Source organism: Achroia grisella, unplaced genomic scaffold (assembly GCF_030625045.1).
Source record: "Achroia grisella isolate CSIRO2021 unplaced genomic scaffold, CSIRO_AGI_Agris_v1 utg2727, whole genome shotgun sequence".
NCBI classification, from domain to species: domain Eukaryota; kingdom Metazoa; phylum Arthropoda; class Insecta; order Lepidoptera; family Pyralidae; genus Achroia; species Achroia grisella.
The window spans coordinates 1-430,330 of record NW_026712762.1 but is presented as its reverse complement, the minus strand read 5'-3'; the positions used below and the strand labels follow the sequence as shown (position 1 = coordinate 430,330).

At 36.4% G+C, this 430,330-nt stretch overlaps 12 protein-coding genes and 1 long non-coding RNA gene across 17 annotated transcripts; 8 read left to right on the top strand and 5 right to left on the bottom strand.

Annotated features, from left to right (window-relative positions):
* Positions 1–4,842: 4,842 nt before the first annotated feature.
* On the bottom strand, positions 4,843–53,706 carry LOC131843059 (protein real-time-like). The gene is made up of 4 exons (XM_059191653.1): positions 53,472–53,706; positions 14,781–14,930; positions 13,958–14,089; positions 4,843–5,010 (listed from the first exon to the last, which is right to left on the bottom strand). The coding sequence occupies exons 1-4, from the start codon at positions 53,532–53,534 to the stop codon at positions 4,843–4,845; spliced, it is 513 nt and encodes a 170-aa protein (XP_059047636.1). The 5' UTR covers positions 53,535–53,706.
* A 1,798-nt stretch (positions 53,707–55,504) lies between these two features.
* On the top strand, positions 55,505–68,001 carry LOC131843053 (ubiquitin-like modifier-activating enzyme 1). Its single transcript, XM_059191647.1, has 8 exons — positions 55,505–56,409; positions 58,886–59,296; positions 60,540–60,798; positions 63,895–64,070; positions 64,298–64,519; positions 64,882–65,133; positions 65,809–66,114; positions 66,755–68,001. The coding sequence occupies exons 1-8, from the start codon at positions 55,675–55,677 to the stop codon at positions 67,526–67,528; spliced, it is 3,135 nt and encodes a 1,044-aa protein (XP_059047630.1). The 5' UTR covers positions 55,505–55,674; the 3' UTR covers positions 67,529–68,001.
* Positions 68,002–70,977: 2,976 nt separating this feature from the next.
* On the bottom strand, positions 70,978–82,978 carry LOC131843048 (uncharacterized). Of its 3 annotated transcripts, XM_059191643.1 has the most exons (6): positions 82,476–82,978; positions 78,289–80,328; positions 77,663–77,851; positions 75,345–75,490; positions 73,336–73,424; positions 70,978–71,765 (listed from the first exon to the last, which is right to left on the bottom strand). In XM_059191643.1, exons 1-6 carry the CDS (start codon positions 82,566–82,568, stop codon positions 71,686–71,688), a joined length of 2,637 nt encoding a protein of 878 aa, XP_059047626.1. In that variant the 5' UTR covers positions 82,569–82,978; the 3' UTR covers positions 70,978–71,685. The 3 variants fall into 3 exon arrangements, with proteins under 3 accessions (XP_059047626.1, XP_059047624.1, XP_059047625.1); XM_059191641.1 differs by lacking the exon at positions 77,663–77,851; XM_059191642.1 differs by lacking the exons at positions 73,336–73,424; positions 77,663–77,851.
* Positions 82,979–83,415: 437 nt separating this feature from the next.
* LOC131843050 (protein-S-isoprenylcysteine O-methyltransferase) lies at positions 83,416–86,869 on the top strand. Its single transcript, XM_059191645.1, has 5 exons — positions 83,416–83,784; positions 83,938–84,196; positions 84,893–85,002; positions 85,331–85,438; positions 86,547–86,869. The coding sequence occupies exons 1-5, from the start codon at positions 83,593–83,595 to the stop codon at positions 86,763–86,765; spliced, it is 888 nt and encodes a 295-aa protein (XP_059047628.1). The 5' UTR covers positions 83,416–83,592; the 3' UTR covers positions 86,766–86,869.
* A 7,424-nt stretch (positions 86,870–94,293) lies between these two features.
* On the top strand, positions 94,294–137,131 carry LOC131843049 (uncharacterized). Its single transcript, XM_059191644.1, has 4 exons — positions 94,294–94,733; positions 129,697–129,802; positions 135,277–135,451; positions 136,330–137,131. Exons 1-4 carry the CDS (start codon positions 94,351–94,353, stop codon positions 136,650–136,652), a joined length of 987 nt encoding a protein of 328 aa, XP_059047627.1. The 5' UTR covers positions 94,294–94,350; the 3' UTR covers positions 136,653–137,131.
* A 1,106-nt stretch (positions 137,132–138,237) lies between these two features.
* Positions 138,238–161,909, top strand: LOC131843056 (rab GTPase-binding effector protein 1). The gene is made up of 15 exons (XM_059191651.1): positions 138,238–138,404; positions 138,491–138,604; positions 140,639–140,776; positions 144,351–144,469; positions 148,595–148,681; positions 150,352–150,462; positions 151,426–151,501; positions 152,146–152,261; positions 156,959–157,191; positions 157,742–157,835; positions 158,534–158,709; positions 159,534–159,636; positions 159,789–159,905; positions 160,908–161,018; positions 161,539–161,909. The coding sequence occupies exons 1-15, from the start codon at positions 138,374–138,376 to the stop codon at positions 161,704–161,706; spliced, it is 1,794 nt and encodes a 597-aa protein (XP_059047634.1). The 5' UTR covers positions 138,238–138,373; the 3' UTR covers positions 161,707–161,909.
* A 2,826-nt stretch (positions 161,910–164,735) lies between these two features.
* Positions 164,736–192,841, bottom strand: LOC131843055 (structural maintenance of chromosomes protein 1A). The gene is given in 25 exon segments (XM_059191650.1): positions 164,736–165,093; positions 165,868–166,045; positions 167,778–167,956; positions 168,353–168,427; positions 169,529–169,633; positions 170,031–170,276; positions 170,674–170,796; positions 171,283–171,464; positions 173,497–173,618; positions 175,065–175,198; positions 176,693–176,758; positions 179,940–180,071; positions 181,018–181,140; positions 181,931–182,105; positions 182,892–183,103; positions 184,703–184,864; positions 185,233–185,340; positions 188,843–189,001; positions 189,453–189,704; positions 190,417–190,629; positions 191,044–191,212; positions 191,431–191,579; positions 191,983–192,082; positions 192,490–192,610; positions 192,715–192,841. Coding segments are annotated over 25 exon segments (3,672 nt in total). The 3' UTR covers positions 164,736–165,033.
* A 402-nt stretch (positions 192,842–193,243) lies between these two features.
* On the top strand, positions 193,244–195,685 carry LOC131843054 (transmembrane protein 222). Its single transcript, XM_059191648.1, has 4 exons — positions 193,244–193,469; positions 193,773–193,983; positions 194,612–194,742; positions 195,560–195,685. Exons 1-4 carry the CDS (start codon positions 193,336–193,338, stop codon positions 195,636–195,638), a joined length of 555 nt encoding a protein of 184 aa, XP_059047631.1. The 5' UTR covers positions 193,244–193,335; the 3' UTR covers positions 195,639–195,685.
* A 3,770-nt stretch (positions 195,686–199,455) lies between these two features.
* LOC131843057 (uncharacterized) lies at positions 199,456–201,109 on the bottom strand. The gene is made up of 2 exons (XR_009357515.1): positions 200,978–201,109; positions 199,456–199,525 (listed from the first exon to the last, which is right to left on the bottom strand). It is a non-coding gene; the product is annotated as an uncharacterized LOC131843057 (long non-coding RNA).
* A 1,151-nt stretch (positions 201,110–202,260) lies between these two features.
* Positions 202,261–355,009, top strand: LOC131843046 (histone deacetylase 4). Its single transcript, XM_059191637.1, has 19 exons — positions 202,261–202,533; positions 203,810–203,853; positions 325,171–325,286; positions 329,456–329,527; positions 331,149–331,256; positions 339,747–339,914; positions 342,616–342,686; positions 344,735–344,886; positions 346,911–347,015; positions 347,819–348,090; positions 348,276–348,476; positions 348,869–349,410; positions 349,930–350,068; positions 351,062–351,304; positions 351,751–351,891; positions 352,618–352,758; positions 353,047–353,094; positions 353,992–354,176; positions 354,872–355,009. The coding sequence occupies exons 2-19, from the start codon at positions 203,820–203,822 to the stop codon at positions 354,930–354,932; spliced, it is 2,799 nt and encodes a 932-aa protein (XP_059047620.1). The 5' UTR covers positions 202,261–202,533; positions 203,810–203,819; the 3' UTR covers positions 354,933–355,009.
* A 3,214-nt stretch (positions 355,010–358,223) lies between these two features.
* On the bottom strand, positions 358,224–373,252 carry LOC131843052 (GATOR complex protein MIOS-B). Its single transcript, XM_059191646.1, has 14 exons — positions 373,005–373,252; positions 372,041–372,235; positions 371,042–371,188; positions 370,371–370,529; positions 368,985–369,180; positions 366,583–366,688; positions 365,413–365,641; positions 364,817–365,013; positions 364,650–364,743; positions 364,062–364,582; positions 363,479–363,617; positions 362,622–362,760; positions 360,203–360,580; positions 358,224–359,266 (listed from the first exon to the last, which is right to left on the bottom strand). Exons 1-14 carry the CDS (start codon positions 373,129–373,131, stop codon positions 359,194–359,196), a joined length of 2,700 nt encoding a protein of 899 aa, XP_059047629.1. The 5' UTR covers positions 373,132–373,252; the 3' UTR covers positions 358,224–359,193.
* A 401-nt stretch (positions 373,253–373,653) lies between these two features.
* On the top strand, positions 373,654–412,023 carry LOC131843047 (ras-related protein Ral-a). Of its 3 annotated transcripts, none has more exons than XM_059191640.1 (5): positions 373,654–373,848; positions 397,184–397,363; positions 399,676–399,836; positions 400,916–401,090; positions 411,591–412,022. In XM_059191640.1, exons 2-5 carry the CDS (start codon positions 397,211–397,213, stop codon positions 411,705–411,707), a joined length of 606 nt encoding a protein of 201 aa, XP_059047623.1. In that variant the 5' UTR covers positions 373,654–373,848; positions 397,184–397,210; the 3' UTR covers positions 411,708–412,022. The 3 variants fall into 3 exon arrangements, with proteins under 3 accessions (XP_059047623.1, XP_059047621.1, XP_059047622.1); XM_059191638.1 differs by lacking the exon at positions 373,654–373,848 and adding an exon at positions 373,966–374,350 and having other exon boundaries at positions 411,591–412,023; XM_059191639.1 differs by lacking the exons at positions 373,654–373,848; positions 411,591–412,022 and adding exons at positions 373,968–374,350; positions 401,930–402,174.
* A 3,950-nt stretch (positions 412,024–415,973) lies between these two features.
* Positions 415,974–421,268, top strand: LOC131843058 (uncharacterized). The gene is made up of 3 exons (XM_059191652.1): positions 415,974–416,026; positions 416,663–420,356; positions 420,956–421,268. The coding sequence occupies exons 2-3, from the start codon at positions 416,686–416,688 to the stop codon at positions 421,266–421,268; spliced, it is 3,984 nt and encodes a 1,327-aa protein (XP_059047635.1). The 5' UTR covers positions 415,974–416,026; positions 416,663–416,685.
* The last annotated feature ends 9,062 nt before the right edge of the window (positions 421,269–430,330 follow it).

Below are 430,330 nucleotides of genomic sequence, written 5' to 3'. Positions count from 1 at the left end.
CGCCGCCTCCTTCCGCGAGATAACTTCCTCGCAGAAGGAGCTCACCGCAATATAGAAACAAACCTTTTTTTTTTTTTTAACGTGTGGAAAAATCTTCAAAAGACCGTCACCCCGCCGGAGGGATGGCGAGGTGGTGTGTGGGACTTGTACCCACTAAAAAACCACACGGTGTACCTACGAGCGCCTATGCCGGAGCCAGGGGGTTCGCAAGTGCATTCTACCCCAGCTCCGACGGCGACGGCCCGCCCTGTAGATGTTGTAGGGCAGGCCCCATCTCGTTTTGTGGTTAGGGCGACCTATTTCGCCCTACTCCATTGTGGAGGCGTGTGGGTACACGCGCACACCTCGGGGGCCTTTGGTTGGGGGGGACTGCCTCCCTCACGGCAGTCACCCCGGCCCCAGTGGGGGATAGAGGGGGGCGGAGTTGGGTACGCCCCCACCTCTAGGCCTGGCTCTTCTGCGGCGGAGGGAAGCGGGACGATCTGACTCCCGCTCCCTTCCCGCCGCCTCCTTCCGCGAGATAACTTCCTCGCAGAAGGAGCTCACCGCCAGCCACGATCTCTCGCTACTGATCATCCTCCGAACTAAATTCGGCAGCGAGAGATCGTCCCCCACTATTCGTGTGAGGACACGGCGCTCACTCTCGAACGCTGGACATTCGTCCAGCGTGTGTTGCGCCGTGTCCTCCACACCTCCGCACTCGTGGCAGCCGGTCGTCGGCTCCTTCCTCGCCACATGACACAGATACCGCCCGAAGCACCCGTGCCCGGACAGTATCTGCGTCATGCGGTACGTCAGTGGCCATCTCCTATTCATCCACCTTTTGAGGATGGGACGGACAGCCTCGACGGTCCTCAGGCCGGCCGACGGGTTCATCAGCCTAGCCCGCCATTCGATCCTGAGGATCCGCCGAAAATCGGACCTCCGCGCTTCAATCTCATGCCCAGCGGGTGCCTCCCCCATGGAACGTCGCTCCGCGCGCCAGTGGTACACTGACGCGTGGAGCTCCGCTACCAAGTCCCACGGAGGAGACCCCGCCAGCAGACCCGCCGCTTCCCCGGTTATGGTGCGGTAGCCTCTAATGGCCCTGATGGCCATGGCCCTGTGTGGCCTGTTAAGGCAGGCCACATTTTCCCTCCCTAGGGCCCCCACCCAGATGGGGGCCCCGTACAGGGCCATGGACCGCACCACGCCGAGGTATAGGCGGCGGGAACCTTCTCCCGGGCCCCTCACGTTTGGCAGCAGCCAGCTAAGAGCGCCGGCGGCTGCCATAAGGCGAGGGACCAGGTTCCGGAAATGAGCGCGGAAGCTCCAACGACTGTCCAGGTCAAGCCCCAAATACCTAATACAGGGCTTGACCCCCACCCTCTGGCCACTGACGACCAGCTGGGCATCCGGAGGTGGCGCGCGCCGAGGCCCATGAAAACATAGGATCTCGGTCTTCTCCAGCGCCACCTGGAGCCCAAGCCTTCTAATTCGACCGACGACCAGCGCCACGCTTGCCGTGGCAAAGCGGGTAGCCTCCCGTAGGTCCCGCCCCCGGGCAGTGACCAAGGTGTCATCCGCGTAACACACGAGGTCAGTGCCCGTTAAAAGGGCGCCCCGCAGGTTCCAATCATACCCGATGTTCCACAGGATCGGGCCCAGAACCGACCCCTGTGGAACACCGCGTTGCATGTCCCTCGGCACTACAACGCCGTTCCGCCCCGTGCATAGCACAGACCTGTCCTCGAGGTAGGCCCCGATCACGTCCCGAATGTAGGGAGGCGCGCGATGGTATTTCAGCGCCTCCCTAATAGTCGCAAAGGGCAGGGTGTTGAAGGCGTTCTTTATGTCCAACGAGACCGCCAACAACACCCCACCCTGGGACGTCGCCTCTTCCGAGAGGGAGCGCACACGCGAGATCGCGTCGATCGTCGAGCGCCCCTCTCGGAACCCGAACTGCTTCGGGCTGAGATCGGGACCTACCTGAGACAGGTGTTGGACGAGTCGGCCCGCCAAGATTCTCTCGAAGAGCTTGCCGATCTCGTCCAACAGCACTATGGGGCGGAACGCCGAGGGAACCACCGAACCTGCGGGGTGCTCCGCTTTGCGGAGCAGGACCACTCTACCCGCTTTCCACTGATTGGGAAACCGTCCCGACTCCAGACACGCGTTGAACAAGCACCGGAGTCGGTCCCCTAGGGTGTTTAGGGCCAAGGCCAGGACGCGGCCGTGGATGCCATCCGGACCCGGGGCGACATTCTTGCCCCGGAGTTTATCCACGGCCGCGGCGAACTCCTCCTCGGTGATGATAGGAACCGCAGCAGCGCTGACGCCGCTGGCCTCTCCATCACTGCCACGCGGCATCATCGGAGGAGGTGTGAAGGGAGGCTGTCTCGGGAACAGCTCCTCCAACACCCCCTCCAGCTGCTGCGGCTGGAGACCCTCTGCCACTGGGGGCGCCCAGGGGCGTAATTTGCCCCTGACGAACCTATAAGGGCGCCCCCATGGATCCCTGTCCAGGGTCTCCAGGAGTTCTTCCCTGGCTGTCTCCTTGGCCCTGCTGATGGACAGCTGCAGAGCTTTCTTCCTCTCTTTGTACTGCTCGTACAGCTGTGCTTCCTCGTCGGCGTCGCGGCCCCGCCTGAGTCGGCGGTGCCTCATCGCCGCGTCGCAAATATGCGACAGAGCCTCGCCGAACCAGCCCACCTCTGCGTCGACCTCCACAGGCCCCTCCGGTATGGGAACCCAGGCCTGGACGATGGAAGCCTCCATCAGCACGTCTTTATTCAGACGTTTCAACACCCAAATATAGAAACAAACCTAACCTAACCTACTCTAAAACAAGACTTGGTGTCGCGTACCAAGCAGTAACAAAACGCAATACAAAGGGAGCGTTCTGATTGGACCGCACACCCATCCAATTTTAAATACGCAAAGTAACGAACAGACTTAAAATATCAACCGACCGATCTAACGTACTTTTGTTCACTCCACCAAAATTGTAACTTATCACAGTATTTACCCATTAAATTGAAGACTATAAGCAAATCTATCATTTCTACAACTCGTAATCTGCTGAAGCCAACATCACCTACCATCTGATCATTCGAGCCGCATCATCACGTACCACTTGGCAAAACTTTTAAACAAGGCATTAGTATAAAAATCAAAATGTATAATAAACTACCTATGCACATAAGAGAATTACCCCCAAAACAATTCAAAACTGAAATAAAATCTTTTTTTGAAAAACAGCCTTTGTATAATATTACCGCGTATTTAGACCTAAATATAATTATGTCGTAATTATGACTACGAAACATATTATGTTATTAGTTATTATTAATGTAATTTTATTAATTAATATAATTTTATTTATTAATGTAATTGTAATTGGATTGAATTTATATAAATATTAATTACTGTATGTTATGACTTGCCATATATGTAAAGAAGTTTTTTACATTGGTTAATAAACGAAATATGAAATAATAGGTTGCACAATTTTTTTTTTATTTATTTAAATTTAATGCACAAAAACAATGTGTACATATGGCGGACTTAACACCATGCGGCGTTATCTACCAGGCGACCATGAGTGGTGCAGAGAAAGATTGTTGGCATATCAATACAATATCAGTAAAAAATATAATAAAGTGACGAACTTCACACTGTAGATAACATTCCGAGGTTTCAGGAATGACCTAGGCCGCGTAATATGGGAGTTCATAATTCGCAGCACACGTCAGACTGGTCAGGACCGAAAGTAATTATTATGTATCTGTATATTACATACATTACTATATATGAGTAGCTGTCCCGGCAATATTTTAAGGCAAAACAACGTGTTTTGCCTTAAAATAAAATAAAATTTAGGGGTGGACTACCCCTAACATTTAGGGGGATGAAAAATAGATGTTGGCCGATTCTCAGACCTACTCAATACGCTCACAACATTTCATGAGAATCGGTCAAGCCGTTTCGGAGGAGTATGGGAACGAAAACTGTGACACGAGAATTTTATATATAAGATTATAATTTTACATGTTACATTTAAACGTTACTTACTTTATACAAACTTAAACAATATATTTCAATATCCAACAAAATAACACAAAAACAATTGCACTACATTATTTAAATTATTAACCGGGTCTTATTAACACGAGCTGTCTGGACTTCTACATTGACATCGCTGTTACTCCAGTCAGCTCGTGACCACGGCTAGTGCAACCTAGTCGAAACGTCGAGAGAGGTAAATACCTTTATTTGCCATAAAATTATTCGTGTTAAGACCCGGTTAATAATTTAAATAATGTATATTAAACACGAAAGTTTAAAATTAACAATTGCATTACAGTCAGAATATATATTTATCATACTATAAATCCAATTACTATGATGTCTATTCGTCAGTCATTTATGTTATCTATTTATGATATAGTAGGTAATTATATTATATATTATTGTTTTTATTTGGGCATGTTTATTTATTTATACTACAATAGTGGTAAACAAGCCGTATGCCAAACTAATCGGCCACCAAATTGCATTTGACAGAATTAAACGATGATAAATCAATTAGGAAATTGACTTACTAACATTTGACATTTAACAGCCTCGGTGGTCTAGTGGTTTAGCGTACCGCTTTACTATCCGATAGCCGTGGGTTCGATTCCACGCACGGTACAAACATTTGTATTGATGAGTATGATTGTTTGTATCGGTCTGGATGTTTTCTATATATAATATGCATTTATTTACAAAAACAAATGCATAACATAAGCTTTAGCTAGCTTAACTTGGGTCTAGATGGCGTTGTGTGAATTGTCCTGATATTATTATGAACATAAAATATCACCTAACTTTGTGAAATATAAATAATAAATTGTTACCTTTCGCTATATTCGCCGCGTATTGCTTCATCGCAATCTTCTCCACTGTATTCTCCAGTCCGAAGAAATTCTTCACGTCGAGTGTTGCGCTCTGTTCGAAGCACGTCCACTCAGAGTTCTCTGGATGTACCTGCGACAATCATAAATACACTATTAAATTTAATACGACGTAAAATAGACGCTTTCAGGGATGAATAATCAATATAAGGCCTTTTTATCGTATGTCACCTCAAACTACATTTCATCAAAATCAGTCTAGCCGTTTTCAAGGAGTTTCATGACAAACATGTACAGAAGAATTATATATATTCAAATTCAAATTCAAATTCAAAAATCATTTATTCATGTAGGACATTTTAGCCGCTTATGAACGTCAAATTTTTACATTATAATTTTATTTTTTTCCCTACCGTCCATTTCGGTATATAGATCCAATTGAGAAGAACTGGCAAGAAACTCAATTGAATTACTTTTTTTTTTTATACATACTACCTGCTAGATTGTGTGTTGCCAGTGATGACTTACGGAACAGAGACGTGGTCGCTAACTATGGGCTACATCAACAAGCTCAGAGTCACTCAGAGGGCAATGGAGAGGGCTATGCTCGGAGTTACTCTGCGTGATCGAATCAGAAATGAGGAGATCCGCAGAAGAACCAGCGTGACCGACATAGCCCGAAGAATTGCGACTCTGAAGTGGCAATGGGCAGGGCATATAGCTTGTAGGACAGATGGGCCGTTGGGGCAGTAAAGTGTTTGAGTGGCGACCACGGACCGGTAGACGCAGCGTGGGAAGGCCTCCAGCAAGGTGGACCGACGATCTGGTCAAGATTGCTGGAAGGCATTGGATGCGAGCAGCGCAGGACCGATCGTCGTGGAGATCTTTGGGGGAGGCCTATGTCCAGCAGTGGGCATCTTTCGAGCTGCGATGATGATGATGATGATGATGACATGCTAAATGGATGGACTGTGTAAGATGATATGGTAAGAAAGGGAGTAAATAACGCGATGACTGCGAACAGAGATGAATGGAAGAGACAAACTTATTACGACGACCACAAATAAATGAGATAACGAAGAAGCAGGTGATGATGACTAGGTGAACCGGCAAACATTATTTTGCCATATAAATTAAAATTGCTATTAAAAATAGGGGTTGATGATAGAAGAAAATTTAGGGTTGGCCAAAAATAAAATAAAATGTTAGGGATGGACATCCCTTATTCATACTCCTAGTATGAAAATAGTAGCCGATTCTCAGACCCACTAAATATGCATATAAAATTTCATAAAAATCGGTCAAGCCGTTTCGGAGGAATATAGTAAATGACATTGTGACACGAAAATTTTATATATAAAACTAGGTACTAGCCCCGGCTTCGCACGGGTATATGTTTTATATATATATATAAACCATCCTCTTGAATCACTCTATCTATTAAAAAAACCGCTTTAAAATCCGTTGCGTAGTTTTAAAGATTTAAGCATACATAGAGACGGACAGGCAGCGATAGCGACTTTGTTTTATACTATGTAATGATAATGATGATATAGTATATATGGCAGTTGGTTAAAATAAAAATACAAAAAGAATGCAAAAAGCATCATCAGTTTTATTAACGGCGTGGGAGCTAATTCCCTTAATGGAGATCAGTGACAGGCGTTTGGAATGGCTCTTGTTGTATCGAATTACGATGCGGAAAAGTGGCTTATTTCCACTGTGTTACTGGAAACATGGCCACTTGGGAAGTACTAACGTATAATTCATTTAATTTATGTCACTGGTCCGGCTAATAAATGTAATAAACCGACATGTAGTGGTATTTTTTTTTATGGATGACTAGCTATTCCCGCGACTTTGTCCGTATGGAATTTAAGTTTATTTTTCTAAAATAAATGTAGCCTAAGTTTCTCCGTAGTAGATCAACTACCTGCCAAAAAAAATCCCGTCAAAATCGGCCCAGCCATTTCAGAGATCACAGATTCAGAGATCAGTTATTTCAATATTACAAACAGACACTCCAATTTTATTTGGAGTGTCTGTTTGTAATATTGAAATAGACGTTTCTTACTACATGCATATGAATATAAATAGGGTACATACATCAAAATAAATTTTTTTACAATTTTTGTCTGTCTATCTGTTTGTTCGGGCTAATCTTTGCTAACATATATATAAAAGAAAGTCGTGTTAGTTACTCCACTTATAACTCAAGAACGGCTGAACCGATTTAGCTGAAAATTGGTAGGGAGGTAGTTTAGAGCCAGGAGAAGGACATAGGATTTTTGTCCCGTTCGACAGCATTCCCGTGTGACTTGACATGAAACGTCAGTCACTATAAAACGTGGTATATATGATATATAATTTACATTTTGAATATGTCATTAATAAATTTATTATGAATGTTTCTTAGAATATTATCAACATTGAGTTTTATCGGTACGTTTTTGTAATATATTAAAAAGAAACACATTTAATGCAGATGAAAATCTCTACTCATCAAAAACTGTCACGTCCCGTACCTGAGCCAAAGATATCCGCGACACAATACATAAATAACTAAAAAATACTAAAGGTAGAGTAATAACGAAATATTGCCTATCTTATTAACATTATAAACGCGAAAGTTTGTGATTTCGGATGGATAGAGAATGGATCTTTGTTACTCTTTCCCGCAAAAACTACTGAACGGATTTTTATGAAACTTAACTTTAACAATAATATAGCTTACTAGCTGTCCCGGCAAACGTTGTTTTGCCTTAAAATAAAAACAAAAATTTAGGGGTGGACTACCCCTAACATTTAGGGAGATGTAAAATAGATGTTGGCCGATTCTCAGACCTACTCAATACGCTCACAAAATTTCATGAGAATCGGTCAAGCCGTTTCGGAGGAGTATGGGAACGAAAACTGTGACACGAGAATTTTATATATAAGATAAAAGATATATAAGATATAGAACACTGTGTTTTTATATTTGAGCCTAAATGAATTAGTGCTGGTTGGTAGTTTGCATTCACACGTTTCGACTTGTAAAATGTGAACTTACAAGGATTTTTTAATAGAGCAACACACAAGTTTCGTACTTATGCTTTCAGCTTTCCGAAGAAGCGGTAGATTTAAAAAAAATTGTTGACTATTCAAAAGTGCTTAAATTAAGTTTATTTGAATAAATGATTTTCTATTCTATTCTATAGGATCGATATACCGAACTGGGCGGTAGGGAAAAAAAATTATAATGTAAAACGTTCATAAGCAGCTAAAATGTCCTACATGAATAAATGATTTTTGAATTTTGTTCTCGTGATACAGTCTATTTTCACATCTGTCATAAAGATCCATTAAAGCCGTATAGTCGTGAAAATGTATCATACATACACATGTTAACATTTATAATATTTCTATGGATGTATGTATGTGTATGTTATATTGATTTTGTGGTGTTATTGTGGTTAAAATACGTCATTCGGATTAGCGTCAATGAGTTGTAATGTAATATTTGACACAAATTTATTATAGCAGTGTTTTACAAGTTTTCGGGGCCATATATACATACATATATACCGCATGGTGTTAACTAATGTACTGTTACTTTTTGTACTATGTGCTTTATAGTTCAATAAATAAATATATATATTCTATACTACCTGTACCCGCGACTTCGTCCTCGAAATTAACTTTATTTTTCTAAAATAAAAGGAGCCTAAGTTGCTCCTTATTGCATCAGCTACCCGCCAATAAAAGTGCCGTCAAAATCGGTCCAACTATTTCAGAAATTAGCCGGAACAAACAGACAAAAATTGTAAAAAATGTTATTTTGGTGTATGTACCGTATTTATATTCATCTGCATGTAGTAGAAAACGGTTTAAATTAAATTGAGACCTTCCTATTGGAGTTAATTCCTTCCCTTAATTCCTCCTATTGAATTTCTTTCTAAATAGAGACCTTCCTATTGCAGTTAATTCCTTCCCTTAATTCCTCCCTATTGAATTTCTTTCTAAATTGAGACCTTCCTATTGGAGATAATTCCTTCCCTTAATTCCTCCTATTGAATTTCTTTCTAAATAGAGACCTTCCTATTGCAGTTAATTCCTTCCCTTAATTCCTCCCTATTGAATTTCTTTCTAAATTGAGACCTTCCTATTGGAGATAATTCCTTCCCTTAATTCCTCCTATTGAATTTGTTTCTGAATTGAGACCTTCCTATTGGAGTTAATTCCTTCCCTTAATTCCTCCTATTGAATTTCTTTCTAAATTGAGACCTTCCTATTGGAGTTAATTCCTTCCCTTAATTCCTCCTATTGAATTTCTTTCTAAATTGAGACCTTCCTATTGGAGTTAATTCCTTCCCTTAATTCCTCCTATTGAATTTCTTTCTAAATTGAGACCTTCCTATTGGAGTTAATTACACTTAAAATAAAGCGACAATCAAACATATACTATACTAGCAGTGCCCGCGGTTTTACACGCGTTAAATTTCAATATAAAATATAGCCTGTGTTATTGTCTGATATATAAACTATATTACTGTAAAGTTTCATTAAAATTAGTTCAGTAGTTTTTGCGTGAAAGAGTAACAAACATACATACTCACAAACTTTCGCATCATTACATAGTATAAAACAAAGTCGCTGTCGCTGCCTGTCCGTCCCTATGTATGCTTAAATCTTTAAAACTACGCAACGGATTTAGAAGCAGTTTTTCTTAATAGATAGAGTGATTCAAGAGAAAGGTTTATATGTATAAAATACATGTACACCCGTGTATATCCTATGTGTTATTGTCTGATGTATAAACTATATTACTGTAAAGTTTCATCAAAATCCGTTCAGTAGTTTTTCCGTGAAAGAGTAACAAACATCTATCCATACTCACAAATTTTCGCATTTATAATATTAATATGTTTATCTGTCACTGAATAAGCAATGTGACCTAGCGTTGGACACGTGTAACATTGTCACACGCGTGTCACGATAAGGAAAAACATTGTAAGTTATAACTAAGTAGCGGTTAAGTATAATGCTGTACAATCAGAACGACCATGACAAATAGTCACTTGTATGTAATGATACACAATGTATAATGTATAACTTGACAGCCTCGGTGGTCTAGCGGATTAGCACACCGCTTTGCTTCCGATGGTCGCGTGTTCGATTCTTCGCACGGTGCAAACATTTTTATTTATGACTAGCTGCACTTCGTCGGCGTGGAATTTAACTTTATTTTTCTTAAATAAAAGTAGCCTAAGTTACTCCTTATTCCATTAGCTACCTGCCAATAAAGGTCCCGTCCAAATCGGCCCAGCCATCTCAGAGATTAGCCGGAACAAACAGACAGACAGACCAAATTTGTAAAAAATGTTATTTTGGTACCGTATTTATATCCATATGCATGTAGTAAAAAACAGTTATTTCAATATCACAAACCGACACTCCAATTTTATTTATATGTATAGATATCAGTTGTCTGGTACACCCAAGCACTACTTACCGTGGGACTAGATGGCGCTGTATTAATTGTCTAGGGTTATTTATTATCTACTAGCTAGTATAAACTTTCCTCTAGAATCACTATCTATTAAAAAAAACCGCTTCAGAATCCGTTGCGTAGTTTTAAAGATTTAATCATACATAGGGACGGACAGACAGCCACAGCGACTTTTATATATCATACATGTACACTCGGGCGCAGCCGGGGGCGAGTAACTAGTATTATAATAAACTAGACAGTAAATACTCAAATGTCGTATCTATCACTTACCTAACAAGCACCACCCTTATATAAAGGCCCTGCCACCCTTATAGGGATACTATTAAAAATTTCTAAAATTACTAATTAAAGTCAATGAAATTTTGTCGATACAATAAGACAGATTCATGATACCCTCAAACCCGGAGATGTGCTTGAAATCATTTTTATTTTGAAATTAAACAATAAATAGGACAACAATATATTCAACAATTTATAATTTATTATAAAAACTATATAAATTCTATTACATAGGTGTAGTTTCAATATTACAATACCGGCAACGATATAAATCAGTTCTAAGATATAAGCAATAATGGTCAACTAATTAGAAACAACAACAAAAAAGTATAAAAAACTATATTTTTTTAATTATTAGTGTTACTGAAGCGGGAACACAACTACTATTTTAATAAAATCCAAATATTAGTAAAAATGTGTATTCTTCCCAAAAGGGCTCACAGCGAGAAGTAACAAAACAATATAGATAGTCAAAAGCGACGGATAAAAAATTAGATATAAAAATATAAAGTTTATAAAAAGAATGATAGACAAGCTGCCAGCAACAATTAGTAATTTTTATTGTTATTTACGAAATAGCTACTAACCACAGCCTACCAATAGCTATAAATAACATTTAGTGGCATATCCCTTATTTTTAATAACAGCACTGCAACGACGTGGCATAGATTCAATCTATTTCATACATTTTTCTACAGGTATAGAATTCCATGCTTCAACAAATGCTTCATATAGTTCGTTTTGACTGGTGTTACGTTTGTTTAAGACTGTTTTTTTAACAATATACCAGAGATTTTCTATCGGGTTTAAATTCTGACTATTTTCTCGGAGATGTGCTTGATTTCAAACCGAATTTTATAACTATAATCGAGTTTTAATGCGTTTACAAATTATTCAATCATATTCTAGAAATTGAGCACACGAGGACATATTGGGTTTTTTTTTAATAATGATATGTGGATGGATGTAAAGGGAGGGGACGCCCTAAGAAAAGATGGATGGATTGTGTGAAAGATGATATGAATAAAAGAAGAGTATGTTTAGATATGACGACCGATAGAGAGCAGTGGAAGATGACATACTGCGCCGACCCCAAATAATGGGATAAAGGCAAGGCAATGATGAAAGGAATGGTGCACTAGTCTGCGCTAAAGGTTTACCCTGGTGGGGCACCAGTGGAGGCCGACAGGAATACCCTGGCGGGGCACCAGTGAAAGGATGAGCATGAAGGCAGGTCAGTTAGATCAACGAGACCAATTCACCAGAATCTGAGTTGGTTGCCTATTCACCTTTGCGGTACATCTCAACTTTTGTTAAATTTATTTTAATACATATTTCTCTGCAGCAAAAATCTAGAATGTCCCCCCCCCCCCCCCCAGCACTTTGTCTTAAAATGTCGCAATTTACTTTCAAATGTAAATTTAAAGAGTTTTACTGGAAAAATAAATTTTAATTTATTGAGAAACTGAATCTTAACATAATATACGGATATCATAGTCTAATACTGACGACCTCGGTGGTCTAGCGGTCAAGCACACCGCTTTACGACCGATGGTCGCGGGTTCGATTCCTCGCACGGCACAAACATTTTTGTTCATGAGTATGATTGTTTGTATCGGTCTGGGTGTTTTCTATGTATAATATGCACGTATTTACAAAAAAAAAATATCTATGTATATGTATCAGTTATCTAGTACCCATAACACAAGCTCTAGCTAGCTTAACTTGGGTCTAGATGGCTCTGTGTGAATTGTCCTGAGATTATTATTATTATTTTTTTTTTTTTTCCAAAAATTCTCATCTCCCCTCTTAAGGAGAGGAGATGGCAACACACCCCCGGCAAAAGCTCAGTCGGCCGGGGTTCAGGGCCCCAGGGAGAGAAACCGGCGTACAATGCGGGCAGAATCTAACAGCACCGCTTTCTGCATCTTTCCCGGGAGTGAGCCGCCCCGGAATCCCAACCGTCTGAGATTTATTATTATTATTATTTTTTTTTTTTTCCCAAAAATTCTCATCTCCCCTCTTATTATTATTATTATTATTATTATTTTTTCTCGACTTTCGCCGGTAATCTTGGTATGTACGGGCCTAAGCCAAGTACATAACAATGTTCTATATCAGGTGGATATACAAATGTAGGCCTAATCTATCTGTAGAAACTTTCTAACAATCCGGCATGTATTTAGAACTACAGCCTTCTGTAGTTGGCAGTATATATTATTATACTACCAATAATAAGTACATGTGTGCGTATGGGCTTGTACTCGTATATATTATCACATACTGTGATTATGAGCGGTGACACTGATTGGTTTTTCTTTTTATATTTGTAATTTTTTTTTCCTTTTGATACTGTTATTGTAATTGAGTATTTATGAGCATTGAATATTGTAATTCATTTTAAATATATTTATATTTGTGTATCCTAGATCTTATTTAATATATTTTTTTTGTTTTTTTAAATGTAATAAATTTACATGTATGTGTATATAGTAAACAACCCGCATCTTAGTTTTTTTTAATGAGATGGGGGCTGCCTGAAAACCACGCTGCATAGGATTTTTTTTTTTCACTTAATTTTTTTTTTTTGGGATTTTTGTGCACATAATGTGACATAGGTTTTTTTATTTGGGGTCCAATTTTTTTTCCATTGATTTTTTTTTCCTTTGTTATTTCTTGTTCCTCTGCCCTTATAACCACATTTGTAACAATTATCCTCGTTCCTACGCATTACATGTCCATACCATGACGATTACTCTTCCTCTTCATCCCACACCGGCGCCACTCCATACTTCCTCTAATGTATTCATTCTTTATCTTATCCATACTAAATTCTCATTTCAGTTGCAAATCCGTCGCCGGCCCATTGTCCGGCCCATAAATACTAAATAACAAAAATAAACTAAAAAACTTAATCTAATATGATACCATCCAGAACAATAACTTGGCTGCATCGAACACGCTGCATAGGTGCATCTCAATTTGTTATAACCATTGAATTAAGCACTTCCGACGTAAAATATCAATAAATATTACAAACACCGTGTTTCTATATATATTCGCGTTAATCTCATAAACTACTAGACATGTTGTCATGCTGTTTTCATCCATTAATAGATTGATTTCTAAGGAAGGTTTAGTTGTATAAATCTTTAAGATTGTGTGTAGTATAATTACATACTCGTATAAAACCGGGGCGGGTCGCTATTTGCGTATTTTGAAAACTGCCGTGGTTTGAAAAAAACAGTCAGAAATATGTGAGAAAACTGTTTTTCTTTCGATTCATAACAAAATAACAAATACTCACATAGTACCGACACTTCTCAACGACCCCCACTCTAGTGGAGAATGTCTCATTGGTAGCCTCGATCTCCAGAACCCTGTTCTTCAAGTCCAGGTGGTTCTTCTGTATGAAGTAGACGTAGTCTACTCCAATCATCTGCAACAAAATGTATATAACACAGTTAAAGGATTTCCATACCGTACCGTACAAATGTATTTTACTAAATATATTTGTACTTTATAAAAAAATTTGCTTTTGGCCGCGGCTTCGCTCGCGTTAATTTATCCCCTTAAGGGTGGAATTTATCAAAATCCTTTCTTAGCGGATGCCTACGTCATAACATCTACCTGCATGCCAAATTTCAGCCCGATCCACAGTGGTTTGGGCTGTGCGTTGATAGATCACTATGTCAGTCAGTCACGTTTGAGTTATATATATTTAGATAATAATTTAAAAATAATAGTCTGTCTGTCCGTTTGTTCTTGCTAATCTGTGAAACGGCTGGATTTTTACGGGAACTTCTCTCACAGATAGGCAATAAAAAATATCTTAAGCTACTTTTATTATATAAATGTTATTAATTTTAATAAAAAAAAGTAACTTTTAACCACTTATGAATGTTTTTGTATTTATAATATTTCCCTACCGTCCAATTCAGTATACAAATTCAGAAGAAGAATTCAAATGAGAACTAATGAAAGATAGAAATGAGAAGAAATGAGAACCTCAGCAGATTTTCTTTTTAATAGCCAGTTTTTTTTTACTTAATGTTCTTTATAGATGTCTAAGTCTAACATTAAGTGGAAATCCCGTGCATGAACTATTATTACCAATATATGTATCCTACCTTTTTCAATAAATATGGCGCTTCGACGTTCAATTGACAGCGCCTGGTGGTGTGCCGCTGCGAGCTGTCAGAAGACCAGCTGTCGTCCGTGATGACGCACTCCATCACCACCGGGATCTGGGGGCAGCTCGGGAACCGCCTCTCGTACGCCTGCAATGAAACCATTTTTTATGGATTATAATCGAATCGTGCACAAGCCAACGGTTTACACTGGACACTAGTGAACGATGATAAAATGAGGTCAGATCAGATAGCCCATTATGGTAAATTCACCATGAATTTCTCACGATAGTTTCCAGGAGGAACCACGTGGAGGTCAACCTGACATGTTACAGTCAGATCAGATAGCCCGTTATGGTAAATTCACCATGAATTCCTCATGATAGTTTCCAGGAGGAACCACGTGGAGGTCAACCTGACATGTTACAGTCAGATCAGATAGCCCATTATGGTAAATTCACCATGAATTTCTCATGATAGTTTCCAGGAGGAACCACGTGGAGGTCAACCTGACATGTTACAGTCAAATCAGATAGCCCATTATGGTAAATTCACCATGAATTTCTCACGATAGTTTCCAGGAGGAACCACGTGGAGGTCAACCTGACATGTTACAGTCAGATCAGATAGCCCGTTATGGTAAATTCACCATGAATTCCTCATGATAGTTTCCAGGAGGAACCACGTGGAGGTCAACCTGACATGTTACATTCTTAGCAATAGGGTTATTAGTCCACAATACTAACAATCCGTCTAAAGAAACCATTATTTGTAATCAGTTAATTTAGTCCTGGAGCCAGATGCTACAATCCGTCTAAAGAAACGATTATTTGTTATCAGTTAATTTAGTCCTGGAGCCAGATGCTACAATCCGACTAAAGAAACCATTATTTGTAATCAGTTAATTTAGTCCTGGAGCCAGATGCTACAATCCGTCTAAAGAAACCATTATTTGTAATCAGTTAATTTAGTCCTGGAGCCAGATGCTACAATCCGTCTAAAGAAACCATTACTTGTAATCACTTAATTTAGTCCTGGAGCCAGATGCTACAATCCGACTAAAGAAACCATTATTTGTAATCAGTTAATTTAGTCCTGGAGCCAGATGCTACAATCCGTCTAAAGAAACCATTATTTGTAATCAGTTAATTTAGTCCTGGAGCCAGATGCTACAATCCGTCTAAATAAACCATTACTTGTAATCAGTTAATTTAGTCCTGGAGCCAGATGCTACAATCCGACTAAAGAAACCATTATTTGTAATCAGTTAATTTAGTCCTGGAGCCAGATGCTACAATCCGTCTAAATAAACCATTACTTGTAATCAGTTAATTTAGTCCTGGAGCCAGATGCTACAATCCGTCTAAAGAAACCATTATTTGTAATCAGTTAATTTAGTCCTGGAGCCAGATGCTACAATCCGTCTAAAGAAACCATTATTTGTAATCAGTTAATTTAGTCCTGGAGCCAGATGCTACAATCCGTCTAAAGAAACCTTTATTTGTAATCAGTTAATTTAGTCCTGGAGCCAGATGCTGTTGTCTTCAATTATTTCCTATCGGTCGAAGACTTGTAAGATGGTTAAGAAAGTTGTATTATGAAGCCTAGTGGAAGTCAGCTGCGGTTTCGAGAGTGGGTTGAGGAGCAGCACCCTCGCAACCATGTTGGTTTTTGAATAAAACAATCTTTCAAGTTGGATCAAATTGCACACAATGTGCAAATCAAATTTACAATTGTTTAGGAATCCATCGCGGACAAACAATGTTACACGTAATTTTTATATATAAAGATGGTATGGTATATACACTGATGGTACGGTATTACACTGATGGTATGATTCTGATTGATGATGATATACTGATTCTATAAATATAAATACAATATATTTCCAATATCCTAGTTAATATCATAACACACAGAATGTCAACCGTAAACAGCTAGTTAATGTGTCAACTAGAAATAGATGCGAGAGGTCGGTAAGATCACATTATTGCTCATAAACGATACACAGCGAGAGGTAAATGTTTACGTTAAATCGTTGCAAACACTTTGTAGTTACATTTTGTAACACTATAATAATATGTACATATTTATTATTAAACTTATATGTTTAATCTTATATATAAAATTCTCGTGTCACAGTTTTCGTTCCCATACTCCTCCGAAACGGCTTGACCGATTCTCATGAAATTTTGTGAGCGTATTGAGTAGGTCTGAGAATCGGCCAACATCTATTTTTCTTCCCCCTAAATGTTAGGGGTAGTCCACCCCTATTTTTTTTTTTTATTTTAAGGCAAAACAACGTTTGCCGGGACAGCTAGTATTCATATATATTTGCTGTTAACTTACGATTTATATATTGATAAATAAAAATAATAAGAGTTTAGAATACCAATATAGCTGTATAGGATGTTCCTTAGTGTGCATAAATCCATATAAAAAGTAAATAAAAGTATTTTGACACCAAAATGTAAAAAACTAAATTTTAAAAAACATAATATTGTAGAGATTGAAGGGAACTTCAGAGCAAATATATATATTGTCATATTTATTATTTAAATATATTATAACAGTTTTGATTAACGTTTCCCGGGACAGCTATACACATTATATATTTATAACCGAATCTTAAAACTAATAATTTTATGCTGCCAGTCAGCTCGTGACCAAGTGGCTTTTTCTTCTTGGGGAAAATCTTCATGGATACCCACGGCAACCCCGGGCGAAGTAAACACACACAGACGGACTTTTACCGGCTAAAAACTACTAGTGTTCTTTACCTTCACCTTTTGTTGGGGTTACGGAATGCGCAAAGTCTTCCGCGGGCTCCGGTCCGTCTATACAGCTAGTAGCTACCGCCTCTGACCCTAGCAGAGGGAGGGATGAATCGCACCCCTTCTGGGTCTTACTAGTCTTACTAGTCTACTCCGCCAGATCCGATCAGCAGAGGACATTTCGCATTCTCTTACCACGTCCTCTTTTTTTTTATTAAGGCCTCGAACGAAAGCACTGCAGAACCAGACCTCATCGTTCACCATCTCACATAATTTTTGGCAACAAGAGGTCGTTACTTCGGTAATTCACTTGAATTGTCGAGATAGGTATTTAACATGAAATTATTTGTATTAAAACTCGGTTAACAATTTAATGATGTACCTATTTCCTTTATTACTAACTGTGCTGCATGATTTCGTAAGCGCCACATTTTCCCCGTCATTGCAAAAATGTTCATTGCTGCGCCGCTCCTATTGGTCGTAGCGTGATATTATATAGCCTATATACCTCCTTGATAAATAGGCTATCCAACACTATACACAACGACTCAACAATAGCCCCTGTACAGATGCAATACAAAGCTGCTACTTGACGTACATTTCCAGGATGCTTTTGTATACACACTTGTCGAGTTGAATAGATAACGCAAGTTCTATCACCTTATCTATTCTATTAGAAATAGAAATAGAAATAGTCTTTATTCAAATAAACTCATTACAAGCACTTTTGAATAGTCATATTTTGATTCTACCACTCATTCGGAATGCAGATTCATCACAAGAAGAATGAGCAAGAAACTTGTGTGTTGCTCTTTTGAATAGATGTTTTTTTTTATATAATACTTACAGTATAACAAGTAAGAGCCATGCGATAATCAACATAGAAATCGCTACGCACTCATTATTAGTGTAGATAACATTGTCAGTGCTATGCATTTTAAGTTTTTCTATAAAAACAAAAGTAACTAAGATCACAGCTTGAGCGAATGTAGAACGCAGTTGCAAATTCCATTTTAAACAGGCAAATTTTTTAACAAGAACTGCAAACTGCAATGATCAATACCACGTTCTTGTCACGTCCAAGTCAACGCGTGAATGACGTGACGTACACTCATACGCTGGCATTGTGGAGAACTAAAATCTGTCACACCCTGTAATTTCACTGCTGTACCTCACCGATCAACGAAAAACACGTCTTGCAAAGCTAGTTATTTGGTAAGCAGCTAGCTAAAATAGGTGATATATAGGTGACCCACACAAAAATCTGCACAAAATCTACAACGAGAATTTATAGTTTCATTACGTCATTATGTACCGCCCATAGAATAATGATTAATGACTAAGGTGTTTTTTTTTATGCACGATAATGGATAAATGGCCTGCGCTAACGGTTTATGCTGGCGGGGCACCAGTGAAAGATAATAAGATGCACATGAGGTCAGGTCAGTTAGCCCATCGTGACAAATTCACCAAGTATTTATAACGATGGTTTCCAGGGGGAACCGCGTGGAGGTCAACCTGATATGGTGCTTTGCTAGTAATGTGGTCGTTAGCCCACATTACTAACAATCCCCTTACCCCCCCCCCCCCCCCCCCGGGTGGCTGAGGTGTTAGACCACCGTACAGCCAATTTCACCCTTCAACCAAATCCCAGCTCGTACCAAGCAGCTTAACAGGAAACTCTATCTCGGGAAAACTATAATTTTATTTATATGTAATAGATGTATAGATTGTTTTCTAATGCCATATTTCTTGACGACCTGGGTGGTTTAGTGGTTTAGCATACCGCTGGTCGATGGTCGCGGGTTCGATTCCTCGCACGGCACAAACATTTGTATTCATGAGTATGATTGTTTGTATCGGTCTGCGTGTTTTCTATGTATAATATGTATGTATTTACAAAAAAAAATCTATGTATTTGCATCAGTTACCTAGTACCCATAACACAAACTCTAAATGGCGTTGTGTGAATTGTTCTGAGATTATTATTATTACATTTCTGGTCTTTTCGTTTTTGCTCTTCTAGCTGAATATACCAATTTTAGCTCACCTAGGAGCGTATCTCATTTTTAACCCAGTTTAACACAGTCCTTCCATCACAACGAGATTACAAATCTTGAGCAGGCAATAGAACACTTAAATATTACCAGAATAGAAACGGCAGGGGCGAATAATGAACCCATGTTGGATGGAAACAAGAGTTCATGGTGAACGTTCAGGGTCACCAATCACGTTCAGTTCACAGAAGTATTGGAGTTCGTGTTTATATACTATTAGCGTACTATTATAGTATCTTTACCATGCGTTTGGCTTTACTTCAAGAAATTTACATCAAACATTGCGTGTACACTAAACATATACTCTGCTAAACTAATTTGAAAGAGCTCGGTGGTGTAGTTCTTTAGCACATCCCTTTATTTCCGACGGTCGGCGAGTTCGATTCTTCGCTAGACGCAAACACTTGTTTTCAGGAGGATAGATGATATTTTGATCTGGGTGCATTCTTTACTAAAATAACAATTTCAGTTCTGCTCACACAAGCTCTGCTTACCATGGGACTAGATGGCGCGCTGTGGGGATAAAAATGTGGGGATAACAAATTGTTGTAAAGGACGTAATATCAAATAAATCCGGCAAATTGTAACTTGTACTAGCATACCTGAACATCAAAACTAATATAAAACCTAATCTTACTAAATTAATTACTCAACCCTCTCATGGTTATTTTCTTCTGATATTTTCTTCTTTAGCTTTTGTATTCATATTTATTACGCATTCTATAAAAACTGCATCCCAAATTCTCCAACCTTTCCCAAAAAAATCTAAAACTTATGAACGGATTTTCTTAAAACTTTACATCAAAATAACACAGGCTACAAATGTTATACGGGTGAAACCTACTGTGTAGCTACGCCCAGCGTAGCTAGTTTGGATGAATATTTTATAAATATAAATTGATGTAGAAACCTTTTGATATTTTAGCTTACTTTCACTTCTAAGGAGAAATTTATTTATTTATTTATTTATTTATTAAACTTTAATTACATTTAAAGGTGCACATCTTAACACCTAGGAGATTCATGTGGGCGGTACATTATGAAATAATCCGAAATATATATATATATATATAAATACATATCATATACCAATATATATACAAATCAAAAATGAAAGTAGATTCGAAGGATTTTTAAATAGTATTGAAATTTGGGATAAAAGATTACACTTCAAGGAAAGGTGTTTACGTTATATATCCGAAAAAGATCTATCTTGAAAGAAAAAAATAAATATGAAACGCTTTTAGATTCACTCATGAATATATTTATGTGGCCTCTCATGTCATCATGGGAACAAAAAGGACAGCTGACATATTGCGTACTCCTTCACACAGAGTGTGGAAATAATTAATACAACATTACCTGTAGCATAAATTTATCAACCTTTATAAAGTTGTTTTTTTTTATACCACGTAGGTGGCAAACAAGCATACGTCCCATCTGATGGTAAACGGTTACCGTAGCCTATGGACGCCTGAAACACCAGGGGTGTCACATACGCGTTACCGACCCTTAAGAAACCTTAACATACCCTTCTTAAAAAACCCCCATGTTGTAGTGTCTCGAGAAACTTGATTTTACTAGAGAAAGGTTGTATACAAAAACTTGTCTGCGTGAGAATATCTGTCTTACCATTTTTAGCTGACATCTCACTATAAGAAATCGGCGTCTTTCGCCACAAGCAGTTTATAAAACTTTTTTTCAGTTTTAAAGCTGTGATATAATAATAACCCTTAACAATTCCCAAAGAGGTAACAACGGATAACCATATCGCTAAAAAGCGGTCACATCTCTCCATCCTAAGATAAACTTTAACTTAAAGTTATGAGAGTTACGTCTGGTAGAGGTGTAACAATATTGAAACTAATTATATTATTAATAATATTCAGACATGAGATGAATAAAAATGATGGAACTTCAATAAATAGGACAGTAAAAGTTACGAGCGCGAATAATTCGACGGCCTTCGGCGCGCCGCGAGCGGATATGAAATCGACTGGATTTCGACACGAATCGTTAACGATCATCGATTAATACTATCGATCAAATCACGCTATATACAGGATTAATAAAGGGCCAGGCCAAAACACAGGTAGCCAATACTTATGAAATAGGATTAATAAAGGGCCAGGGCAAAAGACAGGTAGCCAATACTTATGAAATAGGATTAATAAAGGGCCAGGCCAAAAGATAGGTAGCCAATACTTATGAAACAGGATCAATAAAGGACCAGGTCAAAAGACAGGTAACCAATATCAGGCCAAATGGTAGCCAATACTCCTAAAACCGAATCACTGTTTTTTGTTTAAAATGAAATAGCATACAATTTGATTGTAAGGATATTATTACATTATCATGTGACGCACATAATATCTCGTTGTCATTCAAGAGGACTAAATATCATGCCTCTTACACTACCTGTAATTACACTGCCTATTCTGCACTCTACAACCTAAAAACAGCTTACAAACAAAGGAAGCTGCTTGGCAGCTGAAATAGGTGAGATCACTAATTTAAATTTAAACCTTTTCATCTGTTTGTTTATTCCTGTTAATCTCTGAAATGGCTGAACCAATTTTTACGGGATTTTCACTAGCACATAGCTAATATTGGCAGAAGTAACATAGGCTACTTTTATTTTAGAAATATGATTTGTTTCAACAAAAATAAAGTTTAATTAAACTACTAGTGATAAATATATAGATATAATCGTACAATTCAAGAGAATAAACGATTATTAAACACCACGATCCAATGTCGTTTCAAGGGCAGTGTTGGAATACGAATCCTTATAAAGTAATATATATACTGTATTTATTGAAAAGAAAACAATTAATATAAAAGGAAGCAGTGATTTCGATATGGAAGAACGTCTTCCACACTCCGAACACCCCAAATAAGGAATGTAACTCCAGACTTGAGTAAGTTTGCTGTTACTTTGCTCAGGAATGTCCCGATGTGTAGTACTGTATAGTTGAACAATTATTATAAGAATTAAATCAATAATTTTCTTGTATTAGATGTTGGTGCCATACAAACTGTTTTAACCGATCCTTCGGGCGGTGCGGCTATGGCAATTTGTTTACGGTGAGGTAATGGAGTGATTGGTTTTAGGGTGCAATGGGACTGACATGTACTTAGATGGTACAAAAGTCCCTAAATTTAAAAGGAAAAAAAAAAATCTTGTTTTATATAGTTTCACCGCCTTACTTCCGATGGTCGCGGGTTCGATTCCACGCACGGTACAAACGTTTGTATTCATGAGTATGATTGTTGTATCGGTCTGGGTATTTTCTATGTATAATATTTCTGTATTTACGAAAAAAATATATCTATGTATTCGTATCAGTTACTAGTACCAATAACACAAGCTTTAGCTAGCTTAACTTGTATCTAGATGGCCCTGTGTGAATTGTCCTAAGATTATTATTATTGTTAAACATACCGAGCGTCCTTGTTATTCCAGTTCTTATTTTCAATTGTTATTTTATTCTAAATTCGAAATTTAAGTGGCCAAATGTATTTGTTTGTGGCCAGTTTTACCATTTGTGGCCAGTATTTGCCCTTTGCTTCAGTAAGCAAGCCTGTGATACAACCTGCTTAGACTAAGGAGGTTCAGAATACAGAACAGATAGACCGGCAGGAAATTATTAGGGTTAAATTCGCCATTCAGTACATTACTTGCTAGTTCTTGCTTTTGATTGCGACACTTTCAAATCCCCCAGCGACTCACTTCACCAAGTGTATCGATTTCCAATAAGGGCCAGCGAGGGTCTCCGCTACATATAATAAGACAATTAATTTAATAATATACTGGATATCCTATAGAAGGTCATTAGAAGCTTGGCAATGTATTCAATTCATTTTAATACTAGCTGCCCTCGCGGTTTCACCTGCGTGAAGTTTACCGCCTATAAGTTATATTACTGTAAAGATTATCAAAGTACGTTTAGTAGTTTTTGTAGAGTCACACACTAATATTATTGCGTTTATAATATTAGTAAGATTATAAGTTTATAAAGTATTTCCGTCTGTATATTCGAAAGAAAGACCGAAAGAAAAATATTCAGTGCCTTTTAGTTATAATAGAAACAAATGTTAATAAACAAAAAGATTTATAAGTATATAAAAAAATTAAAATGTAAAAATGTGTTAACATATATAAACTTAACATGTTACACTAACTTTAGAAAATAAATAAATAATCAATTTTTACATACATAGACCATAGACCTAAGCACGCGATGTTAGAGATGGCTATAGGCGTGTTCTCTTTCCTTGATAGACTAACCTCTTTTGCTGTGGCTCCCACATCAAAAGCGGTTGAGTTACCAGTCAATATTTAGAAAAAAATATTCAGCACTACTATCAACATTCATGTTCATGTTCATGTTCATACATCATATGAATGAACGATGAATGAATGAATGATGAATGAACGATGAATGAATGATGAATGAATGATGAATGAATGATGAATGAATGATGAATGAATGATGAATGAATGATGAATGAATTATGAATGAATGATGAATGAATGATGAATGAATGATGAATGAATTATGAATGAATGATGAATGAATGATGAATGAATGATGAATGAATGATGAATGAATGATGATGAATGATGAATGAATGATGAATGAATGATGAATGAATGATGAATGAATGATGAATGAATGATGAATGAATGATGAATGAATGATGAATGAATGATGAATGAATGATGAATGAATGATGAATGAATGATGAATGAATGATGAATGAATGATGAATGAATGATGAATGAATGATGAATGAATGATGAATGAATGATGAATGAATGGTGAATGAATGATGAATGAATGATGAATGCATGATGAATGAATGATGAATGAAGGATGATGAATGGTGAATGAATGATGAATGAATGGATAATGAATGGTGAATGATTGAGAATCAAATATGACTGAAAATGAAGAATGAATATTGATATTGAATAATGAATATTCATTGATGAATATTCATTCTTCATTCTTTAGTCTTCATTATCATTATAATTCCTCATTCTCAATGTTGTTATTCATTCTTCGTTCATTTATCATTCATTCTTCGTTCCCATTCATTCTTCATTCCCATTCGTTCTTCGTTCCCATTCATTCTAAATTCCCATTCATTCTTCATTCTCATTCATTCTAATTCAAATATCATTCATTCTTAATTTTCATATATATCATTTATATATTATTATATATTATATATATTATACTATATTATACCATTTTTGAATTTTATATATTGTACCATACTCCTCCGGAGCGGCTTGACCGATTTTTATGAATTTTTATATATTTTTTTTTTTTTTTATAACACAGGGGACAAACGAGCATGCGGCTCACCTGATGGTAAGTGATTACCGCCGCCCATGAGCACCCGCAACACCAGGGGAATTGCAAGTACGTTGTCGGCCTTTTAAAAAGGAATAAGCTCTTTTCTTGAAGGTTTCAATATCGTATCGGTTCGGAAATACCATTGCTATAAGGTGATTCCATAATGTGGTTGCGCGAATCCGAACAATTCCTCAGAACACTCCCCGTGATATATGCGGTAGAAAATGCATAGAGATGCAATATAACAGATAGGGCCTCCCCCTTACTCTCAATAGCCTCTGCCCATCGATGTGTCAAATACACTAGAAGATCACCAGCTGAGCGACCCTGGCGAAAGCCATACTGACGATCAGAAATCAACTGGTTCACTTCTAGGTATCGTAGGAGTTGACGGTTGACAATCGACTCCATTGTCTTTGATTCAAAAGAATAATAAATAGAATAAGAAGAATAAATGATGGCTATGGGCCTATAGTTAGCTGGATCTGAGCGATCTCCCTTCTTAGGGATCGCATGAACCAAAGCCGTCTTCCAAAGTTTCGGGACTACACCTGTAGAGTAGCAGTACCGGAAAAGAGGCGTTAGTACCGGAGCCAACTCAGGTGCATACGTCCTGAGCACAATAGCAGGAATACCGTCAGGCCCACTCGACTTGTGGATGTCAAGGGAGAAAAGAGACTTACGTACCAGCTTTTGGGTAAATTTTAAGAGGTAAAATTTATGTCATTCATTCATCATACTTGAATTATGAATGAATGATGAATGAAGAATGAAGAATAATTGATGATGAATGAATGATGAATACTGAATGATGAATGAATGATGAATGAATGATGAATGAATGATGAATGATGAATGATGAATGAATGATGAATGATGAATGATGAATGATGAATGATGAATGATGAGTGATGAATGATGAATGAATGATGAATGAATGATGAATGAATGATGAATGAATGATGAATGAATGAATGATGAATGAATGATGAATGAATGAATGATGAATGAATGATGAATGATGAATGAATGATGAATGATGAATGAATGATGAATGATGAATGAATGATGAATGAATGATGAATGAATGATGATGAATGATGAATGAATGATGAATGATGAATGAATGAATGATGAATGAATGATGAATGATTGATGAATGAATGATGAATGAATGATGAATGAATGATGAATGAATGATGAATGAATGATGAATGAATGATGAATGAATGATGAATGAATGATGAATGAATGATTAATGAAGAATGAATGAATAATGAATGGTGAATGATTGAGAATCAAATATGACTGAAAATGAAGAATGAATATTGATATTGAATAATAAATATTCATCAATACAATTTCATATATATAATTCATATATTCATTGATGAATATTCATTCTTCATTCTTTAGTCTTCATTATCATTATAATTCCTCATTCTCAATGTTGTTATTCATTCTTCGTTCCCATTCATTCTTCATTCCCATTCGTTCTTCGGTCCCATTCATTCTAAATTACCATTCATTCTTCATTCTCATTCATTCTTCTTTTAATATTTTATATATTTTATATATTATATATATTATACTATATTATACCATTTTTGAATTTTATATATTGTACCATACTCCTCCGGAGCGGCTTGACCGATTTTTATGAATTTTTATATTTTTTTTTATAACACAGGGGACAAACGAGCATGCGGCTCACCTGATGGTAAGTGATTACCGCCGCCCATGAGCACCCGCAACACCAGGGGAATTGCAAGTACGTTGTCGGCCTTTTAAAAAGGAATAAGCTCTTTTCTTGAAGGTTTCAATATCGTATCGGTTCGGAAATACCATTGCTATAAGGTGATTCCATAATGTGGTTGTGCGAATCCGAACAATTCCTCAGAACACTCCCCGTGATATATGCGGTAGAAAATGCATAGAGATGCAATATAACAGATAGGGCCTCCCCCTTACTCTCAATAGCCTCTGCCCATCGATGTGTCAAATACACTAGAAGATCACCAGCTGAGCGACCCTGGCGAAAGCCATACTGACGATCAGAAATCAACTGGTTCACTTCTAGGTATCGTAGGAGTTGACGGTTGACAATCGACTCCATTGTCTTTGATTCAAAAGAATAATAAATAGAATAAGAAGAATAAATGATGGCTATGGGCCTATAGTTAGCTGGATCTGAGCGATCTCCCTTCTTAGGGATCGCATGAACCAAAGCCGTCTTCCAAAGTTTCGGGACTACACCTGTAGAGTAGCAGTACCGGAAAAGAGGCGTTAGTACCGGAGCCAACTCAGGTGCATACGTCCTGAGCACAATAGCAGGAATACCGTCAGGCCCACTCGACTTGTGGATGTCAAGGGAGAAAAGAGACTTACGTACCAGCTTTTGGGTAAATTTTACCTCCAGAGGTAAAATTTATGTCATTCATTCATCATACATGAATTATGAATGAATGATGAATGAAGAATGAAGAATAATTGATGATGAATGAATGATGAATGATGAATGATGAATGATGAATGATGAATACTGAATGATGAATGAATGATGAATGATGAATTAATGATGAATTATGAATGAATGATGAATGATGAATGATGAATGATGAATGATGAACGGTGAACGGTGAACGGTGAACGGTGAACGGTGAACGGTGAACGGTGAACGGTGAACGGTGAACGGTGAACGGTGAACGGTGAACGATGAACGATGAACGATGAACGATGAACGATGAACGATGAACGATGAACGATGAACGATGAACGATGAACGATGAACGATGAATTATGAATGATGAATGATGAATGAATAATGAATGATGAATAATGAATGATGAATGAATGATGAATGATGAATGATAAATGATGAATGATGAATAAATGATGAATGATGAAAGATGAATGAATGATGAATGATAAATTATGATGAATGATGAATGACTGAATGATGAAAGAATGAATGATGAATGATGAATGAATGATGAATGATGAATGAATGATGAATGATGAATGAATGATGAATGATGAATGAATGATGAATGATGAAAGAATGATGAATGATGAATGATGAATGATGAATGAATATTTGACGAATAAATGATGAATGAATGATGAATGAATGATGAATGATGAATGAATGATGAATGAATGATGATTGAATGATGATTGATAAAAGACGAATGATGAATGAATGATGAATGAATAATGAATGATGAATGAATGATGAATGAATGATGAATGAATGATGAATGATGAATGATAAATGATGAATGATGAATAAATGATGAATGATGAATGATGAAAGATGAATGATGAATGATGAATGACTGAATGATGAAAGAATGATTGATGAATGATGAATGAATGATGAATGAATGATTGATGAATGAATGATGAAGGAAGGTAGAATGATGAATGAGAATAAAAATGAAGAATGAATATTGATATTGATGATGATGATGATTAAAGGTTATTATACTGGTTTGCATTACAAATACTTAAAAAATAGATGGTACGATATATAAAATTCAAAAATGGTATAATATAGTATAATATATATAATATATAAAATATTAGATATATTAGTTATAATAATAAGGTTAATGTTTATACGCGGATATGAATGAACGGACAAAAAAACTATAACAAGATTATGAACTCGTAAACAAAGACATACCATCGTAAAATATATCCCATCAAAAACATAAATGTGAAATGATAGCCGAGTTTAATATTATGATATATGCCTTGATTGTTGACTTCTACGACAAAAGAGATGAGATCTAAATTATTACTTTCGATTGCTAGTTACTACTAATATTAAAATAGGAACCGACAAGTAACATGTTTAGAACTTGCGAAGGCTACAGTATATTTCGTATATGAAAACTAGCCAAGTTAGACCTTAGGCTACAGTATATTATCCTAAGTTATAAGAAGAAATGATATTTTATATTGTTATAAATACATTTCAGGACAGACCATTGAACTTGGCACCCATTTAGATCTCATCTCTTTTGTCGTAGAAGTCAACAATCAAGGCATATATCATAATATTAAACTCGGCTATCATTTCACATTTATGTTTTTGATGGGATATCATTACTTTTTGTACATAAATTATACGAGGTACTTATTTATAACTAAATTAATACCAAATTATTTTTGATAAATTACTGTATTTTCGTATATTTACGGGGTATAATTGTCTTTTTTTTGTGTTATTTTCTATATTTTCTTGTAACTTTTAAATGTTCAAGTGCAATGCCAATTCAGTATCAGGAATTTTTGGGCAAATCGGGACGGTATAACGTCCACAGATGGTTGTACTCTACAATAGAGCTCTCGTGACTTGGATCTAAATTGTTAAGACGTACTCCATCTAAGGTTTTAACTCTGGAGAGTCCAACGTAAACCTGCCCTTTATTAAATATAGAGGAGCCTATGTTGAGAAGAGGACTGTCAAAACTAAGGCCTTGTGATTTGTGGATAGCATATGTTAAGCAAATACGGAATTGTTCTCTGTCAACATATACATTATTTAATATCTGAAACTTGGTATTGACACGTTATAGTTCGTAAAGACGATTATGTAACAAATTGACTGTTATCTACTGAATTCTCAAGAAAACAATTTGTTACCAATGAGTTCTCATTCTCGAGTTAACTATACATTCCTACTTATAACTATACTAAAATTATTATTAATTTTTGGTTTAAACTATTGTCTATACCATACGTATTTACTAAAATAATGTAATAATAATATAACCACAAATATATAAGTATAATTTAAGAAAACTATGAATTTCGTAGCATAAATACCAACCTTATAGGTTAGTTCAACGTTTTATCGCACCGCTCCCACACGGCGCCGCGGCGCCCTATACCGATATGCCTATTATTTAATAATTATTTATAAAAATAATGATTTTACACTATCGATGTACGCTAAATATTGAAACAATAATTAATACCAAATCTCAGTTAATAACATAATAAATACGAAATTCGACTATACTCCTAGTTATAAGTACGAGTATATTTTAAACAGAATCTAAATTATAGCAACTAGTGTTTACCGCTCAATGCAATATTTGAAGTTTGCTAGTTATCGACACTGATGTGAAGGGGTCAACGTAAATTGGTAATGATCGACGTTTTCATACAATATTAGTTTCCGTCCAGTACAAGATGAGATATTTCGCCAGGGATCAATGTCAATTGGTGGCTATCGACCTTTTCATAGAATTTTAGTATTCGTCCAGTATAAGTTGAAATTGAATCAATTAAAGTGAAAAATTGTAGTAAAATGATAACAATTTCCAGTTTCAGATTTTTTCCTTTATATTCACCTAATTACCTATCTGCATGCCAAATTTGAACTTCCTAGGTCATCTGGAAGTGGGTTATAATTTTGATCTATAGTTGATCAGTGATAAAAATGACGATTTTTGGACATTAATATCTAAATAACCGTTTGAGATATGTTTATGAAATTTGGAACACATATTTATCTCGCAAGTCTCAATATATGAACCAAATTTGACAGGTTTTTGTGAAAGAGTTTTTGAGTTATGAGGAGGTCAAAAGTGGCTCCAAATGGTTCGTGTAAATATACACACGGTGCTGCTTGCCAGTTTACTTGAAACTCGGCTTGACACGCTACCGCGTGTCTAGACCTTTTCATCTGTTTGTTTATTCCTTTTAACCACTCAGGCGAAACAGCTAGTGATAAATATATAGATATAATCGTACAATTCAAGAGAATAAACGATTATTAAACACCACGATCCAATGTCGATCCGTCGGAATTGGTTTCAAGGGCAGTGTTGGAATACGAATCCTTATAAAGTAATATATATACTGTATTTATTGAAAAGAAAACAATTAATGGAAAAGAAAGCAGTGATTTCGATATGGAAGAACGTCTTCCACACTCCGAACACCCCAAATAAGGAATGTAACTCCAGACTTGAGTAAGTTTGCTGTTACTTTGCTCAGGAATGTCCCGATGTGTAGTACTGTTTAGTTGAACAATTATTGTAAGAATTAAATCAATAATTTTCTTGTATTAGATGTTGGTGCCATACAAACTGTTTTAACCGATCCTTCGGGCGGTGCGGCTATGGCAATTTGTTCACGGTGAGGTAATGGAGTGATTGGTTTTAGGGTACAATAGGACTGACATGTACTTAGATGGTACAAAAGTCCCTAAATTTAAAAGGAAATAAAAAAAATCTTGTTTTATATAGTTTCACCGCCTTACTTCCGATGGTCGCGGGTTCGATTCCACGCACGGTACAAACGTTTGTATTCATGAGTATGATTGTTTGTATCGGTCTGGGTATTTTCTATGTATAATATTTCTGTATTTACGAAAAAATATATCTATGTATTCGTATCAGTTACTAATACCAATAACACAAGCTTTAGCTAGCTTAACTTGGATCTAGATGGCCCTGTGTGAATTGTCCTGAGATTATTATTATAGTTAATACCGAGCGTCCTTGTTATTCCAGTTCTTATTTTCAATTATTATTTTATTCTAAATTCGAATAGAATAGAATAGAATAGAATAGAAAATCATTTATTAAAGTAAAATTACATTGAAGCACTTTTGAATAGTCATAACATTTTTTTTTTAATCTACCGCTCATTCGGAATACTGTCCCATCACAAGAAGATCAAGCAAGAAACTTGTGTGTTGCTCTTTTAAATAATTTATTCTTACTTACAATTTAAGTTTAAGTGTGTGAATACAAACCACCGATTAGCACTAATTCAATGAAATAATAAAATAGAAAAAACATTCAATACACAACAACTGGTTAAACATTAATAAGAGAAAATAAGTCATAGTGATTAGAGCAGACCAGTCCACACAAGCAGCACCCGTTCACGAGTATGACGGATGAGCCAGCCACCACTGCGTTCGACCATATTTTAGGGAGCCCAATGACCCGGCCCACCACGCCGCCACAAGTCTGGACATTTTAGTCAGCATGACTACTCAAAACACCAGACCTCGTCATAGCTACTCACAATTGATATTCGAAATGATATTCGATGATAGATAGATGATACTCGAAATTTAAGTGGCCAAATGTATTTATTTGTGGCCAGTATTACCAAGCGCCCTTTGCTTCAGTTAGCAAGCCTGTGATACAACCTGCTTAGACTAAGGAGGTTCAGAATACAGAACAGATAGACCGGCAGGAAATAATTAGGGATAAATTCGCCATTCAGTACATTACTTGCTAGTTCTTGCTTTTGATTGCGACACTTTCAAATCCCCCAGCGGCTCACTTCACCAAGTGTATCGATTTCCAATAAGGGCCAGCGAGGGTCTCCGCTACATATAATAAGACAATTAATTTAATAATATACTGGATATCCTATAGAAGGTCATTAGAAGCTTGGCAATGTATTCAATTCATTTTAATACTAGCTACCCTCGCGGTTTCACTTGCGTGAAGTTTATCGCCTATAAGTTATATTACTGTAAAGATTATCAAAGTACGTTTAGTAGTTTTTGTAGAGTCAAACACTAATATTATTGCGTTTATAATATTAGTAAGATTATAAGTTTATAAAGTATTTCCGTCTGTATATTCGAAAGAAAGACCGAAAGAAAAATATTCAGTGCCTTTTAGTTACAATAGAAACAAATATTAATAATAAAAAAAATATATATATAAAAATTGTCTACATACATGTTACATTAAGTTTAGTCAATAAATAAATACAAAATTTTTACATACATAGACCCTACACTTAAGCGCCGCGACACTATTAGAGATAGCTCCTCGTCGGTCGTGTCCTCTTTGCTTGGTAGACTAACCTCTTTTGCTGTGGCTCCCACATCAAAAGAGGTTGAGTTACCAGTCAATATTTAGAAAAAAATATACAGCATTACTTTCAACATTCAACAGACGCCTTGAACTTCGAATCTTTAATTTGTCCCTTCCACTTCATCAAGCACGCCAAAGACGGTACATAACAAATATTATACTTTAGTTATAAATAAAATGGCATAATACGAGAAAAATATGGTAAATATAAAATAGATAGTGCCCACGCAAGCGCCTGTACAGTCTGCGTGGGTAGCACTGGCTCGCCCATTTCTGCCGTCATGCCTCATGCAAGCGCCGCGTTCGATAGTGGCAAAATCACTAGAAATTTATCACGTTTGTTTTAAGGGAGAACCGTGTCCGATCATGGCAAAATCACTAGAAATTTATCACGTTTGTATTAAGGAGGAACCGTGTCCGATCGTGGCAAAATAACAAGAAATTTATCACGATTATTAAGGAGAACCGCGTTCGATAGTGGCAAAATCACTAGAAATTTATCACGTTTGTTTAAAGGGAGAACCGTGTCTGATCGTGGCAGAATCACTAGAAATTTATTACGTTTGTTTTAAGGGAGGACCGTGTCCGATCGTGGCAAAATCACTAGAAATTTATCAAGTTTGTATTAAGGAGGAACCGTGTCCGATCGTGGCAGAATCACTAGAAATTTATCACGATTGTATTAAGGAGGAACCGTGTCCGATCGTGGCAAAATCACTAGAAATTTATCACGTTTGTATTAATGAGGAACCGTGTCCTATCGTGGCAAAATCACTAGAAATTTATCACGATTGTATTAAGGAGGAACCGTGTCCGATCGTGGCAAAATCACTAGAAATTTATCACGTTTGTATTAAGGAGGAACCGTGTCCGATCGTGGCAAAATCACTAGAAATTTATCACGATTGTTTTAAAGGGGAACCGCGTGGATATCGAACTTTTTTTGTTTTTTAAGTAGAGAAAATCGCTGACCTGACATGGCACTTTGCTAACAATGAGTTTATTAGTCCACATTACAAATGTCCAATGATTCCAAGTGTATATAAGTATGTAAAAATAAATAATATGTAAGATCCATTAACACCAAATGTTAGTACCGAGCCAGGAATCAAAAGGATCATAGGAAAGAGATCGTAGGAAGTACGGCTGTGTGCTAACCGACGCTAGACGACGAGGCCTTCAAATATAAGAATATAGCGTCTCCTATATATGTAGATACAAATAAAGATTTTATCTATCTATCTATCTATATTTATCTATGTAATGTAATATACATACGATTGATACATTGTAAACGATGTGACGTTATATTATTATCAAATAAAAAAACGCAAAGTTCGTGTGGTCGTCACCGTTAAAAAACCAAACGAATTCGACATGCTAAGTGAAACAAACCAAACAAATCGGGCAGATGTTTCTGCTATGTTGGATTCTAATAAACTTACTGAGCCAAATCTGGGCATGTTAAAGGTGCATTCATCACGAATTAACAACGGCCTTGTCCACCCTGTTTATTATTAAAAATTTCGCTACAGGTAAATCCTGTTTATTAAATAAGTTACATTTGACGTCAGTCCATTGACAAGTAGCGTCATTCACAAACGGCGGGGTGGCACACCCCTGCTTACGGGTGGGGGTGCGCGATGACCTACATCACCCCCTCACCCCACTTGCTCTTTTAAAATTGATTTCGACATTTCGTAAATACTTAGAATCAGAACCGATATCGAAACAAACAAATAAAATAGAATTTCAAATCTACAGCTTTTAAATATGAAAGTATATACGGTACTTACATCAAAAATTTACTTTAAAACATTTTGTCTGTTTCTTTGTCCATTTGTTACAGCTAATCTCTGAAAAGGCAGGACCGATTTTAACGGGAATTTCATTCGCAGATCTTATAAGTGGTAACTTTACATTTTAAAATTTTAATTTATTTTAAAATTTATCATTGAAGTACATTCCCACTCAACATATGACGTTGTGATTTCAGGGAATAAAGATGTCATGACAGACCCTTCAAACAATACTCATTTAACAAAGCAAGCTGATAGGTGACTGAGATAGGTAATACATTTTTTTCTAACTATTCTATTGCTGTTGGCCGCAGCTGGCCTTTACAACTTTACCGAACGATAGGGAGCGAGTGCAGTTGGCACTCCAAACCCGCGGAAGGACTTACGGAGGGGCTGAAGACCAACTCCCGCCTGACGGATACGATTCTAGTCAGGCACTGCTAGGGGTTCGAACTTCGTCTCGGGATGATGTAATTTCTATCCCCGTTTGATGGATCGACCGGAGTGGTAGGTGTCACTATCACAATTTCACTATACCCACAAAAATCCCGTAACACCGCCGCATTTGTCACTATAGCATAAGACATTCAAAGTTGAGGTTGAAAATTGTGTCTTTGACTGATTTGAAGACCACCTCTATGTTGTGTGTGTCTATGGAGGTGGTGAAGTGATGGTAGAGGGTTGTCTTTGGTTTCCTGCGGACACTAGGAAACATGTTGAGCAGGTACATTTGTACGTCGCGCAAGTTGTGCGGGTCGCCAGTGAACTGGGGGTGGTACCAGCGTATATCCGTCTCCATACTCGTGAACGAATACTGCTTGTAGGGACTGCTCTGCTCTAATCACTACGACTGCTTTAATCCTATTGTGTACTTAATATCTGAAGCTAATAAATCAGTGCTAGTTGGTGGTTTGTATTCGCACGTTCCGAATTGGAAATGTAAAATTACAATGATTATTTAAAAGAGCAACACGCAAGTTTCATGCTCGTTCTTCGTGATGAGACATCTTTCCGACTGAGCGGTAGATTAAAAGAATGATTACTATGACTATTCAAAAGTGCTTAAATTAAGTTTATTTGAATAAATGATTTTCTATTCTATTCTTGCTGTCGATTTTCTACGCAAGCAGATCAGACTCGTTCATGAATAGGATCACCAAGATGCCTTTGAAATTTAAGTTGATGACGATTGTATCGAAGATGTTCAACGCTTCCTCAAGACAATTTGTTTTTCTGTCTTCTGACAAAACCTGGTCGTACTCCGAAGGTGATATCCACGCCTACCTCAATATCTTCATGTATTATTTATTTCCCCACGGCATGGCATGGTAAAAGTACAATGACGCTATACTGTTTAAATTTTCAACGCACCCAATAACTATGACCTCTAATAATTACGGTTACTACGAATAATTTATTATATTGGACGCCACTTGTTTTTACTTGACACGAATTTATTATTTAACTAGCTTCCGCACGCGACTTAGTCCGCGTGACCTTAAATATAAAAAAAAAACTATACCTATTGTAATATTATAAAGAGATAGAGAGAGCCGGTTTTGTTATAGAAATAATCTTTATTGAAATACACTTAATGTGAGGACTTTTGGATAATAATTTGTATTCATTCTATCACTAGGAATAATCTTTACACAATTACTAAACTATCAATACAAGCACTTTGGATAGTCATATTTTTTATTCTACCACTCATTCGGAACGCAGACTCATCACACGAACGAGCAAAAACTTGCGTGTTGCTCTTTTAAATGAATGTTGTTCAGCATTACATATTTAGGATTTTGTGTGAATACAAACTGCCATATAGGAAATATTCATAAATAAATAAATATACTGTTTTAAACTTGACGCGGTCATTATTTATACGTATAATTAGTAAAAATCACGGGATCTTACCACGTTTTATATTTATTTGCTGAGTTCCCGATTATACGTATAAATAAATAAATATTTACTTACTTGAGTAAAAAAATAAATCAATCTGTTATCAGAGCACATAGGGACTGGCCCTAGAAGCAGCACTCGTTCCCGAGTATAACGGGCAGATCCAGCCATCACTGCGTTCGACAATATTTTAGGGACTTACCATTTTAGTGAGCATGAGTGACTCCTGAAACTAGACCACGTCACAACTAATAATACTAAAGTAATATTATAAAATTTTTAAGTATAGGAGCCAACAGAATATCAGCTCTGCAGATTTATCTGTAGCTTTATGCTAAGTTTGTTGCTGTTCACCTTTGCAGCACATAAAGCCAGTACCATTGACCTCCACGCGGCTCCCCCTGGAAACCATCGTGATAAATTCTTGATGAATTTGTCACGATGGGCTAACTGACCTGACCTCATGCTCATCTTATAATCCTTCACTGGTCATAAACCGTTAGCGCAGTCATCTGCACCATTCCATTATAATCCAAAAAAAAAGTAGTGATTTATACTTAGTTTAGGTACCAGAAAAAAGGCAGATATTGAACACAATAGAAAATAGACGAGGAAAAATGTTAGGACACTTGATACGGCACGATGATTTCATGAAAATTATTATTGAGGGGAAAATAGAAGGAAAGAGGGGGAGGGGAAGACCAAGGAATAGCTACATCAAACAAACTGAGGACAAAATGGGAGTCGTGTCGTATCAAGAATTAAAGAGCATGATGGAAGATCGCGGAAAGTGCCAAGAGCTCCACCGACAAGAGCGTAGCTCTTAAATTATGAATGAATGATTAGGTACCAGGGAATATTGTAAAATGTAAATATTGGAATCAAATAAAATAAAAACATAACCAGCTTCGTAATTTCCACATCGGGTACCGATTTCACAAAATTGCAGCATTCATTGTGCTTCCGGTTGATTATACCAAGTAAACAGTAATTGACCGGACACAGGCGCCGGCGCAACTCTTTACATCCAATCACGAAACTGCACTAAGATCGATGGCGTTATTGTATCGATTGAACCAGAGTCGCGCAGTGTTTGAAATTCGAGCATAAATAAGCTTAAACATGATTAAGTAATTAAGTTTTTATCATCAGTAACATATATAACATCTATGATTGAAGGACTGTATTTCAGGCTGGTTTAAAATCAGACACGTTCCTAGTTGAGGTAAAATATGTGCATTCAGCTCGCTAGCAAAAACGTAAAGGGAAGAATATGGCATTATAAATCAAACGGCATATAAAAACAGAACGTGAAAATATACAATTCAAAAATATAGAAAATGCTTATAAAAACTATTATTTATAATTAATTATAGAATTTCAAATTTTGTTAATGCACCGCCTACATGAAACTCTGTTTGCCCAATGTTTGACTGAGAGAAAATGCCTAAAGACGTTTTTTTTTAATGATAATGAATTTACGCTGGCGGGGCACCAGTGGAAGATGATAAGATGAGCATGAGATCAGGTCAGTTAGCCCATGTGACAAATTCATCAAGAATTTATCACTATGGTTTCCAGGGGGAACCGCGTGGAGGGCGACCTGACATGGTACAGTAACAATCCCTTCCCCCTGCCTCAAGGTGTTTTAAAATCGTAATCTAACTATATTATAAATGTGGAAGTTTGTGAGTGCCGATGGATGTTTGGATTTTTGGTACTCTATAACGCAAAATCTTTTTTTTTCCTGGACAATATAAATTAAGTGGTTCGATACCACCAGAGAGATTGGAAAAGTCCGCCATGTGCAAGGTGCACAGGTATTTATGTATTTGTGCATTAGTTTTAATAAATAAATAAAAATAAAAACTATCAAAAAGATTGCCTTTGACAACAACATGTATAAACACATATACTAGTTCCCCAGCGGTCGAAATTCGAGTATAATAAAAATCTTATTGCTCACATAGGGACCGGCAATTAATTTTTTTTTAAATAGTGCTAAACGGCCTACACCGCTAGTTCCCGTGTCGACTGTCGTCGTGTGACGCAGGATACTCCAGGGCAGTGGTATTCTGTGCTACTAGATGCTAAATTGTGCGATTTTGTGTATGGACAAAGAACCTCCTTATGAACTACAGTGCTAACTATATATATTACATAACTTATGTCACATAATTATATTCTTTCTCACAATCCGGATTTTATTTAACTTATTTTTAGATGGGCTAACTGACCTGACCTCATGCTCATCTTATCATCCTCCACTGGTGCCCCGCCAGCGTAAACCGTTAGCGCAGGTACACCATTTCATTATCATCCACTTAAAAAAAAAATACCAACGCGCGAGCTAGTGTGTCATAATCATTATGTATCTAGGATCATTAATTGTTTTATGAGGGTAAATTAACTATAGCCGATACAATCCGGCTCAACCAGATAGAACCAGATTATAAACAATGAGAAGTAAACCAGAAACATGCGTGTATTAGTGAACTAAATAGCGTAAACGTAACAGTTTATGAATGACTACCTGCAGCCGCGACTTCGTCCGCGTGGAATTTAGTTTTATTTTTCTAAAATAAAAGTAGACAAGAAAGTAGAGATAAAAGTCCCGTTAAAATCGATCCAGACATTTCAGAGATTAGCTGGAACAAACAGACAGACGGACAGATAGACAGACAGACAGACAAAAATGTTGTTTTGGTGTATGTACCGTATTTATATTCATATGCATGTAGTAAAAAACGGTTATTTCAATATTACAAACAGACAATCGAATTTTATTTATATGTATACATATAAATAAACACCTAAATATATTTTTTTTACAATTTTTGTCTGCCTGTCTGTTTGTTCGGGCTAATCTCTGAAATGGCTGGACCGATTTTGACGGGCCTTTTTTTGGCAGGTTGCTGATGTAACAAGGAGTAACTTAATCTATTTTTATTTTAGAATAATAAATTTAAATAACCCCGCGGATAAGTCCTGGGAACAGCTAGTTATTATTTAATTGCCTTCGCAACAAAAAAAAATTAATAACATTTTTTCAACTACTTCCATGAGCCGATAAAAAAAATATCAGCACACAGCAATATTTATTATAACAATAATAATAATAATAATAACAACATCTCAGACGGTTGGGATTCCGGGGCGGTTCACTCCCGGGAAAGATGCAGAAAGCGGTGCTGTTAGATTCTGCCCGCATTGTACGCCGGTTTCTGTCCCTGGAGCCCTGAACCCCGGTTGACTGTGCTTCTGCCGGGGGTATGTTGCCATCTCCTCTCCTTAAGAGGGAGGGGAGATAAAAATAGTAATAATAATAATAATCTCTGGATAATTCACACAGAGCCATCTAGACCCAAGTTAAGCTAGCTAGAGCTTGTGTTATGGGTACTAAATAACTGATATATATATACATAGATATTTTTTTTTTGTAAATACATACACATTATACATAGAAAACACTCAGACCGATACAAACAGTCATACTCATGAATACAAATGTTTGTGCCGTGCGATATTATTATTTTTATTTTACCATCGGTCGTAAAGCTGATTTATTGACCGCTAGACCACCGAGGTCGTCGAAACTAATATATAATTATAACAATACAAAAAAACCTTGAACTGTGAACCAGTTGTAAACAAAGTCTTTCATCAACATATCTAGACACGCGGCAGCGTGTCAAGCCGAGTTTCAAGTAAACTGGCCTGCAGCACCGTGTGTATATTTACACGAACCATTTGGAGCCACTTTTGACCCCCTCATAACTCAAAAACTCTATCAATTACTGTAAAAACGAGTACAAACCTGTCAAATTTGGTTCATATATTGAGACTTGCTGATGATAAATATGTGTTCCAAATTTCATAAACATATCTCAAACGGTTATTTAGATATTAATGTCCAAAAATCGTCATTTTTATCACTGATCAACTATAGATCAAAATTATAACCCACTTCCAGATGACCTAGGAAGAATATTATTTTTGATCTTTTCAGTTTTCTGGTAAAATGGAACGTAATTGTACGGTGACAGACATGAGTGACTGATTTCTGTATGGAATACATAATGAACGATTTAACTGTAGTACTAAGTAGTCCTCTGTTAGATCTGGATTTGTAATAATGTTAGGTTTATTCCAAGTATTAACTTCAGGAATGGTTTAAACCACGACCATTTAGACCACGTTTCGTCCGAGTTTTAACAGATTTTTTGTAATAAGACCGTATAGGTTAGATATCGAGAAACAAAACATTGAGACATATGAGGGCGGCTGCCATTCGCTCGGACAGGTTCGCGTCAACGTTTTATCGCACCGCTCCCACACGGCGCCGCGGCGCCCTAGACCGAAATGTCTATTATTTAATAATTATTTATAAAAATAATGATTTTACACTATCGATGTGCGCTAAATATTGAAATAATAATTAATACCAAATCTCAGTTAATAACATAATAAATACGAAATTCGACTATACTCCTAGTTATAAGTACGAGTATATTTTAGACAGAATCTAAATTATAGCAACTAGTGTTTACCGCTCAATGCAATATTTGAAGTTTGCTAGTTATCGACACTGATGTGAAGGGGTCAACGTAAATTGGTAATGATCGACGTTTTCATACAATATTACTTTCCGTCCAGTACAAGATGAGATTTTTCGCCAGGGATCAATGTCAATTGGTGGCTATCGACGTTTTCATAGAATTTTAGTATTCGTCCAGTATAAGTTGAAATATAATCAATTAAAGTGAAAAATTGTAGTAAAATGATAACAATTTACCAGTTTCATATACGAAATATACTGTAGCCTTCGCAAGTTCTAAACATGTTACTTGTCGGTTCCTATTTTAATATTAATAGTAACTAGCAATCGAAAGTAATAATTGGTATATGAGAACTGGCCAGACCGATACAAACATATTATCCTATGAATAAGAAGAAATGATATTTTATATTGTTATAAATACATTTCAGGACAGACCATTGAACTTGGCACCCATTTAGATCTCATCTCTTTTGTCGTAGAAGTCAACAATCAAGGCATATATCATAATATTAAACTCGGCTATCATTTCACATTTATGTTTTTGATGGGATATATATTACCTACTGTTGTATTCACATTGCATGTTTACATTCACATAAAACAGTTTGAATCACGATTTAAGGGGATTGTATCCACGCTATAAAATTAAGATGTAGGATATTCTTCAGAATGAGTTGTAGATCTCTTTTCAAATTATAGTTCAAAATATCTTCATCGTGTAGGTCTATTACAGACTCTTATGATATCAAATCTACTGTCAGTTCGGAATGATTACGAAATGAGAAGAACTGACAAGAAAGTCTCGTATTCTTTTCAAATATATGTTACATGTTTACAATAATAGAGCTTCAGTCAGAGTAAGACCGAAAAAGAGATGGATGGACTGCGTGAAAGATGATGATGATGATGATGATGATGGTAAGAAAAGAAATAACTAGCTAACAGGGATGAATAATAATATAATAATCTAAAGCAGCATCTAAAACTATATCATCACAAAAAGAACGAGCAAGAAGAGCATATTATGAAAGAACATTTTCCAACTGGCTTTAAGATTTATCCTAGATGCCAAACTGTTTAGTTTGTAGAAGATTTAATACCTTTAATACATCAGCATCCAAAGCTGACTCATCACAAGAAGAAGGAGCAAGAAAAGCATATTATGACCGCACATTATATTTTGAAAGAATATTTTCAAACCGGATTGAAGTTCGATCCTAGACGCCAAACTGTTTAGTGCGTAGAAGATTTAATACCTTTACTATATCAGCATCTAAATCTATATCATCACAAAAAGAAAGAGCAAGAAGAGAATATTATGAAAGAACATTTTCCAACTGGCTAAGATTTATCCTAGATGCCAAACTGTTTAGTGCGTAGTAGCTTTAGTACCTTTACTACATCGCATCCACATATTGCACGTGTCGAAACCCAAATACCATGCATATTCTAAGCACATAAACATTACGCAAACTCGGTATTTTAGCGTTTTAACGCGGCGTTTATATTAAACTAGCTTATAAACGCGGTTTCGTTTGTTGTTATATATGTTTAATATCTTCATCATTGCCTTGCCTTTATCCCATTATTTGTGGTCGGCGCAGTATGTCATTCTCTTCCACTGCTCTCTATCAGTCGTCATATCTAAACATACTCTCCTTCTTCTTCTTTCTTTTTTTCTTGTTTAATATCTTGTTAATATTATAAACGCGAAAGTGTGTGAGTATGGATGGATGTTTGCTTCATAAAAACTACAGAACGGATTTTGATAAAACCTTGCAGTATTTTTTTTAACACATAGGACATACGAGTATTCAGCTCACCTGATGGTAAGTGATTACCGCCGCCCATGAGCACCCGCAACACCAGGACCAGAGGAATTGCAAGTACGTTGTCGGCCTTTTAAAAAGGAATAAGCTCTTTTCTTGAAGGTTTTAATATCATATCAGTTCGAAAATACCATTGCTGGAAAGTGATTCCACAATGTGGTTATGCGTGGCAAAAAGTTTCTAGAAATCCGGACTGTGAAGGAACGCCATTCATCCAGATGATCAAGATAGTATTTTAGTTTCTGGCGGGTAGTACGGTGGTGAAACAGTAGCTGGTATTAATCCGAACATTTCCTCAGAATACTCCCCGTGATATATGCGGTAGAAAATGCACAGAGATGCAATATCACGCCGCAAAGCCAATGGGTGGAGTCTGTCACATAGACGTTGATTACCAATGATTCTGGCTGCTCGGTTCTGAATGCGGTGAAATGGAACTAAGCTGGTATTGTGGTGCTTCCGCCCAGAGATAAGAACAGTATTCCATATGCAGCCGGATCTGCCTTGTATAATTGCAAGCGATGGGACGCCGTGAAATACCGTCTCACTCTACTGAGGACACCAAGCTTTTTTGAGGCTATTTTAGCCTTGTCTTCCAAATGACCGCAAAACTAATTAATAATTATATCCTTTACATATTTGTATATGTAACAGACTCGGTGGTCTAGCGGTTATACATATCGCCGTGCTTCCGATAGTCGCGGGTTCGATTCCTTGCACAAAAATTTGTATTCACGAGTATGATTGTTTGTATCGGTCTGAGTGTTTTCTATGTATATTACGTACTAGCTTTTGCCCGCGGCTTCGTTCGCGTTAATTTATCCCCTTAGTGATGGAATTTAACAAAATCCTTTCTTAGGGGATGCCTACGTTATAGTAGCTTTATGCATGCAAAATCTCAGCCCGATCGATTTAAAATTGACAAAGTTTCATACAAACTTTCATCCCCTATTTTATCCCCTTGGGGGGAGAATTAATCAAAATTCTTTCTTAGCGGATGCCTACATCATAACATCTACCTGCATGCCAAATATCAGCCCGATCCGTCCAGTGGTAGAAGTAATTACAAAAAAAATATAATTACTATTCGAGATAGAGAAGGAAATAAACCACTTTTAGATCAATCATAACCAAGCGGACTAATTCGAGAGCTGAATCTAGTATAATATAATAGTAGTAGCCGAGTAAAACAAAACAAAACGTACACAAGGGAATCGAGTTCACAGACATATGACTCACATGAAAGCGGGCCGCGGAATTTCTGTACATTTCGTCCCTAATTAGTACTATTAGTACAATGTTGTACATTTCTTGGTATATTGGTAGGTATACGTATGTAATATTATATTATCTGTGGTATAAGTAAAATAAAAACCATGCATGTTTATCGTTTTAGCCGACTTTAAAAAAGTTCCGAATCAGTGGCAGATTACATTAGTAGCTGTATCCGCGACTTCGTCCGTGTGGAATTTAACTTTATTTTTCTAAAATAAAAGTAGCCTAAGTTACTCCTTATTACATCAGCTACCTGCCAAAAAAGTCCCATGAAAATCGGTCCAGCCATTTCAGAGATTAGTGGGAACAAACAAACAGACAGACGAAAATTGTAAAAAATGTTATTTTGGTGTATGTACTGTATTTATACTCGTATGCATATATTGAACAATTGTGATGACTATTCAAAAGTGCTTGAATAATGTTTATTTGACGACCTCGGTGGTCTAGCGGTCTAGCACCCGCTTTACGACCAATGGTCGCGGGTTCGATTCCTCGCACGGCACAAACATTTGTTTTCATGAGTATGATTGTTTGTATCGGTCTGGGTGTTTTCTATGTATAATATGTATGTATTTACGAAAAGAAATTATCTATGTATTTGTATCAGTTGTCTAGGACCCATAACACAAGCTTTAGCTAGCATAACTTGGGTCTAGATGGCGCTGTGTGAAATACACCCATTAAACTCAGCTCTGTTGATATTGTAATCATAATACAATGTCAATGACTCTTACATCCGTACCCAAATCTTTGAAAGTATACAACAAAAAAATAGATACCAAAATATATCTAAACACGATGTGTTAAGGTGCATTTTCCTTAAATGATAACTAAATTTTATCAGCACCAGCTGAGTCGTGATGGAATTGATTGATGCAATCGGTCAAGTGAAAATTGCGACCTTCCTATTTAGGTGTTGCATTACAATGGATACTGAACTTTATTCTTATATACAATAAGGACTATTTTATGTATAATATTATTAGAGACTTTGTAGTGCATATACATATAACTTATTATAAGTATAAAACCTTGTCTGTCTGTGTATTTTTTTGTATAGATAAATATAGTTTTCAGACTACTCTAAAGCTGTAGGCCTTTACAGCTTCACCGGACGATAGGGGGCGAGTGCAGATGACGCTCCAAACCAAAGGAAGGACATACGGAGCGGCTGGAGGCCAACTCCTGTCTGACGGATACGACTTTAGTCTGAGGGCATCGCTAGGGATTCGAACCTCAGCTCAGACCGTTGTAATTTCGATCCACTTTTAAATTGGGCGAGGATCGCTAAAAGTATATAATAAGGGTAAAGGGATTGTTATTAATGGAGACTAGTGTCCCTATTACTAGCAATGTACCATATTAGGTCGACCTCCACGCGGTTCCCCCTGAAATACATCGTGGTTAATTCCTGTTTATTTGATCACGATGGGCAAACTGACCTGACCTCATGCTCATCTTGTCATCCTCCACTGGTGCCCCGCCAGCGTAAACTGTTAGCGTAGGCGGGTACACCATTCCATTATCATTACATAGTATAAAAGTCGCTGTTGCTGTCTGTCCGTCCCTATGTATGCTTAAATCTTTAAAACTACGCAACGGATTTTTAAGCGGTTTTTTTTAATAGATAGAGTGATTCAAGAGGAAGGTTTATATGTATAATAGAATAGAATAGAAAATCATTTATTCAAATAAACTTACATTGAAGCACTTTTGAATAGTCATTACATTTTTTTTTAATCTACCGCTCGTTCGGAAAACTGTCTCATCACAAGAAGAACGAGCAAGAAACTTGCGTGTTGCTCTTTTTGTAATACATGTACACCCAAACGAAACAGGGGCGAGTAGCTAGTCATCCATAAAAAAAAAGTATATAATAGCGGGTTACCAGTAGACAATGATAGGATGACCATAAAGCCAGGTAAGCCAGTGGCAAATTCATCAGGAATTAACTACAATGGCTACCAGACCAGATCAACATGACATAGTATTTTTTTAATTGACGATACTGCAATAGTGCACCCGTCTTATAAATAAAACTAGTTTTTGCCCGCGGCTTCGCTCGTGTTAATTTATCCCCTTAGGGGTAGAATTTATCAAAATCCTTTCTTAGGGGATGCCTTCGTTATAGTAGCTTTATGCATGCAAAGTCTCAGCCTGATCGGTTTAAAAGGAACAAAGTTTCATACGAATTTTCATCCCCTATTTTATCCCCTTGGGGGAAGAATTAATCAAAATCCTTTCCTAGCGGAAGCCTACGACATAACATCTACCTGTATGCCAAATTTCAGCCCGATCCTTCAATGGTTTGGGCTGTGCGTTGATAGATCACTATGTCACCTTTGAGTTATCTAGACACGCGGTAGCGTGTCTAGCCGAGTTTCAAGTAAGAGAACTGGCGAGCAGCACTGTGTGTATATTTACACGAACCATTTGAAGCCACTTTTGACCTCCTCATAACTCAAAAACTCTTTCACATAAACCTGTCAAATTTGGTTCATATATTGAGACTTGCGAGATAAATATGTGTTCCAAATTTCATAAACATATCTCAAACGGTTATTTAGATATTAACATCCAAATATCGTCATTTTTATCCCATCAAAAACATAAATGTGAAATGATAGCCGAGTTTAATATTATGATATATGCCTTGATTGTTGACTTCTACGACAAGAGGTGAGATCTAAATGGGTGCCAAGTTCAATGGTCTGTCCTGAAATGTATTTATAACAATATAAAATATCATTTCTTCTTATAACTTAGGATAATATACTGTAGCCTAGTTATATAGTTTCATTTTTTCTTTTATATTCACCTAATTACCTATCTGCATGCCAAATTTGAACTTACTAGGTCATCTGGAAGTGGGTTATAATTTTGATCTATAGTTGATCAGTGATAAAAATGACGATATTTGGACGTTAATATCTAAATAACCGTTTGAGATATGTTTATGAAATTTGGAATACATATTTATCTCGCAAGTCTCAATATATGAACCAAATTTGACAGGTTTATGTGAAAGAGTTTTTGAGTTATGAGGGGGTCAAAAGTGGCTCCCAATGTTCGGTTTATACACACGGTGCTGCAGGCCAGTTTACTTGAAACTCGGCTTGACACGCTGCCGCGTGTCTAGATCACTGATCAACTATAGATCTAGCCAAGTTAGACCTTAGGCTACAGTATATTATCCTAAGTTATAAGAAGAAATGATATATATATATATATAACTTGGCACCCATTTAGATCTCACTTCTTTTGTCGTAGAAGTCAACAATCAAGGCATATAACATAATATTAAACTCGGCTATCATTGATTGATGGGATATATATATATATATATATAGACGCATCTATGTATTTCTATCAGTTGTCTATTACCCATAACACGAGCTCTGCTTAGCTTGGGACTAGATGGCGCTGTGGGAATTGTACTGAGACATTATTACTGTGTTCTAGATTCCATTGACCTACCAAGTGTCAGTTATGGATTGGACAAGATTTTTCTTTGTTAAGAGGCAGGGCTAATGACCGGCTTTCCGAACGGAACATAATATAACTATAAAAAGAATCCAAGTGATAGATACAAAGTGATTCGCCTGAAAAAAATAGGTTAAATTGGGTGCAAAGTTCTCTAAACATTGGATCCACGCTATAAAATTACTATGTTCTTCAGTATATTATATTATACATATATATATATTTACTAGCTGTCCCGGCAAACGTTGTTTTGTCATATAAATTAATAACGCTATAAAAAAATAGGGGTTGGTGATAGAACGGTGAAAATTTTGGGTTGTATGTATTTTTCAATCATAAATAATAATAAAATAAAAATAAAATTTAAGGGTGGATACCCGTTACCACTTAGGGGTATGAAAAATAGATAGTAGCCGATTCTCAAATCTACTAATTATGCGTATTAAACTACATAAAAATCGATCAAGTCGTTTGGGAAGAGTATGGTAACTAACATTGTGACACGAGAATTTTATATATATATATAAGACTAGCTGTCCAGGCAAACGTTGTTTTGCCTTAAAATAAAATAAAAATTAGGGGTGGACTACCCCTAACATTTAGGGGGATGAAAAATAGATGTTGGCCGATTCTCAGAGCTACTCAATACGCTCACAAAATTTAATGAGAATCGGTCAAGCCGTTTCGGAGGAGTATGGGAACGAAAACTGTGACACGAGAATTTTATATATAAGATTTAAAACTTTATTTACCAATAAATTATGGTACAAAAGGTGGACTTAATGCTATAGGCATTCTCTACCGGTCAACTATATTCATGTGTGTGTATGTATATAGCTGTAACCGCAATTTCAACCGCTTGAAATGTATTGCCTATGTGTAACACATGCCTATGTGTAATACATTTCAAGCTGAGATTCAGATCATGTGCCATGGCACTTTATTTATGCCATCCGTTTTTTTGGAAAAAACTAATATGGAATGGTTCGTGGACTACTCTATTGCTGTTAGCAGCAGTTGGCCTGTACAGCTTCACCGGACGATAGGAGGCGAGTGCAGATGGCACTCCAAACCAAGGAAAAACATCTACAGCGGCTGATGACCAATTCCCGCCTGACTGATACGACTTTAGTCTGATGACACCACTAGGGGTTCGAACTTCGGCTCAGGGCTTTGTAATTTCAATCCCTGTTTGAACTGGACGAGGGATCGATCGGGGGATGCATCTGTCTGCGCCAACGGGGTATACCAGTCGTATCCTGCACTACGGATACGACTTTAGTCTGACGGCACCGCTAGGGGTTCAAACCTCAGGTCAGGCTGTCGTAATTTCGATCCCCATTTGAATTAGATGGGGTATCGACCGGAAGAGGGGACTTGATGAATTGTAATAAGTATAAAATAAACATAGACATCATAATCTATGTGATTTTATTGCAACGTTATCATTACCATTTGTTTTGTGTGTGATCACATAAAAAACGTAATTAGCTAAGGTTGTATGTATATTGCTGATAAGTTGTAATATTAACTATACAGACCACTTTGCATGATAACAATAGCATAATGCTATGCAATCTATACATATAAATAAAATTGGAGTGTCTGTTTGTAATATTGAAACAATTGTTTTTTACTACATGCATATGAATATAAATACGGTACATACACCAAAATAACATTTTTTACAATTTTATGTCTGTCTGTCTGTCTGTTTGTTCCGGCTAATCTCTGAAATGGCTGGACCGATTTTGACAAGACTTTTATTGGCAGGTAGGCTAGGAGTAACTTAGGCTACTTTTAATTTAGAAAATAAAGTTAAATTCCACGCGGACGAAGTCGCGGGAACAGCTAATAACAAAATATAAACGCTGTAACACGCTTGACTAACATACAGAGGATTTTTTTTAATGGATTATAATCGAATGGTATATATGCATCTGGACTAGAGCCCTCACTGGACACTGCAAATTTAATAAATACATAGCGAAATTAGGCTTTAGCTTAACAGCAATCTGCAGATTCTGTCAAGCAGAAGAAGAACTGCAACTATACCTACATCCATGTGATTAAGGCCCGCTCTTGCGTAAATGAAATATCTCCTTTGGAATATATACACTCTATCCTGAGGAGATAAAAGCCATCGCTCCTAAGAATATCCTTCAATTCTTGTCCCTGACAGGTCTAGGTAGTGATCTTTCAAAAAGGACGAGCACAATAGATCTATGCAGGTCTACATCCATGGTGGAAACCCGCTCTTGCATAAATGAAATATCTCCTTTGGAATATATACTCTATCCTGAGGAGATAAAAGCCATCGCTCCTAAGAGTACCCTTCAATTTTTGTCCCTGGGGGTCTAGGTAGTGATCTTTCAAAAAGGACGAGCACAATAGGTCTAAGCAGGTCGTATACATCCATGGTTGAAACCTGCTCATGCATAAACGAAAAATCTCCTTTAGAAAGAATACACTCTATCCTGAGGAGATAAAAGCCATCGCTCCTAAGAATATCCTTCAATTTTTGTCCCTGACAGGTCTAGGTAGTGATCTTTCAAAAAGGACGAGCACAATAGATCTATGCAGGTCGTAGCACCTGACAATAGCCTAAAACCCCCAATAAAAAATCGAATGGTGTACCTGCGCTAACGACTTATTGCTAGCAAGGAAATCATCAGTCATATTACTAACAGTCCTCTTAACCAAACAGCCAGAGAATTCTGAACGTATATGTTTTTGCAGTAACAAATCACGGCTGAAGTAGTTAATATCATCATCCAATGAAATATTAATCACAACAGAAGATAAAGAAATAAAAGAATAACATATATTATGAAACCAGTTTTTATTTTGGGTTATCGTTCTTATTTAAAAAGAGTGCGAGGAACAGCAATGCGCCCACAGACCACAGCCTGCACATATTGCAGCCGCAGTAGGATGCCGAGCGTATACATGGATAATACTCTAAGTACACTTATTCTTATGCCCAATTTACACTCAGCACAAGTGGGCAGGGAAGTGAGCAGCGCTGGATAATACTGTGAGTATCAACACCGCCACTTATTCTTATGCCCAATTTACACTCAGCACGAGTAGGCAGGGAAGTGCGAAGGAAGGCAGCGCGAGACTGTAAACACGAGTGGAAACACTTCCCATGCCATTGGCGCTGCTACTCGAGCTGCCCGGCGCTCCCTCGATTGTTGGTTTTTCGTGCGCGAGTCAAAGGACTGGCAGCGCGAGTGGCGTGTTTTTACATTCAGCCCTCTCGCTCAGTTGTCGCCCGGCAATATTTCCGGCAGCGCGAGTGGCAGGGAAAGCGGCTGAATGTAAACGTAGCAGAATGCTACGTTAACATTCAGCCGCAATAAGTTTACAGTTTCCGTTCGGGGTCTAATGACCTCTAGAAATCGGATAATTTTACGACAGATTTGAGGCGCCCCGTGATAACATTTTGTCCAACTGAACTTGATGACTTCTACTAATTAATTTAATATAAATATGAGATATAAAATTGCATGCATTATCTGATTACACAAAGATGGAGTGTGTAGCGGTTTATATGTTCACTGCCACATGCCTAATCCTTGTTAATGTGTATTTACTTCGAACAACATTTATTTAAAAGAGCAACAAGTTTCTTGCTCATCCTTCTTGTGATGAATGAGTTAGAGAGAATTGTAGAATAAAAAAATATGACTATGCAAAAAGTTTTATAATATTAAGATTATTTAAATGCCTTTAACTTTATTCTATGTAAAGATAAAAACTACTACTTTTTATCGTTACATAGAATAAAATTAAATAATACCCACAACTCAGTTTTATTAGATCAATAGTCAATTCAAAATTATATTTCAAATTCAAATTCACAATATCTTTATTCATGTAGGTCTATTACAGACTCTTATGATATGTCAAATCTACCCTGAAAAACAATCATGTAATATTCATATACCTATATAACATAACATATATATATAGTTAAAATCTGTTCAACAACTTTTTTATTTGGTATTTTTTTATCCTTGTTTATTGTCATAATGTTTATACTTTACTCATTTATTTAATAAGAATTGTGATAATAACATGATTTATTATTGTTATTCAACATATAATTATAATAATTAAGGAATAGGAGTGACTACCCAACTTTACTCAGTTTTTATATATTTAGGTCACTGGAGGAAGTGGATTGTTAGTAATGTGGACTAATAACCCTATTGCTAGTACCCAGTACCCTATTAGGTTGACTTCCACATGGGGGAACCATGTGGTAAATTGTCATTTACCAGAAGGGCTAACTCTTTTAGTATCAGTTATTAGTTCAGTAAAAGTCCCATCAAAATAGGTCCAGCCATTCCAGAGATTCGTAAAAACAAAAAGACTGACATTTGGTCAGTTAGCTCATCTTATCAATCTCCACTGGTATCAGCATGGTATTGATTTTTTGTAAATTTCTAACTGTAGTAAAGTTTAGTGTGAGAAAAGAGATGGATGGACTGTGTGAAAGATGATATGGTAAGAAAAGAAGTAAATAACGCAATGACTGCGAACAGGGATGAATGGAAGCGAAAAACATATTACGCCGACCACGAATAAATGGGATAAGGAAGAAGCAGATGATGAGTAAAGTTTAGTGTTAAAAACATAAAGTAAAAACAACAAGATGACCACTGTCGTAGACCCCTTGCAGTTTGTCATAAACCCCTGGGGGTCAATATAGACAACTTTGGGAATCACTGTTCTAAACTTATTAATATTATAAATGCGAAAGTTTGTGAGTATGGATGGATGTTTGTTACTCTTTCACACAGAAACTACTGAACAGATTTTGTTGAAGCTTTACTTTAGATATTATGTAAATTAGGTAAGTGTGATGCAGAGGAAGCATAGGTCAGCTAGTTAAGTATATTTGCCTGATTTTAATTACTATTCTGTACTATAAATAGTTTGTAACATTATCATATTGTTAAATGATAAATGTGATTGTGTTATTATATATTATGTTTTAATTGTTCAACCAATTATCACAAAATATGACATTAGTTGTGATGGAGATAGACTTAACTACTATATAATTAAACTACTTTTAGACTTTAAACCCAGACCAGTAGACAAATAAATGGTATTTCTCTACTGGAATACATACTTTTGCATAATCTTCTGGTTATAATTAGGTTTTCATCAAATATTATATTTGATAAGTAATACTGCATTTTTCCATCTTAATAATACTACAAAACATTTATAATGCAAATATTATAGTGTTACATAACTTTATAAATTTTAAATTATTGGATGTATTTTGTAATAGCTAAATAGTAAAAAAGTAACTGAAACTTTTAAAGTGCTTACTACTGAAATCTTCATACATATTTCTAGTTAAATTATTTTTAAGTAAATCCAATTTATAAAATTAAATTTCTCTGTTTGAATATTATATAGACACTATAACAAGTAAATTAAACCTAATTTATATCATTAATCAAATATTAAGAAAGCCTTGAAGATATTGTTTTTAATGCCAGAAATGTGTTTAATTTAAAAATTATTATTATTTATTTATAAACGTATTGGTTTGACATACGAATATTTAACATGTAAATATAAATGAACAAAGAAGAAATACTTATTCAAAATTATGTATCTTTAGAGGCCGTAACATAAAACTGAAGGTCCATAGTTCGTATTATAAACCTGCGTGGACTAGTGTCACAATAATTTCGACATCAACACGCTCACAGAACAATAGTATAATAATTCATAACACTTACAGCCATCACCATTTCGAAGGAGTACTTGTGTACCCTTACAGGAGACACGTAATCCTGAACCATTTTTATACAGTCACTTGCAGTCAACAATATAAATTAAAAAGGATAGAATTATCCTTGACAAACACTATTTCACACAACAGGCATGCTGCAAAAGCTTTCACTCCCGATACCGTATGACAACAAAATATCCTGACGTCAAAACGTACTGAAAGACGTCGTTTCGAACTTGAAATGAGATTGAAGGAACAATATATATATACACAAATACAAACAAAATGGATTGTTTGCTGTGACACTTCTGACAGCTCAGTCAGACCACTGAACTGAAGTTTACCACAAATTCATGATGAATGTCAAATCTGACATTTTGGCTGTGTTGTAATATGTGATTCAATTTTTCCATGTTCTTGTGAAAATGGAAAAATTGAATCACATAATTATTTTCATATTAATTTATTAAAATTGTGTACATATTAAAAAATTTATACAATACAGAAGTAGATGGATCCGATATTTTACCCGATATCCAATATTTGTATTCATCTACTTACGTATTAAATGCATTTTTAGGAGAACATAAAAGGATGTTATTCATCGTGTATTTTCTGACAGAGGAATTATAAGCCTATAGAACCGGCTTGCTCGCATGAGGGTAATTATCAATGTGAATAAAGCATGAACTATGTGTAAAGACTATCACTAAGTATATAGAGATGCATCGCATACATAGGATAAAAGTCAGTGGCATTCGGTTCTTTCTGCCTACTCCGTAAAAGAAATTGTTCTTAAAAAATATATATAGATATATAAAAAATGGCAAATAAAAGACATAGATATTAATGTAGAAATCCATTGCAATGTTTTTATATGCTCTGAATAATAAAAGAAATATTGAAAGATGTTGTGGACTCCATAGTTTATTGCTAGCCACTTAGAGGCCACTCTTTTTACTTTAAAAATAATGTAATAATTTGATTTGTTAATTTGTGACACAAGAAAATATACCATTTTATTTTACTCATTTTTGTATTGATTTATTGTATATAGTTATAAGAGTAGATGCAATAGTTTTCTGCACATAAAGACATGCATTTTTGGTTTACACAAAATTTAAACCAATTTAAAATGTAAGCAATATTTTTTAAAAACAAAATCTTTAAATTTGAATTCCGAACAATATGGGTCCTTTAAAATAATTTGCTAAAAGCCCCGTGTTGGCTTGCTTAATCCGCCAATCAGCTAATAGATATATGATTCCGTGTTTTCCGTTCTTGAAACAAATGAAATTACATTGAATTACACATTTACGGATCCAAGATGCAAATAACACTATCCGGTGGTTTCTACTATCCTTTTACCAAAATACACTCACCTAATTCTCCTAATAATCCAAATACCTAATACTCTAGTCGATCTCTATTGTATTAATTTACTGGTAAAGACTATAATAGAATAGCAGAGAGGTGCAGGTGGACTCACTACCCCCTCTGAGTTATAGACCGTTTTGTCTCCTTCATTACTTTTAAATTTTATTATTGTATGGGTAGCAATTGTATTAGTTTTTGTTTGAAATAAATAAAGATGATTAATATAATTTCCCAAAATAGTGCTCAAAAGTAACTAAATAATACGCAAGTTTCTTGTTCGTTCTTCTTGTCATGAGTCTTCTTCTATATATAAGTGGAAACAAAACATAACATACAAATGCTTAGTTTAAATTTATTGAAATAAAGATTATTAGTATTTTATTCTATACAACAATTAACAATGTTATATTCAAATAAGATCACATAGAAACCTATATTTTTGCCACGTAAAATAATACAAACAGGGAACTATTATTGGAAATAGCAACACAGCAGGGGTTTGTAGTCAAAAGTAAAATATTTATTAACAGGACTTTTGAAATCAACACTAATTTTGGTTATAAAATTCAAAATTGTCAAATTAATTCGATATAAATATTTTTGGTTTTATCCTAAAATGATTTTATGAAGAATTTAGAACAAAAATATTGAATTTGTAAATCACTTCCGCAGACTATTTTCTACGTTGCTTGTTGCTAACTTCAAGACAGTGAGTAAGCGAGCTTGACGACCACGAATACTAAACGCGAATGTCCATCGTCTGAAGACTAAATTTCATTGTCTCGTTGAAACGCAAAGCAAAATTCTGGCAAAATTGTGCGCGTTCGTGCCCGATGTCTAGTGCTGAAGTCGCCGATAATTCCGTTGACCCCCCGGCGAAAAAGCGGAAGCTAAACACAGGAGAATCCCGTTCCAATTCCTCTGCAATGGCGAACAATGGAACGCGTGTGGAAGATGAAATCGACGAGAGCTTGTATTCGCGACAGTTGTACGTGCTGGGACACGATGCTATGCGGCGGATGGCCAACTCGGACGTGTTGGTGTCAGGGCTCGGTGGTCTCGGTGTTGAGGTTGCTAAAAACGTGATATTGGGTGGTGTGAAGTCGGTCACTTTACATGATGAGCGGACGTGCACAGTCGCCGACCTGTCCTCTCAGTTTTACTTGTCCGAGAAAACCATTGGGCAGAATCGTGCTCTGGCGTCCTGCGAGCAGTTATCAGAACTGAATCACTATGTGCCCACTACCGCCCACACGGGGCCTCTGACTGAGGAGTTCCTCAGTAAATTTAGTGTTGTGGTGCTGACGGGGGCGTCGCAGGCAGAGCAGGAGCGCGTGGCGGCCATTACGCACGCCAAAAATATTGCCTTGATCATTGCAGACACAAGAGGTCTGTTCTCTCAAGTGTTCTGCGATTTTGGCCCCGAGTTCTCGGTGGTTGACGTAACAGGCGAGAACCCAGTTTCTGCTATGGTGGCGGACATTACACACGAGTATGAAGCAGTAGTCACATGCCTGGATGACACTCGTCATGGTCTTGAGGATGGAGACTATGTCACGTTTAGTGAGGTTTGTGTGTTTATATGTTACTTATATTATAAATGCGGAAGTTTGTGAGTATGGATGGTTAAATGGATGTTTGTTACTCTTTCATGCAAAAACTACAGGAAATTTTAGTCAAATTTTACAATAACATAACTTATACATCAGAATAACACATAGGCTATAAATTTCACCCGGATGAAACCGCAGGCAGAGCTAGTATTATTATAAATGCAAAACTCTATATCTGTATTTGGTTTTTCTCTTATTTAAATAATTTGTCAATATTATATATTAAAAAAAATGAATTAACAGATTATTACTAGTTTATATTAAAACTTATACTGTAACCAACTGTTATTGTTTCAAGAAAAGGGTATAAACTATTTGTTTTATAAGCAATTTTTAATTCAATGACACAAATCATAAATCTTAATCTTAATAACATTATAAATGCAAAAGTTTGTGAGCTATGTCTGTTACACTTTTATGTCAAAACTACTGAACAGATTTTGATAAACTTTACAGTAATATAGCATATGCATCAGAGTAACATATAGGCTGTATTTTTTTATGAAATTAAAGGGGTGGAGACCACAGGCACAGATGGTTGTAAATAAAGAAGTCTATTATGCATTTTTAATTACAATTTTTTCATATATAAATTGTTACAATTATTACAATCTGTAATAGTTTTGTAATAATAATATGAACAACTTACATATGTAACAAAAATAAATATAATATAAAAGTACACAATAAAGGTTTTTTAAGTCATTTATCATAAGTAACCTAAATAAATTATCTAAAACCAATTCAATTCCTTTGTAATGATAATCAAAGGTAGCCACTTTGTTTACAATGGCTCATAATGCCTAAAAGATATGAAACTGCAATATAATAAATAAAAATCATTTACTCTCTACAGTAAGTACAATAATATCTTATATCTTATTATTATATAAGATATTATTGTACTTACTGTATTATGACAATACAACGAGTTCAAAACTATATATTGAAACAACTTTCGGATGCACCATGGTTTATAAAAACAACTGAGATCCACAAACTACTTGATATTCCCAAGGTTAAGGATGTAATTAATGACTACAGCAACAAATACAAATCACGACTACACAGGCACCCAAATAAATTCGCTGGGCAACTTACAATACCTGAAAACTTGCGTCGATTAAAGAAAAGGCGTGATATATTTGACCAAGATACTCAGACAGGACTGACTTTTTAAGAGCGAGGAGCTGTTCTACTGAGAGTGGCACTCTACCTGTTACATATGGAACACCACATCTGCTTATAGTCCATGTGACTGATTGCAAGATATCAAATATAAAAAAAATATATATTATTATTATCTTATATAGCATAATATCTTGGGACAGATTTACTGAGCTTGTGTTATGGGTACTAGACATCTGTTATGACGACTAGTACCCATGTTATGATTATTATATAGACACATTTTGTTTAAATACATCATTAATAGACACAGAAAACACCCAGACTGATCTGACAAACAAAAGAGCATCATGCAACACTCATCACAAGAATGAGCAAGAAGCTCATTCTTATTGTGAGCGAGTCTGCATTCCAAATTTGTTTTTATAGTTTGTATATTTGAATAACATTATTATTATTTTTATAAACAATGATACTCAAATCAAACCTATGACCATCAGAAGTCTAGTGGTTTAGCATTCCAAACAGCTAGACCACTGGTGAAATATCAGTAATACTTACTATAGGGATGATGCATAATAATTTTCTAATTATCTATTTAGTAATATTGTTGTAATATATATGTTAGGAGATACTAAATTTGGTAGAAAACACATGTACTGAGTGTACATGTGTTTTTTACCAAATGTAGTACAGACAGGCTGGACAGAAAACCAGAATGAATATTTCTAAATACCACAAGTACAATATCTATATATATATATATATATATAACTCAAAGGTGACTGACATAGTGATCTATCAACGCACAGCCCTAACCACTGGATGGATCAGGCTGAAATTTGGCATGCAGAAAGGATTTTTATTAATTCTACCCCAAGGGGATGAAACTGTCAATTTTAAAATTCCACCCCTAAGGGTACTCGAGTGAAGCCGCTGGCAAAAGTAACAGTTCTAAAAATGTTAGTTTATAATTAAAATGCATAAATTAAGAGAATACTTTTTATCCAAAATATTCAAAACATTTTTTTTTTATAATAAGAGAATAAAGCTCAAGACTTACTCCTTTTTGCCATAATAGTTTTTTTTTAACAAAAAATCAAAAGATGTTTACTCATGTAGGTCTGTTGCAGACTCTTATTATATCAAATCAAATAATAGATTTCAGAGTGTTTTCAAGCTAAGAATAACTGATAAGAAACTCAACTCTTATTCTTTTCAAAAAGAGTTTGTTCATGTTTATTAAATATAGATTTTTTATTATTCTTATCATATTTCTTATTTATTAAATTTCTTGTTTTAGATCCAAGGGATGACTGAACTGAATGGTTGTGAGGCGAGAAAGATAAAAGTTCTCGGCCCATACACCTTCAGTATCGGTGATACAACCAGCTTCTCCAAGTACGAAAGAGGTGGTATCGTTACACAAGTCAAGATGCCCAAAAAACTCCACTTCAAACCTCTGAAAGAATCCTTCAAGAGCCCAGAGTTTGTGATCACCGACTTTGGAAAGTTTGATTACCCCCAACAGCTGCATGTGGCATTTGCAGCTCTCCATAAGTACCAGGAGAGTGAAGGTGGTCTCCCGAAGCCCTGGAATAGTGCTGATGCAGCCAAGTTTCTTAATTATGCAAAATCTATATTAACAGACCAGGAAATCTTCAAGGATGGTGAAATAGAATTGAATACAGATCTCTTGGAAACTTTCAGTAAGGTCAGTCGTTTAATTATTATATAATATTTACATTAATATGGAATTCAGCAATTACTAATAGAATTAAGTCTCTTGATATAGAAAGGTAGTAAAAAATCGATAAAATTGAGGAGTTGCGAGATATCTGGGTAACTCTGAATTGTTATTGACGTGGACTAATGGATCCATTGCTAGCAATATACCATGTATATCAGGTTGACTTCCACACGGTACCTTCTGGAAACTGGTCAACTGACCTGATCTCATGCTCACCTTATCATCCTCCACTAGTGCCCCGCCAACATAAACCTTTAGGCGAAATTAACAGATTCTCGCTAAATGTAAATATGAAAGTAATAAGAATACGGTATTTAAACCAAAAAGTTGTTTTTTTATCTGTCTGTCTGTTGGTTTAAGTTTCTTTATTAAAAGCATATTGTAAGCAGAGTCTATCTGCGAAGATTGCTTTGCGTTGCTTTCAATCAAGTGGGCCATTTTTTCTTGTCTACCATTTTTATAAAACAACATACAGGCCTCGACTTACGTCCTTTATCCTTTGTTATAAATGCAGATTTTTTTTTAATTCCGAGTCCGTGTGGATTTACATACCCTTGAGTTTTACATGTAAACATATGAAAAAATATGACGACTCACGTGGTTTCGATTTTCGTCGCATATTTTTGAGAACCTAACATGCCGTAAGTTCCACGCGGTTCCCCCTGGAAACCATCGTGATAAATTCTTGGTGAATTTGTCACGATGGGCTAACTGACCTGACCTCATTCTCATCTTATCATCCTCCACTGGTGCCCCGCCAGCGTAAACCGTTAGCGCAGGCGGGTGCACCATTCCATTATCATCCACAAAAAAAAAACATGCCGTAAGTACGAGGACTGCCTGTAGTTGTAGATATGGTTATCTATACTCTATACATATAAATAAAATTGGAGTGTCTGTTTGTAATATTGAAGTAATCATTTTTTACTACATGCATATGAATATAAATACGGTACATATACCAAAATAACATTTTTTTCAATTGTTTGTCTGTCTGTCTGTTTGTTCCAGCTAATCTTTGAAATGGCTGAACCGATTTTGACGGGACTTTTATTGGCAGGTAGTTGATGTAATAAAGAGTAACTTAGGCTACTTTTATTTTAGAAAAAAATCTTTTATTTTAGCAAAATGAAGTTAAATTCCACGCGGACGAAGTCGCGGCTGCAACTATTGTATTTAAAAAAAAATCTCATCTGCTCATATTCAGGTTTCATCCGGGGATTTGAATCCAATGAACGCAGCAATCGGTGGTGTGGTGGCCCAGGAGGTGATGAAGGCCTGCTCCGGCAAGTTCCATCCCATCGTCCAGTGGCTGTACCTGGATGCCATTGAGTGCCTTCCCAAGGATAGATCAGGACTGACCGAAGAATCCTGCAAGCCCATAGGATCAAGATATGATGGTCAGGTTGCAGTTTTCGGACGAGATTTTCAGAAGAAGATTGGGGAACTGAAGTACTTTATTGTTGGTGAGTTTTTTTTATGACTACATACAAACTGAGTAACAGTACGTCTGATGGTAAATGGCAACTGTAGCGTTCACCATATATACGTGAACAGTACATAGGTATGTCCGTTTGAAACAGACATAAACATTTGTTTAAAAATCCATATATATATATACTTCAATATGCAATTAATTTTATTTATTTTTTATTGCTTATGTTAAAATTTTTGCAGAATATAAATAAATAATATAAAATATAATATAATAGCTGTTCCCGCGACTTCGTACTCGTGTTAAAGTGACCTGGACCAAATAATCAAAAAAATATTCAATACTCTAATCCAAAAACGGTAAAGAAAAAGATTTCATCGTCCTAGCTTCATAAATAATGATTTTCCATATAAATTTTCATCCCCTATTTTATTTCTCCTTAGCGTAATTTTTCTACAAACTGTGAATGTCATATTTATTTGTATTTAATCAACAGCCTAAAAATTAAGTTTAAGCTTCTAGAATTAAAAGTTAAAATACTTCCAAACGAACTTTTATGTACTCTTTCAATACCTTACAGTCCTTTTATAGGCTATGTCCTTTCTCAGTTTTATCTCTTTCTCTCTTTATATTATCATAAATAGAACAGAATAGAAAATTCTTTATTCAAATATACTTATATTTAAGTACTTGTAATATAAATCAAAAGCTATCTAATTCTGTACTGAATCAAACGTTCTTATCCAATATACTAAATTACAAAGAATTTAGTTACTAACAATACAATGCTTTTGCTAGTGTCATATCAATTTTATTACTATTATACATTTTCTTATCTATAAATGAATAATTTACGTTGAAATATCTTAGTCTAAGTGTGGGGTAGATGTTTGTGAAGGTAGATTTATATCTGATGAGTCGTGACGTGAAGAGTAGTTTTCACATCTATATATCATATTAGCTGTACCCGCGACTTCGTTCGGGTGGAATTTAACAAAAATGTTGTTTAGATATTTTTTCTAAAATAAAAGTTGGCCTGAGTTAGTCTTTGTTATGTTAGCTACCTGCCAATGAAAGTCCCGTCAAAATCAGTTCAACCATTTCAGAGTTTAGCCGGAACAAACAGACAGACAGATAGACAAACAAAAATAGTAAAAAATGTTGTATGTTGTTGTTGTATGTGTAATTTTGGTGTATGTAAAAAACGGTTATTTTATATATTACAAACAGACACTCCAATTTTATTTATATGTATACCGTTAGCGCAAGCGGGTGCACCATTTCATAATCTATTAAGAAAAAAATGAATTACTCTTCTGGCGATAAAAATGTCGTCAACCTCCATTGAGTCATTGACCTACACGCTAAGTCACTCTGCTCAGAACAAACTCGTTTAATGATTCATTAAGCTGATGATTTCATAGTATCAGTCAACAGGTAAATATTATGTAATATTATAAATACGAAAGTAACTCTAGTAAGTAGTAGTAAGATATTGACGAGGATCATGGTCTACATATATATATAAATATATTATGATTGTTTGTGTCGGTCTGGGTGTTTTCTATGTATATTAAGTATGTATTTACGAAAAAAAATATTTGTATTTGTATCAGTTATCTTAATATTATAAATGCGAAAGTAACTCTGTGAGTACGTCTGTCGCGATTTCGCGTCTAATCTACTGAACCGATTTAAGCGTAATATGGAAAACACATAGTCTGGACCTATGATTCCCAAAGTGGTCTATATCGACCCCCAGGGGTCTATGACAAACTGCAAGGGGTCTACGACAACGGTCATCTTGTTGTTTTTACTTTGTTTTTAACACTAAACTTTACTACAGTTAGAAATTTACAAAAAATCAATAAGAAAGAATAGGGGTCTACCTAAAACTGAAAAATATGGCAAGGAGTCTATGACACAAATAAGTTTGGGAACTTCAATTCTAGACCCTTAGAAAGGACATACTTCTAGTCTAGGGATATCATTATTAACATTTATTAATAATTCCAGGCCAGTTGCCACAGCATATTATCTTTCTTATGTATAATTCTCGTGTCTAAGATATTCTATTTTTATATCTCTCAGTGATAAGCGTGGCCTAAACCAATTTTATTTTTTAGGCAAAATTTCTAAAAGAAGTTTAGAATTATTGAAAAATTTGAAATTATTTAAGGAATGTGTGTATTTGACACACATTCCTAAATTTATACCCTTCTATCACCATCTATATTTTAATATTGATATTAATTTATATGGCAACACAATTTTATTGGAATCATTTATTCATGTAGGACATTTTAGCCGCTTAGGAAGGTCAATTTTTTTCCCAGCCGTCCAGTTCAGTGCATGGATTCAATTGAGAAGAACTGGCAAGAAACTCTATTGAATTTCTTACTATTTTTTAAAGCCAGTTTATTTACTTATATAGGTCTATGTGTAACATGTAATTAAAACCCCGTGCATGAACAATTATTGCCATGCACGCTCGTTATTCAAGTAATCGTTAGTTACAATATAAAAACCTTCTCACCTTGAAACTAAATAACATTAATGACGATCGATTATCCTGTTTAAACTAGGTATAGCGGTTTAGCACACGCCTTACTTCCGATGGTCGCGTGTTCGATTCCTCGCACGGCACAAATATTTATATTCATGAGTATGATTGTTTGTATCAGTCTGGATGTTTTCTATGTATAATGTGTATTTATTTACGAAAAAAAATATATCTATGTATATGTATCAGTTATGTAGTACCCATAACACAAGCTTTAGTTAGCTTAACTTGGGTCTAGAGGGCGCTGTGTGAATTGTCCTGAGATTAAATTAGTTGTTTAACCAGTTGGTTGTATATTTAATATATTTTCTATTTGAGTATTTAATTGAATTAGTGCTAATTGGTAGTTTGTATTCACACACTTCAACTTAAAATGTAAAGTAACAATAAAATTATTCATAAGAGCAATACACAGGTTTCCTGCTCGTTCCTCTTGTGATGAGACAGCTTTCCGAATGAGCGGTAGATTAAAAAAAATGTGATGACTATACAAAAGTGGTTCAATGTAAGTTTATTTGAATAAATGATTTTCTATTCTATTTTATTCTATTATTATTACTCCAGGCGCTGGTGCAATCGGCTGCGAGCTGCTAAAGAACTTCGCAATGATTGGAGTGGGCGCTGACGGTGGGGCCATCACGGTCACCGACATGGACCTCATCGAGAAGTCCAACCTCAACCGGCAGTTCCTGTTCAGGCCCTATGACGTGCAGAAACCGAAATCCAGCACTGCTGCTAAGGTAATCTTTTTTTTATGACATTTGAATGGCAAACAAGCTTATGGGCCATCTGATGGATAGTAGATGGTCCATCAGAGGGTCAGTGATAACTGCCGCGTATGTATGTAATATGAAATTTCGCACACTTATTTATTTATTTCTAAGGATTACCAACACAAGATGCAGCAATAAGTTAAGTTTTTTTTTTATGTTAAGTAAACATTATTTCTATTTGCTTCACGTTGCAGGCAATCAAACAAATGAATCCATCGGTGAACGTGATCGCTCAAGAGAACCGAGTGTGTCCGGAGACGGAGTCAGTGTATGATGACCAGTTCTTCGAGGCACTGGACGGCGTCGCTAACGCGCTGGATAATGTCGACGCTCGAATTTACATGGACCGCCGGTGTGTGTACTACAGGAAACCACTGCTGGAGAGCGGCACCCTAGGCACCAAGGGTAACACGCAGGTAACAGTAATAACAATATCTTAAATGATGACCTGACATAGTCTGGTTGCCGAATAGTCAAGACTAGGCTTTCAAAAGAGATTCAAACTCTATTCATCGTTGATGCCTCTTAGAGGTGAAACACTTGTCAAAATATGGGTCCACTAACGGTTAGAATTTGACCAGTAATTTGTAAGGTCATAACGTGGTGATCATCATATCACTTAATACTGGCTTTAAACTTCTTTTCTCAATTGAATCTGTATACTGAACTGGTTGGAAGAATAATATGAATGCATAAAACTTGATGTTCATGAGTGAAGAATAATCATTTCTGATTTGATTTATATCGCCCTAAAATAATTTGTTTATATTATTTGCAGGTCGTAGTACCCTTCCTGACAGAGTCGTACAGTTCATCCCAGGATCCGCCCGAGAAGAGCATCCCCATTTGCACCCTGAAGAACTTCCCGAACGCGATCGAGCACACGCTGCAGTGGGCGCGCGACGAGTTCGAGGGTCTGTTCCGGCAGGCGGCGGAGCACGCTGCGCAGTATTTACGTGACCCTCACTTCCTGGAGAGGACCATGAAGCTCCCCGGTAGCCAGCCGCTTGATGCTATCGAGAGTGTTCGGGTTAGTGCTTAACTAATTAAATATTCATATACATTTTTTTTCTGAGCATATTAGCAATAAGACTATGAGCGAATCCGTTCAGTGATGCTGTCATAAGTTGTTTCCCATTGGAAATGTTAACTCATCTGCAGCCTGGAGCTACTACCGGTCTCCTAGCTCCAGGATATGATTGCTTTATGATTGTCTCACATACAGTTCCACAGTGAATTATCGAGCAAATTCGTTAGGGTGATGGAAAAACCGTTGTTTGTATTTGGCTGCCAAACTTAAAATTTCCTCTTTCACTGTTCTAATTTTGCTTGCTCATGGTGCTTGACTTCAGTGTTATTTATGTTACTTGTGGAATGGTTCTTAAGAAATTGTTTTGTTAGTATAATTTATTAGTATTAAAGTTTTATGACAGCCTCTGTGGTCTAGTGATTTAACACACCGCCTTCCGATGGTCGCGGGTTCGATTCCTCGCACGGCACAAATTTTTGTATTCATGACTGTTTGTGTCGATCTGGGTGCTATGGGTGGGTATAATATGCATTTACGAAAAATCTATGTATTTGAATCAGTTATCTAGTACCCATAAGACAAGCTTTAGCTATCTTAACTTGGGTCTAGATGGCGCTGTGTGAATTTACCTGAGATTATTATTATTATTACATGAGTATACATACAAAATTTCAGCACGCAATCAATGAGCGGCCACTGAACTTCGCCGACTGCGTAACTTGGGGCCGTCTCCACTGGGAGGCGCAGTACTCGAACCAGATCAAGCAGCTGCTGTACAACTTCCCGCCGGACCAGCTGACCACGAGCGGCGCCCCGTTCTGGTCGGGCCCCAAGCGGTGCCCCGCGCCGCTCGAGTTCGACCCCACCGACGAGCTGCACGTCGACTATGTGGTGGCGGCCGCCAATCTGAGGGCCACCGTGTATGGGCTACCTAATTGTGTCGACCGGGAATATATCGCGCGAATCGCCACTAGTGTGCAGGTAATAATTTTATACTATACTACTTGTTACCAGTGAATAGAATAGAATAGAATAGAATAGAAAATCATTTATTCAAATAAACTTAATTTAAGCACTTTTGAATAGTCATAACTATTTGTTTTTTATCTACCACTCGTTCGGAAAGCTGTCTCATCACAAGAAGAACGAGCAAGAAACTTGTGTGTTGCTCTTAGTTCGTTAGAGTTAGAGTTAGAGTTCGTCTGCTATTTGTATATCCTTAAGATACAATTGAAATCAAATTTCATTAAGATTAATTTCGTTTAATTAGCTACTCACCATTAACTATGAACTAAATACTGCCCATGTTATCCTTTGCTTATGTAGAAGCTTGCTTTGCTTTAAAAGTTTTTTTAAGGGTATTTACCCTTTTTAAGCTTTTTACAAATTATGCTTTATTTATAAGTGTAGAGACCATAGAGTCCATAGATATCTATTTAAATGCAAGAAGCAGATTTCGAAACTGCATGTCAGTTTAAAAACTAAAATACGGACTGTCCTCCCTCTCTGTCTGAAATGTTAAATTAGAAAATATTGCAACACAGCAATACAACCAAAAATTTAACTTTGTTTTAAATGATATATTGAAAAAGTTAAGAAAATATTATAATAAAAATTTCAGGTGCCAGAGTTCAGTCCAAAATCCGGTATAAAGATTGCGGTGACTGACGCCCAACTGCAGCAGAACAACGACGAGATGGACCAGGACAGGGTGAAGAACATCATCGGCGAGCTGCCGCCGCCCGGGAAACTAGACAACCTCAAGATCACGCCGCTCGACTTCGAGAAGGACGATGATACCAACTTCCATATGGACTTCATAGTCGCCGCATCCAATCTCCGAGCGGCTAATTACAAGATACCTCCAGCAGACAGGCATCGCTCCAAACTGATCGCAGGGAAGATCATCCCAGCTATCGCCACCACAACGTCAGTCGTGGCCGGCCTCGTCTGCCTAGAACTGTACAAACTCGCCCAAGGCTTCAACACATTGGACATTTTCAAGAATGGCTTCGTAAACCTAGCATTGCCCTTCTTCGGCTTCTCCGAGCCCGTCGCTGCTCCCACCAACACGTATTACGACAAGAAATGGACCCTATGGGACAGATTCGAAGTGAAAGGCGAAATAACACTGCAACAGTTCCTAGATTACTTCAAAAACGAGCACAAACTCGAGATCACAATGTTATCGCAGGGTGTTTGCATGTTGTACTCGTTCTTCATGCCGAAAGCGAAGCGCCAGGAGAGACTGAACCTGCCCATGTCCGAGGTGGTCACCAAGGTGTCTAAAAAGAAGCTGGAGCCGCACGTGAGAGCGCTGGTCTTCGAGTTGTGCTGCAACGACGACGACGGCAACGACGTGGAGGTGCCCTACGTGAAGTACACTCTGCCTTAATAGAAGAACGTTACCACGAATTCACGAGCCAAAATTTCTTATAGTATTCAATTCGGCGACGTGGCGACGTCCGGTCTGGTGCATTTTACGCATTTAAGGCATAATAGTTGCCATTCCACGTAATGGTCCTACACGAATTACGCAATAAAGGGTATTTTTTAATGAGATTGTTGACGCGGATAGGTGTAAAATTGTTTTATATTGTCGCTCGTGACGTGAGTGGGCCATCCGTCTGGACGCCAGTGTACAGTGATAGTGTTGACTGTGTGACGTTTTGTTTTGTGCTTTAGAACACGCTTCTCCCTTCGATATTCATATATATTTATGGTAGTATAATTTGCTCACCCCACACGACATACGCGCTAGATTATATTTTCGTGAACGTCTAATTCATTTTATACCAAATTATCGGATATTTTTATGTTCAAATCAGATGGGTCTGTATATGGAAAGAAATAAATAAAATTTGAGCACTCCGTTGTTTCAATGAAACACCGCACATTGTTTTAAATTATATTTATTAGCTTACAAAATTGTTTGAACAAAAATATTACAATATAATCTCACTTCAATGCAGCCATATTATAGTTACATGTACTTAAATAATCTTTGGAAAGTTTTCTATAAAGAAGGCAAGTTAATAATATAAGAGAGGCCAATATGTTTCCAAAAGTAAGCGTAATGAGTTTGGCATTGTAGGTACGGTCTCCCAAGATCTTTCTAGAAAATTGCTAGTAAGTTTACCATAATAATTTTCGTATAACCAGAATTTTATACATAAATTTGCTTATTTCTTATAAACTGTATCCTATGTTTCTGTATCAACATAATTTTTCACAATTTCCTTTACAATTTGGCCGGCTTAAGTCTATTTTTAAGTGATATTGCATTTAATGACTGATTTTTTATTTTTTAATCTAGAACCATATTCTCGCTTATTGTAACATGAATATCATTAAACAAGTCCTAAAAATAATTTATAATATCAAACTGCGATCTAAACTCATCATATTTGAATACTGCCCTGTGATTAAAGCCGTAGTTTTTTTTAATTTAAAATAAAATATTAACAACCTGGTATTTAATATTACTTATAAAAAGAATTTTAGTTGGTCGGCGCCAAAACTCATAAAATCAGTTACCAAAAATTGCAGTGGAGATACGAAAATAAATTGTGCACATTACATTATGAACACAGATTAAATTTACGAAATTATTTTATTTTAGAATAAAGTTTAGAAACAGTTGTTCAAATTTTTTTTTCTTGGCTGTCTACTGTACACAATTTATAAACGGCATAGCGTGATTTTGCTCGTGATAGCTTGTAACAGGCGTCGAAATATCGGGAGATCATCCTTACTAAATGTTTATACATAAAAATAAGGATATTTGTTACGCTTTCCGCAAAAACTACTGAACCGATCATCATGAAACTGTACACATGTACTTGGAGGTAATAGAATGAACATAGGATACTTTTTATTTAAAGAATACAAATATATTTTATAAAAAATAAAATATTCAACATTATGTTACTTCAGCGCCATTCAGCCGGTAATGAAGTTATGCGAGCGAAACCGCGGGTAAAAGTTAGTAAATAATATATCTCTTATTTATGAGCTCCCGATACTTCGATTAAAATTCTTTGTATAATGTGTACAATTATCAATTTTTCTTCTTGGTCAACTGTGTACAGTTTTATGAACATACAACTAATCTTGTATAAAAAAGTCCAGTACATAATTATAAGAAAATCCATTGTTTTTTAAAATTATAGACAGATATAAGATTACGAAGTGACTAGAAGTGTTAGCATATGTATAACACTATGGTTGTGATACTTGAAATGGATACAATGTCCACAAACCTGTAATACAACCCTGGTTTGTTCTCTAAAGCATATAGCAGACAATAGGCGATATATAAAAAAATGCAATATAATTGAATTACAATAATATTTCATACAGAAAGGGGTAAATTAACAATTTAATTATTAAATACAGAAGCGTAATAGTTAGTAATACAAATATATACAATACAAAAAATCCACCTGTATATACTCTACTACATACTATGTGCTTCTACAAATTAATAGGCACTTCTGCTTCGGAAGCAAGTGATTTTTACAGCTACAATTCACCTTTGTCTCTTAACTTTTAATTGCAATTTTTAACCGCCTCAAGTATATGAAATAGCAATTTTAAAGCATATATTACAAATATTATGTAGAATAAATATTATTAAATAATTATAGGTACATTTAGTTCTTTATTAACTATAATTCCAAACGTCTATTTAAACCATTATATATTTTATTTGTTGAGTAGCTTTGTCCTTTTCTCTTTAACTAGTCAAAGAGTGACGAAAGATTTTAATAGGTCAGGTCATTTTTATATCTATAATTAGGCTTAACACGTTGCGGCAATTGTTATCAATCAGTCCAAAATGATAATTTGATTTAATCACATTATATTATTAATAACTTTAATTCTACTGCATTGTTATTGTAGTGTATGTGGAAACACTAGCGGTTTATTATCTGTAGTCTCGCGCCGAGTGTACACGGGCCACGGTGCGCAAGAGAGGAGATATTCCCCGCGCAAGCGCCGCGGAGTGAAGACGTGGATCTGTGGCTAACGAGCCGATATTATGTCGATAACAACTTACAGACATAAACAGATAATTATGAGAGATATTTAATTAATTATAAGCAAGTAAACATTTAAACTACGATTTAAATCGTAGTTGGCCGTCAACGTGTTAAAACAAGTATTTTAGTGTCAACAACACACTTGTGACACCCTTGGCGCCTCAGGCGTGCATAGGTTATGGTAACCGTTTAACATCAGATGGACCGTATGCTCGTTTGGTACCATCGTAGTATAAAAATTAGTTTGCAGACAAATTTGATATTGAACAGCAATTTAATAAATTGATAAGTATTCTATCGATAAAAAAAATAGCATCATGATATCGTGATGATGATAAATACAGATAATATAAAAAAAATCTACGATTTCACAATCTGCTGATTGATATAAAACTGCATATATCTGATTATCCATCAATTAAATTTATTTCTACTAGTAGCAGAATAACCTATGTAAAGATTAATATTAAATATTAAAAATAATCATATTGTATTGCAGTCTAATTATTAAAATAGGCAACCATCATGGATCTGAGGACAATCCGCGTTTTTAAAAAAAGAATGTTTGTACAGCACTGCCATAACTTTTTAAAAATTTTATTTTATTTCTGTCTATTTTTTAAAGCCAAGGCCAAGGGAACTCGCCCTTATACAGCCATGTCTGCATGTTTTTAGTCTTCTTAATTTAACACTTTTATTTTATTATATTTTTAAAATACCCGCCATTGACATTTATTTTTGGCGCGAAAAAATCTAACCTAACTTAACAGTTAAGGGGTGATTTTGTATGATATATGTATATATAAGTAACCCTGGACAATTCACGCAACACCATCAAAACAGAGCTTGATATTACAACTGACAGAAATAAAGTTGTTTTTATGTAAATATGTAATAGTCATAAATATAAATGTTTATATTTTGCGGGGATTGAACCGGCGACCATCGTAAGTGGGACGGTTAAAGTGTTGTCTAAATAGATACTGCAGTAATACTATATTTATTGCATATTACAGTTATTTTTGACTTTGTATAAAGTCTGTCTCCGTTTTTCAAATTCAGTATTAGTTTGACACTTCCTGTGTTAAAATATTATTAGTGTAAATTATAATTAAAGTGGTAGTAGCAATTTTAATAATCATAATTCGTTAACTAATTTAATCTTGTGACTTAAATATGCACCATTTCAGTTGAACTAAAAAAAAACAACTTTGTAAAATAAAAAAACACCAATACATATTTGAATATCTATGATTTATGACGCTATCAACACTGCGTATTAATAAGTAAGGCTGCTGATATACAGTCGGTTAGTTTCACTAGATTTCTACGTCCTTAAGAGATCCGCCAATTGGATTGGAGCATTACTCGCATTCTGACAACCTGACGTCCGACCCGACTGTATAACAACGGCCTAATAAAACCTTTAAATGTCAGATTTGTACCAGCAGTGAGCGAAGAAACGTGGTAAGCAGGGGTAGGGTAGGTGCGGCGGCGGCGGCGACTGTCAGCGCCACGGGCGACGCCGCGGGCTGGGCATATAGCGAGAGCGAGCGGCCGACCCACACTTGTCGCCGCTAAACGTTTCTGTACACATTACAAACATGTTTCTTTAACTATTTGCGGCGTCCTGCGTGAATTTAAGGAGAGATGATCGAGCAATTAAGACTTCGTGACGTCACAATTAAAAAAAAACATATAGATACTAGTTGTGCGTAGAATAGTGACCCTGGGTAGCATTTTATTTAGTTTTTTTAAATAAATATGACATTCAAAGTTTTTTGAGAAGAAGAGAAAGTCAGAGAAACTTTGAATGTCATATTTATTTATATTTAATCAGCTAAACAATAAGTTTCAAGCTTTAAAAATGACGATACTTCCATGCAACCTTTCAGCTACCCTTTCAACCCCTTATATCCCATTTTCTGCATTAAAAACTAGCTTATGTCCTTTCTTAGGATCTAGCCTATATGTGTCCAAAATTTCATTTATATCAGTTCTGTAATTTTCGCGTTAAAGAGACACAAATAGACAGACAGACTTCTTTTCGCATTTATAATATAAATAAAGATTAAATGGGAAAGATTTTTTTTAAAAGCAATCTAAATTAAATCTAAACTTTTGTATTAAAAATGGTACCTAAAATATTTCTCGTAGACTAAGAAGATATGCAGGGTTGAATCATGTAATTTTTTTAAACTAATCTGTTGGAAACAGCTGGCCTTTAAAGTTTCACCAGACGATAGGGGGCGAGGGCAGATGGCACTCCAAACCCGCGGAAGGACTTATGGAGCGGCTGAAGGCCAACTCCCGCCTGACGGATACGACTTTAGTCTAAGGGCACTACTAGGAGTCGTACCCTCGGCTCAGGTCGTCGTAATTTCTTTCCTAATATAGAAGCCACAGTAAACCACTAAGCAATTCTTACTTGCGTAGTACTTAAGTATATATAATTTAATGATATATCATGCTAACAAAAAAAAGTTTTCTAATAACATATGCATAACATTACAAATAAAAAGAAACATCTAAATCGTCATGCAACAATGACAATAACAATCAAATTGTTAAATTTGTGATGCGATGATTGTTAATTATAGCACAGCCACATAATTGAACGGAAAACAAGCTTGCCCATGTTGCCATACAAAATGGCGGGATATCGGCCATTTTTTTTATTCAGTTTTTTACGGCCCTGGGAACTCGGCCAGAAACTAGGGTTACCATCCGTCCCGGGTTCCCCGGATTCGTCCTAGTTTAGAGCGCATCCGGGGAGCGTCTGGGATAATGTAATTTTTTTAATTTTAATACTAATATGATACTAATAATTTGTGTTTTATTATAAATACAAATAAAATCGAACTGATTATTAAAACAATATGTAATGCAAGGCAACACTGGTAAGCCTACCTTACCAGTGCTGCCTTTTTTGAAAGCAACGAATAAAACGAAATATTTGAATTGTGCTACTTTTCTGCTTAAATTAAATTTCGATGCCATATTATTATTCATAGATCTTGTTACATTTCAGAACAAAATACAATTTTCTACAACATGTACAGTATTAGTTAGCAAACTGACACTTTTATGACGAAAGCTCGGAAGCACATGCCGATAACTAGGCAAATAATATTCATAGCTGGCAACATTAATTTACCATAATTGGATTGAGTCATGAGCGAGCCCGACGCGGGGCGCTTTGCACGCGTTGTAAACACACCGCTGTGGCTTTGTGACATTATGTCCCTGTTTTACATACATTATTTAGTTTTTTATGTTACTGGAATTGGAAGCAAGGCAAATGGCCCACCTGACGGAATCCGATAACTGTAGTTGACAGATCCTGTATTTCACTGCCATAACTCACTGTCAAAATTGCTTGCAAAATAAGCCAGCTACGGTAGACAAAGTATGTTTATATAACCTAATGACAAACAAACTGAAGACCGAACATACAATCTGTTCTGCTAAAGCAGATTTCGGAAATTGGCAACCTTTATATACATCAACACCACCACGGTTGCCCTTCCGAAAGATAAAGGTATCATGACTTCGTACCCTGAAATTTCCCTGTCATATTTCCTGGTCACTCTATTCTCCCAAGTTTGAATTTAAAAATTAAATTGTATTATTGTAAACATGTATAACATTAATTTGAACAGAATAATCTGAGTTTCTTGTCAGTTCTTCTCATCTCGAAATCATTCCGGACTGACAGTAGATTTGACATATCATAATTCTGTAATAGACCTACATGAATGAAGATATTTTGAATTTGAATTTGAATATATCATCATTGATTGAATACAATCTACATAAAGATGTAAACAAGACACTACGACGACTAACGAAAGGAATGGGTTAGATAGAAGTTCCTACACATTGATTTCTTCGTCACTATTTAATTTAAAACGAACGTCCTAATAAACAAGTCAAGTAATTTATATTTACTCATTTCTACAAAGGCACTCACTTTTAAAATCACTAATTTATTAGTGTATAACCATTATGAATTATCATAATAATATTTTACTTCTATAAGTAATTAGCCATATCTATTTTTAACATTAGAGTCTTTTCAATTATAAATATTTAATACTTGTTCTACATTTTCACATCAGCCGTTCTATTTTCTACAAACTAATTTATATTTAATGACCTTGAAATACTATTAAATTAACACTATTACTACAAAAATTATTATATATATTACTAATAAAAAAATGGAGTTGATATCAATAGAATTTAAGAACAAAATAAAATCATATATCGAGCAGCATAATTTTTACAATGTGACTGAATATCTGAATTACAATGTAAAATTTTGACATAATACTAAGCGATTTAATTTATTCTATAGGTATGTATATATTTTTTTTAATTTATTGTTTCGAATAATAAAATGTAATAAATAAAAATAATTTTATAATTGTAATTGTGACATAATTATCATACAAACAATTGTAATCACTATTGACATATGTATAATTAGTAGAAATCACGGGATCTTACCACGTTTTATATTTATATGCTGAGTTCCAGTTTACCCGTGATCATGGTGGTTGAAACACTGCCGAAATATCGGGAACTTAGCAAATAAATATAAATCGTGGTAAGATCTCGTGATTTTTCCTAATTATACGTATAAATAATGACCGCGTCAGATTTAAAACAGTATATACACTATTAACATGGTATTGTGTAACGAGAAGTGTTACATTTGTAAATAAAATATTATTAATATCAACTTATAAATTCCATATTTCATGTTCAATTAAAAATCTAATTGAGTTTTTACACAGTTTAATCACATTTACATTTCATAAGACATTTACAAAGTTTGAATCTCTATCTAGATTAGACTTCAAAGTAAACCTTCCAGTAAGTTCTTTTGATATCTATATCTAGACTAAACCTGCAAGTAAACTGCTGTATCCTATGGAATAGATAAAGTTAAACCTATCTCATAAAGGGCTTACTTAGTCAAAAGATTGTTGGTAACACTGTAATATATGTATTTGACTGTCTAAGCTCATATAATAGTTTATTCCTTATGTTTTAATTTTTATGTTATGTATTCAATTCATTATAAAAATGTATTCGACTGAAGGACTTGTATCCATGGTCATGAATAAAGCATTATTAAAAAAAATGTATTTGACTCACGGCTGTCGGTGGTGCCTGTGAACCGGTGGCGTGTTCCGCGCAGCGACCGACCGCCGACGCGTGCGATCGCCTGCGATCACCGCGCATCGCTCCGCCGACGTGCTCGTTACAAACGTCTCGTGCAGGGAGTAGCACGCTGCCGTGATCTGAAATGTGTCACGATGGATTCAAACAATATATATCTTAAAATTCAATATTTTTCTATACTTATATCTTTATTCAATCCTATATATTCCTAAACTTTGATTTTGGCAAATGCATCAACGTGCCATATCTTTGTAAAAGAAAAAAAAAACAATTAGCGTAATAGCAGTAATTTGAATTTGAATTTAAATGGATCTGTATTGTTGTAAACATGTACAACATTTATTTGAAAAGAATACGAGCTGAGTTTCTTGTCAGTTCTTCTCATCTCGAAATCATTCCGAACTGACGGTAGATTTGACATATCATAAGATTCTGTAATAGACCTACATGAATAAAGATATTTTAAATTTGAGTAACCATCAGTACATTTTACAGATTTTTTCTGTACTTATATCTTTGTTAAATCATATTTTCCTGAACTCCGATTTTGGCAAATACATCAACATATCAAGCCTTTGAAAAAGAAAAAAAAATATGTTATGATGACGCCCAATGTATTTTAGATGTAATCCTAAAATTTAAAAAAAAATTCTCGCTGACATGGCTAACTTGTCTTATTACTTTAACGCTTTACTTTTTATTATTTTAGTGTTAATTGGTAGTTTGTATTCACAGATACCAACTTAAAAATGTAAAGTTACAATAATTATTTAAAAGAGCTACACGCAAGTTGCTTGCTCGTTCTTCTTGTGATGAGACAGCTTTCCAAATGAGCGGTAGATTAAAAAATAAGTATGACTATACATAAGTGCTTAAATTTAAATTTATTTGAATAAAGAATATTCTATTGCTAGTTTGTAGTGTGTGGAAGTCTTAGTGAAATTTCACGTGAATCATTGAAACTTCAAGACGAGAATCATATCTTTAAAAAAAAAAACAGTAAGTCACAACAGCTAGTATTAACCAACATACGTATATAATATAAAACATTAGTTCATGCAATTTATACGAGAACTGGAATAAATTACACACATGCAAATTTATTCAACGGATGCATGCAGTTATTAAATTTTGCTATTGAATCTATTACTGAAGTACCTTGTTATGCTGACCTAGAGATATTGGTCAAGGAAAATAATGAGAACAACGACATTATTTGAACAATACTGTAATAGTATATTACGATATAAGTGCGTTATAGGTTATAAGGAAAGAAAGCGAGAGCATAATAGATCCGAGTTTGTATTAGCGTATTTAACGCACGTACATCTTACGACGTTTTTCACACTTGATTTTAAACTCAACCATAAAACTGTGATGGCGTAATGGAGCCGAGTGTGTTTACATTCAGCCACTTCCCGTGCCACTCGCGCTGCCGGAAATATTGCCGGGCGACAACTGAGCGAGAGGGTTGAATGTAAAAACACGCAGCCACTCGCGCTGCCAGTCCTTTGTCTAGCGCACGAAAAACCGACAATCGAGGGAGCGCCGAGCAGCGCGAGTGGCAACGCCGATGGCATGGGAAGTGTTCCCATTCGTGTTTACACTCTCGCGCAGCTCACTTCCCTGCCCACTCAGGCTGAGTGTAAATTGAGCATTAATTACGCACGTACATCGTACGACATTTTTCAACACACTTGATTTTAAACTCAACCATAAAACTGTAATGCACGCTGCAGCTTTCCCGCCGTTTTACTTTTTTTAAAACTGTTAACTGCCTATTGGTTGAGGTCACGCGGCAGTTCGAAATTTGATAAAAAAAAGCAAATATTGCGGTTATGGAATACAACTTCACTATTTGCGTTTATAACGCACGCGTGTTTTATGATATGCTTTATATATTGTGTCAGCATTTTATACCGCTCCGGGTCCATATAACGCCCACGGATTCCATTTTCCCTTCAGTACACCAAATACAAGCAAGCATCAGTCCATTCAATCATCGTGTACTCAATATATCAAGTTGGAAAGCATCCCGGACTTATCATTTACACATCATAGCATCCAGATTGTGTGGGTCACAGCACAGCAGACTCATACACATGGAAAACTGGTGAAATAAGATCCAATTTACGAGCAAGTGTGTTGAAAAATAAAATAAAGACATAAAACATATTTAATATTATAGCATTAAAATAAGTTAATCAAGCTGTTAGGTACATGTTATAAGGAAAGATACAAATATAGAGAGATTAAGATCGTGCAATGATAACCGCGAAGCTCCCAGTCACCTGCTGGATAAGCCGCCTGTGGAGGTCTACATCGGCGCCCCTGATGCCCTCCCTGTCCTGATGGAGCTGCAGCGCGCAGACCAGCGCGTCGCGTATAGTCTGCACCGTTGATTGCACACGCTCCGTTCGCATCAGGCGCCGTACCAAATACCCCTTAGCGTAAGCCACAATAGTAGTGGCCGCGGCGCGCTATAATTTTGGATTGTACATAAAATTGTGGAAGCTTGAAGAGACATAGACAAAAGATCGTGCACTGTTTATTGACAATCACAGACAATTTTCACTGCATTTGGAAGTAACAATGCAGTTGGGAAAGGGTGATAAAATATTAGTATTTGGATACATGAAGAAAGGACAGCACTGTAATTAGAACAAGGAAGACAGTACAAGAAAGTTGCAAAGCATAGTGTAAAAGGAAATATTTAAGAATATAAGGAAACATCATATATTTAAGAATCCCATGAAGCTGTATCTAAGAATTAAATAATACCTAATATAGTTAAAGAATATAGACATAGGACAAATAAATATGACATCATACTTATTAAAGTAGGTTATGATAACATTTGATAAAAAAAAAACATCAGGTTAGTACTATAAAGTAAACCAAATTAAAGTAGAAATACCTGTTGAGGTGTTGGTTGAAAATCTTTCACAGGTTTGGACCGTCGACCCATATTTTGGATAGTGTCCTCCACGCAGCTCATTGCAGTGTCTGACGACCTGCAATTTACACTCGTAGGGACAGGACTCTTATGAACCATCGCCAACTCTGCGCCGCAGAGATGGTTGATTACCATTCCATTACATGAATTACTGTCATCGGTACAGTCAGTAGGAAAAGTGACGTTCAGATCAGCTAAGGTATCGTTCGTTCGGTCTGTTAGAATCGCGTCATATTCGCGATCAGAGGACGCGCTCGTGTCGTAAATTAGTTTTCGCGATGTCCTGGAGGATGGTGAGTGAGTTCTAGTTCTGCTGCCATCAGTTTGAGGCCTCGAAGACTGACTACCATTCTGAGTGCGCGACTGTACTTGCTGACTTTTAATACTACTAGTTATGTCTCTACTCAGTTTCAATACGTCGTCACAGTGACTGATATAGTTATTGGTCTCTGTTAGAGTAGAAGATACTGGACTATCGTACACACTCTGCTCTGGAGATTTCGTGTTGATCAATTGACTTAAGCTCACGGGACCGCGGTCAATGACGACAGCACTTTTGTCATTCCAGGCTTCTTTTACTTCGATAGGTGATTTAGGGCAAATAGTTTTCAATTGCTTATAAAGCAAGTTGTTTTGTTCCTCAAATACCTGCTGAAGAAGCATTTGTTCTCTCTTTTGCTTCTCCACGAGACTCGCCATCTGGATTAGTTGTTGTTTTTGTATCTTTTCGTATAGTTCTTTGACCCGCGTAGCCGGATCTTCTGACTCAGAGATCAAAGGTTTTGGAGGAATATTCTCTTTCTTTTGCACGGTAGATTTAGGTGCGGGGGGTTCTTTAGCAGGGGTGTGATTGGCAGACGCATTTCTAACAGGACTCTGAGATCTCTTAATTCCCTTCTGGACAGGTTCTGACTTAGGCAATGATCTGGTTGCTACACTGTTGCGTCGTGGTTTGTCTTGGGTTAGAGATTTAGGACGTGGTGGAGAAGCTTGAGGTACTTTCTTATTTATAGTCCTATTCACTGGACTTTTGTTAAGTCCATTGACTTTCGATAAATTGGCTACATTTTTCTTATTCAATTCTACAGCCATTGATGACCATTTTACTTTAGCAGACTCAAGGTCCCAGCTTCTCCTCTTTTTACTTGGAGAGCTAAGGTTTGATAAGGACTCGCTCATTGATATGCAACTCATTTCAACACCTGTGTTAAGTGACTGCACTTCTAGATGAGCCAGTAATTGTGGACTGGGCTTTAGCAATGTGTATGACCTTTGTCGTACTAAGTTTGGTGCTTTTTGGGAATCCTTCATGCTGTCAGTATGTAAGTCATTCAGAGACCCTGTGAAGCTCTTAGAACTCAATGACGATGGCCCATCTTGATTTAAAGGGTAATTTGGACATGGATCTGACAAAACAGCCTTATCAATAGAGAAACTAAAATCTACAATATTTTGTATTCGTTTATCTTGCAGAGTGTCTACATCAGTTATCAATTCTTTTTGTATTTGTTTCTTAGGGAAATTGTAGTCTCTTTCGGGTACATCCATTAGTGTTTCCTTTTGTGGTGTTTTCGTTACTTTATCTAGACCATTCTTACTAGTTTCACTAATGTTTAGACTTAGGTCAGCAATAATATGTTCAGGAATTGAATTAAAAGACTGACTTTCAGGTGACTTTGAAGATGCAATATCAGAAATTTTATTATTATATTCATTGACTATTGGAAGAGATTTACGAGTATCTACAATAGATTGCTCTGAATATTTATCACATGGTGTTTCTTTTATTTTTCCTAAGTTAACATCATAAACTGCTTGGATCTCATCTTGCGGCAAATCATAGCTCTGCTCACACTCTGGAATTTCAGGGGCATCAGTTCTATCATCACTGGAATCTGAATCACTATCATTTACATATGGTTTGAGCACAGATATGCGCTTTTCAACTTCTTTTGCAAGCAGTTTATAATATTGCATCTCTTTCCTGCATTCTTTTGATAACTGCAATAAAAAAAGATTTTAATATAAGATAAATTATAGAAAATACATACTTACAAGGAAATTACAAATATCACCTTTAAATGGAGATTTAATCTAATTTTTTTCACTGTGGTAAATATTCTGAAGGCAAGGATAATTAGGATTTCTTCTATTAATAATAATAATTTGTACATATTATTTATTATTGCTTCTGTTAGTCTGCAAATGTATAAATATGGAATAAATCATATGTGAATATATGTAAACCATATTCAGTGCTCATTGGAGGACACTCTCTGTATATTTGGTACCAAAACCTACTTGGTAGATTCAGATATTAAAAAATAGTATAGGATTAAATTATGGCAATAGCTTATGCAGATATTGACTATTTGTATGTTTTAACAACCAAATTAAAGAATGGACTGCACTATTATCATATAAACTTTATAACTTGACTTGAACTTTTAGAGTCTTTACTATTTCAAGAATGTTATTAACTTAAATAAAATCATATGAAACTCATAAGAATTTAATATTTAATATCCCGACTTTAATTGTTTATGTAGATATTAAGTATTCATAAAGACTTGTTTTTTTCTTATCAATGGTAAAACCTAAATATATTTTGGCTAGACATACTGAAATGCACTAATAGATTAAATATTAAATTACCTAAATATGTCTTTTTTTAGGCTAAGAGTGTATAGAACATAAACTGAAATGCACTACTGTTTTGGCTATACTATAGTAAACATGTGATTAAATAGAGACTGGTTTAATTTATAATAATAAGCAAATTAGAAACTATTTGTTTAATTATGGCACCAAATATCTTTTACTGAACAGAGATGATGCGCTAAAGGTTTATCTTATCTATTTTATCTTTATTCCTTTTAATTAAGACCTAAAGTAAGATTATTCATTCCAGTCAGTAAAATGACTTTTCCAGTGTTGCAGGTTTTTAGTTCCAAATAAATAGTGATATGGTAGAATCAAGTTTTTACAATTAAAATTTAGTCGAGATTACATTTTTTTTATTCAATATCAAATTGCCTTTATATAAGTAAATAAAAATTATAGTATTAATTCCTCTGCATCTCTTTTTACATTTTTTCCCAGCTTTTGTAATAATGTTATAGTGAGAAATTTTAATATGCTGGTAAGGTCCTTATTTCTAAAATCATATTATTTAATATGATATGTATTAAATATTTAAAATTAAAAAATAAGTCTTTGATACCTAATAAAAGCACGCACAATGGCCCGAATGAGAGGCTAATTGCGGAGACTGGAGTCCAACATACCTAATAAAATAAAGCTTGACTAAATGTCTAAGTGTATTGATTGCAACTGGTAAATTCATTGGTAAATTGCATCTTAAGAAATTCTAAGTTTTAACAAGTATTTCCTACACAATGATATATGCAATATTATGTCTGTGGCTGGAGCGGGAACACAAGTACTATTTTAATTAAAAATCAAATACTAGAAAAAAAATGTGTATTTTTCCCAAAAAGGTTCATGGCGAACAGTGAAAGTAACAAGAAGAAGTCAAAAGTGACATATAAAAAATATAAATTTATAAAGAGAATGGTAGACAAGCTGCCAGCAACATTTTTTTTTTTTTGGTTCTGTTTTTCCCTTTTTAGGGAAAGGCAAAAGTCTGCCAGCAACAATGTCACTGGATAGAAAGCTAAAAGTCATGAGAATAAGGGTGAAGTTGAAGCTGGTCACATATAATAAAATAAATATTTTACTAATACTTTATCTTGTCTATAGAACATGTAAAAAAAAAAGGAAATTATAAATGGCCTTATTGGTAATTATCTATGCATTTGTTCCAGAAATTGTTAACATGGAGAGCATAACTTATGCCTGGTGATGGATATGAGTATTAAAATAAATAATCCTATAGTTTATTATTTTGTATTTATTTACTATAGTTATAAATTTCTGAATGAGTAGTATAATTACAAAAATGACTAAAAAGTGTGTAAGTATATTAAATTTATTGAAATACAGATTACTTGTATTTCTAGAAATATATTTTTTTCTTTAATCATTAGAGCACTGAATATGTCTAGAACTTTAGTAGTTATATTACAGTTATTCTTATAAGTTAGAGGCCAATATAATTAGTTCAATCACAGTTTATTTCCACTTACAACGGGCGGCAGCAGTGGAACTCCATTAATCTTCATACAGGACATGTACTGGCCCGCCTGCCGCACCGATTTCACGTCCCACGGATCGTTCATTTCGAAAATTAAGGATAGATCACAATATCAGCATCGGTCTCGCTGAACTGAGGCGCCGATTCAAGCCAATAACTACCACTAATTAATTGCCACTCACTCCCGTTACATAGGAAATTGCACAGCACTTTTGAAAGTACCCACAAGCGTCCGCAGCTTATTTTCAACCTTATTCAAAAGGGAAATTAATCTCGTTGAAAGCAGCCTGCATTTTATTAAAGCCGATGGTGTCACGGACTGATTACGTCAGGTAATAAAAATTACAACCGGTTTCTAGGCAAACATCGTTAATAACATTTTTCTGAATATTATTTTTAACGTTACTATCTTATTGAGGAGCAAAAGTATGTTTATTCAAAACTTTTGTTTTGTTTATTGAGGAACAACGCATGACGGACAGTAAAAAGATAACATGAATTTCAAACAACTAGAATTTGTTCTCTTAAATAAAGAAATAATAGCTGAAGCGCAAATACTTCACATTATTAAATCACCAATCATTTTGAAGAAGTAATATTTAGCCAATAGCCTACTCCGTTGTTTTTGTATTCAACGAATAACTATAAAGAAAATATTATATGACAAAGAAAACACACTGACTGCAGATGTTATATGACAGTTATATGCATAAAGTATATTATGACTATGTAGCCAAGGTTACAAACTATTAGAAGCACAAACTTATAACGCTTCTGTATATTTATTTTACCATAAGAGTAGATATGTCTTTGTTTGCGAACAATAACTAAAGCAAATGTCTATAAAATTAAATAAAAACTACCCAGATGTTTTTTTTATCTGTAGTATCTTAGAAATCTGCTACTGTCAATGTTTAGCTGTCACTGTCAAATCAAAAATTAAGTCCATTTGATTTCAATTTTTATTTCCTTATTTTCTTTTTAATTCCAAATGTGTGTTTTGATAGAGGAAAATGTAAATTTTAAACATATTTACAATTACAATACAAAGTTCTTTCAATATATGACATTGCTCTATATATGGTTATAATAGACATATATTAAAAAACATGTGTCCCGCCGGGCGGCAGGCCTTGCTGTGCTTTTTCTTTTCAGCTTTCGTATTTACTGTATCTTTTTTCTCCGGAAGTGTGCTAGGATACGCAACGGAGCTTTGGGCCCTTACGTACTGGGGTCCTGCACTGTATTTCTGTTTGTTCAACTTCATATTGAGATATTGTTATAAAGGATTTTCATATGAGGTTGGTTCATTCAATTACTTAATATGTTAGATAAATATACTAATATATACCATTTATTACTTAATTTTAAAGTAACTTTAACATAGAATATTATTTTACATTGTCCCAAATTAACTATGATCCATTCTACTATTTATTTGTGATTTTTTCCAGGTATTAGTGAGATCAGCATTCCTGGGTTGTGCATTTGCGACTGGTCTGTATCTCGCCACATTTGAAGATGGCTGGCGAGTGTTTGGTCTCTACAGCATGGTATTGTCCACCTTTCATTTTACGGAGTTTGTGGGAGTGGCCCTCACTAATCCTCAAACCCTATCAATAGACTCTTTCATACTGAACCACAGCATACAGTATGGGGTCGCCGCTGTCTCCAGTTGGATAGAGTGGGCTGTAGAGTTTTACTTTTATCCAGGTTAGTAAGTTTTATAATCGGAAAATAATTATGGACATTGTTAAAAGTCATATTGTAAAAATAACAACACTAAAAGAATTTTCAAAATTGATTTAGTAAATCCAGAGATTACCCCTTACAACCTCATAAACTTAACCTCTTTTTGAGATTTATTTATTGCCTGATAGTGATTAATTTTGTTTTTGTTTATTGCTATTTCACTGCCTGCTTCGTTAGCTTGTCCTCAGACATAGGCCAAAAATAATTTAAATAAATTTATAAACTTTAAATGCTTGTCTTAAAAAATAAAATTTACATTTTGAATGCTGCCATTTTTCTATTTAACCGACAATATTATGTATGTATTGACAAAAAATGTATCTCAGTATAACTGTTAGTTGTCGAGTACCTATAACACAAGCTCTACTTAGGTTGGGACTAGATGACGCTGTGTGAATTGTCCATGGATATTTTTAATTCAAATTTTCAAATTCAAAATATCTTTATTCATGTAGGTCTATTACAGATTTATGATATGTCAAATCTTCCGTCAGTTCGGAATAATTTCGAGATGAGAAGAAATGACAAGATACTCTGCTTGTATTTTTAAAAAAATTACTGTTGTACATGTTTTTTATGATTATTAACTAATCTTCTCTTTCTACAAAGTAAGTTTAGAGTAATAATATAAGTCTGATGAAATGCTCTCGTTTTCAGATATGAAGACTTACTTCTGGCTGTCCAGCATTGGTGTGATCATGTGCATAGGTGGTGAACTTCTCAGGAAGGGTGCAATGTTCACTGCAAAGACCAATTTTAACCACACTGTTAGTACTAATTATAATATTTAATAATAATGTTTTTATGAAAAAAACTTAAAATTCATAGCGCTGACAATATTATCTGATTGCACTAGGAATGAGTGTGTAACCCTTTCTATATTGATTATCACATGCTTCTTAATTGTTATTGTGTAACCATAATTTTAAATAACGATCTATTCAAAAGAGCAACACACAAATTTCTTGCTCTTTCTCCTTGTGATGAGTCTGCGTTCGGAAAGAGTGGTAAAATAAAAAAATGTGACTGTTCAAAAGTGCTTGTATTGAGTTTATTTGAATAAAGAATATTTCTATTCTATGTGTGTAACTGCAGGTGCAGTTTGTAAAACGTCCGGACCACCAGCTGATCACTCACGGCGTGTACGCCCTCTGCCGGCACCCGAGCTATGTAGGATGGTTCTACTGGTCCATTGGCACACAGGTATGTACCTGCCCCAGAAGCATCCCCCGTCAAATACGAACGGGGATCAAAATTACGACGGCCTGAGCCCCTAACGGTGCCCTCAGACTAAAGTCGTAACCATCAGGCGAAAGGCCTTCGGCAGCTCCATAGACCTCCGCGGCCCCCTATCCGTCTAGATGACACTGTGTGAATTGTGTTGACATTATTATTATATTACTAGCTGTGCCGGCAAACGTTGTTTTGCCTTAAAATATAAAAAAAAAAAAAAATTAAGGGTGACTACCCGTTAATGAAAAATAGATTTGCCATTCTAAATATAATACGCTCACAAAATGTCATGAGATTTGGTTAAGCTGTCACGGAGGAGTATGGGAACGAAAACTGTGACACGAGAATATATAAGATTAGCTGACCCCGCAAATGTTGTTTTACCATATAAATTTAAATCGCTGTTAAAAAGTAGGAGTTAGTGGTTGAAGGATGTAAATTTAAGGCTGTATGTATATATATATATATAATAAAATCATTAAAACTGTCGAAATTAAAAAAAAAATTGTGATGAGCCACCCTGAACAATCAGGAGTATAAAAATTTGTTATAAAGCTATTCTCAGACCTACTGAATATACATATAAAATTTCATCAAGATCGGTCAAGCCATATTGGAGGAGTATAAACACGACACAGTGCTTCCCAAACTTATTCGTATTAAGACGCCCTTGAGACTGCTATTTTTTTGCGACACCCCTCAACGCAGCCCCAAAAATACGCATCAGATATGTATTTTATATTCTAAATTAGTATTTGAATTTATAGTTCTTTTATATTACATTCTTGTTTTTTGATACTTCAATATCCTTTTTTCTATTCCTAATTGTCAGTAGTCTATATTAATATATTTTCTCCATTTACCTAGTCTTTTTTCTTATTACTACAAGAGAACGAAATCTAAACATGTAACTGGGTGGTTAATGTGAAGGGTGTGCTTGCTTTTCAGAGCATACTCTTTATGAAAGTAGGGCTGACGCCTCTGAGACAACGCCGCGACGCCATGATGCGTCGCGGCGCACAGTTTCGGAAGCCCTGTATTAGATTATTATTAATTTAGTGGTCATATCTGTTTTCAGATCATCCTACTGAACCCCATATGCGTCATCATCTACACACTAGCGTCCTGGACATTCTTCCGCGAGCGTGTCTACGCTGAGGAGCTGACATTACTCTCTTTCTTCGGAACACAATATGTGGACTACCAGAAGAAGGTGGGCACTGGTCTGCCGATGATATCAGGGTATGTGCCGGAGAATACCAGCCAGCGAGTGAGAGACGATCATTGGAGTTACTGAAGACTGGAAGATGTTCTGTACGTTTGTTACTTAACTCCTAAACGGCTGGTCCGATTGGGAGGAAATTTTGTGTATATTTTAATGGACTCTTGGATGGCTTGAAAATACAAATGGACCGGTAGGTGGCTCTGCTCTGTCGGGTATGAGGTCAGCCGAGTCAGTTAGTATAATAATCTTAATGTTTTCCTTATGTTGCAATTATGCTCAATTTATCAATTATATTGTACACGTTCACTTAAAAGTCCGTAAATTATTTTAATTATTGGATTTGTTCCCCACATCCCGCCTCCCAATTTTTAATAATAATAAAAATAATCTCAGGACACTTCACACAGCGCCATCTAGACAAACTTAAGCTAACTAAAGCCTGTATTTTGGGTACTAGATAACTGATACGTATATATAGATATTTTTTATTTTCGTAAATACATATTATACATAGAAAACACCCAGACCGATACAAACACTCATACTCATGTTTGTGCCGTGCGAGGAATCGAACCAGCGACCATCGGAAATAAAGCTGTGTGCTAAACCGCTAGACCACCGAGGCCGTCACGTCGGCCGGCCGTATTTTTTTGTTAATCATTCAAGTTTCAATATATTACATTCTGATATGTAACTAAAATGTTTTAAATATGTCTATTTGATGTAAATATTTGGGTATATTTCATTATTTCTACTTCAACTTCTACTACACAACTCGTGTAGAACTGCGGGTAACAGTTCGTGATAATGTTATTAATATATTTATTAACTTACTTTATACTTTTTAAACTCTACCTCGGTAGACTAGGCTAATATTTAAGTACTTTAATCTAATAAAATAATATACTTAATATCACATTATAAACGTTTGAAAGTACGAATAGATGGTTAGATGTTTTTTATTCTGATGTAGCAGCATAATTTCCTCACGTGGCACGTGAGGAAATTATGCTGCTACATCAGAATAGAGTTGTAGGAAGTTGCGAGGACTGAAGGTCGCACGTGTAGAAAGTACGCTGTTACACTCTTTCACGCAAAACTATTGAACGGGTTTTGATGAAACTTTACAGTAATATAATAGTTTGTACATCAGATACATAGGCTATAAATTTCATGCGATGAAACCGCGGGAAACCGCGGGCAGAGCTAATAAGAGTAACACATTAAATAACTATATATACAAAAATTTTTTCTATCTATTTATCTACATGTAACACAGCGCCATCCAGTTGCAAACTAAACAGCGTGTACTGTAGGTACTGCTAGGCAACGGTTAGACGCAAATATATTTGTGTTATTAATTCCATAATGTACATAGAAAACGCCCATATCAGTACAAACAGTCATACTCATGAATAAAAATGTTTGTATGGTGCCGAGATCGAACCCGCGCTGTTAGAAGGCGAGTCAGTGTGTTAAATCGCCATACATTGGTGGTAGCAATAATTCTCTCTAATTAAAAATAACGTTTACATCCTTAGATAAATAAATAATAATAGTAGTTTAAATATTAAAATATAATCTAGATGTTGTGGTTTTTTAATAATTAATAATGTATTTTTCAATATATCTTGTATGTACAAAGTATTATAATTGTAAATTGTTTACTTTTATATTTAAATTTCTAAACTGTTAAGTAACTAAATATATACTTGTAAAACTGTACATGCTTAATTGTATATAAATAAATAAAGTCTCTTTATTTTTTGTTTTTACTGAGTTTATTATATATTCCCAAGCTAAGCAGAAAAATCAACAATAATTCAAATTCAAATTGGAAAATCATTTATTCATGTAGGACATTAGCCGCTTATGAACGTCAAAGTTTTTACATTATAATTTTAATTTTTTCCCTACCATCCTGTTCAGTATATAGATCCAACTGAGAAGAACTGGTAAGAAACTCGATTGAATATTTTATTTTATTTTGTAAAAAGCCAATTTATTTACAATGTATATATATATATACATTGTATATATAGGTGTCTATGTCTAACATTAAATGAAATGAATCCAGTGCATGAACAACTATTGCCATGCACGCTCGTCATTCAAGTAATCGTTTAGTGAGTGATAGGCTTTGCTCAGTAAATATGATTTAACAGATGTTTTAAATTTATTTAAGGGTAATTCATACTCATGAATACCATTTTTTTTTGTTTATGAATCGAATCGAGGCCATCGGAAGTTAGGCGCCGCTTATAACCGCTAAACAATTAAGGGCGATATTAGAAGTGTATATGTATATTATTTTAGGCTTAACAAATTATGTAACGGTTGTGAATCATATACCATTTTTGGGGGTTAGCGGTTGTAAGCAATGTGGACTTTTGACCCCATTGCTCGCAATGATGGTACATTCAGGACCTCTCGAGATTCCCGTTGATTTTGTCGCGATGGTTTTCAGAATAACTGACCAGATCTCATGTTCATCTTATCATCGTCCATTTGTGTCCCAACGTAAATTAACGCAGGTGTTATATGCACCTAGAAAGTACACTTTTCTAGAAAAAAAATAAATTTTCACAAATAGACTATAGTTCCGTATTAACTATATATATATTCGCCACTAGATGGCGCTATTCCAAATAAATACATTACGTTACTTTTACGCAAGACAGGACCCGTGAACATGGGTTTATTACGATACGTAACAGAATAAAGCCCGTAAATGTGAAAGTTTTTAAAAATGTATAAAAGTTACGCAACCATGTTAAAAAATATGAATGGATTTATAAAATTTATGAAGTATCTATAGCTTTATGGTATTATTCATGTAGTGACTATAATCGCAGATGACTGCAAACCCGAATAAGTATATTCAGTTTAAAAAGGCTAACGGTTGAGTTTCTTGCCCGTTCTTCTCAAATGATGTAATTTTTTTTCGCCCATATGCATCCATTTCCTTTTCAATATGAATTAGGCAAAGATCCTTAGAACGTACAGCCTAGTCTACTTTTAAATTTCTGATACTAAAAATAATACTTACCTATATAGTTTATTCTTTTCACGGATTAGAGATAGCTACCACTCTGATTTATGATTTTCTTGACCTTTGTTTTTTTAGAGATTTTTAATAGAATAAAATGAAAGCATGCAAATTACAATTTTTTTTTGTTTATACATACAGCCTACAGCTCTTATTTACACAACGTAATGATCTACTTACTCAGTGAATATTTATGATTGTTTAAAATGTCCTACATGAATATATGCTTTCGTGTGTCAATTTTGAGGCGAAATTTTTTTGTAACATCATTTTGGCGCGCATTTTTTTACGTAGTCCATTTTGGCGCGCATGACCTAGTCACTACTTTCACTGACGCTCCCACAAACAACGATTAATTGAAAATATACACAATAAGAGAAATTGAATTGTATTCAACTTTGACTTGAATAACGAACGTTTAATACAATACTGCACTAAATCAAAAATAAAAAAGATTGCATTTATACTTTAATACAAAAGCCTTAAAGTCGATTTCTCAAAACTTTTGTGTTAATGCATTATTGTATTTAAGGTGCGATATGAACTCTTACATTGTTACCACAGAGTAGACAGATTGTTATGTCAAAAAATGGCGCGCAGCTGTCATGTTGAAATTACGTAAAAACAAGAAATTACAAGACTACTATCGTATCTTGTAATCGTATGTAAATAAATGTATATTAAATAATATGCTTGCTAAATAAATGTATATTATTCTTATGTATATGTAATGAATTACCATAATAGTGACTGTTCAATGGATATTCATGAATATTAATAAAATTATTAGTAATGTGCACTAATGAACGCATTGCTAGCAAAATAATAAAGTACTCTGTGCAAACAAAGTACCAAGCCACTTGACTTCCACGCAGTCCTGAAAATAATCATAAGTTCCTGGTGAATTTGTCACTATGACCTAACTTACTTGTACCCATACTAATCTTATTAGTCTGTACTATATGCAGAATCACAACATTATTATATTTGAATTAAAAAGAATTACACATATTCATATATTTTAATATTAACTATCATGATATAGTATAAAACAAAGTCGATATCGCTGTCTGTCCGTCCCTATGTATGCTTAAATCTTTAAAACTACGCAACTGATTTTGAAGCGGTTTTTAGTAGATAGAGTGATTCAAGTGGAAGGTTTATATATATAATACATGTACACTCGTACAGTCGGGGTGTGGAGCTAGTTAATAATAATAATAAGAATATAATAATCTCAGGATAATTCATACAGCGCCATCTAGTCCCAAGCTAAGGAGAAACATTTATGTTGAAGAAAATGATGAATTGATGTTGCGAAGCCAGGGCAAGTAGCTAGTTAACTAAAATATATATAATATACTATAATGTAATATATATGTGTTTATATATTCGTAAGTTAGCATCCCCTCCAACTGAAATAGTTAATATCATCATAAAAAAAAAACAAAGAATACAAAATTAAACTCAGCAGAGAAACAAATAAAATTAAGAAAAAAAAATCAGGCTCCACTAGTGTCCCGCCAGTGTAAACCGTTATCAAAGGCACCATTACATTATCATCAATTAAAAAAACGAGGTAATCGATTTAAAAATGTTACCATCCCTGTGTTGTGATTTGTAGCAGGCTTCCCATAACATTGACTGTTTGTTCATTCCAATTGGTTTACAAACAAAAAAGATGAGTTAACACATTGTTATTCAGAATACCACGGATACGATGCCGCGTGCGCAACTAGTTCTTCTGTTTGTATTCATGAGTATGATTATTTGTGTTGTCTATCTATGAATATTACATAAATACTAGGGACCGGTCCCGACTTCGCACAGATGCATTAAAAATCATTAAATTTCTTGAATTGTTCTATTTATTTAATTTAATTGAGTCTACATGGTCTCAATTATATATTATAGACTAACATATATAAGAAATAATAATAAAATATAAATTGAAATTGTCTCTATGGTCACGGCACTGACGATGGCTACCTGCCACGGTAGCGTTGATACACCACACCAAGGATGTTATGTATATGAAAATTCGGATACGGATAAGTTTCGGATATAGGAATATATGTATATGCCACGGTAGCGTCGATACACCTCACCAAGGATGTTATGTATATGAAAATTCGGATACGGATAAGTTTCGGATATAGGAATATATGTATATGCCACGGTAGCGTCGATACACCTCACCAAGGATGTTATGTATATGAAAATTCGGATACGGATAAGTTTCGGATATAGGAATATATACGCCACGGTAGCGTCGATACACCTCACCAACGATGTTATGTAGATGAAAATTCGGATACGGATAAGTTTCGGATATAGGAATGATTATTATACCGGATACGGATATGAAATTATTTCGGATTATCCGTTAGTTTCGGATAATTTCGGCTACGGGTAATATTTTTTTAAGGAATTTCAAAACTAAGATACAAATAGCAATAAAATGGTTACATAACGTGGCTCAATTAGACTCCGCCCCTATCCTATATTATCCGAAACTTTTATTTCGGATTCGGTTACAGTTACGGATATTTTTTTATATCGGATATCCGATAGTTTCGGTTACGGATACGGAACTCCCTAATATCCCTGCAACACACCCTTCTACACTATTACACGCGTGTATTATACATATAAACCTTCCTTTTTTGTTTGTAAATACATATATTTAAAAAAAAATTTCGCATTCCCCAATATAGCGACGATTTTTGAACAAACAGTTATTCTGGTGATGTTTCCAGGGTTTATAGTTGCCATTGAGGTGAGAGGATAGCTACAAATCACCAACACAGCGATGTGTAACATTTTTAAATCGATTACCTTTCATTATGTTTTTATTATCTGATTTTTTTTTTGAATGATAATGTAATGGTGCCTGTGATAACGGTTTACGCTGGCGAGGCACCATTGGAGGATGATAAGATGAACATGAGGTCAGGTCAGTTATCCCATCGTGACAAATTCATTAGGAATTTATCACGATGGTTTCCAGGGGGAACCGCGTGGAGGTCAACCTGACATGGTACATTGGTAGTAATGGGGTTATAAATCCACATTACTAACAATCCCCTGTGGTTTCATACTATGCAAAGATTTACAAAGAAAATGGATTTATATCTGTTTACTCATTTATATCCATAACACAAGCTTAGCTTAGCTTGGTACTAGGATCCATCTAAGATGGAGATGTGTGAAATAACCAGGGTTGCTATCATTATTATTAATAATAATTTATAATAATACTAGTTGACTCCGCAAATTTTGTTTTGCCATATAAATTAAAATCGTTATTAAAAAATAGGGGTTGGTAACAGAAGAGTGAAAATTTAGGGTTGTATTATTTTTAATGCCACACAATAAAAAAAATATTTTATCAAAAAAATTGTAGATGTTAGGGGTGGATAACCCTTATCACTTAGGGGTATGAAAAATAGATAGTAGCCGATTCTCAGACCGACTGAATACGCATATAAAATTTCATAAAAATCAGTTAAGCCATTTCGGAGTATCGTAACTAACATTGTGAAACGAGTATTTTATATATCTTTATATATAAAAATTACGTGTCACGTTGTTTGTCCGCGATGGGCTCCTAAACTACTGAACCGCAAAATTATTTTATTCAAGAACCTTAGCTACAGCAACGCGAGCCTGGGTCTGCTGGTAATATATGAAAAAGCAGTGTATGGCAGTAAGCGTAGGTGCCGGCCAATGGCACAATCGGCCGGAATTAGACAATATCACAAAGGCCACCCAATGTCATTATTCCTATTATTTTGCGCGCCAATCCTGGCGGAAGTGTGAAGCAGCACGGGTGAAACCACCGGCAGTGACCGCAAACTGACGTCACGCCGAAGAAAGCACTGGTCTCCGGGGCTCCGATATGTGTTGCCAACCTATTGCTTTTACCACTAAAATTAGTAGATTTGGTGAGCTATGTTTGACGGCTAATGGATTTTAGGGAGCTTGGGAAAATAAAGTAAATGTTGGGACTACTGATTAAATTATTTCCCTTTGACAAAATGCAATAGCATAGGCTGGTGGTCACTACATTCTCTCCAATTCGATTTAACGATTGAATCTTTATTTTTGTAATCATGTACAAAAAGGTTTGAGAGCCGTGTTTCTTCTTGACTCGAAGACACTCCGAACCGATGAAATCAAGACCAAATTCACAAACTTTGAAAGTATGTTATTATAATCAGTTTATATATCTTTACATAATATAAAACAAAGTTGCCGTAGCTGTTTGTACACTTAGATCTTTTAAACTACGCAACTGATTTTAATGCAGTATTCAGCGATAGATAGAGTGATTCAAGAGGAAGGTTTATATATATAATACATGCATATTATAGTACAGAAAATCCGAGAAATTCAAAGATTTGTAAGACACTCGTCCGAAGACATGGCCGATAGTTTATAAAAACGTTTCGTTTTTAGAAGGTGCAGCTAGTGGGGCTGGCTTAAACAATGTTGGCAACACTGACTTTGAAACCAGCTTGTTTGGAGTTCGCGCCAACCAGTCCTCGAGTGACGATCGTTCAGTCCACACATACGATATGGACGAACGCATATCATTCAATTAATATGTCATTCCGGAGACTGATTAGCGCGGTGCGGTCGGCCCGGGACGCGCTGACCCGTGGCGCACCAATGGCGGACGGACTCATCAAATCTTTGATATCCCTGGTGGTCATTTTTTGTATTGCGGTGTCGTCTCCACCACAGGCGTCTGCTAAGCCGTTCTCCTTCAGTTTACCGGCAGGCTGGTCGCTGGCAGGGCTGGTGGGCACAGTGGGGGCTCGGTCCGAGGATGCCGAGCGCCGGGAACTGGCCGGGGTGAAGCCCTACACGGGAAGAAGGGTCAGTAACGAGACGCTGCGGATGATATACTACCATGATCAGACCGTGGCCGTGGTGGAACTCGGTCCTGGCAAATTACTTCTTAACTGCGAGCTCATCGAAACTTAGTAAGTACTTTCTTTTGGCACAATTAGATAATCGTTTACCATAGACTAAACTAGGGGTGAGCAACCTTTTAATCAACGGGCAAAATTTAAATTTTAAAATATTTTGTCGGACCCCACATAGAGTAAACCTATTAATAATGTACAAAACTGTAATAATAATGAATCCTAATAAATTTTTAATAACGAAAGTTTATAAGTATATTATGTTTGTTACTCTTTCACACAAAAACTACTGATCGGATTTTGATGAAACTTTACAGTAATATAGCTTATGCATCAGAATAAAACATAGGCTATATTTTTATTGAAATTTATATACTGAAATTTAAAGCGGGTGAAACCGGGGGCACTGCTAGTATTAGAATAAAAATAATCATATATAAAAGAAGTAAAGATTTCCTATAAAAACTTTAATGCAAACGTTTGTATTGCGTGTTTAAGTCATCTCCGGACTAGACTACTACTAGATCGGACGACTACTAGTCACTGTATAAAATCTTCTGGACGATAAGGTTTTACAGACGTCACAGTGGATTCTGTATTTTTTTTATTGATGATAATGGAATGCAAGACTCGACCTAGGCTTTGCGGCGAGATATTGCATCTCTGTGCATTTTGTTGAGTGTTCTGAGGAATTGTTCGGATTAATACCAGCTGCTGAGTTTCACCACCGTACCACCGCCAGAAACTGAAATACCATCCTGATCATCTGGATGAATGGAGGTCCTCCACACTGCACAGTTTTTATCTAGAATTTTTTGCCGCGCACAACTACATTGTGGAATCACCTTCCAGCAATGGTATTTTCGAACCGATGCGATATTGAAACCTTCAAGAAAAGAGCTTATTCCTTTTTAAAAGGCCGACAACGTAATCACTTACCATCAGGTGAGCCGCATGCTCGTTTGTCCCCTGTGTTATAAAAAAAAAAATGGTTCTCTCGCTTGCGCTAACGGTTTACGCTGGCGGGGCACCAGTGGAGGATGATAAGATGAAAATGTCATAAGATGGCCAGGTCAATTAGCCCATCGTGACAAATTCACCAGGAATTTATCATGATGGTTTCCAGGGGGAAACGCGTGGAGGTCCGGACTTGGTACATTGTTAGCAATAGGGTTATTAGGGGGGAGGGCATTGTTAGCAACTAATGATCCCATTGCTAAAAATGTACTATGTCAGGTCGACTTCCACGCGGTTCCCCCTGGAAACCATCGTGATAAATTCCCGGTGAATTTGTCACGATGGGCTAACTCACCTGATCTCATGCTCATCTTATCATTCTCCATCTTTAAAAAAAAAATAGGTGCACCATTCCATTATAAATCTTTAAAAAAAAATAGGGTTCTTAGTCCACATTACTAACAATCCCCTTCGCCTCTTGTGAGTCAGGTTACCACTTACCATCTGTTATTTGTTTCCCATTCAAATAAAAAGTAACTTAATGAGCACCATTAGCCGGTATTACCAACAATTAGAGGAATAAAAACTTTGTAGTGAACTGAATTTAAATACTTAATTGGTATCATTAAATCATTAATTGAAGCAGTTACTAACATTAAAGAGCATGTTTTATGGAATTAGAGACGGCCTCGGAGGTCCAGAGGTTTACCACACCGCTAAACTTCTTGAAGATATCTATTGTGTCTGATGAGTGAGAGCTGCTGAGGGTTTTAATAACAAGATACGGAGTACAATAAAATGGGACTAATACGACAGCGATATATAACAGAACTAGCTTTTGTCCGCGGCTTCGCTCGCGTTAGTTTATCCCCTTAGGGGTGGAATTTATCAAAATCCTTTCTTAGGGGATGCCTACGTTATAGTAGCTTTATGCATGCAAAGTCTCAGCTCGATCGGTTTAAAATTAACAAAGTTTCATATAAACTTTCATCCCCTATTTTATCCCCTTGGATGGGTCCAAGGGGATAAAATAGGGGATGAAAATTCTTTCTTAACGGATGCCTACGTCATAACATCTACCTGCATGCCAAATTTCAGCCCGATCCGTTCAATGGTTTGAGCTGTTCGTTGATAGATCACTATGTCAGTCACCTTTGAGTTATATATATTTAGATGTAACAAAAAGAAATGTCAATAAAATATGATTAAAAAATTAAAAAATAATATAAAACATATCTAGGAAATTGTCGCTATTCACTAACATTTGTATTCTTTGATTGTTTGTATCTTATATATTATGTACGTGTACAAAAAATCTATGTATTTATATCAGTTGGCTGTAATTGTAATTATCGCGGGTTCGATTCTTCGCACGCTACAAATATTTGTATTCATTAGTAGGATTGTTTGTATCGGTCTGGATGTTTTCTATATATTATGTACGTATACGAAAATCTATGTATTTATATCAGTTGTCTAGTATCCTTAACACAAAATCTGCGTGTATTTTTGAATACAGAATTATGAAAAAAAAAATAGTCTAGAAAATAAATAATATTTTTTTGGAGTGGACTTAAGGTTATTAAAAATAGTTTACATCCTATTTTCAGATCTTTATACACAAAATTTCACAAGAATCGGTCAAGCCGTTTCAAAGAAGTTTTGTTACAAACATTGCAACACGAGAATTTTGTACAGTAAAATATTTATATCTGATATTCATATATATGTACGTACATCGGTCTATTTATCTGTCTGTAGTGCGACACGAGAATTTTCTACACCAGAATATTTACATTTGACATTCGTACATCGGTCGATTTGTCGGTCCGTATGTCGCAATCGTCTCTCGACAACTTGCCCTTGAACGCACACTCGATGACTACCAAATCATTTGTCTGTACGAGGATTGTCAGACCAATTAGCTATCAATCAATGAATCATAGTCATCCAAACTTATATTATAAACTAATTGTACACGCGACTTCGTCCGCGTGGATATTAACTTTATTTTTCTAAAATAGCCTAACTTACTCCTTATTACATCAGCTACCTACTAGTAAAAGTCCCGTCAAAATCGGTCCAGCCATTTCAGAGATTAGCCGGGACAAACAGAAGACAGACAAAAATAGTAAAAAATGTTATTTAGGTGTATGTACCGTATTTATATCCATTTGCATGTAGTAAAAAACGGATATTTCAATATTACAAACAGACACTCCAATTTTATTTATATGTATAGATGAAATGGTGTCTGTCTTGAATTTATATCCCAAAAACGGTTATAGGCTATCATTTATTAAAGAAAATAGCAGATGAAGTCGCTCGATGTTTGATATGACGCAAGTCTACTGAACAAATTTGGATTATATATTGCCCATCAGAATAACATATATAGGTTATAAATTTCATTAAAACCGCGACCACAGAAAATTATAAAATCTGAATATATATATTCAACAAAAGCAATTATGTATAAAATAAATAACTCTGGACAATTAACACAGCGCCATCTAGTTCCACGAACAAATTATGGGTACTGAAATTACAAATATATTTTTTTTTCGTAAATACATACATAATATCCATAGAAAACACCCATAACGATACAAACAATCATATAATGGATACAAATGCATAAATTTCGAACCCGTCGAAAGTAAAGCGGTGTGCTAAGCAACCACTAGACCGCCGAGGCCGTCAAAGGTGTGTTTTTTTTTTTTTTTTTGCATTCAAAATCTTACGTGTATATATATATATTCAATGAGGGTCAAAAGCAATTTGATTTATAATAATAATAATAATAATCTCATGACAATACACATAGCGCCATCTAGACCCAAGTCAAGCTAGCTAAAGCTTGTGTTATGGGTACTAGACAACTGATACAAATACATAGATATATTTTTTTTTTTCGTAAATATATACATAATATCCATAGAATACGCCCATACCGACACAAACTGTCATACTAATGGATACAAATGCACCGTGAAAGGAATCGAACCCGCGAACATCGAAAATAAAGCTGTTTGCTAAACCACTAGACCACCGAGGCCGTCAAAGGTGTTTTTTTTCTTTTGGTATGGCATTCAAAAAGGTATGTAGATGGCGCTGTGTGATTTGTCTTGAGATTATTATTATTATTATAAATCATATGATACACGTAAGTCTACATGACTTACGTGTATATATTTTTTTGGGAGTAATAATCAATGAGGATCAAGACACCGCAGGGAAGTCTTGATTTATAGTCTGTAATTGCTGTATTATCTACATTGTAAACAACGAGAAGGATTTATGCATGTACGCATCGTTGCGTGCAGTAATTCCGCAAGTCAGGATATGTCACAACGACCGACAAATTAGAATTTAAACTTTAATCGATTTTGATCGAGTTAGCCTTTGTAGAATTTCGTTTGTGGGCATCGGTTTTCCATTCCAAATACATAAAAAAACTATGTACTTTATACTATTCACCAGTATTGGTGCACCCGCCTGCGCAAACGATTTACGCTAGCGGGGCACCAGTGGAGGCTGATAATCTTATCACAGAGCATGAGGTCAGGTTAGCCCGTTGTGACAAATTCATCAAGAATTTATCACGATACGTTTCCAGGTGGATTCCCGTGGATGTCAACCTGACCTGGTACACTATTTGCTGCTCCCCGATAGCTGGCTCCCGGGTTATGGGCCCTGTGTTACCACCCCGCCCCTTGAACCTGGCTAGGTTGATATAAAATTCTGTTTGTATGAATTTCTGAATGTATTTCGTTAGGTTATACTATTGTAAACACCGAAACAAATGTTAATAATTAGTAAAAATCACGGGATCTTACCACGTTTTATTCTTATTGAGTTCCCGATATTTCGGTAGTGTTTCAACTGCCATGATCACGGGTAAACAGAAGAGCAGCTGGTATATGGTTAATAATAAAAGAGTAACACACAAGTTTCTTGCTTGTTCTTCTTATGATGAGACAGCATTCCGAATGAGCGGTAGATTAAAAAAAAATGTTATGACTATTCAAAAGTGCTTCAATGTAAGTTTATTTGAATAAATGATTTTCTATTCTATTCTAATAAAATCATTTTTATGGGCAAACATGCGTCTACCATTACACGTCTTCTTTTGTTGCTTTTTTTTTTATTCTTTTTAAGTTTAGGGAGTTTAGTACAATCTAAAAGTACAGGCCAGTACCATTGTACCCTAAAACTAATCACTCCATTACCTCACCAGTGAACAAATTGCCTTAACCGCACTGTCTGTAACTTTTGTTGCTAATATTGAAATTATTTGGCCGCGTCAAATTTAAAACAATATATAAATGTAAATAAATAAACAAATGTCACATGTTCAGGTGTACATATGTTAATGTTGCCGTCATACAGTATTGTTGCGTAAAGTTTTGTCAAAACATCATAACTGGCCTATTGTATGAAAGTATAATTAATGAAGCAATGGTGCGCTTGCCCTTCAGGTTTACACTGGCGGAGATCAAAGGAGTAGGTTAAGTATGAGGTCAAGACAAATAGCCCATCATGGTAAATTCACCAGGAATTTATCATGATAGTTTCCCCTAAATTGCCTGGAGATCAACTTAGCACCAGTGGAGTAGGATATGATGAGTATGAGGTCAGGTCAGATAGCATATCGTGGTAAATTGACCTGGAATTTATCATGATGGTTTCCTGGGGGAACTTTGTGGAGATCAAACTAGCACCAGTGGAATTTGATATGTGAGTATGAGGTCAAGTCAGTTAGACCATTATGGTGAATTCACCAGGAATTTATCATGATGGTTTCAAAGTGGAACCGCTTGGAGATCAAACTAGCACTAGCGGAGTAGGTTATGATGAGTGTGAGATCAGGTCAGTTAGCCCATCATGGTAAATCCACCAGTCCAGATTAACAATCCCATTCTCCAATTTACTGAAAAATTGAGCCAAGTTTATAATTCAAAACCATTTTTTTATAACTTTAATTCAAGACAATTTCTTCCTAGGGGAACCGCTTAGGGATTAACCTGACATGGTACATTGCCAGCTAGCACAGTTATAGTCATTAGTCAACATTTACAATCCCATTCCCGGACTTACTGAAAAATTGAGCCAAGTTCATTATTCGAAACCATTTTTTTATCCATCTAATCAAAGACAATTTCTTTCTAGATGAACCGTTTTGGGATCAACCAGAGATGGTACATTGTCAGCTAACACAGATATAATAATGGGATTGTTAATCTTGATCCATGACGGGGGGATCATCAAGTTTAACAATTCAATTCCCCGACTTACTGAAAAATTGAGCCAAGTTCATAAAGCGAAACCATTTTTATATATATCTAATTAAAGACAATTTCTTTCTCGTGTAGCGAACCGTGACGCATGCATGTATCAACTGATTCCGTCTACGTTATACAATACTTTGCATACTACAATGTAAGATATATAACATCAGGGAATAGCATACAATTTAAATGAAAGTGCTCGCAAATCACGCCAGTTATAGTTGCCAACTTAGCAACTTTCGAATATACTAAAGTAAAGTAAAGACCTTTACTGGAAAAATGTTTGAAATTTAGTAATAAACACAAAAATAATGTTTATGGAATCTTCATGACGCCTAATCTAGTTGTACTAGTAATAATAATATCTCAAGACAAATCACACAACGCCGTTTAGTCCCAAGATAAGCAGAGCTTGTGTTGTAGGTACTAAACAGGTGTTATAAATACATAGATACATTTTTTTTGTAAATACCTGAATATTATACGCACGAAACACCCAGATACAAACAAACATATTAATGTATAAAATGAATACAAAGGTTTCTAACGTGAGAGGAATCGAAACTACGATCATTGGATGTTAAGCGAAAATACCGCACGACCAACGAGGCCATCAAAGTAATAAATAACAACAAACTAGTAACTAAAATTTATTTATTGATATCCTTTACTAGCTTTCGCCCGCGGCTTCGCTCGCGTTCATTTATCCCCTTAGGGGTGGAATTTATCAAAATTATTTCTTAGGGGATGCCTACGTCATAGTAGCTTTATGCATGCAAAGTCTCAGCTCGATCGGTTTAAAATTGACAAAGTTTCATACAAACTCTCATCCCTTATTTTATCCCCTTGAGGGTAGAATTAATCAAAATCCTTTCTTAGCGGATGCCTACGTCATAACATCTACCTGCATGACAAATTTCAGCCCGATCCGTCTAGTGGTTTGGGCTGTGCGTTGATAGATCACTATGTCAGTCACCTTTGAGTTAGATATATATAGATTCTTATGATGAAGTTAATTTTATTCTTGTTCATTATTATTTCACTTGGTCGGTTCATCAGCTTGTTCAAAGATATAGATCTCCTCCAATAGACTCCATGTTCCCCTGTCCAACGCTTTCCTTCACGTTTTGGTACAGCCGCTGCCCTTATATAATCTTCCCACCTCTTTTTCTCTCACCCTCGTTTTCATCTAGTTATGCTACAGTATGTATGCTGCATAGGACCCACTTTCAGTGTTACCAGTACGTTTTATTATTGAGAGTTTGTTATTACTTGGTGCTTAGCTCTGTTAGTTTAGCACTGCGATAGCTAGAGATCTATTGTGCTCGCCCTTTTGTCAGAGTTAACTGTCTAGGCTCTCTATGAATTGAAGGATATTCTTTCCAAAGAAATATTTTGTTTATACAGATGGTTTATAAATGACGTAGTGGAGTAACTCAGTCATATAGTATAATTTCCAATATGGTTGAGTGTAATGATTTTGTTTCATACCGTGAATGGGCTACATCTGTTCAGGTTGCGAAACTGATTAGATTTTTTAATATATACTTTTTATAACTTGACGGTGGTCATTATTTATTTAAATATAATTATTGTAAATATCAACATTAAAAAAAAAATACGACCACGTTTCTTGTCATGGTGGTTGAAACACTCTCGAAATATTCCGAACTCGGCAGATTTGAAATATAAAACGTGATAAGAATAAAGATACTTTGAATTTGATTTTTTGACTACATCCACTAAACTATATACTAAATATAGTACAAAAAATTATTTTAAATCCTGCTGAAATTGATAGTCTGATGAATACAGGTGATGGTTGTCAATTGCTAGCAGGTGGCCCGTCAGCTTGACTGCCATTCTAGAATTACACAGAAAATTGCGCGTGGGCTTAAAAAGTCTCTATAATTATAAGAAAGCTTTCCTCGCTCTTATTTTATATAATATTTTATTATTTGCCTCGGTGGTCTAGTGGTGTAACACACCGCCAAACTTCCGATGGTCGCGGGTTTGAACTAGAAACAAGAATAAGTAGCGTAAATATTTCTGTATAATTAGACTATTACAGGTACATTTTTTTTATACTACTATGGTGGCAAACAAGCATACGGCCCATCTGATGGTAAATGGTTATCTTAGCCTATAGACGCCTCAAACACCAGGGGTATCACGTGCGCGTTGCCGATTATACTGTACATACAATACGTAGTATAAAGTTAATAAAAAAAAAAGGTAAACTGAGGTACAGGTGTACAGGATAATTAAAAAAAAATAGGCCGAAAGGATGTCGCCACAAAGGAAGCGACAGATATTACTATAAATAAAAAAAGGAGCAAATCAAAAGTATGTATGTATTACTATGTATGTGTATTATTATTATTTTAATATATTTATTTTATTTATTCATTTATTTCAGGCAACTAGGCCCATATTATAAATAGCTTATAGACTAACATACATATAATATAATATTTAAAAACTAATACAATGATATTGTCTGTGTGATCACGACACTGAAGACGGCAATCTGCCACGGTAGCGCCGATATACCACACCTTTCGGCCAGTAGTCCTCTTTCATGAAGGTGGGCAGCAATATATGACGGTATCCGCTGAAAACCAGCGTCGTGGCATCCCGTCACGACATATGCTGAGCGGAGACCTATTTGGTACTATAAAATTAAAATAAACCGATAATATGTAAATTAAAGTTTAAAAATTATTTTCAGTATGCTATGTACCAAATAAACAATTTTCTTTAAGCTTCTAGCTATTCAAAGAGGGAACGCTGCCAGTATCTTCGGAACGTTGCCTAAAGGGACCCCTTTTAATAATATATTTTAGTCATCATATTATATATTTTTTAAGCTTTTTAATTTTAGGTTCTTAGTTGTACAATTAGGTTATATAAATACTAGTAATAAATATTTTCTTTCTTCTTTTTTCTTTCTAAAAGATAGTTCCAGGACTGATTGTAGATAGAAAAGGAAAAAGAAAACAAAATCATCTAAGTACAATGTTTATATGATTTACTTCAGTGCCATGGCAACAAGTTCCGCATTGACCTCTACTGTGTCATGCAGTACCGACAGGGCCGCCATGAATAATTTAAAACTCTGTACAGAAATGGAAACCATAATGCAACCACATACACTTTCTCTTTAGACTTTTAAATTAAAGTTGTTGTATAAAAAAAAATGCTAGTTGGTACTATGTATTTTTTTTTTAAATACAATTTTCCACAGACATATCCGTCCGTGCCTTTTTTAATTTACTTTAATATTATTATATTTATTTAATTTCCACTTTTGTACAACTCCAGCCGAGATGTTACAATTTGCCTAACAGTGGCACCGAGGCAGACCTTATCCGTCTGGCCCAGAACCACCGCTGGCCGGCCGGGTGAGTTGACAACATGCAGTGTCACCTATCTTTATTAGGAGGATTAGATTTACCAATATGCATATACAATTATATAAATCTTACACTACTACAGTGTAACACACTTTTCATTACATTATGGTACTTTGTATTAAATGTACCCCCTTCGATCGATCTCCCGTCCAATTCAAACGGGATTGAAATTACGACAGCCTGAGCTGCGGTCCAACCCCTAGCGGTGTCCTCAGACTAAAGTCGTATCCGTCAGGCAGGAGTTGGCCTTCAGCCGCTCCATAAGTCCACGCGGGTTTGGAGTGGCATCTGCACTCGCCGCCTCTCGTCCGGTGAAGCTGTAAAGACCAGCTGCGGCTAACAACATTAGAGTAGTCCGAAAAAAATTGTATTAATAACGAAATGATTGCGAAGATGGATGAGGAAAGAAAAACATATTAAGCCGACCACAAATAAATAGGATAAGGAAGAAGCAGCTCATGAGTTTGTATTCACACATTTAAACTTAGAAATGTTACAACTATTACTTAAAAGAGCAACACACAAGTTGCTTGCTCGTTCTTCTTGTGATGGGACAGCTTTCTGAAGTAGCTGTAGATAAAAGAAATTACGACTATTCCAAAGTGCTTAAATTTAAGTTTATTTGAATAAAGAATTTTCTATTCTATTCTAAATACACATTGTATCATATCATTTACCAGCTTATCAGATCAAAAGCTGTCAAATCAAATCATTATTACTCAAAATAGAAAAATTCTTAAACATGCATAGCATTCAGGTTCATTTACGAGATTTTCAATACAATATGGTGCATATAAAATAACTCAATCAAGTCAATTTGAAAGAAACTTTATTTTTATATATACATTCTGTATTCTCCCCTCTTAGGTCATCATAATGATCTATTATTAGATTAAACACAAGTGGAAGCATTATTAAATATATTTCTTCTTAAAAAAAGTAACCAAGTATTTATATCAGTTGTCTAGTACCTGTAACACAAGTTTATCGTTACACTAGATGGCGCTGTGTTAATTGCCATGGTTATTTATATTATTATTTATTCTTAAAAGTGCTTAAAATTTCAAGTCTAATTCTATAAAGATTATTTATATTTCCTCTATCCATAATTTTACTATCACAAGTTTATCGATTGAATAATTTGTATAAATCTGCAATATCTATTAATAATTTCGTGTTTTACATAGATTAGTAATATATTACCTATGGTAATAAGGTCACATTTCTCATTATACACCTGTGTACTTCCCATAGAAAGTCGAAACGCCATCCATTTTACTTATGAATGTAAAATCGATATAGTATCGTGTGCTATTGGCATTAAAATGCCGCACGAAGGACGATTATAATTGGATCAATTGATGTTCAAATACAACGACATGTAGTGATCGTTCATAATTTATATTAAACAGAAATACACCATTTAACACTGTTTCGAAGGCATTCGAAGACAAAGTGTTTAACCACAAATAAGATAATATTATTTAGTTAAACTAACTGTTTTGTACAAAAATACCCTGTTTTACATTGTTCTGAAGGTATACGAAAAGGAAAAAATCCAAATGTTTAAATAACCGTTATATAAAAGTGAATTAATGACAACGACTTTGTGATAGGCTCAAACTATTTTCTTTGCGGAGAGAAATTGCATCTCTGTGCATATTCTATCTGATATATCACGGAGAGTATTCTAAGGAATTGTTCGGATTATTACCAGCTGCTGAATTTCGCCATCGCACTATGCTGGTCCTCCACAGTGCGTTTTTAAAATAACTTTTTGCCCCGCTCAACCACATTTTGGAAACACCTTCCAGCAATGGTATTTCCGAATCATAGTTGGAAAGTGATTCCATAAGAGCTTATTCCTACATAAAAATCCGCAACGAACTTGCATTTCCCATGGTGTTGCGCCCACGGGCGGCGGTAATTACTTACTATAAGGTGAGCCGCAAGTTCGTTTGTTCCCTATCTAAAGATATATAACTCATACGTGACTGACATAGTGATCTATCAATGCACAGCCCAAACCACTGGACGGATCGGGCTGAAATTTAGCATGCAGGTAGATGTTATTATAACGTAGGCATCCCCTAAGAAAGGATTTTGATAAATTCCACCCCTAAGAGGATAAATTAACGCGAGCGAAACCGCGGGCAAAAGCTAGTACTATATGTACCTATATAAACAAGACAAGTATTCATTTTAATTTTAGTTGTTGCAATATGTTATATTAATTGTATGATTAATTTTCACATCATGCCTTTTAAAAAAAACATCATGAATAAAAATAAATGTTAAAAAATAACTTTCTTGTTCAAAGAACGAAAACAATCGATAAACTAATTTTAACTGTCACAGTTTTCCACAGTTCAATAGCTAAACTGTTGTACTAAGTACTACTAAGTAGCTAAACTATTATACGTGTAACCATGTAATTTATCAGATCTTTAGCGCAATGAATCAGTAACTAAAAATATTACGGGACCGAATATAGACCCTTGAGGAAGACTTGTTTTTACAACTGAGTTATCCGTTAGATATACTTAACTCGTTGAAGTCCGCATTGAAAAATCTTAATTCTCGCATACGAAACGGCATTTTTTTGTTGTTAATTACGTATGTTATTTTTTAATATGTTTTTAGTGTACAATAATTTGAGGTAGATATTATTTAACCCCTAGATTTATTTCTATTAAAGTGCCCACGGGTGAGTGATTGAATGCAGGTCGACCAACGTGTTAATATAATATTTTTAATTTTACTTTCTTCGATATTTAAGCGTGATCTATTTATTACCTGTTCCGGTGGGCATGCTGTGTATGGGTGTGGGATGTATGGGAGTATGGGAACGAAAACTGTGACACGAGAATTTTATATATAAGATAAAGTATTATTAAAATCCATTCATTAGTTTTTGCGTGAAATAGTAACAAACATCCATCCTTCCAACCACACTCACAAACTTCCGCGTTTATAATATTATTAAGATACTTAAATTTATATTTATAGTCGTTTATATAACGTCGTGGTATATTGGTTTTTACTTAATCGAAAGCTTCTGTTAATTCCAAAAAATGTTATCAATGTAATTACGATGATCTAATTCGCTGCATGCTATATAATTATATCATAATGCGCATAGAATAAGATGCAGATGAACACAATCACGATATCATTCGATACACAATGGCTACAGTTAAACATTGTATTATCATGATTGTAAATCATTATCACGCGAACTTATTCGTTTAATTCGATAAGTAAACAACAATTGAATGGACAATGCCTTGCGTGCGGGCACGCAACATATTGTTCCAACACTACGTGTCTGGTGATTTGTTGGACTTCCTAAATATCAGATTAACTGGTACCTCGCATTTATGAACAATCTCTTCTGTTATTTTTTTTATTTACATTTGAAAACATCGCACCTTATGTGGCTTTGATATTAGCCATGCGTTGCTATTCCTGTAGACAGGTGACATGTTTAAGTAATCTGTGGCACTGAGTAAGTAATCACTACGTCCCTGAAATATACTGTAGAGTGCTATAAATCTTCAAATGACAAAAACAGCTGTGTATGGAATTTATGCAAGATGACTGCACAAACTCTACCTAGGTATATGTAGAGTATACTCATATTTAGAGACAGTGATAATAAGCGCTGTTATCTTAAAATTTAAATAATCTGTGGCGGTATTTACGCGGGAAAATGGAATGCGTATTGTACTAATTCCAAAATATGTTAATAAATAAAATTGCACAATTAAACTAAACACAACTATGTATGTTATAAACTGAACTAAAGCATCCAACTAATGTGGGAAGAAACGCATAGTACTCTTGGAGGAAAGGTTAATCGTTATTCTTATCTAATTTATGTCTGTGGTTTACCGCAAAAAAAGAAATCAATTGCACTATGGAAAAACCAAATTCTTTTATAGTCTGTATATATAAAAAAGTCAAATGGGGAAAACAGAAATAACACTCTTTTTTATTGAGTGATTATTGTTGTCGGTTGATATAACAATAATTTATATTTTATATTGTCATCTAAGTTATATCAGAATATGTAAGCTTATTTATGTAGATTTTTATATTTGTAATTTATCTATTCCTCACCTTTTACTAACAATGAACCCTTTTGATCCTATACCAAATTCCGTATCCTAAATTTATTTAATTCGTTTCCTTTAAAACAAGTTTCCTTAATTTTGTCTTTGGCAAATGCACCAACGTGCCAAGCCACAAAAAGAAAAAAAGCTATTGGGTATATCTCCTATTCTGTATTAAAAAAACTAACATTGAAGGATTCCCGACTAGATATGTATTCATTTGTGTATACGCTTGTATACATTTTTTTAAATAACGGCTAAACTTATGTACTTTAGCCATTTCCATAGCATTATGTCGCATGGTATTTTGTTATGGGACAAAGCTGATATAGATACAATATTTATTTTACAAAAGAGGGCCATTCGATCCATTTATAGTATGGGTTCCAGGGAGACTTTACGAGAGTGCTTTAAGGAATCAAATATCCTCACCGTTGCTTCTCAATACCTTTATGAAAATATCATGTATGCCAGGAAGAATATAGACAATTTCAAAAGAGTTAGTGATTACACTAATAAAAGCTTACGTAACAATAACAAACTAATTTTACCTAAATGTCGTTTAAGTAAAGTTAGTAATTCGTATTATTTGCAATTGCGTAAGATTTTACAACAAAATACCAGAGTCTGTTATAAACCTGAAAAAAGATTTAAATGTCATATAAAACAGTTCCTTTGCAAAAAAGCTTACTATAAAATTGAAGAATTCGTTAACGATAATAAAGTTTTTATAGAAAAACTTATAATCCATAGCACTGACAATATTATCTGATTACACTAATAATGAGTGGGTAGCGATTTCTATATTGATTGTCGCATGCCTCTTAATTGTCATACTGTAATTATTATATTAAAAAAACATGTATTCAAAAGAGCAACACACAAGTTTCTTGCTCATTCTTCTTGTGATGAATCTGCATTCCGAATGAGTGGTAGAATCAAAATATGACTATTCAAAAGTGCTTGTAATGAGTTTATTTGAATAAAGATTATTTCTATTTCGTTTAACAGTTAATTAAGTAGAAATAGAAACAACAACAAAATTATTTTTAATCTGTTATAATATATAGTTACATATATGGCCCCAGGATATGTTTGAAAGTGCATTGCAATTGCGTTTAGTAACAGCAATGTCAGTAGAATAACGTCACGATACAGTCGTGCTACGTGTATCTTCTGTGATGATAGGATAACAATCGCGTTAGCAACTCACAGCGGCGGCCCATTGTGTTTTATTGAACGAGATCATGAGGATAATGGAGCGATGTTCCACAGATTTACCTACCGGCTAGCGAATCCTAACTAGACCAACTGGTACATTCATTGTAGCAATAGGCAATCATATTTTTTCATGTAATGTAATGATTTTTTAAATCATATATTAATTTAAAACAGTTTTGAATTAGATATGATAAGAAGCATTAATTAGTATGTTGGGTAATGATTTAAACTTTCGTTAAAGTTTAAAATTACTATATAATGTAAGTATATGATGGAGATATTCAGTGGATTACACATATACAGTAGTAAATATAATTTATTCTCGTTCCGGTCAGTTGCACATTACATATAAACTGTTACTTAGCAACATGATTACTTATTTTGAATGTAATGGATTTGACTTTTTCTTCTAAAATCAATGTGCCTAATAGTATAAAGGGAAATGGGTGATGAAAGTTTGTATGGAAATTGAAACATTACAAACAAGTCGAACAAATAGCTTGTTAAAGTGTATTTATACTTGTATGTCTTATTTGTAAAATAGCCTAAATACTTAAAAATGTTATCCAAGATCACTATTCGACGTGAACAAAGTCGCGTGCACAGCTAGTACAATCTTAATCACTACATATTATAAAACAAAGTCGCTGTCGCTGTCTGTCCGTCCCTATGTATGCTTAAATCCAATATCGATACGATATTGAAACCTTCAAGAAAAGAGCTAATTCCTTTTTAAAAGGCCGACAACGTACTTGATTTTCACTTACCATCAAGTGAGCCGCAAACTCGTTTGTCCCGTGTTATAAAAAAAAAATCTTTAAAACTACGGATTTTGAAGCGCTTTTTTTATAGATAGAGTGATTCAAGAGGAAGGTTTATATGTATAGATACTACATGTACACTCGGGCAAAGCCGAGGCAAGTAGCTAGTAATATTATAAACGCGAAAGTTTGTGAGTATGGATGGATGTTTGTTACTCGTTCACGCAAAAACTACTGAACGGATTTTGATGAAACTTTGCAGTAATATAGCTTATGCATCAGAATAACACAGGCTATATTTTATATTGAAATTTAACGCGTGTAAAATGGCGGGCACAGCTACTAATAATAAACCCACAACAATGTTTTTCCATTTCCTTTCTCAGGGACTACACTATGTGTACCAAATTTAATTTCAAATCAGTTGAGTAGTTTTGACGTGAAAGCGTGACAGACAGAGATACTTACGCATTCATAATATTGGTAAGAATTATTTGCTTGTCCTTTAGTTACAAACTAACATATTGAATGTAACCGCATATAAAAGAATAGAATAGAAAATCATTGAAGCACTTTTGAATAGTCATTACATTTTTTTAATCTACCGCTCGTTCGGTAAGCTGTCTCATCACAAGAAGAACGAGCAAGAAACTTGCGTGTTACTCAAGAAGTCAATCCAATTGTGGTTGATTGCTGCCAGGCTCTTGAATCGATCGCGTGTGACATTTTAAGCATACACATATGAAACGGTGACATGTCTGCTTGTCCGTCTATTTAACACTTTGCTAATGGACTTTCTATTCTGGCATTCTGTCTGTCCGCCACAGAGTTACAACTGTGCCAATGTCACTACAACTAGGTCTTTTAATACCAATTTACTGGCGTAAGTAGTATGGTATTTCATCCATACTGAGATTATAATTGTGAAAATGTTTTGTTGCTATGTGTTCTGTTCTGCTAGCTGTTCCCGCGACTTCGTCCGCGTAGAATTTAACTTCATTTTCCAAAAATAAAACATTTTTCTAAAATACAAGTAGCTTAAATTACTTCTTATTACATCAGCTACCTGCCAAAAATAGGCCCATCAAAATCGGTCCAGCCATTTCAGAGATTAGCCGGGACAAACAGACAGACAGACAAAGATTGTAAAAAATGTTATTTTGGTGTATGTACCATATTTATATGCATACGGCATGTAGTAAAAAACGGTTATTTCAATATTACAAACAGATACTCCATTCTTATTTATATGTATATATTACGTTATCTGTGGTTGCTACTTGTTCTGAAAAGTCTGAATCTTAAATACATTGTTTAATATTTTCTATTTGAATATTTTTTACACATTTACACACTATTTAATTAGTGCTAGTTGTTAGTTTTAATTAATTACTTAAAAGAGCAACACGCGAGTTTCTTGCTCGTTCTTCTTGTGATGAGACAGCTTTCCAAATGAGCGGTAGATTAAAAAATAAATATGACTATACAAAAGTGCTTAAATTTAAATTTATTTGAAAAAATGATTTTCTATTCTATTATATTCCATCCGCATGAAATTTATAGCCTATATGTCATTCTGATGTATAAGCTATACCACTGTAAAGTTTCATCAAAATCCGTTTAGTAGTTTTTGCGTGAACGAGTAACAAACATCCATTCATCTATCCATGTACACTCACAAACTTTCGCCTTTATGATGTAAGTAATAAGTAACATTTCACAATGACGGGCATGAGCATTTTGCCTTAATAAATAATAATCTCAGAACATTTCACACAGCGCCATCTAGATCCAAGTTAAGCTAGCTAAACCTTGTGTTATGGATACTAGATAACTGATACAAATACATCGATTTTTTTTGTAAATACATACATATTATACATAGAAAATACCCAGACCGATACAAACAATCATACTCACAAATACAAATGTTTGCGAGGAATCGAACCCGCGACCATCGGACGTAAAGTGATCTGCTAAACCGCTAGACCACCGAGGTCGTCAAAATAAATAAACGAATATAGCTCTGGCAATTGGAGCTTTAACAATAACTTCAGTCTATCAAATTCTAGAAGTGTCAGGATTCCTCTGACGGCGGGGAGGGGGGCCTGAGGGGCACACCACGACAGTCACTGATTGCCCCATTTAACAATTACTGTGACTGATTCCGAACGAGTTATGCAGAATGTTGCCATACATAAAAAAAATATGTAATAATAATCATAAACGCATTGAAAGTATTAAAAAATTTTATGTATATATTATAGTTTAGTTTGGTCTGTCATAAATATTAAATGTAATACAATTAAATTTATTGAGAGCATTAAACAATTTTGTGAATGTATTTTTTGTATATATACATTCCATTATACATATAAATAAAATTGGAGTGTCTGTTTGTGATATTGAAATAACGGTTTTTTACTACATGCATATGAATATAAATACGGTACATACACTAAAATAACATTTATTACAATTTTTGTCTGTCTGTCTGTCTGTTTGTTCTGGCTAATCTCTGAAATGGCTGGATAGAGATTTTTTTTGACGGATGTAATAAGACTTTTTTTTTAGGTTAAATGCAGTCCATTCATATTTTTAAACGACAAGTAAAAGACTGATATTTAAATTTCAGTTAGTATGGCATTTATATTTAGTTTATTCTATTTAACTTTAAAATTATGTATGTTGTTTATAATATGTATGTAGTTTATGTAAGTGTATCTAGTTTAATATATGAATATTATTGTGTACATAATTTTAATTCATATAATATTTATTATTATTTTTCTTTATTATCATTATATATTTGTTAAGTTTTCTCCTGTTCATGTCATTTAACCTACCTGTTCGATGTTTCACGAAGATCTCGGGAACAGTGTCTTTTGTTATATTGTTAAAAATAAAAATTCTATCTATCTATTCTATCTTAAATTCCATAACTTTAAAAATAAAAATTCACTCTACTTCCATAACTTAATTTGAGGCAAAATTTATTAAAGAAATTAAGCGGCAACTCGTCGGCTGAAATTCATGTGAGACAAACATGAAATACATAATTCTACCTTTTCAGACATATGTACGTAATTATATTTATATATAATTATATATTTTGTTATTCTATACAACTATATAACAAAATTAATGTTAGTTCTATAAGTTAATTTATGATAGAAATTACTAACCAAATCTTTCCAGTCACATTCATATGAGATGATGACGATACCTGCATTATAAAACTAAAACTCTCACCACGCCCAGAACAATCATCAATAGAATAGAATAGAATAGAAAATCATTTATTCAAATAAACTTACATTGAAGCACTTTTGAATAGTCATCACATTTCTTTTAATCTACCGCTCATTCGGCAAGCTGTCTCATCACAAGAAGAACGAGCAAGAAACTTGTGTGTTGCTCTTTTAAATAATTTTATTCTTACTTTACAATTTAAGTTTAAGTGTGTGAATACGAACTACCGATTAGCACTAATTCAATTAAATAATCAAATAGAAAAAATATTGAATACACAACAACTGGTTATGGTTGGTTCACGAGTATGACGGATGAGCCAGCCATCACTGCGCTAGACCATATTTTAGGGAGCCCAATGACCCGGGCCACCACGCTGCCACAAGTCTGGACATTTTAGTGAGCATGACTACTCAAAACACCAGACCACGTCATAGCTACTCACAATTGCCATCTGATAGTTATAGTATTCACATTTCACATAAGAATGCATGCGGCAATCAATACAAAAACCGCTACGATTTCATATTTCTAAAATAATTAGATCAAGAAAGCAATGAGATAAATAAATTATATATTATAACATTAATATTTCTGTAGTAGGGATATGTATAGTGTTTTATTTCCTTTTGACGAAAATGCAATAGTCTATGCTGGGGATCACCGTCCTTAATTTCTATATTAATAATTTCGTCAAGGGGTGGGTACGGTAGACTCGAACGAAACCTTATGTGAATAACAAAATATTGATTTCGAATCGACAACATATATCCGAAAAATTCGGATTATGGAGTATTTCGTTAAATTCTAATGACACTGACAAACAAACCGCGGTCGCCATCTTTTCATTTCACTACGGCTCTGGATACAAGTCCTTTTTTAACCCAATTTAAAGTTTTACAAAATAATAAAAATTATTTGTATAAAAACTTTTGCACTTTTTATTTACTACATTTATTAAACACAATGAACGAAGCTTTACAAATCTATGCCTTGCATACTTTTAATATTCCATGAGAACCGATGACTACAGAAATATCTACCCACATTTCACCCGAGCGAAGCCGGGTTTTCATCTAGTAATTTAATAATGTATATGTTTTGTTATCTTATACCAGCTGGTAGCTACTTTGCCCAAAGGCTAATTGGCCATTGGCCATTCAAAGAGGCAACGCTGCCAGTATCCTGGGTACGCTGCCTCGATGTGCCGCGTTGGATTACAATGATTATTTGTATAAATTATTATATAAATTATACAAGCTCATTTGATAAGAATATGAGCCGAGTTTCTTGTCAATTCTTCTTAGCTTGAAAGCACTCTGACCTGACGGTAGATTTGTATATAATAGATCTACATGAATAAAGATAATTTTTATGTGATTTAACTAAAAAAAACTCCCAAACTCCTAACCGGAAACTGTATTTACTTCATAAATTACGAAAGAAGTAATTATTGAAATCTTAGTCGATGTTTATTTCTCGTTTCGTAATATTTTATTTTTATCACTATTTTGCACAACTATATCTATTAAATATGCACACATACCGTTTTGTTGCATAAAGTTTCGTATAATATTCATCATTGGAATGAAGAAGTCGGTGAATAACACACAAACATACATACATAATAACTAAATCGTCTCTGTAGATAATTAAATAACAGCATTCGTAACTAGTTTTCTATACATCTATACATGTATATAAAATTGGAGTGTCTGTTTGTAATATTGCAAAATCCGTTTTTTACTACATGCATATGAATATAAGTACAGTACATATAGAAAAATAACATTTTTTTACTATTTTTGTCTGTCATTCTCTCTGTTTGTTACGGCTAATCTCTGAAATGGCTGGGCCGATTTTGACGGGACTGTTTTTGGCAGGTAGCTGATGTACTTAGGCTACTTTTATTTCAGACGAATTATTTTATTTTAGAAAAATATAGTGAAATTCCACGCGGACGATGTCGCGGGTATAACTAGTAGATATATAAAAAAAACATCGTCATATTTTAATGACATAGTACTTTTTTTATGGAGACAAGAATGATACTTGATGATTAAAACTTCTTTTATCATATTACGCAGTAATCACACTATTGTGTTCAACATAATAGTAAAATATATAATATCCATTTGCAGACCATAATTAATTCTTGACGTATGTATACTTATACATATATTTCTTTTATTTATTACTCTTTGTTGAACTTTTTTGTTCCAATTAGAAATCTTGCAATCAGTCAATCTTTGTTAGACCTAAAAATATATATAACAAACATAATTTTTAGTTATTTTTTTAGAGTATGTAGGTACAAAAGGCGATCTCTATGTGGTGTATTTTATGATATGTCACACACATACGCAGATCATTTTATAAAAGATGCAGTTATTCTTAGCTTCAGTGAAATATATGTCAATTAAATATAATTTATTTTGATATAACAACCTTATTAACAACAACCAAATCTTATTAATAAATATATAAATAAATATATATAGGAAATAAATATTATTCAGAGATAATGTGCAAATGTAATAAATATTTTATTAAACCTTTCCTGGACTTCCACGAATATTTCAAGACTAAAATTAGCCAAATCGGTTCAGGCGTTCTCGAGTTTTAGCGAGACTAACGAACAGCAATTAATTTTTATATACATATATAGAAGAAGATATAGGATTGTTGAATGAAAATAAATTATTTTTAATTAACCTATGTACACATAGGTCAATTAAAATCATATATTTCACTATAAATAAGAATAACACATCATTTCTGAGTAACCTGTAAAAATCAGTAGTGTTTCCAATAGTACAACACTATTTATCGGTAATTTATATTAATTTTCAATAGTGCAACACTATTTAAGAAACACAAAAATTTGGCAACACATAAAATTTGTCTCAACTTGTATCCAGAGCCGTAAAACATATTAATTAAAAAAATATATCTCATAGATAAAAAAACAGAGTATAAATTTTAATGTTGTTGGCTCGGTATCGTGTGGTGCTGTTCACACAGAGTTGTCTCGCGAACGTAGCGATATCTCCGGGAAGAAACACGTGACTCCGCGTACACTCATCCACTTACAAATTACAATGCAATTGGTCTTTTATAGTTTCACTTGATACACAAATGTATTTACTTATTACATTGTAACATTATTCAGTGAGCTCGACATGTTTTTTAATAAAAAAATCTTTATTATAAACTTAAAAAAAAACAATTCTGCAAGAAATTGTTAGTAGAATTGTGTTTGAAAGCAAAAATTTCAAAATTATTAGTCATAATTGAGAAATAATGGGCAAATATTTGGGATAGGTTATACTTTGGTCAAAATTTCACTACAACCTAACCTATATGCAAATTCCGATAAAAAGAAAAATATATTAAACGAAAAAGTAGTTGCATAACAGCGCTGGCGTGTAAGAAGATGTAGTGTGGTAACTGGGGAATGATTACTTGCGGGTGAATCTGCGTCGCAGACCATGTTTATTGTATGACTAGCTGTTCCCGCGACTTCGTCCGCGTGGAATTTAACTTTACTTTTCTAAAATAAAACTAGCTTTATTATATCAGCTACCTGCCAAAAAAGTCGCGTCAAAACCGTATTCCGTCCAGTCATTTCAGAAATTAGCCGGAACAAACAGACAGTAAAAAAATTTACAAAATGTTATTTTGGTGTATGTACCGTATTTGTATTCATATGCATGTAGTAAAAAACGGTTATTTCAATATTAAAAACAGACACTCCAATTTTATATATTTGTGTAGACTAGCTACTCGCCCCGGCTTCGGACTGGTGTACATTATACATATAAACCTTCCTCTTGAATCACTATCTATTAAAAAACGCTTCAAAATCCGTTGCATAGTTTTAAAGATTTAAGCATACATAGAATAGGGACAGACAGCGACAGCGACTTTGTTTTATACCATGTAATGACAATGAAGACAGTCCAAGTGGCCAAATCTCGTCTGTATATGATGAATTATTTAAATTATTAACCGGGTCTTAACACGAATAATCGGAGTCAGACCCTGACCACGGCTAGTGCAACCAAGTCGAAACGTCGAGAGAGGTAAATACCTTTATTTGCCATAAAATTATTCGTGTTAAGACCCGGTTAATAATATAAATAATGTATATTAAACACGAAAGTTTAAAATTAACTGTATATGGTGATGTCTGGTCATTGCGAAACTACGTGGTGCGTGGAATTTAACTTTATTTTTCTAAAAGAATATAATTTTTCTGAAATAAAAATAGCCAAGTTACTCCTTATTACATCTGCTACCTGCCAAAAAAAGTCCCGTCAAAATCGGCCCAGCGATTTCAGAGATTACCCTGAACAAACAGACAGACAGACAAAAATTGTAGAAAACGTTAACTGTCCAAGTGGCCATATCTCGTCTGTATATGGTGAAGTGTGGTCATTGCGAAACTACAATCTAGCACAAGGTGGGCTTGCTTTACGTGTGGAAACTGGAAATTGGTTTATAAATGGAAAATGTAAGCTTCAATTTGTTTCTTTATACGGATAAATAACTTTTTAATGGAGGACTTTGATCTAGTTCTCTGTTTTGGACCTGCAGCACTGTAGGTTCAGAACACCGAGAACCGTAGCCTACGTAAATAATTTATTTCTATTTTTATTTATAACTCTTTATTGCACCTCAATAACAATAATATAATATAACTAGTACGGGTGCTGCTTGTAGGGACTGGTCTGCTCTAATCACTATGACTGATTTCCTCTTATTAATTGTTTAACCAGTTGGTTATATATTCAATATTTTTTCTATTTGAGTATTTAATTGAATTAGTGCTAATTGGTGGTTTGTATTCACACACTTAAACTTAAAAATGTAAAGTAATAATAAAATTATTTAAAAGAGCAACACGCAAGTTTCTTGCTCGTTCTTCTTGTGATGAGACAGCTTTCCGAACGAGCGGTAGATTAAAAAATGTAATGACTATTCAAAAGTGCTTCAATGTAAGTTTATTTGAATAAATGATTTTCTATTCTATTCTATTCTATTCTAATACAAAAAAAAAACAATATTCATAATACACAGAAAGGTAGGCTAGGTACAAAAGGCGGTCTTATCGCTAAAGCGATTTCTTCCGGACAACCTTTGGGTAGAGGAGAAAAGACAGAAGGTGGTGGATGGCGCAATATGCAATTTTATTAGTTTTTATTTGAAACAAAGGAATATTATCATGATGATTATTATTATATTGATGACTAGCTGTACCCGCGACTTCGTCCGCTTGGAATTTAACTTTTTTTTTTAATAAAGTTAAATTCCAAATTAAGATAATTTTTATAAAATAAAAGTAGCCTAAGTTACTCCTTATTGCATCAGCTACCTGCCAAAAGGAGTACCGTCATAATCGGTCCAACCATTTCAGAGATTAGCCGGAACCACGCCAGAATAAACAGAGAGACAGACAAAATTTTTATAAAATTTTTTTTTGGTGTATGTACCGTATTTATATTCATATGCATGTAGTAAAAAACGGTTATTTCAATATTACAAACAGACACTCCAATTTTATTTATATGTATAGATGTATATATAATTTGGTGATGACGGTAGTGCTTTTCACCTGTGCACAGATAAGATAATATTACATAATCTGTGTATATAATAATAATAAGCCTAGACAATTCCGGCAAATTAGATTTTATACCATTTTTTTTAATTATACTTTATCTTAGGACAAATCACACAACGCCACCTAGTATCAAGCTAAGCAAAGGTATACAAGATATACACACTTAAATACATTCTATTGTAAATATAAGCTTAACATACATAGAAAATACTCAGACATATATAAACATTCATACAAAAGTTTGTACCGTGCAAGTAATCGAACTTGCGACCACCGGAAGTAAAACTGTGTGCTAAAGTAGACCGAAACCGTCTAATGGTCTAGCAAACCACTTTACTTCGAATTTTTTTTTTATTGTACAATATTTGTAGAGTAACTTGGAAAAACAGTATAAGCATATCAGTTTTGTAGATTTGCCGACTAATACAGATAAAACAACGCCGATACTTTCATCACTTACCTGTACACTTATTAAAAGCAATTATCACTGTTAGTTTCACTTTGATTCCGTTAACAAACTCGTGCGCATTTTCGAAAAGCGGATTTCTTATTCTTACTAGCTCACGATCTGAGAACATCGTTAAACTTTCACGTTATTTTTCTAGTTAACCTACTATATTGTTTCAAATAACTTAAGGTTTCTATTTAGTCTTTTGCTCACAAATCTTTATACATAATAATTACGCGTCACGTTGTTTGTCCGGGATGGACTCCTGAACTACTGAACCGGTTGCAAATTTGATTTGCACATTGTGTGCAATTTCATCCAACTTGAAAGATAGGTAAATTTGATCTCAATATATAGTGCAATATTATTTAACTACCAATACTCACAAACAACGCTTATTTTTATATATAATTATAAAGATATATAAGTTTTGTAATACATCTCATATTTATATATTTTATTATTATGTCGCAGTATTATTTTATAAATATATACATCTTGATAATAACCCCGACTTGGGGTTCACAGCAATGTCGCGCGGCCGGAACGTGCCATCGCGGACAAAGAGACCGGACTGCTAAGATGGGCCGGGTCCACCACCATGTGGGCACCATCCTATCTACATGGAAGCAAGACTTTTCAAGGAAATAACGAAAAGGTTCGTCGACATCACAAAGAAGTCCGAATAGCTGGCAGCTACCTCGGACAAAGAATTAGTAAAAGGGACTCCTTTTAATAATATATTTTAGTTACTATATTATATTTTAAAAGGTTTTTAATATTAGGTTCTTTGTTGTATAATTAATTTTTGGTAATTAATTAATTAAATTCTAAATTATGTTATGTATATACATAATCATCATTCATCATTGTCTTGCCTTTATCCCATTATTTGTGGTCGGCGCAGTATGTCATTCTCTTGCACTGCTCTCTATCGGTCGTCATAACTAAACATACTCTTTTTTTATTCATATCATCTTTCACACAATCTATCCATCTTTTCTTAGGGTGTCCCCTCCCTTTACATCCATCCACATTCATATTATACACTTTATATTATTATATATGTATATACATAATATAATTTAGAATTAAAAAATATTATAAAAAATAAGTTTTAAAAAACAGTTCGCAACATTTGTTCAGAATCCTCAACGTCCGGCTCATACTTTAGCGGTTTTTTATTGCGTAGAACAATAACATAGAGGTCCTCGTAGAGAAAACGACATAGAAAGCGACTAGTGCGATAATCGGCGTCGGCACACCGTCCTATTGTTGAGCTAAATAGTTCACGGATCCATCTGTGGCTAGGGTTGCCAACCTCAAAAAAATACCCTCTTATGAAAAAAATAAAAAATCTAATATAATGATTTTTAGAAATATTTACGGCCTCGGTGGTCTCGATATACCACCGCTTTAGTTCCGATGATCGCGGGTTTGATTCCTCGTACGGCACAAATATTTGTACGTTATGAATGTTACCAAAAAATGGAGCCATGTACTTATATCCGTTTTCAAGTACCCATAACACAAGCTCTGCTTAGCTTTGAGCTAGATGGCGCTGTTTGAATTGTTTTTTCTTAGAATTATTATAAGTATTGTTTCAATAATAGAATAAGTCAATTAATATCGTATTTCTACGGTTGGCACCCCTGTCTGTGGCATATGGAGCATTCAGACGGGAGATCGCAGATTGTACCTCGCCACTAGGGTTACCAACTGCAATATAATAGCAATGCCCCAATTTCAGACCCCTATCACCGATGGTTTTGTTGTTGTACGGATTATTAAGGAATAATGCAAGGTCGAAAAAGAGATGGATGGACTGCGTGAAAGATGATATGGTAAGAAAAGGAGCAAATAACGAGATGACTGCGAACAGGGATGAATGGAAGAGAAAAACATATTACGCCGACCACGAATAAATGGGATAAGGAAGAAGCAGAAGATGATGAGCGCAACTTTCTTATGTTAATGGTATACATTACCGAGGCCAGTGGAGGATAGAAGAAGAATGAAGTCAGCTTAATTTGGTCATCATGGCATATTGACCAAGATTTAACCACTATGGTTTCCAAGGAGACCGAGATAGCCATGAAAATCTAATCACTATGACTATGGTTTCCTCTCAATTAGTTAATCAACCAGTTGGTTGTGTATTTACTCTAATTAATTAGTGCTAGCTGGTAGTTTGTTTGTTCACACATTTATAATCAACTTAAAAATATAAAGTTAGTTAGTTAGAAAGAGTCTATTTTCAAATAAATTCAACAGAAGTACTTTTGAATAGACATACATTTTTATTCTACCACTAATTCGGAACTCAGACTCGTCTTGAAGAATATTCTATTCTATTCAATAATATAATGGGGACACTAGTTTACTTTAGGATTATTTTTTTTTAATATATGTAAAATGTATCTCATTTATCTGTTTATTTGTCATTGTGGTTACATAAAAACGGCAACCAGTTAACATGACCGCCATGCAAGTTGACTCGTCCTAATGGTGGCTCGTTAACAAGCGCAACCAGAGCGAGGCGGCCGTGTACTGTTACAATTTAATACACATTAACAAATGTTCTGGCTCGTATTCTAACTATAATCATTAGTTTTGTGTTCAGTATTTTAATAATTATACCTAGACCAATTATTGCTAAACGGTACACTGCAATGCAATTTACATTAGCAATGACATATTTTTCCAGAAAACGAGGTGATCTAGTGGTTACTACGACTTACATTCCAAAGATTGAACGTTCAAATTTGGGTGACACAAAATACTCTGACTTTGGGGATGGAAACACTGAACTGAACTGAACTGATAAGAAACTCAGTTCTTATACTTTTCAAATGAGCTTGTACAATTACAAAAATACAGATTCAGATTTTAATTCATTAGGGAGAATCATATGCTATTGCAAATAATAGACTTTCTACTATATACATCTACTTTATACAACAATAAGTTACTTTTTATTATATATATACTATAGACCTGTACCGTCTTACGCACGGATACATTACAAAACTTTTAATTTCTCGGTTTGTTCTATACTATAACACGCATGTATTAATATATAAACATTCCTTTTGAACCACTCTATCTATTGCTGAAAACTGCATTAAAATACGTTGCATAATTTAAGAGATATAAGCGAACAAACGGCGAAAAAAAATCGATCTATGTTATTTTAAACAATATATATATATTACAGTTAATTTATAGACACTTAGTTAACCCCCCGCTGTAACCTACTATACTATTTGGCTGTACACAATTGGATTTATATATTTATTAACGCTTCAAACTGACTTGCATAAAATGCGAATGGAGGTTACTTTGAACCGTATATTGCAACAACGTATATTTATACACATATTTTATGCTCCATTTTTTCACATATTGCTCGTAAATATTATAACTTTTATTTAATTTTTGGTACCAACCCCCGCCGGACGAATAATATTTTTAAATAAATTGTGAAAACATAATTAAAAATATATTTATATATATCTGCAGAGTTCTCTCTATATATAAATATGCTAAATTTTATTATATACTCCCTCGTCCGCGCCATTTTCCTAAAAAGGGTTATATATATAATTACATCAGCGTTTCATTTCTTCATAGCAATATATCTTTAATTAAAGTATGTAATATTATGAAAATTATTGAACCAACAATGACTGCATATAGAACTATAATATGGAAATATAACTAAATTGGCATTTATCCAAATCGGAACGAAAGAAAAACTCTATTTCAAATATTTATATAACTTTCTGTTTGAGAAAGCCTTTGCTCGTTTCTTCCCCCCATGTTATAAAAAAAAAAGTTTTGTTCTTAAACTGGTATAATCTGTGTTATACTGTTCTCTGTCTCGTCGCGGTCTTGTCCCGTGTCCCAGACCTACTTGCACGTAACTTGTGACGTCACTCGGTGAAAGTTACGCTGTATGGGACAAGTTCAATGACCCGCTGTTACATCAATTTAATTGCTATCTATTAATTTGGCGCCAAATTGTTCACGGCTAATACCTGTATATGTGGTTTTTATTACATACGTCTATGGTCATTGTGTTTTTTTTATTACGGTTGTAATGGTAATTATGGTATTCAGAATTTACTGGGGGGTTACACTTTCTCCTTCTAATACTATTATTATAATACTTGTTACATCTATTGATTGTAATAATATAAGTTTTCGTGTTCATTATAGAATTATATAAATTTTCCTTAGTCTTCCTATGTCTTTACGAGTAATACTCTCCATTTGTTTTTTATTTTGCTTTTCCCATCACAGGGAAAGGCAAAAGGACCCCAATTTAATAGTATTCACGACGTTTCTGTATAATATTTCTTTTTCAACACTGCCTCTTTGCTATGTAATTGTTTGGAGAGATTCATTTTGAAGGTCAGCACGTATGCAGACTTGACTTAATTAATTTGAAACAATTGTTGTGAGAAATTAAGCAAACTTTTCTTTTTCAATTGCATTATGAATTGTTTCATTCGATTTTGATTAAATTCCCACACGAGAACGTTCCTAACTCTTACAAAACGTGACGTTAATTGCTCTGTGTTTATTTTTTTTTGTTTTTTTTTATTTATTTAGGCAATCAACAGCTTATAGAAATTATACACATTATTTTATAATACATAGTTAGTAAAACCAATAAAAACACCTCATGAATTTAACAAAATGTTTATTGTAATATACAATTTTTTTTTCGGAATATTTGTACACAAAATATGACGACGACAATTCTATCGTACTTGTAGTAAATAACATAAAAACAAAATTAAACTCTACTTGACGACCTCGGTGGTCTAGCGGTCTAGCACACCGCTTTACGGCCGACGGTCGCGGGTTCAACCATAAGGGTCGCAACGGCACAAGTTATAATTGTGTATTCAAAAAATGAGTAAAATGATTGTTTGTATCACCGTTGTTTTCTATGTATTTCAATATGTATGTATTTACAATAAAAAATATCTATGTATATGTATCAGTTATCTAATAATATATAACACAAGCTTTATTAAAATAGGTTAACTTAGATCTAGATGGCGCTGTGTGAATTGTCCTGAGATTATTATTAACTTAAAATTTTTAAACTAATATGATACCATCCAGAAAAAACTTGAAAATCTTAAAAATAACGCTTTATGAAAGACACCGTTTTACCCAATATACCTTTCTGTATACTATGAATAAGAAAACTGTCTTTTTTTTGTATTTTTTCAATAATATATATAAAGAGTTATAAATAAATTTAAAAAAAATAATTTGGCTGCATCGGAAGGGGGTACAACCAATATTTGAATGAGCAGATGTTATAATATGCTAACAATATATAAAAAATGGAGCTCTTAAAATAACGAATTTGATATGAAATTCTCTTTGTTACTAATTTGTATTTGATGTTCGTTTGTTATGTAAGAAAACTGTCTGCGTGGGTGATGGAGAGATGGTCTCAATATTATATATTTTCAGCTTTATTTAAATGACGTAAGTTTAGAGAATAGAGAGAGAGAGAGTTGCCAGCTAATAAATTTAATGTTGCTACGAACAATAAAAATATAGTGTTTAAAATAACGAATTTTTAGATGATTTTTTTTTACGAACACGTTCCATGAAAATATGATGAACCACGATCTTTCATATTTGGGGATCGTTCTTACCTGTGTTGGGGACACACATACAAGAACTTTCAGGTTTATTAAAATGACGTATGTCTGGCAGTCGTGGGCTATTATTATGAATTACTCAATCTATTGCTGAAAACTGCATTAAAATACGTTGCATAATTTAAGAGATATAAGCGAACAAACGGCGACGTCGACTATGTTTTATGTAAACAATATATATATAGCTACAGTTAATTTATAGACCTTGTACTTAAGCTGTAACCTACTGCACTCGTTGGCTGTACACAATTGGATTAAGTTATTTACTTAACGCTTAGCTTGCATAACGAATGGAGGTTACTTTGTACGTAAGCACCGTATATTGTATACACATATTATGTATGCAGTATTACGTAAATATTATACTTTTATTTAATTTTTATGTAATACGAATAATATTTTTTAAATTGTGAAAACATAATTAAAAATATATTAGAATTCTGCACTCCTCTATATATAAGTATGCTAAATTTTATTATATACTCCCTCGTCCGCGCCATTTTCCTAAAAAGGGTTATATATATAATTACATCAGCGTTTCATTTCTTCATAGCGATATATCTTTAATTAAAGTATGTACTATTAAGAAAATTATTAAAGCAACAATGACTGCATATAGAACTATAATACGGAAATATAACTAAATTGGCATTTATCCAAATCGGAACGAAAGAAAAACTCTATTTCAAATATTTATATAACTTTCTGTTTGAGAAAGCCTTTGCTCGTTTCTTCCCCCCCATGTTATAAAAAAAAAGTTTTGTTCTTAAACTGGTATAATACTGTTCTGTCTCGTCGCGGTCTTGTCCCGTGTCCCAGACCTACTTGCACGTAACTTGTGACGTCACTCGGTGAAAGTTACGCTCTATGGGACAAGTTCAATGACCCGCTGTTACATCATTTTAATTGCTATCTATTAATTTGGCGCCAAATTGTTCACGGCTAATACCTGTATATGTGGTTTTTATTACATACGTCTATGGTCATTGTGTTTTTTTTTATTACGGTTGTAATGGTAATTATGGTATTCAGAATTTATTGGGGGTTACCTTTCTCCTTCTAATACTATTATTATAATACTTGTTACATCTATTGATTGTAATAATATAAGTTTTCGTGTTCATTATAGAATTATATAAATTTTCCTTAGTCTTCCTATGTCTTTACGAGTAATACTCTCCATTTGTTTTTTATTTTGCTTTTCCCATCACAGGGAAAGGCAAAAGGACCCCAATTTAGTAGTGTTCATAACATTTCTATATAATATTTCTTTTTCAACACTGCCTCTTTGCTAGGTAATTGTTTGGAGAGATTCATTTTGAAGGTTCGCACGTATGCAGACTTGACTTAATTAATTTGAAACAATTGTTGTGAGAAATTGAGCAAACTTTTCTTTTTCAATTGCATTACGAATTGTTTCATTCAATTTTGATTAAATTCCCACACGAGAACGTTCCTAACTCTTACAAAACGTGACGTTAATTGCTCTGTGTTAATTTTTTTTCGTTTTGTTCTTTTATTTATTTAGGCAATCAACAGCTTATAGAAATTATACACATTATTTTATAATACATAGTTAGTAAAACCAATAAAAAATACCTCATGAATTTAACAAAATGTTTATTGTAATATACAATTTTTTTTTCGGAATATTTGTACACAAAATATGACGACGACAATTCTATCGTACTTGTACTAAATAACAAAAATAAAATAAAACTCATCTTGACGACCTCGGTGGTCTGGTGGACCTCGGTCTAGGGTCTACACACACCGCTTTACGGCCGACGGTCGCGGGTTCAATTTCTCGCACGGCACAAACATTTGTATTCATGAGTATGATTGTTTGTATCGGCCTGGGTGTTTTCTATGTATAATATGTATGTATTTACAATAAAAAATATCTATGTATATGTATCAGTTATCTAGTATCGATAACACAAGCTTTAACTAGGTTAACTTGGGTCTAAATGGCGCTGTGTGAATTGTCCTGAGATTATTATTAACTTAAAATTTTTAAACTAATATGATACCATCCAGAACAATAACTTGTAAAAGTTGTCTTGAAGAAATCGCTTTAGCGATAAGACAGCCTTTTGTACTTCGCTTACCTTTCTGTATACTATGAATATTGTTTTTTTTTTGTATTTTTTTAAGGTGCAATAAAGAGTTATAAATAAATTTAAAAAAAATAACTTGGCTGCATCGGAAGCGGGTACTGCCAATATTTGATGGAATGTTCCTATGTCTAACCTACTTAACTTTAAAGCTTGGATGGTACATTCTCTTTGTGCTATTTTGTATTTGATGTTCGTTTGTTTGAGGCGATGTATTTCCCTGCGTGGGTGATGGGTGATGGTCTCCTGGTTGATGTTTTTCTTATTTATTGGACGGACGGAGAGAAAGAGAGAGAGAGAGTTGCCAGCTAATAAATTTAATGTTGCTACCAATAAAATATAGTGTTTCCAATACTCTTTTAGATGCATTACGAACACGTTCCATGAAAATATGATGCAATCATCTTTCCCACAATATTCACCTAAAACTGCATGATGCACGTAAATATTTATGAGGTTTCAAGTAATAAATATTTTCTGTATTATCTATGAATAAATCAATTCGTAGTTAATATCTAGGTCATATTCTGTACATACCAAAACTGTACCTAGTAATTATCTATTTTTTTTATAAATTATTATGTTAATACTAAAACTATTGTGCATACGAGTAGTTGTTATCAATTTTTTTTTAAGTTTGTTCAAAACATGCGGGCTGCCCTGAATACTTAACAAAATTCAAATAACTCATCATCATCATCTGCTTCATCCTTATCCCATTTATTTGGGGTCGGCGTAATATGTTTTTCGCTTCCATTCATCCCTGTTCGCAGTCATCGCGTTATTTACTTCCTTTCTTACCATATCATCTTTCACACAGTCCATCCATCTCTTTTTTGGCCTTCCTCTGCCCTTATAACCATCCACATTCATTTGTAACACCTTTCTTAAAATATTATCCTCGTTTCTGCGCATTACATGTCCATACCATGATAGACGATTACTCTTCAACCTCTCTGACACCGGTGCCACTTTCAAACTTCCTCTAATGTATTCATTCTTTATCTTATCCATTCTTGTCACACCACACATCCACCTCAACATTCTCATTTCAGTTGCATGCAATCGTCTTTCAAATTCAAATAACTATACCTATCAATATATTAATGTTAATATTCCAAACATTATGTAGATCTAAAATGGATGATGTAATGGATTACCTACCTGAATATAAATCTGCTTGTAAATTCTATACCTTTATAACAATTTTTTTTTACTCAAAATTAGTAAATTTATCAGTAACTAGCAGCACCTGTGTTTCGTCCGCGTGGAATATAATTTGATTTTTTTTAAAATAAAAGTAGCTTAAGTTACTCCTTATTACATCAGCTACCTGCCAATAAAAGTCCCGTCAAAATCGGTCCAGAGAACCGGAACAAATAGACAGCAGACAAAAATTGTAAAAAATGATTTTTTGATGTATGTACCGTATTTATATTCATATGCATGTAGTAAAAAACGGTCATTTCAATACTACATAAATATATACGTTTCGTCTGCGTGGTGCGCTATGTTACTCCTTATTACATCAGCTACCTGCCAACAAAAGTCCCGTCAAAATCGGTCCAGCCATTTCAGAGATTATTCTGAACAAACAGACAAACAGACAAAAATTGTAAAAAGTGATTTTTTTATGTATGTACCGTAACAAACAATCAGTATGTGTGTTTGAAAAAAAAAACAATCAGTGTAAGTCACTTTAAGGTGGATGATAAAATAAATGTATTATTATGAAAGAATTTTTACTTATTTCTTGGTATTTAAATACTGATAATTTTAAAATTTCATATATCACAATACATCTTGAATGTGACCTCGATGTATGTATGTAACACTGACATTAAGACACTTCCTTACAAACTAGGAAGTTTAGTACAATAATATTTTATGAATCGCAAACTTTAAAACAAAATAAACATTTACCACTAAGAACAAAGTAAAGTACTGTAGACAGAACTCTGTTTGCTGCATTTAGTTGAGATGTTAAATTACTTTGTTATAGGTGTTTACATCACCAAAAACATAAATTGATATACTTACAAAAATGTTTTTGTGTTTAAATCGGAGTAGTACAATAAGGACGCAACGGTAATTAAATTAATTGTTATTTAATTGGCTTTCAGTGACGAGGATGACACGAGCCGCCTCCTCCGGCAGCTGAGCCGCATCAATCGTCCGCTGGGAGTCACCTTCCACCAGATGATCAAACTGATGAGCCAGTGTCAGCAGGTAACGCCCCGGACACGTGCACAGGTGACTAACCGCAGATAGAATCCAATAAAGTAAAAAATATCCGGCTCGAAGGACTAGTCCTTCGAGCCGGATTCTTACCTTAGAATTTGTGTGTTTTACTTTTACTAATCATATTATGCTTTTTGTCTATCAGAGTTATATTAGATGTCAGTTCTATTTTCACTATTAATTTCATATTTAGATAAACATATATATTATCACGCCTGTTGTCCTATATGGCGTAGACGGAGTCATAATTACATGTCAGCTCCATTTTCTAACATTAATTACATGTCAACTTCCGCCGTCTCTCTTTTCACTATATAATTTTGCCTCATTATTCTTCCAGATAAACATATATATTATCCTTCTAGCCTGAATTGTGCTTCAGTTTATGTGCTATCTTATGTTAATTTTACTAATAAATATCATATTATTACGCCTTTTGCACCGGATAGACACGGATAGAGTTATTATTAGATGTCAGTTCTATTTTCACTATTAATTTCATATTTAGATAAACATATATATTATCACGCCTGTTGTCCTATATGGGGTAGACGGAGTCATAATTACATGTCAGCTCCATTTTCTAACATTAATTACATGTGTCGTGGCTGGTGCCCGAACTTCCGCCGTCTCTCTAATGAATGGGACCTGGCGGTCCCGTTGCTAAAACATACTGCGTATTTTGCCTCAGTATCATCTTCCACTGGTAGCACACTCCACTAGCGTAGATGGGACCACTATTTCATCATCATACATACAGTGCAAACTTAGGTATAATAATGATAATCACATTAACTCACACTGCACGTACTTGGTTTTGGCCCGTAAGTGTGGCATACGTCACAAAGCGTAAAAAAACCACCAAAACCTGTGAAAATGAGACAACAATAATAGACGTATTTTTTGTCTCAAATAATAAATAATTACAATTGCTGCTTATAATAAAATTTAATATGTAGTTTATTTAAAGATATCCGTGAGAACTTTTGTGATGTCTAGTTTTTGCCGTTCCATTTGTGGAATACAGGCCACTTATTTGTCTATAACTATTTTATATGCTTTATATGTCGAATACCAAAATTCTATTCTAAATTGTCACTGCTATCTATTGTTCCTTTCGGTTTCCCTTCCTGGCCCTAGTTAGTAGTGTTTCTTTATAATATACTCTTATAATAATATATACAATATATATATATCCTACAATTCCCTGGTTTCCTTTATCGCCCACACCATTGTTAACCAAATATCATTTTGTTTACACATATTACGGGTAAAAATATTTAGTAACGCAACAATAAGTGTATTATTGTACGTACAATCTTTAGTCATTTCCTTTTGTAAACCTATAAATACATATTACAGATTTTTCAATTACATAATTATGAAGCAGACAATGGTCTGCGTAATTAGCTATCATAAACTATATCACGTATTTTATAACTAATACAAGAAAAGAAATAACAAAAAAACATGATATTCATCCGAGATATTGTTAGAAATAATTGTCAAGGTTTTAGATTATACGTTTAAAATATGGGAAACTAGTATATTTTTCGTGCCTACATACCTAAATATGAATATTCATAAAATAATACTTTACAATTGTAATTGTATATATATAATAACAAAACTTCGTCTGTATGACCTTCATTATGTCACGGAATAGCTAACAAATATATATATATATATAACTAGCTACTCGCCCCGGCTTCGCCCGGGTGTACATGTATTATACATATAAACCTTCCTCTTGAATCACTCTATCTATTAAAAAAAACCGCTTCAAAATCCGTTGCGTAGTTTTAAAGATTTAAGCATATATAGGGACGGACAGACAGCGACAGCGACTTTGTTTTATACTATGTAATGATGCTTAGCACGGGTGCTTTAGTAATGTATGAAACTCTCGGCTTTCCTGTATCTACTATTTATTTTAATTGAGGCAACTTAATATTATTTATATAACAATATCAGCCCACATTATATATACCTTAAGAACTAACATATATAGAAAGAATATTAACCTGTTAACCGGGGTATTCGGTTTTTCTAACTATCACACAGCATATAACGGACACTGTCTCACTAGGACGTCAGTACATTAGCATAATATAATTTAATGTAATTTCGTAAAGACATATGATTTTTATCATTAATTCTTTATTACTAAAATAAAATTATACATTTCGAATGACGGCAATTGTAGCATATACCATTTAATGTATATATTTTTGATATGAAATATTCCACCCGCTCCAGATATTAAAATTTAAAAAATGTAGGTATACATATGTATGTCCTACACGTACACAAAAGTTATTTTTTTTTCGACTATTCTAATGCTGTTGGCCGCAGCTGGCCTTTACAGCTTCAGAGGGGCCAGATGGCACTCCAAACCCCCGGAAGGACTTATTGAGCGGCTGAAGGCCAACTCCTGCCTGACGGATACGATTTTACTCTGAGGGCACAACTAGGGGTTCGAACCTCGGCTTAGGCCGTCGTAATATCGATCCCCGTTTGAATTGGCCGGGGGATCGATGGGAGGGGAACACAAAAGTTTGACGTTTGAAGTATGTATACGTCCCGCTCGGTTAACAGGTCAATATTGTATTTGTGGTCCGCGGAACCCGCGACCTACGATAGAAAAGCGGTATCCTAAACCGCTACACCACCGAGGTCGTCAAATTCAGTGCATTTCGCATGTAGGGGTTATAAAATGAAAGTGATACATTTCTTTTGCAAATGAATGTCGTGTACGAAATGTAGATATGTACGTGTAGACAGGGCTGGAGTAATCATGGTAGAGTCGCTAGCAGAAGCGTACGTATCCAAGGCGCGGCGCCCCGTTATTATAAAAAAATATCTGATAAATATTTTATAAAAAAAATGCATAATATTAAAAAAAATATTTGTTCATTATAATTATCTATCTGACATCTCATTCTTAAATTTTTACAAATAATTCAAATTAAATAAACTCTCTCCTTGCCATTTTTTCGGCAAACTGATTTATTATTAGATCATTTATAGCTGATGCGGAAAAAATAAATTGCTGGTTATATTTGACTTTTGTCATTTGTGAAATAAAAAAAAATCGGAAGTTAATTTTTGCTTACGCACGTTGGGGGGTCTTTATACTTTATATCTATACTATTTCAGTTATTGTCACTGATTTTTATTATAATGTAATAGGGCTGGTTAGATGCCGCGGTTTTGTTACATGCGTTCTTTTTTTTTTATACCACTTAGGTGGCAAACAAGCATACGGCCCATCTGATGGTAAACGGCTACCGTAGCCTATGGACGCCTGAAACACCAGGGGTGTCACATGCGCGTTGCCGACCCTTAAGAAACCTTAATATACCCTTCTTGAAAACCCCCATGCTGTAGTCTCTCGAGAAAACCTCGGCAGGTAGTTCATTCCACAATCTAAGTGTACGCGGGAGGAAGCTCCTCTGAAACCGCACTGTACGAGACCACTTAGGTTCCAGCGTGTGGGGATGAATTCCCTGTCGATGGCGAGCGGTGCGATGGTAAAAGGTAGCCGTAGGCATCATGTCAAACAATTCATCAGAACACAGTCCATTGTATATTCGGTAGAACACACAAAGCGATGCGAAGTCTCGCCTCAAGCTAAGTGGTTCGATACCGTATAGAGAGATTGGGATCATCGACAATTCTCATAGCACGTCTCTGAACCGAGTCAAAAGGACCGAGCTGATCCAGGTGCTCCTGCCCAAAGATGAGAGCAGTACTCCATGTGCGGCCGAACTTGCGACTTATACAATAGAAGTCTCTGGTTCGCAGTGAAGTACCGCCTCGCTCTATTCAGCACACCGAGCTTCTTGGACGCCAGCTTGACCTTTTCTTACGTATATCCTTACGTATATTCGTTCTCGCGTATATCCCTGGGCAATATCTAAATTTCAGTGGATTAGCCTGTCAAACAATTCACTGAAGTGATGCCTTTTGTGCGTATGGGCGATGCACACACACTACGTTACTCACATGTTTTTTTTAATACCATATTGTATTAACTGACCACAATTACATTTGTGTAACTGCTTCTAATTTTGTTTTTTTATATATTACTGTGTGTTATCGCAAATAAAAGTGTATCTATCTATTTACATTTCGTAATGGTATATTTTATATTAAAATTGAAATGTGAAGTTACAAAATGTAGGACTCATTTCATTTTCATTTGTGATTTTCACAAACTTCTTGTTAAACAGCATCGCAATTATGGCTACCCACACCTTGCAAACCATTGATCTACAAAAAGATACAAATTTTGTATCTATTGTATATTTTTTATGGCTCCCTCCACCTACCATCCCATTGATCCACAAAAAGATACAAATTTTGTATCTATTGTATATTTTTTATGGCTCCCTCCACCTACCATCCCATTGATCCACAAAAAGATACAAATTTTGTATATATTTTCTTTCACTCTACGATTAAATTTTATACGCTTGACCCATCGGGCCCTAGATTCATCTGCTTTGACTAATAATAAATCGGTCCCTGCGTTGTACCTACAGATCATATAGCGGGAAACAATGCGCGACGTCACACAAACAATACTGAACTCCAAGAATCGTCTGCATAGCTCAGTGAACAATTTAATTAGTCTGTGACAGGACAATGCTGTAGTGAAAGAAGCGAGTGAAACCTGAGAACATGACGAGACTTAATTAGTATGTTGTCTCGCTCATCAGCGACTTTAATTCAACGTTTCAGTCAGTTGTATAGCAACTATCTACATACGGGACTAGCCGTATACGATTGCACGACGAATTGCACGATTACAAGTCCCGTCAAAATCGACTTGACTCGACTGACGTAATAACTTAGGCTACTTTTATTTTAGAAAAGTAAAGTTAAATTCCACGCGGACGAAGTCGCGTGTACAGCTAGCGTATGTATATAATTGTAAAAAACCGGTCGAATGCTATGATATTTCATGGACTGAAAAATCGTAAAATGTTAAAAAATTATCTGTTCAAAAATGAAGGACGCGATCAAACAAGCTTAAATTTACTTAATAAAGAAATTAATATAATATAAAAAAAGAGGGAACGCTGCAGTATCTTCGGAACGTTGCCTAAAGGGACCCCTTTTAATAATGTATTTTAGTCATCATATTATATTTTTTTAAGCTTTTTAATTTTAGGTTCTTAGTAGTACAATTAGGTTATGTAAATACTTAGGAACATATGTAATGATTGCTAAACGTTGTTGCTCTGTGTTTTTAGAAGTAACTATTATTAATATAAAAATATATCGTTTAGAAAATAGAATACAGGACATAAATAAATAAATATATAGACCGCATCATCATTTAACATAAGGTATGATTGCGGTCAAACACGCTCAAATTTACATACTAAAAAAATATAAAAATAAAAAAAATAGGATACCGGACATAAATGAATAAATCTGTCACTTGTTATCAGGTGGAAGGAGTTGAAGGGTCTTTGGAGATCGAAGAGAGTGGGGTCGCGGGCGGCGCGGAGGCGGGGGCGGCGTGGAGCGCGGGGGGCGGGGCGCGGGCCCGGCTGGACGCGGGCGGAGCCCACGCCGGCCTGCTGGGCGGCAGCCCGCTCACGCTGCTGCAGGGCATCATACCTGGTGAGGAACCCTTCTTTTATTAAGACCAATTTATACCTATACTGACTGACAGATGCAAACGTTGTTTTGCAATATAATCGCTATTAAAAAAAAATTGGTGGTGGTTGGTGATAGAAGGGTGAAAGTTTAAGATTGTTGCAATATAAATTATATATGTTAAAAAATAGGGATGGTGCAGATTGAAAGTTTTGGGTTGTATATATTTTTAATAAATTATGCAAAAATGAAATTTAAAAAAAAAAATTAAAAACTAAAAAAAGCTTTTAGCTTAAAGCCTTCCTCGACAAATGGACTATCCAACACAAAAATATTTTTTCAATTCGAACCAGTAGTTCCTGAGATTAGCGCGTTCAAACAGACAATAGAGATTTATAATATTAACGTAAATTCAAGACGGTTTCGGTGGCCAATCGATTTGGCACACTGCCTTCTATGGTCGCGGGTTACACTGCTCTACTTCTGATGGTTGTGGGTTCGAATCTCGCACGCTGTTAGAAGTACGTGTATGTATGTATTTATAAAATATATATATGTCTATGTACATATTTTTAATGTAGGTGGCAAATAAGCATACGGCCCATCTGATGGTTACCGTAGCCTATGGACGTCTGAAACACCAAGGGTGTCACCTGCGCGTAGCCGACCCTAAATCTAGTGCCTATTGTTATACTAGATTTAGGGTTGCCAACGTTGTCTAGTACCCATAACACAAGCTCTACTTAGCTTGGGACTAGATGGTGCTGTGTGAATTGTCCTGAGGTATTATTACTTTGTGAGATTATTTTTATAATTAGACCGGTAATTAAATGACTTTAAAGGAGAAAGTCTAACCCTACCTTATTAGGTACCTTATGCTCATTGTTGATGATCATTTTCAGGTACAAAATGGTGCGGAACGGGTGACATTGCCGCTGACTATCATGACCTCGGCGCCGACCGGCGACTCGACCGCTGCTGTCGCACCCACGACCTCTGCCCCACCAAAGTCAGGGCTTTCTCCAAGAGATACAACCTCACCAACAACTCCTTGTACAGTAAATCTCATTGCACCTGCGACGACTTGCTCTTTGACTGTCTTAAAACAACCAACACGTCCGCATCGCACCTAATGGGCCATATTTATTTCAACTTAGTCCAAGTACCGTGCCTCGAGGACTTACCCGACGGCAGACAGTTCAGAGACGCCAAACAAGGCTTCTAGCGACATCTAGCAGCGAGTAGCTAAACTGACTTTAGTAAGCGCCATCTAGTATCTAGTAGCGATAAATGTTTATTTGTCATTGCACTATAATTTATAATGATGTTTGAATGCATTTATATAATTTCATTTGTCTTGTAAATATATATAATTATATATATTGTTATATTATGCATATTTTATTGTTATGGATTCTATTAAAATAGATATCAAACTGTGATAATGTCTGTGCCTTTTTAAATGTTAGATGGTGGCGCTTTATTATTGTGAAATAAATATGTTTTGTTTTATTTCATTACTCTATATTAATTTAATGTAATATTGACAACAAATACAGTCATGACAATGATATGATCATATACACTCATACGGTACTCTAAGTTTACCACACTAGTATTAATATTAAAAGTGTTTTATAACTAAATTGAATGTGAGTTAGATTAAACCAAATAAAGTTATTTATTTTAATATATTTTTTGCCGTTTTTTCTTTGTCTCGTTTTTCCTTGACATGTGCTGACCAAAAGGACACCGTGCACCACAGGTGGAGAAAACAAGTTAATCGATGTTGATTATTTTTTTTGTAATAAATTAAAACTTAAAATAAAAAATATAATATAAGGTACTTATATGTATAAGTACACTAAAAATATTAACAACATTATAATTATGCATATAAAATATAATATCTATACGAAAAGTTATGCGTTAATATTACGCACCCAATATGAGAAAAGAACATAAAAGATAAAGACGAAAGATTTCAAAAACTATCATGATTATTCGTAGAAAGTACAAATAAATATCCTTGAATTTGCAACCACCGAATTTTTAATATTTCCTTACACAGATTTCTTATTTTAACAAAAAATATAAATCTATGTAGTTAATATACGTAAAAACATTTGCATTGTATTAAAAAAATAAAGTGATCCTATTATAGAGCGGTGGTTATCAACTCGCCAATGTAACGTTATATATGATATGATGAGGTGACGCTACTTAATTTATTTGTTTATTGTAGTGATTGTAGTATGTAGGTAGTGAGTATTCCGGTCATAAAAAAAAAAAAAAAAAGGGGATAGGGAAATGAAAAAAAAAATTGCCGAATTACGACAAAAAGTGAACTGTTAATTAAATAAATAAATTAAAAAAGGCACGGACGAATATGTCTAAAAATGTAATTAAATATAAAAAAAAAAAAAAGAGTGCACAAATAATTTTACTATTAATTACACATTAGTACGTTTATTTTATAGCGTGCTACATGGCTTATTAGTAACGCGTACTTTTGATGCGGAGTCGTAATGTAGACTGACTTTACACCACGTTATCTGGAGAGGTACTAATAGCCCTTCTATTAGTACCTCTCCAGATAACATAGATCTCGAGTGTTGATAGAAATATTATAAGTGTACGCACACTACCATAACTTTTCTGCTGTTAGCAGAAATTGTTAGGCTGTATAGGTTCGATCCTTTGTCTATGCCATCGTATAATAACAAAATGACTCACTGTCAGTCTAACTCTCAATGTCAATCTGTGTCAACAATCAACAAGTCAGTCATTCACAATTTCACATTCTAGTGATAAAAAAATAAATTATTATTATTTATACATTTTCTATTCTTTTTCTGTGTTGATTTGTGATGTTGCTAACAGGAGAGTACCTGTTTTTTGATTCAGCTTAATTAAATCAATAGCCTGCAAGGCAGGCTCCCTAAGATGTCTAACGAAACGGCAGAAATGACTAAAGGTACGTGTTTTACGCCACAACTTGCAAAATCTGGCTTTGACGGTGCTCTTGAGGAAGGAAGACGTTACTTTTATGTCTGTTTCAAGCCGAGGCCGTGGGAGAGAGGACTACGTCTTCTCCGGACCAAATGCGGCGGGAGTTGGAGGAGGAGTTTAACGTACAGCGTGCCAAAATGAAAGAGCTATTTTTGCAGAAAGAAGGTTCGTTCGGACGGTGGAGCCCTCGGGAGCATGTTGTTGGCTTTGTGTAGTGTAATTAGGGTTGCCAACTAGTAGGAAAAATATGTCACAACTCACAATTGACATCTAACATTTCGTTCAGTAAGTAATTATAAATCGTTAAGTACCCATACTGTGTATTTTGTTTTATGCATCACAGTAAAGGTTGAAAATAAAGTAGTTTTGCATACTTTATTTGTATGTAACAGTATAAAGTATAATTACCAAAAATAAAGTAGGATATGTTATTATAAAGTATGGTTGGCAACCCTAAGTGTAATGTAGTCGCATCTACCAGGAGTTCCTCATTAACTTCCTATTCCACTTTTTACAATAACTCATGACCAGCTACTATTCTTGTTCATTTGGTACATGTAACATCTAAAACAAAATGTCCATTGTTATTTATTTTATTGCAGTTTAAATTTTTTAATCTATAGCAACACACCTCCATTCTGTCTGTCGACTGTTTAATTACAATATCCCAAGTTCTCAACAAAGTAGATCCTAAACTTAAACTCTAAAGGGGGGCATGTACACACACCTCTTTAAATTCACATTGGGGTCATGTCGGGGTCACCAATTTAAAGAGGTGTATGTACACCCTTTAGGGTTTAGATCTAGGACCTACTTTGTTGAGAACTTGGGAGATTGTAATTAAACAGTCGACAGACAGAATGGAAGTGTGTTGCTACAAATCATTTGTTCTAGTGGTCATCCTATTACATATCATAGTATTTATAATCAGTTCTATAGTAATGTTTATCAATACAAACAAACACTTCCATTTACTGTCTGTACATCATGACTATCATTATGGTTTTCATCAAATCAATATCTAAAAAAGTTAAATAAAAGTACAGTTCCTAATTATAGGTAATTTCAAATTATATTAATAATATTATAATATGAAATTCAAAGTACTGTATTTATTAAACCAAATAGTTTTTGCTACATACCTCTCCAAAAAACCTCATAATTTGATTTGCACATTGTGTGCCATTTGATCCAACTTGAAAGATAGGATAGCTTATATTTCAATTTATAGGCGCAATACTATTTTATTGAAGAACTTTAGACACAGCAACACGTGGCTGGGTCTGCTAGTACATATATATTTTTTAATGGAAGATTGTGGAATGGTGCACCTGCCTTCGCTAATGGTTTACGCTGGCGGGAAACCAGTGGGGGATGATAGGATGAACATGAGGTTAAGTCCAGTCTATTGTGACTAATTCACCAGGAATTTATCAGGTTTCCAGGGGGAATTGCATGGAGGTCAACCTAACATGGTACATTGCTAGCTAGTGTGATCAGTCCACATTACTAACAATCCCTTTTCCCCCCATGAGGTTGTATTGTGGTGCAATGTATGTCTGTCTCGTGATTGTGTATGTACTACACGGTTATTTTAAGGTATATAACCTTAAAATAACCGTGTAGTGTCCAACGGCTAAATAGATTGTCTAAGCTTTTTTCTACATTGAGAATTCCTCATGGAACCTCCAGGGGAGGTAGACGGTATTGCCAGACTTACCAGCTAAAATACCCAGGGTGTCCCCTGCTTTTGGTGCCGGGATCACAAGGTCATGTTAGCATTCTACCACAAGCGTTGTGGTCTACCATAGACTGACTAAATAAACTCTGTCATTTTTTTTAATGTTCATTTATTGCTCATGTGAAGAATGAATGACTGTGATTTATACCATAGGATATATACAATTAGGAATAATCATGGATCTTACCAGGATATATTTATTTTTATTGAGCTCCTGATTTTTTTGAAAACATAATATACATAGTAAAATCCCAGAACAATACATATGAAGACCCGGTTAATAATTTAAATAAAATACATATGAAGATACGTTAGCATTGTGTGAGGAATTGAACCCGTGACCTTTGGAATTAGGCGGAGTGCTAAACCACTAGACCATCGAGGCCGTCAAAGATTTATAATCAATTCATCATTAATTCTGTAGTTATGTTAAGTTTATAACTGTACTGTGATTGCAGAGGACATGCGAAAGATGTCTCAAGACAAGCAGCAGCTGGAGTCGGAGGTGGTGGGCTTGCGGGACGAGCTGCAACAGCTGGAGACCCTCGCACACAACCAGAAGTCGGAGATACAAAACTTGCAGCTGCTTGTCAGTGGTCAGTATTTACATTGTTGCTAAAATCCACTTTTTTATGTAGTTGCAATGACATTATGTTTCAGGCGTCCATACGCTACGGTAGTCGTTTACCATCAGATGGGCCGTATGCTTTTTGCCACCTACGTGGTAAAAAAAAAACAAGATAGACATCACGTTATCATGTAATAAACGTGATACTTATGCGTTAGCATTTTAGAGAACTAAGACGTCTTTATTACTATTATAAACATGTAAAGTTTTTTTTTCGGATTACTCTAAAGTTGTCGACCGCAAATGGCCTTTACAGCTTCGCCGGACGATAGGGGACGAGTGCAGATGGCACTCCAAACGCGGAAGGACTTATGGAACGGCTGAAGGCCAACTCCCGCCTGACGGATACGACTTTAGTCTGAGGGCACTATAGGGGTTTGAACCGCGGTTCAAGCCGTCGTAGTATCGATCCCCGTTTGATTTGGACCGGGGATCAACTAGGGCACCGGTGGTAATGTTTATGAGTTTGTGTAGTTGTAGAGTGTAATATCTCTCCGATTCAGAAACGATTCAAAACATCTGTTAAATCATCCTTATTGAACAAAGCCTGCTCACTAAACGGTAATATCTCTCCGATTCAGAAACGATTGAAAACATGTGTTAAATCATAATTATTGAGCAAAGCCTATACTCACTAAACGATTACTTGAACGACGAGCGTGCATGGCAATAGTTGTTGCACGGAATTTTCATTCAATACCTATAACTATGACACCTGCACAAGAACCTACACAATGTAAATAAACTGGCTTTAAGAAAAAAGAAATTAAATTGAGTTGCTTGCCAGTTCTTCTTAATTGAATCTGTATGAACTGGACGTTAGGGAAAAATGTATAATATAAAAAAAAAATACATTCATAAGCGGCTAAAATGTCCTACATGAATAAATGATTTTTTAATTCGAATTTCTTATAGTGTTTGATAGCACATTTATCAAGCAAGGTACAGGCTATATAACATCACGCTACGTCCAATAGGAGCGGAGCTGACCTGAGAATAGGGTGTTATTTATTTTTATACCCCTAAATGATAAGAGTGACACACCCAAAATATTGTTTTTGATAATTTCATAGTCTTTTTACGATGTCGTTTTAAAAAATACTCTAAATCTTTACTCTTCTACCACCGATTTTTATTTTTTAATAGCGTTACTAATACTATATCTTCAATGTTCAAAGTTTGCCCAACTTATATTAATAATTTCGTCAACGTTTTAAATAAAAAACATAAAAAAATATTGATTTGCAAAATATAAAATTCTAATGACACTGACAAACAAACCGCAGTCGCCATCTTTCTTCGGTCGTTGTCGTTTCGCGAAAATATTGTTTTTGACACTTTTTTATGATAAAAGAGTATGCGTTTTTTCTTTGAAATTGGCCGATTGCGAGACAAATTTGGCAATTTTTTTTATTAATTTGTTTCACTTTTTACAACTTTTTTAAATAAAAATTATTTGTATAAAAACTTTTGCACTTTTTATTTACTATATTTATTAAACACAATGAACGAAGCTTTACAAATCTATGCCTTGCTTACTTTTAATATTCCATGAGAACCGATGACTACAGAAATATCTACCCACATTTCACCCGAGCGAACGGGTTTTCATCTAGTTTAGTTTATTTTATAATTTCCACCCTATTTCCAGGTATATATAGTTTAATTTTACGTTGCCTGGCTTGGTACCCTTTACATAATCTTGTATATTAGGATATTAATCATTTCGATAACGGCGAAACGATAAAAATTAATTAACACACCAAATCAAACACTAGTTGACCCGCGCAACTTCGGCTGCGTCACTCCGACACATTTTCCCCGTGTTTCAACATTTTTCATTGCTGCTCCTCTCCTATTTGTTGTAGCGTGATATTATGTAGTCTATAGCCTTCCTCGGTAAATGGGTTATAGAATATTTAGTTCCTAAGATTGAGCGTTCAACTTAAAAACACAAACTCTTCAGGTTTATATATATAATAATATATACCAACAGAAACGGCCACGCGTTGCTGTGGCTAAGGTTCTTGAATAAAATAATGTTGCGACTATAAATTGACATATAAGCTATCCTCTCTTTCAAGTTAGATAAAATTGCGCACAATGTGTAAATCAAATTTGCAATTGGTTCAGCAGTTTAGACGTCCATCGCGGACAAACAACGTGACACGTAATTTTTATATATTAAGATTAGCTTTTATTCGAGACGGAAATGAACTGCGTCGAAATTAAATCTTTTATTTTATTAAAATGATTAATTTTTTTAAAGTAAAATAGCCTAAGTACCTACTTATAACATAAGCTATCTGCGAGTGAAAGAAATAGAAATAATCTTTATTGAAATAAACTCATTACAAGCACTTTTAGTCTAGTTTAACTAACACATTTTAGTTTGAATAGTCATATTTTGATTATACCATTCATTCGGAATGCAGATTCATTACAAGAAGAATGAGCAAGAAACTTGTTTGTTGCTCTTTTTAATAGATGTTTTTTATATAAATAGGTACAGTATAACAAGTAAGAGGCATGCGATAATCAACATAGAAATCGCTCAAAAGTCCCGTCAAAATCCCTTCAGAGATTAACAAGAACAGACAGGCAGATATTTTTTTTAATATTAAATTTATTATCCATATGTATTTAGTAACAAGCTTTGATTTGAAATTACAAACATACACTTTAATTTTTTTTATTAATATAGATATGTTCACTGCGAAATAACGCGTTTCCAGCGCCGTTAATTTATGATTGCTGTTCGTTTTCCTCGATCCATATTAGTTAATATTTACATTGTTAATTGTGAAGTATTTACCACTCTGATACTCCCATGTTTTGTTCCTTATGGAGAAGGCAAGGTAATAATACTCTATACATATAAATAAAATCGGAGTGTCTGTTTGTAATATTGATATAACCGTTTTTTACTACACGCATATGAATATAAATACGGTACATACACCAAAATAACATTTTTTAAAATCTTTGTCTGTCTGTCTGTTTGTTTCGGCTAATCTCTGAAATGGCTGGACCAATTTTAACGGGACTTTTTTGGCATGTAGCTGATGTAATAAAGAGTAACTTAGGCTACCATTATTTTAGAAAAAATATTTTGTTCAAAAGTGCTTAAATTAAGTTTATTTGAATAAATGATTTTCTATTCTATTATGTTGTAGAAAAATAAAGTAATATTGCAAAATTTCACGCTGACGAAGTCGCGCGTACAGCTAGTTACATATATTATTTTTAAAATATGTCTTTAGTATTTAACTCCTAGATTTATTTCAATTAAAGTGCCCACGAATGGTCAACCGGTCCCAACGTGTAACTTTACTTTCGTTGCGGAGTGACCCACCGGTGGGCATGCAGTCTTTAACGTGTTTATGGGCAAAAAAAATTATCTATGTATTTGTATCAGTTATCTAGTACCCGAAACACAAGCTTTAGCTAGCTTAATTTGGAACTAGATGGCGCTGTGTGAATTGTCCTGAGATTATTATTATTATTATGATCCACAACAAAGATATTTGATGTCATTCCAGAAACCCTGGAGGCGTCGTCATCGGGCTCCGAGGAGTTGCGGCGGCTGCGCGCCAGAAACCTGGAGTTGGAGCAGCAGATCCACCAGCTCAACCAGCTCAACCAGCAACGGCAGCAGCAGGTACGCGGCTTAACCCTGAACATCAAAATAATGAAGTTTATATCTACTGGTCATTGCTCCCCCGGTCGATCCCCCGTCTAATTCAAACGGGGATCGAAATTACGACGGCTTGAGCCGAGGTTCGAACCCTAACGGTGCCCTCAGACTAAAGTCGTATCCGTCAGGCAGGAATTGGCCTTCAGCCGCTCCATAAGTCCTTCCTTGGTTTGGAGTGCCATCTGCACTCGCCCCCTATAGTCCGGTGAAGCTGTACCGGCCACCTGCGGGCAACAGCATTCGATTCCGCGCACGATACAAACATTTGTATTCATGAGTATGAATTATTTGTATCGGTCTGGGTATTTTCTATATATATTATGTATGTATTTACAAAAAATATATACCTACTATTTATATCAGTTGTCTAGTGCTCATAACATAAGTTCCGCTTACCTTGGGACTAGATGGCGCTGTGTTAATTGTCGAGAATTATTTATTATTTATATTTTTTAAATGATAAATCTATACATATAAATAAAATTGGAGTGTCTGTTGGTAATATTGAAATACACGTTTTTTTACTACATGCATATGAATAATATACGGTACCAAAATAACATTTTTACAATTTTTGTCTGTCTGTCTGTCTGTTTGATCCGGCTATTCTCTGAAATGGCTGTACCGCTTTTGTCGGGACTTTTTTGCAAACTTTTTAAGTGATGTAATAAGGTGTAACTTAGGCTTTAAATTAAAATATATATATATATATTAGAATAATAAAGTTAAATTCCATGCGGATGGAAGTCTAAGGGAACAGTTAGTAATAAATTTAGGATTAAATTAATATAGGATTTTATGAAAAGGGAGGTTAAACGACAACACCAATACATTAAATATGAACCACTTAAGTTGGTTGTATGCCTTATCAGCGGAAACGGTATCAGCAATACGTACTCGTTTACAGCCGTGCGGTAGACACAAGTTTTTACTGGAACACCTTATCTAGAACCCCAGGGTATCTTACTTGTAAGGTCTTACGCAGACTAGCGACTTTTTGATATCGAAGTAGTATATTTTTCAAATAAATTAATATGATTTTTTATGGATGATAATGTAATGGAAAGAAAGAGAAAGAAAAATATTTTATTCAGTGCAATGTAAAAAATACAATGTAAACAACAAACGAAAAAAATAAACAGCAAATAAAATGTCCATATAATTAAACTTAATTTGATGATTTGATTATAATTAAACTTAACTTAACTTAATGATCTGAAATACCATCCTGATCATCTGGATGAATGGCGGTCTTCCACAGTGCGGTTTTCTAGAAACTTTTTGCCACGCACAAGCCTTCCAGCAATGGTATTTCTGAACTGATACGATATTGAAACCTTCAAGAAAAGAGCTTATTCCTTTTTAAAAGGCCGACAACGTACTTGAAATTCCCCTGGTGTTGCGGGTGCTCATGGGCGGCGGTAATTACTTACCATCAGGTGAGCCGCATACTCGTTTGTCCCCTGTGTTATAAAAAAAAACTTAATTTACCGTGTAGATAATTAAAAATAATCATTTTTTACATCCAAAAATGCACTGAAATGGCTCCAATCAGCTTTAATGTATGTCCTAGGTGAACATACAGCTGGTTTTCAGTGGCACCAAAACGAGGAATATATATATATATATATATATATGAAAGGGGGGGAGAGAGATGCACTATTTAAAATATTAATATTAATAATGATAATAATTAAAACAAAATTACAACTAATAAATACAAACCAATTACATATACTAGAAATAACAAAATAGAATAAAATAACATTAATAAATATAAACATTAAACATATATATGCAACTACTTTGCCGTAAGATTTATAGGTTAAATAGTACATAGATAATTCTTGTATAGTTTTTTAAAGGTGCATAATGATTATGGTGAATAATGATAATAGTGCATATGTCTGTCATAAAGATCACTGCAGTTGGCCCATGGTAATTAATTAACAAGGATCGTTTCCAGGGGAGGCCGAGTAGAGGTCGACCGAACTTAGTACAAGCAATCCTCATTTATTGGGGGAAGGGGATTGTTAGTAATGTAGATTGATAACCCCATTGCTAGCAATGTACCTTGTCAGGTCGACCTCCACGCGGTTCCCCCTGGAAACCATCGTGTTAAATTCCTGGTGAATTTGTCACGATGGGCTAACTGACCTGATCTCATGCTCATCTTATCATCCTGCACTGGTAAACCGTTAGCGCAGACGGGTGCACCATTCCATTATCATCCACAAAAAAAAAATACTCGTTTATTTATGTAAAACATTTTAACCGCCTATTAACGTAATTTTTTGTATTAGTGTAGTGGTCGGGAAAAACCCAACCGTCCTTCCAGAAGACGGATACAGATTCAGTTGTTTAGAGATTCAGTTGTTTAATCAGAAATATTTCTTTTAACATAACATTTAAAGCTTCACATGACGTTTCCACAACAGATTTTAAAAATTTACGTACATAAATTAAAATTCAAAATCATTTATTCATGTAGGACATTTTAGCCGCTTATGAACGTCAAATGTTTACATTATAATTTTAATTTTTTCCTTGCCGTCCAGTTCGGTATATAGGATCTATATTTGAGAAGAACTGAAAAGAAACTCAATTGATTTTTTAAAACCAGTTTATTTACATTGTGTACTTGTGTAGGTTGTAACCTATGTGTGCGTGGACAACTATAGCCATCCACGTTTGTCATTATTATTGCCATCTTGTGAACAATCCGATAACCATACTGTCCCCTACAGTGGCTCTATCGAATTAACTGCATTGTAATGTAGAGTAATTAAGAGAGGCGCCTATTTTAAACACCCAGGACGCTGTCCAATAACTATTCAGAGCTTCCTAGGACACTACAAAAACTAGGACATGTCCTGGGAAAACAGGACGGTTTGCAACTCTATATTAGAATGATAGCATACAGTAATCATTACATAGTATAAAACAAAGCCGCTGTCGCTGTTTGTCCCTATGTATGCTTAAATCTTTAAAACTACGCAACGGATTTTGAAGCGGTTTTTTTAATAGATAGAGTGATTCAAGAGGAAGGTTTATATGTATAATACATGTACACCCCGGCGAAGCCGGGGCGAGTAGCTAGTATAAAATAATTACAAAGAGAACGCTGTATGTAAATGTGCTTTACAAAAAGCACCCTTATCGTTTAACACTTAAAGCTATTTTTTACAAAAAAACTGTGATCCATAAAAACATGATATCTTGTACATAAGTCGCAGGACTGTGCTGTCCCCTATAGTCACTTTATGGAGTGGTATGGTGCTTAGGGTTGCCAACTTTTTTTGACAAAAAAAAAACGTATACCAAAGCAGTTTTTGGATAGGCAAGAAATACCTAAAGTATTAGGAAAAAAAAAGTATTCATCAAATTTCATGTTTTTATTGCTTTAAAAACGTATTTTTGTGTGCTTTTAACACTAGAGCTGTGACAAATGTCACAACTCACAATTGACATCTAACATTTCGTTCAGTAATTATAAATCGTTAAGTACCCATAATAAGTATTTTGTTTTACGCATCACAGTGAAGGTTGAAAATAAAGTATTTTTGCATACTTTATTTGTATGTAAGAGTATAATTACCAAAAATAAAGTAGGATACGTTGTTATAAAGTATGGTTGGCAACCCTAATGGTGCTGTATGCCATTCGAGTGAGAACTACACGTGTAATATGCAATAGTACCCTAGTTCTTTCACTGCATGCAAGTTTTGTTATAATGTTACTTCTATAGCTTCAGTTTTGTTATAGTGTTACTTCTTTCGCTTCAGTTTAGCTACCTGCCAATAAAAGTTCCGTCAAAATCGGGCCAGTCATTTCAGAGGTTAGCCGGAACAAACAGACAGACAGACAACTATTTAAAAAAATGTTATTTTGGTGTATGTACCGTATTTATATTCATATGCGTGTAGTAAAAAAACGGTAATTATACAAACAGACACTCCAATTTTATTTATATGTATAGATGTATAGATTAATTTTTGGTCGAATTTGGACCAGTGATAGATCACTAGTAACAATAATAGTGTTATGTACGTAAATTTTCGTGATATAACCGCTCGCGGTGTGTGGCAGGAGATGTCGCTGGCCCCGGCGACGTTCGTGCGCTCGCTGGCACGCAAGTTAGGAGCGGACGCGGAAGCAGACCAGCCCGCTAAGAAGGTAAACTTTTTTATTTATATTGTGCTGTAATGTACTTGTAATATTTCTGTCAACACTTGACACGTCTCCACTAACATAGATTTAATTAAAATAAACTTAATTTATATTGTGCTATAATGTACTTGTAATATTTCTGTCAACACTTGACACGTCTCCACTAACATAGATTTAATTAAAATAAACTTAATTTATATTGTGCCTACACTTGTAATATTTCTGTCAACACTTGACACGTCTCCACTGACATAGATTTAATTCAAATAAACTTAATTTATATTGTGCCTATACTTGTAATATTTCTGTCAACACTTGACACGTCTCCACTCACATAGATTTAATTCAAATAAACTTAATTTATATTGTGCCTACACTTGTAATATTTCTGTCAACACTTGACACGTCTCCACTGACATAGATTTAATTCAAATAAACTTAATTTATATTGTGCCTACACTTGTAATATTTCTGTCAACACTTGACACGTCTCCACTGACATAGATTTAATTCAAATAAACTTAATTTATATTGTGCCTACACTTGTAATATTTCTGTCAACACTTGACACGTCTCCACTGACATAGATTTAATTCAAATAAACTTAATTTATATTGTGCCTACACTTGTAATATTTCTGTCAACACTTGACACGTCTCCACTGACATAGATTTAATTCAAATAAACTTAATTTATATTGTGCCTACACTTGTAATATTTCTGTCAACACTTGACACGTCTCCACTGACATAGATTTAATTCAAATAAACTTAATTTATATTGTGCCTACACTTGTAATATTTCTGTCAACACTTGACACGTCTCCACTGACATAGATTTAATTCAAATAAACTTAATTTATATTGTGCCTACACTTGTAATATTTCTGTCAGCACTTGAGACCTTCCACCAGTTTACGTCTCCACTAACATAGATTTAATTAAAATAAACTTAATTTAATTTTTTTTTAAATAGTCACTTTTGAATAGTCATAATTTTTTTTCATCTATCGCTCGCTCGGAAAGCTGTCTCATCACAAGAAGAACGAGCAAGAAACTTGTGTGTTGCTCTTTTAAATAATTAACAAGTCGAAACGTGTGTCAATTTAATAAATCACCCTTAAGATGATACTTGTAGTTTTTGTAAAGAATGATGTCATAATATCATTCTTTTTTATTATTGTTTAACATTTAAATTTAATATTTTATTGTAGCATTTAAATATATTGTATGCCATCTAGGCTAAACATGTCGGACAAATTCCTTGTATGTATATCATCTACTTATGTAATCACGCATGTTTTACAAGTAAAGAATCTTGAATCTTCAAAATAGACCCAAAATTACAGCCTATTCTGTCAGAAAACACCACACTATAAATTCGATAGTCCGACATTGCTCTGCAAAATGTTTGTCGGATAACCGGGTGCTCTGTATAAATATACTAATTACTAGCTGTCCCGGCAAACGTTGTTTTGCCTTAAAATAAAAAAAAAATTAGGGTTGGACTACCCCTAACATTTAGGAGGATGAAAAATAGATGTTGGCCGATTCTCAGACCTACTCAATACGCTCACAAAATTTCATGAGAATCGGTCAAGCGGTTTCCGAGGAGTAGGGGAACGAAAACTGTGACACGAGAATTTTATATATAAGATATTCATTTTGTATTGCCAGTTCACAGAAGATAGTGAGCTGATGCAGTCAATAATTCAGCCGCTGAATGACGAGATCGTGGCGCTGAAAGCCAAGCTGCGAGACACCGACTGCCAGCTGCAGGAAGCGCTGGTGAGATGTCCATACATGTTTATAGAGTTGCGTATAGGAAAGGAAGTATATCAACATATCCTTTTTCTTATTTATACATGACTAGCTACCCACCCCGGCTTTGCTCGGTTGTACATATATATCTAAATATATATAACTCAAAGGTGACTGACGTAGCGATCTATCAACACACAGCCCAAACCACTGGACGGATCGGGCTGAAATTTGGCATGCAGGTAGATGTTATGACGTAGGCATCCGCTAAGAAAGGATTTTGATTATATCTACCCCCAAGGGCTTATAATAGGGGATGAAAGTTTGTATGAAACTTTGTCAATTTTAAACATATATGCATAAAGCTACTATGACGTAGGCATCCCTTAAGAAAGGATTTTGATAAATTCCACGCCTAATAAATTAATTAACGCGAGCGAAGCCGCGGGCAAAAGTTAGTTATACATATAAACCTTCCTCTTAAATCACTCTATCTATTAAAGAAAACCGCTTCAAAATCCGTTGCGTAGTTTTAAAGATTTTAAGCATACATAGGGACGGACAGACAGCGACAGCGACTTTGTTTTATACTATGTAATGGTATGAATGGAAAAATTAAATTCCCCATAATAATCTCTACACAACTATATTAGAGTTGAACGGCCTCGGTGGTGTAGTAGTTTAGCACACTGATTTAATTCCGATGGTCGTGGGTTCGATTCCTCGCACGGCACAAACATTTATATTCATGAGTATGATTGTTTGTATTTGTCTGGGTGTTTTCTATGTATATTATGTATGTATTTGAAAAAAAATCTATGTATAATCTATTTATATCAGTTGTCAAGTACCTATAACACGAGCTCTGCTTACGGTGGGACTAGATGGCGCTGTTAATTATCCAGAGTTATTTATTAGATATTTATATATTTTTTGGCCTTTCGATACTTTTGTTTACTTTATTGAAACAGTCTGTTATTTATTTTTCAGCAAAAAGTGAAATCCACAGCGTGCAGTAGCCCAGCGACTCTTGGTTCTGGCGGAGAGAAACCTTCTACCGAAGTTGGTTAGTGGTTTTCTAATAACACCTTACTAAAGGTATACTAAAAATATAAATATGATATTAGATTTATAGGTTTTCTTTTCCTTTCTCTTTCTTCTCTATATCAATTGTAAATATTAAGGGTCAGCAACGCTCATGTGACACCCCTGGTGTTTCAGGCGTCCATAGGCTACGGTAACCGTTTACCATCAGACGGGCCGTATGCTTGTTTGCCACCTACGTGGTATAAAAAAAAATACTTCATCAATATCTAAATATATATATAACTCAAAGGTGACTGACATAGTGATCTATCAACGCACAGCTCAAACCACTGGACGGATCGGGCTGAAATTTGGCATGCAGGTAGATGTTATGACGTAGGCATCCGCTAAGAAAGGATTTTGATAAATTCCACCCCTAAGGGGATAAAATAGGTGATGAAAGTTTGTATAAAAGTACTGTAAAGCCGCAAAAACTATACCTAATAGTAATACTTCTTAACGCGAGCGAAGCCGCGGGCAAAAGCTAGTATATAATGTAAATAGCCACACCCCTATGATGGTACTCATTTTTCCACATAATATATCCACATTGTTTTTTATTTAATTACATTTTTAAATAGTAAATAAATAATATGATGTTATGATCGGTGGTATGTGGTACAGACTCGAGTCGTCAGTGCGACATGTGCGCCAACTACGAGAAGCAACTGGTGTCCGAGCAAGCGGCTGCCGAAGCAGCTAACGACCGAGCCACGACCCTCGACCGCGCCCTCAAACTGGTAACACAATTATTATATTTATTTATTGCCGGACAAATGGTATTACTATATGGCTAATCAGATCATGAAGAAAGAAAGTGTTTAACATGAATTTCGTGTTGGCGTCAGGCAGTGAAAAAGTGGACTGTTATATATTCTCCAATGCGTTTATTACTATTACAATACTTTAGCCCGACGTTAATAGTACGGAACGCTATGAAAATAAACTAAAGATGCGCGTGCGGTTGATACGGCGTTAAAAATCAGTGTGCGGCCGTGAGCGGCCAGCGGCGCTATATTATCCGACGCCCCGCGCCCCCGGGCCTCCCCGGGCCTCCCCGGGCCTCCCCGGGGGCATCATCGCGCTCGCTGTTCATGCCTTGATCAGATGGATGGATGGAAAGGGAGAGGACGATAAAAGAAATGGATGCATAAAGAACGAGAAATACCGCGCGCGCCGCATCAAACGTCCTTCAAACGTCAACTTTAGCGTCTTTGTAATAATTAACTAGCATTGTAGTTCTTGATATTTATAAGGGCAGAGGAAGACCGAAAAAGAAATGGATGGACTGTGTGAAAGATGATATGGTAAGAAAGGAAGTAAATAACGCGATGACTGCGAACAGGGATGAATGGAAGCGAAAAACATATTACGCCGACCACAAATAAATGGGATAAGGAAGCAGATGATGATGATGATGTAGTTCTTGATATTTAAAAATCGTAAACGTGTCATTGGAAAAAATAAAAGAAAGTGAAATGACTTGAGACATACGCGTTAAAAGGCGCGAAATAGTGATTTTTTAAAATATAATCACTCCATTGAATCATCGCACGTGATGGAACGTGCCGTCTAAAGGTAGCTATTTGCATGGTCATTCCTTATCGCGTCAAAGCAGATTTATTCGTGACAGAGCGTACGTCTAAATGCAGCTAATGCAGATGCACATTCTTTTCTGCGTGAAAACTGATTCCCGTGTGAAATAGTGTATTAGCTATTTACTGTCTTATTTTGCGTGCGTGAAAGCAGATTTGCTCGTGACAGCGTACATGCAAAGGCAGTTTTTTACATGCTCATTCATTCCCACGTGAATGTAGATTTACTCGTGACAGATCGTACGTGTAAAGGCAGCTTTTTGTATGGTCATTCTTTCCCACGTGAATGTAGATTTACTCGTGACAGATCGTAGGTGTAAAGACAGCTATTTCTATGGTCATTCTTTCCCACATGAATATAGATTTACTCGTGACAGATCGTAGGTGTAAAGACAGCTATTTCTATGGTCATTCTTTCCCACATGAATATAGATTTACTCGTGACAGATCGTACGTGTAAAGGTAGCTATTTGTATGGACATTCCTTCTCACGTGAATGTAGATTTACTCGTGACAGATCGTACGTGTAAGGGCAGCTTTTTGTATGGTCATTCTTTCCCACGTGAATGTAGATTTACTCGTGACAGATCGTACGTGTAAGGGCAGCTTTTTGTATGGTCATTCTTTCCCACGTGAATGTAGATTTACTCGTGACATATCGTACGTGTAAAGGCAGCTATTTGTATGGTCATTCTTTTCCGCGTGAAAACAGATTTGCGTACGTATAAAAGTACTCATTTTTTATTGCGTGAAAGCAGATTTGCTCGTAACAGAGCGTACGTGAAAAGGCAGCTATTTACATGCTCATTATGAAAGAGCGCATGAGTAAAGTCAGGTACCGTGTGCAGGCCACTGAGGAGCTGGAGGGCGTGCGCGCGCTGCAGGACGAGAGCGCGCGTGTAGAGGCTGGTGACGTGTGTGTGTGTATGTGTGTGTGCAGGCCACTGAGGAGCTGGAGGGCGTGCGCGCGCTGCAGGACGAGAGCGCGCGTGTCGAGGCTGGTGACGTGTGTGTGTGTCTGTGTGTGTGTGCAGGCCACTGAGGAGCTGGAGGGCGTGCGCGCGCTGCAGGACGAGAGCGCGCGTGTAGAGGCTGGTGACGTGTGTGTGTGTATGTGTGTGTGTGCAGGCCACTGAGGAGCGCGCGCGCGCGCTGCGGACGAGAGCGCGCGTGTAGAGGCTGGTGACGTGTGTGTGTGTGTGTGTGTGTGCAGGCCACTGAGGAGCTGGAGGGCGTGCGCGCGCTGCAGGACGAGAGCGCGCGTGTAGAGGCTGGTGACGTGTGTGTGTGTATGTGTGTGTGTGTGTGTGTGCAGGCCACTGAGGAGCTGGAGGGCGTGCGCGCGCTGCAGGACGAGAGCGCGCGTGTAGAGGCGGGTGACGTGTGTGTGTGTCTGTGTGTGTGCAGGCCACTGAGGAGCTGGAGGGCGTGCGCGCGCTGCAGGACGAGAGCGCGCGTGTAGAGGCTGGTGACGTGTGTGTGTGTGTGTGTGTGTGTGCAGGCCACTGAGGAGCTGGAGGGCGTGCGCGCGCTGCAGGACGAGAGCGCGCGTGTAGAGGCTGGTGACGTGTGTGTGTGTATGTGTGTGTGTGTGTGTGTGCAGGCCACTGAGGAGCTGGAGGGCGTGCGCGCGCTGCAGGACGAGAGCGCGCGTGTAGAGGCTGGTGACGTGTGTGTGTGTATGTGTGTGTGTGCAGGCCACTGAGGAGCTGGAGGGCGTGCGCGCGCTGCAGGACGAGAGCGCGCGTGTAGAGGCTGGTGACGTGTGTGTGTGTATGTGTGTGTGTGCAGGCCACTGAGGAGCTGGAGGGCGTGCGCGCGCTGCAGGACGAGAGCGCGCGTGTAGAGGCTGGTGACGTGTGTGTGTGTGTGTGTGTGTGTGTGTGTGCAGGCCACTGAGGAGCTGGAGGGCGTGCGCGCGCTGCAGGACGAGAGCGCGCGTGTAGAGGCTGGTGACGTGTGTGTGTGTATGTGTGTGTGTGTGTGTGTGCAGGCCACTGAGGAGCTGGAGGGCGTGCGCGCGCTGCAGGACGAGAGCGCGCGTGTAGAGGCTGGTGACGTGTGTGTGTGTATGTGTGTGTGTGCAGGCCACTGAGGAGCTGGAGGGCGTGCGCGCGCTGCAGGTAGAGAGCGCGCGTGTAGCGGCTGGTGACGTGTGTGTGTGTTTGTGTGTGTGCAGGCCACTGAGGAGCTGGAGGGCGTGCGCGCGCTGCAGGACGAGAGCGTGCGTGTAGAGGCTGGTGACGTGTGTGTGTGTGTGTGCGCCGCGAGCCGCGCAGATCTCCGGCGCTATCGCTGGCTGTGTGTGTGTGTCTTAGTGTGACGTGTGTGTGTGTGTGTGTGTGTGCAGGCCACTGAGGAGCTGGAGGGCGTGCGCGCGCTGCAGGACGAGAGCGCGCGTGGAGGCTGGTGACGTGTGTGTGTGTGTGTGTGTGTGCAGGCCACTGAGGAGCTGGAGGGCGTGCGCGCGCTGCAGGACGAGAGCGCGCGTGTAGAGGCTGGTGACGTGTGTGTGGTATGTGTGTGTGCAGGCCACAGAGGAGCTGGAGGGCGAGCGCGCGCTGCAGGACGAGAGCGCGCGTGTAGAGGCTGGTGACGTGTGTGTGTGTATGTGTGTGTGTGCAGGCCACTGAGGAGCTGGAGGGCGTGCGCGCGCTGCAGGACGAGAGCGCGCGTGTAGAGGCTGGTGACGTGTGTGTGTGTATGTGTGTGTGCAGGCCACTGAGGAGCTGGAGGGCGTGCGCGCGCTGCAGGACGAGAGCGCGCGTGTAGAGGCTGGTGACGTGTGTGTGTGTATGTGTGTGTGTGTGTGTCCACTGAGGAGCTGGAGGGTGCGCGCGCTGCAGTGAGAGCGCGCGTGTAGAGGCTGGTGACGTGTGTGTGTGTATGTGTGTGTGTGTGTGTGTGCAGGCCACTGAGGAGCTGGAGGGCGTGCGCGCGCTGCAGGACGAGAGCGTGCGTGTAGAGGCTGGTGACGTGTGTGTGTGTATGTGTGTGTGTGTGTGTGCAGGCCACTGAGGAGCTGGAGGGCGTGCGCGCGCTGCAGGACGAGAGCGCGCGTGTAGAGGCTGGTGACGTGTGTTTGTGTGTGTGTGTGTGCAGGCCACTGAGGAGCTGGAGGGCGTGCGCGCGCTGCAGGACGAGAGCGCGCGTGTAGAGGCTGGTGACGTGTGTGTGTGTTTGTGTGTGTCCTGGCCACTGAGGAGCTGGAGGGCGCGCGCGCGCTGCAGGACGAGAGCGAGCGTGTAGAGGCTGGTGACGTGTGTGTGTGTATGTGTGTGTGTGCAGGCCACTGAGGATTGGAGGTTGCGCGCGCTGCAGGACGAGAGCGCGCGTGTAGAGGCTGGTGACGTGTGTGTGTGTATGTGTGTGTGTGTGTGTGTGTGTGCAGGCCACTGAGGAGCTGGAGGGCGTGCGCGCGCTGCAGGACGAGAGCGCGCGTGTAGAGGCTGGTGACGTGTGTGTGTGTATGTGTGTGTGCAGGCCACTGAGGAGCTGGAGGGCGTGCGCGCGCTGGATGACGAGAGCGCGCGTGTAGAGGCTGGTGACGTGTGTGTGTGTATGTGTGTGTGTGCAGGCCACTGAGGAGTATTTTTTTGCAGGACGAGAGCGCGCGTGTAGAGGCTGGTGACGTGTGTGTGTGTATGTGTGTGTGTGCAGGCCACTGAGGAGCTGGAGGGCGTGCGCGCGCTGGAGGACGAGAGCGCGCGTGTTGAGGCTGGTGACGTGTGTGTGTGTATGTGTGTGTGTGCAGGCCACTGAGGAGCTGGAGGTCGCGCGCTGCAGGACGAGAGCGCGCGTGTAGAGGCTGGTGACGTGTGTGTGTGTATGTGTGTGTGCAGGCCACTGAGGAGCTGGAGGGCGTGCGCGCGCTGCAGGACGAGAGCGCGCGTGCGTGGGCGGCGGGGCGCGCGGCGGCGGCGGGGTCGCTGTCGGCGCTGCGTGCTGCGCTGGGGGCCGCCCGGGCGGCGCTCGCCGAGCGCGAGGCCGCCGCCGCCGCCGCGCAGCAGCGGGTGTTGCTCCGCGTCACGGACCTCACCGTGCACCGCGAGACGCTGCAGAGGAAGCTCGACACGTGAGTACGATTCGACGCCTCGACACCTGTGGTGTGGCTGTGCCTGTGATGTACCGCCATGTAGTGAAATAGAAATAATCTTTATTCATATAAACTCGATACATTTTTATAATAGTCACATCTTTTATTCTGCCACTCATTCAGAACGCAGATTCATTACAAGAATGAGCAAGAAACTTGTTTATTGCTCTTTTGAGTAGATTTTTTTATATAAATAATTACTTAATAACAAGTAAAAGGCATGCGATAATCAACATAGATACCGCTACGCAGTCATTGTGATAGCACAGGACAAGTGACCTTAGATAGCATAAAACACTTAAAAAAGTTTAATCATTCTAGCTTCAAAAATGAAAAACTTCCATACAATGTACACTTGTACATAGATACCTGATATGCATAATGTATGGTATAATTAACAATATACCATACATTGTTAGTTGTGGAATAATGATTCTACATTACCAACTCCTCAACTCAATTCCCCCTTTTCATTCTATCTATTAAATATATATAGGAGTAAAAGAAAAAATATATTATATGTTACCAGTTTGGAGAAGGACAACGCGACGTTAATCGGGCAGTACATGAAGAAGGCGGCCGAGATGCAGAACGAAATCATAAACCTTCCAGACAATGTCGAGGTTAGTCCAACTCGTTTATGTATTGAACATATTTAAAGAACTTCCAGACCTTTGTGTGTACATACTTTCAAATAAATAAATATGCAATAAAAGTATTTTTTTAATGAATTACTAGCTGTCCCGGCAAACGTCGTTTTGCAATATAAATTAATAACGCTATAAAAAATAGGGGTTGATGATAGGAGGGTGAAAATTTAGGATTGTATGTATTTTTGTAAATTGTATCATAAAAAAATAGAAACTAAAAATTTTGTCTAAAAAATAAAATTTAGGGGTGGACTACCCCTAACATTTAGGGGGATGAAAAATAGATGTTTGCTGATTCTCATACCTACTCAATACGCTCACAAAATTTCATTAGAATCGGTCAAGCCGTTTCGGAGAAGTATGGGAACGAAAACTGTGACACGAGAATTTTATATATAAGATAATAGAAAGATGCACCCGTCTGCGCTAACGAGCGCGCGCACGAATGCAGTTATGCCCTTGTTGACAAATTCTCTAAGAATTTATCATGATTGTTCCCATGAGGAACCCCGTGGAGGTTAAACTGACATGGTACATTTCTAGCAATGGGGTCAATAGTCCACATTACTCTTCCCCTCGCAATAAAAGTATTAATAGCACACCAAAAAAAACACCCTGTTAGATAAGTATCGTTAGAGTACAAACTAAAGCTGTAGTGGTGTGGTATCCAGGAGCTGCAGGAGCACGTGCTGCAGGTGCGCGAGCAGCTCATCCTGTGCCAGATCGGACGAGAGGAGGCCAACGACGCGGAGAGAGAGCTGCGAGCACAGCTGCAGCACCACGCCGCCATCTACCACCGACAGGACGAACAGCTCGCCGCCCAGCGCGGACAGCTCGCGCAGGCCAGGTCAGAGACCACCAGCTGCAGCACCACGCCGCCATCTACCACCGACAGGACGAACAGCTCGCCGCCCAGCGCGGACAGCTCGCGCAGGCCAGGTCAGAGACCACCAGCTGCAGCACCACGCCGCCATCTACCACCGACAGGACGAACAGCTCGCCGCCCAGCGCGGACAGCTCGCGCAGGCCAGGTCAGAGACCACCAGCTGCAGCACCACGCCGCCATCTACCACCGACAGGACGAACAGCTCGCCGCCCAGCGCGGACAGCTCGCGCAGGCCAGGTCAGAGACCACCAGCTGCAGCACCACGCCGCCATCTACCACCGACAGGACGAACAGCTCGCGCAGGCCGGGTCAGAGACCACCAGCTGCAGCACCACGCCGCCATCTACCACCGACAGGACGAACAGCTCGCGCAGGCCGGGTCAGAGACCACCAGCTGCAGCACCACGCCGCCATCTACCACCGACAGGACTATTTTTTATCATCCATATATAGGTTTATAGGAATTTGAACCAGGAGGAAATAACTGATTTTTTTCAACGTAATTTACGAGGGTGCTACTACTCAACCGACCCTCTGAATCGCGGTTGACTTTCACAAGGAACCATAACACAACGTTCTTAACCATCTTAGAAGTTTTCGATCGAAATAATTGACAAGAAAGCCTCTTGCTGCTAGCGGACTAACACGCTACCTCAAGGCTACCTCAATTTTTCTGTGTAATAATTTATAAATTAATTCAGCTGTTCTTTAACTGTGCTCTTTGCGAATTAACGATTAACATATGTATAAGATATTTTGTATAATATATATATTATCGTCATCAGGGAACAGCTGGACTGTCTGCAGACGGAGCGCGAGCAGATGAAGGAACTTGGCGACAAGCTCCGACACTCCAACGACATGATCGAGGGACTACTAGAAGATAAGGTCGGATAATGTACTTTTAATTCATACCTCATTAAGCCCCATCGATCGATCCCCGTCCAATACAAACGGGGATCGAAATTACGACGGCCTGAGGTTCATACTTGGGGACAAATAAAAATTATTATTATTGAATGTTGTGTGTCTGTGAACAGAAGCGTCTGCAGGCGGAGGTGCAGGAGACGCGCGGGCGCGTGTCCGTGCTGCAGCAGGAGCTCGACAACAGCGAGAAGGTGCAGCAGGACTTCGTGCGGCTCTCGCAGTCACTACAGGTGATCACCACGCCCACCACGCCCACCACGCTCACCACGCTCACTCAACAAACCACAACCATTTAAATTGATAAACAAGAAATAGAAATAGAAATTATCTTTATTCAAATAAACTCATTACAAGCACTTTTGAATAGTCATATTTTGATTCTACCACTCATTCGGAATGCAGATTCATCACAAGAAGAATGAGCAAGAAACTTGTGTGTTGCTTTTTTTAATAGATATTTTTTTTATATAAATAATAACAGTATAACAAGTAAGAGGCATGCGATAATCAACATAGAAGTCGCTACGCACTCATTATTAATGTAATCAGATAATAATGTAATGTAAACAACAATGTAATGTAATGTAACAAATATACAATCAGTGATTATTGAATTAATACTGGACTATAACTCTTTATAATGCATAAATGATGTGAGTTTTATGAATATAAGAGAGATGAAGCGCGGGGAGACAATGAGACAGAAGTAATGATGCGTAGGTTGTATGTGTAAAAAAAACATTGTGCATCGTTTTAACAGGACGTATTATCAACGCCCAATATGGACGTAACATATCTAAAAAATGAAGTTTATATTCCGATACATTATTCATCAGCTATATTTCCCATAATGGAACCATGGAAATAATTAAATCCATAAAAAGTCTTATAATAACTTATGATTCGAGTTGCTAAATAGCTAGAAGGTAGTGACGTAACAACACTCACACTGTTGTAAGTTCTATTAACGATATCGCAGAATATTTTATTTAATATTATAAAAATAATGGTGAATATTTTTCTAAAAATAAGGGACCGAGAATTAACCCTTGCAGTACACCTTACAAGAGAAAGTAGTACCGCAAGGGTTAATTTCTTGGTCCACTTTTTTAGATATTACTTATAATTTGACTTGTCGACTTGTGTCAAAAGCTTTTGAAGTGTTTTCTTTTGTTTGAGATATGCTTGTTGCGCGGGCAAACAAATACAATTTACACTTGATGTTACAACAGGTCCAATTGCAACGTATTCGCGAAGCGGATACGGAAGTCCGGTGGCAGCATGACGAGGACGTCAATGAGTGTCCATCCTGTCATACACCACTTCAAACTAGCAAAAAGAAGGTTAGTTCACTCGATGTTCTTATGGATGTTTGGAGCGCAGTAGATATGAACCTGCCTCATATCAATTTGTTGTCTTTATGATGTCATTAGCTACCGTTACATGACACGTTCTTTCATTTATTAGGAATGCGCGTGCGAGTTCACGCGTAAAAGCTAGCACGCAATCGTTACTGATAGCCATCACTGCGCTCGACCACATTTTGGGTAGCCCAAAGACTCGACTATTCCTACTTAATTCACTCAACTACGTCATAGCTACTTAAAGTTATCATCTAGTTATAGTCAATAATTCTATAATTATATCTTCGCTTCAGTCGGCTGTCCGCATTTTGCAATGACTTGCTATAGCACGTTCTATTGAAGGACGTGCGGTCTTTTTTGTTCTCTTTGTCTGTATTTCCATGCGCATTTTTTTTTGCGTGAAGAATGATTCGTGCGTTAAATAGCGTACGTGTAAAGGCAGCTAAAGACTTGTAGGGAGAGTAATGATGGACGTGTGTGTGTGTGTGTGTGTGTGTAGGTGCACTGCCGGCACTGCGGGCGCATCTTCTGCGCGTCGTGCGCCTCACACAGCGTCGCCAGCGGACCGCGCCGCGCGCCCGCACGAGTGTGCGCCGTGTGCCGCACGCTGCTGCAGCCCCACGCCGCGCCCTACTTCAGCACCGAGCCGCCGCGCCGCCCCGACTAGCTCCGCCCCCCGACTGACTCCGCCCCGTGTGCCGCACGCTGCTGCAGCCCCACGCCGCGCCCTACTTCAGCACCGAGCCGCCGCGCCGCCCCGACTAGCTCCGCCCCCCGACTGACTCCGCCCCGTGTGCCGCACGCTGCTGCAGCCCCACGCCGCGCCCTACTTCAGCACCGAGCCGCCGCGCCGCCCCGACTAGCTCCGCCCCCCGACCCTGCTGCAGCCCCACGCCGCGCCCTACTTCAGCACCGAGCCGCCGCGCCGCCCCGACTAGCTCCGCCCCCCGACTGACTCCGCCCCGTGTGCCGCACGCTGCTGCAGCCCCACGCCGCGCCCTACTTCAGTACCGAGCCGCCGCGCCGCCCCGACTAGCTCCGCCCCCCGACTGACTCCGCCCCGTGTGCCGCACGCTGCTGCAGCCCCACGCCGCGCCCTACTTCAGCACCGAGCCGCCGCGCCGCCCCGACTAGCTCCGCCCCCCGACTGACTCCGCCCCGTGTGCCGCACGCTGCTGCAGCCCCACGCCGCGCCCTACTTCAGCACCGAGCCGCCGCGCCGCCCCGACTAGCTCCGCCCCCCGACTGACTCCGCCCCGTGTGCCGCCCGCTGCTGCAGCCCCACGCCGCGCCCTACTTCAGTACCGAGCCGCCGCGCCGCCCCGACTAGCTCCGCCCCCCGACTGACTCCGCCCCGTGTGCCGCTCGCTGCTGCAGCCCCACGCCGCGCCCTACTTCAGCACCGAGCCGCCGCGCCGCCCCGACTAGCTCCGCCCCCCGACTGACTCCGCCCCGTGTGCCGCACGCTGCTGCAGCCCCACGCCGCGCCCTACTTCAGCACCGAGCCGCCGCGCCGCCCCGACTAGCTCCGCCCCCCGACTGACTCCGCCCCGTGTGCCGCACGCTGCTGCAGCCCCACGCCGCGCCCTACTTCAGCACCGAGCCGCCGCGCCGCCCCGACTAGCTCCGCCCCCCGACTGACTCCGCCCCGTGTGCCGCACGCTGCTGCAGCCCCACGCCGCGCCCTACTTCAGCACCGAGCCGCCGCGCCGCCCCGACTAGCTCCGCCCCCCGACTGACTCCGCCCCGTGTGCCGCACGCTGCTGCAGCCCCACGCCGCGCCCTACTTCAGCACCGAGCCGCCGCGCCGCCCCGACTAGCTCCGCCCCGACTGACTCCGCCCCGTGTGCCGCACGCTGCTGCAGCCCCACGCCGCGCCCTACTTCAGCACCGAGCCGCCGCGCCGCCCCGACTAGCTCCGCCCCCCGACTGACTCCGCCCCGTATATCAACCCCCTAACCAGCTCCGCCCCGTGTGTCACCCCCCCTGACTAGCTCCCCCCCGTGTGTCGCGCCCTCCGACTAGCTCCGCCCCAAGTGTCGTCCCTTCCCCCTACTAGCTCCGCCCGGGGACGCACTTCCCCGTGCTCCTCCCAATGTGCCGCACACCGCGTCTTTTTATAGTAATGTAAATACATCTTAATTTAACGGGCCTCTTCCCTTAAACAAACTCTTGTACACAATAGATGCTACTGACCCCCTTAGTCGGGGCTGCTTTGAAGCCGAAGAAACGGCTGCTCACGTAATCCTGGAGCGCTTGCAGTGGCCACACAACGAAAACAAATTCTCGGAACGGTGAGGTCGCGCCGTGAAGCCTGTGAAGATACCAGGAGACTTCTACGCTTTTAGGAGGAGCTTGGCTGGCTACTCTAGTAGTCTCGGCTCTACACGCACAACGGCCCGAATGAGAGGCCGATTGCGGAAAATGGAGTCGAACTTACATTACATTACCCCCTTAATTGCATCTAACAATCAATAGTACAACTAACTCCGAATATAACCAATTCCCATGAGACCTACTTTGGACCACTGCTAACTGTAAAACTATACTTGTGCTGTATCCGACGATAGAGCCTATTATGTGATACATTGGTTAGTTTGTAAGAAATATTGTAATTTAATGTAAAGAATATTTTCAAGAAAAACACTGAAATACAATTTCATGAACTACGTCATGTTAGTTCGTTACGTCGTCAACTCACTCTTGCATGAATTCCATAATACTGAAATTAATTTGGCCGCTAAACTTAGAGAAATATATTTTTATTTACTACTAGCTGTCCCCGCGACTTCGTCCTCGTGGAATGTAACTTTATTTTTCTAAAATAAAAGTAGCCTAAGTTACTCCTTATTACATCAGCTATCTACCAAAAAAAGTCCCGTCAAAATCGGTCCAGCCCTTTCAGAGATTAGCCGGAACAAACAGACAAAAATTGTAAAAAATATTATTTTGGTGTATGTACCATATTTATATTCATATGCATGTAGTAAAAAACGGTTATTTCTATATTACAAACAGACACTCCAATTTTATTTATATGTATAGATAGTATATTCTTCTCATATATAAAATTCTCGTGTCACAATGTTAGTTACCATACTCCTCCGAAACTGTTTGACCAATCGTTATGAAATTTTATATGCATATTCGTGGTAAGGGTTGTCTACCCCTAATATTTATTTTTATATAGTAGACAAAATTTTTGTTTGGCATTAAAAAATACAACCCTAAATTTTCACCCTTCTATCAACCAAACCCTATTTTTTAATAGCGATTTTAATTTATTTTGTAAAACAATCTTTGCGGGGTCAGCTAGTATTTATATATAAATATAAACTTCATCATGTATTATCAAGATAGACAATTTTTTATGTAGCTTGATGTATCTAAGTTTAGAAAAAAAATTATGAATTCGATCAAATATGACACAAAATGTTTGACGACTAACAACTGTGTTTGTTACATTATTTTCATTCTAATAGAATACTATCTTAATAATATTATAAATGCGAAAGTTTGTTAGTACTGATGGATGTTTACTCTTTTACGCAAAAACTACTGAACGGATTTTGGTGAAACTTTACAGTAATATAGCTTATCAGAATAACATATAGGTTATAATTTGAAACGATATGTAAATTGGACATATAATGACAATCAAGTGTAATGCAGACAAAGTTGCGTGGGTCAACTAGTTATTATATATGAAAAAGAACAACCGGCTGTAACTATAGGTAATCTGCGAGGCATTTATAAATCTGTTTTGTAAATCGCCCGTACTATGTATATATAAGAGATTTATTGTAAATAAAAGAGTTATATAATTAAAGTAAGTTTTTATTTTTACGCTATAAATTACGTTGTGAAATATAACATATGTCACCATGTATGTTTGTATGTCATTAACTTAGTATGTAATAATTATAAAACGTCATTGAACAGATCCCAGCGGAATGCTTAGCCTACGTATATTTCTATATCTAATCGATCTCTTCTAGTCGTCGTATTTCTCGAGGCTCAGTGTGATGACGTCACTGACGAGGCAGTCCGCAGGCTGGAAATAAATTAATCGTATAAGCGAGATGTAGTCAAGGGCGGATTCAGCTTTGGCGCCAGGAGGGGGTCATATAGTCGTGGTCATGGCGCCAGGAGGGGGTCACATAGACAAGTTACAAGATACAAGTAAAAAGTAGGTATTTTATTCATGTACAAATTTATTATATTATATTAAATTCATTAAATATGGAAGGTAGTTACATAAAATCTGTATGGTGTCAAAATATATAAATAAAATCATTATGTTCAATTAGTGGTCCACCTAAGTCCTGAAACCAGCTCAGGGGGGGGGGTCATGACCCCCCCCTGGATCCGCCGTTGAATATATGCTATATATGTGATCTATCAACAAACCACTGGACGGATCGGCCTGAAATTTGGCATGCAGGTAAATTTTATGACGTAGGCATCCGCATAAGGATTTTGATTAATTCTACCCCCAAGGGGATAAAATAGGGAATGAAAGTTTGTATGAAACTTTGTCAATTTTAAACCGATCGGGCTGAGACTTTGCATGCATAAAGCTACTATGACGTAGGCATCCCCTAAGAAAGGATTTTGATACATTCAACCCCTAATGGGATAAATTAACGCGAGCGAAGCCGAGGGCAAAAGCTAGTATTATGAACAGCACTACTGACATCACGTTATGTAACAGCCACGTTATCACTCCGGCGTTGTACTCGAGAGGACTAAGATGTCACGCCTCTTACCCTGTAATTTCACTGCCTAATCTGCACCCTACAACCGAAACACATCTTCCAAATCTCACCTCTGAACATATGCCGACGAGTGCGTCTGCGCAGCCGTAGAACTCCTCCTTGAGGGAGATAACGATGGTCTGCAGCGATCCCTTCTTCGAGCGGATGTATGAGGCCACCTTGCCGATGTTGGTGTTATCCAGCGCAGCGTCGATCTCGTCCAATAGGAAAAACGGCGCCGGCTGGTAACTGTACATTAAAATAAAACATCGTAACTCTTTGCTTATATAGGGTGGCCCAGAAGTCACTTTACATTTTGAAAATTAAATAACTTTTTTTCTATTAATATATATTTTTTTCTCTTTTCAGAATTAAAAAATATAATCCCTGGAAATTTTTATCATGGATAAGTTAACAACAGAACAGCGAGTGAAGATAATTGAATTTTACTTTGAAAATGGATGGTCAATTGTTGCAACGCAAAGATCGTATATGCGCCATTTTAATGTTCGACAAGCTCTCTGAAACCTGACAGTACAGTACATAATTTACTCATATCTGAAAGTCTGCTGGTTTTAAAGATTGCACTAATTGAACCTTGTAAGTGTACATGTGCAAGTCTCTTTGAATGCGCTGCAGAGAACTCCGTGAGATGCCAAGTTCTTGACAACGCCTGGTTGGGTTTTCTTCAATGTTACGGCTCACAGCTTCAGTACTTTCACGTGTACGTACTGAAAGACCTCGTCCACTTCTAGTCCTATCACTTACTGAGCCATGCTGTTGAAAACGCTTCACTAAGTTCCTTATTGCAGGCCTACTAGGGGGATGTCGAACATTAAAATGGCGCATATACGATCTTTGCGTTGCAACAATTGACCATCCATTTTCAAAGTAAAATTCAATTATCTTCACTCGTTGTTCTGTTGTAAACTTATCCATGATAAAAATTTCCAGGGATTATATTTTTTAATTCTGAAAAGAGAAAAAGAAATATGTTAATAGAAAAAAATTATTTAATTTTCAAAATGTAAAGTGTCTTCTGGGCCACCCTGTACCTTTTAAATAACACAATGCATTTTAATTAATTTTTTAGAATTAGACTAGAGGTATATGTATAATACATGCCATACTGAATAACTAATTAAAACGGATCAGATATAGAAAGAGCTTAAGCGGGATTGAATTTAGAAAGTAGTCCAAGCGCGTTTCTATTTATAAATTACAAATTGAATTTTTATAGTATAGACAGTCGAGAAATTCAAAGATTTGTAATACATCTGTGCGCAGCCGGGGCGGGTTGCTAGTATTGTATAAACACGGTCCTTAATGTAGATAATTAGTGAAACAAAAATAATAGCAAAGAATAGGATTTCCATATATGATATAATCACCTATTTTGATATCTGAAACATCTATTTTAGAGCTTATAGAAGCGTAATAAAGACCTATGTATAGTGAAGAGTATTTTTTTCATACATGATATAATGAACTACTATTTTGACCTCTAAATCTTTGATTTTCGACTTTACCGAAGCATCATAAAGACCTGTGTATAGCAGAGTGTTTTTTCCATACATGATATTATCACCTACTAGCTCATACGTCATACTCGTGAACAAGCGCTGCTTGTAGGGACTGGTCTGCTCTAATCACTACGACTGATTTACTCAACCAGTTGGTTGTATATTTAATAATTTATCTATTTGAGTATTTAATTGAATTAGTGCTAATTGGTAGTTTATTATCAAACACTGCAACTTAAAAATGTGAAGTAACAACAAAATTATTTAAAAGAGCAACACGCAAGTTTCTTGCTCATTCTTCTTGTGATGAGACAGCTTTCCAAATGAGCGGTGGATTGGAAAAAATGTGATGACTATTCAAAAGTGCTTCAATGTAAGTTTATTTGAATAAATGATTGTCTATTCTATTTTGATCTCTGAAACATCTATTTTAGACCTTAGAGAAGCGTGATAAAGACCTGTGTATAGCGAAGAGCAGCGCGAGCGCGGCGACGGTTTTCTCCCCGCCGGAGAGGTTGGACATGGGCTGGAACCTCTTGCCGGGCGCCACGCAGTTGTAGTTGATGCCGTCCAGGTACGGCTCCTCGGGGTTCTCAGGTCCCAGGAACGCCTGGGCAGACTGGTTCATCGCCAGCGCCTGTGTACACAACCGTAGCATTATATCTGTCCTGACGACGCGGTCTACTAAACTTATTGTTAAGAAACTCTTTTAATCCATCCAATATTATAAATGCGAAAGTAACTGTCTGTCACTCAGTAGCTTTCATGCGAAAACTAGTGAGCTTTCATGCGAAAACTAGTGAATCAATTTAAATGAAATTTAGTACACAGATAGTCTAGATCCTGTGAAAGGACATACGTCATATACTTTTTATTGCGAAAAAGGGTTACAGTTTAATGGGGAGATGAAAGTTTGTAATGAAGTATTGTCATTTTTTGAAGTTAGAATATTTTTAGTTTGTTAATTAAATATAACATTCAAAGTTTTAAAAAAATTTACAATTAATTATTATAATTAGTTACGTTTACGTACCTTATAAATAGCATCAATCTCATTAGCGACGTGGTCAAAACAATCTATGAACTTGTCGTGTCTCTCCTTTTTCACCTACAACGAGAAAATATAAATAATTGAATGAATGAATGATTGAATGAATGAATTAATGAAATAATTTATTTGCGAAATATTGGTACAGTATTATAATTAATATGATGTTACATGAAATTGATTGATCAGCAATATTTACAATACAGGCATGCAAATTACGTGAAGGTGTTTGTGTTATTAAATAGCAAAGTAGTATAAAGCAAAGTCGCTGTCGCTGTCTGTCAGACATTAAATCTTTAAAACTACGCAACGGATTTTGACGCGGTTTTTTTAAATAGGTAATTCAAGAAAATATTTATACATATAATACATGTACACCCGTGCAAAGCCGGGCCGAGTAGCTAGTATTTTTATAATATAAAAGGCAAAGAAAATCGCAGCGGCATTGATACTAAGTGATAATTATCACCCATGAGCACCCATATATTTTTTTATTGAGTGATTACTTATTCGTAAAAACTCTCGTAAATCTGTTTCGCTTGTTCAGTTCTGGTTCGTCCGCAGGTACTACAGACGATTCAGGCCCCGAGCTTGTGCTCCTTGCCAGGGCATTTTGTATATCTGGTATCCATAACATTCTACCTTGGTTATATATTCAATATTTTTTCTATTTGAGTATTTAATTTAATTGAATTGAGTGCTAATTGGTGGCTTGAATTCACACTTAAACTTAAAAATGTAAAGTAATAATAAAATTATTTAAAAGAGCAACACGCAAGTTTCTTGCTCGTTCTTCTTGTGATGAGACAGCTTTCCGAATGAGCGGTGGATAAAAAAAAATGTAATGACTATTCAAAAGTGCTTCAATGTAAGTTTATTTGAATAAAGAAAGAAAATTGTTTATTTGGTACACTGAAAATAATTTTTAAAATTAAATTTACATTTTATATTAATAATTAGAGTACCAACTAGGTCTCCGCTCAGCATATGTCGTGACGGGGTGCCACGACGCTGGTTTTCAGCGGACACCTCCATATACAATAAACATAATAAAATAATAATAATAATACACATACATACATAAATCCAGGCGGACAACAAAAAGCAAACATTTACGATTTTCAATAAATGATTTTCTATTCTATTCTATTCTATTCTTACCCTTTCGAATGCCAGTTTGGCTTTGTGCGCCCGCTTCCTGGCGGCCACGAACGCCTCGTTGGTGGCATTTACTTTCTCACGCACCTCGTTCAGTTTCTGCATCGCCTGCGAAATAATGTATGTTGTTAAAATAGAACAAAAATTGTAATTAAAATAAAGTAGCAATGAATTGTAAAGGTTGAAACTATTATATATGTGTAATATTTGAAATATCATTAAAATCTAAAATTTAAAGTAAGTCGCTGGCTGTCCGGCCCTATGTATAAAAAATCTATAATATAATAAATCTTTAAAACTACGCAACGGATTTTGAAGCCGTTTTTTAATAGAGTGATTCAAGAGGAAGGTTTATATATATAATACATGTACACCCGTGCGAAGCCGGGGCGAGTAGCTAGTAATGTGATAACGGCAAAACAATGATAGTCGTAGTCCAGTGATTTATTATCCGACTTACAAAGGTTGTGAGTTCAAAGTAAAAAATAGTATATGATGTACGCACCCTCATGTTGGGTGCCTGTATCTTGTCAACGGTGTTCTGCAGCGAGTTGATGGCCTTCTGCAGCTTGTCGGCTTTACGCTTGATCTCGTCGGGCTCCTCCAGGTCCCGCAGCCCGTCCGACAGTGAGGAGTAGTCCACGCGGACGCGCGCCTCGCGCTGATGCAGCGTGGAGGTCCCCATCGAGGATTCAGACTCCTCAGTCTCCTCCAGGCTGCCCTCCTCCAGCGGGATGTTGATGTCGTCGATCTGTACAATTACAACTCACAGAATTCACATCGGTACCGAATAATAATAATGCACAGTTTGTACAATTTCTATCAGCTATCTAGCCAATTGACCTGAACTCATATGCATTTTATCATCCACTGGTGCCCCACCAGCGTAAACTGTTAGCATAGGCACAAGTTCCACTGGTGCCACTTCCATCAGCATAATCCGTTAAGCATAGGCAAATAATCGATTAAAAGAACAACCAGATATATTGTTAGTTTATTGCAATTTCAATTAGACAATAATTAATACTGTGGATCCACTTGGGATTACGGTAGTCACAATCAAAAACCAAACGATTTTTAACTAACATTAATTTATCACTAAAATATTTATTTTTTAAATAATTATAGCTAGTAATATAAAGACAAACCTTGCACTGCCTGAGTATGTTGTGGCGTTCACTACGTTTGCTCTCGATGCGCGACTCGATGCTCGATATCTGTTTCTGAATACTTTGTATGTCCTTCTGTATGGTAGCCACATCTTTGCGAGCCTGAAATTTAAACATGTAATAATAATAATAATAATCTCAGGACAATTCACACAGCGCCATCTATACCCAAATTAAGCTAGCTAAAGCTTGTGTTATGGGTACTAGATAATCCCCATATATGTATTTACGAAAAAAAATCTATGTATATGTATCAGACATATACATAGATTTTTTTTCAATAACATATGCTGGTGTTCACTCTATTCTCCCAAATTTGAATTTGTATTATTGTAAATATGTACTCTCTTATGATAGTAGACTCTTATAATATGTCAAATCTACCGTTCGGAATGATTTCGAGATGAGAAGAACTGACAAGAAATTTGATATGAAGATAGAATGTATATGTATATATGACATGTGTGTATATATATATATATGTATATATACCTCGGTGGTCTAGCAGTTCAATACCGCTTTACTATTTACGTTTATCGCGACGTCTTTGCTCGCTGCTAGTGGTGGTGTGCCCTGACTCGTTGGTACCTTGGTGAGGTCCTGCTCTGCGAGGTCGTGTCGTGCGCGTGCGGCGGTCCGCTCTGCCTTGAGCGTGTCTGCCTGGCGCAGCTCCCTGTCGATGTCCTGCCGCTGCTTGGCCTCTGCCTGCCGCGCCGCCTCCAGCTCGTCCTCCACGTCCTGCACGCTGCGCTCCCACCGCGTCACGTTCTCTGCAACCACGCGATATGGTCACGTCCCGCACGACAGCAACACCAAAAACAATCGCTACCAATATCCTGTATATTCTTTATCAATAATATATATCAACATATAAATAATATAATATAATAAACTAGAATAAATAAAATAAAAAGATAAATATGTATACATATATATATATAAACTTCTGTAAACAATATCGCATGCCGTGGCAACCAGTAATTAAGTCAACACTCAACCTCCGATCGATCCCCCGTCCAATTCAAACGAGGATCGAAATTACGACGGCCTGAGCCGAGGTTCGAACCCCTAGTGGTGCCCTCAGACTAAAGTCGTATCCGTCAGGCAGGAGTTGGCCTTCAGCCGCTCCATAAGTCCTTCCGCGGGTTTGGAGTGCCATCTGCACTCGCCCCCTATCGTCCGGTGAAGCTGTAAAGCATTAGAGTAGTCCGAAAAAAAAAAGACTATATACTTAAACTCTTTGCATGTTATAATAATTGTACCCACATGGTGTCTTGTTGGTCGCTCAAATAAATAAATAAATAAAAATGAAAATCACCTACGTCTCCGAGAGACTAATATGACCATTTCCATCAACTATAGCTTCAACACATTAACATGGCCCGTTCAATCCCATGGAATTGGGTAAAAGGGAGTGTTAATAATGTTGACTAATGCCCCATAGCTAGCAATTTACCATGGCAGGTTGTGCTCCGCGCGTCTATAAAATATATCGAATGGGAAATGGAAAGGACTTCCATAGACGAATAGCTTGTACGATAAATAATAATTATCACCTCATCACATCATATATAACACTACAGTGGTGAAGTGATAACGCTTTAAATCTAAATATATATAACTCAAAGGTGACTGACTGACTGACATAGTGATCTATCAACGCACAGCCTAAACCACTGGATGGATCGGGCTGTTTATAGAGTTGCGTATAGGAAAGGAAGTATATCAACATATCCTTTTTCTTATTTATACATGACTAGCTACCCACCCCGGCTTTGCTCGGTTGTACATATATATCTAAATATATATAACTCAAAGGTGACTGACGTAGTGATCTATCAACGCACAGCCAAACCACTGGACGGATCGGGCTGAAATTTGGCATGCAGGTAGATGTTATGACGTAGGCATCCGGTAAGAAAGGATTTTGATTAATTCTACCCCCAAGGGAATAAAATAGGGGACGAAAGTTTGTATGAAACTTTGTCGATTTTAAACTGATCGGGCTGAGACTTTGCATGCATAAAGCTACTATAACGTAGGTTACCCCTAAGAAAGGATTTTGATAAATTCCACCCCTAAGGGGATAAATTAACGCGAGCGCCGCGAGCAAACATCGTGGGAATGTTGTAAACATTGAATATTCGACGGCCTCAATAGTCTAGTGGTTTTGCATTTTACTTCCGATGGTCGCGGGTTCGATTCCTCCTTAGCACAAACATTGTATTCATGAGTATGATTGTTGATTGAACCGATACAGGTTTGGGTATTTTTTATGTATAATATATATGTATTTACCAAAAAATATATCTATATATTTGTATCAGTTATCTAGTACCAATAACATAAGCTTTAGCTAGCTTAACTTGCGTCTAGATGGCGCTGTGTGAATTGTACTGAGATTATTATATTATTAAATATATATAAATTCTTTATAATATCAATACCTATATATACTCGCATTGTATATAACTGTTATCAACTCGTTACACGACTGTATTATTTTGAATGAAGTCGTCGTAATAGCAGATATCAATATTGTATTTTCTGAAATAACAAAAGATATTCTATATCTACGCTTTGTAGACTCTATATTGCTAACCCTCAAGTATTGCTAACTCCGTATTATATTTTCTTTGGTTAGACAAACATTTCATGGAGAAATAAAATGTTTTTTATATATATATATATATATATATATATATATATATGTTTTCATAAGAACCGAATTTCACTTATTCGTTGGGTTCTATTCTCACAACTATGAAATTCAGTTTCGTATAGTATCGGAGGGGTACTAACTCTGCGTGTCCCTGGAGCGCTCGAACTCGAGGTTGGATGCGATGCGGTCGACCTGCGCCTCGAACTCCAGTCTCCGCTTGGCGCGCTCCTGCTGCGCGCGCAGCTCACGCTCCTCGTACTGCCTACGCTCAACCGATACCACACTCAATGTTACACACCACACTCATATACAACTATACAAGCACAGAATTGAATAGAATATCTTTTATTCAAATAAACTTAATTTAACCCTTTGTTAAATATTTTTAACTAAGGGTTTTAAATGGTTTTAACTTTTAACTATTTATATCCTATATAAAATTGGAGTGTCTGTTTGTAATATTGAAATAACAGTTTTTTACTACATGCATATGAATGTAAATACGGTACACACACCAAAATTTTACAATTTTTTTCTGTCTGTCTGTCGGTCTGTTTGTTCCGGCTAATCGCTGAAATGGCTGAACCGATTTTGACGGGACTTTTTTGGCAGGTAGCTTATATAATAAGGAGTAACTTAGGCTAATTTTATTTTAAAAAATTTCTTTCATTTTAGAAAAAAATATCCACGCTGACGAAGTCGCGAGAACGGCTAATTATCTATAAAAATGCACTTTTTTACTATATATTGGTAAAATATGTATGGCACTAAAAGGGTTAAGAATTTTTTAATAGTGAGTTATTTTTTTTAATCTATCAAGCATCATCATCGTCATCATCAGACCACTACAGTCCACTGCCGGATATATGCCTCAATACAAGCATACAACACAGTAAAAAAAAATATATCAACCACACCTCCTCCATATACACAACGTATGACTTCAATGGTGTAGCAGTTTAGCACACCATCTTATTTCCGGTGGCCGCGGGTTCTATTCCTCGTACAAACATTTGTATTCATGAGTATGATAGTTTATATCGGTATATATTATGTATGTTCTAGCTGTTACTCGCGACTTCATCCGCGTGGAATTTAACTTTCATTGTCTAAAATAAAAGTAGCCTAAGTTGTTGGAAACTCCAACAAAAATAGTTATTAAAACCTTCTTAATTATTTACTTCGTAATATTTTAATATAGAACGCTGTGTTCTAATAATTACAATTGTCATTTGTTATTAATGTGCTTCAATATATTGTTACACCGCTATTATAATTATATCGACATTTTAATAAATATATATAATTACGATTTAATTTACAATTTGGTGTTTTATAATTAATTACAACGAATACATCCACGCACCTCGTTGAGATTCATTAATTATTAAAAGTCCCGTCAAAATCGGTCCAGCCATTTCAGAGATTAGCCGGAACAAACAGACTGACAGACAAAAATTGTAATATATTTTATTTTGGTGTATGTACCGTATTTATATTCATATGCATATAGTAAAAAACGGCTATTTCAATATTTCAAACAGACACTCCAATTTTATTTATATGTATAGATTTACAAAAAAAATTTTTATATGTATAAATTATATAGGTCGCCTATATAATTTATACATATAAAAACATTTTGTCTTTGGTTGCCACTTTCCTTCCGGTGGGCCATCATCTAGTTTGACATAAAAAGTGACATTACCGTATGTTGGCAACACCGATGTCGCGACAGAACCCGCGGAACACCACATCCTCGACGTTGTTCATGTTCTCCTTGATCTCCTGTATCTTGGCGTCGCGCGTGCGGATCGTGCGCTCAATCTCTTCAATTTGAGGCTAATAACAGATTACATAGATATGTCCAGAATATTCGGCTACTATTCGGTATTCGGCCTATTCGGCCTATTTTTTTAATATTCGGTCATTTATAAAAATGACGTCATAATACTCAAGATGTTATGTATTTATTAACAAATTACAATCTCTTAGTAAGTAAAATGGTACAGTGGTAAATTATGATGGATGAAACAATATTTTCAGCATTTGAACTAATCATAGGAAACATCTCGCAACGAGGGAGACTAATATTTATTTACTTTAATAAAAAAAAGACTAAATGCCATTCGATGTCGCGGGGAACAGCTAATTCTCAATAATGATACATAGGTTGCACTCCACGCGGTCACCACTGGAATACATCGCGTTTCAATTATCGAGAAAGAAGTGATTTGCTTGAAACATGTATATTTCTTTTTTAAACTAATGCAATAATTTTGGCACTCAATTCTCACTGGCTACCCTCTCAAGGACTCGTCATGAACATATATAGATATTATAAGTACAGTGGACCCCCGGTTATCCAACAAATGTTTTGCAGGGCAATGTCGAACCATCAAATTTGTCAGATTATAGAGTACTGCCTAAGGGTCCCCTATAGACAGGATTTTTTTTACAAAAAAGTACCTTGTAATCCGACAAACTAAAGAAACAGTGATAAGATTCTATATATTATATATGTATGTATATATTGTTAACTATCGTGTGACGCACCATTAATTAAAAATGGTAAAGTCAATAATCATGTAACCTGAAACGGAACGTCAGAGGCCAGAGCCAAAGTAATCTATGTGACATTGACAGATAGATTGATGAATGATTGAACGTAGGCAGCGGGAGTTTTGGAGCGAAAACGTTGAGTTTATATTATTATAAAAACAAATAAGAGATAGGTAATTGTGAATATTGTAGGCATTGAGGTGTTTCTCTCCCTGACCAACCGGCATTACGTCTAAGTCATCAGGATACTAGTGATTTTAATAATATATGCTTTCTGAAGTACAATGAGCACATGCTATCTTCATAACATGTGAGTAGTAAAATTCAAGCTAAGCAATCATAATCAAAACAATACCCTACGCGTCGTGTACAATAGTGGTGATGCGTACAAGTTCAAACTTGTTCAGTCATGCATTAGCGAAGATTGTCAAAAAAATATTCAATAATAAATAATAGACCATGTCAGATTACATGGGGGGCCGGATTACCGCGGTCCACTGTAATTAAAAAATAATATCCGTTCTTTATTCAACGTACTACGTCTTCACGCGATTCCCCCTGGAAACCATGGTGATAAATAGCTCATCATCATTATTATCTTATCATCCTCCACTGGGGTCTCGCTACCGTATACCGTTAACGCAGATAGGTGTACCATTCCATTAATCCATAAAAAACACAGTCTGAAACTCATTCTTGATAAGTTCCATCAACATTTTTTTGAAGATTAGATTGTAGCGCGGTCGGGTCCACTGTATTGTTAAAACAACTTACGCCAAACAAATCCATTTTTCTCTCCAGCTCGGCGAGCTCAGCGTCCAATTGTTTGATTTGTTTCAACTGCAACAATAAATTTGAATATAGTTAAAACACACGACTAGTAATCCGCCCCGCTTTTTTTATTGGCTTCCTTGAGCTATTATCAGGTGCATGGACCTGTAGCACTGTGACCTACATAGATCTATTGTACTCGCTTTTCACATGTTTATTATGTTGCTCTTTTTTTCGTTCTTCGATTTTTAATAATAATAAAACACTAACTAAAGCTGATAAAATGAAACAATAGGGATAATAATAATCTCAGGAAAATTCTCATCTAGACCCAAGTTAAGCTAGCTAGAGCTTGTGTTATGGGTACTAAACATACATAGATATACATGATACAAATACATAGATTTTTTCGTAAATACATACATATTATACATAGAAAACACCCAGACCGATACAAACAATCATACTCATGAATACAAATGTTTGCCGTGCGGGGAATCGAACTCGCAACCATCGTAAAGCGGTGTGCTAAACCGCTAGAGCGTTCGCCGTCCTTTAGAGAACTAGTTGAATGTAATAACCGGATATGTAAGACCGAATTATATGCAACATAAAAAGCTTGTTATATGCATGCAAATATGCATGAAAAATGCTTGAAATATGCACGAAAATTGTCAGAATATGCAAAATTAAAAGATAAATTTTATGAATCTCAAAAAAAATAGATTTTTTTTTTATTTTAAAATGAGGATAAAATTAGTAATTTATTTTTTGATAGGCGATAATAAGTACAGTAACATTATATGACATTAAAATTATTTAAAATTTGAACATGTAACAATTTATATGCCTAATAGGTGGAACAACTTTGTAGTAGGCGAGTGCGACGTTCTTCTCTCTCTTTCACTTTATTATCGTAAGTGTCAAAAAAAAACACGCGCGCTGGTACTGACTGCGTTCCGAAATGCAGTAAAAAGTCACAATAATTACTCAATAGCAATAATAATATTTTGTGACTGTTATTATATTAAATTTAGTCGCATTTCGGAACGCAGATAGGTGTGTATTAAAAATATTGTAAATATACCGATAATATGCATCATAACTAATATTTTTTAAAATATAGATTGTAACCTCTGAGAATGTATTGTTAAAATATGCCAAATGCAAATGCATATGCGAATATGTCAAATGTATGATTTGTTTCATCAACTCTAAATTTGTAAGTTAAAACACACTAATGCTAGACACATTAAGGACAAACCAAACTTCATGCTCAAAAATGCAAATGTATTTATCAAAAATCTACAGCTTACAATTTTTTTTTTTTTCGATCTTTAATTTTTAATAATAATAAAACACTTTTAAAATGAAACATGTAAGTGATAATAATATTCTTCTTAGGTTTCTCATTAGACTGATGACTTGCATCAAAAATCAAATCCACATGATAAAATACACATCAATTTTTTCTAATAGTAAACATATATAAGATCACTCTGTGTTATATCAAAACAAATCAATAAAAAATACTTTAAAATGTATACCGAGCACAGCTGGTGCTTTAAAATTATTGAATTAGCAACAAAATATAATCAAATCAAATAACATAAAAATATAATTATCAGAAAATGCAAAATTAAAAGATAATTGCTTGTCAAAAGTAATTAGTTTTTTTTTTATTTTAAAATGAGGATAAAATTGCCCAGCATTTTTTCCAGGCTGATGATGATGATGATGATATTAAGTGACATTAAACTTATTCAAAATTTGAACTATTAATTTATAGGACCTTATTCCTCTTGTCATTCACAAAAAAAATAACACGCGCGCGGAAAGACTCTCGTCCATGTTATAAAAAGTCGCAATATTAAATTGAATATTGTACTGTTATATTAAATTTAAGGCCAATTTCTTGAAATTTGTAAATATACCGATTTATTTGAGATATCATTAATGTCTGGAGGTAAAATATGCTATTACCTTGTTATAAAATCAAATGTATGACGAATTTAAATCAGCTCTTGTACCATCTCTTCCGCTGGTCTCTAGTTCTTGGATTCTATCTTACTATCTTATATATGTTTTGAACTATAAAATTAAATTGTACGGGGATTCATTATATGAGTTTTATTTTAATGTCTCAATATTTGTAGTTTGTCTCTGTATGCTATGTTCGTAGCATACGGAGACATTTAGTAGCGGCCACTCACATGTCCTTTATGGAAATATCCATCAATATACCCCGGTCACGAATGACAAATTATAGCGCGTTTCAATTCGATTGCAGCGACATCTAGTTTGCATGGTGAACAACAATATACATTTAATTCAGGTCATTTCTATACAACGCCTGATGATGCCTCGTTCAGAGGCGAAACACGTGTCGCGATATAGGTGGAGAGTCAATAACGGTCGGAATTTGATCGCCACTGGAGAAGGTCGTAACGGTAGTCAAGTTTCCGAGTTGATCAAGTTAAGCACTGTTTATTTGTGTCTCACACATGAATGAGAGGAATTTAACAAAATAATGTAAATCCTAATGAATATGTGAATTTATATTATATATATTACATTGTGTCCAAACGGGAACCGCGCCCACGGCCCACAGGGGGGCAATTTGATAGATGTTGGGGATTTCGAAAGGATTTGACAAAATATTAACTTTTCCTCTCCGGGCCATTAAAATGAAATGTTAGATTTTCGTGCTAAATTTTACTAAAAACGTAAATTATTAACTAATTGCTTCAACATTAAGTTAAAATAAAAAATTGATATAGAAAAATCTTTAAAAATACCAAATGGTATTTAATTTTCGGTTTTCAGTGAAATTATTTATACAATTTGCTTTTATAACGCACGCGTGTTTTATGATACCTGCCAAGGCACTTTAGTACATTTTTTCAAATTCGACTTATTTTGAAAATTTTAAATTCATAGTTTAACAAATAGTCTTAATTCTAGAAAACTTGGGGCAATTATGTCATTATTTTTGACTGTGGCTCTAGAAATGTTATTTAGGGTTACTGTACCAAAGTTTAAATGAAAAAAACAATAAATTACCGAAAATGGTTACAATTTGACCAAATTTATAGATTTTTCTTAAATGCCCATAATTTTCAAACTGCATGGTATAGATTTTTTTCTGATTTTTCTCATAGTCACCCTGTTTCGGCTTGAGGTTGAGTTCTGAGACACCCTATATATATTACTTAGTACTATATGTCTGTGTGGCCGTGTTATTACTCACCGTAGTGTCCCTGTCGGTGATGGCGTACTTGAGGCGAGACTCCAGCCCCCGGATCTGCGAGTCCACGGTCGTCAGTTCGGACTCTTTACGGGACTTCTTCATGGACTCGCGTAGTTCCTCTGTTAATTTTTCCTATAAAATAAAAAAAAATATATAGAAATAAATGAAATGTCTGTTTGTAAATCAAATCAACAGTATTTCACTAAACGCATATATTTACTCATGAAAAATTAATTTGAAATAAATTTTCTGTGTGTTTGTTCTTTTCTAATAACTGATCAGGACTTGTAAATACTGTTTTAGTAATAATATATATTTAGTCAATTATATGTGTAATTATAAATTAATTTAAAATTTTCTCTGTCTGTTTGTTCGTGCTCAGGTCTTGTAAATATATCATTACTAGCTGATATTCGCTTTATTGCCATATAATGTTGTAGAAATACATGAAGATTAGCTTTTACCGGCAATTTGTCTGCACTTTTGTGGTTAAAGTAAGTCTGTGTTATTATAAACTAGCTGTGAACGCGGTTTCACCTATATGAAATTTATAGCCTATGTGTTATTCTGATGTATAAACTATATTACTGTAAAGTTTCATAACAATCCGTTCAGTAGTATTTAAGTAAAAGAGTAACAAACATCCATCCATCCATGCATCTATCCATCCATACTCACAAACTTTCGCGTTTATAATATTAACTAGCTTTTGCCCGCAGCTTCGCTCGGGTTAATTTATCCCCTTAGGGGTGGAATTTATTAAAATCCTTTCTTAGGGGATGCCTACGTCATAGTAGCTTTATGCATGCAAAGTCTCAGCCCGATTGGTTTAAAAGTGACAAAGTTTTGTACAAACTTTCATCCCCTATTTTATCCCTTTGGGGGTAGAATTAATCAAAATCCTTTCTTGGCGGATGCCTACGTCATAACATCTACCTGCATGCCAAATTTCAGCTCGATCCGTCCAGTGGTTTGGGCTGTGCGTTGATAGATCACTACGTCAGTCACCTTTGAGTTATATATATTTAGATAATATGTTGCGGCGCTAAGTAAACAAGTATTAATAAAAAGTTTCCACCTTCCTAGACTTGAGTTGTGAGAGATGCTTCTCGTCCCATCGCTTAGCTTTCCGCGCTAGATCCAGCGACCCGCCGGATATGATTCCTGACTTCTGGTAGAACGTGCCGTCCAGAGCTAATGCCTGAGGAATAAAAAACACAAGTTAATATGTAGAAATGTCATGTATATTTTCATAGACAAATATAATTTTTTTTTTATATTTGCTATCATATCGGATCAGACTTTGTCTTCTTGACGGCCTCGGTGGTCTAGCGGTTTAACCCACCGCCTTACTTCCGATGGTCGCGGATTCGATTCCTCGCACGGCACAAACATTTGTATTCATGAGTATGATTGTTTGTATCGGTTTGGGTATTTACCATATTTCTATATTGTACGTATTTACGAAAAAAATATATATATCTATGTATTTGTATCCGTTATCTAGTGACCATAACACAAGGTCTAGCTAGCTTAACTTGGGTCTAGATGGCGCTGTGTGAATTATCATGAGATTATCATTATTATTAACATAGGTGAGATAACCTGTAGATTATTTTCATCTCTCAATTCTGCTATTGAACTATAATTATTAGAAAACATAATATATTGACAATACGAACTTGACATAATTTTAACATTCGTAATGAATATATAACAGTTTTATAAAAATAATTTTATTACTTTCTATAATAATAATAAATGTATAAGATGTAATTTTAATTGAATTGTATAAAGAATAATAATAGATTAATTGATATATGTATTTGCATGTCTGTAAAGACTAAAAGTGAGATCTATATAACATAAACAACCATACCATCTATTATGTACTACTTTTATAAGAAATAAATAAATTTAATTTTATTTAATTTCTCAGACGCCTGCAGTTTTTCTTGGCCTGTAGTTGGTGAGGAGCAGTGTGTACGTACGTCGTATCTGCTGTTCTTGGTGCGGTCGAGGTCGTAGGCGACTCTCGAGGCGTCCTCGGGCGTCTCGCAGACGAGCGCGTTGTTGGTGACGAACAGCACGGCGCGGTGGATGGCCGCCGGCTCGAACCGCAGCACGTCGAACAGCAGTTTCACGTTCTTCGGCTCCCGGATGTCCCTGCAAACCACACAGATACACGGTTAGTCGGATAGCACTAAGTCGCAAGTATATAAAAGTACCTAAACATTGTATTTTTTTTTTCGAGAAAAATGGGTTCAAAATTGTTACATAACAATACTGTACCTTCCTTACTTACACTTGTAATATTTCTGTCAACATTTGATACCCTTCCACTAACATAGATTTAAGTAAAATGTAAAGCCAGTCTACGTCCCGGCTACGTTACTAGCAAGCCATGTAGCACACTATGCAATAAACTTACTAATATACAATAAATAATACAATTATTTCACCTATATAGAGTATACAGGTGAAATAATTGTACCTACATGCTATAATAAACAGTATATTATGTAGCGACACCTCATCAGATCATACATAACACTACAGTGATGAGGTGATAACCACCGCGCTACAATACAATAACAACAAAAGACAGTCCTAATCAGCTGACAGTGATAGTTTTGATGAATGAAAATAGGAGGCATCCTTTTTTTGATGACCCTCCTATCCCCTAATTTAAAACATTGACTATTTTTTTACAGCACAAACAACAAAAGAGTTTGCGACTTACCTGATGGTAAGTGACACCGCGATGGTAAGTGATTACCGCCGCCCATGAGCACACACAACACTAGAATTGCAAGTGTGTTGCCGGCCTTTTAAGAATGAATAAGTTCTTTTCTTGAAAGATTTCAATATCATATCGGTTCGGAAATAACATTGCTGAAAGGAAATGTGGTTGTGAGTGGTACATATTTTTTTTGTACAAGTAGTACTGACCTGAGCCTCTCCCTGAGCGGCTTGGCCTGTATATAGTCGAGCGGGAGGAAGGTCTCCGGCTCCAGCATCCTCTCCTTGAGCACCTGTATGCAGCGGCGCGCTGTCTTCTCCGTGTCCACCACGATCGCCTCCATGTACTTGCCGAGCACCTTGGTGATGGCCACGTTGTACCGCTTGTGAGTTGGCTGACACATGTTGATCATGCGGTCATACTGCCGAAATATAGAAGATTTTTTTCTATTTACTTATTTATATTTGGATAAACAAAACTATTTACATGCATCAGTATAAAAATAAATAAGTTGCCACTTATAGAGATTTTTATGGGTGTATACACCTGAGCTAATGATTTACGTTAGCGGGGCACCAGTAGAGGATGATAATATGAGGTCAGATCAGTTAGCCCATTGTGACAAATTCACGAAGAATTTTTCAACATATTTGCTCCGTGCGAACCTCGAATCCACAAACAGCGAATGTGAGGCGTGCTGCACCGCTACACCACTACTCCACGCCCTAGTAGTGTAGGTAGTAGACGGGAGCAATAGAGTATGAGAGCACGCACCACGCCGGGGATGTCCCGCTTGAAGCTCTCGACGATCTCCTGCTTCTTCCTGCGGCGCGCCTCCTCGTGCTTGTCGACGCGCGCGTCCCCCAGCTGCGACGCCACCTCCTCCAGCTGCGCCTGCAGCTCGGCGGCGCGTAGGTAGTAGACGGGAGCAATAGAGTATGAGAGCACGCACCACGCCGGGGATGTCCCGCTTGAAGCTCTCGACGATCTCCTGCTTCTTCCTGCGGCGCGCCTCCTCGTGCTTGTCGACGCGCGCGTCCCCCAGCTGCGACGCCACCTCCTCCAGCTGCGCCTGCAGCTCGGCGGCGCGTAGGTAGTAGACGGGAGCAATAGAGTATGAGAGCACGCACCACGCCGGGGATGTCCCGCTTGAAGCTCTCGACGATCTCCTGCTTCTTCCTGCGGCGCGCCTCCTCGTGCTTGTCGACGCGCGCGTCCCCCAGCTGCGACGCCACCTCCTCCAGCTGCGCCTGCAGCTCGGCGGCGCGTAGGTAGTAGACGGGAGCAATAGAGTATGAGAGCACGCACCACGCCGGGGATGTCCCGCTTGAAGCTCTCGACGATCTCCTGCTTCTTCCTGCGGCGCGCCTCCTCGTGCTTGTCGACGCGCGCGTCCCCCAGCTGCGACGCCACCTCCTCCAGCTGCGCCTGCAGCTCGGCGGCGCGTAGGTAGTAGACGGGAGCAATAGAGTATGAGAGCACGCACCACGCCGGGGATGTCCCGCTTGAAGCTCTCGACGATCTCCTGCTTCTTCCTGCGGCGCGCCTCCTCGTGCTTGTCGACGCGCGCGTCCCCCAGCTGCGACGCCACCTCCTCCAGCTGCGCCTGCAGCTCGGCGGCGCGTAGGTAGTAGACGGGAGCAATAGAGTATGAGAGCACGCACCACGCCGGGGATGTCCCGCTTGAAGCTCTCGACGATCTCCTGCTTCTTCCTGCGGCGCGCCTCCTCGTGCTTGTCGACGCGCGCGTCCCCCAGCTGCGACGCCACCTCCTCCAGCTGCGCCTGCAGCTCGGCGGCGCGTAGGTAGTAGACGGGAGCAATAGAGTATGAGAGCACGCACCACGCCGGGGATGTCCCGCTTGAAGCTCTCGACGATCTCCTGCTTCTTCCTGCGGCGCGCCTCCTCGTGCTTGTCGACGCGCGCGTCCCCCAGCTGCGACGCCACCTCCTCCAGCTGCGCCTGCAGCTCGGCGGCGCGTAGGTAGTAGACGGGAGCAATAGAGTATGAGAGCACGCACCACGCCGGGGATGTCCCGCTTGAAGCTCTCGACGATCTCCTGCTTCTTCCTGCGGCGCGCCTCCTCGTGCTTGTCGACGCGCGCGTCCCCCAGCTGCGACGCCACCTCCTCCAGCTGCGCCTGCAGCTCGGCGGCGCGCCCGCGGCACTCGCCCACGTCCGCCTGCGGGTGTGCGGACACGTGGCTCAGTGGCTCAGTGGCTCAGTGCGGCGAACGGGTATACGACACAGAGTGCATTCAGTAAATAGAGACAAAAGAAAACCTTAAAATGTCTCAATTCGTTTTCGTAAGAGCGTCCTTTACACGTACGCTCTTTCACGCGCGAATCAGCTTTCACGCAAGAAAGAATAAGCATGTAAATTGCTCATTTTACAAGAAGCGAACGAGCTTACAAGCGGTAACGAATATATCTGCATGCTTTAGTGCTTATGTAATAATTAATTATCATTGGAAAATGGCGGATTTACTTTAGATAGTTTCAACAGCAGTAAATAAAAACAACTGATAGACCAAATCTGTTTAAACGTTACCTGTAACTCTGCACGCAGCCTCCTCTGCTCTTCCAGCGCCTGCTCCGAACCTTTGATGTGTTCGTTCAGTTTCTCGACACGCTTCATAGCTTCATTTCTCTCGTGACCCTGATGATAGAAACATCATTTGATATTAAACATTGCTTTCAATGAAAATAATGTGCGTACTCTTAATATTTCTGTCAGCACTCGGCACCCTTCCATTTGGTCATGTCGTCATATAACTTCAAAGGAAAGGCAGTTCATGTTACGACTCCTTGTTGAATGTACGCGTTCCCAATAAGCCATGATAGTCTTGGATTCGATTCTTCATATGGTGCAAACATTTGTTTTTATGAGTATGACTGCTTTTATTAATCTCAGGGTTTTCCATGTATATTAAGTGTGTATTTACAAAAAAAAAATCTTTATATCAGTTGTCTAGTACCCATAATACAAACTCTACTCAGCTTGGAACTAGATAGCCCTGTTTGAATTGTCCTAGGATATTATTACTATTATTTAAAAAAAAAAGATCTCTTTTATTTGGAATCTTGAGGGAATAGATGGTTCTGTTGGAATTGTCCTTGGTTATTCATCATCTGCTTCTTCCTTATCCCATTTATTTGGGGTCGACGTAATATGTTTTTCTCTTCCATTCATCCCTTTCTCATTATATCATCTCTCACACAGTCCATCCATCTCTTTTAATAAATTTACATGGTCTTTTACCATTAATAACAAAAAAAAAAAACATCAAAAATCGTCACCTTTTATAACCATCCACATTCATACATAATAATTTAAGATCCGTCCTTATTATAGGACATGATTTTTTCTTTGATCTTTGCATATCCTATGCATTACATTTATTCATTGTTTCTATATAGTTTGACCATGATAAACGATTACTCTTTAACCTCTCCGACATCGGTGCCACTTTCATACTTGCTCTGATGTATTCATGCTTTACCTCTCTTTCTCTCTTTTATCCTTGTCACACCACACATACACCTCAACATTCGCATTTCAGTTGCATGCAGTCTTCTCTCATCCGTCGCCTTTATGGGCCAGCACTCTTATTATTTAAAACAAAAACAGATTTATTACATTTTAATTGGATTCCTAGTTAGCCAAGTCCGATTCGCAATTTCCTGATTTTATTTCCAACCCTAAATCTACATTTCAAATGACATATTATGTAAACAAATATATTTTCTAATTAAACCAATCATTACCATTGTGGGTTCACGGCGCGGCTGTGGTCATACATAATGTATTATGCATAACCATTAGTACTTTTTCGCTGTTACAATTTCCTAAACAACTTTTCAGGGTTTAATGTGACCAGTTTTATTTGTATTTGAAAGAAGACTACGACTTATAATGGATACGACAAACATACAGAAAAATATATGGTTATACTTATACGCGACTAGCTTCCCACCCCGGCTTTGCACAGGTGTACATGTATTACACATATAAACCTTGAATCACTCTATCTATTTAAAAAAACCGTTCCAAATTTTGTGCGTAATTTAAAATACATAGGGACGGACTAACAGCGACAGCTACTTTGTTTTATACTATTATAATATTTATATTTATAGACGAATTATTTATGTTTATATCATACTAGCTACCAACTCCGGCTTCGCACGGGTGTACATGTATTATACATATAAACCTTTCTCTTGAATCACTCTATCTATTAAAAAAACCTCATCAAAATCCGTGCGTAGTTTTAAAGATTTAAGCATACATAGGGCCGGACAGACAGCAACAGCGACAGCGACTTTGTTTTATACTATATAGCGAATAAAATACTTTTATTAAATTTATATTTATAGAAGAATTGTTTATGTTTATAACATACTAGCTACCAACCCCGGCTTCGCACGGGTGTACATGTATTATACATATAAACCTTTCTCTTGAATCACTCTATCTATTAAAAGAAACCGCTTAAAAATAAGTTGCGTAGTTTTAAATATTTAAGCATACATAGGGACGGACAGACAGTGACAGCGACTTTGTTTTATACTATGTAATGATAATAAGTAAAAAATACCCACTGCAAAGAAGTAAAGGCAACTTAATTTATTTTTCCACTGTTGGACACCATATCCTAATGACTGAGACTGTCCCACCTCAAATCAGAAGTGTGGTAATGTTACACATATATGTCAGTGTACTTACCAACAATAGAAATAAAAAAAATAGTCTTCCAATTTACATACTTCACGTCAGTAGAGCCGATAAACATCGATATCGTAAGTTTTTATATATTTTTAGATCAATTTTATTTAATACAAAGATACACAAAATAGAGTGAAGGAATAACTGATTCTGCGTGTTGTAATACAAAATAGTGTGGACCATGTAACCGATTTTACTTGTGTGTGTTTTAATAGAAGTTTTAAATTTATTCAAACTCAAAAGTCCTAATGTTTTATTCCAATATTTTTCCATACACATGTCAATTTTTTTTTTCACTGCCTGTACCTGTGAGTTTTTTTTTTGTTATATTAAAAAGCAATTCTAGAATATCCTTTAGTAACTTCACGCGGTCCCGCTGGAAACCATCGTGGTTTATTTCCCGGTGGTTTAATTCGCATACCAATCCGTGTTTAGTGGATTGTTATTGTTTGATATATGATTTTATGAGTATTTATGACACAAACACGCCTCTCGTGTTATTACTGTAATTTATTTTATATTACATTTCTATCCGTGAAAACCTATAAGTGGCCGTTCTCATTTAATTATGTTTATAACTATGTTTGTCAATAGCCTTGGTTTTCCGATAATAAATAAATAAAAATAAATAAAATTACAATAATGACTTCATGACCATAAAGACTTCAGTTGACCTATTGCATAATGCAAACGGTGTACTGATAGCTTGACGTAACAAAATTAACTTTTTAAGTTACTATTAAGCTTTACATCTTGTATGTCAGCCTATGCAATTTACATTGTTTCAAATTAACTGAAAATTGTTATGTGGTTAATTTATATGCGGTCGAAGTGCCAGCGAGAGGTATACCAGCGAAATCTCTACAATCTTCTAAAACATCTTAGCCAGATAAATACTGCAGTAAATTGTATACCAGAACGTGTATCTAAAGCTGTACAAGTAGGTTCCTGCCACATTTGTGTGGGCAGGGAGAGAAACTCGATCGATGATGTTGATTGTTAACGTACGTAAGAAAGGTGCGCCTTAAACCTACACCCGGGTACTGCTCGAGTTTTTTTTATGTATGATAATGGAATGGTGCACCCGCCCGTGCTAACGGTTTACGCTGGCGGGGCACCAGTGAAGGACGATAAGATGAGCGTGGGGTTAAGTCACTTAGCCCATCCTGACATATTCACCAGGAATTTATCGCGACAGTTTCTAGGGGGAACCGTGTGGAGATCAACCCGACATGGTACAGTGGTAGCAAGAGGGTCAACAGACCACATTACAAGCAATCCCCTTCCCTCTCAATTCACGATATTAATATTTTCATTTAAACAAGAGAACGTGCGCGCGTATGACGAGGTGGTCCGTACTGTCATAGGTAAAAGAAAAAAAAAGGGACATAACAAATTAACATTTTAAACAAAAATGTAGAGTATTCCAAACCTTCTGCCGATGCTTGTTTTCTAGTTCGCCCTTGCGCCTTAGCTCGTTGTCGAGGCGGTCCTGGTCGGCCTTCTGCTCGCGGTTCACGGAGTCTAGCTCCTGAAGGTAACGCGCCGCCTGCCGGGACGCCTCCATCTTCAACTCCTCGTACTCGCGGATCTGTACATATAATTACACGACAATTATTATATGTCATCAAATAAAAATAATTTATTCAGGTAGGACATTTTAGCCACTTGTTTAACGTTATATTTTTTGTATTAATATTTTTTTTCTGTCATCCAGTTCAGTATACAAAACTGAACAGTGTATAAAGAATTCAGAAGAACTGGCAAAAAAGAAACTCAAGTGAATTTATTTTCTTTTAAAAGCCAGTTTATTCATATTGTACACATATAAACATTAAATGAAAATCCCATGCATAAATGACTTATAGTTTATACAGAAGAAACAGAATGGTAACATTTTTTTCAATTATACTAATTAAACACATGCATATATATATATTCTTTTGTTTAATTGTTATTGTTGCTTCAAAAAAGATATTGTATAATTTATTATGGTCGAAATTCGACTGTGCGACCAATAGTAAATGATGATAAAACGTCACCTGAGCCTCCTCTAAATGCACGTCAGCACGTCCCGTATGCGAAGTGCCAAGAGTGGACTGCTCCCAGGTAGCCTTCTGGTCCTCAACTTGGCGGAGTTCATCCTCCAACTTCTTGATGTCCGCCTGGTGAGCCTCGTGAGCCTTTCGCGCCTGCTCCAGGGTCTTGACTGCACTCTCGAGTTTCTTCTGTGAGTGCGTTACTCGTTCCTTGGCTTTGATGAATGTTGGTCGCTTCTTGGAGATCTCAGCTTCCTGTTAAAAATCAATAGTAAATTATTTTTGTATAAGCAGATGGCCGTATGTTTATATAGCGCTTTACTTCCGGTGGTCGCAGGTTCGATTCCTCGCACGGTGCAAATATTTGTATGATTGTGTGTATGAGCATGATTGTGTGTATCAGTCTGGGTGTTTTCTATGTATATTATGTATGTATTTACAAAAAAATATATAAATATTTATATCAGTTGTCTAGTACAGAATATAACACAAGCTCTGCTTACCGTGCCACTATATGGCGCTGTATTAATTGTTCAGGGTTTTTTATTTATATATTAGTTTATTTGTACTTTTTATAATAAGTTTTATATCCCTTACTTCAGATCCCATTGATTTCCTATTTCATACCTTTTCAGATTATTTACTTTACTTAGATATCATAATTTATAAGCTGAATGAGAAAGTCATATTGTTTTTGACAGTCTTATTTATATTATTAACCACAAAATTTGATACGATGTGGATATTTATAACTCTTTAAAGCAAATTCTATTAGACTGAATCAAATTAAATTTGGGATGACAGTTAAATCGTAACATACAATAACACATACTTTTTACCTAAATTCAAGTGCGGAATGTTGCAGGATACGGCTAGTCTCATTATAAATTAGAATGGCGAAGTATATAAGCTATTTTTCATTTCAGTCATGATTATGTGAATGAAGATGCAGTATAATTATACTCACTGCTTCTCTAATGTCCTGCTCAATCTTGGCCAACTCTCTCTGAATGGTGCCAGCTTCTTTCTTCTTATCCTTCAGAGCATCCTCTGCCTTCTGCCTCTTCTTCTCCACTTTAGCCATTTCCGACTGCTTGTGCTGCACCTCCTCCTCACTATTCTGAATTTCTTTCTCGTTGTGATACAAGTGGAACAGCTGGAGTTCCACTTTTTGTTCAACCTGCAAGAAATTCATACTAATTTTTTATGATGAATTTGATGATGAAAATTCTTGGAACATGTGACACCAGGTCACATGTTGAGCAGAGCGTTTATTCTTGAAAAATTGACCTAAAACCACAAATTTTTTTTTTAGTCATGTTTACTATCATTTGGGCGAGCACAATAGATCTATGTAGGTTGCATGTGGTTGTAGCCCACTCATGCATGAACGAAATATCTTCCTTGTGCTACAGGTGCAGGTATCTGATAATAGTCCAAACCACCCAATAAAAAAAAAGAAAAAAAAATATAGAGGCCTGAATGTCGACCTTCAATGACATCTTGGTCAGGATTGGTCAAGCTGTTTCGGAGGAGTATAGTTGCAAAGAATGCAAATCTGAACTCTAAGGTCAATGAAAGAATATTATCTCACCAGCTCCTCCTTCAGTCTGGTATACTTCTCAGCTTCTTCTTTCTCAAACTTGGCTTCCTTCCGCTCTGCAGCCACACCCTTCTTCTTCTGGTATGAGAACTGAGCCTCCTCGTCTGCTCGGTTCACTTCACCACGACAGGCCTCATATTGCTCCTTAAGTACACTTGACCTAAGAGTATGAGATGATATAAAGGATTACAAAACCTATAAAAATTATGTGTCACTTTGTTTGTCTGTGATGGTCTCCTAACCTACTGAATCAATTGCAAATTTGATTTGCACATTACATGCAATTTGATGTAACTTGAACGATAGGATAGATATTATTTTATTCAAGAACTTTAGAAACCTTAGAAATACATAAATATATGACATAAATGAACGCACCCACTGATCTCCTCAAAGAGTGCAGTCCTCTCTTTAGGATTCTTCATGGCAATACTCTCAACTGCTCCTTGGAACACCAGAAAGTTCTTTGCCTTCACATTAATGCCCAACTTCTCCAGCTCCGCCAAGTAGATAGACACGGAGACCGACTGTAAAGTTGAAAAAAACAATTTTCTATTAATAACCATGAATATTTTTTTTTCTATCTTTTTTTAATCCTCCAATCGTCTATCTATGAATATTAATAATTATTTCTAGAGCCAGTAGCTGAATAGATATTTTCTCTAAACATAATTTTACTCTGAAAAGTGATATGATATAACTATAAATAATGAAATAAATAATTTTACATTTTATTTTGTATGAAACATCCACAAAAGTCTATCTAAATAGATATTTTCTTGAAAGTTGTAACTAATAGGTTAGTAGAAAATATATCTATTTAGCTCCTTCTCTAATAAACATAATATTACTCAAAAAAGTGATATTAGAACTGTAAATAATGAAATAAATAATTTTACTTTTTTATTTTAGGTATTATATTTTACTTACATGCCCATCAATTTTATGCTCCGATGATTGTCCATTAACAGACCTTTGGAACTGCTTCTCTGTCATATCCTCCAGCACAAAAGTGGCAGTCACTGAAGCACTGCAAAGTAAAATATTTAACATTTGTTAAAATTTGTAGTAACTTTATTTATAATTCATATCCTATAGGAAATCTACAAAATATGCAAGTAAATTACAATACATTATAAGCTCAATTCAGAGTATATATATTGATCAGGTGCCACAGATCTTTGGCCTATTATAGGAAATATCCTAGAAATTATTATATGGTTTAGATATTAATTTCTAATTTTTGTAATGGTGCACTAAGGGGTAGCAAATGACCTACCAGAGTACACTGATAACAATAGAGAGAAAAGTCCTAATTAGTAACAATCTGATACACTCCTACTATGACCTACCTACCTACTATGACTACTATGACCACATATATTATACTTACAGGACCACATATATTATAATACATCAGTAAATATCAATAATTACCTTCTAGAAACAGGCTTGTTGATAGACGCACCATGAATCAGATCACTAAGACGCTTTACACGTAGCAGAGACGTCTTTTCACCCATAACAAAACTTACTGCGTCCATAAAATTTGATTTACCTGGCAGAAGAATATAATATTATTTATTCAGTGTCATGAACGATAACAATGAACTTACTAGAAAGTTAATTACATGAAGATAAGTACAATATAACAGCATTTACCTGAACCATTGGGTCCGACAACAGCGGTGAAGGACTTCAGAGGACCTATGCGGTGATGACCGCGATAGGACTTGAAGTTTTCCATATCAATATATTTTAGAAACGCAGGCATTTTGGTAGATCACATAGAATTTTTCTTAGTAAATCAAACTAGAATAAATAATAATAAATATTAGCGCCAAACATATCTTGCGTTGCGTGTGACAACAAACAAAAATGGTGGTTAAATTAAGTGCTCTGTGACCGTTAGCTGTCATGTTTGCTTCATTACACAGAGTAGTTTTACATTTTGACCCTAAACGTATAAATGTGAATTTTTCACATATAAGGTATTTTTAAATAATTAAAGTAACTTGTATATAATAATAATTTTAATAAACAAATATATTACTCATTACTTTCGAATTTGTAAAACAAAATCAACTGTTCCTTGGCCCTTGAATTTTATTATCCATGTGATTATATATGTCATTCTAATGTGTCAATCTATTATTGTAAAGCAAAATCGAACCGTCAGTCAATTGTATACTTCAGAAGTTCAGACATATATTTTGTTTATTTTTCCTTTATCGGAATATGAAATAAATAAGTTATACCATTATTCTCATTTCATGATTAATAATGAACGGTGATCATAGTCCAGTTAGCCCAATTGATATCAACGATACTGAGCAGGCCGTACTAATGGATCCTATCGACCACGAACGATCTAGGTATCCCTACTGTATTGTCTGGACACCCATTCCTGTTTTAACGTAAGTTTTACATTTACTCTTCATTTTCTATACATTTTATGAAATTTGAATCATGCCGCATAGAGAAATTCCTGGGTCATTAATAAAATAATCTGTGTGTACATTATGTTGTAATCCTCCTTATGAGAGAAACAAACTACAAACCGATATACAAATAAAATATCGTTTTGTAGAACGAAGGACGTCAAAAGATGTTCCCGTAGTAAGATGTCTGATTAAAAGCAGAATCGTTTCTAATTATTATTTTATATATACTGTCTTTTAGAAATAGATTAGTTCTGAATAATATTCTTTAATATCCAGATGGATATTCCCATTCCTTGGTCATATGGGTATTTGCATGTCGACCGGCGTTATAAGAGACTTTGCGGGACCATACTTTGTGTCTGAGGATCTGATGGCTTTTGGAAACCCCACAAAATACTGGCAGCTGTCACCACAGAAAGCAGCCAATGGGCAAGCTGGATGGGACGCTGCTGTAGCTGAAGCTTCAGAAATATATAAAAAAAGAATGGTATGTATAATTTACTATGTTTATAATGCACCCTTTGATCGATCTCCCATCCAATTCAAACTAACTGATTAATGTTAGAACTGCCTGAGCCGAGCTTCAAACCTCTAGTGGTGCCCTCAGATTAAACTCATATCTATCAGGCAGGAGTTGGCCTTCTGCACTCGCCCCCTATATATCGCCCCAGTGAAGCTGTAAAGGACAAATGTGGGCAACAGCATTCAATTTCTCACACAGTGCAAACCTTTGTATTTATGAGTATGACTTATTTGTATCGGTCTGAGCATTTTCTATTCTCCTATTGTCCTGAAAAGGCCAGCTGTAGCCAACAGCATTAGAGTAGTCCGAAAAAAAAAAGTTTATAATGCAATAGTGATAATATTTGTTGCCTTTTGTATACTGCTTATGCAATCTGTTTATTTTTAAACAATAGTCCAATCTGACTCTATATTTTAATGGTTGTTTTCCATTAAAATTATGCTGCTGGTCCAATGAGTCAGCTCTCAGGCACTGTCTGTGAATCTTTATAATATGATAATCATAAATAACATATATATATTTATTTATTAAATCATTGTGGAAATTACATTAATAAAAAGCTTCAGGATAAAAATTATAACTGTTGTTTCAGCACATAATATTTTATGACAACTGCCATTCCCATGTCGCAACAGCTCTAAATATAATGAATTACAATGGACATAAAAATTGGAATATGGTCAAATTGGCCTTTTACATGATACCATATTCAAAATATGTCAGGTAAGTGTTACACATAATTATTGATCAAATTTACAGTGCTATTTTAATTATAAAAAGGCTGTAATCCTTACTAATGTATAGGCTATAAACTAGCAGATCTGGCCACTCGTTGAAGTGGATAAGGTTCTTAAATAAAATAAAATTACAACAATAAATTGATATGTAAGCTATCCTAACTTTCAAGTTGGATCAAACTGCACACAATGTGCAAATAAACTTTGCAATCAGTAGTTTAAGAGACATTGTGGACAAACAACATGACACATAATTTTTATATATAAAGATTTTGGATTAATATATCTTTATTAAGTTCTAAAACTAATAATTATAATAATATTATATTACAAGTATCTTATATTTGTTGATGCATATCGTTATACTGAAGTGCATTTTATAAAATAAATCAACATTCATCACTACTACTAGGGGCTGACAGAAGAAACTCCTCCCATGCTCCCTCTAGCATGATTGAGTGCAAAGATGGTTGGCTCATCTGTCCTCATACTCATGAAAGGGTGCTCCTTGTGGGGGAGTGGTCTGTTCAGGTTACAAACACTGATCTATTCTCCTGGAGATCACTCAATTTTCCCAAATTTGACTTTAAAAATGAATCTGTATTAATATAAACATGTATAGCATTTGAAAATGAAATGAGCTGAGTTTCTTGTCAGTTCGTCATAAAAATCTAATAATGTTTTAATGTTATTTAATTTCTGAATACTCATATCTTCATATTTATTAATATGATCAGCGGCAGCTGTGCATGGACCCCACAGACATTTTAGGTGTGGCTGTAACCCTAATTTATTTGTTTTAGTTTTGGTGCATTCCTAAAGTCATGGGTACCGTTCCTGATCATAGTTGTGTTCATTTGTGGACTAACAGCTCTCACATAATGCAGCCATTGTTACAATCGTGTAATGTTGGTGCTGGTTATGAATATTCTAGAATTTCTAGACTGGCCACGAAAATCAAGAAGATAAATGAACTTTTGAGGTGAAACAGATTGGTTTATTTATAATTGTGTTTAATTATATGACTTTTAAATGAATCCCTTAAATATATATGTATTTAAGGGAGGGAATTGAGGGAATCCTTTGCCCAGCAGTGGGATAACATAGGTTAATAATAGTATATTTTTAGAAGAGATATTATGTATGTAATGACATTGAATTAATTATTTCTATTTTTTAAAACATTTATTTTATGTTGCGACAGTGATCACTTATATTCCTTGATTTATACTATATTTAAAAATTAAATATATTTTCATTATATAATTTTCACAATTTATTAATATAATACTCATTTATTATTTGATATATACATAGGATAAACACTTAAATATTTTAAGTGTTTATCCTCAATTTATTTAATATTTTTGTCCTATAAACCTATTTTTTTTTAATATGACTTTTCGATGGTACACATAAGAAGCTCACACAGGAAAATAGAACTAGTTAAGAATGAGCCATGTCCTCCATATAAAATCTAGAAATAGAAATAATCTTTATTCAAAAAAACGTAACATTAGCACTTTTAAATAGTGACATTTTTTTTATTCTACTGTTCATACGGAAACGGAATGCACATATAGTGTGAAGAGTCATCACAATATGTGAGATTATTCCTGTAAGCACACTCCCAGTGTTTGATCTGTTATTTTCTAGGCATATCTCAACATTCCACATGTTAGTTTTTTTTTGAGTGGCATTTTGGTCATTAAACTATAGTCTAATAAAAATGATTGCGTGGTGCATTGGAGTAAATCATTGGTTCATTTACATTTCTGTACTATTTCAGTTTTATTGTATCATATTCAAGAATGGCATTTATTATATTTTATAGTGCAAAAGTATATGTACTCATAATTTCTTACAATTACTTATTTTATTATATATACACCATCGTCTTAAACTAGCCTGGGGCCCTTGGGCACAATTTTCCTTTCCAAGAAGTCGGGAATCTTTTGTTAAGATAAAAAGAAGCTCATTAGGTATAGGTACAAGAATATAGGAATAGTCGAAGTAATCGATATAATGGCGCAGTATATGCCTTGTACCTTCTAATAACATTACTGATTTGTAAAAAGTGTAGTGTGCCCGACAAAAATGTTTTGAGAATAAATGTGTGGGAAAAATTTACAGTCCTTCAGGGGTTCCCTAAGAATGGGGCCCTGGGCACGAGTCCCGTGTGCCCTTATGGTGATGACGGTATTATATATATAGGTAAATTTATATGTATATGCATTTAAAAAGAGCAAAAGTTGAGCGTTTTGCTGGTTCTCAAGGGAAGCTGCTGACTGCACTGTATAGTACTTCAAAATAGCCATATATGTACTTCATTGACATATATAGCTGGCTCAAAATATATAGAATACTAGCTGACCCGGCAAATAGTTTTGACTTACCTTTATTTCTAGGTAGACCCACCCTTATCAAATAAATGCCAAAAATTTAATAAAAATCGAACAAGGCGTTTCGGTGGATTTTTATAACAAATACTGTAACAGATGTGGTTGGTCTATATTGGACCGCAGTTATAGTTATGTGTATTTCTGCCGGCCGGCCACCGTTTGTATACATTACAATCAGTCGCCAAAATACAACCGTGAAGACACAACGTCGTTTCATTTAAATTTAAGTACAAAATTTCCACTTCTCCCAAAGCAAACAGAAAGCAGCTTTAACGCATACAACAAGATGTTTTATTCGATTTTTAGACTTACATATTTGAAGAAAATATGAAAATTCATATTGTAAAATTTGAGAATCTGTAAATTTTGTTTATTGAGGTTTTATTTTAATGGTTTATAATGAGTCCGTCTGTACGTCCGTCACCCGTCGGCGTTAACGGTTCACGCTGGCGGACCACGAGGATAATAAGATGAGCATGAGGTCAGCTCTGTTCGCCCATCGTGACAAATTCACCAGGAATTTATCATAATGGCTTCCAGGGGGAACTTGTGTAGAGGTTAACCTGACATGGGGTCAACAGTCCATATTACTACTAACCCTTCCCCTGTTGAATGACTTATCAATCATTAAACTTGATATATACTTTTAAGTATGAGTCTGACCATGCACAGATAGATAATTAAGAAAGATAATTTTAAACTTAAAAGGATTTTTTTATTTACTTCGTTGTTAAGCGGTTTACACATCCATGCACAGATTAATTTTAAACTTAAAAGGAATTTTTTATTTACTTCTTTGTTAAGCGGTGTACACATGTTCCAAAACCGATGGCGATGTTCACGGAATCGCGGTGGCAGCGCCCTAAATTGTCTCATGCGTAAGATTTTTTTGAACTATTGTAATGCTGCTAGCGGGAGCCATCTTTACAGCCTCGCAGAACGATAAGGTACGAGTGCAGGTGGCTCTCTAAACCAGCTGAAGGACTTATGACTGTAGGCCAATTCTTGCCTGATGGATACGAGATTTTGCGAACATGTGTAGTCCGCTGTTTTTATAAAATCAGTAAATAGATTTGTTATTAGCCCACTGCAGTCCACTGCTGGACATCATTTGTGAACAGCAGTGGGCTGATGATGAAAATAAATTTAAAGTAAAAGTCATAATTGTATGTTTTATATTTTTATTTACATTCTACAATTATTGTTTTTACATAACAAAACTTGCTGTAAGAAGTATAGCCAGTAATTTCAAGGAGCATAATGATACATAACGTAATATGTTGCTACGTTTACATTCAGCCGTTACAATATTGCCGGGCGACAACTGAGCGAGAGGGCTGAATGTAAAAACACGCTGCCACTCGCGCTGCCAGTCCTTTGACTCGCGCACGAAAAACCGACAATCGAGGGAGCGCCGGGCAGCGCCAATGGCATGGGAAGTGTTTCCACTCTCGCGCTGCTCACTTCTCTGCCCACTCGGACTGAGTGTAAATAGAGCAGAAGTATGTTGAAATAATTATTTATGATGTACATAGCATTCGACTTACAGCAAATATTGTTATCTTATTACGTATATTTATTCTTACACTAAAAATAACTTTAATTATGTACAATATTATAATATGTCGGCATTTAATAGTATTTATTTATTACTGAAAAACATCACAAGAACACTTACTTTGAGACTGAATGTTACGTAGTCATCAATGACTAGAGCTATGGCTTCCTGTCACATCCAAACTATACTTGTGATTATTATTTAAGGATAATACTATTATATTTTAATCTATTTTAAGTCTAGTTATATTGTATTACTTACTACCCATGCAAGCGGTTTCACCCGCATTGAAATTCAATAAAAAAATATAGCCTATATGTTATTCAGATGCATAAGCTATATTATTGTAAATTTCATCAAAATCCGTTCAATAGTTTTTACGTGAAAGAGTACAAACATTTATACACACAAACTTTTGCGTTTATAATATCACTAGCTGTACTGTCAAACATTGTTTTGCTTTAAAAAAAAAAATTTAGGGGTGGACTACCCCTAACATTTAGGGGGTGAAAAATAGATGTTGGCCGATTCTCAGACCTACTTAATACACTCACAAAATTTCATGAGAATCGGTCAAGCTGTTATGGGAATGAAAACTGTGACATGAGAATTTTATATATAAGATATAAGATTAAGATTTGTTACTAAAATATAAAAGAGTAAATAAAGCAATACAGAATATATTGTAAACGTCAAAGTATCTTCAGTGATCTTGATAACCCTTGTTTTTTTATATATGTATCTATATTCTTGCATTTATATATATGTGTTGGTACCATGATGTTTCAAAGATTATGTTGATTTTGCATCTGAAACAAAATAATAAATTACTGTCATTACGTCTAAAACAAATGACTGTATATCAGAGGTTCCCAAATTATTTTGTGTTGTAGACCCCTTGTCATATTTTTCGGTTTTGGGTAGATTCCCCTATTCTTACCTGGTATTGATTTTTTGTAAATTTCTAACTGTAGTAAAGTAAGTTAAAAACATAAAGTAAAAACAACAAGATGATTGCTGTCGTAGATTCCTTTCAGTTTGTCATAGACCCTGGGGGTTGATATAGACAACTTTGGGAAACACTGCTATAATAAATTATAATAAATAATTAAAAACATGATTACACATTTAAAATAAATATTAATTAATGTTTTAAAATTAAACTTGTTTTATTATATCAATGTTTCATTACATGAGGAAAAAATGTATTTATTTTTACATTTTGTTTGACTTTAATATGCAATTGGTATTAGTAATTAAGCATCATAATGTATTTAATATAATTTTATAAATTTAATTATTGTGTGACTGAATTATTATATGATAAAAACTGTATGTATTTTGTTTTAATATACATGGGCATTGTATGTTCTTCTGTCTGCATTTAGCCTCTCAATTGCCCTGTTGTGTCTGTGTGAATTGTCCCGAGATTATATTTATACCATATACATGTTGTAAATATCTCGGGACAATTCACACAATGCCATCTAGACCCAAGTTAAGCTAGCTAAAGCTTGTGTTATGGGGATATTTATTCTAATTTAAGAGATACCTGATACAAATACATAGATTTTTTTTGTAAATATGTACATATTATACATTGAAAACACCCAGACCGATACAAACAAGCATACTCATGAATACAAATGTTTGAGCCATGTGAGGAATCGAACCCGATTTCAATTCCTCACTTGATGCAATCATTCATATTTTTTCTATATAAGTATATATTTAGGAAAAAAATATGTATTTATATCAGATGCCTAGTAACTATAACACAAGCTCTGCTTAACACAGGACTAAATTGTGTTGTGTTAAGTGTCCAGAACTATTTATTTATTATTATATATTCCTTTGCAAAAAAGCTTACTATAAAATTGAAGAATTCGTTAACGATAATAATGTTTTTATAGAAAAACTTTCAATCCATAGCACTGACAATATTATCTGATTACATTAATAATGAGTGCGTAGCAACTTCTATGTTGATTATCGCATGCCTCTTACTTGTTATACTGTAATTATTTATATAAAAAAAAAACATCTATTAAAAAGAGCAACACACAAGTTTCTTGCTCATTCTTCTTGTGATGAATCTGCATTCCGAATGAGTGGTAGAATCAAAATATGACTATTCAAAAGTGCTTGTAATGAGTTTATTTGAATAAAGATTATTTCTATTTCTATTAATTATAATTATTACATTCATCCATAAAAAAAGACTACACATATGTTAAAGAATATGTAATGTTTATACTTACAATTATACCAGTTTTCTAAGGATATTCCTTGACAAATTATTCCAATCAATCCAGCAGGTTTTATCTCAAGGTCATGTCCATTACTTACATACGAAAATATAAACAACAATACAAATATAAAACTGTAGTCATATCTATGATTCTAATTCTTTCAATACACTTCTCTCGAGTGAAAATTCATATTCGTAACTGTTCAGATTCACTTTATTTGTCATAAAAGCCAATTGGTCTGCAATTTCCGACGCGAAGGAATCTTTATTCGAAGCCATTTGCAACTCGCGGCATAGTGAGAAAGGGACACCTTGCAAGTAGTGGAAAATTTGATCTGCTTTTTTCATCGTTGGGGCTGGAGGTGCAGGTCTTTTAGGAGAGATCACTGGCAATGTGCCGCCGCTTACGCTAGGGTATATACTGCCGCCAGGTGATGATGGGTCGACTATAACAAAGTCATCAGCTTTCGGGCCAGGAATTGGAGGCGTAACGTCTTCCACCGGCGATTTTCGTTTCCCAAATATGGATGAAAACATTCTGCTTCTTAGCACATAAAGCACAGGTATATTGTAACAATATTTACGTCTTATTATTTCTTAATTATCTACTTATGACTATAAGATTCACAATTTTACAACAAAGCAAGAAATTGAGAGAACTGAAACAATTTTATGACGCATTAAAACAGAATTACACATGATTTCATTAGATATATTTTACAGAACAGAGAAAAATAATTTGACATTGACAATTTGACTGACACAGGGTTACCATCATATTTTAAGTCTAGTTTTCATTATAACTAAGCACTCTAAGAAAGAGACTAAGAGAGTGCAAGGGGTAGTTACTATGACCATTTAATTAAAATTTGCGATTTCTTATGCGCTGAATTTTATTTCAGACATCTATACAGTTATTGTTTTTCCATACATGTATATTTCTATTATTTCTTATATTACTATGCTGCAAAATTACAGGAATATTGAATATTCCTGTCTCGTGATTCCTATGGTATTAAAAAGAGCCACTGCTATTTAATCAACTATTTCTCTTGACACGAATTATTTGCCTCTATTCCTATCCACTTGTGAATAAAATATACTACTACTATTATTTGCCTCTATGTGTATATGCCTGACATCAAAAATGTCAAATTATACATATCTCATTGGTCCTATACATAATGACATATCTATTTCACATCACAAGTACAAACCGGAGACTTCTATTGGTGGATGTACTGTCACTTTCGAATAAGTATATAATCAGCCAATAAAACTTACAAAAACATGACCGTATTTACAAATCATCAAATCAAACGCACAAGGCAATGAATGTTAAATAATTAAATATAATAAATTCATGTCAGTCAAATTCTCATCAAAACATACGTTTTAATTCGTTTTAAGGAAATATTAATATATGTTCACACGAATATTGTTTGAAATGTTTTGATCGTTTAATGTCGTATAAAATGTGATTATCTGTGTGTGTTGAACTGTTACGTGCCATCTGAGGATCTGAGTATCGTATACCAGCTGTACAACGAATACGAAACCTAACTCGTAAGTCTACAAGTACAATAAATCGTATGTTCCATAGTGAAAAAACGTGGTCCTTGTTGACTCGAAACCAAGGCCTAAGAATAATTAATTATAATTGCTTATATTTTTGTTTTGTTGTTATTGTTTCGTTGTGTGATATTACGCGCGGTATATTCAAACAATAGTTTTCTATTCACGATATAAAAATCCAAAGTGTTTATGCTCATAAACTGAATTACTGTACATAATGTATATTTAAAATAATGGATTTAGAAAACAGCTGTTCCATATTAGTTAAAGTAGCTATTATTATTATTTATTATGAGTGACAAAACTAAGATTTTTACATTGTTGTCGTGTTTTATTAAACATAATTATTTAATAGCAAAGTTTAATACACTCAGTATATAGTTGTATATGTCTATAATGATACAATGTTCCATTTATAAATAGATTTTATTAATTAATATCATATTTAAGGTATAAACAAATAGTTGAAATTTCTAATAGATATCTTACTATACCCTCAAAATTGTAGTATTGAGTTAAAAGTTAATTTATATAGTTGTCCTAAATATATTCATATGATGTGACTAGCTGTTCTTGCGACTTTGTCCATGTGGAATTTAACATTATTTTTCTAAAATAAAAATAGTCTAAGTTACTCCTTATTACTTCAGTTACCTGTCAAAAGTCCCGTCAAAATCGGATTATTCGGAAAGATTATTATCAGAAATCGAAAGATTAGCCGGAACAAATAGACAGACAGACAGACAAAAATTGTAAAAAAAATTGATATTTTGGTGCATGGTACCGTATTTATATTTATATGCATGTAGAGACTCGTACAGATGTATAAGTATTTTTTTCATTGTTTACCATTTTCAAAAGCTTCAGACCTGGTTTAATTTGTTACATATACTTAATAATAATAATAATAATTTATTTGCTTAAAAAACACAGTATAGTATTATTATACTTATTATGTAATAATATATTAAAATATTGTAAAAATCTGTTAAATTCTTTACATTAATTGGAAATTTATTATTAGGCTTTATTTAGGCTTACAATAAGAATTAAACACATTTTAATGAGTATGGAATAACTCTTCAATAGTAAAATTATATTATTGAATAATTTTATGATTCTTATTTTGTATTATAATGCAATTTCAAAATAATCTACAATTTATTTTATGTACCTTAAATATTTCTCGATAACTTTTGTTAGAATTTATACAGACCTACAAATAGTAATTTAATTTACCTACAAATATTAATTATTTATTTTTCAGGAAATCCAAAATGTCAGATGATTGTAACTCTTCACACAGCTCAGGTATGTTTTAATATTAATTGTTCACTATCTGAACTCACAAATTCATACCTATATAAGTTTAATATCAATAGAAATAGAAATGGCATGTCTGAAGAGACGTAAATCGTTGGTTAAATAGAAAAAGGGCAGTATTCAAAATGTAAATTTTTTTAGAAGACAAGCAATTTAAGTTTTTTTTAATTTATTTAAATTATATTTTTCCTTTAAAGTTTTAAATTTACACATAAGTATTATATATTATTTTAAAAGTATTTAGATAATGATTAAGATGGTGTGGTTAATTTAATCAAAATATATATAACTCAAAAGTGACTTATTGACATAGGGATCTATTAATGCACAGCCTAAACCACTGGACGGATCTGGCTGTAATTTGGCATGCAGGTAGATGCTTTGACGTAGCCATCCGCTAAGAAAGGATTTTGATTAATTCTACCCCCAAGGGGATAAAATAAGGGGAGAAAGTTTGTATGAAACTTTGTCAATTTTAAACCAATCGGGCTGGGACTTGCATGCATAAAGCTACTATGACGTAGGCATCCTCTAAGAAAGGATTCTGAAAAATTCCAGAGAGATGTTTAGAAATTTTAGAGAAGGCACGGGCAAAAGCTAGTTGATTTATTTATTACCTAAAAGGTGGCAATTCTAGCTTCTAATTTTGAAAAATGTCACTTTTCTATTTAATCGTAGGAAATGGCATGTCTTAAGAGATGTACAATACTAGACTTCAATTACCTGGCATAAGCTGCAATATCCGAGGCTGGATGCTCAATGCAGAGTCACCTCTCATGAGATTTGATATGATCAACAAATATGTTTATAGTCTGTAAGACTGATTGCATGACATATAATAACTATTAGAGGAACAAGATATTCCATGTGACGATGGAATATTATTATTATTTATAGCTTTTAATTTCCATATAATATTTTTTTACATTATACTTTTTTTTGGTTTATTATTTTTTCTTATTCTGTGGCCTGGGTAAAAGCCTCCTCCATCTTCCGCCATCCCTGGAAAGATGAAATATTTATTTTATTTTATGTTCATTAATTTAAATTTTCTTTGCGGTTATTATTAAGGTTTAAATAATAACAACTGCAAAAATACTTAAAAGGGACACTTACTGTAAATGTAATGTAACATTAATCATATAACAATGAACTTGGCAACTAGTCACTATGTTATAAATGTAACTAGCTACTCGCCCCGGCGTCGCACGGGTGTACATGCAGTATATATATAAACCTTGCTCTTGATCGCTATCTATTAAAAACAACTGCTTCAAACTCCGTTGTGTAATTTTAAAGATTTAAGCATACATAGATGTTTCTATTGATGAAAATGAAGATAACCCCACAGAACACAATAAAACGGTCAAGGTCAATAAACCACCACCAATTATCCTGTATGGTATTGATGATGTCAATAAGCTTACAGAACTCTTAGAAAGTGTTGTGAATAAAGCAGATTTCACATTTAAAATTGTAAATCAAAACCAATTAAGGATCAATTGTACTAATGTGGAAGCATACAAGAAGGTAATTGATGTTGTAAGGGAAAGAGGTCTTATTGGACATACATTCAATAGAAAAGACAAACGGTCTTATAGAATTGTTTAAAAATCTTCATCACACAACACCAATTAAATTAATTAAAGAAGCACTAGAAGAGACGGGGAACAAAGTGGTAGGGGAAATAATATATATGGACCTGAAAAGAAACCTACTTCCACATTTTTTGCTAACCTTTTACAGGATCCCAATAATAAATTGGTAAAAAATATTAAATACATTCATCATCAGTCAGTAACTATAGAAGACCCACGGAAACGGAATATAATAGTACAATGCCAAAGATGCCAGCAATATGGTCACTCTAAAAACTATTGCATGAGGCCATTTCAAAATATATAAAACGGCTAAATGTCCAAAGACCGACCGTAACACTCCTGCAAAATGTGCTCTTTGTCTCGGTGCCCATCCAGCCAATTTCAAAGGCTGTGAGGTATACAGAGAAATACTAAAAAGAAAAACTAATAAGCAGTCACACATAAAGGCTAGAGAAAATGCTAAAACAGGACTCAATATAAACATTCAACCTCCACCACAGCACTTTGATGTAAGAGCAAGCCCAAATCCAGATGTTAATAAACACATGAAATACTCAGATGTATTGAGACTCAGCAAAAACACTAAAGATGTAGATTACGTGACTTCAACAATACCACCAAATAAAACAGTGGAAGAAATGCTTTTAAAACAAGCAGAAAAATTTGATCTAATATTACAACAGATGAGTACTTTAATCAACCTCATAACAACGCTAGTGTCTAAAATTACAAAATGACTTCCCTTAAAATAGCTACTTGGAACCTAGACGGGCTATCTCCAAATAAAGAAGAAGTTGAAGCTCTACTACATACTCACAACATAGACATATTATTAGTATCCGAAACTCATTTTACAGCAAACAGTAGTATTAGAATACAGAAATACAACATATATGCTACCAATCATCCCGACGGTACAGGACATGCTGGGGCTGCCATTATCGTGAGAAGTGGCATACATCACTACGAACTTCCGCAATTTAAAAAAGCCCACATACAAGCAGCCTCTATTGCGGTTGAAGATCGAAACGGAACATTCAATGTCTCTGCGATTTATTCTCCTCCTAAACATAAAATAACAAACGAGCAATATGATGACCTATTTGATACCTTAGGGCCGCGAGAGAGAATGCAAAGCATGTTCATTGGGCATCTAGATTAACCAATACGAGAGGTAGAGAACTTAAGAAGAGCCTAGACAGGAATAATATTGTCACAATTTCTACTGCAGAGCCTACCAATTGGCCCGCTGATCCCAATAGATTACCGGATGTCATAGACTTCTTTGTCGTTAAGGGCTTATCTAGACTTTTCTACCAGATAAAGACATGCTTGGATGCTCATTCTAATCATGTCCCAGTAATATTGACAGTAGGAAATACTGTTCTTAATACAGATATAAAAGCAAAATTGTATAATAAAAGAACAGACTGGAACTCTTTTCGTGAACTTGTAAACCAAAAACTTGATCTAAAAATTGCACTTAAAACTGAATCTGACATTGATGATGCAACTAAATTTATAACTACAATAATTCAAGAAAGTTGTTGGATGTGTACTCCTGAATCTACTGAACGTCCACAACGCAAAGTATACTCTGAAAGTATACGTTTTAAAATACTTGAAAAGCGGAGACTTCGGCGTGTGTGGCATACTAGTAGACACCCTAGTGACAAAAAACTGCTCAATAAAGCAACCAAAGAACTAAAAGCCCTGATTTCTGAGGCTAATACTGCCGCAATAGAGACCTATTTAGAAGGACTGACTGCCACAAAGGCATCTAATTACTCACTATGGAAAGCAAGTAAAAACTTTAATCGACCATTATATCACAAGCCACCTCTTAGGAAACACGACGGAAAGTGGGCTAAAACAGGCCAGTGTAAAGCTGAAGCTTTTGCAGATCATCTTAGTAGAGTCTTCATGCCCAACAATGCTGCTCCGAATGTAGACGATATGGATAATTCTTGAACAGGATCTTCAGCTAGACCTTCCTCTAAAACTAGTGACACCCAAAGAGATTTATGGAAACATAAAAACCATGGAAAACAACAAGGCACCAGGGTTTGACCTCATCGACAAAAAGGTTCTTGAAGAGATGCCTTCCAGAGCCATAGTGTATCTCACAATGTTATATAATGCAATTTTAAGAGTTGGACATTATCCAGACTTGTGGAAAGTATCTCAAATCATAATGATACACAAACCTTAAACCGGCTCATGAGGTTGCTTCTTATAGACCAATTAGTTTACTGCCTGTCATGTCTAAGCTGTTTGAAATGTCCCTTCTGCACAGACTAACAAGTGTTCTCAAAGAAAAATCTATTATCCCTGATCATCAATTCGGATTTCGAAAAGAACATGCCACTGTTGAACAAGTTCATAGAGTATGCCGCAAAATTAGAAAATCCTATGAAAAGAAAGAATATTGTTCATCTGTGTTCATTGACGTCCAACAGGCCTTTGATAAAGTTTGGCACAGGGGATTACTATATAAAATTAAATGTTTGCTTCCACACACATTCTATTCAATATTCAAGTCCTATGTGTCCAATAGGCTATTTCAGGTGAAAGAAAATGACTGCACCTCAGGATTCTATGAAATCCGTGCAGGAGTACCACAGGGCTCTGTACTAGGACCTGTCTTATACATTTTGTACACATCCGACTTACCTCATATGAAATTACAACAGCAACGTTTGCTGACGATACAGCCTTGCTAAATGTCCAATTAAAGTATCTTACAAAAAAACCTAAATGAAGTAGAAAAATGGCTAACTAAGTGGAAAATTGCTGCCAATGTGACTAAATCAGTCCATGTAACGTTTACCCTTAGGAAAGGCGATTGTGCACCAGTTACCCTAAATGGTACTCAACTTCCACATCAAGATACAGTTAAGTATCTAGGAATGCATTTAGATCGCAGACTTACTTGGAAAAAGCACGTCCAAATGAAAAGGGAAGAAATAAATAATAAATATAGAAGTCTCTACTGGATGCTTGGTAGAAATTCAAGATTGGCTATCGATAGCAAACTTCTCATTTACAAGGCAATGTTTAAGCCAATCTGGACATATGGGATACAACTATGGGGCTCTGCTAGTGACTCCAACATAATGACAATACAACGAGTTCAAAACTATATATTGAAACAACTTTCGGATGCACCATATATATAAAAACAACTGAGATCCACAAACTACTTGATATCCCCATGGTTAAGGATGTAATTGATGACTACAGCAACAAATACAAATCACGACTACACAGGCACCCAAATAAATTCGCTGGGCAACTTACAATACCTGAAAACTTGCGCCGATTAAAGAAAAGACGTGATATATTTGACCAAGATAGTCAGACAGGACTGACTTTTTAAGAGCGAGGAGCTGTTCTACTGAGAGCGGCACTCTACCTGTTACAGACGGAACACCACATCTGCTTATAGTCCATGTGACTGATTGCAAGATCTAAAAGGGAAAAAAAAAAAAGCATACATAGAGACGGACAGACAGCGACAACGACTTTGTTTTATACTATGTAATGATAAATATAGACACTTCTCTATAGCGACAGGGTAAAAATGTTATGTGGAACTACACCTTTTCATTACCATGACATAATAATAACACCCCTTCAGTTTGATATTGTATTTCCTTTATACTATATATAGTTCTATATATTATATATAGAACTAGTAGTATAACATATTAGGATATTAAGATTAGAATTGAAATAAAAATGTGATGACTATTCAAAAGTGTTTCAATGTTTGAGTTTATTTGAATAAATGATTTTCTATTCTATTCGGCTAATAAAACTTGCTGCTCAACTGACATGGCCTGATTATATGGCACGTCTTAAGAGACGTAAAATACGAGACTTCAACAACCTGGCATAAGCTGGAATATCTGAGGCTGGATTCTCAATGGAGAATCACCTCTCACGATATCAGATAGTCAACAAATCTGCTTATAGTCTGGAAGACTGATTGCATGGTATATATAAAAAAAAAAAAATTCTATTCGGTTGATGTTCGGATAATTCTTGTAAACTGCGCAATAATAATCTCAGGACAATTCACACAGCGCCATCTAGACCAAAGTTGAGCTAGCTAAAGCTTGTGTTTTGGGTACTAGATAACTGATACAAATACACAGATTTTTTTCGTAAATACATACATATTATACATATGTAAGAAACACTAATTATGAGGATGACTTAAGCTTTGAAGCCGGCTACCGGAAGAGAAACCCTAAGTAGCGCCCGGGACTTATGACACTATGGGTGTACGTTTAAAAGGCCCTTTTAAACATATGGAAAACACCGAGTCCGATACAAACAATCATACTCATTAATACAAATGTTTGTGCCGTGCGAGGAATCGAACCCGCGACCATTGGTCGTAAAGCGGTGTGCTTGACCGCTAGACCACCGAGGTCGTGGTATATGAGATTTTGATTATGGAATGGATATAGAACATTGTGACTTAGTGGTTTACTACACTGACTCAGAGCGGGAGTTATTGAGTTCGATATACAGCGCATGTGATAGGCTTTATTGGTACTCAAAAATGATATTTTTCAAAGTAGGGTGGTGTAACGATAAAATAATGTAGGCTTTACTTATACAATAGGAAATCCTTTATTCAAATAAACTTAATTTAAGTACTTTTGAATAGTCATAACAATTTTTTTTATCTACCGCTCATTCGGAAAGCTGTCTCATCACATTTTAGGTATTTATTTGTAAGGTTCCTTAGTTGTAACAATAAAAGTAGTTATTTAATATTTGTGTTACAAGTGCAGGCGGAAAATCAAATACATTGTTGTATTTGATACATACATCAACTAATGTTTAGTTCGAAGCGCCACTAAGTTAGTGCACGCGACTGTCGCTCGTACGTCCACGGAACAGTGCGTAAAATTGCGTGAGACGCTACTGATGCTGGGAACCGGTTGTACTCGGCACGTTGGAGTTGTCGGGGGCTCGTCTTCCACGCCCCGTCTGTCTCGATCGATGCGCCCAAGGCCACGGCCGCGCACGTATCGATTTTATATAAATAGCGGCAGCCCTGCCGCCCTACTCCGCCCGTCCAGCGCTGCAGCCCCTGCCCGCGGCCGCCGCGCCCGCCGCGAGGCTCCCGAGCCCGCTCCGGGCCTCCGCTGCCACCCCTCCTCTGATAGATGGCCCATCAGCTCCATGTCCGGTTTTGTAGAACGTTTGTAAAGAGTCTTGTTGTACTCTTGTTGTTGTATTTTATACTCTTTATAATATTGTAATCGATAATCGAAATATGTGAGTATAAATGTTTATTACTGTTTTACGCAAAAACTATTGAACGGATTTTAATGAAACTTTACAGTAATATAGCTTATGCATCTGAACACGTAGGCTATATTTTATATTGAGATTAGCTATTCGACCTGGCTTCGCACGGGTGTACATGTATTATATATATAAACCTTCCTCTTGAATCACTCTGTCTATTAAAAAATACTATTCCAAATCCGTTGCGTAGTTTTAACGATTTAAGCATATGTACATAGGGACGGACAGACAGCGACACCGATTTTGTTTTATACTATGTAATGATTTATAAATTGAAATTTAACGCGAGTGAATCCGCGGGCACATCTAGTAGGTAAATAAATTCAGTATTTAATATATATTTACTTATTTATTTAACTTTAATGCATAAAAACAATGTGTACATATGGCGGACTTAACACCTTGCGGCGTAATCTACCAGGCAACCATGAGTGGTGCAGAGAAAGATTGTTGGTTGCACTAATATAAATGAGAAATGTCAAAAAAAGATATATAAATATAAAGCAAAATATTTTAAATATAAATTTCTATAATATAGATTGTGTGAAAGATGATATGAATAAAAGAAGAGTATGTTTAGATATGACGACCGATAGAGAGCAGTGGAAGAGAATGACATACTGCGCCGACCACAAATAATGGGATAAAGGCAAGGCAATGATGATGATAAATTTCTATAAAAAATAAAATAATAATTATATTATTTTAACCTATTGAGTTTTACAATAATATACTAATGTATATTCTGAATCCTGTTTAAATTTAGGTACTGAGCAAAGACTATTTATTCTTCACTAAACTATTACGACAGTCATGATTGGATTATTTATTCATGTAATAGTACTTACGGGATTTTACATTTATCCACTAACATTATGAATACTGTAAGCGAGTGAGTCTGTTTATTACATAGTCATAATGAAACGGCTGAACGGATTTTAAATAAATTTCGCGTGAAGATAGATTGTATCACAAGAATATGGACATTGGCTACGGAATAGAATAGAATAGAAAATCATTTATTTGAATAAATGTTTTTCTATTCCATTCTATTCGTTGTAATCGTTTAATGAACAATAAATAGTCTTTGCTCAGTACCTACATTTAAATAGGACGGTTACGGTTATCTTTTATCTCAGAAAATGCAGACGAAGGCAAGGGGAACAGTTAATATACAATATAACTTTAGACACGTTTAAGTACTTACAACTTTATCTTGATAGATAGTGAACAATTATGCTTACAAATAAAAATTGTATTGTATGGAAATAAAACCCGCAGCCATAGGGAATTGTGGCGATGAACTGCCATACCATAGAGGTCATACAACTTTGTCCATTACATAAGAGAAGAATATCTGATTCACTGCGCGGGTGCTGGGTCCATCGTTTGACCCGGGAGAGGGAACTCCGAGCGGTTCCCTCTCCTGGGTCAAAGGGATGAGAGGGAAACTACGAGCAGTTCCTGGGATTTATGACCCAGGTATAGGCTTAAGAGACTCCTTTGAGACGTATATCAACATTCACCTTCACCGCTCGTGTTCCTCTTCCTGCTCAGCCAAATCTTGTAGGAGCCAACTAGTGCAGCTTTAGATACACGTTCTGATATAGAACTTACTGTAGTTTTATAGGCCAAGATCTTTTAGAAGATTGTAGAGAGATCTGGCTGGTTGCTCTTCCTGCCTAGCCAAATTTGTAGGAGCTAGCTAGTGCATCTTTAGATACACGTTCTGATATAGAACTTACTGTAGTTTTATAGGCCAAGATCTTTTAGAAGATTGTAGAGAGATCTGGCTGGCTGCTTTCTCTGCTAGCGAAATCTTGTAGGAGCCATCTGGTGCAGCTTTAGATACACGCTCTGATATAAAACTTATTGCGGTTCTAGAAAACCCGAGATCTTTTAGAAGATTGTAGAAATATTTGGCTGGCTGCTCTCCCTGCCTAGCCAAATCTTGTAGGAGCCAGCTAGTGCAGCTTTTGATACACGTTCTGATATAGAACTTACTGCAGTTCTATAGGCCAAGATCTTTTAGAAGATTGTAAAGAGATTTCGCTGTCTAAATTTATGCAAAATTATTTCTATTTATAATTCTTTATTACACCAATATTAAAAGCAGATACATAATATAGTATTAAAAAAGAAGAAGGTACAGATGGCGGTCTTATCACTAACGCAATCTCTTCCAGACAACCTTACGAAAGAGAGTATTAATAAAAATAAACTAGGCGGTACATGAGTAGAAATAAGATAACAAAATTAAAATAAAAAACATTAAAAAATAAATATATACACTTATGTGAATAAATTAAAATTATCTCCCTTGATACGGAATTACGTAGCAGGACGATGGAAAACTACTCGCAAATTCGGATATCGATCGTTGAAACATCCCACCGATGCTATAGATGCTTCCTCGTTGCGTACAGTGATGTTTTCATCGGTTTCCTACGCGTTAGACACAGTTCGAAAACAGGCTCTTAATTTAACATAGCTGTTACTAATAAGTCTCATTTGATACAAGATTCAAGAATATTTATTTGTAAAACATAGTGATTACATAAATAAAGAGAGGTACCTACAGAATGAATTTGTTCAACATTGATAGCATTCAAAGTTCTGAAATACTACAAAAATAATTGAATTTAAATATCTATACAACTATACATATAAATAAAATTGGAGTGTCTGTTTGTAATATTGTAATAGCCGTTTTTTACTACATGCATATGAATATAAATACAGTACGTACACCAAAAGATTTTTTTTTTAAATTTTTGTCTGTCTGTTTGTTCCGGCTAATTTCTGAAATAGCTGGACCGATTTTGACGGGACTTTTATTGGTAGCTGATGTAACAAGGAGTAACTTAGGCTACTTTTATTTTAGAAAAATACAGTTATATTCCACGCGGAAGAAGTCGCGGGTACAGCTAGTGTGTAATAGGATACATGTATGTATTTTTTTATTCGATAATTTACATAACATATAAAAAAAAATATTTGGGAAATTGATAAAACTCTGGTTTATTTTAGATCACAAATAGGTTGGAAAACTACTATGTTTAAACTGGAACTAAGGATCAATATCTAAATTGAAACTATAAAAGCTATATATAAACTGAGATGTTATAAAATATATGCGCTATAAATACGCATTTAAGTGCAGGGTTTGTTATTAAAGCATATTAATTGTATTTGGGCATATAAAAAAGTACAAATAAAATGAAATAAATAAAGAAAAAATTTCGCAATTCCAAATATTTATCAATTACCTTACTTTGTGTATCATATAAAACACTTCCTTATTAAAAAAGTAAAACAGCTTATTATAAAATTAAAGAGTTTGTAAACGATAATGGTATTGTAGCAAATACTTAAAATTCATAGCGTTCACAATATTTGTTGAAATATAATGTAGTCTGTGCTTGGTACTGAAACAAATGTCATTGTCAAAGTACAACAGAGTACTGCACTGAATGTCATGTATGTGTAACTCGGACTGAGTGATTCCTTACCTAAGGTGTGTAATAAAAGTCAACTGAAATGTAATGATTTGTCTTAAGTTAATAAGTTTTCAATATTAACATGAATATTCATTGTAAATATATAATCTTCAAACATTTATTTCATATTTCTCCTTAACTTCTCTGATCCGTGTCCCAAAACTCAAAATTATCCTATATTAAATCATATAGTTTTCCAAACTTTGATGTTGGCAAATGCACCAAGTGCCAAGCCATTACAAAAGAAAAAAAGAATGTTTTTTAAGGTGCAATAAAGCTGTTCTTCAGTAACGCAATCTTATAACAATACTAGCTGCTCCGGTAAACGTTGTTTTGCCATTTAAATTAAAATCGCTATTAAAAAATTGGGGTTCATGCTAGAAATGCGAAAATTTAGTGTTGTATGTATTTTTCAATCCTAAATAATAATAAAGTGAAAAAAAAATATTATGTCGAAAAAATAAAAATAAATATATTTAGGGGTGGATATCCCTTACCACTTAGGGGTATGAAAAATAGATAGTAGCGGATTCTCAGACCTACTGAATATGCATATAAAATTATATAATAAAAATAACCGGTCAAGCCCTTTCGGAGGAGTATGGTAACTAACATTGTGACACGAGAATTTTATATGTAATTTTATATATATATAAGTTTATCTGATTGCAATAAAAATGAGTACGTAGCGGTTTCCATATTGATTATCGCATGCCTCTTACTTGTTATTGTGTAATTATTTATTTAAATAACATCTATTAAGTATAGACATAGCAAACTGAAACCTCTAGTTTTTAAATTTTGTTTTTAAATTAAATAATCGATTTATCGAGATAGGTAACATTACGCTACGAGCAATAAGAACGGAGCATCAATGAAAAATGTTGCAAAAACTGAATCCTTTTTAGAGAGTTCGTTGCTTTGTTGCATGCTCGTTTGGCCCAGACATAGTTGCGAGGGTCAGCTAGTTAAGTTACAGTAATATTGTAGTAAACAACTACACTTGTGAGATGTAATTATTAGTGTAATTACTATAAACAAATATATCCTCAGCGCTAGACAAAATACTTGGTAGTAATTGTTATTATTTAATTAATTATATTAACATGTTATGATTTCAATTAATTTTCTCCATCTATACATATAAATAAAATTGGAGTGTCTGTTTGTAATATTGAAATAATCGTTTTTTAGTACATGCATATGAATATGAATACGGTGTATGCACCGTATTCATATTCATATGCATGTACTAAAATAACATTTTTTACAATTTTTGTCTGTATGTCTGTCTGTTTGTTCCGGCTAATCTCTGTATACGCTGGCGGGGCACCAGTGGTGGATAATAAGATGAGCATAAGATCAGGTCAGTTAGCCTATTCTGACAAATTCACAAATAATTTATCACGATGGTTTCCAGGGGGAACCACGTGGAGATCTAACTTGGTATATTGCTAGCAATGGGGTTTTTAATCCACATTTACCATAAGTTGAGTCGTCAACTTGTTTGTCATTTTAGTTGCACAAACCTTTGAAGCCATATCTGGCGCCAGGGTCAGGCTTATCATTGAATATGGCCACATAATGTACGTATATAGGTTCAATTTATAGCTATGTACCATGTGTGTACATAGTAATAAAATAATTTGTGACAGTCAGACGTAATCATGGTCATTATTATGTACCGTGTCACCGACGGGCGATGTTTGTGTGTATGTCCTTCACATATGTTTTAATCTTGTTCATACTCAGTTTTTTTATCTATTTTAAATAGTACATTCGCCTGCACTAACAGTATACGCTAATATTCAAATTAAAAAAACATTTATTCATGTAGGACGCTTTATGAACGTCAAATTTTTTATATTATAATATTTTCCCTACCGTCCAGTTCTGTATATAGATATTTGAGAAGAACTTTGAAATAGAAATAGAAATAATCTTTATTCATATAAACTTAATATAAGCACTTTTGAATAGTCAAGTTTTTTTATTCTACCGCTTATTCGGAATGTAGACTCATCACAAGAAGAATAAGCAAGAAACTTGTGTGTTGCTCTTTTAAATAAATATTGATTTACTAATATTTAATTAACGACAAGGATTAGGCATGCGACAATCAACATAGAAACCGCTACGTACTTAATCTCTGTTCAATCAGATAACATTGTCAGTGCTATGAATTTTAAGTTAGATATTTTCTACAAAAACATTATTATCATTTATAAATTCTTCAATAATTATATTTATAATAAGCTTTTTTACAAAGAAAATATTTTATGACACATTTGAATTTTTTTCTGGCAAATTGAGTACAGACTCTGACAGTTTGTTGTAAAACCTTACCCAATTTTCATAAAACGAATTACTAACTTTCGTCAAACGGCACTTTGGTAAAACTAGTTTGTTGACATTAAGTCAACTGGCAAGAAACTTAATTGAATTACTTTTTTTTAAAAACCAGATTATTTACAATGTATATTCAAATATGTGTCTATGTCTAACATTAAATGAAAATCCCGTGCACTATTGCCATACACGCTCGTCATTCAAGTAATCGTTTAGTGAGTAATAGGCTTTGCTCAGTAAATATGATATAACAGATGTTTTGAATAAATAAAAGGGCATAAAGGACAAATTCTCAATTTTAATCCGATCGGGATGAGACTTTGCATGCATAAAGCTACTATGACGTAGGCATCCCCTAACAAAGGATTTTGATAAATTCCACCCCTAAGGGAATAAAATAGGGGATGAAAGTTTGTATTAATCTTCTTAGATTTTCGACTGATTGAACTGAAATTAAAGATTGGAGCTACTATGATGAAGACGTTCGCTTAAATAGGATTTTGATAAATTCAACCTATATACCTAGGGGATAAAATAAGGGATGATGCAGGATGTAAATGTATTAGTTTGAACCTATCAGTACCTAATGGAACGAATAAATTAAGGCGAACAAAATAATTTAGTTTTTTAGGCTACTATTTTAGAAAAATAAAGTTAAATTCCACGCGGACGGAGTCGCGGGAACAGTTAGTTTTAGATATTTTTGTACCTATACCTCACTATGAAACGCTACAAGAATACCCACTTAAATATAAAAAAAAAATCTTTTCATTGTCTATGCAAGAAACAATTATAAACTGAGAATGTAGAGTGACCAGCAACAGTCGTTTCGTATCGTACTCGTATGATATGACTGTGGTGACCACACAATGGCAGTTGCGGTGGATTTTGGTTAGTACCTAAATAAATTATTGACCGCAACGCCTTTGAGATTGTGTGAAACGGGTATGTACCAGATATACTTGTATCTCTAGTCTCTAGCAGGGTTGCCAATCATATAAACAGGGGATTATTAGCAATAGTTAAAGGTTTCTATGTTGATTATCGTATGCCTCTTACTAGTTACTGTGTAATTATTTAATAAAAAAAATTTTAGAGCAACACGCAAGTTTCTTGCTCATTCTTCTTGTGATGAGTCTGCGTTCCGAATCGTATGCCTCTTACTTGTTACTGCGTAATTATTTATTAAAAAAAAATTTAGAGCAACACGCAAGTTTCTTGCTCATTCTTCTTGTGATGAATCTGCGTTCCAAATCGTATGCCTCATACTTGTTACTGCGTAATTATTTATTAAAAAAAATTTTAGAGCAACACGCAAGTTTCTTGTTCATTCTTCTTGTGATGAGCCTGCGTTCCGAATCGTATGCCTCTTACTTGATACTGTGTAATTATTTATTAAATAAAAATTTAGAGCAACACACAAGTTTCTTGCTCATTCTTCTTGTGATGAGTCTGCGTTCCGAATGAGTGGTAGAATAAAAAATATGACTATTCAAAAGTGCTTGCATTGAGTTTATTTGAATAAAGATTATTTCTATTTCTATTTCTAAAATGGGGCACATAGACCTGTCAGATGAAATTCCACTCGGTCTCCTCTCTCCACTCCACTCCACTGGAAGGCATCATCCGAAAAAAAATGTGTGTCTGAATTCACTACAAATCATGTAGTTTAATATTTATTAATAGATTTACTTGAATATAGCATATACGTCAGAATAAGACTGGCTACAAGTTTCACGCGGATGAAAACGCGGGCAAAGCTAGTATGACAATGTACGAGTTTGAAGCTAATGTAAGTACGAGATTGAGATTGTCGTCGAGATTGTCTTGTACCAAGGAGCTCAAATCTTGTGCTTAAAAAAAAAGTTGTAACAAAATTTTAGCTTTTTTGTACGAGGCAAAAAGTTAACGTGGACAACCCTGGTCGTAGTGCCCGGTAGGCATTACGTCGTGCGTGGGTAATTATTATGGAAGATTATTGTGTTGAGTTACGATTTTTATGTTAGTTTTTTATTTTGACTAACATATTTTACTAAATAAAAACCAACTCGACGACCTTGGTTGTGTAGCAGTTAATATTCACCTTCCGATAGTTGTAGGTTCGATCCTATCGAATTTAAAACACGGTCAAAAAATTCTTAATATATTATATGAAATAGCATCCTGTTTATTATATCCGGTTTAATGAAAAATATTGTTTTAAATGGATAATATTTTTCATTAACCGGTTAACCGGTATTCATACCGGTTGTAATTTACTTACTTGACATTTATTATATTTCGCCCAATTTACATAATATCTTTTTAAGTTATTGCTTATGTGTTATTCTGATATATAAACTACATTAGGTAAAGTTTCATCAAAATCCGTGCAAGTAATTTTTGCGGGAAAATATAACATACATCTATATTACGACCTCGGTGGTCTAGCGGTTTAGACACCGCTTTACTTCCAGTGATCGCGGGTTCGATTCCTCGCATGGGACAAACATTTATATTCATGATTGTTTGTATCAGTCTGGGTGTTTTCTATGTATATTATGTATGTGTTTACAAAAAAATATCTATGTGTTTATATCAGTTGTCTAGTTCCCATAACACAAGCTCTAGCTAGCTTACCTTGGATCTAGATGGCTCTATGTGAATTATCCTAAGATTATTATTATTTTTATAAAAAATATTATTTGCACATTTTAACCCACACAACACTTCCTATGCCACGCTCTATTGGGTTGACTGGAAGAGATCTCTTTTAGAGATAAGTCCTCCTTTGTTACCATTAGTTGTAATTAATATACTTACAAATGTATTTAAGTGCAATAAAGAATATTTATTAATTTTATTTTTCTTCTCCCTTTAATGGGGTGTTAAACTTGATGATTACATTGTTATTATTATTATTTTTATACAAAAAAATCTCATCTCCCCGCTTAAGGAGAGGAGATGGCAACTTACCCCCGGCAGAATTATTATTATTATTATCTATACATCTATTCAGTGATACTTAAAAACTGTCGCGTTTAAAATATTAGTAGGAAGTAAGACTGTTTTTATTGCAGTTATTTTAACTTTAAGGGCACCACTCATTCTTGAGAGCAACACACAAGTTTCTTGCTCGTTCTTCTTGTGATGAGACAGCTTTCCGAACGAGTGGTAGATAAAAAACAAATTGTTATGACTATTCAAAAGTGCTTAAATTAAGTTTATTTGAATAAATGATTTTCTATTCTATTCTACAATAGTTGCATCCGAATGTGTAAAGTTAGATTATTTTAATTTCACATAAATTCCGAGCCATAATCGTTTTATGATATAGGATATTATTTTCCTTTACGAATGTCGTTATATACTTTGTACATGTATTTATATTAATTCTTTTAAAATAGCGCTATATAGTGTGTAGCCCACTCATGCCTAAACATAAATACACTCAATCCTGAGGAGATAAAAACCATCGCTCCTAAGAATATCTTTCAGTTCTTGTTGGGTCTGGGTAGATTTGAAAAGCGAGCACAATAGATGTAGGTCGCAGTATTATAGGTCTAAAACACCTGGCAATATCCCAAACCCCTAAAAATAGTAAATAAATATGTTCAACATATAGTTAATGTGAAATATGTTAAATTATAAAATACTTAATTATCTAATACCATAAACAGTTCCCTCAAATATATATTTTTTAATTTAGTTTGTTTTTTATTTTATACTAACTGTACTCGCGACATCATCCGCGTAGAATTTAACTTTATGTTTCTAAAATAAAAGTAGCCTAAGTTACTCCTTATTACATCAGCTACCTGCCAATAAAAGTCCCGTCAAAATCAGTTCAGCCATTTTAGAGATTAGCCGGAACAAACAGATATACAGACAAAAATTCTTAAAAATGTTATTTTGGTGTATGTATCGTATTTATATTCATATGCATGTAGTAAATAACGGTTGTTTTATTTTTATTTATATGTATAGATATTCAGTTAGAGCAGCCTATTGTTAGGGTATAAATTATACAACGCGAAGCGTCATATGCGATTCAATCAATGTCATTGAATATGGCCATTGTCCTCACCCTGCTCTATTTGCACAGAACAAAATTGTGGCACCGGAGCGGAGGACGAGCCCAAAATCAATCGGCAGGGGACGTACTCAAACAAAACAAGAAAAACAAATTATCGGCACAGTGTATCTGCTTGTTGTGACTGTGGTTGTTTGGATACCGAAGGTCAAGGACGCTTTTAGGAGGGGTGTGGGCGGCGGGAGCCCCCGGGGGTGAGGCGGGGATGTGGGCGGGGCTCCAGCTTGATCGCTAGAAATAGACTCGGCAACATCGTTTGTCAACATACGCCTACGCAGCTCCGAAACTCAGCCGGCCCGGGGTGGCACAGAGCGCTCGAGCGCGTGGGGGTGTTCCCACCCCGCCGCTTCTAAGAAACTCTGCGCCGAATTTGCTAACATTATGCTCGCTTACAATCGCAATTGTTTTTGTATAATATAAATGAATTATTGCTCTGAACACTTGTGAGGCGAGCTCACAAAGACCTCGTTAATCTTCGTGGCATTATAATCTTTGGTTATAATATACTCATAATGAAGATCAAACTGTAATGGTGGGTCCTGAAATATTGGATCAATATCAAATTTAAGAAATGTATCTGTATCTTTTGCCCGTAGCTTTCCTCAAACTTGAACTAACTTACTAATGGTCTGCCAATAGTTGAAATTCAACTGTCATTAATTTAAATTATAATTTATTTATTTATTTTAATCGTTACCAGAAAGACAATTATACAAAGAACAAACAGATAAGTATATATAATATGACGACCTCGGTGGTCTAGCGGTTTAGCACACCGCTTTACGACCGATGGACGCGGGTTCAATTCTTCGCACGGCACAAACATTTGTATTCATGAGTATGATTGTTTGTATCGGTCTGGGTGTTTACTATGTATAATATGTATGTATCAGGTATCTAGTACCCATAACACAAGCTTTAGCTAGCTTAACTTGGGTCTAGATGGCGCTGTGTGTATTGTCCTGAGATTATTATTATTATATTATATTATTATTATTATAACGCACAAAAAGCGGTCTTATCGCGTAAGCAATCTCTTCCAATCAACCTTTGGGTAGAGGAGAAAAGACAGCGGGAGATGGCGCAAGAATGGACTAGAGAAATAAAAAAAGCATAGTAATACTAAATAATAATAATTTACATATAACTAAGTTAGAACATTATTAAGGTTCTATTATCAAATACTTGCTTCACGTTTTAATATATAGATTACTTTGATAACAGCACGGAAATACATCTAGATTCTGTGTATTTGTTTTGATTGTTAGTCTGTGGTCAAATTGAGAATAGATTAATATTGTTTGTCTTTAATATTTGTCTAATCATTTCCTTGCCTTTATTCTATTATTTGTGGTCGGCGCAGTATGTCATTCTCTTCCACTGCTCTCTATTGGTCGTCATATCTGAGCATACTCTCCTTTTATTCATATCACCTTTCACACAATTCATCCATCTTTTCTTAGGGCGTCCACTCCCTTTACATCCATCCACATTCATATTGTCTTTAATATTTGTCTATATTTATTTATTTATTTATTATAGCTTTGCATTCCATTTTATAGTTTCCATTTTCAATTTTATAGTAGACTAGCTTTTGCCCTCGGCTTCGCTCGCGTTAATTTACCCCCTTAGGGGTGGAATTTATCAAAATTCTTTCTTAGGGAATGCCTACGTCATAGTAGCTTTATGCATGCAATATCTCAGCCCGATCGGTTTAAAATTGACAAAGTTTCATATAAACTTTCATCCCCTAATTTATCCCTTTGGGGGTAGAATTAATCAAAATCCTTTCTTAGCCTATGTCATAATATCTACCTGCATGCCAAATTTCAGCCCGATCCGTCCAGTGGTTTGTCTGTGCGTTGATAGATCACTATGTCAGTCACCTTTGAGTTATATATACTTAGATAGATAGGTATATTTCAAAGTATGTTAATTATGAACCCTGTTGGGCAGCAACCGGAAGAGAAGAGAGGAGGACGAGTCATTTTTGACATAATTATAGTATTGTATATATAATAATAATAATAACGTCTATAGTCTCTGAACGTTAAATTATGATCTATTTCGATCACTAGTCCTTTCAAATAGTGACAGATATCCATAATCCGTACAGTTAATACCGAGTTTTCTAAGTAGAATAGAATAGAAAATCATTAACTCAAATAAACTTAATTTAAGCACTTGAATAGTCATAGTTATCATTCTTTTAATCTACCGCTCATTCGGATAGCTGTCTCATCACAAGAACGAGCAAGAAACTTGCGTGTTGCTCTTTTAAATAATCATTGTAATTTTACATTTCCAATTCGAAACGTGCGAATGCAAACCACCAACTAACACTAATTTCTTAGCTTCAGATATTAAGTACATATAATAACAAGTTCATCAACAAGTTTACTGTATGAAGTCGTACAGTTACAACGATGTCTGAACTTGCCAAGCCTAACCTTGGTACCGTGACCTTTTGCCGGTAGAATTGTTTTGTCGGTCAATTTGTAGACGAGAACTACTGAGGGCAACGGTATCTAACCCTTTCTCGAATTGTACTTACTAGCCACTTTACATCTTAATATTTTGACGGCTCTGCAGTCTTGCGGTTTGGCACACCGACTTACTTCTGATAGTCGTGGGTGCTATTACTCATGTGTAAAGATTTGTCTTCACGAATATGATTTTTAGATCAAATTTAATCTTATTATGTTTTTTATATTTGAGGCCAAATAAATTAGTGCTGGTTGGTAGTTTGTATTCACACGTTTCGGCTTGCAAAATGTGAATTAACAAGGATTGTTTAAAAGAGCAACACACAAGTTGCTTGCTTATTCTTCTTGTGATGAGACAGCTTTCCGTAAGTTTATTTGAATAATTGATTTTCTATTCTATTCTATTTCAGAATTTGGACTTATATTTATATATCTTTTTTTGACATTTCTCATTTATATTAGTGCACTGCCAACAATCTTTCTCTGCACCACTCATGGTTGCCTGGTAGATAACGCCGCAAAGTGTTAAGTCCGCCATATGTACACATTGTTTTTGAGCATTAAAGTTAAATAAATAAATAAATAAAAATAATAGAAATAATCTTTATTCAAATAAACTTAATATAAACACTTTTGAATTGACACATTTTTCTTATTCTACATTCATTCGAAACGCAGATTCATCACAAGAAGAATGAGCAAGAAACTTGTGTGTTGCGCTTTTAAATAAATATATTAAGTAGATTTACATTAACAAGGATTAGGCATGCGACAATTAACATGGAAACCGCTACGCACTCAATCTTTCTTCTGCGATCGTTTGTATTGGTCTGGTTGTTTTCTATGTATATTTTTGTGTGAATAGTTCAATTTTTATTATTATTGTAGCGTGATAGTTGTCACTTCAGCTCTGTAGCGTTATATATATAGTGTTAACGTGTCGCTACTTAATTTCTTTGTTTCCTGTAGTAATGTGATTGTAATGTAAGTTGGGCCCCATTCTCCGCGATTGGCCTCTCATCTGGGCCGTTGTGCGTGTAAAACCAGGCTACTAGAGTAGCCAGTCGAGCTCCTCCCAAAAGCGCAGAAGTCTCCTGGTATCTTCGCAGGCTTCACGGAGCGACCTCACAGTTCCGAGGATTTGTTTTCGTTGTGTGGCCACTGCAAGCATTCCAGGATTACGTGAGCAGCCGTTTCTTCGGATTTAAAGTCCGACAAAGTGGTCTGTCAGCAGTCTTTTTTTTTTGTATGATAATGGAATGGTGCACCCACCTGCGCTAACGGTTTACGCTGGCGGGGCACCAGTGGAGGATGATAAGATGAGCATGAAGTCAGGTCATATAGCCCATCGTGACAAATTCACCAAGAATTCATCACGATAGTTTCCAGGGAGAACCACGTGGACGTCGACCTAACATGGTACATTGCTAGCAATAGGAGTTGATAATTCCCATTGCTAACAATCCCATTCATCTCTGACAGTAACCTATTTTTTTTATTTATGTGGTTATATATTGGATTTCCTTTCAATACAGCGGTTGCGCTATCGGTGTACGCTCGCTAGTATTAGGAGTGAAACTCAAATTAATATTTTTGTACATTTTTTACTGGGTCGACGGCATGCAGCGCAATTATACTTAGTTAGTATAAAAGTACTACCAACCACCGCATCAGTCACTCAAAGTTGGTTTATGTCTGATTAAATTTTTTTAATTCGCTAACGATATATTGTATATGTGCTATAAACGTGTTTGTTGTGGTTTCCTTACTTGTAATTTCTTTAAGGCTATAGGAGTCTTTTATATTTAACAATATGCATGTGGATGGATGTAAAGGGAGGGGACGCCCTAAGAAAAGATGGATGGATTGTGTGAAAGATGATATGAATAAAAGAAGAGTATGTTTAGATATGACGACTGATAGAGAGCAGTGGAAGAGAATGACATACTGCGCCGACCCCAAATAATGGGATAAAGGCAAGGCAATGAATGAATGAATTCGGCATGCGGTTTCATGATCATTTCTGGTTGTGGCAAACCTGTCGCAATCTTTAACAAGGTGGAACATAGTTTGTGGAGTAGCCTATTGTGTACAGGTGTTGTTTAAGGGACAGTGGCCCGTTATTGTACCTATTATTTCCTGTAGTATCTAGGTAGTGCGTACACAGCTATAATAATTTTACTACATTAGTAAGTATATTTGTGTACTATATTTAAATAAAAAGTTAATTTGCATTTCACATTATATTGGCCGTTCCCGCCATTTTAATACAGACTCTATAAACCGCACAGAGTATGTTACAAACATCATAGACTATATTTATACTATACTATACCGCCTTTTGTATCAGTTTATGTATTATATCATTTTGTGTGTTTTCTTTGTCTGGTGCAATAAAGAGTTTAAATAAAATAAATAAATAAATATATACACGCGTACACTTAGGTTGAGGAATGAACTTCCTGCCGAGGTTTTCTCACGAGACTACAGCATGGGGTTTTTCAAGAAGGGTATATTAAGGTTTCTTAAGGGTCGGCAACGCGCACGTGCCACCCCTGGTACTTCAGGCGTCCATAGGCTACGGTAACCATTTACCATCAGATGGGCCGTATGCTTATTTGCCACCATAGTAGTATGAAAAAAAAATATAATTATATCTTAGACATAGATTATACCAAATACTGTATATTCTACAATTTGATAGTGTGGTACAAGTAACGGGTACAGTCGACGCGGAGTCGTCACGTGGACTGACTTACACTGGAGTTAAATCTAAGTTATGTGGAGACATAAACAAATGGAAGGTGCCCAGTGTTGACAGAAATATTACAAGTTGTATGTACGAGCTAGCATCGTATATTATTTCGCAACACTAACATTTTTACACTAGCAGTTCCCGCGACTTCGTCCGCGTGGAATTTAACTTTATTTTTCTAAATTAAAAATAGCCTAAGTTACTCCTTATTACATCAGCTACCTGCAAAAAAAGTCGCGTCAAAATCGGTCCAGCCATTTCAGAGATTAACCGGAACTGACAGATAGACAGACAAAAATTGTAAAAAATGTTATTTTGTTGTATGTATTTATATTTATATTCATATGCATGAAAAACGGTTATTGCAATATTACAAACAGATACTGCAATTTTATTTATATGTATAGATGTATTTCATTTCGCATTCGGTCATCAAGAGGGCGTCGCGTACTCATTACAATCATTAATCAGTTATATTTTAAGTTTCAATATACAGTTTTAATCAAGTTTCTATCAGTATCATTTATCAGATTTACCTACCAGAATATTTATAGTTTAAAACATTATTTTTAAATAAATGCATTATTTTTAAAAATCTGTGCGGATTTGGAATTGGGGCTAGTTTATCTGCATTTCGCCAGCTGTGTTCCAAGGCCCCAACACAGCTGTTCAAACATACCTGCTTGGTGGCAAATAGTTAGAGTATTAGACTATTCATGGTTTATCATAACACTAGCTACTCGCCCCGGCTTCGCACGGATGTACATGTGTTATATATATAAACCTTCCTCTTGAATCACTCTATCTGTTAAAAAAAAACACGTCAAAATCCGTTGCGTAGTTTTAAAGACTGAAGCATACACAGGGACGGACAGACAGAGACAGCTAATTTATTTTATACTATGTAATGATTAGGCTACAGTCATAAATACTCGTCATAAATACTTGGTTTTCTATTTAAAATAGTATATTTTGGTCAGTCTACGGTTGCTGGTTCGATTCCTCTCACGGTACAAACATTTGTATTCATTACTCTGTATTGTTGGTCTGGGTATCTATCTGGTCTGGGTAGGTATGGTCTATGTATATTATGTATGTATTTACAAAAAATGTATTTAATCGTTAAAGACCACATGCCCACCGGTGGGTTACTCCGCAACGAAAGTAAATTTACACGTTGGTACCTGCAAATCACCCGTGGGCACTTTAATAGAAATAAATCTAGGGGTTAAATAATATCTACCTCAAATTATTGTACACTAAAAACATATTTAAAAAATACATAATTAACAATAAAAAAAATGCCGGTACGTATGTGAGAAATTTTTTTAATGCGGTCTTCAACGTGTTGAGAATTTATATCAGTTATCTAGTACCCATAACACAAGCTCTGCTTAAGTTAGAACTAGATGGCGCTGTGTGAGTTGTCCTGAGATATTATATTTAGAATAGAGTAGAATAGAAAATAATTTATTCAAATAAACTAAATTTAATCACTTTTGAATAGTCATAACAATGTTTTTTTTTTAATCTACCGCTCATTCGGAAAGCTGTCTCATCACACGAAGAACGAGCAAGAAACTTGTGTGTTGCTGTTTTAAAAAATCCTTGTAATTACTAAATCTGTCTGCACAAAAGTAGCCGTGTATTGTCTCAATTATATTATATTATAATGAATGCAAAGTACACAGTAATAAAACAGGTAGGTATAAGTATATTTTACGAGTAATACTTGTTTGTCACTTTTCCGTTGATTGCCTTGGGCTTCAAGTTCTTATTTTGTTATATTTACCTATCGTAATATATTTGCTGATGTTCCATTGGCTTTCCGTACAATGTGTGTCTGTGAGTTTTTCGCCTTCTATAAATGTATCTAGTTTATTTATACAAAAATAAACCTTATTTACAAGGATTTTTTGTTTCTTTTTTATACTAATATTATAGGTAAAGTATGGCTTTCCGTACAATGTGTATATGTGAGTTTTTCGCCTTCTATAAATGTATCTAGTTTATTTATACAAAAATAACCCTTATTTACAAGGATTTTTTGTTTTTTTTTGATACTAATATTATAAGTAAAGGATGGCTTTCGGTACAGTGTGTATCTGTAAGTTTTTCGCCTTCTATAAATGTATCTAGTTTATTCATACAAAAATAACCCTTATTTACAAGGATTTTTTGTTTTTTTTTGATACTAATATTATAGGTAAGGGATGGCTTTCCGTACAGTGTGTATCTGTGAGTTTTTTCGCCTTCTATAAATGTATCTAGTTTATTTATACAAAAATAACACTTATTTACAAGGATTTTTTGTTTTTTTCGGATACTAATATTATAGGTAAAGGATGGCTTTCCGTACAATGTGTATCTATAAGTTTTTTCGGCTTCTATAAATGTATCTAGTTTATTCATAGAAAAATAACCCTTATTTACAAGGATTTTTTGCATTTTTTTTATACTAATATTATAGGTAAAGGATGGCTTTCCGTACAATGTGTATCTATAAGTTTTTTCGCCTTCTATAAATGTATCTAGTTTGTTTATACAAAAATAACCCTTATTTACAAGGATTTTTTGTTTTTTCGGATACTAATATTATAGGTAAAGGATGGTGTTTGCTGGAGGAATATTGCAGTGGTTGATATGTTTTAAATTTAAATAAAAAGAATATTTAGATTGTATTGTACGTGGATTTTAATAGTGACGCCACGGAATGTTCGAGAAGGAGTGCAAAATTGTATATAAAATATCATCGATGTTCTGTGCCTGACGTTCGAAATTTGAAATTTGAAATTTTATTTTTAAATAAAGTAAAGGGCTATTTATCGCAAACATGCTCCCGGCCTAACGAAGTTCCCTTACACTACTTAATGTTAATCGTCAAGCATAGATTACATAGCTTATAATAGACTTATAAAGAATACAAATAGCTTTAAAAAGAAATTACAATTATTGTGTGGACTGTATTTACATAAACTTAATGTTAAAAATTATAAGTATAAGTTACAAATACAACTACTGTTCTAGTAATAGTACAAGCTTGTGTATAGGACGGTGATATTCCCCAGTGGTAGTTTTTATAATTGCAGACCGAACCAAGTTATCACTACTATTTTTGTAGACTTGAACAATTTTGCCAAGCGGCCAACAGGCTGGTGGTGTATTCTCTTCCTTAATTAAAACAACACTTCCTACTTCTAGATTATTACACTTGCCTAACCATTTAGATCTAACCTGTAGTTCAGACAAATACTGTTTATAAAATTGCTTCCAGAACATTTGTTTGAAGCGAGTAATCCTTTGAAACAATGACAATCTGTTTTCGTTAACATTACATGTATTTGGTTCTGGTAAGTCCACAATAGGCGTCCCTATGAGAAAGTGTGCCGGAGTTAAGCACGGCATATCATAATGTTCGTCGGTCAAAGGACACAGCGGACGACTATTGAGGATACCCTCAATTTGTACAAGTACAGTATTTAGCATCTCATACGTTAACTTACTGTTACATAACTGCCTTTTGAGTAAAGTTTTTACAGATTTGATGCCTGCTTCGTAAATACCACCCATGTGGCTAGCTAAAGGCACCGTAAAATTCCATTCTATTTTATTATTGCTACAGAAATTAACAATATTACTATATGATTTATCGTTTTTGAACATTTCGTATAATACGTTCAATTCATTATGTGAACCTCTAAAATTCGTGCCGTTGTCCGACTGAATACTAGTGCATATACCTCGCCTAGATATAAAACGCTTCAATGCATTGATAAAAGAATGCGTGGACAGATCACCAACAAGTTCCAAATGAATTGCACGCGTGGCCAAACAGATTATTAGACAGATGTATCCCTTAGTGTATTTACAATTGCGTTGCATATTACTCCTAATATTAATGGCACCACTAAAATCAATGCCGACCTGCGTGAACGCACGCACTAGAGATACTCTGGGACTCGGCAGCGAAGACATTTGTTGCTCACAAGTTTGCGCTTTAAACCTTATACACCGTACACAGCGGTGAATCACCTTTTTAACTTCGACTCTACCATTTATAGGCCAGTATCGCAGTCTTAGATTGGCAAGAGTGTTTTGTATGCCCGAGTGTAAAAGTCTGTAGTGATACTGTTCTATGATCAAGGATGTAATGTGTGACTGTGACGGTAAAATGATAGGGTGTGCATGATTATATTGAATATTTGAATGTTTAATTTCCGCCAACACGAATAATACCTACATCGTCTAGATAAGGATTAAGCTGTAATGGGCTACTTTTAAAAGTAAATGTGTTTGTACTTTGTAAGGTTGCAATTCTTTCCTTTCTTTACTAAAGTAATGTTCTTGTAACATTCGAATAATAAAATTATGCGAAAATCTAACTCAGACACTGAAAGATAGTGACGGTCTCTTTCTTTACTGCGGGTATTTTTGATAAATCTAAATACGTATGACATAACTCTATTTAGTTTAGTAAAATTAGAATACCTAATAAAAAAGGTATAGTTACATTTGTGTTTTAACTTCAATTAATTCTAAGTTACTGTCCTGTTCTGAAACTAACTGTATATTGGGCCACGTTTGAGATCCAACCAAAACGACAATAATTCGTCTGTTCTAATATAAAATCCGCGTTTTGCAAATATAACGCCAGTTATCTAAACTTGTTGACTCAATATCTCAGTCAACCTGTTTGATATAAAAACATTATATTTCTTGTATGGTTTTAACCAATAGAGGACTATAGTCTTCTGTATATTAAATTTATATAAAATAGTTTTTACTTTTCTAAAGTAATAATAGTGCGGCGCACAACTATGCCACTGTCAATGTTTTATACTTTAGTCTTAGCCATCACTAGTGTGCACGTAGGTTTCCTGAATATGTAGCACGAAGGTACACACATGCAATATGATGCATCTCCATATCCTAAAAGCATAATTTCTAATTTAATATCGTATTTTCATTCATTTAAGTGTATATTTTCAATAAAGTCATCCACTATTTCAGAAGGCAAGAGGCTATTAAACCGTTCCACAAACTACGCATTAATATCTTAGCATTAATGATGACTGGTCAATCCATCAAAAATTTGAGCTATACGTGATAATACCGTTCGTTTAGTGTTACGTGCGCGCTAGGAATAGAAACTGTAAGGCAATCTTTAATTGTGCATCTGTCGGGAAGGCATGTCAGTGTCACGTGTTACATACTGAAGAATCTGTTTATTGTTAACCATTTGTGCAATTGAAAACCACCGTTACCTAGAAGCGCAATAATTTCATCAAAATGACTATCATCTCTCAGAGATAATATCGTCCATATAACAGTTCTCATACATTGAGCAGCCGTAAAAATCGTTCAGCTCTTTGAATAAAAAATGGCGCGCAAAAAACTGTTTTGAGCTGCAAGCAAACAAGCGGAGTGGATCTATCATATAAAATGTTAGGGATCAGGGTAACATTTTGATTATGTCATATACATTCTGAATAATATTTTCGTTATAGATATTAGGACCTTCAAACAAAATATCTACCCTGTTTATTAAAAACAGTCTGTTTAGTCGTAATATTATCTTTATACTGCGTGATGCGGTAAAAAATATATATACTCTCTCTTTATACACAATTCTAAAAACTCATTAATAAAAATACATAAATTGAGAAACTCTAATTGTAATAAACAACGATATTTAAATAAGTTTTCTGATTAATCCCTCATTAATGGGCGTTAATCAAAATTAGAAAAATAAAATTATATATTAACAACTCTTCCTGTTCCCAAAAACGTGTAAAATCTTATCACAACTATTATCAATTACCATTAAATACATTTTTCAATAACAAAAGTCCAACCGAATACAGAATTTTAAATTTTTATACCTAGAGTCATGTGACCTTGTGTAATAATGGAATAAAATAATTGACAACTTATAAGTATATCAATCTCACTAGGTGTGTGAAAAGTAGGATCTGCCAGTGTGCGAGCTTGTAGTTTAGGTATGTTCCAATTGTCAGTATGGACGTAAAAGTGAGGTAGAGGTACGGTGTCTTGTCCTAACTAAGCATGTGATATTGGCAATAAAATTACTCGTGCGTGATGCAATGTTTGTTTTAATACAAACATTTGATTTCTACAAAATAGAATGCAGAGTACTATCCTGTTTACACTTAAGTTTGAGCGCTAACCTGCTTGTAATGAGGTTTACCTAAATCCAAGAGGGCTCGAGCAGTGTGCCACTGTCCAGTCGCATCTTGAATCCTTATGATAGCTGTAGATAACAGGACATGTATGTTACCGTTAGTATCAGAGTTGTGTGAAACAGGAGGTGTTGTCAACGTGGTCACTGTATGTCGGCGTCAGTTGATTAAGTTACAGTTGAGGGCATCAAAACGCGGGCGCTGTCATAATCTGCAGGTGCAGGCGGTAAAATTGCTACAGGTGCAGGCGTAGATGGTTGTTCAATATTATTAGATTGAGAAATTAATGAGTTAACTAATATCGGACGGCTTTGCATATGCAACATAGTATGATGTCGGCCACGACACGTAAGACATTTATGTTTTGAACATCTATGATTAAACTTATAAGGCTTTAAACAATTGAAGCAAAGAGTATTAGTTTTAACATACTCGTTACGTTGCACCGGAGACAATTGCATGAACTGTGGACATTTATGTAGAAAGTGTTCACCTTTACACATAACACACACACTATCGCAGGTAATGACAGATGCGTTATACGATACCTTAGGTTTTGAACTAGTTTGAGGCTTGCTATCACTTCCTTTGTCATTAATAAGATCATATGACGTCATTCGCAAATTCAAGAATTGTAACAGCTCCTTAAGTGTAGGTAGATTGTTATCCTTTCTGCTCAGTTCCCACGATGTACGTAATGAACTGTCTATATATCCCAATCCGGTTAATATCCAGAGCATTTAGAGAATCTAGGCTTTGTTGTAAGATGTTAAGGAACTCTTTTAAATTATTTCGAGTGATAGTTATGTGATTGAGAAATGATTTTAAATGTGTGTTTACTACGATAACTTTGTTCTCATACCTGGTAATCAATATGTCCATAGCTTTTTGAAAATTGTCGTCGGAAATAAGCAATGCGCTTACTAAACCAGCTGCCTCTCCTTTAAGCACCGTTTTCAGGAATTGAAGTTTCCTTGCGGGTGACATGTTGCTGCTACCAATTGTCGTCATGAAGATGTTCTTGAAGGTCGGCCACTCGGATATCTTGCTTTCGAAGGTGGGTAAGGAGAGCTTGGGAAGAAGTACGTCATTACTGATGTGGCGGTCGTATGATGGGGCAAATCCTCTTGTAGGCAGTCGGTGGGCATCAATAACTTTTTGTATAATACCTAGTCTCAACCGCGCTCCGGTCCTCTTCATTTGCAGCTGACTGGTCTCCATCCTGGCTTCCTCCGTCCTTCATCTCAATTAATGTCTGAAGTTCATCATACCTTTCCATTAACTTCTCAAGTTCCGCGTTGCGTGTAATATATTCGTTGATATCAAATCCTTCCTTTTGTTGTTGTACAAAATTAAATATTCTAGTTATTCGACCTTTTATTGCGTTGCGTTGTGCTTTTATTCTAGAATATTCCTCCGCCATTTTATTATGTAATTACGATCGTATTGCAGATATATTGAATAAATATTAATTCTTGTAGATATATATGTATTTCACAGAATGCACTAGTTAATTCGACTCGTTGGGACCAAAATGTTTGCTGGAGGAATATTGCAGTGGATGATATGTTTTAAATTTAAATAAAAAGAATATTTAGATTGTATTGTACGTTGATTTTAATAGTGACGCCACGGAATGTTCGAGAAGGAGTGCAAAATGGTACATAAAATATCATCGATGTTCTGTGCCTGACGTTCGAAATTTGAAATTTGAAATTTTATTTTTAAATAAAGTAAAGGGCTATTTGCGATCGCAAACAGATGGCTTTCCGTACAATGTGTGTCTGTGAGTTTTTCGCCTTCTATAAATGTATCTAGTTTATTCATACAAAAATAACCCTTATTTACAAGGATTTTTGCATTTTTTTGATACTAATATTATAGGTAAAGGATGGCTTTCCGTATAATGTGTGTCTGTGAGTTTTTTCGCCTTCTATAAATGTATCTAGTTTATTCATACAAAAATAACCCTTATTTACAAGGATTTTTTGTTTTTTTCGGATACTAATATTATAGGTAAAGGATGGCTTTCCGTACAGTGTGTATCTGTGAGTTTTTTCGCCTTCTATAAATGTATCTAGTTTATTTATACAAAAATAACCTTTATTTACAAGGATTTTGTTTTTTTTTGATACTAATATTATAGGTAAAGGATGGCTTTCCGTACAGTGTGTATCTGTGAGTTTTTTCGCCTTCTATAAATGTATCTAGTTTATTTATACAAAAATAACCCTTATTTACAAGGATTTTTTGTTTTTTCGGATACTAATATTATAGGTAAAGGATAATGGCTGAGGGTTATGAGTCGAGTACGTTGATAACAATGCAACTCATAACTTATTTTTGTACTAAGTTGAAGTGAAAATTTACCCACTCAATTGTAACATTTTAATTTTTACTTTTTTTTTACTACTACTACGGTGGCATACAGGCAAAAGGCTATATATCTGATGGTAAATGGTTACCATAGTCTATGGACTGAGACACCAGGGGTGTCACGTGCGCGCTGCCGACCCTTAAGAAACCTTAATATACCCTTCTTGAAAAACCCCATGCTGTAGTCTCGTGAGAAAACCTCGGCAGGTAGTTCATTCCACAATCTAAGTGTACGCGGGAGGACGTTCCTCTGATCTCTTATTTGTCTCTGGAAGAAACTAGTGCCTGTAATACAGACTCGGTCTAGTTTTGATAATAGTCGTAAATTATCTGTAGTGTTTACTTTAATAAAAACAAAATAGTTTATTAGAATATTCCTATAAATGTTTTAATTTGTTGTAATTAATACGTAAAACAAAATCTTTGTACCTCTTTTTATTGATATTCGTTTGGACTGAGGAGTTTAGAATTTCACACACTTAGTTTATTCATATAAAGAGTGCAGAATTATCATGTTTTTTTTAATTGTACGAAAAAGGTACATTAAACCAATAAAAAACATTACATACTCTACCATTATATTGCACAGCTGATAACAAAACGTCAATGTCAAATAATGTCAAATTGTTAATTGTCAAATCAGCGTCTCGAGGTTGTTTCTGTGTCATTAAAGTAATCTATGTATATACGTGAAGCAGTTTTTGATAGAACCGTAATATGTTCAAACTTATAATTTAAATTAATTGTTAATACTCATACTAGTATTACCGTTGCTATACAGCTATGATTTGGTCGCCATCCTATTGCGTCTGCGCGCCGTGCAATATTGTGCATCTGTGGCGCATTACGTTTGCGCGGGAAAATAAAAATGAGTACAAAAATGACTCCTTCTGCAGACATAGGTACTTCCAGGGCCGTAAAATACTTAATAAAAAAAAAAAAGACTGGTACTAATATTGTTAGGGTAATAATTCTGAATTATTTTATACTATTAATTCTACCTGTTTATGTCTGTAATTTACTTTTATTATAATATATATACTCTCTCTTTATACACAACAAACTGAGTATAAATACATGTTGAGAAACTCTTTTGATATTTTAAGTTTTCTTGTATTCGTTAATCAAAATTAGAAAAATAAAATTATATGTCACTTCACTGTCTACCATCTTACCATTAAATACATTTTTCCAGTCCTATTTTTTTTTATACCACTTAGGTGGCAAACAAGCATACGGCCCATCTGATGGTAAACGGTTACCGTAGCCTATGGAAGATAGTTTTACTACATATTTCTACAACAATACAGCTCATAATAACATACCTAACAGGGAGAAACGGGAAATGGTACATCCTCCTGAACCGTTAGATCAGGGGAATGTACCATTTCATTATCATCCATAAAAAATCATACCTAACATTACTTATGGTCAAACTTCGATTATTATTAATAATAATAATAATAATAATAATAATAATAAAACTCTTTATTGTGTACACATAAAATAATGAGAAAATACAGTAAATAGTAAAATAATAACAAAAGGCGGTCTTATCGCTAAATGCAATCTCTTACTGACAACCTAGAAGAGAGGACTTATGTACATAGAATAGGGTAGGTGGCACACATAAGACACTATTTATTATACTACTAGATATACATACTTACATTAGAGATAAATATATAAACCTACATATATACATACATATATACTACATAATGGAAGAAATGAGAAAAAAAATTAATAAAATAAAAAAAATGTACTATGAAGAGAGATAATGAGATCTTAGCCTATTTTTAAATGATGCATGTGTTTGAGCTGATCGAATGGAGAGTGGTAGAGAGTTCCAGAGGCGAATGGCTTGGACAGTGAAGGAGTTGGAATAATATGTGGAGGAGTGAGCAGGGATCGTCAAACATAGGCTTCTGGTACTACGCAAAGCAGAACCGGGGGATCTAGTATGAGATTGGATGTTGGTTTTTAGATATTCAGGGGTGGAGGGGTGGAAAAGAATAGAGTAAAGGAGGGATAAAATATGAAAATTCCTGCGAAGACGAATGGGAAGCCACTTGAGTTGACTGCGAAAATTGGAAATGTGGTCATACTTACGGAGACCAAAAATGAATCGTATGCTAATCGATTATTAGTTATGCGCATGGCTGGCTCCCTAGCATTTGCTATTAAGTTAATCCGACACTGGGCGGAGCGCTAGTTCTAAATACAACTTAACTGTGGTAAATTAATACAAGACACGTGTAAAATACGTACACTTAGTTATATATCAATGGTTAAGTCCCCACCGCGGTTAATTGTATGTACGCGACGTTATTGTCGAGATGTTACGCAGTTCATTTTATAGTGGCTATGTTTGCGGTTTCGCTCGTGTTTGTTTTAATTTCGCGGCTTTCAAGGAAGCTTGATATTGTTAGTAATTATGTATATTTTTAAATTAATCTCATATTTTATACTAGCTACTCGCCCCGGTTTCGTCTGGTTGTACATGTATTATACATATAAACCTTCTTCTTGAATCACTCTATCTATTAAAAAAACCGCTTTAAAATCCGTTGCGTAGTTTTAAAGATTTAAGTATACGGACGATAGTAAGTTTAAGGACGGACAGACAGCGACAGCGACTTTGTTTTATACTATGTAATGATTTATTACTAGGTATACCCGCGGGTTCACTCTCGTGAAATTTATAGCCTATGTTATTCATATGTATAAGCTATATTACTGTAAAGTCTCATAAAAATCCGTTCAGTGATTTTACGCAAGACAAACAACAAATCCATCCGAAAAGTTTTGTAAGTTGTTATAAAAAAAAATTTGCAATATGTAAAAGTTCTATGATGATCGGTTTAACAGTTAAGGTTATTTTTCAAACTCACGCAGCTTGAAAACAAACAAACTTTCGCATTAAAATATTAACTAGCGATTTGATATAACTGTCAAAGTTCGAAGTAAAAGTTTTATCTTCAACTCAACAATGAAAGTTTTACCTTCTATCAATGATATGATAAAGTCGAAAATCGTCAACTTTGCCTATCAATAATCACAGTAAACTATTTGATGTAGGAATGTGAACATATTCAATTATAAAACAAAATAACCGGTATTTCGTTACATATCCTGTACAAATAAATAAAATAGAAATGTTATGTTATGAAGCACCATCTAGACCCAAGTTAGCTAAACCTTGAGTTATGGATACTAGACAACTGATACAAATACATAGATATATTGTTTCGTACATACTTACATATTATACATAGAAAACACCCAGATCTATACAAACAATTCATGAATAAAAATGTTTATGTCGTGCGAGGAATTAAAGTGTGTGAATACAAACTACCAACTAGCATTAATTCAATTAAATACTCATATAGAGGAAATATTAAATACTAGCTGTGCCAGCGGATTCACCCGCGGTGAATTGTAATATATAATTTTCAACAAAAAATATAGTCTATTCTGATGTATAAGCTATATACTCGGTGACGACCTCGGTGGTCTAGCGGTCTAGCACACCGCTTTACGTCCGATGGTCGCGGGTTCGATTCCTCGCACGGCACAAACATTTGTATTCATGAGTATGATTGCTTGTATCGGTCTGGGTGTTTTCTATGTATATTATGTATGTATTTACGAAAAAAAAAATTATCTATGGACTTGTATCAGTTATCTAGTACCCGTAACACAAGCTTTAGCTAGCTTAACTTGGGTCTAGATGGCGCTGTGTGAATTGTCCTGAGATTATTATTATTATTATTATTATTACTGTAAAGTTTCATCAAAATCCGTTCAGTAGTTTTTGCGTGAAAGAGTAACAAACAGCCCTACTTACAAACTTTCGCGTTTATAATATTATTAGCTATGCCCGCGGTTTTAAATTTTAGTATATAAATTTCAATAAGAAATATGGCCTATCAGTTATATTGGTGCCTAAGCTATATTAGTGTAAAGTTTCATCAAAATCCGTTCAGTAGTTTTTGCTTGAAAGAGTAACAAACTTCCATAGGTACTTATAAACTTTTGCGTCTATAATATTATTAAGATTCAATCAACTGGTCGAGTAACTAAATAAGAGTATATCTCCTTTATATAACATCAAGATGAACCCTTCAAAATAGCGTTTAATAACAAATCAGTTAAAAATAGATAGTTTGCTTTTAACTCTATCATTGACCTCTTCGGTTGACCTCCCCGCTTGTGAACTAGTTTATGACGGAGTGGATGCACCGGGTAGTAGGTGGAAGGGGGTGCACTGCGACACTCATAGGGGGAGGGGGGATGCCGTATTTGGGGTCAGTGATGGATACGAGAATTGACTGATCCGTATGCTGACTTTTGTACCTTGTTGTAGGTAGAAATTAAACCTAGTTTTCATATAGGACATGTTATAAAGTTTAACTTTGCAAGTTTTGAATAATGATATATCAGTACATTTCACATACCGCCATTTAGATCTAAGATTAGCAGTGTTTGCGTAGTATATTATCCTAGACAATATACAATTGATATAAATACATAATATACACAGAGTACCTAAACCGATACAAACAGTCATACTCATGAATACAAATGTTTATACCGTGCGAAGAAACGAACCCGCGGCCATGGGGTGTAAAGCGGTGTGCTAAACCGCTAGACCACAGAAGCCGTCAAATAAAAATTATTTTAAGAGAGTAAAAAAGATTTTAAGTACATTAATTACCATCTTGCCTCGTTCTTTCAAATGACTTTGCCAGATCAAGTAAGAAAATGGTGATGTACTGAAGAGTACTTCTCGTAACCAGGTTCTGTTTTAATCTGAGTTTCCTGTCAGTTGTTCTCATCTCGAAATCATTCCGAACTGACGGTAGATTTGACATATCATAAGAGTCTGTAATAGACCTACACGAATAAAGATATAAACTGAATTGAATCAGAATGACAATTATCGTTCATTAGATGCAGATTTAGGAGTTGATTAAAATGTTTTAATTGTTTAAAGTGTTACATTACATTAAAGTGTTTTTGTTGTACACGAGTGACCACCAGCATATGCTGTTGCTAAAGCAAATAGTCTTAATTGTTCGTAACCCGAACAGATCTAGTTCATAACTGCGTCCGCAGCCTATGTTGAACTTGTAACTTGCAACAGTATTAAAGTGCCGCAAATAGAATGTAATGCAACTCGATTCTTGCTGCACTTAGAGACGTGTCAACTCGAGTTGCTAACTCGAGTCAACTCGATATGAATTCTCCCTAATTCGATTTGGGGCAGTCTAATCAACGAATTAAACGGAATCGCGATTCGTTCGTTATATACAGTATTTGTTGTCGAAAATACTTTTAAGAATGTTAACTTACAAGAATAGAATAGAATAGAAAATCATTTATTCATATAACATTTATTTACACTATAATATCACCTGCCAAAAAACTAAAATATCATCCTGATCATCTGGACAAACGGCGGACCTCGCTTTGTAGAAACTATTTCCACGCACAACCACAGTGTGCAATCGCCTTTCAGCAATGGTATTTCCGAACCGATACGATTTTGAAACCTTCAAGAAAAGAGCTTATTCCTTCTTAAAATGCCGGCAACGCACTTGCAATGCCCCTGGTGTTGTGGGTACTCACAGCGGCGGTATCTTCTTACCATCGGGTGGGCCGCAAGCTCGTTTGTCCCCTATGCTATAAAAAAGTATTATAATTGAATTGCAATAACTGCTTTATACTTACTATACGAAATAGAGTATAATTTATTTCTAACTCGATTATTTATTGCTAACTCGAGATGTGTAACTCGATTGGAATTTTAGTTCCCAAATTTCAACTCGAGTTAACTCGACTCGTGTTTTTCCGGAGTCATTTTCAGCACGTTTTCTATATGTATTTCAATATTTCTGTATGTAATACTAGCTGTGCCCGTGACTTCGTCCGCGTGTTATAGTGACCTCGAACAAACAAAGAAAAAATATAAAATAATCTAAACCAAAAAAAGCAAATAAAATGAACGATTTTCCATACAAACTTCAATCCAGTTAAGATTAAATTTTTTACCCCTGTAAGGGTAACATTTTTACAAACTTTGAATGTCATATTTATTTGTATTTAATCAAAAAACCCTTACAACAACCCTTTTTAACGCCTTACAACCCTTTTTTTCGCATTAAAAAGTAGCCTATGTCCTTTCTCAGGGTTTAAGCTATGTGTGTGTGTACCAAATTTCATTTAAATCGGTTCAGTCGTTGTGACGTGAAAGCGAGACAGACAGACAGAGTCACTTTCGCATTTATAATATTAAGTAAGGATAACGTGGACCGCTTACGTGTGTATTCGCCTTAATTCTAAAAATAGAATCAACCCTCTTTACACTTACATAATTATTATTGGTTGGAGGCTGTGTTTCCTGCCCCCTGCCTACTGCGCGGCCACCCCGTGCCACCCCCTGCTGCCAGGCAGGCAATAACTGGCCAGTCGGAGGTACGATCTCGTCTGGTGATCGCGTACCCCACCGCTCCCTACTATGACGATTTAATAACGATCGCTGTAGGTACTCTCCAATCAATTTATGATTGAATCTCTAAAATGAAGCGGATTTAAGTTTAATTTTTTGTCGCGTAATTCTAGTAATATTATGCATAAATAGTTAAGTTTTGGACGTAAAAGGATTTTTAATTAATTTAATATTGTGTATGATGAAGTTTACCAACTTGGTTCTGTGCTGTCAGTGAGAACATTGAAGACTGTTACAATGGCCGTGAATCCAGCAGCAATTGCTACTAAAGGTAATTTTTTATATCATTTTGATGTTTGGCCACGAAATATCATATTTACCAAGCAAAGCCTTACTAAACGATTACTTGATTGACGAGCGTGCATGGCAATAGTTGTTCATGAACTAAATTTTCTTTAATTAAAATAGATAAAAAAACTGAGTATGAACAAGATTAATAATATTATATATTATAGATTAATAATATTGTAATATTATATATTAATAATAATAATTTAAAGACAAACTTACCCCAAGTATCGTTTAGAAAAAGTTAATAGGTCTTTTATGGGAATAGGTAGAAAAATTTACAATAAGATACCAAAGGATATGTTGGAATTACCCTTAAATAAATTCAAAATATCTGTTAAATCATATTTACTGAGCAAAGTCTATTACTCACTAAACGATTACTTGATTGACGAGCGTGCATGGCAATAGTTGTTCATGAACTAAATTTTCATTAAATGTTAGACATAGACATCTATTTAAATATACATTGTAAATTGGCTTTTCAAAATAAAAGTAATTCAATTGAGTTTCTTGCCAGTTCTTCTCAATTGGATCTATATACCGAACTGGATGGTAGGGAAAAATTTATAATATTAAAAATTTGACGTTCACAAGCGGCTGAAATGTCCTACATGAATAAATGATTTTGAAAATATGTTATATTAGTAAATATGTATGGCAATTCAAAGAGGAGAGGATGCCAGTATCGTGGTAGTTTTTTATTTGTAATTGGGTATTATAAATATATTGATATAATATATAAATAACAAATTTATCATATTATACTATATATAGCTTTTTTCGTGATAAAAGATAGCATCTGTAATCTGTCTTCAAATGGTAATAAACAAACAGTACTTTCGTATATATAATACTAGCTGCGCTCACGGTTTTACCCGCATGAAATTTATAGTCTACTAGCAGTCCCGGCCACGCGTTATAGCTAAGGTTATTGAATAAAATAATATTGTGACTATAAATTGAGATGTACGCTATCCTATCTTTCAAGTTGGATCAAATTGCACATAATGTGTAAATCGAATTTGCAATCGGTTCATTAGTTTAGGAGTGCATCGCGGACATATATTATTATATGTTATTCTGTTGTATACGCCATATTACTACATAATGTGCCCGCGGTTTTCCCCTGCATTAAATTTTAACATGAAATATAGCCTCTACGTTATTCTGATGCATAAGCTGTAAAGTTTCATCAAAATTCGTTCAATAGTTTTTGCGTGAAAGAGTAACAAACATACATCCATACTCACATACTTTCGCGTTTATAATATTAATAATAAGATTAGTATGTATTAAAGCCTCTTAAATAATAAAATTATGCACCAGGAAATCTAAATATATATAACTCAAAGGTGACTGACATAGTGATCTATCAACGCACAGCGCAAACCACTGGACGGATCGGGCTGAAATATGACATGCAGGTAGATGTTATGACGTAGGCGAAAGGATTTTATTTAATTCTACCCCCAAGGGGATAAAATAGGGGATGAAAATTTATATGAAACTTCGTCAATTTTAAACCGATCGGGCTGAGACTTTGCATGCATAAAGCTACTACGACGTAGCTATCCCCTAAGAAAGGATTTTGATAAATTCCACCCCTAAAGGAATAATTTAACGCGAGCGAAGCCGCGAGCAAAAGCTAGTCTTTTTATAATCATAAAATTTTGAATTCTTCAAACTGTAAGACTTAACATCTATAATAGTTTACCTAAATGCAAGTTATTGACAAGAAGGCTTCTAAGAATCATATATATCAGTATTTATTACTAACAGAGCATGTTACTAACAGATAAGAATCAAATAAAAGAGAAAATAAACAGATAACAACTAGATTTCAAGACAATCAATCTGAAAATCTATACACAAATAGATTTATCTTTAAAAACATTGGCTTTGTCAGATTTGTTTATCGTATTATTATGATAGGAAAGCTTGTTACAGGTATAGCTATATATGATTTTTTGTATACTTCGATGGCAGTCAAGCATACGGCCCATCTGATGGTGAATGGTTAGCGTATGAACGCCTGAAACACCAAGGGTATCACGTGCTCGTTGCTGACCCTTATAAAAACTAGCTGTTCGTTTCGACTTCGCTCGGGTGTACATGTATTATACATATAAACCTTCCTCCAGAATCATTCTATCTATTTAAAAAAACCGCTTCAAAATCCGTTGTGTAGTTTTAAAGTTTTAAGCATACACTATGTAATGATATTGATGACGGTACATCCGTCGATTTGTAATTTATACATCTATACATATAAATATAAATATAATTGGAGTGTCTGTTTGTAATATTGAAATAACCGTTTTTTAATACATGCATATTATATATATTCATATATATATACGGTATATAATGCATATGAATGTGGATGGTTATAAGGGCAGAGGAAAGCCGAAAAAGAGATGGATGGACTGTGTGAAAGATGATATGGTGAGAAATGGAGTAAATAACGCGATGACTTCGAACAGAGATGAATGGAAGCGGAAAACATATTACGCCGACCCCAAATAAATGGGATAAGGAAGAAGCAGATGATGATGATGAATATAAATACGGTATATACACCAACTACTATAACATTTTTTGTCTGTCTGTCTGTTTTTTCCGGATAATCTCTGAAATGGCGGGACCGATTTTGATGGGACTTTTTTAGCAGGTAGCAACTTAGGCTACTTTTAGTTTAATTTAATTTAAGTTAAATTCCACGCGGAGGAAGTTGAGGGGACAGTTAGTATATAAGTACTAACGGTTTAGTCATCGTATAATTGAAGGTACTTCCGTCTTTATTATTGAATGTCAGCCGTAATACAACTCTGATTAATTTCCAATCGCAAGTAATTGTGATTAAAATGGGATTAAGATGTTGTTATCTGTAAAATAACAAAGACGCTCAAACAATTTCAGACCCTACCGTAATAGAAATTAATTAAAAAATGTTGAAAACATCCCACGTAATGAACTGAATTTTCTAATTGAAATCTATTTTGTTTAAATACATTTTCATGTACAAAAAGAAATGAGATTAATCTTATTTATTTATTTAATTGCTCATGTAGGCTCCTATTATAAATACCTTATACATTAACATACATACATACATACATATAAATAAAATTGGAGTGTCGGTTTGTAACATTGAAATAACCGTTTTTTACTACATGCATATGAATGTAAATACGGTACATACAACTAAATAACATTTACAATTTTAACTGTCTGTTTGTTCCGGCTAATCTCTGAAATGGCTGGACCGATTTTGACGGGAATTTTATTGGCAGGTAGCTGATGTAATAAGGAGTAACTTAGGCTACTTTTATTTTAAAAAATAAAGTTAATATCACGCGGACGATGTCGCGAGTACAGCTAGTAAGGAATAATAATAATATATAAATAAAATTGTCTCTATGTTGATTATATTATATTATATTAATGTTGCGGGTAATGAGAACGGAAAATAAATGGTGGACCACCAGATGGAAAGCAGTACCTAACTGTCGCGTATGTATACACACTAGCCACCCGTCTTGGCATGCCACAGAAGCATTACAAGTTCTTGAATTTTTCTTTTTGTATTATATATATAAGCCTTCCTCTTGAATCACTCTATCTATTGCTGAAAACTGTATTAAATTTCGTTGAGTAATTTAAAAGTTATAAGCGAACAGGGCGGTGACTTTGTTTTATATTATGTAAAGATTAAAAGTATAACGGTCATGACAAAGTAACTCTTCTGGTAGATTACCATTTCCGAGGACCGTCGCTTATAGCATGAAGACCATGAAGAGCACAACAATCATGACTTTGTCACACATCTCTCATTTGTACCTCTATAATTTAGAGGTACTAATGAGAGATGTGTGACAAAAGTCATGAGCTTGCCACTCATCTGCCCTGTCACATTTGTACCCCTAAATTACAACCTTAACCAAGGTTCGAACCCATAACGGAGCTCTCAGATTAAAGTCGTATCCGTTAGGCAGGAATTAGCCTTAACCCTAGTCCGTTCAGGGATTTGGAAATATCTGCATTCGCCACTTACTGTTCAGTGAAGCTGTAAAGGCCAGCTGCAGCCAACAGCTTTAGAATAGTTCGAAAAATAATAATTGTAACTCATCTGGTAATCGTATTGCCATCTGTGAGGACTGTGACTCGTACCTAGTATTTACTCAGCCATGTCTCTGTCAAACTAGAACACAGGGTACAAAACTAACTGCGGCAATTTTTTTATTTATTTAATTCAGGGGACGCTCTAAGAAAAGAGTGGTGGATTGTGTGTAAGATGATATGAATAAAAGAAGAGTATGTTTAGATATGACGACCGATAGAGAGCAGTGGAAGAGAATGACATACTGCGACCACAAATAATGGGATAAAGGCAAGGCAATGATGATGAGGTTACTATTGGCTTATATTATAGACCTTACATTGGCCCATATTATACCTTACAGACTAACATACATGATATAATTAATAGAAAAAATAAACATAAATTGTCTGTGTATCACGCCACTGATAACAGCAATCTGCCATGGTAGCGCCGATACACCGTAGTACATCGGCCAGTAGTCCTCCTTCATGAAGTTGGTCAGCATGTTGGTGGGGACCCGGGCCACAAACTCCCTGAAACTCGCGTTATGATTCGATTCCAGCTGCGTCACCCTCAATGACAACCTGGTCCGTATGTAGTCGACAATGTCCTGCTCGTAACAGGTGAGATGGATATATCCACTTTCCACTCAGCGACTTTGTACATACTTTGCCTCCAATTACTTTGAAATACTCTCTGAAAAATGTAATACCTCGTTGTTACAAAATTGTTGTTAAAACAGTATGTGACACATCGGGGTTGTGTTTTAGAGCTTGACTTACCTGCCATGACCATTACCATAATATAGGGCAGGAATAAAAGGTCAATCGGTGACGTCATAGTGCGTCGGTGACGTGTCTGGAGCGGACGGTCGCGTGGTACACAAAATGCTATAATAATTGGTACACTTTCTAAAAGTTATATAGAAATTTCGTGAGATTGTGCGATTAGGTAATGATAAAAATGTGGAGTGACGTAATAGTAGTTTTTTTTTAATTATGGTATAGATCACCCGCCTGCGCTAACGGTTTACGCTGGCGGGGCACCAGTGAATGGTATATATATGTATACTAGCTGTCCCGGCAAACGTTGTTTTGCTATATAAATTAATAACGCTTTAAAAAAATAGGGGTTGGTGACAGAAGGGTGCAAATTTAGGGTTGTAAGTATTTTTAATGATACATAATAAAAAATATAACTAAAAATTTTTGCCCAAAAATAAAAAAAAATTGTTAGGGGTGGACAAGCCTTATCACTTCATCATCATCATCGCAGCCAGGAAGACGTCCACTGCTAGACATAGGTCTCCCCCAAAGATCTCCACGACGATCGGTCCTGCGCTGCTCGCATCCAATACCTTCCAGCGATCTTGACCAGATCGTCGGTCCACCTTGCTGGAGGCCTCCCACGCTGCGTCTTCCGATCTTATCACTTAGAGGTATGAAAAATAGATAGTAGCCGATTCTCAGACCTACTGAATGTGCATATAAAATTTCATAAAAATCGGTCAAGTCGTTTCAGAGGAGTATGGTAACTAACATTATAACATGAGAATTTTATATATATATATATATATCTATCTTTATTGTCTTCATATATAAAAAATACGTGTCACGTTGTTTGTCCGCGATGGACTCCTAAACTACTGAACCGATTGCAAATTTGATTTGCACATTGTGTGCAATTTGATCCAACTTGAAAGATATGATAGCTTACATCTCAATTTATAGTCGCAATATTATTTTATTCAAGAACCTTAGCCACAGCAACGCGTGGCGCCGTATCTGCTAGTATACGTGTATCACAGTACCTACATCATCAATACTTAAGTATACATATATAAGATTATTCTCAAAATACAAAGGTATATGCAAAATAATTGCTTGCTTTCTCAAATTGAATTTTTTCGTTAAAGCTTAAAGAAACAATATATGATCGTTTCCAAGAACAATGCCACTTCACTTTATCGAATGTGCTTCAGCCAGAGAGGGCACTGAATTAAATGAAAATGAATCAATTTTTCCGCCTAACGATACCGAAGGTCTATCGTAATAATAGTAATATCCCTTTATAATTCACACAGCGCCATCTAGTCCCAAGCTACGCACAGCTAAGGTACTAGACAAATGATATAGATATATACTTCTTTATTGTAAATATACATAATCTTATTATGTAATATTATAAACGCGAAAGTTTGTGAGTACGGATGGATGTTTGTTACTCTTTCACGCAAAAACTACTGAACGGATTTTGATGAAACTTCACAGTAATATAGATTTTACAATTTAAAATTATTACCTATGTGTTATCCTGATAAATAACACGTAGGCTATAATTTCAAGATAATTTCTAAATTGGACGAAATATAATGATAATGATCTTCGCTCTTCTTCTAATCTTCTGCTTTATACTCCTTCTCATCACTCTAATTTCTCTTCTCAGTCTTTTACTATTACTGCTATCAATCTTTGGAATGCACTTCCAGTTGGCCTCAGACGATGTCACTCCAAATTCTCCTTCAAGAGATCATTGCGTGAACATTATTCAAAATTTCTGTAAGAGTATTCAGTTAAACTTTTAACTGCAGAATATTCCATGAGACTATATATGCATATTTAATATAATTTTATTATATATATATATATTTATATTTATTATTTTGTATGTAATCAATGAGCCTTAATTTTTGTTTATTTATATAATTATATATGTATTTTATACAGGTATATTAGTATGTTTATATATTTGCATATTATAATATATATAATATTATTTCTCTGTATTTATCTATATTTGTTTTTCTTTATATATTAATTGTTAAATTTGCACCACCTTATTATTATCTCTGATCAACGCGACTGTTAACTGATAGAGAATGCCATCAGGCATTAAGTACGTCATGTATATAATTTTGTGTGCAAAAGAATAAATAAATAAATAAATAAATGATAAACATTATATAAGTATGGTCCAGACGATGTTTCGCGGGTCAGCTCGTATACATATAAAACGGCCAGACCGATACAAACAGTCATTCTAATAAATATAAATGTTTATGACATGCAAGGAATCGAATTCGCTACCATCAGCAGTAAAGCGTTGTACTAAACCGCTAGACCACCAAGGTCGCCATATTATAATTTTTCTGACATCAAAAAACGAAATGCAATACTTATTGGTAACGCAAATATTAAATTTGAAAATGTTATTCAGCTTACATATAGGTTTAGTTACAATTTATGGCAATTTATGTTCATCCAGTGACACTAAGTGGCGATGTTTTGGCTACGTGTATTAAAATTGGTGTGCAAAATATAAACACAACGTCAATTCAACCAATGAGTACATACAAATTCTTTTACATCCGGTCAAATGAAACGGAGCACTATATGGACGTCAGTGTTAGTTCTTTACTGAGTTTACGACTCTGTTCCGTTGGGCTTAGGTTGAAAACGCAGTTAAAAGCTACTATTTTTTTTATTACAATTCTTAGTCAATGGTTACCGTAGCCAATGGACGGCTGAAACACCAGCGATTTGTGCGCGTTGCCGACCATTAAGAAACCGGAACCCTTAAGAAGGGTATATAAACCCTTCTAGAAAAACCCCATGCTGTAGTCTCTCGTGAAAACCTCGGCAGGTAGTTCATTCCACAAGCTGAGTATAAGTTAAAGGAAGTTCCTTCATCCTGATCCTTCAGAAACCTTTATGTATCCTTCTAGAAAAACCCCATGGTGTAGTCTCTCGAGAAAACCTCGGCAGGTAGTTCATTCCACAAGCTAAGTGAAAGCTAAAGGAAGTTCCTTTATCCTGACCCTTCAGAAACCTTTATGTATCCTTCTAGAAAAACCCCATGCTGTAGTCTCTCGTGAAAACCTCGGCAGGTAGTTCATTCCACAAGCTGAGTATAAGTTAAAGGAAGTTCCTTTGTCCTGACCCTTTAGAAACCTTAATATACCCTTCTTGAAAACCTCATGTTGTAGTCTCTCGAGAAAACCTCGGCAGGTAGTTCATTCCACAAGCTAAGTGTAAGCTAAAGGAAGTTCCTTTGTCCTGACCCTTTAGAAACCTTAATATACCCTTCTTGAAAACCTCATGCTGTAGTCTCTCGAGAAAACCTCGGCAGGTAGTTCATTCCACAAGGTACGCGTGAGGAAGTTGTTTGTCCGAGACCACATAGGTCCACTTATTTCCATATAAGAAATCTATGCTTGTATTATAAAGAGAAAATATTTGTTTGTTTGTGTGCATTATATAGGCTCCAAAACTACTGGACAGTTTTAGCCATTAGAATTTTACATTATATCCGATGAACATAGACATAATATTTATCAAAAACGTTAGGGATAATAACTAACTTCGATAATAATAATAATCTCAGGACAATTCACAGCGTCATCTAGACCCACGTTAAGCTAGCTAAAGCTTGTGTTATGGGTACTAGATAATTTATATAAATACATAGCTACATTTTGTAAATACGACCTCTGTGGTCTAGCGGTCTAGCACACCGCTTTACGTCCAATGGTCGCGGGTTCGATACCTCGCACGCCACAAACATTTGTTGTCATGAGTATGATTGTTTGTATCGGTCTAAGTGTTTTCTATGTATAATATGTCCACGCGGACGTAGTCCCGAAAACAGCTAGTTACAAAATATAATACTAGTGACGAAACCAAAATAGTATCATTGGTAACCTAGAACTTTACACTTTCAATGAGCAGCTGAGCAATTGATCTTGGATCTAACTCTACAACCTGGCGACATATGTCATTATGCCGACAGGCTGAGTCAGCACCTTTGGGAAATCCCAAATTAATGCCACGGTACGATCGGTCAAAGGCGCTCGCGCAGATCGCGACTGCGTCAAACGCGTCCAAAAATACGTTGTGCTAATTTTATTTCCGTGTGTCTGTCACCTGGCCAGCTAAGAGTCCTAGTAATCTGTTTGTCGCGGTTTGAACTCGTTAGGGTTTTACGTTTAAATAAACAATTATTCTCTAACATATTACATTTTCTTGCGTAATTTATTACCATCTTTGCGACATTCATTTATTTCAGTTATGGCACCATTGTAACAAATATATATATATACAAAAGAAAACAACATGACAATGTAATGCGTAGGAATGAGGATAATGTTTTAAGGAAGGTGTTACATATATATACATTACATACATATGATTGTGGATGGTTATAAGGGCAGAGGAAGGCCGAAAAAGAGATGGATGGACTGTGTGAAAGATATGGTAAGAAAGGAAGTAAATAACGCGATGACTGCGAATAGGGATGAATGGAAGAGAAAAACATATTACGCCGACCACAAATAAATGGGATAAGGAAGAAGCAGATGATGACAAAAGAAAACAATATTTAGTATATAAGTACAAAAGGCGGTCTTATCGCTTATGCGATATCTTCCAGACAACCTTTGGGTAGAGGAGAAAATACAGAAGGTGGTGGATGGCGCAAGATGGAGTAGAAGAAACATAAATAATATTAATATAAAAATTACATATTCATAGAAATCGTAAATGTACATTTGTTTCGAATTGAGGGTAAGGTTTGTTAGTAATGAACTATGGTCAAACTGCTAGAAATATGCCCTATCAGATCGATTTAACATCAGGTTTAACACACCGAGTTACTTCGAAAGATTGTGGGTTCAATTTCTCGCACGGTACAGACATTTGTATTCACGAGTGTGATTGTCTGTATTGCTCTGGGTGTTTTCTATTACATTATGTATAATAATAATAATCTCAGTACAATTCACACAGCGCCATCTAGACCCAAGTTGAGCTAGCTAACGCTTGTGTGATGAGTACTACACAACTGATACAAATACATAAATATTTTTTTTGTAAATACATACACATTATACGTAGAAAACATCCAGACCGATACAAACAATCATACTCATGAATACAAATGTTTGTGCCATGCGAGGAATCGAACCCGCGACCACCGGTCGTAAAGCGGTGTGCTAGACCGCTAGACCACCGAGGTCATTTACCATCCATTACAAAGTTACAGAACAATTAGGGAAAGTGATCAATCTCTGGCATCAATAATCACATTTTAACTAAATTTTGATCGTATTACAAATCGTGTACTGGCAGTTATTTATCCCTATCACAATATTTATTTATTTCTTAAATCTTTTTTGCACAAATACACAAATATAGATGCACATGGCGGATTTAACACCATGAGGTAATTTCTCCCAGTCAACCATTGGGCAAACAGAGATCTATGTGGGCAATGCATTAAAAATAATAATAATAAAAAAATTTAGGTATACCATTTTAAATAACAATTAAAAAAAAATTAATAACAAAGATTATAAACTAGTCCATATAATCATTATATATAATACATAATATTAAATAACAATATCACAATGGATAATTGATATTCCTTTCGTGACACTTGAAAAATTGCAAATGTATTGTGTAAGTTCTTGTTATATTAATGCAAAAGTTGTCCCCTTTCATTCACTTTACTTCAAATACTAGCTTTTATCCGTGACTTCGATCGCGTTAATGTTGATTTTGTCAAAAAACTAAATGTATCAAATTTACACTCCCCAATATAACACATATATAACATAAACATGACAATAAACCTATTAATTTTGTTGACGATACTGTATTGCTAGGTATCACATTAGATTCCAAGTTACAATGGGGTGCAAATATTACTAAACTGCCTGCCTGCTTGTCGAGTTAGTTCTGCCGCTTTTGCGTTAAGAAGAATTAGACAATTAACAGACGTGGCAACGGCTAAACTTGTCTATTTTAGCTATTTCCATAGCATTATGTCGTATGGTATTTTGTTATGGGACGAAGCAGCTGATATAGATACAATATTTATTTTACAAAAGAGGGCCATTCGCTCCATTTATGATATGGGTTCCAGGGAGTCTTTACGAGAGTGCTTTAAGGAATTAAATGTATGAGTATTTTTGTTAGTCTGGTTTTCTATGGATATTAAATATTTATTTATCCTTTATTGCACTATTTAAAATAATGTACAATTGGCGAGCTTAATGCCATATGGCATACTCTACCAGCTAACCCTTAGGTACAAATAGAAAGTACGTTGTAGGGCAGTAATGGCAAAAGTCATACTATTTGTATTTACCTAACTTAGGTATATAAGTCAATAGTAATATGATTACATACCAATATACATATACGTACTTAAATACTTGCTATAACAGGTACTATATATATATTATATATAGGTATATACATATATACAAAGAAATGACTTTTTTCTATAAATATGTATTTACAGAAAAAAAAAGTATTTATGTATTTATATCAGTTGTTTAGAATCTTTCCCTAGTTTTATTTAGCTTGGCATTAGACGGGTAGCTGTGGGAGTTGTCCTCAGATATTTAAAAAAATGTGTTTATTTATTTATTTATTTATTTTCGGAAAACCAAGGCTATTTACAAACATAGTTATAAACATAATTAAATGATAACGGCCACTTATAGGTTTCCACGGATAGAAACGTAATATAAAAAAAAATTACAGTACTAACACGAGAGGCGTGTTTGTGTTATAAATACTCATAAAATCATATATCAAACAATAACAATCCACTAAATTAAAACATATGCTGAAATTAACAAACAAACATTTTTGAATAATGGAAATGCATATAAGTAACATTAAATTCAATACCTATAACTCAAATTATATCAAGTTCCTAGTACCTATAACACGTGCTCTGCTTAGTTTGGTATTAATCGAGGCCGTGTAAATTGTCATGAGATATTAAAAAAAATGTGATAGTTTATTGGTCTCGTAAGTGATGTAACGTATATTAATACGAACGGAATTAAACTTGATATCTTAAATTGCGAGCGCAGCTGTTACATAAATTAAGAAGTCATACACCAGTGGTGAAATCATCGACACGCAAGTTTCTTGCTCGTTCTTCTTGTGATGAGACAGCTTTCCGAATGAGCGGTAGATTAAAAGAATGGTAACTATGACTATTCAAAAGTGCTTAAATTAAGTTTATTTGAATAAATTATTTCTATTACATTCTATTCTAATCATTGCAGTAATTTTTTTTTTTAGAGGATGATAATGGAATTGTTCTCCCGCCCGCGCTAACGGTTTACGCTGGCGGGGCACCAGTGATGGTTGGTAAGATGCACATGAAGTCCATATTACCATCCTTCACTGGTGCCCCGCCAGCGTAAACCGTTAAAGATGCACAGTCAGCCCAACGTGACAAATTCACCGGGAATTTATCATAATGGTTTCCAGTTGACCTGACTTGGTACATTGCTGGCAATGAGATTAGTCCACATTACTAACAATCCCATTCCCTCTTTACTAACTCGTGTAAATACATTAAATATTCTTTATTGCACTTAAATACATTTGTAAGTATATTAATTACAGCTAATGTTAACAAAGGAGGACTTATCTCTAAAAGAGATCTCTTCCAGTCAACCCAATAGAGCGTGGCATAGGAAGTGTTGAGTGGGTTAAAATGTGCAAATAGTATTTTTTATGAAAATGTCAGAAATAATTAAAACTAAACATAAAAATATAATGTTCAAAATACAGATACTAATACAATATACATAAATATAAAAAAAATATATTAATATATAATATGTACTTGAATACATTTAGCTTTTTTTATATTTGTAGTAACTGGCAATTATAATTATTGTCTATGATTGATTCTATATTGTTAACTCTCTGTTTATGATGTGTGAAACAGCAATGTCGTATAAGAAGGAAATAATTCAAATTAAATACTAAAAGAAAACAATTAAATACTAAGTGAAATAAAAAATATTAAATGAAAATATGGGACGCAGTCACCAAGATACATCAAAATAATAATTGCATTTAATAATGTCTAGTAAGACAAATTCAATATTATATACTAAGCACTGCTGTGTCTAAACTGTGTCACCCCACCTTACATTTTCCTATTGTCATTTAGTATATAAGATCATTATTTCTATGTACATATTGTCAGTTTATTATCATCTGTAATATACATCGTCTCGACCAACAACATAGTATCATTCACTCGCAACAGTGGTGACTCCGACGTGATCGAGACGATATCTGGGAAAACGACGAGATCAAGCAAGTGATCTCTGTCTGACGGCATTCTGCGCACCACCAACGATTGCACATTTCCACCGGCTTCCCAGAAGCGGGTCTCACCGGTTCGGAAATTCAAGAGGCATAAAAGTCGTTGGCAATACTGCGCAATAAGGATCCTGCCGTGCTACTGACAATCCCCTCACCCCCTTACTAAAAAGCCCCTTCCCCCCTTACTAACAAGCCCCTTCCCCCCTTACTAACAAGCCCCTTCCCCCCTTACTAACAAGCCCCTTCCCCCCTTACTAACAAGCCCCTTCCCCCCACCATGGCAATAATTTCTAATTTCCCTGTTATTATTGGTGTTGATGTAATAAGTCTATTTGTGGGCTAGGCGCCACTGTCAGACTATATTGTTTATGTTTGTAACGGAGGTGAATAAGTTCTGGATGCATGAACAGCGGCGCCGTGCGCTGTCGCCGGCGGGCTGGTATCACCAGTTAAATATATCTGATGACTGTTACATTAACTAATACACTTGTTTCCTACAGAATATAATTTTAACTAGTATAATAATAGTGTAATATTATCCCTGGATTATTCACACAGCGCTATCTAGTTCTAATGTAAGCAAAGCTTGTGTTATATGTACGAGACAGCTGACAGAAATACTTAGATACATGTTTTTTAAGTGTAGAGAAAATATGAATGTTTGTACAGAGCGAGGATTCGAACTCGGGACTACCGGAAGAAAAGCTCGACATGACAAGAAAATTAAGTTCCACAGATAATTTACAAAATAGTTTAAAAACTTATTTAGGTTTACTAGACATGTGATGTTTTGTAAAATCAATATTGTACCTGAGGTTGTTTGTTTGTTTGTAAAGAATGAGTTTAAGTATATAATTGATTTTTTTAATCTTTTGCCTGTATTAATTTAAATTATCGTATTGTGAGGAACTAAAACTGTAACTTTCCGTTACAATTGATGTAATTTGTTGATACTTTGGTATCAACAAATTATCAAAGTTTGGAAGAATCAAGATATTTAATTGTTATTTTCACGTACCCTCAAATGGGTTAAAGCTGAAAAGCAGTGTTTTGTTCCTTGAACAATGTACCACACTGAGCTTCGACCTTTTTGTATTGCAACAGATCACACATAATAACACAATTTTATAAATCTTATGTCGTATTCTGTATTGTCTATTCTTATGAACATGTTGTGTGTGATTAGTAACAAACAAATAAACGATATATCTATCTATTTTTTTTGAACCAATAATTAAAGAAATGCAAATCTAATCAAAATGGAGGGACATGGATGAAATGGATAAACATTAATAATTAAGACAACGTGTATATTAGTTGAAAACTCCAACAATATTTCAATGCGGATGATATAACTGGACGCGCTGATATTTGTAATTTGGCAAGTCAAAGTCGAGGTCGGTGTATGTGTCACGGGTGTGACGTCCAGGCGGCCACTTCTGCGCCGTTTGCCGGTTAAAAATGAACCGGATGAATCAACCACGATACAAACCTGGCTATTGAAATGATATTTGAGAAGGCTCCGACTCCAGAACGTAGGGAAGCACTAAATATAATAGACACTCTAGTAATCGTGAAGTTTGTTGTTACAAATCGGGCTATTGAAATGATATTCTAGAAGGCTCCGACTCCAGAAGATAGGGGGGTACTAAATATAATAGACACTCTAGTAATTGTGAAGTTTGTTGTTACAAATCGGGCTATTGAAATGATATTCTAGAAGGCTCCGACTACAGAAGATAGGGGGGTACTAAATATAATAGACACTCTAGTAATCGTGAAGTTTGTTGTTACAAATCGGGCTATTGAAATGATATTCTAGAAGGCTCCGACTCCAGAAGATAGGGGGGTACTAAATATAATAAACTCTGTAGAAATCGTGAAGTTTTCTGTTAAAAACCTGGCTATTGAAATAATATTTGAGAAGGCCCCGACTCCAGAAGATAGGGAGGCACTAAATATAATACACACTCTAGAAATCGTGAAGTTTTCAGTGTCTTCAATGCTAACTTATGTAAATACAAATAACAATCGTTTATTTTTAGTAAATAGTAGACTGTTTGTGAAGATTCAAGGTTGTTCTTTCGTAATTTGCATATGTAACAATATTCAAACATTAATTTAAAGTTATTTACAGTCTAATCTTGTTTGCATTCAAACGTCATCGCTACGTCACAAGACGTGATCTAAATATTGAAGTGTCTCTTAACTTAACAAGAAGACATCCGCTTGTTGTATGCAGATGTGTTAAATGGAATAATATTTAATACAACATCAAGTTTTTCGACTGATGCCTGAAGGTATAGGAGCTTCACAGATTCAACACCGGGGGCATTTTTCCCGAGTTGTCGATTACAAGAATCGACAGTTACAGTATAACCTCGATATAACAAATCGGAAGAGAACATATAAATGTTCGTTACCAGCTATACCCGCTTGGACCCGTTTAAAATTTATAGCCTGTATTATTTAGATGAGCTGTTTCAATGTAAAATCAAAATCCATTCAGTAGTTTTTGCGTAATAGTGTAACAAACATCCATCCATCTATCCATACTCGCAAGCTTTCGAGTGCCCCTCCGATCGATCCCCCGTCCAATTCAAACGGGGATCGAAATTACGAAGGCCTGAGCCGAGGTTCGAATCCCTAGTGCTGTGCCCTCAGACTAAAGTCGTACCGTCAGGCAGTCGAATTCAAAAATCATTATTCAGGTAGGACATTTTAGCCACTTATGAACGTCAAATTTTTTATCTTATAATTGTTTCCCTACCGTGCATTCGCCCGTCGTTGCATTGTAGTTAAATTTACTTTAACATTAGATACTCATTTTATAGTGTTTACTTGTACTAATTATTGTATTTAAATATCATGAAGGACCTTGGTATTAGGTTTTATCTGCTGCTGCTATCTCATTCTTTAGGCCGAATGTAAGATGGTTGGACAACTGAACTAAACCAGACGTTATGATGAGATGATGAGAGATGTAGGTTATTGGGCGCTTTCTATCGACAGTGTTTAAAATATCAATTTTAATTTTGGAGTATAATATTAATCTCTATGCAGTTTCCGGAATAAATCCTTATGAAATATCAATCGATCATTTTATTTTGCTGAATATGGGTAAACAGGGATGGTGCTTGGTAATTCAACAGTTTGTCTATATTCTGCCTATAAGTAATCGTGCAAATTTAATAGACATATTAACAACCTATTTTTCTGTTTTTCTGTTAAATTCTTAGTACCTATTTTTTCTATTTTCCTATTCACTCAATTGTCCTGCCTATATTATGTAAATGATAAAGTGAAACCAACTGCGTTACAACTAAGTTATTTTACTTTCAGTTTCAATATTGCAGTTTAACTCATGTTTATGCAGTGTTGTATTTCTGTTTGAAGGATACACATTTGAATCTTTAGGACTAATGCATCGTCAGAATATCTTTACTGATATATTTATTTATTTTACTTATTACTTGTTTCTATTTATTTTACCGATTAAAATGAAATTTAATACACAGATAGTCTAGACCCCGAGAAAGGAGATAGGCTACTCTTAATGCGAAAAAGTGTTGTAAGGTTCAAAGGGGAGATGAAAAGGAGTATCGTCATTTTTACAGCCAAAAATTTGAAACTCTTTTTTAGGCTGTTGATAAACATAAATAAATATGACATTCAATGTTTGATATTTTACCCTTAAGCCGGTAAATTAAAATCTCCTATTAAAAAGTTTGTATGGAAATTACTCATATTTGAAGCTAGAACAAATGTATGTGGTATTTGTAAAATAATTAACGTAAATAATTAAAAATGCACATACATATAGGTTATCAGTATTGCTGTACCACTTCTGAAGCCATCCTCTTTGCTATTTACTTTAGCGGATTCATTAACTCAATGTTTGTAATGGAAGCTATTAAATTCAGTACAGACATTCGCTTTAAATTCAATGGCGTACCTCGAGACCATTTTTGATCACATTTTTCCTGTACGTTTTCAAGTAGGCTACATATTTTGCAACATGTCGTGGTTTATGTCACGTAAACACATTTCTCGCAAGACTTTGTAAAACTTGATGTCCACAATGTAATTCCACTAAAAACATATTCAAAGTTTTTTGAAATGGATGCTAATGGAATGGTGCACCAGACTGCGCTAACGGTATAAGCTGGAGGGACACCAGTAGAGGATGATAAGTTGAGGTCAGGTAAGTTAGTCATTGTGGTAATTTCTACAGGATTTTAACATGATGATTTATATTGCTAGCAATGGGATCATCAATCCACATTACTAACAATTTTCATTGTTTCCAGTATATTCTAATAGTAAATAACAGGATGACAGAAGAAAAGTATAGTATTCTAAGTGTATTTATTAAATATAGTGTATATAATATGGTATGTTCTAGAAATATAGAAGATATTATTGTTGTATTGGATTTCATAAACTGAATTATTAAAAAGTAGTAGTACGAATATATTTTTCTAAGAAGAAAATATTTAGCTCTATACGTCGTTTGGGGAGAAAGATTTATTAAGTAATGCGTCTCATTATTACCGATGTACTATAAATAGCCGTTACAATTATTTTTTGTCGAATGAGTTTACCACGATGGGTTAATTGACCTGATCATATCTTCATCTTGTCGTTCTTTGCTGGTGTCCGCCAGTGTTTAACGCAGATAGTAGCCCCTGAATCATCCTTGAAAACCTCTTATATGTGTTGTTTGTAATTGTCAACGCCCGTTTTGATATTTCCAGTTTTCGACGAGTGTAACATGACATTTCTTGGAAACTTACATTAGGATCGTTTTGTTGTCCAATGACTACTTGCCAAGATTCAAATCGTTTTAGTGAAATTGTCTTGTGCTACAGTTGCGTTTGTATCGGGCAGCCGCAGCCGCTTGATTACACTGTTGACGCTGAGTGTTCAGTTAACGAACGAAGTTGCAGCGCCCGCGCCGTGCTTTCGTCATCGCACGCTGACGTAGCTCCGCGCCGCGCGCCCCGTCAGTGTCCGACCGCGATCCGAAGCTACCTGTCGCGCTGTCCAGTGTCACGCCAACAACGATACCGCGCCGTTCGACGGCAGTGCCAGTGTCCACATAAGATGTTTGCGTTCAACGCAGTGTATTTTGTTTGTGTCTCAGTTATATACAGTGCCTAAAAGTGGATTCCAGTGGACTCTACCGGCCCGTGGAGCACGCGCAGAGGCTCGAGCGCTCCCAGGCCATGTATGTCATAAATTTAGGTGAGTCCGCAATCCTTGTGATGCTCAGACGTAGCTGGTCTACATTCTTCGATGTGTTCAGGCCACGGTCCTATAATTGGAACTGGACGGAACCGGTACCAGCTAGGCCACAGAGGTACCCACACAAGCAGGCGGATACGCATTGTTGCTGTTCGTTCTAGCTCTAGTTTTTATTGCGATATGCAAATTGCCACGAGGCCGGTTTTCGAAATCAGCTTTCTCTTAATCGCGCTTTTTTGGGTCTCGCGATTCTTCGCATTTATTTTATTTGTCCAGTTATTTAGTCCAGTAGTGTGTTAAGTCGGCTACGTAAATATCTTGTACAATTCCATTTCAATTTGTGTCTTATTCATAGCGCGTCTGCTGTCTATGTATGTTTTTATTACAGTTCACGTACATCGTGTGGGCGTGTGTTGGTGTGTTTGCGCTATCGGTGTTGCTATTTTTGTCACGCAGCGTTGTGTGAGTGTTCACTATTGTTGGTATACTGCGATGTTGTCTGTGTGTGCGCGTTGTATCCGCATTCGGTCTCTTATCATCGCTTTATTATAGCTTCGTGTTTTGATGTCGCAAAATTCTTAACGTCATTGCTAGTTTAACATCACCGTCTGCTTGTACCTATATCCAGATTTGTCGGGCTTACCTTGTGGTATATTATCCAAATGTGTTGTGGACGCTGTGATGTGTTGTGACTGTATTTTCAACAACAATTTTTAGTTTAACTGACAGCACCTAAATATTGAGGTACCGCGCCGATGATAGAGTTGAACCGGTTCTGGCTTGCAAAGTGTTTTGTGTTGTACAGTTTGTTGGAAATTTGTAACGTGGAGAATTGTGGATGTTAAATTGTGCCATTTAAACAAAAGGAAACAAGGTATTGTCAGCTTTTTAATGTTTTTTCTATACCTACTCATATGTGTCAATGTTTACATTTCTAGGGAATTGACATAATATTATTTATTTATTGAACTTTGCACCGATAATTACTTTAATTTCCATTCAGTTGTTTTCATCCAATGCGTGCAAATTCAAAATACAAACATGAGATATGATTTCTGTTTATCAATTCAAAATTGCATTATCTTACCTCCCACTGTTAATTCTTTATGGCGGCTATTTATTATCTATGCTTTAATTTAATACTACTTGGCAATATACCTGTAGCTGTATAATAAACACCTTGATAAGAAGTCGTATCTGCTTCTTTATTAAAGTGCAACTCTTTAACATTAATATTAATAGTTCAGAATGCATTCGGAATTTCTTCTATATATACTTTGAGGTCATTAGTTGAATGAATTGCTATTTTGCGGTATATAATCTTACTGCTTTATGGATTTGTAATAATTGTAGCAGAATTAAATGTAATAATATAAAAATATTATAGTAGGTATATATTTATATTTATGTATGTATATTTGTAAGTATTTTTAAAGACCTATTTACCTATGTTAGGTAAAATTACAGGTTAGTCCTTTCCCACCACTTGCCCATCAACTGCTTTCTGTTCTCACCCAATGGTTAGCTGGTAGACAATTTTTAAAAGTGCAATAAAGAATATTTTAATTAGTGCAATGGACTTCCGTAAAATTACACCTAATTTGATAAAATATTTACTAATCTTCTTAGCGACTTCCGAAATTTTGGTAGTGGGTTCTAACAATTATTCCTTTGCTAATTTTAGGCCAATAGGGACGGAAGTGTAAATAATATTATTAATGGATAGCTGGTGATGATTAAAACCTCATGTCCCAGTATTCGCTCCGTAACGGCAAGGTTACTGTTTTATTAGTAGTTTTATAATCACAGTGACACACTAAGATAAGGTAGTTTGCTCCAAGTAGACTCTTATTGGAATGTGTTTGTAATTCATCTAAAGGAGATCGTATTTTACTAGCTCTGGAATTTAATTCAAACTCTAGTTTTATTGTATAAACTGGATTAAAATATAGCTCTATTGTATTTATGGTATACATATTAAAAGAAAAGAAATTCAGGTTGAGTTTCTTGTCAGTTCTTCTTAATTCAATCTTATATAGAATGAATTGAGATGAACCGAACTGGACGGTAGGGGGAAATTTATAGTATAAAAATTTTACGTTCATTAGCGGCTAAAATGTCCTACTTGAATAAATGATTTTTGATTTAATTGCTTCATGCAGTTGTATAGAGATTTTAAATATAATATGTTTTTATCGTGAAACTCGAAAGGGTTTTACAACAATGGTAATATATATATACATATAAACAAAATTGGAGTGTCTGTAATATTGAAATAACCGTTGTTTACTACATGCATATGAATATAAATACGGTACATACACCAAAGTAACATTTTTTACAATTTTAGACTCTGTCTGTTTATTCCGGTTAATTTCTGAAATGGCTGGACCGATTTTGACGGGACTTTTATTGGCCGGTAGCTGATGTAATAAGGAGTAACTTAGGCTACTCAAATATTTAAATTATATTAAAATCCAAATATTAAAATTATACCTATATATTAAAAAACTTGACGTTCATAAGAGACTAACATGTCCTACATGAATAAATGATTTTTGAATTTGATTTTGAATTGGAATTCAAACAATATATTTAAGTTTATTGTATAAAATCAGTTATTTAACATAGGTTGTATGGGATGTTCCCTTTGTTTATAGTCTACCGAGGTAAATTCTCAATATCATTACTAAACTAAAGGTAAAAAAAAATAAAGAAAAAATATATTTCTCATTGTTTGTATATTCAATTATCATTGTGGGAGGTGTGTTTTTTTTTAACTATAATGTTGAACATAACAAACATGACCTTGATAATGTGCGACTTAATTGATACTTTGTGACACGCGATGCCAGGTGCCTATCTTATGTGTAGACGTAACAACTCTACATCTCATATATATGTATATATATATATTCACTATACTAGCTGACCCACTCAACTTCGTCTTCGTCGTCTTCACTTACTTAACATTAGTCATCTTATTTTGCCTAATTTTCGTTGTGTCATTCTGATATATAAGTTATCTTACTGTAAAGTTTCATCAAAATCCGTTCAGTAGTTTTTGCGTGAAAAAGTAACAAACACCAACCCAACACTGATTGATTCCGCGTTTATAATATTAGTAAGATAATTACGAAAGTTTTTTTATAGCATAGGAGACAAACGAGTGTGCGGCTCACTTGATGGTAAGTGATAAGTATAGGCTGATATAGGCTATATATATCACGCAGGTGAAACTGCGAGCGGAACCGCGGGCACAGCTAGTATAATATTACTATAGATTACTTTTTTAAATAGTTGTTGCATGAAGTCAGTCATAAGTGGAGGGAACTGCAGCACACTTCACGATATGCGTAAAGACTCAGACGCAGTGGCGCGCGTACTCTCAGAGTCTCGGCCACTGAACCCAAGATCCCACCAGGGTTGTCGACCAGAAGGGTACCCTACTGTTACGAGTCCTCTAATCATCAGTACGAGATATCGGCATTCTCGTACAATTATGTACGATATTCTAATTTAGTAATTTGGAGATTTTCTAATTAATGGGTATTGATGGTGTCAAAGTGACTAAATTAAAATGTAGTTAGTTTGATTATAATTTTTTTTTTACTGATAATAATGGTATGGTATATCCACCTGCCCAAGTAGTTTACGCTAGTGGTGTACCAGTGGAAGATGATTAAAAGAGAATAAGGTAAAGTCAATCACGTAGGTATGATCGTGAGGAATTTATCGTAACGGTTTCCAGATGGAACCACGTGGAGGTCAACTTGACTGTATATACTATATCTAGCGATGGGGTCATTAGTCCACATTACTAATAATTCCCTTTAGCCCTTATAGGGCCCCTATAAGGTTAATTCAATCTTACCAAGTTATTTTCTTTTGCGATATTTTTAATAACTGCTCCGCGTATATCAGTCGTAGCCTGATGTTATGGCTTATGGCCTTCGATAAATGGATTATCCAACATTAAAATATTTTACAATCCGATCTAATACTTCCTGAGATTAAATAATCAAATAAACAAACTCTTCAGCTTTATAACTGAGTATACATTATGCACTTTTTCATGGCAAACGGTGGAGCAACCCTTATTTATATAAGAACATATAAAAATCCTTCCCTTTTCAGTTATTAAAAAATACGAGAATATAATAATAGTGCTAATATACGAGATTTTGATCCGAGAAGCAGTTGATGATGATGATGATACGAGGTTTTAATCATTTTTGTACGGGACAAAAATTTGTAGATTGGCAACCCTGGCTCCTACAGGCCTACAGTATGGGCTTCACTCCACCTCTGTGCAGTTGCGTAATCGCCGTAATTTATTTTACAATCATTATTCACGCGCTATGAGCAGCACAGTCAACACAACTTGATTCTGATTGTTTCCGACTACAAAATGGAGGATCATATCAGTTGAGCAGGTTTTTTGTGGATTTCATATCTGACGTTGAAGTTATCATATTCAGATTGGATTTGAATGAATGAGAGAAGGTATAGATGATTGGAGATTGGTTTTGAATGAATGAGAGAAGTTATAAATGTTTGGAGATTGCTTTGAATGAATGAATGAGAAAAGTTATAGGTGTTTGGAGATTGGTTTGAATGAATGAATGAGAGAAGTTATAGATGTTTGGAGATTGATTGTGAATGAATGAGAGAAGTTATAGATGTTTGCAGATTGGTTTGTGTGAATGAATGAGACAAGTTAGAGATGTTGGGGTTACAGACACGGGTTTGAGGATATTCTTACGAGCGATGGTTTTTATCTCCTCAGGATAGAGTGTATACTTTCCAAAGGAGATATTTCGTTTACGCATGCGTGGGCTACAACCACATAGGATGTGTAGTGGCGTTTCCTCTTCTGCGTGGCAGAAACCTATCTCAGTTAGGGTGCAAACACTGGGAGATATTTTCCGCGCTACATTACGTCAGAGACAAATGACGCACGCGGTTTCGACCGAAATAATAAACGTCTAGACGGCGATATTTTGTATTTCACATGTCGAGTTTTTATTGTTTTTACCACCTTGAGAAATAGATACAAACTGCACGCTGCATCTGATTATAGATAATGAGCTACTCGCCCCGGCTTCCCACGGGTGTACATGTATTATATATATAAACCTTCCTCTTGAATCACTATCTATTAAAAAACACCACTTCAAAATCTGTTGCGAAGTTTTAAAGATTCAAGTATGCCTAGGGACATGTATTATATATATAAACCTTCCTCTAGGAACACTCCATCTATTAAAACACACCACTTCAAAATCTGTTGCGAAGTTTTAAAGATTCAAGTATGCCTAGGGACATGTATTATATATATAAACCTTCCTCTAGAATCACTCTATCTATTAAAAAACACCACTTCAAAATCTGTTGCGAAGTTTAAAGATTCAAGTATGCCTAGGGACATGTATTATATATATAAACCTTCCTCTAGGAACACTCCATCTATTAAAAAACACCACTTCAAAATCTGTTGCGAAGTTTAAAAATCCAAGTATGCCTAGGGACATGTATTATATATATAAACCTTCCTCTTGAATCACTATCTATTAAAAAACACCACTTCAAAATCTGTTGCGAAGTTTAAAGATTCAAGTATGCCTAGGGACATGTATTATATATATAAACCTTCCTCTAGGAACACTCCATCTATTAAAAAACACCACTTCAAAATCTGTTGCGAAGTTTAAAGATTCAAGTATGCCTAGGGACATGTATTATATATATAAACCTTCCTCTTGAATCACTATCTATTAAAAAACACCACTTCAAAATCTGTTGCGAAGTTTAAAGATTCAAGTATGCCTAGGGACATGTATTATATATATAAACCTTCCTCTAGAATCACTCTATCTATTAAAAAACACCACTTCAAAATCTGTTGCGAAGTTTAAAGATTCAAGTCTGCCTAGGGACATGTATTATATATATAAACCTTCCTCTAGAATCACTGTATCTATTAAAAAACAGCGCTTCAAAATCTGTTGCGAAGTTTTAAAGATTCAAGCATACATAGGGACGGACAGGCAGCGACAGCGACTTTGTTTTGTAATATGTAGTGATAACAAATTAGCCAACGGTCTAGTCGATACAGAAAATTAAGTAACTGCCGGCCTCGGCAATCTAGCGGTTTAGCATACTAACTTCCGATGGTCGCGGGTTCGATTCAGCGTACGGTACAAACATTTGCATTCAGGAATATGATTATTTATGTTTATATCGGTCTGGGTGTTTTCTATGTGTATTATGTATGTCGTTACAAAAAAAATGTATCTATGTATTTATATCGGTTGTCTAGAATCCAAAAACATATCCGTTCGCTCTTCGAAATTCTCAATCTCTATTTAATTTGTAGTATATAATAAGAATAAAAAACAGTTAATTTGGGATATTTTTATGTCATTAGAATAGAATAGAAAGTCATCTATTCAAATAAACTTAATTTAAGCACTTTTGAATAGTCATAACAATTTTTTTTATCTACCGCTCGTTCGGAAAGCTGTCTCATCACAAGAAGAACGAGCAAGAAACTTGCGTGTCGCTCTTTTAAATGATCATTGTAATTTTACATTTCCAATTTGAAACGTGCGAATGCAAACCACCAACTAGCACTGATTTATTAGCTTCAGATATGAAGTACACAATAGGATTAAAACAATCGTAGTGATTAGAGCAGACCAGTCTCTACAAGCAGTAAATTTGTGTGTTGCTCTTTTAAATAATTCTTTTTTGTAAGTTACTTGGCATATTCTGTTGTGTCTATCAGTAATTATACTGTGTAAATGTAGTTACGTTATAAATCTGTACATATAAATAAAAAAAATTCTAAGAATGTGTCAATTGTTGGTGTTCCTAAATTAAAATTAAATAAGCTCTGCTTAGCCAGCTCTGCTTAGACCAGATGGCGCTGTGTCAATTCTCTTCAGATACTATTATTTATATACAAAACTCGCAAAGTTGTAAGTAGTCGTGAAGCCAGGATGGTCCACTAGTTTATGTACAAATAGCCTCTTGTTCATAAAACAGTAATGAATCGTGGGGTCAGCAGTCGTAACCGCAACACAAAACAATAGCGTACAAGTTTCGCAGTTCGCACATCACCGACTGACTCACACCACGTGAATACCCATTGATGTTCATTCATTGATCGGGTTTATCCTTTAATGAGAATTGGGTTAACTCACTTACGCGTAGGGTTGCCATCTCTGAAAAACTAGGATGTTAAAACCACAAAATCCTAAGGGTTCTTATGGATGCATTATCATCCATATGATAATGAACGGTATACGCTGGCGGGGCACCAGTGGAGGATGACAACATGAGCATGAAGTCAGTTGAGTTAGTTAGTCGTGATGAATTCACTTGGAATTTATCACGATGATTTCCAGGGGGAACCTCGTGGAGGTCAACCTGATATGGTACACAGCTAGCAATGAGGTCAAGAGTCCACATTACTAACAATTTTTTTCCCCAAGGACCTAATAAACCAAAACACTACAGTTGTGTATATAATGATGTTCATTCATTGATCGAGTTTATCTTTTAATGAGAATTGGGTTAACTCATTTAAATATAGGATTGGCAACTCTGAAAAATTAGGATGTTAAAACCACAAGGTTCTAAGCGTACTATAAACCAAAACACTACACTCGTGCAGGGGCGGATCCTGAATTTGTGGCACCCTGGGCTAAATCTACTTAGTGGTCTACCTAATTATATTACTCAACTAAAAAAATACACCAACCAATAAGAAGCGACCAAAAATTCCTTTCGCGCATTTGCATGGGTGTATTGATCTCAGGGTTGCCAACCTTATGATAGGTTTTTTAACGTTGCAGATATTTTTTATATTCTAAATATCGTTTAAGTGGGGAATGGGGGCCCTTTATATCCTCGGGCTCTGGGCTGCAGCCCAAATAGCTTTTAGGTAGATCCGCCCCTACACTCGTGTAGATAATGATGTTCATTCATTGATCGGGTTTATCCTTTAATGAGAATTGCGTTAGCTCACTTAAATCTAGGGTTGCCATCTCTTATAAACCAGGATGTTAAAACCACAAGGTTCTAAGCGTACTATAAACCAAAACACTACACTCGTGTACATAATGTTTATTCGTCGTTGAATTAATAAAAAAATATATTAGTTTCTATCTTTTACTCCGGTAAATTCAGTCATTATTCATTATTATGTTTAGAGTCAGATTGTTAAGGTCAATTTTTAAAAATTAATTATTTGAATTTGTATATTAAATACATGATGTTTTTGACTGAATTCCATTATTTGCAATGTATGTGTACATCTAATGCTTTGCACTTTAGAAGGGATTTATCATGTTTATCAACCACGTGTCATTGGTGAGCAAAACCATTGTGCACGGAAGTTTTTCTGTATTTATTAGGCACATTGATTTTAAGTTTAAAATTAGTGTCCTTATCGCTAAGTAATAGTTGTAACGTGCAACTGTGGTGGTAACTTTTTTTTTTTTTACTTGGAGTAAATCCCTCATGGATTCCCGCCGGCCCCGGGGGAAGCCCGCGGGTACTGTGAGGCTCCTACTCACTAAAAACTCCAAGATGTCCCTCACTGAACGCCATATGCCGGAGTCGCGGGATCGATAACAGTCAACCGCGACTCCGAGGGCGGTGGCCCACTCTACAGTAGGCCCCATCTCTGCGAGTTCCCAACTGTGGTGGAAACTAGATTAAGTTATAATTGCTGGTAGGTATATATCCACTGAACATCTCGTATTCAGATTTGAACTCGCGACCTTTATACACGTTGATGTAGAAATCCACTAGGACGTTCAGGAATATATATATCTAATAAAATCCCTTTAGAAGGAACTCAACATTTTTATCAACCACGTGTCATTGGTGAGTAAGTCAAAAACATAAATTGTGAAAGTTTTTCCCGTAATCAGATTTGAACCCGTGACCTTTATCCACATAGGTATAGTAAACCACTAGGACTTATAATATTAGCGAGGATACATATTATATGAGCATTATGTCTAGTCTAAAGTACGGGGATCTAATTATAGGATGTAAAACGGTGATCCGATTCCGAGACGATGTTTATAAACATGACATGGTTTAGTTGAAACGAAGCACGTTATTTATGAAACGCTCGCACATGTAAATTCTTTATAGGGACGTAAATATAATCGATTATGGCAACAATCGATTAATTACCAATTGATTTTTACCCGAGCAACTTCGCTGCGTTTTATTTCACCACCTATTGCAATATTTTTCATTGTAGCTCCGCTCTTATTAGTCGTAGCGTAATGTTATATAGCTTAAAGTATTCCTCGATAAATGGACTATCCAACACAAAAAGAATTTTTCAATTCGAACCAGTAGTTCCTGAGATTAGCGCGTTCAAACAAACAAACTCTTTGCAAAGACCTCTCAAAACTACGTGTGCGAGGTCTTTGCGAAGAGTTTAAAATAGCTATTAGAAAAGGGATTGATGGCAGAATGATAAATATTTAGGGTTGTTGTATTTTTAATGCCACATTATAAAAAAAATAAAATGTTAGGGGGTGCACAATTCTTATCACTTAGGGGTATGAAAAATAGATAAAAAATCGGTCAAGCCGTTTCGGAGGAGTATGTATAACTAACATTGTGACACGAGAAATTTATGTATATGATAATACAACTTTGTGTTCTCTGTATAAGTAATTGTCTGTAGTTTGAATTAATCTATTTGTATTTTGAAATTCATTTCCGACGTGTACAAAAACTTCGAACCTTGATACCATTGAATGCGTTCTACAACCTTCCGCGCAAACGTCTTCCGCGTGAGTGCCTTCACGATCGGTTTGCAGTTATTCTAATGTCATGGTCATTGACACATCTTGTGGTGGACTGGACCATGAATGGTGACCGTTGATTGTCACTACCATTTACCATTAAAAAATACATCCTACTAAAATAATAATAGTAATAATCTTAGGACAATTCACACAGAGTCATCTAGACCCAAGTTAAGCTAGCTAAAGCTTGTATTATGAGTACTAGTTTACTGATACAAATTCATATATTTTTTTTCGTAAATACAAACATATTACTTATAGTTAGAAAATACCCAGACCGATAGAAACATACTCATACTCATGAATACTAATGTTGGTGTCGTAATGAGAAATTGAACCCACGACCTCACGGTGTTGTGCTAAACCACTAAACCACCGAGGTCGTCCAAAATATTATAAACGCGAAAGTTTGTGGAAGGATGGATATTTATTGCTCTTTCAGGGAAAAACTAGAACGGGTTTTGGTGAAACTTTTGAATTTATATCAGAAATACACATAGGCTATAATTTAAAAAGATATTATGTAAATTGGGCGAAATATAATAAATGTCAAGTAAGTGTAATACAGACGAAGTTGCGCGGGTCAACTAGTTAATACTTATGGACGGTAGGGATAGGATAGACTATCACAGATAAAAAATATGTCTCGCACAAAAGACTGAAATATTGCACAAAATGCCAGAAGGTGGTCCTATGTGAATAAATTATTTTAAATTCGAATTTTATGACCTCTATGAGTATTTTATTGAACTCCTTGTCTTTCTTCATCTGCCTCTTAGCTCTGTCCCACTTTATACGGGGTCTGTTCGTTCTTTTTTACATTGCACTGAATAAAATATTTTTCTTTCTTTCTGCAGGATTTGCAAATATTAATAATATTTGTCAAATTACGTTTTAAGCAGTTTAGAATGGTCATTATTTTTATTTCAACGCCATATATGTAAAATGGGGTCAGTAGAGAAGAATGGGTAACTTAACTGTTGTTCTTCAAACAAAACTATAATGTGTGTCTACCAATGACTCGCCCCGCCTCCAGTCGGTGACTATAATCTTGTTAGTTTTGTATATATTAACATAATATGCAGAACTAGACTAATATATCTTGCAAATAGTGAAAGAATTTCTTAAAACGTTGTGTTTATTGCCTTATAAAAAATGCGTTCTTTCTATAATATTATGGTTGTTGTCATTCAGGTTGCGAACACTGATTAGATTATTTGTTTTTTGCAATAGCATATGCTGGCGGTCACTCTATTCTCCCAAATTTTGATTTAAATTAATCTGTATTATTTTAACATATATAACACTAGCTTCTGCCCGCGGCTTCGCTCGCCTTACCTTATCCCCTTAGGCGTGGAATTTATTAAAAAATTTTCATAGGGGATGCCTACGTCATAGTAACTTTATGCATGCAAAGTCTCAGCCCGATCGGTTTAAAATTGACAAACTTTCATCCACTATTTTATCCCCTTGGGGGTAGAATTAATCAAAATCCTTTCTTAGCGGATGCCTACGTCATAACATCTACATGCATGCCAAATTTCAGCCCGATCCATCCAGTGGTTTGGGCTGTGCGTTGATAGATCAGTATGTTAGTCACCTTTTTCGTAAACATATATAACATTTATTTGAAAAGAATACGAGCTGAGTTTCTTGCCAGTTCTTCTCATCGAAATCATTCCGAACTGACGGTAGATTTGACATATCATAAGAGTCTGTGATAGACCTACATGAATAAAGATATTTTGAATTTTGAATTATTAGCGAGCCTTGCAACTTAGTCTGCATTATATTTTCCCCGATTTTGCAATCTTTCTCATTTCAGCTCTGCTCCTATTGGTCGTAGCGCAATGTTATGAAGCCTATAGTGTTCCCCTATGCCTCGTTGTAGAATATTTCTCATTGCAGCTGTTTCTATTTATCATAACTTGATGTCATATAGCCTATAAAGTTACCCTATAAATAGGCTATAAGTATAACACTAAAAAAATTCAAAATTGGATAAGTAGTACCGGAGATTTCCCCGAACATCTGAACGAACAAACTAGATTGTTCAACACGACCAAAGTTGAATGGGATCGTAACTGTGATCAATTTCCTTGTTAAAAAATCTGCTTTCATTCTTTGATATTCGATGATTTTGTTTGACTACCTACTGATGTTTTGGCGTTTGACTGTTAAGAAATTCTATAATCCGGTCGACCACGCCCCCATCGGTCTGATCATTTATAATGATACGCAGCCATGGTCAAGTCACTACTTGGCCGTTTTACATAACATTACAAAAAGAAACATTAAAGTGTCTTTGGACAAGTGATTGAGCCAAGGAAGTTGGACGTGACTTGGATTCGGTCAGCCGTGAAATTGTTTTCAATTTTTTTTTTAAACTTGCGATTCCGCATCTAGTAATGTTTACTGCGGAAAGGGAAGTGTTATCTTTTAAGTTATATTAAGTTATTTCAGTGTGAATGTTTATATGTCCTCGTCGTATTGAAATTTCTCGTCTTGTTCTTTACTATAACTTTATTTCTTTTCTTTTTCTTTTCTTTCTTTATAATATTTCAGTGTGACTGTTTAGTACATCAAATGTTTTTTTTTTTTTTCAGGACAATTCACACAGCGCCATCTAGGCCCAAGTTAAGCTAGCTAAAGCTTGTGTTATGGGTACTAGACAACTGATACAAATACATAGATATATATTTTTTTGTAAATATATACATATTATACATAGAAAATACCCAGACTGATACAAACAATCATACTCATATATAGAAATGTTTGTGCCGTGCGAGGAATCGAACCCGCGACCATCGGTCGTAAAGCGGTGTGCTAGACCGCTAGACCACCGAGGTCGTCAATCAATATATACATCAAATGTTTATATGTCCTCTCGAGATATATGCGTTTTACACTTAACTAGAACCCGTTCCGGCTTCGCACGGATGTGCTGCAAATCTTTTAATTTCTCGGCATGTTCTTTACTTTACTTTCTTTTCTTTCTTTATAACAATATTGTTACTATCATTACACCTCTACCAGACGCAAATCTAATCACTTCTCTCCATCCTAATGTTGTCTGGAAGAGGTCGCTTTTTTGGGATAAGGCCGCCCATTGTTACTCTTTGTCTTGTTTATTATTGTGTTTTTTGTTTATAATTTTATACATAATTGTGTATGAAATTGTATTTTCTGTGAGAGGAACAATATAGAGTTTCATTCATTCATTCATTCATAACTCGCATGTATTATGGATATAAACTTTCCTCTTGAATCACTCTATCTATTACCGAAAACTGAATTAAAATCCGTTGCGTTATTTAAAAGATATAACAGAACAGACAGTGACAGCGACTTTGTTTTATACTATTATCTATATTAATGTTATAAAACTAAAGAGTTTGTTTGTTTGTTTGTTTGTTTGAACGCGCTAATCTACTAGGAACTTAGGAACTACTGGTTCGAATTGAAAAATTCTGCGTGGAAGTCAACCTGTCGTGGTACATTGCAGTGTAACAATAATACCCCGCACGAGGAGATGAGTCGCTGCTGCCTATTTTCTGAGGATTAATTCAAGGTAATTACTACTAAATGTATTTGGTTTGAATGTCAAGAGTCAGGAGGGTGTAACCATGCGCGCCCTGCAAAGGTCACAATGTCGGCACCACCCACCCGTCCGACAAACAAACGAGTTACTCTAGCGGCCCACACGTGACACTAGCTCCTCACCGACGTACACTAGAATAGAATAGAAAATCCTTTATTCAAATAAACTTAATTTAAGCACTTTTGAATGGTGATAACATTTTTATATATATACGTATAATTACGTATATTGCTGAGTTCCCGTTCCAATTCGTGATCATGGTGGTTGAAACACTGCCGAAATATCGGGAACTCAGCTAATAAATATAAAACGTGGTAAAATCCCGTGATTTTTACTAATTAAACGTATATATAATGACCGCGTCAAATTTAAAACATTTTTTTTAATCTACCGCTCATTCGGAAAGCTGTCTCATCACAAGAAGAACGAGCAAGAAACTTGTGTGTTGCTCTTTTAAATAATCCTTGTATGTTCACATTTTTCAATTCGAAACGTGTGAATACAAACTACCATCTAGCACTAATTTATTATGATCGAATATAAGTACACAATAAGATTAAGATTTTCACTTTATATAAAGTTAAGGAAGTTACTATAGACTAATAAAAAATAGCTAGCGTTGAATAGCTACATTACGGCAGAAATACATAAATTATACCTCTGGTAAAATGGATCCATTATATCACGGTGCAAACATTTGTATTCATGAGTATGATTGCTTGTATCGGTATGATTCTGTGCTATGTATTTTATATATGTATTTACAAAAATATATATATATAGGTATTTATATCAGATGTCAAATATATATCTAATTAGTTATATGATGGATCGATGGAAAGGGCGAGGTCGCTCTAAAAAAGATGGATGGATTGTGTGAAAGATGATATGAATAAAAGGAGAGTATGCTCAGATATGACGACCGATAGAGAGCAGTGGAAGAGAATGACATACTGCGATGTCCCCAAATAATGAGATAAAGGCAAGGCATGAGTTGTCGAGTACTTATAACACAAACTCTGCTTACCGTGGGATGGCGCTGTGTTAGAAAACTAGCTTCTCACCCCGGCTTTACCCAGGTGTACATGTACTATACATATAAACCTTCCTCTTGAATCATTCTATCTATTAAAAAAACCGCTTCAAAATCCGTTGCGTAGTTTTAAAGATTTAAGCATACATATGGACAGATAGCGACAACGACTTTGTTTTATTCTATGTAATGATAAAAAGTTGAAGTTCTTCTTTGTAAACGTAAGTTTATTGTAATAGAGAATTTTCTATTCTATTCTATTTGCAATATTGATATGTAAATTATCATTAGCAACAAACGAGTAGTAGGTATTATTGAGTTTGAAGCAGCAGATATGTATATATGTATATATAGACGGTGACATCATAGCATCATATATTTGTGTTTGTTTTTACATCGCTCAGTACATACATACGTAATTTATTCTATTTATAGTCTGCAGATATGTGTGTTGATATCACTGACTGCTAGCTAGACATTAAATAACTAATGTATGCATTGTTACAAGTTATACCATTTCAATTAACTTCAATACGGATCGATGTATTGGGTATTTTCACAATTGTTCTACACTAGCTGTGCTCGCGGTTACTTAATATTATAAATGTAACTCTGTCTGTCTGTGCTTTCACGACAAAACTACTGAACCGATTTAAATTAATTTTGGTATACAGACAGTCTAGACCCTGAGAAAGGACATAGTCCACTTTCGAATGCGAAAAAAGGGTTGTAAGGGGTTGAAAGGGAAGATGAAAGATTATAGAGAAGTAATGACATTTTATGACGAGATTGCGGGCACAGCTAGTAGCCTATATGTTATTCTAATGTATAAGTTATTTACTGAAAAGTTTCATCAAAATCCGTTGAGTAGTTTTTGCGTGAACGAGTAACAAACATCCATCCATACTCACAAACTTTGACGTTTATAATATTAATAAGATTTTTCCTTTAGTGACGTTAAATGAATCATGAAATAGAAATTCTTACTTGCTTAAGACGTCTTTTTTTACAATAGAGTTTCCTTTGTTTATGGTCACAATTTATTAATTATTATTTATTAATGCCACAATATAAATGTTGCATTATAACCTAAAAATATAAGATATATTGAAAGTATTTTTATTTCAAATTATCTTATCGTAGGAGACCGGTAGTACCCTACCTACTACCTCCCCTGGGGTGGGCAGTACCCGTCTACCTCCATGAGGATTTTACCCAAGTTAAAAAAAAAATTCCTTTTTTCCTTCCCTTAACCTTTTGTCAGAGTTACGTGAGTCCGTAAGCAATTTCACAACCCTGATGGCGCTGTTCCGCAACCCTTTCTTTTCCCTATGACACCTAATATTTTTTACGTTTAAGTTAAAGTGTGTTGTGTTTTTTTTCTTATGTATTATGTATATAAATAATTTTGTAGTTTTAATTTTTATTTTATCTTTTCTTAATTTTATTATTTGCACTCCTGTGACCCACACACCACTTCCTGTGTCACGCTGTTTTGGCTTGACTGGAAGAAATCTCTTTTAGAGATAAGTCCTCCTTTGTAAGCAAAAGTTATAACATATATTCAAAACTTGTATTTAAAAGTGCAATAAAGTATATATAATAATGTAACTTTCTTACACGTATATACTAGTTTATAGCATATCGTTTGTAATATTTCTGATACGAATAAAGAGCTTATCAATCTATCTAGGAAATAAATAAAGTGAAGATATTAGGAATATTGTTACAATAAAATAAAATACGATCCTGTTTTATTCGGTCAACAAAATATTGAGTGGACTAGACATCGTAAAATTTTAATGTTTCTCGCGCCCCTGTTACCCAGTTTAGTGATTGATCTGTGACTTACCCAATCTGTATTGAAAACAAAAGCATTATGAAGTAAATCGGCAAAATAGAGGGGTATAAATATATACATATATCACTCAAAGGTAACGGATCATAACATTGTGATCTATCAACGCACAGCCCAAACCACTGGACGGATCGGGCTGAAACTTGGCATGCAGGTAGATGTTATGACGTAGACATCCGCTAAGAAAGGATTTTGATTAATTCTACCCCCAAGGGGATAAAATAGGGAATGAAACTTTGTCAATTTTAAACTGATCGGGCTGAGACTTTGCATGCATAAATCTACTATGACGTAGGCATCCCCTAAGAAAGGATTTTGATAAATTCCACCTCTAAGGGGATAAATTAACGCGAGCGAAGCCGCGGGAAAAAGCTAGTTTTCATATATAATTAGTAAAATCTATGTGACATGAGTGTTTTCTATATATATTACTAGCTACTTGCCCTGGCTTCGCACACGTGGTGTACACATGTATTATACATGTAAACGTTCCTCTTGAATCTCTCTATTAAAATCCGTTGCGTAGTTTTAAAGGTTTATAGGATATATAGGGACAGACAGCGATACTTGCTTTGTTTTAACCTATGTAATGAAGTACGTATTACAATAGTCACTACACATCCTATGTGGTTGTAGCCCTCTCATGCATAAACGAAATATCTCTATCTCTATTTTATTATTTCATTGAATTAGTGCTAAACGGTGGTTTGTATTCACACACTTAAACTTAAATTGTAAGTAAGAATAAATTATTTAAAAGAGCAACACACAAGTTTCTTGCTTGTTCTTCTTGTGATGAGACAGCATTCCGAATGAGCGGTAGATTAAAAAAAAAAAGTTATGACTATTCAAAAGTGCTTCAATGTAAGTTTATTTGAATAAATGATTTTCTATTCTATTCTATTCTATTGATTATTGTTCTGGGCGTGATGACAGTTTTAGTTTTATAATGCAAGTATTATCATCATCTCATATGAATGTGACTGGAAAGATTTGGTTAGTAATTTCTATCATAAATTAACTTATAGAAATAACATTAATTTAATTAACAGATTAAAAAAAAATGTTATGACTATTCAAAAGTGCTTCAATGTAAGTTTATTTGAATAAATGATTTTCTATTCTATTCTATTCTATTCTCCTTTGGTAAGTATACACTATATCCTGAGGAGATAGAATCCATCGCTTCTAAGAATATCCTTCAGTTCTTGTCCCTCACGGGTCTAGGTAGCGAACTCTGAACAAGGGCGAGCGCAATAGATCTGTACAGGTCGCAGTGGTATAGGTTTTAGCATCCGAGATGTATTTTAAAAAAAGTATCTATATATTTTTATATCAGTTATCTAGTACCCATAACACAAGCTCTGCTTAACTTGGTACTAGATGGCGCTGTGTGATTTGTCCTGAAATATCTTACTAATATTATAAACGCAAAGTTTGTGAGTATGGATGGATGTTTGTTACTCTTTCACGCAAAAACTACTAAACAGATTTTGATGAAATTTCACAGATATTTAGCTTATATATCAGAATAACATATAACGATAAATGTCATGTAAGTGTGACGCAGACGAAGTTGCACGGGTTAGCTAGTCATATTATATTATAGACTAGCTGTTCCCGCAACTTCGTCCGCGTGGAATTTATTTTTATACTTTTTTTTCTAAAATAAAAAAAATCTAAAATAAAAGTAGCCTAAGTTACTCCTTATTACATCAGCTACTTGCCAGTAAAAGTCCCAACAAAATCTGTCCAGCCATTTCAGAGATTAGTCGGAACAAACAGACCGACAGACAGACAAAAATTATAAAAAATGTTATTTTGGTACATGTACCGTACATATATTCATATGCATGTAGTAAAAAACGGTTATTTCAATATTACAAACAGACACTCCAATTTTATTTATATGTATAGATAAGTATTGATCTAAAATAATCCATTACGTAATGCAATAAAGTTGTAAGTCGGCTGTGAGTTTGTAACGAGCTGTTGGATAATATTAGCAAGAAAAGAAATACCAAAGGTTAATCACAATGTTTCAGTGAACGTTACATTTCCCGGTAAATTATATTAAAACACACCCCAGTATTTTGTTCTAAAATACCAATTAAATTTAACGGTATTCTTAGAAAGGTGTGTTGGTACGCCATGTTTTTATTTATTTATTTATTCATTTATTTCAGGCAACTAGGCCCATATTATAAATACCTTATAGACTAACATACATATAATATAATATTTAAAAACTAATACAATAATATTGTCTGTGTGATCACGGCACTGAAGACGGCAATCTGCCACGGTAGCGCCGATACACCACACCTTTCGGCCAGTAGTCCTCTTTCATGAAGGTGGGCAGCAAAGTCGGTGGGGACCAGGGCCACAAACGCTTTGAAACTCGCGTTGTGACTCGACTTCAGCTGCGTTACCCTCAATGTCAGGTTACTCTTGGTACGAATATAATCGACAATGTCCTGCTCCTTAGTGGCGTAATTAATTTAATGGAGAAGTCCTTGAAACTTGTCGAAATATTAGTTTGTGTACATCAAAATGTAATAAAGAAATGTCGGATTAATAAATAGGGGATATGATCATAAATTTTACATATAATTCACCAGTATCGATTCGAAAGTGCGCACAAACAAATTATAAAAAATGAATCTAATTTTTCAGCTATTAATTTATTTTTTATTTATTTATATAACTTTAATGCACACAGTACATTTGGTGGACTTAACACCATGCGGTATTTTCTACCAGTCAACCATAGGCAGTACAGAGAAAAATTGTTAGCGGTGCAAAAGTAATCATAACAAAAAAAAAATCAAGGCATAAAAAATGATATAATAATATTTATACTATTACATTTACAATAATACATAACTATAAACAAAGAAGGAATATATAATATGATATACAAATACATACTCATACAGAATACATACACAACTATATGAATACATACCAAACAATCTGACAGTTACACCACAGAGAATAAAAAGAAAAATATAAGGTAAAGTGAAACGAGAGAAAATAAAATAAATAAAAAAAAAACAAATTTACGAATTTAGATAGTAGTCCCACAGTTTACGTTTAAAAGAAAATGTACTCGTGGCGGTCTTGATATTAAGGAGTAAGTCATTCCAAAGTTTAATAGCCTGAACGGCGAAGGAATAGTGGACGAAACCATTGTCATTGTCAATTAACTCTAAATTATTTTCAGTATTATGCGTGTTAAAACAGTATATTTTATAAAAAAAAAGCAGTTTTTATAGCACTGGCAGCGGCTTCTCCCAGCTCTCTACGCTCTACGCTCTCCTACGTATATTTAACAAAAAATAAAAAAAACTATTCTCTTTATTAGTATATAAAACAGAATATAACACTGTCATTTCATAAATAGTGACAAATCTTGAAAGTTGGCTTTCTGTTAGTCTGTATCAATATATCGACTATAAGTTGACCTTCATGCTTGAAAACCATCGTTGTCACTTCCTGGTGAATTCGTCACTATTCGCTAAACGACCTTACCATCAGACCTGACTGCATCCTCATTCTATCATCCTCCCCTGGTGCCCCGCCAGCGTAAATCTTCACGGCAGACAGGTGCACCATTCAATTATCATATCTACACGAAAAATCACATGTTTTCCATGTTATCTGCCCGAAAATAGGGGTTGGTTTAGGGAGAAAAGATAGCAGGCGCCATATTTCTTTTTAAGTACATCCTCTGTTCGCGGAAAGTTTTCATGGCCCCAATAAAAGGGGGAGTACACCCTTCCCAGAACTGGATGACATCATTTGTATTAAAACCAGTGTGAGCAATAAATATAATCGATATCTGATACCGACGTTGATATAGCAAATTGTTGGGTTTTATGACTAACGTGCAATATAAACATGATGTTATTTATATAACTGTATATGTAGATCAAATTAACTCTCTAATTGATTGAATTTAGTACCTGTCTCCTGTGTTCATGACATAAACTGTGCCACTCATGCGTTCTCATGTCATGAGGACTTAGTTGTCATGCTGCTCGGTTGCAGAGGTACTTTGCCAGCTTTATACAAAAAAATCTGTGTAAAATAACCTACTTATTCCAGTGAAATCTCCTCCAAACACATTTGAACTTTAGTGCTTTGTTACATTCCTTCAAATTAAGAAAATAGCTCTTCTCTATAGGGTGAAAAAAAGTTCAATAAATTACTAACTAATTATTATATTAGACTGTCATTTCTAGAAATAAGGCGTGTACCTTTATAGCATAATCACCGTTTTTGATCATCATCATCAGCTGCTTCTTCCTTATCCCATTTATTTGTGGTCGGCGTAATATGTTTTTCTCTTCCATTCATGCTTGTTCGCAGTCATCTCGTTATTTACTCCCTTATCATATCATCTTTCACACAGTCCAGCTATCTCTTTTTCGGGCTTCCTCTGCTCTTATAACCATCCACATTCATATATAACTCCTTCCTTAATATAAATCAGTCTTAAAATTAGTGAACAAGATCAGAGTGGTAATCTCAAGAATAGTCATGTAATAACACAAGAAGGTATGCAATTGCGCAATGATTGTGTTGCTTCGGTCAAAGGTAACGATTGTTACCGAGTTGCAGGGTCAACGGTACCAGTAGTTACCGAGATTGGTCAGATCACGCAAACTGAAACCGGTAATGGGTAACGCCAGTCGCCGTGACTGTGGAAATATTTTAGAAGTCAGAGTGACTTGACTTACAATTATGTCGTAAACATGTATACTAACTGACCAGACAAACATTGTTTTGCCATGTAAATTGAAGTTCTAATATTGCTATTAATAATAGGGGTTGATGGTACATCAATTTTAACAGAATGTATTTTTTAATGCAGAATCATAAAAACTTTAAAAATTTGGTCCAAAATGTAAACTATATTTTTTTGGTATCTCTCACTTTCGTCACTTAGAGGTATAATATATAGATAACAACCTATTCTCAGACCCACCGAGTAATCTTAGTTATTAGGAGAAGTGTGGGAAATAACAGTGACACGAGAATGTTGTATATTACATTTTACTTACCGCAAAGGTGAGCTATATTTCATTAAAAGCAGCTATAAAGATGGGTAAGCGCAATACCAACCATAAAAACTCTTCAGCATTATATATTAGTATAGAAGTATAGATTTGTTCAGATTAGTTTACATATCAAAATTTCATACATATCCAATGTCCAATAATCGTAAATACCGCTGCAGTCGGTAAATACATTCAGTGAGTTGTTTTCTAATAGCACATGCAAATCAAATGGATAGGAATATTCCGCCGTTCGTAGCCGCGCGCAAATATTTACTGATTGCTCCCAATCAAATGACATTCTCAATTAAATACCAGGTGACTGGTCGCGTGATCGTCTAGTTTTGTCGCTATAACGGGCTCATTATCAAAGACATACTACATTTGTGTTGGCTACTTCCAAAAATTAACAATCCTAATAATAATAAAAATGCAAAATTTCAGAGGATACGTTTGCTTTCTCTATCAACTTCCAAAAAGAACTAAAACTAAATAATAAAGACTCCTAAATTTCAGACGACGTTTGGATGTTTATTACTTGACGCCAAAACTATTAGACAGATTCAAATTAAATTTGGTAAACTAAAACATCATGTCCTAGATTAAGATATATACTTTTTACCCGAATACTGCGTTCATCCAATGATTATAAATGTTGATCAGTATCATCGTGATCAGTGACTCGGTCAGGACAAGTTTCTTTATAGCCAGTTTATAAATCTTCAGCTGTTATAATTAATATTTATTTATCTCTATCTTTTGATTCCTATCCCTTTTTCATTCGTAGTGACACAACAGTTTATGATAACAGAAATTTACATCAAAAAGTGATTTTGGCGCAAATTATTCACGTGTTCCGCTATTTTAATCGAAGGTAGTAGAATAAAATGTTAAGTTGTAATAAATTTAGATTTTTCTGCTATTATTCATACATTCATTAATTCAAGATGAACACTGTTTATTTTATCGTACGTAATCAGTCACTGAAAACTGTTGTACTTGAATATTTCAGAACTATTATTAGATACGGTATCTAATCTACATTATATTATTTAGTTTGCTTAATTAAATAGACGAAAAAATTAAAATAAACATTTGTACTGAGAATAAAATAATACTGACGAGTACATAGTAACTCCTACGTGATGTCGTACAGATGGAAATTGCAATATCACCATTCAATACTTAGATTGACGTAATAATCAACTAAGAAAATAGGCCACAAGAGACTAATGAAGGGAAACTTGAGATAAACATTATACCTATCCGCCCAACCAACGTGGTAATAGTAGGCTAAGAAGAATATAAAATCATAAGTCCAACCACTAAATTGAACTTTTTAATGTTTATGTGTGTAGCTACGGTGTTTTATGTTAGTAAGGCTGACCTACCGCAAGCCCGGCGCCCACTCGACCACGCACCTCCGAAGGTCTAGGCCTCAACTGCTGACGTAAACTTAAGACGTAAATATCCACAGCGGGTGGGGACACGCCTATCTCCTACCATTAATATGATGTTAATAGGCTGATTTAAAGAAAGTACTAGTTGAATTTCTTTCAGTAATTATAGTCATGGAAAATTTACGTAAATATTAGTAACTAAAAATATCCAGTGTTCATAAATTATTTTAACTTTGACTTTGATTACGTTGCAGAGGTCCATTTGTCCTTCAAGCCTACCTGTCAGTCCTTTGCAACACTTTTGGGGTGCCATAGGGTGTAAGGAGGTTATAATATTGGAAATAGGAAATAAACATGTTCAGTTGCCATTGGTTTCTATTCTTACAACTTACTCACAGGTTCCCGTGAAATGATGCATTTTCTTTTGTTACTGAATCGACGTTAGTTGCATTCTTGTTAGTCTTTTCTTCTTCAGTTGTCTAGGCACATATTATCAGGTATCTTTTTTTAATGTATTTTATAACTGAGTGAGGATACAAATAGTTATTGTATAAAACTTAATAGTTGTACATGGTATGTTAAGTGTTCACTGTGCAGTATCAGCATTCTATGGCCTTATCGCTACGACTCACTAAACAGGGTGCATAGCTATCTTGACAGCTTATTTATTTTGAATGTAATATCAGTTGTTAACATCATGATTTGCAGTGTTATTAGCAAATTTTATAGATTCCAACAGAATTGATTACATATTTGTTGTCGTTTGATTATCGTCAAATATGATATTCATTTGACCCCGCAACACGTATAATTTAAGTACATTTGTCCTATCAACGGTATCATTAATCTAGTATTTTTGGTACTGCGTTTATAAGTAGTATTACACTAGAGTAGTAGTAGTAGTACACGTAATAGTAGAGTTATTGGTGACACTAATTACGGCTATCGCTTGAATTTCTATGCGTGCAATGATATTATAATCTATTTCAAACCTACAATATAATTAGTCCTTAGGTTTACGAATGTTCTTTTACTATTAAGAGATACAATCGCCATACGCATGAGAATAGAAGATATAAGGTAGGTGTGAACAAATAGAATGTCTTCTACATGACAACGGAGATTTATGTCAGCTCTGATCACCACGTTTGTTTAATATCGTTATTCAATCAATTATTATTATTGTTATTAGCCTATGTAGTTCCACACCTAGGTGTGTCTCTTCCATTTCTCTCCACTTTTCATTCTCTTGCGCCAATTCGATCCAGAACTTGTATATGTTTCGCATCATTTGCATCTTGCATAACATCATCGTTTCCTGGACTGTCCTCAGAGACGTTGTCTATTATTGTTTCATTGTTTGACTATTATAAATTCCTGTTATTTGGTAGTTTGTGATCACTTAAATCTGTTTTAAAATTTATAGTGATATAAATATCGACATTTCTCCTAAACGAAATTGTCATAGTACTAGATTGAATATGTTGATTAAAACGATTTATACACGTTGCTATTATGGAAATGATTACTCATCATTTATGCATGATAAGTGCGAAGTGACTGGAAATTATAAATTGTGGAAAAGTAGGTATATTATCTGATAAAATGAATGTATTATACATACAACAAGTATGTTGTAAAAAGATCTAAAAATAATTTAATGTTTCGTCGTTTCATGAATAGTTTTAATGTTTTGGAAGTCAAATTAGTATTGTATTCGAATGATGGCGGTTTCAAGTCATGGATAACGTGTGTTTAATCACTATATGTAGAATGTGACGGTGTCATAATCGAGAGGATTGCTACTCGGATTGATAGACACAAAGGTCGTGAATTCGAATCCAATCGACACTGACATGGAGATAGACTTTGTATCTGTATATGGCATCTGTGTTTCAAATATTTCAGACGCCGAGCATTGTAATATAGGTATACCGTGCGAGAAATCGAACCCGCGATCATCGGTAGTAAAGCGGTGTGCTATCATTACACCATCAAGGCCGTCAGAGATAGATACAGAAATTGCTATAAAACAACATAACTCCTTTAAGTTCCATTTGGGTTCCACGGGTTTCAGAGCGCGCGTTTCTATATTGGTCCGCATATTTGTGTGGATGCAATTCAACTATATATCTATATATAAGTCTATGGCTATTCTCGTTAGTCTATAAACGGCGCGGCTCCCGGCCGAGTATAATTAGAGATGGCCAAACGATGCTTGGATATATAGCGTTCGCACCTGATTGGACTGTCGCCAGAATTAGTTCGTAGGGTCGTAGGGCCCGCGGTGGTGTAAAACGGTCAAGAGCAAACTCTGAATGATCCTCCGTCCAATTCAAAAGACAGAAATTACGACGGTCTGAAAGGAGGTTCGAACCTCTAGCGGTGCCCTCAGATTAAAGTCGTAGATTTGCCCTTAAGTCACAACTCCATAAGTCCTGCGGGTTTGGAGTGCCATCTGGACTCATCTGATATCGTTCTGTGATGGTCTAGTCTTTTTTTTCGTATGGATGATAATGGAATGGTGTACCCATTTCGATCCAGGACTTGTATCTGTTTCGCATCATCTGCATCTTACATAACATCATCGTTTCCTGGACTGTCCTCAGAGACGTTATGTATTATTGTTTCATTGTTTGATTATTATAAATTCCTGTTATTTGGTGGTTTGTGATCAGTTAAATCTGTTTTAAAATTTATACTGATATAAATGATAATGGAATGGTGTACCCGCCTGCGCTAACGGTTTACGCTGGCGAGGCACTATAAGGCGAAGGAGGATAAGGTGAGTATGAAGTCAGATCAGGTAGCCCGTCGTGATAAATTCACCATGAATTTTATCACGATGGTTTCCAGGGGGAACCACTTGGAGGTCAACCTGACATAGTTCATCGCTAGTAATGTGGTTATTAGTCCACATTACTAACAATCCTCTTCCCCCTGATGGTCAAGTTCTAGAGGCCAGATACGGCCAACAGGATTAGAATCCGTCAGGCGGGAGTTGGCCTTAAGTCGCTCCATAAGTCCTTCCGCGGGTTTAGAGTGCCATCTGTACTCGCCTGATATCGTTCTGTGATGGCCAAGTTCTAAACGCCAGATGCGGCCAACAGCACTAGAATCATTTGAAAAAAAAAACTGTCAATAAAGTCTTTTGAAATTATAACCAAGAGTTAGCAAAATTTTAGTCGAAATTGTGTATATTGAGTTAGACCCAAGAGTAAAATATATGCATTAGCCTTGTGCGTATGTCTGTCTACCGTCGCAATCCTATTAATATTATAAACGCAAAACTTTATAAGTATGGATGGATGAATAAAAATGGACAAATAACAAATGGATTTTGATAAAACTTTACAGTAATATAGCTTATACATCAGAAAACATAGGCCATAAATTTGAAGCAACTAAAGTCGCGGAACAACTACTTTTAAATAAAACGACAAATAATGATAGTATTTCTTTTACTACTACAATAAAAGAAATAGAAATCCAGTAGATGTATCTTGTGTTTTGCCAATGAAATCAAAGATTTTTTAATATCTTATATATTATAGAACAGATGGAGGTGATACCAGTGGTGGGCATGTAATGCGTAGGAATGAAGATCATATCTTAAGGAAGGTGTTACATATGAATGTGGATGGTTATAAGGGTAGAGGAAGACCGAAAAAGAGATGGATGGACTGTGTGAAAGATGATATGGTAAGAAAGGGAGTAAATAACGAGATGACTGCGAACAGGGATGAATGGAAGAGAAAAATATATTACGACAACCACAAATAAACGGAATAAGGAAGAAGCAGATGATGATGGAGGTGATATCAGTCCATAATTAAATAATTCAATATTTCTGTGTGTTAAGATAAGATATTTATTACAAGGGTATTAAAAGAATATCAATAGATTTTAGTACCTCTACATATATATATTACCTACTATGTTTTAAATATCATACGTAACTACGCACTTTATGGCTATTTTATTTGCTAGTTAGATAACCGTTCTGTAAGTAGGCCATTTGCTGTGTTCAATGTTGAAATTAATAATATTATTAGGAAATTTAGATTTTTTTATATAAATAGATTGTAGAACATTAATTTTAAATATGACATGTATACTATAGAAACATTATGCATTTATGCATACATAAAATGAGTATTAACATATTGCTATAAACTAACAGATTTCTGCAAATAAATTAATTTGATTGCAACTTAAAATATACATAATAGAATTGAAAATTCTGTCACTCCTAGGAAACAACTTGAATACTATTTATTTTCAGAAAATGTTTCTAGAGATATTTTATAAAGTACATTTCTACAGTAAAAACTACTATAACAAACTATTAAACAACAATGAAGGCTTATATCCCAATATTTGTTGTTGACTTGTTTATTTAAAATGATTTGATATATCTTTCACATGGTAGTAATGTTTTAGAGTTCTATAAGTTGGCAAAACTGTTTGCCATCCATATACATATGGACTGCATTCGTATGCTTGTTTCCCACTATTATTTTATAAAAAAAAAGAATTTAATCTATTGTTTGTTAATATTTCAGAGCGACATCTTTTATATCATACGCTGTATTTGCTATACATAATATATTTGATGTATCAAATGCTGACCGGATATGCCTGTATCGTATGCATTTTTGTAATTTATATTAGTCGACCATCTGATATTGTCTGACTTCGTCATACTGTCTTTAGAAGGTCAGGCACTTTAGTGAGTGGGACACTTTGTTACTGTAACGAGCTACCTATATGTCGTCCGGCCCCATTTCGTCAGGTCGTATAATATCAGATATTGTTTATGGCTATTGTCACGCCCGACTTAGTCGTTTGGCATCGCAAGTCTCGCAGATTTATGGCTCGCAATGTTGCCTACAGTGCTTGTGCCAGCACAGGCTGGACCTCTTAATAATCTTATATATAAAATTCTCGTGTCACAGTTTTCGTTCCCATACTCCTCCGAAGCTTGACCGATTCTCATGAAATTTTGTAAGCGTATTGAGTAGGTCTGAGAATCGGCCAACATCTATTTTTTATCCCCCTAAATGTTAGGGGTAGTCCACCCCTAAATTTTTTATTTTATTTTAAGGCAAAACAACGTTTGCTACAGCTAGTAATAATAATAATCTCAGGAACAATTCACATAGCGCCATCTAGACCCAAGTTAAGCTAGCTAGAGCTTGTGTTATGGGCACTAGATAACTGTATTGATGATATACATAGAAAACACCCATACCGATACAAAAAGTTATATGAATACAAAATGTCTGTGCCGTACGAGGAATCGAAAAAATGCTAGACCTTCGAGGTCGTCCAAAATATTATAAATGCGAAAGTTTCTGAGTATGGTATGGTGTGTTATATGCTAAATGACATGAAGAAAATATAAGATGGGGTGACACAGTTTAGACACGGCAGTGCTTAGTACACAATATTGAGTTTGTCATAGTTTACAAAGGACCATGTCAGATTGACCTCCATCGTGGTAAATCCCTTATGTATGCGCCACAATTTATTCAGACTTCATCTTCATTTTATCATCCACATCAAATACTCTAGTGCAGACCGTCAGCAGATGGTGCACCATAAAAATTATTAACAATTTCTTTATTTAGTTAGAACACAGTACAGATATATCAGATTAGAAGTAAGAATGAGTTAAATTAAATACCATTATTTAACATAATACATTATATTAAGAACCGCAAAGTTTAATATGTAGTATTTTTAAGCAGATATATAGTATTTTTAAGTACAGGAGCCAACAGAATATCAGCGTTGCAGATTTATCTGTAGCTTTATGCTGAGTTGATTGTCTATTCACCTTTGCGCCACATAAAGCCATTCCATATATTTTATTTGTATGTATTTTTTTCTGTAAACTATATTTGTAATTGGTGAATAAGGAATCTATCTTAATAATATTATAAACGCAAAAGTTTTTAAGTATGGATGTTGGTTACTCTTTCACGCAAAAACTGCTGAACGGATTTTGATGATGATATGATTTGATGAAACTTATGCGTCAGAGTAAAAATAGACTATATTTAATATTGAAATTTAATGGCGAAACCGCGGGTACAGCTAGTCTATCTATAAAGAAGCCACTAAACTGGCAACACCGATGGTTTGGTGTAATACTCACGTTGGCGGGCGACAATGGATCGTCCTATCGCGCTGTAGTATTCCACACTGAACGACCACTTGCGAAACGAAAAGCTCACCATTTTAATGTTTATGTACGCGCTAAATGAGGTTTATGTTATTACGTATTGGTACTCAAAGATATACAGAACTAAACGCAAGTCGCTCTTTGTTCCTTTTTAATAGTGTGTTTGCTAAAATAACTTGAGTTAACGAGAACGCTAAGCACCTAATGGGGAATAGTAACCATTACGATAGTAGGTTAATCCGTGAATCCCTCCGGGAAACAATATTTAAGAGTTTGTATTGAATTCTACCAGAATTCATTCTCAGAGGATTCCTCCTGGAAACAGTTAACAATTCGTAGAGTTCTACCAGATTTTATTCTCAATGTTCATTCCCAGGCACTCCGTCGTACTATAGCGTTCTTCAAAGGATGATAATGGAATGGTGCACACGTGTGATTACCAATGACGCTTTTTTTTATTTATTTATACATATCGTACCGGATATCAATGTCCAGGATATACCTATGAAGCCCTTAAAGAGAACTTTTAAGAAATTAGTAGAAAATGTTTTTATAATGTGCAGGAATATTTGATAAGATGAACATGAGGTCAGGTCAATTAGCATATCGTGATCAATTTATCAGTACTTTATTAGGATGGATTCCAGCCACCGCGCTCAATGCTCGCAATGGTCCTCTATTCCAACATTATATAACGAAAGTAATATTTATATAATAAGTATAATTAGTAAATCACGGCATCTTACCACGTTTTATTTTTACTGAGTTCCCGATATTTCGGAAGTGTTTCAACCGCCATGATCACGGGTAAACTGCTATAAATAATGACCGCGTCAAACTTAAAAAAAAAGTAATATTATCTATAACAATGACATGTATCTATATGTTATGCAGTAAAATAATTATTCAATAAAATAACATTTACAACATACTCTTAGAATCTAAATATATATAACTCAAAGGTGACTGACATAGTGATCTATCAACACACAGCCCAAACCACCAGACGGATCGGGCTGAAATTTGGCATGCAGGTAGATGTTATAACGTAGGCATCCGCTAAGAGAGGATTTTGATAAATTCTACCCCCAAGGGGATAAAATAGGGGTTGAAAGTTTGTATGAAACTTCGTCAATTTTAAACCGATCGGGCTGAGACTTTGCATGCATAAAGCTACTATGACGTAGGCATCCCCTAAGAAAGGATTTTGATAAATTCTTTCTTAGGGGATGCTCGCGTTAATTTATCCCCTAAGGGGATAAATTAACGCGAGCGAACCCGTGGGCAAAAGCTATTTTTATTATATTTTCAAATTGATTACGCTGTCATAATCTATATATGTAGTCGTGTTAACAAATGCCACGCGGCCCGCCTGCTGTAACGGCGCAACCGTTTTGATTAATGGATTATTTTAATGAGCGTCTATTTATATACAGCTAGGTGTTAAACAACACTGTTATGATTTAACATAATCGTTCGGGTCGTGACAAAGTCTCATTGGATCGGTTTCGAGGTCGTCTTGCCTTGTTTGCGACCGTTTGACTGATGTCCTGCTACATATATTTATACTGTATACATTTGCGAATAGAATAGAAAATCCATAAATTAATCACTTTTGAATATTCATACTTACTTTTTTATTCAATCGCTTTTTCGGAAAGATGTTTCATCAGAAGAAGAACGAGGAAGAAACTTGCGTGTTGCTCTTTTATATAATTGTTGTAACTTTTCATTTTTAAATTGAAATGTGTGAATACAAATTACTAACTACCACTAATATATTACAGTCAAAATATTAAGTACACAATACGTACCTCTTCGTAATAAATCTACCGCTTATTCGGAAAGCTGTGTCATCACAAGAAGAATAAGCAAGAAACTTGTGTGTTGCTCTTTTAAAAAATCCTTGTAAGTTCACATTTTACAAGTCGAAACGTGTGAATACAAACTACCAACCAGCACTAATTTATTTAGGCTCAAATATAAAAACACAATAAGATTAAATCAGTCGTAGTGATTAGAGCAGACCAGTCCCTACAAGCAGCACTCGTTCACGAGTATGACGTATGAGCCAACCATCACTATGCTCGACCTAGGACATTTATTTCGGATTCTTATAGAAGTCATAATTTTGTATCACTATTTCTACCATGTATGGTAGAAATAATAATACTGTAGTATTACTACCGTTCGATAGAGCGTCATGACGTGTTACATTCAAATATACTTATATTAAATGTCAAATGTCATGGACATGACAAGTGTTGCGACTACCACGCGTTTACAGTTCACAATGGCTCTGTACATATATATGTATAATATAATACATATATATGTATCTGTATTTATAATCTATGTGGTAATAGAAGAAAGAAGCAAAAACTGTATCCGATATATAAATTACGCTGACAGAAGAGTATGGAGGTACAGTTAAAGTTTGTATAAAGAACAGAATTTATTCTATTAAAAAAAATAAAATAAAAAAAGCATTTCGTATACTAAAAAAACGTTTGACATATACACCTACATACCTATATACATTTTAGTCTGACAATAAATCTATACATCTATACATATAAATAAGATTGGAGTGTCTGTTTGTAATATTGAAATAATCGTTTTTTACTACATCCATATGAATATAAATACGGTACATATACCAAAATAACATTTTTTACATTTTTTGTCTGTTTGTCTCTCTATTCCGGATAATCTCGCAAATGGCTGGACTGATTTTGACGCGACTTGTTTTAGCAGGTAGCTGATGTAATAACTTAAGGCCACTTTTATTTTGGAAATGAAAGTTAATATCCACGCGGACGAAGTCGCGAGTACAGCTAATCTAAATAAAATTTCAAATTAGGATTAACTAGCTGTGTAGCTGTGAAAACGATTACATTCGTAAAATTTATTGCCTATATGTTATACTGATATGTAAGCTATATTATTGTAAAGTTTCATTAAAATCCATTCAGTAGTTTTGAGTGAAAGAGTAACAAATATCATTCCATCCACACTCACAAACTTCCGCATTATCTTATTAATGTTATAAACGCGAAAGTTTGTAACTAAGAATGGGTGTTTGTTACTCTTTCACGCAATAACTACTAACCGGATTTTGATGAAACTTTACAGTAATATAGATTATCAGAATAACATATAGGCTGTAAATTTCACACGGGCATCGATCCCTTCATCCTTCCGATCGATCCCCCGTCCAATTCAAACGGGGATCGAAATTACGACGGCCTGAGCCGAGGTTCGAACCCCTACCGGTAACCTCAGACTAAACTCGTGTCGTCAGACGGAAGTTGGCCTTCAGCCGTCCTTCGGGTTTGGAGTGCCATCTGCACTCGCCCCCTATCGTCCGGTGAAGCTGTAAAGGCCAGCTGCGGCCGACAGCATTAGAGTAGTGCGAAAAACGCGGCCACAACTAGTACATAATAATCCTGAAATATTTTAGTGCTTTTTTATTCTAATACCGATATAATATCGTAAAGGTTCCACGATTAGATTCCGTAGCTTATCAGTTGAGCATTGATTGTACCACGTGTAATAAACTGTTTATAGATTCAATATCGCATAGATAAGAAAGGAAAAGATTCCACTATCCCAATCGGATTGTTGCCATCGGGTGAATATCTCGTTATCGTAGAATTTGGCTAACCAAACCAATATTGCAAACCACACAATAAACATAGCTCGCATCAATAACGAGACTACTCGTTAACCAAAATTAATATATATAATAATAAATAATTGTATTGCATATTTAAAGAAATAAATAATAATAATATAATAATATCTCAGGACAATTCACACAGCGCCATCTAGTCCCAAGCTAAGCAGAGCTTGTGTTATGGGTACTAGACAACTGATATAATTACAAGGATACATTTTTTTTGTAATTAAATACTATATATAGAATACGCCCAGATCGATACGAACAATCATACTCATGAATACAAATGTTTGTACCGTGCGAGGAATCGAACCCACGACCATCGGATATATAAATTATTATAAATTTTGAATCCAAATTAGACCATAATCTTATTAATATTTTAAACTAGTTGTGCACGCAATTTCACCCGCGTGTATTTTATAGCCTATATGTTATTCTGATAATCTATATTACTGTAAAGTTTGATCAAAATCTGTTTTGCGTGAAAGAGTAACAAACATCCATCTTTCTGTCAATCCGTACTCACAAACTATCGCGTTTATAATATTAGTGTGATATTAAACGTAATAGATGATATGTTTCTGAACACCTTTTATCTAAAGAGGAAAGATTTGAATTTTGTTTGAAATAGATAATAATCTTTATTGACAAATACATCAATAGTATGCTCTACATTTAGGTCTAGCATTCTAAATAGGCAAACCTGTGTTGAAAATCCAGACCAGCTAAATTAAAAATCCAGACCAGCTAAATTAAAAATCCAGACCAGCTAAATTAAAAATCCAGACCAGCTAAATTAAAAATCCAGACCAGCTAAATTAAAAATCATGCTTACAGCTCTACAGGTTGCTAGTATTCCATTGTTTACTATTAATAACATTAAGCTCAAAGATCGTTCAGCGTGCTACCTACGCACCATTGTATCTTGTTTATCACTTTGTTCTGTAATTTCCTGTAAATGTATGAAATAATAATATCACGCTATTCATTGTCATAATCCAAGTTAATAAAATATTCAAGATAAGATGTTAATTCAGAATAGAATTGAAATGTCTTTATTCAAATTAACTTAAATTTAAATAGGTACTTTTGTACAGTCATACATATATATCTATACATATATACGTATGAATAAAATTGGAGTGTCTGTTTTGTATATATTTTTTTGTTTTGTATTGAAATAACCGTTTTTTACTACATGCATATGAATATAAATACGGTACATTCACCAAAATAACATTTTTACAATTTTTGTCTGTCTGTCTGTCGGTCGGTCTGTTCCGGCTAATTTCTGAATTGTCGAGCTGGATTTAAGCAAGCATCCTATATGTCCATAAACAGATTAACAACAATTCCTGGTATTATCTACAATAGGCCAAATGACGTGCTTAAATCCCCGCTCGTATTTTCCAATAATCTTCTCTCCTGCCAGACTGAACGTGTTAAGAACAGTTGCGTGGATCATTGGGCGCACAATTTATTATACATTAATTATACTGCTGGCATCTTGGCTAAAGACACCATTGCATTCAGCTGGTCGACGGTCGACACTTGCACACGTTTAGCAAATCAATTAACTCTAGTTTTAATTAAACAATTAATAACTGCGTGACTAAACTTCTAGCGATTCTGTTGAGGCATTTATTCAACACTAGTGGTCGCTTAATAGTCGAAATTCGACCATAGTAAGATGTACAAAAAGATCACTGTACCAGCAATAATAAATTACCTAAAGACGATGTGAGAGTGTTTGAGTTAAATACGTGGTAGTGTGTGTAAAGTTTTGTTATTGAATTAAATATTTTATTAAAAAAAATGATTTCTGCACTCCTCTATATAGTGTAGGGGTTTATTATGCAGCGGTAGTAAACGTAGTGAAACGAAACGAACAACAGAAGACATTTCTAAATACAAAATTCTAATCGCAATGCCTCTCTATCCTATTTGACAAGATATAAATTTATCAACGAGAGTTCCAATATATAATGTGCAGATTTCAAATTTTTTTTATAAGAGAATCTGCCAAATTTCATAAAATTTTAGTAAAAGTGGTACAAAGTTTTTGCTTCAAGTATTAATTCATAGACCAGCCCTTCGTATGGGTGCGCAACGATTGTTCGTTCTCCATTAAGTTGGCCAATTAGATGCGTCAACACGCCTACTCCAGCATTTCCTACTTAAATATGATCATATATTTGTCATAGTTATATTTTCCTTCCTTCTACGCAATTAATAAAGGTAACATCATTCAGTAATACATTTTCCTGTTTGCTGACATGGTTACTGAAAATGGGCGAAACCACAGAACTTAATGTTTATTTTTATATCTCATGATTAATAGAGTACAGTGACAATAACAGCGATGAGGCATGGTCGAATTAAATAATGTCATATAAATTGGTAGATGAATTGGATGAATGGATGGGATGGAAGAGGACGGCCGAAGAAAAGATGGATGGATTGTGTGAAAGATTTTAAATGTAATGAAAGAAAGATAAAAGTAGAGTGAGCTCAGATTTGACGGTTGATAGCAATCAGTGGAAGATGAGGATAATGATGATGAAATTGTTAGACCAATTGGTTTTGGTTTACCAGAGCTTTTCAATATGGAAAATTGAATAAAACAAAAGCAAAAGAATCGTAAACACAAAATAGACTTAACCTATTTAAAGTCATTCCCTTATAGCAATCCTATAATAGTTGCCAATAACAAAGATCATATTTTTTCTTAAATAATTATTATTGTCGTTGGTATTTTATTTATACCTTTGCGAATCCGGGGTGAAGGGGAAAGGGAATTCTTAGTAATGTGGATTGATGAACTCATTACAATGTACTTGGTTCCCCCTGGAAACTATCATGACAAATTACTAGTGAATTGGCTACGATAGTCTAACTGACCTGACCCCATATTCATGTTATCATCCTCCACTAGTGCCCGAACGTAAAACGTAACCGCAGACGGGTCCATATCATTATCATTAATTGAAAATAATAAAATAACTGAAATAAATAAACGCTACCAATGACATTGACCGATTTTAGGATGAACGCAAGTTTCCAACAGACAATGAATCAAATCCCAGTGAAGTTGTAGCAAATGGGAGCATACGAGTGACGCGTCCAGTGCAGTGTTGTAACCGCGATGCAAGGTGCACTAGAATAGCACCAGTTGTGCAACTGACCCACCCCGCCCCGCGCGGACAAGCCAAGGTCCCACCGGATGAAATTAAACGGCCCATCTGACACCCGTCACAGGCTGACACCGGGTCACGGTGTCACAAGTACATGTAATGACATGTTTTGCAGCGTAGTAGAAAATAATTCCATTTTTATTGGGTTTTTTGGTCTATCGTCAGATGTCTGTAGTACTGCGACCTAGATAGATCTATTGTTCTCGCCCTTTTTCAGAGTTCGCTACCTAGATCCGTCAGGGACAAGAATTGAAGGATATTCTTAGGAGCGATGGTTTTTATCTCCTCAGGAAAGAGTGTAAACTTTCCAAGGGAAATATTTTAGGCATGTGTACAACCACATAGGATGTGTAGTGGCGTTTCCTCTTCAGTTTGGCAAAATCTGCAGATTTTTGTTGTGCCTAGGTTTGCCACATGTTTGTTTAATTTGTAGTGTAGTGTACTCAATAGCAGTAGTCTATTTAGAGGCGTTGCTTAGTGCCTTTATCTTACGTATCCTCAGTGGTCTAACGATTTAGAGCACCGCCTTCTTTGGCCGTTGTTCGTTGTCCTTCCTTGATTGTCGCGGTTTTGGTTCCTCGCATAGTCCAAACATTTCTATTCATGAGTATGATTGTTTGTATCAATCTGAGTGTTTTCTATGTATTGTAATGTAAAAAATCTATCAGTTATCTAGTACCCAGAGCTCTGCTTAACTTGAAACTTGATGGCGCTGTGTGAATTGTATTTAGATTTTGTTATTATTACCTGATCCCCTTGGAAACCATCGGCACCATTCTATTTTAAGCCATAACGACATTCTATATACGTTACAATACATTGTATAGACAACTCCAGTGATTATACACTACCAAAATTTCTAAATCTAATAAAACTTCTTCAACAATACTAAAAATATGATCCGCTAATGCAACCCGTATGTCTAATGTTCAGTAGGTACAAAGTTGCTCTGCAACAATATCTAACTCAATTCTGATGACAAAATTGTTGGTCATAAAATATTCAGTACTGGACAATTCATGATATTGTCTCTTTCGGTTATATTTGAATTTGTCATTATTTTCATGGTCAAAAGGTTTTGTGTCTGTATAAATTGTAACATTAGATACATTGTATAATACATCATTAAATCAAAATCAAAATCAATCCTTATCCAAAATATCCTATTATTATTAAGTGGCTTGTAATTATTATTTCTTCTAAATCTCATCGACTTTTTGAAGTATTTTTACCTTTAAACATAGATTTAAGAATACGTATACGCAACAATACGATCTACTAGCTATCCACTCCGGCTTCGCACGGGTGTACATGTATTATACATTTAAACCTTCCTCTTGAATCACTCTATCTGTTAAAAAAACCGCTTCAAAATCCGTTGCGTAGTTTTAAAGATTTAAGCATACATAGGGGCGGACAGACAGCGACAGCGACTTTGTTTTATACTATGTAATGATTATAATTTTGGCATTTTAAGGATAGGAAACATGTAATTTGAATATGACTATTCAAAAGTGCTTAAATTAAGTTTATTTGAATGAATGATTTTCTATTCTATTCTATTTGTTTATAGTATAGGGCAGAAATGAGCTAGGGGCTCACTTGATGGTCAGTGATTACGGTCGCCCATGAGCACCCGCAACACTTGGGGAATTGCAAGTGCGTTGCCGCCCTTTTAAAAATAAGATCTTTTCTTGAAGGTTTCAATATGGTGTCGGTTCGGGAATATCGGATATTTTACTGGAAGGTTCCACAATGTGGTTGAGCCATAAAAATAATTAATTCTTTGCATCTGATTAGCGTCGGTGCTCGAAGCAAGGGTGCCAATCAAATACAACTAGTAATTGATGCCATCTGTCACTTTCCGCGCCAACTGGCCGGCAATTAGGGCGGGAACCGGGAAGTAATAGTAGCATATTATATGTGGATGTAATCGATTTAACTATTGAATTAGAATTTGTTTGTTTATATGCATTGCCATTGGCATGTGTGATTACAACGATTTGGCGCGAAGGACTTACCAATAATAGTATGTATGTATTTACGAAATAATATATTATATCTATGTATTTGTATCAGTTACCTAGTACCCATAAAATAAGCTTAACTTGAGTCTAGAAGGCTCTGTGTGAATTGTGAATAAAATCTCAGAGCAATTCACGCAGCGCCGTCTAATCTTAAGCTAAGCAGAGCTTGTGTTATGGGTACTAGACAACTGATATAAATACATATTTTTTTTTTGTAAATACATACATAATATATATAAAAAATACTCAGACCGATACAAACAATAATCTTTATTCAAATAAACTCAATACAGGCACTCTTGTATAGTCATATTCTTTATTTTACCACTCATTCGGAACGCAGACTCATCACAAGAAGAATGAGCAAGAAACTTGTTGCTCTTTTGAATATTTTTTTAAAATAAATAATTACACAATAATAAGTAAGAGGCATGCGATAATCAACGTAGAAACCGCTATGCACACATTCCTAGTGCAATCGGATATGATAGTCAGCGCTATGAATTTTAAAGTTTTTTCTACAAAAACAATACACTAGCCAATGTTATATGTTAGCCAAACATAGGTATTTTCTATACCTACCTCAGAACTCAGGGACTTTATAAATGATTTGTATAAAATATGTGAAATAAAATAAATTATTTTTTATTTATTTATTAATTTATTTTGGATATGTATCTATATTATGTAAATAACAAACTCACTTAAAGTACACCTCAATATGGAAGAGGACACTGACTTCTGAAACACAGGTATTTTCTATACCGACCTCAGAATTCAGGGACTTCATAAATTATTTGTATTTGTAAAAAAATATTAGACAATAAAGATATTATATATTATATTATGTTACTAAACAACTTATAAAATATGTTAGTAAATTACAATTTTATTCATTCAATACATATATTTATATCTATTTCCACGTCCAGAAGCACTGGGTCCGCAGCTGTGGAGCGATGTCCAGTGTTTCTGGAGCCGACAATCCCACATATTTGATACGGTGTTTGCGCTCCCTCGAATTTTACACATCAGTGATGCAGTTCTATTTCGCATTATGGCTTCAAAACCATCTATCCGCGCTGCTGCAAACATCTCTGATGCGCTACAGAACCGAGGGAGTCCAAACAACATCCTAAAATCATGATTATTATTTATTAATGTTATGAAATCGCCGGTACGTTTGCACGGACAAAAATAATACCAAAAATAGATATGTACCTATACACGAATGTTTATCAGTACACAATAATCTCACTGATCTCAAATCGTCCAATTACATAAGTATTTATCAGAAATGATTTGATAATGGCCCCGGCGTTGGCCAAGGATTTGCGCGACATCTAGGGTTGCCAGATATTTCAATTTCCAATCTCAAAAGTGTAATGTCGGGTATGCGCCTTATAAAGTTGTGACGGTGGATCATTTCGCGTACGGTTGATCGTCCAACTTGTCTGAATAAACCCAGTATAATGCAGCCGTATTACTCACTATATTCCATATAGTACTTAAAGACTTATGAAAAAGATTGAGATTGGAAATTGAAATTGGAATTGAAGGGAAGGAGGAAAATTATAAAGAAATAGTAGCAAATCGGAACCAAAGTAAATAATCAGTACAAATTATCTTTTAACAATATGTAATATATATAACTCTCTGGCAGGCCAGCCGCATCATTTGTTTGCGGAATTTGGGACAATAAGGTCTAATTACTGGACACGGGATAAGACGCAGAATTTCAGGATAATCCCGGATTTTCAGGCCATCTGGCAACCCTAGCGACACTCACGCATCACGTAATCACGTGGTGCTTGATAGCTGTAATTTTCCAGACGCCAATGCACCTGCTAGCTGGGCCACTCATTAGAATGCGAGGGGAAATTAGGTTTTCAGAATTTGGGAAATAATCTCTAATTAAGGACATGGGACAAGACGTAAAATTCCAGGATAATCCCGGATTTTCAGGCCATCTGGCAACCCTAGCGATACGCACGCATCACGTTATCACGTGGTGGTTGATAGCCGCAGTAATTTTCCAGACGGCAATGCACCTGCTAGCTAGGCCACACATTACAATGCGACGGGAAATTCCTCTGACACCGTTTACGACGTAGCACAGAGTGGACCTTGCACTATATTTTTAGTGACAGACAGTTATATTGTAGTCTAACTGTACCCGCGACTTCGTCAACGTGGAATTTAACTTTGTTTTTCTAAAATAGAAGTAGCCTATGTTAGTCCTTGTTACATCAGCTACCTGCCAATAAAACTTCCGTCAAAATGGGTCCAGCCATTTCAGAGACTAGCCGGAACAAACAGACAAAAATAGTAAAAAATGTTATTTGCATTCATATGCATGTAGTAAAAAATGGTTATTTCAATATCACAAACAGACACTCCAATTTTATTTATATGTTTACATATGTAAAGCAACTTTGTACACCTTTTTATGAAAATGGTGCGGATGGAGGAATATGAAATTTCGCACACTTTGTTTTTTTTATTTCTTTTTAAATTTAGGGACTTTTGTACCATCTAAGTACATTTCAGTCCCATTGCATCCTAAAACCAATCACTCCATTACCTCACCAGTGAACAAATTGCCTTAGCTGCACCGCCTTGACACACTTATAGTACAGAATTTTTTTAGAACTTTGAGTTCATAGAGTACAGAACGTGATATTGTTTTTTTAAATTATGCCTATAAAATATATCACACTACAATGTTTTAAGCATACACAAGCATAGAAATACAATCTTTAACAAAAGAGTCTTTTTTTTACTATTATACTATATATATTAATCACCTTCCAGCAATGGTATTTCCGAACCGATACGATATTGAAACCTTCAAGAAAAGAGCTTATTCCTTTTTAAAAGGCCGACAACGTACTTGCAATTCTCCTGGTGTTGCGGGTGCTCATGGGCGGCGGTAATCACTTACCATCAGGTGAGCCGCATGCTCGTTTGTTCGCTGTGTTATAAAAAAAAATATCATTTAGCGCCACCTTTACTACCTTTTGGCTTTTCTTTTCTGCCCTAAGATTATCTGAAAGAAATCGCTTAAACAATACAACAGCTGTACTCTTAATTTTGATACCTTCATTATATCTGTGGCAATAAAGGATCAATAAATATATCAAATGATTGCAACCAGAATTGTCAGATACGGTAGGATGGTGACTCCAGCTGACTGATAACGCAGTAAGCGGAGGGGCGACGACCCCGCCGGATGCACTATCTCGTGCAGGGGCCCTCGTTGCACCGCCCCCGGCCCCCCTCCGGTTGGTGTAGGTGTAACTACAAGCGATTCGTGAAATTCAAGATAACAGAAATCAAATGTGTACAAGGATAACTTCGCGTAAAAGTGGGGGAGGGGGTGTAACGTGGACTGTTGACCCCATGAGTGATGTACCATGTCACGTTGAGCTCCAACTTCCACTTGGAAATCATAATAATTTTCAGCTGAATTTATCACGATCATCTTACTAACCTGACCTTTTTATATTATCTCCGCGCGCTCTCTAGGCGGGTGTTCCATTCCATTATAATCCATTAAAAAACTCGTGTAGTGGCAGAAGGCAATTGTTAGTAATGATATAAACACGTAATGATAAAAACAATTTTATTGTTTCATTGAATTAGTGCTAATCGGTGGTTTGTATTCACACACTTAAACTTAAATTGTAAGTAAGAATATATTATTTAAAAGAGCAATACACAAGTTTCTTGCTCGTTCTTATAGTAATGTAACAGCTTTCTGAATGAGTGTTAGATTAAAAAAAACTATGACTATTCAAATGCTTAAATTTAAATTTATTTCAATAAAGGATTTTCTATTTTATTCTATTCTAATATAGACTATGACCCTTTGATAGCAATATAACATATCTGACCTTTATGCGTTTCCCCCTAGATACCATAATACGCAGTTCCCCCTAGAAACCATAATATATAGATAAATTCCTAGTGAATTTGTCACGATAAGGTAACGGGCTACTGAATCATTTCGTATTGCTACGGCAAACCCACGCAGGTTTACACACATTCACGTATTTATCAAAATTTTTATAGAATAGAATAGAATAAATTATCTAACCAAAACAGAGTTACTTCTAATAAAAAACAATATCTTTTTTATTTGGAATTTCGTTAAATTATTACTTCACTATATCTATAAAAATGGCTTCCATCTGATTCCAAAGAAACTTCCAATAAGTCTTATTTATTTGGAATTTCATTAAATTATTACAATTCTCTTTTATTTGAAATTTAATTAAATTATTACAAAACTCTTTTATTTGAAATTTCATTAAATTATTACAAATCTGTTTTATTTCGAATTTCCTTCTGATTATTTTTTATTTATTTTATTTTTATTTTTCCTTCTGATTTCAAAGAAACTTCTAATAAGTAAAAGTCTTTTTTATTTGGAATTTCGTTAAATTATTACATCACTATCTCTATAAAAATGGCTTCCATCTGATTCCATTTTACGGCTGAATATCTGTACATTTTAATTTGCTCGCGGAAATTTCAAAATGATAACTCAATCAACCGAGGTATCGAAATCTATTCCCTACATTCTGAATTCCGTTTGGATAACATTTTATGTTAAGATTCTTTTTTAATGATGATACTGGAATGGTGCACTCGTCTGCGCTAACGGTATAACCTGGCGGGGCACCAATGGAAGTAGATAGTTGATAATATGAGAATGATGGTCAGGTCAGTCCGCCAATCTTGGCAAATTCACCAGGAATTTATCACGATGGTCTCCAGGGGGGAATCGTCAGCCTGACATGGCACATTGTTAGCACTGTGATTATTTATCCAGGTTACTAATTATCTCCTTGTCCCCCTATGTTGAGATTAGGTAATGTTTACGCAAACTTAAGTTTGTATAACTTTGATGTGCGTATCATAATATAGATGTGTTTTTATTGTACTTATATTAAGTTTATTTGTATAACAATTATTTCTATTTTATTATATGACTGGAATGGTAAGCTGACGGCTCACCTGAAAGTAAATGGTGATCGTCACTTATATACAAGAACAGTACTATAGTAGACATCCCAATCATATATGATACACATGACGACCTCGGTGGTCTAGCGGTCTAGCACACCGCTTTACGTCCAATGGTCGCGGGTTCGATTCCTCGCACGTCACAAACGTTTGTATTCATGAGTATGATTGTTTATGTCGGTCTGGGTATTTTTTATGTATAATATGTATGTATTTACAAAAAATATCTATGTTATGGGTACTAGACAATTGATACAAATATATCAATTGTCTAGTACCCATAACACAAGCTTTAGCTAGCTTAACTTGGGTCTAGATGGCGCTGTGTGAATTGTCCTGAGATTGTTATTATTATTATTATTATATGTATATTATGTGATGTTTGTAGTACATACCATCCGGAGGTTTTAAATGTCACACTACGTTTTCATACGCGTATTGTATTCCTGAGAATAACGGTGTAATGTTTCGTACCCTATAATTTCACTGCCATATTGCTCTTCACAAACTGCCTGGTGATATACCTATAGTCATAGCTACGTAATAAAATTACAATGTAAATCACGAGATGAAGAAAAGAAAGAAAGTAAAGATGAAGAAAGAAAGTGTACAGGTAGGTGTCGGGGACATGCATCGGTCTAAAACATTGCGTATTTTTATTCTAAACTTTGACAGATGTGTGTGGGTGTGTGAACATATCTCGCATGTCACTCTGCTTCGTCCAAAATAACTGCGGCAATCTCTCACACACGGATATCCTATACAGATAGTTACAAAAATAGAATGCTATATTTCACACTAAATAACATCTACGCATCATTAACTATGTTTGTGTAACACTATGACGCTACCAACTATACATATACTAGCTGTCCCGACAAACTTTGTTTTGCTATATTTTTTTTTGGGATCTTTTGGGCTATTGTCAGGTGCATGGACCTGTAGCACTGCGACCTACATAGATCTATAGCTCGCCCTTTTCAAAGTTCGCTACCTAGACTCGTCAGGGAGAAGAATTTGATATTCTTAGGAGCGATGGTTTTTATCTCCTCAGGAAAGAGTGTATACTTTCCAAAGGAGATATTTCGTTTATCCATGAGTATCTAGAGAGGGGAATGGTGTTTGTTAGTAATGTGAATTGACGACTCTTTGCTAGCAATGTACCATGTCAGGTTGACTCCACATGGTCCTTGGAAACCATCGTGATAAAATTCCTGGTGAATTTATCACGACGTGCTAACTGACCTGACCTCATGCTCATCTTATCATCCTCCACTGGTGCCCCGCCAGCGTAAACCGTTAGCGCAGGCGGGTGCATCATTCCATTATCATCCATAAAGAAAATGGTGTCTAGGCTACAATGCCTTGTGCTCTAAATTTATAGAATGTGTTGATTTTATATATACAAATCTAAATTGAAAGAAATTTAAACATATTAAAGTTATTATGTACTCACGTGTGATGTTAACAATACACGATTTGTTGGTGTCCATAATTGTGATTAATATTGTATTCATATTGTTTCAGGTAAGGCAGAATGGAGATGGTCGAGTTGATACAACGAAGGTTTAAAAACATTATAACTAATCCTTGACCTACTGAGTAACAGAACTGTCCATGAATGAATGAATGAATGAAATGTATTTACAAAGTATTGGTGTATGCGCAAAGCGGATCTTACGTAATAGTTAGGTAGACGTGTAATTTATCTTTATTTACATTTAAAACAATAATATTATTAAAATACTGTAATATATCAGGTATTCCTTACTTCCTTGCCGAATATTATAAATGCGAAAGTCTGTCTGTCTCGCTTTCACGACAAAACTACTGAACCGATTTAAAATTTGGTACACAGATAGTCTAGACCCTGAGAAAGGACATAGGCTACTTTTTAATGCGAAAAAAGGGTTGTAAGGGGTAAAAAGGGGGGATGAAAGTTTGTATGGAAGAATCGTCAGTTTTTAAACTAGAAGCTTGATACCTATTTTTAAGGCTATTGATTAAATACAAATAAATATGACATAAAAAGTTTGTAAAAATGTTACCCTAAAGGGGATTGAAGTTTGCATGGAAAATCGTTCATTTTATTTACCTTTTTTTGCGTTAGATTATTGAATATTTTTTCTTTGTTTGGTCGAGGTCACTATAACACGCGGACGAAGTCTCGGGCACAGCTAGTATATATGTTTTTATAGTTAAGATTCCACTTATCTGTCAATTAAAAATACTTACATATTGTCTATGATTGATGCTATAGTCTCTGGTTTAATGTGTAGAATAGAAATGTTTGGTTTAGTAAATAAAAAACAATACCAACACATACAGTTAATTGTAGCAGCATAAATATTATCAATGACTTCAATAAAGCTATTGATGGATTGATTGATTGAAAAAATGTTCTAATGAATCAACCTATAGAATGACTATTCTTGACTGGAATACAATAAAGGAATGACTATTCAAAACTGCTTATAAGTAGGTTCAGTTGAATAAGTAAAGTGTTCTATTTTTAGTTAATTGTAGTCTTGTGTCCATGACTTAATGATTCCTTATGAGTCAAAGTGCACAGCACTAAAATAAGTTGTTATTTTTCGTATTGCGCACTTGGTTGAGTGATAACTTCGATAATTCGATAATTTCAGTGTAATAACATCTATATATAGAACGTAACTTGGTCACGTTTCCGAATCAGATAAGCTGGTGTATATTTAGATGATGTATCAAGTTGGTTCTAAGTAATAGTGAGAAGGCGAGGTTATTTTGTATAGGAATATTGTTTATTGCATTTCGAAATCTATACATTTATACATATAAATAAAATTGGAGTGTGCTAGTCATCCATAAAAACTAACTACTAAGTAGTCTGGTAGAGATCTCTTTTAGAGATAAGTCTTTTGTCTATAATTAAGTTTATTACTTACTGTATTGCTGTTCCCGCGACTTCGTCCGCGCGGAATTTAACTTTATTTTTCTAAAATAAAAGTAGTCAAAGTTACTCTCTATTACATCAGCTACCTGCCAATAAAAGTCCCGTTAAAATCTGTTCAGCCATTTCAGAGATTAGCCGGAACAAACAGACAGACAGACAAACAAAAGTTGTAAAAAATGTTATGCTGGTGTATGTACCGTATTTATATTCATATGCATGTAGTAAAAAACGGTTATTTCAATATTACAAACAGACACTCCAATTTTTTTATATGTATAGACGTATAGATTATATACATATAAAACACTCAGTCAAATATAATGAATGTAATAAAATACTTATGAATGGATGTACATGTTGTATTCTGTGAAAATCAAACCCGCTACCAGTGTGCTAAACTACTCGACCACCGAGACCGTCGAATTGGTGTGTCCATTGAAATTAATGAACTAATGAGGAAGGAAAACATCTTAGTAGTAATTTCAAGAGCAGCATACTACAGTTGGAAATACCAATATAATAACAATATTACATGTAAATATAATTAAATCGGTTTCTGTATCGATTCTTACTTTGTTTGTATGTTTGTTTACCCGTAACTCCGTCCACATGGATTTTTGTTTATTAAATATCATTATCATCATTAAATAGTATAAAACAAAGTCGCTGTCGCTGTCTGTCCCTATGTATGCTTAAATCTTAAAAACTACGCAACGGATTTTGAAGCGGTTTTAATAGATAGAGTGATTCTAAAGGAAGGTTTATATATATAATACATGTACGTCCGAAGCCGGAGCAAGAAGCTAGTAAAATTATAAATAATAATTTCAAAATAAATGTAGCATAACTTACTCTGTATAATATTAGTTATCTGCGAGTAAGAGTCCCATTTAAATCGGTCTAGTCGTTTCAAAGATTAGCTAGAATGAACAGACAGATAAAAAATAAAAATAAAATATTTGGTGTACGTACGTACCTACTATATACTTTCATATGAATTTAATGAAAAGACAAACATACATTTAAATTGTATTTATTTGTATATTTAATAATACATGTATCAATTATAATAGATTGTTTATTTTCCATTTTGCAATTATTTTATTTAACATCAAGACATTAATGATACATACCATTGTATTGTTTCAAAACACGTTGTATACAATCTGAAAATGTCATTGTATATGACGTAATTAGAATAATAATAATAATAATAAACGGGGCCCTGAACCCCGGCCGACTGTGCTTCTGCCGGGGGTATGTTGCCATCTCCTCTCCTTAAGAGGAGAGATGAGAATTTTTGAAAAAAAAATAATATCATATTAAATACCTGTCGTACAGTCCGAAAATTTCTCGAAATCGATGAAAAGGATATAACACCAGGCACACAATAAGTACACACACACTCACATATACAAACACGCGCACACACACATACACACACTATGCACTTACTTGGTTTCGGCCCGTAAGTGTGGAGAAAACCAGCAAAAGCTGAGAAAAAAAAATAATAATAATAATAACCCTGGTCATTCAGTTCACGCAGCGCCATCTAGTTCCTAAGCAGAGCTTGTATTATTAATACTAGACAGTTGATAATGTTAGACATAGACTCCTATATAAATATACATTGTAAATAAAATGGCTATTAAAAAAAAAAATCATTCAATTGAGTTTCTTGCCAGTTCCTCTCAATTGGATCTTATATACTGTAGTGGAAAAAAATTAAAATTATAATGTAAAAAACTTGATGTTCATAAGCGGCTAAAATGTACTACATGAATAAATTATTTTTGAATATGAATTTGATATAAAAACTTAGATTTTTGTAAATACATTCATAACCTCAGAAGCATGAGGTTATGTATCATCCTCCACTGGTGCCCCGCATAAACCGATAGTGCGGGCGGGTGCACCATTCCGTATAAGCCGGAACAAACAGACAGACAGACAGCCAAAAATTCTAAAAAATATTATTTTGGTGTATGTACCGTATTTATATTCACATGCATGTAGTAAAAAACACGGTTATTTCAATATTACAAACAGACACTCCAATTTTAATTATATGTACAGATGTATATTAAACACGATATTTTAAAAAATAACAATTGCAGTCCCCAGTTCTGCTAATGTATATAGGCGACTGTTACAGCTCACCTAGCTATATCAATTATGTTTAAAAGAATTAGGGGCATTTTTCTAGCAGTTGGCAGCCGTGGTTGGCCTGCTTGCAGACAATGTGCTGTAGGTATTTGAATACTGATAATTTACAACATGTTTGTGTCACGCGACGTGGCTCGCTACCCATTGTCGTAACAGCTGTTGTTTCCTCAGGTGTCTCCTGATAACAATAGCAGACTATCGATCACATTCTAAAATAAGATACACTACCACATACGATCCACTTTAAACGCAATGCCAGAAGAGATGATCTGCAAGGTTTTAGAGACTAGAGATTTTAGAGAGCATGGGGTTTTCCAAGATTTCCAAGATTCTTAGAAGTCGGCAAACGGCACGTTACACCATTTGTGTTTAGGCAGTCATACGCTATATAGTAGGCTTCGGATGTCTAGCGCAGTGATTCCCAAAGTGGTATATATCGACCCCCAGGGGTCTATGACAACCTGCAAGGGGTCTACGACAACGTTCATCTTGTTGTTTTTAACACTAAACTTTACTACGGTTAAAAATTTACAAAAAAAAAACAATAGTAAGAATAGGGGGTCTACCCAAAACCGAAAATATGGCAAGGGGTCTACGACACAAAAAAGTTTGGGAACCACTGGTCTAGCGGTTGGGCACAAACATTTGTACCTAGCACGCACAAACATTTGATTCATGAGTGTGATTGTTTGTATCTGTCTGGGTGTTTCCTATCTATATTATGTATGTATCTACAAAAAAATGTGCTAAGTATTTATTAATATGTATCTATCATTCCTTCAGTATCTAGTACCCATAACAGAAACTCTTCTTGGGACTAGATGGCGCTGTGTGAATTGTTCAGAGATGTTGCTTTTATAGACTTTCCTAACTGTTTACAATCAGTTTCTATCTCAGTAAGCTTTATTACCAGTTTACCACCAATAGTATGCCAAGGTTCACTGGTATCATACAGGTCAACCGCACCCCCTAGGGCCTCTTGGAACCCCTTTGCTCCGGCATCAACTCCGGAGCCAACAACAGCTGAATATCTGGGTTATAGCCTCTTGATACTCGGAATGTTAGAACTAACCTAAGTCAGGGACTTAGCAATATTAAAAGTAGTATTTACAATTATTATTAAAACTAGTCTAACTTAAGAACTAGTGCCATATTTGGGGATATTTTTTTTATATCATTGTTATCGTTTTTGTTTCTATCAAATGACTTGACGTACATGGCAATAATGGTTCTAAATTGTTCTCAATTGAATCTGTACTGAACTGGACGGTAGGGAGAAAAATATTAATTCAAAGAATGAAATGTTTATAAACAGCTAATATGTTCTAGGTGAATGATTTTTGATATTCGTCTTGGTTTTGATACATCATCCAATATTAAATGTTTCATCCAAAGTTGAATTATTAAATATTTATATACCGCGTGGAATATTGCCTATGTTAATTAACTATAACTTAAATATTCGGAATGAAATGGAGTCATTTTGATCATTTCTTGCTTCTTCCGCCCTTCTGTTACTCGGAGACTTCTGTTACGATACAGTTACAATTGAAATCATTAATAGTAATAAGTGGTTGGTTAATTCATCTATATATATACCCAAGGCTGGCCCGCAAGCACGGCTGCGCCGCGTGGCTGCGAATCTGCGATATTTATAGCACACTATTGCCGGCGTGCTGGAGTGCGCGGGCGGGACAAACAAACAAACGAAAACACAACACCGTAAAAACTGAATGCGAAACTCGCCAAGTTACTTTGTGATTTATTGACAGTCAAATATAAAGCAGTAGTCGTTTATGATGTACTTGTTATGATAATAGTGAATTAACTACTGAGTAGGAGTTATTTTTATAGCTTACGAGCTTACGAACCCACCTGATAGTGTTTTTTTTATTTTTGACGATGGAACTTGTCTCTCTTACTAACAATGTTCAATTAGTGCTGATCATATTGATGTAAATAGTCTTGGTGTTACTGATAATGTATACGCCGTGATTTTACTGTCATATCCTAATAAAAAACGTGAATATGTAGTAGTTATGGACATATGTACTACATACGACCTCGGCCTCAGAAACAGTCACACTTGTACAAAAACCAACATTTAAAGATTTAGCATAATAATTAATATTCAGAAATTAACAAATAATGACATAACTTCTATGCAGGGTATTGTAAACGAAAGTGTTAAACTCGACGCCACCTTATTTGAATTGAATCGAACAAGTTAACAGAAGTACACAAAAATAACTCCATGTACAAGCAACTCCAAGAATAACTCCCGAGTGGGAAAGTATCGAACTGGCTATTATTAGTGCCTGTGAGGGAACTTGTTTCGCTCTTTTGTCGGGATGGAAATAACCATGAACTGGCTAATGGACGTCGTGTTATACTCTGTACGGATTTATTTTGGGCGTCCCGCGAGCAGGTTGCTCCGATATTACGTTGTGCGTCCCTCGAGATATAACTCGATAGCTGCCGGCTGACAGACAGTTTTATTATGGAATGTTTTTTTAAGCCGCGCCTAAAAGAGTTTGTACACAGCGTAGGCATAACCAGATAGCGCCAGTAAATTTATAAATGTTTAGCAGTTGCAACGGCTATGTATTGTCCTCTGCTAAAGCATAGACATCTTCTGGAGAAAGAGATCACGTTTTCTTTATTGTTTATCTTTTTGCAATATACAACCTTTGTATCTTTGCCAGGTGCATGAAGACACTGTACTCAGTTGACTCGACGTTCAATGTGACAATGTAGCGGAAAATTTATACTTCTCTATTAAATAGCATAATTTTTGTCTTAGTCAAGGAATTAATAGAAACCATATTACTTACGTCAATATCTTTAACGTAGGTATTAAAACCTTAGGATTTCTTAATGTTCATGAATTCTGTGTTCAGTTCAAGAATAGCCTCGATTTATATTATTGTCGTATAAAAATAATGTAATGTATATTGTGTAATTTAACGATAATAAAAAATGGTCATAAAGATCTGTACGAAATGATTTTTAACAATTTCTATTTAATCTAACATGTCCTGGATCATATTGTTCGCGACAACAATGATTATAATAACAATTTCGAATGAAGCAAGTCCTATGAAGCTATTAATAATTCTACATCTTAATTATGTATCCACGTGTAATCTATTCAAAGATTGAATGCCGCTTATTACATGTTATTCATGGTATCCAAATATAAATTTTACCTTTGAACGGTTACAATAAATCACTAATACATTCGCTTCAAATGCTACACAAGTGAAATCTATAAATTCTAACATTGTACACAATTTGAATAGAATTTGGGTATATCCGAATCGGTGCTCTGCGGATGGCGGCGTGTCCCGAATTAGTTTTCTAAAAATACAATAGCCCGGAATGCGCCCATCTGTTTATAGAGTAGACGAGGCGGGGGAGATACACAAGGCTATTTGTGGCAGAAGTCACAGGTTGCTGCAGGTTGACAAAAACTCCAGTGAGACAAGTTGGGTTTAGATTGTCGATGGTTGCACGTAAGTACACTTGTTAAGGGTGGCATCAAAGGTTGCGAGGTGACATCTCACTTTGTAGACTTTATTATAACCTCGCTGCCTATTAAGATTATGTTAGGCAGTTTATTAATCTAAATTTCGTATGCTCTGTTTGTTTAATATTGATCTGTTTCCATTGAAGTTTTTGTATGTTTTAGTTTAGCATTATATTTAACAAATGGTTGTCCTAATTCTATATAGGCGATTATAATATGTATTAGATACAAGCGCAATGTACGCGTAGATGTAGTTGCGATTTGGCATGTGCTCCTAAAAGTTGACTGTCGGATAATAATATTCTTTGTAGTATAAAACCTATATTTGCCTTATGTCATTCATGAAATTTTCATATAAGTTTGCTCTGCCAATTTTGATCAAACGGACGTAATTCGTCCGTAAAACCGTTATGAAAGATTACTTGTTTGTTTTGATGGTAAGGATTATCATTATTCCAAATCCTGGTGATTTTTGTCTCCGAGTAAGGACAACAAAGAGTATTAACACGGTGAGTCACAGACAGACGGTAGGTCCTAACGCTCTTTGTATGTGATAATTATAGAACTCTATTTATAGTCGTGATTCACTGCATCGTTGTACCTAATCCGTGACATGCTTTACATAGATGATTATGTTCAAACAATGATACGTGCTTTCATGTAATAAATCTTAAATCTCGATATGAATCCGTAGATTGATTTCTCTATCAGATATTATGTTGTTGACGGATTTCTCAAGTACAGCAGGGTTTTGGTCTTTGATTTATAATATTTATGGAGTTATAATGTTTTTTGTTTCACAGTCAACAGTACAGTAAGTTTTTTCACTAAAGTTGGTTATAGTTTTTACACTATCTTTACCATAGAGTTGAGCTAACTTCTTCAATTGAGAAGAATTTATAACTGGTATAAGTACATTTTAGGTTTATTTGAAATTGTTTTTTAAAATGTGTATGTTTGATGACTGTATTATTGTTAGTTGTACTCATTTTAGCTTCAGCTGAAAGCTGTGATGAAGATATTTTTAATTTGTCTCTTGTCAATTATTCTATAATTACCTTTGGGATTTTGTACAAAATTACGTACGTCTTTCTCAGGTTTATTTTAACCGCCAAGAAGCTACATTTATTTACCTTTGGAGCTTTGTACAAAATTGTCTGCGTACCTTTGTCTCACATATTTTGGATGCCAAGAAGGAGGCTTTGCAAATTTCATACCTATTTCGTAATATCCGTGGTGCAGGTTGGAGGGGACTATTAGTACTGGGAACTAGAAGCCCCGTTGCTAACAATGCGCCATATCTGTCCTACTTCTACTCGCTGCCTGGAAATCATTGTGGTTAATTCTTGGTGACTTTCCCTCTAAGGGCTACACTCTATCTATTAAAAATACCGCTTAAAAATCCGTTCTGTAGTTTTAAAGATTTAAGCATATATAGGACAGACAGCGACAGCGACTTTGTTTCATACTATGTAATAATTATACATATAAACCTTCCTCTAGAGTCACTCTACCTACTAAAAATAACCGTTTGCTTAGTTTTAAAGTTAATAATAATAAGCAATATTCATAGTAATCTCAATCATTATTGAGATTACTATGAATATTGCAACGGCTTACAGTGGATATCTAGATTTGTATCCTGTACGTGTAATACGAGAAATAATATAAAGTGCTAGAACTGCACTATGAGGTGGCGGATTCCATACAGTGGTTCCTGGAATTTTATAATAATCCATATTGATGTTATAAAGTTGCAGAGTTTGTTTGTTTGCTTGAACGAATCGCAAGAATTACTGGTCCGTTTTTTATAGCATAGTAGATAAACAAATTTACGCCACTCATAATGGTATGTGATTTTTTTTATTATTGATAATGGAATTGTCCTCGTCTGAACGGTATGGTGCTCATCTTATCAGCAGATGAGCATGAGATCAGGTCAGTTTGCCCATCATGATTAAATAACCAGGAGTTAATCACGATGGTGTCTAGGGGAAACCGCATGGAGGTCAACTGACATGGTACATTGCTGGCACCCATTGCTAGATTTTTTATTAGTCCATAGGACTAAGAATCCCCTTACCCTTGATGGTAATTACCATTAAGGGTAAGGGCAGTAATCAATTGATTACTGCCCTCAATGAGTTTATATAGAGAAGAGTGCATATTGTAATTTTTTTTTATTTGTGTTATAAATACACTAAATTAATATAAAAAAACAATAGACACAGTATTTAACATAGCCACGCATAGATCTATAGCTTTTGACAATAGAACCTTAATAATAATAAAACTTATAATTTAAATTAATTAAAGTCAAATTTCTACAATTGCGCGACCAGTAGTACATAGAAATTCACCAGAGGATAGAAACCTAACCAGTTCCAAGCTAAGAAACACTAAGCAGAACGTCTGTTATGGTTACAAGACAACTGATAAGTTACTTAAACCATTTTTTCCTTTCTGTCTGTTGACTCGGTAGATACAAAACAGGATATATGCTGGTTTGGCAACTTGTCTATCGATAGTCATAAATATAATAATTATTGACCCTGACAGAGTGCAAACCTCCGTTGAACGATGAGGCAACAGAATCCCGTTGGTTGCTAGCGTTCGAATGTTCAGCGTGATGTAACTCTCATAGAAATGGTCATATCCAGTTGTTGTAATATCCAGTTTTTAAAACTATACATTGCCTTACTTCCGATGGTCGCGGGTTAGATTCCTCGAAGAGTATAAACGTTTGTATTTATAATTGTAATTGTTTGTGTCGGTCTGGATGTTTTCTATGTATATTATGCATTAACAAAAAATGGGTTTAAGTATATTTAAGTATAGTATATTTAAGTATACTTGTAAGCATAACACAAGCTCTGATTAGTGTTTCTTAGCTTGGAAGTAGATGGCTCTGTGTATATTGTCCTGGTTTATGATTATTATATTGTTCATTGATGATATATATCATATGGCCTTCCTCGATAAATGGACTATCCAATACTAGAAGAATTAACTAAATCGGTTCAGTTGATACAGAGATTACCACCTACAATCTCACAAAACTTACATATTAGTATAAACAATATTAGAGCACACTACAGAAGGGGTGGTTTATATATATAACAATAAATAAAGCAATTATATATATATTTGCTTTATATATAAGCTTTATTTATTGTTCTCGTTTGTGTATATTTAAATATCATCAATATATGGCATATAAAATATATTCTAGCATTAAGAAATAAATATAGAAATAATCTTTATTCAAATAAACTTAATGTAAGCACGTCTGAATAGTCATATTTTTTTATTTTACCACTCATTCGGATTGGAGACTCATCGAATAAGAACGAGCAAGAAACTTACGAAATTTAGTCTCGCATACAACGAATAACTACCATAATTTTTTATTTCCTATTGTTGTCGTAATAATATGTAAATATCCCTTTTATTTCTCTTTATTGGTGTATAAATGTTTTTTTTTATACTACAATGGTGGCAATCAAGCATACGGCCCATCTGATGGTAAATGGTTACCGTAGCCTATGAACGCCTGAAACACCAGGGGTATCACGTGCGCGTTGTCGACCCTTAAGAAACCTTAGTGTACCCTTCTTGAATAACCCCATGCTGTAGTCTCACGAGAAAACCTCGGCAGGAAGTTTAATCCACAATGTAAGTGAACGCGAGAGGAAACTCCTCTGAAACCGCACTGATCGGGACCACTTAGGTTCCAGCGACGTGTCGTAGGTATATAATTATTTTTATGTAAATATATTACAAGTATATTTGAAGATCTATTTACCTATGTTAGGCAAAATTATAGGTGTGTCTTTTCCCACCACTGCTCATCAACCAGTTTCTATTCTTACCTAACGTACTACCTGGTTAGCAAATGGTACAATTGTTTCAGTGCAAGGAAAGAATAAAAAATAAATAATATAAAGTGAAATAGCCATTCAAAGGGGGAACGCTGCCAGTATCTTCGGAACTTAACCTAAAGAGACTCCTTTTAATAATATATTTTAGTTATTATATTATAATTGTAAGATTTTTAATTTTAGGTCCTTTGTTGTACAATTAAGTTATTAAAATAAACTTTTCTCTTCCAATTGAAAAATAGAATAGAATAGAATAGAATAGAAAATCATTTATTCAAGTAAACTTACATTGAAGCACTTTTGAATAGTCATTACATTTTTTAATCTACCGCTCGTTCGGAAAGCTGTCTCATCACAAGAAGAACGAGCAAGAAACTTGCGTGTTGCTCTTTTAAATAATTTTACTATTACTTTACATTTTTAAGTTTAAGTGTGTGAATACAAACCACCAATTAGCACAAAAAAAGTGAAATAATAACAAATGTTGGTAGAATATAAAAATAAAGAGTAACAACAACAAAGGTGTGGCACATGTAGCGTGGTACGGATATATATAGCAAATCATTTGTGACGCAATGATCAGCTAACTTGGATCCATTAATCGGCCCAGCTACAATCAACACAGAGTTGATAAATCTGCTACCTAAACGTAATTTATACACATTATCATTAGCAATTCATGAATTTTATTTTTATCGTATCGATTCATTTATCTTTATCTTTTATCTATATGGAATATTTTATAAAAAAATGACGACATAATTCAAGTAAAGAAGTGTTAACTGACTTCCCGCGTAGATAAGTGTCCAGAGTACCAGACTGAAGTTTAAAAATCTAGATGTTAGAAATTAAACATAATAGAAGAGAGAAATAAAATTAAAAAAGAATCAATGAGATGTACCGAAAACTTTTGTATAGGATAAACGTATATTGTGCACCCGAGTTCAATAATGGTATATGCTGACGAAACACCATTAGAAGATTCTAATGAAGTTAAGCCAAGTCATCCAGAATGAGCTACAGTGGTTTCGAAGACCACAAATTACCATTAATAATATATCTATACATATAAATAAAATTGAAGTGTCTGTTTGTAATATTGAAACAACCGTTTTTACTACATGCATATGAATATGAATACGGTACATACACCAAAATATCATTTTTTACAATTTTTGGCTGTCTATCTGTTTGTTCCGGCTAATCTTTGAAATAGCTGGACCGATACTGACGGGACATTTTTTGGCAGGTAGCTTATATAATAAGGAGTAACGTAGGCTACTTTTATTATAGAAAAATAAAGTTAAATTCCACGCGGACGTAGTCGCGGGCACAGCTAGTAGTAAATAATTATGGTGCATCCAAAGTTCCACTGTGCAGACCACATCCTGTCCAAGTCATCCCGAAATAATCATCCATAAAAGCGGAGTGGCCGCCCGCTCCAGATCCAGAAGCGGCGCACTATTTCTGTACTATAAATTGTTTATTTCACTATGCGCGCGCGCACCGTCCACGGCTATTTTCGCCCGGCTATATGCAGCCGCCACCGGAAAGGTGGCCATTTTTTTAACAATGAAATGCTTCAATTGAAACTGTACTTAATAGCTTATTAATAAAATCTAGATTGGCATATTAAATCGTATTACTCAAATCTGGACTGTCATAAGCGTGAAAGTGTAGGAGTTTACTGCTTAAGGTGTCATTTTTTTAACAATGAATTGCTTCAATTGAAACTGAACTTAATATCTTATTAATAGAATCTAGATTGGCATATTGAGTTATATTACTGAAATCTAGACTGTCATAACCGTGATAGTGTAGGAGTTTGCTGCTCGAGGTGTCATTTTTTTAACAATGATATGCTTCAATTGAAACTGAACTTAATATCTTATTAATAAAATCTAGATTGGCATATTAAATCGTATTACTCAAATCTGGACTGTCATAAGCGTGAAAGTGTAGGAGTTTGCTGCTTAAGGTGTCATTTTTTTAACAATGAATTGCTTTAATTGAAACTGTACTTAATATCTTATTAATAGAATCTAGATTGGCTTATTAAATCGTATTACTCAAATCTGGACTGTCATAAGCGTGAAAGTGTAGGAGTTTGCTGCTTAAGGTGTCATTTTTTTAACAATGAATTGCTTTAATTGAAACTGTACTTAATATCTTATTAATAAAATCTAGATTGGCATATTAAATCGTATTACTCAAATCTGGACTGTCATAAGCGTGAAAGTGTAGGAGTTTGCTGCTTAAGGTGTCATTTTTTTAACAATGAATTGCTTCGATTGAAACTGTACTTAATATCTTATTAATAGAATCTAGATTGGCTTATTAAATCGTATTACTCAAATCTGGACTGTCATAAGCGCGATAGTGTAGGAGTTTGCTGCTTAAGGTGTCATTTTTTTAACAATGAATTGCTTCAATTGAAACTGAACTTAATATCTTATTAATAGAATCTAGATTGGCATATTAAGTCTTATTACTGAAATCTGGACTGTCATAAGCGCGATAGTGTAGGAGTTTGCTGCTTGAGGTGTCATTTTTTTAACAATGAATTGCTTCAATTGAAACTGTACTTAATATCTTATTAATAGAATCTAGATTGGCATATTGAGTCTTATTACTCAAATCTGGACTGTCATAAGCGTGATAGTGTAGGAGTTTGCTGCTCGAGGTGTCATTTTTTTAACAATGAAATGCTTCAATTGAAACTGTACTTAATATCTTATTAATAGAATCTAGATTGGCATATTGAGTTATATTACTGAAATCTGGACTGTCATAACCGTGATAGTGTAGGAGTTTGTTGTTTGAGGTGTCATTTTTTTTAACAATGAAATGCTTCAATTGAAATCATTGGTAAAAATACTTGGTTTTCTATTTAAAATAGCATATTTTGGTCGCTGGTTCGATTCCTCTCACGGTACAAACATTTGTATTCATTACTCTGTATTGTAATGATGTGAACATTACTAGAAAAAAAAATTGGGTTACACATTTGACGTGGATTTATCACTACTATAAAAACTACGCGAAGCTCACCAGATGGTAGCAATGATACGCCAATTGTAACAATCTTAGTGGCTGTAGCTGAGTTGTTTCTATTTTTATTTTTACTCTTTATTGCACCAATTACAGAACAAAAACAAAAACAATTAAAATAGATAATATACATTGATACAAAACGCGGTCTTATCGCTAAGCAATCTCTTCAAGATTACCTTTAGGTGGATAGAGAAATAAAAATAAGAACAGGGTAGGTGGCGCACGTAATAAATAAAAATAAATATATATGACTCAAATATACATATACTTACATATACTTAATAGTGCACATACATTTGGAAATAATGAAGGAAGATTAGTTATGAGAATAATAAGAAATTAATTAAAGGGGAAAAAAATGGGATTTCACCGAGGCTTTAAAGATGGCAAGTCATTGAATGCTCCGAATGCAAGAGGGGAGTGAGTTCCACAACCTAACGGCCTGGATTGAAAAGGATTTAGAATAGAAGTGGAAGGAGAGGGAAATCTAAAACGGAGATAGTTAACATTACGCGAGGAGTGGCTGTTCTCATTGAGAAATGTGAAACAGTCTTTTAGGTAATGAGGAGTGACTGGGTTAAAGAGAATGCTGTAAAGGAGTGATCGGATGTGTAAGTTGCTGTAAAGGAGTGATAGGATGTGTAAGTTGCTGTAAAGGAGTGATAGGATGTGTAAGTTGCTGTAAACGAATGATAGGATGGTTGCGTTGTTGTGGTATGCTAGCTTTTATTATACTGCCATGGTGGTAAACAAGCATACGGCCCGTCTGATGGTAAAAGGTTGCCGTAGCCAAGGACGCCTGAAACACTAGGGGCGTCACGTGCACGTTGCAGACCCTTAACCTTAATATACCCTTCTTGAAAACTCTATGCTCTAGTCGAGAGAGAAAACCTTGGCAGGAAGTTCCTGCCTGAAATGGAAGAAGATTGTTAGCAATGTGGACTCATGACCCCATTACTAGCAATGTACGTCAGGTTGACCTCCACGCGGTTCCCCCTGGAAACCATCGTGATAAATTCCTGGTGAATTTGTCACGATGGGCTAACTCACCTGATCTCATGCTCGTCTTATCATTCTCCACTGGTGCCCCGCCAGCGTAAACCGTTAGCGCAGGCGGGTGCACCAATCCATTATCATCCATAAAAAAAAGGGTGGACGCGGGAGGAAGGAAAAAACAGAAGGAACCGTATGCTGCATAGCTGTTTGAAGACTTTCATGTTTTTTTTTACCCGCATATCTATTTTTCTTTTATATTCTTGTCTATGCTTTACTATGCTTTGATATAGCGACTGATATACGTAAAAGAGGCTATCCCACGCAGACGATTTTGTACAAAATTATGATTTTCCTAATGTGCCATTCTATAAAGAGGTCGTTTGTGAGGTTATATGGTATAATCTCTGGATCTACTGAACTGAACTGATTTTGTAAAAACTTTTATCAATAAAAAGCCACGTTATTTGTGAGTGTCATATTAACCTGAAAATGGTATTACTTTTTCATGTTAGACGGAAATATTCACGCAGCGAAGTGAGCACGGCTCTAGTATTCTATATGTATGAAAATACGCTACGGCTACGAGCTTGTACATGATACAAAGGTATTATACGCTGGTAAACTTTAGAATCGAACCTGAGAACAAAGCTAGCTAGAAGGTAGAACAAACAATTGTACACCGCCCCCGCCTCTCCTACCCGCCGTTTAAAAATAGAACGCCGGCAACGCGCTGCGCGACAAGTGAAGGACGCGCCCCGCCCGCCATCAGCTCCGAATCGCGCCTCTCACTCGCACCCACACATATAACCGTGCGATAGAAACAGACGGGTAACAATACAGAGTGAATTATAAAATATTTAAAAATAGAACACGCACGCAAACTACGTCGACATGTGATAATTTGATAAAAATTCGTGAAACTAAAATGTAGGCAAGGGTCACTCGGCATACAGCTATAACGATCATTGTGATATATTTCGAACATAATTATTATAATAATACCAGCAAAAGCTGAATTAATAAGTCAACAATGATAATAATAATAGTCTTTAGTCATAAATATACGGTAATTAAATACAGTTGGCCCTGGCTTTCGATATAGATAAAATTGTGCCACGAAAGCCAGTTCCCTCCAACATATTACATACAAAGCTGCCAGTATCTCAATTACTTGTCAAAGTTCAAACATAATTAAAACTATTTTATTCAAATGCCAATTTCTGAACGTTGTAACCTGGCGCTTCTATAAACTCGGTTTATAAACCTTAAGGTAACCATGACGGCCTCGGTTGTCTGGTGGTTTAGCACACCGTTTTACTGATGCCGATGATCATAGATTTAATTCCACGCTCGATCCAAACATTTGTATTCATGAGTATGATTGTTTGTATCGGTCTGGGTGTTTTCTATGTATATTATTTATGTATTTACAAAAAAATATATTTAAGTTTTTATATCAGTTATCTGGTAATCATAACATAACCTCTGCTTACACTGGGACTAAATGACACTGTGTTAATTGTCCAGGGTTATTTATTTTATTCATTTATTAAAGTGTGAGTTCAAATCCGGGCTATATAAAAAAATGACAGTTTTTTTGGATTAACTCTCTGGTTAAAGAAATACCGCTAACAAACGGAAAGCAATGAAGACAAATTTTACCTGAATATAAACTAGTATTTATTAGTACTCCTCGAAATGTTTACATGTTAAATATTTACGACAAGGACAAACATAAAGATTGCGAGCATACCGTTTACAGTTTCTATGTTCATTGTCGCATGCCTAATCCTTGTTAATGTAAATCTACTTAAAATATTTATTTAAAAGCGCAACACACAAGTTTCTTGCTCAGTCTTCTAGTGATGAGTCTGAGTTCCGAATGAGTGCTAGAATAAAAAAAGTGACTATTCAAAAGTGCTTATATTAAGTTTATTTAAATAAAGATTATTTCTATTTCTATTCTATTCTACTGTACTATTTTTAGCTATCGGTGTTATTAGTCCACATTACTAACAATCCTTTTGCTACCAAAGCCATGGGGGTTTTAATAACTGAAGTGAACTTCAATCCTTCACAAATAATCCTTACTATATATATAATATATTAAATGTGTCAGTAGGGATGTTTGTTACACTTTCACGCAAAAACTACTGAACCGATCATCATAAAATTTTGTACACGTGTTCTATGGACTATTAGAATGACATAAGATACTTTTTATTTAAAAAAAAACAGTTTTTTTTTATAAAAACAAAATATCAACATTTTGCTACTTCGGCGCCATCTAGCAGCTAGTAACGAAGTAATGCGAGCGAAGCCGCGGGTAAAATATTACAAATGCGAATGTTCGTAAGTATGGATGTTTGTTACTCTTTCACGCAAAAACTGCTGAACGGATTTTGATGAAACTTTACAGTAATATAGCTTATGCAGAATAACACATTGGCTATATTTTATATTTTAATTTAAAAGTAAAACCGCAGGCAGAGCTAGTATCGTATAAAGAAGCGAAGGACGCTTCGGGCGTCCCGGGCGACCGCCCATCAGCCGTCTAAATATAGTCTCGGCTAAAAATAACTACCCCCCCTCTAGCCCCCTCCCGCCCGCCCCCACTCCACCCCATCCGGCAAAGTGTTCCCACCACCCAATCTCCACCACAGCGCTACCCCGCGACCTACATTTAAATAGTCACCCTGGAGTTTCAGAATCCTGAAATGATTCCTAGAGTTTACTTCAGTGCTTTTGGTACTATATATGTTAAGTTTTGTAGCATTCCTTTTTAGTTACTAGCTAGTTACCTTGTTTTGACACATAGTTAAAGTATTTTGACAGTACTTTAACTCACAGATAACTAATAATAATAATAATCTCAGGACAATTCACACAGCGCCATCTAGACACAAGTTAAGCTAGCTAAAGCTTGTACGAAAAACAAAATCTATGCATTTGTATCAGTTATCTAATACCCATAAGGTACTAGATAACTGATACAAATACATAGATTTTTTTTTTCGTAAATACATATTATACATAGAAAACACCCAGACACAAACAATCATACTCATGAATATAATTGCACCGTGCGAGGAATCGAACCCACGACCATCGAAAGTAAAGCAGTGAGCTTAACCGCTAGACCACCGAGGTCAATTATAGTTACACTGATGACCTTTTACAAAGTGTTGTATTAAAATATGGTTGGCTAGTACCTTTTTACAGTTAGCATCTAATGGCTATGCTGCTATAGCCATTAGATCCTTCTCAACCAATCCAAAGACTATATGAGGAATGAAATGTAAAAAGCCTGAAGAGGAGCTGACCTCTTCGACTATAAAACAAGTAACACACACATCCTCTTGTAGTCTTATGACTAATCGCCGATTAACATGAAAAAAATCTTTTGTAGCATAGGGGACAAACGAATTTGCGGATCACCCGATGGTGAGTGATCACTGCCTATAAACATCTGCAACGCCAGGGGAATTGCAAATGCGTTATCAGGCTTTTAAGAATAAGCGCTATCTTGAAGGTTTCAATGTTGTATCGGTTGCAAATACACCTACAAGCAAAAAACAACAGGAAATTGCAAGTGCGTTGTCGGCCTATTAAAAAGGAATAAGTTCTGTTCTTGAAGGTTTCAATATCGTATCGGTTCGGAAATACACATCCAAGCAAAAAACATCACGGAATTGCAAGTGCGTTGTCCTTGTCGCCCTTTTAAGAAAGAACAAGCTCTATTCTTGAAGGTTTCAATATCGTATCGGTTCGGAAATACACATCCAAGCAAAAACACCAGGGAATTGCAAGTGCGTTGTCCTTGCCGTCCATTTAAAAAAGAATAAGCTCTTAAAAAAGAATAAGCTCTATTCTTGAAGGTTTCAATATCGTATCGGTTCGGAAATACACATCCAAGCAAAAAACATCAGGGAATTTCAAGAGTGTTGTCCTTGTTGCCCTTTTAAAAAAGAATAAGCTCTATTCTTGAAGGTTTCAATATCGTATCGGTTCGGAAATACACATCCAAGCAAAAATCTCCAGGAAATTGCAAGTGCGTTGTCCTTGTCGCCCTTTTAAGAAAGAACAAGCTCTATACTTGAAGGTTTCAATATCGTATCTGTTCGGAAATACACATCCAAGCAAAAATCTCCAGGAAATTGCAAGTGCGTTGTCCTTGTTGCCCTTTTAAGAAAGAACAAGCTCTGTTCTTGAAGGTTTCAATATCGTATCAGTTCGGAAATACATCTACAAGCAAAAATCTCCAGGAAATTGCAAGTGCGTTGTCCTTGTTGCCCTTTTAAGAAAGAACAAGCTCTGTTCTTGAAGGTTTCAATATCGTATCGGTTCGGAAATACATCTACAAGCAAAAACATCAGGGAATTTCAAGAGCGTTGTCCTTGTCGGCCTTTTAAGAAGGAATGAGCTCTGTTCTTGAAGGTTTCAACATCGTATCGGTTCGGAAATACACATCCAAGCAAAAATCTCCAGGAAATTGCAAGTGCGTTGTCCTTCTTGCCCTTTTAAGAAAGAACAAGCTCTGTACTTGAAGGTTTCAATATCGTATCGGTTCGGAAATACACATCCAAGCAAAAAACATCAGGGAAAAGAAAATGCGTTGTCCTTGCCGTCCTTTTAAAAAAAGAATAAGCTCTATTCTTGAAGGTTTCAATATCGTATCGGTTCGGAAAACACATCCAAGCAAAAACACCAGGGAATTGCAAGTGCGTTGTCCTTGTCGACTTTTTAAGAAAGAATAAGCTCTGTTCTTGAAGGTTTCAATATCGTATCTGTTCGGAAATACACATCCAAGCAACAAACATCAGGGAATTGCAAGTGCGTTGTCCTTGTCGACTTTTTAAGAAAGAATAAGCTCTGTTCTTGAAGGTTTCAATATCGTATCTGTTCGGAAATACACATCCAAGCAAAAAACACCAGGAAATTGCAAGTGCGTTGTCCTTGTTGCCCTTTTAAGAAAGAATAAGCTCTGTTCTTGAAGGTTTCAAGGTTTTAATATTGTATCTGTTCGGAAATTTACTTCTAAGCAACTTTCAAAAAAGGTTGTGTCAAAACGTTTCGATGTTTTGTAATCTGCTACAGTTACTGTTATTCTTTGTGTTGTTGTATGGTGTTTACCGTTAGTTTGGCACAGACTGATTGCACGTTACTCAACTGTCGGTCTTTATGAACACTTATAGATATGTCGGTGTCTATATATTTTGTGTTAGATCTTGTTTGGTATCTTACTGTCTGTTGAAGAAGACTATTTTAATTGTCCTTAATAATTTTTTTATTTATTCTATTACACACAAAATTGTATATATGTCGGACTTAATGCCTGATGGCATTATGGTAATGCTTTTTCGTGACCGATAAATCCCAATCTCGTATATACCAAATATATCTATATTATTCAAAATTCAAATAAAAAAATCATTTATTCATGTAAGACATTTTAGCCGCTTATGAACGTAAAATTTTGTGTATTATAATTTTTTCCCTACCGTCCAATTCAGTAGATATATAGATCCAATTGAGAAATACTGGCAAGAAACTCAATTTAATTACTTATTTTTTTTAAAGCATACCTATATAAACATAAATTTACAATTTATATTTATTTAATGTTAGTTGTTATATTTATTAAATGAAAATCCCGTGCATGAACAACTATTGCCATGCACGCTCGTCATTCAAGTAATCGTTTATTGAGTAATAGGCTTTGCTCAGTAAATATGATTTAACAGATCCTTTGATTTATATTATATATAGAAGGTACATTTCAATAATTAAATTAATAAAATTTATAATGTAACATGGAGTAACTCTTAATTTGTTGGTCCCCAGATATGGCGCACGAGACAGCCGGCGGCGCTGACGGCTCCCCGCACCACACGCCGTCGCCGCCGCACGCCGCGCACCTGCCCATGGCAGACACCAGCTTCCATCATCAGATTATGCAGGTAATCACCAGTCTATCATCAGATCACATCGGCGATCGAACGCGGCCAGCAATATTGACAGGAATCAAGTATTTCTTTTTATTTCGGAATTCAAACACCATTTAGTTTTTGGTTGATGATAGTGAACCCGCCTGCACTTGCGGTATTTGTTGCCAGGACACCAGTATTTATACTTTACTAGCTGTAGCTGCGACTTCGACCGCGTGGAATTTAACTTTATTTTTCTAAAATAAAAGTAGCCTAAGTTACTCCTTATTACATCAGGTACCTGCCAATAAACGTCCCGTCTAAATCGGTCCAGCCAGTTAGAAATAAGCCGGAACAAACAGACAGACAGATAGACAAAAAAGGTAAAAATTTATATTTTGGTGTATGTGCCATATTTATATTCACATGCAAGTAGTAAAAAACGGTTATTTCAATGTCATAAATAGACACTCCAATTTTATTTATATGTATAGATTATATAATGCTCAAATCATTAGACAGAGGCAGAGGCACATTCAGACACAGATCTGAGGCACATTCAGAATAAGACCTATAACGGATAAGCTAGTGGAAGCACGACTCATATGGTATGGCCATCTCATGAGGAGACCGGAAGACCACTTGACGAGAAAAGTTCTCGACCTCAAGTCAGAACCGAAAAACATGAATGTCAGTAGTTAGTAAGGACCTTAAGGACTACGACAACATAGAGCCGGCAACGGTTTAGAATAGACACCACTGAAGAAGGCAGATTAGGAGAGCCGACCCCAAATGAAAATGGGATAAGACCAGAAGAAGAAGATACTCTAGCTATCTGCCCCGGCCTCGTACTGTTGTACATGTATTCTACATATAAACCTTCCTCATGAATCACTTTACCTATTGCTAAAAGTGCATTAAAATCCGTTGCCTAGTTTAAAAGATATAAACGAATGGACAGCGGAAGCAATTTCATTTTATTCTAAGTAAGATATTGAAATTGATGGGTTTGCGATTTTATATGAATCATTTGACAGTTGCAGTTAGAAGCTGAAGTGCAATTACTCGTATTAATTGTAACTAAAGTATAATAATAATTCATAGATATTCTTATAAGACATATAATAATTCTATGACATTATATAATAATAATTTATAATATATACCAGTGAGCGCGACGCTCTTGTCTGTGGAGCTTTTGCCACTTTGTACGTTCTTCCATCATACTCTTTAAACCTTGATCTATGAACCTACACGACTCCAATTCTGTCTTTCATTTGCTGGATACAGTTTTGCTTGGCACAGCTACCTGCCTCAGTCTTCCTCTCCCGCTATTGTTATATCAAATGCAAATTAATTTACCCACATAATTAGCTATCAAGAAATTGTATTCTATTCTTGAAGATCAGATGGTTCATATATAATCACAAAACAGAAAGTAAGCCTTTTGTTCAAATAAGTTTCTACATTTATAAAAGCAAAAATGGCAAACATACATCTGCGAAGTCGGGAGAGTTCGCTAGTGTGGCCCAGATGGCCTTTACAGCGTCACTGGTAGGTGCAGAAGGCATTCCAAACCCGCGGAAGAAATTAAGTAGTGATCCAAGATCAAATTCTGAGTGACGGTTCACAAGTTATACATATTTATGTAATTGAAATTGGATAGACACCAACGAATGTCCTGAACTATCTCGTAATTCCACTGCTTTATCTCACCTTACAATACTTTTAGATAGACTGCATCATGAGGACAAGGATATAAATTTATAAAAGTCGACCAGTCAAGGACTCGATAACAGAAAAAGGCAACTAATTATAACAGGCCCTTTGTCGTGACAGGAGATACCAAAAAAGAACCCGCCTAATAAATATAGAGGGGTCAGCGTTTGAAAAAATTGCGAGTTCCCGTGACCTTTCCCCGGAATATTGCGACCGCGTGCCAGCGCCCATCCATCTTGTTTTCAAACTCGGCCCAAGCAGTATTTATAAAAAGATCTCGCGCGCTGTTATAAATAAACCAATATCAACGCGATATACCGTGAGCGCTCGGTCAGTCCGTCTGCTTTACTATATTTACATGGGGTCCAGGGTTACCAACCATAAAATATACGAAGGAATAATAAAACCTACATTAGCTCACTTTGCGTCTCTAACCTCGCATACTATTTAGACCGATTCCCATAAGACATAGGTAATTGTTGAAGTTGTACGAGATTCTTTTTATGTAATTGAAATTGCAAACAGTTTGACGGCTCACCTGATGAATGGATGGATAAGCGGTAACTCTCGCACACTAGATCTAAAATTAAATAAATATTTTGTTTTCTCAAATAGTGTTTAAGGAAATATGCCAATCGGTAGATCGCATCGTCTTCATTTGAAACTATACAATTTCTTCTTAAAACGAATATTTACTGTTATGTACAATTTCGTCTTGAATCAAATATTTAGGTTAGTAAAAACATTTTTTTTTACTATTACTATTTTGTGGAACGCACGTGACTAAATTTATTTGAGAATTTAATTGATCCTACTTTAGAATGACCTAAGTTGTAATCTATATAGGTGTTCTTTGATTCCACACTAAGAACGCTTATATGAGGTTACACTCCGAAAAGATTCAACAAATGTCCACGAAGATATCGATACGGTTGGCATCCCTGATGCGTTCCGTTCCCTGTAATTATGGAGGATTAATTTTAGAATTAATGTTGTTACATTGCGTGGCCTCCTTCCTCCCGCTATATCCAATAGCGAGTCACTCACCATACTCCACTCGTAACGACTATTTGTTTTTATACTTTACGTTCATTTTAATATTATTTTTATGACTATGCTAGTTGTTTTCCGCGACTTTTGACCCTATTTTTATAAAATTTATATCCTTGTCCTCATGATGCAGTCTTCTAAAAGTATTGAAAGGTGAGAAAAGCAGTGGAATTACAAGATAGTTCAGGACATTCGTTGGTGTCTATCCAATTTCAATTACATAAATATGTATAACTTGTGAACCGTCACTCAGAATTTGATCTTGGATCACTACTTAATTTCTTCCGCGGGTTTGGAATGCCTTCTGCACCTACCAGTGACGCTGTAAAGGCCATCTGGGGTCAACAGTAATAGAATAGAAAAAAATGTGTAAAGCTGAAATGCGAACTGTCACTGCCCGGCGATAGATAACATTAAAATCAAGTGGCCATCTGTAAAGAGACGAAAATAATAGTTACACGTGTAGCGAATCGTACTGCGCCTACGCATTCGGCGAACAGAGGCCGCGGATTGTATGCATAGTTTATTAATCAGGTCAATTAAGATAGGTCGATCTGATAAGTAGGATGGTCTCAATGATTCATTTCGTTTATGTCAGTCAGAAATCTACGTTGACAAAATTTTTGGTATCTACCAGCAAGAAGTTTTAGTAGCAACATCATACTTATCACTGGTGGCACGCTAGCGTATATTGTCAGCGCAGGCAGAAGCAACATTATCATCATCTATTACAAATAAAAACATTATAATTTCGCCCAATAAACTATGACAAATAAATTAACTATAATGACGTAAAAGGGCAAATTTTTGGATTTTTTAAATTCAAATTAGATCCAAGTAATCTGCAGTGTGCATGGGCGGGGTATCGCCGACGGACAGTCGTCCAAGCTGTTATGCTCGAAGCATGCCAAGCAAGAAGCACGACAATATTTTCGTAGCGCCCACACGTGCGCGCAAAACATCCGTCCGCGCGTCTATTCGCGGCACGCACATTCCGACGCCCGCCGTTTTTTCCACCGTACCAAAATAATGCGCGCGACGCCAGAAATATGCTTACACGCCGTTTGTGCAACCGCTTTTCAATATTTTTATGCTGCGATGTTTTCAGCGACGGCATCAAGGTTGTGTTCATCCACGCAGCTTCGTATTTGAGCATCATTCATTCACTAAAATGTATGTCTATGGAAACATCTGTATCAGAATTATTCTTAGAGGCATTTGATAGCAACAGGCTTCCAAAACGACCTAATTTTTCTTTTTTACTTTTGATTGCTTTTGATTTAATTTCCGTATTAAAATGTAAATTTTCGTCTTTACTCATTTGTGCAGTTTGATATTGGTGATGTTATTTTACTTGATTCCTGTCATGTGAACTGCGCCGCTCGGTCCGGCCTGTAGAGTGGGGGACTACATATATTTCCTCTCGTTGTCAGAATCAGAGCCCAAGAAAGAATCATATCGCGGAGAGAGCGAAACAATCCTTAGAAAATACTTTCCTGCTACAAGTGAGTGTAAATTATGTAATACATCGTAAAGATATCGTGTCATATTCATAGCGAATGCTCGGTTTGTGAGAGCTTTGTGAATGGAGCCTGCTATGTGCGTAACGCACGCCCCTGCCTGCCGTACTCCTCCAGTGATTCAATATATGAGTAGCATCCGTGAATCAGTATCCCCGTTGAATATGACACAATGTTTTTGCTAATAAAGCTACAGTTTTTAACAGTGTGGTGTATAGGTTTATTAAATTTTCTCACAGATTCAATTGGACGACATATACGTATTTGAATTGAACATGTTCTATAAATTGTAATTTTGTTGTAGATTAATAACTGTTTTATAAATTGTAATTGTACTATAGCTATTTTAGCACTGTAGCATGATTGTTTTTGTATTTGTTTGTTATACTGCTTATCATATCACTTACTACCTACATTTGACACTTTTACCCTCAGTATAGACGTGTTTGTTAACAAACGTGAGTGGTACAGTCTCACCTACAGACCAATTGTATGTTTCAATGATAAAATATTAATACTTGAACACAATAACAATACTTACATAATATCACAAAACACCTACTTTTAAGGTTATGTCAACAGTGCTATTTGTCGATAGGTGTAACTAACACACTAGTGTGCTTTAAGTTCAGGTTTGTCAATCCTAAATTGAATCTTATTATTCAATGGTTTTAAATTGAAATTAAAGAAATGGCTGACGGACAAAAATATTTACGAGATGATTTCTTATACTTACGGACAATGCTGCTATATGTAGTGCATTTAATGTTGTTATTCATTGAAATTTGTTTATCTGTGGCAAACCACATTGGACAGTATAATTGTAAAAATAACTGTGACATCGATTTAAACATGTTTCCAGCAAATAAATTTAATTTAATTTAAACTTTGTCAACAACATTTTGTTTCGATATTTATAGAAAACTTACTAATTACGTTTGAATTAATTACTGGTCTTGTATTTTTGCTATTCTATGAAATATTGACTGCAGAGGACAACTTACATACATACGATACGTTGGAGTCTTGTTCAAAATTGTCGAGAGATGATAATGTTCTCGTATCTTCTATTACTTAAGTCCGTCATGAATTCTTTGTTCGCATACCACGATTGACAAACCTGGCATCAGCAAACAATGTCAACTAACGCAGATGTTTCTAATATTTAAAACTTGTGTTGCAAGTGCACCAGATTAGTTACACCCGTCGAGGGTCTAATTCAGTGTTTACCAACGTGAGGTCTACGCCCCGCAGGGTCTAATTTGATTGTTAAGAGGGGCAATCCGAAAATGGACTCTTTGTTAAAATTAGATGGAATGTCAATTGCAATTTTACGTTTTTTGAAAATTTACTTACCTTTGTTTCATTGTTAATTTCCTAGTGATTTCTTCCTAAAACCTATTATTTCATTTTCTAATTTTTTAACCATCTAATTTTTAAGGCATTAGAATTTTAGAAAGTGGGGCATGGCACTAAAAGGTTGGGAAACACTGCTCGAATTAATGGGATACCATTCACCATCAGAGTTACCAGTGACTCATTAACGTCGCCACAGCAGTGATGAGTGCAGGGCGGTCTGCTAAAAGCAGTTGGGATTCTGTTTCAGTTGAAGAAACAACAGCAACTGCAGCAGGAGATCCTGCTGCAGTCGTTCCAGCAGCAGCGGCAGCAGCTCGCCCAGGAACATGAACAGCAGCTCAGGCTTCACTTTAAGGTGAATTGGTGATGAATTTGAAAATTTCAAGAGTCTATATAATATATTTTTTATGCTTTTCTTTTAATTCTTTAGCGGTGTCTATTTTATACAAGAAGAAAAATTATATTAGATTTTTTTTATCATATTAGCTTGTAGATTTTTTTATTTTAAAGTAGTAACGTATTGAATACTAGATACCTGCACGGGTTCGCACGGGAATTGTAGGTAGTTCTAATTGTGTCGTAAATAAAATATAGACCATGTTCTGATAATGCAGCATTTTATAGATGAAAGGATTTTTGAAATTAATTAGGGATTTATATTTACAATTAAAAAATTCATTGTTTATATATATGTCCAAATAATATACTATTATGTCAGTAATCCCGATGAATGGTTCGTTTTTATTACGACTATATTATAACGCTGCTGAAGGAGACCGATCCAGACGACGTGCCGACTTTTGTGGCGAAGGATTTAAACAAACTTCCTCCAGTCACATTTGATCACGTCGATGTTACCAGCCTACTCAAGGATATTGTGTCCTTAAAAAAGAGTTTGGCAGATGTGACGCTACGTTTCAATGCGTCAGAGCACATAATTAGTGAGTTGCGCAAGGAAGTGGACAGTTTGCGCGACTCGCGAAAAGAAACTAGGTCACTTGACGCTACGAACATCAACACGCGCCGTGGGGCATGCCGCGATGCGTTCACGGCGGAGTCAGCGGTTTCGACGTCGACACTGACGTCACCAGATGTGGTGTCACCGCCGGCCGCCGCGCCCCCCGTGCTCCCCGCCCGCAGCTCGCGAGCGCCGATACCGCTGCATGTGGAAGCAGCGCTAACAAAATCCTCGGTGCAACCACAGCGTCGAGATTTTGCCGCCGTCGTCGCTAGCAAATCGGCTGCTTCAGTACAGCGGCGTGTGCCAAAAACGGCACTGAACATTGACCCTACGTGTGCTGCCACTGGGAACCGCGACGATGATGGCTTCGTCGTGGTACAAAAGAAGAGGCGCACAAACAGGGTCAATAGGAATCATTGTGGCACTGCACTCACTGGGCCCAACTTTCTGCTGCGTGCTGCTACACCGACCACGACAATGTACCTGTCCCGTCTACATTACGCCACTAAGGAGCAGGACATTGTCGATTATATTCGTACCAAGAGTAACCTGACATTGAGGGTGACGCAGCTGAAGTCGAGTCACAACGCGAGTTTCAAAGCGTTTGTGGCCCTGGTCCCCACCGACTTACTGCCCACCTTCATGAAAGAGGACTACTGGCCGAAAGGTGTGGTGTATCGGCGCTACCGTGGCAGATTGCCGTCTTCAGTGCAGTGATCACACAGACAATATAGTTGTATTGGTTTTTAAATATTATATTATATGTATGTTAGTCTATAAGGTATTTATAATATGGGCCTAGTTGCCTGAAATAAATGAATAAATAAATAAATAAATAAAATAAATTAATATTTTTGTTTGTTTTTTTTATTATTTAATTTGTATTATTTATTTTTATTATTTTAGTAGTGGTTGTATCCGTATCAGTTCCGGAATTGTGAGTAGTAATAACGCCATGCAAACTGGGCATACCTGTCCAGCGAATAGTTGCAATAAAATAGAATAGAATAGAAAATTATTTATTCAAATAAACTTACATTGAAGCACTTTTGAATAGTCATCACATTTTTTTAATCTACCGCTCATTCGGAAAGTTGTCTCATCACAAGAAGAACGAACAAGATACTTATGTATTGCTCTTTTAAATAATTTCATAAATTATAACGTTGTATGCTAATCAACTAATTATTTACTTGATACGTTGTCAAATAGGGGATGAAAGTTTATATTAAACTTTGTCAATTTTAAATCGATCGTGCTGAAACTTTGCACGCTTAAAGCTACTATGACGTAGGCATCCCCTACGAAACGATTTTGATAAATTCCACCCCTACGAGGATAAAAGCTAGTTACTAATAAGATCAAGAAGTTGATCTCTAAATATCTAAATATGATGCGTAAATTTTTGCCTAAACACTTGTATGAAAATAAGTTATCTAAATAAATAAATTAGTAATATTATTATAATTAGGACAAGTAATGCAGTATCATTTATCTAGCCTTATAAAAAGTGGAATAGTGTTGATTATATATAAAACGAGGGCGTGGTATTTATCGGCAAGTAATTATAACAATCTGTGGAAATTGCCACTGCAAATATAAACTTTTATACCACAAATAATCCGAGTTGGATCCTTTTATGAGTTTTATCGGAAAACAAATGGGTAGGATTAGTCCTCAAGAACGGAAACATACGAGTACCACAGCAATATCGTTTTAATGTGTCCAAGGATACAATAGAATAGAATAGAATAGAAAATTCTCTATTGAACTAAACTTAAATTTAAACATTGAATAGTCATACTTACTTTTTTAATCTACCGCTCATTCAGAAAGCTGTCTCATCACAACAAGAACATGCAAGGAACTTGTGTGTTGCTCTTTTAAATAATTGTTATGACTTTACAAGTTTGAAATGTAAATGTAACCCGCCAGCGTAAACCGTTAGCGCAGGCGGATGCACCATTCCATTGTCATCCCTTATAAATAAATAGCTTCCTCTAGATGAGTGGCCCCCTCCGATCGATCCCCCGTCTTCAAACGGGGACCGATGTTACGACGGCCTGAGCCGAGGGTCGAACCCCTCAGACTAAAGTCGTATCTGTCACGCGGGAGTTGACCTTCAGCCGCTCCATTAGTCCTTCCGCGGGTTTAGAGTGCCATCTGCACTCGCTCGCTATCGTCCGGTGAAGCTGTAAAGGCCAGCTGCGGCCAACAGCATTAGAGTAGTCCGAAAAAAAAAACTAAATGAGTAGATATCATACAAAATGTCTGGAATTTGACAAATAGTTGGCTATGTCCACTGATGGGCGTCGACTCCACGATATAAATAGACATGAATGGTCGAGCAGTCCGTAATTACATCATTCACGTGCCTGCTATGTGGCTACATTTAACCTCATTGACATATACAACCTGGAACTGGTTGTACGTCATTTGCATTGTTCATAGTCGGTGGTTAGTTGAAATTACCCACTTAACTAGAATATAAACATACAATGTTAAAAGTCCAATTGAATAAAAAAAATGCTATAAAAAATACAGAGCATCTAAGTCTTCTGGATTTACTACGCATGAGTGCCTTAAGATTTAGAAGGACTAAGCAGAGATACAGACTGACTTTGCTTTATGAGAGTACTAGCTTTTGCCCGCGGCTTCGCTCGCGTTAATTTATCCCCTTAGGGGGGGAATTTATCATTTTTCTTAGGGAATGCCTTCTTAGGGATTTCTTCTTTCTTAGGGAATGCCTACGTCATAGTAGGTTTATGCATGCAAAGTCTCAGCACCATCGGTTTAAAATTGACAAAGTATCATACAAACTTACAACTCTTATTTAATCCTCTTGGGGGTAGAATTAATCAAAATCCTTTCTTAGTTGATGCCTACGTCATAACATCTACCTGCAAGCCAGATTTCAGCACGATCCGTCCAGTGGTTTGGGCTGTGCGTTGATCACTATGTCAGTCATCTTTGACTTATATATATATTAGACTACTAGATTTAGAAGGACTAAGCAGAGATACAGACTGACTTTGCTTTATGAGAATACTACTAGAGATAGATCAATAGCAACTGTAGTCTTTTTTTTAATTCCAGAGACTAAATTGACAGATGTAAATGTAAAATTTTCAAATAATGCCACGCACAACCACATTGTGGAATCACCTTCCAGCAATGGTATTTCCGAACCGATACGATATTGAAACCTTCAAGAAAAGAGCCTATTCCTTTTTAGAAGGCCGACATTTTTTTTCTTTCAAACAGCTAAATATTCAAATAGGTAATGTTTTATGATATATGACACCATAAGAAGGTACTTTGTTTTTTAAAAAAAGGTAGTTACTCTTTAATTTAGTGAAAAATAAACTACTAATTTTGCATTAAATTACAACCAATTATTTCTAAGTCATCTATAAAAATGGGTAATTAACATTAATTTCCCCAAAAAACCCTATTTAGAAATTACAAAAACCTGGCAACATCGGAAATGTCAAATTTTTCTCCGGGAATAAAATACAGACTATACAAAGTTGTAATCAAAAAACGTTTATGCCTACATAATGTTAAAAAACGTAACGGTAAATGTTGCGAACCGTTACTTACGATTACAAAAAAAATAGAAGTGACCGCGTACTTGATTCGAAACGAGGATGTCCGCCGGTCCAACGATTCGAGCGGGGATCGGAATTACGACGGCCTGTGTCGAGGTTTGAACCCCTAGCCTTAGACTAAAGTCGTACCTGTCAGGCAAACAAGTTGCCCTTCAGCCGCTCCATAAGTCCTTCCTTTGGTTTGGAGTGCCATCTGCACTCGCCCCCTATCGTTCAGTGAAGCTGGAAAGACTGCTGCCAATGTAGTTCAAATATCACTTAGTCTATCTAGAATTCTAGACTAAGTGATATTTGAACTACATTAATATATGTACTACTATTTAATCTATTTAACTATACTATTTGATCTATGTAATCTATCTAGATTACATAGATCAAATAGTCCGGATTGACGGCCCCGGTGGTCTATCGGTTTAGCATATCACTTTACTTCCGATGGTAACGGGATAGATTCCTCACATCGTTGCAAAGATAAATGTATATGATTTATCTTTCTAACGATTACAATAAACTGTACAATGAATAAAAATATATTATACTCTTTAGTATGATTATTGGTTTGAAAGTTTTTATTCATAGTCTAATAAAAACATTTGAGTACTTGTATCAGTTATCTAGTATCCATAACACGAACTCAGCTAGATTGGGACTAGATGGAGCTGTGTTACTACTGATTGATTTATATACATACATAATATACATAGACAAAACCCAAATCGGTACAAGGAATCATACTCATGAATTTTTGTGCTGTGCGAGGAATCGAATCCACGACCATGCACTGATTTCATAAAATTTGTATATATGTTACACTAGTTTGATCCAGATCGGTATAAACAATCATAGTCATGAATACAAATACTTGTACCGTACGAGGAATCGAAACAACAAATATGCACTGATCTCATAAAATCTGTATATATGTTACACTCGTTAGTTTATATAAATATGACGACCTCGGTGGTCTAGCGGTCTAGCATACCGCTTTACGACCGATGGTCGCGGGTTCGATTCCTCGCACGGCACAAACTTTTGTATATATGAGTATGATTGTTTGTATCGGTCTGGGTATTTTCTATGTATAATATGTATATATTTACAAAAAAAAATATATCTATGTATTTGTATCAGTTGTCTAGTACCCATAACACAAGCTTTAGCTAGCTTAACTTGGGCCTAGATGGCGCTGTGTGAATTGTCCTGAGATTATTATTATTATTATTATTATTATTATTAAATATGTGATTTTAACAATTCCCAAAATAACTAAAGGAAATTGTTCATATAATAATGGGACAATATCCAAAACATTCAGGAGTGGGCGGTGACAAATATATATGTTTAATTCCGTGGCTCGCGAAATTAACAGCGCTTTCAAATGACACGTTTCTGTTTAATATATATCGTTGGCGCGTTCTGGCGTCCGTCTGTCTACATGAATGACAACAGTTTTTTTATTAGTTGTTAATTGGATTGGGAAACCAGCTGAGTACACAGTAAGCAGTAACAGCACTACGGAGCACGGTATCATGGGACACATCGTTACCACTCAAACGTTGCTGTTCCAGAGAACTAAAATGTCACACCTTGTTAAAAACACAAGGTCCTAAGGGTAGTATAAACCAAAACATCTCATGTATATAAGATTATTGGTCATTTTCAAATACAGGTACAAAAAAAAATTTCGGACTACTCTAATGCTGTCGGCCGCAGCTGGCCTTTACAGCTTCACCGGACGAGTGCAGATGGCACTACAAACCAAAGGAAGGACTTATGGAGCGGCTGAAGGCCAACTCCCGCCTGACGGATACGACTTTAGCCTGAGGACACTGGTAGGGTTTCGAACCTCTGCTCAGGCCGTCGTAATATCGATCTCCGTTTGAATTGGACTGGGAATCAATCGGAGGGGGTTAAAAAAATAATATTACAAATAACATATAAGATTTCAATAAAACGAAACATTAGCGAGTTTCAATTTTGTTACAGCGCCATCTATTAACGCTGCATGCAAACAATACTATTTTATAGATAAACATCTATTTTAAACTCTAACACACCTCTTATCCTTTAAGTTGATTACCCAACTATTGCTGCTATTGATAGGCATCCATGTTTGTACTTATAGTTTTTCTAAACTTCTGAACAATTTCATATCGAAATGTTGGTATACAAAATAATTTATGTATTTATCAAATATTCCTGTATATTATAAAAGCATTTAGTTTTTAGGACGTCATAGGTAAACGCATGAAATGTAAAAATAACTAACTGACTTGGCTCCATGCTCTACTTATCATCCTCTACTATTATCGTCCATTACACTGGTCAACACAAGTCTAGTTTCCTTAATTTTTTTGGCTTTATGGCTTCAACTTTTTATATGCACAGTTTTCTCATTTTGATAACATATAGGTTTTCGATATTCAATATATATAGATAACAATCGGGATTCATTACACAACATCTTGTTGACGAAGCCATATCGAAAACAACAGCAAAATATATTTCAGTGTCCAAAAAAAACGCAAATCTAAGGTGAACATAGTAAATGAGGGAAGTTAGCTGTAACTCAAAAACAAAAACTCAAAAAAAAAAGAGAAAAATTGTTGCTATATTTAAACAATACGCGTTAATTCGAGATGGAAACGGAATAAAAATCGAAGGAAACAAACATTTTTTTTGTTGATCAGTGCTATATCAAACAGTGGGTTTTGTAGAAGATTATTTACAAAACAAGTGTTGACCGCATTCATGTCTGAAACCACTACATTATTACACCGTTATTCATTAAAAAAATATGTAGGTATGTACGGGATATGTGGATTGTGTCCAATTCAATGTTGATAGTTCACTTATATGCAGTTTGAGTCAACATACGTGACGCACAAGTTGCTCATTGACATGTTTTATATAATATTTATATATTTAAAGAATTGAATGTACATAGTTGTTTGTTGTGGAAGGAACTAATGTGATATCATGTAATTATTGCGCAATTAACCTTTATAAAACTGATCTTTACGTACGTTTGTTAGAGGTAGACTTTGACAAAGTCGTCACGGATACCTCTGTCTCACCTTAGTTTGTTTGAAGAAAATCCCTCATGGAGAATCGCTCGCCTCGGGGGAGGCTCACCTTTGTTTTTTTCTTAAAGAAAATCCTTCACACACTCGCCCCGAGGGAGGCGAATAGGTGCTCTGATACTCCTACCCAATAAAAACTCCAAAATATCCTGGTTTTTTTATGGATGATAATACTATGGTGCACTCGCCTGCGCTAACGGTTTACGCTGTCGTGGCACCAGTGGGGGATGATAAGACGAGCATGAGATCAAGTGAGTTAGCCCATCGTGACAAATTCAGCAAGAATTTATCACGATGGTTTCCAGGGAGAACCGCGTGGAGTCAACCTGTAATGGTACATTAGTAACAATGGGGGCATCAGTCCACATTACTAACAATCTACTTTCCCCCCTACGAGGTAGATTTTGTACAAGTCGTCTGCGGGTACCGCTGTGAGACAGCGGTACCCAGCGGTTTATTTACTTGATAAGTACTGTAGTACATCTACTCAATGAAAACTCAAGGTATCCTGATTACCGTCCGTGGCCGAAGTCACGGGAGTATAGTGTCAGTCCACCGCGACTCCTTAGCTTAAGCTGCAAGCCTCTTCGGGTTTACTGGAAAAGACCCCCGTCTTTGAGGAGGCGCATGGGGATACAGGCGAAACCTTCTCAGGGTTTTCTTGGAGGTGGGACCGCGGTCAATACATACAGTTCCGCTCTACTCTGTTATTACAGTAAAAAATGTTTTTTCGTTATTCGCTTAATTAATTATAACTTGAACAGTTTTTGTTTAACTTTTATGATGTCTAGGATTGTTTATACGAACGAATTAAACTTAGGTTTTTAGGGAAATCTAATTTTTCATCTAATCTAATTACGGCTAAAATAAACTTGTTTAAATAAAATCTGAATAGTGTGAAACGTTGATTAGTTAACCTATGTGCAAAGGTTCATCAAGTTGAATTGGTTATTGCAGAAAATTTTGCATAGTAGCAATTTTTGTATGGAAAACCTTAATCATAAAAAATATTTAATAGGGGCTATACTTTAATAAAAGAAAACCTAATCCTACAGTAATTGCGAATCTGGAGCGGGTGGCTAGTGTTACAAATATAAACAATGAAACCAACCGTTTACCTTCTAGAATTTGGAATGTATACAGTTCTTCTTTTGTATCTTCTTACAACGTATATACTTCTGTATTTCCAGATGTGGGAGCAACAGAAAGCGGAGGCGGCGCTACGGGAGGCCCGAGAGGCTCGTGAGGCAAGAGAGGCCCTCGAGAGGCACGAACGGGACCGAGTGGAGCTGCTGCGGAAGAAAGACAAACTGGAGCCCAGCGCCAATGCTTCCACGCAAGTCAAACAGAAACTACAGGTGAGAGGTCTACATCCACCAGTTATTCACCTGCTTTATCTATATAAGTATATACTTTTTAAATTTGACGCAGTAATTATTTAGATGTCAAATTTGGAAGCACTACCTTTTTAGGCGTAGTCGCTGTAGAGTTGTCATGTCACCTATCTGTAGATGTCATATAGAATGTCAATATGACAGATCGCATTTCCCGCGTTATTAGCTCAGTCATAAAAGACTAGTTCAATATGTAAAAGTGGAATAAAAACAATTAAGTTTAAATATGATTTTTATTTGTTAAATCTGCAAATTAATACAATAATATCGTCGAGATTAAGAGATTCGACATTAGCTTGCTATGATTTATTAAAAAAATAATCCAAATATTTCACCATTACAATAATATAACTTTAGGGGCGAAATGGATTGTTAGCAATGTAGATTAATGGACCATGTAGGACACTGTCACATAGATACATTAAAATAATAATTGCATTTAATAATGTCTAGTAAGACAAATTCAATATTGTCTACTAAGCACTGCTGTGTCTAAACCTTAGATTTTCCTATTGTTACTTAGTATATAAGATCTTAGTATATAATATACATCGTCTCGACCAACAACATAGTATCACTCACCCGCAACAGACCACACTACCAGCAATGTATCGTGTTAAGTTTATATCCATGTGGTTCCATCGTGATAGTTTCTTGGGTAAATTGCCACGATGTGCTAACTGACCTGACCTCATGCTCATCTTATCAACTAGTGCCCCGCCAGAGTATACCGTTAGCGCAGGAGTGTGCACCATTCCATCATCAGCTATAGAAATAGAAATAATCTTTATTCAAATAAACTTAATATAAGCAATCCCTCTTCAAGTTTTATTTTCAACCGTCTTCAAAGAAAGGAGGAGGTTCGCAAATGACAATATTTTTTTCATATGTGTTACCCCAGATTTTAAATATAAATTCCTTTACGGTATAACATGTAGTTATATATACCCGTGTATAATTTGAACAAATTATTCCATGACCTCTACAGGGTCAAACCGAAATAAACCCGCGTCAAAAGTTACCGAGAATCGCTAATTACAAGTCACAGTGCGTTGTTTTCGCCATACGCAGGTTGCTTGTGTTATGTTAATACATAAAATTGAATGGTTGTATGTTTGTCCATACCAGGAATTTTTCCAGAGGTAGACTGTAAAAAGATGTCTGCATGGGTACCAGTCTTTTTCTTGCGGATAACTAATTGTACCCGCGACTTCGTCCGTGTGGAATTCAAAAAGTTAATTAGAAATTTTCTAAAATAAAAGTAGCCTAAGTTACTCCTTATTACATCAGCTATCTGCCAAAAAAAGTCCCATCGAAATCGGTCCAACCATTTCAGAAATTAGCCATAACAAACAGACAGACAGACAAAAATTGAAAAAAAAATTGTTCCGTACCGTATTTATATTCATATGCATGTAGTAAAATACGGTTATTTCAATATTACAAACAGACACTCCAATTTTATATATATGTATAGATGTATATATAATGGAATGGTGCACCCGCCTGCGCTAACGGTTTACGCAGGCAGGGCACCAGTGATGGATGATAAGATGAGCATGAGGTCAAGTCAGTTAGACCATCGTGACAAATTCACAAAGAATTTATCACGATGGTTTCCAGGGGAACTGCGTGGAGGTCAACCTGACATGGTACATTGCTAGCAATGGGGTTATCAATCCATATTACTAACAATCCCCCTACCCCCTGGGTACCTCAGTCTCACCTATTTCAGCCGTCAAGCAGCTTGCTTTGTAAGCAAGCTGCTTGACGGCTGAAATAGGTGAATAGTGTAGTGAATGTGAGTGAATAGTGAATAGCTGTTTCGAATGTAGGGTGCAGATTGGGCAGTGAATAGGATAAGAGGCGTGACATCTTAGTGCTATTGAATGAGAACGTATGCGAGTGATGTCACCTAGTAGTAGTGTTATGGCCTCGGTGATGTAGCGGTTTAGCACACTGCCTTACTTCCGATGGTTGCGTGTTCGATTCCTAGCACGATACAAACATTTGTATTCATAAGTATGATGTATCGGTCTGAGTGTTTTCTATGTATATAAAGTATGTATTTAACAAAAAAGTGTATATATATATCAGTTTTCCAGTACCCATAACGCAAGCTCTGCTTAACTTGAAACTAGATGGCGCTTTGTGAATTGTGATATTATTATTATTATAAATTATTACTAAGAAATTATTATATTGTTTTATATTTGCCGTACAGCGTTTATAACTCTGTATGGTGGTGAAACAAGAAACGTATCAGCTCGGCCTGTACACATTATGTATCCAATCTGAAGCGAAGGTATCAAATGTGTCTGATGAGTGAGAGGTGCTGAGGGTTTTAATTAGGAAAATATGGAGATTAAATAAAATTCGACTAGTATGACAGCGATATATAATAGAAAGTAACAAAAATAATATGTCAAAGAATATTATTCTAAAATTTAAAAATGGTATAAAAACCTATCAAGGAGTTCTTTTTTTTTTTATAGCACTTAGGTAGCAAACAAGCATACGGCCCATCTGATGGTAAACGGTTACCGTAGCCTATGGACGCCTGAAACACCAGTTCGCTACACAATCAATATATACCATGTAACACGAACGACGTCGCGGTTTAAAGCTAGTTAATAATATATAATATCATTTGTATCAATTCCAGGAATTTCTGAAGAAGAAACAGGCCGCCGCTAATGCCAATGGAACTGTGCCAGGCTCACCCTACAGGAATTGGTATGCATTGCCTTACTTTCTGGATCCCATTTAATATTTGAATATGGTACTAACAAATATTATATTATAAACCTGATGTTTGGGAAACTACTCTGCTACCAAAATGTTAGGGAAGCGTCAGTCATTTACCTTTATGGTTCTGCGGATTTCTTGGGCCTCAGGGTCTCGAAGGTATCTTCGCTAGCTTTCACACACTTTCACAGTAGGTTTCACAGTAGGTAGATAGGTAGGTTTAACACAGTTCTAATTTATTTCAATTCACAACAAATGCGAGCGCGCGTCAAGGCCGCTGTACGGTCCGTTTGGTACTAGGTAATGGAGGGGAAGGAAAGACGCGGGAACACAAACTAACGGGCTCTAATATAATAATCTGTGCTTACGATGGTACAGGGTAGATTTTGAACACCTGACATTGAGGGTAACGCAGCTGAAGTCGAGTCACAACGCGAGTTTCAAAGCGTTTGTGGCCCTGGTCCCCACCGACTTGCTGCCCACCTTCATGAAAGAGGATTACTGGCCGAAAGGTGTGGTGTATCGGCGCTACCGTGGTAGATTGCCGTCTTCAGTGCCGTGATCGCACAGACAATATCATTGTATTAGTTTTTAAATATTATATTATATGTATGTTAGTCTATAAGGTATTTATAATATGGGCCTAGTTGCCTGAAATAAATGAATATATAAATAAATAAATAAATTAGCATTTTGGTCTATTGGTTATCAAGTATTTATTGAACTTAGTGCCGCACTGTTACTACGATTATAGTCTGTTTTTTTTTAATCCCGGAGATTAAGTTGAGAGGTGTAATTGTCAAATTTTCAAATAATGTTGCCACCTATAGCGGGGCAGTGCTGTGCACCTGCGATACCGATTTGTTTAATCGGAAACTTTATTTTAACATATTAGTTTTAATGCTATGAATGATTTTTCCACAACTGATTTTCAAAATTTTCTTATATATGTATACTAGCTGTCCCGGTAACCGTTGTTTTGCCTTAAAATAAAAAAAATAGGGGTGGACTACCCCTAACATTTAGGGGGATGAAAAATAGATGTTGACCGATTCTCAGACCTACTCAATACGCTCACAAAATTTCATGAGAATCGGTCAAGCCGTTTCGGAGGAGTATGGGAACGAAAACTGTTACACGAGAATTTTATTGTACAACACAAATATACATTTGAGCTTTTCCGCACATGTAGTTTTTTTTACAGTATTACAGTTTTTACAGTTTTGCCACAACCCTATTTAAAAAAAAACAACAACCTGGTACCATCGGAAATGTCGAATATGTCTTTGGTATTAAAAACAGACTATAGGTCGTTTTTCCGTAGTAAATATTTAATTTTTATTATTTTTATAAATATAACACTAACAGACAAATTATATAGATAGATAGATAGATAGATAATAGTTTTTATTTGTATCTTAGTACACACATATAGGCTTAATTATAACATCATATGACAAGTACCTACAATATAACAATTCAATAAGTATAAACCTGCATGTGTGTGCTACAGCAATACAAAATTGGTACATAGCTCAGTGTGGAGAATCACTCAAGGAGCAAAACACTGATTTTCAGCTATGTCCTCGAGGGTGAATAATGTACCTTGTATTTTTTTTAATAAACTATACTGTACTTAATGAAATAATGTGAAATAAATAAGTAATAAAAGAACTTGGAAAGTAGGTATTATAGTTAGAGTACCAGAACTTTATAAATACCGAGATACTATAATTTAATTTGATATATATGAATACTAAGAACAGGAATATAATAAACGTGTAAAAAAAAATAATTAAAGCCATGAAGGAGTGAAAAGTGTCATAATGGAAAGGAAATCAATTAGAATATTACTGCGCTCTGTCACCATATAAATATAATATAAAATATACTGTATAAATAAACTTATATATAAATAATTAAAAGCTATATACAGGTCATCAGGCGAGTTCATCCCGGGTTAATAATAACCCATTTGGATTTTTTTTTTATTAGATTATTTTTTTTTTAATTGGCAACATGTGTTGTGTTCTCAGGGGCATCGTAAAGTCATCATCAGGCGAGTCCATCACATCGACAGGGGCGACGGCGACGGCGCACCCTTACCGCCTGGCTGGCCCGCTGCCGCTCACCCTCAACCAGCAGCCCGCGCAGCCCTCGCCAGCAGACTACCCGCTGCGGAAGACAGGTTAGTACCGACCCATCTCGAACAACCCTCGGCTCCACGCTGCCATGTCTCCTCCTTTACTGGCTTGCGTCAACTCATTATACGGAGTAGATATCTTTATATATAAAAATTACGTGTCACGTTATTTGTCCGCGATGGACTCCTAAGGACGATTGCAAATTTGATTTTCACAGTGTGTGCAATTTGATCTGACTTGAAAGATAGGATAGCTTACATCTCAATTTATGGAAACCATCGGGATATTCAAAATCAATCCAATCATTTCAGAGATTAACAAAATGTAACAGACAAACAATTGTTTTTTTATATGAATACAGTGTTTTTATATGAGTACATACATATACATATTTCATATGAATTTAGTGAAAAGTTGTTAATTTGAAATTACAACCAGACTCTTAAAGTTAGTTGTTTTATAATATTACTTCATATGACTGCAAGCCAGTAATGTTACAAAGATGCGTACAGACAGACGAGCCGAGGAAATGCATGTCCCGTAAACATGTCGTTTAATTTATTAATAGATTGTTTTTGTGGTTTTTCTTTTGTAAAATCAAAGGTAAATACTACTAACAGATAGTTTAGATATAGTGGTGTGTTTGTTATTAGGATAGCGTTAAATATTATATATACTACTAACTACTCGCCCCGGATTTGCACGGGTGTACATGTATTATACATATAAATCTACCACTGAAGCACTCTATTTATAGCTAAAAAGTGCATTAAAATCCGTTGCGTAGTCTAAAAGTTCTAAGTGAAGACATAGAGTGTTTCAAGAAGAATGTATAATACAAGTGCATCTGTGCGAAGCCGGGGCGGTTAGCTAGTATTTTATACAACAGAATTATAGAATATTATAAACCATACAAATAATTGTCCAATTATTTGTTTTAGAAACATATTTATTTCAGTTTATAGTAATGTTTCTTTTATTTTGTTGGATAATTCTTTTAGATTATATTAACCTCTTTCTTATAAACTCTAAACAACTGACTGTAAGTATCTTTTTGTATACGTAATTATAAGTTTCATAACAACTGAAAAGCATGATTTTGTTAAGTAAGAGGTTAATTTTATATACTCTATATAACTTTTAAATACAGTAGTAAAGTTAAATGTATATAAAGTGCGCAAAGGTGGACTTACCTCTAAAAGAGATCTCTACCAGTCAACCCAACAGTGAGGTATAGCTATTAGTGATTTTACGTAGTACATAACTATTGTTGCACGTTTCAAAGAATACTACTCTACACAGTATCAGTATGTTTCTTTCTAAATGAAGTGGAATGTATACTATATGTCAATATATATATAGTAATTAATGAATTCGTTCGGTGCATGTTGTTCCGTTGAGAATATATTAATTTATCACTCAAAAGTAGTAAGGAATCGGGTCTTGTGAAGTATTTATTAATTATATTTTCAAATTAAAAAATGAAAACTTACGCGGAATTATATTTTTCGATGAAACATCTTAAACTTATTCAAATTCTTTATTTGTACAGTAGAAGTTACAAAGGTCTTAAGAAACAAATAATAAGTTTCACTGTCATCTGCAATTACGCGTAAAATATTATTGAATTTTTTTTATTACTTAATACAATTTTTTATATTATTTAATTCCGCTTCTATTAGCATGTGTTAGCATTGACACCACAAATATTCAGTGCGGAAATCCGACCACTGTATGTATTATATATCCTTACGGTTCTGTCCAAGAGCGCGGTCACCAGTCATGGGCTTGATCTGGATTATATTTATATACATTTAAATAAAATAACAAAGCAAACGTTTTCTAATTTAATTTATATGAGACAACCAAATGACATATGTAAGTTGCGCGCGCAGCTTTGCATGCGCGCTGCCTATACAATACATTTATGTACGTATACAGCCATAGCTGCAAGCGTGGGAGTCTGTGTAGTGTTGTATATGCGTTGTCCCATTAGACATAATATGCGTAGTAGTAGTGTATGAGACATGTGAGCTATGAGTAACCAGCATGCGTGTGCACTAACCAGCGTCCGAGCCCAACATGCTGAAGGTGCGGCTGAAGGCGCGCGTCATCGAGCGCCGCGCCTCGCCGCTCGCGCGACGTCCGCTCAAGACGCGCGTCAAACACCGCAGTGAGTACCACACGCCACCACACCACCCAACTACCAATCATCACACACCCCAAATACGGCGGGATTACTTGTCGTTGGTCGAATCTATAACATACACACCAAACTACCAAATATCACACTCCCCAAATACGGCAGGATTACTTGTCGTTGGTCGAATCTATGACATACACACCAAACTACCAAATATCACACACCCCAAATACAGCGGGATTACTTGTCGTTGGTCGAATCTATGACATACACACCAAACTACCAAATATCACACTCCCCAAATACGGCGGGATTACTTGTTGTTGGTCGAATTTATGACATACACACCAAACTACCAAATATCACACTCCCCAAATACGGTGGGTCACTTGTACTTGGACGAATTTACGAGATACACAGAGGGACGCTTGCTCGATATCCGACTTTAATTACAATACATTGGTGTTTAATTTGAACGCAAGCACTTGCAATTCTTCTGGTATTTCGGGTGCTGATAGACGGCGGTTATCACTTACCATCAGGTGAGCCGTGAGCTCGTTTGTCCCTTATAAAATATATTTCAAACGTTGATTTATTACCCCGTTCACATATTACTTGTAGTGTAAAGATAGTCGTACAACAAGCGTATAGTAAGAGATTCATATCATCAACTCTTACACATAGCTACACTCTTATCTAATGGGAATCTCTTCCTATGTACATATGTATGGTTAAGTTTAAAGCTACTCACAGCACAGAACAAAGCGAAATGAACCTAAATAAGTTGAAATTAGATTAAGAACAATGTGGTAAAGTGTATACTGGCGCCGTAGACTGCGAGGGCGGATCTCCGCGCGGGTCCCCGCCGGGCGCGGGGGGCGCGGGGGGCGCCACGGCCCCCATCCGCGAGGAGGAGGAGTGCCCCCGCGCGCCCGACCTGCTGTTCTCCTCGCCCTCGATGCCCAACATCTCGCTGGGGCGGCCGCACGCGCCGCCGCCGCGCCATCCCGCGCATCCGGCGCATCCCGCTCACGTTGTGCATCCCGCGCATCCCGCGCATCCTGCGCACGCGGCACATCCCGCGCACGCCGCGCCCACGCAACCGGTTAGTATTAATATTTTATTAATTGATTAAAAAATTGCGGTATTTTAAACTAGTTTTATGTAAACGTTTAATTAATGATATTATGTGAAACAATGTAATATATAATGTAAAAACGGAAGACGAAATAATAAAATCTAGCAAAATTGGAGATTGAATGTAGAGACTAGAGTGCGTGTGTGGTGCAGGTGGGCGTGTCGCTGCCGCCGGTGTCGGAGGCGGAGGCGTTCTGCGGGGCGGCGGGGGCGGCGGGGGCGGCGGGGGCGCTGGGCGCGCGGCTCGCCAAGCGGCCCCTGGGGCGCACGCACTCCGCGCCCCTGCCCCTGGGGGACCCCGCGCTGCACCCGCCCGCCGCGCACCACTACCTGCGCGACCAGATACGGAAGACGGTATGTCATCATTCACCACTTGTTTTGTTTACGTAGGAATCGGTTGAGTCATGAAACATGAAATGATTGATTCATGAAACACAATGGTATGTAGTGAATCGAAATCGTATTACAAATAAGTTAAGTCGAGAGTTGTTGCATTTTATATTTTTTTCTGTTTATTTTTCTTGTATAATAATGCGTATATTTTAAATATATTTAAGATTTCTAACTATGAATAATTCTATACTGACGTTTGTGCTGTGGTTTAAGAACGCGGTGGAGCTTTCAAAGTTAAAAGACGGGGGCGTCGTGTGAATATAGTAATTCTGTACTGTTTCCGTTCTGATTCGTTTACCAATTGAAGTACTCGGCGAGTCTGTGCGCGGTGACGATGTGCGTGGTGCGTGCAGGTGCTGACGCGCGCGCACGACGCGGCGGCGGCGCAGCTGCGCGAGGAGGAGGGCGAGGTGATCGACCTGACGGCGCGGCGCGGGCCGGCGGCGGAGCCCGCGCCGCTGGCCCGCGCGCTCTCGTCGCCGCTGGTGGGCGCGCGCGCCGCCGCCACGGGGCTCGCCTACGACGCGCTCATGCTGAAGCACGGGTGCGCGTGCGGCGCGCACGCGCCCACGCACCCCGAGCACTCGGGCCGGCTGCAGTCGGTGTGGGCGCGGCTCTGCGAGACGGGGCTGGCCGCGCGCGCCACGCGCACGCGCCCCCGCAAGGCCTCGCTCGAGGAGCTGCAGGCGGTGCACGCCGACGCGCACGTGGCCGTGTTCGGGGGCCGCGCGCGCGCAGGCGACGTGCGCCAGCTGGTGCGGCTCTCCTGCGGCGGCCTGGGCGTCGACTCGGACACGGCCTGGTGCGACCCCCACACGGCCGCCGCCGCGCGCATGGCCGCCGGCGCCGTGCTCGACCTGGCCGTGCGCGTCGCGCGCGGGGACCTGCGCAACGGGTACGCGCGCCCGCACACACATACACATATATACACAATTACCAAAATAGTCATTTTTGTACAATATTTATATCGTATTTTTAATACGTATAATTTTAATACAAAATGTATGATTACTTTAAATACTCGAATTTCATTTGACCTATTTTCACTACATATTAATTTAACTATTACTACGTCCAATTTTTAAACTGATTTGTCCTAGTATTTCCAACTTAAATCTTGGTTAAATTTGAGGTTGACAACCCCAGTAGGAGCAACTTCATTGCTACGTCCTACCTTTAAACTGATTTCTTCTAGTTTTTCCAACCACAAATCTGAAATTTTTATATATAAAGTTGGCAACTCTAATATAGAACAATAATGATACGAATCATAGTATCTACAGCACTATTCATGTATATAAAACAACAGTTACCAATTACCAAAAAATATACCGTCCCTTACATTGATATTCTAATTACATAAATAAATTAAAAAAAAAACACAATATTGAGCGTAACACTATGCGTGTTGCAGGTTCGCAGTGGTGAGGCCGCCGGGCCACCACGCGGAGCCCAACCAGGCGATGGGCTTCTGCTTCTTCAACTCCGTGGCAGTCGCCGCAAGGATACTGCACACCAAACTTAAACTGCAAAGGATACTCATCGTCGACTGGGTGAGTACCGTGCAATCGATCCACACATACAGACTGACATGTAAATAAAATTAAAGACAACATTCAATATGATCAGTAACATGTAAGTTTACACCGTTAAATTTCCTAAAATAAATAAATTGTTGCGGGTGAATAATAAGATGTTGCTGGTCGAGACGCGATGTATATTACAGATGATGATAAACTGACAATATGTACATAGAAATAATGATCTTATATACTAAATAACAATAGGAAAATATAAGGTGGGGTGACACAGTTTAGATACAGCAGTGCTTAGTAGACAATATTGAATTTGTCTTACTAGACATTATTAAATGCAATTATTATTTTATGTATCTAGGTGACTGTGTCCCATATAAATAAATAAATATTTACAATCAGCAGATACTTAAATATTTACACGAATACTTTTTAAACATAGGTAATAAATAAATATAGTAGGCTCAATAATGCATATATATAGACAAACAGGTGATAGAACAAATCATCATCTATGCCAGGAAGAAGATAGACAATTTCAAAAGAGTTAGTGATTACACTAATAAAAACTTCCGTAATTAGTATTTCGATAGAATTATTAATTTGTTTTATGGCAATTGCGTAAGATTTTACAACAAAATACCAGAGTCTGTTATAAATTTGTCTGAAAAAAGATTAAAATACTTCCTTTGCAAAAAATAAGATTAAAAAAACATAATATTTGCAAAATCACAACTTTACTATATTTGAATTAAAAAGAAATATATATTTATTCATTTACATATGTATATAACTATAATATAATATAATATATATGTATTTATTTCGATAATTTAAGAGGAATACAATTAAAACTTTGACCTTATCAAATCGCGGCTGAAGTACTACATAATATATTTATAATACGAAAAAAAAATGTGATAATAAAAACAGTAGAGAAACAAATAAATTAAAAAAAAAACTTATAGTTATTGTTTTTTTTTTTAAATTAAATGTCATGGGGTGACTCAGGACGTGCACCACGGGAACGGCACGCAGCAGATCTTCTACGAGGACCCGCACGTGCTGTACGTGAGCGTGCACCGGCACGACGACGGGAACTTCTTCCCGGGCACGGGCGCCGCCACCGAGTGCGGCGCGGGCGCGGGGCTCGGGTACAACGTCAACGTGGCCTGGTGCTCCGGGCCCGACCCGCCCTTCGGGGACGCCGAGTACCTCGCCGCCTTCCGCTCCGTCGTCATGCCCATCGCCAAGGTACCTCCCTCGCGACTTCCGTCTAAACTCAATAACTCCAAGGTCACTGACCTACTGATCTATCAACGCACAGCCCGAACCACCGGACGGATCGGGCTGAAATTTGGCATGCAGGTAGATGTTATGACGTAGGCATCCGCTGAGTTTGATTAATTCTATCCCCAAGGGGATAAAATAGGGAATGAAAGTTTATATGAAACTTTGTCAATTTTAAACCGATCGGGCTGAGACTTTGATTGCATAAAGCTACTATGACGTAGGCATCCCCTAAGAAAGGATTTTGATAAATTCCATCCCTAAAATGCGAAACCGCGAGCAAATACTAGTAAACTTATAAATGTAAAGATTTTTTTAAATGTACAATACTTTTCCTTTATTTCTATATAAATCTCGTAACATAAATGGTTCTCGTTGCTATATTAATATTGTGGGTTCATTCACGGCAGGAGTTCAATCCGGAGGTAGTGCTGGTGTCGTGCGGGTTCGATGCCGCGGCCGGCCACCCCGCGCCTCTGGGCGGGTACATGGTGTCGGCCGCCTGCTTCGCGCACATGACGCGGGATCTCATGACCCTCGCCAACGGGAAGGTAATTATTACACCGCTTAATAAGTGGTACTACCGTTCAAATCTCTCTATATTGTTTCTCATAGTGGACTGGAAAGAGAATGTTTGTATCCCTGATACTTTCAGAACTTGTAAGCGTCGTCGAGAATTGTTTTGTTTTGTAAATTAATTTATATATAATTTTGTATATTAATGTATTGAGATTTTTATGATTAGTGGGTATATCGTCTAAAGATGGATGGATTGTGTGAAAGATATGTATAAAAGGAGTGTGTGTGAGTGTGTGTGTGTGTGTGAGTGAGTGACATACTGTGCCATCTACAGATAATGGGATAAAGGCAAGGCATTAATGATGATGCGTGTGGGAGATAAAGGAAACCAGGGATTTGTGGTATATGTATATTTTATATAATAACATATTACAAAGAAACACTACTAACTAGGGCCAGGAAGGGAAACTGTAAGGAACAAAGAATACGAGGAAGACGATAGAATGAAGTGACAGTTTAGAATCGAATTTGGTATTTGAAGTATAAAACTTATAAAATAGATCATAGACTAAATAAGTGGCCTGTATTCCACAATATGTATATATTTTTTATAAGTATTTATTAATCTTTTATGGTTTCGGGTGCGATTCGAACATCGGTCCTTCGAGCCGGATAGGTTTCGGGTAAAACTCGAACATTAGTCCCTCGAGCCGGATAGGCGGTACAGATAGTAGTAACAGAGCGCGGTGCGACGTCAGGTGGTGCTGTCGCTGGAGGGCGGGTACGAGCTGCCGGCGCTGTGCGACTGCGCGGCCGAGTGCGTGCGCGCGCTGCTGGGCGAGCGGCCCGCCGAGCCCGCGCTCGCGGAGCTGGCCCGCGCCCCCCTCCCCCGCGCGCAGGCCGCCCTCCGCACCGCGCTCGCCGTGCACTGCGCGCGCCCCCTCCCCCGCGCGCAGCCGCCCTCCGAGCACTGCGTGCGCACACACCCCGCGCTGCTGGCGCGCCCCCCTCCCCCGCGCGCAGGCCGCCCTCCGCACCGCGCTCGCGCAGGCGCAGCACTGCGGTCCCCGACTGTTAGCTGGCCCGCGCCCCCCTCCCCCGCGCGCCGCGCTCGCCGTGCACGCAGCACTACACACCCCCGTCCCCGACTGTTACTGCTGGCCCGCGCCCCCCTCCCCCGCGCGCAGGCCGCCCTCCGCACCGCGCTCGCCGTGCAGGCGCAGCACTGGCCCGTGGTACGTACACACACCCCGTCCCCGACTGTTACTGCTGGCCCGCGCCCCCCTCCCCCGCGCGCAGGCCGCCCTCCGCACCGCGCTCGCCGTGCAGGCGCAGCACTGGCCCGTGGTACGTACACACACCCCGTCCCCGACTGTTACTGCTGGCCCGCGCCCCCCTCCCCCGCGCGCAGGCCGCCCTCCCCACCGCGCTCGCGCGCAGCAGGCGCAGCGCACTGGCCCGTGGTACGTACACACACCCCGTCCCCGACTGTTACTGCTGGCCCGCGCCCCCCTCCCCCGCGCGCAGGCCGCCCTCCGCACCGCGCTCGCCGTGCAGGCGCAGCACTGGCCCGTGGTACGTACACACACCCCGTCCCCGACTGTTACTGCCGTACGCCGCGCCGGGGGCGACGGCACAGTGGGACACGCCGAATACTAACTACAATACTTAATAAGTAAGAATGTTCATGTTATAGGTAGGTGAATATATGGAAGAGTTTTGAATAATTCAAATTGTACATACAGATACAGAGAGTAACCGTTTTGTTTGAAAAATTCAGCGCTACGATGTGTGCGAACGTGTTTTAAACAGTATACGATTATATAAAAAGCAGTATTACAGTATATTACAGCATAAAATCTTAGTCTTCCAAAATGATACGTATAAATATATATATACGAACTGACGGTAGTTTTTGACATATTATAAGAGTATAATAGATCTACATGAATGAAGATATTTTGATTTGATTTCATTGTCATTAGTTGCTATTTGCCCTCAAATGGACCTTCAGCTTATTTGCCATTCCAAGTACCTAGTAAATTTACAACTACACCTATTTTACGACTCGGATAAGCTATTCTGCGAAGCTCAAGTGTTTGAAGAAATCATAACGATATGTTTGTGTGCAGGTAAAGCGCTACAGCGAATCGGTGGGCCTGTCGGCGCTGGAGGCGGGCGCGAGTGGTGTGGGGGGTGTGGGGGGTGCGGGGGGCGCGGGGGGCGCGGCGGGCCGCCTGCAGACGGAGCGGGACGCCGCCGACACGGCCGCCGCCATGGCCACGCTCTCCATGCACCACGCGCCGCCCTGTCTGCGGTACGAACCTCCACTGGGACCTCCGGGCCCCGCTGATAACCTACGCCCTACTCCTTGGCAACCAGCGTGGCTAGTAATGAAATAGACAGGCCTAACTGCTGGGATGTCATCTTCATCCTTGTTCGCTTTATTTTTATCTTTTTTTATACCACATAGGTGGCAAACAAGCATACGACTCATCTGATAGTAAACGGTTACCGTAGCCCATGGACGCCTGAAATACCAGAGGTGTCACGTGCGCGTTGCCGACCCTTAAGAAACCTTAATATACCCTTCTTAAAAAACCCCATGCTGTAGTCTCGTGTGAAAACCTCGGCAGGTAGTTCATTCCACAATCTAAATGTACGCAGGAGGAAGCTCCTCTGAAACTGCACTGTCCGAGACCACTTAGGTTCTAGAGTGTGCGGATGAATTCCCTGTCGATGGCGAGCGGTGCGATGGTGAAAGGTAGCCGTAGGCATCATGTCGAACAATTCTTCAGAACACAGTCCGTTGTATATTCGGTAGAACACACAAAGCGATGCTAAGTTTCATACAAAGTTGTGTAAAACATTTAAGTAACTACAAATAATGTATATTTCAAAAGATGATGAGAATTTCTTACTTTGTGTCATCTTTTTGATTACAATTTCGTTACGAGAAATATGTAAAAATCTTAAGGTTTTATATGAATGTAATGTTAATATTTGCTTCAGGTCGGCGGATAGTTCGCGGTCGGTATCAGAGGAGCCAATGGAGCAAGACGAAGGCAAGTGAAGCGCCCCGGAGCGACCTGGCCTCCACTTCGCCCGGACGTAGCGCGGCCGGTCCCGTCCGGCCCGTGCGGCCCGTCCGGCCCGGTCCGGCCCGGCCCGCCCGGTCCGCTCCGGTCCGCAGACGCGCGCCCTCTGTACATTATTACGTTTTATATTTAACACTTAAACATTCCCCGCGCGCCCGCCTCCCGCCCCGCGGACGAAAGTTATTTATTTAGCTACGTGTAAAGAGAAACTATATTTTGTGGACGCTAAGTTTAAGAGAATTTATGTATATTTATGTTGACGTATATGTTAGCGCTGGAGGAGGCCCCGCGCGGCGGTGCGAGGGGGAGGGGGAGCGGCAGGAGCTGGGGACGCAGGGGGGGGGGTGAGGAGGGGAGGGGGGGGTGAGGAGGTGGCGCCGGTCACGTGGCCACGCGTCGTAGCGCGCCGTAACGTCGTAAACGAAACGCGTCCTGCCAAATACTTGTTTTGTAAATCGCAATGTGCTATATGTATATTACATAAAAGTGTCTATTCGATGTAATAATTCATAATGAATTAGTAAAGGTATAGAGAATTATATGTGTAGGTGGTAAAGTTAAGACAAATCTTAATTTGAAAGCTTTAAAGAGAGTAGTAAAATATTAATAATGTGTACAAAAGATATTTATATTATATATTTGAATATTTTTAAATATATGTAGGAAGTATATGTTGTTCGTGCTCGTAGTACGCACCAGGCGGCCGCCCGCTCGCGTCACTGTACCAAAGATTGTTTCCAATACAGAGTAACCGCGTGTAATACTTCTTCGTTGTATATAAATCTATATATTGTGAACATTTCTATGAAGAGTAACGAAACTTTTGTATGAACATTTAATACTGAATTTATCTCCGTATACTTTAAGTAGGGCCCGGCCGCCCGGAAGCATAATGCGACGGTAATATAGAAGGCGGCCGGTTAACTGTGAATTTGTTTTAAGTATATGTTTTGATGGTGATGCCCTCTATTTATACATTTGTCTATGTGATAAAAGTATTGTAATAAATGCTTATAAAGATACTGATAGTTGTCTACAGTCGCGGGGAGGGCGCCTCCCCGATTGTTGCAATCCTGCGTCGATACCTAACGTTGAAGTTGTTTTGGTGCTCATTAGCTGTGTGCACAAGATATATAACACGTTTCTGTCCCCGCGGCACGCGCTGCCAGGGAACTTGTGTAAAATTCTATGTAACTACGACTCGTAGTTTGTACTGTTGTAACAGTTTTCTATCTTTGTTGAATATTGTACATTGTCTAACATGTCTCCCATTGTTGAGATAGTAATGCTTATTTCGAGCTGGAGCCTGATGAGAACTAGTCTCCAGTTTCTATTCACATTCCATAGGCTTAGCATCGCTTGGTATACGAGGCGGTATAAGCTTCTGGAATGTTCGTTTCTGTGCGCCGCTGATGTTACACTTCAAGTGTGGGGGTGATGTGCGGTCACTACCCGCCACGTGGTGGTGGCGTGGCGCGGCTCCGACTCCTGTATTTTTGTATGAAGGCTGTCCGTGAGCGTGTACTGTATACGTAACGTATATACCTGTATACCTGCCGGTAGGTAGCACGTACCAGAGGGATGCGATCCTTGTACGATAAACAGAGTTAAACAATGTTGTGTCTTTGAAAATTTTATTGTTAAATTGGAATACAGATGAAAGAAATATTTAATAAATGTATATATATATTTGGAATTTTAACTGTATTTTTATTTCGAAACCTTTTATTACTACCAAATAATATGTTATAAAAACGAAGTACAAACAAAATTAAACCATAAACAACAATTAATTGAAGAAGATTTTATACAAAAATAAACATTTCTTACAGACTAATTATTACAAAAATAATTCACGTATATAGACAGAGATATGTCAAGTCGAGTTGCGCATAATTCGGGTTAACTCGAGTTGAATTCTGCCAACTCGAGTTGGAAGAATTCAACTGGTAAATGAACGAATCAAATGAAAAAGCGAGAGCATGATTCTGTCATCGAACCGACAATGACATGAAATTTTCCGATCATTTCATATCATACAATTTTCACTCGTCACAAATACGTATTGATTTGAGGTTGTCATCATTTTTTTTTCGCATATTCGTCCGATTATGTTATCATTAAAATGATTATGCGATCTATAAGTCCTTCTGCGGCTTTAAAGTGGCATTTCTACTCTCGCCCTCTATAGTTCGGTGAATCTTTGAAAAGGCTGGCTGCGCCCAAAAACATTAGAATTGTTCGAAATAATAAAAATTTTATTCCAGGTAATTCGAGTGAACTCGAGTTACCTGAATTTCAACTCGAGTTAACTCGAGCCATGTGTATTACGAGTTAGCACATCTCTATATAGACATATACAATGTTACAATTAACTATTTTATTAGTTAATAACAGTTTTGAACACAAAACAAAAATAATGTAATCTACGGCCGTAATTCTCATTTTTAACTGTAAATTATAATAGTAATGTTTGGGTTCACATCGATATTGTCGAAAAATCTGATGTTTTAAAAATATTAACAGAAGGTAGTTTCATTATTACTCGGTATCGTTAAACTAGTTGCATATAACCCCCACTCATATCTTCTCTGTAGAAAAGGGAGGGTTTTTGTAAGCCGCGGCATTCGGTGTTTGAGCACAGGATGTGCTGGTTGTATTTTAAGTGCTAAAGTAAAGTAATTAATTATATTTAAATAGTGCTTCTCTGGATGTCTTCAAGAGAGATGGCAATATGTATGTTTATATGTACAAGTTATTATGTGTTAAGTTTTTCAAGTGTACAATAAAGAATAAATATTTTTAAGTACAGTGCTTACGTACATTAAAAAAGTACCTACTTTTTACTGGTATCTATTGTTATCAAAATTAAATTATAAGTTCTTGGCTTGACCATGACTACGTGACCTCCTCCTGGCGCCAAATCTGAATCCGACATTGCCAGCAGATTAAAAAAAATAATTTCAAAATATCTTTATTCATGTAGGTCTATTACAGATTCTTATGATATATCAAATCTACCGTTAGTTCGGAATGATATTGAGATGAGAAGAACTGACAAGAAACTCAGTTCGTATTCTTTTCAAATAATAGTGGAACATGTTTATAATACACAGTCATTAAAATTCAAATTTGGGAGAATAGAGTGACCACCAGCATATGCTATCGCAAAGAACAAAAAATTTAATCAGTGTTCACAACCTGAACAGACCAGTAGAAGCAGCACCTGTTCACGAGTATGACGGGTGAGCACCATTGCACCATCATTGCACTCAACCATATTAGAGGCAGATAATTTCATTCTTGATAAATACATATTCCTTATCCATTACTTTCAAAGCTATCTAAAACCAGATGCAACCTGATAACCTAACCAAATTATTTTGACTTATATAGTTGCTATTTTCTTCAACCTTCTTCATTATAACTCCATTTATGGTATGGGTTCCAGGGAGTTTTTACGAGAGTGTTTTAAGGAATCAAATATCCTCACCGTTGCTTCTCAATACATTTATGAAAATATCATCTATGCCAGGAAGAATATAGACAATTTCAAAACAGTTAGTGATTGCACTTATAAAAGCTTATGTAACAATAACAAACTGATTTTACCTAAATGTCGTTTGGCTAAAGTTAGTAATTCGTTTTATGGCAATTGCGTAATGTTTTACAACAAAATACCAGAGTCTGTTATAAATCTGCCAGAAAAAAGATTTAAATGTCATATAAAATACTTTCTTTGCAAAAAAGCTTAGTATAAAATTGAAGAATTCGTTTTCGACAATAATGTTTTTATAGAAAAACTTAAATTCTATAGCACTAACAATATTATCTTATTACACTAATGGTGCGTAGCGATTTCTATGTTGATCATCGCATGCCTGTTACTTGTTATACTATAATTATTACCTATATAAAAAAAAACATATATTCAAAAGAGCAACACACAAGTTTCTTGCTCATTCTTCTTGTGATGAATCTGCATTCCGAATGAGTGGTAGAATCAAAATATGACTATTCAAAAGTGCTTGTAATGAGTTTATTTGAATAAAGATTATTTCTATTTCTATGTTATAAAAATATATATAATATGTATATACGTTTCGTCATATATTTATTCTAGTTGACATTGTATAGTATTATCTTGTACAAACTTGTGCGGAGCTTTATAACATTTACGTACGTACATATGCGTGCGTGAATATTTCGTGCGTACATGTTTGTTTGTGTGTTTGACTAGAACCGGTCGGGCGGGTCCAGGGTGCTGCAGCGACAGTTGCACGAACTGACCGGACACTCAGAGTGTTCCCTGCCGGAAACATACAACAATCAGCTCGTTTTATAACACATTTTCATAGTATGAAGTTACATATTTCCATAGTATGAAGTTGTTATCATTGTTGCGAACTATTTTTTATATATACTTTATTGCACTTTTAAATACAAGTTTTGAATATATGTTATAACTTTTGTTTATAAAGGAGGACTTATCTCTAAAAGAGATCTCTTCCAGTCAACCCGAAACGGCGTGACTCAGGAAGTAGTGTGTGGGTCACAGGAGTGCAAATAATAAAATTAAGAAAAGATAAAATTAAAATTAAAACTAAAGAATTAATGTCAAATGTGATATATAACTACAAATACAGCAATGTACCATGTCAGGTTGATCTCTATGCGATTTCCCCTGGAAATTATCATGATGAATTCCTGATGAATTTGTCACGATGTGCTAATTGCCCTGATCTCATACTCGTCTTATCATCCTCCACTGGTACTCCAGCGTAAACCGTTAGTTTATACGTGTAGTTTGTTTATAATATATATAATTATGTATGTATGTATGTATGCTTATAATATTTTGTATGTAGTATATTATCACGTATATGTATAATGTTATATCTATTTAATATAATTATATTTAATATATTAAAACCAAACCGCCTTCGAGTATCTCTGCATTCCCTAAGCATGAAGCTCGCCTATTGTACAAATATAATAGTTTTAAATCTTATATATAAAATTCTCGTGTCACAGTTTTCGTTCCCATACTCCTCCGAAACGGCTCGACCGATTCTTATGAAATTTTGTGAGCGTATCGAGTAGGTCTGAGAATCGGCCGACATCTATTTTTCATCCCCCTAAATGTTAGGGGTAGTCCACCCCAAATTTTTTTTTACTTTAAGGCAAAACAACGTTCGCCGGGACGGCTAGTATATAACTAAAACCGTGGTGGGAGAGTACGCACTTGAACCAGTGGAGCAGATGCGCGGCGTGTCCGGCGTGCCTGCAGGCCACGCACCAGCTGAACCAGCCCGCGAACGGAGCCCCCGCGGCCGCGCCCAGGTGCAGCGCGCACACGGCGCAGCGCGGGAGCGGCTTGCGGCAGTGCGGGCAGGCCGACAGCTGCTTCATCTTGGCGGCGGGCGGCGGCAGGCGCGCCGGCCGCGCCCGCCCGCCCACCACCGCGCCCGCCGCCGCCACCGCCTTGCCGCAGTACGAGCAGGCCACGCACGCCAGCCGCGCGCCCCCCGCACCACCCGCACCGCCCGCACCCCCGCCCGCCCACGTGTCCACCGCGCACCGCGCCCACCACAGCTGCCACCCGTCCAGCACGCACCGGTAGCTGCGGACCGCCCTCGCTCTCGGTTAACGCTCACTCGACAGTTTATATTTGATTTGTTATTTATTCATATTGAGCAAAATAATTGAATAATCATTAATGACATTAAAAAAATTACTTAGTAATGACAAATATATGTTGACAACAAAAGTAAAAAAATACTAAACATATTAATAATATAAATATGATCTCATACCAAAACAACAATTAATATTATATTGTGGCATGCTAATTAGAACTAATCAGATGTAGAGAATATAATTTGTATTGAATATACAATGCTTCAACGTAACTACACACATAATAACACATTATTATTAGAATTTGCAAAGTACGTCATACAGTCTACCGTCAGCATGTTTTTGCATTGTATTAAATTAATTATAGAGAACAATAAAGTAAATCCTACCTATTAACTGCCTTTTTTACATCTACCTTCTTTTAGCTACAAATCACTTTTCATGTAGGAAATAGTGGGCATGTAAGACGAAGAGAATGTAAAAGAGACAAACCGATGAATTTTTAAATATTTAATTTATTTTAAGTTAATATCGAACGAAAAACACCCTAATTGTTAAAAGAAAATTCTCACGTCAAAATATATGTATTTTAAACAAAAAGCGGTAGACTTTTTGTTCTTGAAATCTTTACTTTATGATGATTTAAAAAAAATATACATAATAATGGTAAGTTTTAGGAAATGGGTGTCATCGTACATTTTTTTTTTTAATTTTTACTATCAATAAAGTATTTCTGCACTGGTCTATACCTCGCAACAAAGAGGTATGTACATGTCGAGCCAGTGCTGCACGTCCCCCGAGCCCTGCACCCTCCAGCTGTACCTGTCGAGCCAGTGCTGCACGTCCCCCTAGCCCTGCACCCTGCACCCTCCAGCTGTACCTGTCGAGCCAGTGCTGCACGTCCCCCTAGCCCTGCACCCTGCACCCTCCAGCTGTACCTGTCGAGCCAGTGCTGCACGTCCCCCTAGCCCTGCACCCTGCACCCTCCAGCTGTACCTGTCGAGCCAGTGCTGCACGTCCCCCTAGCCCTGCACCCTGCACCCTCCAGCTGTACCTGTCGAGCCAGTGCTGCACGTCCCCCGAGCCCTGCACCCTCCAGCTGTACCTGTCGAGCCAGTGCTGCACGTCCCCCTAGCCCTGCACCCTGCACCCTCCAGCTGTACCTGTCGAGCCAGTGCTGCACGTCCCCCGAGCCCTGCACCCTCCAGCTGTACCTGTCGAGCCAGTGCTGCACGTCCCCCTAGCCCTGCACCCTGCACCCTCCAGCTGTACCTGTCGAGCCAGTGCTGCACGTCCCCCTAGCCCTGCACCCTGCACCCTCCAGCTGTATCTGTCGAGCCAGTGCTGCACGTCCCCCTAGCCCTGCACCCTGCACCCTCCAGCTGTACCTGTCGAGCCAGTGCTGCACGTCCCCCGAGCCCTGCACCCTCCAGCTGTACCTGTCGAGCCAGTGCTGCACGTCCCCCGAGCCCTGCACCCTGCACCCTCCAGCTGTACCTGTCGAGCCAGTGCTGCACGTCCCCCGAGCCCTGCACCCTGCACCCTCCAGCTGTACCTGTCGAGCCAGTGCTGCACGTCCCCCGAGCCCTGCACCCTGCACCCTCCAGCTGTACCTGTCGAGCCAGTGCTGCACGTCCCCCGAGCCCTGCACCCTGCACCCTCCAGCTGTACCTGTCGAGCCAGTGCTGCACGTCCCCCGAGCCCTGCACCCTGCACCCTCCAGCTGTACCTGTCGAGCCAGTGCTGCACGTCCCCCGAGCCCTGCACCCTGCACCCTCCAGCTGTACCTGTCGAGCCAGTGCTGCACGTCCCCCGAGCCCTGCACCCTGCACCCTCCAGCTGTACCTGTCGAGCCAGTGCTGCACGTCCCCCGAGCCCTGCACCCTGCACCCTCCAGCTGTACCTGTCGAGCCAGTGCTGCACCCCCCGAGCCCTGCACCCTCCACCCTGCACCCTCCAGCTGTACCTGTCGAGCCAGTGCTGCACGTCCCCCGAGCCCTGCACCCTGCACCCTCCAGCTGTACCTGTCGAGCCAGTGCTGCACGCGGTGGTCGCGCATCATGTCTGCGGTGAAGCAGCGCGCGGCCACCAGCGCCGCCGACTGCACGTCCCCCGAGCTCTCCACCCACCGCTGCAGCAGCGCGATGCCCTCCGGACTCGCACCTACCACGCACGTACACACGTCACAAACGTCACACACAATATGCTCGTAATACGTAAGTACGGTCTTTACTTCCGGTGGTCGCTGGTGCGATTCCTCGAATCGTGACTATATTGTTTGTATCGGTCTGGGTGTTTCTATGTATATAACGTATGTATTCACAGTAAAATCTATGTATTTGTATCAGTTGTCTAACACACATAACAGGTCTACTTAGTTTGAGGCAAGATGGCGCTATGTGAATTGTTCAGGGAAACTATTATTAAATTCATTCATTTGGGATTTCTAGTTGTTGATAACCCCAAGATGGGCTTGAGGAAACTCAAAAATATAAAAAAAGGGTGTTTGGGAAATTACTCTGCTACCAAAATGTTAGGGAATTTACTCTCTGTATATATATAGTGACAAATGAGTGGAAGCGTCAGTCACGTACCTGTATGGTTCTGCGGATTTCTTGGGCTTCAGGGTCTCGAAGATATCTTCGCTAGCTTTCCAGTTTCACAGTAGGTTTCACAGTTCTAATTTATTTTAATTCACAACACAATGCGCGCGTGTCATGGCCGCCGTACAGTCGGTTCAGTACTGGGAAGGGGAGGGGAACAGAAACCGCGGGAACACAAACTAACGGACTCTAATATAATAATCTGTGCTTACGATGGTACAGGGTAGATTTTGAACAAAGGGTACAAATAGATCAGTTAATAATGGTTTCGTTCGTACCTGTGAGCAGTATGCCGGAGAGATCGCCCTGTTCGACGAGCGCGTCGCACGTCTGCTTCAAGTACTCGTGCAGCTTCGCGTCTGACAAGAAAATGCATGCGAACGCCACGCGGTCTTCTAAGCGCATTTCAGTTTCGTTCTATACATAAACAGAATAGAATAGAATAGAATAGAAAATAATTTATTCAAATATATTCGGAAAGCTGTCTTATTACGACTAAAACGGGATGTGTATGGATGTAGTGGTGTGTACGGAGGAAAGAGTAACGAAAGCGGCATTCTTGAGTAGTGTTGAATTATACAATAGCGTATAGCGAGAAGGGGAACACAGACCGTCCCGTCGGTGAAACAGTAATGAAGTCTGGAAAGAAGAAATGATCGTGAAATGGCGTTGTAGTTAGTGGAAAGGAACGTCGGGCGGTGGAACGTTATCGAAGTTGTCGGGAAAACAGAATGAGCGGTGGAACGGCATTGAAGTTACTAGGAAGACGGGAGGTTCGGTGGAAAGGCATCGAAGTCGCTGGGATGAGGGAAGGGGTGGTGGAATGGTTGGTGGAATGGTGGTGGAAAGCGCGGTACTCACGAGCACGGCGCTGAGGTCGGGGTGGGGCGCGGCGGCCTGCGCGGGGTGTGCGGGGGCGGAGGCGGCCAGGAAGTGCAGCAGCGCGCGCAGGTAGGCGTCGGGCAGCGCGGGCGCGGCGGCGGCCAGCGCCTCGCGCCACAGCCGCTCCTCGCTGAGGCCGGCCAGCGCCAGCGCCACCACGCGCAGCTGCGGCTCGCGCGCGCGCGCCAGCACGTCCAGCGCCGCGCGCAGCCGCAGGTGGAACGCGGCCAGCGCCGCCGCGCGGCACGGCGTGCCGGCCGCCTCCGCGCGCTCCACGCCCGCCGCCGCGTTCTCCCAGCCCCAGCCCCAGCCGCACAGCTGCAGCGCGCGCGTGCGCTCCGCCGACCGGAACACCGTCACGCGCCGCGCCGGCAGGTCGGCCAGCAGCGACGGCACCATCTCCGACCGGTAGCCGCTCTCGCCGCCGCCGCCGCCGCCGCCGCCGCCGCGGAACACCGTGCGCACGCCCGGGTGCTTCCACGGGCTGTTCCGGATGCACCCTGCGCACATCGCTCTCGTTAGACCGAGCTCCGCCGGCTACGGCGTCGAGGATTCCCCGCCACTCACCGTCCTCGACGAGCGACTTGCTCAGCGCCAAGAAGTGCCACAGGCCGGCGAGCGCCTCGTCGTCGGCCAGGTCCGCGTTCTGCCACAGGTCCGGCTGCGGGCAGACGAGGGAGGTGAGCGCGCGCCCCGTCCCCGGGGAGCGGGGGGCGGGGCGGGGCGCGGCGCACCTTGAGGCCGTAGTCGGTGTGGGCGCGGCGCCGCATCACGTACGAGACGTCCCGCAGCGCCTCGTAGAAGTCGTCGGCCATGAGGCGCAGGGCGGACCCCCCCGCGGACCACACAAGGCCGCCCCCCGCGCCCCCCGCGCCGCCCGCGCCCCACGCCACAGTCACGCGCTCGCACACCGTGTAGTCCACCGCCGCGCCTGCGAACAACACATCGCATTAAACTACTACACTCTCATCTAACCTAATCTTCAAGAGCGCCTTATTACTCACTACTTATATACACTGTAATTAACAAAAAACACAATGTGTCTCTGTCTCACTTATTTTAAACATAATATAACATAATTTACAAACTGAGCCCTGAAGAAAAATATAAGAAGAAAATATAACTCGGAAGATTTAAGGAACACACAAACTTTAAAAAAAAGTGATATGACATGAACCATACATACAAAAACGCGCGTAAGAGAGTACACAAAAAAATGCAATCCCATGCGATTGCTCGCCCTAATTTTCCCGCGCTAAATCGCGCGCGCTTCTACTTGCTCGTGAAAAAACGTGTCATGTAAAGGCAGCTAATCAACACTTGTACTAACCTGTAACGCCGACGGCGAGCAACCTCGCCTCATGAGTGGGGTGCCAGCTGAAGGTGGCCAGCTGCTGCGTGGGGGCCGCGGGGGCTGCGGGGGCGGTGGGGGCGGCGGCAGAGGGGGCGGAAGTAGCGGGGGGCGTGGGGCTGGGCATCGGCGTGACGTCACGCTCGATGACGCTCGGCCCCCGTGGGTACTCCTCCCACTCTGCCTCCACAGCTGTCGCCGCTATTGCCTGTATGCAATGTAATATTGAATCCGCGAGACACCAACTAAGTAAGACCTCATCATAATATTTTTAAATATCCTACTAATATTATAAATGCGAAAGTAACTTTGTCTGTCTGTCTGTCGTACTTTCACGCCAAAAGTACTGAACCGATTTAAATGATATTTGGTACACATATAGTCTAGAACCTGAGAAAGGATATAGGCTACTTTTTAATCTGAATTTGCGCGGACGAAGTCGCAGGCACATCTAGTATATATATACAATGTAGATAATTGTAATTATGTTCTTTGTCTTTCTCTTCCTGCCCAGCCAAATCTGATAGGAGCTAGCTGCTAGAGCACCTTCTAGTATAGAACTTACTGCAGTTCTAGACAGGCCAAGATGTTTGTAGAGATTTCTCTGGTATACCTCTCGCTTCCTCTTCGACTACATGTAAATTCTTATGCCCAATTTACACTCAGCCCGAGTGGGCAGGGAAGTGAACATCACGAGAGTGTAAACACGAGTGGAAACACTTCCCATGCCATTGGCGCTGCCACTCGCGCTGCCCGGCGCTCCCTCGATTGTCGGTTTTTCGTGCCCGAGTCAAAGGACTGACAGCTGTCGCCCGGTAATATTTCCGGCAGCGCGAGTGGCAGGTGAAGCGGCAGAATGTAAACGTAGCATTACTAATATTACAAATGCGAAAGTAACTCTGTCTGTCTGTCTATCTCGCTTTCACGCCAAACCTATCTAAGAACCGATTTAAATGAAATTTGGTACATAGATAGTCTAAAACCTGAGAAAGGACGTAAGCTACTTTATAATCCGAAAAGGGTTGTTAGGGCTTGGAATGGGAGATGAAAGGTTACATAGAAGTATCGATAATTTACGCGGACGAAGTCGCGTGCACGTCCAGTTAAGCATATTGACTAAATATACATAAACGAACAAAACTATATCACCTCGTTGTCAACTATACTTGCGGTCTTGCAGTCGCTGTTTGCCTGCTGTATGTCGTGGAGCCGCAGTGTGCTCGAGTCACGTTGCAGGGACAAGAGAAGATTTCGTCTAAAATTTAATATCTTTAGGTAATTTTTTTTCTTCTTGAGTTCTGCTCAAATTCTAGAACTTCATTCTTAAGATAGACAGTTGATCTAAACTTGTAACTTAACGTGTTATAATTATAATTTATTTATTTACCAAAATTGTTTCAATACAATCTCAATAAAGTCTAAAGTACAATTTGCTCAGCTAAAATATCCTAAAACTATATAGCAAGACTAATATAGTAATAAGTGAGGTGGCGAGTGAGTATGTGTAAGGTGTCTGTGTGTAGGTGGTGCATGAATATGGTTGGTGTGTATTATGAGATTACTGCGAGTGTTTTCAGAATCATCATAATTCATACTTTTCAAGAGATTGCTTGCGTTAACTTTTACCTCTTTGACCGTATAGTTTCTTAGATTTGATGATTTGTTAATTTTATTGTAAACTAGCTGTCCAGACAAACGTTGTTTTGCCTTAAAATAAAAAAAAAATTTAGGCGTGGACTACCCCTAACATTTAGGGGGATGAAAAATAGATGTTGGCCGATTCTCAGACCTACTTAATACGCTCACAAAATTTCATGAGAATCGGTCAAGCCGTTTCGGAGGAGTATGGGAACGAAAACTGTGACACGAGAATTTTATATATAAAATAAATGGAATCATAGGAAGTTCACAATCATCATCAGGACAATCATCATGTTAGGGAGAGTACTTCTTCTGTCTTTCTATATTAGATCAAATATAACAATTTTAATTGCATAATTCAAATTGTTATATTTGATGATTCTCATTATTAACAATCATTTGTTAATAATGAGAATTCTCATTCAAAAACCCTGACCTGACACAGGTCATCCTCACCCCATGGGGGTAGTAAAGTTGGGACTATGGGGTGAACCTCATTACCCCGGCATTTGCTCCGCGAGCAACGGGTCCCGGGTAATAGTTTGAGAGCCTCCTGCTAAGCAGGTTACTACACTTTCAATCAGGAATCAAATATCCTCACCGTTGCCTCTCAATACATTTATGAAAATATCATCTATGCCAGAAGGAATATAGACAGTTTCAAAAGAGTTAGTGATTGCACTAATAAAAGCTTACGTAACAATAACAAACTGATTTTACCTAAATGTCGTTTGGCTAAAGTTAGTAATTCGTTTTATGGCAATTGCGTAAGGTTTTACAATAAAATACCAGAGTCTGTTATAAATCTGCCAGAAAAAAGATTTAAATGTCAAATAAAACAGTTCCTTTGCAAAAAAGCTTACTATAAAATTGAAGAATTCGTTAACGATAATAATGTTTTTATAGAAAAACTTTAAATCTATAGCACTGACAATATTATCTGATTACACTAATAATGAGCGTAGCGACTTCTATGTTGATTATCGCATGCCTCTTACTTCTTATACTGTAATTATTTATATAAAAAAAAACATCTATTAAAAAGACAAGTATTCTTCTTGTGATGAATCTGCATTCCGAATGAGTGGTAGAATCAAAATATGACTATTCAAAAGTGCTTGTAATGAGTTTATTTGAATAAAGATTATTTCTATTTCTATTTCAATCTGGTGCAATAAAGTGTATAAATAAAAAAAAAGGATTGTATGCTGAAACCTGCCGAAAACCAACGGACTGCCGTCGTCTTCTCTCCGCCTCCACCAGCCTTTCTCTTTCTCTCACAATACGTTATAGCGCATGAGAGAGAAATACTAGTGAGACGATATATCGTCGTGAAGGGGTTCACGTGACTGTAACGCTTTTTCGTAACCGAAAATTCAGAAAAGTCAGCTCGTGACCACGGCTAGTGCAACCTAGTCGAAACGTCGAGAGAGGTAAATACCTTTATTTGCCATAAAATTATTCGTGTTAAGACCCGGTTAATAATTTAAATAATGTATATTAAATACGAAAATATAAAAAAAAAAATGAAAATTCCTTTTTTTAAATTCTCACTAATGTTTTTTTTAACTTTTAGTTTTGGGTGTGTTTATTGTTTATGTTTAATTTTACAAGAAGTTTATTGCAATAGTGAAAGTGTCTTGTGTTGAAGAATCTACTTAATAAATACCATTTCACGTTGTGACTGGTGCGGGACCACAACAACTATTAATAAAAATAATTGAAATAAATGTGAATATTTCCCAAAAGGGTTCACAGCGAAACGTGTAACAAGATGTCAAAAGTGACATATAAAAAACAGATATAAAAAAAATACAATGTTTATAGAAAAAATGGTAGACAAGCTGCCAGCAACACATTTTTCGTTATAAACTTGAAGTGAGACTTCAAATGGATGTGTGTGGCCGTACCTGGTGGGGCACCACTGTATCTTGGTGACGGGGCGGGGCTGCGGCAGCGTGAGCAGGGGGCGGGCCAGCGAGCGCGCGTCCCACACACACACACAGTGCTCGCCGCGCGACGCCACCTGCCAGCCCCCGTGGGGGTCGGCCACCGCGCCGTAGCAGTACCGGGTCGTCGCCACGCTCACAGCCTTGTTCGACAGGTCTGACAAACGAATACACTCTCTACAAGGTCCTCTGCAGAAGTTTTTTTTCTACCGATTCACCGGCCGATAGGGGGCGACTGCATATGACACTCCAAACCAAAGCAAGGGTTTATGGAGCGGTTCAGTCGGCAGCAACTTTAGTTTAAAGGCACTACCAGAAGATCGAACCTCTGCTAACCTGATCAGGCTGTCATAATTTTGACACTTTGTTTGAATTGGACGGGGGATCGATCGGAGAATGGACGGGGGATCGATCGGAGGATAGACGAGGGATCGATCGGAGGATGGACGGGGGATCGATCGGAGGATGGATGGGGGATCGATCGGAGGATGGACGAGGGATCGATCGGAGGATGGACGAGGGATCGATCGGAGGATGGACGGGGGATCGATCGGAGGGTGGACGGGGTTCGATCGGAGGATGGACGAGGGATCGATCGGAGGATGGACGGGGGATCGATCGGAGGATGGACGGGGGATCGATCGGAGGATGGACGGGGATCGATCGGAGGATGGACGAGGGATCGATCGGAGGATGGACGGGGGATCGATCGGAGGATGGACGAGGGATCGATCGGAGGATGGACGAGGGATCGATCGGAGGATGGACGGGGGATCGATCGGAGGATGGACGAGGGTTCGATCGGAGGGTGAACAGGGGATAAATCGGAGGGGTTTGTATGAATACATCTCACGTATGATTCATAAAGATGCGTTTTCTTTAATTCACCATAATTACTGGGTATGAAAGCATGACCTATGGAAATGAATCAGGAATGGTAATTAGTTGTACTCCAGGTGTATAACGACTTCAATAACGACGTGACTATCATACTATTATTATCTTTACAGCATAATGCTCAGTTGACAGTTGGGATGTTCCATCAGGTGAACCAGCTTGATTGAATGTGCCACATTTAAATAAAAATAAAGAACTCGGGTTCGATTCCTCGCGCGGCACATACATTTGTATTCATGAGTATGATTGTTTGTATCAGTCTGGGTGTTTTCTATGTATAATATACTGATACATATACATAATAATATCTATGTATTTGTATCAGTTATCTAGTACCCATAACACAAGCTTTAGCTAGCTTAACTTGGGTCTAGATGGCGCTGTATGAATTGTCCTGAGATTATTATTATTATTATAAAGAACTGATTGTGTAATAAATAGGTTTAATACCTCTTAAATCAAATATCTTGATGAACTTGAGGTTCATGCTGGCGAGCAGTGTGCGGTTGGAGCTGTTGGTCCATGACACACTGTGAGCTGTTTCTGACAGACCCATCTCTGCTATAGGCCTCACTGACTCGGTAGCTGGCGTTGCTGCACTCTCAGTACCTTTCAACATTCATCATTACATAGTATAAAACAAAGTCGCTGTCGCTGTCTGTCCCTATGTATGCTTAAATCTTTAAAACTACGCAACGGATTTTGAAGCGGTTTTTTTAACAGATAGAATGATTCAAGGGGAAGGTTTATATGTATAATTTAAACATTTTCATCACTTTGACAGTAATACCACAGATAACATACTGATAAATACTGTCCACAGATCCTTTATAGTAAGAATTTACAAATTTTATATACTTATATTAATATATAATATTTTTGTAATCAACATATTTTCATCACTTAAACAACAATTTATCGATCCCTTACAGTGAGAGTTAACAAAAATATATATACTTATACTAGCAGCTCCCGGCCACGCATTGCTGTGGCTAAGGTTCTTGAATAAAATAATATTGCTACTATAAATTGAGATGTAAGTTATCCTATCTTTCAAGTTGGATCAAATTGCACACAATGTGACAAATAATTTTCTTATATATATAGATTATTATATTTACCTTTATCGGTCTGTGGTGGCGGAGTGCGGTTGACGTCCCACAGTAGAATACAGTGGTCGTTACGATACTTCTCCAAAGCCACTGCCAGCATGTTGGTCTCCACGTGACTCCAGGACACAGAGTTGCACAGACGAGGGTACCTTGGCGCTGGTTAACATAAGTAATAATCAGTCTTGTGTTAAATTTTTAGTGGTTTACCATATTACTTCTAATGTGTGCAGGTTCGATTCTCACATAATGCAATCACTTGTATTCAGGAGTAGGATGTTTATTCTTTGTATGTATTTATAATGTGTACTTTATATTTTAATTAAATACAATATTTAAATAATTCTATCAGTCATATAGTACACATAGTACAAGTTTAACTTAGTTTAGAATTAAGGTAACAGTATCTTAATAATATTATAATAATTTCCACTTGAAGAAATTTAAAGAATTCATTATTAAAGGTTGATTGAGTCCATACAATATACTGTACTCAAAGGATCTATACAAAATACTGCTCAAAACAAATAATTAAACAACATACACATTGCACTTATGTTATCCAGCTGGGCAAATAGATTTTTTTTTGTATTTAATTAACTACCAGCCCCAACTTTGTTCAGGTGAAAATTTTATATATATATAATTCTTGTGTCACAGTTTTCGTTCCCAGACTCCTCCGAAACGGCTTGATCGATTCTCATGAAATTTTATGTGCATATTGAGTAGGTCAGAGTATCGACCAACATCTATTTTTCATCCCCCTAAATGTTAGGGGTAGTCCACCCTAAATTTTTTTTTTATTTTAAGGTAAAACAACGTTTGCCGGGACAGCTTAGTGTATTATAAATATAAATGTGTTTCATAGGAGATCTAAGTGAAGAGATAATCCAGCTGTCTTTATGCTTAGATCTTCTTCTTGATGATTTCACTTTATACTATATAAAGATGTACAGTATATTACTGATATACAGAACACATTCATGATTTTAGTAGCAGAAATACCCCTACCAAACTCTCTACCAACGAGCCCCAGTGGATCATACGCTTGCTTGAGTGTAGTGAGAGTGACGCGGCCATTGTTGTGACCGAGGGCCACCAGTGGTTCCGGCTGCTCGGTGATCGCACTTATATCAACACAGCGGACGGTACTAGCGCTCTGTGACGCAATTATTGTCGCTCCACGACTCGGTGAGATATGGGAAACTGTAACAGTAACAAGTATACACTTTTATAATAAATTTTAGATTTTTTTTTCAGACTACTCTAATGCTGTTAGACTTAGTTGGCCTTTACAGCTTCACTGGACGATAGGAGGTGAGTGCAGGTGACACTCCAAAACCATGGAAGGACTTATGGAGCACCTGAAGACCAACTCCCGCTTGACAGATACGGCTGTAGTCTAAAGCCACCACTGGGGGTTCAAACCTCAGCCTAGGCCATCGTAAATTCGATCCCCGTTTGAATTGGATGAGGAAGATTGGATTTAGAATAGAAAATAGAACATTTATAAGGTTTCAACTTATTTAAGACAGCTGTACATTGTTTTATTTAATTAAAATAGGATGCTCCACGTTTGAATGTTGTAATAATTGGCTTATTCTGAATCCATATGATTCAGAACAAGCCAATTATTACAACATTCTGAGTCCATATGAATCAATATGATTGGTATGAAATGTCTAGTGACTGAGCACACCTCTTAGCTATCCAAACATTTGTATTGACATAAATTGTGTACAAATGTTATACTACATGAGTTTGGGACTGGATAAGTCTGTTTAAGTTGTCCTGGATTATTATTGTAATAGCATACTGAACTACAGAAATCATAGAACAGTTTTCAACACACAGTTCATGACCTCTTATTTTTATTTATTTCATTTTGGTAATACTTATGTCATTATCATTACGATTAAGTAGTATTAATAAACTACCAGTTCTATTGTATTCCATATAGGATACATTTACTTACATGTTGTTTTTTTATCAATATCTTTGAGACGAGAAACTTCATATAGGGTTATGTCCGAACCCCATATTATAAATTTGTTATGGTGTACAGGGGACCAAATTACGTCCAGCTTAGCACCCGACATCATAATTGTGTTTTCTGTTACGTTCACATAAGTAATATTTTTCTCTTAAAAATTATACAAAATAGGAGACTAAATAACAAAATGTTTTGATTTTTGAGTTCAAAAATATTGTGATTGTGAGTGATTGATGTATTGACGGAAGGATGGAGAGCACAGATGAGAAAAACGTCTGTCATCTATACTTTTTTTTCCTATTTTTAATGGAGTTGCCCTATGCGAAAGACGACAGAAAATATTTTTTTATGGCGTTAATTTACCATATTTTATAATATAATTTTGCCTGTGACATGATCTAATAGTCATAATTTTGGGATACTGAAAAAGAGGTGAAGAGAGTGAAGTAGGTCAACATCCATTTTACCTTCTTCTAAAAGGCAATTACAGTGCTAAACGACTTGTATCAGTCGTCATGAACAAAATTTAAAAAAATGCAAATTGATCACGACAATGTGAACAAACTGTATATTTTACAGGTTTAGTTTCTGTGTCTCTATTTGTCTTTCTGATCTGTGCTCTTATCTGGGAACAGTGAATCTGTGGTTTAAAAATTTTGTGTCCGCTTCGTATTCGTATAATTGTGTTCTGTGATTCATTCGTCATTTTTGAGTTTGACAGAATACTTTTTTTTGTAAATGTGTGTGAATTGTGACTATTGACGAAATAAGTGAAATCAATTTCAGCTGAAACGATATAACACGGTTAAAACCAGTAGTAAGTAAGGTAAGTTAAAACTTGAAATGCTCGTTCAGAAAGCGTGCTGCAAGTGTCTCCTTATTTAGGGTCAATGACGTGATTGTTTACTATTAATGGCAACGCCTCTTGTTCTCCCACAGTTTCTCGTGTATTGTATTGCGGCTCTCACGCGTTGTGGCACTTTTCCCGACCTTATTCATTTGGACGTTACTGCGGTGGTAACGGTGATCCTCTCGTACAGTTAAAAAGTTGTAACTCGTGATCGTCTGACTCACCTAGTTATCATTGATTTTCTTAATAATGCCAGTCGCTACAGCTTATTAGCAGCTCCAGGCGGTCTAGATCATAAAAACTTCTAAATAAGTGTCTGTGTGCAGTAAAACCGTTGACTTTTTTGTTACTGGTGATATTATGAGAGTGTTGAAGCCACTCACGTCTCCTGTCAGCAGGAGTTAGTGCCGAGTGTCTAGTGATGTTCTCTGCTCTAGCATATCAATTATCCACAACATTTCTAGAGGAACAGAAGCAGGTGAGTGTAGCAGTTTTAATTTTTAGCATAGGTTTTTTTAACTTGTAGAAAATTCTTAATCTTGTTCATTTGTCTGTACACAAGTCAGATTTAGGTATATTTAGACATGAAAAAACCACATAGTGGGCATTGGACACCTTACTCTAGGGTGCCAGAGTCATGAGGTTATATGTTTAAATAACCTTATGACTCTGGCACCCTAGTTCATTATTCAGCATTCTGCCATAAATTTGATTTTCCCTTAGCTGCAGACTCATACACTCATAACATTATTTAACAATACATTTTCTAAAGCAATTACTGTTAATTATATGCTTTGTAGATATTATCTCTGATAATATATCTATATAACTATGAAAGATTACATTAGTATGTACACACTTAATATTGAAGATAAAATATCTATGAAATCATTCATAATAGATAATAATTATCTATATCTGTATGTAAATATTGAACTGAATTTTAAATATTGAAATAATTTCTAATATTATAGATTTCACAAATATGTAGTTTTATACTTATTTGGTAATTAAACCAATAATTATATAATTACCACTGGGTCTATATTAATATTATGTCTTTATAATAGAGGCTAAGACAGAGTAGATTCTCTGTCTACTTTTCTCATCAAAATCTAAATGGGATTTTGTAGTTTTCTCTACAAAATATCATCTGAATTTTGTTGTATGCAAACTCTGAAACTGTTTCACTGATCTGAATTGAAAATGAGATCACTTTATATTTTATTACTCACATAAAAATACAGTCAGTTAAATTAATATGTAATATATATATGTAGCATATTATTACTATGACAGTATAAAGATTAATGTAATTATGTAATTATGTTAAAATGACCTGCACTGAAACCGCGGTTCACTCGCTTTAACTTTCAATCAAAATTATTGGACTGTGTGCTTCTGATATATAAGCTATGTTATTGTAAAGTTATATTAAAATTCGTTCAGGTTTTTGCATGAAAGAGTAACAAACATGCATACTTACAAACTTTCGCATTTATAATATTACTAGCTACTCGCCCCGGCTTCACACGGATATACATGTCTTATATACATATATAAATCTTCCTCTTGAAACACTCTATCTACTAAAAAAACTCCTTCAAAATCCGTTGCGTAGTTTTAAAAATTTAAGCATACATAGTGATGGACAGACAGCGACAGCGACTTTGTTTTATACTATGTAAAGATTAAGATATGTTAAAAAAAAATATTCCAAGTATGTCTATCAGTTTTCAAGTACTTATATGGGCCTTTCTCTACTAACTGGAAACTTGTCTATTGAAATTTGTCCTAACCTATTTTTCAGCAAAATTAAAAATATAATGTTTTAAATCGATAGATAGTTATAATATAAATGCATATGAACAAGAAATCATTGTAATTTTCCCTTATTTTTTGAATTATAGGCAATTTTGTAAAAAAAAATGCGGCAGAGGACTGTTTTGCCACCCAGAGTACTGTTTTTTCCACCCCGAGGACAGTTTATATCAATGTTTATTTAAAGAAAAACACAATATTAATTATTAATTGCAATCAAATAAATTTTCTTGTTTATTTAATACTGTATCACATATAGAAATTTTCGTTTTCATCGCCTCTGAATGTGTGTCCTTTAGCATCACAAATTTTTAAGAAGGTTACTGTTACTTCGCCTTCTTCCGTGTCTATGTATCAGCATATTCAGTGTTTCTTACTAGAAATTTATCCACGATGTAATCACCAATCATGCAATCAAGATGTGATAGTGTAATTCTGTTGGTTGATTGAACTAGGTTCAGCCAGTACAACGTCGCTGTGGGTCTCCATTGTGGAATCCTGTGAGTTGTCCATGTTTTCACTTTCAGAGTCTGTGTAAATATCATCTACGTTAAGTTTTGTCTTGTTTTTGTACCCTAACACTCCTAAATTGAAATGCTGGCACTCGTCTTCACAAGTGCAACTTAAACTTTTCATTATGAGTTTCGCGGTACTTGGAGCTAATTCCAGAGGACTTCTTAATATTTTAGCATTTACTTGATGTGTTTTTATAGAGCCATTAAAGTTTTTTAAATTAACTGTTTCATTTTGAATGTCGTCTGTCAATTCTTGGATGGCTTTATCGTCGATCGTGAACAAGGTAATTGCGGAACATCTTCGTTGAATAGCCTCTATACTAATATCTCCAAGTTATCAATATCACCTCCTGTAGTGACGACGGCATTAGCGGTTCTCTTGCAGGTCTCTCCAATGCCAAGTTTTTGACTGCTTCTCTGCGAGCTTCTGGCGAATCACACATTTGGGTAAGTTTAGTGTTAGGTGTGTCTACATTTTCCTTTGTCTTAGCTTTTTCCAAACGTTCTAATCTCTTCTTATATTTCTTGGATTTTTTTCTGTAATACTCTAACTTTTTGTCTTTATCCTTTATAATTTTGTCACGTTTCTTTCTAGCATTACGCTTTCTCGCATTACTTGCATCACTTCGCGGAGTGATCATATGGTATTTTCTCGTACAAAATTATAATTTCTTTCAAAGCTTTTTTTTGCGCGATAGGTAGCACAGTGCTTTCTCAATTCTTTAGTCACAGCTTTGTGTTTACGTCGACTCATATCATGAACTGACTTTCTACAAGAAACTCAGTTCATGATTCCTTTTTCCTTCTTTCATTGGTAGTTTCGACGTACTTTTTCCTTCAGTTGCTCTCTTTTTACTGGGTCATTTTTTAGCCGTTGATGTCTTAATCTTCATTCAATTCGTTTCTGCTCTTCTTTGGTTTTAGGTTTCTTCTTTGGTGACATTGCGGCAATTCTTAAACAATAAAACATACTTTCAATATATAAAAAAACCGTAACGGTTTAGTTACTAGGTACGTATTTTATTTTATACTCCATATGGGACACAGTCACCTAGATACATAAAATAATAAATGCATTTAATAATGTCTAGTAAGACAAATTCAATATTGTCTACTAGGCACTGCTGTATCTAAACTGTGTCACCCCACCTTACATTTTCCTATTGTTATTTAGTATATAAGATCATTATTTCTATGTACACATTGTCAGTTTATCATCATCTGTAATATACATCGTCTCGACCAGCAACATCGTATTATTCACCCGCAACAGTGGTGACCCCGACGTGATCTGGCCGACGGGAAAACGACGAGATCAAGCAAGAGATCTCTGGCTGACGGCATCCTGCGCACCACCAACGATTGCACATTTCCACCGGCTTCCCAGAAGCGGGTCTCACCGGTACGGAAATTCAAGAGGCACAAAAATCGTTGGCTACACTGCGCAACAAGGAACCCTGCCATACTACTGACCGCCATATAATACTGACCAACTGTTCAACTCATCACAACGTTAACAATGGCTCGTCCTATGCCATTAACAGGAACAAACATGCCTAGTACACCGGGCATGTCTGCCACTAGCTGTATAGACATCGCTGCAATAACCGTCACAGAGCGGTTACCTGAGTTCTGGACAGACTCGCCACGTTTGTGGTTTGCACAATTTGAGGCAATAATCGCACCTCAAAAACAAGGCGACGAATATAAATATAATACAGTAATATCCAAACTGCCAAAAGAGGTCGTCCACCAAGTCAGCGATATACTTACAAATCCACCACCAGAGAATAAATACTCAGTCATTAAAGACAGATTGATCGACTGTTATGAGGAGAGCGAGCAAAGACGTTTCCACAAACTGCTCGCAGAAATGAACCTGGGAGATCAAAAACCGTCCCAGTTATTGAGGAAAATGAGAGAAGCTGGTTGCGGGAAAATTAATGAGGATACCATCCGACTATTATGGATGAGGCAGCTTCCTCCATCAGTCACAACCGTTTTAGCGGTTACTGAGCAATTGACGCTGGACAAATTAAGCGAAATGGCCGATCGCATACATGAAAATATGCGATTTAATACAACAATGCAATCAACAGGCACCGCTGACGTAAATACGGTCACACACCTGTCTTCACAACTCGCGACGCTGCAATTAGAAGTTGCTGCACTACGCGAAACTCGCTCGCGACACATAAACCGACGCAGCAATTTCCGATCTAGATCAAATTCGCGCCGTCGGTCAGCGCATAGACAGAGTAATAATTATTGCTATTATCATCGTAGATTTAAAGAAAAGGCATATAAATGTGACCTGCCGTGCTCCTGGAACCATAAAAGACAGCCGTCGGAAAACTAGGCTCAGCACAGAACAAGGCGGAACTCTGTGCTGTTCACCCGTTTAACCGCCTAGCTATAACCGACTCTAACAGTGGTTATAGATTTTTGGTGGATACCGGAGCAAATATCTCGGTGATCAAAAAGCAAGCACAGACCAATGAGAGCGCTAGCGAATTAAAATTATTCGCCGCAAATGGAACCGTGATAAAGACATACGGGGAAAAAACACTAACCTTAAATTTGGGTTTACGACGTTCCTTCAAATGGAATTTCATCATTGCTGACGTCAAAATGCCTATATTAGGCGCTGATTTTCTAGAGCACTACCGCTTATTGGTAGATATACACGGGAAGAGATTAATAGATAAAGTTACAGAGCTCAAAACGCCTGTAAGTTTCATCAAAGCAAACATTCCCTCTGTTCGCTCCATTGACTCCGAACTGCCTAACTCTATAAGGCAACTTTTGGAAGAATATGAAAAAATCACAAGGCCTACATCAATGAATATTCCCGTAGAGCATAAGATCAAACATCACATCATTACAAAAGGATTTCCCGTATGCGCTCGAGCTCGTCCTCTTCCTCCAGATAAATATAAGGCTGCCAAAATGGAATTTCAGGACATGATAGAAATTGGCATATGCAGACCATCAAGCAGTCCATGGGCTAGTCCACTGCACATGGTAAAAAAGAAAAATGGTGAATGGAGACCATGCGGTGATTACCGCGCATTGAATAATATTACCGTACCGGACCGATATCCACTTCCAAGGTTATTGGATTTCTCGTATATTGCTAGTGGAAAATCCATCTTCAGCAAAATCGACGTCCGGAAGGCTTATCATTCCATTCCCACTGCAGAGCCAGAGAAAACCGCTATTATAACTCCGTTTGGACTTTTCGAATTTACAAGAATGCCATTCGGTTTAAGAAACGCGGGTCAGACGTTCCAAAGATTTATGGATTCGCTATTCAGAGACTTAGACTTTATTTTTATATTTGTCGATGACATTCTGATAGCCAGCGAGAGCGAGAAGGAACATTACGAACATTTAGAAATTATTTTTACTCGTTTAAATGAAAATGGAATTACAATAAATATGAGCAAATGCGAGTTTTTCAAAAATGAGTTAGATTTTCTTGGTTATCATATAACGAGCCAAGGGATGAAACCGACACAAGAGAAACTAAAAGCAATCGACGATTACCCTAAACCCACGACAGTCAAAGATTTACGTCGTTATTTGGGTATGGTGAATTTTTATAGGCACCTAATTCCACACGCTGCCAAGCATCAAGCTCCGCTCAATGTATTTTTAAGAAATAGCAAGAAAAACGATAAAACAATTATCGTATGGAATACGGAAGCAGAACAAGCATTTCTACAATGTAAACAAGACATGCGTGACGTCACAACTATGACGTTTCCAGAGTCGAACGCAAGGATCGCATTGATGACTGACGCTAGCTTAAAATGTGTTGGCGCAGTTCTTCACCAAAAAATTAAAAACGAATGGAAGCCAATTTCATTTTTCTCCAAATCGTTAACAGAAGCTCAAACGAGATACTCCACCTACGATAGGGAGTTATTGGGAATATATATGGCAATAAAACACTTCAGACGATTAATTGAAGGTCGTGTTTTCACAATATACACCGACCATAAACCACTAACTCATGCTTTTGAGAAGAAACCTTCGGTGGACGAGTCACCTAGAAGGATCAGATACTTGGATTTCATATCACAATTCAGTACAGATATACAGCATGTAAGCGGACACGATAACACGGTTGCCGATGCATTATCACGAGTCATCGAAACAATATCACTTCCAACCGTTATCGACTTATCCGACTTAGAAAAAAGTCAACAGAATGACATTGAGTTACAACAACTCAAAAAGAATAAATCATTACGTATGTCATTAATTCAAGTACCAAATACAAATAAAAAAATATATTGTGACATTTCCACTGAAATAGTACGTCCTTACTTGCCGCCAGATTTCAGAAAAACTATTTTCGAAAGTTACCACAATCTTAGTCATCCTGGTAAAAAAACTACAAGAAAATTAATTGGCAATAATTATATATGGACAAACATGAATACAGATATAAATAAATGGTGTGAATCATGTTTACAATGTCAGAAATCGAAAGTGCATAGACATACAAATTCACCGCTTGGTAAATATTTGCCTGCTACGCGTTTTTCACATGTAAACATTGATATCGTAGGACCATTACCTACTTCGCAAAATAAACGATACATTATCACTATAAACGACAGATGCACTTCATGGCCTGAAGCTTTTCCAGTTGCAGATATAACTGCAGAAACTGTTGCAAGAGTTGTCTACGAGGGATGGATTTGCCGCTTTGGATGTCCAGACTACATCACCTCTGACCAAGGACGACAATTCGAGTCCGACGTTTTCAGAGGACTCGCCAAGTTGATGGGAATTGAGAAAATCCGTACTACACCGTACCATCCACAATCTAATGCAAAAGTGGAAAGATTACACAGAACAATGAAAACAGCATTAGTAGCCAGAGCCAACACAATAAATTGGACAAAAGAATTGCCATCAGTTCTATTCGGACTACGCTCAAGTTATCGACAAGATACTGGTTGCTGCGCCGCCGAACTGGTATATGGCACTACCATCAAGTTACCGGCAAATTTTTTCTATGATGAGCCGAAAATCACGTATGCTGACTTCATAAAAGATATTAAAAATAATATTAGCCGAGTTGCAGCCATCCCACAAAGAGAGAGTACAAATAAAAACATTTTTGTACATCCTCGTTTAATGGATTGCTCACACGTCTTCCTGAGATGTGACAGATTACGTCCAACGTTGACACCACCATACGAAGGACCATTTTTGGTTGTCAAACGCAAAGGAAAAGTATTCACAATCAAGCGTGACGAAAAAGAAACAAATGTGTCAATAGATAGACTCAAGCCAGCATTCATAATAAACAACGAAGCAATTGCTGGCGAGGCAGAAACAGGACACCGCTCGTCAACAGCTGACAGCCGACCTTTGAAAGTGACACGTTATGGACGCACATCTTATCCTACAGTGAGATTTAATTTGTAAAAAAAAAAAATTATTAATTTATATTGTTCATAATTAACTTTTATAATTTTTTTGTGTGTAATATATATTTTTTTTCTCTCAAGGGGGGAATATCTATGGGACACAGTCACCTAGATACATAAAATAATAAATGCATTTAATAATGTCTAGTAAGACAAATTCAATATTGTCTACTAGGCACTGCTGTATCTAAACTGTGTCACCCCACCTTACATTTTCCTATTGTTATTTAGTATATAAGATCATTATTTCTATGTACACATTGTCAGTTTATCATCATCTGTAATATACATCGTCTCGACCAGCAACATCGTATTATTCACCCGCAACACTCCAAAATCCATAATAATAGAAAAAAAGACCTGAATTAGCGGAACAGGTAAGAAAGACGCTATTGGCAAGCAGTAGGTTAGTGCAGACTATAAATACTATTAATAAAGTAAACGGACGTCAAATAAAACAGTCCTCTGTCCCATTGAACAGTCCTCTGTATTATAAATTTCCAGAGGACTGTTGTACAGAGAACTGTTATTTTTACGTAAAAATGTCATACCACGTATCAGTTTAAATATTACTTCACAACACAGAAACAGGTCTAAATTATCACTCTGAGCAATTTTTTTATTAAATAAATATAATTATAACACATAAAACACTGTAAAATAGACTTACCAGAGGAATGTTCACTCAACATTACAGAGATGTGGCTCCCACACAGACGCGAAGTTTTCACTGCGCAAAATCTTGGAGACTTGTTCAGCATGACGACCGAGTAAACTTCACACTGTTAACGTTCCATTTCACGCGAAATATACCCATAATAGTGTTTAATATTTTTGTGGCGCGATATTCAAATTGTGACAGTGGACTGTTCACAAATGTATCGGACAAAATTCGAACACTAGATTTTAGTAAAAAAAAAATCTCTAAAATTATAATTAGTTTTTGTTCACATGCATTCAATATTCTTTATGTGCATAGACTTATAAGATTTTACATTTTTAAATACAACTAATAAAAACCGAACCAAATCATACTCGATCCGGAATTAGGACATAACAGAGGACTGTTTTTAGAGACTTTCAGACCAATTTTATGAAATAATTATGATTCTAGATATTGATTAAGCTTGGCTCCTTAAATAACAGGTTATATATTATGTGTTTTAATAAATAAAACTATACATTAATATAGGCAAAGTAAAAAAAAATGCTTGGACCATGATTTTCCTGTTAGTGGAGAAAGGCCCATATAACAAGATCTACCTAGTTTGGTACTAGATGTGTTAACAATTACATTGTTATCTGTATTCATTTATGAGACTCCATAATCAGAATAAAGAACTTTCCAGATAAATTAGGATAATCATAAAAAGAGTGTAAAAATGTATTAACAATATATTGATAAGATTATAATTTCATTTTATTAATACTTGCTAAACTGTTAGTGCAGGCGGTGCACCATTCCATTATCATGCCTAAAACAAAGGATTCATGTAGAAATAGAATTAGGAATAATCTTTATTCATATAAACTCATTACAAGCACTTTTGAATAGGCATATATTGATTCTACCACTCATTCGGAATGCAGATTCATCACAACAAGAATGAGCAAGAAACTTGTGTGTTGCTCTTTTAAAAAGATGTTTTTTTATATAAATAATTATAGTATAACAAGTAAGATGAGGCATGCGATAATCAACATAGAAATCGCTAGACACTCCATAAGATAATATTGTCAGTGCTATGGATTTTTAATTTTTCTATAAAAACATTATTATCGTTACAGAACTCTTAATGTTTATAGTAAGCTTTTTTGCAAAGGAAGTGTTTTATATGACACTAGCTTTTGCCCGCGACTTCGCTCGCGTTAATTTATCCTCTTAGGGGTGGAATTCGTCGTAATCCTTTCTTAAGGGATGCCAACGTCATAGTAGCTTTATGCATGCAAAGTCTCAAGCCGATCGGTTTTAAATTGACAAAGTTGCATACAAACTTTCATCCCCTATTTTATCCCCTTGGGGGAAGAATTAATCAAAATCCTGTCTTAGCGGATGCCTACGTCATAACATCTACCTGCATGCCAAATTTCAGCCCGATCCGTCCAGTGGTTTGTCTGTGCGTTGATAGATCACTATGTCAGTCACTTTTGAGTTATATATATGTAGATTTTAATATTTTTAGGCTGATTTATAACAGACTCTGGTATTTGGTTGAATGTGAACATACTCATTATGTTTCATGATGCTCACAAACTTTTCTATTCCACATAATTGCAATTCTCTATTATGCATTCAGTTGGCGACAGTTGCGCAGCAATTTGAGCATTGTCTCGTGGCAGATTTCTATTTCTGCGCCGTTCATGTGGAAAATTCTATTAGGTTAACATGTTGTATGTGTTTTTATGCAGCAGTTGGTATCTATTATGTTGGATGGGTAGTTGCCACAACATGCGATCGTCTTACGAGTTTTAAGACTATATTTTTTGTTTGACTTGAATGACAAATGATTACCTATTTGATGGAAAGTGGCGACCGTGCATTTATTACTAGCTGTTTACTAGCTTTTTACTAGCCGTACACGCGACTTTGGCCGCGTGGAATAGTGACCATGACCAAATAAAGAATAAATACATTATAATATAACCCAATAAAGCAAAAGGAACAAGTTTCATCGTTCCAATTTGAAAACTTACGAATTTCCATTCAAACTTTCATCCCCTATTTTATTTTAAGGATAAAATTTATACAATATTTAAGTGTTATATTTATTTATGTAATAAATCTAACAAGGAGTAACTTAGGCTACTTTTATTTTAGGAAAATAAAGTTAAATTCCACGCGGGCGAAGTCGCGGGAACAGCTAGTAATAAATAAAAAATAAATATAATAGACAATGTATGGCGCTATGCTATGCTATGGACCACACATTCCATGACCAATGACCAATAAACAGCAATAATATCACAAAAGGATCACACTATATATTGTGGCCCATTGTACCTCGGATGGCAATGTATGAATCAGTCACAGGATACTTATGTATTTATATTATACACTTAATAACTTACAGGTCTGCTCTAATCACTACGACTGATATAATCTTATTGTGTATTAGCTGTACCCGCGACTTCGTCCGCGTGGAATTTAACTTTATTTTTCTAAAATAAAAGTAGCCTAAGTTATTCTCTATTATATTAGCTACCTGCCAAAAAAAATCACGTCAAAATCGGTCCCGCCATTTCAGAGATTACCGGGAACAAACAGACAGACAGACAAAAATTGTAAAAAATGTTATTTTGGTGTATGTACCGTAAATAGTAAATAGTAAAAAACGGTTATTTCAATATTACAAACAGACACTGCGATTTTATTTATATGTATAGATGACTAGTTGAACTGTCTGTTAATTAATTACAGACGAGCAGGTCTCGTGTCATTGTTTGCGGTCACCGTAGTCAATGAACGCCTTGACATTATTTTTAAACGCATGACTTCACAGCTTCACTCTCGCCTTCATGACCAACTCTTAAATTACATAATAACATCTCACAATTCACAGCGCCATCTAGTCCCAAGCTAAGCAGAACAGTTATGAGTACCAACATCAATATTCTCATACCATCATCATCAAAACCACCAACATCTTCTTTGTTTTGTTATTTTGTTTAGTCTTTTGTTATTTATTTTGTTTTACCTTCATTGTTGTTTTGTTTTGTTCTTTTACTTCTGTTTTATATTGTTTTGTCTTCGTTATTATTTTATGTTCTCTTATATTAATAATTTTATATTTATAAAAATGTATATATTACAATTGCGCAATCCAAATTTTACATCCAATAAAATCGTCCAATCATCATTATCATCATTATTGTAATTTTATAACTAATTAGTATATACTTTCAATTTTCTTTGTTTCGTTCTGTCAAATGTTGAAACAAATATTTATATTATTTTGGTTTGAAGGAAGAAGGAAGAAAAGGTAAAAAGAGAGTGTATTAGGAGTAACTTAGAAAAATTCTCTAATTAACTATTTTTTAAATTCCACGCGGACGAAGTCGCGGGTACAGCTAGTCTGACATATAATATTAGTCTGGTTAGTTCTGTTTACATACAACGGTAAATGCGACCTTGGTGGTTTAACGGTTTTCCGATGGGTTTGATTCTTGCACAATATTTTTATGTAATTTACAAAGCCAGTTTATATTTTATCAAATCAAAAGTCATTAATATTTTATCAAATCAAGTCAAAACAAAAATCATTTATGCATGCAGGACGTTTAAGCCGCTTATGCATTATTGTCGTTTGTAATCGTTTAGAGATTAATATTTACTCAATAAATATGTTTTATCGAGTAAAGCCTATTAATTAATTATTGGATTTAATAATATAAGCATGTGAGACCGCAAATATTCAGTGTGGAAACCTGACCACCGACTTTTATTAGTGAAAATTCACCCAACAGGGTGTAGCATAGAGATGTGCTAACTCGTAATAAAATTGACTCGAGTTAACTCGAGTTGATAGTCAGGTAACTCGAGTTACCTGGAAATAACAGTTTTTTTCTTTGTTTTTCGAACCATTCAAATGTTTTTGGCCGCAGCTAGCCTTGAAAGGTTTACCGAACCTTAAGGGGCGAGTAGAAATGTCACTTCAAAGCCGCGGAAGGGACTTATGGAACGTAGCATGGCTGCAGGTCAACTTCTCCTATTTGAGTGCAATTTTTTTAATATGATTCAATAACGAGCTCGTGTTTCCTACATATTTAAAATGAATCTGAGCAATTTTTACATTTTACACTTCTACTCACTGGCGATTCGAAATAAATAAGGAATTTCCTCTTAAGTCCCGATATTTATAAAAAAATATTAATAATTCTTCCAACTCGAGTTGGTAGAATTCAACTCGAGTTAACTCTAATTCAGCGTAACTCGAGTTGACACATCTCTAGCGACACTCCCGCGTACACTTAGGTTGTAGAATGAACTTCCTGCCGAGGTTTTCTCACGAGACTACAGCATGGGGTTCTTCAAGAAGGGTATATTAAGTTTTCTTAAGGGTCGGCAACGCGCACGTGACACCCCTGGTGTTTCAGGCGTTCATAGGCTACGGTAACAGTTTACCATCAGATGGGCCGTATGCCTGTTTGCCACAATAGTAGTATAAATAAAAAATCTCTAGTGTAGCAGTTTCAACAACCAAACTGACAAGTCTAACAATCATTGTTTTGAGTTCTAATATATTGTTGGAGCCCTGCAATATTTATTTTTATTATTATTTATGTATCTTTCATGTACAGACAGCAATACATTTTTATTTGTGAACTAGCTGTTCCCTCGATTTCGTCCGCGTGGAATTTAACTTTATTTTTCTAAAATAAAAGTAGCCTAAGTTAGTCCTTATTACATCAGTTACCTGCCAAAAAAGGTTTCGTCAAAATCAGTCCAGGCATTTCAGAGATTAACCTGAACAAACAGACAGACAGGCAGACAAAATTGTAAAAAATGTTATTTTGACGTATGTACCGTAATTATATTCATATGCATGTAGTAAAAAACTGTTATTTCAATATTACAAACAGACACTCCAATTTTATTTTTATGTATAGATGTATAGATAATGGAATGGTGCACCCGTCTGCGCTAACGGTTTACGCTGGCAATGCACCTGTAGAATATGATAAGATATTCTACGCAAACCACCATTTCATTATCCTACATTAAAAAAAAAAGGTTGTGTTGTTACAGATTGATGTCAGAATAGGTCAGATTATCTTATATATAGAACACGTCACACTGTCCCGTCATCCCCTCCGATCGATCCCCCGTCCAATTCAAACGGGGATCGAAATTACGACGGCCTGAGCCGAGGTTCGAACCCCTAGTGGTGCCCTCAGACTAAAGTCATATCCGTCAGGCAGGAGTAGGCCTTCTGCCGCTTCATAAGTCCTTCCGCGGGTTTGCAGTGTCATCTGCACTCGCCCCCTAACGTCCGGTGAAGCTGTAAAGGCCAGCTACGGCCAACAGCATTAGAGTAGTCCGAAAAAAAAAATGTCCCGACATCCATTCAGTCCGTGTCGGATGTCAAACAGAGAGGTCGTATAATTAACATGTGGAAATCATTTGTGAGTGCGTATTGTGTAGTACATAGATTGTGAACACGCAATGATTCATCATCGACTGTGAATTAATCACTTTACTTACTCATCATTCATTATCTTCCACCAGATTCTGTGAACGTCGAGGGATGATGAGTTTCATTTAATCCGTTCATGACTCACTTTACAACATAATCTGTTTTTTTAATCACTACGACAGATTTAGTCTGATTGTGTATTTAATATTTTAATTCTAAAGTTAGTGCTAGTTGGTAGTTTATATTCACACATTTGGACTTGATTTTTTTTTATTCAAATTATTTAAAAGATGAACAGGCAAGGTTCTTGCTTGTGATGAGACAGCGTTCAAAATGAGCGGTAGTTTAAAAAAATATGACTATACTAAAGTGCTTAGTTTGTTTGAATAAATAATTTCTATTTCTATATTAATAATTTCGTCAAAGGGCACGGTAGACTCGAACGAAACCTTATGTGAATAACAAAACATAAAAAAATATTGATTTCGAGTCGACAACATATATCCGCAAAATTCGGATTATGGAGTATTTCGTTAAATTCTAATGACACTGACAAACAAACCGCAGTCGCCATCTTTTCATTTCACTAGCATTTTCTTCGATCGTTGACGTTTCGCGAAAATATTGTTTTTGACACTTTTTTATGATAAAATAGTTTGTATGTGTTTTTTCTTTAAACCTGAAATTGGCCGATTGCGAGACAAATTTGGCAATTTCATTTCATTTCATTTCATCAACTAACTCGCAAATTGTTAATTGGTACTTGATACATTGCGCTTTTCTGATAAATATAATATAATTATATTTATCGCGAAAGCTCAATGGTAATGGATATTATAGTGTACAATCATCTTCCGTTGGACATAAAATATCTAAGTGGAAGAATGTATATAGGCTTGGCAGTTTGACAATGTATTTTATGACATAAATGAATATTTTAGTACAATAAAATTCAAAAAATTCAAATGTGTTATAAAATATTTTCTTTGTAAAAAAGCTTATTATAAAATTGAAGAATTTATAAATGATAATAATGTTTTTGTATAAAATATCTAACTTAAAATTCATAGCGACGTCAATTATATTATTTACAGCATAGGCTGTACCGATTCCGAGAGGCTTCTACCCATTATTAATAATCTCCTCCCCTCAGTGCTTGAGTACCACTGGAGTCACATGATGACGTGATGCTATTCTGTTATGTAGACCATTATTACCACTTACCATCAGGTGGGCCGTATGATAGTTTGGTGGTTCAACTACGTAAAAAAACTTTAATTTCTCATAATGATTTATTACAAGGCAAGCAGAATATCTTTTTAAAGTGAAACCATTTTAAATTGAATTGAAAGTTACTGTCATTAAGCATTCACCATTTTTAAAACTGGCCACCCTCCTACCATTTGCGCAATCTACATATATAAAGTTCTAATATGTGCATTAGGTACTAGTAAAATCCACTTAAAACTTAACCTTATAACTTTATCATAAGGTTTAATTTGAACAGATCATCACCAAGATTTAGGGTCGAATCTCCTCGGGTCTAAACAAATCAAAGTTGAATGGTAAATGCTAGTCATGGTCTATTATTGGGTCTTTCATATTTGGCGCAAAACAGATTAGCGTTTCTCTGGCGTTGTATCACATAAATCGGTCTCTTGCGGTAATATCAAACAAGAGAAAACTGTCTCAAAATTCAAAATATCTTTATTCAGGTAGGTCTATTACAGACTCTTATGATATGTCTAATCTACCGTCAGTACGGAATGATTTCGAGATGAGAACTGACAAAAACTCAGCTCCTATTCTTTTCAAATAAATGTTGTACATGTGTACAATAATACAGATTCATTTTGAAGATCAAATTTGGGAGAAGTAAAGAAACCACCAGCATATGCTATTGCAAAAGCGGTTAGGTTCATAACCTGAACAGACCAGTCCCCACAAGCATCTCTTCAGGAGTTTGACGGATGAGACGTCTGCCTATATTTTATAGAATTAGGTGTTATTTTGTCGCAATATGAGCGACTCAATAACACTCGGAATTTGATCACCAATAGAGATAGTAATGCTTTCAGCAACGGTGGTCAGGTTACTGCACTGTTTGTGGTCTCACACATGCTAATGGTAACGGAATTAAACTAAATAATATAAATCCATTAAGTAGTAATACCTGTCTGTTTATTTGTTTCCATTTTCAAGCCTAAACATTTCCTGTCGATCGATCTCCTATACCATTTCAACAGGAATCTAAATTACGATGGCCTAAGCCAAGTTTCGAACATCTAGCGGTTCCCTTAGACCAAAGACATATCCACCAGGCAGGAGTTGGCCTTCAGTCACTCTATAAGACCTTCCGCGGGTTGGAGTCTACTCTGCACTCCACTCCATTTTAGTCCAGTGAATCTGTAACGATTAAAGAGTTGGCCTTCAGTCACTCTATAAGACCTTCCGCGGGTTGGAGTCTACTCTGCACCCCACTCCATTTTAGTCCAGTGAATCTGTAACGATTAAACAGTTGGCCTTCAGTCACTCTATAAGACCTTCCGCGGGTTGGAGTCTACTCTGCACTCCACTCCATTTTAGTCCAGTGAATCTGTACTAATCAGTTGTAGCCTAGTATTAGACTAGATGGCGATGTGAGAATTGTCCAGTGTTATTATTATTGTTGTTGTTTCGTTAGGTCTTTGTTTGTTTATGATAATGAAATGGTGCATCCTGTGCTAACGGTTTACGCTGGAGAGGCATCAGTAGAGGATGATAAAATGAGCATGAGGTCAGGTCAGATAACCCATCGTGATAAATTGATCTTTAATTTAGGGTGGATGTTTCCCAGGTGGACTGCGTGGAGGTCAAGCTGGCATTATACATTGCTAGTAATGGAATCAAGAGTCCACATTAACAATCTCCTTTCCCCTGATTTATTGGGACTAGATGGCGCTGTGTGAATAGACCAGGGTTGTTTTTTTTAGTCTTGCTTAAGTTTCAAAAGAACAGCAATGGTTTAATTTGATATTGCGGTAGATTCCAGAGTAGACCTGCAGTCTGTTTATCTATGGTTTTACGTCCACTGGTGTGATGATTAGCAATGATTGTAAGTCTAAACTATATGGTTTACAAGGTCAGCACTTTTCCGCGTCCGTCTGTATTGTCATGCAATAAGCGTGGCATGTTTAATGTGACCATTTATTAATCTCGCTAAAATGGGACACCTATAAATATTCAAGAGCCTGAGATTGTCTAAATTTACCACTGTCTCACCTATGCCACCAACTGACACGCTTTGCAAGATGTCTTTCGGTGAAAAAACAGAGAAATTAGAGGGTATAACACCGTAGTCCTTCGATATACCAACGCACGAACATGTCCCAAGGGCGTAAAAATGTGTCTCAATGAATTTACTTAAGTAAGTATCTCGCTGATCGATCCCCCATCGAAGTCAAACGGGGATTAAAATTAATTACTACGGCCTGTCGAGATTTGCACCCTTAGCGATGCCCCCAGAGTAAAGTTGTATCCATCTTGCCTTAAGGCCCATAAGACCTTCCGCGGGTATGCAGTTCTATCTAATCAGGTCTCCTATCGTCTTGTAAAGGACAGCTGGCCTTTACAGCTTCACCGAATCATTAGAACAGTTTGAAAAAGTTCTTGTTTTATTTTTACCTAACTGTCTCACTCATGTTTTCTTTATTTAATTTTTCTATTAGTGTACGTGTAACCTACACTTTTACACATATAAAAACTTGTAAGTGTGTCTCTTTTGCTCTTGAAACAAAGAAATAAAAATATTTTTTATTCAATTTAATTTAATATAAGCACTTTTGATTTGAATAGTCTCATTTTTTTATTCTACCACTCATTAGCTGATAAATTAATAAATATCCCTGGACAATTAACATACAGCCATCTAGTCCCACGGTAAGCAGAGCTTGTGTTATGGGTACTAGACAACTGATATAAATAAATAGATTTTTGTTTATGTTCTGATATGTGGATAAATTGAATATGGGACTGTCCCACCAAAAGCGGTACGAATGGCCACAATAAGCATGCTACGCTCTCAGTAGAGCGACTGTATGCCCCCATTATTCGTTACTATCGTGTTAATAAATATCACTGTGTCCTCATCTAAAACCCTGAGTTTAATGCCATTTCCACATTACTATGTAATGTAACCACTATCACGTAGGTAATAAGGGTGAAATTACAACTAAATTGTAGTATAATTATTTATATTATGGGTCCTAAAGCAGATTAATTAGCACGGAAAATGTTTTAAATGTATATTAACTAAGCCACAATGCAATCTACATCAAAATTATGTATAATAGAAGTAAAGATTTTTGTTTGTTTGTTCTTTTATGTAATTTTTCTGATTCTAATGATAATTTCAATTGTAATGCCCAGGACTGTAAATGGATCTAGTTTTTTTTTATATGTATAATAACTTCAAATAATATAAGTTAAAATATCTTTGTTCTACAAGTAGGAACTAGAGTGTTTTTTTTATGGATACTTATGGAATGATGTACCTACCTGCGCTAATGGTATACACTGGCTGGGCACCAGTGGAGGATGATAAAATGATCATGAGGTCAGGTCAGTTATCCCATAGCGTGGCAAATTCCCCAGGAATATATCACGTTTTCCAGGCGGAATTGCGTGAAGGTCAACCGAGCGTTTCAGTTGGGACTGGGGGCCCTTTGTATCCTCGGCCTCTGGGCTGCAGCCCAAAAAAGCCTTAGGTAGATCCGCCCCGGGATAAGGAAGAAGCAGATAAGGGAAAATAATGCGTCTGATAATTATTGCTACGACGACAAATATATATTTTAAAAGCCATTTATGTTACGTGAGTCCATAAATTAATTAGTCAAGCATCTTATACAGATGATGTTTATAATTATAGATTCGCTTTTTTCCTTTAGCGGTGGCAACGGATTGCCATTGGCTGTTTCAACAAACTGCTGTTTTTCCTCAATACGTTCAACCACTTTATATAATATACGGTTTCGTAGATTTTCTATTGGATACAAAACGGTTCAGAAATTATATAAATTTAGCCAATTTTATATACATAAGTCCATAATCGCCAAATTGGGTATTCTTAATTGCAGTTTCTAAAAAATATCATCTATGCCAGGAAGAATATAGACAGTTTCAAGAGTGTTAGTGATTGCACCAATAAAAGCTTACGTAACAATAACAAACTGATTTTACCTAAATGTCGTTTGGCTAAAGTTAGTAATTCGTTTTATGGCAATTGCGTAAGGTTTTGCAATAAAATACCAGAGTCTGTTATAAATCTGCCAGAAAAATGATTTAAATGTCAAATTAAACAGTTTCTTTGCAAAAAAGCTTACTATAAAATTGAATAATTCGTTAACGATAATAATGTTTTTATAGAAAAACTAAATCCATAGCACTGACAATATTATCTAATTACACTAATAATGAGTGCGTAGCGATTTCTATGTTGATTATCGCATGCCTCTTACTTTTTATACTGTAATTATTCATATAAAAAAAACATCTATTATAAAGGGCAACACACAAGTTTCTTGGTCATTCTTCTTGTGATGAATCTGCATTCCGAATGAGTGATAGAATCAAAATATGACTATTCAAAAGTGCTTGTAATGAGTTTATTTGAATAAAGATTATTTCTTTCTTTCTTTCAAACTTATGTTTCCGTATAAGGCTCTTTAGACATTGGGATCCCTTTTTTTTTTATGATAATGGAATGTTGCACCCTGTGCCTGCGATTACGCGCTACCTATATACTGCTAATTATAGAGGTGAACATAAAAAAAATCTTAGAATTCAATTCGACAATCTCGGTCACACCGCATGTACGTGTATGTATCGGTCTGGGTGTTTGCTATGTATAATATGTATGTATTTACGAAAAAAAAAATGTATTTGTATCAGTTGTCTAGTGCCCATAACATACGCTTTAGCTAGCTTTACTTGGGTCTAGATGGCGCTGTGTGGATTGTACTGAGATTATATTATTATTAAAAATCTCCTGTAACTAGGTTGAAGTCCCATTAATAGAGGTAATTCAATACAAAAGTACCGGGAGCTCATTGCAACTCTCAATAATAGAGGTGTCTCTCTTATCCAGGTCCCACTTAACCAGGTTACACTGTATTAGACTAGAGATGAAACGGATAGCAGTTTGGCCAGATACCGGATATTCGGCCAACCATGTGACCGAATAGCCTGATATCCGGCGGAACATAGCTAATTAATAAATTCATATAGTTCTATAACAGTCATTTACTATCGAGTGATTAAAAATTTTAAACTAAAACTGATTTTATTCGTTATGTAATACTAAGACTAACTAAATAAAGCAAATCATCATCATCATCGCAGTCCGGAAGACGTCCACTGCTGGACATAGGTCTCCCCCAAAGATCTCCACGACGAGCTAAAAATTATTTGAAAATAAATTTTTTTACCCATTTTTTTGGGTAGGTTGCCTATCCGGTTGAATAGTAGTTATCCGGTATTCGGCCGGATAGTATTAAGGCCGTCGGATAGGCCGGATACCGGATAGTTACTGGATATCCGTTTCATCTCTATATTAGATTTAGCCATGACGTATATATCGCAGGAATTGTTCAGAACACTTCTATGTTATCAGTTATCAATAAAGGAATGTCATTGTACCAGTTTACGCATCACCGACGTGTATTTGTAAAATAATTTCTAATGTAGCGATAAAAAAACCCGTCCTAGACTCGCTTTCTATGTTTTAATTTAAAAAATAATTTGCATAGAGGAAAAAGAGTTAGTCTTGTAAATCTTAATTTAATAAAAGCGAAAGTCAGTCTGTCCATATCCTTTTTATTGTTATTATTAACTAGCTGATCCCGCGGTTTCACCTGCAAAAAACTTATGTTGTTCTGATATATAAGCTAAGCTAACTGTAAAGTTTCATCAAAATCTATTCAGTAATTTTTGCGTGAAAGCCTAACAAACATCCCTAATTTCGCATTTATAATATTATTCTGATATATAAGCTAAGCTAACTGTAAAATTTCATCAAAATCTATTCAGTAATTTTTGCGTGAAAGCCTAACAAACATCCCTAATTTCGCATTTATAATATTATTCTGATATATAAGCTAAGCTAACTGTAAAGTTTCATCAACATCTATTCAGTAATTTTTGCGTGAAAGCCTAAGAAACATCCACCAATTTCGCATTTATAATATTATTCTGATATATAAGCTAAGCTAACTGTAAAGTTTCATCAAAATCTATTCAGTAATTTTTGCGTGAAAGCCTAAGAAACATCCCTAATTTCGCATTTATAATATTATTCTGATATATAAGCTAAGCTAACTGTAAAATTTCATCAAAATCTATTCAGTAATTTTTGCGTGAAAGCCTAAGAAACATCCCTAATTTCGCATTTATAATATTATTCTGATATATAAGCTAAGCTAACTGTAAAGTTTCATCAAAATCTATTCAGTAATTTTTGCGTGAAAGCCTAACAAACATCCCTAATTTCGCATTTATAATATAAGTAAGGATTACAGCCGTATGAAGTCGGGACACGTCGCTAGTTTAAATAACTGTACTGGCAAATGTATAATGCCAATAGTTCAGATAAGTCATTGTAGCTGTCTCTCGGCGGGCTAGCGTTCAAATCCAGTCAAGGGCACCCACCAAATTGGGTGTTGGTCGTGACTTATCTGATACGATGCGCACGCGCAGGTTGTCGGCACCGGTCCTGACTCGCCCACGCTCGATCGTGCCTAGTGATGAACAATACTATATCTTGATAGTGGGGCTGCCTCTGCCACAGTTTTACGATTAATAATGAAATATTAAAATAAAGAAAAGAAGGAAAGAAAAAATATTTATTCAGTGCTTTTTACCAATGTTACAATATAAATGTCTATACAATTAAACTTCATTTAACATGTAGATAATTAAAATAAACATAAAATAATCATTTTTTACATACATATATATATAGGCACTGAAATGGCTCCACTCAGCTTTATTGTATGTCCTATGTACAGCTGATTTTCATCAATCATGATAATAATGATATCACTGAAAATCATCGCTGCAGTGACACGCTGCGGCATCAGCTGAGTGGAGGCCCTTTCAGCTCATACCGCGATATTAGCTTTTAAGTTTTTCTATATTTTTAATCTGTATTATACTATGTTGAATAATTGCCTTGCCTTTATCCCATTATTTGTGGTCGGCGCAGTATGTCATTCTCTTCCACTGCTCTCTATCGGTCGTCATATCTGAGCATACTCTTCTTTTATTCATATCATCTTTCACACAATCCATCCATCTTTTCTTAGGGCGTCCCCTCCCTTTACATCCTCCATTATACTATGTTGAATAGATGATTATTATCAATTTAGGTATAAATGTTTTAATCTCTTTGAATACATTTAAAAAAAAACCAAAGTACTTTTTTAAATTAAAAATATACCTGAGTAATTCACACAGCGCCATCTAGCTCAAGCTAAGCAATATTTTGGTTTGAATGCTCTTTTTCTTAAATATATACTGTACATAACCCACACCGACAGCCTCGGTGGTCTAGTGGTTTAGCACACCGCTTTACTATCCGATGGTCATGGGTTCGATTCCTCGCACGGTACAAACATTTGTATTCATGAGTATCGTATGATTGCTTGTATCGGTCTGGGTGTTTTCTAAGACAAAGTGTATAATATGTATTTATTTACAAAAAAAATGTATCCATGTATTAGCCTACATCCGGTCTTAGCCGGGCTAGTTTAGTCTTGCGGAAAAACCTCGGCAGGTAGATAATTCCACAATCTAAGTGTACGCGGGAGGAAGCTCTTCTGAAAGCGCACTGTCCGAGATTTTCATCCCACAAAGTCACCTTACTGGATATTTTTTAGTCTTTAGTCTTAGCCGGGCTAGTTTAGTCTTGCGGAAAAACCTCGGCAGGTAGATAATTCCACAATCTAAGTGTACGCGGGAGGAAGCTCTTCTGAAAGCGCACTGTCCGAGATTTTCATCCCACAAAGTCACCTTACTGGATATTTTTTAGTCTTTTTAGTCTTAGCCGGGCTAGTTTAGTCTTGCGGAAAAACCTCGGCAGATAGATAATTCCACAATCTAAGTGTACGCGGGAGGAAGCTCTTCTGAAAGCGCACTGTCCGAGATTTTCATCCCAGAAAGTCACCTTACTGGATATTTTTTAGTCTTTAGTCTTAGCCGGGCTAGTTTAGTCTTGCGGAAAAACCTCGGCAGGTAGATAATTCCACAATCTAAGTGTACGCGGGAGGAAGCTCTTCTGAAAGCGCACTGTCCGAGATTTTCATCCCAGAAAGTCCCCTTATTGGATATTTTTTAAGGTTAAAACCTTATATTGCAGTGCGACCGTCTCCTGCCAGGCTCCACCATGTCGAAGAAGCCTGCCGCGCAGCCCACGCTGCACAAGGTGATCATGGTGGGATCTGGTGGCGTGGGCAAGTCGGCGCTCACGCTGCAGTTCATGTACGACGAGTTCGTGGAAGACTACGAGCCCACTAAAGCGGACAGCTATCGGAAGAAGGTACAGTTTTGCATCTACAGTATGTTTATTAACAAATTTGAAATTACCGATGTTACCAGCTTTTTGAATTTTTTAAATAATGTTGCATTCTCGGAAATTAATAGAAATTGCAAATTTTTATAGGTTACTTAGAAATAAGGTATGGGTGTCGAGTAAATACCCTTATTTGCCATAAAATTAATAGTGTTAAAACCTGTTTAATTATATTAATAAGGGGCAATAATTAATTTATAAATAGTAATAGTAATCTTAATAGTAATAATATAATCGCGAAAGTTTTGAGTGTGGATGGATGTTTGCTACTCTTTCACGTACAGACTCCTGAACAGATTTTAATGAAACTTAAATTAAATAAGATATTATGTAAATTGAGCGAAATCTAAATAAACTCAAAGGTGACTGACATAATGATCTATCAACGCACAGCCCAAACCACTGGACTGGTCGGGCTGAAATTTGGCCAAAATGCCATTTTTAATCTATATCTAAATATATATAACTCAAAGGTGACTGACATAGTGATCTATCAACGCACAGCCCAAACCACTGGACTGATCGGGCTGAAATTTGGCATGCAGGTATATGTTATGACGTTAGGCATCCGCTAAGACAGGATTTTGATTAATTCTACCCCCAAGGGGATAAAATAGGGGATGAAAGTTTGTATGAAACTTTGTCAATTTTAAACCGATCGGGCTGAGACTTTGCATGTATAAATCTACTATGACCTAAGCATCCCCTAAGAAAGGATTTGATGATGAATTCCACCCCTAAGAGGAGCGAAGCAGCGGGCAAAAGCTAGTATAATAAATGTGAAGTAAGTGTTATGCAGACGGAGTTGTGCGGGTCAGCTAGTGGTAGATAAATGAGTATATACAACAAAATGAAGTCGAAACGAGAGCCTCTCTGTTTTTAAGTCATAGAGCTGTGAGTAGTTTTTCTTTCGTAACACTTGGCCCTTTCATGCGATTGCACTCTCGTTCCCTTATCTTGTATCGTTGTCAGCGCTTGGCTGATGTCGAAACTCCCTGATATTTCTTGATCCGATGCAGCCGACATTGAGTATGTTGTGATTGACGTACTGATAATATCAAAATTATTGCAACATTTCGCCATCGCATATTGTTTAATATCAATCGTATGTTATATGAAATTATAATTCTATTGTTAAATAGTTTTGCCTTCAAGCGTTGTAGGCGTTAACTATCTTTGTTGGAAACTGTTTTATAAACCGACTTCGTCCGCGTGGAATTTAACTTTACTTTTCTAAAATGAAGGTCGCCTAAGTTACTTCTTATTACATCAGCTACCTGCCAATAAAAGTCCCGTTAAGATCGGTCCAGCCATTTCAGAGATTAGCCGGAACAAACAGACAAAATATTGTAAAAAATGTTATTTTGATGTATGTACTGTATTTATATTCGTATGTAGGTTGTAAAAAACGGTTATTTCAATATTACAAACCGACAGTCCAATTTTATTTATATGTATAGATATTTTTTATAAACACTATATTGTTCTTACATGTGACATAAGTCTATATACCAGCGCCGTTTTCTTTTCTCGTCGTCTTGATCTCCTTCCTTCACAATCTTTATATATATTACCTGTCACGTCGTTTATCTTATGATGAGACAGCTTTCCGAATGAGCCGTAGATTAAAAAAAATGTGATGACTATTCAAAAGTGCTTCAATGTAAGTTTATTTGAATAAATGATTTTCTATTCTATTCTATTCTATCCGCGATGGACTCCTAAACTACTGAACCGATTGCAAATTTGATTTGCACATTGTGTGCAGTTTGATCCAACTTGAAAGATAGGATAGCTTACATCTCAGTTTATAGTCGCAATATTATTTTATTCAAGAAGCTTACCCACAGTGAGACGTGGCTGGGTCTGCTAGTAATATTATAAGGAGGACAGGTTTGACTGTTAATTTCCATTGAGTAGGCTCCGAAATTTGTGGACCGATTTCAAAATTTCTTATACTATTAAAATATTTATCGCTGAAGTACATAGGCGATATTTTCGAAAATGTTAGGAATCCGTATGGAAACTTAGTAGTTTAGTTGCGTAGTTAGTAGGTTAGACAGCGACTTTGTTTTATACTATGTAATAATTATACATATAAACCTTCCTCTAGAGTCACTCTACCTACTAAAAATAACCGTTTGCTTAGTTTTAAAGATTTAATTGTACATAGGGACGGACAGACAGCGACAGCGACTTTGTTTTATACTATGTAATGGTCTAAAATCAGGGTTTTGTAAGAAACTCCATGTACTATACTAGACACACTAATTTTACAGGTGGTGCTAGACGGCGAGGAGGTCCAAATTGACATCCTGGACACGGCCGGACAGGAGGACTATGCAGCCATCCGGGACAACTACTTCCGGTCGGGTGAAGGGTTCCTCTGCGTGTTCTCCATCACAGAGCCGGAGAGCTTTGATGCCACACAAGAGTTCAGGTGGGTTTCTCACTACTCTAATATCATCATGATCTAATGAAACAAATTGACAGCCCTGGTGGTGTAGTGGGTACATCACCTTTACTTGCTGATGGTCTCAGTTTTCATTCCGTGCACGGTATAAACGTTTGTATTCCTTAGTTTGATTGTTTGTATCAGTCTGGTGGTACTATGTATATTATGTATGTTTTTAAAAAAATATCTATGTATTTGTATCAGTTGTGTAGTACACATAACATAAGCTTCGCTTAGCTTGGTACTAGATAGCGCTGTGTGAATTGTTCTCAGATTATTATGATTATTAATGAAATATTGTTTGACCTTTCGAATGTCTGTCGTCTGTAGCAGCGACCGAAAGTGAAGAGGCGGTGTGCGCGCTAGCTGTATTATTTCAAATGCATTTAGATCTTATTTCGTTTTAAATAAGGACTTAATTGGTTAAAAAGATTCACGGTTTTGCGGGCACAGATCTGTGACAAGACGGTAATACGGTTTAAGAGGGGTGCACAGATCTGTTGTAAAACTGTTGTAAAGGGTTAAAATTTATTTTTTAAAAACAATAACTTGATTTTTTATAATATTAGCATCAATAACGTCAAATGTTACACTGTACTTTGCAATTTTTTTTTGTACATATAGTTAATAGAAATAATCTTTATTCAAACAAACTCAATACAAGCACTTTTGAATAGTCATATTTTTTTACTTTACCACTCATTCGGAACTCAGTCTCGTCATAAGAAGAATGAGAATTTATTATAATTCTGTAGCTTCTTTTCGTACTATATAATAATATAATGTATAGAATAGAATAGAATAGAAAATCATTTATTCAAATAAACTTACATTGAAGCACTTTTGAATAGTCATTACATTTTTTAATCTACCGCTCGTTCGGAAAGCTGTCTCATCACAAGAAGAACGAGCAAGAAACTTGCGTGTTGCTCTTTTAAATAATTTTATTATTACTTTACATTTTTAAGTTTAAGTGTGTGAATACAAACCACCAATTAGCACTAATTAAAGAACAATGTTTATTGAAATAAGTTAATATTTAAACTGTGCGATTTCGGTGGCAGGGAGCAGATCCTGCGCGTGAAGAACGACGAGAACATACCGTTCCTGTTGGTGGGCAACAAGTCGGACCTGGCGGACAAGCGGCGCGTGCCGCTGGAGACGTGCCGCGAGCGCGCGCAGCACTGGCAGGTGCCCTACGTCGAGACCAGCGCCAAGACGCGCGACAACGTCGACAAGGTACGCGCACGCGCGCTATATCACGCGTACGCACGCTCACGGATGCGCACGCACGCGCGCTCGCACACATACACACACTATTTTCAGTAGGTCCATAGTTCGATCCCCCGTCCAACGGACACGCACGCACAACATTCAGCAGACCCTCCGATCGATCCCCCGTCTAATTTAAAACAGAGATCGATATAAAGACGGCCTGAACCGAGGTTCGAACCCATAGAAGCGTCAAAATCTTTTATACATATAGAATATTTTTTACTTCTTATTCACATAAAAAAAAATATTACTACCTAGTTTCAGTTTTCAGTACTTCAGTTGGCAATAAGGGACAAGAAACTCAGCTTAACTTTTTTTTCTTGCATATAAATACACACAGGCTTACCATAGACAGTACGTCTATGGTAGGCCTGTGTGTATTTATAAACAATCGGTTAAGTTACCGTTGACTTAATTAAGATTTGATTTGGACTAACAAAACAAAAATAAAATACTTTAAACTCTTAGTTTTTAAAGTGATCCATGTGGACCTCAAGGGGAATACGGGATACTTAAAGGGAGTCTACGCCATTGGTTTACGTTGACGAGACAAACAAATGGGGACCCCCAGGGGATGACGGGATACTCAAAGGGGGTCTAGGTTGCGCGGGGAAGGGAGAAATTAAAACATACAATGAATCATTATCTATTTCTAAACTATATCGATACATCATCTTTTGTAACTATAACACTTGTCTATGTTTGTTTGTCTGTGGTGCGGGGGAGTGTTGTACTGTCCATGTTGCCATGTCGTGTGGTGTCGTGTCACGTGAGGTGTTGGCTGACCCGGTATCTCCCCGCAGGTGTTCTTCGACCTGATGCGCGAGATCCGCTCCCGCAAGTCGGACGACAGCCGCGCCACCAACGGCGACCACAAAAACAAGAAGCGCAGGAAAATCAAGTGCGCCATATTGTAGGCCGCGAACACGCCGCGCAGCCATCCGCCGCACGCTCGTCGCACGCGCGACGCACGCACGTCGCACGCACGACGTCTCTTCACGTGTACGACACTCATATGAGAAGGATTATGTTTTACCATACCAGTCGCCATCTTACCGTCGCTCAGTACCGGAGAACTCACGTCGGTATTAACTATCGATTTTCAAAATGATTTGTTAATTTTACTTAGAAATTGTTCTAGTATCTATACGTGCAATAAAATTGAGACATGTCTGTACGTTTTAGATTTTTAGTGTCTATTAGAGCAACTGAAGTCTAAACAATGTTTTTTTTTATAATTATTTATTTTCGTCAGTTGGTTTCGACTTCATCTGGAAGTCTTCTATAATGTGAGAAAGGCACACGTATGAATATTTTTGAAAATCGACAGATTAAGCACACGTTTTGAGACTCTGGCAGTGAACGATGATAACTATCGCCGTTGACCGCGTAGTGATGAGTGCAATGTGCGGTCACCGCCACAATGTTCGTGCAGTGTCGAGATGCAATCGTGCACGAGTTAATCTCATTTGAACTCTATTTACTAGGAATAGTGTTTATTATGGAACGGTTACTATTCTATTTATACGTGTAAGCGATGGCTATGTATAAACTGTGCTAATGTACGCCCATTTCGTCGGTGCTGGCATATCTTTGGGTACTGTTCGCAACGAAACGACGTAAACGCCCGATCGCGTTTTATCTAAAAGAGGCCGTAACGCACTATCACAAGGTTGATTTTACGTGTGTTTCGTTACGAGCATAATACTAATTGTTGCTTTGTGCTTGCACGTTATTTATCTCATTATTTAATCTATATGAAATTGGTAAACTTGTAAATGTGAGTAATACAGATATCTTGAAAGTTAAATACTATAGAAAAAATGAATAAACTCTGCCACATGATAGATCTGTTATATGTTAGTGAAACTTTCAAGGTGCTGTAACTTTGTCGCTGTAATGCTGAACACTGTCATAGACAATTCTAGAATGCTTGCACTGTTTTTGTAATTTTATACTTTTTATACAGGATTATAACGAGACAAGTTTTTAATTAAACAAACAGGTATTTAACTATGTTTCATTAAAAATTTAATCAAATAATTCTTAATATTTGTAAACTCAGATGGGTAAGTAGAAGAACCTAGTTAGAATACAAGTGATATGTGCACAATTTCATCAGCATATTTGAAGCTAACATGGCAGGGATCAGCCTGCCTCCGTCTCTCATTAATTTGTTATCAGTGTTTCCATCTTGGGGATTAAGTCAGAAAATTTACACACTATTTTTTATATGCCGCGGAGGTAATCACGGAACTCAACAAGAAGAACCAAAACATGGTAAGACTTCTGATATTACACAATTTTGTTTGTGGTGTAATATTTTTTTTATGAATGATAATGGTATGGTGCATTCGCCGACGCTAACGGTTTACGCTGGCGGGGCACCAGTGGAGGATTATAAGATGAGAATGAGGTCAGGTCAGTTAGCACATCGTGATAAATTCATCTGGAATTTATCACGATGGTTTCCAGGGGTAACCGCGTGGAGGTCAACCTGACATGGTACATTGCTAGCAATGGGGTCGAGAGTCCACATTACTAACAATCCCTTGCCCCCGTCATGGATTTGTGACGATGGGGTAACTGACCTGTCCTCATACTCATCTTATCATCCTCCACTAGTGCCCCGTCATGGATTTGTGTACGATGGGGTAACTGACCTGTCCTCATACATCTAATCATTCTCCACTAGTGCCCCGTCATGAATTTGTAACGATGGGGTAACTGACCTGTCCTCATAATCATCTTATCATCCTCCACTAGTGCCCCGTCATGGATTTGTAACGATGGGGTAACTGACCTGTCCTCATAATCATCTTATCATCCTCCACTAGTGCCCCGTCATGGATTTGTAACGATGGGGTAACTGATGTCCTCATAATCATCTTATCATCCTCCACTGGTGCCCCGTCATGAATTTGTAACGATGGGGTAACTGACCTGTCCTCATAATCATCTTATCATCCTCCACTAGTGCCCCGTCATGAATTTGTAACGATGGGGTAACTGACCTGTCCTCATAATCATCTTATCATCCTCCACTAGTGCCCCGTCATGAATTTGTAACGATGGGGTAACTGACCTGTCCTCATAATCATCTTATCATCCTCCACTAGTGCCCCGTCATGGATTTGTAACGATGGGGTAACTGACCTGTCCTCATAATCATCTTATCATCCTCCACTAGTGCCCCGTCATGGATTTGTAACGATGGGGTAACTGACCTGTCCTCATAATCATCTTATCATCCTCCACTAGTGCCCCGTCATGGATTTGTAACGATGGGGTAACTGACCTGTCCTCATAATCATCTTATCATCCTCCACTAGTGCCCCGTCATGGATTTGTAACGATGGGGTAACTGACCTGTCCTCATAATCATCTTATCATCCTCCACTAGTGCCCCGTCATGGATTTGTAACGATGGGGTAACTGACCTGTCCTCATGTATCTTATCATCCTCCACTAGTGCCCCCATCATAGTAAACCGTTATCGCAGGCGGGTGCATCATTTCACTATCGTCTATTTACAAAAACCCTATTTAGCCAAACTGGGTACAAGCATTGTAATATTACTAGCAGAACCGACCACGCCTCGCTGTGGCTAAGGTTCTTGAATAAAATAATATTGCGACTATAAATTGAGATGTAAGCTATCCTATCTTTCAAGTTGGAGCAAATTGCACACAATGTGCAAATCAAATTTGCAATCAGTTCAGTAGTTTAGAAGTCCATCGCGGATTGACGTGACACATAATCTTACATATATATAAAATCCACGTGTCACAGTTTTCGTTTCCATACTCCTCCGAAACGGCTTGACCGATTCTCATGAAATTTTGTGAGCGTATTGAGTAGGTCTGAGAATCGGCCAACGTTTATTTTTCATCCTCCTAAATGTTAGGGGTAGTCGACCCCTAAATTTTTTTTTATTTTAAGGCAAAACAACGTTTGCCGGGACAGCTAGTTTTTATATATAAAGATAAACTTTGATATCCAATATGCGAATGGTCCTATGACAGTGTACAGTATAATAACGACGGTAGGCGTGTCCGTCCGTACGGCGCCGGCCGCCCCCCACTCACGTAGTATTAAGGTATTGTATTTATTTTTGTATATTAAGTGCTAAATGTGTCGGTTATGTTGTATGTTGATTGAGGATTTGTTGTATGTAATAGAAAGCGCGTCATGTACTCCATACATCTCATCTCATACATCTATTATATAATATATGTACAGTAAAACGGTTTATAAAGGGATAAATATTTTAATGGAAAAGGTAGGGACAGTGGAATGACATAGGTATATATATATATATATAATTTTGTTTTATAGTTTTGATGAAAGAATACAAAAATAAACTTTAAATATATTAATATCAACAGAATTTAAGTTGGTTTGTTAGTTGAAAACTTTACAGTAATAAGTCGTCATTTTGACGTATAAATAAATAACTTAAGATAATTCAGACAGCGCCATCTAGTCCCAAACTAAACCGGTATGGGTACTAGAACTGATAAAGAAGGTTAATTGTTTTTTTTTTTGTAAATACAAACATTAAATAAACTTTATACTTTTTAAATAATCTTTATAAGTGTCAAATTTGTTACTTAATTTATTTTTTTAGTTAATAATAATAATAATAATCTCAGGACAATTCACACAGCGCCATCTAGACCCAAGTTAAGCTAGCTAAAGCTTGTACTATTATAATTTATTATTGCATATTGTATTGTGCGTGAATCAAACCCACGACCATAGAAACCATTGAGGTTCTTGTCGTAAGAAGCCGAAATGATATTATTCTATATTCGAGAAAGAAATAGAAATTTGATATTCAGCTTTGTGGTACTCAATTCTGCTCGATGGGCTTGTTATTGTGAATCTCAAAATGTCTTTATTTAATATAATAATATGTAAATAATGGTTATATTTTGGAGATTGGATGTATGGAGTAGGTGCGTGCGCAGTAGCGTGTGAACGTGTGCACAGCTCATTGGTGTATGTAACACTAGAGTGTCTACTTCAAGGGCTAAAATTTGTGTTCCACGTCCGGCCGTCGTCTCCAGCGCTGTCACTCTACCTTAACCTAAACGAAAGGACCTAGGGAGGAGCCCCTACGGCCCGGCTTTATCTCCAATCAAACAAAATATCTTTATTCATGTAGGTCTATTATAGACTCTTATATGTGTAATCTATTGTCAGTTCGGAGTGCTTTCGAGGTAAGAAAATCTGACAAGAAACTCCGGGTAACAACCCTCGGAGGACTGGAGTAAGCCCTACGGGCAGGATAGGCAATGTCCAGGATTAAAAGACAATGTCAGATTTTAGTAATTTTTTTTCTACTCGAAGAAAAATCGCAGATTAGCACTCTTATTACTCTGTGGTGCATACATTGGACAGCGCTGGAATGACTGTCAAGTTTCCAAATTCGTCACAATTTTTTTATGGTTTGTGTGGGACACCAGTTGCTTTATTATGTAACACGGTTGCTAACAATTATCAAAGTTCACAGAAATAGTCTGATCAGCGTTGCAAAGGCATTTTGTATTCACTAAAAATCTTAAATATGTATTGAACAATATGTATTTAAAAGAGCGACACGGAGATTTATCCCAAGAGACCGTTTAAGTATTACGTAAGCACTATGGGGGGGGGGGGGGGGGGGGGGGGGGGGGCTTTACGTTGCTTATTTTGGATTATATGGGGGTAGGGAAGTCTCGATGATGATTAGGTTATCGGTAGTTGTTTACTTTTTTACACGTAGCAACCCTCATATTGTCTTTGCTAAAAAAACAATACATTAATTGAAAAATGTGGACGTAAGCACGAGGGGAGGGGGTAAGAGCTTTGCTTTCTTTTGCTGACAAGGGGATGGGGGGGGCTAATAAAATAATTGTAATAAATCTGCTTACGTAACACTTAAACGGTCCCCCACGTGCTTCTTGTGATGAGTCTACTATCCAATTGAACGGTTGAAAGATAAAAATAAATGACTATTCAAGTGTTTACTTTGAGTTGGTTTGAATAAAGATTTTACCTGTTTCTAATATTTGTTAGCAACCGCGTTATATAATGAAGCTGCCAGCAATTCGATGTTCGCAATATGTAGTTATGTATAATCTTATAATTATGATAAAATTAAATTAATTCATGCATTTCAAAGTACTATAGTTTTGACAGTTGAACTGTCAACGTGACTGATCTGTCAAATATTGAATAATGTTTATTATATTTACATACTCATACCAATAGAGTCTATATAATCATTCAACCTTTACAACACCCCCCTCCTTATAAAGTGGACAGTTTAGCATAATAACATGACTATTTCACATTTACTGTCTGTTTTATTTCTCGTGGTTCATTAGAAGATAATTTTTCTGTCACTGTCTTATTTACAGTAAAATGGTCTAGTAAATTAAATTATTATAAAATAATTATAAATTATTATGTTCAAGTCTTTGATTCTGAAGCCCGTTTCACTACATATGGATTTATATTGTGTAATTATAGTAGGTTCCAAGATATATCCGAACTCTATTCAACGCCTGATGATGCCTCGTTCAGAGACGAAACACGTATGGGTATAGACTCAATAACGGTCGGAATTTGGTCGTAACTGTAGTCAAGTTTACACACTGACTACTATTTGTGGTCCTCTCCGATCGATCCCCCGACTATCGTCGTAATATCGATAGATATTACGACGGCCTGAGCCGAGGTTCGAACCCCCTAGCGGTGGCCTCAGACTAAAGTCGTATCCGTCAGGCGGGAGTTGGCCTTCAGCCGCTCCATAAGTCTTTCAGCCGGTCTGGAGTGCCATCTGCACTCGCCCCCTATCGTCCGGTGAAGCTGTAAAGGCCAGCTGCGGTCAAAAGCATTAGAGTAGTTCGAAAAAAAAGCATTTGTGATCGAAAATGTAGCTGAATTAAGCAAAATAAATCCATTAAGTATTTGATTTCAACACAAACTAGGAAAATATGGGGAATCATAGTTCTATAAAAGTCTCCAATATATAAAATTTTAGTTATTTAATTCACCATCTCTCCGTGTGTAGCATGTGCTGTGGATTGTCCAGTATATATACTTCATTGACAGATACCACAGACTATATTAGAATTGCTAGTATTTACTCAATACCTGTCACATAAAATTGATGGTATTTGCAATGTATATCAACGAATTGTTGGTTATAAACATTAATCACTATTTATTAAACGCTTTTGTGAATTTCGCCTTTGATCTTCTATAAATAAGGTATGAATTCCTCTGTTAACGAACAGAGGAACTCATACCTTATTTATAGAAATTTTCAATTTGACAAGTGTTTAAGCGGGAAATTCTGTAATTCTGATTTTTTTTACTTTTTTTTTATAATTAAGAGGCAAAGATAAATCTTTAAAAGACGTGCCAGTTCCATTGTACCTATATAAATAAACAAAAATTAAAAAAATCTACTTAATATAAAAATATTTTTAAAACAGTTGCCAATTTGTAAAATAGAAATAACTCTATATTAAATATAAATTTATTTTTAGAAACACATAAAGCGATTAAATAGAAAGACACCTAACATATATATATATTCACGGTATATATAAAGTGTGTGCATATGGTACATATATTTAGGTTGTTTGTATGTTACACCAATAAGGCTGAAGGCATACCCCTGGCCGTTATTACTGCCAACATGTTATACATTCTGTCTTATTCATAAAAAATAAAAACTAATACGACCTTTTTTTTATTTATTAATATTTTACGGCTCTGGATACAAGTCCTTTTTAATTATTGAAGTGTTGTCATTTCTTTCCAATTGAGTAAAGAAAAGGACAAAGGATAATAGACAAAATTGTTTTTTTTTAGTTTTTATGGGTAAGGAATGTATATAAATATACTCTTAGAATAGTTCACATGCATTCAGTGTTTCCATTCGTTATTTATATTATTTTTAATAAATATAATAAGAAATATATAACTTGATATACTGAGTTCCAAAAGGTTTGAAGTTTTACTTGCTGATTATGGACGCCGGCAGACGATATTCAAGGAATAAGGCCTTCAAATTACAATATTGAATAGTCGATGCATGGTTCTGCAGTGCCAGTACTTCATTTGAAATTATCTGGTATATAATCAAATTTATACTAATATTATAAAAGAGAGAGAGCTTAGATCCATAACCACTGTATCGATTTGAGAAGTTCCTTCATAGGCTACATATTATCATAATAATTGTTGTATATACAACAAACATGAGTACCCGGGTGAAGCCTAATAAATAACTACAATAGTTTCTAATAAATATAGAAATACAGACAATAAGGTATACATATCTATTTAACATTTGTATATATATACTAGCAAATCTGTCCACGCGTTGCTGTAGCTAAGATTCCTGAATAAAATAATATCTTCCAAGTTGGATCAAATTGTACAGTATGTGCAAATCAAATTTGCAATCGGTTCAGTAGTTAAGAAGACCGATGGTCTTCTGGATAAACGACGTGGAACGTAATTTTTATATATGCGTTGTTGAATAATATTTTTTATAAAGCCTATATAACAGTACTTATAAAGGTTTCCTGTTTTTTATTAATAAAACAGATAGTATTTAGAATCACTAAAATGTCCAGACATGTGGCGGCGTGGTGGGCCGGGTCATTGTGTTCCCTAAAATATGGTCGAGCGCAGTGATGGCTGGCTCATCCGTCATACTCGTGAAACGAGTGCTGCTTGTAGGGACTGGTCTGCTCTTATCACTACGACTGATTTAATCTTATTGCATATTTATATTTGACCCAAAAATTAGTGCTTGTTGGTAGTTTGTATTCACACGTTTCGACTTGTAAATGTAAACTTACAAGGATTATTTAAAAGAGCAACACACAAGTTTCTTGTTCGTTCTTCTTGTGATGAGACGGCTTTCCGAACGAGTGGTAGATAAAAAACAAATTGTTATGACTATTCAAAAGTGCTTAAATTAAGTTTATTTGAATAAATGATTTTCTATTCTATTCTATTCTTGAAAATTCCAATATGGCGTTTGTAGGAGTCGGGGAATATTTCCATGTATTGATGTGCCGGCGTCCATAGTGTTGCTTGCTGCGACGTTTAGTAGTGTACAGTTTTTTTTTTATTATTATTAATGTTTTACGGCTCTGGATGTATATAGCAGTGTTGCTATGTACTAAGTACTGAATGTACTGAATATTTCCTATTTATAGACTAGCGTTAGTTTTACATTGTATGTAACTGTAGGGATGTATGCACGAAATAAGAACAGAACGAAAAGACAAGCAGAAATATACTGATTTGCAATATTATGTGTATCATTGATTTTATTATTATATTTTTTTTATTTAATAGGTAAACAATACAGTAATATATCTTACATAATTAATAATTTAAATAAATAAAGTTTTACATGGTTTTCGCATATATAAAAACTAAAATGCTTGTTCGTTTTAGTTACTAAAGACGCTACAGTCAAATAAACAGCATAAAAAAAAATTAATTAAGAAAAGAAAATATGTTATTGAAGGATCACTAGGTATATAATTTATAAATACTATACATACACCAAAAAAACATTTTTTACAACATTTGACTATCTGTCGGTCTGTTTGTTCCGGCTAATCTCTGAAATGCTGTACCGATTTTGACGTGACTTTTTTTGGCAGATAGCTGATGTAATAAGGAGTAACTTAGGCTTAGAAAACTTAATTCCACGCGGACGAATTTGCGGAAACTAGTGTTATATATATTTATAAGCACAAAACACTGTAACTACTATTGAATAGTTATTATCCGAGTAATAAACTAAATGCAGTTTTTTTATGGATGACAATGAAATGGTGCACCCGCCGGCACTAACGGTTTACGATGGCGGGGCACCAGTGGAAGATAAGATAAACATATCAGGTCAGTCAGCCCATCGTGGCAAATTCATCAGGAATATACCACGATGGTTTCCAGGAAAACCGCGTGGAGATCAATCTAACATGGTACATTGCTAGGAATAGGTATAAATGGTACATTATTAGAAATCAGGACTCAAGTCCAGATTACTCACAATCCCCTTCCCCCCACTAGAGGGCGTTGCAGTCACTGAAGTCTGGTACCCTAACCAGGAGTTGCTGTTGACGTTAACATAACAGTTGTATGGGGCGGTTCAAGTATTACATATGCAGATTTATTACAGTTATTTACCCCCCATCCCCTTGTCAGCAAAAGTAAGCAAAGCTCTTACTCCCCTCATGCTTACGTAAACATTTTTCAATTAATATATTGTTTTTTTAGCAAAGACAATGTGACAGTTGCCATTCGTGTAAGAGTAAATAACTACGATGACGTAATCATCATCTAGACTCCCCCCATGTCATCCAAAATAAGCAAAGCAAAAAAATAGTGCTTACGTAATACTTGAACGGCCTCTATTGGACTTGGTTTTGGCAGACGTTCCTGACCCTCATCCGGCAGGTGTCGCGGCTGAAGCAGAACCTGCCTCCGATTGAGGAACTCCCTGGCAAGAAGACTCCGCGCTGCAGAGTACCCTGCTGCTCTATATTATAAGTTGGCACGATATTATGGTGGATGGTGACATAGTCGTTGCTTGATGCTGCCACTCTCGTCTCCCTGACCGTCTTCATTGCTGGTTAATGGAAGGGATTCGCAAGCAACTTTGGACATTTCTGATCAATTAATAATCGAATGCAGTAATCTCACACTGATGGCGAACTGGGTGTCAAAATTATAGATTTGATAATTTCATCAAATAGTACTATTTTTTAAGACAATGCCGGTAGTCTCATTACTAAAATTTATAATATAAAGTGCAGTAAAGTTTCAACATATAATAACTTATTGAATACTATGATTTATAAACTTAAACAAGTCGAAAATCAGAATAGTCTGTTATCACTTCCGGATTTTCAAGAAGAGTGTGGCCCAAGATGGCGGCCAATGAACCAATGATGGCATTTTACGAGCAACCCGCGAACGTAACGGATGAGTTTGAAATTTAAATCACTTTCACTGAGGACCATAGTGGCAATAAATAAATAAATAAAATTTGAACATGTGACCGAGTTTGTATAAAGTTTATACTTCATTCTCAGTTTCATGAGTATTTTACATAATTTTCGGCTTTGAATAGCCTTTACGACTAACTATGCACACCATTCGTTGTACTCTAATCATATGGACAAGCGACATTTACATATATATGAAGTATACGAATAAATTATTAATTCTACGATTTTGACACATCTGTTGCGCTATCCCACTGCTGGGCTATTGCCCAACTACACCTACCATTATTCCTCTTTAGATTGTTCATATCTCAATATAAGTGGTATTTATATTAAACACAAAAATAACGTTTATGTATGTAGATCTCCTTTTGGAGTTAATTTCTATAAGTTTGATATTTATATACCATATTTTGACCTGTGTATAAAGTTATATAGTAATAAGTATTTTAGAAGTTAGTATTTAATGTTTGTAATTGTAAAGATTATTATTTAGAGCTTAAGTTTCACAAGAATTACTTCCATCTGTAAAAATTAGTAAGTTTCTACAGATGGAGACGTGTAAGTTCTTACGATTGATTGATTAAGATTAGTAGGACAAGCACTGAAATAGAAATAGAAATAAACTTTATTCATATAAACTTAAAATAAGCACTTTTGAATATCTCCTTTTTACTCTACCACTGATTCAGAACGCAGACTCATTACAAGAAGAATGAGCAAGAAATTTGTGTTGCCCTTTTAAATAAATGTTTAAGTGAAGCCTATTGTAGCATAATTTACTTTAGTAAAGTAAAGTTTATTATAATATTGAAGAATTTATAAATGATAATAATGTTTTTGTAGAAAATATCTAACTTAAAATTCATAGCGCTGACAACGTTATCTGATTGAACAGAGATTAAGTGCGTAGCGGTTTCTATGTTGATTGTCGCATGCCTAATTCTTGTTGTAATTAATTATAAGTAAATCAATATTTATTTAAAAGAGCAACACACAAGTTTCTTGTTTATTCTTCTTGTGATGAATCTGCATTCCGAATAAGCGGTAGAATAAAAAAACTTGACTATTCAAAAGTGCTTATATTAAGTTTATTTGAATAAAGATTATTTCTATTTCATAAAGAAATGACTCATTCGATGGATATGTTACGGGCATAAGTTGATATAGTTATTAGCTTACCGATATAATAAAATAAAAAATGCTTATTCAAATAAACTTAATGCCTAATTCTTGTTAATGTAAATATAATTAAATCTATTTATTTAAAAGAGCAACCCACAAGTCTTGCTCATTCTTCTTGTGATGTGTCTGCATTCCGAATGAGCGGTAGAATAAAAATAAAATTGACTATTCAAAAGTGCTTTTATTAAGTTTGTATGAATAAAGATTATTTTTATTTCTATTAAATATAAGCACTTTTGAATAGTCATATTTTTTTATTCTACCGCTCATTCGGAAAGCTGTCTTATCACAATTATATCAGATAGGAACTTGCGTGTTGCTCTTTTAAATAATTTAGTTGAACTTTACATTTTTATGTCGAAACATGTAAATATAGACTACCAACTAGCACTAACTCATTAGTTGCAAAATATAAATTGAATTGAAATAAAACAATGAAATGTAAACAATATTTTTTTTATTAAACAATTCTTCATACAAAACATATTAGAAAAAATATACAACAATCAGTCGAAAACATTAATTATTAATTTATAACTATGTTAATATGATCTTACTTAATAATAAACTCTTATATTAATAGACTGAATATATTTCATTTACAATATCACATCCTATCTATACATATAAATAAAAAAGGAGTGTCTGTTTGTAATATTGAAATAACCGTTTTTTACTACATGCATATGAATATAAATACGGTACGTACACCAAAAAACCATTCTTTACCATTTTTGTCTGTCTGTCTGTTCCGGCTAATCTCTGAAATGTCTGAACCAATTTTGACAGGTAGCTGATTTAATAAGGACTGACTTAGGCTACTTTTAGAAATAAAGTTAAATTCCACGCGGACGAAGTCGCGAGAACAGCTAGCATAACCTATAATTACAGGTAGAGATTGAACTGTAAATACAAAAATGAACTCTAAAATTAAGGCCATAAAATTTAATTTATTTATGCGATGTCTTCAATCACTCTGTAATTTGAGGGTACAATTTATTGGTTTCAATAATATCATCTCATATAACTGCTATGCCTAAAAACAGTTTATTTATAAATGTATGAAAATAATCATCATTACATAGTATAAAACAAAGTCGCTGTCGCTGTCTGTCCCTATGTATGCCTAAATCTTTACAACTACGCAACGGATTTTGAAGCGGTTTTTTTATTAGATAGAGTGATTTAAGAGGAAGCTTTATATGTTTAATACATGTACACCCGTGCAAAGCCGGGGCGAGTAGCCAGTATACATATATTAGGTGGCTGTGTTCAAACAGCCAATGATAATGCATACATTAGAATAGTTCCATAAATAAAGATTGCAAACTATGTTTTCAGTATAAATAAATCTTATATTTAAAAAAGTCTTACATTAAATTCTAAAATAAAATCCGATTTGTAAACTCGGCATAAACACTTAGTATTATTGATACAAAACTATATATATATATATATATAAACAATAATTATAATAGCAAACAATAATTGTCAAAAATTTTGTCTGTATGTTTGTGCGTAAACCTCTAAAAGTGGTTATCCGGAGGGGATAACCCAATGCATAGCATTGTCAGGTGTCAACATAGTGTTAGTTATGAGGTATAAAAGTTATATTGTTATGATTATAAAGACCGCTCCTATCGATCCCCCATCCAATTCAAACGGGGATCGATATTATGACGGCCTGAGCCGAGGTTCGAACCCCTAAGACTCAGACTAAAGTCGTATCCGTCATCTACAATAGACTAATGCTAAAAAAGTAAGAAATGTGTCATGACGGTCTAGGCATGCTCAAACTCCAAAACTTGCCTCACTACCTCAAATACACTATATCGCGCAATCAACCGGGCGCTCCACCGAGGTCCGATCGATCCCCCATCGAATTCAACGACTCTGACGAGCATCTAAAAAGTCGTATCCGTCAGGCGGGAGTTGGCCTTCAGCCGCTCCATAAGTCCTTCCTAGGTTTGGAGTGCCATCTGCACTCGTCTATCATCCGGTGAAGCTGTAAAGGCCAGCTGCGGCCAACAGCATTAGAGTAGTCCGAAAAACAATTAAAAAGACTAGAACTACTAGTCAGTCACATTTATACTTCAAATAGTAATTTTGTTGCAGTAACAAATTTTTAGTATCTGGGTTCCTACTAATTCATCTGCGAAGGAGACAATTGGAGTCTGACACTATATTCTTAGTATCCGAGTTCCTATTGATTCATCTGCGAAGGAGACAATTGGAGTCTGACACTATATTCTTAGTATCCGAGTGTTGTGAAGTCAAAGCGCCTACTTATTTTATTTACGCAAATACTACACTTTTGCGATTTGTGCTCATACAATTTTGTAGTTTTTAGTAAGTTAAAAATATAGAAGTCGTACAAGTTACTCTGCGTCTTTAATTTCATTATTCCCGAAAATCCGCTGTGATTACTCCAGAACATGGTCCTATATCTAAGCTGGATGTGAATTAAATGCGGATCAGTTATTATTTTGTGGAATTAAATCGAAATACAAGAAATAAAAGAGAAATTAATTGGATGCAAGTTGACCGGCAGAACTACCTACCATTGGATGTGAATCGAGTGTAATTGATAGTGGTGTTAAGTATAAATTACTATATAATAAATTTATCCCAACACTCTACAGGTAATATTATAAGTAAATCAAAAACTTTATTAAGGTTAGTAAACGATAATTACGTTATTTATCTGTATCACATTATTTTAACTTCATTAGTTTCCTACCTACTGCATTGTGAATAATATTAGTACTTTTTCATAATTTGCTAAAATTAACTACAAATCATACTTAATTAAGTATAGTAAGCACTAATGCTACATTGTTTGAGTTAATTATCAGAATATATGCCTTATAATTGCAAATTTCAATAGTTATTCACGTCAGTTGTATGTAAGTAAAGTAGGTATAACTAATTCCTTTGTGTTAAATGTTACTTTGGTGTTTGGTGTTTAATTTTATTGTCAGGTTCTATATTATATTATAAATTTAGGTACTTAAGGAATCTGCACATTTATGTTAAACAAATAATTTGCCGTATGTACGACAGCAAGTTAAGAAACAATCTAGTATTTTCTCTATTAATGTCAATTTGAATCGGTACTTATGCTTGTGCATATGTAATATATGTAATGTCACAACATTTACAGTACATTTACTAGATTTATATAATATACATATAAATATATTTCTTTATCGAATTAACATATTGTTAGCTTAATATTTTGTATTCATACCTATTGATCGTAGATCTTTATTTCATTAATTAGAATTAATTTTTTAATTGTATAAATTCCAGGTCGACAACACTCGAATCCCATAATGACCGAAGAAAAGGAGTTAATAAAAAAGCGAGGCAGTTTTAAAGGCCGTTTAACTGCATTTATTAATTATTTGCATACACTAACTGATGAACCGTTAAGTCTCTCGGATGCCAGAGAATTACAATTACGTATGGGTAAAATTGAGTCGTTGTATGAACAGTATGATCAGGTACAGTTGCGCCTTGAATGTATAGTTGATAATAGTGAAGAGCAATTTAAAGAGCGCTCCGACTTTGAATCACAATATTTCAAGGCAATCGCGAAAGCCCAAGGTTTACAAAATGTTAATGTTGAGACTATGAGCAATATGGGTAGTGATGGAGGTACTCGAGCGAGCAATAATCATAAGCTGGTGCGTCTTCCGACCATCCAGCTACCGCGATTCAGTGGTTCATACGATGATTATTTGGAATTTAGAGACACCTTTACTAGCCTTATACACAACAATGATGAAATAGACGAAGTGAATAAATTTCACTATTTGCGTGCATCGTTAGAGGGTTCTGCTGCCGTGGTAATTCAATCAGTTGAGTTTTCATCTAGTAATTATGCTGTTGCGTGGAAACTTTTGTGCGATAGATTTGACAACAAACGTCTGTTGATACAAAATCATGTGTCTTCTTTGTTCAATGTGGAAGCAATAACAAGGGAGTCATCAGCAAATTTAAAGCGGTTAATTGATCAGGTAAATAAAAACTTGCGGGCACTTGAATCATTAGGTGAACCTGTCAAACATTGGGATACCCTTTTAATCCATATTATTACCCATAAATTAGATAGTAAAACTTATAGAGAGTGGGAGGAATTTAAGGGGCATTCACATAAAGATACTTCAATTACCTTTGACACCTTTCTAGAATTTATCCGAAATCGTGCAGATTTGATTGAAACATTAGAGCTTTCACGTGTCAATCAGGGCAATTTAAATCATAAATCGACTATGAAATTAAAATCTATGGTTTCAGTTCATGGCAGTCATCCACATCAGAATTCCAATACAGCAGAATCACATAATCGAATCTGCCCTGAGTGTAAGGGTGACCATAGTCTAACCGGTTGCCCCCAGTTTCTTGCGTTGAGCGTTGAAGCGCGCCTAAAGGTACTAGCCAGTTTTAAGGTATGTTTCAATTGCTTTCGTGTAGGTCATTTTGCTAATCTATGTAAAAGGCCAGGTTGCAAAATATGCAAGCGTCGACACAACACTCTGATTCATGCAGCCAATGATCATCATATTCGTAATGAAAATAGAGTCGTATCTGAAACTACACCTTTAGCGTCGTCTTCAACGACTGCTGCTTCTGACAATGTAACTTTAGCAGCAAATATGTCTAGTTATAATAAAATTCAATGTGATGTATTATTATCTACTGCGTTGGTAAAATTATATGACAAGAATAATCACGAACATATAGTACGTGCAATATTAGACAGTGGTAGTACATCAAGTCTAATGACTGAGAGATTGTGTCGACAATTAAATTTGGAAACCTGTCAGGTAGATAAGTCAATCATGGGTGTAAATAACGCAACTTTACGCGTAGGCAAAACTTGTCATGTGCACATGACGTCGTTGAATAACAGTTTCTCTTCTGAGCTTCAATGTTATGTTTTGCCATCAATCACAAGTAATGTACCCGGTCACGAAATTAATATTTCTAATATTGACATCCCTACTGACATTAGTTTGGCGGATCCTACGTTCTTTGTACCAGCAGATGTTGATATCTTGATTGGTGCCGATCTCTTTTGGGATTTGGTAGGGACGCGGAGAATAATATTAGGTAAGAAAAAGCCTGTATTGTGCGAAACCAGATTAGGGTGGATAATTTCAGGTCCTATCTTTAGTCATCATGACACAATTATGCATTTAAATGATATAAAATGTAATTTTAATAAAATTGATTCTAGTGCAAGTCATGATTTGGACGACATTCGAGCTGACTTGACACGATTCTGGCAGCTGGAAGAGATATGCTCCAAATCAAATTATTTTCCGGAAGAAAGAATGTGTGAGGAACATTTTGTTGCGAACACAACGCGCCTCGATGACGGTCGTTTCTGCGTCCGTATACCGCTTAAACATGATTCTTCTGTTTTAGGTAATTCGTTTCATCGAGCGGAACACTGTTTATTTTCTTTAGAGCGTAGGTTGACGAGCAATCTTGAATTGAGAGATATGTATAGCAACTTCATGACAGAGTATAAATCGCTTGGCCATATGTCAGAATATAAACAGCCTGAGGTAGATGAAAAGGAATATTTCATTCCTCATCACGGTGTTATGCGAGATAGTAGCACGAGCACCAAACTCCGTGTTGTATTTAATGCCAGTTCTCCTACGACCTCAGGTGTTTCTTACAATGACATTCAAATGATTGGTCCCACCGTCCAAGATGATTTGATATCCATATTGCTTCGATTTAGGCAGCATAAATATGTTTTGTCTGCAGATGTTGAAAAAATGTACAGACAAATAATTGTCCACCCGTCTGATAGACATCTGCAGCAAATACTGTGGCGTAGTAATGTAGCTGAGCCAATTACAAAATTCATATTGAACACGGTCACATATGGAACATCCAGTGCTCCATTTCTGGCTACACGCTGTCTAAAGCAGTTAGGAATCGACTGCAAGGATGATAAAATTTCCGAGATCATTCAACATGATTTTTACGTTGATGATCTATTAACGGGCGGTAACGATTTGGCTGAAGTTCAAGCTATACGTAAGCAAGTTACTAATGTACTTGCTTCTGCATGTATGCCATTAAGAAAATGGAAATCGAATAATCCTCTTTTGATGATTGATCCTCAGGACGTTCAAGCATCATCATTCGATTTGAATATTGGGAGTGATGAGCCAAATAAGTTATTAGGTCTTAGTTGGCACACAGATTCTGATGAACTCTGTTTCCCAATAAGTTCTCTAGTTCCTAATGGTAATACAAAACGTGATATTCTTTCGATGATTGCTCGAATTTTTGACCCATTGGGACTTTTGGCTCCATGCATAATTAATATGAAAATATTGTTACAGCAGCTTTGGATTAAAAAATTAGCTTGGGACGAACCATTAACTGATGATATTAATCGTCATTGGAATTACATTCGTAAAACTTTGCCTCTTTTGAACGATCTTCGTGTACCGAGGATTGTTATTTGCGACTCCTGTAAGTCGTTAGAGTTGCATGTTTTTTCGGATGCTTCAGAGCGTGCATATGGAGCTTGCATTTATTTGCGTAGCGTCAGTACTTCTGGTGAAGTTATGGTTCGATTGTTAACGGCTAAGAGCCGAGTAGCTCCTATTAAGCCTACCACAATACCTAGGTTGGAACTGTGCGGTGCGTTGATGGGAGCGCGGCTATATGATAAGGTCATCACGTCGCTTAGATCGGGAATAGATCAAGCTTACTGCTGGACAGATTCCACCATAGTTTTAGGTTGGTTACGTATGCTGCCTTCTAGACTTCAGCCTTTTGTACGTAATCGTGTTGCTGAAGTCTTAGACAGGACAGAAAATTGTACATGGCGACACGTACCAACTGATGAAAACTCAGCAGATCTAATATCTCGTGGTGTGGATATTAGTAATCTGCAAGGTTTAAACTTATGGTGGTCTGGTCCGCAATTTCTCATGAATGACTTGTCGAAGTGGCCTACGCAACTGAAGTGTGTTGAAGTTCTCCCAGAAATTAAACCAGACATATCTCTAAATGCTATTGTTATTAACAATAACAATTCCTGTGGGCTCATTGAATTTAGTCGCTTTTCTAATTATTTAAGACTATTGCGATCAGTTGCCTATGTTTTAAAATTTATCAAATATTGTAAAAAGGTACTTATAGTATCAAATTTTTTAGAAGAGGTAGACTTACGCGACGCCTTAGTTTTAATTATTTCAAATAGTCAATATGAATCCTTTGCCGAGTACAAGTTTCTGTTAAATAATGATAATTTGCCAAAAAACAGTCAACTATTAAAACTGAACGTCTTTATGGACGAAAATAAATTAATGCGCGTCGGAGGTCGTATTGATAATTCAAATTTTTCACAAGATAAAAAACATCCTATAATTTTACAGTCCAGTCACATTTTTACAAAATTATTATTTATTTATGAGCATAAACGGCTTCTCTGCGAAGGAAACAATTGGAGTCTGACACTATATTCTTAGTATCTGAGTTCCTACTGATTCATCTGCGAAGGAGACAATTGGAGTCTGACACTATATTCTTAGTATCTGAGTTCCTACTAATTCATCTGTGAAGGAGACAATTGGAGTCTGACACTATATTCTTAGTATCTGAGTTCCTACTGATTCATCTGCGAAGGAGACAATTGGAGTCTGACACTATATTCTTAGTATCTGAGTTCCTACTGATTCATCTGCGAAGGAGACAATTGGAGTCTGACACTATATTCTTAGTATCTGAGTTCCTACTGATTCATCTGCGAAGGAGACAATTGGAGTCTGACACTATATTCTTAGTATCTGAGTTCCTACTGATTCATCTGCGAAGGAGACAATTGGAGTCTGACACTATATTCTTAGTATCTGAGTTCCTACTAATTCATCTGTGAAGGAAACAATTGGAGTCTGACACTATATTCTTAGTATCTGAGTTCCTACTGATTCATCTGCGAAGGAGACAATTGGAGTCTGACACTATATTCTTAGTATCTGAGTTCCTACTAATTCATCTGTGAAGGAAACAATTGGAGTCTGACACTATATTCTTAGTATCTGAGTTCCTACTAATTCATCTGCGAAGGAGACAATTGGAGTCTGACACTATATTCCTAGTATCTGAGTTCCTACTGATTCATCTGCGAAGGAGACAATTGGAGTCTGACACTATATTCTTAGTTTCCTACTAATTCATCTGTGAAGGAGACAATTGGAGTCTGACACTATATTCTTAGTATCTGAGTTCCTACTAATTCATCTGTGAAGGAGACAATTGGAGTCTGACACTATATTCTTAGTATCTGAGTTCCTACTAATTCATCTGTGAAGGAGACAATTGGAGTCTGACACTATATTCTTAGTATCTGAGTTCCTACTGATTCATCTGCGAAGGAGACAATTGGAGTACACTATAGCCCCATCTGTGAGTTCTGTAATTCTCACAGATGGGGCGTTGATGTCATTTTGACAAGGGACAGTTGAAAGGTTATGAACATTATTCAAGATTACGGTCATGTTAGGGAGCTCACTAACCGTAACGGAATCCGAAATAAAAGTTTCGGATAACATCGAATAGGGGCGGATTACAATCAGCCTCAATTAGGGGCTGATTTTAATCTATATATTATTTTATATAACAAAAATTGGAGTGTCTGTTTGTAATATTGAAACAACCGTTTTATACTACATGCAAATGAATATAAGTACGGTATGTACACCAAAATATCATTTTTTACAGTTTTTGTCTGTCTGTCTGTTTGGACCGATTTTGACGGGACTATTTTTCGCAGGTAGCTGATATAATAAGGAGTAACTTAGGCTTATACTTTTATTTTAGAAAAAATCTTGTTTCAGACAAATAAAATTAAATTCCACGCGGACGCAGTCCCGGGTCACAGCTAGTTCCTAATAAATGATGACATATAAATAAAACCATTCTATTTTACTTTTGAAATTCCTTAAAAGGCAAATATCAGTAACCGAAATTATCTGAAACTAATGGATGATCCGAAATAATTTCATATCCGCATCCGTATCCGTATCCGGTATAATAATCATTCCTATATCCGAAACCTATCTGTATCCGTAATTTCATATCCATAACATCCCTGATTATTTATTTATTCATGACTGCGTATATTTATATAAAAAAAGTATATCCATCAATTGAACCCAAATACGAGTTTTTAAATTAAAACTATATGGCGCTAGAACAGTTATCCACTATTGGTCATATAAGAAATAATTTGTATTACAAATTTACAATACAAAATAGCTTTTTTGTACAAATCGGTGTAGACATATATACCTTTACTAGCTTTTACCCGCGGCTTCGCTCGCGTTAATTTATCCCCTTAGGGGTGGAATTTAGCAAAATCCTTTCTTAGGGGATGTCTACGTCATAGTAGCTTTATGCATGCAAAGTGTCAGTCCGATCGGTTTAAAATTGATAAAGTTTCATATAAACTTTCATCCCCTATTTTATCCCTTTGGGGTAGAATTAATCAAAATCCTTTCTTAGCGGATGCCTACGTCATAACATCTACCTGCATGCCAAATTTCAGCCCGATCCGTCCAGTGGTTTGGGCTGTGCGTTGATAGATCACTATGTCAGTCACTTTTGAGTTTAATATATTTAGATTTTTGTTTCTTTCAATGTCATAACTCGGACGGTACAGTGTCAAAAAAAATCGTGCGTACGTGGTAAAAATTGTCCTTTAAAAATACGAATATATTACTTTAACAAAATTCTTGACACTCTCGAGTACTCAAAGAGTACAATATCTCTTGATGGAGCAGCGAAGGTCCTGGTATTTACACATGTAGTACTAGAAGCGAGTCTTGGAATCGGCCAAGTTGACACTAGTGGCCGTAGACAGCTGGACTCAGCTGGTGCTGTTCCAGGTAGGTCTTATAAACAGTACTTCTTATGATGGAGCAGCGAATGTCCCGCTTGGTACTTACAAATATATTTGTGGAAGCGAGTCTTGGAGTCAGCCGAGTTGGCACTGGTGGCCGCAGCCGGCTGGACAGAGCTGGTGCTGCTCGAGCCAGGTCTTCATGTGCTGCAGGTGACCGCCGTGGGAGCAGCCCTGGCACCACGCGTACAGACCGCGGACCACCTGTCAACAGATGATGGTGAAAGAACGTCGTGCTTGGTGTGATGGCAGGTAATGGTCGTGGTGGAGACGCGTCCGAGTCGCGGTGGTGTGCCGATGTGCGTACGGTGCCTGGTCTGGAAGTCAGACTACTGCCTGCCTCGCTCCATGCTGTGACGTCTCGTCTGTGTAAACAAGTCGCGACTTGTTTGGCGGGGGGCGGTACCTGGCGGCAGACGGCGCACAGGTCGGGGGAGGCGCGGGGGGCGCACCGGTCGCAGGGCTGGCGGGGGGCGGGGGGCGGTACCTGGCGGCAGACGGCGCACAGGTCGGGGGAGGCGCGGGGGGCGCACCGGTCGCAGGGCTGGCGGGGGGCGGGGGGCGGTACCTGGCGGCAGACGGCGCACAGGTCGGGGGAGGCGCGGGGGCGCACCGGTCGCAGGGCTGGCGGGGGCGGGGGGCGGTACCTGGCGGCAGACGGCGCACAGGTCGGGGGAGGCGCGGGGGGCGCACCGGTCGCAGGGCTGGCGGGGGGCGGGGGGCGGTACCTGGCGGCAGACGGCGCACAGGTCGGGGGAGGCGCGGTCACGCACCGGTCGCAGGGCTGGCGGGGGGCGGGGGGCGGTACCTGGCGGCAGACGGCGCACAGGTCGGGGGAGGCGCGGGGGGCGCACCGGTCGCAGGGCTGGCGGGGGGCGGGGGGCGGTACCTGGCGGCAGACGGCGCACAGGTCGGGGGAGGCGCGGGGGGCGCACCGGTCGCAGGGCTGGCGGGGGGCGGGGGGCGGTACCTGGCGGCAGACGGCGCACAGGTCGGGGGAGGCGCGGGGGGCGCACCGGTCGCAGGGCTGGCGGGGGGCGGGGGGCGGTACCTGGCGGCAGACGGCGCACAGGTCGGGGGAGGCGCGGGGGCCGCACCGGACGCAGGGCTGGCGGGGGGCGGGGGGCGGTACCTGGCGGCAGACGGCGCACAGGTCGGGGGAGGCGCGGGGGGCGCACCGGTCGCAGGGCTGGCGGGGGGCGGGGGGCGGTACCTGGCGGCAGACGGCGCACAGGTCGGGGGAGGCGCGGGGGGCGCACCGGTCGCAGGGCTGGCGGGGGCGCGTGCGTCGTCCGCAGCCCCCGCAGCACGTGGCCACGCTGGTGGACTGCTGCGACATCGACCACACGCTGCTCAGCCACGCGCACCGGATCACCTGCAAACAGACACATGTGTAATCTACGGGTGCCATTTCTGAGGATTACGCGATTCATGGTGACCCGCACCTGCCTCCCAACGACAAAAATGAGAATCCTTATACCTGGGTGGTTTTTTTATTATTATTAACGGGTTTGCTCCTGGTCTTACCTCATCTGATGGGAAATGATGGCGAGACCTAGAATGTAGCGCGCTTAATCAGAAAATTCACCATAGAACCTGGAAAGAATTACTAAAAATTCATTTTGACTTTTTAACAGTCAAAGAGTATCGAGAAAAATTTAGTAACGAGTATATTTAATTTATATTTTTGAAAATGAAAGATAACTTGGACTCTCTCTATGGAGACTCTGCACCATCATTTAACAGTGAAATCTTGGGCAGCGGAATTTAAACGTGGCCGTAATAGCTTAGGAGACGATTACCGTTCGGGACGTCCAAAAACTGTTCCTACTGATAGTTATTAACTATACTATTTGCAGTTTTTGGACGTCCATAAACTTTTCGATAACAACTTTATCGATAACATTGCCAAAGTTCACCACATAATGTTAGACGACCGCCGAATTAAAGTGACAGAGATAGAAGAGGTAATGAAAATGTCCAAAGAACGTATCTGTCACAGAAATCAAAATTTAGTCATGAGAAACTGTCTGTTGGTTGCAGCATTTGCTCACATTAGACTAAAATCGTGTTCTCCATAACTTTAAAGCGAATACGACATACAGTATTTGATGATCACTAACCTCTGTAGCGACATTCCATAGCTTATGCCGTTGTAACAGCTCTATGTATCCTAGTAGCCACTGTTCCTGGAGACTCTCGTCGATGTACGGGAACAAGTCACTTCTGCAATTCAAATATACTTTCGATTTAAAATCAAATCTTTGTTTCTGTCTCATACACGTCTTTTTTATACCTTCCACTAACAATTACACTTATACAAAATATCTCGTCTGCTGTAAAGTAGAATTAGGTGGAGGTGTGACAGGACCTGTACTCCTGCAGCACGATCATGACGGCGGCGGCGGTCTGCACGTCCCCCAGGTCGGCGTGGTGGCGCAGCGCCGCCGCCAGCAGCGGCGCCACGTCCAGCGGCACGCGCCCCGCGCCCCCGCACCGCCCGCCCCCCCGCACCACCCGCACCACCCGCACCACCCGCCGCACCCACCCCCGCCTCCGCCGCCGACGACGAGCCCTCCGACGACTCCTCCATCTGTATCCATAAGAGTTACGAGAACGGGACATAACGTCGATCCCTGAGAAACGACAAGTAAAATTTATGTACGTATTCATATTATTTAATTTTGAGTACGCGTACATATTTGCAAGTTCTCTACATAACGATTCAATTGGTAAAGATAGGTCTGTATGTTCAAATTAATACACGGTACAAATTCAAATAAAAAAATAATTTATTCATGTAGAACATTTCAGCCGCTTATGAACGACAAAATATATGTGTGGTATATAAACTTGCCATGTTGAGGGAGGAGTGGTGGGCGGGCGGCGGTGCGGGTTCGCTGCCCGGCGACGACGAGCCCGGGGACGAGCCCGCGACCGGCGAGCTTGGTCCGTAGCCGGGCCCGCAGCTCGGCCCGCAGACCGGCCCGCAACCCGGCCCGCAACCCGGCCCGCAGCCCGGCCCGCAGCCGGGCTCGCAAATAGTGCCCGCGCTCCACCCTGCACATACAGCTACCTCACTAACTATTAAACATGCTAACATCGCCTCATATATACATGGAAATCTATATTTATGAGTACTTACAACTCTAGTAAAATAAAAGAAATTTAAGGTTTCCATCATAAGTAGATTGCTATGAATACAAGATATCAGACACACCGTCACACAGGTCGCGGTCGTCGCGCGGGAGGTGCGGGGCGCGGGCGGGCGGCGGCGGGGGGTGGTGCGGATGGTGCGGATGTTGCGGATGCTGCGGATGCGGCGGATGTTGCGGATGCGGCGGATGTTGCGGAAGCGCGGCGCGCAGCGGGAACGCCTCCTCGGGCAGCGTCCAGTCGGCCGCCTCCACGTCCACGTAGTGCGCGGACGCGGCCGACACCCAGCCCGCGCTCTCTGCGCACGTGAACACACAGGGGATTTCGATCAAGTGTCTCAATTTAATTATTACTCAATTGCAATGAAATGGCTGTACGGATCCCAATTGAATAACCACTCTATTGTGCTTACATGGCTGTATCCATCCCAATTGAATAACCACTCTATTGTGCTTACATGGCTGTATCCATCCCAATTTAATTGCCACTCAATTGTGCTTACATGGCTGAATCCATCCTAATTTAATTGCCACTAAATGGCTATACGGATGTCATTTTTATTTGCCATAGTGATTAATACATCTTAGATCAGTGATTCCCAAAGTGGTCTATCGACCCCTAGGGGTTTATGACAATCGTCAGCGATAGTTTTGTTGTTTTTACTTCATGTTTTTAACATTAAACTTTACAGTTAGAAATTTACAAAATTTCAATACCAGGTAAGAATGGGGGGTCTACCCAAAACCAAAAAATATGGCAAGGAGTTTAATCAGAACGAAGTTTGGGAATCGCTGTCATAGATGAATTCATTAAAAAAATGCTAATTCCTTCTTTAAAAGGCCGGCAACGCACTTGCAATTCTTCTGGTCTTCTGCTTATGGGTGGCGGTAATCACTTACCATGTGAGCCTCAAACTCATTTGTTGCCTAAGTCAAAAAAAGATAATTCAGAATTAAAGAGAACGTATAGAGACCGTCAGCAGCACGGAGGCGGCGCGCGGGCGGTATGTAGACGGTGAGCGTGGGCACGCCCAGCACGCCCGAGTTGTGGAACTGCGCGCCCGCCCACTCCTCCGCCTCCGCCTCCTCCTCCGCCTCCTCCGCGCCCGCCTCCTCCACCACGGGCGCAGGCTCCGCCGCCGCCGCACTGCCCACATACACCCACACGACACTCTTAGTAATTAGTAAGCGGCCGAAATTTTGTTACATTCACGATTGAAACATTAATGATTCTAAATCATTATCAAGTTTGTCTAACAGTTAATCTTTATGAAAGGTTTTTTCTTTTTTTCATATCTATCTGCGATCTGCCAATTAGTTTTTATCAGATAATTAAAAGTTGAAATTATTTTAATTGGAAATCTTAATCAGTAATCAGTATCATTTAATTGAAAGTAACTTTTGTGGGTGGTACGTACCGTCGTGCGGGCGCGTGCGGCGCGCGGTGGGTGGTACGTACCGTCGTGCGGGCGCGTGCGGCGCGCGGTGGGTGGTACGTACCGTCGTGCGGGCACGTGCGGCGCGCGGTGGGTGGTACGTACCGTCGTGCGAATTATATCACAGCCGAGGAAGACTTTTAAAAAAAAATATAATTTTCTAAAAAATATTTATTAAATACTACACCACTGGCAGCTCCGCGATGGAGGCCGGTTCTTACAATTATGTGGAAATACATATTTTAATTTAATAGGAAAGTGCTGCATCGTCAGCGAAACTGCACGTGGAAGAACTTTGTAGCTGACGGTGCAGCCTAGATTACTGTAAGGGTTATTACACACTGTTGTATATTAAAATAATTACAAATTATTGTTATATATATAACACGTATATAACACCTCCATCCTTAGAGAAGCCATTATCTCACTTGGAGTGTAAATGGCGTATTGGAAGATGTATCAGGAATGCTGACAGCTGCATGCGGGACACTATACACTACTTCAGGTGTCTGTTGATCTCGTTGTTGTTTACATTTCATCTTATAAATGATTATACCAATGATTGTCAATATGAATAGAAAATATGCTGGAACGGTAAGTGCGATATGACTTGGTTTTATCTCGGTTTCTTTTATTAACGGCTCCTCTTTCTGTATGAGATGTTGTAGCTCATGTAGTTTACTCAATGATATGTCCCTTAAGTTGAGAGTAGATGCAGATTCACTGATATTGGTGCGAGACATGTCTAGTGATATCAATGTTACGGGTGAACCGTTGATTTTGTTATTTCTATTATAAATCTTCGATAATGGTGTAAACAAGGAACAACCAGTAGGTATATTTACCAGGATGCTGCCAATATATATATTAAAAATATCAGATTTGCATCTTGTTTCAATTTTTGTCTCTGACGATAAGCTCAGAATATAATTAGCTTCATCTAATTGTTCTATTATTTCTGTGTTCGTGTTTTTTATTCTTACAAACTGGCATATCGGTAAGATGATTTGATGAGTTATAAGATGATGGATGCAATCTGGTGATTGAGATGTTATTTTATCCTCTTCTTTGCAGATATAAATTTCTGTTATGTGCTTACACTCTCTCTCGATGTAGCTGTATCTATTATCATTCATTGCTAAATAGGGTTTATGTGGAATAAGGATTGTATGGTGAACAGTGGGGATAGGGATTAATTTGTACAATGTAAATGACGTGGGTTGGAGTATTGGGATTTTAAGCACAACTACTATAGTGTTTCCTTTAAAGTATGATCCTGTACTGATTATATCGTAATATTCCCTGATTTCATTAGATAAAATTGATACTAATCTATCGCTGCTGTATATATCTGCGAGTGTTTTTATTATTTGTTGTATATTAACAATAGATATCATCTCGCGATGGCATATACCTAATTTTGTGAATGCTAATATATTCTCTAAATTTGTTAATATTTTAGTTATGACTTCGATATTATTATTTAGGTCCAAATAAATAGAATCTAAGTGCAATCTCTTTCGAAAATGTATGTCATATTTTGCAGTAATATTTTGTAACTGATTAATAGAATTCTGTATATGATATTGATTTTCTATCAATCCTGAGATGGTGGTATTTATTTCATGTAATGCCTGTTTATTTATAGATATATTTTTATTAATCTTACTTATAATATTATTCTGGTTACTGCTTAAACTACTAATTGCAGAATCATAACGAATCGCATCATTATAATCTAAATTTCCCGTAATCCTCTTAATAATAGACCCAAATTCATTAATTAAACCTCTCTTAAACCTATTATTTGATAGTCCATTGTACATGGATATGATAGTGTCTATATTGTTTGATATATATTGACGTTTAGAATAATACATATAATTATCAAATTCCACTTCACTTAAATTTACTCTCTAAATTATCCATATAACTTTTTTGATTAATAATAGTCTTGATAGATTCCTCTATATCTTCTAATTCTATGGGATGTATAAAACTATGCTCTAACTCGACGAGTTTAGTTTTGCCTAACTTAAATGGTAGTATTCCTGGATTATCCGTAAGGCGAGTTATAACTACTTCCTGCTGAGCTTTCGCTGCTAGAAGTATCGCTACGATCGTCCTGCAACAAATTTATTGTATGTTTTAGGGGCCGTCTGACGGTTCTCCTAGCAATCCTGCGTCCTTTATCTAAATCTATAGCAAGGGGGTCCACGTCTTTAACAATTTGTTTTTTATACTTGGGTTCTGTTTTGTGTCTACTATCTGTTTTTTCGAATATTATTTGACCTGGTGAAACTGAGGGTAAGGCTTCTCTATCTTTATTAATATTAGTTATTTGTTTTTCATGTTTTCCAGAACTATAGTCGTGTATATTTTTATATAAAGATTCAGTTAATTTTTTATGTTCGACAATATACTGTTGAATATATTCTTTATTATA

Coding starts and splice junctions, on each gene's coding strand:
- LOC131843059 (XM_059191653.1), bottom strand. CDS start 53,534: ATGGTTCAGGATTACGTGTCTCCTGTAAGGGTACACAAGTACTCCTTC. Junction 14,090..14,780: donor CGCCATATTTATTGAAAAAG/GTAGGATACATA, acceptor ATTTTGTTGCAG/ATGATTGGAGTAGACTACGT. Junction 5,011..13,957: donor TTGAGAAGTGTCGGTACTAT/GTGAGTATTTGT, acceptor TGATTGTCGCAG/GTACATCCAGAGAACTCTGA.
- LOC131843053 (XM_059191647.1), top strand. CDS start 55,675: ATGTCTAGTGCTGAAGTCGCCGATAATTCCGTTGACCCCCCGGCGAAA. Junction 64,071..64,297: donor AATCCAGCACTGCTGCTAAG/GTAATCTTTTTT, acceptor TTCACGTTGCAG/GCAATCAAACAAATGAATCC. Junction 66,115..66,754: donor GAATCGCCACTAGTGTGCAG/GTAATAATTTTA, acceptor TAAAAATTTCAG/GTGCCAGAGTTCAGTCCAAA.
- LOC131843048 (XM_059191643.1), bottom strand. CDS start 82,568: ATGAACGATCCGTGGGACGTGAAATCGGTGCGGCAGGCGGGCCAGTAC. Junction 77,852..78,288: donor TTCAACCAACACCTCAACAG/GTATTTCTACTT, acceptor CCAAAATTATAG/CGCGCCGCGGCCACTACTAT. Junction 71,766..73,335: donor CATGACTCAATCCAATTATG/GTAAATTAATGT, acceptor TAATGTGTACAG/AAACGTTTAGCGGCGACAAG.
- LOC131843050 (XM_059191645.1), top strand. CDS start 83,593: ATGTGTCCCGCCGGGCGGCAGGCCTTGCTGTGCTTTTTCTTTTCAGCT. Junction 84,197..84,892: donor AGAGTTTTACTTTTATCCAG/GTTAGTAAGTTT, acceptor TCTCGTTTTCAG/ATATGAAGACTTACTTCTGG. Junction 85,003..85,330: donor AGACCAATTTTAACCACACT/GTTAGTACTAAT, acceptor GTGTAACTGCAG/GTGCAGTTTGTAAAACGTCC.
- LOC131843049 (XM_059191644.1), top strand. CDS start 94,351: ATGTCATTCCGGAGACTGATTAGCGCGGTGCGGTCGGCCCGGGACGCG. Junction 94,734..129,696: donor TGCGAGCTCATCGAAACTTA/GTAAGTACTTTC, acceptor ATTGGCTTTCAG/TGACGAGGATGACACGAGCC. Junction 135,452..136,329: donor GCTGCAGGGCATCATACCTG/GTGAGGAACCCT, acceptor GATCATTTTCAG/GTACAAAATGGTGCGGAACG.
- LOC131843056 (XM_059191651.1), top strand. CDS start 138,374: ATGTCTAACGAAACGGCAGAAATGACTAAAG. Junction 140,777..144,350: donor CTTGCAGCTGCTTGTCAGTG/GTCAGTATTTAC, acceptor ATGTCATTCCAG/AAACCCTGGAGGCGTCGTCA. Junction 157,192..157,741: donor CTGCAGAGGAAGCTCGACAC/GTGAGTACGATT, acceptor ATATGTTACCAG/TTTGGAGAAGGACAACGCGA.
- LOC131843054 (XM_059191648.1), top strand. CDS start 193,336: ATGAACGGTGATCATAGTCCAGTTAGCCCAATTGATATCAACGATACT. Junction 193,984..194,611: donor AAATATATAAAAAAAGAATG/GTATGTATAATT, acceptor CTGTTGTTTCAG/CACATAATATTTTATGACAA. Junction 194,743..195,559: donor CCATATTCAAAATATGTCAG/GTAAGTGTTACA, acceptor TATTTGTTTTAG/TTTTGGTGCATTCCTAAAGT.
- LOC131843046 (XM_059191637.1), top strand. CDS start 203,820: ATGTCAGATGATTGTAACTCTTCACACAGCTCAG. Junction 325,287..329,455: donor TCCATCATCAGATTATGCAG/GTAATCACCAGT, acceptor TCTCGTTGTCAG/AATCAGAGCCCAAGAAAGAA. Junction 339,915..342,615: donor AAGTCAAACAGAAACTACAG/GTGAGAGGTCTA, acceptor TATCAATTCCAG/GAATTTCTGAAGAAGAAACA.
- LOC131843052 (XM_059191646.1), bottom strand. CDS start 373,131: ATGATGTCGGGTGCTAAGCTGGACGTAATTTGGTCCCCTGTACACCAT. Junction 370,530..371,041: donor GCCACCACAGACCGATAAAG/GTAAATATAATA, acceptor GAATGTTGAAAG/GTACTGAGAGTGCAGCAACG. Junction 363,618..364,061: donor CCGACCTCAGCGCCGTGCTC/GTGAGTACCGCG, acceptor GTTTATGTATAG/AACGAAACTGAAATGCGCTT.
- LOC131843047 (XM_059191638.1), top strand. CDS start 374,294: ATGTTCTCTGCTCTAGCATATCAATTATCCACAACATTTCTAGAGGAA. Junction 397,364..399,675: donor CGGACAGCTATCGGAAGAAG/GTACAGTTTTGC, acceptor CTAATTTTACAG/GTGGTGCTAGACGGCGAGGA. Junction 401,091..411,590: donor CGCGCGACAACGTCGACAAG/GTACGCGCACGC, acceptor TGGTTTTGGCAG/ACGTTCCTGACCCTCATCCG.
- LOC131843058 (XM_059191652.1), top strand. CDS start 416,686: ATGACCGAAGAAAAGGAGTTAATAAAAAAGCGAGGCAGTTTTAAAGGC. Junction 420,357..420,955: donor AAGTGGCCTACGCAACTGAA/GTGTGTTGAAGT, acceptor TCATCTGTGAAG/GAGACAATTGGAGTCTGACA.